The 547,581-nt window shown below is 35.6% G+C and overlaps 7 protein-coding genes across 20 annotated transcripts; 5 read left to right on the top strand and 2 right to left on the bottom strand.

Moving 5' to 3' along the window:
* Positions 1–2,476: 2,476 nt before the first annotated feature.
* Positions 2,477–5,058, top strand: LOC105144494 (ICK-type antimicrobial peptide 1-1). Its single transcript, XM_011053427.2, has 3 exons — positions 2,477–2,605; positions 3,775–3,896; positions 4,676–5,058. Exons 2-3 carry the CDS (start codon positions 3,795–3,797, stop codon positions 4,808–4,810), a joined length of 237 nt encoding a protein of 78 aa, XP_011051729.1. The 5' UTR covers positions 2,477–2,605; positions 3,775–3,794; the 3' UTR covers positions 4,811–5,058.
* A 2,996-nt stretch (positions 5,059–8,054) lies between these two features.
* On the top strand, positions 8,055–109,598 carry LOC105144579 (uncharacterized). Its single transcript, XM_087408731.1, has 5 exons — positions 8,055–8,217; positions 25,728–25,842; positions 42,958–43,016; positions 62,602–62,639; positions 109,270–109,598. Exons 1-5 carry the CDS (start codon positions 8,055–8,057, stop codon positions 109,450–109,452), a joined length of 558 nt encoding a protein of 185 aa, XP_087264857.1. The 3' UTR covers positions 109,453–109,598.
* A 70-nt stretch (positions 109,599–109,668) lies between these two features.
* LOC105144499 (homeobox protein prospero) lies at positions 109,669–164,885 on the top strand. Of its 4 annotated transcripts, none has more exons than XM_087408693.1 (5): positions 109,669–112,794; positions 113,526–113,996; positions 116,231–116,385; positions 137,477–137,621; positions 138,402–164,885. In XM_087408693.1, exons 1-5 carry the CDS (start codon positions 110,161–110,163, stop codon positions 138,579–138,581), a joined length of 3,585 nt encoding a protein of 1,194 aa, XP_087264819.1. In that variant the 5' UTR covers positions 109,669–110,160; the 3' UTR covers positions 138,582–164,885. The 4 variants fall into 4 exon arrangements, with proteins under 4 accessions (XP_087264819.1, XP_087264817.1, XP_087264818.1 ...); XM_087408691.1 differs by having other exon boundaries at positions 137,477–137,636; XM_087408692.1 differs by having other exon boundaries at positions 113,514–113,996.
* An 8,836-nt stretch (positions 164,886–173,721) lies between these two features.
* On the bottom strand, positions 173,722–241,709 carry dsx (transcription factor doublesex). Its single transcript, XM_087409121.1, has 7 exons — positions 241,566–241,709; positions 240,595–241,499; positions 232,103–232,569; positions 229,354–229,390; positions 215,440–215,619; positions 191,389–191,761; positions 173,722–178,942 (listed from the first exon to the last, which is right to left on the bottom strand). Coding segments are annotated over exons 3-7 (849 nt in total). The 5' UTR covers positions 232,361–232,569; positions 240,595–241,499; positions 241,566–241,709; the 3' UTR covers positions 173,722–178,941.
* A 28,057-nt stretch (positions 241,710–269,766) lies between these two features.
* On the top strand, positions 269,767–271,627 carry Uxt (Uxt prefoldin-like subunit). 3 transcript variants are annotated; one of them, XM_087408597.1, is made up of 5 exons: positions 269,767–269,917; positions 270,208–270,281; positions 270,415–270,553; positions 270,633–270,824; positions 270,907–271,627. In XM_087408597.1, exon 5 carries the CDS (start codon positions 270,922–270,924, stop codon positions 271,360–271,362), a length of 441 nt encoding a protein of 146 aa, XP_087264723.1. In that variant the 5' UTR covers positions 269,767–269,917; positions 270,208–270,281; positions 270,415–270,553; positions 270,633–270,824; positions 270,907–270,921; the 3' UTR covers positions 271,363–271,627. The 3 variants fall into 3 exon arrangements, with proteins under 3 accessions (XP_087264723.1, XP_087264724.1, XP_011051743.1); XM_087408598.1 differs by lacking the exons at positions 270,208–270,281; positions 270,415–270,553; XM_011053441.2 differs by lacking the exons at positions 270,208–270,281; positions 270,415–270,553; positions 270,633–270,824 and having other exon boundaries at positions 269,768–269,917.
* A 2,324-nt stretch (positions 271,628–273,951) lies between these two features.
* On the top strand, positions 273,952–283,937 carry LOC105144501 (very long chain fatty acid elongase AAEL008004). 5 transcript variants are annotated; one of them, XM_087408596.1, is made up of 8 exons: positions 274,063–274,085; positions 276,828–277,034; positions 281,138–281,186; positions 281,533–281,723; positions 281,866–281,946; positions 282,147–282,309; positions 282,475–282,614; positions 283,448–283,937. In XM_087408596.1, exons 3-8 carry the CDS (start codon positions 281,141–281,143, stop codon positions 283,610–283,612), a joined length of 786 nt encoding a protein of 261 aa, XP_087264722.1. In that variant the 5' UTR covers positions 274,063–274,085; positions 276,828–277,034; positions 281,138–281,140; the 3' UTR covers positions 283,613–283,937. The 5 variants fall into 5 exon arrangements, with proteins under 5 accessions (XP_087264720.1, XP_087264722.1, XP_087264721.1 ...); XM_087408595.1 differs by lacking the exon at positions 274,063–274,085 and adding an exon at positions 275,466–275,664; XM_011053438.2 differs by lacking the exon at positions 274,063–274,085 and adding an exon at positions 275,466–275,664 and having other exon boundaries at positions 276,773–277,034.
* A 13,659-nt stretch (positions 283,938–297,596) lies between these two features.
* On the bottom strand, positions 297,597–547,341 carry LOC105144505 (synaptogenesis protein syg-2). 5 transcript variants are annotated; one of them, XM_087408385.1, is made up of 14 exons: positions 546,297–547,341; positions 543,428–543,934; positions 543,066–543,105; positions 436,407–436,536; positions 433,004–433,215; positions 432,156–432,473; positions 425,027–425,181; positions 420,423–420,698; positions 419,975–420,134; positions 416,987–417,312; positions 415,489–415,855; positions 404,296–404,544; positions 402,538–402,818; positions 400,149–401,420 (listed from the first exon to the last, which is right to left on the bottom strand). In XM_087408385.1, the coding sequence occupies exons 4-14, from the start codon at positions 436,448–436,450 to the stop codon at positions 401,277–401,279; spliced, it is 2,532 nt and encodes an 843-aa protein (XP_087264511.1). In that variant the 5' UTR covers positions 436,451–436,536; positions 543,066–543,105; positions 543,428–543,934; positions 546,297–547,341; the 3' UTR covers positions 400,149–401,276. The 5 variants fall into 5 exon arrangements, with proteins under 5 accessions (XP_087264514.1, XP_087264512.1, XP_087264511.1 ...); XM_011053445.2 differs by lacking the exons at positions 543,066–543,105; positions 543,428–543,934; positions 546,297–547,341 and adding an exon at positions 499,613–501,670; XM_087408386.1 differs by lacking the exons at positions 400,149–401,420; positions 402,538–402,818; positions 543,066–543,105; positions 543,428–543,934; positions 546,297–547,341 and adding exons at positions 297,654–298,646; positions 499,613–501,677.
* Positions 547,342–547,581: the final 240 nt, after the last annotated feature.

Genomic DNA, 547,581 nt, shown 5'->3' with positions numbered 1-547,581 from the left:
GAGAAAAATCAAAAGTAAATAGAAAATAATGAAAAATGCTTATGGAATTACTACATGTGTAGTGAACTGTACTTACACACAATCATTAATTCTTCGATAATGGTTAAAACGAATTAGACGACCGCGCCCATTATTATTTGGAGAGATTATACTAAATATATCTGCGAGCATAATCGGATGTGCTTGAAATTTAATATCTATTATTACATACTATAGTTTCTATCATGAATGTTATGTTTAGTTGTTTTAGATGCATAATTAAATATACATCAATTAAACGACGAAATAATGCGTATGTAAAAAGGTTAACATAGGTATATTATTAGTTGTACTTTGTATACGTATAACAATTAAAAATAAATAAAAATGTGTGTTAGACAACAAATAAAAACTCTTTTCTTGCGAAATGAATTAACGGATATGTATAGAACCATTCCGAAAAATTGAAAACTGAAAAAATTAGTTTTATTAATCGAAAAATTGCATTGAGTTTTATTTTATTTTTGTTATGCAGTATAATGAATGCTATATCAAATATATATGCAGCGATTTGATATGTAGGTATTTCACTTCTTAGCGCCAATTGCATTTATATTATTAAATGGTCGCAAACGTCACTTAATTACAGAGCAATTGGTCAACTATTACATTTTGTCGACAAAAGTAACATGGCTGTGTAAAACTCTATAAATGTTACACAAAACATGTGTTCATGGACAATATAAATGCAATATAAATGAGCATGATATTTAATAATATAGAAATAATTGGTATTATGTTGCACTTTGTTAAACTGGATCTGACATACGCACGTACTCTTTATATGTTTATATTTTCACCAATTAAATGCAAATTCTCGGGGAATTTATATTGTTCCGTATTAATTTTCAACAATATGTATACAGTCAAAATCGGTAACGCATTTTGTATCAAGCATAGGATAAAAGCTGTTTAAATATATTTTCTAGTTATTACTTTACTTCTCTACCCGAATTGATTAAATACGTCTATTTCTGATTGTCAATGTCAGACGTAAGTAGTGTAAATATAAGTACAGAAACTTATTTCTTTGGTATATTCTTCTTTTTACTAAATATTTAGATATGAAAATTTAAGAATTCAAATTTAAAATTTTCCAAAATAAAGCGCGCGTGTAGATACTCGTCATATTTCTTGGACATCCCTTACACGTAAATTGACACGACAAAAAGCTCGACGGCACTTGAGTCGATCGTACGGCGGTAAATCTGTAAAATATGAATGTCGCTTAAAAGCGTCAAGTGTCCTGCCACGGATATAGTAAAAAAAGGTTAATTTGGCTCATGATGTGTCGAAGCTTTGCCGATGACAGGAAAAAAACCTCGACTATTTCTATTCAGCCACTATGGGCGAACAAAAGGACAATGCTACCGGATGATTCAGTTTCCTTTCCTGTTGTTTCCTGTCAACCGAATTAAAGAACAAGAGCGCTTTGTCGGAGAATCAATGGAATGCACGAGGCGCGCAATATGCACTCGATAGAATGCCGGCGCAAAGGGCAAAAAGCACTTGTACATTCGATACTGCTGAAATGGAAAGAGAATATCAGCGGAAGGCGACTCTCTTTTTGCATTCTCATATTCCTGCGTATAAGATGATCTGTAATAACTAAAATCCACAAAATAATTTATCCCGCGATCGTGAGTTGAAGATTGACGTAACGAATGGCTACAGAATGCGATTTACTGCCGTAGTAAAGCGTTTATTAACTTCACGAGCATTCACGTCGGCGTCGTAATTGCTCGCTTAACTTTGACATATAACTTGTAAGCATTGAGAACGTCAATTTTTCAACACAAAATTAAGCATTTTAAGCTTAACGGAGATATTTTCCATTTTACTCGAAATTGTCTCATTATTGCATACTGAGACGTTTTAAAAATCACGTACATTTAGATAAGATAGAGAAAATGATAATATGAAGAAAAACAAAAATAATAATATGAAAAATTTCCGACTTAGATAACGTCAAAAAAATGACGAATATATTGGAAATTCTATGAATTTGAAACTATATCTTGTAAAATTACATATTATTTTTATGTAAAGAATTTTTATTTTTTTATAAAACCATAATCATTACCGATAAAGTATAATCTCACCCAACCCTGCTTTCTTAGAATAGATATTGAAAGAGTTAAATAAATAACATCGCAATAAATATATGACATTAATACTTTTAAAAAATTTGTTTTTAAAAATTTAGCACACTCTAGAAAAATTTTTTCTAACACTTTGGCTAACTGACTGAAGAAATTAATTGCATATATAAGTCATTGAATGTAAATAAAATATCAATTAAAAAAAGAAATATCTATTAGTGTGATACGTGGAATATACGTGACGTATATAAACACGCAAAAATGTAAATACAGATACAAATTCATATGCCACATGTATGAGAAAATGTAATGCCTTCTCTCTAATTGGTTATGCGTAGTCAGATACGTACGTCACAGATTTACTTGTGTAAGTCATAGTCGTATAAATGCCTCGACCATTGTAAACTAAGAATTCAGTCGAGGTCGAGCTCTCGAGTTGGTTAAATCTAAAGAACTTTTGTCTGGTGAGTATTTATCAATACAAATTCTAATTCGCCTACTTTGTCATATCAGATATTCTTCATAAAATTTATAAAATAAAATAATTGAAAATATTGGTTAAATGAAACAATGAGTCATGCATATAGCAAAATTATTGTAAAACTGTGTATATAAATTGTTTACTGTTTATTAAATAGCCGTCAGAAAATCAATAATCAATTTTAATGAAGTGATAACATAAATAAATTTAATCTTTAGAAACTTATTGCATTGTTAATTTATCCAAGACCTTCAATTATATAATTATTTATTTATATTAAATATTACAAGTGTCATATTATCACTAGTTGTCATAAATTTTAAATTTTCGTTATCATGACGTAACAAAGAAAAAAAAATATTAAAATCCATTTAAAAATATTTTAATATCATATAGATTAATTTAAAATTGAGAAGTTTAGGAAACAAAAAATGTATATACATATTAGGTGTTGGAATTAATTCGTAGCGTTTTTTAATGAAAGAATGTTATTTATTTCACATGAGCATTAAAAAATACATTAATGAAAGTACTTCCCATCACTTGTAAAACGCTACGAATTAATTCCAACACCTAATATATATAAAGTATATGTTTTCAAAATAGTAGATGTACGCTTAAAAAGTTTAATTGTAATAAGCAATTCTTTTAATGATTTATTGTTGCTATGCTATTGGATATCACGCACTTGACATACGCTATATTCGCTTACGATTAAAATAATTGTATAGTTTTGTAGTCAACAACATATTAGGAACTTATTCGTAACGGAATAATAGTAGTTCAAGTAGTAAATTGTAAGGCACAATTCTAAAATTCAACGGTTACTTTGTCTATTAACTGATTGAGTCAGGTCTCGATGATTCATTCACATATATCTGTAATCTGTGCTGTGTGAGTATAAAACTCACGGTCGACTTATATCGCATTATGTAAATTAGATTTCATGAATACTTAGTCTGAACGTGTTACGTGCATAAATTGGGAATTAAAATTGAGTTATAATATTTAAAATAACAAATAAGTCATTCCATTTTTTTAATACAATTACTATAACTTTGAGCAATTAAAAATAATTTTGATAGATATTACGTTATCGATTTGCAATACTTCTGTATCTGAATGTAATTCGTGAAAATTACTTGATTGCAGAATACGACGTTGCTGAAAAGATGGCGAAATTGATGCTGTACGTCTTTATAGCGTTGCTAGCTGCGTCTCTTATCATGGGCGCTCCCGATAAGTCGACTAAATGCGGTCGACATGGTGACCCTGTTAGTATACATATTCTTGCATACTTTATTTTTCTGATCAAGTCGCTTTTTCTTTCATACTCATTTTTTTTTTAAACGCAGTATTGCTATAATCAACAAGTAAAGTAAGGAAAATAATTTTGCGTAATGGAATACTAAACGATTCATATGAATGATTATTTACACGAGAAACTAAAATGCACAATAAATCAGGAAATTTTAAGCAGATAAAAAATGTGCATAATTTTAACGGTTATATATACCGCTAGTATTGAATAATGTAAAAGTCTACTTAGAATATCTACTTAGAATAACGTAAAATATATTTATATATGCTTAGAGAATAACGTAAAATATATTTTTATATACTCAGAATAAAATATATTTTTATATACTTCTTCAAAGTTTATCTTTTTCTAATTTTTTTATATTGTTTTGATTCGATGTTTTTAATTTGCATATTGTTGTATAGAGTATCTAGTAAACTGTAATATTGGCAAACAAATAATTTGTCGTAAAAAAGCAAGTAAAAATAACAAATAAATTTTTTAACTGAAAAGCTTTTATTTTAAATTTTCACTTGTTTTTTTCACAAGAAATCTGGTCGTTGATTGTAATGCTATTATTTAGGAAAATTCTGTACATATTATCTTTTCTTTGCATGTGAATATTTTCTTAAAACTGATTTGATATGTGTACTTTTTATGTTCAGATTTACAGAATTATTTATTAACATTTTTCATTATTTCAGTTTAAATTGAATTTATATGATAAATAATAGATTGTTTATTAAATTTTAGTGTGTTTCTAACTCGCAATGCTGTTCCGGTATACAATGTCATCTTTATGCAAACAGATGTCAAGTTATAATTACTGAGCCAGAATTGATGGCGCAACGTGAGAAGATTTTGGGCCGAAGGGGCAAAGATTATTAACAGATAAGTTTTCAGGGTATTAGAATGACAATTCTGTTAATCTATAATGGTTAATCTACTATAATCTACTTAGATTTGCAGACTGTATTCAAAAAAATTAAATATTAACGTATAACATTTGTATAATAATCAGAAAATTAATATGATATCTTATATATATATATATATATAATTTAATACAGTAAATTCATTATAGATATAAGCAATATCTTGTAACGAAAAATGAGATTAAAAATATTAACTATTTATTTCGTTTATAACAATTTTTTTCTAAAGAATATGGTGCTCTTCTCATAAACAGAAAACAGAAGAAGATAACAACAAAATATTCATCTCATTGATTATCGCTATCTTATTAATTTGCGTCGGTTTATAATCAGGAGAATTTTTCGAAATAACGTAATCGCTTGCGTTATCGGATTTCTTAGTGACAAACTATAATGCATACTTCAAAAGGACTTGTCGACACAAAATGATGAAAAAGAACACTCCAGGATTGCCTCCAGAAGTGACGAAAATTTCGAGCGGATAGATCCGTCGCGACGATCCCCCGGCTTTGTCCGCCCTGTGCACCTCTCTACGCGTGCGTCCCGTCTGTTATATTCGAGGACATTTAAATTCACTATCTCCTATCTCGGTTTACCGTATACTCGTTAAAAGGCGAGCCTTTGTTCGATAAAAAGACTCCGTCGGTATATCCGCAGAACGGAGTAAAAATCCCACTGGACTCGACATGTTACGTGGCGTGCGAAGGACAGGTGCGCGGGGGTCCGTTGGGGTGGTTTAATAGCATCGACTTATCTTTCGATAAGCCCGTACCAGAACTCGCCATATGGTCGATTCAGAATCGCTCGTGAACGATTCCTTTCCATGTCTCCAGATTACGATGGATAAGTTAATGTCATACAAAGGTATTGTCATGGTTGCCGTATCAGAGTTTTAAATCCCTGTTCATAACACGTGATATCTTATACGTATATCCACGATTATTGAAAATAATGCATCTTATAAAACGATCAGAAGACTGAACATTGCACGGAACAATTTACCGAGTATTTAACATGATCAGTGCTAACAAGAGTTTGCAAAATTTAAAGAAGTTTCTCTCTGTAATATTCTGCCGTGAATATATTTCATCGACGGAGCCGAGGCCTTTGTAAATTTGAAAAGTAGGTGGACTTTGATTCAAAGACCAAAAGCTTCTTCGGTTCGTTATACAAAATTTCTGCCGTGTTCCAATCTCATTAGCGCCGGCTTAAAGTTAAGCGCCCCAACTCTTTTGCGCCGGACCGCACGTGCTCTTTGACCATCGCAGTGTTTTAACAGAAATCTAACCTTCTTGACAAATTAAAGACAGACGTACACACGCATATCTTTAATCAACAAAGAAAAACATATCAGACAATCGTTCCACAAAAATACAAAATGCGCGTTGCTTGAAACTTGTTCATAATCTCGTTGCTTGCGCGTGTTTGTTACTTCTGATTAAATTTACATTTTTTGATCTTGTTACCTATGATTTTCAAATCTACGATTTATTTGTTATTATAATATTTTATCCCAATCCCAATTACAATTTCCAATTTATCAAAATAGATAAATAATAGACAAATATAATTCACTTGCGGTTCACAATTTAATTTTCGTAAATCAACGCCTGTTGCGACATTGATAAAGCAAAAAGGTGTTCTATATACATATAATCGGTTGCTAGTAAAGACGTCACCTTGCAAATATTTGCTCGCTGTCTCTTATCGTGCCCCAGCTTAATTGCCATATGGTGTACGGTCATATTTCATGCGCGTGTTTTTTGTCTTAGATACATATGTCTTCCAGTACACAAGCTCTCGGATATTTTCTAACCTACGACAATCGATACGTACTTCCGTTTTTTTTTTAGTCAGAAAAATGTTTGCGAATAATTTCATAATCAATTGATCAAAAGCATGACACAAAAAACCACATACATTTATTTATTTTTCGAGACTCGAATGAATTGCTTGTAGTCATCTAGATTGAAATCCTCTTACACGCCGAATCCAGTTATGCGATATACTTGGCACTTGAAAAGAGAAAGCGCACGAGATGAGCATCATTCGAAGTAGTGTCAAGGCCGCACCTCAAGGACGGGTCGGCGAGAGCCGTGCAAAATCCCAGCGTCGAAAGCAGAAAGAAAAAAAAAAGAGAAAAAGAAGGATGTATGAAGAGAGCACCGGAGACAAACGGCGAGCCGAGGCAAGTCCTCGACTTGAGTTGAGTGTCTCTCTTCGTGGTTCCTTTTAAGTTCTCAATCGGCGAGGTATGCCACACAGCAGGTCCTCCAGCCTACTTTTAAGCACGTTCTCGCGGTGGATCGTATTGGATGCTAGAAGATTACGGCGAGCCAAGTATAATAGCGGTACAAGAGAAGAGGGAGATCGAAGATATAAGCATCGCAAAAAGACAGAGAGAGAGAGAGAAGAGGGGGGGGGGAAGGAGAGAGGGAGGAAATGAAGGATTGTCTAATCTGTCTCATTCTCGAGCAAGATCAACTGCGAGCTTACAAGAAGCGAAGTAATGCCAGCGGCATGCCACGAACATACGCGGTCGCCACAATATGAAAACATTATCGGCCGTAAGCCGGAAGGTACACAGCAATGTGCTGAGCTTAGCTCTGCAGCCCCGGCTGTGCAACGCGATCTTTCACTACCGCGGTACAGTGCCACGTCAGGACGTCAGGATTTCAGGTGGGTACTTGTCCGCCGGATTCGCATGGCCCAAAAGCGCTCCCGAGCATGGAGAAAGGGAGGCACCGGAGCCGATTTGCGAAAGGAACGAGGGAGGAGATAGGCTGCAGCGTACCAGGCATGCACTCCGCCCCAAATCCTCGACGGATCCACCGGAAGAGCGTTAATGAAACTGTCGCCAGATTACTACTCGTCGGTGCTACTTTTCTGATGGTGCTTCGAGGACGCTCGAGAACTCGCTCGTCTTGTCCGACATGAACGCTCCAAGTCCAGAAGGATTTAGAGCTGACGATGGGAGATATTCCTAGCTTCGATGACATCGCCGTAGTCGAAAATTACCGTTCATCTTGTCATTTCGCTCGACGGGTGGACAAAAAGAGCGTTTAAACGTACGCTTTGTCAGGCATAGCCGCGGCATCGGGGACGCGCTAGTGATTTTCCGTTATCGGGCTGATCCGACGAATGAAGGGGAGGGGGTAAAGTGTGACGGTGACGAGGACAGGTCGGTGTTGAGGAGAATGCGAATACCGAAGCGACGCGCACCAATACACACGGCGATACAAATACCCGACTACTTAGAGACAAGGGAAATGGGACTAGCCATTTGGGGCAAACTACCCCCTAGGCTAGCTCACGCGACCGATCTTATCGTCGGCTTAGCCTGGGTCTCTCGCCTCGAACGTATCGCGCGAACGTATACACGTGACAGTCCATCACATGCACGAAGCTCCGCCTCGGCTATCTTGCCTGGAATTGATTTCTTGCATTCGTTATTTCCTTGGAACTCAACCGACTAAGTATACATGTATATATATATATATTTTTTTTTTTTATTCTGACGAATCGTAGCGATTAAGCGCACATTGAAATATTCACGACGATATTATCGGTACTACCTACGTCGAGGAAAAAAATGAGCTTGAAATCAAGACGAACTTTATAATATCACACGCGCGAGAACCATCGATTCGCTCCTTCCGTTATCTCTAAAGTTCTTCTAGAGATCAATAAAATTTTACAATATTAAAATATCATATCGTGATGTGAACATACAACGAGTAAGAAATAAAGATTAAACTTGAATCTTAATAAAATTTTATACAAGATATCAGTAAATAATAAGAAAAAGTAAATAATATTTTGCCCTTCTATGTAATCTTTCTTCTCTTGCAGAAAGATATCATCTATTTAGAGTGATTATAACAAAGTCGATTGGCCTGTATTGTACCAGATAGTCAACCAAAGAAAAAGAAATACTAGTAAGCTCTCTTGTTACATAGTATTGTATTTTAAAATTGTATTGACTGAATGCCAATGACCCGAAAAATATATTGTTTTGCGTTGACCTAGTTTATCGAAATATTGATACATGCCTGTCTGAACGTCGCGGCACGATTGCACGAATTATTCTAGAATCACGATCATCCTTCAACTTCCACCATCGGCACGACGGCAACTTCTCGACTGCTGCTTATTATTTGCCGGTTTCTATCCTGATCAAACCACGATATCGCTGAGAGGGTCGAGACTCCTTTGCAACTTGAGAGCGTGGCGCTTACACAATCATGCCGAGCATTTCGCTGAGATCCTTCGGATTACACGGGGTCGGTCTTGCGAGTAACTCAAGTCGAACTTAACAGTCGGTTAAGTCCGCGGATAGTTCGGACCGTTTGGCTAGTCCGGTTCGTACGGAGGGCATGAAGTCCGAACTGTAAGCCACTACGTAACCCCGGCGGCTATGGGGGGTTCGGCCGAGGTCATGGAGACGTGCCAGTCTTATCTCGATTTGCATAAATTCATAGTTTGCGGCTTAGGCCCTAGGAACTAAGGATACCGGGCGCACCTTATTCCGCGTCATCAAACTTTCAATTCCTTTATCGTCTTGTTTCCAATTAATGTGTGTGTGTGTGTGTGTGTGTGTGTGTGTGTATGTGTGTGTGACCGCACTTCTGATTTCACCTTGATCAAAGTAAAATTATTCATAGATGCAAGATTATATTTATGAATAATAGTTTTCCTTAGAAATGTTTCTTACGTTAATATTGCTCAATCTTTCGTGTAATTTCTTGTCTTGCGAATATACGAAAGAGAGGGAGCGAGAGAGAGCATCATTCAAATATATTAAAACACATTGCAATATATTTCAACAACACTTTCTGTACGCTTGATTGATTTACTGACGAGTGTTAGCTATCATCCGCTTTTGGCAACGCGAAAGCCTCGCTCTAGGGCAATTATAGCTCGCGGAAGCAGCGCGTTACTTCAAATAAAGGGCATTTGGCATTTTTGACGTGTGTTCGCCGACATGATGGAGGCCTCCGGCGCACAAATATAAGCCGATATGGACGCTTTATGGAATTAATAAAATATTCACTCGGCACAGACAGACGGCAAAGTAAGGCATATAATAATTTTCTGACACGCCACCTTGTGTGCTGTCTCCGACGCCAGGCGGTCATACGTGACCACTATCGTTGAATCAGATCAGAAAATGGCGCAAACTCCGATAAATAAGATAAATAATGTAATGCGCCTTCCGTACCCGTGGCTACCCCTCTCCGCGAAAAACTCTCAAAGTCGCGTGCACGTCCATCAGCACGAGGCGAGCTCTAATGTCGTGTTTCGCGCAGAATGGCTACGATTGGCCTCGTTCAAGGAGATTCGCCGGGAGTGACCATTACGCTGCTTGCATCGCGGAGTAAAAGTCGTTATTCGACTATCTCCGATCGCGTGTCTGTGCGCCAAGCGTTACTCTATCAATTTCTTTCGTGCCATTAACCCCATTGATGTGCGTTTGCACTTTGACGTATATACATTTGCCTTAAGCAAATTGCGAATTGACCATACTTGTTATTTTATATTTTTTGTAGTAAACGGCGAGAGAGAAAAAAATATTTCGTATCAAATACGATAATAAATAGTTATTAATGTTGTACAAAGCTTTATATTCGAATAATTCGAATCTATCAAGTAGAGACTCTTCCGTCATATGAGCCATCGCGAAGGGGATTCCTCGATTCGACGAGGCTTTGATATTTTTAATGAACGTGGAAGGCTAAATTCCATGGGGATCTCGACGAACTGAGGATACGCGATAATCATTAGACATAGATTCGCAGGGGTGACTGTCCGTTCCCTCGTTTCAAACCCCGTCTCCGTGCCTCCGCACTTATCCACCGAAATTCAGGGTGCCTCTCCGTCGTCCTCCCTCTCTTCCCATTCTGCCAGGATGCAGTTCCGCTCGCAAACTCGGACTGCAGCCATGGGGGATGCACGGGGTGGTGAGACGGTGCAGTCGGTTGCCATAGCGACCTATCGTCACTGGACACCCTTCACCCCTCATTTCACCTACGTTCTATCCCCATGCACGGTGATCCGGCGGCCGGACAACATCGTCCCATACCGAGCCAAAAACACCGGTCTCTTATTACACAGCTAAGCCCGTGAATTGTCTTCTCTGCGTCGAGTTTGACCATCGATTCTCCATCCGTCCACAATTATTCGCAGCGTACGGATTCTTCTACCATACGCCGTTCGAACAAGATGTTACGCTCCATTCGCTCGGTGAAAACAATAGCATATTACACGCGTCTGAATTTTTGGCAAATTCATCGACTGTTATTCGTATATCGTGCCGATATGCCGTGGAATCATTAGTAGTCGCATTCACCGTTCCGGTTCAGGCTGGTTCGTTGTAAAAATAATTACATTCAGTCGCTACGGGAAATGTAATACAATTGCCTTGCGCAAAGATACCAAAATGTACTCTAATTACACTGGGAAGGTAATGAAAAATAGATATACAGAGTGCGGCGCCGCACTCTGTACATATCTTTCACGCGTGTGTCTACACGTTGAAGGTTTAATAATTAAGGTTTAATAATTAATAATCATACCGAGTTTTAAAGAATACATAAATATTCTTGACAACTCAAGATAAAAGAAAATAAGATAAAAGTAAATTCATATCACTTGACTTAGCAAATGTACCCGACATTACTTTTATGTGAGCGCCGCGTGATGTCTTAATCTCTCATTCGGCGACTATCCGGATGACAGCCACACCCTTTTCTAGTCACGCGACAGACGACTTTGCGGATGCAGGAATAATTAATAGAACTCTAGGGAATTGATAAGACAATCGTTTTAACAGCCAAAATAATGTCGAAAATTTCTTGGAAAATTGTCGACAATTGATGAACTTCTAAATTAACAATATTAATATGGAGATAAAATGACGAATAATTTACAATACGATAGGTTATTTAATATTGTCAGAGACAATCTTATCGCAGATTACACTGTTAAATTGATAATTGTATTGGGACAAACGTACGCGATCGATTATTTGGAAAGAAACAGAATGGTTTCGACGGTCCCCTGGCTTTTTACATATTACACTGGCTACACCGGTTTAGCATTGGCAACTGATGTTATCTGCCTTGATAATTAATGGTCGACGCATACCTAAAGCGACAGTGAATCCGCGCAATAGTGTTTATAGATAGTAAAGCACCGGTATGAGCAAGCACGTAACGCGATCAATGGGGGTTGATCGATTGATCTACACCAAACGTGATACACCGGTAGTGCCAATAGTCTGTTACGTATTCGGACAATCGGGGACGAGGGGGTGTACGACCCCTTCGTGTCCTGCTGGCACAGTGACCCTGTTACCCATACACTAGTCGGAGCACATTCTCGTACAAACACACGCCAGCACGTTCGCGCGCGTCGCCTATGTACACCGATGCGCACGTATTGGTCGCCATCGATACCGATCAAATACCGAAGATTCTGAGGCAGCCCGAACGCACGTGCCCCTCCCTACCGAGACGCCTGTTGCACGTGATGTCGTCCTACGAAATATTCGCGGACTTCGCGCCTTCGACGCTTCGCGCGAGCGTCGATCATCGTCGGAATCTTGGCACGGTCAAGGTTCATAAACGCATAGTGGAAGAACGCGTACCTTTGTATGTATTTTCCATTAATTTAATATTTTACGATTTTAATATTTTTGTGTATATATATATATGTATATTTCGAAAGTTGCCTTTGTTTTGCTGATGTCTATTATATATGTATGTTGCTTATTTATGCACTCGTGTATGTTTGGTTTCAGAATCAAGGAGCCTATCGTATTTCATATCGACACATTTACGAATTTAGCAACATTGTATATTTTGTCCACAATCTTAACGTTTATTTTGTTTCCTATATTAAAAGTTTCATACACTTTCAGAAATAAAGCTGATTTTGTAAATGAAGATATTGCTCTGTAATCAGATATATTAAATATATTCGCTAAAATCATATTTTTCATTATTATTTAAATTTCTACTTATTTTATTTAAATTTTAAATCATTAAAAAATTACGCGTCTTAACCGTGAATAAGTCGGCAAACTCGAATAAATCATATCTATTATAAATATTACCATAGATAACAATGCTTTCTTCTGCCTATTATATATTTCATATTTATACACTCGTGTGTATTTGATATCAGAGTAATCAAAAAGTATATATATTTCATATCGATATATTTACGAATTTAACAGCATTGTACATTTTATCTACGAGCTTAACGTTTACTTTAAAAGTTTCCTATTAAAAGTTGCATATCTTTTCAGAACAAATAAAATTGACTTTTAAAACGAAGATATTGCTTTATGATCGGATACATTGAATATTTTATTCGCTAAAATTATATTTTCAATTATTACTTGAATTTTTACATTAAATCGGGTTTAAAAATCACGCGTCTTAAAAATAGATCGATAAGCTTAAATAAATCATATCTACTATAGATATATAATTATAATCAGATCATAAAATGCTGAAGATTTCAATTAAATGTACATAAATATAAAGTTGTTCGGGGAGTTGATAAATGTCTTCTGTCAATGCAGCGATCTGATTCTCGATGAAACGCATACTGCTCGAATAATCACCTGTGAATTATACCGCAGCATCGTTACCGCTCACAGATGAGATAATCGCACGATCGTAATTATCGACGATGCGATCGACCAGTCGATCGACGGAACGAAATTTATTGTCACATCGTATTTAACCGGCGGCGTGAACTGTCCGAGTCGTTGCGTCGTACACATGTACACGCACATGTATGTATGTATATGTGTGTGTGTGTGTGTGTGTGTTGTGTGTGTGTGTGTGTGTGTGTGTGTGTATGTATTTACATATATATATGTATATGTATACGTCGCACCCCGTATGATCCCGTGTTTATTTCCACAATCAGGCGAATCATAATGCTATTATCAGAGGGTGCAACTCGCGGGGGTGAACCACCGTGTCCCTGCATCATGGTGGCACACAACCTACTGATACGGTGACCCTATTGAGTGCGAACGCAATCGTGTGTGGGACGAGTCACGGTTAGGCTGCGAGCATGATCATGTTTGACATGATAACTTGCATCGTGGATACAGCAAGGTTTATGCCGGTTGAATCGTGGACGCGAAGACACGACGCTCAATGGAACGACTGTCGAAACCACTGCGTGGGGTATCGCAAGAAATCGACAAACATTGGCTTTCTCATACTTGAAATTGGGGTAGTGTAAATTTATCTTGGAATCAACAATTTCTTTAAAAAAATATTTACTTTTTCTAATTATTTAATTTTGTATTTTTATAAAGCTAATTCTTGAATATCTTATGTCCAGAGAGAATAAATTTCTTAATTTAAAAAGTTTTATACCAAATTATTAAATCTGTTATTTAGAGAAAAACTTTACATAGAAAATCCACCCGTTTAATGGTCTCTGAGAGAATAAATATACACGGGGATCATTAACGATGTAACGATCAAAAATATGTCATGGGATATTTTCATTCTAAATTTCATCGTTAATGAAATCAAAGATAATGATCGATACGATCCTCATCGAGTCCGCATAATTGGCCGGATTTTATACAATGGAAATGACGGTGGGTGTGCGGTTGATTTATTGTGGCGCTGTACCGTTGTTGCCGGTAATTTTATCTCCATCAAACGTTTTTCCAGGAAATCGAAACCAAATGGGAGTATTAATATCTCATTGTACGCTCGCGTGTCGCCGACACTTTTCCCGCTCACGCTGGGCTTTTCCATCGATTTATATCCCCTCCCACCATTTTTCTCGCCGATTAAAGTGAGTACTCGCGAAACCGCGCGCATCGAATCACAGTGGCAGCGTTTGAAATTGACAAAATGTTCATGATCACAAAAACAATTATACGCGGTTCGTGATTTTATTATTGACTCGCCACGGTGTCGATAATCAAACAAATACTTGTAATTAACAGCGAAAAATTAGCGTGAAGTGATCCACTGTGCCAACGCGACAGAGAGCAATTTACAAGACGGCTTAATTAAAAAGCACTCTATCAATGGTATTCGTTTGTATTTTTGATTTCCAAGTAATAAACGATACGCATTAGCGTAATCTAAATTAATCCTCGTCGATTGTAATTATTTTCGGTTTTGCATCAATTGATGAAACATGATCCGATGCAGCCTTTTAGTAATAACATATTCGTGATGTTAATACTGTATATACTACTTTTAATATTAAAATTATTTTACATTAATATTTCAATAGCTTGAAATATTTGTTGAAAATATTAATAAAATCGAAAGTAATTGATAAAAACTTCCCACCAAACAAGCTGACATTACTATGTCATTTTGATGTTCAAAACATCATTTTGATGTCAAAATGACGATAAATAGCGTCAGTTTGTTTTCTCAATTATGATCTAGAACATTCAATCGCTAAATTCATTTCTATGAGTTAAACAATTGTAATTATGTAAAAAATGTTTAGATAGTTATTATTGAACGTTTTAATCACATGGTTATAACTTTTCGTGTCTGAATACTAGGTTTGTTATTCCTTGAATGTCCCTTAGGCCGTGAATGCGGCGAGTCTCGAACGTTATAGCAGATAAAGATAGTCCCCTGATGATAACGCCGTACTAAGATACTGTTGTTTCGAAGCAAGTAGCCGTATCTTGATTGGAATCTTTGTCCCTTACGGTTATCTAGCACTAGATGTGGATACGCGTGTAAAACTCGATTACTTGCATTTGTAACAGAATTTGGTATATGGTGAAACATTTTAATATTAACGCATATGTACTTTTTCTATGTACGTGTTACATTATCTCTACATTTATTTATATTTCAAATAGACAAATCTATAAATCAGCCTTTCCTCCATTATTAAAACTATACAATTGTTCAAAGGAGATTCGTTTGCCAAACGGTTATATCTACTTTGTATCACAAAGTCATTTATTTCGGCTGATAATGAGAATATAAAAGACACCTGCAGAATATATGCAACGTGCGCGTTTGCCGTTATTTCATATTTTTACGAAGGCCGAGAGCCTTCGAAATAATTATGTCGAAAGGATAAAGGCCTCTGCGAATTAAAAAGGTGAGCGTGGATTGCGGTGGATCAAAGCAGCAAATCTCTCTGAGATTTTAAACAAGAATAGAAAAAGCATAGATTCAGAATTATCTGTGATATATAGTATATATATATATATATATAGTAGAGAAAAAGTTTCGACCTCATTTTTATTAATAATATTTCTCAATTTTGACGGAAATTTACGATTTGAATCTTTCATGCGATATAAAGAACGATTGTATTAATTTCGATTATGTTTATTAATAATATTTATTAATATTATTATGAAAAGTGATTATTTGTTAATATTGATATTAAGAAAAGTGATAATGACTCCGCATTATCTATTTCTTGGTCTCGAATATAAAGTTGAATCTTCAAAATGAAAATAATAAAAAGGAAAAAAATATTAAAAAATGCGAACTTTATGAATGTGAATAAAATATATAGTACTTAAAAAAAATGACACATAACGCTTTCATCCAACGTCTTTACTAAATAACTTATAGTAGAAAGGGTGTGTAACTTCTGAAATACTCTGTATACGTTGACTCGCGTCACGCCCTTCAATTATCATGCTGCCTATCGCACTGTTAGACTTCCGCATACAATTACTTAGTAGAGCTCGTAGTCATGTAAAGATATCCGAGAACGTAGATAGCTAGTTCTGATGATTCGTTGAAACAGCAAATTGAGCTACTATCCTCTCTGCACAAGCCAAACTTAATGTTATATGAGTAATTAAACAGAATGTGCAACAGGCCGTGTGCGATTTATAATTTCCAATAAAAGCCTGATGCTTTAGTTAAATTTTCTGTGGCCGCTGATCTCGTTGTATAAAACAGAAAAACTAAATATCACTTTATGATATCGATTAAATTATAAATCCGCATAATCCCACATTACCGCACACCTCTAATTGCCATCAATAATTATCGCATACCTGTCAGTGCCCGGAAACGTTGTTAAAATAATGTTTAAACTGCACGCTTTAATTACGTTGCTACCTGTTGCTGCCTGATTGCAAAATAAATATTTATTTGTTTGAATATTAATCTGTTATCTGTGCATTGCGCTTGGGTATTATGAGGAAAAATATTCTTGGCTGTGCATCAAAAAGAGAATTCGATACCATCGACCTCCCTTTAAACCACTTTAAACCAATCGCTACGCGGATATATCAGTTCGCCGCAGTGTTACCTGTTTATTGTATTTAAAATACAATGCAAATTTTATCTGCTTAATGAAGCGGACGTAAACGCGGTGTTTCGCGCGTCCGCGATTCGATCCTGATTTTTTTACATAGCAAAAGTCGTTTCTATATCTTCTTATCTTTTATATCGACGCTTTTGTAAGATGATACGTTACTATCGTAATTGAAGATAGGACTGTAACTATTTCTTATCAATTGGAGAATTATCTTAATGTTACCGATAGATACGAGTTAAGATGACCAGTAAAACTGTTACACATGGCAAACGGTTGGTTCATTTTGCCAGATAAGAAATAACCGACTTGGAATCATGCGTGCAAGACGGTCGGTTGAGAGAATCTACCATGCGTTAAAGGTACGAAGGAATAAGTACGATGCGTGTCCATGTAATCTTGGCATGGGGTGCACCTGTAGGGGGCCTTCAAGGAAGTAAGACCCCATGTGCACGAGTGCTCATTCACCATAGCGAAGACGTTGGCGATAGTCAGATGCCCTTTTAAAGAGCCGGATATCCTTTCGAGGCACTAAACCACCAGTCTTTTAGTTTCAACGGTTATTTTCATACATGATTGTAACGGTTTTATGAGATGTTTCGCAGAAGGAGATCTCAAAAATAAATCGGATTGAAAAGAGATATATAAAAATGTTAATAAAAACAGTCTCTACAATCTTCTATCTCTTACTTTCAACATATAGATTTTTCTTAAATTTTTCACAAAATTCGACACGTATTTAATTGTACAAATTGTGATGCAAATCTATGGAAAACAGAAAATGTGACGAAGGGTATTTGCCTGAATATTACAGAGCTTTGTATCCGTGCATCGCTCGACGATTTTCGTTGCATGTTATTTAGTTATACAAGTATACGAAGCAAAGCCTAATGCATCTACGACGTAGAGGCTAGGAATTTCTGAACGAACGTAACGTGAGCAAGTTCCCAGGAGCGACAATCGGTCGTCATAGTTACCGGATTTGTCCGTTGTCCTCGCGCTAGGAAGCGTACCTTCAATCTGCATTGTTAAGATCGCGGACGCGCGGACGTCAATAAGTGCCGCCACTTACGGATGTATTCTGTGATGGTGAACGGCACACGTGTATGCGCGCGTGCCTGAGTGCGTGGAGGAACGTGTTGCGGGTTCACGCCGCGGAACCATTCGGAGAATGTACTCGGGTAGAACGAGGCGAACGGGATTCGGACGCCATTACCGCGGACATTGTCCGGCGGAAATCATTAAACTAAAATCTAACTACGGGCTAATATAGCAAACCCGGGCCTATTCTGAAAGCTTTCATACCCAGCCGCAATTCGCTTCGGTTTAGGCCGCAAGTACGGGTCCGTATGGACAATGTGTAACTCGTTGCCGGAATTCCCACGGATTCGCCGACGATGATGGCACCGCGATGAAGACGACAGTGGTAAGTTTTAATGCGAATAATGGCTATCGGCGATATATTCTCGTACGTTACTTGTTGCAATTTAAACTTCATACATGCGCTACGACTGATGGATACGCGTATCTTCATATCTTTGTTGTATGTAAATTCAAGTTGCATACTTATAGATTGAAAATTAATGTAATTCCAGATTCAGGGTATTCCAGTATCGCCTATATGGTTACAAACCTCGACAGCGATGCGTTAATGTTTAAGGATATGATCCAATCAGTTGGATCGATATTAAAATTCAAACGCGACTAATATCACTGCATAAATGGCATCTGATTTCTATGCTTTGAACTTAATCAGTCTTACCTTTTTGTCTGTATCATATCGTAGTTATCCTAAGAATCTCGGATTACTTCTGCTCGATGCTCTTCTATGAACTGCTACAGCATATCGACAAATAGGAGATCTGTAAAGGAAAAGAGGAAAAAATTGTCAAAATGAGTAAAAGCATTACATTACGAGTGAAAGTGATCGAGTAAGGTGAAACGAGCGGAAGTAGCCGGTTATCCGACGTACGCATGTAGCGCGGAACGAGTTTAAATAACAATTTCGCGGGAGAAAATGAGCCATCAAAAACAATGCGACAGTTAAAAGGTTTAATTCGAATGGTCAAAGGTGGAGAAGAGGAGCGACTCTGACTGCAGTCCAGGACCGAGGGAAAGCGAGAAACAGAAAAGTATAGAGGAGTACGGTGGCGCAGGGGGGAGGAGGAGAGAAAAAGAGGGTAGCGGTCGGAGCGAAGGGGTGCGCGAAGTTGAACCGAGGTACCTTTCAGTACCGACGTAGCCGACCTTCGTGCAAACGTACGGTACGCCCGTACTTGTATGCCGGCGAATTATTATGGTGAAACGAGTACGAAAGCACCCCAATATCCTCCGTCGGCGGTGCGGCCACGAATCCATCGTACATATATATACGTTTCAACGCGCGCCTTGCTTGTGTACGCGCGTATACGCGTTTGGCTGTGGTATATCATTGAGTATGAAGTTGCTGGCCGGGTAGGAATGTTAATACCGTGGCTGTCACCGGCAGCAGCGGGTTCACCAATCCGTCCGTCCGTTTGTATGTTTGTCCAGCATCGAGTTAGACTTTTCCGTACAGATTCGAACGATAGTCCAGGATCGCATCAGTTTGATGCAAATCGCGATCGCATATTATCTAGTTAGCGTCAGAATGGTAGCATTATTGTTCAAGAATATGAGGCACTTTTCATATTCCTCATGCTTGAATAGCTTGAATAACGAATATTCAGAGTTTTATCGGTCATGTTCTTTTTCAGCAGTCTGTTGAATTCTTCGAACAGACGCGATGTATTTTCAAGGAAAAGTTGGTATCGCTGCTTTCAAGATTTCTTTTGCAAATTTTGTGCCGGAATAAAAATGAAAGACAAGTTATACAACGGTCAGAATATCGTAATTTAAGAGAAATTTTTTTGTCTTTGATAAAGAGGAAGATATTGAGGATGAGACTCGAAGATCGTTTTATCATTAAACAGACAACGTGAATGACTGCACGATAAGCCAGTTTAAGGTTTCCCGTATTGCACCTGTTTACGACAACACGCATTCGATAATTGGAATCGAATATGTCAGTCGCTCAGTTCTAGCGGATCACGCACATGCACATTACAACTTGATGGAGTAGGATGGGCGAAAAGACTGACTCTAGGGAGTCGATGCCATTGATCTGCTCGATCTATGGAAGCTGGACGCTCGCAAATCAACCATCACACACTCGCATATGTATTCGGTTTTGTGTACATGTGTGCACACGCTTCTTGTCAATGGCTTTAGTATATATTCATGTTCAAACCAAGGCATAAGTCGGTATCAAATAATTTGACAGAAAATATTTTTCTCGGATTTTACAAAATATCTTTTATAAAATTGCGCAAAATAAATTCCATGTTTTCATACTGTATACAAAATATACGTACTCTTTATGAGTTTAATATACGGTTTAAATCCTGCATATAATCCTGTCTGAAGATGAATCGAATGAAATTTGATTAGTAATCGTATGTTTTATAAGAAGCTGTTCTAAACTTTTAAGATTTGGTATCGCAATTCTTATTGCTTCGCAATTCCGACGCACGTATTCAGACATCGAAGATCGATTTGGTGGCCGTGACATAACTCACTAAACAAAACGAACGCGCAACGCGGCAAACGGTGGTTGACAAAAAACAAAAGCAAAAGCCAGAAAAAATAGAGTGAGAGGGAAGAGAGTTAGGCGATGAGAAAGAGAGAAAACTAGTGTGAAAAGAAGCAGTAAGAGAGACTGGAACATTTCGATAGACGTAGCGAGTGGTAGAAAGAGCAAGAGAGTGAGAGATCGACTGAGAGAGAGAGAGAGAGAGAGATATGCAAGAGTAGGAGCACCACGCGCGAGTAGCGAAAGCTGCGCAAAAAAACCGCAACGCGAAATCCGGACGCCCCGGAAAAAAGGGGCAAAAAGCCAGAAAAAAATAGTGGAACGCTCAACCCCGCCGGCGCACCCCCTTGCCATCCGATGGTCCGATGGGGGAAATGAAATCGACAGGGCGTCCACCTATCGGTCCGATGCCACGTACACAATCCAGCGCTTGCATGTAGCATCCTCAACACATGTCGGCGGATTGCTTTGTCCACGTGCATTACGATACACCAGAGCGAACGCCCCCGCTGAGCACACACATTTACGCGTTCTCTCTTTCTCTCTCTCTCTCTCTCTCTCGCTCTCTTTCTCTCTCGCCCGTGTTCCAGCCGATCCATGCGCTGGTGTGTTGACGGCGCGTGTGTACCCCGACATAACTAAACAAGCAACAAGTGACCTTAAAATCTACGAATAAAAATACCGGCCACACTGATCGGATATCGTGCGCAGCTGCAACAGAGGCGCGAAGGGGTGAAACTGGGTGAGGGGTGCACATCGCCGTGCCAAGGAAGCTCGAGTAATTGCGTGCATCTAGAATGCAAACATTATGATTATATTGAGAAAATTAAAAAAGAAGAGAGAGAGAGAGAGAGAGAGAGAGAGAGAGAAAAAGTAGCGACAAGGTGTATCGTGAAGAAATGTATCGTGGATTAAAAGTGAACGCGGCTGTTCTGATTGTAACCGGTCCATTCTCTACTTATTCTCTTCTTTTGTCAAATATAGACGCGATTATTACAGCAGGTTAACGAGCAAGCGCTGCCCAGCTCGATTTCCTCGTTAATACACGCTAAATACTGAATGCGGAAAAGCCTGTTAATGCATTCCGACTTTTCCGTAGAGATTCGTTGTTTTAATTGATGCGTAAAGCGCATTGGGATGCAACAAATAATTTCACGGCATTAGAGGAAGTATTATTGTAGGATTGACGGAATAAGACGATAAAGAACTATTCATCGATTCGAAATTGAATTAAAAAATTTATCGCAATCGTATTTCTCGTATATTTTTAGCAATCACTAAAGTAGTGCAATTTTAACAAAATTGGCTTATGAAAAATATCTGTAATAAAAAAAAGATTTTATTAAAGATTAGTATTATGTACTAATAATCGTTCTCATATTAGATTTGAATAATTGCTCTTAGCTCATAATTTCACTCAGACTAAAGACACGTAAGATATAATTGCTGCGATATCACTTTTCCGCGCTCGCTGCTGTAATTATTAACGTTGCGCTGAGAGAAAAAGTAGACGTGGTCTTCGTAAAGAGGGCGAGTTTCTTCTCGTAGCACTAGCATAGTAAGAAGCAACAAGTGACCTTAAAAACTGCGGAGATAAAAATACTGGCGGTTGATCGAGAGTTTTGCACGCCGCCGCTGAGCCAGCGGTAGATTGGGGTATGATTGGGTAAGTGGGCTTTTCGGGGTTGGAGTTAAACGGGACGGAGAAGGGAGTGTGTAAAAAGTGGTATAACACTGAGACGCAGGTCTGAACCGAGCACACTGTTTCGTAGTTTGGCCCGTTTATTCGCATATAGTTATATCGTGCTATCGATGAAAATATCTCTCTGTTACTGGAAAATCGCTTTTAATATGTTGAACCTTTGAAGAAAATATGTCGTTTGTAGTCAATAATTTTAGCTTAAACGATTGTAGTTCCAGCTATGCAGTAAACAAAAAAAAAATAAAATTAAATATTGTCAGAAAAGTGTCATGTCCTCTCGCGTTTTGATGAGCGTTTCATTTTTGATGTTAATTTTGATATTTGATATGCATCGTAACATACGAGGAAATACAAGAAAAAGCTTTTGGCTCTTAATTAGAGATATTATTCCAAACTTTTCATTATTTACGTATAACGAATAATTATACTCGGTGGATGATTATATTTTAACATAATATAAAATAGCGTTGATTATTTAAATATTTCAATTATCATAATGATTAACTTTCATCTACAAGTCAAGAAATATCGTATGAAAATCATACAAAATTCTTCAAAAGTAACCAATTCCAATTACATCGAGCTGGCGTAGCAAATACGAAAGGACTATAGCGCAGGGTGCGATCATTAGAGCAAAGGTGATAGATTCCAACCCCTTTCCTCGTTAGTTCCGCCGGCGACCGCCTAAGCAGGAGCTCGCCACTGTCCAGCAACCCTTTCACTACCACACGCCGTTCTCAACCCCTTAGTACACACGTACAGGCGTCTACAGACTCGCGGCGATTTTTCTTCGGCGTACTACTACAACCCCGCCGCCGGCGTTTCTCACCACCACAGACACGGGGCGCCCCATACGCGCGCAATACAGAGACGGCGAGATTGCGCGTGTCCTCGTTTCGCGTATCGAAAAGGTACCGAAGCCTCTCTTTTGCTGACGATCGCGCATGACCGAGCACGCTCGCCGTCTCACTCGCACCTCTTCCATCCTGACCGACTAAATTATAGGTCCGCTCGCCTTGTTTATTCACGCTTAATTACACGAGAGCCTCGCGATGCTCCGTAACGTACGCGTTGCAGTTGAGAGAGAGAAAAAAAAAGAATCTTGATCGATGTTCATCGAGCGATCCAATACGATAAGCTATATATGATCCTCTTTTGAAAAGAAGATACTCGATCCTCGAGCACGATCTTTTGTACGACTGAGGAACGAGAGAGCGAGAGGTTTTTAAGGAGTATTCTTTCTCCAAATTTCGAGTCTCTAACTATTATACAAAATCCTCGGGTCGAAGGTGAGCGTTCGAGATATCTCACCGATACGTAAGTATACGTACGAGTATACCGAACGCACACCGTCGCCTCGGAAATACCGATGTTACACCTCGTGGTATCCGCATGGCTCACACGTACGCAGCGAGTCTCGTCAGTGTGATAAAACGCGGTCGCTCTCTCGCACCTGTCTCCTCGCCGCGTCTGTCTCTTTTCCTTCGTGTATACCTTCGTAGAGGGTCGGTGGTCAGCTTGGCAGCGGGAGGCATTCTCTTTCTCCCTTTCTCTTTTGTGCTCCCTCCGCCGTCTCCGCCGTTTCCGTCTGCGTTGCGCTACCCTTCCGACACGGCAGAGCTTTCCTCTCTTCTCCGCAGCCTCCGCAAGCTCCGTCTTCCTCCTACGATCGCTGTCCGGCGCGTCTCGAACGAGTTCGGTGGCGCTCGTATCGTTTCGTCGATGCGTCCTTGTCGCGCTCGAACCTTCGGGAAAAGAGAAACGGCGCGTCCCGTCTCGCTCTTTCATACGCGGCTCGCCCCTGCCGACCCCTGCCCACCACCCAGTACGTCTACCAACGGCGATTCCGTCGCGAGTTTACACGATCGGGATCTTCCTCGTCGCACCGCCGATTCTCCCGTTGCTATCGTCCTCCTCGAGACTCGTTCAGGAGCGCTGACGAGGCCATCGTCACCCGTGGTAAGACGTTACGTTTGGATATCTTTCCGATTGAAAATCAGATAACGTAGCATTCCAATCTTAAGATTTGCATTCAAACTGTTATTTGTCGTATTAGATATAAGTATAAGACAGCGCGATCACGTTCAACACCGTTTACGCTACGTAGTACTGTTTGAAGTAGATCTCGAATGAATTTCGTTATATATCGAATGCCATCATATATCGAACATCTCGATCTCGTTCGATTTTATCGCTCCGGCGCGAAGTGAATCGCAGTTAACAACTTGGGCTCTCCCGCGCGAAAAAAAAAATGCGCAATCGCGCAGACCTTAAATAAGTTACGGGCGGGCGGTGCGGCATAGCGTTAATCGACGTAAACGGCGTCTCGCATAAATCTTCAATTTTACCGCTCCGGGCGGTCGGGTTCCCGCGTAGAGCCAGTACCAAGGGGCGGTCCTGCTCCCGCGGCACTTTTCTCTGTCCCTCTGCCCGGCACGGCGCGCGAGCCGTATCTCGCACACCAGCAGCAATCCCCGCGTCAACCCTTCGCCGGCAACGGCAACCCTCCGCGCGCCCGTCCGTCGGTCCGTCGGTCCGTCGGTCCGTCCGTCCATCCGTCGGTCCGTCCACCCGTTCGCTCGCTTCGCCGGTCCTTCTCTTCGGCCGGCGCGGATCTTCTTTCTCTCGTTCGTTTCCCACCGCCTGCCGCCGATCTCACGCCGACGATGCGCCGTCCTCGTTCCTCGTATTGCCCGCCTAGGAGAAGCAACGACGGAAGTTGCGAGAGTGCGCGGTAGAGGCGCCACCGTACGGGGCAAAGTGGCCAAGAGGGGCCACCGGCTTGCTCCGCCGCTGGCCGGCGCGCGTAGTTCTCTCCCTTCGGCTTACAGCATCCGCCGGAGCTTCTCCTCTCTCCGCCTACGCGGTGCGAGTGTGCCGTGTGCGCCAGTGCGCCCGCAAGCCCGAAAGTTCGCGCTCCGCCACGCAGCCCAAGCTCTCTCTACCCGCGCGCTGATCGGCCACGTTCGTCAGGCCGGGAGCCCCCACGTAAAAAGAGGCACCGGGGCCGCGCGCGCGAGCCGAGGAAAAGGACGAGAAAAGAAACGATTTGTTTAACGTATATATTTAGAAATAAAAAACGAAAAGTTCGGTTCTCACTTTTTTTTCTTCTTAAGTAAAAAACGGAAAGTTTCGCGACGAAGTAAAAAGAAAGGGAAGCAAAGGTGCCGGGGAAAGGACTTGTTAACGACGCGGCTCGACTTAGTAGATACTGTGATGTTAAAAGCTCGCCCGAGAGCTTGCAGTGAGAGAGGATCGAAGAAGATCGTCAACCTGCCGGCTTCGAGTGCGCCGATGTTGTGAACATCTTCTTACCCGTCCTCGTCCTCCGAACTTGTCTCCTTGGGATCGGCGCGACAAACAGGTGAGTGCCGACAATCAACGAGCGAAGGGAGACGTCATCACCCTTCCTCGTTCACTTTTCATTTTTCTCGTTCCGCTCTCTCGTCGTTTCGAGTTTCGCGCAACGATCCTCTTCTCTTGAATCGCACGCGGAGCGATCGTGCGATCCTTTGGGCTATTAATTGTTTCGCTATCTCGATCGCGTGGAGTATTTTCGCGAAAATTGAGACGCCGGAACTTTAGCGCGAATCAAAAAGAAACGAAGGAACGATTATTGAATTTCTCGTCACGACAAACGGATTATTCTCTTATGATTTTCTTTGACTTTATGATTCAAATTTATGATTTTCTCTTTTATTTTATGCCTTATGTTGACATAAGACGTGATGTAAGAAGAGACACAAGTATAACAAAAGGAAAGACGTAAGATTCCCGCGAAAAATGGAGATAAGTAAAGACGCGCGTTGACTTTTTTCGCGTCTCGGCAAAATGAAAACAAACGGAATGTTCTGTGTTCTAAAGTGGAGCACATGCGAACGCGGTTTTACACAATTAAGTAACCCTTGTGACAGCATTTACTTTCTTTCAGTAAAGGGATACGTTGCTCGAGAAACGGCGCGTCTTCCGCTCACGCTAGTGAAACACTCGCTTATTTTCCTCACGGTGTCTGACTACGCAGACCGTTTCCCCTTAAGCTAGCTATACTCCGCGCGAAGGAGGCTTTCTGATCGTGTGGTGATGTTGACGGTGACGGGTGTGATGTGTTGGTGCTAAATGTGCTTGCGTTAAGAAACGACTGTAAAAGGAATTCGTAAAAAAAAAAAAAAAAAAAAAAAAATGCGGCGACGAAACAATCACCGAGTGACAAGATCGTGCGAGAGATCCGTGTCTCTTTGATCGTAGTGCTCCTGATTAATGAAATAAAAACGATTGTGCGATTGATAAGTAAAAAACCGTGCAATGTAATCGCGCTAATAATAAATAATTGAATAGCTTTTTATGGATGCGCTAAGATAGTTAGGTATCGAATACTTCAATAATCTAATCGCGTTTGAGATGTTAAATCGCTACTAAAGTTTGCGCTATTCTGTGACATCACTTCGTGCGATGTTCCGTCGACAATTGAAAAAAGAATACGAGTGTAAAAATGTGTTTTATTATTATAAAATAACATTACAAATTTTCTTTAAATTATAATACTGAGAATAAGTATAATAAATCTGATATAATGTCTAAATAATTCGGCTGTAGAGAAAGGCGTGTCACAATTACGTGATAACTTAAATTTCTACGTAAAAATCGTGTTGATAGAAATATTGAGTACAAGTGTTTCAATAAGTAAATAAGAAATTCAGTCAATTATAGGGAATAAAAGTAATAAATGCGTAATAATAGATATATATTTGAGAAAAAAAAACCATTTTTAAAGAAGTCGCGTGTGATAAATGCAATCGATTGAATTCTAAAATATTAGTAGAATTGCAACATAACGCAAAAGCATTGACGAATAAAAGAGAATTTGAAACGCGTGATAATTCGGCAAAACTTATCGGAAACATCTTCGTGACAGTAGGTATGGCCGGCTCCTGTCAGCCAGAAAAGCGGAGATGTCAAACATTGTTCCGACGGCAGCCGTTTAACCCGCGACAGGTCGGGACAGACGCAACGCGGATTCGTTTTTAAATCAATAACATAAACCTCACCGAAGCTATTCTCAAACGCGACATAAGCTGAAATGTATAAATAACCAATCATTTAGAGAATATCAATTCGCCGTAATAAATAATGCCTCGAAAATCACGCTAAATCCAATTAACGCTTCGAAAGCATCGTTTCTCATTATATAAAGTATTTTTATAACTATTCAAGAATATCGTGTTAATTTTTGCATATATAATTGTGAATTACATTTCTCGATTTTATAGTAAAAAGGTAATCAATGAAGTAAAACTTAGGAAAAATGAGAGAAGAATTCAGTGCTGTAATTAAATATTTCATACTCCCTGTTTTTCACGCTGATTAGCGTAAAACAGAGATTTGCACGCGGACACTGTATTTCAGATAGTCAAAAGAATTTTAGGAATCCTATTTTATCGTACACTTAAAATTAATGAAGGCGATGAACGATGACGTATCCATGGAACACTGTTGAGATATTATTCGGGCAGTCGTCCGTGTTGAACTAAGATCACGAGAAAGAGTAACCAAGTCCAACGGAAAATCCAGTAGAACCAGTTTTATCGGTTCAGGTACACGTTTGAAAAAAAAAGTCCGGTTTTGGAGCGAAAGGGTTTCAGTAAAGCGCGCGGCGGAACTGTTTTGCTGTCGGAATGCCGCGTGCAGTTAGCGGTTCGATCGATGGTCGCGTATAAACAGCTAATAATCAAACGAATCGTGTCATAAACAATCCCCACGGTAGGGGCGGTAGGGTGGTGGTAAAAGTATAAATGAGTGTCGATCGGTAGTGGGGTATACAACCAGGGGTGGGGGTGGCGGCTTCGAAAAGCGCAGAAAAGCTTGACCCGCATAAAAATTTGTTTCGATACATCCGTGGATTCACAGCTCTCTCTCTCTCTCTCTCTCTCTCTCTCTCTCTCTCTCTCTCTCTCTCTCTCTCTCTCTCTCTCCCCTGTCTCTTCTTCTTGGAACCGGAAATTAGTTAATAAGAGAAGCCTATCTATTATAATTTCTAAAATACCGACCTGTTATGATATTCGGAATCTTCACATCCATTAGTTCGGACAAAATGTTTAATTATTATGGATTTTGAAACTCGAGTATCATCTGTTTTCGGAAGATACTTTGAATTTAGATTCCTTTTAACTATAATTAAGCGCGTTATCTAAAAGCTACAGCAACTTGTCAAATTGAAACTGATATTAGTTTTTTCAAACTTCGGATAAATATAAACGATTATACTGTCATTCTCTCAAATATCTAAATTGATACATATTGAGAGAAATGTACATATTACCATTCATTTTATTGATACGTGACTAACAAAAACTTTCTTATTTTTTCATGAATGGTATTGTTCTGATAATCATGTGATTATCCTATGATCTGTTTTCTGTTCTTATTTTAGACTGCATTAGAACTCTCTCTCTTTCTCGCTTTCGAATATCATACATTTCTCACTTTAAGTTTCAAAAATGTACATTAATTTAGCCACAGAAAACAAATCTCTAATCAAATTTTGATTACTTTAGCTAAATTTTGATCAGAATAATCAAATTTTTGTTAGAAATAATAATTGTGTTGTCCAAACTAAAATTTGATTATTTTAACTAAATTTTAGAATAACACAATTTTTTAAATGAAAAAATAAGAAAGTTTTTGTTAATCACATATGAACAAAATGAATTACACGTACTAAACATTCCTCTTAGTGCAATCTCGTAGTCAAAGGGCTAAGCGTGAAAGAACTTTTGTGACACATTGTAAATCGGAGTTCATTTTTGTATATATTTAAGTATCCCTCCCTGGCGAAAATAAAAATCGGAACGTAAATCGAATATATAAAGGGAAGTGTAAATGAAGCTTCTAGTTCTTCTAGAGGTGAAACAACGAAATGTAAAAGAGTCATTTATGTTTCTTTCATGTTTCGTTATTTCAATTTTAGCTTCTTAAAAGTTTCATTTACACTTCTGTCATTCTCTCCTTATATTCCATTTACTTTCCAATTTTTATTTTTACTGGATGAACTATATAATTCTCAATTTTTAAACAAAATATCTGATTATTTGTGATGATGCTCCAAAAAGAAATTTATTATTAAGTATTCAGTCAATTCGGTTATGATGTCTAATAATATTTTTGTGAGAATTTTTAGAATTTCTTATTAATTTTATTAGACATTGTTTTTTTTATCTTGATTATTTCTGAATATAATTTGAAATTACATAATTCAATTGCTTTAGGGTATTTTATAAGCATCATCTTTTTCTAAATAAATTGCCGTTTATTTCCAAAATTATTGTTTTATGTTGAGTAAAACTGTAAAGTTTTGCTTTATTAAAATTTTGTTATTAATAGAAATGCAAAAATGAAAAAGAGAAAGAAATAAAATCTTTTCACCTCTTAGACATGTATGGTTAATATTGATGGTATTAAAGATTATAATTTCATATATTTTTAATCTGTAAATTATATTTAAAAAAATTTTATTTGGATCACATTTAAAAAATTATATTTATTTGATATAATGAAAATCTGAGCAAAGACGAGTTCATCTTTGGTCTGTTTTTCATTATATTTTGTATTTCAATAACGAGCAGGTTATTATTGTTTATCTTTAAATTTATTTATATTTGTTAATAACTAAAAGAATAATATAGTATTTTCTGCGGAATCTTGTTCATAATGCAACACAGTGTGACCCGCTTTGAAAATCTACAAGCGATTTTACCAATATATTATTTATAGGAAATATTTTCCATCTTCATATTTTATAAACTTTATACGTTTGCGGATTTCACATTAAGCTTATGAACAAAGATTCATAAAAAAATATCACAATTAGATTCTTTTTCGAAGGAAACAATTTTGCAAGATGAAATAAAATCACAGATAGATTGTCCATAAATTAACATTAGACTGTATTTCACGTTTTTATATTATTTTAATGCCCTCTTGTCGTTGTATCGGTATAATTTTCACATAACGTTGCAATATCTGTCATCGTCTTTCATAGAATTCTTCATATCTTCGTCTCAACATACATATCATTGCATGTCTAATTTACTCTCACATAAACTTTGAAGCAGTTTACCCGTATCTTTTCGAAACGGAACTTCAATAAAGTCCTTGACAGGTATGACATTAATCTTTCACGAAAATGTAGAAAATATAAAAAATTTAACAAGAAATCAAAAATACACATGTATCGCGCCCGTCCGGGAAGATATAATGGACCTTTATTCTTGTCTCACACTAACTCATCACTGTCACCATCATATCCTAAATGAGAATTCCATCCGTCGACGGAAAATATCAGAGTATCGATGACAGTAGCACAGGGTTGTAAAGCTTATCCCGGAAAGAAACGCGGCGAAAGTGATCTTGTCGGTGCGTCACATCGGCGCGTGACCAGGACAGGACGTATAGTCGTCGAAGATCGATGCGCCTGAAAACGTTCAAAAAATGAAACAATATATACGGCCACCTTTCCCCCTCCGTCCTGTAAAAAACCACGAGGTCGGTCCTGTTGTTGTCTCTCGCAGTGGGAACGTCAGGGGTGGGGAATATGTGTACTCCGAGGGTGAACGGTATGATAACGTCGAACGGGTCGACACGCGATGTATCGGTCGGCGAAGAGAGGAAAAAAATGGGAGGGGGGAGGGAGGGGGGGGGTTGTGAAGGTTGCCCCCGAAAGAATCGAAAGTTTCGTCGAGTCGTAGAGATCCGCGGAGCAGCGTGCGGCGAGGAGGATGGGGTGGACGGAGGAAAAGGGTTGGGGTGACTCGAGGCTGGTTGCTTGTAAGAGTCCGGTAGCGACACGGAGTAGGGAGATATCGGCGGATCAGGGATAGGATGACGCGGGGAGGGGAGATGGGAAGAAGGCGCGTGTAGAGGGGATGCGAGTCGAGGGCGAGTGGGTTAACTACAAAACCCGATCGTCCGTGTTTTTATCTTAAGACGACTCTCCTCCGTAGAAGCCGTAGGAGACGAGAAGAAGGGGATTTCTCGTCTCTGGAAGGGATTCCTCGCCGTCAGGTCCGCGTTGGAGGGGTAGATACGGCGGCGGCAGCGGTGGCGGCGGCGGCGTCGGCGGCGTCGGCGTCGGTAACGTGCGTCGCGAGGGGGTGTAGGAGGGGGTGGTGGTGGTGGCAGGACCGGGATCGACTGGGGGGTGGGTGGGGGTGGTGGTCTCGCTCCTACGAAAGAGTCGGTGGGGATAAGACTACCCTCGGAGGCAGGAGTGCGTTTGCGCCGCCGCCGTGGAGGTGGCATCGGGTGCTAAGGGTTGCTTATTCGCCCTGGTCCCTGGCGGGGGAGGGTGGTCTCTCTCTCGTCGACGCTCACGACGGGGGTGGGGAACCCCTCGTCCCCGACTGCAGGGTTAGGGTGGTCTTTAGGTCTGTCAGTAGCAAAGCGGCGGCCTCATCATACGGAGCTGCCGGGGCTGACCAGCGAGGCCGAAATCACTTAAGACGCGTACACCTTGTAATATACCCACCGGTACAGACGCGCGCGCGCGCACCGCTAGCCCACCTACACATACACACATATACACGTACACGACACGTACACGTACACCGCATACACCGACCAACACATATACACGCAACACTCACATGAGACGCTCACTACTTGCGCGCGCGCACACGTAACACACGCGCAACACACACGTACGACCGGGGGAAACGACGACGGCTCGCCTACACCGCACGGAACCACGATTCTACGTACATACGGAGACGTTCGGCTTACATGCACGTGCGTACACGTCCGAGGTACGCGCACACCCGCTCGCGGATATATACCTATGCCCTAAGGACACGAAGGACCAAACGTTGTGCAGCTACGGGTCCGCGAACGTGGTGCACAAGACTGTGGTGAACAGAAAGATCGCGCAGAATCTCGAGTCATTTGACGACTGCTAGCGGTCAACGGACGGACAGTGATCATTAGTGGTGGTTCGATCGTGGATAAAGCGCAACGTGACTTGCAATGATGACGAGGAAAACATGATGACTTTCGCGGAAGACAATGTGATACCGCATGTTATTCTTCGTGTCTACCTCGCGATTTCGCAAAATGATCGGCCGATCGGGTGATCTGTAGGTGGACTACAGTGGTGGCGATCGGTTACAGTGTCCGGGCATTGTTCCAGCGGTACTTCATCGATCTTTTGGATGAACATTTGTGTCCGCGTACCACGAATCCGCGTTTCTTTCTACCAATCTGTGATTATCGTTGCTCCTACGGCGCGCCGTTCGTGACTCAGTGTGACACGTGTGTTTATCTCGGGGATAATGTGGTCGCATCGTAGATAAGGTAAAGTTACGTGTCCGGTGTATATTTTATAGTGTTTCAAGTGTTTCGGTGCTGTTTCATAGATGCGCGATCATAAAATGATCGAGCTAGTCGCCGAATCGTTCTTATTTCTCGTGTAACATACTTTGGATATTTCAGAGGCATATCATTGCATAATTAATATTACACTTGGCGATATCGAACGCGATGATAAATGTTACGAATTTTAACAAACAAAAGGAGTTGAAGAAAGGGAGAGAGAATCAACGAGAAGAAATAAGAAAAATGATAGAAAGAACAAAAAAAAACGAATTATCGGATAGAATTTCTTTCGGGTGTTCCAGTGTTTCTTCTCCCTCGCCCGAGTTCGGAAGAGGGTCGTCAGACATTGCGTGATTTCGTAGCGATTGTGGGGTGTAACGCATTCGTAAATGCATTCCTATTATACGGAAGCATACTTCGTGCCACCCTGATTTAGTTTCGAGTCGCGGCCGTCCATGATTAATGATGGACGTGGCTTTAAATTAGGACGACAACGTGCTATTAAATTAGCGGATAATTTGATACAGAATATAATACGTGGTATCGATATCGCCAAGTGTCGGGATAGAATTTGATTCGGTCGAATGGCGAGATTATCGATGGGCGCAGAATGAAAATCATATTTTCGAAGCCCATCAACCTAATTTTAATACGCTATTCTTTACGAGGTGTATAAAATGATCATATAACGCAGGTGTGCTAGGCATGCTGATTTTCGAAGCGAGTAAACGCGCCGGCGGTGTTTAAAAAACCTAGCCCTCTGGTGGGGTGACCCAGCTCGCTGAAAAGAGCCGCGATTCGTATTATCCGGTAGTGTTTAATTGAGATTTAATTGACCCCTCCATTATTCATCGCGATTGTCAATGCGCGGTTTATGCGGTGTGTACTACCAGTGTTTCGCTTTCGTTCGCTCATATCATTGTTACGAAATACAATTTATGCTTTTTGCTTTTGGTTGCATTTTATTTATTTCTGTTTTCCCCATGTGTACATGCATTATCCTATGTCTCGCCTAATCGACGCTGCAAACTGTTGTTGCTGCAATGTAACTACTTGTACGATTGTACGCAAATTTACAAGGCTTCGACAGCTTGCGCGGTCCTGTATACATCCCTTGCTAATTTATCCTTGCTAATTTATATTTTATTTTATACAGTTTACGTCGTAAGAGGCGCATGTAAGGGACAACGATTCTGAGGACCAAACCTCAATGGCGTAAGAAATTTCGTAATATAGTATTTGCGTTGGAAATTATGCGTCATAACCGTCACTGTCACATCATCACGACGCCCATTCGAGCCTTTCGTAATCGTATAATTTTATCGCATATCACCTCCGTCGGGAGTCCGCGGTTTCGTCATCGCGTTTATATCCACATTTATTTTCTCTCGCGAAGACCATTCCGCCGATAATGCATCGGCTTTACTATTCGACTAATAGGATCGGTATTTTCCGACTTTTATTTTGGGCAATCTTATACCGTTGGCTCAATGTGATCCATTTGGATATGAATTTTTTAAAAAATCAATTTAAGGTTCGTGAACCTCGAGATTTTCGTGATGCAAATGCGATGCTAGCCAAGATGTAAAACTAAAGACTATCGCTCGTGAACCACTGAAAGATTACCGATGTTTCAAATTGGTCTTCATATTTGTGGATTTTCGAGGAATTTATGTCTGATATCTCGTTTTCTCATTTCGCAAACTGAGCAATAAATAGAAATCATCCTCCACGATATCCGCGCGAACATTTGCTTAACAATTCGACAAGAACGGATATAGACAGCGACATGGATCCGGTTTTTCATCAAATAGATCGTAATAAAGTTTCAAATATAATTACTTTGTTAACCGAAGGGAAGATGATTTGTTACGATAAAATTAAATAATTATTATTTGAGTTGTGCTGGAGTAACAAGTACAATAAATTATTAATCATCTTCTTAAAGTATCATTTGATAATTATTAACGTTTTTCTTTTTCGCGAAATATTTCTCTCGCGATAGAAATTCGAAGCAACGAGTTATATTTATTATAGATGTTAATTATTTTTTCGTAACATTAATTCAATATGTTATATCTATCATTATCATAGCATCATTAATAAAACTTAATCAATTTTTATAACGTATTCTGGAAATGGATCAGAATATGTCATTGTAAGTTTTCATCGGCAAACACATTCCATGTCCATTAAAAAAAAAAAAGAAAGGAAAGATTTTGTGTCCAGTCTAATGTATTTTTATTTGTAAGAGAACATTGTAAAAGCAGCATTGCATCACGAATGCATCTTAATACAGATCATCTAACAGAACAAGATGGATATTGAGCGCACGAATAAGAATGCTTTTACGATCCATTAGATGTGTCAAACTTTATTGTATTTCTAAAATTGTCCACGCTTTCGTGTCGTTTATAAAGAATGTCTCTTAAAAAAAGAGTTCAGTACTATTTCTTGTTTCCTTCGGACACTAAACAAGATTATATTCATTTAAACTGACTAGTTCGTCATTGACGCGATAATAAACTGAAATCTCATTGGATATCTTACGGTTATCGAAGAATAAGTTAAATCTCATTAGATATTTTCGATTATCGAAGAATAAGTTAGCTACTCTTGGAATAAGAGTAAACGTGGCAATAGAAAGTCTATACACATATATGCTATGTATCTATATATAGATCAATACATTTGAACGAAGTTAATTTTAATATGAAGTTAATTTCGAAAGAAGAAGCGCGAGGTTAGAAATGCAGCAGATTTCATCGTACAGATCAAATTCTAGACTTGGATTCTGAAGGAGTAGTGCAACATGTTCGATTTGTACAACGCAAAGAGATTTGTCGAAAACTATCGACTCGTGAAAAAGGTTTTCGGCCACACTTCGTACAATTCTTTGATCCTTCGTCAAGAAGTTGAAGAGGCCTTTGACCTATAATCAACGAACGTGTCGAACAATACGGGGCAGCTGTCACTGTCCCTGTCTCTGTCGCTGTCGCCCGTTATCAACATCTGCCTCGTAAAGCAGAGTAGTAAGTGTGGACACCGACACACGACTACACATAAGCATACGCACACGTATACATCCCGCGTCTGTAATCTACAAACAGCTTCGAATTCCGAGTTTCACGCTTATCGTGCGCGAGTTCTCCTTCCAATATTTGTTCGCGGCGAAAGGGGAATCGAGTGACTTTTATCAAATGGCCGTATTGTCGTCGAAAGAATGGACGTCGCTTTCCCACACGACGCGTTCCTTAACAACCTCCACGGATTCGTTAACGGCCGATAAAATACGAGTATCACGCATTGACACTTTTGCACATTAGCGCGACGTCGGCGATTTTGACAGCGAAGCTCTATGTTTCGATATGTTCGTGCATCGAAGTTGCTTGGGATAAGACACAATACATTTCCATTACTAAAGCATCTTTATAACTGCGACATGTATACCGACAACGCAATTATAACTTTGATGTCTACAATTGAAAGCAAAAAAAAAAATCATTTCTCATGTGCTATGAGAGAAATCAATTTTACATACGCAGAAAGGGTGGAAACAGCTTGCTTGATTAGCTTACTTGCTTGACAGCGGGGTTGATCGAACGGGATTAAAGTTCGCATCTCCATTACAGACAATCTTAGTGTTACTCAATCTCGGTGCTCCGGTTCTTAATTAATTTTGCTAAAGTTAATTTGCGGCGGGGATAAAAGCAGATTTCCAATGTACCGAATCACATAACTTTTTCTCGGTTAGGGAACGAGACTTAAGCCCTGACGACAGAAAGCTCGGATATTTGATTTAATGCAATCTCTGGATTACGCAATTACGAATCCAGTGGGGCCTACCGGATCTCAAAGTTTGCATCGTTCTTGCTCGCGAAACTTGCGGTATGTTTCGATTTTCAGTAGGAGTTTACGCTTCGCCTTGAGATACATCTAGAGTCGTCATGCAAATATGATGAGCGCTGGCACTTTCGTATCGTTCATATAAGATTACGGTCTATCTAGGGAAATCATTTATTTCTCGAATCGAATGCACTTGAGATGTACATATCTTTAAAAGTTACAGAAGTGTCAAAACCTAAGTAATATTCCACGCGAATAAGATAATATACACGATGGAAAAGTGTTAAATATACATTATAATTGTAATCGAATGCAGAGATATATTTCGTGCAAACAGATAAATGATGTAAAAAATTATTTATGAGAAATGTGAAAAAAGGTAATTTAACTTAATAAATAACTTAATAATATATAATACAACTTAATAAGTATATAATAAATAAGTGTAATTACAGCTATTAACGATATTGTGTTTCAAACATTTCAATTTTATCTCTTTCAGAAATATAATCTATACAAAAACAAAATAAGCAGAATTACCTCGCGTAATGAATTCTATTATACATTTCGCGCGCCAAATAAAAAAATGATACTCGTTTTTCGAACTGATAGGAGTGGATTGTCATCGCGCGGGCTTAATCGCCCACGTCATTAGCGTGCATCGCATGTAGACGAAGAGCTCTGATTACATAGCGTTTCCCAACTGGAGCGTGATACTCAAGGATCGTTCGAGGATCGTTCGAGAATCGAACTAGCTGCATCCCAAGCGTGGAACGAGCGATTGGGCTGAGATCCAAACAAGTCTGCATGCTATCATTGCTTTAGAAGCCTCGCGGGCCTTCATTATGGATCATGTCTCGGCAAGTGTTGGGAATAACGTTGTTTGAGCATTCCCAAACGGCGGCCGTTGTCAGAAATCCGCCAAGTTTCGGATTGCCACTTGCTGTGACGCGTTAAGACGCGCCGTCGTTGTCGTTAGCTTTATACGACGCGAGACGAAAACTTTTGTCAGGTCTGAATTGTCGAGCCTAATCTCCCAGGACACGCGCGGGTGAGAAGTGAACGAGGTGAGATGCGTGCGAATGAAGTTCACAAAGTTTCGACTTTGCGGAGAAATCTTCCAAGTGTGTAAAGAGATTTGAAAGAAAGAGAGCCTTGATCTAATCGGAATCTGTGTCATTCGTGATGAATCATGGAGAGAAGGAAACTTTTGCGATCGATATGTTTAAGCAAAAAAGTAACGTCACTTATCGTGAAATGAACGTGCCGACGAAAACAATGTCGAATAAGCGACACGGGCAAAATAACGAGCAATAAAAATGCACGGAAAGTAACTCTCTTCACGCTTTGTAAAGATTTGGAAACGCGGGGCAGACTTTTATGGTTCCTGCAAAGGAGGAACTGTTCCTTCGCGAGAACGCCGTTCCTAAGCTCGTTGAAACAAATGTAGCCGAATGCCGGCCTATTTGCATACTCATTGTGCTGTAAGTACTTCACCCTAACGGCGGTGGTTGGTAGATCTCATAGCAAAACGGGATACGCTGGTGTGAGGTCTCGAAAGCTCGGTGAAAATCGTTAATACCGGCCAAGAATGTAGTGTCCAAAATTATGTGAAATTTCGCATTAAACACATGCATATATATATATATATATATATGCGCGCGCGCACACACATACACACACACGCACACACTCACATATGCATATATGTTTTTCTAAAAATTGTATTCAGTTATTTCGAAAATCATTTTTATTATTTTATTAATTTACTATAAGTCTTTTTCCCGTTCCGAGAGTTTAGATAGATGTGACTTAATATAAAAAATAAATATTTTATTTATAAAATAATAAAATTTACAGCTCGTTGGTTTAAAATCAATATGAATACAGGCAATATCAATGCGAGTCAAAATACCGATGTTGTGGAGCGCGCAATTCTTTTATTAAAACAATTAATGTCCCGGAATATTTCGATCATTGCGGTCATCTTTACTTGTACAGTTTTTCTTTTATTAATAAATAACGATTTAAAAGTAGATAAATAGATAATTAAATTAGGATTGTTAAATCATATTATATATTGGTTTTTTATTTTCTCGTTTCTTAAGTTTTTTATCGATGCTTTTTATCGATTTGCTTTTATCCTTTTAATTTATAAAATATTTATGAAGATCCACGACAGCCTACCCAAATTTTTCCAGAGTTTTAAATCTAATGTAATATTATTAGCTATAAAGTTAGCATATTTCGATTATTATTGAAATTAACAATAGAGTTCTCTTTTTACAGCTTTGATAATACGAATCGATTTCATTCCGAAATGTTTTGAAAAGTTAAATATTATTACAAACAGAATTTTTTTTTCTGTGCGTCACGATTATTGTTATATAAGATTGGTTCGTATGTTATGTCTTATTTCTACAGCGAGTCTTCGAGAATGTAATATGCAAGCTTTTCTCTTTTTAATTTTGGAAACGTGATCTCGCGCGATTTCTCCATAGTTGTAAAAACAATATATTATAAATGTTGGTGATAATCTAAATCGGGAATCGACATTTTGTCTCGCATTGATCTTACCTAAATATGCAAATCATTTTATTTGTAGGTTTGTTCACGTTGTTTGAAATTTCCAAAAAATGTTGCACTTAAAATGAGGTAAATATATATTCCAGAATATATATATTCATTTTCTACACGGAGAAAAATGGTTGGTTGAATTAACTGGAATTCTGGTGGAAAATGAACGATGCAAAATTCTTGTTAAATCTACCAGATTTCTGGTTAAATCTATTAAAATTTTAGTTGAGGTAATTAACATTCAGAAATTTCTTGGTAAAATCTATTAAAATTCTAGTAGATTTAATCAGAATTTTCTAGATCGTTTATTTTTCAGAATTCTACTTAATTCAATTAAATATTTTTCTACGTGTAGAAAAGAAAGAAAGCGAAAATTTGGAATACAAACAGTGCAAGCAACGCTAACAAAGTATTTATAAATATTTGTATATGTGTGTGTGTGTGTGTGTGTGTGTGTGTGTGTGTGTGTGTGTGTGTGTGTGTGTGTGTGTGTGTACAAAGCCAAATTACGAAAGATAGTAACACATTTCTGCGGCTATATCTCCGATTGTAAGTACATTAATAATAATTTCCGTCATTTCGCAGTCGATCTTATCAGAGAAACATTGAGGAATTCCCCGTTAAATTTTTCTAATTTCTTGCAACATTGCGGATTAGGGTCTAACCGCAAAACCGCGAACAATTTTAAGGACAATGCATGCGGAAGATACTGCATCATCGAGAACGTTTTGCAATCACTTGCGGTGAGATATATGTCCGAGTGCTATTGCACTGATACAATTAAACCGCGAAACGCACAAACTGATTAGAAATACGTTTATTATTAGCATTGAAAATAGAATATAACATAAATTGTTTCTTGTAACTATTATCATAATATATATATGTGCGTGTGTGTAATAAAATTCATATTTTGTATAGTATATAAAATTTGTTAATGCATACACACACACACACACACACACACACATTATACATATAAATTAATGTTTTCAACTATTAATAAGATACTCTTCGAAAAAAGAAATATTCAAGATTGAGACGCATGTCTATTCGCTAGATTCAATGATTGCCGAAAACGTGAAGCACATTGCAATTAATAATATCGGTAATTGGTGTATGCGTGCCGCGTGCCGCTGAACTTCAAAGGTCATCGCCTGGCAGCGCGAGTTTAATTAACGCAATCAAATGAAAATATTCATGTACGCGCCGGCGCCGAGCTTGGTGTGCGTGTACGTCCGTGTGTCGGCGTGAACCGCCAGCTCATTATGCAAAAGTTCTGTGCGTTTCCCGCAATTTCAATATTCGTTCAATTCCCGAAAGGCTCGCAACGGTAAATCGTGGCATTGACACAGATCGCGCGCTTCAAAATCGGATATAACTCGACTTTTCGGTCGAGCGTTTTAAACCGTCGCCGAGTTCGACACGTACACCACATGCTGTAATTAAAATAGTATTTCGATAGGGCGCGTAATGAATGTAACGTATTTCAGTGCATATTTAATTCTTCGATGCTTCGTATAGGTAAATGAAATTATAACGTGTTTATAGATGTCGAAGATATATATATATATAAAATCGTATGTTTATGTGTGTATCAAAAACTTTCCTATTTAACACTTTGAGTGCCAAAGGTATTTTGAATGTGTTTCTTACGAGGTTTAAAATACTCGTTCCTATTTGAGTAAATAAGGTCATTTTCCAGAATTGAGAGACATGATACTCAAAGTGTTAATGACAGTTATATAAAACATAAAACTGTTGAAAATGTTTACCATCCTCGCATATGATTTGAAAGTTTCTTTCCTCACGTATCGCGGATTTTAATATATTTCCTTCAGTTGTTACATTGTAGTTGATCGCAAAGAAAAAAGTCTAAAACTATTCGATCGAATCGTGTTATAACATCCTTCGTCTTATTCATGTGAAATAATTGTTACGTAAAAAGCAACCTACATCGAATATTTCAGCTTGTTACAGAGAATCACATCTATTCGATATAAAAGCTAACACGAATTTTCTTTCCCCCATTCTGAATAATCACGCGTGACTATATACGAGTTATCTTGCGACACTCAATCTAATATCAGACATTAGCGTACATCCCGGAAATCGTGCAGCTTTCTGTCGCTAGCTCAGCAGCAATTGGTGTCCTTCGTCACCCTCTACAATTGTCTCGAGAATGCGAGTGGAGGCTCGCACGGTAATTGCGGATCGACATGTCGCGCGTTAATGTCATATCTGCACGATTGCGTTTGACGATAACAACGCAAGCTGTGAGACGTGAAAACTAGTGCATTTTTATTTTATGGTCTTCGCCGATATCGATTCGATAAAATTTAAATCGTGCGCTTACAATCATTTGTAACTAATTGAATAAAAAACATTATTCGCGCATCATTACTTTCACACGTTCGACTATCGTAAAAAGTGACATAATCCACTTTTACACATCGCACGAAAAGTTATCATTTCGTCGACGTGTCCCTGACTTATGCATGTCATCGAGAACGACCATGATGAGCTATCAGTAATGGACGACAAAGTTTAAAAGTCGACGATAGTTAAAACTGTCTTTACCATCAAAATCAATGCACGCAACATTGTCGGAAGTCTATAAGAAAATTATTAGTGAATTCAAGCATTTCGATTTATTCCTTGATATGTCAGACTCCATAGACTTCATTGTTGAATCGTGGCAGTCACGTCGATTGAGATTTGTAACGCTTAAATTAAGCACACGGTATATCAGTATCGGACTTTCATTATCGAAGAAGAAATTACAGAAGAAATTGCGACGCTAATTATCCTTCAATTTTCAATTGTTCCTCATCTTCATGGATTGCCATTTTCAATATATTTACGCGAGTGCTCGATTGGCGATTTGCGCGATCGTGAGCGATCGTGAGCGATTTATGAGCGAAAGATGAGACATCGAATTATATCGTTCATGTCGACGCTTGTCGCGGCTCTTTGTACTGCAGAAACGCCTTACGTGCCTGAGGTATCCGCCGTAACGCAAATCGGTGCACGCGAGCTCGCTTACACGCGCGCGTACACGCACCCGCGTATTGACACTTCTGCGGTGCAGCGGCGTGTGATGCGTCGACATAAACGCGCACGCTTCGTTGCTGCGACCCGGCGTGCACACGCGCGCGGATCACGCGCGTGTGAAATCGACCACGTGTGTTCGCCGTCGTCGTTATCGTCGTCGTCTACAGCAGAATAAAGGCGGGCGGGTGCGAGGAGTATGCTGCAGGGAGGAATCGGTCGGAATACGTGAACATACTAATTAAAAGCCGCATTGTCGCGCATGTCGCGGAAAGATGTGCTAATTACATCTCGAAGGAGAGGTCTTTTACGGTCCCCTCACGGATTCGTGAATGAATGAAGCGCGAATCTCGCGCCTGCTTTCTTTCCGCCTCTGAAAGCATCTCCCGGTTCCTCCTTGAATCAACGTGCGCTGCCTTGAATCAACGCACTTGAGTACACCTTCGACCCCACGTAATATTATACCGGAGACAGTCTCGTAAAATTGCCCGTCTGCTTCCGCCACGGAGGTATTATACGCGTGCTCGTAGCTTAATCGTTATTGTATCGATGTTGAAGAAAAAGGAAAAAAAAGAACCACTCGGCACCATTCGTTAGGGAATACTTATGGCCAGGTTTCTGACACTCCATTTCTTCTGTCTAGATTAACGAATGACGCCGTAGCAGAGGGCTGGTTGGTGCGCGGATACCGGGACGCAAGAGGTGAGTTTAATGTAAAATTGATAGGTAGAAATTAATCACACATTGAAATCGATCGAGCGCGCGAGTTTCGCGATTTCGTCGCAATTAATTCATTTCCATGGGACATGTAAGTCATTAGTATTGACTATAACATTAGCTCGAGTGTTGCTACTAGGATGTTTAACGTTAGTCATGATTTTGGCGGCTATAGTTAGCCATTAAAAACATGTATGGATGCTCTGTATTTCGAATACTACATCGTAATTTGATTACAAACGTTACGTTTCTAATAACATTTTGTTGTGGTCCAGCATTGGATAAAAATCTTGTTTGATAATTATAATTTATTGTGCATTAATTAATGATGAATGTATGCAGGATAATACAATAATTTATTGATAAGAACATTACAAATTATTCAAATTATTACAAGTATAGTTTTATTTATTTTACTTTTTGTGATTAATTTGGCGTGTATATAATGGTTTAAAAAAGCACAGTTTTTAAAATGTGTATAAATATGATCGTTTTATATGCGATTGGAGTTACGTAACTCGTGACAAAAAACAGATATAGAAAGTTATCGATATTCGCATTAAAGAAGAATCGTTAGTGAATATAGTGAAAGTTTGATGAGTTTTTCTTATAGTAACTTATAAATTTATTCTGTTTGCTTTTTTCCTTCTACATTATTTTATAACTACGTGAAACATCTTTTGTATTCGAATTTATATCGCTACAGGCGACGATGTTTTTTTACGGTTCTATAATTTCATTGTTTTGAATCTATTTTTGAGGTGCGGTCTATATTTTGCGAATAATTTTAAATGTTTTCGATATAACAATATATATATATATATATATATATATATATATATCTTATATTAATCATATTTTATCCATCACACTGTAATATATAAAAACCGTATATGACTAAAAATTATGAATATTTCTCATTTTTTTATAATCAGTATATTTAATGCAAGAAAGATGATATAGTATATTACATTCAATGATAACAGCGCGGAGTAATAGATAATGTTTGTAATAATTAAATAGTAGATACTTCGTATTCATACAAAAATCGTAACCCATTTCCTCTTTCAATCTCTCTCTCTCTCTTCGCGGGGTTCTCATCTTTCTCCCGGGGATTATGCATGCAAAAAGTTGAGATCTTTCCATAACACAGTTGATGCTTAGAATTTAAAATGCATTTTATATCGTTACGCTTGCCGCATTCTCTTTCCTTCATTTCATCTCGTTTCTTGTCCTTCACTATTTTCCATCTCGCCATGCCTACTCTCCTTCAGTTATGCACGCGCAGTCCTATCTCATTCCACTTTCCAAGACCATGGCTCTTCTGCCCACTCGTTCAACAGACGACATATGTGTCTTTATGAACGGTATGTGGAGTAGACAAGTGCATTAAAACCTCGGGCGTTAGTTCAAGCTTCAAGAGGGAAGACTGGATAGCGGCAGGACGGATGGAGGGCTCAGGAGGATACACAAAAGAATGCAAAGTAAGAACCACGACGTCCAACCCCTTCCTCCGACAATCCACTTCGTATTCTCTTCTAGCCGCACTCTCCCTCCTTGTCCTCCTCCCTAGTCGTTTACCTGCATAACCGCGTTTCATGCACTCCTCTTCTTCTTCCTTTACTGTACCGTTCCTTCTGTGCGCCGGAGGTTACAACGCATTATCATACAAGGCGACACTGCACCTCGTCTTCCCTTAATTGTTTCCCAGTCTCACCACGTCGCGGGAGGGACGGCCACCCCAGCGGCATGTTCTTGCCGAGATCAACTTGCTGAAGTGCGAGAACGACGCCGGGGAGTGTTATCTCTTTTTTGCGCGCGCGAGTCGAAAGCAGGGGGGTGAGATAGAAAGCGCGACAATTTACGAGTGGTCACCGAGGTGGTAGGGCGTTCGAATTCCTCTCTCCCATTCGCGGCGGAATCCTTCATGTTCTTGTAATGTTCGACATCAAAGGCCGGGGACATTTCGCGCACCGATGGCTGCGAGAAGTTACGCGGATACGAAACCATGGAGAACAGGCCTGCGCTCTTATTGGTGTCTCCGGGCGGAAGATATCTTTTTTTTTCGTGGTTCGATGAATTCGGGACCACTGACATCACTGATATCAGCGCCCTTTGTTTTTTGGACACGCGCGATTTCACGATGTTATATATATCGCGGTTTTAACGGAACTCCGAGATCTGAAAGTAATATTGAAAAATGATCGATTTCAATTTTGTGAATTATATATATATGTGGAAAAATGTTATGCATGAACTTGTGTCGAAATAATTTATTCGATAATGGCACTTGCTATTCATTTCGTATGAAGATACTTCGAGATTATTATGAAATTATTACGGCCTGTGCGTTACGCTCATTTAATTAGACTAAATGCGCGGTTGAGCGGCTGCGTTCTATATCGGTTTAGAGAAATTTGAAATTAGTCGCATAAAGTTCGTCGTAATGAAGGGATAACGGCCCTTTGAACTTCGCGGTTGGTTTCGACATCTGTCTAAGATGAGTCGGTTCACCCCCAATTAACCCCGATGAGTGTAACATTTCTCAAACTCTCATTAAGGATCTGTTTGCCAGATATATGTAATATATTGTCGAAAATTCAATAATCGCGGTTGATTCCTGTCTAAGTTATTCGTAATTTCGCGATAATAATAATCCGAATTATATTGCATTGGATTATCTAACGTTACTAATTAAACATGAGCATTAATTGTTGAGTAATGCATTGCATAAACTTTAGCGATTAATAAAATGAATCAGTTTACGAATTAATCCGGCAAATCGGTTGCGACATGTTCATTATGCGAATATACTTAATGCGAATTCCTAAATTGATACTATATAAGAAGATCTGCAACGAAAGACATCCCATTCGCTTAGCCGTGTCGCGTGATATGTAATGCCGTACTAAACTGCTGTAGCGCTAATTGTGTGCATTCCGACTAATCGCCCCTGATTTTACGCATCGCCGAACATCGGAGCCCTACGTCAAAGCAACTCTGAGTATACATTGGCATTGGGAATACATTTTATCAAAACCGATCGCGAATGATTTATTGGGAGAGATACGAATTTAATCTCTCGTAACGATTCGAGACGCAATTAGCCTCATGTGCGTTATAAAAGAGGAAAAAGCAGCTTTTCGCTGCTCCTCGATGCGCACAATACGCAGAAATGTTGCCATGAATAGATAGATGGGGCGTTTACGTCATATCCCACATAAGTGGACATATAAGTACACCTAAGTGTACGAAGGCTTCTATCAATGTGATCGCTTCGTTGTCGGGAAGAGAGACGGGGATAGAGGCGTGCGTACATTAAATAGTCGTCGAGTATAGAGAATGACAATGGTACATCGACTTGTTCTTCCGGAACGAACGTTTCCACGTCGTTTTGTGCGCGTCGCGACGAATGGGGCCGGATCTTCGGTGACTGGGTCCCCGCAACGCGGTTGGGCCCCGGTCGATTATTCACCTCAGCCAATCGTGGCGTGGCAAGGATACAAAGAATCAGGTAGTAATTATCGGTAACCTGGTCTCCGCACGCGATTCGTCCGATAAATACAGCCAAGGGAACGGAGCATACTTCTTTCGAGGTGAAGCGTGTCTATTCGCTTACGCAAAATATTCCGCCATCGCGTACTCGATTGAAATGAAACTGTCGTATAATTATGATTAATGACAGCAAGATGCGCAATCTTGCGCGTGACGCGAAATATCAGGCTTCGCCTGTAATTCTGCCTCACGATTATCGAATGACACGTATTCCGCGTAAAAAATAATTGTGACAAGAATATTGTGACCTCGCGCTTACATTTGCGTTGCAATGAGCAGCCAGAGTTAAAGCACGGGGAGGCTCTTCATTCTATCGCGTTCTTGCTTATCGTGTTGTAGCATTCTGCCGATCGGTGTCCTCAACCAATCAAGATTCGGGAGAAAAAAAATAAAAACAAATAAAGAATTACGTCGGATTCTGCACGCGATCGGTGTAACAGGCACACAATGTTAATAAAATGCTTTTGATGGAACTAATGGCAGCTCGAAGATTACGTTCACGGCCAGCATGTTCGTTTTGCGTAGGTATTTGAGCGCGTGATGAGCGGAAGGCGATGGTGAATTCTATGCGAAGGAGGGCGTGCGAGCATATTACGTTCATGCGGTCACACATACACAGGCATACGGATGATTACGTTTGTGTATGTGGTGCGGGCTTATGAGTTGTCGCTAGACATGTGAGGATGACTCCGATCGGTCCTTGATTCACTATCTTTAAACGCCTTGCTGTCATGTTACGTTTGCAACATTCGTAGCGAAACATTCCGCAAGCTATTTTTATAAACTTGATAGATGCACGCTTAAGAGAGATTCGATTACTTGGAACGTGTTCAGAACGTGTTCTTTGAAAAGAATTTCTTCGAAGTTAATTATTCTTAGAAAGTATGTGTCATTTTTTTAAAGATAATTGATAAAATCTAATCGGTTTAAAGTAGGAGTATTAAAAAAAATATTAGGAAGAATGCAGTAGGAATGCAATGGTTCTTGCGAGATACCGCTATTATCGTCCGGTGATATTTCCGGTTCCTGTCCCAAGAAGCGTGTTCTCGAAGATAATTCGTTATCGCGTAACACGCCGGACTTTCTGCCCTTTCCGCGAGCGAAAGAGAGAAGACGGCGGCATTGATGCCGAGCGGAGGTGGCGAAGGAGGGAAGGCAGGATAATTAAAGAGGGAGAATAATCCTGAATCAACGTCATCGTGCGAGCGAAACGTATCCTCGTTGAGCGAGCCAGGCGGATGCACATTGTGCGCCGTTCTTTACGCGTTCTTCTGTTGTCGCGCAAGAAAAATCTCGTCTGTCCCGCTAGCGTGTCAGCGGAGAGAGATAGATCTAAATGTTGTCACGCGCCTCAATCTTTCAATTGTGTCTGCTCGAATTAACGTTTTTCAACGAATGCCGAATGCATCAAAAGTGGGGTAAAAACGTGGTTGATAAATTATCTTGGTAATCTCGATATAGATCTAATAGAGAATGTCTATCAAGAAGAGGAAAGGAGGGGAGAGAATAGATAGATTGACAATCTGATGACCATTATTGACGTAATCTTGACAAGCGGATGTACTTAAAATACTTCTAATCGATCGTAAATTTTATTAATACTGTATAATTAATCCTATATTTATATAATAATTTTATTTTATAAGATGATCTTGATCTCTCGTAGCTTCGATTTTTAGATAATATATATACTGTTTTTTTTTTAAATATTAATTATTGCAAGTGATTTTTAATTAATCGTGCAAAAAGAAGTCGAAAAAATATTGAAATTTTAAATAAAAATTAATCAATTATTTAATCTTCATATTTCGATCTTAATCTAAGTCTTTTCATATCGGCGATAGATGATTTTATGGAGTTAATAATAATGCTTGTATCAGTTCTTCTTGAAAATCACCAGTATAAATATATCGAATAATCAACCTCAAATTTTCCCCTGTTACGCATTGTTGAAATGGAGCATAAAGTAGTACGAGTAATTTCGGCACATACGCAACAACTAATTAAGCGCGTACGCGTATCGGCTCGGTCGAATTAAATGAATGAAAATCACGTATAATGACAGTGTATCGCGCAATACCAAAAAATGAGAAATCACCGTTTTTCATACACTACACACGGAAGCCATTCATTAATTAATTATACGTGCATCGTTCTCATGTTTAATCAATGAACCTGCATTTATCGCGTGTACTGAATAAACGCATGTTTTGCGCTCTTTGGATACAGGGTATTAATCGTAACACGTGGAATTTTATATTTACTTTTACGAAACAGCAGCGTATTACTTTACACATCTGAAATGCATTGCTAACTCTATAAATACATTCACTCAGATACTTCCTATCACGCTACATGTCATATCGCCTTTCTTAAAATAAGAGTTTGATTAAGAATTTCTAGAAAAGAAATAATCTAGAGATAATTTGGGAAGACTACATTTTTATATGTTCGTGAAATATAAATAAATGATTTGACGAGTAGAATTAAAGACGTTAATATGGATCGTTAAATGTTCTCCTGCAAGTGTCTCAGAATCGTTGAAAGGAAGGCCATCGGCCTCTCCATGATGGATAAATGCGAAAGAATTTCCGGAAGTCGGAGGGCTCGACGGACTGCAGCTACTATCGAAGAGAGTAGCGTAGCACCGAACGAGTCGAACCAGCGGAGCCGGTTCGTCTCACGACTCACGATATAAAACAATATTGATTGGTCGTACAATGCGGGTGGATTATGGGGTGGGTCGCTCTCGGGGGTGGAGGGTGGACCACGATGCATTGTGCTCGCTGCGTCCGGTCAAACTTTTCATCGTCCCTCGCACCCTCTCTCGCGCGCGCTCGCGCGCGTGCTCGCCCTTCTCTCCGTCGCTCTCAGCCGTCCTCTCTGTCCCTTCGTCCTGTCCTCTCCTCGTCTGCTCGTCCTCTCACCCCGCTGCTTCCTCCCACGTCCGATAATTATTGCAGTCAGCTTCTCTCTCTTCCTTCGATTCCACGGTTCTTTCCAATGGCCACGTCAAGCTTAAAAGCTGCGAGCTCTACGAGCCGTTCCGCGGGCATCCAGCCGTCGATGCGCGGCCGTGTAGTGCCTAGCTGTCGCGAACACGCGGTGCTATCCTCCTCGTGCAAGATGTGTGCGTGCGCTCTGCATTTATACCTTTATCCTTGATACGTCCCTCTCTGTCGTTCACAGACTCCTGTTAATGGCCGAAGTGGCGGCGTCTTATTCACTCTACACGCGGCTTTGATCGAGGAGACTTTTATATCACGATTTAGGGTTAAGGCAGTTTTCAATAAATAAATTGCTCTGTACTATTTAAAAATGCTAGTTTGGAAAAATTTCACTTTTCTCAATGGGCTTGGGAGACGCGAAATATAAATGTAAATTTATTTATTCACTTGGGAAAAATGAGATGATAAACTTAGCAATATGATAAAAATCTATATTTAATAAATTGAACAAAGTAAAATAGAAAATACGAGAGTTACTCTCTAGTACCAACTAGTTTTATTAATTTTTTTCGTGAATAAGTGTTGATATCGCGATATGCAAGATACGAACCTTTGAGAAATTAGACGGCTGCATGAAGCATTTTGAAAAACTTGCTTATGTTCGAGACCGTCGAGATATAAGGTTAGTTGCACGATAACTGCGATACTTCTCGATTCGTAATACTGGTTGGATATTCTGAGAGTATACACAGATTGAGGAAAATTTTCCGGTTCACGATTGTTTCACCCTTCTCGGGAGTACGCGAAATGTATCAACGGAAGGCGAGAAAATATGAAGGCATTGTACGCGGACTACTTAGATGCATGTTGAAAGTTCGTCGAGTCCAAAACTACGAGGAATACACGTGTATTGCGTCTCCCTGTTTCCCCGCACCTGCTACTGACGCTTACGCCGTGACAAAAATCGTGTAACGCGTTTCGATATGGCGCATACCATGAAACGAAATTAAAAACGCAATAACGCAGCACAAAGCGAAGCAATAACACAGAGAGAAAAAAAGGCAGCTTTTTATGAAAAGGTTTATTTGAACATACGAGCTATTTGTCGAGACATATTTCCCTCGTTTAAGAAATGGAAAAATACGAGAAAGTATTTAATTGTAATTTTTTAGTAGTACTCTTCGTCGTAATACTTTAACGTAATTCCACATCGCGCTTTTCGACTAGCTTTTTATCGACAAGACAAGCTACAACTTTCCCCTTTTGCTTAAAAGAGAGGCTTGTCCTTGCTTACACCCCATTCGAACGGAAATAAGGGAAACGAAGAGACGCGGAGCGTTCGATTTGCTTCAGAATTGTTTCACGAACTGCTCGATGTTCGGGGTTGAGCGCCGAGTAGGAAGAAGGTGGAAAGGGTGGACATTCTTGGTATCTGTGTATAGCGTTCGGTAATTTATTTCTTGCCGGATCTCCTCGGCTCCTGACCACAGGATGTCTGACAAGGGTAGCGCGGCGGTTCATTCTCGGGCATCCCCACGGCTCTTCCGCGGGAGGCAACTATTTCGGAATCAATTAAACTATCGAAGCGACCAAGTGTGCGATTGAACCGTTAATTAGCAGCTGCCTTGCACGTTCGCAAGTTCTGTAGAATTATTACGCTTGGATAAATGTGTTTACTTGGATGACATGTCGTCACTTAAAAAAAAAGAAAAGAAAACTAAAATATCACGTGGCTAAAAAGTTCGAAATTCGAAAAAAGGGGCATGGATTGGTTAACGTGAATTAATTCATCATCGCGACAGAGCGTCTCATTGAATGCACGATATTATCAAGATCTATTATAGAACGTGGTTCGTCAAACGAAGTGTTTTGTGAAGAAGGAAAGAACCGGACCCCACCCGGTGCAAAACAGGAGACCAAAGTGTAAAAAAAAATCGTTGGGCTGTGTCGTGAGCTTTGGAGCTCCATCAAGCCCTTCGAAGAGTTATGAATAAGGGATGAGACCGCGGCGTGTGTGCGCTCATGCATCGACGAGGCGGCCGCGCACTCACACGCGTTCGCGCGAGTTTTAAGCTCGATTGTATGACGGTAAACGAATAAATGTGCAAATTTGACGAACCAGCCTGGCTCTCGCTATTCGAAAATACGTAACGCACACGCGTGCGTCAGTACACGCGGACGCATGCTGCGCACGAGCGACCAACACGTATACACACATGCGCATCGTGCCATAGCGACACGTGCACGCACGCACGCACGCACGCACGCACGCACTCACGCATGCACGCATCCTGGTGCATCGGGCATACTTACATCGATGTGTGTGTGTTGTGTGTGTGTGTGTGTGTGTGTGTGTGTGTGTGTGTGTGTGTGTGTGTGTGTGTGTGTGTGTGTGTGTGTGTGTGAGAGTACGTGCTCGGCGTGCGTACGTTACGAAAGCGTCCGTATGTATGTGTGAGCGAGTGCGGTGGTCGGGGTGGACTAGGGACTCGTGCGTATGCGTACAAAATACGAACTCCCAGGCCGGCGAACTGGGCGTTCCTATACGCTGGGCCGTGAATAAAAATAATTAACGGAGAATATATACGAATGTCGAAGCGCCGATTGATTTACGGGAGTGTGCGAAGGTTCGAGGCGGGACCCGTAATTTCGCAAAAACCGCGTATCTGCGGGCTCGGCCTCGATTTTTGTTTTTACCCCCAGACCAACCAGCGCGGCCGATCGACTGCACGCGTGTACGTGCGTAGGTGGTTCTTTTTTTTTTTCGCTACTCGTCGCTCTTCAAACTGGTTCGGCCCGGCGGTCCATGATATTCCACGGATTGCCACGGATATTACGGATAATTAAGCAATGGATTTTTGCGTTTAATCGAGTGCATAAATCGAATGCACTCGCCGATACTATGAGATGCTTCAGTTCAAACAATCATTCGACCGTCGTTGAAAGGTTTTTATTGTGAATTCGCCGAGTTAAGCAGTGTATGACAAAACGGAAGTGAAATTAGCCGTTTTTCTTTCACTGGACATCTTGCGGATCCGTCGTGAAATTAATTCAATCGGTGGAATTTTACGAATACGTTAATGTATTATCAATCTATAATTAAACGCGTTGCTCGTCGTCTGTATAAAATAATTTTAATTAGAGGATTTGATGTTAAGTATCTTAATATCACTTATCAATTCTGTAAAAGTGAAATAGTATTTCCTCCTCCATTTTGTGTTCCATGAGGCATTAATCGAGGCAAACACGATTTTTGTCAAATTATTGTCGTAACCGCCAATTTCGTTGAAATCGATAAACGTGTACACCAACGGAGAATATGAACGAATCGCGCGGTGGCGCCAATGCATCCAGGTGCACAAATTTACAGGTAACGAAAGGCAGATGGTAACTACCCCACCGTAATAACGCGCGGTTTTACTTGCGGCGTCCACCCTTAAGAGATGGCACGAGCTGGCCCATTGATAAATTCGCAATATGAGTAATTAATCGCGTTTAAAAATTATGGCACTTGATAAAGCAAAAGTTACGAGTTATGTAGAAAAAATATTATGCTATCGTGCTTAAAAATAATTGTTAATATATATTAAACAATATTTATTTGTTAGTCGTTATATATAGGCACACGATATAAACTATGATCGATCTTACATCTCGAATATAAAAGTATTTAATTGTGATTTAACTGATTACTATTTAATAAGAAATAAAGGCCCACAACGATCGAAGCTGGGCTCTTTAATGCTTAAATAATTTCATGTGAATTTGTATATACTATATTTGTACACACATACATATTATATTTGCAAATATGTATATATATATATATATATATATATATATATATATATATCTATAGATATATAGTATATACAAATTTACATGAAATTATTTAAGCATAAAAGATTCAGCTTCCACCGTTATGGGCCTTTATTTCCAATTGGTTGTATTTTCACATGGTTCAATAAGATTCTTATTGATTACATATTTTTATCGTTTTTCCAATTGATATTATTATTTTATAAACGAATCTTTTTCATTTTGCAATTGCCTAGAATGTTTCATTTAATGCTTCTATCAAGTGCATTTGTGAATGCATTGCAGTAGAGAAAATTAAAGTTAAAATTGACAAAAGCAGGAATGGCATTTTAATAAGGCAAGGTAAATTCTGTACACGTAAGAAGTCCTAGAATAATACAAAGATCTGACTTTCTCGGCGCGGCGTCGTAAAACTTTCATGAGCACGAGAATACTTTTGAATTTTCCGCGTGTCCTCATTAGAGAAATATTCTAGCCGCAAGTATGGTGCTCGCCAAATATTCGCCGAGATAAATAAGTCTCGTTCCTTTTTTACCTCCCTTCAAGAATAATAGACTTCTTTTAATTAAAAGAAACTTCCTCGCGGCTCCATATGAAACTCTCTCTCTCTCTCTCGCGACGTGGCGGATATAAAATTTCAACATTTCTTGGATTACCTTATCCGTAGAACGCTATTTACAGAAAAAGTGCAAGCGACTTAATGCTTCGGACACTGGCTTTTATATTGTAAAGTGAGAATCAAGGATAAAAGTTTAAAGTTTCAAGAAAGGCTAAGTAAAGAGAAAGCGTCGTTTCTACATGTATAATGAATATAGCAAGAGGATGCATCGTTGACATAAAGCAGCATTCCCGCCGGTAAGCGCGATGAAAAGAACACGCGAGAGCTTTTCACCCCACTTTCTCGTAAGTAAGTGGCCGCGTACGTGTCTCGCGTAGGTAGGTCTACAGGTGTCAGCTGACAATGAGTCGCATGCACGTCCTCATGAGCCAGCGTGTGTATATGCTTGTCTCCGGTACCAGGGATAGTCTCGGAGATGAGAACTCGACTCGCGTTTACGGAAAGAAAACTTTTAATTTCCGCCTTGCGGAATGAAGATGAGAAAATGAGCGAAAACGCTGGAAGAAAAGACGTCTCAGTATTCTAATGTTCTATTATTACTTGTCTATTTCATTTCCAGCCGTAACGTGAGAATACATTGGATATATCTTCTATATACGTTATTAACGTGAGCAATGTTTGCAAGAGAATCGTCACGTTTATTTCAATTATCTTTGCTATTATTCGGTACTCCTGTTTTACCTTGTGTCGTTTATGCTCATATTTTTTAGAAGCATATTTTTAACGATATTTTACGTGCGTTATTCTCTTAGTATATTTTCTTTTAATACGTTTTTAAGATTGGTATAAAGATTGCTTATGTGGATTACACATTGTCTCCGGAAAAAGGAGATCGACAGACATTTTTTGATCCGGAAGGCGCAGTCCCTGGTAGAAATAGATCCATTCAACTAGATGTTCTCGATTTAAGAAGTCCATTATCCCTGTAGCATTGTCTCCGTCGTACCAATTTCGGCATCTGCCCAATAGCAGCTGAAGAAGAAGAAGAGCATCTCAAATTACTCCGATACGACTCTCGTCATTTGGTTTCTCTGTTTCGTACCTCCCCCAAACGTACGGCTCGCGCGCACCACCCGCCTGTCGCTAATCCTGAAGAATCCCAAAAAGGCTCATCATCTGCTTATAGGTGGCTAACCGCCGTCTATTTACGACGGGCGCATAATGCCAAACCGCCTCTGTTCGCGGCGTTTTGTGGACAAACAAAATCGGCGATCTCCTTTTCATTTTGTAGGTTACGTAGATTTTCCCTATCCACCCCCTCGCACGTAGGTCTCTGCCTTTTACCGTGGCTATTCCTTTTTGTCAATGTGCGCTCGAGCGCATCGCGATCTTGTTCTGCATATTTTGGATCTATGCAAGATCCTCGGTTCCTTTCCGTTGCCGCCGTTGTTCCAGGTAAAAAAGAGGCAAAGAAGGAAGATCGAGTCGAGTGATCGAGTGCATTCTCAATGAGTTCCTGGTGGCCACCGGAAGAACGTTGAGTAACCTCCGGGATGTTGACATAGCGGTGCAGCCGTGCGCTGTTAAATATTTATCTCGGTGGGACGCATTGACGGTGACACAATGCTTCCAACGTCTTATAAAGAAACCTGGCGTACCCACAAAAAGTGCACATGCTGCTGAAAAGTCAGGACGAGGTTGATCACCTTTTAGAACCTGACCGGAATTCGATTGAACGATCTATTTTTCTTTTGGAGAATGCGAGCTGATCCTTCAAAAAAAATCGATCCTTCCGGATAAGTTGAATAGCACGCGAAAGTCGAACAATTCTATAAAATAAAAGTTCCAATTTGATTACAAAAATTTATATATAAATATATCGTTTCCTTATTTCAAAAATGATACAACAAAAACAATTAAATTATTTGATTAATCAAATATTTTTCCACAAAAAAATTATTAACTAATCAAACAATATCGGCAAAAAACATTTTTGTTTCACAATTCTTAAAAAAAAAACCTTTTCTTTTTAAATTTTGAGTTGTGACTTTTTTTTTTAATCATCCTTTTCGAGTTGTTGTTTTTGATAATTTTTTATTTAGAAGTTAAATTAGTTTATTCTTGACGATTCATAGGGTAATGTTTATTTCTTAACGACACATTAATACTACCAACATTAACATTATAATATTAATTATCATTCACGATAATAATTAAAAAAATGCATTATTTAAATTGTATCAGTTTTGAAGTAAGGGATATGATATATAAATTGCAAAGGTTTACACAAAAGTATTTTTATATACTAAAAATCCACTTTGATCAAATATGGCCACTCATTTGTGTTGAATAATTTATAATATATGTGTAACGCACACTTATTATATAAAATAATCATTAAATAAATATTGCTATATATTTGATTTCGTGAATTAGCAATGATCTTTTGACAAATTCAAACATTTAGTCAATCTGTGTCAATTTGATACGATAATTAAGTATGCTAACGAATTTCAACGTGTGTACTATATACGTACTATCAAGTGTACATCATCAATAAGAGAGTTTTATCTTTGCTTCCGCGTAATTTACTCGTAACGTCAATTTTCCTAAAGACTACTAACCCTTCACGTTATGTTCAAGCGCCCTTTGGGAAAACAAAGGTGTCACTTCTTCAAAGCTCTTGTTTTTCTCAGTCTCCTTTCCTTCATTCTCTATGATTTTTCTTTCTCTTTTCATTCTTGGTTATCTTATCGTTTAAGAACCTTGATATTATTTTTCTATTTAGTTATTCGTTCATACAATTTTTACTTCAAATATCAGAAAATTTTTATTTTTTTCTCTTAATAATTATTTCTCTTTATTATTCGTGACGGAAATCATTTTTCAAATGAATAAATTGATTTAGCAGAACACACACACACACACACACAAATATATATATATTAGTGTGCATGCATGTGTGTAATGATTAGACAATTTGATCAGTATTTCAATCATTAAATATATATATATATATATATATATATATTTGTAGTTCATAAATTTAATTAAATAATTATTCAGCGAGCGATCCTTTCACTTCGGTTCTTTTTTAGCGATATTACTTTTTTTTCTGTTATTTTGATATTTCTTTGTTCAACACTCTTTTTTTCCTTTCTTAAAAAGATGCTTTATCTTTCGAGAGATGTCGCTTCAACAGGTTACAAGACGCCGCGATTCGAACGTCTTCGCTCCGTTTGCCCTCAAGGAATGCCCATCCCTTTCTAACCCAGACCCTAAGGAAGTCCGCTTACCCCACACCATTCTTGAGTCTCAAGTTTTCTCGGTCTCTACTTGCGGCCAAAGAGATCCGTCCCTCGAAGATTTTCCGGGCCGCAGGCTACGAAGGAAGACCTGTTGATGTAAAGAATCGTCCCGTTGGTGAAACTTGGAAGAAAGGACAAGCGTTTTCTTACGATGATGTTCTATACCCTCGGTCAAGCCCCCTCCCCCCCTTCCGTAAACGTCGAGGGAACAAGATATCAACTTGTTGCTGTCGGGATATTGAGCGCGGGCCAAGGAGCTAGAGGGTTGGTTTTATTTTATTATTTAGACACTGCACGCGAGACCAGCTATTCTCTTTCTCCTCCGTGTTCTCCTTCTCGGGATTAACCGTATTTTTTTGTTCGTACTTTATATCGTATATTATTTCGTTATATCTCGACAACTTGGAAAACAATAAATCGTACTCCATAAAGAAATACGAGTATGCTTTTTCTGTCGTTTGAATTCTATCTTTATAAGTTAATTTATGAGACCGCGCGTGTTTCGCGTGTTTGAAAAAGTTGCCTTCTTTATATAATTCGATAAAATTAAAATTGATCAAATATTCAAATTATATATCGAAAATACAGTAATATTTGGTCTTGTAAATATTCTATGTAATTTATTATTAAACATCCGTTTAAATTTATATTCAAATTGGCTATATATATAATTAGAAATCTGCTTGAAAGACAGGTAATACTTTTACAAAATTTTTCATACTAAAATTTGTTTATTTAATTTACGTCTTATATTTTAACGCCGTTTTCATAAATCGAATTAAAGTTTTAAATTTGTAAAATATGTTTGCGGAATTTATAGCACTGTTATTGTATAACGTAACAGTGATGATTAAGAGAAAAATTGTTTCACAATGCAGATTTGTACTCAAGGGACACACTCAAGATGTGTGCTTACTTGGAAACACTTGTTGAACATCGAGCTAAGATTGTCCGAGCTAAGAAGCCACTTGTTGCTTCGTCCTTCCTACAAGGAAATCCAGGTCCCGCACCAGGATACTTAACACTGATAACCGCAGAAATCCTGTATAACTTTGCCGTGATTCGCTTCTGCAAACCGAAGAGACTCAGTCGTTATTACGAAATACATTACTCTTTACATGTTGCTGCCTTGAAATTTAGACTGTATTAAAAGTGTATCACAAATTACTATGGCAAAATTTAATTACATATAATATATTGAAATGTAAATTCTTGTGTATGATTCTTTTGAAGACTTCGTTCATTATTTATCTATCCCATTTCTGTCACGATCGAAATATTCCATTGCCGCTTTGATGATTATAGGAAAGGGGCGTCTCCTGAGGCGGAGGCCACATGTTCGTAGCTCGCTTTCAGATACAACCGAGTCTCTCGTGTATGATAGACGCTTAATCGAATGTGAAGTTAATTATCAAATACTAACTTTAGATATATGACTTTCTCGATAGGCGACAATGTGCAACAAAGATACATTTAGCATGCGACATCCGGGTAATATATATTTAATTGTAAGAGAGTTATATTCGTTCTTAATTTTACAGGCGTATTGACAGATTTATTTCTATCGAGTCGTCTCTAACTCAGGATAGAATTTTCATTCCAATGAGGACATTGCTTTTATTTTACTAATTAGCATTCCGTATCGTGGTTTATTGAAACCGGGTTAATTTAAGAAAGAAGAGAGAATGCCAGTTAAAATCTATAATTCCGTATCTTCTGTTCTCTGGAGCGAAATGTGTTTACTTGAACCGTGATTACTACTCGTCTGCTTTTTATTAGATGCTTCGTGCATGTGAAAGAAAGACAATCGCCACACAATGTATTGATCTGACGCTGATCCGAATTAATAAATTTCCAGAGAGTTAACACGCTGAATAGGAAACTTAAAAAAAAAACATAGAAACTCACCCTGAGGCTTCTGTGATGATTAGATTCTGCCACGTGCCTATTGTACCACCCATCGATTCGACGCCCCTTTTTCGAATGCACGCGTGTGCGTACCACGCACGTATGTTCGCATCTTAATCATGTATAGAACGTAAGACGAGAACCCAAAAACTAATCTCCTCGTGTGAGATGAGACATCGTTTGATTGAAGCAAGTCTTTGTGGATTCTTATTGTGGCATAAAATCGATGAAAGCTCAACAATTTTATTATTATTATTTTTAGGAAAAAGAAGAACATTTGTTATAAAAGATCAATTAATATTATACACGATATGTATTAATTGTGTCATGATTAAGCTAACATTTTTCGAACAGAACTGATTTGTTTAAATTAAGATATATAATCATTTATATTTCTCTAAGCATTACTTGAAGATTATCAAAACACTTTTACGTTTAATATAAGCTAAATATACAAATATTGATTACAATTTCAATTATTTTAATACTGATAAATGCATTTAAATTACTTTTAATGCTGATAAATGTATTATATTTGTTTAAAGAAATGTAGCGAGTTTGGTGAAACAAAAATTAGCATATGCAGAACATATTAATAGGAATTAACGCAATAAAATATTTACAAGCTCAGAATGGCAAATGACTACGTGATAGCCAGTGACTGTATTATTCTACGAATTTTACGAATGAATGTTTCGTATACTAATTCGTACAACATGCGGAACACAAATAATGCAGCATGTACAATGAACAACGCATATAATATAATCTATATCCAGAAATATCGTGTCAATGCTCAAACAAGCATATCGAAAGCTAAATCGTCAAAGCTGGCTCTACAATCTAACGAGCGCGTACGTACGCTTTACGCGGTGTCGCAACAACAGGAAACTAATTATAAATCTGTTTCTAACAACGCGCGTCGTACGTCATAACTGTGAGGCTCGTTGATATATCGGCGTGTGTACTTCCCTCGGCGGCCACGTTAGAAACTATTTTTAAGTCTATTACGCGTAGCATCGTTGCGCCATGCCATGACGATAGAAAGAGTTTAACGCGGGCACGCAAGAGCGTCAATAACATTTCGCGCACAATGGCCGCGGCTAATTCTATACTCGACGATCGTAATATGCCTTCCAGCAAAGGACGCTCCTAATCGTCTAATCACCGTAGAACGGCACCAAAGTGCGCTTCAGTCGTGATCAACACGGTTCGCTAACCCATCGCAAGGGGAATATCTGATTGATGATTAAAGGGGTGATGGACGGAACGAAGAGAGCGATGGAGTCGCGAAGGGGGAGGCTAAGAGTAATCTTGACTGGACAAAGATTTCCATCGAGACACTCAGATTTGATTTTCAATCCCCATCGTTCCAACCGCCCCACCCTACGCGTTTTAGAGAAGAGTCGGGGAAGCGCTCTCTTCAGAGTGCGGCGACTTCGCCATGTCGAAACGATCGACTTGGGTTTGCTTTTATCGGGTTACGCAACGTCCACGAAAACCAGTCGGCTAAGTTCTTTGTCTACAAAGCCATCTGTCACCCCGAAGAGCCCGAAGAGTGAGAGGGTGTGGGAAACGATGTGTGGGCGGCGGCGCCGATACGTATGTTCGCCAGGGCGCGTTACGCGTGTCCTCCCCGTGTTCGCGTGTCCGTGTGAACGTGGCGTGATGTACGTGTAGACGCTAGGCGTATGCCAATATGCGAGATACGATCGAGATAAAAGCGAGATAGCGCGACAAGTATAAGCGGACCTTTGGGATGTGTATCGGGTATTGATTTTCTCCGCACGGAGTTACGCCACGGGCTAAGCCGAAACGCGACGAAGTTTATTAATCCCGGGACGGCAATCCCGGTGGAGTCTGCGTGCCACGGCAAGACAGGCCGAAATTTTCAAAATATGGACTACTTGGTGACGATTCGTGGAGATGAAAATATATTGTTCTTTACTGGCCCCCAGGTAAAATATATTAAAAATTGTTACTGTGTATGTCAAAAAGCTCTCTTTAAGAACTCTTTAAATTCTCTAGAATTAAAGTAATAAAAATTTTCATCTTTTTTTAATCATACAATTTCTGTCATTTTGAGAAAAGATTTTGTAATGAAGTTCTTCTATTATTTCTAATATTGCAAGTTAAATTCACTCTACTAACTTAAATCCCGGAGCTGCATAAATTGGCTAACTCTAGAGAGTAGACGTAGTTGATGGTGGAGGAAAGGAACGTTAGAAGATGGATAGGGAAAGAACGAGAAAGAGCGAGGTACGGGCACAACAGGGAACAGCTAATACATCATAAACTTGAGAACAAAGAGGAGAGAGGATGTCGAGGCTACGCCGGAGAATCCGCAAACTCCGACATCCTCGCGACGAAACTTTACCTATTTGTTAAATCTTGCCGACCGAAACTGTCTCAGATACTAGCTTCGAACAGTACCTCACACCTACGATCTCCTTGGCTCTCGTCCTCCTGACTTCTACTTCCTCGATCCTTCCCCGTGCATTCCAGTTGGAACAATGCAGTGAATGGAAGTATAGGTGATCATACTTAGAGTTTCGGATAATAAAGTCAAGTTATCGATATTTGAAGCATGTCACAAATTAATTTCTTCATATAGGTATTTTATTATACGAGCTATATCATTTTAAAAATAAATCAATAGAAATGAAAGTTGTAAAGAGACGCTTCAAATTGTGCAATTTATTAATGTAAATATACAAAGGATACTTTTCCATTTTCAATTTTATGTGTTTCCGATTAAATAACCCGTTGCGCAAGGGAATGCCTTTATTTTTGGTTGTGGAGTATATTGCGAGGAATCTCGGTAGAGAACGCAGCGCTATATTTATATCGCCTCGATATTTATGCGCGATCGAAATTCGTGAACTTTGGCACGTGTGACGCGAGGCAAAAGCTCGTCGCCGACACGCGCGCGTTGCACAGTCCGTGCGACTGTGTTGGGGATGGTGGCGAGCTTTGGAGAGGGTTTCATTGTGACGACAATATCGCCTTGGGCGGCATTGGCGAGATAGATATGCAAATTTCGAGAAGTACGGCTTAGTTCTCTGCAATTTCACTTTTACAAATTTGTTAATGTTTTGTTATGTGTGTGTGTGTGGGTGTGTGTGTGTGTGTGTGTGTGTGTATGTGTGTGTGGTCTCTAAAAGTTTTTAGCATATAACAGCTTCTTCCATAAAATTACTTTAGCCACGAGAATCGTATGAATAGCAACAAAACCACTAGAGAACATTAAAAAAGATAAAAATGAAAACACTAAATATTTTAATTTTTTGAATTATTAAAAATTAAAATTTGAAGGGTAAATAGGCGAAATTAGCCATTAAAAATTCTGATAAAACGATATGCGGTTTAATAGTACAAATGATAACAAATTATAACTATAATAATAAAATACATGTAAAAATATTTTGAGATATTTGGAGATGTAATTAATATAATTATTCTTTTTGTTTCAGGGGACGGCACCTTTCGCACCGCCACGGCAACGTACAACGTAAGTATACCATTGAATATTAACTCAATTTGTGAGAACCTCGCGACTCGGAAAACTTACTTCCCGTTCGCACGAAAAACAAAGTGGGATCGCCAATCGCCTATTGTAATCGTACCATCGACAATTCCTCGTCGCTCTACGCCAATGCATGCATACATGAACACAGTCGGGGGTTGACAATGCAGCTTCGCGTCATAGTGACTGCTTCGTCGTCGTGCGACGTCAAGGATGACGCCGGGCGTCGAGTCATTGGAGAAAGAAAGAAGGATGTCAAATATGGAAGGGAGAAGGAGTTAAAGGGGGAGACGGAGACGCTCTAAGGTACATAATCATGCTTGCTGACTCCTTCCCTAATAAGAGACTCACTGTCAGCTCGTCCCCATGAATCGACCCTTTACGCGTGCTCCACGTGCGTCATTGCGCTCGCATGACGGCGGTATACTATAAACGATTGACAATGAAAGCTTTACGATGCACTCTTCGTTCATCCGTGGATAAGCAATAGTGATCCATAGTGGGTTGTTGAAGAATTTCTATCTGTTAGAGGCTTTCTACAATAAGCCATTAAGCTTTAAGTCATAAATGTAAGATATCGACCGGCCATCGATCAGTCAAATATGAGAAGAATAGTCTTAAGACTTAAGGCTTAGATAATAGCTTATTGTAGAAAGTCCCTCTATAAGATAACAAAAAAGGAGAGAGAAAAGTCGTAGATAAGATACAATGAGAATTACGGGATCAAATTAGAGATATTGGTATCATCTAAAACTGTAGTTTTTTTTTTAAATCTTCTGATATACACTCGAAGACGATCTTTTTTTCATTATTCTTCTCATGTACTTCATTCACCTCATCTTCTTCATTCGATGTATGACCGTCTCCTCATGACGTCTCGTAGTAGCCGAAATGTTCTCTGATCCGCTTGAATAGCGATTTGCAAATTAATTTGGCTTTGTCGGTCGACTGTCAACACTATTCTGATCTTCCACGCAAACAACACGAATACTCTACAGTTCACGTATGATCGATAGGTACTGGAAGGATTGTCTGGCTTACGATAGTATGAATTGTTTCTGTGACTGTATTGGGCTATCACATTAAACATTTATTTTATGATATTATAAAAAAATTAATTAAGTAGATATAATTTATTACATTGTTCCATATATGAGATACAATGGCATCACTTTTGCCATTGAGATAAGCCATCTCAAATAGCATCAAGACTATTGAACATAGTACAAATTGAGATGTGATCGTCCAGTTTGAGCTTAATTAAGGCTGAATGAAAGAATACACGTGAGTGTAGTCGGAAATGAAAAAAAGTTATACTATTCATCCGGCGATTACCCTCGGTTGGCGACGGAAGGGACGCAAAGGCGCCTCGATGTCTTCGCTTCGGTGTCGATTTAAAGGGACAAGCGGTCGAGGGTCCTTGGCCGGGACAGGTCTCAAGGTGTGTATCTCTGGTGGATTTAAAGAACCCTCATGACGGAGCATACCTTTCAAACAGTAGTATAGGCCGCAGCCTGAAACCAGATGGCTTGATTCCCCACTTATGTGCTCTACCCGCCTTCTTCCACCCACGTGTCTTATAAACCGGTGGCGGTCTAGAACGTGAAAATGGATTTTCTCACCCCTCCTGCCTCGTTCCCTCGTTCCCGACGTTTTTCCCTTCTTTAGAAGCGGTCGCTCGATCGACAAAACTCTCTCGCTCCTGCGTTCTCGCCACCCCCTCACGCACGTTAATAACGCATCTCGATGCGGGTCGGCGTCGAGAGAATGAAGGAAGAACGTCGTTCGACATATGTTTCGGAAGTCATTGTGCGTCATGAGGCGAAAGACGATGTGTAGCGGTAGATCGCAGTCCGTGAACGGTTCTCCTGCTCGCGTATGTTATTAGTACTTTTAATCTTCCGTTATAGACGAGAGCCTCGAAATTGGTGCCGGATACCGTTGAGAGGATCGACCAATCTGCCGCGAACAGAATTCCGCACTTAACGACGGTCAGGGGAAGCGCAGGTATCGACAACAGTTACGTTTTTTTTCCCTCTGATCGCTCCCTAATACTTTATTCGTTCGTCTAGTTTTTTTTATTCTTTCATTGTGCCTCGTGCCGAGAGATCGTACGATTTAAGCGCGCACGAGCGGCGACTCGAGTGGGTGGATAGCGATACGCCAAGGGATAATGCTGTGCATTGGTGTGCTCTGAGAAAACGCATAAATTCTACTTTTACCGATACGTTTGCCATAAAGTATTTTTATGTTGCCGCGGAAGCTGAAATTTTTAACACACAAACGAGGAAATCACTTTGATCATTTTCATTCTTATTTATTTAGTATTTTCATTCTTTTGATCAAAATTACTTTTATCGTAAGTGCATTTTTGCTTTAATTGATAATTTAATAACACGAATCGCAACAGAAAAAGAAAATATGTTTTTAATAAATTGTTAATTAATTTACTTTATCTATAAATATACAATGGGGAATTATTTTTTTTTTTAATATAGTCGATTCACAATTTAAACGTTAAATAATCGTAAAGATTCTTACGTGCGTAAGAATTTATTTTGATGACTGATGCAACGGGGTGACACAACAAACGTCACGAAAGACATAATGAAAGTAGAACGTGTAACTCTAGAAGAGGAAGAGGCTGCGAAGAGGGAAAGATATCCCCAGGTGTTGTCGGTGGAAAAGCTGCGATTCGCCGAGCCACAGTCTGGCACGCGCTGCGAAGAAACGAGAAGAAGGGATGCTAACGTGTAAAGGGGACGGGGACAGGTTTTACAGGCTCGACATTATGTTTACTACACGAAACGCCCCCGCGACGCCTTCCCGACAAGCCGAACCGGATGTCTCGTGCTGAGAATTAGTCGGATTTACGAGCGGCGACAAAAATCGCCTGTCCGGCCTTGCCTTCTCTTTTAACCGAGGCATGAAAAGGCCCGCCCGATCGAGACCTCGTTATTGAACGTTTAGAGATCGTTTGAGAGATCACTTCTCGCGCAGAAATACATGCGTACAAAGCTAGTGACCACGCTCGTTTGCTACCTTGTAAATCTTTTCTACTGCGTGTTCGTCGTAATTAGGCTGCCGTTGGCCCTTCACAGTTCGTAAAGATGATCGGTTGGGGGGCATAGGAAAAGGAAAATTTCTTTAGCTATTTCTTTTTGTCACGCTAACAAGACAGCTCGGTAGCTTTAGATCAAATCAGAATACACAATGATGTCCACCTATGATTGTCCAGAAATCTTTACTGACACATCGACGGCCCTATTGATCATTCCGCTTGCGCCAATTACTCGTCTATGGATATATTGTGCAGGAAATCAAAGTTCATACAAAAAATCTATAAAGATTAAATTATATATATGTCAATAGCTTAATATATTTTACGTGTAAAGCGTCTAAAATCGTTATTTTCTGTGAAAAGATTTTTGAACGAACTTGATTGATAGGAAAAAATTTTTAGAAGCATATTTGAAGAAAATTTAGCAACTAAAAAAAAAAAGGAATCTACTTTTCATTTAATTATTGAAAAAATGATCTTTTAATTAAGAAACAATGGTAAACTTATTTTACTAGCGACAGAGTAGTTTATCCATCAAAATTATGTTAAGGAATAAAATAATTTAGAGAATACAAAATATATTTATATTTCATGCATATTTACAAATATTTTCTAAAATATAATGGAAACACGTACTCTTTTTTCGCTTCGAAAATAATTGCGCGCGTGTATGCCTTCCGATGCGTGACAAATGTGGATACATAGTGGCATTCGGAAGTACATTCCCCTCTGTGCGGGGATCGCGTTCCCTGTATATGCACGCGCGAATCGTTTCCGTATACTAATACCTCTACAAATCGATCGTCAGCTCCGTCACCTTGATAACCTCTTTCTTTTTTCTTGCTCGCTCCCCCTCGATAGCGTATACGTGCCGAGGGAGCGTCTGGCCAGACGGAATTTCTATGGGGTACCAATGGGACACCCCATGGCAGTTCCGTCCTCTAATGTGGAAGTAGCTCGTGCTACCTGAGCAGCTGCGCGTGTGTGCGCGAAGGGAACTCCCTTCGGAAGTTTTATTTTATTTTGCCTCACCTTATGGGATGTCGAAAAGAGCGAGAGAGAAAGAAAGAAGCAAAGAGTAAGGGGAAGGCCCTATAGATAGACGCCGCCAGGTACCCCGTAAGCCAACGTCACGCTTGAGAGGGGGCCCATCTGCCCCCCTAACGAGTATGTGACGTCAGGTGTGACGACGTATGTTGAGCCAAGGAGTCCGTCTCTTATTGCATCATGCCTCTCTTTTCTCTTTACCGAATACGCATCGAAATGTCCTAATTGCAATCGAAAATAATTTCTTTACAATGTACGATTCTACATCTGTAATTTTCGCCAGATAAACTAAACTGACATTATTTTGACGAAAAATGATACAATGAAGACAAATGACGTTAACTTGTTACACGGTAAAAAACATTTTGTATCTGTGTTGAAAATGATCGATCTCAAATCTTTGTTAAAATTTTGTGTTAAATTTTTAACACGGTTGAATCTTGATTTAATATAATGTTAATTAATATTGTGTTAATATTTAAATAACATAAAGTTTAAATATTTTGAGTTAAATTGATATTCAATATTTCTTAGTCAAAGTAACACAATTTATGAATGAGTGAATAAATAACATAAATAATATGCTTTAAAACATAAATTCTAAGATAAATGAATAAGGCTTGAAAAACATATCATAAATATTAATTTTTACTGAAAAAATATGTTTCTACAGTTTGCTTATAAATTATTTCAGTATTATCCTTTTTGTGTAACTTTTTTACATAATATTTGTGTTACTTTCTAACATATTCATTTTGTGTTAAATTTATATAAAAATTTGAGTAGATTGTTTATGAAAATTTTTATTAAATTAAACATATGAAATATATTAAATTTAATACAAATTTTTCAACTGTGTATTTAGAAATTGGGATGGATATAAAATACTTATAAAAACTACGGAGTTTTCTATCAGGAATATTTAGAAAAAAATTCAGCTGTTATAAATACGAAAGAATGTAGTTTATGTCTTTTATAATTACATCTTAACTTTTAATGCATTAATGGGAATTAGACACATACGATTTTTCGGAATACGTAAAATTAAAGAGAGTGTAAAAATTATTCGCGTTCGCTAAAATAATTGAATATTTGATTGAAACGTACAATTCTTTCAGCACTGTTTCGCTCGATCATTGTGCTGCGACTCACTTTTATCATAGTAGGCGTATCTTTAACAAGACCGTTATATTGTTCTTTATCAGGCGTGGCTGTTATCGCGCGGGGCGGCTTCTAAACATATATACGTGTACGTATGGCGTTGTACATATGTAGATATACGGATGTCTCTTTTATCACTATCAAGAATATTTAATTTGAAGAAGTGGAATTTAAATTAGCTCATCTTGAAATTGATCACATGCCAAAAGTTTCGATGTCTTTTTTTATATTTATCTCGTATTGATAACTTCGACAACTAAATTATATTTTATTAAATTTAAATTATTTAAATTACAGAAAAACATGAAAATCAATAAATTACGTTATTTCATTATTTTTCAGAATTAATTTTGGATAAATTCTAGTTTCTTCTTTATATTATTATACAAATATTCTCTCGAAACATAGCTCTCACATCGTTTAAAGATTCCGTTTTACCTCGCCTGAAATTACAACTTTGATTCAAGAACTCGAAAAATTGTAGAGGGTGTCGTTATGAAATTTAGATGCAACCCCTCCGCCGCACCGTATTGTCCGTCGGTCATTCCATAGAACATTTGTCGCCCCACGTTTTCGATCGTTGAGGATTACGCGCGTGCACATTAGGAATCGGTCGCGTGTTACGCGCCTTGTACGTGCGAATTCCAAGTATAAGTACGTAATATGCAGAAGCAAAGGGGCATGCGTCACGGAACATCTGCCATGGGCGCGTGGCCCCCGTTCGTACCCCAAAGAGCACCGACTGAAGAGGAGGGTTCTTTGAGACAAAGAAAAAGTATGACGTACCGGCAGCTGCCGTGTATGGTGACGTAGGGTCTTCCTCGTCCCTCTTGTATTTCGCGGGACTTACGATCACCCAAGGTGAGAGACCCCGCGTCGAACATCGAAGATTTATCGCTCGTGATCGCGTGCGCGTCCGTCTATGTGGCCGCAACTGCGGTGCAAATTACAGGGGCCACTCTTGCGTTTCGTATTCAACGAATTTTCCTTCCGTACAAACTGCAGAATTTCCTTCCAAATTTAAACAATATTACATATTTTATCACTGATTTAGTTGAATGACTCACATGACCAACGGGAAAGTATTATTTATTTTGATACGATTATTTGAAAATAATTGGCTGGAAATTAAATATAAAGAGTGCATAAAAAATGAATGTGACAATAACAGCAACGTAAAATCAACGTAAATGCTAAACTTGCAACGTAAATTTGCACAAAAATGTCAATCTCATTGGAGGTTTTTCCGGTTCTTCTTTTTGAGAAAGTTCTTTACTTCCGACATATTTCTTCTGTCCTTGCTCTTTCGTTCAAGAGGAGATGTAAAATGTGCGGATGTCCATCCTCAAAGCAACTCATCGGCCACCACACGTTTCTCTTCTCAAGAGAAAAGTAGAAAAGGAAAAGAGAAAAAAAAGTACCGCGCAGTAAAGCGCACTAATCTCCCAAGTACATGCTCCGTTGAAAGCCTGGCCGCCACTGTCTTTTCCCGGACTTTTTTTTCTTTTTTTTATATTTTACATGCCCAATAGCGAACGTTTTTATTTACTCTTTAAGCACGGACTTCTTTGTTTCTTATGCGTCAACGAACTTGCTAGAGGAGATTGCAAACTCTCTCCGGGATCGTAAAAGGTAATTAACGGAGATGTCAAATGTGTCGTTAAAAATAATGATTTTTTTTTAACACATTGAGTGCCAACCAATTTTTTTAGATGCACGGCAAGAATCGAAGCTTGAAACCATGTAAAAAAATTGCCATAAAAAAATTGTCATTGCACGCTATACATTGTACAGGGTACATTGTATATTGCGCATTGTATATTGTAAGACGTATCTGAGCGGTTGGCGAGAGCACAAAACTCTGTCCAGACGGCCGATGAGCCAGAGAACAATGTCAGAAATCATGTAAACATATGGTACACGGTATGTGTCGTTGATGAGAATAATCAATGTCGCACGATGTATCGTTAGTACTCAACGTGTTAATGTAATGTTTAATTTATGTAAGCAATTTTTAAATGATTTTGAGGGGAAAAACTAGGACTAGAACGTGCGTATTAAAAGATATTAGGACATTAATTATTATTTTGATGATTCTTTGCGATCCTTAGCTGGATAAATGAACATCTTAGTCGCGTTGCTATTAATTTTCTCATATCTGTCTCGACTCGTAATCTTTTCTTGCAATTTCTCTCTCCGAATGATTAGTTCTTGTGGTTTGATATCAGCTAAATTTTACTTGTCAATATTCTTGATATACAGGATGACCTTCGAGACATCCGAGTAACAGATTCCTGAGATTATTTTAAAATAAAAATCCTAATATTAAAATGTTGAAGATACAATAGTTTTTAAATGCAAAGGATATTTAGAAAGTTATTTAGAAGAATAGAAGAGAATAGAATTGATGCTTAAAAACATTTTCACTATTCTGCAATGTGCTATGTCTAAGCGCGTAAATTTCGAATAGTTCAATTGACTAACTTTAAGCTCTCATTGTTTAAAAAATTACTGTAATCTCGACATTTTGATATAGGATTTCCGTCTTGAAATGATCTTAGGAATCTGCTGTTAATGGGTGCCATGTGAAGTCTGAAACATCCCGTAGTTGTTTTTTAAATAACAATTTTGATGTTAATTGTATTCCCTCAAGTAAATTTCTGCAATAGATCAGGTTTCTAGAAATTAATATGAGATAATAAAGGATCTAGCATTATAAAGAGAAATAATTTTGCTAATAAGATTATCTCTGCTTTATTCATACCGAAATAGTGAAATAAGAATGCATAATTATGTAAATACGGTTTAAAAACCATTATGTGAAAGTAAATATGTTAACAAGAAAAAATGTGATACTTTAGTATCTACTCGACTTTGCAAGCTAAGAGGAAGGAAACAATTAATTGTAATAAAAGGAAACAAGAGCTTGTTTAAAAATTACTCAATGGCCAGCCGGACTTTCCGTCACTTATTTCATATTAATTTCTAATAGATCTCAAACTATTATATCATAGTGAGAAATAGGCGGGAAAATAAGGAGAAGGAAAAAAATATACTTATCGTATACTGCGAGTTTCGTGCATGTATTTTCATCTTGCAACGTTCCTTTTAAGCCCTCGCAAATGTTCTTTTACGTTTGATCCCACAAGATGCGTTTTTGACAAATGCAAAAGCACAATGATCGTATCGAATCACGGGCTAAATTGGGAAGCAAAATCGTCGAGATATTGTGGGTGAGACAGATGCATCGTACATAGGAGAATCATAGAATGAAAGAAATTCGGGAAAGGGTGCGGTCACGCAAAGAGACGCGACTCCTTCCACTCTTTCGCATTAATGCATCCAGGAGAAAACCCTTTCGATTTGCATCTGTCTCCGAAATGCAAAAGGGGTTTCCCGGAATACAGATGTTTCTAGAAAGTGCAAGGAACGGCTGGTCGAGTGGAAGAAAAATAGAATATCGCGAGTTATTTTCGAGCTATTCCAAGACATTATTTTCGATCGTAGAGAGGGTTCCTCCAATTCGATGTCTTGCCAGGTGCATCTCGAAATCATCTGCTTTCCCCTTGATCAAGATTCTTCGATGGAAATAGAATTATGTACCTATATTAGAGCTCTTGAGAAATTATCCAATATCCGTCCGAAGAGTTGCACGGTTGCTCAAATTTGCTGTACACGTAGCATCAAAAGCGAATATTGACGCGAGCGAATAGGAAGCGCGTATATACATTAATTCGATATAGCATGAAGAATTGTCATGCGAAAATTTAAGCACGATAAAAACGTAATTTTTAACCGTCAGTTACTTCAACGCGCGTATCCCGGGTTCTCTCTCAATCACGCGTAAGCCATATTTATGTCTATTTGCACAGTCCGTACGAGGGCGTGCGACGTGGCGTAAAATATTGCCAATATCCTGAAAAATGTACACGTCGTCTCTTCAACCCCGAGGAGATACGCTTGGAGGCGCGAACTCGCTCGGCTCCCGAACTCGTTGCTGCACTTCCGACGTCGCATGAAATTCTTGCGTCGCACGCTCGCGCGCTACATCGCTGATGAGAGAAAAAAAAAGTGATAGACACCTATAGCCCGACGGTCTTAAAAAAAAAAAAAAAAAAAAAAAAAGAGGAGAGTTGGGTCGTCTCCGTTCGTAAATTCCTCGCCACCCCCGAACCCGGCCGGCCCTCTCCTCGCTGTTTCGCTTCATCTCGTGCGCACTTTTTGCGCGGAGATTTTTCGCAACGCCCCCTGCCCCCGTTCACCACCTCCGACGACCCGATGGCCGACCCTCCTTCCCCGTCGTACCCGGCGCTTTTTTTTTTATTTTACCCCGCGCGTCGCCGCTCGGACCGCTGGGCGATCAATGAATTGAAGCGGCCGTCCTTTTTTTTGGTCAGCCTCTGGCTCTCTTCGTCCGACGCACTGCCGCCTGCTTCGCCGTCACCTTTGCACCACCCCTCGCACCCCTCGCACCCCTCGCACAATCCCCCACTCCAGGAACGAGAGTATTCTCTCTCTCGTTCTCTTTTCCTCTCCCTCTAATTTTTCCTCGCTCTTTTTCTCTTCCACACACGTGCACTTTTTCTCCCTCCTCCCCGTCTCTCCCGTTTTTCGCGTCCGTTCCACTCTTTCCGCCGTTCTCCGCTGTGCCTCTCGGACCTCTCTATCAGCATATCTCATTCTCTTCCCTTTCCCTCTCTGCCTTCTCCTCTCCGTTATCGTCCTCCTCCACCTACCTCCTCCACCTCCTGCGACTCTCTCGTCCTTTTCGTTCCTCGTCTAACTCGCCATTCCATGGTCGAGAGAAACAGACTGGGAAGCTGTCCTCCTCGCACGCTTTTCCATCCTGCGTTCCTCCGTCTCCCTTCCTTCGGCCTATCTGACCCTGCCGTTTCCCTTCTCTTTCTCTTCCTCCCTTTCTCTCTCTTTCTCTCTAATACAGACTGGACATCCGAGCCTCTCCGGTTTCCCGCGGGGTTCTCATACACGCAACGCACACGCGGCCGCGTACGTGCATCTCACATGCACCTGCACGCATGCAGATCCCGCGTTTCGCGTTCTCGCATCGCCAGATAAATCTCGCCGGCGCTTACATGTGGGAGATACAGAGGGATGGCGAAAGAGGGAAAAAGGGAGAGAGAAAGAGAGAGAGAGAGCATGCGAGAGGGGGTGTTGAAGCGAGAGGGAGTTGGGTGCATAGTGGAGGCGCATGCGCTCGAGTTAGACGAGCACCTTTCGTTGCACATACGCGCGTTTCTATCTTCTTTCCGCTCGCATCCGGCACTCTCGTTTCATTTTTCTGTCTTCCTCTTCCCTCGCTGCTATATCCCTACCACTCTATTTCCACCCTTTCCACCTTTTTCGTTGGCCTTTTATTTCAAAAGGGTCCTGGGCTAATGCAAATTTCCTCGTAAAGTGACGGCCGAGCCGCCGAATTACGTCGCGAGTCGGTGCAGCAGCGTCGCCAGCTCGCAACAGCGGAAGACGCGTGATCACCGGGGATGTATCGCCCGGAAATGGACACGGCTCGGCTGCCGGTTGCATTTTTAATGTCGTTGTTTCATCGAAAAATACATCAGAGATATAGTAGCGCGCAAACCAATTTCAATATTTTTATTACCCTTTTATGTAACGTTAGTTGTGAAAGTTTTTAGATATTAAATTTAGACGAGTCATACAAAACTAAATATATTGCAATGACTGTCTGAGATTATCTATACATATAACGAAGCTTAATGACAGTATATACAGTATTGTAGGTATAGATTTTACAATATTAAAATATAGATGCTTTTAAAAACATAAGACAAAGAAAAAATATATTTTATTTAAAGATTGACGACGCGATGGAGGACGACGTTATTATATCTACATGTTGCTATATCAAGAGAGAAATGTTTTGTTACGAATTATGTGAAAAAAATTGTTCTATTTGTGTCCTCGCGATGTATCGTGGAATCGTCGGTGACTGACCGGAACAGACGTGCATACAGAAATAATTACGGATTTCTTTTAAAAGGTGCACGGTCGATCTTTCTCTCGATGGCAAGTCGCAAGTTTATTCATTATACCGGACCAGCGGTGCTGGACGGTACCGTATCGGACAGTTGGACTGCCAACCCCATCGAGGATGGCTGTGCGCCCCAGCAGCAAATAAAATCGTATTTCATCCTTTTGCCGGCGAAAATTTTGTCCCTTCCTCTCTCGCCCTCTTTTTCTCTTTCCGCGGCGTATAAGCTCGTACATCAAAGCTCGCCCGCGCCTATCTTCCTCCTCGAATGCTGCTGCTGCTGCTGCTGCTGCTGCTGCTGCTGCTGCTGCTGCTGCTGCTGCTGCTGCTGCTGCTGCTGCTGCTGCCCTGCCCTCCTCACTCCTCCTGTCTCACTCTCCTGAGTCCACCATTTCAATCCCCCCACTGCTCACCGTGAACCACCACATTGCCCAACTACCCCCTTTTGCCGCCCTTCCGACCACCACCCACTCAACCCCATCCTGTATACAACTCATAAACTTTTGTACGGAGCTTTAGTAGCTGCAAGCTAACTTCCGGCTGTGCGACACGCGTTTGTTTTCGTACCGAGTACAATCGATATCGATCGAGTAGGCGCGAATTCGTCGAACGAGAAGGCAACGTTGACTATGTATCGTCATCGTAAATCCGTCTCTCTAATCACTCACCATGTCAGTGAAAAAGTGTCCTCCTATCATAATCGTTTGGAACGGAAGTTTGTTCGGCGGAAAAATTGAGTACAGCTACGGTAAGAGATATAGATATAGTCATAGAATTAAAATGAATCTTACAAAGAGACGTATGATGTACTTTTGAAGAAGTTAAATTGTAAATAATGAAAGAGCAAAGTTTTTCTGATTTATTACAGTTCACACCGTGAGACACGCGCCTATGTTACACGACGATAAAGTATCGTTTTGTATATGTTCCATTGATGCCAAAAAATACTTACGGTAATTCAATTAATGCGCAACACGTTGCAACCACGGATCGAAGAGCGAAATATATTGGTTGAGTACGGCTGTATTTTTATTTAGTCGAATTTTCGAACGCCGCGACGCAACACGAGGATATAAAATACGGAACAGCGAAGTTAGTGCGAATGTACCATCGCGATTTATTTCAGCCCTTCCGCGGGCTACCCTGGCTTCGCGGATGCAGAATGCAAACCCCGACGATAAGCTAGCTGACCGCCAGTGGTTTTCATCATATAACTCGATTAGCCCTGAATTCTCTCTCTTTTTCGATATAATTCAACGCGAATGCAATTTTCAGTAATTGCAGCGGCGGTAGAAAGCAACAACCGAACGGAAGAGCGAACGGGAAATACGCGAAATCCTATTAAATTGTTCTCTCACAAAATGATCCTTAAGAGTGTTCGGAATACGTGGGTCCATGAGAAAAGAAATCTTCAGTAATGCGCGCAGTAATGTAATACAACTACGAAAAGGAGAATACGTAATTTCAATTAACAAATTCAATTTGCAGAATTACTTCGTAAAAGCAAAAAACGTATAAGAAACAATTTGTGATATCGATTATGCTTATTATACGCTCAGGCAGACCGTTACCAATTAACGTTCGACCATTGTTAATATGGAACTCAGAATAATTAGTGTACTTTCAGCTGACAGCTCCCACTAAGGCATCCACCGTCTGTTGTGTACAAAAAAGAACGGACGCCTGAAAAAAGAACCAATTTCTCGAGGATGAAAACCTCGATTTCTCGACTGTCAAAATTAAATGCGCAAACGAAACTGGTCCGCCTTTCTAGATCCGAAAACTGCAGTCCTAATTGTAGCGAGGAGAAGAAGAAATGAAAACAGTTACCTTTTTAATTGGAGAACATAACTGCCGCCTGGTAAATTGGACCGTTTGACACGTGACTGCCACGCGAGGCTCCCGTTGAACACCCTGAAACGCCCTACAGCGAAGTACCGTTAGGGTCTAATCATGCTTTCCTCCTGGAACGCTTTTCATAATGACGGGTAGTGTGTTAAATAATTATAGTTTTTGTTTAAGTATCATCTTGACGAGATTATTCACGCAGCTGCGATTTATCTATGTGAAGTTATAATTTTGTCATTATTTTTTTAACCTTCTAGGGACGAGTTTAAAGGTTTAAGTTTTGCAGCGTTCAGTTTAGTTAAAATTAAATTTCAGACAAATTAGGGGTCTGTACAAATTAGTTAAAAACTAAATATATTTAATAATTGAAGATGGAAATGTATGTAGCATTGAATACTGAAATATAGTATTTTTAATCGGCAAAAACTATATCGATATATATTGATACATATTGATAGAGTACATATATATATACAAGAATTTATTAGATATATATATATATATACATTTAATAAATTCTTCATTTACAAAACAGTTCTTCAGTAAAATCAATTAAATTTTTTTTTCTTTTTTTTTTAGTAACAAGAGATGCCGTCTCTAGAGGGTTAATATGTAAATGAGAGTATAATTTAATACATCAAACAAACATTTCAAGTATATCTTTATTCTGCTCAGTCTCTTCTTTATATAATCATTGATATAATTAATGATATTTTAAACATATAATCACGATGTCGATATTTTGTTTACAAGTACATTATTCTCACAGAAGAATTCATTTTACGATGATATAATGTTATCATAATAAAAGAGATGTATTTCGATCATTTAAGAATTATCTGAAAACTTCTGCCGCGGTATTCATATGATATCCATATCACGGAAGATTCACGTTACTTAATACGTCCGCATTCCACGTGAATTCTGGCGCGATCCTAAATGATTCAAAACGCTGGTAATGCATTTCCCCTCTCAGTTACACAGCCTAATTTTTACCGGATTTGTTCCAACATCCGCCGTTACGCTGCAGACTAACCAACCAAATTCTTTCCATTCGTTTCGATCGAACGTCGATTACTCACACCGGCTTGCGTTCTCGCAGACAAATCCGGAATCTCGTCGTGAATTTTACATGCCAAGGGACGCCCACGAGAAATTGGTCTCTTCACAAGCGCAATGAGTTTTCGTCACGTCCACAAATCCAATTTATTTCTACCCAACCGTTTAATTAATCTTTATCGCTTTGTATAATGATGGACATATTTTTAAAAAGATAATACTATAGCTATACACATACATATGTAAAGAGAAAGCATCACTTCGTTTATTTTATAAATTTATCCCTCATTCGACGTTTATATTGGGCATAAACGATCGATTTGTTGTTATTTTAAAAATCTTATGTTCGAAAAAAATACACAAGATAGTTCATCTCTGCTATAAATCATCACGAAGACGTTTACTTTCATGTAAAACTATTATAACTTACCATTACGTAACTTTCTATATCCGAGACTAGTTGAATCGCACATCTCTCTCTGAGAAGTTATAATACCTAGAGCCGATAGCTACGCCATATACATCACGTCGCACTTTTCTGCACGAGAATACCCGGACGGTTCGACGCACGAGGCGTAGTGCTGGCAGTGCATTTTTCAAGCGAGACATTCCCGTGCTTTCCATCGTTTCGCATGCGACGATGCGTGTCCAGCAGTTTCGCGCGTGCAGTGTGCAAGCTGGTCACGGAATTTCTCCTCGCGTCCTCCCACCCTTTCTCTCTTTTTCTCTGGATGAATCTAGCGCGCCGTTTCGCATTTCTGCATAATGTACAATCCGTCTGGCTAACTGTATGAAATAATCGCTTTTCGCGATCGCGACTCGCGGCGCAAGCCAGCCGAACGAACGAGCGAAAGAACAGATGTCATGTTACCGCTTATTTTTTTTTTAACTCCTCTTCCTCATCCACCATCCCCTGGCCTCCGTCCGTCCGCTTCTATCCGCCGTTTCTCTTTTCTCGTAGAAAAAAAGGGGAAAAAGGGGGAGCAGGGAAGATAGTAGATAGGGGGAGACGGAAAGAGAGAGAGAGAGGGTGGGAGAGAGAGAGAGAAGGAGAGGGATGTGAAACGAAGAGAGCGGCGAAGCCCGTCACGACGTAGACGTGTGTGTGACGTACGCGAGACTCGGATTACGAGGGAATAAAGAGAGAATTCGAGAGTAGCGATGAAAAATCATTTCCAGCGCAGAGCGGAACTCTGCCGGACGGCACTTATTATTATTATCCGCGTATCGCTGGGAGAAGCAACTTCCCGCCGCGTAAGCCTCGTCAGCTCGTGTTTAACAGCATCGACGCAGGATAGCTATATTAAAGGATTCAAGGAGGATTTAACGTATCGCCATCCTTTATAGCGGCCGACTAATGCGCGTAATTAGCCGAATGTGCGCGATACCCGATGTATGACGATTCAAAAAGAGATAATAGATTCTGATGTATTTAATACCGCTCGTGTTTAATACTCGTTCTCCTAAAGTGTTACCGTGGTGTTATCATTTTTTGATACACCTGTGTACACGTCGATATAGCGTATGCGACTTGTTAATAAATCACGTATCGTTATATGATATGCAGAATATTATATTATCGCAAATGTTATGTCCGAATATAATATTTTCGACGCCTGCGGGTCTGAAGCCTTCCGAGTTTTCCTATTATTTAAAAAGTCGAATCGAAAGCGGAATTAATTTACTGTCAATTTAAAGTTATGAATCCAGATGTAATGCGCCGAGCGATTGATTTTCCATCTTGTAATCTGAAAATACGACGTGTCTTGCTTCGTCTGATTTATGATTGTGAGCGACGACGCTCCAAAAATTCGAGGCAAAACCGTGGAAGCTGGAAAATTGAAAATGACGAGAAACATCCGCGGCTCTGCGCCGAATCGTGCTCAGAGCTCCATAATTCGCCATGAATTATCCTCAGCAGACATCCTAACGAGAGTCGCAACGCGTCTAGCGAGTGGTGGACAAGCAACGTTACTGCTAGAAAGGGTAGGAAGGGTAGGCTGTGCACTGGTCGACGCCGGAGAACGAATTAGCCCTGCGGATTAGCGTCCGCATATTTTTGCAAAAACGAGATAATGCAAAAAAGCGCGCTGGCCGGTCCAGGCTCGTACGGATGTTGCGTGGCAGAAGGCGGGAGATGAAAAGGGGTGGCTGGGCGAGGATGGTTCGTGACGGACGAGGGCAGCAGGAGGAGGCTGGGGTGGAGGGCGTGGCCAGGCGGCCTCTGGCAGGTTTCGAACGAGAAAGAGAAAGAGGAACCGTGTTTCCGTGATACCAGAATCAGCAAGAGCGAGCAGGCGCGAAGCAAAAAAGAGCGAAAAAGAGAGAGAATGAGAAAAAGTAGAGAGAGGAAGAGAGGAGAGAGAAAGAGAGAGAGAGAGAGAGAAAGAGAGAGAAAGAGAAAGAGAAAGAGAAAGAGCGAGAACGAGAGAGAAATGAGAGAATGTGAGGGAGAATGAGGAAAGAAAGAGAGAGGAACGACAGAAAAAGTTATAGATGCACTGCGTTCGTGTGTGTCGCTTAGCTGACCGTGTGGTCGTGCGTTGCATACGCGACGCATACCTGCATCGCGTGTGTGCACGCAGACACGCTGGTTCTTCTATGTGAGCTCAACTATAGTGAACATGGCCCGTGGGGCAACCGGGAGAGGAGAAGGGAACGGTGGGACAAAGGGGTAAAAATCATTGCGCGGTCCAGCCTCGAGGCTGATCGATGGTTGCTGCACTCACCCCTGCATCTACTGCCCTCGCCCCCTTGCCCGCGCCCGACAACTGCCCCCGCGCGCATTCACTGATCCCTGGGACTCACTGACTGGCCAGACAAAAAATGGCCGGTTCCAAGCCCATCCACCTCCGGCCAGGCTGACGTCGGGTGTTTGATGACCTCGGGGCGGCTAGAGAGGCCCGGGAGGTGAAGGGTACAAACTATGAAGCAGGGCGCGTCGAGGGACGGCCGGTGTACCGAGGGCCGACGGCCGGAAAACCAGCAACCCACCCCCTCTTCGTCCACCACCCCCTTTACGACCTATACCCTCCCCCTGGCCACCCTCCGCCCGCCACCCCTCATGGTCCACCCACAAAAGGGTGGACGACGGGAGGGAATCGATGACGGTGGATGATTTTACGTACACTCGCTCAACGGTCAGCTCTGCCCTCTTTTCGCGGATTCGGCAGCCTCGCGATTGGTAGACGCCAACGTACGCGGCATTGCCGACACTACCGCCCGGTACTTTTCCTCCTTTTCCTTTTTTTTCTACATTTTTTTCTCCGACTTTACGCCACGTGCCTTGGGAAGAGTCGTGTCGACGTGAACGATAGTTTCTAAATCGACGTTGGAAAGCAGAACCAATGCTGTAGGTAAAAATTTCAACTTTCGTCATTTGTATTTTTTTAATTATGTACATATTTGTATTACATATTTTTTAAGGAGGAAATGTCGTTTAGTGAATCTCTGACTTTTGGAACGTCCGTGATTCAGGGGCAATTAAAATAACGCGGCGATAACGTGTAAACATCGGGTAATGTGGTATCGCGTATAGACAAAACGTTTATAATGTCACGTGCGTTAAACCCGAAATAAATACAAATAATTGGTCAGTTTTAATACGCTACGAGAAGCGTGCGAAATAATTTTATTTAACAAAGCGCGTAATGTAGATTATGTAAATAATTTTGTTGACCAGTCATGTTTTGTTTCGTTTCGTATAAAACGTGTGCATGTAAATTGTTTATCGCGCGGAAATTCCGCTTTTATCTGTAATAAAACGCAATATGCACCGATGATGCATTACCATTAAATCCGCGATAATATCGCAACTCTTTAACTCTCAACTACTTTCATATCTCATACTTACTACTTTAATCAGTTGCCTAGATTATTATATAATTACAATTACAGACAGTTTTATAATTAATATCTTTATAAAATACAGACAGTTTTATAATTAATATCTTTATAAAATTTTTATATTTTATATATTTATCTATTATTATTACCATTATCGCTTTTAAAACATTCAGTAATGTTAACTCTTAGCTCACCAATACAACACACAAAGTAAAGATATTAAATCCTTCTGTCAACAATTATACGCATGTGTATTTGTATATTGATACATTTGAGTTTATTATTATTATATTTTATTAACGATATGATTTTTTTCTAATATAATCCGTTGACCATTTTAGTCACTTTACGTGTTTTTCTTTATGAGATACTTGATTACCGTATTTCGTAACCTTTTTTTATTAAAAGGAATATAATATTCGATACTTTTTTTATGTACTTGGCGTATATTTTTTTCTTTTTTTAAAGAGGTTTTTCTAGGATTTTTTCTAAGGATATAATTTTTTTCTAATTTTGTCATGTGTAATTATATTGATTTACGTAATTTTTTTAAATGTTACCTTAGATTCTGTGGATTCTGGATTAAATATTTTAATAGAAAAATTCGTATTTTCGTGTTCAGAGATATGAAAGGAAATGACTGATACGCGTATATTCTCCAAGTAGATCCAAGCATGAGATAAGCGTCCCATCGGAATACCTCTTTGCACCCCTTCGTTATCCGAAGTTTTCCTCATGCGAGCCGGAGTTCAACGCCAATGACACGCCGTTACGGTCGTTAATGATGCCCCGTCCGCGATTCCTCGTATAATCTTTAGCTTCATCCCCGGAGACAAAACACTCTCCCTGCGAGGAGGCGTTCTAAACGGATGTGTATATGATAGAATTTCTTCCGTCATTAAGAAAGCCTTACAATGTGTACGGGTATCTAAGCGTGGACGGACAAGTGTCGTCACGGTGTCGACGCGCTCGATGACGTTGACGACGTTGCCGACTCACGACAAAACTTCCACCAGTGGCATCGCAAAATTTCATTCCTACGAGTCGAGCCAAGCCTCTCGGCGATGATGTATACTCGTCGTGTCTATTGAAGTAACGGAAAGCATGACTCGCGGAAACTCTTCGTACTTTGCGCTCCAGATACCTCGGTTCCTTGTGTTACCTATCTGCTCGACTGTTCCTTCTTGCCCCTCGCGACCGTTGTTCTACTTCTTCTTCCGGACGAGTTTCTTCCACAAACATGTCTTTTTCTCACATAATACGACATTATAGGTCATCTTATAGAAAAACGGTAAATAATCTTCGTATTCTCTTGCTCGAATTAACACTTTTCCTAACAAAGGTTTGCAAATTTCTAAACTTTTAATTAAATAACCACTTGATACTAAAATACTTAATTATATTTATGATTGAATTTAATATGATTTAATATGAACATATGAACACATATATGAACACGGGAAAAAATACCGGTTATAAGAACGGTTTGAAAGGCCAAGAAAAAAAGGCAGATATAGCAGGTGAAAGAAGGAGGTTGCGAGCGAGTGAGTTTTAACTAACCTACCCCAATCGAGGGTCTACGTTTGAAAGTTTGCACGATAGCATGGCAATGCACGTACTGGCCGGAGAATCATCGAAAAGCTCCAGCGCTATGCTAATCCGTGCATGGTGAACAAGCTACTGATGCGCGGTCATTGAATGGGTCGAAAGGGGAGCGAAATCATTGTGGATGGACGTTAGCGGAGTGCATCATCGAATGATCAGAGTCACCCTTGGCTTCTGCCAGTTGCCCTCGTGTAAACCCTGCTTTCATGATTTATACTGAAAATTAGCCAACTGGCTAACGACCAAATAGCAACATCTCTCTCTTCTCCCTTTCTTCTCGCGTCCAGTTCTTTTATTTTTATCTTCCTTTCGTTATTTTTCCCTGTTCAGACTTTTCCTGATATATTTAAAAAAGAAAAATTCTGGCAATTAGCTATTCGAAATGGCAAGAAACAAAATGAAAAAGTAACTGTCGTTTGGCTCCTTGCATTTGACAATGATAGCGTTAAATATTCGGGTATATATGACTAAGTTATTTCGGTCGCGATTTTGCTTCGTGTTTCTAATATAGTATATAGTATATATGTGTATAACTATAAAAAAGGAACACATAAAAAATAGATACAGCGGTATGTAATATTTTTAAAAATAAAAGACTGAAAAGACATGAGATTTTGTACGGGTCGATCATGGCAAAACGCAGCTAATTATAGCTCGTAGTTTCTCGCACGGCAAGAATATATCTCGGTCGAAGGAAATATCGGATGATACGGGCCAATCCACGCAAGGTGGAAGGCGGAAGGTAGGACGAGACACGGGAACAAAAGTTTCGCGGTTCGTGATAGAATGATAGACGTTTGTTCGGGAAAGAAAAATGCAAGATTCGCTGCAGTCACGAAATGGCAAATTGGAGTTGAAACTTCCCTCGTACGGATTTGGGGTAGGTTGGGTTAAGGCGTGACGGCGGCGCAGGCAGGGAGGATGGTTCTCCCACGGAAAACACTATCCGAGGGCGAGAGAGAGAGAGAGAGAGAGAGAGAGAGAGAGAGAGAGAATTATCATTAATCGGGTTCCGTCTCCGCGAGAATTACGAATCCATGCATGTATGCTCACAACCAATTGCCGAGATATCTTAAAATCAATGTTGCATAACTTTTCTATCAATCGCAAAAAAAAAATCTGTATTTTTAATGTCTTATGTTTAAATAAAATTAATGAGACGGATTAACGAAGTATAACATTCGTAGCGAAAACGTGCCGTTACGAAGGTTCGAAAGTACTCATAAAAGGAAAAATGTTCTCTCTCTTTCTCTCTCTCTCTCTCTCTCTCGCTCTCTCTCGCTCTCTCTCTTTCCGGAAGTGTGACGAGTATGGTGGGTAACGTGCACGAAGCTTTTCGAATAGATGTGCCAAATCACCGTGTGATATAGCTTCTCGTGTAACCTTAAAAAATCTTAATGCGGCTTTTGGCTTGGCAGGGGCAAAGTTTAAATTGAACCGAGGAGCAGGAGGGACACAGCGAGGGAGGAGAGAAAGGGGAGAGATAGAGAAGGAGAGAAGGTGAGGGCTTCGGAAGATATACCAACCGACGGCTCACGTGGGTCGAAAGGGGTGAGCACCGTGCGTGCGAATCCCCGAATGGAACACATGCAAGCTTTGATAAGCTTTCGGAACACATGTACATGGTGATGAGCCATTCGAACCTCGTGCTTCACAATTCGCACAATATTACATAATTTATATGCCATTCACTAGATAGGCTTATAACTGTTATTTATATTTATATCTGAACGTAGAGTCTAATAATAATTGTAAAAGTAAAAAGTATATATATATATATAATGATTAACACAATGAACAATTTTGGTCTTCGTAACGTCGCGTAAAGTATCATAAGTACTTCGTTTAAACTAGGCGCGTCTGCTTGCGTACAAAAAAGAGAAACTAACAGATGCTGGAAATAAACGCGATCAGGGGAACACATAATAGAGGAATAGAAAGTCGATAAAATACATCTTTTGAGGAAACATTTAACATTTTAAAAATTAATATTACGTATAATTTCTCACATTGAATAAAAATAACTATAAATAAAATAAAAATAACTAAAAATAACTATAATATATATAGAAAATATTTTATTTAAGCAGAATTTTTTTAAATATTAATTATGATATATGCAATGTGTATACATACAATATGTATACATACTGATTTTAAAAAGAAAAATTTAAAGAGATATTCAAAATGCATGATAATATTGCACGATTAAATTCTTTAAAAAGTAAACGTAAGAAGTATAATTATTTTATCAAGATTTTTTTATGTATCTCTCGTTAAAATCTTAGCATCGCTGCGCTTCTCGGAGAAATATTATAGAGTTGGTTTCCGTCGAAACGAGGGTTGTTGCATCGAGCATGTAAGAGGGCAGAAAACCACCCCAACCGAGTCTAAAGCCTACGCCCTCCAGTGAGAGGTTGCTCCAAGGATTGTCCCCACTGCTTATTTATTTCTTCATTTGAATTTTATTATCTTGTTCCGTCGTTACGGAGCCTGACTTGCGCGCGCGCGCGGCTTCCTTCGACATTATACAAAAGTACAATTATTTTTTGCAAAAAACATAGCTGCCTCAGAGACGAAAAGCGAGACGAAAGGAGTATATTAGCTGCTTAAATAAATTCTTTTTAACATGCTCGTGTGACGTTTTATTGCTGTAGCGCGAATATTGAAAGAAAAATGAACTGCCGTGGGAATAAGTTTCAAAGGTCCTCGAAACCGACGTCGGTGCGCGAACCGGCTTTGCTAAATTACTCTGTAGGAAAAGTTCTGTTTCACGAGCGGCTTGCCCATTTCCACCCACCAAAGGGTTGTTAGCAACAACCTGTGCTCGGGAACGCAGGAAACGTATGTGCTAACACTATACGTTTGTTCTGTCGAATGTTAGCTTAAATGGGGGGGGGGGGTGTACGTGTATAACAGTTTTGTCGCCCCCTGACCTTTCGCTGTTCATGGAGTTAACTTTATCGATCAGTGATGCGGTTTCACTTATCACGGCAGTACTTTGATATTTGAATTGAAAGAATTCGAGAAATCGAAAAGTATTCTACATACACATAAAGATAATGACAAAAATCTCGAGAAAAACCCATGATATAGCTATGGAAATTTAATTCCGTTTAATTAAAAAATGTTAAGTTATTACTAATGATTTCTATATAACAATAGTATAGTATTAATCAAAGAAATAGTATCACTAATAATTTTCACAAAAAACTTGATCCGTACAAACTTAATTGCTCTTTGCGATGTGAAAAATTGTTACGATCGCACCAACGATTTATCCAGGTTCGTGACATTTACAGATACTTAACAGGTCAATGCCTTTTCGCTAGGTTTTGCATCTCATTTATAAAGTTCGCTGGACGACGCTCTTAATTGTGACTTTTTCATTTGCCCGTACTTCGTTTCATCCTACCTTCGTCGTTCGTTTCGTTCCGTTTCAAACAGAAGTTGAAGGTTTTTCGCTCCTTTTTCATCTCTTTCGACCGTATCCTTCCGACATCCTCTAGTGCCCTTCTTGCGAACACGACTTAAAACTCACCGTCCTTCGGTCGAATGGGGTTTCGATGGGGTGTATTCGACGATTCGTTCATCGACAACTTACAGAGCCTCCAACTTCGTTTTCGAGGCTCCGCACGTTTTCAGCTCGTTAAACTGCTGGATTTATCGAGCTGCTTGAATATTTTAAAATACGTATTGATCGCGTGCAGTAGATATATCGATTATTACAAACATTTGCTGAAAATTCTCATTGTTTATTATATGGCTAAAAATTATCAGTTTCAATGTCATTATTATGTGACGATATAAATATAGACGATGTAGATTTATATTTATATATATATATATATATATATATGCAACAACATACGTCATATACGTATAAATGACACGATAAGAATTGATCTAGTTTTGAAACCGATAAGTTAAATATTAAAATTTTGCAAAAATAATCTATAAAAAGCATCTCAACTTTTTACCTATAAAAAAAGCTGAGATGAAGAACTTAAGAACGTCGCCTATACATAATATTACAGATGCTTCCATCCGATAATCTAGCGGAGTATTAAACGGTTTTATGACGCGGAATCTTCTTAATAGTGAAAACGAGCTTTGATTCGAAGCAAGACAAGCCCCAGCGAGTGATAGACGAAGAGAGATAATGACGAGAGAACAGGAAGGGGTGATGGGTCGAATGAAGAAGAGAAGTGAGAGAGAGAGAGAGAGAGAGAGAGAGAGAGAGAGAGAGAGAGAGAGAAAGAAATGAAGGGTCTGAGGAATCGGCCACCGACTTCGACGACCTCCACCGGCAATGAGAATTCAGGGGAAAGGAGAAGGAAAGAGTTAAGAGTCGACTTGATGACGAGCGGTGTAGCGGAGGAGGTTGCGGGTGGCAATGTCGGGAGGTAAAGTAGACTGGATGGAGGAGCCCACGTTGCAATGATATCGATTCCAATGCTTCTTACTAGACGTGGTTGGTTAGGGTGGGCAACCCCTTACTTTTTATCCCTTTTCGTTCGCCTCGCTTCCTTGCATGCTCCCGACCGCGATTCCCATCCTCCTATTCCCCATCAGATCTTCGTCGCGTTTTCCTCTCGCGATATTTTATTCAGTTATTTTTGCCAGTACTCTTTCGTCGCATCTTGCATTTTCTATCATTCCTTCCTACAGAGACATCTCTCAAGTGCTAGTATGCAAAATTGTTCTCACCAATTGTTCGATGGTGATCAATAGAGATTCTTTATTGACGAGCTTCATGTTTAATGGAGAACATTGTTCAAAAATTAAATGATCGTACATGAAAAATGAGCATCTACACTTTAACACACAAATGTCCTTAAATTTATTCCGTAAATATGTAATATCGTACATTTTTTTTATCAAAAATATTTTTATATTTCCAATACATTTCTGTATCTTATTTTTTTATCTTATTCTATATCTTACAATTAATCTTGTATTTAATGTTTATTTTGCATCAAAAGAAACATGCGTGATAAAATTTTGTATCTTGCCGATTCCAAATTTTTTTCTTTTAATTATTACTTTCCTCACACACACACACACACACACACACACACACACACACACACACACACACACACACACACACAGAGTAAAATTTTTTTATCAAATCTATTCTTGTAAATTTTTTACAAAAAAAATATATATAGTATATAAATATCACGAGAACGAAGGAAGAAATAGAATCGTAGGCGACGAAATAGATGAGGAGGAAGAAAGACGTGAGTTGGAAGAGAAATATATATCTATATGTATATATCTATAGAGATCTTCTGATTACTGCAAGTTCCGTCTTTCGCCGTCTGTCTTTTCGTCTTTCCCCGCTTCATCCACTTGACAGAGCAGTCTCCTCCCAACCCTATCGCTTTCTCTCTTTCTTGAACCCCTTCCACCCTCTTCGGCCCAGCTCGCTCTACACAACGAGTTTCTCTCCGTTTAATTGATTTCTTAAGGCCCGATGGCGTTCGTGGATGTGATTCGAACGGATGCAGTTTTTCCCACCTCTCACCCCTCGCTCCCGTTCGACTCCAGATTTTATCGTAATCTCACCGCTACCACCTTTCCTATCACTGTCGGCAGTCATCTCGAATTTTCTTCTTTTCTCTCTCGAGAACCGTAACGACGATGAGAACGAAGTAAACGGCGATGGATTGAATGGATGGTGGCGGAGAGGGGCAAGAGAGGAGGGAAACGGTGGTGGTAGAGAGGCCTAGGAGGATGGAGGGTGCAGATGGACCCCCGAGGGAAGGGAATGCAAGATATTGCAGCCCCGCGGGACACACGAGGACGTAATCTCCACGACGGAACCGGAGACGTATTACAATTCTCACAATCCTCCAACCACGAAGTCACTGAGTTTCCATGTATGAATGGCCCATTCTCCTTGGCTTGTCTCTAGGAAAGTCTATCTATTCCGATTACCGCCCCTGCTTTTGCATATCTCTCGTCTTCACGCTTCTCTCGCGCCTCCTCCCCCCGTCCCCCCTTCCTATCATCTCGCGGCTGACGGGCATTCAGTCAGCCTGACTTTTGCCCATCCTCTTCCATCTACTAACCTATACGAGCAGATTCGCGGAACAAAGATTTCATTTTTCGTTCCGAGAATCAAGAAGATATAGACACCGAAGCTGCGCGGTGGAGGAAACGAAAGCTTCTTGCGTTGCAGATTTCTTTCATTACGACTCTTAATCATCCACTATGCTGACTTTGTCATTCTGAGCTTTCTGATACATGAAATGCAAAGGTATTGTAAAATATAAAATAGAGAAGATTTCTGTGGATAATAGATATTTTTCTGAATGCTTTTCGCAATTAAGATAATTGATAGATAAATATATCAAAGAAGTTAATAATTAGAAATATAAAATAATACATCTATAATATAATAATATAATATGATAATAAATCGGAGTATAAGATCGTTTGTGCGAAATATATGATTATTTCTCAAATATCAATTTAATATTGTAATAATTATCAATATATGTTCGTTAATATAAATTTAATATTGGCGCGGAGAAAGTAATGATTTGCTTCTTGAATCGACCTTTCTTAAAGCATCCCCTAAATTTTAAGTGCAGACTGCAGTAGCCCCCTTCGTCCTCGAGATTTCATGCTTTCCTTGTTCCCTTCTTCTCATACTCCTTTTCTTCCATGTTTTCTCCGTATCTTCATCTCCTCCTTTCTCTTTCCATTAACAGTCGATCCCACCGGTACTATGTGAATATATGAAGGGGTGCGAAATCGTACGAGCGTATACACGAAGTAGGAATTGAAGGAAGATGAGGGCTAGGACGAAGGGGTTTATGCAGAACAAAGAATGCAAGTATAAGGTGGACGGGGTTGACTCTCTGAGGAGGACGGCGATGGGTGGGTGATGCATATAAGATGGACGTCATACAATGTACGCACCCTCGGCGCACACTCGAGGCTCCTCAAGCAATATTCGTGAAGGGATAAAGGGTACGAAGGGAAGATTCCGAAAACTCGACCGTTCAATACATGCACATTCGTAGATTCGCCCTCGCCATTTTCTTCTCTTCGATGCCTTCGTTCGCTTTACGATATCTTACGCGTGCCTTTCTTTTCGCATTTTCCATTGCAGCCTCTTGTTTTCTCTCTTCCTCTATTCCTCTCTTTCCTCTTCCGGCTCTGCTTCTGCACTAACGGTTGCGTCGTTGCTAGCAGCCCCGATCGAACATCGTTAGAGACGACACGTAATTACGTTTAATGGGACTAGAAAGGAGCAACGCTGCAGAGACGAAACTTGCTCGTACACGTCGACGTTCCATTTTCCTTTGCCGGACTAACTTACTGGCCATCACGAAAAAAAAAAAATCCTGTAATTACATCCACATTGGAATGTTGCGTCTCGCACAAAATGATATGCGAAACACTGATACTGCGACAATAACGGGCGATATTTATAGAATCTCAATTTTTTATACAATTCAAGTTTACACGATGATATCTCGTATTTGTATTATATTAATTGATGTCGTTTTTCAATTTTATTCAATCTTCTGTCTGAAATGAATATTTCTTCAAATTTGAGCACTCTCTATAAAGATGGAAACGCCGTCGACACTCCAACGTTTCTTACGGATTTTTAGACGAAGGCGATTGAAGTTCAAGTGGAGTCGTCATCATTTGCGAGTGTGCTCACCAGCCTAACGCAATCCAACGCTCTTTCTTTAGCTTTTCCTTCGTCCTCCCTTTCGAGAAGAGGAAATCTTGGCTGCATCCGAAACGACGATGCAAACTTTATTCTTACGCCACTTTATCACATGATGTTAGTCACAGAAGGGTGTACTTTCATCGATCGCGTATGCAGGTCGAGATAATCTCTTAGCCGCTAACGCTAACGAGCTTTCGAGAGCTTGATCCCACTTCTTCAGCCAACATCCCATTCCCTTATGTCTCATCTTATGTCTCTCCCATCTTCTCCCTCCTCATATAATCATCGCTCTTCATACGTCACTTTTAGACGACGTTTTCAATCGACTGAATTTTCTTCCTGAGTAAAAATCAAAACTTCAGAATCTTTTTGATAGAAATTTATCATACGATAAAATTTCACGTTGTTTTTTAGTTTGTTGCAATTATTTCTCTATTAAATTAGATGTGGTGTGGAGGCGAGAAACGTTTTCAAGCTATATCAGGTCATACGATTTATTGTGCAGGCATTTTATTTAATTAACAAAATATAATATACACTAAGGTAATTGCTTGTTATTAATAAAATAATTTATTATATAAAAGACACAATAAATAAGGTGTTCGAAGCAGAATTTTCCGCGAGAGTATTAACGCGTGTTTATGAATCGATCTATCATCGATTCATACATCTCTTTATTTTCATGTAACTTTATCTGTTATATGCTATGTTTATCTTATCAATTGATTAATTAATACATTCTTTTTCTTTGTCACTGCAACAAAAGCTTCTCGTTAATACTCTTTTCATGACATTACAATCCGAGAAACTGCAGTAGAAAGAATGTACACGCGTTCTCGATAAAGTAAGCTTCGTAAGTCGCGCAAAGCACAAAATGTCGACGGTCAGGATGTTGGCGACTTGTATCGAACCCATTTCCAACAACGATCCTCATCTTTCACCTCTCAACAGAAAAGAAGCCTCTGTCGAATGGACCATACAAAGAAGTCAGTCCGTTCTCCCATGCCGCTCTCTATCGGGCGGAGTGCTACTTACAGAAATCACAGTGCAGCGTGCTACTTACGTCATAAATGGAGAGGACGACGATACAAGAAGTGCACAGTGGTAGGAGGGGCACAGCCCGTTGGAAACCCCCAACTCCCGCGGTAATGCCGAGAGCACGCTTGCTTGTCATCGGAAGAGCTTTTCTTGTTCTTGGTGCGCGCGTTGGACAATGGCGAGAAAACACTCTCGTACTAACCGTTCTGCCTCCTTCCCTTTCTCTCTCTCTCTCTCTCTCTGTGTCTCTCGTTTCGTTCTGCAACTTGTACATTGCCTTGCAAGTATTTTAGTGTGCGAGCGTTGCTCTTCATGAAGCTACGAGAAGCGCGACGAGAATGAGGAGGCAGTATCTTCTCAATGTTTTTTCCCTTTGCTCTTCTTCTTGAATCGCGTACTGTATCGTTTTTCGTTCTTCGTTACCTAAGTAGAAAGAGCGAGGACGGAACCGAAGGTGTGGAAAAAAAATAGGGGCGAATAAAAGTAGCACCGGTGCAGTCGACATGCTACGCAGAGATCTCATCCCGTTCACGCGTTCACCGCGGATCGAGGAAAAATGGGGGTTGAAGACGGAATTCAAGAAAGCGGACGCTGCTGAATACGTCGAGAAGGCCATGCTTTTTATCACCTTCTTTCTGATTCCGAGTCCTTTCTTCGCGCTCGGGGCGACGGCGCTATGGACTGAAGAAAAAGGAAACGGATGAAAGAACGCGAAGGAAAGCGTAATGCGCATGAGTGATACGAAGCGAGAATTGTCCCTTTCCTCGTAATGTCACATCATCTGCAACGCCACATGATTTCAATAGCTTTATTAGCCACCGTACATTCTCACTAACATAAGAACTCCGTACTATTCAGAAAACGAGATGCACATTGCACGTGAAGTTCTAAAACGATTACGATAATAAAAACTTATTTCTGCAACAGCTAAACTGTTTGCATTTGCTAATAACACAATTAGCTCTATTTCTTCAATTTTCAGCGACATAATCGTGGAAGATTAATGAAACATATTGTTAGTCGAACAAAATTATAATTGCATTTGATAAAAGCTTGAGAACAATGAGATCGTTTTTGATCATTTACACTTGCGATTTAGCACTTATATGTGTTTCTTGATGCATCGCATAGGTGTGTCACACTATAAATGTAAATGACCTGACGACAATATAATTTTCTGTGGTGCGCGAAGTACTCGAAGCGCGACAAATAGCGACAGGAAGTGCGTGTCCACTGGACCAAGTATCCTTAGTGGAAGCTTCCACTTTCACGGAGGAAATGGGCTCTCGCTTCTTCCGTTCTCGAGAGGAAAACGCGGTGACCGATGGCTGACGATGATACACCTAATGATCCATACAACAAAACCTCGTTTATTAGCGTAATTTGATTTTTTTTTCATCATGCTTCATTATATCATATTTCTCCGACATAGTAGATATAGCGACAGGTGATCGACTTTAAAATAACACGCATGCCTATCGTGTTTCAAAAGTATACATTCCGAGTATTCGACAGAAAAAAAACAATGTAATGTTTATACTACCCTCTGTGCCGACATGGAAGCGACGAAAAGTGATATTGAAAATCGAAGAGAACGCGGAGGAAAATGTGCGCGTAAAAATGTTTCGATATGGCTCCGGCGTGTAACTGTTCCGCAAAAGTACATGTGATGAAGTATAGATGTGCTCGCACGAAAAATTACATATTATTCGTCGTATCGTTATCACTCCTCTGCGATTGATTAATTCTAGAGCGCTCGTATATGTAAGATTGATGTATTTTATATTTTATACAAATCGAATATTATTACAAAATTATTTTAATTAGTAATATGCTTCTTTTGAACTTTTAAACATTAAATTTGCTAAAAAAAAATGATAGATTAGTTTTATTTTTATATAACTAATATATTATTTTTATATAACTAATAAAATAATACAGTAGGGAAACTTCGTGCTCAGGGTTAATTAAAATTTCTTTTCCATTTATTTAATCTTGCATTGACAATGAAAGATAAATCGTATTTGAAAGATTTCCTCATAATCGTTTGCGAAACGCAACGAAAGGGCATATATTCTGGACCAGTTAGTCTTGCCTGAAATTGCTTCCAATTTTTTCAAACGAAGTGGGAATTCATTCCGTTCTCTTGCTAGGATAGAAAGAGAAAGAGTTGAAAGGGGAAAGGAGAGGCAAAGAGAGATCCGATTAGTAACTGGTAAAAGGACTGGCGTAGTGAAGTGGGAGAAATCAGGGAATGAGAGTGCAAGAGAGAAAAAGTAGAGGAGAAAAAGAGTGAGTGAGAGTGCGTGAGAGGAGTGCCCGTCCTAAGGGGGACGGTGGAGCGATACCTGTGCGACTGTCTGCCGTCCGGACGTCCGTTGTTTTGTTACAATCACGTATCTGTGCGTTTACGCGGGCACCGTATATCGGCACGTCGCGCTATGACAGACCAACACCGAGAACCGATCCAGGATGTGAGCTTCGTAACTGGGGTTGGGCTCGAGTGGAAGCGCAGAAGCGCGGCGCCGAAAGGTGCGGACGCGTGTTCCGGCCTTGGCGAGTCGTATCATTGTACTCGCAACGGAAATGATGTCTTAATTGATCCGCCACTTTTCCGTTGGCCTGGGAGATTGCCTGGCCGAGCGATGCTCGCGACGTCCGCGAGAATTTCCGGCTGTACATATAATATTTCGCGATCAACGTGGCAATACGGAGCGAATTAGACAATCAAGCACCATTTATCGTCAAGCCAAAAGACAGGATCTAGGACAGGAAAACACCATTTGACATTGAGGGCAAAGGACGGGATCTAAGGACAGGAAATTCATAGTTGTCCTCCTTAATTTTCTACGTAAACCTCTCACTTTCGTTCACAAAGTATGATTTTACTACCCCAGGGAGCGTCACCAAATATTTTTATGAGTAAACGAAAGAGCAACACCGTTAAGAGAGAGGATATATCGACACATACCTTTCGTTGTCGTCACTCAGAGTCGCGGGTTGTAAACCGGCCAGAATGAACTTAAAGCAGTAAAGAGAAGTCGTAATACACGCGGGATGACATAACAAGCCGCACAACTACATAACAAAGTATTATAAAAGCATTTTATTGTTTGCGAGAAAGCGCTGAGGCATCGTTCGCACGAGCAACATGCCCTGCATCGCGCGTTTATGCGTTTCTTTCCAATGTGACAGCCGCGTACTGTCGATGTGAAAGTACTCTGAATACTATTGTTGTTACATTTGATCCAATTGCACTTAAGTTTTAACACTTCCGACGCAACACATTTTCACGACATTTCGAGATGCAGAAACATTCCTTATAATTTATTTTAGTTTTGAAAACTCGACTATATAAAGTGGCAACTTGTCCCAACATATTAGATTAAGATTGCATATTACTGCGATTTTAAACAAAGTTTAAAACTATCTTTATTTGTCCCTCTCAGCTTCAAAGCGAGAAAGTGGGAATTTTGAGCCTCGCTTAGAATCAAAGTAATATTGATGCAATTGTACTTAAATATATTAAAGGCTAAATATCGTCTTTTTTCGGGTAACAATTTTTAAATATTTGCTATATCAATTTTAATCCCCCCCCCCTCCCTCTCCCTCTCTCTCTCTCTTTCTCTAAAGAAATAAAAGAAAAAAAATTTAAAAAAATTTTATGTGTTGTTCATTTGTAAGAAATCATTACTTGCATTTGTATAAGATCATATATGCGATTTTGATATGCTGAAGATGGTACTTAGTGCAGTTCTGTGTGCGTACACACAGATACTCCCTAAAGGGTAAAAGGAGTATCCGCCACGGAAACGCACAATAGGTCCATACGCACACGTTCACGCGTTGCCGTACCCGCGCAATTACGCCCCGTACACGAAGCTGCATCGCACATACATGTGTACTGACAACTGCAGCTCGTATATGTGTAAGTGCGTTCCATGCGCGTCGCGTCTTTCTCTCGTCGCGAATTTACAACAAGTTCGCGAGCGATGCGATAATGGCGCGTGCATGTCGTGTGAGTAGGACAAGCAGAAAACAATTATTTCTACAACGGCGTTGGTAATTAAAGCCGCTTATCCGTTTAACATAAGCCGACTTGAGAGTGCGGAATCAAATAAATTTCGACAAAATGATAAAAAGCAGATTATCAATATTGTTTACGAAGCAATAATATGCTTTTATTAAAATTTTTAGGATTTTAATTGATAAATTTTATTTGAAAAACATTCTGTTATTTTTTTCTATTTCTTTAAATTTATTTAAATTAATTATTTTACATAAAATAGAGATGAAATAATTTTTTAGCAACATTTACGATTTATTAATATGATTCGTAATTCTTATCTTACATATATAAATTCATATCAAATAATTATTGTGAAGAAATTATATTAATCTAACAATGTCTAATTTTTCAAGAAGTTCGATTGTCTTGAAAAAAATTTCAAGCCAACTGAAAAAAAAATCGTTTACTCATAAGATCGACCTGCAAACAACACTGTGATGCTGCTTCTTGGAAAGGCAAGTGTTCTTAGCGAGTAAGGGAAGAAAAGCTGAAGGAAAAAAGAATCCGACAAGTAGATTCCTCTTCGAGAGAGAGAGAGAGAGAGAGGGAGAGAGAAAAGCAGTAGGGATGGGCAAAGGTTTCGCGCGGCCTAGAACGAGAAAGTGAATCGGGGAGACGAAAAGGGAAGGAGGGATTATATAGTCGTGAGTTTGTCGAGGAATGATGGCCAGGGACGAAGAGGGGTAACTCAAGACGGGTCTAAGTGAGTCTTCCGGCCGACAGGCAATGATAGCCCTGAGAACTGACCCGACCCCCGGATATGTGTTGCGCATATATGTGGGGACACAGACACGAGCGAGTGTCCAATGTGTCATAACATCACGCGTCTCCGTTCGGCTGGCCGGGATCTATGATGACGGCTTATTTCATAAATCGGAGATCCGCGCGACGAGCTGACGAGCGTAATGTAACGTTGGTGAAGCGATTGTGAACTTGCTCGATCAATTGCGTGCGCTCTACTCGACGATATCGATTCGCTCTCTCTTCGCATATACATAATTATAGTATACTCTCAATTTCTCTATCAGAATAAAATAAAAAAATATTTCATACGAGGGAGATTATCATTTACTCGATTGTGTACGTCTTATCTTAAAACAAACAACTTCGTTAGAACAAATTATCCGTTATTAACAGATTAGCTCGAGTTTGTTAGAAGATTCGTGGAAACCCCCGTCAGATACACATAAACTGCGCAAGATCTGTGAAATGACAAAAGGATGACATAATGTCAGTTACGCCTACTCCTGACCTTGCTACTGTTAGATAATTGCCTTAGCTATTCGCGTAAGAGAATATACGCAAATCGCGTACAATAGATATTATACAATTCCATCACGGAAAAAAAACACAACTGAAAACTTCATTGATTCAGCAAATCTACAGTCGTAATATACAAACAATCAATTTTCTATAAAGTAGCAATGTTGACAGCTGAATAACATATTAGCGATTTGATAAATCATCAAATCTTAGTTATAGATGTTGAATTCGCGCAGTAAGTTATTGGTTTGCTGTATCACCCAATTTATTTTTTTTTCCGTGATATGTCGTAATACGATACAATTGATTTACGTTGCGAATTATTAAAATTATCATATTATAAAAAATATAATATATACAATATAATTAATAAATTATATATACAATAAACTATAAATAAAATATAATATATGTAATAAAAATTTGCTGTTCGATGGAAGAACAATTTCATTGTAACGAAACGATGTTGATAATAACAAGAAATAGTAATTCCAATAATTAGATAAAATTGTTATACATGGCATTGATATTTATTAAAAGAATACGACGTTTAAAAAAAGATGCAAAATTTTAGAACAAAATTGAGAGGATTATAAATTTTTAGATGATAACTTAGAATAAAATAAAATGTCATTTATTTTCATATTGCACGATCATTTAATAAAAACTGAATATTAATTAAATTTAAATTAATTTATAATATTATAAATTATTTTAAAGATCACTTTAAAATTAAAGTAATGTAAAAATTAATTTTTTTTATTTGCATAATGGCACATCGTTAGCACTTAATAATAATTAATTCATTACATCTCACGTACGATTTAAATCTTGACGAGCATGCGAGAAATTTTATTCACAATGAGAGAGAGAGAGAGAGAGAGAGAGAGAGAGAGAGAGAGAGAGAGAGAGAATGGGGGAGAAGATCTGGCTGGGCTTGTAGAACGATCGATGGTTTCGAACACGACTAAAGCACTCATTTGTCTTCGTAACCACTTCGCTTGTCAAATCAGCCGCCCTATTATCGCGCGGGTGTCATTAGACTCCTGAGATTTAAACGACCGTTTTGAGCCAATATCCTGACAAAGATAACTTTCGAAAGATGGTTAAATGACTCGCGGATGATATGACTATAACGTCACTTCTTGAAAAGACGATGGCGAGGATGAAACTAACATGTGCGTTAATAACAAGGCACCGCGCCCATCGCAATTACGCTAAACTTGTGTACGGTCTTGTATGTGCTTGAATAGACTTAAATGCAAAATTAGTACGAACATGTGTACACAATAACACACTATTCATACACTCTCAAAAATATCGTGGTGGATTTAACATCATGCGGTGTCCATCTAATTCTGTTGATGTATAATATTAATACCATCATATTGTGGATTTACAACCCATGGTGTTAAATCCACATCAATATTTTTCATAGTGCAATTACAGCCATTGCGGATGAGATAAATTTATTATACGTTTCTCACCAATTGTTCGAGTAAAGATAGCAAAAAACAGACGTCTTATTTTCCTCGCATTAAACGGAATACTCAATCATGCATCGCCAGTTAATCCAATAATCCTGCTCTTTTCCGTATTACGGCGAAGTTCGCGGGACTGTTCGCACTCGTTCGTGCGAGCTCCGGAAAGGATTTTACGACGGCGCGGTCGCGGTGGCGCGATAGGGAGCGCCTCTGCGGAAAGAGGCGGTTGCGACACGCTTCCGCGTCCGACATCGTGTCTCTTATTTACCAATTCGGAAGTAATGTAAATAATCGCGCCATCACGAATGCAATCGCGGCACGAATGGCCTGGGGACCGGTCTCTCTCTCTTTCTTTCTCTCTCTTCAGGAGACGAGGTCCACTAACCACGTGAGACGCGCGTGAAAGTTTAGTCGTAGTCGCGCGCCATGCGATTACAGCGCGCGATGGGTCAATACTTGCACGCTTCTCCTGACCGTCCAGGTGTATCGCCTTCCGCACCATTGTCAACAAGTTCCGGATCTGAGACACCCACCCATCTATCGCGGAAATTTTTATTCGGTCTCCGCTGGTCGCTGATCAAGCCTTTCTTTCCTTTTTTTTTTTTATCACCGCTCACGAATGACTCATTCTGTCTCTTAATAAGATCTATTGCCTCTTCCCCTCTCTAACTCCCTTAAGCTTTCCCGCTTTATTCGTCGCAATCGTTCTATTTCCCCCGCATTTCTTTCCCGACACTTTTGGAACGCGGAACGTGGGAAACGGCACGTTCTACACACACATTATCCGCGTCTAGCGCATTGTCCTCATGATCTGCGTGCGAAAATTAATCGAGTACAAAAAACGTACATTAGAAATTTAATTTTATTCTCATAACAAAGAAAAGAATATCTTTATATTCTTTATTATTTTAATATATGTTTATATATTCTCCACTTTAATGTTGTTAACTGTTTTATTAGATAATGACAATATTTAACATTTTTCGGAGTTGCGTATATAGGGTAGCTCCGGCAAATACGCAGTGCTGGGGTTTATGCCGCAGAAGTCAGAAAAAATAAAAGGAGTGGGGGTAATTCTTCTGCAACTACTCTGTTACATGCCTTCATGTTATATTAGTATTGTGTTATGAATTCAGCTTCTTACTGTTAATATTAATGAAATTATTGTGAATCGATTTGTCACTGTAATAAGTAACGTCATCATAAATTATAATCTATATAAAATGTTACTGTAGGGCGTGTAGAAGACTTAGTGGTTATTTCATGATACATACGTGTAGTGGAATAATAAAGCATGTTGTACAGCAAAACAAGTACTTTGCTCGTATACTTTGTTTGTTGTCTTGTATATCCCAACTTGTTTGCGCAGATTGAATTCAGTATACTAAATACAATAAACGCTTATTTAATTATATAAAATATATACCTCATATCATAACACTTGTAATATATGTAGGAAAATTATTATTTATTATTTCCTATATATTTACCATTCTTATTCCTTAATAAAACTTTATAAACATATTTCATAAGTTATTATGTCATTTTACGTCTTATTTATATGTATTATTTGTAAATTTTTCATGAGCCATGCATACTCTCCCCTTTTCCCTATAAATAGCCATATATTCTACCCACTATGGGATAAACGGTAAAAATGCAAGGTAAATGGCATCAAAAAGTTTATTTTTTAATATGAAAAATAAATATTTCGGATTTCTAATATTTTTTTCACAATAGTAGATAGTACAGTAGTAGATAGTAAAGTTTTTACTGATATAGTTCGTTTATTTCAAATATAATAAATAATACTTAACAAATTAAATTTTTGATAGGTGCGGCGTATATACCGGAATTACCCTAGTAATAGATTCTAAGTAAAGTGCGTTTATTTCTCCAATGTTCATCTCCTTTCATACGCCTGTTACGAGGCCTCGATACAATTACGTAAATCCTGTTTAATTACGTGTAGATTGAAAGAGGAGGAATCTCCAATGTATCCGACGCGTTGCGCCGGTGCATAGGGCATCTCACGACGGTGATTATGCGTTCGTAATAGAGGCGGTCGAGACGATGACGTACGTGGAGGTCGATTTGTAGGGGCTGCAGCAGGCAGAGGCGAAACGTTGATAGCGATCGTGGCGGTGGCGATAGTGTTGGTGGGCACTTGAGGGAGCTCGCCGTTTCCCTTATTCCTTCAATCAACGTCAGCTGGGAAGGAGAGTCTAGTATGTACCCTGGACAAATACTCGCATGCCCCGTACTAGAGCAGTATAGAGCTCAACGATTACATCATCGTCGAGACGACGGCGGTTAGGCTAGGATGCGTCTTCGCCCTCTCTCGACAGACAATCATCGATATCGATCCTTTTTCAATGACGTAAGCCGTAAGCGACCGCCCGCTACTAAATAGTCATTGTAGAAAATCGTAAATGACAAGCGTAAATTCCATTCAATAATTTTATTTTCAGTTCGAACAACAACAGTTTAATATTTCAATAAATTATACTGGATTCATTAATAATTGAAAATGTTTGTGAAAGACATATTTTCAATTATTATGTGAGAGTATTTATGAACGAGAAGCATGAAGATAAAACATTTCCGAATAAATTCAGAACAATCGATCGATATCGCTATTCCAATGATATCGCTAACAGAAATAACACTAAATCGGGAGGAAATTTAGTTAAAGAAAATCTAAAATGAATAACTAACTCTTACTCACTTACAATCCTTCATTACTTCCAAATTGGAACGAGAGATACTGCAGAGAAATACATTTTTATAAGAAAATGGCATTATTTTTACAATGACAACCGTATAATTGACAAAATTTTCTATGTGAAGTTTCTAATACAATTTCTAAAAAACTAAAGTAAACGTTATCAACGAAAATTGTGGTATAAGAACTGATGAAAAATCAATATTGACCGACTGTTAATGAGAACAAAAATAATATCCGCAAATTAGTTCAACCAAATGATCACTAATTAATCTACTTATTTCAACTTATCGGAGTAAAGGATCTTATTTTGATAGGAAGGAAGAGAGCCGGAAATGAGTTTACGAATACGTTACGAGATATCTAAACAAGCTGTTTAGACGACTTCAAGTTAACCCAAATTGACTCAATTGGATTAACTGAGCTACAGCTCAACACACATATGCATTCGACATACTTGGGAACCGGCCCGTACGGGTGTCATCGTATCCGCGAGCGAGCTAGTCTTTCGCTTCTCATGCAAATAATGCATCGCGTTATTTCCAGCACTTCAGCCCATCGTCCCGCTTCTCTGGCTTCTCCCTTTTTCTCACACGCCTCGGGGTCCTCCCTCCTTCGCCTCGTGTTCGCGAATTTAGCTGGTTAGCTGAATTGACGGCGTTTGGGAAAATTGGCTCGTATCCTCATCGGGTACGCAGCGTCACCCGATGGCTCGCTCCGCAGGAGGCCCTCTCGGCTCTCCGCCGTCCCCGTTCGCTCTTACGCGCATAATGTGCGCGTACACGACGACCGAGACACGCGCACAACCAATCATGCCGAGTGTCTTTCGAGCGGTGCGCTACGAGTGCGCTACATCCTCCCCTATCGCGTCGCATCGTCGTGGATCACGAAGAGCCTTCCGCTCCTCGAGCCTAGCCGGTTCGTACATACGCGTGACCCGCTGACGCACGTTCCTCCCCCTTCCCCGTGTCCTGTCTCTCATGTCAATTTACACCGCGAGGGCCGCGGAAGGAAGAGACGAGAGATAGGAACAAGCGATAGCGGAGGAGAGCCTGTACAGGGCTTACGTATGAATGTAGAATCGGAAGGGATGTTGTGGATTGGAGTGTCCGCTTCTTGGCCGACCCTCGACCCTCGGCGCGGTGCGGCGTCGGAGTTCCTCCTCCATCAGCGTCGATGTTCCTCCTTCGCCTCCTCATCTCCCTCACCCTCGTCTCTTCGACAGCTCTCCATCTTCGTCATCGGTGCATTCCGACGCTTTTGCTCTGTCTTTCTCCCTTGACCGCTCTCCGCGATACATGGATCGTCGGAAGTCACCTTCCTCATTATCATACCAACAGGCCGCTCGCTCACTCGGACACAGCCTTCATCCTGTGCCCTAGTCACTTACGGCTTGCTGGTGACCAACCCAAGAGTGATCTGGTCCATGACTAGTCGTTCGAAAGGGCCGACTGCAGATCGTACGAGTTAGCTCGAGAGCCACTGGCCTGGGGGACAAGACGCAAGTCCATTATACTCAATCACGGCATGATTGGCTCAAACGATCAGACCACCGCTCGCCGCACTCGCTTTACTCCGCGGAGATTTGCGCGGACGTGCCACATTGCATCTATCTACGTCAAGAAGATTCTGTCTTCCCATCAATGTGTTTTCTCATTTCCGAGGATTTCGTAGAGAAATTGTCAATAATAAATAATTTAAGTAAATTTTAACAAATTTACTTTGCAAACGAGTTATTAAAAAAAAATTAAAATGCAATATTATCGGAATGAAATTTGCATTTTAAATACTAAATTGTTTAAGGAGAGAAATTCATAACATGGATTATTAACATCTCACGCATTGGCTTTGTATCCTGTTGATTATCAGTAAATATAGGATCCGTCACTCGCTAGAGGGATATTCGATCGATATCTGGCAGTAACCAGATGTTTCCAGTCTTAAGGGTGATCAAAGGTGCGTTGATTCTGCGGGACCCTGAATGTAGATCAAGGTCCAGCTGCACTAGAAACCACGATGCCTCGCACGATGTGATGCCCATATTCGTATCTATTTATTCTTATATCTATTCTCTTAGATCTTAGAAGAGAGGATGACTTTCGATCTCCTGCCGAGTTATTTTGAACACGTTTCATTTTACTCTTTAAAATTGTATGGTCGTTAACAAGACACACGAGTTAAGTTTTTATGGACTTTCTGTAACATTCGTATAAACTGTACACTGCATTTTACGTTGAATAAAACACGTAAAAACACGTCAACAATACGCGAGTTACTAGTTTCTCTAGAAAACGACGACGTGTCCTCGTTCATTCCGAAATACTTTTAAAAATGGCAGCTTTCAGACGTTTTCGTGGAGACATTGTGCCGTTATAGACACAAACATACGAAACTTTGGCAATTGAATATAATTAAGTAATCCTCAGTACCCGATAATGCCTGTAGTATGATTGCTGTTATCGCAAAAACTAGAAAACATGTTGGCTGACTGCCATAAGAAGACTGCTCCTCGAAATGGCGACGACAATAATACCAGTAATCCTGGATGTTCTTGGTTGCCAATATGCCGCGAACGTATCTCCATAATTGCCTTGAAAAGTAGCCAATAAAAGGCAGAGAAGAGAAAGACTAAAATCTCTCTACCCCTCCCCCCGTAATCTGCTTTTTCTTTCCGACTATTCTTCCACTCGCTTCTGTTCTTTATTATATCGCATCTGCTTAATAAACAAAGAAATTTGTGGAGAGATATTTTCATATTAAATTATATCGAGAGAGAAAAAGATAGAGAGAAGAGAATATATTGGTAAAAAAAATATTAATATAGAACATTCAATTCTATAAATATAGCAATATAAATCTTGTATGAACTTTGCCTTTATTATCGTATCTTTCCTATTATATAGATTTTCTATAAAATTTTATATAGATGTTTTATTTTTTCTATATTTAAGACAAAATTAAGACAGCATTAAGAGATTACTGGCAAAAACAGAAGTGAATGGAATAATAATGTAACGTCGGAGTAAACGAAAACCGTTACTCCTCCCCTGGCACGAGCCAGCTTGTTCACGCATTTCTTAAGACGTTAGAAAGGCGAAGTCCGTTCAGCCCCAAGACGTTAGGGGAACCTAGTGGGGTATAACAATGACAACAAGAAGCCGAAACGTCGGTTATGCCTCGAAACGGCAGCTGGCACGCGCTCTTTCCGTATCGTAAGAAGGCATTCTTACCTTCTTCGCCCTTCTCCTTCGTCCGGAGCGAGCACCCGAGGGGGAACCGAGTCTCGAGAAGTTACCTCGATCGGGTATACAATCACGGGATACCTGGACATTTAAATCGGAAACGCCACCCGGCGAACCACCTGAATTCTACCGAGGCCGAGGGGGCCTTCTTGATCTTGCAGTGTCGTCGGAAATGAGGGAATTTCTTGGCTTCTCGAACATTTCAAGGTTATATATTTCGCTGGCATTTTGCTAATAAAATTATTAATTTATTTCTTCATTTAATTCGCAACTGTAAATCGCATAATTTATATTTATATATATTATAGTATATACATATATATATATATATATATATACTATAATATAAATAATTTAATTTAATACAATTAAAATAAGACAATTTGCTTATTTGTAAAATATGATTAGACAATCGTTTTATTGTTTATCAAGCTTGTTAAATCAGATACGGTATCATTGTAAACGATACATTTTTAACGATGTCTGTATTAATGAAATACAACTGATAAGCTTTAACAAGCTTCATTGATTTTACTTTTATACGATACTCGTAGATAAATATAAATACAGAGATCAAATTGACCAGCGTAATTAATTCTATAAACCGTTAAATTAATATAATAAATCATTAAACAAAAGTGCGACTGTTTTCACTGCATAAATTTTCAGTTTCCGAGTTTGATGCCGCAATTTTGCGTCCACGCCATTGAGGGCAAAGACCGTTGTTCCTATTTCCTTCCCCGAGGGAGGACGAAGGGCGTCGCAGAAGTTTTTGTAGCCTTTAATATCAGACGTTAGCGTTTCCCACCGCGAGAAGTCATGGGAACATATTGAAGAAAGGTCGTGCAGACATCTCGTGAAAAGTCTCGGAGATTTGTGATCGTATCTTGGGAAATTTCCTGATGATCATTGATCTCGTACGAAGGAAACACCACTGAATTGTGTTCACCTTCCTCCATTTCGCTAGACTATAAATCTCTATAGATGTATATACAACTTGGCTATATAAACATGCATAATACGACTGCTTTTCTACCGTTATAGTAAAACGAATAATCGTAAATACAGACATTTTGAAAAGACGTAACTTAAATTTCACCTTAAATCGTACCCTTATAGAATTTCGTTTCTTGCCTCGCTACAAATGCAATACAAAACGCGACTCGGAATGCCGCAACGTCAAACTTTCGAAAAACACCGGCGCTCATTATCGCGTGTTATCTGCAACGGCATGAATGGGAACCGAAATCGAAATGAAAATGGCGAGAAGGTCATGCTCACGTGTCAGGAATAACACAAGCGTGGCGTTGACCCACATTGTTTTTGAAACGCGATTAAACTCATTGAAAACGACCGAAGGTAGATTAATGGCGTCGGGGCGCGTAACCGCGAAAAGCGGGGCAAAAAGCGAAACAAATTTAACGAGCTGTGAATTATGAAAATCGGTGACAGGCCGCCGCTTTTAAATGCTCTCTCGCGCTCTCTCCGGCTCGCGCCCTGCCGGGTAGCACTTCTCACTCTTTCTCTCTTTTTCTCTCTCTCTCTCTCTCTCTCTCTCTCTCTCTCTCTCTTCCTCTCACCAGTTTGGTTTGGGCGCGTGCCAGTGTGTGTTGAATCGAAACGATTCGAATGCAAAATAATAATAAAACAGTGGGGCTCGTTGAAGGTGGGTGCGGTGGGCGTCGGGGGTGGGAGAGTGGGTAGACGACAGAGAGGCGGAGTCGGCAGCGCATTAACGCAATTAACCTCCAATTAATAACACATCAATTGACACCCGGTCAACTTGTTGCATCAGAGCAGGCCGATAATATGCTGAACGCGTGTGAACCGTGTGTGTACATACACGATGGGCCGCCGTGTGCGGTATGCGCCGCCGACGCGTGTGAGTACCCCGACGTACGTTTTGCTTGCGCGCGTGTGCGCGTGTCTACACGTTTGCGCTTAGGCAAGACCACGGACGTGGTCGTGTTTGTGCGGTTGCGGATGCGTGTTACGGCTACGAAGTATGTCTATCCCCCTTATACTATATATCGTCGTAGACGTAATGACGAAACGAATGTTACAATAATTTTATATATCGGGAGGGTGAAGTCGGTACGTGCCTAAACGTCGTGCGTGCCTATATACACGATGGACATGGACTGATGACCACAGTCGAGTTCCCATGCAACCCCCTGCGAATATTCTCACCACATGACACCTACAGGGGGTGGAATTCCGATGCACATGCCACTGCTGTGTTACCTCAATAACGCCATGTGGGGTACGTACACCATGTGATGCTCACGTAGGAACTATCTTCCTTCGTTTCTTCGGCTGTTTCACAAGGGGAAACTAAAAATTGTGGGATACACGAGAATATAGCGGAATATAAGCTCAAACGTTCATAAAATTTGCTCGCAGAAGTTGCGAATTCGTTCTTGAATTGATATTCGACTTGCGATTTTTCATACGTCGTCATCTACTTAAAAAAACGATTACTTGTTGTAATATTACCTTGAAGTTTCATCGAGGGTTCCCCATGCGTTAACTATCCTATGTATTACTTGCGGACCCTATCACTATATGCACTATAATCACGCTTTGAAATCTACCTACCTGCTTAAATGGTAAATATCGTATGACGTGCAGGAAATGGTCATTGGTGACTTACCGATGTGTGTTTTTCTTGTACTTTAATAGTCGCTGATTCTCTATGACATATTGGACTTGAAGATGACTTTATATATGCTTAATATATGCAATTAACTTCCGTAATTTATTTATGAATTGATTCTTTGACGGTGGAAAATTTTTTGTAACATCATTCTCTTATTGTGAGAAAACAATTAACATTTAAAAATGAGATGAATAAAGACAAATATTATTACGCATTTTGTAAATTTAAATTTGTATCTCTGCCAAAAAAAATCGGTCATCAGATACTAATAGTAGTAAGACCATGTGCGTTACCCCTGCGCTTACCTTGGTGAAAGTACACTCCTCGCGTGTAATTAGTTCGTCGCGTCTACTTCCGAATCGACGCAACAGTGGGAGAGTTCCTGAAGCCATTTCCGGCAGGGCACCGGCACCTTTTTGTTTTCCCCTTCTCGTCCCACGCATGACGGCACACGGGGAAGTACCGATCAAAAACGGGAAAGACAGAAGTTCGGCTGACCCCCCTCGAAGCGTCCCTTCCTATCCAGGTACAATCGTCGTCCCGTAGACCTTATCGAGGTCGACACCATATGTCACTTCTGGAGTAACGAGTAGCAAGCGCTGCACCCCTCTAAAGTAATTGCCAACGGAACTGCCTAGTAATTTCTCGGAACGAATCGCTCCTCTTCGAGGAAGCGGCCGAGAACGCGCTAACTTGGCGTAATTGAACGTTTACGTAATAGTGATTCAAGTGCGCAATGAGGACGTCGATGATACTTCAAATACGCGCGCGTATTTGCTCGTATTTCAATAATCTGTCTTCCTGTTACGCAATTTACAGTTCTTCGGCCTTCAAGAAAGAAAAATGTGTTATGTTTGTAATGAGTACTGTAACTTTGTTCAATATGCTTTATTTCTAATGTCATATATTATACTATATAAATATTGTATTTTATATATATATATATATGTTTTGTATATACATATATATATATTTGTATACATAAATAATACAATATTAATTTTCATAAAGGCTTGATCTCGATAAATGAAAATAAACAGAGAAAAATTTTATTTTTATTTGTAGAATACAATTTTCATTAAACTTTCTTTACTTTGTGACACCTCACGCATTGTCTCTACAAGCTCTTTTGACTTCTTGATACGTATTGGAACGAATATCGAGATATCCTCGTACGCAGGGGGTTTATGCGTAGACGAACTATGGAATATTGTCGGCTTATTGAGCGCAGGTGCTTTAAACTGCTCAGCTGTTGCTTCGAATCTCGCGTACATGTACACAAACGTGTGTGTCCGTGCACTGTATTAGTACGTATTCAAGCTCTATACCATAACGCATACGTGCTACTACACAAACGTCTCACTTACGCACTTATACGCAGCGTCAATTGAACTGCATGACGATCGAAGCTTCTAACAGACCGTACCATTGACGAATGAAGAGCGATTATTTGCGCGCGTGGAGATTATAACAAAAAAGGATTCCATTAAAATATTTCGTGCCGAGTAAATAATTGTAACGACAATAACGAAATATTGTCGCCTCATTATGACTGTGTAATAAAGTCGGTATTAGCGAGCTGTAATTGTATGAAAATAAAATGAAAACGTAAAGGTCGGCTCTCTCTCTCTCTCTCTCTCTCTCTCTCTCTCTCTCTCTCTCTCTCTCTATATATATATATATATACACAAAAAAACACACACACACACACACACACACATATATATATATATATAGATATACATATATATTGTGTGTATATGGATATAAAGGCGCAAAAATAGAAGAATTCTATTTTTCTCATCGAAGCAAGCAAGATGGGCCTGGTCTATGATCGAGCGAACAATGAGTGGACTATCAATTACTTTTTGTGCCCCCCTTTCTTTCACCGGGTATCGACCGACGATAGTATGTGTCCCCCGCGAAGACCATTCTAGGCGGAACTGCTTATGTATCGAATAAGATATTCAACGCAAGTAATTTTCTTATGGTCGCTTCTCAGGCGAACCACCCCCTTCTTCGCTAACCCCCTCGCTAACTCACTATACTTTGAGTTTTTACCTCTATCGGTCGCAGGGTGTTCGGACGAGGGTGAAACATATTGCTTGCAACTGTCACTCGAGGCCTGCTCTTCTTCTTCGTCGCCGTCGTCGTCGCCCTCGATGTGGTCGATCACTGTATTTTTAACCGATAACACTTCGCACTCCTTTCTCATGTTCTATCGTACTGTGACGTCATCTTGCATAGAATTAATGTATTTTTTTTTCCAATGTCTATATCTTGGAAAATAAGAAATGTTTTCTACAAATTCAACTTTTAAGAATCTATCGTGAAATATATAATTGGGGTAAATATAGGATAATACAATAAAATACTAAAATATAATATTTGCAAAAAGAGAGCGTAATGCGTTTTTTATTAGATGTATGTTTTTATTTTCAATAAAAAAAATATTTGCAAATATTATATAAAGAACATATTATAATTACAAAGATTAATAATGCATCTGTAACAGATTCTCTTTCAACATTCTTACTATACCATTCGATTTGTGGTTAAAATAAGATAAGCTAATAATAAGAGGAAATGACAAGTGTACACACCGTCGAGTACTTCCTATCTACGGAAACGACGTTTCTTTCAATGCAACAGTCTATATACAGAGCTTAAAATACTCTACCGTGTGCTATTATAGTACCTCTGAATCGATTCTCTTATTATATACATATATAGACGAGCGATATTCGTTTAGACGGCACAGATCGCTAAGATGAATTGTTGTGTTTTTTATTACAGACGGTGTATCGGAGAATTGAGGCCACGAAAATCGAGACGAGGGAGCGAGGGGCACTTAGCCCTTTGGCGAGCTCGAAGGATGCAGCTCCCAGGCGGGAGCACGAGAATTCCGCCCGCGAGAATACCGACTTTCCTTCTGGTTATCATCAACGGGAACAACATCGCAACAATCACCGGGAATAAACGCATCGGTAGCAACAGCGGCGGTCCCGGTTGCAACAATAACCGTAGCAGAAGTAGTAAGAAGCACGACAGCAGCGGATACAGACCCGATAACGAATCGAATCTTCCGAAGAAAACCCGCCATCTCGAGACGAGGGCGAACGGCCGACATCAAGTCACCGAGCAGCAGCCTCAGCCGTTGGCGTCAGCTCTACGGCGGAAGGTGCGGGGCGAGGAATAGTGAAAAGAAAGCACAGAAAAAGCGAGGAACGACGGAAGAAGAAGAAGAGGAAGCGCGAGAGAAGGAGAAGAAGGAGAGGAGGAAGCAGGAGTTCGCCGGGAAAGAGAAGGGTGCCGGCGTCGTCGTCGTTGGCGGCGGCGGCGGAAAAAGCAGAGGAGGCGGCGGAAGAGGAGGAGGAGGAGGCGGTGGCGGCGAAGACGAGGGAAAAGAAAGAGGAGGAGAAGAAGACCGAGAAGGAGACGGCAAAGGCAAAGGAAGTGGAGAGGCGGTGGTGGTCGGTGGCGGAGAAGGTGGGGAGCATTAGAAGAAGGAACACATAGAGAAAAGGCAGCTGTAGTAGGGGTACCGGAGAGACTACACAGTGTGCAGAAGCCGAGGCAGCGCACTGAGCCACGAGGGGCTATTCGAGCGAGAAGGGGAGGGTGACAAGAAGCCCTGGCGGGGAGGGGACGCGGAGGCCTTCGGGGGGCCGACCAACCAGACGGCCGATGATGTCATCGGAGGAGGAGACCGAGTGTTTCGCCCTCTACGGAGCAACCACGGAAAGCAAGCAACAGCAACTCCTGAAGAAGCAGAAGCGCACCAGACAGCGCGTGGACGCCGGCGAGCCGCGCAACAGCTACTCGAGTATACCGAACTTTAGCTCCCGGCCATCCTTCCTCGGTGGTGGTCTATACGGCTCGATCTTCAGTGGTAGTGGACCACCGTCGCATCAACAATCGCCGCAACAGCAGCAACAGCCGCAGCAACACCACCAGTCACAATCGCAACAACAACAACAACAGCTCCAGCAACAGGCTGGAGCGGCTGGCAGCCAAAGTCATTTAGGTACAGCTACGACGGGTCCTACAACCCAGCAGCATTCCGCCCACGCGGCCTTCGGCTTCTTCGGGGCTCCGGGCTTCGGCCCCGCCAAGATGCTGAACGAGTTATTAGGAAGGCAGGTCAAACAAGCCAGTGACGCTGGCGGATCACCGCCAGAGGGCGGTCACGGGATGACCGGTGCCGGCATGGATTCCGCCTCGAATTTGCAACCGGGCGCCGTGGTTAATTGCGATGATCCTGCTACGGCCGACCTCACGCAGCACATGTTACGCGACATGCTTCTGCAGGGCCGCAAACTCTCCGCTCTCGGCGTGCAGGAGCAGCCGAACAATAACAACAGTATACATAATAACAACAATAATAATACTACCGCGGAATTACTTAAATCACAGCATCAGCAGAGTCCCCAACAGCATCAACAACAAAATAGTGATAGTGCGCGCAGTGGAACAGTGCAGAGTGGCGGGGAGGAGAGTGGTGATGGTAATAACGTCGTGAATAGCGCGAATCACAGTGATCGTGATACCGTGATGCCGGGCGATGCTGAGGACAGCGCTGAGGATGCTGCTTCCGCGGCACGCGCGATGGAGGAGGCCTTTGCCGAAGCCGGTATGGAACCAGGGGCGAACTTGGATGGATCGGATTGCGAGCAGAGCCTACCTCCTAGCCCAACGGCACCAAGATCGGGCTCGGTATCCGTTAAAGAAGAGATACAAGAGTCGATGAATATCAAACGTAGTCCCAGTCACTCTCCTTGTCCGATCGTGCCAAAAACCGAAACGAACTCTCCAACGACAGAGATTAAACGCGCTCGTGTGGAGAACATCGTCAGCACGATGCGCAGTAGTCCAGCGCTTCAGCCGGCAACGGTAAACGGTTGCAAGAAGCGCAAGCTCTATCAACCTCAACAACAGACGGTGCATCACGTTCTTCAGCATAGTGTCAATGATACCATGATGGACGACGAAGACGAGAGCGAAGAGGAGGAAGATCCGGCGACGATCAGACAGAAACGGGAGGAGAAAGATAATTTGAAGATACAATTAAAAATGTTGCACGAGCAATTGGCGGAAATGCAACAAAAATATATGGAACTCTCCAGTAGAATGGAACCAGATACAAGTGAGAGCGGTGACGCGCCACCCAGTCCTCAACCTCAACCACAACCACCACCAAGACCGCCACGACCTCATCCACCGCCGTACACCAACGGCCTCCCGACCCTCCCACCCGATCACCCCCACGCAGCAGCTGCTGCTATGTATCACATGGGGCATAAACTTTACTTTGAACAACAACATGCTGCCCTCGAGAGAATGAAACAACATCAAGAAGCGGCTGTGCGGCAGCAGCAACAGCAACAGCAGCAGCAGCAGCAGCAGCAACAGCAGCAGCAGCAACAGCAGCAGCAGCAACAGCAGCAGCAGCAGCAGCAGCAGCAACAGCAGCAGCAACAACATCAACGACAAAGTTCGCCACCGCCACCAAGTCAACCTCAGCAACAGAGCCAGAACAACACTGGACCTTCGACGCCGCAAACGCCGCAAATGCAATCAGCCAGTACGCCTATTCAACATAAAGACTTCCAGGAAAGGTTAAACGTCTTCAGGGGTGCCGCTGCAGCAGCCAGCTCGTCCGGTCCTCACATCACCGGAGCCGATTTGGAAGGCTTGGCGGATATCTTGAAGACGGAAATAACTTCTTCTTTAACCAATTTGATCGACAGCATAGTAGCAAGGTTCGTGCAACAGAGGAGGTTTCTCGGTAAGCAAACCGAGGCAGCGCAGGCTGCTGCCGAGCAGCTCAATAAGGACCTTCTTTTGGCGAGCCAAATGCTCGAAAGAAAATCGCCCAGGACGAAAGTAGTTGACAGAGGAGCTCCACAACCACCCGGTGGCCCAAACGGGCCACGGGGGCCCCTCAACAGTGGGCCCCCTCCTCCACAACCCACGGGGTTTTCACAAATCGGGTCCATAGGTGGTGTACCCCATGGCCCTCATACTGGCCCCACGGAAAACAATCTTAACCAAATGAATCAGCTGCCCTCGCACGCAAGGCCGAGCGTTGGAATGTTTCAGACTCCAAAACCGCCGACGATATACGCCATGGCATCTATGCAAGCGCAGCAACAACAACAACACCAACAGCAACATCAGCAACAACGCGAGCAGCAACAAAGGGAGCAACAACAACGCGATCAATATTGTAATATGAGAGGTGACGAAAGAGAAAACAGGGACTCGGAACAAAATGAAGCTCTGTCACTTGTCATGACGCCGAAGAAAAAACGTCATAAGGTAAGCATTATAACTTGTCAGATTTAATATATTGATATAAGTTAATATAAATTATGTACTTAAAATTACGATAATATTAATATAAACCGATATATTTTGAATTTTATAATTTTAATATGTATAAATGTATATATGTATAAATTGTACAAATTTTTACATATATAAAAAAGATATTAACTTCAAGTCATACATAATATTCGAATAATTATGTAAATTGAAATCAATGAAGTCACAGCGAAAGTATTATAAACAATTATGATACAAATTTGGATCGATGAGAATAAATATAATTAAATACGAAAAATTATATCAAATTTTAGTGCTTAAATTTATTGTGTGAAATTTGCTGTGAATTTATATACATATCTGATTCTGTAATCGCGCGTCGAAATCTTTTGCATTATTAATACTCTTATAAAGATGTTTATTAGCATAAAAAATTCTTAAATTACTTGTCAATTTAATAAGTGATATTACTACTCTGATTCTGTTCATGATTGCGTTTCAAGATTGAAAAAGATTTAAGTATGGAGATATTTAAGTGCGCTCCGTTTTGAGCGAATATAAGACTTCTGTTCTTTAATTTAAAAAAATATAATCTCAATTTTTATTATTTATATTTTTTATATGCTTTAATAAAATAGTTATAAGTAAAATTAGTTTATATTAATTATGTGAAATTGATAAAAAAAAGTCTAACTAAAAAAAATACTAATTAGTACGGTTTACAGGTGACGGATACGAGAATTACTCCGAGAACGGTATCCAGAATCCTAGCGCAGGAAGGAAACGGATCTCAAGGAGGTAGTGATAGTCCCCCGCCTCCTCCACCACCGAGACCTTACCATGCGCCACCACCGATGCTGCCGGTGTCCCTGCCAACCAGCGTAGCGATACCAAATCCAAGCCTCCACGAGAGTCAAGTGTTCTCGCCCTATTCGCCGTTTTTCAATCCTCACGCGAGTCATCCTGGTCAAGTACCACCTCCGGGGCCACATCATTTACCCGCGAGTCCTCCGGGTGGAGGTGTAGAACTCAGGGATTCCCCTCCACTGCCCCATCCGCCGGCTATGTTGCATCCAGCCTTGTTGGCGGCAGCCCAGCACGGCAGTCCAGACTACGGACACCTTAGGATGGACAGCAACGACCGAGCTAGCGACTGTAATTCCGGCGACATCAGCTACGATGGAATTCAGCCTACAATATCCTTTACTAATACTATTATGCTAAAGAGCAAATTTAGTAATAATACTCTGCATTTTATAGAATTTTATTAAATTCTATAAAATTTTATAAACATTTCTTCAGATAATATTTATAATAATTTTGATATGTATTTATTATGATCAAAACGTAAAACAAAATGGACATTAATCTCATGTATAGAAAATATTACTATTTAAAATGAAAATATTATCTGTTAAAATAAAAAAATGTTATCTGAAGATTAATTCGTATGTTAAAAAGAATTTAGAAATACTAGAGAAAACAGTTAAGATACTCAGAGATATTTTTTGACATAGAGGAGAAACGAAACTCGCGCGCGAAAAGTTTAGAATGTAGCGGTGAGTTTTTTGAGAGAAAGAGAAAAAGCCGGCAAAATGGCTCGCTCGCTTGTAAGGTGGCTGGAGCGAGGAAGCTCGGACGAATGTTAGATTAGTTTAGTACGGAGTTAGGCTAATGTTGGCTGCACCTACGAGTAGAGTTTGTCCAGCAACAACGCACCGAACCAAAAGTTCTTTACCTACCTCGGCCCACCCTCGGCCTCTCACCCAACTTCGCAAGCCAATAATCTGTCCCGCAATTTCGCAATTCAGCCTGAGCATTTCGCGAACTTTACATTTCGGGCGTCTCCTCGGTTTATCCTAGCTAAGGTACTTTTGCTGATCTCAGTGATATGAGCCTTGCAAAGCTAAATTTCTAAGCGTCGACTTTTATCTGCAATTTTTCATCTTATCTTTCGATGTGCGCGAGAAAGATATTTCATTCATTATATTTATATCGTCACATTTTAATACGAAAACACTTGGTAGAGTATCATACATAATACAATAGAACGAAAATATTATCGGAACTAAGTTTAATCGAGTTTATTAGAAATAAATTTGCGATGTTTGACCAATCATATTTTTTGCTATTTTGCAGTAATTTATCGTAATTCTTAAATATTCATAAATAATGATAAATGTTTAATATATGTTTAATATACGTGACAATTAATAATAAAAATTTATAGATTAATATTTCAAAGAAAAGAATTCGATATTTGCTGAATGATTTGAGTTATACATTATAAATTGGTAATAATTTAAAGGATCTCATATTTGTAAAATATCCGCGTGCCCAAATTTTATTTAAAAATGTTCTTGACCTTTTTCAGATTGATTAAAATAGCCGCGATTGCATCCGGTTAAAGTGCACTCTTAGGATCGTCAGAAAATGATCAGCGAACGGTTCACCAGCTTCGATTATCGTGCATGATCCACCCCGCCGCGGCTTGCTTCTGAGTTACCGAAAGAGCGTGCAGAAATCCGGTGGCTTGCGAATCGAGAGTTCGCCTCGGTGCAACCAGGAAAAAAAGGCGAGTGTCGCGCGGGTTCGTGTGAGCGCCGATCGCCCGATGCAATGTCGGAACTGCATCGGCGTGTTGGACCGGGTCGCTCGATCGGGTAGCGTGCCGTTCTTTGCCGCCTTTTTAGTCGGCCTTTGATGTAAAATCAATGGCGCATTTTTTTCACTCCCTCCTCTCTCTTGGGGTAGGTCGAGCGCGTTGTGCATCGCCGTGACACGATCTGCTGTTCCGCGCTCCTCCGGACGCACCATCCTAGTCTCATCGCGGTTCTCGCTGGCATTTGATGCATCCGAATTCATTTTGTTGCCTACGCCCTCTTTCTCTTCACTTTTTCCTTTTTTCGAAAAAAATCTCCAAATTTTTTAGCTCGAGATTAATGCGAGATTACATGCTGATATTTCATATTTGTGATATCGAGTATAAGCACGTTTTGAATAAATTAAATTGTAAGTACAGAATGGCATAGCAGAGTCGCGAATTAATCGAATAAGATTGCGATGAAACCACATGTAGAGATCCTATTACCAATAAGAAGTCAGTAAGGCTTCTGCTGAGGATATGGCCAATCGTAGATCAACTTCCCTAGTAAGAACCCTTCTATCATCTACCCTTGCGATAATCGCAATTTGTACGATTTCTGATCCGATTCGATACGAAAGAAAACATGATTATATTTGAGATATTCAGACGTTCGAGAAACGAGTCGATTTTCTCCGTACTTTTCTCTGTTAATTTAATCCTTTTTTTTTATCGCGAGAGTGGAGTTTAATTCTCCTTCTTCACCTTTCTCATATATTTATATGTGTTTATATATATATATATTCATATACATTGCAAAATGGTATTTTCTTAACCGCGGTGAACTCGTCGACGCTGACGCCAATGCATCTGAGGAAGGCGAAGCTGATGTTCTTCTGGGTCAGGTACCCATCCTCGGCCGTCCTTAAGATGTACTTCCCCGACATCAAGTTTAATAAAAACAATACAGCGCAGCTGGTCAAGTGGTTCTCCAACTTCCGGTGAGTAATGTATTTGAAATTTATTTATTTTGAATTTATAACAACACAGCAAACAGTCTTTCTAAATTGCGCATCATTTTACGCGAGCGATTTGTTTCTTCAGCAATATTCTATAGTTCTCGTTTTAAAATAGCGTATACGAAAAATCAAAAATCTTAAAAATATCTTATCACGAAATACGTTCGTATTCAAGAAAGGTATTTTTATAAACCCTTCAATGTTTGAATAAACGAATATATTAAAGCGCAATTGAAGCAATTCTTTTAAACCTAAATTATTTATCTATCTAGATTTAAATCTTTATGTATGCAATTGAGATTCGCGAACATTCGATTTTAAATCGAGGATTGCTTTCGGTTGCTGCTGAACGGATAATTAAATTCACAAGAACGAGCGGACGATCTCATGTAGAAAATCTCAAGGATTTGGCGGACAGTCGTGTCGCCACACCCCTACATAATCTCGGACATTTTCGATCTCGTGCGGTACTACCTCGAAAGAATGAAATCGTGGAAGACGTTTCTGTTAACAGAGGCGCGTTTCGTGTATGCAAACGAGAACGAGGTTTTCGAGGGATCGACCACTCCCTTTGCAGAAGCGGTCAGAGCCCAAGAGACGAGAGTCACGATGGGTGTGTCCGAATCTTAATTACCCTCTCTCGTAGAGCAGCTGGGGATAAGTAACGCTACCTACATAGCATCAGGTATAGAAGCGTAGGAGGCCGGTAGGTACCGACGCATACTGTCCGGCAGGCATTAGCCTGATTATAATTAGGCTGAGTACAGTACAGATCCAAGATACAAGGCGGTCGAAGGCGGATCGCGCGCGCGTGCCCTCGTCGTTACATTATTACCGCTTTCTTATCGCGAGATGTCCACTCTCGTGAAAATCGTAAGTCCTTCGCGCGGTGGCATCGTGCGCCGTTCTTATAATTACGGCACGAAGACCACGTGTCCGGGATATACTCTAAATGAAAAATGCATACGCGACGATAAATAAAACGTTAACGAGCGAGCGCTTAGTTGTTCTGAGTAGTTGAGTTAATTACAATATCTTATACTATATTGTATATCGTCAGCCGACGTATACTCGTCACTGAAGCGTTTCGAGAGCATCTTTTACCGCACTTTTTATGTCATTTGATTTCATGTAAACGCGGAACAGGAATCATACGGTTGTACTAAGATAATCGAGCCGAACGGCTCGATATCTACACGTGAAATTGCGAAAACAAAAAATAAAAGGATTTTGTTCATTTTGATAACGACGCGAACATCGTTGTTAATTATCAGTCTATTGTTCTGTGTAACTTTATTCATTGGGCCTATCCAAAAAGAGTGGAATCGCTGATAAAAGAGCAAGCACGTGGTCTGTTTGTGAAACTTCCAAATGTCCGGCGAAATTGCACGCTCGTATTTCGCGGTACGCACAAAGCTAATTACCGCTTCAACATATTTCGGTACATTTGGCCCGAGGGTTTTTTTTTTTGCCTCCTCGCCATTCCATCCACCTACCCTCTCCAAAGTCTTTCTTAATGAGATTTGTTATGTCTTGCACTTTGAAACTCCCTGTAGAGTAAAATTTTATTAAGCAAACCGAATAGTTGCTTCTTTATTAATTCAAAAATCAAAAAGCCAAAAAAATCATATACGTTTCGACTAGCGCTATGTGATTCTTGCTTACATCGATATATTACAACTGTGAACATGCTTTTTAAATATATAGAACATGTTAGTCATCATGATATAATTCCATTTGCTTTCCTTGTATAAGATACATCTGTCAATATATATTAATTTAAAAGTGTATATTAATAATTTATAGTAATGTTCCTCTTAATGTTTCTATTCTTTTATGTATTAAGAAGACAAGATTTTAATTTATCATTTTCCTAATGAAAGTTTTAAAACAATTCAGGAGAGTTCTTTGTGGGTTCCTATTATTTGTTCCTAATTAAAATGACATGAAAAAAATGTGCCTGAAGATTTTCTTAAGAAAAATTAATTAAAAGAAATTTTGAAGATGTTTCATTTTATTCTATTTTACCAGTCTCTGCATGGAATTCTTTCTTTTCACAGCTAATCACGTAAAGGTTTGTCCCGTAACTTTTTCCTTCTTTTTCTCTACCAGTCGTTGTCGCGCGTGCTCGATCTGATAGCCTAATGCACGGCTTCCTATACGGAAATGCCTCACTACATTATTCTACGCTCCTACGTGCGCGGTCGATCCTCCACCCCTTTTCCCACCCTAGATCATCGTTGTACTTTTGTCACGAGAATGGGCTGAGACCATCGTCGCTGCCACCTGCTATGTCGATTATTATATTGCCGTCTCGTTCCCTCTATAAAATATACAAACCGTCGATTAGATTACCTAAGCGCGTCCTTAGTGATTGATCAATCTCCAACTATTGATTCATTGATATTAAGGGGGCGATAAATACAACACAACATAGGAAAAAAGAGCGCAAAAATTCTATTTTTTTCTCCCGATAACACGAATGTTATTTCCCCCCTAGTTACAATATTTATGGATATTCCTCACATACGGTTGTTGGCAAAGTTATTATAAAAGGAAGCGATGAAATTAGTTATTATCGCTGTCCTAGTATTCAACTAAAAATACAAGGGGCATACTTATCAGAAAATACTGAGAATACTTGACATAATATAGTAAACGTGATTTTTATAAATAGGGTCATATATTAATGACAAAGCATATAACTACAATTTCTGTAATCATAACATTTTCTTCAACATCATTTATCATTGTACATCCCTCGGCGCAGTAGATGTCGGAGAAAATCGGACAAGAGACAGATAAAAAGAAAGAGAGAGAGAGAGAGAGAGAGGGAGGGAGAGGGAGGCAAAGAAGAATAGAGCGAGAAGTAGAGTGATAGAAAAAGAGCGGCAACGAGAGACGGTGGCCGAGCACAAAGCGATCGTTCGCACCCTATTTTCTCACGCTCACGCTCGCGTCGAATCGAAAGCACGTCCGATATCTTACGGAGACTCGTTGACGTCGCGCGTACATCATCGGACCTGCTTATACCGACGATATTGACAGCCTTCGTTCGATGAAGCACGCCGTGGGGGATGATTGGGGTCGTCTACGATCCAGGGTACAATGTGTGCGCGTGTTCACGTCTGCGGTATGTGTGTGTGTGTGTGTGTGTGTGTGTGTGTGTGTGTATGTGTGTGTGTGTGCGCGTGTACCCGTCTCTATCACCTCGCATCTCTCCCTGTCCGTCTATCCGTCCGTCTGTCTGTCGGTCGACCGATCGGTCGGTTCACTCCTACTTTCCACCCCCGCGAACGCGAAAAAGAGAAAGAGAGAGAGAGAGAGAACATGAGAAAGAGAGATGTGCGGGCGGACTCGGGTTCGTTCGTTATCAGATCCCACGGTAGGACACGCGACTGAGGTAGCAGATCCTATCTGCGAGACGGAAGAAATTTTATGTCGTATAATGGACAACGGACGCACACACGACACGGTTCTAACCGGACGGTGAATCTACTTCGCACGAAAAACCCGGATCACCTCGGAACGAGTACGAGAAACGAGCAACGATTTTCTGCTTTTAAATATTACGCCGTTCCTTTGTCGGCACGCATCATTCATTTTTGCAAATTTTACACTTGACACTTAATTGGGAATTCTTCTTCTTCATCTTCATAACATTAACTTAAAATTTATTTTCGGGGAAATAATTGTATCAAAAGAATTTACTTTTCATTATGATATTTCTGATAAATGATTGTAAATATTTCACTCATCCGCCGAGCATTTATTCGATTATATGCTAAAATATTTCTTTCCTATTGTTTATGGACCGTGGATTGAGAAGAAATTTATAAATAGAATTTAATCTGGTTAACTATATAAATAGCATCTCTTCGGGGAAACTGTAAAGCGGAGACTGCGGAGAGTAGCAATATCTTCGATAAAGAGGCTTCCAAGTGGCGGTTGACGAGAAAACGCGAGCTAATAGCTCGGCCACGGGCAGAATAACATAATGTTGCAGGAAGAAGGAAGAAGACAGCGCGAGAGGGAGAAAGGGACACGATATAAATGAAGAATCGAAAGCTCTTGAGTTGTCGAATAATAAAGTCCACGATGAATTTACCCAGTCACTTTCAAGGGGTTGCTTATCGCCGCGAAATACTCGATAATTCTCCTGGAGGGGGGTATGGGGGTCGGCTCCACGTGTTCTCTCTTTCTCTAATTTCTTCTTCGACTCATTCTTATCAGCCGACAATCGTTTCGTAGGCGGACATTACCGTGTCGCTGCTCGTCCGTGGAGCGTACGTCGCCGCGGCGTGGTCGGGGTAATGACGTGGTAATTTTCTAAACACAAATTTCCTTTTTCAACCCTTATCTTGCCCGTCGGACACGTGACCGGTCGTTAGCGTTCGTTTTCCTCCTTCGTGCGGTCTGTCCGCGCGTTCTTAGTAACAACCGGCTACCTCGACATGCACGTCTCCCACGCTTTTAAGTAAAACGCACCTTGCTTATATCAAGCATGATCTCCTCACCTAGTGACATGTTATTATTGAGAAGCTCCCGCACTAAAAATTTCTAGCAGGTACTTATTTATACGCAGCATGTGCGATCAACAATTAGAATAATTATAAGTGAAGAGAATAAAAAGGAGTCACAAAATGAGGAGATAATATTAAATTTCAAGTCAAGAGTATAGATGTGTTTTACGTATATTGACTATTAAAATAATCCTCATACTAGTCAAATTTATTTTTAATGTACAGTAAATTAATATACAAAAAGGTTTAAATTTTTCTAAATATTTTATTACATTTTGTTATCTTATATATTTAAACGTGCAGACGAAGAAAGCATGTCTGTTTAAAGACTAAGAGGATCGACAGTTTAATTTCGTTACAAATAGAAAAGCCAATCGGCATTCTGTAAGTAAGAGAATCACTAATGTTCTTTTCTTCTAAACGGTAGCTTAACGTTTTAATTTCGTAGCATTGTGCACATCTAAAAAGTACTGTGAGTGACGTATTCAAAGACGCACCCAGTCGATTGACGTGCTGTTTAGCAAGAAAACTTGCGGTTGCGTAACCATGATTATACGACAACGCCACGAGCAGATTTTTTTTCTTACTTGCAAGCTGCAAGCAGTGGTTCCGAGCTAAAGAAAAGAACAGGAACAAATGTAGAAAATCTGTGACTTGAGATAAAAAGAGCATAACATGCTTTGCGTATTTACGATAAAAGCAGGAACGGTTTCTCAATAACCTCCTCCCTCCATTTACTCTAATTTAACACATACAGAAATGTGAAGAAATACTAAGAAATACTACTTTCATTTATGATTATTCGATCAACTATTTCTTTATGATTAATATGAAGGATTAATATCTAAGATTTTGCTGAGACAGCTACATCTTCTCCATTTAACACATTTTGCCAAGTATCATTAAATGATAATCTTGTGACAAATCGATGAATACGCGAGGTCTGAATTTTCGACAACTTCTGTACACTTAGCTAAATAATTCCAGTAATACACGCCTCGCATAATTGTTCGAAAAGAAAAGGAAAGAGCTAATCGAGCGAGAGCGAACCACGGAGGAAACAAGAGATTCTGAGAAAAATGAGCAAGTAAAATCCTTTGAAACGAAAGTTGCCGCGAGGTGGTAGGATCAGAAGGACGCATCGAAATGGAGAAAGCAGCCGAGGAAGGTGATTTAAAGAAAGGGGATAGACAGAGGGCTGTATCTTAGCCGTTTCTACCCCGTTAATGAACAGAAGGAGAACTTTGGTCTTTGACTCTCGGGTATACCTTGTAGTCTTGTCGAGAGCACTGCAGTCAGACCGTCGAAGAAAAAGAAGTACCGAGGGAGAAGACTAAATGCTGCATCTCGGTATTTACAAAAGGAAATATACAGGAAAATGTGTATGCTTCTTTGCGCGCAGCAAGATTGCCTGTATGAATAAATTCAAATATAAACCTGCTCGCGTAAGATATACAGAGTGCATTAAGAAAATAACTAGGGAAATTTACAGCAGTTTCTTGATTAAGGTTTCAGCGTTCATCATGTTACACAGAATAATAGCTCCTTGCTGTTCTTACCTTTTGCTCGTCTCTGATTCTTTCCGCGTAGTTATTCACAATACCGACGCATTATATACAATTAGACTTCCACTTCCTTTCATTATTATGCAAGCAACCTCATTCTTGTTAAATTACAAACAATTCGTTATCGCAATCTCGTCTTTGTAAAAATTCATATATTAAAATCGTACACGTAGATAAACTATGTCATTAGATTTGTCATTTTATCGGACATTTATATTTTAAAATACTTTAACGAACTGTTATCATTTCCGTTTCCTTTCGACACACTTGTAGTACTTACAAAATCCATTTCGAGATAAAATGTTCCTCTCTAAATTCGTAGTATATAACAATATTATGTCATATTTGAAAAATAAGCTTTTATCAGCGTATCAATGAATCTTGCACGCTGGAAACTATACATCGAAAAAAATTAAATATTGTTGCATCGTGAATAATACATTATTGATATAATGAAAAATAGTTGTGATTTATAATTTGATATTATAAATTTTATCTATTTATAATTTCCACATATAACATAGAATAATTTAAATATAAATATAATATAAAAAAGATAGAAAGTTAAAAAAAGAATTCAAACTTTATATCATTGATATTAAATAATTATCGTTTAATGATTATCATCATAATTTATAATATTAAGAAGTTTAAAAACTTACGAGGTATTGAAATCTTTTCTTATATTATTGCTTTTTTTTACTTTATTATTATATAATGTAATATTACAATAATATGTCGACGATGTTAATCGACATTAAAAGATTGCGATTTTTAAAAATCTTAGAGAATTGATTTCCTAAAGAATAAGTAATTTGATTTGCCGCTAGAAGTAGATGAAGCACCTTCCTTCGGACGAGGTATATCCCATACGTGATGGTTGTACGTGTAAACGGTAGTCACTTAATTAAAAATTACTTAATTACGTTCTTGGCACTAATTAGGTACGCTTGGTTCTCTCTTAGCCGTGCACCACGACTACCTCGCCACCACAGCTACTTCTTTCTCTCCCGCTCTTTGCCCATCTCACTTCTACCCCTCCAACTCCATCACCCTTTAGCTGCCTCCTCCACCATCTCTTAACACCCTCTTTCGTCTCTACACTCCGTTCACATCTACACTATCGTCAGCGAGGTCTCTGTCTTGGTTGCAGTTTTCAATCTCTTTTTCTGTCGCTCCTGTCTCGGTGAGACTTCTCTCTCCAGCCTCCTTTCTTCTTTAAACGAATATCGAATCACCGACAAGCTAACTTCCCGACGTCGCATACATGAAATCTCGAGTAATGTTGAACCGCTTCTTGAACTACCGGTAGATTCAACAACTTTTCAAATGCCGCCAAATGTCGTCAACCGAGTCGCCGACTATTCTCACGGCTCAACCTTGTGGATACTTACGCTTTATTCGCGAGCAAATTGTTCCGAATATTTGACTAAAACGTAGCAATTAATACATCGACATTAATATATAACATGTACAAATCGTTAAATTATAAATATGTTTACATTCTCATTTCTTCATTCGGATAAATGCAGAGTAGTTACGGTAATAATTGACTGAAATTGTTCATACATTCACATATAATTTAACACATGAACGATCAGAAAGAATGAAAATCCTGATAAGCACGGATGAACACGGAGAAATAGGCTTACGAGGCCCACCCTCCTCTGAAATGTCAGTATCGTAACATAAGGATATATCTGTTGGCGTTGCAGCAGGCAACCGAACTGGCGTAGTGTCGGTTTTCTTCTCAATTTTTTTGATAATGAACGCAAGTACGAGAAATACGACCAGTATTGGCTGAGCCACAGACAATACCGTGGCTGCAGGGCTATCGCGGGAGGAACAACGATGAAGGCGGGGGTAAGCCGGAGGTTTCGCGGGGAGGCAGCAGGGAGATTGAGGTGACATGCGGGGAAGGAAAAAGGAGCAGGAGCTGAGAGCGGGGGAGGGGAAGGGTGATGGCAACGGAGGCTTTATAGGGGATGTAAGCATCGCTACTGCAAGGCTAATCCGCCGCTATGAGATGCTACTTGCAGCATGAGCACGGTACACTCTCTGCCAAAGATTTCTCCAAAGCGAATCTCTTATCCAGTTGTTGCTGGACAATTAAAAGAGTTCATTGAACCTCGCGCGAGTATAAATGTGTTCTCGAAATTGTGAATTAAAATGTCTGAGTTTCTATTTTCATGTTCTTGACGCGATACAGCGATCTTATTGAAAATTGTAAAGAATGATAGAAGGAAATAGAAAATGTATTAAAAAAATTATAAAAAATTTTAGCTTCAAATTGTTACATAATTTACTTATATTCTTATGTAAAATATTATTATGTTAAATGTAATTTGCATTTTCATACTAGAAATATATTAAAAATGTGTTAAGTACGACGTTTTTATCGAATACACTAAACTCTTTGCACATTCAACATTAGAATCATTAAAATATTAAATCATATATTTATAATATTGATAAACTTCTTCTACATGCATTTTTATAATTTTTATATAGATTATATTCCTATTGTTTATAGAATCCTTCACTAAATTATATTGAAGTGATATATACATAGTTTCAGTATTTCTAAGAAATAGTCTCGGACTATAGTTCGATAATATCAAAAGGAACTACTTGGCACGATGTCTGCTTTTCTTTCGACAGTCTCATTTGAACGCGCTAATTAGAATATATTACTTAAGTAGAAAATCCAAATACAGAAATACAATATCGTCGTAAATGCGAACATTTAAACGAATAAATCGATTAATGATTTAATCATAATTTTATTCTAATAAAGAATCTTATAATAATATACGTCGACAATACCAATCGCGTGTAACGCGAAATTAATCCCTTCGAGATCCAAATTTTATCACTCCTGCAATTTTAGTAGTCGTGATGACCGGCTGAAAAAAATCATCGTGGGTAAAGATTAAAAAATGAGTTACCCGGGAAACTGCAACCGGTAATCCATTACGTCACGTCCATCGCCAATGCCACCCATTCGCTGCACCCTGTCTCTCCCACCTGCCCCTCACAGTCAGCGACGACCCCACGCCAGTCATCCAGACGGCCGCCACCGTTTTTCATCCCCGCGATTCGGAAGATCTCGCGCGTGGGCGTGTGTGTGTGTGTGTGTGTGTGTGTGTGTGTGTGTGTGTGTGTGTGTGTGTGTGTGTATGTATGAGATTCGCGTGTGCACGCAGCATGCATACATCCGTGTGTGAGATCGTAGACACGCGCGACAACGTGCGCGCGTGCGCGCGCGCGCCGTACGAATCTCCGCGAAAAATGCGATATGATAATGTTCCCAGCGTTTCGCTCTAATCGGCTTTGTATCCGCCTGTGACGGCTCTTGTGGACGAAGGGGTTGCGGCGGGATATCGGAAGTACTAAACGGACGGCTGGCACGACGGGGCGAGGAACGCGGGGATATACGGTCGGGATCCTGGGGGCAGTCAAGAGAGGCGAGCCTGTGCCAGCCTCCATGAAGGATTTAATTTACATCCACCGGCGAAAAACGCGGAAAACAGTTTATCAAAAAAGTTACCGCGCAGACTCGAGCCGTAGAGTGAACGAGCGAGAGAGGAAAAGAGAGACTGAGAGAGAGAGAGAGAGAGAGAGAGAGAGAGAGAGAGAGAGAGAGAGAGAGAGGGAGAGAGAAACGCAGGACGCGCGAGGGAACGGAAGAAAGAGGGTTACACGACGGCAGAAATGAAATTGTCCGTGCATGGATTACCGCCGACTTCGTTATGCCCTCGCATTAGTGCTCTTCCCCTACCAATCCTCTCTTTTCCTTTCTCGTTCCCTCTCTCCGCCTCGCCTATATGTATATCCATTCTTTTATATTCGAAGCCCGGATGCAACGCTTATTCGATATCTCTAAAACGGTACTTAAATGTAACCATGTTACGAAGGAAAATTCTTAAATCGTCTTTACTAGCAGACTTGCGTCCGTCAATTATTGTACATCAACAAACACAGTAAAACACGTGCTTTTATTGCAGCTCGAGCGAATAAAAATTGAATTAATTATGACTGTTCGTTATGCGATTATCTTTTGATTATATTATTCTTGTAAACGGGAATGGCAACGAATAATAAATGCTAATATCTGTTTAAACTGCGAAATACATGTAATTAACCGAGGATTTAAACGCCCAACATAGTTCAATTTCGGAAGAGCGCGTCCGGGGATAGAAACGTAAACAACTGCTCTTGCGTCGAGATTTTATCATCGGCTGATGGGAAGACGACTTCATAAAATATCCAATTGATCGAGATGTGGGCTTCGCAATCGTACACGGTGGTTATGAAATACGCATGAATTTCGTCGGATGGTAGTCCGATATCGGCCGTGACGTTTCGTAGCGCAACGACGGGTTCGCGATCACCGGGGACCGGGCGTAAAATTACTGTTTCGGCCAACATTTACCCCGGCAGCCGCGAGGGTAACGTTCGACTGGACAGCGACTCCGAATTGATTTCGTTTGAAATCCCTACCCCTCACCGAACCCCGCTTGCCTCCTCCGCTTGCGTCCACGGCTCGTTCCCTTCCATCGATGCGCCGTTCACCACCCCCGGCTTTCTCCTCTTTCACGCGCTTTCGTCCTTCCTCTGCCTCCGACGCTTCGTCCTTCAACCCTCATCCTCGCTCCTTCTCCATACTTCTTCTCTCCTGTTCCCGCCATCGTTCACCGTCTCCGTCTCTTTTTGAATCTCATCCGGGACCACGGCGCCTCGCTGCAGACTGCGCCAAATGTATTTCCCCCTTCGCCATTTTTTTTTATCGTCCGCTTACGAACGTTCGAAAAATTAATTGCCGACCGGTTCGATCGGAAATGCGCGAAAGGAGAACGCGTCATGTGGGCGAACGAATGAAACGAAAGCTCGGAGGGTGTCGATTTTATGTAAAAAGCGATTTACGTGTTGAGCGATATGCTGACGATAATTCTATAAAACGATTACGATGTAAAAATTGGTATTTGTGTTTTTCGCTCTTTTGTTTTAAACGCGATCTTTGTTCGGGTCACGTAAATACAGATATGAAAAAAAATAATAATAAACTCCATTTTTAAGTATTTTATCGCATTATAAATTATTTACTACATTTGTGAATTAATCTGAATAAAGAATAGAATTAATATATAATGAAATAATATGCTTACATTTGAATATACATATATCGAGGAGAACGGAAGAGAATCGACGTAGGAAGCGACGGAAGACGCGAAAACATTGCTGAACGCACGTTTATGGTCGATTCGCAAAATAAAAAAAAAGAATCGCGGAATTAATGGAAAAGTCTTGTGCAAAAAAAGGAGAGTCAAAAAATTTCGTTGGATCGACCGATAATATCCGTCGCGATCTCGAAGACGGGAGAAAGGGTCGATGTCACGGTTCCCGGCGCCACGTCATTCGATATTTTTGTCAGTAAAACGATATCAGGCAAATTGCATCTGTCCTTTACACCGTGGCGCCGAGCCAGATCAAACAGTATTCGGCCCTGGATATTACTCTTCCCTTGATATTGTCGGTTCCCGGCACCACTCTCTCGTTTCTATCTAGCAGTCGGCGACGATCGAGTACTTTCTAAATCGAAAGAGGGTACGCACGAGAGAACACGATAACATCGAACGCTAAAAAAAAAAAAAAAAAAAAAAAAAGAAAGATCAGTCTTTCGCGGACTCTATCTACAATCGTCATTTATTTATCCGATTTATGCCCATTTCTATCAATGCAGTTTAATTTTAATCTTGGTTCAACTAACTCTTCATCTTTTTCTAATTCCAAGAAGAGTAAGTTGAACCGAAATTAATGTCAGTTTACATACATCGATGGAAATAGACACTATTCATGTCGCAATCATTCCATTTATGGTCGCTGAAAATCTACAGCCTCTTACGCATAAAAAGTTAAACGTAATGTCGATGACGCGTTTTGAATTCTAAATGATATGAAATTGTCGTTGACGGCAAGATCGATACGGGCCGGACACGCGTTTTTGAAGAATTCGTGCGATCGTATCGAACAATACGTCGCAAACGAACGGTACTCTTATTGGCATCGTATGCAAATCGCCCATATACCAAGTCACCTTCTGAGTGCACTGGAAGCATGCGGGCGAACGACGTAAGCAAGCACGACTATCTTAGTGGAGTGACACATACGGGCGACAAATAGGCCGTCGAAATACAATTTCAGCTAAAGGAGAAGCGACCCCGATTGAAACGAGGAAAAAACGTAGGCCACTTTCGATTATCGATGTGTGTGCTGCACACATGTATATGTTTATCGGTATCTTTCTGCGGGGAGAAACAACCGACGGATGAAGGTACGCATGAAACTTTGTGACACGTACCTGTACCGAATAATTAAAACACAAAAGGCAATATTTGGTTTCTCTCTGATAATAATTACGGCGTCGATGATACGTGTGTAACATTGATAACGTGATTTTATGCATATTTTCATAACTGGCACACGCACGGCCTTTTGTAATGTCTGAAGGGATTGCGCTTACATTTACCTGAACTCGACAGACCGGGATCGTTTAAGAGCCATAAACGTAATCCTATGGAATATTTACAGTAGCCTCTCCCCGCGGTGGTCGACAGTTGTCTAGCAAATCCTATTTACTGTTACCCAACGTACTATACACACTAGAGATGCTGGGAGGGTGACTATCGTCCCTAGCTAACCTACTGCCCTACTGCCATGAGTCTCACCCCTAAAAGCCTCGCGTCTCTCTCCGTCATACTCCAGCTCTCTCTCTTATCCTCTACCTTACCTAATTCTCCTCTTCACCGTTCAATCGCATCGACTATCAGGCTCCTAACGGCCCTCTGTAAATCGAATCGCGCGATGATCTCGCGGAATACCTCGTTTTCTGGCCGCGATTATGAAAAGGCGAATATTTTTACAAGATTTTCCGGTTGAATGCTCGAAGTATCGGGCCTGTTTCACACGGTGAAACGTATCACTCCTTCGTCGACCCTTCGATCTCTGCATTTCCAACGCGTCGATAACAAATAAGAAGTATCGATCCCTCTCCCCGTAGGTCATATGCGAGCACCACGCTAATTTGTTCGCCGCACCGCCGACGTTCTTTTTTCCCTTTGTTCTCCCCGAGTTTATAAAGTCCACGCATGCAGGTATAAATAGCTCTTAAGTACGACCAGACTCGTGATTTTGTAGAAAAGGAGGTGAACGATTTTCCGACGATACGATGACGAGTATCGGGCATAAGGTAAAATTGTTCGTCATTTTATAATCATTATCAACGATAGGATTAGAAAACGTATCTATGTGTAAAATAGTCGTTGAGTATTTGAAAGTAGGAGTGATACCTTAAAGGTACAGCAACGTGAAGAAATGATAATAATAATTAATTTGTACATTATTGTAATAATTAATTTTCTTTCAATTTTTTGCGTTTTATAAAAAAAAATATCATAAAATTAATATTATCAATATTTTATTTTTCCGAAAATCCCTTCGTCTTCTCGCTTGCACCCTTCCCAGAGTCGCGCTGCACTCGTAATGTAGTTTAGCATGGTATGACAGGAGATAAACTTGGCAACAAAGAATTATTGATTTTTTCTCAGCGGGTTGAACGAGTTGCTGGGCGGTTGAGCGGTCCCGGTAGGGTATTCGACAAAGGATGTTTTCCGAGTCCCTAACCTAGGCAACCCTTCTCCTACGCTCGACGTCCCGTATGTGTCTATCGTGTGTTGCCTCTGTACTGTGGGTGTATAACCCCCGTCTGTGTATGTGCATGTATGTGCATGTATGTGCAAAGGGTCCGTCCTAACTTTGCCTCCCTTCTCGCTTTCTCTCGCGGTCCTTCCTCGCGTCACCCTATTCGCGTCTCACTATTCGTGTGCCATGTGTACTCAGCCGATGTGGTGAGGACTTAACTGCCTCATTGTCATCCCAGCAGGAATCGGAGTTTCGGGACAGATGTGCAAAATTTAAGGCTAGAACACTGAAGAAGTCATCGTTGACATACGATCTTGAATCCTGCGTCTCTCTTATAGATGCACTTACTTTTCAGATCATTATGTATCGACAAACGATATTTTATTGTAAATAAGATGTATTAAATACAAATCTCACAAACATTGAATGTATCTCTATAACGTTTTCTTGCTTACTTGAAGTTATTTTTTTATTTATCGAGTTTAGCAAAAATTTAGAATTTCCTAGGGCATTCAGGCGAGCAGCCGAGATAAAATTTAATACACGAGCCTGGTCACGAGGTGTCCAATGTTGCTTCCCATTACATTGGAACATGTTAGACCACGGCACGTTAGAGCTCGGCCTCTTTGGGCTGTCGTGTATCCAAATAGTCTAGTCCAGTTTAGTCCAGTCCAGTCTAGTCAAGTCGAGTCGAGTCGAGTCCAGTCCAGTCCAGTCCAGCCCAGCCTTCGCACCTTATGCACGCGAGGATGCACATGCATAGTGCAGCAAATGGATAGTGCAACGCTAGCACGGCCGCCGGCAGGGAGAATCGATCGAATAAAAAAATGCTTGGCCGATGCCGAAGTGCGACGAGGACGCGAATCGCGGGCGATGAACGGACGAGGCGAAGAAGGGGACAGGGGTGCACGGTAGCAGAAGGAGGGATAGTCCGGGACCATTGAAGAGTGAAACCGCTCAAAGCAGCTGCCCCCGCCCCCTCGTCCAAGCTACCGCTCTCCTCCGCATCCCTCGTCCTCGTCCGCTTCGGCCTGTGCGCCGACCCTAGGAGCTCGTCTCTCTCTTACTCCTCGTAGCTTTGAAAAACCATCCCTACCTCAACCTGGTCGGACGGTACACCCCTGCATAGCCGTATAGCTTCTACTCTTTCTCTTCTTCTTTGTTTCTCTTCCACTTTGAAGGGGGCGGTCGGCCTAAACTTCGCGCCAAAGGGTCGCTCGTTGCCATAAGTGCAAGAAATGTGGTTACGTTCCCCTTATTTTTCCACCGTGTTGGAATCTTCTCCGTTCGAGACGAAATACGCGGCGGCATTTCGTGAAAGTTGAACATACATTTGATTCGTCAGCAATTTATTTTGAACTTCTTAATTATTTTATCAAAATCGAAGACGAAAGGTATCGTTTACTTTTTCAGATTTTTATCGCACGCGGCTGTTGACCTTTTATTATTATAATGAAATGTATATAATATTCGTTTCTCTTATTTAACCGAACGAGATTGTACCCTACGACAGACTGTGATCCTTCTTATTATTCGCGGTCTTTGCATAATGAATTTAGTTCTGTACGCGCGACCGATTTATACGTCCAGAAGTGCGCGCGTAGCTGACAAAATTATCCGTCTATCTGTCTCTGCCGATGCTTTGCACCCCTCCTGGGGAGCACGGGGGAAGAACATAAAACCAGCTGGGAAGAAGAAAGACAGAAGTTGCCAGGGATGAAATAGGGAACGAGTCTAAGGCAAGCCAGATGCAAGGGGAGAAGAGATGAGAAGGGGCCGGGCAGTCGAAAAGCAAGGGGCACACGAGAAGTGTGCATTGTAAGATCGGCGCGTGCGGCACGCGGAACCTTCGATACCGTCGTACCTCTAACCTCGCAGTCGTAGAACCCCCCGTGCTCGTACCCGCTCGTCCCCCTCTGGTCTCCCTTTCCGTGCCAGCGTTCTTCGAGTTCCCTCTTTTATGAAGGGCGAGGGCCCAGAAGCTTATTGTCGGGGGCACATCTGCCGTGCGATCGCCGACCGATTGTCTCGCAGGCTTAGGAAACTTGCTCGTGAAAAAAAAGGCGGCTTAGCCGACGGGGTGACGATGCACGTGGTGCGGGACGTGGACACGCGTGTCCGCCGGCGAGAATAGGGCAAGATCTTCCCCAAGTAAGTGGCGCCACTTTCATCACGCGCGATTGCGAAGTAACATTGAAATCACCTATGAATCGATGAAAATAACAATGTATTTTAATGCGTCGAGGGTATTCATTTGTTAACTCTTTCACTATAGAATACATAAAATCAATGTGAGATATATTGTAAAGGCAACATAATGATGTGAAACATCAACGTTAGATCGCACATTAGCGATCGTAACGAAGTGATTTACCCTCGTAAACAATTTCACTAATCGTTCGATCATCGTCAAACATGTTAAGTACCATTGTTTGAAAAACGATGCGGGATAGCTTTGGCGCAGCGATCGATGTATTCTTTCGATCCTTAGAACTCCGCATCGCGTTTATCGAAGAACGACGTGTATAATCCATTTTCACAACTCGCAGTTAACTCTTAACCGAAATTCAACTTGTTTCTCATTTCTTTCCAATTCTAGAATTGGAAAGAGACAATGAATAAGTTGAATCTCAAGTTAAGAGCGAGTTAAAAGTGAGTTGTGGAAACCGAGCCTAATTTTGTAAGTGATAATCGCTCGTCGACTTACATTTTAGTTGCACGATTTTCCACGACGTGCTCTTCCCCTGGCGATGGCTCCCCCTGAACATCGACGAAGGCTTTAAAGTCAAGACCGACGCGGGCGCGGGTGTTTGAGTGCAGACAGCATTAAAGTGTTAATTACTAATTAAGAAGGATGCACGCGAGCGGCGCGGCACAACATCAAGACCCTGCGCGACACCTTTTTGAACGCGCCCTCTGAATGGACGCTTACGCCCCAGCGGGCAAACGCGCGTAGTCGCTCATCCATCCGCGCCAGGCTCATCGACGCACGGCACGAGCGAGAAGACGCGACACGCATCTACCACGCGCGGCCACCCGCGCATGAACGCGCTCGCGCGCGAATTCTAACGCGCGGACGCTTAATGCTCTCTCGTTACACGCACTTTCACGCCTCGTGACCTCCTGTCTCGCGTCACGTCGCGTCGCGGCGATAAAGTAGAGCGTGAGCGCCGGTAGACGACGCCACGACGGTAGTTCCTCTCTCGAATTCTTTAACGGTTTCTTCCGCTGCTTGCAGCCGGCGATGTGGTTACGGCCGACGATTACTTTATCAGCTGACAACGTCGGCTTACACGCGCAAAATAATCGTACATGTACGACGCGTTGAGTTGACATATTTATTAATAATATTCAAGGTAACCGCTGATAACTACGGATTGTAGAAATTATAGATCGTTGGAAGAATCGTATGGAAAAGGGATCTTTCAGAGTCTTTTAGAGTGTTCCCTTTACGGATTTTTGCCAATAGAACGAATGGACTCGTAAGTTTCTTCCAGCGTTTGTAAGGGGGAATGCCGTGGGAAAGTTTCGTCAAGAAAACCGTGATGGTTAGGGATTCAAACGTTCGGCGTCAAGTCGCGTCTTCGAGGGCTGCGGCGCTCGCTATTGTCGAAGGTCTACCGACTTGGTTATAACCGTTAAAGGGGACTTGGCTGGCTGGTTCGGTGGCTTAAGAAGCACGTTCCTTGAATAGAGATCGAAAAGAGGGAGATTGTAAGGCGAGAAGACGCTCGCCGCAATGTATATTGCAAACCGGCAGAAGGCGCACGACTTCTCGCCGCGTCCTTGCCCGCCCTATTTCTTAAAGTCGCGATGCAAATCCTGTTCTCACTTAGAACATATATATCTCTTGTTTTTCCGTTCTTTTCATCTTTGACATTTAGAAGATTTTAAAAAATAGAGATTTAATTTCCAAATTTGCAGTGCAACGTTCGAATTTCAGCATTTTGTTAAAAAAAAGAAACATCCCTTTGTAATAAAATATGACTGTGCTTTATGGCCAAGCAGTCTCTATATTATATTTCTAGCAAAATTTTTCGCTCAATCTATAACGTAATGCCTTTTAATTCATCGATTCTTTTCATCTGAAAAGAAATAAGTTTCACTATATATTTTCTAAAATATCGTGAGAATTATTAATTGTTTCTAATTTAATTTTTTTTTCTTTTTTTTTTTCATCAATATGTTGACCCGTATATTATACTCTTTATCGCGAATAGACCGAATGACTACGGAATGATGCGGTTGTAAAAAAACAAACTTTCGAGTGGTCGGGAGTTCTCCTTTTAATTGGTGCTTTCGCATATGCGTGGAGCAACGCATCATAAAAGCGGCGCGTTGAAAAAGCGACTGACAACGATGAAGATCGCGGTTGAAGGAGGCATCGCGTCGACAAACGCTGTTACCATTAACTGCCTCAATACGTGACACCTCCATGTCCGTTTTCCTGTCTCATCTTCTCTTTCTCTCTCACATTTAAGATAAAATAGATTTAAAAACGTAAAGCGTAACTTATTCAATTAAATATCATATCTCAGATAAAATATAAAAACATTTCTAATAAAAAAAAAACACTTCTCTAAAAAAAAAAACACTTCTGAATATAAATACATAATAAAGGAATCTCAAATATTATGAATACAATTTGCTTTAAATTAGTTTAAATTATTTCAATAAATGAAAAAATGAAACAAGGAGATAAAAGAGGCAGAAAAGAGAAAGAGAGCGAGAGAAAATAAGAAAAAATAAGATCAAACGAAAAAGGTTTGTTTCGAAGAATCTGGAATATCGTAGAAGCGATATCCACACGCTCCTCGTATCTTTTTGGTCGATGAAGCGTATCGCAATTAAACACTAATAATTAACGCCTTTAGAAAGATTCGTGCCTTCTTCCTTTCTCTCTCTTCTTATCGATATTTTCTCATCTGCTGCTTTTCCTTCTCACTCTCTCTTTTTCTTTTTCGCTTGAGAATCGCCCCACCGTAATGGAGCGCGCGAAAACCCTGAAGAGAGCTTATTATTATCCTAATTATACAATACTATAATGAATGATCCCGCGGCTCACCCTCTAGCATACGCTCTCGCTCACTCGTTCGCTCGCTTGCCCTCCCCCGTCATCCACATCATCCATCTCCCTATCGTTCCCTCTTGCCGTCAGATTTCTCTGTCGCTCACCGTTGCTCTTATCCTCTGCACTTGGTAGTCGAAGAGTGGCAATTCTAGCACTCGGGCTTTTTGTCAAACAGACTACGGAACTAACGTCGTTTCCCTCACGCCCTCGCGCACCCCATTATGCGGCCAGTCTCATCTCCCGTCTCGCTCTCTCTCTCTTTCTCTCTCTATGTCTCCGCGGGTGTCTGTTTTAATTAGGCACTTCGTAGATACGTGTGTCGCACGTATATAAGTATATCGCGTATGCGCCAGGATATACGACGTTAACGTAGATACGTAAGCGACGCAGTCTACCACTACCTCCGCCACATTCCGCCTATACTTGGCGATCCGACGAGCTTGAATGCGGTCGATGGGTGGTTGAGTAAGGATTATAGACACAGGTAACACATGCATAGGGCGAAGTCGGGGCGGCTTGCCGATGGGTGGTGTCGGTGATGGCTCGAGGAGATGAAGAGGGACGGTATGCGCGAAGGGATGATGGAGGAACTCCTCTTCCGATTCTTCTCGCGCACGTAACTTTCTCCGACTGACTGCTGATAAGAGCACGCGAAATTATCTTAATTGGCAGTAAAACCAATTCGGGAATGATCGAACGAAGAGAGTCCTCGTCTCATCTCTCTGCTCATCTATACCGTGCCGTTTCTTTCTTTCAGCGGCTTTGAATAGAGTGAACGTTCCGGAAGAACGCGTTGTTTTCTTCGACAGGAGAAAGGACCTGACCTTCCCCAATCTCCAAGCATGACGAATAAAAAACGATGTCTATCTTGAGTATGAAAATGGACCAGTTATGATTTCATGAGCAAGTACGAAAATTTGAATTGACACGATTGAAAAATATTCTATTAATCATCGCTACACTATTCTATTGTCCTATTTGTTGCTATTTTCTCTAGCAAATAAGGTTTCAATTCGCTAGGCAAAAGCAATCTTAAAAAATTACTTTCAATGTTAAGCGAACATTTGCAGCTTTACATTGTCGAGTATTCAACGATGATGACTTATACAAATCGCTTTCTCGTTGAACCGTTTCACTTTTGCATCCCCGAGGGATCCAACCAACAACTGCACTGATTCTACGAAAATACTCGACTGATGCTAATATGTATCTGAAGATGAATTTTATTTATTATTGGAAGCAGAAAATTACAATGAGGAAGCATAAAAAATCGTTGACGTAGATCGCGTTTTAAGAAACTTAGACTATGTACTTTTCTAACCGCATTTTTAATAAATGAGATACATTAAAAATATTACATACAAAAAGCAATGCAATTGCAAACTCGAAATTTAACGGAAACGTTTTGAAAGCTTACAAACGACGGTAAATATCTGCGAAAAAAAAGGTCTGGAACTTGGTATTAATAATTTTCCTCTGCGCATACAGTTGTGTGTGCGTTCGTATTTTTTATATTTTTCTTCCCCTTCCACGCGCATTGTTTGCAAGGAGGGCTACCCTTCGCGTTTATTTCCCCTTCGAAAGCTCGGATCGCCGTTCCTATATCAATTATACATCAATTAACGAGTCACGTTTGTTGTTACGCATTAATTAATGAACGTAAAGGTAACTTTGAAACGAGCGATTTTTCCTGCCACGGACTGAACGAAAGAAGATTGCGTAATTTTGCGTTGATTATATGTCACTGACTAGAATTGCATAGAGAGCATCGTGTCTTTAGTGTGGCTGACGCGATAGGTTTTTCATCGTTTCTTTGCGTCTGTCCGCTTAACATCGAGGAGAGCTTTCCATAGAGCTCTCCATATGCGTCGTCCCCTTCCTTCTTTTTTCATCTTCTTCCGCTTACGTCAGACCAATGTTAGCATCGATCTTTAATTAATTATCGATGACGCATTAGCGTTGTTACTGTCTGTCGCAGAGAAACCAGGCGAGACAAGAATCAACCGCGATGACGTAGAAAGATTTATTATTAATTGACAACCTCGTACATCGGGCCATTCTTATATTAAAAACTTATATTAATCCATTATCCAAAGCTAAATTGTATTATATATAAATATTTAAATTGTATTAAAATGTTATACGCATTTTTGCGGACTAACGAAGCAATCTAGCATTGTCTAACAGGGTATCTTTTTTAAATTTTGTTTCAGGGAGTTCTACTATATCCAAATGGAGAAATACGCGAGACAAGCAGTTTCGGAGGGCGTGAAGAACGCCGAAGATCTCCGAGTCGGTGGCGACTCCGAAATCTACCGGGTTCTCAACCTTCACTACAACCGTAATAACCACATTGAGGTATGGGGTCCCCAGGTGCGCAACACGAACACGCACACGCTACATTTTATTTTATTTTTCTACCGATATTGTTTCGCAAATCGCGAGAAAAGACGAGCATGTATATATCTTCGCTACATAGAGATCAGACGTCGGATTATTGATCAATTGGTTTTATAAAATTAAGCTTTCGGTGTTAGTATCTATCGTACGTTCGTTTTTACATAAAATATTTCACGTGCGTCTTTGTGGTTCACTGTAACTATAATTGTGTTTGCACGTTTTATCGTAAAAAGTATATGCTCAAGATATTTATTGCCTGATTAATACTGAAATGAAATTCTATACTTATAACACTATTAGTTGAAAGGTTCAATGCAAATGATATGTTAGATACTTAATTTCCTTTAACAAATTAAATGAATCAATCTTGACGTTGAAAAAAAATTAATTTACATTAGTTTTCTCAGATTCTTAAATTGTATATAATATTTCTATTGCAGCCCTTCAATTAATAGTTAATTTAGTATTATTTTATAATAAATTATATAATATTATATAGGTTTTTTTCTCTTTTTATATAAAGATGGATAATTTGGAGAAAAATAAATCAAAGATAAAAAAGTATATTTTGAAAATTTCAAGAAGGATTACATTTTCCATAAAATTACATTGTGCAGAATATCATACGTTGAAACATTCACAGTAATGTTTCTTGTTATAAAAATATTTGGATCGTAAAACCAATATGTACTTTGCTATCTGTAACTGCGAGTGCTAACAGTGGCGTGGAATTTTCAGGTACCCAGCAACTTTAGGTACGTTGTGGAACAGACGTTGAAAGAGTTTTTCAAGGCGATTCAGGGCGGTAAGGACTCCGAGCAAAGCTGGAAGAAGTCCATCTACAAGGTGATTTCGAGGTTGGACGATCCAGTGCCGGAGTACTTCAAGAGCCCGAACTTCCTGGAGCAGCTCGAATGAATCAGGAGGTCGCGTGGCTCTTGCTCTTCGTGGTGCGCGGGCTCGCCCGCGCTCGTCGGCTCCCGATAATCAGGAACGACCAACGAGGGAGGATTGCATCCGCCAGGAGGTACACGTCCTTCACGTAGTGCGTGTTCAGGTATCCTTAAATAACATATCGCAAAACGAACGAGGGCTAGGAAGGGAGAGGAGACACGGACAAAGCCAAGGAACAGGGGCACCATCGACGTCCGAGGTCGACGTCAAGATGCCAACGAAGGATCAGGCTGTGACTGAATCACGAATCAAACAGGAAAGACGGAAGAAACGTACGCATATACATGTGCACACGAACACACACATACATAGACATACGTCCATTAAAAAAATACTGCGAATCTACGGCTGACGAAACTCGACAGTCGCCAAAGTGTCGAACGCTCATCGACGTTCCTCTTGTTTCAACTGAACGAGCACGAGAAGGTGATTCCTGGGACGAGACGAAGAAGCACGACGAATGCGTGGTCAACGAATGGCGAGAATAGCTTTTAGCGTCGATTTTGTCCGATCTGTTTGTAACGTAGAGTAATTACTTCGTTACCGCCTAATTTTACATCACACGATAAGAATAGGGATTTAAAGACGATGATACTGCTGGGGTTATACTCACAGAGAAAAATGAAAACTTTTGAAACGTTTGCGAGCATATCCAAAGATTGACTAAGTCTGAACATCGCACGGCGATTCCTCTTCTGGTTCGAACAAGACCTGGAAGTGGAATCTTCGTCGACTAGAAGCAATGCAGGACGAGCAGCTTCTTATCCTGCATCGTTTCTGTAGAGAAATATTTATGGATGAGGAGAAAACCTTGCGCTAAGACTATTTCGGATAATCCTATTTTGAACTCTGCAAATAACTTCGGTTTTGCGAAAATCGATACTCTCTGATAAAATTCTGAAAAACTTCTTATCGCCGAATGAACACCGTAATGGCAATTCATACTTCGATAAGAAGGCATTTTTGCTGCATACACATGCTTTTTTCTTTTTCTTTTTTTTTTTTCAGGAAAAGTAAAATCTCCGATTATTTAAAAGTACGAGATCCATCTCGATGCTATCCGTTATCAAAATAGATACCAATCTTTCCTTATATTAGATAATTTCGTTTTATCGCATATAACTAATCAACGAGGTTCGAGATCGACGTGAAAATGCTTGGCTATTAAATTACATCGCGTGAGAGAATCATATAAGAAACGGCGCGATGAAATGATCGTGCATACATCGATACCAAAGAATCGACTTCACGAGAATCAAATGCGTAACGTCATATGAATAATCGAGCGACCGCTCATAGCAATTTCCGCACAAAGAACCTGTTCCTATCTGCCGAGGAAGAGATTCCTCCGTTCTTTTTGTTTTCCCGCATTTTTTTTTCGCTCGCTGAACATTACTTGTCGAGTCGATGAAGAATACGTTTGTCGAAAATGCACATGTTGCATTGAGAGGATCGGTGCACGGGTCAATATATATAGCTGTTTTTATTAATGGTTGATTGTATAAACGAGATTAGGCTAGTCGTAGTGATGAGATTAGGAGTAGAGTACGGGCGACGAAGTTGCAGGTCGGATGCAATGTATGAGAATTGTGCGCCGGCAGCATTCAAACTGTAGTGTTGCAAGTCCAAAAAAAAAAAAAAGAAAAGAAAAGAAAAGAAAAGAAAGCTAAAAGAGTGCTATATAATCGTGCGCCGATGCGATAATTATATAAATATTAGATTTTTAAAGCGAAAAAGAGATGGATATTGGCGTGATTTAAGTAGCGTAAAGAAAACGTGCGCCAGAGGGTCGCATAACCGCGCTTCCTTTTCTTCCGTTTATATTTTAATCCCCGACCCATCTTACATACAGACTTACGGACACGCGACACGCACGTCACTTACATGTATTTCACCTGCACCATGCGATCACGCGCGCGAACATGCGAGAAATCAAGGACGGCGCCCTTATACTCTTACTTGTGACCTTATTTTTTTCGCTAGAAACTTTCTGTAGATAATTACAAGACGGTATAAAAATATTAGGGATAACTCAAGTAGTAGCGAATGCACATAATTTAACTCATATTTTTTCACCATTATTCTCGCTACTACGTGCACTATTATTATTATTACTATTATTATTATTATCATTATTATATATTGCTATTATTATTGTATTATTATTATATTATTATTAATATATTATTATATTATTATTATTAGACTCACTATTATCTATATCAATATGACAATTTTAATATGAAATTATTATAATTATTAATATTATTATTGTCATCGTTGAAATTCATGAAATGTCATTTACGGAACATTTAGTTAATTTTTAATTAACCCTGCCTTCTTCTTCATATGCAATTTCCACGCCGCTCTTTCATACTATTAATTTTTATCTTCATCTTATTTTTATGAATTCCCTTCTTTCACTACTTTGCCGTTCTTTTTGTCAAGCTTATTTATTTTGTGCTTGACATTACGCTTTATTTTTAGTTATTATGTACATTTAGTTATATTATGATAATAATTATATTAAAATTATGCCCCTCAGTAGTTTGTACCGGGCTATACACAAAAAAAAACACGTACACACACATCTTTTTGCAAGCGGTGAGTCTTAACCTAGTCACGAGTCACTATTTTTTAATTGATTAATGGTCGATTTATTGATTATTATTTTATTTATTAATTACGACAATAAAAAGAGAAAATGAATTGAAATTTTATTTGCGTTTGATTTTGCATCATTTCACTTTTATTTCTATATTAACTGATACCCTTTCCTACGTTCAGAGAGAATCCGAAACTATTATATACATGTATGGAAAAAAGGCAAAAAAAATGGTGTTGATTTAACAGATTCGGAACATTCTTGATTACTTGCTAGATCTAACTTTTTTCGTAAGAAGATGTGAAAAGACTCGAATGTAGCACCCGTGAATTTGCGATCGGCGAGATTAACGAGAATGGAGGCGAGTAGCCTTTTTCATCCAAATTTGAACATGCATTGTGGAATGGTCGAAGCAAAAACGAAATTTTGAAAATTTCAACTTTTATTACATCGTACATACTAGACTTTGGCCTAAACCTAGTAGCAACTCCTTCGGCACTGGCCTAAGATTTTGGTCTAAACATTTATAATGAGAGAGAAGAATAGAATAACGAATGAATAAAGAGGGAATAAGGGAGATATTTGGATATTTTTTAAAAGAGATTATAGGATACGCGTTATCTGAACTCGATGACTCGCTTGTCGCAATCTTGGAGTAACTTAACATTCGTGTCGGGGCAATAGGTGCAGTTAAAAAATTACTTTTTGGAAAGAGAGTTATGTTATTATTATATTTAAGTTAAATTTTTTTAAATTTAAATTTTCAAAGAATATTTTCGGAGAGCCAATTTGTAACATACCCAATAATCATTGATAAAACTTGTAATTACATTTTTTTTTATTCGCTTTTATAATCAACTTCTGATTGCATTATTGAGATTATTTCAATCAAATATATCCTATCCTTTTTGTTACCATGTGTCATGATACATTAAAAGGTCATTAAGAGGCTTTAATTTAATGGTACACGAAGAATTGTAAAAGGTAATACTCGGAATTAAATTATAATATTAATGTTTTGCATAATGATTGGTTTTTCACTAACAGAAAACAAATCAACATATAATGCATTCCAATATAATATATATCCAGATTAAACGCAAAGACAACACTTAAAATCTAATTTAATAGTCCCTGCGAATATCGAATGTATTTCTCGCATCGTATCTCGATCCTAAAAGCTTTGCGCTTTCACGTCGATACGCGTCAACAGTAATCTCAGTTAATCATTGATAGTAATACAACATTACGTAATTTTTGACGCTAGATCTCAGTATTAAATACAATCTTGTCACATAGAATACGCTACTTCAATATTAACCAACAAGATAGAAATCGATATTAACTATCGCTATTTCTCATTCTCTTTTCTTCGATTGCACTGAATATACGAAAAATAAAATAATTTTCGTACCTTCAGCGGCAATCACACAATTGCGAAATATGTCTACGATCATTTCATCATACTGTAAATGATCATTCCGCTCTTTCAAACATTATCCGTATTTAAAAAAAAAAGTAACTATCATTGCAACATTAAAACAACGTTCTCTAAATCGTAGTCGTGCTACAATGGAATTCAATATCACAAGATTTAATCTTCCTTACTTTCGCGACAATTATTTAAAGAAACCGTCAATCACATATGTACGTATCATAATGAATTAAATGAATTAAATTAATTACTTGACACTATTTCGACTCCGTACATTCTTCGCTACTGAAATATGACCACAAGCTTGGGAAAGTTGTAAGCAAAAAATTGACAAGCATAATAATCTTCAAGGCCAATTTGAATTTCCCCAGTCACCTTTGTCAGGGGACAAGCTGAAACATCAGAGGAATTTTCGTATGGTCGTTTATTCGTAAAACTCTGAGAATTAGGAATTATTATAACACATAACTCTCGCATGATCCTTCGAGGCCATCTATTACAAATTCAAAATGTAAGAATAAGAGTTCGCTTCTTTCATTTCTCCGTCGACCGAGAATCGAAGCTCCTAGCGCGAAGGACAAATCGTTCTTTATAAATATTATAGCAGACGTACTCGAGCCACGAAGAGACTCGAGACTCAGAAAAAAAAAAGTATCTGAACAATGGTAACGAATAGCAATTGGTGGTTCATCGCGATCGCCGAAATTTCTCTTATCGATAGGAGAATCAGCCGCGCTCTTTACCTCCCGATCGATGCTACTGGTCTCGATCTACCGACGCGACATAGATCGTGGGACGGAACTGGCGATGAACAGCACGAGCGCAAAGAAAGGGGCAAATTCGCAACGATTTAACGGATGCGCGTACAATGAGAATGGAACGAACGTAAGAAGGGCAGACGGCGAGATCGACGAGATGTACTAGAAGAATGTAGTGACGAAGAGACACACATTCAACAAAGAACGAAGACGAAAGATTTAAAGTCGTTCACCTACGAAAAAAAAAAAAAAAAATTAAATATAGAAAGTCTATCGACTCGCCGTTTATACTACATTTATGCAGCGGGGCCGACGCACGGAGAAACGAGTACACGGGACGGAACGAAATTAAACGAGAACGAAATAAACGAGAGAATGGAAGAAATAATAAGCATACGTACATACCTAAACGCGTAAGTTTTAAGGATACGTAAGCAGAAGTAAGTAATAGTATTTAACGTTAACACTTGCAAGCTATTAATTATTATATAAACGATTAACTAAAGATAAAAAGACAAGCGGAAGGTCGTATCACGCTGCAGAGGAAGAGGATACCTACTTTAAAAAAAAAACACACACTAATAAACTAATTATTATTATATGATTATATTATTATTATTACGATCATTACTATCGAGTTTGAGATTAAGCCGTGATAACAAGAGAAATCAGTGAGAATGGGAGAGAACGAAAGAGATACCAGAGAGAAAGCGAAGGAGGCAGAGTGGGAATTCAAAGCGAATTCAATGAGAATAATAATTCCTCAAACTATTAGGAGCATAATTAGGGTATATTTATTATGGCGAGTGCGCGATTACGATAGTGGCGCGGTAGTATACAGAGAAAAAAAGGGGGAAGATAAAGGGGGGACAGAAAATACATTATCTCCCCCGTGACGTTTTAGCGAGGCGGAAATCGCGTCTTTCGAATTTTCGCGCGCGCGATAGGAACGAAGTGGAGGAGCGAACCCGGGAGAACGACCGAATGTAAGAATGAGAGAGAGAGAGAGAGAGAGAGAGAGAGAGAGAGAGCGAAAGAGAAAGAGAGAGTGAGAATCTGTAAACGATGTGGGAGAAAAACGGAGAGCATGGGATTTAGAGCGTAAAATATGTTTCTATGTGAGATCGCGTGCGTAAGCCAAAAGAAGAGAAAAAAGAAAAAAGAAACTGATTGTTGACACCGAGTGAGCAAACTTTGTGTGATAATCTCGTAGTACACGTAGCATGTTAAGTCTACAATACGTTTGGTAAGGGATTAAAAGGTGAGAGCGACTTTCGAAAAGTCGGGCAGGAGAACGGGGGAGTAAAATCCGACCGAGGAATCCGAGAGGTCTTCCGAGTCTCTACCTCTCAACGATGTTTCTAAAATCTGTCGGAGGCTCCGCCGCCTCCGGCGATCAACATATCATCGCGTATATATGGATCGTTAATTCGTAATTCTAAGTTACAGGGTGCTCGAAACGCCGTCGACTACTCCGGCGTCTCGAATTAACGTAGATGTATCATTAAGTTTCCTCAATGAGCTGTGAAAGCTTTACATTGTCTTTTAGTCGATAATTTCGTGCCCCCGACATTATGATGCAAGACGAGAAATCGTAAACAGCCACGAATTTTTATTTACAGGACTACAGCAGGGACAGTCGATAACTCCTGTCTCGCAACTATTCTTAACTTTTTACAGCTTATCTTTGCATCGAAATTTATTACATTATTAATTTTAGATATATTAATTAATTTAATAAAAATTCGTTTTGCATTATATTATTATTCTGAATTATTTTATCGACACATATTTAAAATTTCAGATTTTTTAAAATTATTAATGTACTCCTGCTTTAATTTCAATTCTCATGTTAACTATAGTTAACTTGCAACGCATTTGATAATTTCGTTTATTAATATTAATATATATCGTAGACCATGAAGAGAGAGAGAGAGAGAGAGAGATAGAGAGAGTTAATATCCTAATGATAATTCCTCGATAGATATCAATTTACAAAGCAGACGTCGGGAGGCTGTGCATACTCCAGCTCCCGTCTTAGCAGTAATTCACATAATGCAACGAACATTTACGTTTCTCGTTTTGAATCGAATGTCGATCGTCAGAAATTTACGTAATAATCTCGCAATAATCTCTCAAGATTCACGCAAGAGCGTCGAAGAGAGCACCTCTCGGAAAATCCCTAACAGTCGGGTGTTTAGGGGTGGGTGGGCGATGAGGGATGGAAGGGATGGCGGTTCATGGGAGAGAGATGGAAACCGACGAAATTGTGGATGGTGTAGAAGCGTGTAGGGAGCCAAGTGTCCTTGATGCGACCGTCGTTGAAGCCACGAAATCTCGCGATCTCAACAGGTGATCTTTTTTGTTCGGACGAGTTGAACCATGCAGGGGGAGATAAAAGCGGATCGAAGATAATAAAAGAGACGCATATGAATAACATGCACGAGGAAAAAAAGTCACGACTGAGAAGAAATCTATGCGAATTGCGATTTCGGACTGAGTTCGGAGCCACGGGCAAAAGACGTTCGGCGCAAACCGATCCTAGCTGAGAGAAAGAGATGAAGAGCGAAAGGGTATGAAAGTGTGAGTGAATGCGAGATTGGAGCAACAGGAAACAACGAGCGAAAGAGACGGAATGAAACGAGTCGAGAGGCGAGGAGTGAATGTGCTAAAAAAAATTGCTAAAAAAAGTGAAGAAATTATACAGAGAGAGCCGACCTCCTTGCCTACCGGGAGGTCCGCATATATGTATTGTAAAGTCAAGACTAGTAAATGATAAAATTAGGAAAAGCGAGTATAAGAGGAGAAATTATTAGGCCAGTTTGTAAATGTAAGTTATTACGGAATTTTCTCCCCTCCCCACCCTTTCGTGCACGATACTTTTGGCAAATCTTTCGCGAGCGTGAATGCGGGAAAATAAGCGCGAATGTGAGAGAAGACAGAGAAATATTTATACATGTGCGTGAGAATCTGAAGTTACGTGACACGTGTGTGACGAGAGGACGGAGAGATCGAGGCAGGAATTAAGAGAGAAGGAGCCATTGGACAAATGGTCCAGCACGGTCCGACGTTCGACTCACGAGATACAGAATAGAAAAGAAAAATCGAGAAGCAGGCAAAAAACGCGCACAACCATCAAGAATGGCAGATTTCACAAATGTGTCATTATCCATCCAACCCTTCGGCCACCGAGAGTATGAGGAACAAAGAGTGTAGGACAATGAATCTTGACCAAATCCTGCTTGACAGATAATTGGGTTATTCTGATCTGCCTTCGCTTCCACACGCTGTGTTATTTTCATATATATACGACTTCGTATTATATATAATATTACCCAATCGCTCGCAACATGCCCGCAGTATCCCCATGCTCATTTCATATCTATCATCTGAACAGTTTTCCGCTAATGCGTGAAGCTCCTTCGAAACGAGTATCAACGTTCCGTATTTAATGGGAAATATTTCTTCTTACCGTCTGCAATTCTTATTGCGACCCTGCGTCGCGCGTGAATCAAGAGAGAGAGAGAGAGAGAGTGAAAGATAGCGAGAACGAGAATGTGGCAAAAAAAAAAAAAGAACGAGAGTGTGAATTGTATGCACGCGTGTACCAAGAGAAGCACACACGAAATGAGAATGAGAACATGTAATGCCTGTATTCCTGGAGTATATTACTTGCGCATACGTCTCAACAAGCAGTCGTGTTAGATTATACGTATTATCGTGTAGGGAATCGTAGGTGTATTAAGACAAAAAAAGAATAACTTATTTAATAATGAAGAAGCAAAGAGAAAGAGAGAGCAAGAGCGAGAGCGAGAGCGAGAGCGAGAGAGAGAGAAAGAGAGAGAGAGAAAGAGAGAGCGAGAGAGAGAGAGAGAGAGAGAGAGAGAGAGATGAGGACTAGCAGCAAGCAACAAACAACAATAAACCTACGTTGATGTGTGAGGATGTGAGCTAGATCGCCGCGTTGAGTCTAATGAACTCCTCGGAGATGTACAACGCAGACCCTCCAGAATGAGGTGAAAAGGCGCACGACTGTCAGCCTTGTCGGCCATCTTCGTCACTTTGTCTAGATCGGGACGATCAAACGTCGAACGTTCGCGTCAATTAATTCTGTAGATAGCAGCAACGAAAAACTCTTCCTCTACATTAAAGTAGCACGGGCGAAAGATTCGAAGGATGATAATAATAATGTCTCCTACGAGCGACTTAGCCGACGTAACGGGGAACAAAGTGGAATGACGAAGTTGGCGACTTGCTCGGTCGGCCGGAATGTCTTGTAAGATATTGTGGGAATTGTTTTTCTGCGCCCCGCGAGTCCGTTTTTTCGGTCCAAGACGGGGCACCATTCACACAAGCCAGTACATTTTAGGCCAGAAGTTCTGTCTTTACCCGCTGACGCTCATATCGAGTGTGTTCTGATTGTATTGTACTCGAAATCCTTCTTTCACAGTCTACAGAAAGGCTCATCACGTGGCCGATACCAACAAAGTTTTACATCAGGATTCATTTATGCAAAAAGTCACGTGATAGAAGAAGCTTAAATTGCTGCTTAGTACTATTTAGATAATGAAATTTCTCTTGGGACAGCTAACGCACCAAGAAAAAAACTAGTTAAATATATAAAAAGGATATTTGAGGAAACAAAAAAAGAAGAGTACATGAGCAGACTGTTGAACGCACAAATCATTGCAAAGGGCAATCATATTTTTGTCTTAACAAATTTTGCACTGGCTACTTCGTTCACGTGACTCTTAAAACCGGGTTTAGTTGCAATAGCCAGCTCACAGTATCGCGATCTCGCCAGATTTTTCACCGGCGGCATATCGTTACATATCTGGACCCACTCACAATCAGGAGAGACAGAGCTTCAGGCGAAAGAAAACCTGACTACTTTCATACATGCATTACGATGTTTGATGACTATACCACTTTCGACGCGAGAATTCCTTTCGTACCTTTTACCGGCGTTTTTCTGGGTTGATTTTTGGCACGAGGAATAATTCTGTTCGTTGATTGCTAATCTTCGGTTGCGCACAAGACGACACACAGAGAGTAGAGCAAGAAGGCGTATGTGCGTGTACGCGTGTACCACGTCGCGCGATCGCAAATTTTTTCGGATGTCAAGTTTTTTCGAAACCCTCGGTGCACCCGTGCAACGCCTACCTACGCCTTATTGCGGCGAAGAATGAAAAATTCCGTTTTTTGGCAGACACCAAAAAAAAAAATAAATAAAGCAGCTCCTAAAATGCAAGCGACGCGCGAGAGGACGCGCGGCGAGTGACGCGCGTATTCTCGCGCGCGCGCTCAAAATCACACAACAAGATAGTGCTCAGCAAGGCGATGAAACATCGATCGCGATGCAGCACATCCACACATACGCGTACATTCACACACATACACGTACACGAACGCACGTACACAAACGCGGCACACAAGGGACACACACGTACAGGAACATGCACACGTGCACACGCAGTTTCGGCCAGAATCTAAAAGACACATCAAGGAAAAAAGTACAAGTTTATCACGTTGCGCCTTAACGTTAAAATTAAAAGTTGATCAAAAGAGATGAAAAAAAGTGAAGCGTATTCTTAACCAAAATCGGCCTTAGTATATACTTTTCCAGGGCACGTGGAAAGCACAGGACGGGCGACCTTCCCTCTCGACCTACTTCCACAATCCTCACTCTTTAGATTAATATAAAAAAAAAATGATATAAATATATAATATATATAATATATATACACGATATATTATATTCCGCCGGCGGTGGGAAGTTTCGAAACCTCGCAGCTAACTCAGCAAACCACCGAACCATCGAAAGAAAAAAAATAAAATTAATAGATCTCTCTGTTCCCGCCGCGTCAGGTCGGATTCGAAATTTTCGCGGTTCGTGTCCACGTCGACAAATGAAAAAAAAAAGGGGGGGGGAGGGGGAGAAAAGCGTACGACGTGGACGCGTAACCCGTCCTCCAAGTCCCTACCTCCCAAAACCCGGGAAGTCGCCCGTCCCCATTTTCACGTCCCGCTGTACCCCACGCTCCCCGCAAGGTGTTCCCCTCCAAAAGAAAAAAAAATAAATAAATGCAAAGAGAGAAGTAAAAAGCTAAAAACGAAGCGAAACACACCTATCCGGCGAGAAGGCGAGCCTTTCTCGCGCATAGAAGAAAAACACTTCCTGCATGTAATTAAAGCGACGACGCGAGTGGACGGGTCACCCGGGATTAGTGTAAGGACGCTCGTTGCTAAGTAAAGCAAAGACGATGACGTGGAATGGAAGAGAGGAAGAAGCGGAAAAAAAAACAAACAACTTTTGATGATGCGGAAGATGGACGACTGTCGACTCGCCGTTCCCCGCGACCGGGGCGATGGCGGAAAATTCGCAGAAAATCCGAGAGATTCGAAGAGCGATGCACGAATAACCCACGCATACGCGCTGAAGGAGGGATCGGTCGCGTATCATTATCTCGTCGCGTAGATCCGCGGTATTCCTTGCCATCCATAATCTCTTTTCACGAGCGTATCTTCGTGAGACTCGACTGTGACGACTGTGAGGAAGAGAGCTAAGAACGGAACGCGATCGTAATTGATCTATTATTGTACGCCGTATAACCAGAGAAAAGTCTAGCGCAAACGACGCATTCGACGAAGCTATTGCATACGACGCGCGCAAAAAAAACGAAAATACTATCGCAGTGTTGCATGAATATTTCATATGGAAATTAAACCGCTTTGAAACACTCCGAACAAATGAAGCTGTGTTAAAAAAAAAAAAAACAAAAAAAATCATAATAATGATTTAAAAAGCAATATATTCATTGCTTGAGTAACAAGAGGATCAAGTGGAGCGCAAATTGATATTTCAAATTGATATTTATTTCGAATCTTTCACAAGAACGTTCGCGTTATACGCGTTTTGCACTTCTTTCCACGCGGTCACTTTAATTATTCCAGCCAAAGCCACGCGGATTGCTATAGAGTTCAATGTAACTAAACGACGATGATAAAGTATGGGCTGTTGTTGTTTTGACGACAGTCCCCGATGAATTATCCAATTACCACGATAATCACGACGACGTCAAATAAATCCCGATACTTTCCAGCACTGAGGAACGCAAGGCGGTCCGAAAGATAGTACCGTTCAAAGATCAAATAGAAATGTGGAGTAATCGACAAATCAGCATTGGGCACGCGAGGTAATAACGTACCGATTAATAAACACGCATACAGCATCGCAACGAATACGTCGATGGGCGCTCTCGGAAAATACGATGTGCCTCGACCGGCCCGTAACGCCTCGCAAATTCGCAGCTTTCCTCGCGCAAAATAGCGACTGTCCGTTAATAAATCGTATCCGAAGCAGGTTAACTGCTATACCGCACATCCAATTAATCGTGGATATCGTCAGCGTGGTGATTATTCTTAAGAAACGATAACTACGTTTTGACGTTAACGACAGCAATAGTAATCAAATGAAAATCACCGATCGATGGACACGTCTTATTATATTATCGATACTTCATCGACGATCCTACTTTCACACCCTTATTTCTCACATTTTACCACAGTAACTCCACCACAGAGAGATACGTCGAGTCAATCGACACCGGTTTTCTGTTGCACGCTACTTACGTATCGATATCCCTTCGTTAAACGTCAGCCTCAGTTTTTTCCCCCGAGTAAGAAACACGAAGACCTTACGACGATGCAGGACAGAATTAACGCAGCGATTACGCGCGTCCCGCACGATATGCGATGCGTCGTGCAAAAAAAAAAAAAAAGGAGGACTATACTTTTGCAGCGTACACGAACCTTCTTTCAACAACACACAAGCGAATCGATTCCTCGTTGCAGAGTGCCATAGTATGTCGATTGCAGAATAGCAACAGAACTCAATACGATACCATAGTAACGACTTAAGTTTCCAATACGCCAAAATACGCTGTACACGCAGTACATATCCTACGATGGACGGCGATTTATTGTTAGTAGTGCGGCGGCATTACGATTCGAAGTGATGCGCATCGTACTTCCGAGGACGAGATACTGGGAAGGACCGAAAGAAAGAACAGACGGGACGAGATTCGCACAAGTACGAAGAACGAGATGAAGGTGCCAACGCCGGGACGAGAGAAATGATCGCTGGTCCCGTCAGACGAGCGGAGCGTACCGAACGCGATCGAACGCGTAGTACGGAAGAAGGGAAAAACAATAACAAATAAAAAAAAAGGGGGGGAGAAAAAGAAAAAAATGAAATAGAGATAAAATTCTACACACGATCGTGTGAGCCGACGTGGGCGAAGTTAAAAAAAAAAAACGCCTAAGATATTGACTAGCGAAACGAATCAGACCTTGCCACTTGCACAATTCGTTGAAGACGTGACGCGTTCTAAGCAATTCGCATAACGTAGGAAAGTGAAAAAGAGCGGGTACGTAAGAAGGAGAGAAAGGACGGGAGCGAAAGAGGAGTGTAAAAGGGAAAGAGAGAGAATGAGTGACACATGATAAAAAGGAAAAGGAATCACTGGAGATCCGCTATTCGACTTTCTGATTTTTCGCAGATTTTCGCGCGGGACAACAGGTGCGTCCCTTCCGAGACATCAACCTGCCCCCGTGACAACCCGCAGGAGCCAGCTCATCCTCCCAACGCCCCTCCCGTGATCCTTCCCCACGTGAACAAGGTTTGCTTCCAATCCGTAACGCGTTATCGAAACCTAATAAACTATAAACCTAACAATAATAATTAAACGATAAAGGGGTTAAGAGTATCGATTAATTGAAATATACCTAACGATTAATTAAATAATTAATGAGTAATGATACATAACGATAATACGATTAATGATATATAGTATAAACGGTACGAGGCAACCCGGTACATGGTGGCTAAAAAACCATCCACCGAGACGGGACACCGATTCTGCCTCGTCGAGCGTGAGGAGTGTATCGACCGTGCGTGGGACGCTTTTACGGCGGCTGTCTTATCCGACTACCTTGGTCCGAACGTGCGGATTCGCAGCGCGGGAAGCCGATCGGTACACTCCGTGGAAGTCGGACCGGCAGAATCCATCGTCGTCGGAGCGATCGTTTCTTACCCATCATTTATACGCTAGCTTGTAACTTGAGACTTAAGTATAATGAGACACACACGAGGAAAAAAACACACACACAGCATTAATGATACCTAATGATATGATTATATTATTGATATAACTTAACGATTATGAACTATCCTAGTGGTATTATACGACGACATAGTTGATTGATCTGTTTAATATTGAATGTCTGTAGATCACGGAGCGTTTGGAACTCTATGCTATCCATCAAGAGTCCCATACACAAGAAATCCACCATATTCCTCGATACCTTTCCTCCTACCCTCTATTTACCCTCCTCCTCTCCCTCTCCCTATTCACAAACCCACTCAAGACATCACAAAACTCTTAACATAAGTGGACCGGAAATATCCCATATTTCAAATATTTATCCCATATTTAAAATAAAAACAAGATTGGGTGCTACTAAAAAAAAAACCATATTAAACCGTTAAATTCGACAAAGTTAAATATTGATCAAAAATATAAAAAAAAAGATGTATAGAGTGAATAAAATAATCCTCCGTTTAAAACGAGAAAACTGGAGCCAGCGCGGAGGTGCATTGCAATTTGATCATTTTAAAAGAAAGAGAATATAATTTAGCACGGCGTTTATATAATTCGTTTTTCTAGACTGCGAAGCGCCATTTTTCTATGAAAGGTGTAAGGGACGCAAAACCGGTTTTCAGTTTCACTATTCTCCGAGTCAGTAAAATGGACACAGGATGCAATTACGTAATATATTGCCGGCTACACTGGTTTTAGGTTCTAAATTCCATAAATCCACGCAGCCATAGTGACGACAGTGACGAAGAAGCTATTCACAGCTTCTCTTCTCCGTCTCTTATACTGAGATCATAGACGAGGAAAAGCTTCGACTAAAATAAAAGAGGAAATTTAAATATGCTAACTGATAATGGAAACATTCTCAATAATAATTAATCACGTATTTTCCCGAGCTGAGATACATCATACATCTATGACAATCACAATGGGAAAAATTCCTCACATCAACATGTGAGGTCATAGCAGTAGCGTATGATAATCACGTGAATATAAAGAATTGAAAAAAGGAAGAAATCTACTCATAGAATTTCCACTAGAAATGCAAAAGATAAATGCCCTCCGCGCGCAAAGTATCGTTTGGAAGAAAGCGAAGGCCCATAACGCAGAAGAAAGTGAAGCCTGGAAGGGACAATTCTGTGAGAAACACCATCGAGCCCTCTGCCTCTGTTTTTAGCACGCGTACCATGTGACGTCCATCGACGAGAACTTTCTCATTAATGATACACGCACCAGAACACTGTAAAGATAATAAAATTGCTGCGAGAAAAAAACAAACCAGTAAGCGCGTCCGCGGACGCAACAAACCATTCTTCTCGATCGACGTCCCCAACTATAGGTTCGCCTGATTGTTGAGTTTAAGTTTTATAGTGAGTATGTAGATGCAGGGCGACTGGAAGATTCGGTGCAAGCGGTGTTCGTGCTGGTGGACCGATTTGTTTCCCTTAAATCGTCGCCCCAGATACGCACGGCGTCGCTCTCTCACGATCTTCTCAATCGCCAAGGTTTTTTATACATTCCGCAATAGTTTAAGTGCCGCTTCGAATTATCGAATTAGAATGTGTTTTTTCGTATTTACGATGTTTTATTGCTAGTAAGTCTTTCTGAACACCCTGAGTGCCCGCCATACGACTGCGCGCTTCCGCTTCCGAGATTCAGCTCTCTTCGTCGTGACGCCTCCGTTTTGTACAAATAATAAAGTAGCTAGTTGTGTTCCGTTGTTTCTCTCGCTTGGTTACTTAAATCGTTGACATGTTAAATGCCGCGAGGCCGAACTATTATGACGAAGAATTAATTGCTCGTTCGTTCTGTTTCTCGAAACCAGTTTAACTCGCGTGTGGAAGGAAGCGCGCGTTGTGCGGCACTCATTACTGTTTGGAGAAATCCGCGTGTTCGGAGAAATCCACCCGACTGTTGTATAGATTACGCCGTTATCAGAGGGTGCCACGGACAGTAGGGGAAAGCAGTATTATCAATTTACTTAGGGACGATCTCTAGGAGCCACGCATAAATCGCGGAACTGTAACACGAACGCGTCGATCGAACGAGAATGATTGGCGTTTCTTATATATGTCGAGAATTTTATCGTTGTTCACATCGACATTTTTGTCGATAAATCAAATATTATACATTATGTATAATATTTAAAGAACGCAAAGGTGTTCAATCTCAATCATTCAAAATCGATCGAAGCGACGGCTTCCGGTTCTACGCTCTTCCACGCCAGTGAGCAATGTTTCCTTCTCCGATGAAATTCTTAAAAATGCAGAGGATAAAAGAGTGATACACATATACGTACACACGCTATACACGCATCACGATATACACGCAGGCTCTTCACGTTTTTATTCCCAGTGCCTGAAGTTCGCGCGTGAATGGTTCGATCATTCGCTGGAGATCACGTTGAATCACGATAGTTAACATCAAGTAATTGAACAAATACGTGACAGACTCGATCGGAGGTAATCCACTCAAGATCGTTTTCAACTGGTTTTAAGTTTATCCTCCTTCTCGCAAGGATACAGCGAAGAAAAACAGTTATTCCGATGCGATCCGTCGTCGACGACTCCGGCGGTTGCAAAAGAAGCATTTATAGCAAAGAACATAAGATTTCGCAATTATCTTCTACATACTCAGGGAAATATTTTTAATATTCTTCGCCAGATAAAAAAATAGCCTTAGTTACAGATATCATAGAAGCATACATGTTTTTAATGATTTAACGCTGATCCTTGCGAGCTGAAATAAACTGGACTACGTCTGCTTCATTCTTCGACAGAATTTCCGATAGAATCACCGGTTTTTATTGTCCAAATTACAGTCAAGATATAGCGCGATCTTCGGTCGGAATCGGAAATCGATGCCGTGAGACACGCGCGCAACTGCGGGCACAAAATACCCTGAAAGACCATTGTGTTTGGCCTGGGCAAAGTCAGGCGAGCGTCGGGCCGGCTCTCAATTTTGAAATAGCCATTTCGACTTAAGCGAAAAAAATGAACAGACCCCCAAAACCCGACGCAATAGACGAAGGCAACCGGATCAAAATAACCGTCACATGAAACAACAGTTTCTCGCGCGGGGCCCGGCCGCGGCTGCCACCAAATATCTCCGCTTTAAGATTATACCCTGTTTTCCCTTTCCTCCCCTAGCCCGCCCTCTCCCGCCCTATTACCCGTGATTGCCCCGTGCTAGCAACGGGGGTGCATAAGGCCCCCGTGGGCCCGCAGCAAAAATACGCCAGGCGTGCCGCGGCCATGTAGAACACGTGGATTCGGGTCCCGCGCCCATTCTCACTCACAGCACACACTGGGCCGACTCGTCCGATAGAATGTGCCTTCAGTGTTGATTTTATACGAAAAAAATACTAAAATTATACAAAGGGGCCCGACATAGACCGAACGCCCACCCAAAGCCTGACTGGTGCTCGCCCGCTGCCCGTTTATTTCATCCTAAGCCGGCTATGCATACACACATCTAACATGCATACAGGACAGAAACAGAGATTTACACATTCACACGAGCGACGATCGCCGTCGAGAGGACCGGCCACTGTCAATCGGCGCGACTAAAATCAACGCCGTAGCTCAAAGTGAGTGTTAACGAAACGACGAGCATAGCACGTCGTCGCGGAAGAGAAGAGAAGAGAATTAACTCTGATTATCTTCGGTACACTGACACGCGAATAACAAGCGTTCGCCGATTACTGTAACTCGTATCGGGACCATGCGTAAAATATATCAAATTGTAGTGAGACGTTCTGTTATTAATTCAACTACAAAAAAAAAAACAAAGAAAGAAGCACATCCAGAGTGGTCAACGTCGCGCGTTTCCGGACGAATCCGCGTACAATACCACGATGCCTCGACCTCGTCTTGGCGCGCAATTAGATGCGCGCTAAACGAGGCCACGGCTATCCCATGGGCATTATCGTCCTCGCGTGACACGCGTACGCTTAATAAGATACCTCCGAGACCAGGTGCACGAGCTGTGCCGCACACACCGTAGTAACGCATGTATCGCGACGTATGAAAGCTTCGTGTACAATTCGCCGGGAAACGCGCTTGAAACGCGTCCTCGCCGGGAAACGTCCGTCCTCTTGACAGGATCGTCTGCTCGAAAAACGGTTTTCGCTAAAAAAAAAAAGAAAGAAAAAAGAAATCACGCGTCCACGTGACGAAGATGTCTACCAACGTGTACACACATGTCCACACGAGACACAGACAAGATATATATATATACATTCACATACACACGCTATACCTATCCACGCCCTATGGAAATATTTTGGTTAGTGCAAGGAGTTCGGAACGCTGCTTTGCACCGATAATACACACGTGTATTGATTAAATGCAATTACTATGCGATAAGTATAATTACATAATATATATGTGTACTATGGTCTCTCCCACTCCCCATCAAAGTAACCCGCATGTCGCGTGTTGATCCTGTGGCGATCGACGGTTGCGATCGAGAGCGCGCGTTGTGATGCTTCAATCTGGATGGATGGAGTTGCGTCCATTTTCGGAATCAAGCGACACGATGCACCCATGACTCTTGCGATCGCCGTATCGTATCATCGGCCAACACTCGGCGCTACCCACATTCACCGATCCCCGAAACCCCTTAAGACTTCCCAAATACAAGCGTAGAATTTAACCACATTAACTATGAATGACGAGAGCTACGTAAGAGCTAACTAACTAACTACAATTAAACTTACTTAATTATTAACAATTAAACAAACAGTAAAGCAGTATAAACAGTAAATGCCCAGTAATCATTGAATTGTGTGTCGACAACTACATAACTAACTACCTACCGTATATCGAAGTAATAGCCGTATGTAAAAGGAAAGAAAAAAAACTTGTATTCTACCAGTTGTATCAGCCAGTCCAGTTCTAATAAGCAAGCGATTAAAAGTAACCCAGTACCCGGTTTTAAGTCCTACTCACCTCTCTCCCTCCTCCACCCTCCCCCCTCTCCACCCCGTTCCCTTGAACGCATGACCCTTCTTCAGTGGATCATACAATTATCCCTCTTTTTATCCACAATAACTGTCCCAATCCAATTATCGATTATGCAGAGATCCTTTCCCCCCCCCCCCCCCCGGTAATTACCTATGGATCTAATCGCGAGCCGTCACCATCAATTCCCGCCCCGCCTCACCCTACCGAACTCCAGTTCAATCAATCCTCCGGAATATAATCCAGTCAGTATAAAGAACCCGCCGGATAACGTATTTATCATTAGTGTTTTTAGTAGACAGACTTGTAATGAAAAAGACTTCGTTTACGATTGTACGCACACGTGTGGGGAGACCATGTAACTTTAGCTCCGCCGCTCATTAATGCCGTCGAAGCGCTCGCGATCGGCGAGTCGCGCCGGATGAGTTGAACCAGCACTCGACGATCGAGATCTCACGTTAAGACGCGACCGTCCATCGGTCGTTCCTCTCCCGTGAGAGACCTCGAGGTCGCGTCGAGTGTCGCGATCGGTGCGTCTCCCGCGACGATCACGTGTCTCCGAGCACCGATCGCGAGCGCGGACGCGCGTAACGCCCCGAAATAACAACCACCAAGCTGGTGTTAGCAGCTAGCGCCCCTTTTGATTCCCCCATAACCCAATGTCCCTCGACGTCCTCTCTACCCTCGAGCCAACCCACGGAAAACACCAACTATCCTCAACTAGCCTCCCCTTACCTACCCCTTTATCCAATCGCAACCCCTCGATTCCCTACGTGTTGTATTATCCGTTATTTTCGATATAATATTATATATAGTATACTAATGATATTTAATGATAATACGACGATGATAAGGTATGGGAGACGTTTGGTCACACACTAGTAGGACACCACACGGATTACGCCATCCTCACACGACCATTTGATCGCGACACGGGACAGAAACATTTCACACGAGGACACATAAGTAAATACACTGTCACACGCATACGCATACGTAAACACAGTAACAGGTACCAGCAGTAATAGACAGACGTAACAGCAAAAAATAAAAATTGATAAACAGAACACTAGTTGCCGTGCAGTTTGTGAACAAAAAATAACATAACAATGGTAACCTACCCGCGGGTCCGCTTCGTTCTTGCCCCGTGAGACTGGGTCGCGCGTTCTCCGCGCGCGTATAGAAAATGAGAGAGGATCGTTTCCAAAAGCGGTCCGCGTATAGCTCGTAATCGTGCTCGCCGCAAAATCTCTTATATCTTTAAGAGATACAAATGCCGACGAATCAACGACGGCAATTGACGGGGAAATGCGCGCGACTCGGGCTTACCGACTCGGGGCTGAATCTGCCTCAAAGCGTAGCTGAACATTTTTGTACAGGACTTAAACGAGATGCAATTAACTGGATGTAAAATCTTGAGTTACAGAGCAGCACTATACATACCACACAGATGATGTATATATTTTTACGTTACAGAATATGCCTGCGCTTAACAGACAGGCGCCATAAGACTGGTTCTCATTTCCCATGACAATGCGTATATACATGCCACATAAACTTAACAAGAAAAAAAAGATCCTATATTGTAATGATAAAACTTAATAATATTTGTATACAGTATACCGCCTGGTGCCGCCGCGACACGGCGACCAGTTTAACACACACGCCATGGTCAACGAGACTGGGGCCCGCCCGCTCGCAACACGGAAAATCGGATGAGACTATACACCGGGATTCGAGGGATCGACCCGCGGAACGGGATCGGAGAGTCCGGATGGGAAAATATTTTTTTTTCCCGTTGTGTGGCTCACTGGTGAAAATCAAAATTCGATCGAACGATCGATCCGTGTCCTCCCCGATGCGCGGGTCGAGCGGCCTCTCGAATCGAACAACACGGCGTGTCGATTACAATCGTCGTTAAAGCCGTGCGTAACACGGGCGTAGGTGGAGAAAAACGGAGAAACAGAATTGGCCCACGAATTCGCGATAACCCGTGCGTTTTACACACCGTGGAAATTAACATCCTGATTTTCTCATTAGGCCGTTATGCCCATCGAGCTCTATTAACTCGTGTTGAAAAAGAAAGAAAATAAAAAAAAACCAATGGTAGCAAGCGGTAGCGCAAACCGTACCGTCGGCTGTTGCGAGGACGGTTGCGAAGGGATGTAAGACGATCACACACAGCCCGGGAAGTGTTGCTTGCGGGTACCCCGACAGAAGCATAACGCGGGTAGGAGTTTCTAAACAAGAACTCCCGACGTGTCCGAGTGGCCATGCAACTCGGCGCGCGGGAAGGTCCTAATTTTCCAAAAAAATAAAATAAAATAAAACAAATTTAAGAATAATAAACACTAAAAATCCATACTCCCAAAATCCGTCGACGCGTTTGCGCGATCGATCGATCGAGTACCGACGAGACGGCGATCCGATTTCGACGTATCACACACGACGACGATCGATGCCCTCTCTGTCAACGAGAAAAAAAAAAATATAAAGAGCAAAGTACGGGCCTAAACGACGAGAGTACGGTACTCCCGCGATTTCAGCGCGCCATCGATCCTCCTGACGAGAACCGTTCTCGTCGTCGATCGGTCGATTTTGGCGTCGACGGATGGCCGGGAGATAATTCACGACACACATTTGAGTTACAGTGCAAGCGAACATCTGTAGAGCCATATACGTATAGTATGTTGTTGTATCTTAAATGATGAAAATGATGACAATTAAACGTAGTAAGTGTACATTTTTATAAAGGTCGCGGTTGCATTTCGAAATGATAAAAAAAAAAAAGAAATACGTTAGATGCGGCAGACAAAAATAAAGGGGCGACATATTCGTAGCGAGGATTCATGATAATAATATTAATTTGAAAAAAAAAAAGAAAACGTGAGAAAGGGAAAATCGTGCGAAAGATAATATAGATGACCGTGAAAGTGTGGATAGTGCGTGTGCGTGTAAGAGAGTGAGAGAGAGAGAGAGAGAGAGAGGAGCGAAAGCGACGTTGAGAGCGAGAATACGGAGGTATGCGGATACAGTGAGAAAGTGTTAGAATGTAAGCGCGATAGGACGTGAGCAAAGCGAGATGAAGGGAGGAAATGACGAATGTCAACAGAGGTTGAATCCTACTATCGCGATTGACGGCTTGGTCACCGGCGGTCCCGTCCGTAATGGATGCAAGTAACGTTTAGGTGTATAAAAAGGAATTAAAAGATATCGATACTTTATCTATCCTCTCGTGGTTTTTAGGATGTTCTAAAAAAAAGTTATTGTAAAAAAAAGAAAGAGGAAGACGAAAAAGCTGTTATAGAGGGGAAAGGAATAAACGAGTGCATTGGGAATCGAGCGGGTCTTAAACGAGCGTTTTGTGCCAGTGTGTACTTTGGTGGAACGAGTAGTCTTGTGTGTACGAGAGGTGACGCGAAAAACCGAGAGAAATTTATTGTACATTTTCGGGGAATGATTCTCGGTCGCCCGGTGACCGCGCCTCGATCTCGATGCGGGCTCGGAATTTCGAGGGCGCCAAAACGGATAAACGCGCGCGAAGAGAGACATCGGTTGATTCGGCGAGAATTTTCACTCGCCGTTATCAGCGGGGCGCGATCGAGGCCACGATTGTGAATGTCTCTCCTCGCGACGACATCCAAAGACATACTTTAGACACTTTCACTTCGCGGTCCACAAGTCGCGCGATTGCGACGTTCGCGGGATTTCTCAGGAAGGAGGAGTCAAAGGGACAAAATCGCGAACGTTAAATGCGCGTCAGAAAAAAAAAAAAAAAATGGAAACGAACTCTGTCCCTCTGTCCGTATCTAATATTTGGCGCTCCCGTTTATTCCAGCTGAAACACACGCTTGTTTCGATTTCGAAAAAAATCGCGATTATGTCTTTTTTATATATTTTTGGCAAAGATACGTCGATACCATTTTAGGCGTCACAGAGAAAAAAAAAGAGATAACAAGTATGACGTAAACGAAAATGACGAGAAATCGATAGACTCGGAAGCGTATCACTTCCGTGATTTGTAAAAAAAAAAAAATTTCGTCAGATCAGAAGTTTACGGTGACGAAAGATAGGGTGGTAGGGAAAGAACGAAAGAGAGAACGAAAAAGTGAGAGAGTTGTGTGTGCATGAGAAAGAAAATGAGAATGCGAGAGAAAGAGGGGGAGAGAACGCGACAGGAAAACGGTGGTAAAATAATATTTAAATATTCGTATCAAAAGAAAAAAATGTGTAGGGCCTCGAACTACTGGCGACCGAATGAAACAAGAGAGATACGAAAAAGTTGCGAAACGATAGCGAAGGAGAGAAAGAGAGGCCGAACTACTAAAAATATTTATAATATATGGCTACAAGTACAAATTACTTCGACTACTGAGCGTAGGTGTATTGATGTGTGAACAAAATTTGGTTGGCCGATGACCGTTTTTGAAACCATCATACTGCGTATCAAAGTATGTAAAATTTATTGAATAAACGCTAGCGTATTATGATATAATGTAATCTAATAATGTAATATTGTAATGACGAGTCTAAATGATGATGTTACCTTGAAGTTTAGGAGCGCGCGTGAGAGTGCACGTGAATGAAAAAAAGAGAGAGGACAAAAGAGGTTATTGTGCATACGAAAAACAAAAAAAAGACAAATTACATCTTTATAACGATTATCGGTATGATTACTATTATTATTGCGATTAACTATTGTCAGTCATCCACCACCTACTATTATTGACATTGTTCGTTGACGATTTAAGTCCATCCCCCTCCCCCATACTATATACATTATGTTATTATTATACTACCCTATCACGATTATAATTGTCACCGTTATTACGGCGATTAGAGATTGTATTATTGTATGTACATGATGCGTTGACAGCGAAACGATATATAAGTTGTTCACAATTTCGAGACACATATACGTTCTTGGCAAACTATACAAAAAGAAACGAAGAGATCGACTCGAGCGATTAAAGTGAGAGGATACTAAGATCGATTGATGCAAGAGAGGTTGAGCACATAAGCGAAAGAATGAAAGTTGTGGTAAGAAAGAGATGCAGAGAGAATGAGATGCGAAAGAAGAAATGAACGCGAGAACGAGATGCTAGACGAGAAAGATGATGGCGTGTGAATGCGTGTGCGAGTGTAAGACTACGTAAGAAGAGAGAAAGTGTGAGAGAGTATAAAAGTGGTTAAATTCGGAAGAGAGTATGCGAGCGACGAAAGTTAGCGAGGGAGAAAATTCACACGCTAAAAATTATTCGCACGGGGGCAAACGTCCGAGTGGTCTGCGCGGCTCGAGAGAGAAAGAGAGAGATATATATATGTAGAGAGAGAGAGAGAGAGAGAGAGAGAGAGAGAGAGAGAAAGAGAGGAGAGAGAAGAGCGTGCACAAAAGGGAAAAAAAAATCACATACTCGCGATATTTCGGTCGCCGAGCGATGAAAATAAAAAGTTAGGGCTAAGGGATAGCACGAAGCTATTTTCCGAATCAAAGTGAAGATAAAAGAGAAATTCCTATAAGCTCGCCCGCATCCGGCAGCGACGCGCTTTCCGCGCCTCACGAAATTCTATTTTTGTAAGCATATTTCTATAAAGGTATACTAACGATACGGCAAAATTTATTATTCCTAGTGTGGTGAAAATGAAAATTGAACGTTTAGATTTCGTTAGTATAGTGTAAAGATGAAAAAATTAACGATGTCTAGGTCCTATTCGTGTACTTAAAAGTGAACTATAAGGAGAATAAAATTATATCGTCGGCGGCGTCGTAGGTTGTAAAATTGTACATAAATTATTGCAAGAGGAGGCGCGGTGGGTTGCATCGCTGGCTCGCGCTGCGCGGCTAGTTTTTCTTGTATATCTTTGGCTAAATATTAAGAGGAAGATACGTAAAAGACACCTCTTTCGGCACGGGAGTCAAAATTCGCATCTCGTCGCTGCGAAAGGCCGCCGGACGAAACCCCGGACGTTCCTAGATATATATCGCGGTCGTGAAACGAAAAGTGATTCGAGACTATTTCGTCGCGAATTAAACCTAGAAGAATATTAAACGAGGAGAGAGTGACAAAGAAAGAGCGAGAGAGAGAGAGAGAGAGAAAGCATGAGAACGAGAGAAAGAGAGAGAAAGTAAGAGAGAAAGAACGATCGCCCTCCCTTCTCAAAGCCCGAGGAGTGAATTCGACGACGATGCACTGCCGCTTTTTGAAGCAAAGAAACAAAATAATATATATAAATATAAATATATTATATTATATATAGATAGATAGATAGAAAGAGAAAGAGAGATAGAGGCACCAAAAATGGCAGAACGGTAATCGTGCGAAATTCCGCGCGCGGCTAGATGAAACGCGGAGGGCGCCTCGTGCGAATTTCTTTCGTTTGGAATATCAATTTAAGTTTGCACCCCTCGCGACCGATATCGAAATCTTTCGTTTATCATAGACGTGGGACGTCTTTTTTCTGGCGCGTTATACGTTATATGTTTTATTTTCACCGCAACACCACATATATAGTATTTTCGGAGACGATTCACTACAAATGGAAACAGAGAGAAAGCGAGCGAGAGAGAGAGAGAGAGAGAGAGAGAAAGAGAGAGAGGGTGTAAAAGGGAGAAAAAAAGAGAGAGCAAATGTATCGATGAGAGAAAGAGAAGGAGAGATAGACGGAAAAGAAGGGATTAATGAAAGAGATGAGAGAAAGAAGATGACAATAGACGCGAGGGGCCGCAAAGGAGGGTGGAAGCTATCAATTAATAATTCAAGACGCGGGATTGAACGAGGAACGATGATGATTTTCGTTCGATCTCGCGTTAGTTTCCTTACTCCGGGTCGAGAATTAAGTTCCGTAGAAATACGCGAATTAAGTATCGGTACATCGAGAGAGGAGAGCGCACGCGGAATGTCAGAAAGATAGAGGAGAGAAAGGCGGGCGGAAAGAACGTGTGCGCGTGTATGTGCAGTGAAAGAAGTATGAAAGAAATGGGAGAGAAAGAAAAGAGCGAAAGGATGCGAGTGAAAGAAGTGAGAAAATAAGAGAGACGATAAGACAGAGAGAAAGAGAGAGAGAGAGTATCGTAGTACACGGAGACACGCACATATACACAGCCACACACGTGCAAACACATAGAAATGCATACAGATACATACACACACGACATATATGAAACACAAGAACACGCAATATTATATATATACGACTCCATAGATGATGGCGCGGCACACTCACATAGTGTCTCTCGGATTGTTCCACAAAACTTTTCATTCGAGTTTGCTTCAAGAAACCTTCTGTTTTCTAATGTATGACGTGTTGTTGTCGATATATAAAATAAACTTAATAAAAAAAAAATAAATCATGCGGTATATGTCTAGCAACCTTTATTTTCCCTTCAACGAATCATCGTCCCAAAATAAAATCTTACAATCCGGATGTCGGATATGCGACTTTACATCGAAAAATTAGAAATATTAGGTGTTGGAATTAATTCGTAGCGTTTTTTAATGAAAGAATGTTATTTATTTCACATGAGCATTAAAAAATACATTAATGAAAGTACTTCCCATCACTTGTAAAACGCTACGAATTAATTCCAACACCTAATATAATTCTTACAATTTCGTATTCCTAACATATGCATGTCGATCACCTACTTAATTATGCCACGAGAAAAACGTATTTATATATCCCAAGGACGGTACGATCCACTGATAAAAGACGAGCGAGAGAAGCAAAGTTCTACTTCGATCCATTTGGCCGACTCGAAGACGGGAGAAACCTGCAGAGGGGTGTCTTCTCAACTTAGCACCCTTCGGGGTAATGTCGCATACTATTTCTCACAATTACATCAGCAGCTTTTGATAGTTACACGTGTGTGAAATTTCAATGTAAAAACTTTCGAAAGGGCAATCAGAACGGAAGTTGACCCATAAGCAAGCCGCTGAAGTTGCACCCATTTAAATTCTAAGGACGCTCCATACATATATATTGTCGATAAAAACAATATAGTATTTATTGCCGAATAATTTTCCCTCGACTTATTTTTTACAATAAAGATAATTTTTTCTTTATTTAAATTTCCTATTTCTTTAAACGCTTTAGAAGTATCAAAAGAAATATTTTAGCATGTAAAAACAGTGTTTCTTTTCTCCTTTAAAAATATTCTTAAGATTCTTGGATAATTTAATTATAAATCGCTCTCGCATATCGTTATAATGTCTGCAAGAGAATAATAACGGCAATTATTTTTTATCGATTTAATAGGGACGCGATGTGAATGATCCCTTCTGCAGATAATCTTTGCACATTTTTCTTAGGAACATATTTATAGAGACAACTGTTTTCTTGTACATCAGTTTTTCTTTTTTTATCATAATTAAGACTATATTACAAAAGAGAGATATAATGACTATTATTACGACTCATTTTTGGTATTTAGAAATGATCAATTTATGTAACTTGCAACAACTGCAAATTCTCTTAACAGATTGAGATTTAATGCACTATTAAAACGCGACCTCTTTCCAAGTTGAGCAAAGTAGTAATTTTTTTCTAGATTTATTATTTAATTCTTATATAAAATTAAAAAAAAATCTATCAATTTACGTACATTATACCGAAGGAAATACTAACGGAAAGTTAATGAAATGCAAGGTGGGGGTCCCTCTCAAACGCGAATGGACGTTCTGGCTGAAAAGCTCGAGCCAGCACTCCGGTCTTCCGAGAGACGGAGTAACTGAGAACCATCCTGAAGCATGTAAATTCGCTTACGCATCTCGAAGGGCCATCCACCCTACGAACAAACAGCCCGCGCGAGAAGGAGAGACCTTATCCGGCGCGCTTCATTAGATCCTCAATGAAATTTCAACACTTTAACGCCCCGGCGAACCGAGAAATATATAACCAGTGAACTCGTTTTTACGCTCGACTACCACGCATCTTCGTGGGCTCTCTCTCGGGTCCTTCGAGTTTTCTCCACCCCTAACGGAGGTTCTCCGTCTCAGAGAAGGAGAAAACAAGGGTAGAAACAATCTTCCCCTTCGAAGGATGTATCGAGCATCCAAGACGAGCACGAATGGTTGCCTGGTTCAGGCGCACGCAGCGATCCTGGAGTACGGTAACTGAAACCACTCGTTTATCGTTGGTAAACGAAAGTGATGGAGACCGACTGATGGGAAACAACTGCATTGTATAAAATACTATTATGGTATCGTGTTCCTTTAGTCATATGCTGACTGTGTAAAAGCTGTTTCCTTCAGCGGAGAATTTGTAGTATAACAACCGACGATCGATATTATTTCCTGCAATTGTTATTTCTCGACTCATTGTTGAAAAACTGCGCAGTTTTTCAATGTAGATACGTGTATGTATAAAATATTCAATAATAATAAAGTGTCAGACATCAGAAATTTAAGGGAACATGATAGTTAATGTTATCTGTATTATCGATGTTATTCTACTAGATATATCGACGGTCCGAACAGTTGTAATGTCGGTATAAGTAATTCGAAACAATACAGAGAATGCTCTGTGATATACCTTATTTATAACAAAGTCTAATAAAATTAATTAGGTATAATGTTATTATGATGTGGTCAATTTAAAACACGTGGGCGTATGACAACGAGGTCCATTTATCGTTTTAATTCGTCATATTAATTGTCTTCCAATTATAGGTGAGACAATGGTACAATATGAAGGACAGCACGAAAACATGAAGCTGATATCCGGAATTTCTATACATTTAAATATAATATAAATAAGAAATTTACTTTTGTATATCTATTAGAAATTAAATTTTGAATGAGATGAAAATATATATTTTAAGATAGTTTTAAAAAAACATCTTTTTTAAAAAAAAAAGACAACCCAGAGATTACTTAAACTAAAAACCGAAATAATTATTCACATGAGATTCGACAAATTCAAGATATTAATTAAAGAGTGATACGCATTTATTTGAAGTACACTTCCTATCATTGTCAGGTCGGTATCAATGCCTCCAACACAAAAAGAAAAGTAATACGTAAAAATAAAATAATTTGTAAAAAAAATTATTCTTTATTTTTCAAGTAATTAGAAAATTATTCATTATAATGTTTTAAGTATAGGTCATATTTGTAAACGTTAATTATTTAACAACTTTATGTGTCAGGCTAAGAATCAATTATTAAATACAATCTAGCATTGACGTGAAATCACGCATATCATTAACCATTTATTGTGAGGCTGGATCAAAAGTTCGGCATTATTGAAACCAGAAAACCACGTTAAAATACGTTCGGCTTGGCTGCAAAGTAGGTAGTCTGTCATTAGGTAAAACCGGTTTCTTCGGCCCACCCTGCAACCATACGAACTTCTACTCATTGCGTATCTACCATTCGGGATCTGTAATTTTCAACTGATAATTATGTCTCCTGTAGCTTCCATCGGTGTTCTTGCAAATGCAATTCCTTTTCCCTGTATCCCTTTGGAAGAAAATGTAGATACATCTCATTATTTCACATACATTTCAGATTAACAGACAAATTCAAGAACTTTCTTCTTTCGTTTGCTCTCTATTCTTTGCAGATATACATCGAGCGATAACCTTCTCGATTTGTAATATTAAACAGGGAAAAAGCAGAAAAATTCATCGCTTTCCCTGTTTAATATTACAAATCGAGAAGATTATCGCTCGATTTATATCTGCAAAGAATAGAGAGCAAACGAAAGAAGAAAGTATCTTTTTGAAGAAGATTGTACTTTTATAATTTTCAATTCGCGATTCAGATGATGGCGATCATCTTAATTCAAGTCGCTTTAGTTCATTCAATAAACAAAATGTATGAGTTTATATGAATCAATCATGTCAAACCAACATTATCGACATATTTTACTGAGAAACGATAAATATACGATATATATTTTCAGTAGATGACATTTTCTACATTCAGTAAATGATCTTTTATTTTAAAGAGATCCAGATACAGATACTTTCCCGTACTTTTATGTGCAGCAACAAAGCTAAACATAATTAAGTCAATAACAAGAAGGAAGTAAGTGTGTCGCGCACGCGCGTGCAAATAATTTCTGCACAACTCAGTTATAATTATTATCATTTTCGTTTTAGTCAGAATCCTCAAATAATCTGAATGTATTTTTTTTTCGTTCGTTCATTTAACACGGTAAATATCTAACAATAAAAAAATATTTAATATTTATTAAGATATTTCGTTGAAATTTATTACATTTATAATCTCTTTACTAAAAAAAAAATAATTATAAAGAAAGATAATTATAGAAATATTAATATAATTAATCAATGTGTAATTTCGGATATTATTATGGCCATACGAAAATATGGCTATAGATTGTTTCTTCAATTTTTAAGTAGAGCATTTTTGTAGTCATTCTAAAAGTCTATGGCTATCTTTTCCGCTTGGGGATAGCTAAAATAACTCAATCTAATGTCTCAATTTTAAAATAATTCTTAATAGTATTCATCATACACGTATCAAGTTATATCCCAAAACGTTCCATCTTATTATTCTCAGAACATTGTCAAGTTTCTCTTGTTAACTTTCCTTTTGTCTGACGATAGACGCACAATGTGCTAAATCCGTTCATTGAGGCCAATTTGTACGTTTATATTCAATAAAAGATATGTTATAACGTTTCGTAAAGAATGTATTTGATAAGAAACGCTACTGAGTCTGTTGATAAACAAAATTTAACACTCTACGCTCTTTTTAAATGCTATATTATTTGCAAAAGAATAATAGCTAATTGTACAATATATGAATGATGTTCTCATGGCATTGCCTTGACATTGGAGCTTCATCAAACATATTCTTTGAGTGTACATAGAACGAGAAAATATGCGCGTACGTAAATCGATAAAAAGTGAAGTGCACTGTAATATAGAGGTAAAAAAATATAAAAAAATAATTGGCGTGTTTAATTCCTCCTATGCTTGCATATTGTATGTGTGTCGGCACCATATATATGTATACACAGCTACAATTGCGGAGAATTAGAAAGTAACGTGCTATTCGGAAAGCCTCGTGAACCTCATTTACATGACTACGTAGTAGTATTACCTGTCTCTTCCTTCGTTATTTAAATTTAAATGTAGGTTATCTGATTGATCACATAATATAATTCTTTAAAAGAGCGAGGCATATATAGAGTGAGTCGTTTGAAAGAAATTTTTTTATTTTTACCAATTAAACCGTGTTTTAACATTCTTATGCCGCGTAATAATAAAAACGATGTTTAAAATATTTAGTTGTTTCAAAAATTACCAACTTACTACAACAACAGAGTATCATAAATAAAGCAATATGGTGGTGGAGTGAATATGTGAAAATTTAGTGATCAAAACCACAGAATATACTTATAATTTAATAATTATGTATTCTATTCTCCGATTTTCAGCGTCCTTCTAGCGAAAAGTATACGAAAATAATGTAAGAGAATTCAGATAAGGAAAAAAAGAATGGCAGAACAATGCCAGCAATGTACATTGTCACATAAACATGTACAATTCGCGGCAAGAAGTGCACCGTCAATATTGAATTACTCAGCCCTACAACATCAGTGTGGTTCATCTCACAGCAGGAATCCAGTATTTCGGTTGACAAATATTCACACGAACGATGCGACTAGCTTTTCCTTTTCGTTTCTTTTCTTTTTTGTATATATGGTTGCCGATTGTTACATCGAGTCTGCATACGCAGGAACGATATCAAAGAATTACACAGTGCGATACAAATCAAGCTGAAATTATCTCTGATTAATAATTTCTCTTACGACATTTGTACCATTTTAATTTTATTGTCGTAAAAGTAATAAATTTTATTACACTTTAAAAATACTGCAGACAGAAAAAAGGAACGAAGAAGGGAAGGAAAGGGAGGAAGGAAAGAGAGGGAAGAAGGAAAGAGAGAGAGAGAGAGAATATTGTGAGGAAATGAGCGAATGAATGAGTAAATAAGTTTTCATTGCATTAATTATCAATAATAGATTTTTTTAATTAGAAAATTAGTTTTTCCTCAGTAAAAATTAAAAAATTTAATATCGAAGATTTTATATGTACTTCGAAACGTGTAAATATATAAATCGTCGAGAAAAAAGGAATGATTGCCGTTCTTACAAATTTTTACCTCCTTCTTGAAAGTTAATTGCTATATTTAAAAATATATATACATGATCATTAAAAAAATTGGTGATGGTATCTCCATATTGCACATATTTAACATAACTGTCGGCAGAAGTATATGCATCCAACAGACTGGAGATAGGAATCAAGATAGATCGGAAGAGAATAAGATAGGGATGGAAAGACAAGAGGAACAAGATAAGTTAGTGACCTTGATGAAGAGAATGGATACTGGGAGTAATTTCATGATGAGAAAAATTATTAAGAATAATAACAATGGATAATATCCTATTTAATTGATTTATCTCATCTATATTAGAATAGATCCCCGATGGAAATTAAGTAAGAAAGAATTAAGTACCAATAGAAGAATAACAGAATACATTGTATGCATTGAATATATCGAATATCATGTAGTTATATATCTATCATACACACAACACACACACACACACACACACATCTATATAATTTATCTAAAATTATAATTTATCTAAAAAACTCAGAATTAATAATCTATTTTAAAATTATAATTTATCTAAAAAACTCAGAATTAAAGAATAAATATTATACTTAGTAATGTAGCAAACTTGAATAGATCTAATTAATTATAGATAAATTTAATATAGATAAATTTAAAAATATATTGTTATTACCTATTTAAATTTGTAGTCAATATGTAATACAGATTATAATCACTTAATAAAAAATATGGTTCCTGCTGCAAAATGTTTTGAAACTATATTCTATATTCTATCCATAAATATTTTTTTTATCTTGAATAGCTGCAAATATTATAATATTTGCATTACGGATATTTGCAAGAAAATATTTTGCAAATGTTAGGTGCTACAGACATTTATCAACTTAACATTGAGACATTCCCAAAGTAACGTTTTTATATAGCATAACCTTCATCTATTGCTTTCTTAAAAAAGAAACCTCAGAAATGTATATTAGAAAGCGCAACAGTCACATTTCTTCGGCATCGCTCATCATTGATGATACCATTGATGGTAGGCTACAGCCGAACCCTCTGATGCAGTAAATAGCATGGTCTCTCTCTCTCTCTCTCTCTCTCTCTCTCTCTCTCTCTCTCTCTCTCTCTCTCTCTCTCTCTCTCTCTCTCTCTCTCTCATTATTTCCAATCTTTTACATTCGAACAATTTTCAGCACGCACGCAGGATGTGTACCCTTCAGAGATCTTTTTTACAATCAAAAGGAACGCGAAGATCGTTGCAAAGTGCTCCTTTGTTTCGTGAGGTACGATTGAAATGATTGCTTGCGTGCATCGGATATTTTACCTCGGCTGAATGCACCATAATAGTAGGTGTGATCTTCTGGCAGGAAGAAAAAGTTGGAGTTGCTGAATACAGTTCTCAAATATGTGACTTTTGCTCGCTTCTAAACCAAAAGCAAATCGTTGCATAAGATCTGGTGTTACGAGATACATTAGTATTAGTGCGATTACATATATTGCTCACTTTCAACACGATCGCACAAGATGATTATGTTGTTCCGCATTGTGGATATCTTCGCTGAGTGACGTCCGCATTATAATAACCATTGTCGTAGAATTTGACAATTTATATAATATTTCAATGACAAAGTAATGGTGAAATGAAGTTTTGAAGTATAACATCAATCAATGCACAACTTCATTTCTTATTAATATATTCATAGAATAACATTACAGAATTTTGAAAATTTTAATTTAATTTTACCTCTAAATAAAATAGCGCGATTATGTATATATTAGCGAATCACAGCGATAAATCGTATTAATACACGATTTTGATATCGTGATTACTATTCTCTTTCATATTTGCATATTACTTGTTGGCAAGTGATATTATAAATATTTATTCATAACGGGTATTATCCAAGAAAACATTCTCCAATCTTGATACCAAGTTGTAACCAGGCGATTTCTTCTTTCCCGTTATAGAGCAATCTCTCTTGCTCTCTTCAGCCTATAATCAACGTGGATGCATCGCGCGAAAGTTTCGAATGCATACTGAAGTTGTTTAACGGTAGCAGTAAATATGATCGCAATACAGGAAATTGAAGCTATAATATTACAAAATTACTTTTTAATAAGGATATAATCGTAATTCCTAATGTCGCCTTAAATCGGGAATAATTGCAGCATTGACCGAAGAACAAGGTCAGTCAGAACAGTCAGAGTCACAAAATAATGCATAAAAAAAAACGTCCACAGAAAGAAAAAAAACCGATCGTCAACAAAATGTTAAAATTATTTAATTATAGTAATCACAATGAACCGTTTTAACATTTTGTTCATTGTGATTACTACAATTATTTAATCACAATGAACATTGTAATTACTATAATTACTTATAATTATTTAACGCGAGCAATAAAGTATCAGTATTTTATCGATCCCGTATGCGCGTTCGTTCCTGTAGAGTTGCAGAACGAGCTGGGCGATATCGCAAAATAAAAGAAATAAATATTATCGATCTCTCTTTTTTTCTTTCGAGTGATCCATATTAGTTGTCGCCAAGTGGATAAACTTGCTCCGGTTCTTGTATTCTTATAAAATAAATTCTGACATGCAATTTAATTTCTTGTTAATTAAATCTTTGATAAGCTCATTTATAAAACCTATTTGAATTTAAATGAGACTAAATAATATAAACATGCAAAAAATTAAATTCATGAAAAAATGTATAGTACTTACCTGCATTTGCCGAGATATAATTATTAAATGATTTAATATTTCCTATAGCGTTATTGCGTAAGAAGAATCGAAAATATGGAGTAACATTTCACAATAATAGGTACATAGTTTTTAAAATACCGTTTATCTAGATATGATGAACGCTAAAGTCAGATTATCTTCTTCTTAACATCCAATTAAGAAAAGAATAACTGGTGACTTTAGTGTTTATCATATATGGATACACATTATTGTAAAAATTCCTTAATATGTTAGAAGAGAGATCTATAAATTTTGATGGTCACAAAAATATAAAAATTCTGGATAACAAAGAAATTCAAAGGTTAAGCATATTAGGCGTCGCTATGATTACATATAGCTGTACTGTTTTATTTATATGCCATATAACATAACACTTAATAGACAACAATACGCGTACGTTCCATATTTCGTTTCCTTATTTTCCTCCATACAAAGCTGTCCTATTTTCATTACATTCATAATTATAATCATCATTCTTTAAGATTGTTGCCATTATCGCACTTATTTCCGACATACAATATCTTTTTCTATGAATGGATAAATAACTACAACAGCCAAATTTATTAAAACAAGTAAATATGTGGTATTAAGTAGATATCCCAGGTTCCCTTTTCCTTAACTGTCACTGATTACGAGCGGTTAAACAAAAATGATTTGTAAAATTTCACGCTTTTTGCATTCTAGCAATATCAATCTGACATTGTTCGATGCGAAAACAAAGACACGAAAAACAGCTGCGATCTTGCGAGCTGGTTTCACGTATAAATCAATGTTTCTTGCGGAAATATGAATGCTGATGTATCTTTTTTTTTTTAAGTTTTTTAAATAATTTGAGAATTGCGTATGTGCCTTATATCATTAAGTCTAGGTTTTGAAACCTAAATAACACTATTCATTACGAGAATAACTTTGCAGTCGTGTAAAAGCGCATACACAGTTACAATAACTTTACCTATTCAATAAAGTATTAATATTAATGTAGTACGTAGTTATCGATTATATTAGAAAACGGTGTTTATTACGATTTTTCCAACAAAAAAAAATCTTATCAAGTGTAAGATAACGCTTAGAAGGGTCTTTTCGATCAAAAAACAAGCATTATGCGTTTCAAAAAAGAGCTCTCTTTCACAATCCAGCTTATAACACGAGAGAATTTACGACCCTTCTTGTGCTACGAAGTACTCTATTTGAATATACACGTCAAATATCAAACACACTATTCCTTTCCTCGATCGTTTCAACTGAAACAAATAATCCCTAGGAAAAAGAAAGAACAGCAATTAAAAGCTACATCTTTTTAGAGAGCTGGCTTCGCAGAAAGTGATTTGCGAATAAGTCTCTCAATAAGTACTTATAATTAAAAAAAAAAAGGATAGATATCATGAACGATAAAGATATGTGAAAGTCGAATTAACGCCATCACTGATCATTAGTAATCTAATCTTCGTCACTCTCTTAGATTCGAACATGCGCACATTTATTCATACGGCGCAAGTGTTTCTATTTAAAGTGAAAAGATGTGTGCCTCTAACAAATACACTTATATGATAGATTATATTACGATTACATTAAAAGTTATTGCTTAGAAAAATATGGCGATTGTATGTAAAATTTGCAAAGTCGAGCGAATCTGCTATGAGCGCCTCAGTGCAGCACCTCACGCTTGTGTCGAATCCCTAAAATCGTATATTTTAGAAAAATGTATTAACCGATGAATATAGGGATTATCTTGGTGAGATATTAATAGGTGTAGGCATTAATATTCAAAATACAAGACGTGCGTTACATCACGGCAAAGTTTGTTAGACAAAAAAGATAATAGAATTACCGATTAAAAATTAAGTTGTCTTCTCTCTTAATTTCGAATTCCTTGAATATTTTCATCAAACAAAAAAAGTATCGAAATAGAAGGTAAGCATTGTAATATAATTGGAAACTGATATCTAATCATAATTATTCTGTACGAATTCTTTTTTAGTTTCTCCGACAACAGAGAATGTAGAAAAATCATGAATGAGTCCTCCTATGTTCTAAGAAGAATTCGACGTGTCGTACTTTGCGTGCGGACGTACACACGCATACTTAACGCATAGATGACATATGTACGTGCAGATATATGCGACCCACAATAGACACATGTTTCACACGCAAGGGTAACGGACGTGAGTACAATGCACGTCATTCAAGGGGATGCTAAAGTCGTCTGTTTTATCAATTATTTTTTAAATAAGTATTTTTCTAACTGCCTTTATGCCAGACTTAAAAGTCCTTCTCCCCAATTAAAGTATAAGCGATAGTGTAGTTCAAATCGATCGACTTTGTGTCAAAAACAAGAAAATTTTATTATCAGTTTCTGATGTCGATTCGCAACGATATTTGTTTTATATATAAATTTTAAATTTGTACGTATAAAATAATCTTGGTTTGGATTAAAGACATGAACAAACAATGTCGTATCTAAACCTAATTCTTAGAATTAGGTTTAGATACTTAATATAAAATATTATAGTTAATTAGAAAATTTGTATGCATGTATGCATATTATATTTATGTAGTAGTGTATGCTGATATGTCAATGACACGTAAATCGTACGTATTTTATTGAATCGATAACACAGATGGCTTTAGAATCCCCTTAACGTCATTATGTTAACACTTCACAGTTCTAAATTTCATAAGAACGGATGTTTAACGAATTTGATGTAATTTCGAAAATCTGCGTGAAAGAATAGAAGTTTCTGCTCTATCAAATGCAACAGATCGCGTTATGCAATTCAATTTGTCTATTCGTTTCCCCGCCGGGGAAACACTCAGTGCAACACTCGAAGTGTTGCATTTCTTTAATCGTACGTATAATGTGTGTACGTACAATGGCGAACTGCCTTAAACTAAAATTACAAGTTACATAATAAACGACAAAATGCCGAAAATTATAGGATATTGGCATCATCGAATAGGTTGCCATATATGTTTTTTTCGTACAAACATCTGACGCAAGTCTCACACGTAACAAAAGGATTCACGAAGTGAATCCACTTTATATAATGACGTGCGATGGTTAATTAAAAGTCAGTCGCTGTTATAGTGTCTATGAGAATTTCTCTTCACGATTCAGACATTTGCAAGGCGAAAACAGAATGGTGTTTTTTTTTTATGCAGAATGTGTTGGTTGTTTTTTTATGCAGAATCTAAAGAATATCTATAGTATCATGCTTAGTACGAGATTCTTACACCAGGCCTAATACGAAATGTAATGATGAGAGAATAATTATGTGTCGTATATATGTATAGTATATACATATATGTATAATTAATTATTGAATTAATTCTAACTAAATTTCTAAGCCTATTATATAGCTTAACACTAAAGGCAAGAAACAGAAAGTTCCACTAAAAAACATAATATACCTATATGAATCAAAAGAAAATTTAGTCATAAAATTTAAACATAAAATATAAATTCTGAAGCAAAATCTTGTGTTCATAAAAGCTTGATTAATATGCAAATTAATTCTTCTGTTACAAATTAACGACGATGATGATAAATCTGACACAGTATAGCGTACATGCTCATTACTGAAACGCAAATTCATTTACGGAAACAAGTCATTAGTATTCTATGGTAATATTCGATCGGGCTATGTATCAAATTGTTACTTGAAACGTGTTTCGCACGAAGCAAGAGAGATGGGACAGAGGCAAGAGAAAAGAAGCAAACAGAAGGGAATGAGACTGCATATCGAAGGGACAGTGTTTTTTAGTGTTCTTATTTGTAAATTAATTTGCCGCAAGCTGAAGCGATCAGTTTTTGAGCGGCTATTTCATTGCATGCCACACCGCACGTCTGATACATCCGCCGATTTTGCGCGCAGATGCGCTCGCCTTTGTATGAAAAATTTTAATTATCGTAGAATAGCGGCTGATAATTCGTCGTATACGGCGCGAAAAAAGAATTTTAATATGGATTGAATTAATTCATGGTAATTCAAGATTAATTGCTTTACTCGTCATTAAGATTAAAGATTTACTCACGTTAATTACTGCGATGTAATGATACTTGTTCAGGCAAGCACCATAGATAAAATATCGGCCGACTATGTCTTTTATGGAAAGTCCTTGGCAATGTATAATGCAACCACGCACATGTACGATGTAATTTTAATTAAATATTTTTCATAAACGACACATAACAGTCGGACGACATTTTATCTATCATGTGCTCTTGTCATTACATTTTACAATATTAAGCATAAAAAATATCACGTATCTGATCTTTAAGCATTGAATAAGCACGATTTGCATGAATATGTATCTTAGAAAGAGATATTTTTCTTCGTTTTTTTTTTTGAGAAATAGAAAAATTTGAAAAATTCGTCGAATAAATTTAAATATTACGTAATCAATGATTGAAAAATGGATGTCTTACCATGCTCGATCATGCGTGGCTGTAAGTCTCGTATCTTCCAGTAATATTCAATAATACACCTAATCGAGAAAACAGCAAGTCAGCATATATATATATATATATATATATATATATATATATATATATAAAATATATATGAATAAGCAGAAAGCATCAAAATCACTATATCCATCATCGATTAATTCGACCAAGGCATCGCCTTGCTTGCGCAGCCACCGCCGTCATTCAGTGTCCGGTTTTCCATACACAAAATTGGCCATCCGCCATCGTTGTGGAGAAACCAGCGAATAAAACCGTTACTTATGATCGGATAGATTTCTTAACGATTCGCTTGATGCCTGTCGCGCTTACGGTCGTTTTTCTCTGCAGCGGCATCTTGCCATCGCGTTCTCGCACCGAATTTTAAAATGGACAGACGCGGTACATGAACTCGCCAGACAAGCTCAAGGGATGTCAGAAACGGTATGTCGCGGTCTTCTCATTCTCCGAGATTATGCTTGATTGAGCTGCCTTGCGGGAGCTGATTTACCATGCGTAACGTCAGGGTCCGTCGATTTCGTTTCGCCTGAAACGAAAATCCGAACGCGGCGATTGTATACAATTCAGCATTCGCCTGCCGAGGAAACGCGGGTGATCGTTTGAAAAATGAATGGGTTACGCTCTGCGATCTTGTTGTTCGCATGACGGTCCACGACCGTCCACGACCGTCCACGACCGATCGTTCGATTACCGCAAAGATCTGTTATCGCGATGGCGTCGATCATTGTGAGATTGTTCGTAGAGAAGCGGTATCCTTTCACGAAGGACTACAATCACAATCAGCGATTAAAAGCAAAGGACGAAAAACGTCTGGGAACTTGCTGTGAAACCGATATAATAATTTTTCGCGAGTTTTTTTTAAAGAATTTCTTGATTGAATGCGATTTGCTCGAATCACTGAATATGTAGCAGTGTTGACTGCACATCTCGCGAAGCAATGTCCGAAATGTTGGCAATGATTGATAGTCAGGTTCAGTGCTCGTCCTGACAATCGTTCTATCACTTTGGAGGCGGCACAATTTTCTTTGGATTCTACACGTTTTCCTCGTCGATTTACTTCATTGATTGTTAATGGTCGATCTGAAAGCAGAAAAATTGGATATATGATAATAGCGATAGGCATACAATATGATAATGATGTCGCTCATTTCCAAGAATTTAAACAACCTATTTAAACATACATCTCATCCTCTTATTTTTCTCTATAATACTTTTCTTTTTATTTTGTTAATTTGGATTGAAGTTTTAGACACAATTTACTCGCATATTTGTCTTCAATATTTATTCTCAATTTAAATACAAAATAATTATTGTGACTAAACCGCAATAACAATTGTTAGATGTTGAGATCATATCTACATCATGGAAATAATAATCTAAACAAATTGATTCTGTCTTATGCAATAAGATTTACGTAACGTGTCACGTGTAATTCTACGACGCATAATTTCCGAGATTCAAAGAAGTAACGGAGTAGTTTATTTGAATAATTCATAATTTGTTTGAAAATGTAATAAAATCAATGCGATATCGTATTAACGCGAACTCTATCTACTCAGATACGTAATTCCACATCCTTCTATTAAAAATATCATTATTTTTAAAATAGTAATAATTTCGATTTAATTATGATCTACAATTGCTTTTTAATTATTATCGCCAGTATATAGGAAAAAGAAGTATAATTGCCACAGCAGTGATTAAAGTACCAGCTGTAATGAGGAGATAAAAAATATATAGACATATCTATCTATGCCATTTGAGATTCATAATAATACCGGATAAATCGCGTTATTTTATTGCCGCTGACAACGTTTACTGACGTAAATGCACAATTGCCAAACGACTTGACATGCAATGTAAAAACGCAACGTTACATTCAACTATGTTCAAGAATATACTGGATTTATGACATCATCAACGAAAATACCGCTTATTTGCATTCTTCATTGCGATAACAGTTTATTACCGTATTTAATTTATTATATGCATTACACCTCAAGAATTTCCTCTTGTAGTTTTACACATTATCCGTCTATCAAAACTATTAAAAGTTTATAATATAAAAATAATATTTGCTATTTAGCAAGGTTATCATAAATTTGTTATCATTTAAGTCTTTATTAAAACTATCTAAGGAAACCGAACCAATCGTTCAATATAAGAAACAACGCGGCACTAACACTAACGCAAAAAAAAAAAAAATTTACCGAATGCCGGAAACCGCCGACTAAGAAATGGAGCCTGGAGAGAAGTTAACGACCGCCATGTCGGCTTATCCAGCGGATATTAAATCTGGTAGCGGGACATTTCTCATTCGAGAAGTTTTCTCAGAGAGACGACAAGAGAAAACTTACCGCGATTCTTTAAAGATCGTCGAGTCGCGAAGGGGAAGGAGGCGGATGAGGTCCACCGCCGTAAAACAAAATCCACTACGGAAAGATGGCAAGAGAGAAAAGAGTAGATGAGAAAGAAGAGAGGAATGAAGAAGCGACAAGGACGCGGAGGAGGAGTATATTATGTTCGCTAAAGCAATGTTACCAACTCGAGAACTGGCGAACTAGCCGACAGTAAAATCCATTTTATGTCTCCCTCGTAAAGCCAGTCAAATGAAACCCGGACTTAGTTTTCATACGTGCACCCAATGGCAGACCCGGTTTCCTGCCCGCTACGATAGCAGATTGTAACAGACTTATTCGAAAGTCTAGACGCATTGGTACCTAGATCGGGCATCTTTGTCGAATCAATCCTGTTTGGTGAAACCTCGATCGTTTTCGATAGCAATCGATTACAATCTCGTTTTACTTCCAACATCGCTGTAAGTTAATGTCATCAGTTAAAAAAAAATCTGTCTAAAAAAATTAATACAAACAAATCAAGAAGATTAATTAAGATATAAAGTCACAAGTGTGGAAACACACTGAAAAATCAAGAAGTCATTTTAATTTGATGTATGACGCGCGTGTAGTATTTCGATTGAGTCTTTTATTTCGATTGATACACACGAAGCAATAACTTGTAAACAAAGAGCGGTACAAGATAGATAATAAAAAGCTTGACCAAGTAAAACATCGTTCGACACTAAAACCTGGTCGCCTCGTAAAACACGTCTCGCAGACACAAAGAGTAGTGGCGATAAAGACCCAGTACACATTTTAGAAGACCGACTTTGAAATGATCTTTCGTTAGATACCACGAACCTCTTCTCAGAATCATTTTAATCGACTCCTTTGTTTGCCGATGCTGCAACTGTGTCTAAAAGATTCGTTAATAAAACGTAATCGTGCTCCAACTTGAAAAAGAACACACGAAAAACGTAAAAGTGGTTTCGACGAAAATACGATTACGCGGTATATATGATATATTATTGTGAAATCACAGGTTTTTATAGCTTCGAGGAACCTACAAAACTTGTAAACCATCGAAATATTAAGTAATGGATATACCAACAATACAAGGAAAATGATTTCGAAAGTAACACATATCAGACAGACATACAGAAGAGAACGTGATAAAAGGACTGAAAAGAGAAATAGTCTGATTGGATTAAATAGTAATTCTGATAGAAAATGGACGAATCAGAATTTTCTGATTAAATCTACTAGAATTCTAGTAGATTTTATCCAAAAATATTATTATATATCAATCAGAATTCCGATTATCTCAACTAGAAGTCTAATAAATTTAACCAGAACATTCTGAGTCGTCTATTTTCAAGCAGAAATTTTTTTGAGTGAAATGGTAAGAGAAATCGAGTTCATTGATACGCGTGCGATGGTATAGTAGATATCGTAGTCGTCCATCATTGTTACACGTATTTAACCAGTTGACGACGCTTGGAATATTATTTCCACTCGTAAAATGATCCCTCTAACGATCGACAGTTACTTTGATGCCGTTTCAGGGGCGAGACCGAGCGTTATGTCGTTCCTGGTCGTGTTGCAATACACATTCTTCTCGTCTCGCTTTAGAGCTCGTGAATTTGTGCCGGTACACGATTCGTCATCTCGTTTTCATGAGGCTTTAACCGTCCACGCCTGGGTCTTTTTTTACGAGCGACTACTTCGTCAAAGTGCCACTTTGTTAAGTACACGTATCTGTAACGGTGCGTTACGACGAACGCAGGATCTACTAGTGTTAAGTGGATGTGGGCTTTCAAGAAACGTTCGATGACCAATCGAACAAATAATATGAGAGCCAATAACTGCCTCAAATGACGTAAATTTATCATCCTACGTACAGTCTATACGTGACCGTATTTGCAATTATTTTGTACAATTTTTCAGACATGATAATCACTGCGCATTATAAATGTAAGATTTTACATGTATTTTAAGTTTCCTAACGCATTTACCGACTTACTCGTTATATATTCTTCTCTAGAAAAAACTGCGATACCCTTTTATTATCGTTATGCGTCATTGCTCAAGGAAAGAATGCTATATTAACAAATGTATCTCGCACGTATAATTGCACGTTATTTTAAGACGTTATAAAGTTTTATATATCTATAGATATAAAACTCTCATTCCGAGAAAGTGAAAATACAACTACCCTTCATTTCCTAAAAAAGAGGGACAATCTTCACTTTTTCTTTTAGAGTGAATTTTCACTTCAAAGGAGTGAAATCTCACTTTTTGTGGAAATGAGACTTTACTCTTTTGAAGTAAAAATTCATTCTAAAACGAGTGAAAATTGTCATTCTTTTTCAAGAAGTGAAATATTTTCATTTTTTTTCAAAGATGTATTTTTACTCTTTGAAAGTGAGATTTCACTACAAGAAATTTAGAGTGTAAGCTTATTTAAAGTTATATATCAAAATGTTCATTAAGAACAGAAATATGCATGCAAAATATGCAGCTTCTCCATATTATTGTCAATAATAATTATAATAATCATCACAATAATAATAAAATAATAATAATATAATTAAAAGAGAAAAAAAGAAAAACAAGCGAACTAATGAGTCGTTTGGTTCATAATTTATATTTGCATTCTTTTCAAAAGACCCTTTCTTTTTGATCGACCATAGAGTGTCTCATAAAAATATGATTTATAGCTATACCGCCTCACAATATCCTTAACTGCGTAATCTACGTTACTTATGTCCCAATGATTCACATCTACGTTGTTCCCATTCAATGATTTCTTCCAGATAATTCGACGAATCTGGGGAATTAACTTGAAGCTTATTGATCAGACAGTTAAAAAGATACATGATATAACGAGAAAAGACTTTTGATCCACTAATAACAGATTTTAGAATCGACAGAAATAAAATTTGAAAATCATTTCGCGTTCGTTGATTGACGTCACTAACTAGGATTAATCATATTTGATCAAACTATATAATAATACTATATGTATAATAAGATAGTTTTTATTATATTTGTGTTTATTATACAAAATGATTAATGAAAGATTAAAAAAGATAAAAAATCATAAAAGTCACAAAATACACATTTCGTGTAAAAATTTCCAAGCTGTACACAACTTCAACGCTAAGCTAGTATTGAAAATATACGAACAAAAATTAGACCAGATATAGTTACTGTAATATAAACTAAGATCGTTCATTTTGATCGAATGCTTTATAACTTTATAAAAATAGCTAGCTGAATGAAACGTATTAAGCTCTTTCTTAAATTCGCGAAGAGAAACCAGTCTGCGCACGTACTCGTATAGTCGAGAAGAAAAGCTTTCATCGATAAAGAGTGTTCTCTGGCGGATGATCTAAGCAGATCCCAAGACGAACAGTGACTGCTCGAGAAGTCGTAAACGTGGTCTAAGGAGGAGACACATCCTGGCACATAAAATGGAAACGGTTGCGGCGGTTGTGAATGAGGTGGGTGGAAATTTATCATCTGCTAGTAAGTGTGCTTCGCGGATTCTCATACCTCCACCCGTGCGCTACCACCCTTGAACAGGGTTTAGGTGGGCAGGGGGGAAAGACAGACCGTAAAATCACTGGAAACTTGAAATACCTATTCACTCTACGTTAAACTCAACTCATACCGAATATTATTGAAATAAGCGATTGTTTTATCACACTTTTATTAAAAGTTTTCTTACATTCAATTAATATTTTTTAAACTGTAGGTTTTTTGTTTTCTTTTAATATTAATTACATCTGCCCTAATAAAACTTTTGCAGGCAATATACATTTATTAAATTCACATATATTATTGCATTTAAATAAATTAATTCGTCATTTAAAAAAAAAATGATTTGCATCATACAACGATATGCTAATTTGTTGAATTACAGCGTTATCATATAACATATGAAACATTGCGTTAACCGTTTCAAAATAAAGACATTCCGATGCTTATAGGATTTGATAATTTCGCTAGAGAAACTGAATGGCTCATTCATTCACAAATACACGAACTATCCAGTGTTGCGTAAAGAATTTGTTTATCGATAGCGATCTCTGATCGGCAAGAGGCGCGGCCACCTTCATTAACGAGACGCGTATCCCGGGTGGACCCCGGTGGCTTCGCTCACCAGAGTTAGGTGGGCAAGTACGTCGTATTTCATAGAAGCCTGGCTGTATTTTCGCGCGTATGACTTTAACTGTCGATGTGGACTTCGCTTGTATTTCTTCTCAAGTTTTACTGGCGCTAGGTCGACCGCTCCAAGCCGTAAACGTCAGTCTCCGCTAAAGTCCCGCATGCCGTGTTGCCAGGGTTTCTTCCTCAACCTTCCCGCTTAGCCGTCGCCGTCGCCTTCTTCTTCTTCTTCTTCTTTTCATTTTCTCTAACTCCTTTCGCTTTGCCTTTACCTTCGAGCAGTCGAGGTCTTCGGTCAGCATTATGAGAACTTATCCGACGATTCCTTAGCCGTTGGCATGACCGCTGAAGGACGTCACTCCTGACAAGTACACCGACCAGAAAACTTACGAAAAGGATCTATCTACATGGGAAGACAACGCCTGTTGCCTTTGTATACTTCAAGAAATAAAGTTTTGTTGTAGATTACACGACGCGAATTATGTCAGTCACATTTTGTCCTCTGTCTGTTCTGACGTCACGCTAAACTTGGTATATCGACCGGAATCGATCAGCTCTAGGACAGCATATCGACATTGGCTAGTTTTTTTCTTTGAAAGGAAAGGAAAGTTTTGCGTGCAACCGGTCATTAGCTACGATACATTTGTCAGAAAGTCGTCCAAAAGTTCATCTAGGCCGCGTAAGTTATGCGCGTTTGACGACTTTTATCACTATAGTTTTCGAAATAGGTGATCCGTTTTTTCGCGAAGATGAGTGACACGGACAAGGAGGTTTTAAGGTCGACCGGAAGACGCCGGTATCGTCTCAGGGTTTCATTAAGGATGCAATATGGCGGACTTTTTGTTCAGCAAGCGAAGGGAACGGAGTGTGCGCGAGCGCACAGCCGGTCGCTTTTAAAAAAGTTACGACGAGGTTTATGGAAGTTTAATTGTAGCCCGCGACTGTGGTTAGAAAGTAGTAAAACTCCTTTTGCCAGCGATGCCGGGTCTGTTACACTACTTAACGCTCCCCGGTTCTTGGTTACTTATGAGAAAGACGATGATGAGAAAGAGAAGCGGCCGCGATGTTCGTATCGGATCTCTTCGGCGCTACTAATTATTGCTTTGTCTCGGGAATTGCGGCTCTGTCTTCAGAAAATAAGGTTTGATGGGACAGTCATCCCATCAAGGTCAAAGATATTTGTCTCATTAATTTGATCGTTGGCTAATCGCTATCAATAATTTCAGCGCATCATGGTGTCAGATGTGCTTATTAATGAGACGACTGCGTGCCAATATGTAACAGTAATTATGACTGGAATATATTACAGCAGGTGCAATGTCGAAACATATGATGAACTGCAGTCAGCAAATGTAATTTCATTAATTTCGCAAAAATATTCTTATGTAGGTAAGAAACTGTAATATTTTACTTTTTAAAAGAGACATTTTTCAAAGGCAATCATAAATTATATATAAATAATTTATTAATATTTATATATCAATAATTTATTAATCACTGATTAACAAAAACCTTAACTATACAAGATTTTATCACTGAGCTGGAAATTTCGTGGTACGAAGTAAAAGAAAATAACAAATGACAAAGAAAATATCGTAGCAAATCCTATTGTAAGAATTATATTTTTTCAAAATTTTATGTACTGTACATGTGGTATATATACTTATTTTAGGTAAAGTAACCGGATTTTATATGTACTTAGTGAGTTAAACTGTCATTTTTTTTTAATTTTGTGCTGAGTTTGAAAATTAAAAATTAATGGTTATATTCAAAAGAAGGAACATTTCTGAATGTTAAAAAATTTGAGATAAGATTTTAAAGTAGCATTCCGCGCGTACTAGGTGTATATACAATATATACAATATGACCTAAGTATAAATATGTTTCTCTTTTTCGTAAAAAAATGTTAGAAAACTGAAGGGTTTCTTCTATTTAGTAACACATTGATATAAATTGTTTTATCTTTTTTTGCATTCTATAAGTAATAAAGATAGAATGATATTTGTGTCGACTTATGTCATTAAATGGACAGCACTCAAAGTAATTTAATATCTATCTAAAATTATAAGCTCATTAACATATTGATATGTTAACATATGAAAATACACAAAGAATATTTTTTCGAACAATGGACTTATTTACTTATTTATTTATTTACTTATCTATTTATTTTCATGATGTTTAGCAGATGAATCAGAATTCATGAGCTGAAATAACATAAAATAAGTACCAAAAGTATCAAAAAAAGTCACAATTTATGTGAGTACATTCGGTATGCTTAAGTTAGCCATGTTGATTTTATAAATAGTTCCCTCTCTTTGATTATAAATAAAACGTTGTGACAAAAATATAAACAAATAAAAACAAATATAAACAATACAATAACATGAACTATTAAAATTAATAACTATCTTTTAGTAATTTTAGGAAGCAATTATTATTACATCACGACAACGACATTCTGTGTTTTATTTTACTGATGATAACAGAATAAACAAATTGAATTGATGTAATCCAGTCAAACGGATAATCTGCACGAGTTATTATTGCTATTTTTTTAATCAGTCGTATGATTATCTACAAATAGAGAATAGGGAATTTTGAGTACATATCCATATTGAATCCAATTATCTTATGCAAAAGAATATATGGTACACATGTACACGTTACATAAAAATGTCATATAAGAAAAGTAAATTTAATAATATATATTATAAGTGTATATAAATTTTATTTATTCGATACACAATATTTGAAAAAAAAAAACGATATTTTAAAGAAATCTATGAGACAACACTATATATAATTTGAGTAAAAGTTATATAAAAATAAAGAAATAAAAAATTTAATGAGAGACATATATTTACATGATAACAATGTGATCATGTAAGTAATCAGAAACACGCAATACGATTAATTAGCTTAAAGTTTGGTTAACCAAAGCAATTAATTGAAAATAATATTGTGATTTTATCCTGCAATTAATGACTTACTAAAAATAGATCTGTAAGAATTTAAGTTAGATTGTTGACATTCCGCTATTTCGATTTCACTAACATCTGTCACATAAACTTTGGTAGTTTACTGCACTCGGAGCAAAATAAGCAGAAGAGTGCGCCTCACTTACGGCTTTGCGGCACTGGGAAACATAGAAGGGGCTTTAAGGAGAATAAGAAAGCAGCGACGATGATGACAAGGTAGAAGGAGAAGCACCGTAAAAAAAAATATCCATCGAGCTGTAAAGAGAACCGCGTTTACGACCGTCGTTAAGGCCACTCTGAGCAACCTGTCTGATTACATTGATGCTGCTTACTGCAAAACCGGGACTAATTCTTTCAACGATTCGCCGAACGCTTGCTGCAACTATTAGAAGTGATCACGAATCCTCGCTTATTGTATATGTGACATTAAATCTGCGACGATCGATTTTTTTTGCGTCGACGAGTCGAGAAACGAGTATTAACGTATGTAATTGCTCTAATGAGTCCGCCGCACGCAAAGGTTATCGAGAATACTTCGCCGAATCGATTCACGCTGCAATCTAAAATAAAAATATCAAGAAAAATCGTGTATCACATGAATATATTGCGTGATTATATTTTCTCATATACAAGAAGAAACATCGAAATACGACATTATATCTATTGTGCTATAATTTGTGTTGCGAAAATTTTCAAAAATATATAGCGATAACAATAGAAAACCAATAGAAGTCCGGGTCTATCGCATTGCTTATCTCATAAAAAAAGAGATATATGTATACACACACACACACGCGCGCGCGTGCATTTACATTATACAAACATAAGCAAATAATGCGCGATTGACCATTGGATTCCACTGTTCGGGCCAGTGTAGAGTCACCGACTCATTTTTAACAGCCCTAATCACGAGCTGGAAGCAATCAGTATCCGAGATAGCCGACAAACCTTGCCGACATTTTAATTACCGCTTCAATTTTCATATCGCAGGTATCACCGAGTGCTGTTTAGCGAGCCATACATTTTTAGGTTCTTTTACGATCATCATTACGCCGTAATGTTGATGCGTCCTTGACTCTAACGACGGATTGCATCCGATAAATCTGGATTTCCCTCTCTCTATTCTATATATACTCTATCTATATGTAATTAAGTATTAAATAATTCATATGATAAGAGCAACTGGTTATTGCACCATAAAAATTTTTCAGAGTTTTAGACGAATTGATACATCAATGATTTTTACCGATATCATGAATGCTTAAATATAACCGCTGCTAGAAGATTGAGATGTTTGCATACATGAATAGTTTGATGAAACATGCATCATGATAAAAACGAAGATACTGCGGTTTGAGGAAATATACTTGCACAAATATATTACGAAGAAATATCTTCATTTTTTCTCAATTTAAACATATATGGACATGTACATATAATATCATACACAGAAAAATACATACGCAAGTAATAATTACTTGTTTCAGATATATCAAAAATTCATATATCTGCAAACCTATCATAAATAAATTTATCAAAAGCATCAAAATACATTTTGAGTCTTAGTAAGTTTAATTCATTTTTTAATCACAAGTTTACTTCAATCTGATTATTAAATTAAGACAAATTCGATTTGCTTGTTATATAAAGCTTATTCGATCAATCTTATAATATTCTTCACAAGAAAATAAATTCTTGTTTTGTGCATAATAATATGATTTTCTAAAATTTTTTAAAATAAAACTAATTATTATCAAGAAAATATTTAAGATAATCGTAATTTAAAAAGAAGAAAGCAAATTAACTCATCATTTTTCTTAGAAATAGAATAATATTTGTCTAAGAATTTGTATAAGAATTATTGATATTGGTTGTTTAAATATATCTAAAATAAATATAAGTTATATTAAAGTATCTAGCCGGAAGTGACTAGAGTATTCGAAAAACCATTGTAAACATAAATAAGTACTAATCCCTACTAACATTAATCTAAACAGAAAAATGTCAATATTAAAATTTTAATAACATTATGACAATAATGTCTTAATGACTTGTATGACAATACTTTATGATTCTTTTTCAACTTTATAATGGTTACCATCTCACTCCCTTGTATTTCCACGCTATATCGTGTGTTATTTCGTGACTGTATTAGCACGCCACTTTCTTTGTCAACTCTTTGTAAGATTAAAGGAAGGAAAGGTACATCCTGTTATAAGAATAAGATACATCCTGTTGTGACGTATCTTATTGTTAGTTCGAAGAATGCGCCTTTTAATTAAATTTATTCTTCTTTCCTTTTATATCATTGTATTTTTTACAGATGTGTTGAACACTGATGTGAGAAAATCGTGTACAACTGAGAATTTTTAACTCTTTTTAACTCTTTTTTAAATAAAACATCACTGTCGTTTATAAGTAACACAAGATTATTTCTTTTCAGTAAATTTTATAAGAAAGTAATACAAAATTTAAAAGTAATATATCATTTTTAAAATTTAAAACAATATTTTCATTTTTTTTTTAGTAAATGTAAAGATAAAAAAGATTTAAATTAATTAATGTAATTCTACAGATTTATGTAATAAAAAGCAATAATTTAAATGTACGCAATAATTTAAACTCACGATTTTTCAATTTGAAATTCGTTTCTTGGATGTATAAATTTTGTGATTAATCATTTAATAAATATACGTACACACACATGCATTCATTCGAAGTTTATCTAAATATGCAAACTATGCGAAATACGAGAATTCCTAGAATGTATCAGCAATTAATCAAGACTTGCTGCAATCTCCTTGAGGCGCCAGCAAATATACGAGAACGAATTAAATGTAAATACCGTAGACAGTTTATCTCTAAGGCAACACGCGTAAGCCCAGATAGCCAACTGGCGGCGGATTTGAGTCCTGCTTTCTCACATATAGCAAAAATTGTTTTCTTCAAATTGCCCAGTAAGAATGATAACCGACCTGTCGTCATGGACAAAGCATGGGATGGAGAAAACTGATCAACACTCGTAAATTCTTTATACCGTCGCCAGCGTTTAAGCTACAGCTGGGAAGGAGGAACAATCGATGCATCGGTGACTTTGAGTTCCCGCACGTTTTATGCGTTTCTTGAGCGATTGCTTTGAAGATATTCACAAAATTGATACTAATAAAGATTTCTTTGAAAAAAATGTAATATAAAAGTCACTATATAATTTGCTGTTTATTCCAAAGATGTAAATTAATATAATTTGGCGGGCTGAATGCCTCTCATAATCTTTCAAAATCAGTTGCTAATGATGCTGATTACAATTCTTAACAGATCGATGAATTTGATCTTTAAGTATTATGCAACAATTATATTAGCACGACGAATAAAAAATGATTGCTTTTGATAATTACAGATGCTAAAAGTCAAGAATTTAAGGGAAATAAAAAATGTCATGTGATAAAGAAAGAAGTAAAAGAGGTGGAGCAATGGACAGATGAGCAGCCCTTAGCCGACCTAATGTCGCAGTCTGCTTAACTCTCGGAAGGAAGGAAACTTTATAGCTTAGAATCCGTTTTATGTGCGCTGGATTTGCGATTACGACTCCTCTCTCTCTCTCTCTCTCTCTCTCTCTCTCTCTCTCTCTCTCTCTCTCTCTCTCTCTCTCTCTCTCTCTCTCTCTCTCTCTCTCTCTCTCTCTCCCTCTCTCTCTCTCTCTCTCTCTCTCCCTCCCTCTCTCTCTCTCTCTCTCTCTCTCTCTCTCTCTCTCTCTCTCGATATCTGTCGCGATCCAAACAAAGGAAGAGCACCAAGAATAATGGAGACCACGATTTGTTTTAAAAACCGAAAACTAATTTTTTTCCACACTTAACGTTTATAGCAAATTAGATTTCATCAGACTTAACGTTTATAGCAAATTAGATTTCATCAGACGCCTTGCATACTAATGACAAATAAGAGGATTTCTCAGTATCCAAATATTCAATATAACTGATTATCTATATAATAAATTTTATCAAAAGTTCGAAAAATAAGATAAAAATAGACTTACCAACAATATGTAGAAGATTTAGTAGAAAGGTCAGTAGGAGACTCACGAAGAGGTGCGGTAAGAGAATCAGTAGAAGGTCCAGCAGAAAAATCAATAAGAGGATAAAAAGATTTAACAGACAGTTCAGAAGGAGATTTAAATGTTTCAAGAGACATATTTGTTGTCATTAATGAGACATTAGAGGACCAAGAAACTGGAAAATTTTGGGATGGGTACTCCAAATTCAGAAGTGGATACTGTAATTTTGTTCCATCAAGCACAGCTTGATCCCAAACAAGTTCCTTGTTTGGTGCGTGCAAGATCTGTGTTGGCGGGATATAACATGTCGCTTGCTGGAATGTCATGAATGACATTGGTTCTGCTCCATAAATGACTGAAAAAGAAGAAAAAAAGAATAATTTTATTCACTGTTGCATTAATAATTTTTTTTACTACAAAGATAATTAAAATAAATGCAAACAGTGCATCCTAAACAGTAATTACTTCGCAACATAAATTTTCAAGAAATAACTACAATTGGTCTAATTCAGAAAAATTTAATTCACAAAAAACCTTTTTAAATTTGTGACTGTTCATTCTTTATCAGTTATTTAATTAGTACAATAGCAATATAATACCTATATGTCATCTCACAACAAAAGTGTCATGTAAAAGCTTACTTTTTATTTGTGTCAGTATTTTCCGACTATTTTATTATATTATTTCGTAATGTAAACATACAACGAAATATCTCGTTAATTGTTTACAATAAATTAATTGCTGGGCTCAGTTAAATTTGAAAAGCAATTCTACAATTTTAAGATCTTGATTACAGTATAATAAGTAATCTAAAGATATTATCGGCAATGTAATGAATCAATCCAGTGGGCGTACGCAGGATTTCAGTCAGGAAGAGGAGAGGGCAAAAATTTATCTTCACATAAAACTTATTAAAATATACTTATGTTAAAGCTAGTCTTCGAAGGCTTCAGCAAATTTCAGCTATCTTCTTCCAGTTTCTTTCTTTTCGCAAGCATAGTTTATTAGCATATATAGCTAGTTTATTGAGCCGATTTTCCAACATTGTTAATCTAATAACTACAATCAGGTTTTCATTCTTCGCAATCTACTAAAAGATCTTTCAATGATACTCGTTGTGCACCGGTTGGGCTAAGGAAATATGCAAGATATAATGCTGAGAAGAAAGTTTAAGCTTCTTTTAACACGTCTGTTAACCCTGATTCTTTAAATTCCTCTTTCTTAATTCGTTTTTTATCCCTCGAAAGAAACTATAATTCATTGTGAAAATTATTCAGAAAAAAACTGCTTTTTTTTAAATCTTTTAATATCATATCCAACATAATAAAAGAATGTAATGCTAACAATGACAAAGTAAATTCTTGTCAAACAATCGCTACTTTAATTGCGATATATTGATAAAGATATTTAATAAAGATATTTAATGAAGATATTAAAGAATCTAGAAATTATATCAGTGACCTTTTTTAGTTCTTTAATAGATCTAAATGTATAAACCAATCATATTAAATAATTTTACAGTTATGTGTGAAACTGCTTCATATAATGAACGCAGTCATTGATTTTCATAATTTAATTATTTCTTCTTGATAAAATTTGGGGGGGGGATGCATCTTACTCTCCCTCCTACGTACGCCTATGATCCAATACAATGGATACACATTTAATTGTTACCATTCCCACTGGAAATAATAAATACATTCATTCCAGTCCCCCCTTTTTTTTCAAACTTCCTTTGTAACATAATGATAAAAGCATCATAAGTGGCTTAAATTAGTTGCTTCTCTAACTGTCGGGATAGACCTCTAATACCTATTAAACTAAATCAAACTTATAAAGCTATTAAAACAATATACTACTTTATTTTAAAAGTCCTCACAAATCCTTCGCGTATTTACGTGAATTCGGAAGATGATTCATATTTATCTATATACTGCAAGGACGATATCAATTGAGACATTTCAAAGTTAATCTAACGATGTTTACCATTTCGAAATTAATTTAAAAAAGGTCAATACTAAAGAAAAGGACGATTTAGATTTATAGATTTTCAAAGAAAAATATCATAAATCTTATATCTTACATTATATGTTTTTATCCTTTAATTTGAGACATAAATTTTGTATGATTTAGACGTAAATTACACTACATCTAATTACTTAATTGCGGCAAGCTCTTACTCCGCGTGCATACTGATTACGAGGGTACTTGAAAATTACGGTGAATTATGCGTAAGATTACAGGATTTATTATACACTGAAGATTGTGGAACAATTTCAATTCACAAAATAAGTATGCTCTCTTTAATCCAAGAATAGTCTATCTAATTTGTTGCAAGTGATATTGTTTGATTGCGGGGATGTATTCTTGCTGACCTTTTTAGACAGATTTGTAATCTATCACATGTCATACTTTTGGATAATACTTGCATTATCTTATATTTTATATTAGCTCCTCTTCACAAAAGCTTCAATGCTCCTGATACTAAAAGCACCAGTAAGTTTTATGACATATCAGTGATTTCGTCCATTATTAATGCTCTTGTAATAATGCTCAAATAATCGCAATTAAAATTTACATCATAAACTTCGGATCGAGAAATTACTTTACACAATTTCAATTGCATAACCTATCCGTTTAATGCGTCAGATATAAATATAGTAACATGTACTTATAAAATTTGTGATCATCATTTTAGAAATCCATAATTTTTGCACTTATATGAAAAAAAAAACACAGTAATAAACATAATTTTAAGCAATATTTAAAAAATTAATATTTTCTGAACCAAATAGAACAAAATAATGAAGCACAAATACAGCCTTCACAATTCTTACTTTCGACTTCGTTTTTAACAAAAAAGGATATATATTAAAATATGTATGACATATGTATACACACACACACACACATATATATATATATATATCACATATATTTTAACATATAATAAAATATTTATTTTGCTCAGTTCCGATTTAGATCTATCGACGATTATGTGCAACGATCATGCTTGGGGCAACAATTTTCTTAGCAGTAACGTCTTGGTGTTTTGCATCAAATGCACGTCCGAAATATTATCGGCCAGTCCAATATTTATGCCGTACACCCCGGGCAAGCGGTGCGGTTATCAACAAACTGCAACTTGCGCCCGCGCAGAAAGCGTATTCTCAAGATTTATTACGAGTCTCCGTTCTCTACGTACCTTCACTCCCATCAAGGACTGCGTCGGCCGCAAGTAAGAAACTTTCCAAGACACGTCTGCGCAGATATCATCCGTGCAGTTATCAACACGCATGCACAAATGATAACTCGATATCGGGCGATGTACATTATAAAAGTTTATTTATTACGGAGACACAAAAAATAAAAACTGAATGCTAAATCTTAATAATAGCAAAAAAAAAAAGATATTTATCAAAAAACGTAATGTGAATTTATTACATTACGTATTAAAAAAATGTAACTTTTTTCTATAATTGTTTCTTCTTTCTTGCATTGAAAAGTATAAACCTTCTTGCTTTCTAGCCACATTCATTTAGATACTCAGGCCATGTTCCGATATGCACTACCAGTACTGAAAATCTATTGTTCATAATATACTATAGATTTTTAATACTACCAGTGTATATTGGGACACGTCTTCAGTAAACATTTTTGTAATAAGGAGATAGAGAGAGATAAGAAAAAAATAGAATAATTTATATTATTTACGTAATAGAGAAAGCTTAGAATTTCTATAAATTCTTTATATAAATTTTCTATATAAATATTCAATAAAAAATATGAACCATTATATCGGTACAGTTGCCCATACTTTTGCGAGTGAGTATTGTTTTAAAAATGGCAAGTATAGGAATTGCGTAACACTTAATCAGATATATTTATATAAGATTGCATTCGCAATAGATTAATAAAAAGTTTCTTGCGAAAATAATCGTTTGATATTGTCAATTATAGATATTAACGCTTTCTTTGATATGTGGGAATAGTGAGACTAGAGAAGGCGCAGTTAGTGACCTTTCGGACGCGACGCTACTCGATATAAGAATGATTTATTCCAGATGTAATCAGGAAGATGAATCCAAGCAACATAGAGAGTACTCGTAAGCCAACCGTAAAAATATTGCTTGCCTCGTAAATTACATCCAACAGCATAGCCTTGCGTACATACTCGTTTCGCCCGATCCTTTCGCCGTGAGTTCGCAATCACATATTTTTTAACGCCACATTCTCACTTGAACGAAATCACGTTCGAGATTTTTACATTTTTACGAAGTTTATAAAATCACTTTCTACAGAGTAAGAGATTAGAGAAAGATCCACAAAATTGCATCGATTATTAAGCCTGCTGTGTAATGATGATAGTAAAAAAACAATTTAGAACAAAAAATAACTTATTGATATCACAATAGCACGAGTAAAAATCATAAAACATATCTAATGCAAAATTAACGTTATATATGATATATAGAAGGTAATTTTAACCGATAGATATTAAGGGTAACAGAATATTAACGAATCAAACGTGCTCAGAAATAGGATTCGCAGCTGCGTGTTCGCTGACTTACTTAATCGCCATAACTTCCGGTTGCCTTAGAATTATGTGACGTCACCTACATTCGTCGCGGATCGAAATGATGCCAAATATAAAGCTCGGAAAACTGGAAGTGCAATTTACTCTTCATTTTTACTGCTTATCGGCGTTGTTGGGTATTAAAATCGGATCTGCTTCAAGTAGATATAAAAATGTAGACCACAGCGGTTCAAACAAAAATAAATTATCATATTTAAATCGGAGCGCAACATGAGAATAACGTGTATGAAATAAAATTTATTTACACGTTACATATCTTAAAATGATATTTTTATCTCTTTCTTTTTTCAAATTCATTTCTCAGTGTCCTCGATTCATGAAGCAAATAAACTAAGAAAAAATCTTATATTCTCCAACATTATTTTTACAAATAAACGATTTCTGTATATATCGACTTTCTATATGTATATCAATCGCCTATTTACTTGCTGTTTTTTACTGTAATATCTCCAATATATCATTTTTAATATTCTTTATTTTTTAACTCTGTAATTTATCAACAACAAAACTATACGTATATCAGCTTACAGAGCATACATGGATTTTTCTTGTATTGAGATTACCGGTTTTCTCGATGGCAATATTACAATATGATCCTTCTTGATGAAGCGATCTGTTGCATACAGTGAGTTTGCGTATGTGTGCAAAACTATACATGAGTATTCATTAAAATACATACATAAATTATAAAGAGAATATACCGTCCAGACATAAAATAATTATAGAACTCTCACAAATTGTACTGTTCCGGCTGCTAGCTTAATTCATATTAATTGCTATAGAACAACTAAGATTAATTAGTAACAAATTATAGATTCTTAAGGGAAATGTAGCAATGAATACGTGAAGGCTCTCACATAAAATTTTCAAATCAATTTACGATAATACAATAAAGTAAAAAATATAGGGAATAATTTTCACATTATTTAATATACAAAAACTTAACATACTTTTCTGCTTAATATTGAAATGCTGCTTATAAAATCAAAAAGATATGTTCCGCGTATTGAAAATTGTAAGTCCCAAATATAAAAAGAGATATTAAATTAAAAGAGTATTCAGAAAAAGAATCAAGAGGAGAATTACTCCATACTAATTTTATGGAAAATTAAGTCCCAGTGAAATGTTAGTTAGTTTTCACGTATAAATGATGAACAAAAGATATCACACACATAGTTTTTGATAAAACATTTTTTATCACATTATAAGCTACATTATATGTGAAAACTAACTCATTTCGTCGAAATTCAATTTTTAATATAATTGCCGTGCGATGCTTTACCATTATAAAAATCATCATCATATTGTATATAAACACTGAAAAAAGAAGTGTTTAAAAATGGAGACAAGAACAAAACATTTTAATATCTTAAAAATTAAATACTTCTTTTTTCAGTAAATACAAATCAATTCTTATATCATTTTTTTTTTCAATATAATAAGTCAAAAGGATATTGCTAATCATTTAACATTATAATTTTTCGAACAAGAGCATACAAGAAAAGGTATTAAGATGCAAAAGAATAAGTAAACAGAAATGAGTAAACGAGGAGGAGTCAGCATCTTGAACGGCATCTACAACCCCCTTATATGTGTTGAAAGTGAACGGCCAAGCGTGATGCAAAAGTTGTAATATTACTCGAAAGTCTTTCAAAGTTGAGGCGGTTCGAACGGTCGGTTTTACGACGGAGCACTGACTGGTCGCACAATACTGGTCCTAGTGGTTTTACATATCGTAAAGTGCGTGCACGCGCGAGCTAAGGAGCGCATATAAATCGGCTTGCCTGCTGTTATGTCTCCCGCGTGCAAAGGGCCGTTTACCATTTTATGCTCTCGGAACCTTTAAGTCCACAATTCCGGTCCCCCTCTCTTCTTTTTTCCTCTTGACCACCCGAGTTCCGATTTTAAATTCTTTTTCAGAAAAACATCAGAGAATAAAAGTCAAAAAGTCATAATTAAAATGCATACTCTTGTAAGAATTTATAAAAGAATTGATGACAAAAATATTTTACAATATAAGAAAATAAAAAATATTTTTTATCGTATTTTGCGTTAAAACGCTAAGTTTCTAAATGAGAAACGACGTGTAAATCTCACATTAAGCGGCTTAATTTGAATAAGTTGACCATGAAACGCATACTGTTATTAAATGTCTAGAGATCGTATTTGAATTTAAAAACTAATTAAATTGAAAGTAGTAAGTATGTGAATGTATGTGTGCGTTTAATGAGAGCATGTAGCTCATTTTCACGTCAAGAAAAACTGAATTGCATTAAATGCGATAGAAACTGTATGAGTTCGTGCTTGATAAATTATTTATCACGATGTATATGATAATGCCCAATAACGTACGCAAATTACGCATATTAGATACATGCTTGTTATAAAGTGAGCATTATCTATCATTGAAGAAACGCGATACTCGTACGATACATCAAAGCTCTGCTCTGAGTTTGTGAACGTAATTCTTCAAGGAGCATGAGATCATTATTTAATTCGCATTACTCGATGAACTCGTGAGATTCACGTTGCGTGCACGTGCGTATTATATATATTACACGCAACGTAACGAATTCGCGTCTTATTAGTCTTATACAAGTATTGATACATACTTTATATATATATATAGAGTAATCCACGTAAAGTGTTACAAACTTTTGTCTGAAGATATTTTAATTTGACATACTTTCAGAGATAATAACATGTAACACTTTATATGGGCTACTCTGTATAAAATCATATAAATATTGCATATATTATACATATGTATATGTATATATATATATATATATATATATATAAAATATAAATTAAACAAAATTTATATTTAAAATTTAATTACAAAGAGATGTACACTAAAAAAAATGGCAGTACAAATTTAACTATGCAATGCCTATATAATTCTCACTATGTGGGTGTTAATATTAACACTATGATGATGTAATGATGTTGATAAAGATTGAAATTCACCATGTTAATGTTAATATTAATACCAACATGGTGAGAATTATATAAATATCATATAGATGTTAAATCTATACCAAGAATGTTAAAAATTCATTTTAATATCTTTTAGAGTATATATTAACCTCGAAAATTAAAATGATATCTTATTAAGCTTCATTTGCAAATTAAAAAAACAAGAGCAAAACAAACTTTATATATTTAATTGTAAACAAATACAATTGAAAGAAAACAGCTTTGTACGTTACAGTTTCGAAAGCATTGTCTAAAAAGAGCTTTACACGTCATAGTATCGCTCTTGCATTTGTGTGTCCATTGTGTGTAAACGCATGATCGTTCCTTGATCAACAAAACTGGCTTCAACTTGAAATGAAGTTCTGGATAATTTGTCTCTTGAGAAAATTTGCTTTAAATAAAATTAAAATTTTTAAAAAAGTAATTAAGAGTTTTCTTAAAAAAATTTGAGGCAATTTAAAATGTAAAAGATTAATCCGAAATAACCTAACAATGTAAGATATTTAAAGTATTTCAAGGCTGACTTTAATAATCTTAGAACAACCAAAGATCTTGTTATTTCCATTACATTTGGAATTTTTAAAGTGCTTTTAAGTTTTAAAAGCTAAGTTGACATAAAGTTTATCCGCGAATACAAAACGCGATATTGCCACTAGAGAAACGTGGCAATGCTACATTTTCTCATAAGTAAGATCCATATAGAATAAGACACAATGTTATAAGATTTTTATTCATTCGCGTTCTAACGAAATAATTTTTTGATGGCGAGCTTCCTTATAAATAATGCCCGATCTACATCGCACGCAGAACACAGATCGCAAGTGAAACGTATACCAGATTATAATAAGTCGCAGATCGCAATACGTAAGATGCAAGACACGAAAATTGAAGTTCACCCAACTTCTCCTGTATCCTGTAACCTATTATAATTAAAATAATTAGGTTAATTTCTAGCCTTGCAATCTGCGACTCTCGTTCTTATGTAGATCGGACTTAAAGAGAACTTGTGCTTTAATTGAAATTTAAATAAATTCATGATTTTACAATTATATTATCTTAAGAAAAACTCAATTATTATCTCTTAAAGCAAAACTTCAAAATAATTCAAATATATTATTTTTTGAAGTTTTTTAATTCCTTTCAGTCTTTTCTTAAGTAATTTTTAGAGTTACTTTGAACAAAAGTTTAAAATGCCCAAATTTACCTTTCACATTTTTTAGATTTTCTCTAGTAAGTTTTAAGTTTTTTTTAAGATATTTTAGAGAAAGAGAGAAAGAGAGAGAGAGAGAGAGAGAGAAAATTTTTTCCCAAGGGCGATACACGCGACATACATTAAGCAATCTTAAATTTTAATAAATTTTAATGCGGATTAAGCAAAAGTAAAGTTCAAATTGAATTCCACTGAATGTGATCGAACGACTTCATGCAATTCGTATGTACATAGCTCGCGTCGTCGAGCGAGCAGTCGCTTGCTTAGATAAGATAAGCGCGGTGCGCTTGTGCCGCTCGAACACTACATACATAGTAGTCGCTAATGTCAAGGAAAATCGAGTCACGCCTCGCGCATATCGCTCACCATTGCATCGCATATTGAGACGCAATGGAGCACTCGTACGCTAGTATTAGTGCACGTGTCATACCACCTCCTTCGTCGCGTTACAAGTGCAACGCAAACTAATGCCTCATCCTGCCCCCCGTCGTCGTGTCCCCCTCTTCCTCCTTCCTATCTTTCTCTGCGTTCAGCTTGCGGTTATGCAAGCTTACAGCATGCATTGTCAATTTTCTCGACCGGATTGTCCGTAGACTCTCGGCCTCATCTCTCTCAATCCCCCTTCCCACAACTACTTCCATCGCGTCATTCTTTAATAAAAAGATAATCTTCCTTCTTGTGCTAGCATCTTATGTAAGTTACACGTATTAACTCGTATGTGTGGAGAGACTGCAACGACCTTTCCTGTTGTTTTACTTCCGCTTGGCTTCTCTCACATTCTTTTCATACTCCTTCCTGTACTCAGAACACGAATCTACCGTCTTTTTTCTCTTTTCTTTTGGGCCTCCCCAGGCCTCTTCCTCTTTTCTTTTTTTTTTGCCCTCTCAGATCTTTTTGCTGATTCGCATGGCTTCTGTCTTTCCGTATACCTCTCGAAATCTTACTTGCACGCAGGCATGCAATACAGGGCCGTATGAATCCGCAACCGCTACTCATGTCACGTCAGCGTATCGACATAGAAATCAGCGGATTTCTTTTGTCATGCGGCTAACGCACTTATTTTATTGCGTGCCGCTCCGTGAGATTTCACGCCGCGTAAATACGTACACGGAAAGAATTTTCTATTAGAATTAAACCTGAAAATCACGTGGTAATCGTAGTATAATATATTTCGAAGAATTTTATATAGTTCTCTCAGATTTATTAATATTTTCACAATAAATATGTATTGAATAAATTTTGAGAAAAGTAATTGGGGTATTACTTTTGCATAATTTATTATCCGCATAATAAAATTAATAGTATGCCGTAAAAGTCTTAAAAGTTTTATGCCATTACGCCCCAGTAATAACGTTGATTAGTTAATCAACAGGAATTTTTATATATTAATTTTGGTCTGTACAGTGAATGAATCAATTGATCTCAGGATGGCTTTAGAAAATAACGCAAGTATCATAGAAGCATTTTCGTTAACACTTTGAATGCCATGTCTTCGAATTCTGGAAAACTCTCTGTAACTTTTCGCAGGGACCCCGTTTCTCATTTCTGGGAGACGATCTTATTTGTTAATGGACGAAAAATATTATTTTCGATTGTAACAACCACGTCTTTTCCATGTGTAAATCTTTCTACCGAAGAAAATGAGAAATTAAAAGTTTTAAAACGTACCGTGAAATTAATCTATGATTAATTTTAAATTCCGTTACAACCGCTTCTTACAAAGTATTATAGATTGAAATAGCCACTTTCCAATAATGGAAAAACTAATTTAGCAATACAGCATTTAATATAGTAATTAATCACGACATATTATGCGGTATAATGAATACAAATAATAATTTGGCGTATTAATTAAATGAACTTAATATTTTCGAGATTATTTGTTTCAATATTTAAAAAACGACATTTATTACGCAACAATATAAATACTGAAACGAGTAGAACGTTTGTATTGTAAAATAATCATAGAATCATTTACACTAAGTGTTTTCTTACTATAACTTGCCTTACTTCTTGAGCTCTTCGTTCAAGGATATGCGATAGTTACACAGCTTGTGCTATCACGTTATCGGAAAAAAGTAAAACGACTATCGTAATTTTTGTATACTTCAAGATAAAATGAGAAATTGCATTAACGTGTCGGCGTTCGAAAACGACCGTGTCGATTTTGATCCAGTTAGAACATGCCAAGAGAAAGAAATGATATTAGCTTTAACGGTCTCCCGATAACCGCTTGTATTTTTATTATAATGTAATACTTATTTTTTTTTTAAATTAATTGCATCAAAAGAATGGACGTATATGGTCTCAAAATTATATGATGTATGTAGTATGATCACATAATTTTAAATGTTTATAATTTAAAAATTATTATCTCGATTTTGGTATTAGAATTTTTGTTTCAAAATGATCTCAGGAATCTATCCTTAAGTTTTGTTACAATCTTCATCCGACATCATGTATATTGTTATATATTGTATTATAAATAAAAAATATATCTTTACAATATTAATTCATTACAATATTAAGTATTCTAAGAAAAAGCTTCAAGTATACATTAATAAAATCTTTGTTTATTGAAGATTAACGTTAAAATTAACTCGATACAAAAAAACGGCTATATGATTGCTACGACCAAAAGTTGCTCATCAATACATTTTTTGGTTATAAGAACTTTACGATAGTGAGTGATAACCGTAAGATTGGTATATCTTAATGGCTATGGGCTGTTAAAATATGCCCCTTGTTGTTATCACAATCAAAATATATTGGTGAGCGAAAATTATCATTATTTCCAATTGTGGCAATCGTAACATTTTTTCCGTGTATAATTTACTTAATTCTGTACATTTGGAATTTTAAACAGAATTCTAAATATCAAGTGAAATAGGAATAACATCCAACGTTATAATTTTCGTCAGTGTAACTATCTACTTCTGTCTTCGTGATAAAATCAACGTACAGCTGTTTATATGCAAAAACATCATGTCAGGTGAATCATAATAAGCAATACCGAAGGAGATCCGGATACGAGAATACAGTCGGCCGAATAAGTCACCGCCGTCTAATTTCGTCCATGACCGCGTCCCGCCTGTTGCTAGACAGACTAAGAAAGCGAAGCCACATCGCGAGTGTAATAGATCGCGAATGAGATTCTAAGAAAACGAGGAATGCGCGGCTGTTCGGAAGGAATTAGCGATGACAGATTAAAACGTCAGCTGCTGATGAAAATTCGTCTCCACGCTTTGCTAAGCTTTCCTCGTTTTGATATTCTTTTTAAATCTGTCAAGTTAGTTTTTCTATATATATAAATTCTGTGTCTTTCTGTAATACAATATTTTGGGGTCAGAAGTTACACATTTTCTATATCGATTGCAAATTTTTTGGAAAACTCGTTCATTCTTTATCAAAATTTTATTTACCAAAAACAGTAAAAATCGCGAAAAGATTACACTTATTGATTATTTCAATTTTCACATATAATTATAGTCTAGAGTTCTAAATCATGCGCATTTTGAATTGTTGCAGACTTATCTGGTTTCTAAGATATATCATTTCAAAGTTTTCTTTATATAATAATAATTATATAATAAATAAATATATAATATAAATATATAATAATTTAAATAAATATATAATAATTTATAAATATAGATACTGAATAAGAGACTAACTCTGCTGACCATGCTATTAAGGTCATAACTCTGAATATTCAAGAGATTTTAGTCGTTGCTCATTGTTTATTAATTTTTTAATTCCTATACTAATTTCCTAGATAAGTTCAAATGGGGTGAGCGATTGATTCCAAAAAATTTTCTGTATAATAGCATGTTTATGATATTAAAAATTATATCCAAATGTAGTAAATAAATGTATTAGTGAATAAATATAATATGTATATATCATTAATTTTATTTATATTAAAGGTGTGCGAATAATTTGAATTCAAAACTTTAAAAAATAAAATATCTTGAAGTTACATGAGAAAAACCCGTAATGTGATTCAGGATTTTGTGTTTTATATATAAAAAATATGTATATAATTATATATAAAAAAAAATATCAAAATGATCAATGAAATAACCGAAAATACAATTTGCAACTATAAAGTATAACATCATAAAAAAAATACTTATACATTTATTACTTATACATTTTTTAATTTTGAAATACGAGTTGTAAATAGTCTTTAGATACATTAAAGTTTAAAAGTCAAAATGTACATCAAAGTAAAATTAAGTTAAATTACATAAATGAATAGTATCATGATGTATTTATTGAAAAGATGAATAATAGTATCAAAAATTAATAAAAAACTTTAACACATATTATGTTAATAATTCGTTATAGTTGCTCAATGTTACAAAATTCGATTATCTCTCTTTTTTTCAAATTGCATAGTTAAGTTATTATAGTTAATTATAAGCTGCTGACACTCAATTCTAGATAAAAACAAACATTAGCTTTTCAATGGTCACTTTTATCGTTGCAATACATTTCTGTTTTAATGCGAATAATAAATTCTACCATGCATTAAAGCAGTTATAAAGATAATCGCTCGCGAAAAGTTTATATGGAAATTATCATCAATTTATAGAATTCAATTCAACAATGACAATTTTCTTTGGATAACTATGTTATATAAAACATTTTTAAATAACATATATGAAAACGTAATTTCTTGTTGATTTAAGTTATGAAAGTATAATAACTAAGTTGGTGAAAGTTATTTTGATTTATGAGAATCATTTTAAAAAGTCACGTATAATTGACTGGTTTTTATAGTATACCTGTATAAATTATAAAAATTTAAATAACCGATCTAATCTGATAGTTATTAGTTATTAGCAATAGATAGTTATTAGCAATTAATCATGAAATCATAAGTTTAATAATTTTAAATTTAATATTTTAATTTAATAATTTTAAATTTAAATAATTTAATAATTTTAAATTTAATAATTTATTTTAAATTTAATAATTTCAAAATTCTAATAATGTATTATTTCAATAATTTAATTTGACTACAATTACATTTATAATTTGTAAAGAACACTGTGCTTTTGAACCAACAAACGCGTTATCGAACATTATCAATTGTATCATTTATAGATAATAACTCTGTTTTATAGATAATAATAATAGTAATAATACAACAGAAACATTAAAAGTTAGGTAATTTTATATCCTCAATCTCTACTAAAAGCAGTTCCAGTGTTTTTAAGATGTCGCTTTACTCGTTTGATAGCTTGTCAGAGTTATCAAAGCTGAAAAATATTAACATCCTTTTCAGAAATGTTTTCAGTGAGATACCTATCTTATAATTAGATATTAAATAAGTAACGTAATGTGAGAACAGCTATAAGTGCGGGCACCATTCTTATATATGCCGTCATTGTGAGGAGACGTCCTAGACGTAGAAATAAGTTTCGTGGAACAAAGGAAATAGATAAAATAAAAAGGTTCTAGAAGCATTTTTAATTAAAAAACAACTATTTACAATTAATCTACAGTTATAAAAGTCGATTAAAAACATGTAAGCATAAATAGCAAAATTAATATATATCTCATTGATAAAACTCTGACATTAATTTGCAATTATTTTAGCTATTGGCACTTATGTTTTAATCTATTCTTTATACTCTACAATTTGACGTTCGACTTATCTCTATACGGACACGTTTGATTCAAATTGTTAGATAAAATTGGCAAAATCTTTATATGTATAATTTAATACTGCATTATTTTCTGAGACTAATAATATAGCTTTTGATCAGTAAATAACATTGAAAAAAATAAAATAACTTCAAGATTGTGTTTCAAGTTTTGTAAAATGAGTGTGATCATTACTTGTGAGTGCAAAATGTTTCCATGTAATTGCAACATAAAGAGTATGCAATATAAATACTAATAACTATAATATTTGATGCAAATATCAGTTTGCTGTCTGACAGCATGGTCAAGGTCATCATTCGCGGATGTATTCAATGTAATAGTAACCTTATAGTAACTCTTGAACTATGAATGCTAAAAAAAAATTCAGGTTCAATAGAAATATTACGTGTGCACGATTTGAAGATACTGCAGACACATTTCGCAAATGTATGTATTCAGTGAGTACTGAAAAAAAACCGTTGTATACGAAAATGAAAATAATCTGGATTATGATTATCGATAAAAAACACATATGTTCATATTAATTAAACAATAACACAGGTATATATCACGAATCACTGATAATCAACACGCCAATGAATATCCTGTTCATGTAAATTTCATGTTAGCACACGAGTTAGCAATAAATATAATTAGAGAGGATTCCTAGTATTCATTATCTAAAAAAAAACCCGCATAGCTAGCATGTATGAGCTTACTTGAAAAAAATATATATTCTAGAAAAATATTCTATACTTATATAGAATATATAAACATTCATAGTCTAGAACTATTTATGTTCTAAAATTGTGTGTAACAAATAGCGATTATTAGTAAAATATTTTGCATATGAAATAAAGAACAATTAAATATGAAATAATATGCGCATTAAGTTGGATCTATAGATATAAAGTGTCTTATTTTAAATAATATCTTAAGATTTCTCGTTTCTTAATGAAAAAGAACTTTAATATAGTGATTTGAAAAGCTATTGAAGTAAGCTCCGAGAATATATAATGAAAAATGGGAAATTTAGTTTAAAAAATTCAAAGTGACCTTAACGACGCCACTCAAGGTCAAGTTAATGGTACTTTCTTATGCTCCCCTCCGAGCCAACTTTTGTTTGAAACATTTTTCCATATTTATCATAGTTTTCAAGAAATCTTAATGCATTATTTAAAATAAGACATCCTGTATATCCAAATAAAATAAATAATGCGATTATAAGACTGAATTTTATAATATAATTATATTGGCTCGTTATACTCATCCGTGCTCATCAATGGACAATGCGTTTATGATTCAGAAATTCATTAACGCAAGTAATAGCTTGAACTTGGAACAAGCAATCTCACGTGACTGCGCACATTCCAGGAAGATATTATAGACACCAATTAGAGTACTGCCAAGCATTAATCGCGTACGATATATCTTTGGCACATCGAATGTCGTAAAAATAAAAGTAGAAATTGAATAGCTTTTCTTGTTCGCAATAAAAGATCATTGAAGTTAAAGCTTATATTATATGTATAAATTTAATATAATATTGATCTTATTCTCTATTATAACAGAAAATAAATTGTCTATACATATCACATAGAAGATATAGAAGACATAGAATACATGTATATATAGAAGAAGAAATTGAGAATAGCTTGTAAAAAACATTTGTAAAATAGTATTCAATCTTTACAAAATTCTTTTTCACAGATTTAAAAAAAAGTGTTAAATTTTCTTTAGTACACGATATACGCGATAATCAATCAATGTTGTCACAATGTAAAGAATACTTTTTCATAAATTTATATGCAGCTAATGTAGTATTTCACATTACTGCGTTTCTTATTTTGTATCGTTTATATTGCTTTCGTTGTGTAATTTGATGTCGGTAGACGATATTGATAGCAAAAAGACAACAGTAAAGAATCTAATTACCCAAGTTAATTGGTCGGTATTGCCGCCATTGCTCAACACTACTCAACAGTGCATTATGCCGCGTGACACGACATTTTCTGTCGGTGCTCATTTTTTTATTTGCATGCGCAAAAGGGCGGATACAATTCAGTGGAAAACAAAACTCACCGGCTTTCAAATAGATTGCGTCGATCAAATGATTTTTAAGATATGGAATATTGTCACCAATATGTTGGCTTTTTCACGCAAGTCAATAGCAATAATCATCACACTCGTATAAAAAGGCAATTTTTTCGTGCAAATTAATGTTTCGATGAATTAATGAGACGGAGCACGTATATCATATGCAAATCATCTCGCAATACGTGATGTGTTAATGAACTGTGTATCGCATATTTCCTAGATATATGCGATATAAATGTTGCCAAATTTATATGTAAAGACTAAGAGTTTCTCCTGTGTTTTGCATAATCATTGAATACACAGGATAGATAAAAAAGTTTGGATTTTTTATATTATTTTGATATATTAATTTCAGATATAGAATATTTTATTTTTAGAAATATCAATTTAATCGTAAATTAGCAGAATTTAAAGTATATCGAAAATATGTTAAAACTTTTTGTATAATTTTTATTAAGATTATGTATAATCTACATCGTTTGCCTTTCACTAAAAAAATTGTAGTATTTGTAATTATAATTACATGTTATTTATAATTATAGTTATTATTGTTCTAAATGTTGGTGACAAGTACTAAAAAAAATTTCTCTTAGTTTTTTTTTAAATCAGTGCAGTTTCAATAATCTGGTAAAGTATAGAATACGTTTTGCGCTACTTTTTATTCTTTTGCGTTTCCATAAACCGTTTTAATGTCACTTTCTCGAAAGCAGACATAAATTTCACATTCAAAGATTATTCGGCAAAGATTATAAGGTGCTTAACGGAACTTCTCCAAGCAAATACTGGATCTGAATGAGGCCATGCAACATTACTCGAATCTTCCGCCTGCTTGCTATGAAAAGCACTTTTGTATTTTTTTGTTAGAGCAAGATAATATACTTCTAATATAAATTACGTTCACCACGACGTTGTCCTATTTACTAGTTTCGTTAGTACTTAGTTATTTCTGTATTCAATTTTCTGTATTTAATTTTTGAACAACATTCGACTTTAATTTTATAATTATTAGCACAATCAAACTCTTAATCATATGAAATTATTATTTGAGTAGACAACATCTTCCCACGGGTGGCCTGAATATGAAGTTGCCTTCTACTTGTTCGATATAAGATAGATCTTGAGGTTATTAGTCTCAATCTTTTCCCGCGTTTAAACTGATTTCTGATTTTTGGTTTATCGCTCGAAAAATTATGCTATTGATGTTATTAACATATACCTAATTTTATATCGTATTATTGCAATTACAGATCCCTATCTACTAATATGATTTTTGCAACTTAATTAATAATTGAAATTGTTTAATTTATATAATGTTAATGCACGTTAAATAGTAATGTTGCATAATGGCACATATCTAAGAAATATATATTCGGAACTTGCGTAACAACATTATTTAATCGTTGATTTCAAAAAATTATATAATCATCCTTCATTCAAACATTTATTTGAGCTACAAAACTTTTCCATTTTACTCCTGGCAATTCTACATGCGTAGATACGACACACTTATACTGCGTATACTCGTACTTATTGTTAGCGATATATCTAGCACATGATTAGAGTGCACTTGCACAAGGTCAATCGTGTCTCCAGTGATTCTAGCAGTCATAAATGGCCAAGATTCAACGTGTGATACGCGATAGCCTCGCGATATATTAATGATCCATAATGACACGTTATCCAACATATTCTCAATAAAACACGAGACCCGTTCTTTTGACACAATAAACTTTATTGATTCTGATTAAAAAAACAACATATACGCACGAATACTGAGAATTCTTTCTTATGATATTTATTTTATTTACCGAAAAAGTGTCAAAAACCTCTTTGAAAAGAATGTCTATTTGTTATTTCTATTTTTCATGACTAATGCATTTCAAAATTACTTACTAATTTCTTATTTTACTAATTTTTTTCCTTTTTCCAAATTTATAACATTTTGAAATGATTGTTTAAACATGTATAAAGTATATAATGACTACAGAAAATACGTCACGGTAGATACAACAGAAAGATTAATAGCAATGCGGCGAATAGCAACGTAAACATGAGATTATTTACACATCACGTTGGTGCGCGTTGCATGTCTCTCAGTTATAACACGTCAAGTTGGACCGATCGTGCTAAGTATTCGCCTAACGCGTGCCAAAAATCCTCGTCTGGGATGTATGAAAATATATTTTGTGGCGCAGAGCGTGAGACGATCACTACTCGCTCGCATGCAAGAACAAGTGCAGCTAATAGAAAGTGTATACGCACGCACATACTTTTCTATTAGCAGTATCACGATCGCGTTATCATTTTTTATGCAACGTAATCGCAATTGCAGAAACTAACCGATATTTATTCTGTACAAACTTTAAATTATTTATTATCTTTATACAATTAATAATTATGCAATTGTATTAAAATAATTAACATTTATGTAATTGCATTAATCAAATTATCCGATTTATTTCACTAGAATTCATACAGCGAACAAATCAGTGATAAACCGATAATTAAGGAGCAATCGAATGCATTTTTATTACGCAATATAGTGAGTTCATCTTTTTTCTCGATATCATTATGTCGGCATGCAATTATCATTAAATTATGATATAATTCATGTTACGCTTAAAACTATGTCGGTCACGGTAACGAATATTAATCACGACTTGAACTTGAGAGCATTGAATATCGTGCCTTTAATTCTGAACCGATACAACATTAAAACAACGTTGTAATTTTTTAAAATTCTAATTATTTCTCGCAAATAATCAATCAAGTATTTTATTTTTAATTTAATTGTAAAAAGAAATTAAGTTTATATTAATATAATATTAGGTGTTGGAATTAATTCGTAGCGTTTTACAAGAGATGGGAAGTACTTTCATTAATGTATTTTTTAATGCTCATGTGAAATAAATAACATTCTTTCATTAAAAACGCTACGAATTAATTCCAACACCTAATAGTTCTCTTTAACGCAACATAAAAAATTATCTCAAATGCAATAATTCAATTAAGTGGTATCGTTGTAATGTGCTTATTTTACATTCGTGCTAATTGTAGCAGCTATATCGATATGTGGCAGGCAGTTAACGTGCAGGCACCATACGCACATTAGTATTGCTGATTCATTATTTACACTAAACCGCTACCTCTACTGCAATTACTGTTCTTATGGCAAAGCATTCTTACTTTTCCACGAAGAACCTCATTAATCTCTGACACGTGCGCAGAGGTGTGGACATTCGCTATTTAAGTGAGTGTCATTCCAATGCAATTAGACTTGTCAAACACGCGTGCTGGTTATGCATCAAATTAGTCAACAAAAGGCACATATCTTTTTCCAGAAAGACAGTACGATCGCATCAATTAAGATACCCTCGTTTGTTAAATATATTTTCCGTATAATTAAATTACGTTTGAGATGTTTCAGAATTATACATCAAGTTAAATTAAAATATATACCTTGATCATTATAAACCCACGCGATAGTTTTTTTTCATGTTTCAACTGACGACTCGAGCACTTTATATTCTGTTAATATATTATTATTTCTATACATCAATTTTGATATTTGATTTTCTATACGTTAATTTTGTAACACACTACTTGATATTTGTATGAATTCATATATTTTATGTGTTTGACTCACATTAGCTTTGCATCCTTCTATGATTTCATGTGTTTGTTAGAAATAGTATGTAACCATGTGCTCAATAAAATATAAAGCCATTAACCGTCTTCTTGTTCACACTATCATCGTTGGAATGTCGTTTTTCGTGTCGACTTAAATATTGTAGCTATTCAACCGAGCAAACAAGATCGAGATTGTATTGACTCTTTGTTATGTTTATTCCAAAACGATAGTGATCAGGATTAACAATATAATGACAACAAAATATTTATTAAGCAACGACTAATTAGAGAGTCTGCAAAAAAATGAATGAGATGATTTGATTACAAATTATGGATATAATAATAATAATCAATAAAAGAAGTATTGATATAACTATACAGATACAACTATTGTATTATTATTTGAAACATGACAAAAAAATATATAAATATTACAAAAATAATAAGAATATAACAAGCATCCTATATTGTAATAAAATTCATATTTAAAATCATATTCAATTATGAATCTCAACAAGTGTTGTATTATATATGATTATAGATTGTAATTTTAAGATCTATTTTGAATGTACTCTATTTTTTTTAATAAACTAAGCGGCTTAAGCAATTTATAATGGCCAGATTAGAGCAAATATCAGTCAGTTGATTGTTAACACATTACACATGTTCCTTTCTCTTCTTTTGACTACTTAAGCGTTTCACTTTCAAAAATTTAACGCTAAATACATAACTTTAATCGGAAATATATCTAGTATAAAAACTTAAATTATTAAAAATTAAAAAATTAAAAACTATACAAAATTATTGAAGCTATAGATAACAATTTCAAATCTTCTTTATGAACAGGACAATCCAAATTCGTATAAAAAAATCCGTGATTGAGAAATAACTTGATGATTTTGGGACATCAAAATGCAATGAAAAACACATTCAAAATTTAATTTTTAGACAATATTAAATGAAATTAATTTTTTTAATTCTATTTTTAACACACGCAAACTTACTCAACTAAAAAGATGTAATTATGATACGGACACATATAAATTGAAACTAATAGCTTTAGCGTCACGTAAAAATGTGTCATACAAAGATATTTATACGAGATTGTATCAGGAGCTTATTAAATAGCGCATCACGTACTTGATTGCGAGATCTGCAATGATACAAATCGTCAACAACTTTGCTGTTAAATGCAACACGGTGCAATAATGTTATAAATTTAACACTACCGCAAATCGTTCGTCGATCGTTAAATATCTCGCAACGGTTCTGGGCGAATGGTTAGTGATCCGGAACCGAAGCAATTTACGATAGAGGAAGGAAGGTTTGTCCGAGTATTGATTATCCACGGTCATAGTTAGCAAAAAGCATCGTACCTTTCTTCGATGCCTTAGATCGCTTCTTACTCTCTTCAGAATAAAGCAGGATCTGCAGCGCATACTTTAATAATCCAATTGTGCCTTTTTACATTGCAAGCTTGAATCTCTTAAAAATTCTTATCAGAATATTGAAGTGTGTATAGTGTTCAATGAAAATCCGAGTCAATTTTCTCGTTTTTAATATCCTTCAGACAAACATTTATTATGGATATCATTTTTACGCGTAGTATATCTTTTTGAGAAGCGGAAATTAAATATCGACCTTGAAACCTTATTGAAACCAGACATAGTGGCGAAGTTCATTTTCGTTTACGTTGGCTGTTATCCAATAGTAAAATTTAGCAATCGTTGGAGAGTTGAGACGAGTATGTAATGATGATTACATACATTATAACTGCAGTAACGATTCCTGCTTGGCACGACAGTTCGCATATTTACTGCAGAGTATTTTAAGTGGCAGCAGTAATATGTTAGTTTTGTACGTCAAGCAGCTTCTAAGTATAGTCATATGTATGTATAAAATGTATTATTGGCAACTCCTCACTTAGGCCCCACAAACTAAATATTTTTAATTTACCGATAATCCTTTAGCAAAAATTCTTTATCAATAAAGTGAATAATGGAAAGTAAATGAGTTCATTTATTTATTATTTATATCTGCACATAATCCTTACTTGTAAGCAATGTTATTTCTTATTTTGATTATGAACACTGGGAAAAATTTGATTGAAAATGAACAAACTAGAAGATTCTGGTTTATTGATTTTCACTCAAATCATTTTTTTTCTCAGCAAAGTTATAAAAAAATCATCAATTATTTTCTAGCAATATCACTGTTCAAAATAGGACTTTCGATGTAAGGAAAAGATCTTCAGGTGTAGAAAATCATCAATAATATTATTCATGTATTATCCACTTTGGCATTGTGGACAAGAAGGTTTTCCGTAAAGCGTTTCGACGAAGTGAAAGTTTTGACGACAGTGGAATTAAAAATGTCGAGTGTACAAATAGAACTTGCGAATTGCATTTTAAATGTGAGATATTAAACAGGTTCTCATATGTATCATGATTTTCATGATACATGAAGGGTAAGGTATTATCTTCAATGATGAGATTGTTTCTTCTAAGACGAAAAAAATCAAGATTCTTCATCGATTTTTTTTTATATTTTTTTCAAAGTTGTCTTCGCGCGTTGCGATAAAGATATTGATTTTGCAATAATTATCGACTACTTTATTAATATTTATTAGGTGTTGGAATTAATTCGTAGCGTTTTACAAGTGATGGGAAGTACTTTCATTAATGTATTTTTTAATGCTCATGTGAAATAAATAACATTCTTTCATTAAAAAACGCTACGAATTAATTCCAACACCTAATATCATGCATCGGCTTGCATCAAAATGTGATCTAAGATAAAGAGAATGTATCTTCCGAGAATGTATTTTCTTAGGGATGTCAGGTACACGCGGAATTCATATTAAAGTTGATAAGGCTCTTGAGAGAAGGAAATAAACACGTGCGATTCATAGCCAAAATTTAAATAATTTAAAAACGAAAAATAAATTATTTACTGTAATTCTTTCTGCAAATATTTCTGTTTTACATTAAATATACAGTTCAATATATGTAACATTAGACATTATAAAACAACATAATTTTTTGATTTAAAAAAATTGTTGCAATCTTTTGAATATAACAATAATAAAGCTTTCAATTTTCAGTAAAATTATAATTTCTAAAGTACTTCTAAAGACTTGTAGTATTTACACACCAATGTCGACGATTTATATCTGATATCGGCAAATGTTTAAGATATCTTCTTGTTGCTAGTTGCCAGAAAATTAAATTTGTATCAATTTTCGAATGTATAAATTTGCATATAATTTACACTTTAGTTTAAGCGTAATCAATTCTCATTACTACTCCATGAAATTCAAAAGCATTGTCAAGAAGTAATCAAATCTAATTACGAATTTTGACAATAATTAACGAAACGTGTTAAGTTTGAAAAATTTAGGAATTGTATATAATTCTCAAGGTGGAAATAAATAATATTTAAATAAAAATGAATAATATATTAAATATATAATTATAGATAGTAAAATTATATTCTGCACAAAATTCTGGCGAATAATTTTCAAATGACGAATTATTGTAGCTATGAAAAAGAAAAATTCGAATTAATATTTTATAATATTGGATTTATCGTATAATACTTATTTCTTTTTATTATATAAGTAACAAATAAAAAAAATCTTCCCCTTTAATTTTAAATATTTTACTTAACATCATTATAAGTTATAAAATTTATCATTCACATTGCTATATAATAAAATACATTTTATAAATATTTAGATCGCGAACACAATATAACATATTTCTAAGTCATTAATTTAAAAATTAATATGTTTGATAATATTTTCTTTAGAAGTATTATATTTTATTTTTTTACCTTAATAAAAAAATATTGAAAAATGTCTTACCTTTAAAAATCGAGTCTTTAAAATATTCCAAAAAACCATTAAATTTGATCCTCGAATCTATTTCACGAGCATATTTGACGAGAATGCGCAAGATTCGCTCTATCTTGGTGGGACTACGCCACACTGTGAAAGATTTGTACATCTCCTCCAATGTATATATCACTAACTCCGATAGACCATCTGAAATACAACAAAAATTCAAACGTGAGAGAAATATATCATATAAGCAGCACGTATTGAATAAATGCATGCATTTTTATCTAAACTAAAGAAATCTGTGGAGAAGATTAATAATGGATATAAAGATAAATGGAGTCTTAAAGCCAATAGAATCGTGGACACCAATTCTTCGACAATTACGTTATGATATATTAAACAATGTGGCAACCAATGGTGGCGCATCTGGTAGTTGTGACTCCGCCTACTAAAGACTCCCGGATCGTTTTTAAAATAAGGAAATGGCTCCTTTCATGCCCTCGACACTCGTCTACTCTTGAACACCAATACTGTCCTACTCCCAGCTAATGTCGATAGCTCCCTTTTACTCCCTCTACCACTAAAAACCCGATACGTACGACCCAGCGGAATAGACAACGGCGCGATGCAAGTGCCGTGGCGCTGGAACGCTTGGAGTTGGTTCCCTCCTTTTACGCGCCCAGGTGTATCTGGCCAACCACATTCTGCTGTGCGCGCGTGTGCACACGATGAGAGCGAGAGAGGAAGAATAGAGAGCGATGGGGGAGGAGTCGAGACAAGGAAGGGTTCCGGGGAAAAGGACGAGGAGCCCGTTGATATGGAGAAGGGGTGCAACGTGCCTTTTAAAGTTTGCGCGCAGGTGCGTTGGCCTACTAAACTATAATACTGTTTAAAAGAACATTGGCCATATATGTATATTCCTATGCATCAAAATTTACTCCGATAGACACTTTCTTTAGACGATCTGTTGTTATACTCTTTATACATGCATAATAAATGTTTCATATAATTCTCATCAAAATTTTGTTAGGTACTTATGAGATATGCATAGTACTGTATCTATAAAACAAAAAGTCCAAACTTTTGACTAGGCCTGATTGTAAGAGAGGCATCATCATCTTGGCAGACTAGTTTTCTATGCAAATTATTATATAGTATTGTGTATCAACTGTATCATATCACTGTATTATTATATTAACTATATATGTGTCGGATAGATTATATTTACCGTAATATTTCTTTTGCAAGATTTTTCAATAATATAATTTTTTTTTTGTAAGCGTAAAAGATATACAATTTCTGAATACAAATTTCATGAAACGATACAATTTCTTATACATAGTACAATATCTGCCGTCTTATTCCTATCAATATAATACTTTGTGACCAGGTCACATGGCGACTGAAGAATTAAGTTCTTCTTTCGTTTTTTATTCGCCTTGCATCGTAAGAGAACAAAGTAAAGAGGAAATTGTTACCCGGAAATTCTTTAATTTCCGTTCTCTAACCATCTACTGCTTACCACGAACTTTCACCGTGCAATGCCATTTTGAATGAGATGCACTATAATATGCGTATAAAGGAGAATGCATGGGTTATTCGTATCTATGCTATACTATTTCTAATAGTTCTTATTTTCTGATGCAAAAAATTATTTTCCTAATTTTTCTGAACTTTTTTCCAATGTCTACATAGCAGAATAATTTAGTAAAAATTAATAGAGACCTTAAAGAACATGTGTGTATTTTTACAGAATTTTTCGAGTACTTAAGAGCCTTAAAATTGAATTGAACACAAATAACCCATGTGTGTCGTTCGAAGGATAAGTTAAGTTTAGTTACATACATGTAAAAGAAAGAATAGGAATGAGTATTGAAATTCTACTTCAATCTTCGAATCACAAAGAAAATTATATTAAAATATTAGCCAGCTTACGTTACATATAAAAATTTTATCTTCACATCAGTGAACTTCCCCATTTGTAGGAGTAATAATATTAATTATATAAATATTAATTATTAATTCAATAAATCCTATATGTATATAAAGTCCTCCCAATAGACTTCTCCCTCTCATGTTATGTAATGAAGAATTGCTGAATATGTATCAGTCGCTGAAATTATCTTCATGAATACTTTATATTATTAATTAACAGGGATAAGAGGTTATTTTAATTATTATTTTTTTATAATAATCGATTTGGTAATGACGTTGCAATTTTTTATAACTGTCATGCTAACTAACTGCACACTAAAATTTTAATAAGATTGAAAAAGTCACTTTAAAAAGTAACTTTTTACTATTACGTTTATTTACTAAAAAAAGTTATTTGTAACGAATAACGAGTAAAAATAAACAGAATCAATTCATAATTCCGTTAATTTCATATTCTTAATTATTTTTATTCATAAATTTAATACTTTTAATACTAGGCTCTTACAAAGAAAATACGATTTTAAAAACTCATAGGTACAATTTAGGTAATCGATTGCCTAAATCGTATTTTTTGCAGTATTTTACAAAAGGATTTATAACAATTAATTTGTCATTCGTAAAACTTTAAATATGTAATAATAGATGTCTGAAACATCAAGCCACAATTTTCAATATCCATTTAGAAACAAATTTGGTATTGTCCTTTTACAAATTAGTACGCAAATAAAAAATATACACAAATAAAAAAATATCTTAAATGATATGCATTCAGCAATTCTCTATTTTGTAATTCTCATATATCAACCGAAAGAAAGACATTATCACAGATTTAGTCATTCTGTTGCTATGCGATTCTCAGTAATCTATGCTCATATTATCGAATCAGGTTCGATTACGTAATGTGAGGAGCGTTACGAACGATATCATTTGGTCCCATGAATGACACGACAAGCTGTTGTGCATATTTCGTCACGATACGTTTATATTCGTTTCTTATCTAACCGAATCCTTTCGGAGAAGAGAAACCGAGATGTGTATAGTTAAATGCAGAACTGAAATGAGATTGACTGATGACATTTGGATATGTCTCTCTAAAGTGAAGAAAGAGTTCTTATATCGCGCGATGATGACAACTGTTATGAATGACTGTCCGTACTCTTTGATTATATATTGACTAGGCTCTTACAAAGAAATATGATCCATTCGTAAAACACTAGCCGGCAAAGATAATTTCATATTGTAATCGTATAATAGTTTAAAGTATCTTTGGTACTGGCCTTAACTTTCTTGCTATTCTCGTAATTCTTTTCATTTCGTTTTACATTCTATTGTTCAGAAGTTAAATGGTTTATAAAGTCAAATCTAGCAAACACACATAAGCGCGAACAAATAACTTGCAACGAACAACTTGCTTCCAATATAGGATTGGAGAAAATATAGCTTTACGAGAACTTACTCAGAGATAATGTAACGGACCAGTGTCTAATTACAGCTTAATTAAATGGAAAATTATCACATAAAATTATTCACAAAATATATAAATATATGTTTGGTATTTTTTTCTACATAAAGAAAATGTTCTACATTCAGACATGACAAATGTACGTCAACTATACGCACATTCACTTAATATTAGTCTACGTTATACGGATAATTATGTATATCATGTACGTGTGTTAATATTTGTTAATGTTGGTTATATTGGTCATGTTGTTAAAAGCCACCTTAAGAAAAGTGCATGTTCTACATCAAAAATTTGAAACCAGTATAGGTTATCATTCATTGAGATATCCTTAAAATATCAATAAGATAAATAAATACGTTACTTTTAAAGTCCAAGGTAAAGCGTGCATTTCTAATATAAAAAAATATTATCTTAAGTCATCTTAAGATATACAGTAAAAATATTATTAAATGTAATAAAAGTAAGATATAAAATATAAAAACATAATCTTATCAGAGTATTATCGTTATAAAGATATGTTATCATAAATAAATAAAGAATGTGCATTTAATATTTATTTTTTTCCTACCTTCTACAAAAAAAAAATATTGTGTCAAACAACTGCCATTTAAATTAAACTCTTATGATCTATGTCACCTGTTATATTTATCTTATCGACACATAATTAGCGTTAGATCATAAAAAAGTAACAATTACTTCCGATCTGTTCAGCTAATAAAAATAATTATGTAAATCTTATTAACAATGAATTCTTTGATTACACGAGATTTTGATTACTTATTAAATTGATATCGCATCAGTTTCGTCCCTATCCAAGGTAAATAGTGCCATCGACTTTGTTAAATTCTCATAAAACATCGTATTTCTCAACTCGTGCCATGAAAAATTTCTTAAAGTCAAAATATATATATGTTATAAAAAACTAACTATGAAAAACGCCACTCGTAAAACTGTTTCCAATATCATGGGATCAGCATGAACGTTAATCCGAAAAATCTGAAAGTTCGACTCTATGTGGTGAATCGTGCCATCAGCAAACTTTAATCCCCAAAGTCATTATTGCTCTTGTTGCTATCGAAATGTAAAATCGTGCGTCCGACTCATATAAAAGAATCGTAAGACCTCCGAGCTATCGTAAATCCTGTTATTCTCGCGCTCGAACAATTTCAATATAAACTACTTCCAAGTTACATGAGTCAACGGAAAATATAAAGCATAAGAATGAAGAAAAAAGAAAAAAAAAAGAATAGTTAGTAACATTTAATCTATATTTTTTCTACTTTATATTCAAGTGACTAAAAAATATTTACAAGACGTATTACGTTTTTAGGCACGCTTCTAGTTGTAATAAATCGATACGTTGACGACAAAAGTATCCAACGTAGCAGCAGCTACAGCAATAACGACGGTTTTTTTAACTCGTTAGTTGAGAGAATCTGCATATTTCGAGCTTGTCACGAACGAGGAGCTCGTATTACACAGTCAAACGTGCCTCCCTCGTATGTGGATCGCGGTCCAGCATAGCATTGAACATGACGTTGCGACAAGGGTTGATACGAGAACGAGCTTTGTAGCAATGATATCGTTGTGTCACTGCGCGTAATCGAAACCAAGTATCGCCGTCATGATACGATCGAGGGTTCGTTTCGTCGAGAAGAGACGCACTATTTATTATATATATGAACATATTGGGTCATCTAAAAAGTATCCGCGGTTTTTAGATGACCCAATATAATAGCGATCTAACATGAAATCAGTTATCTTTAATTCATTAATTTAAAACTAAAATGTATAACATTCATAGTTCAGAATATCTAAAACTGAAACGAATAACTATTTTTACGCGAGACATTTTTACAAGAACATTTGATTATTAAAACATATATCAAATAGTGTAAAGACAGCTATAGATCTCCGATCTGTCAATACCATCCTCGTTCCACAAACGCCACATTATTTCAATAAATATAACCGAAGACTCTGCCAACAATTCTTCCGTCGCCTATAAAAATAGTAAACGCGAAATTGCAATAAATTCCAGCGAAAAGAGTCGAATGAAGGAACGGTCGTGAACGCAGCGGCTTTTACGAGACACGACATTTCGGAAGCAGTAAAATTCTATCCTGTCAAACGTTCGCATAAAATCCTTGCTCGTCAGCCACTGTGGCGCAAATACAAGGGGAGTAAGCAACGTGCGTACTCTCGATTTGCGAATAACAAAAAGAAGAGAAAAGATAGATGTAATCGTGATTTCGTCGATCGCTTAGGCGACCGCGATGTGGGTGGCGTTATAGAAGAGGATAACGATTCTTTGTTAATGTCACTCATATATGTTTGCAACATCGTATCACTTGAAACCATAAAAACACCCATCGTTAAAATAAACGTTTCCCTTCTCCGAATATATAAAGTGAGCGTCTGTCTATATTAATCAAATGTTTCGCAATTAATCAAATATTTTTTTAAGCTGATATTTTTTTACATAACTATGTATACATAATACTTACGAAAAACAGACATATTCTCCGTTTTAGATTTAATCCATCAAATTTTTCTAAAATAATCTAGTTATAATAAATATAATATTAATAATATTTAATAATATAAATAATATTTAATTCGTCTGTACAGACTTGATAGAGTAAAAATAGAATCGAATAAGTGAAGTAGTAAAGCAGTAAAAAATTAGTAAAAGAATTGAAATTTTCATGCGTTTAAAAATAAATTTAAAAGAAAAATCTTATCTTTTATACATTCTCGTAATAAAATTTCTATCAACATCCATTAATTCCATAAATTAATAGCTTAAGACTTAAGACAAATTAAGTTAATGTAAATCACAATGAGTTCTAAGAAGGAAACCACAGGTGATGTTTATTATCATCGAACTTTCAAGAAAATGGTGACACGTTCACGGGAGACGATATAATATATCGAGACGAAATAGTTGTGCGTTTCATGCACGTATTGCTACACAGAGACGACATTATCTACTGATGTGCGAACGACATACAATGCAGAAAGAGAAAGACACAGACGAGAACGAGACGAAGAAACCATAAACACACCCGGAGACTGCTTGAGATGCCGTGAAGATCATTGCCCTCTCGGAAGAGAGAAGATGAAGATCGTAAAGATTTTAGGACTCTTTGGACACGCGAAGTTGGCTCGCATAGCGCTTCGCGAGAATGAAAATGAAGCATTCTGGTCTGTTTCTACCGTAAATTCCTTCCTTTAACATTTTTCATGATCGATCGAGAGGAATGAGAGGTCTGAAAAGAAAAAGAGATGCATCGCGCTTACAACGAGCATTTGTATGCAAGTGTGTATATTTATCGTTAAATCATTGTCAATCACTGGGCATCATAATATTTTACGATATTTTTGTAATAGTGGTACATTGCTCCGTATAGAAAAAGAGGTATGAAAAACCGAGAAAAAGACAGATCATTTAGCACTATAGCCTCGTAAAAGAGAACCGGCTCGACTCGCTAGACTGTGACCGATTTTATTACCCACCCTGCGCACCCTCCTCTCTATTGAAATACCCTGCTATCAGGTGCCAAAGCATGCGCTGCTATCCGTGGCTAAACCACCCTCAGAATCGATTTAATTCATGCGGTTTATACATTTAGGTAACTAATTGTAAGATATCGCATATCAAGATTTTGACATATTAAATTTCTCTATTATATTTCGATTTTTCATTTAAAATCTTCAGAAAAATCTATTTTAAAAAAATAACGTGATAATAATATAATTAATTATAAAAATACAACAGTATTATTACTACACATGTTAAAAAATTAAATTTAAAAAATAAATTCATAAATGGTTTTCGGATAATTTGATTAATTCGATCAAAATAAATCAAACTAAAAATTCACACGCAAAACGACGTTGCTAAAACGTTCTGCTCTGCATAAATATAACAAACATTTCAAATTAAATAATCTCTTTTTAAAGCTTTCTGCTCCGTCATATTTAATCGTCTGTCGAGCATCGCGTGATATAAGAAATTGAGACGCATTTAAAGTGTTACTTGCAGACAGTTAAACGAGATAAATCAATCTGCTCTATGAAAGAATATCATAATCGGGTGCGTTTGGCAAAGACATCATAGCCGTAAAACGGAAGGAACACCTTTCTTTTCTCATTGGATAAGGATGTTCAACAACAACAAAGCAACGAAACAGAGTCGAGAGGAAGACAAAAATCTTCGTAGAATTACGTATTGTCACAATGCCTAACGTTAAACGAAGGTGAAAAATCGAATTTTGGTCGGTGTGCACTGTAGGTTATACTGTAGATTATATCGTCGCCAGTGAGTCGTAACTTTCGCATCAGTAACACGGCAATGGCAATAACTAAGATCGGGACAAAGGGTGGTTTCAAAGAGAGAAGGACAGATGAGTCAAACTGATGCGGGAACCACTCGACTTGCTAACGCGAAGAATTCGCTTAACAGGCTTTTGACGCTTGTATCATAATCGTAAAATCAACGAAGCAAAAATTCCATCGTAATCCATTCGACGTGTTAGTTTGTCGAATTTTATTTTGTACTTTCGTCAAAGATATGACGTCCTTAAAATATATTCGGTGCATATGTATACATTAGGTGCATACATATGTGTATATATTGCATATATACAGCGTGTCTAATAAGATTTGACAAAGCTCTCGTGTGATAGAGTGTGTAAAGTGGACTAAACTGAATCGAAAAGTCTTCTACCATTTGCAATGGTTAAAACTTATCGGATATCCTGTATATTTTTATTTAACAAATTTAAAATAACGCGCAATTTTAATATTTAATATTCAATGAATCATTTTACAATGGATTTTTTGCAAAATATAAAATTCCTCAATATATTATTTAACAATATATATTTTAAATAGACAAGATTGTTTGTTGGAATCTCTCAAACGTAATAATATTTTGATAAGAATAAAATGTCCTTATTTCAAGCAGTTTATATAATATTATCACATGTTTTTATATAATAACATATAATATATAATAACACAGATAAACCTAACGCTTGCAATACCCTATCGCTTTTAATATTATAAACATTATACCTTACATTATTGCGAAATCATAGTGAATCAATCACGTTAACTGTCGTTAAACGTGTGAAAACTGATATAGCGCAATATGATCCGTCCATGCCCTGGCGATGTTTTAATCGCGAATTATATTCTCTTTATCCTTCAGCGATGTACACCAAGATGTTTTCTTCTACATGTGGGTAGCCATTATACTTCAAACTAATCGCAAACTTATTGCTTGTTAATAGTGTTTGTACAATACAGTCATAAAATAAGCGCTTTGCGCGCAGAATTGATAAGTAATTCATCGCAATGGCGTAGCATCAAAACTGAAATTACAAATCTTATAATTTTGGCATGGAAAATTAAGAATATAAACCGGAAGAAAATATCAAAAGTTGTAGGTATCATTATTCCTTTAAACTTATCAAAAAATATATATTGAGAATAATAACTCAGAAAAATAAAAAATAAATTAATAAATTATATAAAATAATAAAATTAATAATACGAAAAAAAAGCAAAATAATATAATTTTATTTCTATAGTAATATTTGTATGTGCGTATGTACGTGCGTGCGTGTTTTATTCAACAGCTCTATTTTTAAAACGTTTCACGTAATAAATCTATTTTTCTCAGTTTGATCAAAAGACCCGAAGCGAGGAACGAATTTTGTAAATGATTAGTTTAAACGAAATGTCATCACGCGTTATAATCAAGCAAGAAAGGAAACTAACACTAGGGTCCATGTGAGATTTACGAGTAGGATTTTCGGTGAGGTCCATACCGAAAGAGAATTAACGATCATAAAAGTCTTGTGATGATTAATATGAGAATGTAAAAATTTTTTCCGTTCCTTTCAGTGTAACCGCAATTATTTTTCTGCGATTAACTTTCTGAGAACGATGATAGATCCATTCGTAAAATACATAGTTAAAAACCTGTGACTTAAATTTCTCTTTCTTCAAGACATCTTCAAGTTTTATATTTTATTAACTAAATACAATAATATAAACTAATAAAAATAAAACATGAAATTAATAGAGTACTTCCAAAATTGTAGTAATATTTTCGTTAAAATGTGTGTATCGATTAAAACAATTTATTGCAAGTTTAATTATAAGCAATTATATAGAAAATTAGTTTAAGAGACAATTAGTCAATTACATTTATCGAAGAAAGTATAATAAAAATTGTAATATTTACAATTAACCAAACGCTTGCAATTAAACATCCAACAAATAAGCATAATTTTGTTTTTCGGAAGAATAAAGTAGATATAAACGTGAAATTTTTGTTTTCTAATGACGAAGTCCGTTTTCTCAGACATTAGTTTCAGATGTTAAACATTTATATTGCTATTAAAAAGCTATTATCATTAATAATATTAATTACAATGGATATAATTCAAATAATGATTATATAAACTGCTACCAATTTTTACGCCTGAATGTACTGAGTATGTACTGATAAGATCTATTTCGTACAAAAGCATTTAAAGGCTGTAGTATGTGCTTAATATTTATATAAATATTAATGCGAAAAATTCCAAAATAATATTTTTTGAATATTATTAATAGAAGAATTATATCGGAACTAAATAAGACGATACGAGATACTTATATGTGAGGAAGACTATCATATAGAAGAAATTCTATACCTTTATTTCTATGTCTGAAAATGTCAAGCGCAAGAGCCCTCGAACTTATTATTTAATTGAAGTAATCATCACGTGAAGCAATGAACACGCGTTAGTTTCATAAGCCACGTAGCCGCTTCGTAATAACAATGAGCGATACATTATTAAAAGCCCGTACTCAATGTCTCGAAATGCTAGGTCATAAAAGTAAACTTTACAATCACGTACTCGTCATTATCACTCTAAGAGTTGAGGCATAACATCTCCACGACGCAACAGCAAGTGCTGACTTTTTGTATTATCGGATATTGTGCTTTTCCATTATCATCGATTTCGATACTATGAAAATGTGTTATGTAAATTCGATAATTAACCCTGGTCATTAATTCGTGTGTGTGTATGTGTGTGTGTGTGTGTGTGTGTGTGTGTGTGCGCGCGCGCGCTGTAAATTAATTAATGCGTGTTTATGATCAGCCTGACAATGCACTTCAAAGTCTGTATAAGGAAAAGTAAAATTCCCGCAATATTCCCAGTAATTTCTCAGATACGACAATAAATGATTTTTATCTTAGAAATTACTTTCAAAAACAATGAAAAATAATATGTTTGCAATAGCTGCGCATCAGAAAAAATTATGCGAACAAAAATACGATAAGAAAATAAGTTCTGTGATAAACATGCTATTCGAGAGAATATTTCCTTCTTTTCCACCACCATTTATTTTCGTAAAAAGCTTTACAGTTATGCTATGAGTTTATCTCAGTGAGAAATTGTAGATGTAAATGTATTGCAGCTCTCTCTCTCTCTCCCCCCCCCCTCCTCCCTTTCTCTCGCTTTTTCTCTTTCTCTATAAGAAAGGGAACAAAATATTTTGTTCAGGTGTAGTCCTGCGCACAGATTTTCGCTTCCTTTAACCCATTTACGTCTGGGAACAAACTATTTCGTCCAAAAGTGAGCAAAATAACGATAACTTTTAAAAACAAGCTGGATCGTAAAAGCGAGAGTGAGCTCCTAGGTTTCGACTTTGGTTATAAATTCGTATTATATTAGCCGAGTTCGCATGGCCCGCAGGCCAATGGGGACGCTCGTAAAACCAGGGTTAACATTCGGTTGGGTTGTCAAGTGAAAGAATGGCTTGAATTTCGTTGGGATCCCTGTGAACGACGTTGTAAGTACGCTCGTTCACTTATACATCAAATACTTGAACTTAAAGATGACAATGACCAATGTAACGCGACGCTGTGGAGGTCCTTCGCATATTATCATTGACGAACAGGACAAAACGATTTCGGCAAAATCTTTTCAAAAAATTTTCTAACCATAATCTTTAGGTTGTATTTATAAATCACTGTAATTCAATCTCTTTACAATATATATGACTTTATTTTACTTGAAAACGAAAAATCTTAGTTTCTATTTAAAATCTATAAGAAAAAAATTAAGCAAGGAAATTAAGAATGTTGAAAGCATTGATCGATTTGGCATCTCGGAGACAATGTGAGAATTGTTTCTCCATGAAAGACGATCCCTCTTTCTTCTTCATCGAATGACATTTGAATGCTCGTGTACAATATAACGGTTTGAAGAGTACGCGTGGGGGTAAGCAATAACCTTCCTTGCTTGAGTGCATTGAATGCCGATCTTTGTTCCTAAATTCCACAACAGAGGAGGTCTCACTATCTCGCTACTATAATTTATTCTATAATTATTTCGCTTGATTATAACCATAGAGCTGTATCAGGAATAGGATGCAGCCAACTATTATCGCGGTTCGTGAACTTTAACGTTCTATCGCGTTTTTGTGAGAATCGTCTGGTAAAAGGCCAGACAACCGCAAAGAGTTATGCGTTTCTCGCAGCACTATGTGCACAACGGAAATGTCGCGAATGAATAACAAAATCCATGGATCACCGTTTCTCGCAATACGTTATAATAATTAGATATTTCTTGTTAAACAGTTATACGCAAGCACGATTTATATTTCAATTATATTAAAAGACAGAGAGAGAGAGAGAAAGAGAGACTAGCGCTAGTTTGGCATCGCTAGTCAAATACCCACACAAATTTAAATAAATGCATTATATTGCCGTTCCTCGCGATATGATATCAAGAGCAAGTACTATCTTTTCTATAATTTATATATATATATATATATATATATATATATATATATACATACATATACACACACATATATATCAACAGGACATAATTAGACATAATTATATGTATATACTCACACGAATTATATAATTCGTGATATTTTATAGTTAAATATCTTTTCTTCCTTAAATATTGATTATTATTTGTGTTTGATATAAAATTCCTAATTTTAATAAAATGCGCTGAATGATGACAATCTTTTAGAAATCGCATTCAGAAATCGAAACATAAAAAACTGTGCAATTTTTTAATGTTAAATAAATTTTCAAATTTTCAAACAGAGTTAAAATATGCTATCTCCAGTAAAGGCTACATTTTGCACGAAAGATGGAAGGTATCAGAGAATGTGTGCAACAGGTAGGCAATTTCGATTTTCAGCATATACATGAATGTATATATGTGCGCAAGGTTACCAAGAAATTCATGAATGAATTTCTTAATAATTTTTAATCTTTAGGTAACCACATATTGTGAAAATGGGCCTTAGATTGCTGCAAAATATCCATGTTATCACTGCGAATAAGAATAGTTCAGCGTAACTCAACATATAGATATGAGCTAAGCATTTTTAACTAATTTAGTTTGTCGTGGTACACTTACAAATAAATATTTCTGCTTATCCGTTTTGCTTATCCTTATAAATTTATCTGTTTATCCATAATTTCACTCATATTAATTATTAGAATCAGGATTAATATTGGGTCATCTAAAAACCGCGGATACTTTTTAGATGACCCAATATTTTGAGATCGTGTCAACCTAGCTAATTGTTCCCACTATACCTCATCCCCCACCATCATAGCGCCGTCATTCCGTCGCCACGACTTTGAGAGAGTTAGGAGAGAATTATGAAGAACGCGCTATGATCAATTCAAATCGATCGATCAACATATAATCCGCGTGTACGCGGATTCTACTAATTATATTATATTTATTATATTAATATTTTTAATAATATACTACAGAAAAGAGAAGTAACTGAATACAGAAAAGAGAAGCTGGATGATAATCTTCATAATCCTGAATAACCTTCAACAGGTTTTAGCCGGCGAAGGGACAGTCGGATAGACCTTAATACGTGTATAGCAAAATATTTTTTATTTCTTAAACTTTTTTTGTTATTAGGTGTTGGAATTAATTCGTAGCGTTTTACAAGTGATGGGAAGTACTTTCATTAATGTATTTTTTAATGCTCATGTGAAATAAATAACATTCTTTCATTAAAAAACGCTACGAATTAATTCCAACACCTAATAATATTATAACTTAATATTATAACTTATAAATTACAAAGGACGAGCCGACTAAAATCTGTTGGAGATTGCTCAGAATCATGACTTTGATAGTATATGTCAAGGTCAAAATCATCGGCGGTTCAATCAAGACATTTCCCTTTTCTGTAATTTTACCACATTTCTTCATTATTTATACTAATTATATATAACTATTAGCGTAACTTCTTAAAGATTATCTCAAACATAATGTATAAATATTGAGATATAAAAAGAAAAGATAATCTCCGAATTTCTAAGGTAAGTAATGAGAGTGATACTGCAATTAATATTAATGCAATCTAATATATAACATGCAATTTATTTATGTACACGCATATATACATATATATATATATATATATATATATATATATATATATATATATATATATATATCAATATTACTCACTGTTTTCTTTGGGCGTAAGTAAAGATAGTGGTAGCATCTGAAAAAGAATAATAATAAGTAAATAATAATATTCTATATATATATATATACATATATATATATATATACATACATATATAGGAGAGAGGGGAGCAGCTTTGTTCAGAGGCAGCTTTGAACTTTACAAATTAAAAATAAATTGTCCTTTTCTGTGATTACAAATTGTAATTTTTGAAACATAAATCAATATAGACATAGATAACCATCAAGTGGTTATCAAGGTAGTTACCGCGGTTGCAATTGTTAATCTAATCTAGAATCGTTTTGTGCTTTTTTGTGCTTTCGTATTAAATACACACGTTTCGTCTCGTACACATAAACATTTTAAAATTAAACCATTAAATAATTAACATTTTGTTGTGTTATATATTTTTTCATACATCTATACCTATAAAATTTTTTATTTTTATAAAAATAAAATTTTTTATTTTTATCGATATTCTGGTAAACAAAATAAGATATTTTTTTCAATGTAATTGATAGGAGTAAATTTGGACAAATCAAATCACGGGACACCTTAGAACATTTCAATCGCGAGCTACGCGAACTCCCATAAAGCCCATGGCACATGAGTAATAATAAATACATACAAAAACGTAAGACAATAAGACGTAAGGAAATCGTAACATTAAATTTGCTACTAGTCTTACAGTCTCTATTGTGGTTGGCCAATTTGCTTACTGCTTACGTTATTGTCTTACGTTTTTGTATGTGCCATAAACTTTAGTCCTTCGTGGCTCGTAGACACACATGATAAGATTATGTTTGATTGTTGAGCGTCGGACACGATCTACATATTATAAGATTTATAATGCAAGCATAAGGATAAGAATTTTCTATACTGCAGATTTGCAATTACTTTCGACAATATAACAGGTACTAATACATAGTTTTTTAAATTTTTCCACACTTCTTTTCACACTTAATAGTTAGCCAAGTTATTACAGGACATAGCTTGTAACTTATAACTATATAATACCTACATGTATACAGTAGAACTTGAAGATTATTTAACATGGTTTTTTAATCTCCCGAATTGTCCGATATAGGGCGCTTTCCAGCAAGAAATGCAGATGATACAGTGTAGCACAGTGAATCCTTATTATTTGCTAATATTAAATGAAGATGACATAATCTGTGTCATATTGTGTTGCTTGCTGGAAAGCATCACTTATTATCGAGTTCTTGTGATAATAGCGTTATGCGCATTCCTACTGATTGAGATGCGAAATATTGAGAAATCGCTTTATAAAAGTTTTTTATAAGAGGGAGTTATAAAAGTAAAGAGAGATAGTGTATTCGAAACTTAAATTTAGATAATTTAAGATCAAAGTTTATTATATTTTTAATTTTATTTTGATTATCATAATCATTAAAAGTTCTTAACTTTTATTTTTCAATTTTTAATTATATTTTCAAAAAAAGAGGCTTTTATTTGTATAAATAAATTAGTGCATAAGAAACGTTTAATCTTTCTTTTTTATAACTGTCCCCAGAGAGGTAATTTTGAATAAAGAGTGCATTTTTAAAATATAAATAAAATATATATGTTATGATATTTGCTTCAATGTGGTTTATTATTATACTCAATGGTTTATTATTATATTCAATATCTATAGCTATTAGCACAACAAAAATACAAATAGTTTCATTATATAGTAATTTATAAGCTGAGAAGAAAAAGTGTTCAAAGCTACCTCCTATCTTCTATACATATACATATATTTAAATCTATATTTATGAATATATTAAAAGCTTTATTATTAATCTTTATCAATGTGCAGCATATTAGTAAAATTAAAAGTTTGTTTATTTTCAGATAAAGATTAATGGTTCGGTTTCAATATAAAAATAAGTTGAAAATATAAATCAGTGTAACTCGAAGTTTATTTGCGCAATTTTTCAAAGTGACGAAATAAAGCTTTTAATATATTCATAAATATAGATTTAAATTTCATAAATTGAATTGGGACAAAAATTAATAAAAATAAAAAAATTAGCAATTCCTTAATCCAATCTTTAATTAATAGTTCACAATACTCATGCATTGCCGATCAAAATATTTTTGACGGATCTCTCTAACGCGCGAGAAACTATACGCAATATTAAATTTTATTTCCATTTCGAAACGTTTCCAAAGACATTACACTTTCTAACTAATCTCATTTTAATGATATTAAATCGAGAAACATTACATTTTTTATAATTTGTAATTCCTCCTTCGGAGGAAGAAGTTAAAATTTTGAAAAAGTATTTCAATATATGTATATCATAAAATTTAAATTATTTAAAAATTTGTTTATGTACGCGTAAAATGTAACAAATTCGTTTTAAAATAATTAATCGCTGAGCTCTGTATTTTAAATCGTTTGGAAATTGGAGCAGTCTAAAGATATCGTGAAGAATTTGTGTAATTAATTTGAAAATTTTGTATTTCTTGAAAAACATCATGATTTTAACATTAAAACTTGATGAAAATACATATCTTAATATTACATATAAGAACAAAAAAAATTTCATGTTAATATTACGTATGAGAACAAAAAATATGCATTTTTCTGCTGTCTAATTTGACAACATGATATGGAAAAAGGGAAAAAATCCCTATATTTCCAATTATTTATCAAATCAATAAATATTTCATCAATTTTTTGCAACTACAATGGTAACAAATTTTTTATTGTCAAATCTTGAAAAGAAAAATACTAACCTCTACGTGACTAATTTTTTTCTCTTTACTCAACTTATTCGCTCGTTTCCGAGCTATATTGTCTGCCGCTATTCTCTGTTGCATCAGAAAATTATAACAATCATCACATGTGCATTTTTGAAATTTGCAATACATTTTATGTCCCTCGAGCAAAACTATCACTCCATGAACCTCGCATCGCCCGCACATTGGTTTCTTTCGCCCAGTCTCCGTTCTAGGAATTTCTACCGAAGATCGCCTCTTTTTCACCTTGCCCATACCGCTCGCAGAATAATAATGGATGAAAAGCCGACCTCCTGTTTCCTTGTCACAATAATCGTGATCGGCTTTCTTATTGAGATCAGAAACGGATTCGAACGTATCTCGTCTCGCTCAAATGAGATAACGGCGATAATTGTTACCTATTACTTTATATGTAGAATTGCAAATCCTTTATATTGCCATCCAGATATCCATAACTCTGTTTTCTGAAATACGCAATAAATTATTTTGATCGTTTAAATGATGAAAAAAAAATAATTAAAACGCAATTTAATAATATCGTGGTTTATTTCAAGTTTTTTAAACAAATGACTTAGAAATAATATATTTAAATAGATACAAATAATTCAATATAATAAACGTTTCGGCTTACAAAGTCTTCTTTAGTGATAATATTAATATTAATGTCATAATCCCCCTAACAAACATTTGATCCCCTATCGAATGAATTCTTTCAAATAATACTTATTAACAAAGGTGATATGTGTTTAGTTCTTTTCAAAGTCAGTATAGCATGTTATTACGAAATATTATAAAGAGAAAGAAAAGATATTTCAATCAAAAGCTTGTTCCATAATATTCAAGAGCAGAACCATCTTATCAAACTCCTCGACCACCATCAAGAATCCAGCCCGTCACAGACTCGAACAAGTCGGCCCAAAAAGCTTTCCCTCCACACAGCCACTTCACCAGACTATGCAGAACAAGTCTACAAACCATATAAGCTCATTGATAAGAAATAAGTAATTATAGAATCAATCATATCAAACTTACATATATAGCTCATGTTAATTTGTATAAAATAATGTATTAAACCGTCAATTTCCAATCCAAGATTTCGACATTTTCTTAATTGAAATTGTGATTTGAATCAATAATATGTTTAGTGATCACTGAGTGTTTAGCCTAATCTAATTTTATATTATTGCGATGATCTTTACAATAATTACACACATTATACCACTTCTTATTCGTCTGACAGTCAACTTCTATTTTAACGTACATATTGTTAGTGCTCACTTGGGATGGGTTTAATACATTATTTTATACAAATTAACATAAGTTATTTAAGTTTGATGTAATTGATTCTATAATTACTTATTTCTTATCAATGAGCTTATCATGATTGGTAGACTTGTTCTGCAGAGTGTGATGGAGTGACTGTGTGGAGGCTTCTCGGGTCGATTTGTTCGAGTTGGATTCTCGATAGTAATCGAGGAGTTTGGTAGGTGGTTCTGCTTTTGGATGTTATGGAACAATCTTTTGACCGAAATAGCTTTTTCTTCTCTTCGTAATGTTTCGTAATAATATGCTATACTGACTTTTTGATATAAGAACTAAACACATCGCCTCTGTTGTAATAAGTATTATTTAAAATAATTCATTCGATAGGGGATCAAATGTTTGTTAGGGAGATTATGATATTAATATTATCATTAAAGAAGGTTTTATAAGCCGAAACGTTTGTTATGTTAAATTGTATATTGAATTATTTGTATCTATTTAAATATATTATTTTTAAGTCATCCATTTAAAAAGCTAGAAATAAGTCACAATACCATTAAATTGCGTTGCAGTCATATATACGAGTCTGTATACTTTAATTTTAAAATAATTAAAATTCTAGAATTATTATAAACTGTGACAATATAATCATATCCTAGCAAATATCAGAAAAAAAAAGACGACTTTATGAAAACTGTGATTTCATAAAGTTTCGATACAAAAATTTACTAAATATACAAAATAATCGTGATAATATCAACTATACGCGAGTCAATCATTGTTCCATTATCATGATCAATGTGTAATATATCGTCAATGGAATACTTTATCTATATAGATTCATGAAATAAGTTTTAGAATTTATTTTCGCGATGATTAAAACTAAATAATCAAGAGTCTGCTAAATTCGATCGATTTATGCAACAACAAACATTACTTAGAAAATAAAAACATACTTAATATTACAGCATTGTATAGAATATAATGATCGGTATTCATTTCAAAAAGATAAAGATAAAATCTTCGTGTTCATATAAGTAATCCGATATTAAACATTACATGCGATGTTAGAATTGACGAAAAGTACAATATTATAAAAATATATCTCATGTCGTTTGTTCTAAAACACGTACAACAACGAAATTCGGCGAGATTATTAGTCATGTTTTCAAACCTCGAGATAAAAGATAGTCTGAAATGGATAAGCTCTGGATCTCTACAAAAATTATGATAAATCTTGACATGAAACTATTTATAAAGGACGGAGAGTCACGACCTCATGAAGGTAAAGATATGTTTCTCCTAGCATCGCTGCAGATAGTCATGGCAAGTGAGGTGAGGTAAAAAATACACCATACTAGAGAAACCACATCAAAACCTGTTTGGTTAAACATTTGTAAATGATGAAAGATCGCAAATCGCAGATAAACAAGACACTTAATTATAAAATAAAACAAAATTCAGATTTCCTAGATTTCATAAAGCGTCGTTAAAAGATGTTACTTAAAATTTATTAATTTCATCATAATAATTTTATTGTATTTAACCATGATCTCATCTACAAAGATTAGAATTTAATGCAGGAAGCTTAAGTAAGAAGTGTAAGCATCGATTCAAATACGTACGTGTTGTATGATATACTTATACAATATAAATTACATATTATATACATATATAATTTTTGATAAATATGACTAAACATAAAATAATAAACTGTAAAAGTTGATAATTGACGTAAAAACAAATTCTGATGTTTGTGCATAAAATCAACATTTACAAAAAAATAATAAAATAATAAAATAGAGATATAATAAATTTGAATTAAAATTAATTATTTAAGCCATTTAAGTTAATTAATGTACAAGAACAAAATCTACTAGATGAAATGCTGATACGTTTGCTTTCGCCTATAAAATTTAATCACTTTTAGAATTTAACTTATTTAACTTATTTTGAGAATTATGGTAAGTTATACTAAATTTGTGCTTCATCGTGTTCAAATAATAAAATCGTCATATAAAAAAATATGTTAAAAATAAAAAAAGTGATTTTTAGGACAATCCTCCACTTTGCGTTTTTTCCAATTATTTAATTGTGCAAGGTTGCGCTAAATTGTGCTAACTTTGTGCTAAAGCATCACCTAATAACTAATGCGAACGTAAACGTTGGTTGTATTCAAATCGTCGAAAATTATTTTTTGTCATATCTTCTGTTATCATTATTTAAAGATAATACTTAAGCTTAACACAATATTAACACAACTTAGCACAACCTAGCACAACTTAAAAAATTATAAAGTGGAAGATTGTCCTAAAAATTATTTTTTATTCTTTAATGTATTTTTTTATATTACGATTTTATTATTCGAATATGAACCTAGCAATTCGGGCACAATTCAGATTCTCAGAATAAGTTACTTGTAATTTCGCATATAGACTCTCGAATGCGAGAATGTCATAAAAGAAACATATTTCATGCAGAATCGCAGTGCATAACCAATTATTTATTATATCATTATTATATTTTCTAAGAAACATAGAATCACGAAGGTATTTATTATTTAAAATTCCAAACATATTTCCATGGAAACTAAAGAATAATGTGAGTTGCAAATCATAATGCCGTATGTTACCAAGAAAGCAAGACAGACAAAATCATGCTGATAGAAATAATTGCAAAAAAATTCATTACATCATACACATATATATACGTAATTGTTATATTAATGTTTATAAAACATCCAAAAATAAAAATCTTCGTAAATATTATTTTCTATTATATCTCACAAATGAGAGTCTCATAGTCATTTCGAAATATACATATGTTATATGTACATAATTGTAGTGATATTGAACAACTATATAATTTTCTTATATCTCTTATTGCATATTTCATGCGTGGTTATATCTCAATTCCGCCAGTATAAATCATTGCAAAATGTTATAAACTAACAATTTTTAGAAGCGCTTATAAAGCAAAATCATCAATAGCCAATTAATTAATATTAATATAATTAGATTATATTTTTAAAATGCATATCTACGTATAAATCCCGTAATAAATATTCAAACTAAATGATAAATATTCTTTGCAATATTAGAGACTAAAATTATATTATTTCTTCCATTTATAATATATAAACGTATATTTCCTTTTACAATTCTAAGAACAACATTTAATGATATATACTTCGTTGCGGCCCGTATTTGTTTCTCATTTTTAAATGTAAAAACATTCAACTCATTATAAAAATTTTAAGTTTTAATGTTATAACTACGTTGTAGAAAATCCGTCAGCAATGATATAATTCTTATAGCACAAGTCATATTGGTAGTAATTGTTGCTTTTCGTTGCAATAATAATAATGGTGAAAATTTAAAATCTGTATGTGATACGCGAGTATCGCTTACAGTTAAATAATTCACAATATATTTCGTAGTTTCAACTAATCGATTATACATATACAATACATCGGTCTATATTAACTAGAGGTAACACAAAATTTAGTATAGAATTGCAAAAAGAATCCCGAATAGCGTAATAATTTTAATACCAAGATATTGAACTTGCAATAATAATATTAAAGGATATATTCGTGCAATTAGTCACATAATCATTTAACTTTATTCATGATTTTTAAAAGGAAGCACATTCAGAGAGATTTCAAAAATTCAATATATTTCTGTAATCATCATCTTTTTTCGATTATGTTTTATTTTTCTGTTATCAAAAAGATTCATGATATTTCTATTCAGTCTAGCATTGCATATTGCAAAGAACATTTATCTGCATAAATAATATGTAAAGACAAATAATATGTAAATAATATGTAATCTTTAAAACTGAACTTTCTTGAAAACTTATCTTGTGCTAATTATATATAATATATTTAACTATACGTGGCGCGAGAGAAGCTCGAGATAAATCATGCGTATGTGTTATCGGGATATCATCGCGAATGCAATCTCCGCGAATAGATTCGCGATAAAGCAAGAAACACAACCGCATCGTGGTAGGAAGCGAATACATCCTGTCTAGTTACATTGTATCTCGTTGCAACTTTTTAACTAACGATAGCTTCCTGGCACGTCGACAGAGATGCCATCGGTACAATCACTCGCAAAAGTCGTATTTTCAGATAAACTACGAGAACAAAAACTTATACTTTCACTATACCACACACATACACTTTCGCAGTTTCTTGTGTACATTATTCTCATTTGTTTTATTAAATGCTCTCTTAAACTTTCTTATGTAATTATTTTATACTACTCTGCTGTTTAATAAAGTATATGCTGATGAAAAAAGCATTAAAATTACATATTTAATTCATATTTAACTTAAATGTAATGTTTCAGATAATATAAAACCATTAAAATTATATTAAAAATATATGATTATCTATTTAATACTTGCTTAAATACTTTTGCGAATGACTGTATCGCACGAGAGACCTCGACTAATCTAACTCAGATTTCTTTTTAACTTTATTCTAATGTGTCGTCACACTTTAACCTGTTGATTTGTGCACCTACTGTTCTTATTTTTTCTAAGTTTTTTATTCAATAAATTTGCTGTTACTATTATTTTTATTATTAATATTATTATTATTAATAATCAATATCATCCTTATTTATAACATTATTAGTTATGAGTAAAGTACTTATTATTGCACTGAGAAAAAATTTCGATTGAAAATGGACAAACCAAAAAATCATATCAGAATTCTAATTATCTCAGTTATAATTGTAATAAATTCTGTCTTTCTATAAAAAAAAATCTGATTTGCTCATTTTCAACCAAAATTCTAATGTAACTAAACTTTTTTTCTAATGTAATTATTAGCAGAGTTGAAAAGTAACTAGTTACTTGCTACTAAGTTACAGTTAGGTCCGATTTCACAATATATACGGTTACCTAAAAATTAAAAGTTATCAAAAGATTCATTCATTGGGCCTTAAAAATATTTTTTTTTTTCAGTAACTCTAATTTAACTTTATTTCTTTTTCTCTAGCTGTAACTGTAACTAAATTTGTATATATAATATTGTTAATTACATTTCTTTTAGTAACTAGTAATAATTTAAATTATTTTTACAACTATTTTACACATTTAAACTTATTTCTTATCAATAATCATTAATGTGATTGGTTAGAATCTGAATATAGGTGCGTTACTGCCGCTACTAATTGGTAGAAGATAAAGGCTATATTTAGAAGACAAACAGTAATTTAATTTTTATTGTTAACTTATCTCTCGTAAGCGAATTATTTGTACAAATATTACGTTAATAATAATGTTTTTACAATTTAATCCTTTTTATTGTCAATGGTATTATCTGCATGAACGTCATAAGGTAGTAAGACTTAAGTAGTAAGAAAGCAAAGCAGTCAATCACAGTAGAGCACGTAAAATTATTGTTTTATATTTTCTACTGTGATTGACAAATTCGTTTATATCTTACTGCCTTATGTTTTTCTGTGTTTCTAGTTTAACACTTTTTATCTTTTAAATAAAATAGTATAACACCTAATAAAAGTATAACATGTAAAAACGTAAATCAATCTTTTTTTTTGTTAATCCTAGTAATATCAAAATGTTACTTACGTTAGTTGTTTTATAATAATAACGGAAAAGTAACTAAAAAGCTACTCTCTGAATAACTCGTTATTTTTTAAAATTGGCAATTTGTAACTAGTTACTTTTTGAAACAAGAAAACTGTAACTGTACCTAGTTATTTTTATAAAGAAACTTTCTAACTCTGAGGATTCATTATCGATATGATACCCTATATTAATTTGCATTAATACTAGTCGGTTAATTATAGAATATATATATATATATATATATATATATATATGTATGTATATATATATATATGTATGTATGTATATACACACACACACACACACACACACACACACACATATATATATATATATATATATACAATATATATATGATACGATATAGTAAACTTCATAATTTAACATATTGATAAAACAATATTTTGCTAATTATATAAGACTGTTAGATACGTCTCTAATACATTTTTAATATAATCCAATATAATCTCTCTTTATACAAAAACTAAAATCACAAGTTTTCAAAACAATCGCATATATTCGTAAAATGTTGTAGAAGAAGGAAGATTCTATAAAACACTGTGATTCTATAAAACATAAATTGTGCATACATTTTTAGGATATTTTTCTTGCGTTTGACATCCGAATTTCGTTGATGCAAGATTATGCTATTAATAGTTTTCTTATAAGAATATCAACGGCTGAATAAAAATTTGCGCAAAATCGATAATTAAAGTGACAAGACTGAGATATAACTTTATAAACTACTGCGAGTCCAAAGTGAAATGAAACGAAATTGTATAACGTTCGCAAGAAAGTGCAAGTTTTCTTGCCTAAAAGCCTAATTGAAACTTCGCGTCACTTTGACAACACTGCGTGACACCGACTGCGTCGTAAAATTTGCGCGCGAGATTTCTCGAGATTGAAGCTTGATACAAATTGAAATGTGCCTACGACTTTCGTATATTTTTTGTGAATATGTTAATACTCACTATTGTACAGTCATTAAAAAATAAACGAACTGTATAAAAGTAACAATAGAATACTTTTCATTCTTTCTGTTGTTATAAATACAATTCTGAAATTTTGTAAAGAAAAAAATATAATTTAAAAAGGGTTTAAGTAAAATGTTTTTTATTTTATTTGCAAGTGTATGTAATGTATATGTAATTTTTTCAGTAATAGTCAAGTAATAGTTCAGTAATTATTCTATTCAATATCCTATTTACGATATCATTGCACTTAAGCTAGGCATCATGATATATTGTCACACAAGGACCATGTCAAAATACATTATATATACAATGAATTTATAACGAATTTCTTCATTATAAATTATTCCAAGAGAAAGTAGTTGAAAGTTAATACCGGTAACACTCCAGACGAAGCTGCGCGCGCAACAATAGAGTAACTTATTTTGATAAGATTTTTTTTTTTTAAATAATTATACCAATTTAACTATTAATAAAAACGTTTATTTCTTTTTTTTTTACTTCTTTCATTACTATACGTTGCTAATTGCTTTTCTCCTTTGGTAATAGGAGTTGTTTATGCTTTACCGAAAGTTAGCGCGCGCAGCATTTACATTCAATTACAACCAGACAGGCAAAAACAAATTCTTTACGATGGAAGGAACTCACCCTGTCATCTGTCTTTCTTTCTCTCTTTCGCTGACTCTCACTGGCTGTTCCGTATAATGAAGGCTTTGGATAAATTGACGGTGCTCGCGTGAGGGTCCACTGGCTCTCGTCACACGCGAGCAACACTGTATCTAGTAATCACGCGAGATCCGCCGGTGCGGCTCGGCGCGGCGCATTTGATCGAGAAGAATCCCTTTATTCCGTTTGTATCTCGCATGCGGAATTCTCCTTGCTTAATTTATCCGCAGCATCCTGGGTAAATCATACATGCATCGAGTAAACGTTTTATCGTGGCGCCGCTTAACTTCGTTATGTGGTCGTTGCGATGCACTCACGTTGCGAGGGCACTTCACGATCGTATACGCAATACGAGCAACGAGAGCAGGAGGAAATTAAGAGAGGGAAGGGAAAAATGCGGCAGGAAATCTCCACCTCCGGAAATGGACAATTCTTGCTTCTTTTCCACCTTTCTCGTACGCTTTCTCGTATTTCGTCCTCCTTGCGCACCTTTTTTCTTCGCTTTATTCTCTTACAAGAAAGATACGCGCATATATATATATATTTCTCTCTGAATATTATTCTGTCCTTCAAATAATCTTTTTATTTTTGTACCATGCAGATACAATCTACGAGCACGAAGGTGCAAGCCGGCAAAAGATAAGTAATAGCGCAACAATTAAAGCGGGCGGCAAAACCGCGGGCACTCGTCGCACACGCGCACTTCGTCAAGGTTTCGTTTCTCCTCCGCAATGCATATCATACTGGACTATCGCTCTTGGATCGTCCTTCAAATGAGCATCTTTCCTCTCGTCGTCGACGTTGTCAAAAAATCTTCATCAATTGATAAATTCGCAAACTCCGAATTAGTTACGTGATTTTCCGTGAGATCGCTGCGCGAGATGAAACTGCAATGATACTAGCGTGAGATTGCAATGGCGAAGAAAAAAAAAGCAAAGTGGAACAAGACACACCGTCGGAATCAACCGAAAGACAAGCTGTCAATACAATCGATGCGCACTTGCATGCAGTCCGTAACTTACTAAGCCCGCTGGTAACCAGGGATAGTGAACGGAGGGATTTTTCCCACCACTAAGCCATCTCCATCGCAAGTGCAGCGAGAGATCACGTGACTGGCTCGACAGTCTCGTACTTAAATAGAATGTAGGGCGCTATTGGGGCTCCGTATACATGTTACGATAATTTTCTTTTAGTATAATATGAAAAAATATATTAAAAACGATAAATATGTACGAGTATACATTGATATGTTATAAATAAAATAAATTGATTATTTTATTAGCACATGAAATTGATGTTATCTTTCCTCTCTTTATAGTTTCATAAGATCTTTAAATAAAATTTCTTTAAATGCATATTATACATTAGAAGTTCAGAAAGCATGATCTATGAAAAATAAAAGATTACATTTTAGTTTAAATCCGTCTAAACATTTGTAAAATTTATTACGTAGATTTACAAAAATTAATAAATTTTATTATAACGATCTGACAAGTAAAGTTTTTTAAGATTAAGTAATATAAATTTAAAAATAAATTAAAAAAAAAATAAATTTTAGTTTTTGCTATTCATTCCATTTATATATATGTATATGTATGACTAGACACTCTTTCCATTTTCTTTTTATTATTATATGCAATTAAATTATATCTTGCTTTATTTTTCTTAAATTGCATTATTGCTTACAAAAATGTGTACAGTTGAATATGACGTTTAAATGTATTGTACATAAGTGTCCGCAACATAACAAGCTCGAGTCCGTAGGTTTGCTAATAATAGACCCAAATAACTGTCAAGATTAGTCATTCCTACGGAACGTCAAATTATATTTATTGGCGAATTACATTATTTGATCATTAGCTCCTGCACATATCGTCTCCCTGATACTTTCTATTTCCCTAACTATGATATAAATGACACGTGTCTCTGTGAAACATGTACGCTACTTACAAATACACTTAGGTATTACGCATACGTCATTTAACACTGTTGCGCATGCGCAAAAAAAAGTCTCTCTATCCCACCGATCTGATGGCAACGACGACACGATGCGAAATACGTGCTGGCCACGGGCGACATAGGGTGGGAATACGTCACGGTGAGAATAGCGGACACGAGAGTCGTATCAGAGGTGTGCGACGCGCGGGAAACGAAAGGCTGGGAAGGGAAGTAATGGTTCTCGCGTGACGATGTAGTGGTTGACCGGATGGAGGTGGCACGCGGCTTTGAACGGAACGTTGAGGTTTTACGATTGAATTCGTCTAACCGACAGAGACGATCTGCCGCGTAGATTATATTGCATTTATGTGACACACACACTGTCAGACAGCTTCAATGACGACAAACGTTATTTTTTGTAATAACGTTTTCGGATCAGAAGTGGAATGCTGATGATCATTGATATTCGTGTCTCGAATGTTATTGAAGCAAGCAAAAGCCGATTGAAATAATCTAAAGCGGAAATATTTTTGATTAAGGAAATTTCAGAAATTCTATATTTGCAAGCTGCGAAAAGCAATCCTTTTTAGAGAAAAATTGAAGGCAAAATACACACGCGTGTGTTGTAACATAATGATGAAAAATGTATGTGATGCGTGTACGGCAATTTAACACGATATTTATGTACATATTTGTATAAAATAATTTATGTATTTGTATTAAAAAATTTGATAATTAAGATAAAAATAAAACTCTTCTTTCCTATTCTAACTTGAGCACAGAAAAAGACTCGCAAATAGACACTTTTATTTTTTACATTTTATATACATTTTGTTTCAACAATATATTATTGACGTCCTCAATGATTATATTACAATAGTTATTTTAAGCAACTATTTTTATGATAATTGTTTAAAATAATTTATGATAGGTATGTCTTTCTGTACACCGTGTCGAAAATATCAACAAATATCATCAAAACTTTCGAAAAAAGAATCGATATTAAATTTTTCTTAATTAAAAACTCTTGAAAAAGGTAAAAAAATTGATAGGTGAAAATATTGATGATTATATACGATACAAGGAACGCATAGTATTATTTCTGTTGTTTCTGATACACATATTTATTGTGTTTGGAAAAAGTTTTAACCAATATCTATTGCTACATCAATTAAAAAATTCTAAGAGTTTCTCAAAAATATCGTTCAAAAGAGATCACATCAATAAAGATAAATTTAAATTTCGTCTGCTATCTCGTTTTTTAAATCGCGCGTCGTTGAATCATTTATGATATAGATTGTATACACGAGCTATTTATATATAAATCTAATTAATGTATAAATTTTCAGTCGACACATCGCTGCATTATTTTACAGTTTATGGCGATGTTTCTTAAAAATTATAGCGTCATATCTGTATTTCAAAGTGTTGTATTATATAACGGACTGCGATAGCAACATTGTTTCACGCCTACGAATGCATTGTTTGTGATTGCCGATACGGTGCAACAATTTGGCATCAAAACCTAATTTTGAGCCTATTCCGTGAAGTTATAGTGTTGACTTACTTTATGTATGAATGAAATGCACAGACACGGAAGTGCCAAAGAATAAAAGAAGACTCAATCTGTATACCGATTACTGCTCTAAATTCCATAAGAATTTTTTTTTTATTTAATAAGTAATTGAGAAAAATGATTTTGCTATGAAAACAAATTTGCATATTTGACAAATATTTTGCATTTGTTGTAATAATTTTTATACGACTACAATACAAAAAAAGAATAAATATTTGTTTGTAAATAATTTAATTTAATCGACAAGAGTATTCTAGAAATCGTCACGTAGGTAAGTACTAAGTATTGCGTACAATGCAAATTAGAAAACACGTGTATCATATGGAAATACAGAAAATGAAATTCAAAATGCGTGTGGTGCGACATGTTCGTGAGAATGACTCGCGATCGTAAAACGAAGCTAGTCGTGGAAAAGGATTATATATATAAGCTTTTATGCGTTTAATACCCTTTACATACAGCATTTGCGCAGTGTAGGCTTATATCCGATAGAAATTTTTTTATTCAGATATAACCGAAGAGATCGACACCGCCATAATGGTCAGATAAATGGTAAAACATGCCAGCCCCACGTCTATATATCTGTTGAATTTACAACCCATTATTGATTTTCTCAGCCGTTGTAGCAATTACGTAGTTACTCATTGAATATTTTATTTCGCATTATTCGCATTATGATTGTCGTTATTAAGTGTTACCAGACAATTTCAAGGATCAGTTATAACCGTCATTGAAACGTTAGATAACGTTAAAAGAATATTGTTACAATATAAAGCATATCCTCAAGAGTCAAGCATGTCCTCCGAGTTGCTTCTTCGTCAACATAATTTATTCACTGTTTCATCAAAAGGTAGATAATAAAATTCGATTATTTTTTCTTTAGCATGTGACACTTACACACATGGATTAATACAGAGCAAGGATTTATACAGGATTAATACAGGATTCTTACGAGAGCAATAATTCTCGAAGCAATATCTAAAACTTAAATTAAAAAAATATTTACTTTTTTGTCTGTAAACATCACGCAATCTTGAAATTAAAAAAATGTCCTAATCCACAGCAAAGAAAACAAATTCATTCAATTCGCTATGATTTTAAATCTTAATATCAAGAACAAATAGGTAAGACAAATCGGTTCTATTCCTCATTATTCATAGCATATGTGTATATACACACGTATAGTAATGAAATTTTTTAAATTATATGGACTGTCCCAAAATTTGCGACTCAAAATACTATGGTAACAGTTTAAAAAAAATTAATTATTTTTAATAGCGCTTTTCATTGGCAGAACTAGTAAGCATTTAGTGGCGTTGTACACAAATCGACATAAAAGTATATATGTTTAATAAAAATATAGAAATGAATTAAACCGCGAAATATTCAATACATTTTATTATGCTGTTTGATAAAATACAATATTGGGTATTTTATCAATTGAGATATCTCATTTTTACATTTAGATTAGAGTAGTGTACAACAGTTTTAATGTGCACTAGTTCTACCAATAAAACTAACCAATAAAAAACGCTGTAAGTAACAATTTCTAAGAGTTTAAATATGGTCAATTATAGATTACGTTTAGATAAGGATACTTGTGAGTATCAGTAAATGCATTGAAGTTCGCGTTCATTTATCTACCGCACGCGCGACTCATGGACAGGTGACCATCTTTTCTAAACGTAGTCTTAACTGGTCATATTTAAATTTTTATTACTCTCTAAATCTGAATCAGTGGATCGTCACTAATTACCCAATAGCATACTTTGCATTGATAATCAGTGAAGTTCAACTAAAAAAGGAAGAATGTTTGAGCATTATATAATTAAAATACTGATATTTGCATGTTAATTTCTAATTAATCTTCCAATACTATATTCATTGAATTTAAGCACTAAAACAAGTTTAGATAGATTACACAATAAAGATTAGCTGGTTAGGGATCTCATATTTAATTCACTGATTATCTATATATATTCAGTGGTATACTTGGTACTGATATCAGTGATTAACCATTGATTCAGATTTAGAGAGTATCTAAAAAAATTACATAGAATAATATATAAAAATTATATATAAAATAAAAATTATATATAAAATAATATATAAAAATTTATATATAATTTTTTTACTTAATTTTGTTAGAACCATCATATTAGTACTTTAAGTCGCGAATTCTGGGAGACTCTGTACAATCTTTAAACTGATTTTGATAATAAAATTAAACTTTCTATCATGTCATTTTTGTACTTTTCGTACAAAAATTCATGTACAAATTAAATATTCTTTTTTCTTATTATTACTTTCTTTATCATTTAAATGTCATATTTCTCGATAAATCTTTCGTCTTTAATCGTAAAGAGAGCAGTCAAGAAAATCTCCGTTGCGGTTATTGAACGAAAAGAAAAGCTTCAGAGAGAGTATCGCGCTGAGAAAAGGTAGAGAATGAGGGAAGGAGATGTAGCGGGATAAGAATGATCGTAAAATGTCGACGAAATAGATCCAGGGTGCGATAGTCAGCATTCGGACAGAACAAATACAGACACATGTGATGCCACGGTTGATACTCCACTTGCGGCTGAATTTACTGATTGAACCGCGGCGTCCGTTCTTGCGGTAGAAACGGATTTTATGTTCCGGAGATGTCGGTGCAGCATCGGAAATGTCCTCGCATGGGACGACAGCATCGAATTGTTTCGGGAAAAGATCGTAAATCTCTCCAGCTCGATTCGATATAAAACAAGTGAGTTTGAAATTAGGGCTCTAATCTTGCTGAAACTGGGCATGCGACAGTAAAAAAGTAATGTTCACGTCCTTAGCATGTCTCTCATAAAAAACGTTATTGAGTTTTATGTATCGAGTAATTAAGATGGTGACGGAATTCTTATTACAGTTTATTAAGTTTTATGTCTCGTAGATTTTTATATCTTTTGTGCACGCAATTATAAATTACTTTTCGTTAATGATAAAATATGTTAAAATCAACATTTCTATGAATATGTCTCCATTTCCTTAGTATGTAAGACACGTAAGAAATAATCTTCGGAAATTTAAATTGTTAAAATCAAAATCTGTTACACAATTTAATTCAACTGATTCATATAGAGTATATTAATTATTACTACTGGTATATATGCATATTAATATTATCACAAAAATTAATTGGAAAAAAAATTTGGAAAAAAAATTAATTGGGTGGTACAACAAACCTATAATTTACTATTCGAATTCAACATCGATAACTAAGAAGATTTGATGGTTTAACAAATCGCTAATGTTATTCAGCTATCAACTTGCTATTTTAACATAGAAAATTGACTGTCTGTATATTACTGTAGATTTGCTGAATCAGTGATGTTTTCAACTGTGTTTTTTTCCGTGCATCAATTATACGAAATAATAGAATTTCTCTTACTTAATTAGAATAATTGATAAATCAGTTTAAATTATATCAATCTACCTCTCTTTTTGTTCTTTCTATTAAAATATTCTATATTTCTGTACGACTAAATTACATTTTCAAATATTTGATTCCGAAATCTGCTTATGATTTTTTTACATTTATTGGAAACGATATCGTCCCAATTTAGAGGCCATTTTAGAAACAAAATTTGGTAAAGTCTCAATTCTGTTACTAAAAAAAAACTTGGAGCGTCTGGTAACTTGATAGACTTCGTCATGATATGCAGTATAATTTTTAATAACAGGGCACAGCTCAACAGCGTATTGCGTGACAAGCGAAATATTAGGTTCGTAATAAGTTAAGTTTCGTACTAAGAAACAGGTAACAAGAATAAAACGCGATAAAAGATATCGAACTGTACACGCCAACCGAGTGTCAAGTATCAAGACGGGGATTTGCGATATGGTCTGAGATCCATTGAAAATGTTGTGCGCTTGTAACGATGGCGCAGCGCATTCCATACGGTAACAGTAACAAGGAAAGCAACCAAAAAAGATAACGTCACTTTGTGATTGGACGGAGACCGAATCGTTCTGATAAGGAATCATGAATTGTACGCACATGACATTTCGCAAGATATCTATAGTCGGGCGAATTCGATTTAAGACGTATGACGAGCAGTACACGAAAAGCAAAGATGTAATCGAACGTGTTCAACCATATAACTATCGTCAAGATCGATTTGTGGCTGATACGAATCAAAATCGACTGAAATGCATAATTTCATCGACTACCTTCAAAACTCGTAACTCGTAATTCCGAACTGAGCATGCATATTTATTGACTTTCGCATCTTTATATATTTGCGGTTCTCAACCTTTCAGAACTTTCTCTCGACTCTCAAACACTGTTAGCTTAAATCGCGAAAATAATTCCGTAGACCATTTTTATCTCGTTATCGATTTATATTCCGAATATGTTATATGCATGAAACAAATCATTTACATCAAATGAGAAGCACTCAGCTTTATTTTGTCAATCAATGAATAAGTTACTTTATCAAAATTTCGATACATTAATCTTTACTTTCTTTAGGTAAAGTCACAATAGTGGCTACTGAACAATGTCAAATTTTGAAGCAAGGAATATAATAAAATAATAAATTATAACAAATATTACTTAGGAAAAACTGTAATGCCACGTTTTCACAAGATGTGAACTACGAACGTGAACATAGGCGTCAGCAGGATTTTTTTCAGGCGAGGGCGTGATTTATGTTCCTACCTGGAAAACATTTTGTTCACGTTTGTGGTTTACGCCTCATGGGAACCCGGCATAAGATTATTTTTAAAAAATAGATCCTTGTCCTTTAAAGGTTAAAGTTAAAAAATGCTAAGCATATACATAACTTATTTTTGTAAAATATTGCAAAAGAAAAATATTTCAATATTAAATGTCTACTACGAGAAAAATTTCTTATCTCTGCAGTAATATTTTTAACAGCAAATGCAAAAAGTTACGCTGTGTTTTTTTAAATTCTTGTCGATGTCGTATTACGTGATCAAATGCGTTGAGAAAAAAGCCTCAGCAAACACCGCGGAAGAAATAAAAAAAGAATGAACCGTTGCACTCTCACAGATGCGATATAAACAGGATAAGCAAGTAGCCAGAGAAGGCGCGGCAATAAAATACATAAGCGTAAGAGAACTGAATTAAGTAAAAGAAGGTGCGTATGTGTCGATTAAATTGCTCCGTGATCTGCAACGTAAAATACTCGAACACGGTATTAACGTGCGTTTCTGTCCAGAAAAAACAACGCAAGGTCAATATTAATAAGCAAGCAATTCCATCAAGGCAGATCAATATACACTTCGATCTGAAGAAGAATATAATATTGTATATTAAAAATTATTGATTTTGAATTAATATAATAATATAATATTTTAAATAAAAATTTTATGTACAAATAAATTTTATGTACATTTATGCTAATATATAAACGTATACTTATTCAAAAAAATTTTCAAACAACATAATTACTTATTAATATTTATCAGTATAAGCAGTACATACAATTTTGGAAATATAAATCTGTATTTAAAAATTTAGCGATTTTACAGATACAATATAAGAACAATATTAAACAAAGTATAATATTTAAATGTAAGAATATTTTGCAAGACTTTGTTGTAGCGCGGTGAAAAAGTTGCACGCATATCGAATCTTGATGACAAAATACGCAACTATTTACACGCAATCCGCAAATATTTGAGAAGACCTAATTATTTCTTACATTAAATTCGACACGTAAAACAGGTTCCTCCGTAACTGTTGCGATGCACCTGCAGACGATCGCTTCTTACAGCTGTCCCTCGACGACGATTTCTCAATTGGCGTTTAATTAAAGGCAGGTTCGTCTTTATGTGTGACTAATTGAAGGGATCCGATTAAGAATGTATCTCAAACGGAAAGCATTTGAAAAGTGATCTTTAGCAGAATTAATACGGAGAATGCGGATACGCTTATCAGCATTCGGGATTGATAGAATCGTCATTAGCCACTATAAGTTTGCAAGTTGAAGAACTGTGAATAATTAAATTCTCTCGAAAGATTATGTGGTAGCGGATAAAAAATTATCGACCCTTTTGCAAACTTAATCAGCATTAATAACAGTTCCCATTAATGTTAATATCATCCGGGCTGTATTTCAAAGAGCGGGCTCGGCACATTATATGTATTATATGTATTATATGTATTATATGTATTATATGTATTATATGTATTATATGTATTATATGTATTCGATGTCTTCAATCGTCGTGCAAAGTTGTTTATTTTCACATATACGGAATCGTTATTTCCATACGGGCTGTTTCCAGCTCGACTTGATATCATTCGATAGAAAATGCAAAAAACAAATATTATTTTAGCAATAAATAATTACTGAAATTGTCATCGTTTAAAGCGACATTCTGCGTGTGGATGACGCCTAATATCGTGCACAGTAACCGAAATTGCCAGTGGACGTCGATGATTTAATTCGCTGCCTTCGGCAACAGACTCTGCTACCAGGTCGGTTAGCACACCATCATTTACGTAAAATTCATGAGAAGCGGAGAACCTTACGAACATGAGGAACGGTAAAGAATGTCGGGACTATTCGGTAGGTAAGTGTTCGCCCAAAAGCGAATCAACGTTGCACCATAAGCCAGTATGGACGACTATCAGTATATTCAGCCCTGTAATTTTTCCAGTCGGCGGCCTTGACTTGAATATTACTTGCTTTATGATAGCTCTTAAAAGAAAGTAGCCGAATTACAGTTGCTTCTCATCTCCTGAATGAATAAATCTCGGATAACTTAAGCATTTTGATAATTAGCCGTTAACCTTGATCTTTGCAGCTTGAAATAAACAGGCGATTGTTAATTCTATCAGTAAAGTTTGAATAAAAAAAAAATCAAACGGATTAACTGATTTTGTGCTATTTACTTATATTGTGCAATTTTTATTTATAACTTATATTATGCAATTGATAAATCATAAATAACAAAACAGTTAAAACGTTTAAATAGAAAGTGTTTGTATTTCCTAAAATAACATTTTCAAAAAACTAAATTTACATTTTTTTTTTATTTTATATCCTTGAATGAATAATAATTTTTAGTAGTATTGATAAATATATTATATTATTCATTTCTTCTATTATAAAATTATTTCTTAAAAATCACGAGTAAATTATAATACATATCTATTAAATTTCAAATTAAAAAATTTGACAATACATTCCTGAATATATCTAATACTGAATACTTTAGAACGAAAACAATGTGTATTGCTCCAAAAGACAGAACAACAAATGTTCTGTATCTGTACAGAACTGTATGAATTTCTTACTATTTTTGTTCTTTCCAGTTACATAATAACATCGATTATTTTCATTTGAAAGTATCACATTAACGACATTTCAGAAAAAATTACAAGAATAATAGCGAAGAATGTATGCGCACGACACGAACTGCAATTATTATGTCTATTAGCGATCTAAATTGTAATGTGGCAATTATCTGCCCATGATGGAATTATTACACGTGCATTAAGGTAAGCGAATATTATGTGATCACTGCAGTTCCTTATGCAAATGCTACATTGACATAAGAAGACATAACATATATTAATTAGTTCTAAAATTATTCAGAATTAGCATAATTAGATTTATCTAAAAAATATGCAAATTCAGCGGTAAAATACATCAGGTTTTTGTGTTACGATTATTTAAAAATGTGAGAAATTTGATAATTTTTCAACAAATGTAGGTATCTGCATTTTGATTCCAATCTTTTTAAATTAATAAAGTTGCAACCTTAAAATTTGACCATCTGACCATCTTTCTCCGAAAGGTAAGATTGCATTTCTCTGCATATGCCGCGTACGAAATATTCCCTCTTGAGCAGCAATCCTTCCCGGTAGAATCGCGCGAGAGCCGATTTAATCGCATTTGGCGCGACGCGACATGCAATGATAAGAAAAAAATAAAAAAAATGGAGCGCCTCTATTCTGCCTCGACAAACCTGCTCCTGAATTCTTTCATGCATTGGTACCCTTCGATTTATCGCGTTTCTCGCGTGCATGTCGAGTATTACTTTGGCATTTTGCTGCTTATAAACTCCTTTGCGGCGATATGAAAAAAAGAAATAACAAAAAATGAAAAATACGACGTTATACCTCTTCTCCTCTCTTTTCCTTCATCTTCTGTGTTCCATCTTCATTTTAGGTATTATCCTTTCTCTCTCTTTCTCCCGATTTTACCATCTCATTTCCTCTTTCCCGATTTCTCTACCTGTCTCTCTATCTGGCTCATTCTCCCTACTCCCTATAATTCCACAGAGTTGTTCTCCTTCTTACTCCCGTTCGCCCGTTCCTCCCAGCCGTATTTAGTTACCCATAAACGACCAGCATGCAACTCCTCGAGTGTACGCATATCGCAACGAACCGCGTGTTCTGCCACGTTCGTGTTACCACCATCTCATGCTACACATGCGTGTAAAACCGCTATACGATCACGTATGCACGCACGCACTCACGTATGCTTCATGCTCTGCGTGTGTGCGCATCGCTCGAGGACGAATTTCGACCAGGAATATATTTTCTGCTCACCTTAGTGTGTATGATAGACGTTTCGATACATTGTGAATTTATATCAGAAATCGTTTCGCGAACAACACTATCAAGAGATATTCACGATATCAGATACAGTCATGTTCAAAGTTATTCTTAGTTCGGCAGTAGTATGACGTAATGAAAAAAATCATCTTTTACGAATACATGCATAATACAAAATAGTTATAAATGATACGATACGACTATTCGAACAATTATATTATTCATATTCAGGATCTTCCATAAAAAAAAAAAAAGAAAAAAATTCTCTTATTTTTCACAAATCTTATGTTAATATATGATTTTTAATAACACAATTTTCAATTACACATGTTCGCGAGCAATCTCTATATTTAAAGAAATTTTGTAGCCCTAAAATAATTTTATTTTGTGACTTTAATTTTTTTCCTTTACAACTTGTACTTTGTATATGAAACTCGTATTCAAATCACGTTCTGCGTTTCTGAATAGAAAAAGAAGAAAAGATGGAATATTAGTTAATAAGATTATATTTATTTCATTTTTTAATCTGTCTATTCTTCTTTTTTATACTCGAAATAAGTTGAATCATTTTGAGAAACTAAATACAATGCGTGCAAAATGTTTCAATACAAGTGCAATCTGATTATTTTAACAAATAAATCGAAAAATAAATTATGCTCCTAAGAGTCAACTTTATATTTCGAAATTAATTCAAAATGTCTTTCTCGAATTCCGTTGTGCAATCCACAAAATAATTTCAATGTATAAAAAATATTATACAAGACTTGGATAATGATTAACTTTATAATTTATAAGATACATAAGATTTATAAGATTTATAAGAATATTAATTTATCATTTATATATTTTTATATTATTAGGTGTTGGAATTAATTCGTAGCGTTTTTAATGAAAGAATGTTATTTATTTCACATGAGCATTAAAAAATACATTAATGAAAGTACTTCCCATCACTTGTAAAACGCTACGAATTAATTCCAACACCTAATATTTTCGAGAAAATAGGCGTATTGGCAACTGTAATTCTTTAAATTCATGCCCTGTGAATATTAGTCGCTTGAAATTTCATGTTATGTACACCAATTTCTTGTTATATACACACGCACATATAACAAAATATCTTTGACTTATATTTTATACTATACGATATTACAATATATGTCATCGTGACTTATTTACTGTTGTACGTATACACATATATACAAATATCTTTTAAATTATCGTAAAATTTGCATTCTATTAATTACTACTACATAATATTGTATGTGACTGTGCAATAATATGCAACTACTTCTCGAATATATATTATATTCAAGATTATTAGGATACCTATACAATTTCATATTATTAGCATGTAGAGAATTCATATTGAGTTTACTGCAAAATTTAAGTTATAATATATGTTATAGGTATACAAAATGTAAATTTCTAGATAATAAACGATAAAAATTTTATGTAATATTGAATATTAATATATATAATCACACTTGCATATATTTTGGTTTATTGTTCAGAAAAATTGAAAATATCTTAGAAGGCAATAAGAATATGATAATATTATATGACTTATGTCTCATCTTTCAATGACAGTTCGTTCTTCAGAAATGCAAGCTATACATTTCTATATATTTAAATTACAAACATTGAGAATGTCAACAATCCGATTAGAATAATATCTAAAATTAGTCTTAAAGTATTCATTAATTAGCATGCAACTTTTTGATAAAGCTCTGTATTGTATATCTTTTATTTTTAATTGCCATTATATTATTTATATCTTTTGTATTATTTTTATCTTTTGTATTACTTATATCTTGTATTATTTTTAACTATTAATAATTAATAATTTTAGCTATTAATTGTAAAGAATAAATAAAAAATAAAATCAGTAAAATCTATACTACCTCCTATGTTGTTTTAATAAACATGTGCTTTTGTGATAACAAAAATTATTCTATTAAGCATGCAAATGTGCTTATAAAAAAATAATTATTTTTATATTATTCATAATGATTATTTTGAATTAGTACATTTAACACAGCAATATAAAATAATCAGTCCATAATTTTTTTACAGTAACCAATCTTTAAACAAAAAGTATAAAATTTTAGATTTCTACTTAATGTAGTTTTTAGTATATTTTGTATTTTTCATCAAGATAAAATGAAGATTAATATATTCATTATTAAGAACTTTTAATATTTTTCATAATAAATAAATTGTTAAAGGTAATTTGAAAAAAACATTATCTTTTCTTTTTACTTTCTATTTATTACAATAAATTATTTAAGATATAAATTTATAAAATTAGGTTTCCAAGAAAAATTTTTAACATTTATTGATTTTAAATTTAATTGCTGGAAATCAAATTTTACGTTGGGAATGTTGGGATTTCTTAAGTTTTATTAACGAAGGTAATTGATTCAACATTTTACGCATCAAATACCACCGTATGACTGGCCAGTGATAAAATGTTATTTTATAGCCGTGGTCGAGGGGCACTGGTGAACCTGCTAGTCAGTTCAGTCTTCACTGATCTTTTGCCAAAGACTGTACTGGCAGAAATAGCGGATCGTCGATCAGATCGTATCCGATCTCATCGAATCGTGCTTTATACCACATTCGCAAATGCATATGTGTATACGTGCATCCATCAACACAAAGTTCGTTAAAGTGTAGCATTACGAAGTCTCGTAAACAATTTTCGAGACTATAGAAATATATTTCGGTCACATCCATTACACGGTTTGTCTGTTGGATGCAATAAAGCTGTGCACGATCATTGAGATACCAAGAGAACTCGCGCAATCTCCATTTAATTTTTTTTTTATATTTCAGTACGACATCATACAAATTATTTTTAGAACGAAAATTATATTACGATAGAGAGGAGAAGAGAAAGAGACAGAGGCCACATAAATCTACACATAAATATAAATGATGAACGCTCGCGCAAACACAAAAGAGCGATGAGCCTCATTTTCTCGACTAAATATCCGCTATTGTATCAAGTTTCGTACACATATAGCATTTTTTGAATGATCCTCCATGACCCTGACAAATATTACTATCTGTGTCATTTTTAAAATGTCTTATCATTATTACTGCAACAGTTGATAGTACGATCCATATTACAGTTTACCACCGAACGCAATGATGTGATATGCAATTATCACTTGCGCGATATATCCGATTCATCAATATCAATATAAATAATTTATGCAAAGCAATTTCTAATCATTATTTCTAATCGATTATAACCTGGACTTATAAGTTAGAGCATTCTTATCATAGTATTATAAATAAGAATTATGATTGTTTTATGTTTGTTGTATTAATTTTTTATGCAATTTTGTATTAATGTTGATATAACGTACAACACAACACATAATTTTTATATCTTTATGCATTCACAAATGTATTTATGTTAATTATGAATTTTTATGGTCTGATTTACGGTGCAATTTACGGAACGAACTGCACACCAAAAATAAAATTAAAACGTATATATCCTTTACGATAAAATCATATTAAGTCAAGTTACGATTATTCACACCGTCTTCTCTCGCAAACTCAGGAATGGGTTATAATTTATAAATATCAGTAGAAATACTGTTATAAATCTCGATGTAATAATTGCATGCAATATAATTACCATTTAATATCAGTAAAGTTGCAGCGCACGCGTAATAATTGGTTTCCTAGTTCCATCACTGAATGCTAATTAGTATTTTGTCATTGTAATCACACAAATGAATATTGATAAAATTAGTTATATGATGAGTCTCGTATCGTAAATGAAAAAAATGTTTATACATTGTTATTAAATAATTTATGCTATATAAATTTTAAGTTTCTAAAATTTTTATTCTCAGTTCATTGTTCTTAATTTTATATTAATATGTGCATTATTATAACAAAGATACTGTTTTTCAGGTAATACAATTATATATTATATTATATAACATAAATAGACATTATTGAAATATATTTCTATGTTTTTATTTAAATTTTTGGTTTTTTATCAAAAATTTAAAATATTATATCATTAATATGTGAAATGCTTTATCTAAAAAAAATTTCATTTTTCACCGGCACTGCGTTTATTATTCTGTATATCTTATATTGTATATGCCGTTTATTTCTATCCTAACGTATTTAAACAACAAACTCAGTGAGTTTCAATGTGCACTCGAAAGTATCTTCCTCATAACCGTTAATAGTTTAAGACTGCGCAGGGAGCTAGATAAGACCTAAAACAGTAAAGATAAACTGTTTATCTTATTACATTAAGCATTTGTGAAAATTGTAAAGTTGTAATGTTGAACTTTTCAAAAGCACACGTTGGTCGCCTCACATGAAAAGGTAATGAATGACAAGGCAATTTGCTATGTACATATTTGCATACATTGATAGAATGATATTGTTGACGAGTGGCCTTAAAATTACGAGCAGTCTCTGTCCCAAAAATAAAATATCATGTTGTATTCTATAATTATGTTCCCTATTCATATTTATTTTAAAATAAAAAATATACGTTTAATTGTACAGCATAATAAAAGTTGCTATTTCCTAATATTTAATATAACAATATATTAGATTAACATAAATAAGTAGACATTTTATTGTTCAAATATATATATTTCTATGTTTTTAGATAAAAAACCAAAAATATGAAAAAAATAAAAGTAAATAAAAAAATTTTTCAATTTTTAAATTTAACATAAAAAAATAAAAATTGCATATTTTTGCGACTAATATATACTTCTTTACTAATAATAAAATAAAAATTTGTGTGTGTGTGTGTGTGTGTGTGTGTATTCAGATATCGTTTAAAATTACTGATTCTATATACTGTCTCTCCACTGTTTCTCTCCACTTCCCTCGCCCCCCCTTCACTGTCTCCCTCCCTCCCTCCCTCCCTCCCTCCCTCCCTCCCTCTCTCTCTCTCTCTCTCTCTCTCTCTCTCTCTCTCTCTCCGTTTTAGTCCTCTCCTTTTCTCTCTCTTCCTCCTCCAGTTTCGCCGCAGCACTTATTTAACCACTCTAACAGACCTCATGTTACATTCTCTCAGTCACTGATAGAAGCTTACAAAGTTTACTCGTGCAAGAAAGCGATGAGTGTGAAACAGCACTGCCTGCGCAGTATTGAATTTTTGCATGCATTTACCAGCTGCAATCGATGATCTTATGAAAATTATTGCTGTTGTATTGTATATATAGCTCTTTAAACACAAGGAAAAATAATACGAATGCATTTGTATTAATGGAAAGACCATTGTGCAGCAGCCCAAATGAATTATATGTATTGTATTGTAATAGATGACCTTTCTCAAACTCTTTTCGTACACTACGTAAACGAAAATATGGCACGTGAATTTAGGTTTTCAGTACAAAGAAAACACGGTTAACAATTTATTAAATTCAGGATAATAGTAAATTAAAAATAAGTATAATATTTACGCTTTTGTTACATTTTCAGGACTTTTTTGTAGCTATAAGTGTAATTAAAGCCGTGTATGTATTACAGTATCGTAATATTATAATATACATTTTTCAACTATATTTTCGACTATATTTGCAAAATTAATTTCAAGATTACATTAATACAATATAATTTGCAGCAGAATAAATTAAATACAAATCCATTTTTTAATATATTAGGTGTTGGAATTAATTCGTAGCGTTTTTAATGAAAGAATGTTATTTATTTCACATGAGCATTAAAAAATACATTAATGAAAGTACTTCCCATCACTTGTAAAACGCTACGAATTAATTCCAACACCTAATATGTATTACTGTTAAAGCTTTTTTAAAATGTGTTCCAATAATTGGCGAACAAAAAAAAAAATTAAAAGCAATTAAGAAGTATTTAGAAATCCATTGTACTATTTTATAAGGATAATAGTGTTACTTCCTCTAACACCTCCGCGCGCGCGCGCGCGTATGTGTGTGTGTGTGTGTGTATTCATAAATATTAATAAAATAGCTGCAAATTGCGTTATAAAATTCGATAACTGTTATAAGCTATTATAATGGAAATTACAATGGACTTTTTGGTTCTCATCACAAGTTCGAAAGTCGATTCTTATCTGATTTATTTCAAGAAATTTTATGCAAGCTGCCTACTCTGTCGAGTGAGTAACCAGTGACATTGCCGTAAGACAACTTGTCAGGCGCGGTGCAAGGATTTTAATAAGACGAATACGTCGGTCGAATTCAGATACAGGCGTCTTGGACTGAGCAAAAAGTATAAAACAGAAGACGCGGCGAGAAGAAGAGAGAAGTAAGAAGGCTGCGAATATATGGCAAAAGAATGCACCACTACTTATAGGGCTCATCGCTTCGCAGTAGATTCGCAAATTGCCCTTCCTTGTAAACATGAGCGTAAACCCTTGATGCATTAATCAGATAGGTATTATATATCTTTTTAGTACATAAAGTTACTCTTACACATAGCTCGCAATATTATCATATTTCCAATTTAGTAGAGCGTCTCACACATAGAGAGATTTTCAATTTGTTAAACTACTTATCAAATTTTTTTAAATCAATTTTCGACATGCCAATGAAACCGTCGTAAATCGAAACTTATAGATTTTGTTGAACTGGAAAATTTGATAAGTATTCTATGCGGCCGAACACGACGATGAGATCACGTTCATCTTTTTTTCAATCTCGTTCGTTTCTCGAGCAAGAGTTAATCCCTCTTCGTTTAACAAGGTACGCAGATTTTAAAAAAATTTGCATCTAATAAAAACTTAGTAATTTTTTAACTTCACTTTCAGCGCGGCATAACTTCTTCTAAACCAGATGCCATATTACGGAAACATGTCGACCCGACAATTTTGAGCATTTTTGACGATAGTTTTGACATGGTCCGCTCGAATTCTGTAAGAATAAATAAATTATTATCAAAGGTTGTTCCGCCTTATAAACATTTTTAAAATAATTTTAGCTATCGCTATCGCACGTTACTTGGCGGAAATATGTCGTGCTGATTATTTTCAGCGCTTCTGGCGATAGTTCTGAGTTATTCCGATCGAGTTCTATACGAATAAATTATTATCTAAAAATAATCAACATGACATTTCCGCCAAGTGACGTGCTGATAGCGATAGTTAAAATTGCTTAAAAAATGTTTATAAGGCCGAACAACCTTTGATAATAATTTATTCGTATAGAATTCGAGCGAAAACATGTCAAAACTATTGTCAAAAATGCTCAAAATTATCAAATCAACACGTTTTCGTGGAGTTCGAATATTCTAACCTGTGCAAAAATTATTAATTATTGGAATTTTGTCCTAAAACATCATATAATAATCAATCTAGGTTAAAAGAAATGGGAACACTTGACAGATGTCGTAATATTCGATAGCATCTGATTTAGAGGAAGTTATATCGTATTGGAAATTAATATGACTTCTTTATTTTTGATTTTTTGATATTAAAAATACAGAATATTTTGTTATTTTTTGAAAGAACAGTAGAACCATAGAAAGTGCTATCGGAACAATCGTTATTTTTTGAAAATTAATAAAGTACCATGCTAACTTCACAGACACAAGTTTGAATGGTTATTCTGTAAAGATGTAAGGAACGTTTGTATAAAATATCAATATTAATTATTGCATTGAATATATAACACTTTCTTATATTAAATGTTCATTTAATGTGTGCATATCAAAAGATAAACATATCAGCATTTTGTTTCATGTAACATACTAGGTTGATCAAAAAGTTTCCGGAATTCATTCAGAAAATTCAAAATACAAGTTTATTCATCAAAAGTGATATTGTCCCCTTCAAAGTACTCTCCAGCGACTGCAACTTATGCCAGCGCTTGATCCAGCTCTCGAAACATTTCTGGAACTCTATTATTGGTATAGCCATCAGAGCCGTCTTCGATTTTTCCATTACCTCCTTTCGGCTGTTAAAACGCGTTCCCCGCAGGTTTTTTGACTCGATCGAACAGAAAAAAATCGCAGGGAACCATATCGGGTGAATTCGATGGCTGTTGGATGGTATTCGTTGTTGCAAACTCGTTGTTGCAAATTCAACTCCATTTTTAAAACTGTAAAAAATCGAAAACACGCGCAGAGATAGATGTACTCAAGACGGCGTAATTTTTACAAATGTCAAGCTATGGCGATAAAATTTGATGGAAATGTCAATGATAGATGTGGCAACCTAGTCAAAAAAAAAGAACTCAAATCAGCTGACTCAGAGCATCACCTGGTGGTCTCTTCCGGAAACTTTTTGATCAAGCTGGTATAATCTTTGACACTGCAGCGACACAAACAAGTTTATCCTTATGTCATTCTTAATTTAGTTAACTTAAAAATTAATATGCTGATTTATTAAAAAATTAAATTTGTTAAATGTTTTAAAACTTTTAACAGATAATTAAAATATATGCCATCTTATATTTAATTACATTTCTCTGTATCATTTTAATATTTCTGATTCGAATAAATTTTATTTCTCAATAATATTTATGAATTATTTTACATATAATAAAGTAAAATAATAAAATTTTTGTAGAGTGATAGATTTTATAATTTAATTTAGATATTTTTTTGCTACCAGAAAATTTTTAATTTTAGATATTACATGTTTTACGATAACATTGTATCGTTCATTTGCTACAACGACACAACTTAAATAATAAAGTTTTTCAGAAAATAAGTTTGAATATTGTGAATCAAATATCAATTCTGAGATATACAATTTTGGTGTAATAGCTGATTGTAAAAGAGTAATATATATTGGTCCTTGTTTTCTTTATGTTTCTGTTTTTATTTTGTAAGCAGTTCCAAAATTACAATTTTTGAGTAACGTTGTTGTAACAAATGAGCGATATGTGTTAGTATCACTATTAGTCAAGAGTTTCTTACATCTAAAATATTGCTTCTATATTTTTCTTGGCAATGCCGAAAAGGATCGTGGAATTGTGTGGTTTAAGCTCAGATCTTCACCGCTGCTATAAACAGAGACTATATTTGAATCAGCGGTGACACGAATTGTGGTGATGGCAGATGGAGACCCGTTACGGGCAGTAAGTAGCATGGTGAAATTTCATCTTGCCACAACATCTCGACGGCAGTAACTGAACGTGGTACAAACTGTCACGCTGTTTCGTTATTGCATCTGATGGAATCAGAGAAAATCTCTCAATCATTGCAAATAAAAAGCAAAAGAAAACATTCGGTACTTGTAATAAAATTATTATAAATTGATAATATTCATTATGCATTATTATATTATATTGAGAAAGAAAAATGTGATAAAACAAATGAGCGTTTTATATGTACAGTGTTTGCATACGTGTACAATTACTCTACGTTTGTAAAATAACTGATTGTGAGCCTTTTATCAATAAGTTCAACTATATTATATAATTGTAAATACGTAATTTATTATCTAATATGATTTTTTTATACATGTTATATTTAAATTTGAAATAAATGTTTGTTGTATTCAACGTAACGGTTTTTTAGACACTAATTAAAAAAGGTTGAAAGATGAATATTTATTAAAATTGTATGGTGTTATTTAGAAAATTCAAGATGACATTGATTTTTTTATTAAACAATTTTTTATCGCATATTATAGTTTACATGAAGCAGATGAATATTTATTTTTTAACCTTTTCTCTTACAACACCTTGTAATAAGCGATATCTTGTGTATACATTTTAAATTCTTAAATTAGATGCGATAAAAAATTGTTTCCAAAGTTCCTTTTATTGGTTTAAGAAATTTAGAAATATATATAATATAATAATTGTATTGTATAATATATTATACATAATATAATATAATTTTATATATATATATATATATATATATATATATATATTTTATTTCAAGTATAATAAATTTATTATCTTATCTTCTTAAATGTCAAAGGATTCATCAGTTAAGTGTTAATAAATGAGACTTATAAATGATTCGTTAAACATACAAAAGCGTTCAATTTTTATGAATTAGCTTAAACTCACATAGCTTGTGTGTTTCAATATTTAGATATTGTCAAATCCATTCGACAAATTGTTGAATTGTTTAACAAAAGGCAAAACATCAATCTAAAGGTATTCAATTGTATGTTGGACCACCATTGTTAACGCTATTTTGCGCTTCGTCATGATCGCCGAGTCTACCTTCGTCTTGATCCTGTTTCAAAGCAAGTCTTACCGATCCTAAACGCTGTCGATCCGGATAGTCGCGATCATCATCTGTGAAGGACAGTGTGATCGACGCGGCGAGACGACGATGCTTACTATCCGGCTGCTTCGCCGCGGGAAAGCTATGCGAACGAAGCCGTCTTTCGGAGACACATAAAAGCGCTACAGCATCCCGGCATGAAGTATTTCTGCACTATATAAGCAACACGCTTACCCCTTTATACCCGGTTTATACCCGGGACGTCGTATTTAAATGTTGCGACGACTTTTATAGGCTCATACGCGAATCTGCGCAACTTGCGCTCAGTTACGACGCGCTTGCACCACACTGTTTCCACTTAATACACATCACATGTATACACATTCATCGCGTGCATTCGCAGGTCACGCATACCAATTGAACGTGGACACAGTGTTACTCTCGCTCGAAGAAAGGTAAGAAGGAAGGACTGATAATCCCTCAATGCGAAAAAATATATAAGAAAACCTGTGGCGTTTATGATCGGCAATGATTTTTCTACAAAATGATAGGCTGTATCATTAAACTAATCGAAAAATATTGTTGAATTTAATTCAGTTATTGCTTTGTAAAAATGCCTTAAGTTAGAATGCCTCTTTATTTTTAGTGTATACTTTATCAATCACATAACATAATATATACATTGAGCGATTAGCTCTTAGTGATATCGATAAACTTATTTTACTCTGAATATATAATACTTCAAATATATCATGATATTAAACGGAATGATTCTAAAACGTAGATAAATATAGTTTATAAAAAAACATAAAGAAAAATATTATGCTAACATTTCTACGATTCATTTGATAATAATGGTTTCAAGGAAACTTATTAATTTGATCATGTACTTCTAAATCGAATATATGTATAAGCCGTGTTCCAAATTGACTACCAGTACTAAAAATCTATAATGTAACGTAAACTTTTTTGTTTTTTGAGCGCTGACAATAAATTTGGAACATAGCTTTTGTAATTATGACACCAGAAATGATGAAATAGTACAGTACAGTACTTACTTATTTAATGAAATCTCACTCCAAAAGATTGAAAATTGAGCCAGTCTTTGAAAAAGAATGAAAATATTCTCACCTTAAAAAAAGAGTGGGAAATTTTCACTCTTTTTAAGTGAGATTTTATTCATTTGAAATGAGATTCACTCCTAAGAAATGAAATCTCACTCCTTTTTCCGAAAATTTCGTTTTTTAGAGGGGATTTCATTTCAAAAGAATAAAATCTCACTCCAAAAGAGTGAAAATCTACCATTCTTTTTCGAAGATTTTTTAAAGACTATCTTTATTTGAAAATATTTTCACTCTTTTTCAAAAACTGGCTCAATTTTTATTCTAAGAGATTTACAGAGCATTTATGCAGTTTGGAGATCATCTTTTATAAAAAGAGTTAAAGACCGAATAATATTCGTACTCTTTACTATACGTTTAATTTGTTTACTAAAAGGCAAATTGCAAGATATTGATAATTTATGAAATCGCTAAAAATACAACTAAAATATTATCTGCGATGTAAATCACAGGTTATATCGTGGATGCTGTCAGATAGTCTTGACAAGCCATCTTAGCGTGCAATGCTCGTAAAAGGGTGCGATACACCTACGCTTTCGATGCTTGCGTGAACTGCACACCAGAGATAAGAAATTAAACGGAATTCTTATAAACGGGCAGTAAGTGCTAGTTATGTCCTTAATGTCGCCGTCAACGCCACAAGAGGAAGAAAACGTTCGTATTTTCTTGAATACCGGTTACGAGGTCCATGAAGCCTACACGTGGCCCTGAATGCCACGGCCGTGACAGAATGCGTGCAATGCCCTTTCCGACATGATATCAATTCATCAGTAACAGTGTCTTCTTATCTGGCGGTAGATTCGATTAATTAATTACGAAATCCGCCGATTATTGTTCACGCGCTCAAACTACTATGCAAATTTACTTTGATAATAAAGCGAATAGGTATGAACAGCTTAGACATCATTGTAATATTTCATCGTAAACATTTTTTCACATGGTAGCTCCTATAATTAGTAGCGTTGTTCGCGAGATGCGCCGATCTCCCGCTGGACAAAAGTATATAATAAAATCGAGTAAAACGATTGGTGTTTAAGCAAAATCGTTTTGTCGCATAGCGAATATCTGAAGAACTAGTATTAAAAGTCTTGATAGTCAAGCTGTGAAATTAAGTGATAATGTATCCTTTATAAGAAGAATATTTTCTTTACAAATATTCTAAATCAAAAAATATTCTAAAACTGATTAAAAAATTTAACAGACTTCTTATTATAAAAGGTAAAAACTGTAAATGATAGTATAAAAATATACATAGGGTCATGTAAGAGCCCGTAACAAATCCTATCATGCCAGTCAAGAATGGCAACTCGTAATATTGCCGGTGATTGTTGAAGAAATCTCGCCACAAGAATGTACCGCGACATTGAATGCCAGTCACCGACACTAGGCAATCGTTTTGCCGCGGAATGGAAAGAAACGATAAATAATATTGAGGCAAAATACAACATTTGAGACGGCCCATCGGCCGTTACGCATAAATGTGGATGAAAGTTTTTGCAGGGATCTTTTTACTCAAACTGAAGAACACACCTTTATATCGAGTAATCCCAAAACGAATATTCGAAATACTTTGCTAAGTCACGGCAGAACAGCGTGAGCGAGACGTATCACGAGATTGTCTATGTTTTTTTCTCCATGTTGTTAGAATAAAACAAGGAATGAAACGATCAGATGAACATGTTTACAAAAAAAGTTTGACAAAAATAAAATCGTGTTGCCATGGAAAATGATAAATGAATAGTTACTTTTTCTGCAATCGTATTTCACTGGCAAATGATACTTTATTTTTCAGGAAAGAAAACATTCCTTTTACGCCGAAAACACTCCCTCATGTATCGACCCTTTTATTAGTTACAAAATTAGGTATGATATATTCAATTTCGTCGTAGCAATCTTATCAAATTAGTTACAAAAATATTGCTACATTAATGTATCGAAAAGCTTCTTCTAAAAATATGTTGCTGTCCTCAACCCGATTACAATATATATTTTTCTCAGTCTAATTCAAAGTCACTTCTTATCGTTATACTGTGCATACTTTTCACTATGTTGAATTGTATTATCTGTTATTGCCGAAATCTTGTTATAAAATTTATTTAACGAAATAAATAATGTGTCATTCTATGATAATTTGTCATATACATATAATCATTACGTTATTACAAGGTAAGGTCGCCTAGTATGGGATAGGCTCCTAATATGAGATAACGGAGTTTTCTGCTAAATTAATAAGTACATATAAATAAACTAAATTAATAAGCACTTGGTTCTATTATGAACTTTTTATTCTTAGTGTGAAATCTGTTCAGTAGAAAATTTATTGTTAGATCATGCGTGGTAGTCGTTGCAAAACAGATTTGTGAAATTGAACGTTGTCAAATTTTATGGTGGTTAGAGAGAGAGAGAGAGAGAGAGAGAGAGAGAGAGAGAGAGAGAGAGAGAGAGAGAGAGAGAGAGAGAGAGAGAGAGAGAGAGAGAGAGAGAGAGAGAGAGAGAGAGAGAGAGAGAGAGAGAGAGAGAGAGAGAGAGAGAGAGAGAGAGAGAGAGAGAGAGAGAGAGAGAGAGAGAGAGAGAGAGAGAGAGAGAGAGAGAGAGAGAGAGAGAGAGAGAGAGAGAGAGGAGAGAGAGAGAGAGAGAGAGAGAGAGAGAGAGAGAGAGAGAGAGAGAGAGAGAGAGAGAGAGAGAGAGAGAGAGAGAGAGAGAGGAGAGAGAGAGAGAGAGAGAGAGAGAGAGAGAGAGAGAGAGAGAGAGAGAGAGAGAGAGAGAGAGAGAGAGAGAGAGAGAGAGAGAGAGAGAGAGAGAGAGAGAGAGAGAGAGAGAGAGAGAGAGAGAGAGAGAGTGAGAGAGAGAGAGAGAGAGAGAGAGAGAGAGAGAGAGAGAGAGAGAGAGAGAGAGAGAGAGAGAGAGAGAGAGAGAGAGAGAGAGAGAGAGAGAGAGAGAGAGAGAGAGAGAGAGAGAGAGAGAGAGAGAGAGAGAGAGAGAGAGAGGAGAGAGAGAGAGAGAGGGAGAGAGAGAGAGAGAGTTGGGAGAGAGAGAGAGAGAGAGAGAGAGAGAGAGAGAGTTGGGAGAGAGAGAGAGAGAGAGAGAGAGAGAGAGAGAGAGAGAGAGAGAGAGAGAGAGAGAGAGAGAGAGAGAGGAGAGAGAGAGAGAGAGAGAGAGAGACAGCAGGAGAGAGAGAGAGAGAGAGAGAGAGAGAGAGAGAGAGAGAGAGAGAGAGAGAGAGAGAGAGAGAGAGAGAGAGAGAGAGAGAGAGAGAGAGAGAGAGAGTCTTCAAATCTTATTTTATTATATAAAAATAAATATTAGATAATAAAGTCTGCATGCAGCAAGATTGTATTCACAGGAAAACACGTGATACAGTGATTTGTTTAACTGTAAAGATTAGATTTGATGATCATGCAACCGCAAGGTATGAAAGTCGTAATATGAGAGACTCAGAACTATTCCTAGCTAACATAAGAGTATCTAAACAATTTAATATCTTAAAGTATGCTATCGAACGAAATTAAAAAAGACGATTCTATGGTTAAGATTATTCACACACATGTTTAATTTTGTAAAATAATTTTTGGCTCGTAGCCCTTTTTCTGTATTGTTATTTAAATTCTTTGTTCCTACTTGTATGTAATACAATAAAAGGGTATAAAAAGCTTATCTCTTTCTTTATTTTTTTCCTTAGTTTTCTGTTACGAAATACCATCTCATACAAGAAAAAACCCTTGTATCTCATATTAAGAATTAATTCCCTTTTTTAAATGATCAAAATCGACACTTTTGATAAAAAATTTCATATACAACAAAGTATAGCTATTATCGACTGCTAACTTTTGTAAAACTTAAATATATTTCCCGTAAATTTGACATAAAGGCAGAAATTCAAGTTACAAATTAAATTACAAGTCTTAAAAAGGTCATCATAGGATAAGAACTTTAGTCTATACCTATCAAATAAAATATATTTCACCGATTGAAAGAATTTTGTAAACAATAAAAATTTTTGTATTGAACAATCCATTCATATCTTTATTAAAATTTTGTATTAAATGTTTAACATATTTGAGTTAATTTAACATATGATTGTTATTTGGATATTTTGAATGAAATTAATATTCAATATTTCTTAGTGTCAAAATAATATAATTTATGAGTAAGTGAACAAATAACAAAATAATGTAATACATTCATAGTTCAAATATACTAAAAATCTGCGCTCCATTTATCGCACCATTACTCTCATTTGCCATATTATTGTTATTATATTAAATAACATAAAGAATATTTTAAAATATAAATTCTGCAATAGAATTTCAATACTACCTTATTTCGTATCGAACTTAATTTTTCTCATTTTAATTATTAACATAATTGACAGTGGATCACCATTTTATTTCAATATGATTTTATTCATTGACAACCTGCCTGTAACTGTATTGCAATTATTAATTTTAAGATTCAAATATTTTACGATTATAATCGTTGATTATATCATTGTGAGATTCCTACTAGTCATTCACTACCATCCAGCCTTTCAACTGGAGAGTTTATCCTATAATGGAGGAAATGGTTACCGTCTCACAATGATTTCGACCGGACAACAATTTACTGTAATTATTTCTTTTTCTTTTGATTTGGGTTGCAACTAATGGATAACATCCTACTGTAATAAGTTTGTTTTGACTGAAGAAAGATAAAAGTTTAGCCGAAACATGTACAAGTTAATTCTTTTTATTTGAGATAAGTTTTTTCAAAGCAAACTGCGCGCCGTTTACAGTGCTAATTCCCAGTTGCTTTTTTGCTAATTGCCAATTGTTTATCATTTGTTTGTAAATTCTATGATAAATTTAATACATCATGAACGTTAATTTTTTTATTATAAATTATGAATTTTTACTTCTTTAATTATTTAAACAAATTATGTTTTTATCAGTTTTAATAAAATGCGATAGTTTCCGAGAAATAAAAGGGTGTTCTTAATATATATATATATATATATATATATATATATATATAAAATATGCAGAATGCAACTCATAACATTGTGTGTGGTTGTTATATTAAGAATCTGCTTATTATCCAATCCAGGTGCACATCAGGTATGCTGTGCATGTATTATATAATTGAGCAGCATCCTATAAAATTATGCAAAAGATTTCTGACGATATATTGCCAATGTTGTCATGTCGAAGTTATCGGGAAAAAATGAGCAATATGATCTACAGCAAGATGGACATTAAATGGTCTTATAACTACCTTATACAAAATTCAGACTAAGACATACAAATTCTAACATTACTTATATAAACGATTTTCTCAAAGCTTATTAATAATATTTTTATCAAAAATTAATATTAAAATTTAAAACATCTAATTAATCAAATGTAAACAAATACATAACTTTTATACGTATTAATAATTTGATGTATTGCTACAATGTTTATAAGTATTACATAAATTTTATCGTTAAAAAATTACTATTTATATCAAAGCATTTAATTAAAAACAAATGTTAGTTCGTATAAATATAAATACGTACTTAATTAAAAATACTAAATTAAGAATAAATTTTATTTCATATTTGATGCATTTTTTTATACTATATGCACATGGTATAAAAAATTATTGATATATGAAATAAATAATTAGATAAATAAAATAGAAAAATATATACAACAAGAATTAATGGTTTTTAAAAAGAAATATTTTTTTTATCTAAAAAATCGACGGACTAGAATTTGGTCGGAATCTTCCTTAGCAGCTGTTGCGTTACCACCCACTGAATGTGTTATTTGTTGATAATTCCGCTAGGTCAAAATGTCGCATAATGCGACGCATAGTCAGATTATCACAATATAATGTAAAAATGTTGGGTTTACTAAAAGGATTATACTTGTGATTTTCTTTGACTCTGGTATATTTTAATCTAAATTCGATAATGTGAGTGATATTGGTTATTACACAAACCAAAATATAAACAAAATATGTGTACATAATTGTTAGATGTGACATAACCTATTTTTCTAGCGAGATATGTTTAATGACGTTCTTTTGTTTAATACATTACATATATTTTTTAATACTTGGTTTTCTTCATTTCTTATTCTATACCTCTACACGATTATATATACCGCATGAATATTTGCGCGTTCCAAACATCATATTATTTAAATCTATATACAAGCTGTTCTCTCTCTCTCTCTCTGTCTCTCTCTCTTTATACTTACTAGGAGCAGTCAAATGAAATATAGCTGATGAAAAATTCAGACATTGGAATTAACTAACTTGTTAATAATCATAGTTGGTAAGACACTTTTTTATTGTGAAAATAAACGGTGGATGCTCTATTCAGAAAATTCCTTAGGCTACTGGAATCAAACCCATTTGTAAACAGTCTCCTGCATTGCTGTGTCTAATGGAAATTTTATATCTTTCAGATTCTTCTTCAGTATACTTATTCTGTAACAATAGTTCAGTATCATTACATTATTGTTGCCCAGCTTTTTTTACCAAGTATATTATCTATAACGACAATATAATGATATCGATCCTCTCGTTAAAAATTACAAAATCAGGGTACAAATCTCCAGAGATGTATAAATTACATGGCATAGTTTCGGTGGGAAAATACTGGAATATCTTGTCTGTAATCCAGATTTGTCATCATGCGATTTTCATATCTTTGGGGACTGAAGAAGAATTTAAAAGGCAGGAAATTTCCATCGAACACAACAGTGCAGAAGACTGTTTATGTTGGGTTCAGGTCTCAGTCCAAAGAATTTTATGAACAAGGCACCCGTTGTCTGATTTCATAAGAGAAATATCTTACTAACCAGATTATTAACATGTTAGTTGATTTTAATGTTTGAATTTTTCATCCATTATGTTTTATATATATGTAAACTAATCTCATTTTTCGTATTTTATAGTGCAAGAGCTTAATTATGGATCCACAAATTCAACAGAAGATCTTACAATTTGAAAGCTTCATAAATGACGTGCTGAAAGCCGATCTTGCAAAACTGGCCGAAAAACTTAACACTAAAAATGCTGACGTCGCCGAATTTTTACAATTGAAATCAGTGATAACGACGTTTCAAAATACAAACGTTGAAAAAACTGGTTTCAAAACCAAAGTCGATATTCGAAATAATTTCTTTATTCAAGCACACGTTCCAGATGCTTCCAAGATCTTATTGGATGTTGGTTTAGGACATTATATTGAATTTACTTTGAATGAAGCTTTAATCATTATAAATATACGGATCACGTTACTTGAGCAACAAATAGCGAATTTACGGAAAGCGATTGCAAGAACCAACGCTCATATTAAGTTAATTCTTATTGCTATTAGAGATTTGCAAGGAATGAGAATAAACATTTGAAATGTTGTGACAAAAAACGATTTAATGTAAAAATATTTCTTAAACGTAACTTTAATTTGTTTATATAACAGAAATGCTCTATATAATATCTCTATATAATATAGCTATATATAATTTATTTTTATATATTTCTAAATAAACTCATAAAACAATAAATTCCATATATTATTTTCAAACATTCTTTGCTCTACTTTTCTAAAATTATAATCTTAAGACACATTTATGTTAAAGATAACATTAATTAAAATCATTAATAATATAGTAATTCGTCTAACGCATTTTTAATATATCCTTAACCAAGATAAGATGATACATTTCAAAAGTGCCCCTTCTGTTCCCTCTATCAAATTTTAGATGCAGCCACTTATGCAAATATGTATGAAAGTAGCCTTCCCAAGCAATTTTTCCCTATTCTCTCTTCATATGTGCATCTTGTACTTTACGACTTAAACTGTCTCTGAGCTATACTGGTCTACAAGTTAAAGGCTTACATAATTTGTTTCAAGTGTTTACCAGTATACTTGTGCATATATTGTTCATCCCCTTGGGTATAAAGAATGTTCACACACAATCTAGTCATTTATTAACTTTTCGAGACCTTGAAGCAAGAGATTTAGAGATATCTTCTTGAAGATGATGTTAAATAGTATGTTGGGTAAAAATTTCTAAACTGAATTGCTATCCAATATTATAAAAACTATTTCTTTAATTATAGATTATTTTTATATTTTTTACATTTATAATATTAATATATCTTAATTGTAATTATCAATACAAATTCTTTTTGCATAAAAAATCTATAATTTAATGATTGAAATATATGTTATTTTTTGTTTAGATACAAATACAAAAAGTTGCATTATCATTATCATAAAACTAAAGACGCGTTATACTATTGTAATATGATAATAAATTGTTTCATAATCTATATTTTTAATAAGTAAGATAGAAGTAGATAAATAAGAAAAGTTAAAACACTTTCTATATACGCTCTATATAAACTTCTACCGGTAAATAAGGTTCTATCATCAGTAGATAATATCTTCAATAATGAAGCAAATAATGTTACATAAAAAATAATTGCCTTTCATACATATACTATTTGTTGATAAATAATTTTATGTTATAAATAAATAAAAAATTGTTTTAGTAATGATATTAATAGTAAATGCTTTATCGATAAACTTTTAATAATGTTGCTCTTGAAATAGATAGATGGCATCGACGGAAAATCTCAAATAATATTTTCTTACAATTATTAAAATGTTTATACATTCTATTTAAATTATTTATGCATATATAATTATTTAGATGTTCCTGTCTTTCTTATTTAAATTAATAACTAAAACTAAAAAAGTAGAGTATTATTAAAAAGAAAATAATTTAATGATTAAATATATGATCAAATATTACATAAAAAATTTGGCTTTTTAGCATTTAATATTTCAAAAAAAAATAAGTAAAAAATATTTATTTTATATTTTAATAGCTCAAAAAGTATTTAATTTATTATAAACTTTTTATAAGTATTTAATATATTCCCAGGTTTCAATTTTGTTCTAATGCATTGCAAATATCTTTTCAGTATACGTTTAGTAATTATTTTCTACATGTTTTGTCTTCTTAACAGTGTAAATTATTATAAGATCTTACATATATATTTTCTAGATGTATAATACTATATAAAATTCATATAACATCATCCTTATTTTATCTTATCACAAATATTCTTTGCAAAAATACAAAAGCATATACTTGCTTTTCGATTTTTGTAGAGAGTGTGTGAGAGAGAGAGAGAGAGAGAGAGAAAAGGAAGAAATAACGAATTCTAGACACGGAAATCAATTTGTCCGGTTCAATTATGCGAAACGCAGTAGTTGGATGATCTGATTAAAGGAGATCGAGCAATAAATTTCTAATACTAAGAAAAGGTCAATTCGTGACTGTCTTCTCAACTCGAATAGTAATATCAAGACAAGTATGAGTCGGCTAATCCACATTTAAATAACTAAGAAGCCATACATCTATACTAGAATATAATTTGTCACCATGGCTGTATACTTGCATCCATCAAATCAATTTTTACACGTGAAATATTTTTTTTTATATTATTATCGATCAATCTAATATAAAATATGTAGCCTCAGAATTTATTATGCCAATGATTATTTAAATAATATAGGAGATATTATTAAAATGAATTATTATATAATAAATAACATATTAAATACATACAAAATAAAAAAAAAGGATAAAGTTTTGCTTATAATTCATAAACTTCTTTTTTATTTATATCTATATTATAAGATCTTATAATAATTTACAATGTAAAAATGTTCCTATGTAAAATAAAAAACTGAAAATGAATTGTAAAATTGTAAATATATATTTAATGTCATAATTGTATATATTTAATGTTATAAGAAAAAAATACGTGATTTTTATTAATTTTATTATATCATTCTTTTTTATTTAATGTATATTTTAGCTGTATTTAACGATAAATTCTTCACGGGGCGTTTTGTTCATCAATTACAACCCTGCGCTCTAAGCCGACGTTAGGGGTTCTTGGCCTGCAGATGAACGCAAAGCGCAGTGGTTACCAACACGAGGGGTTGTTAACATCAATATTATTCACACAAGAGTTGGTTTCTTAAATGTCGATGGACATGTACAAATTAAAGTCACAATGCAAGAAGAGATTACCAAATCTTTCTCCAAAGGTGTGTATCTTAATTATTGCTAAAATGCTCAATTTTTAATAAGTGTTCATCCTTTTTCATTAATCGTAATTAATAAAGTTTTGATTTCCGAAAGAATGATTTTCATTTTCATCATTACTTATATTTCAAATTTAAATTTTACAAGTCAAAGGCTTTTATCATATATGTATTCCGATTATTACATCATCATGACTCGACTTTAAACGAAGGTATGACAGTTCCGAATAAATACATATTACTTGTACATATGACTGACTTAGTTTTCATGAAGACAATAGGCATTTAAACACATTTTTCCGAACACTTTTTCCTTGACATTTGACAAGTATTTTTTTTGCACAGTATGTCGCTCAGTTAAAATAAATATATAAAACATATTATATTTATATAATATATTTCATAATTTTCATTCTCGACATTTAAATAACTGTTTCGGAAATTTAAATGTCTTTATTTTAAATTGGAAACGTAACTATGATAAATAACAATGACCCGCGGAAAAAATTTTTTGATTATTTAAGAAAGATTCCGGTAAACAATTTTTTATGTATTAGATGTGGGAAAAAGTTTGTAGCGTTTTTCCCACTAGATGACATTAAATGCTCAGCAGTCGATAACTATTAATCACATTGACAACACTAGACGTGCGTAAAAAGTGACATTTCAACCTTTGTTTTGAGCCGAAAAAGATTGAAATCGGTGAAGTGGAACAAAAGTTATTTTATTTTGAAAATGGAAATAAATAAGGAAAAAATTCGCTACATTTTGCAGTACTACTACGATAAAGGCAAGAAGGCTGCACAGGCTTGTGAAAAAAATTTGTGCTATTTACGGTGAAGATACTCTATCAAAATCAGCAGCACGGAAATGGTTCGCTCATTTTTATACTGGAAATTTCGATATGAAAGATGAATCTCGCTCCGGTCGACCAATCACTGAAAAGTGATGAAATCATGGAAAAAGTCGAGCGTGATAAGCATGTGAGCACTGTGGAGATTGCTAGGGAACTAGGCATTGACCACAAAACAGTTTTAAATCATTTACACAAAGCTGGATACAAAAAGAAGCTCGATGTTTAGGTTCCTCACGAGTTGAGTGTTAAGAACATGATGGAATTAACATTTGCGACAGACGCTATTGAAACGGAATGAAATTGAGCCATTTCTGAGAATGACTGAAAAATGGATCACGTATGACGAACTCGCAAAAGATCGTGGAAGGAGAGAAGGCACAATCAGTCACGTCACAATGTTTATGAATATTTATGCGTTTTTCTTTTCCGTTACAAGAATCGTAAGACCCGATCGGAAATGACAGAGCAAGTCTAGCACTTTTTAAGGCGGTATCTGTGCACCTTTTTAACATTGTCTCGGGGTATGTGAAGTTAGCACCCCAACTATAGTACTCAGGAGTTCTGATTAGAGTTCCCGTTTCTTTTTGACGAGACAAAGAGTTCTACATAATTTATAACAAGAGTTCCACTTAATAATTATTTTTAAACAATTTTTAAAAAATGGGGTGCTAACTTCTCATCGAAAATCGAGATCGAATAATTCTGAGTGGCTCAAGCTTCATTTAGGTTTGAATACCTAGAGTTCCTGATACATAAAAAAAAATTTTGAAAAATAAAAAAAAATTAAAAATTTTTGAAAAATTAATTTTTAGATAATAGTTCTGATTAGAGTTCCTGCTTCCTTTTAACGAGACGAAGAGTTTTCTATATTTTTTAATGCAAGATTCATTTAATAACAATTTTTAAATAATTTTTAAAAAATTTTTTGGAAAAAAAATTTTTTTTATAAAATAATTCTGTGACATGTTAATTGTCATTCTAACAATTTCGAAGAGTTCTTAGCAATTAAAACCAACACAGACTCAATAATAAAAAAGATATACACTTAAAACGAAATTTGAAAAATCGATTGCAGAAGTACGTATTTCCTTATGTAGTCATCCAATTGCTTTGTCACCTAATATTTTTTGACAGAACTCGTCGAGTCGAGAACTACATAGAACTCTAATCAGAACTACTCAGTACTCTCAAAAAATTTTTCGATGTCGGACTTAGAAAATTTTCAATGATAGAGTTCAAATGTCTCCGTATCATAATGTCGAAAAATTTTTTAATTCGAAAAATATAGGTGACAAAGCGATTGGATGACTACATAAGGAAATACGTACTTCTGCAATCGATTTTTCAAATTTCATTTTAAGTGTATATCTTTTTTATTATTGAGTTGGTTTTAATTGCTGAGAACTCTTCGAAATTGTTAGAATGACAATTAACGTGTCACAGAACTATTTTATAAAAAAAATTTTTTTCCAAAAAATTTTTTAAAAATTATTTAAAAATCGTTATTAAATGAATCTTGCATTAAAAAATATAGAGAACTCTTCGTCTCATTAAAAGTTATTGTATCTAAAAATTGATTTTTCAAAAATTTTTAATTTTTTTTTGATTTTTCAAAATTTTTTTTTATGCATCAGGAACTCTAGATATTCACGAAATGAAGCTATTGAGCCACTCAGAACTATTCGATCTCGATTTTCGATGAGAAGTTAGCACCCCATTTTTCAAAAATTATTTAAAAATAATTATACCTTCTGAGTACTATAGTTGGGGTGCTAACTTCACATACCTATTGTCTCGTCTGTTTCGCATTTATTTTTATTTGTGCGTCCCGCAGATTTTCTGCATCGATGTATCGTTTTTTCGTGCGTGTCGTATCATAAGTTTTACAGGATAATTGATAACCCTCCCTCCCCTTGCGACCTTGTGAATTTTGCGGCGAAGAGGAAGACGGCTGAGACTAAGGAGAGGAGAGCGATTGAGAACGAAGTACCCGGCACTTGTGCTGTGACGAGCAAGAGAGGAGCACTAGGTGAGAGATGCAGGTCGCTGAATAACGAACCGAAAGTCGAGAGGGGATTGCCGGAGACGAGCGCAGTGTAAGGTCGTCAATTTGTATGTCCGGGAGGCGCGTGTAATTATCGTTGTCGGATTTTGTATGTGAGACGTACGCGGAGTTGCTGTGCGTCAGATTTTTCGCGGTGTTGTGTCTAAGCGCCTCCCGCGACGACTCGTTATAAGATTTTCGGGAGAGTTTTCATTTTCCGCATCCGCCTGAGCCATAGTTTAATCATTTTCGTTAAGTCTTGTCGCATACCTCGATTTGTCTTGTTTGTATCAGAACTCTATATCGTGATGTCTGCGTGTCCTTTATCTCTTTCCGACAGTCTGTAAAACGGACGAAGCCCCGCAGACGAGCACGAGGTTGCACCGTGTTTGTGGTAACACCGTAATCTACCGTTTCCTATCTCGGCTGTCAAAGCGTCGAGCTATCATTCGTGCGATTCGGACGAAAAATATTTTTGCGTGCCTTCGAGAGTTAGCGTAAGTAATCCGCATCGCGTAGAGCATATCGGGACACGTAATAACGCATGGCTAACGTAACGCATTTCAATCACATACTGTCGTCGTGATATTATCGACGGGTACGAACGAGAGTCGGAGATTCATCAAATATATTTGTTATTTCTTATTATTACTAATTATTGTATGTTTCATTGCCGTCGTTATACTCGCCTCCCCAAACGATCCTCTATACTCGATCGCGAACCGCCCTCTCTGCCATTTCCGAGGCTGAGCTGACGGTTACGAGAGCCGTCGACGTTCGTACTTCTGTAGAATATCGCGTGGAGAATATCCTGATTAATTTCGATAAAGAATGGCACGCTCACTCGTGCCTGGCGCCCAACTATCGGTTTCGAGATCTGACGTCGCCTTCAGAAGTGGCCGCGTAAAGACACCCTTTCTGTCGCGTTTCCTTTAAGGTCAGACGAATATTCGTATAACGAGAGGAATCCTAGCGAGTCGAGAGAGAATTAGCTGCGAACGCGCGAAGTTGCACCACGTTCGTGAGTGCGATTGCAACATGTATAATTATATATGAAATATGTCCATACATGTTCATATATCCTTCTTTCTTTTGTAAAATTACTTTTTTTTAGATAATAGAAATATTAGGTGTAGTACAAAGAAATCCATTATTTTTACTACACCTAATACATAATAATAGTAATGTGAAAACATAAAAAATATTGTAATTAAAGGGATAATTTTCACATTGTTTGTTTTAGAAAAAAACAAGTTTGGAAAAATGTAAAAAAAAATTGCTCATACATAATTATGCATAATTTTGTATACAATTATACGTAAGTAATTTTTTTACATTTCTTCAAACTTGATTTTTTTCTAAAACAAATAGTACAAAAATTACCTCTAATTATTTTTAATATTTTCACATTATTATTATATTATTTCTATTATACTAAAAAGTAATTTTATAAAAAAAGGATGTATGAACGAACATGTATGGATATATTTCATATATAATTATACATGAATATTTATGTGTGTTTATGTATTAGGTGTTGGAATTAATTCGTAGCGTTTTTAATGAAAGAATGTTATTTATTTCACATGAGCATTAAAAAATACATTAATGAAAGTACTTCCCATCACTTGTAAAACGCTACGAATTAATTCCAACACCTAATATGTTTAATACATATTTACACGTATTCATCATGATACGTTTTTCATGCATGAAAAAATTTTTACCGGGATCTCGAAGAGTATTGAAATTCGAACAGAGAAGAATTGATCGTTAATCGAAGTAAGCTGAATCGAGCTAAAAATATTATCGTTAATGCGAAGCTATTCATTCACCATGTACAACTCCGCTCAACAATATTATTATATACATTTTAAATCGACATGAGGTATTAATACTGTATACATAATACTATTCCTTCCCAGCACCATGAAAAAAATTTTTACAATGTGACTCTTAAGAAAAGATGAGAGCACATCGCTCCTAAAAACTCGAAAGACATGAGACAGGGCGCAATGCATATTTGTTCGTTGCAAGAACGAATAAAGTGATACCTCATGATCAAGCATCCGCGTAATTATGTCAAATCTTCAATTTTCAATAATTAATTTATAGAATTTAAATTAGTTATCTTGTTATATTTTACTGGTGTCAAGAATTTATTTTATAATCATTTCACTTACAATCCTTTTTCGACATTAAATTTTGAGTAATAGATTTTGAATATGAAAACAAACTATGGGTGTATTAACTACTGTTTGTAACATAAAAATTTGCATATTTCATCTCATTCAATCAGCACCTTTTTTTTAAGACAACTATTTTATCGCTTAGATTTTTTGACTTTATATATAAAATGTTAGATGTCAAGCTCATATCGCAGTTAAAAAACAGTATACAGAATTTTCAGGTCGCAATGCGTTATATTCTTCAAAAACAAATAAAGTCGATACCCTCTACATCAATGCAAACGCGAAGTATTTATCAAAATTTTATATTCTTCAGTTTAATATTTTACAATAATTTTAACATTTATAGAAATTTAAAATTAGTTTTTCTACATTTGTTATTATTTTTTTACTGGTGTCAATGAATTTTTTTTTTATAAATATATTTTTGCACTTTACATATTTTTTCTATTAATATTTAAAAATGTTGTGTTAATAGATTTTTGTAATATGAAAAAAACTCCTGCGTTTTACTACGTTTTTTAACTCATAAAAATTTGCATTTTCATGTTCTCAAATAATTCAATTTTTTCAAGGCAACCTTTTTTTTTTAAGTACATATCCTTCAGTATTATAGCTTAAAAAGATTTCTTTTCATTTACTCATATAAAAGTTACGAATTTTTAACTCATATCACGTTTTAAAAGTTTCACAAGTATACAAGAATTTTTTCAGATTTTTATATAGTCCGAAACAATAAAAACAATAGTAGTAACTCTTAACATATCAAACTGCAAGCCATGATCGAAAATTTCATGATGCCAGTGAAGGATTAATAGATATGTTTAGAAACGTTATCGATCGTACGAATAAAAATTGCATTGTTACTATATACTGCCGCAATTAAATAAAACAATATGTCTAAAACCGTTACTGTTCATACAAATCAAAATTGTATTGTTATTTGTTGTTATATGCTCGTGATATTAAATAAAATGATAAAAAAAAATAGATTTATGTCAAAGTGTTAACACAATTAATTTTTAGGGGATTATATAAGCGATGCTGGCTTTTATAAATATAGAGGATTAAATCTCCACTAAAATTAACAAGCGCAGAAAATAATTTTTTATTGTCTAAACTAGTGTTTACTAATAAATTGTCATGTTTCTCTGTTTGAAATATCTCTCTACTTTATTCAAAATTAACTTTATCTACACAGATATTTCGATACACTCAAAAAAGTGATCTTGCAATTATAGCGAAAATTATCTAAGTACGAAAAATAGCTAAATAGATAAATTTCTAGCAAGTATACTGCGATATTGGATATGTATTGCATCTAATCATATAGATGACAGAGATAGAATTTAGATTTTGTGCTATAAAAAAACAGCTATAATTCTAATTGAAACAGCAAAATATTTTTGTACAATGCTGACCCGACACTACGTTTAATCGATGTTAGCAATCAACTGCGTGACAGAAGTTCAATGATTACGAGAGTTTCACTTATTCCCTCCATCACATACACATGCGATATCACTTTGTAACTTCATCCATAATGTAACATATCTTTATTGTTACACGGAGAGTATTTTCTTTTACAATTTAACCTGAAAATATATAGTTGTGATACAATACAATATTTTAAAGATTTTTATGCATTTGAGTAAAATTAAGTAGATGCATTTCAGTAAAATTAATTTATATTAAACTCATTTTATATTTTATGGTAGTTTTATTAATGAATGAGAGAGATTTATATAAAATTTTTTTCGAAATACAATGATGTATCGACTCACGATAATGATATATCAAACTCACGACTATCTCATATTTTCAGGATAAACTCTAAAAAAAAATTCTCTCCGTGTACTACATTATTTCTAAATTTATTGGCTATTAAAGTTTTCTTAGATTTGTTTAATATTAATGTGAACAGTAATCAAAAAACTGTCTTTCTTTTATTGATTTTATTTTCCAGGATATGGGAATTATGGATATTTATCATTATCTTATCGATGAAATTTCGGGTAAGTAAACAGATAAAAAAGTATTTAGTTGAATTTTATATTTATGAAAAAGATTGCATGTATAATATCATATAAGCTATAAAAAATATGTATATATAAAAATAATAGAAATAATCATAGTATAATATTATAATTAATAGTGTATAATAATATAATCATAAACAAAAATTATTTAATTATGTCAAAAAGATGTTTCCATTAAATGATATAATCTTTAGTTCTTTTCTTTATATGGTAATTAATAATTTTTCGTACCTTTTTACGAGTTGTGATCTTTTACGTTACAATCTTTTTCACAAACTTAAATATATTATTATGATAAGTATTTTTTTTCTTCGCTTTTCAGATCCCAGAGTTTCTGATTGGCCTTTGATGTCAAATCCATTTGGTGTAATATTGATTTCACTCGCTTATTTATCTTTTGTGCTTTATCTCGGACCACTTTATATGAAAAAAAGAAAACCTTATGCGCTTATCAAGACTATGATATGTTATAACATTTTTGTTGCAACTGCAAGTGCAATTATTTTCTATGGCGTAAGTATACTTAATAAATAAATAAATAATTTAATATATGCGATAAAAGATTTTTTAGTTATAAATATTTTATATTTTCCCTATTTATATTTCTCTATTAATATTTTTAAATCTGAACTGTAATTTCTTATCTGTTTTCTAGTTACTTACATCTGGCTTTACAACACATCTATCTATGGGATGTGAACCTTTTGTCATTTCAGATGATTCTATGTCGCTTAGCGTAAGTAACTACGATTAAAATTTATGTTAAAATTAAATTTTATATTATCGCTCATTCTGACTATATTAAAAAATTTAGACAAAAGCTTCGATAATTTAATATATAAATAAAATTAAAAATTAATCAATAGAAAAATCTTTTTAATATATTAATATAGAAACATTCTATATAATAAGATAATGAAGTTTTATTATTTACAGATGGCTCGATGGGTATGGTGGGTCTTAATTCTAAAAATCACTGAGCTTGCAGATACTGTGATTTTTATTTTTAGAAAAAAATATAATCAAATTTCATTTCTTCACGTATATCATCACACAGTAACTTTCCTTTTGGCATGGATTACTTGTAAATATGCACCTGGTATGCATTACGAAGCAATAATTGTAATGATTTTAGAAGAAAATTTAGTAAATTATTAGCTTTCACGTTTTGATAAAAAAAAGTCGAGTATTACATATATATATTGATTTAATTCTAATATCAATTCTAACTATATAATGATTCACTTTCATATTTTATCTACAGGCGGCATGTGGACCTTTATAATGATGCCCAATTGCGTAGTACATGTAATTATGTACACATATTATCTTTGTGCTTGTTTGGGACCAAAAATGCAGAAAATAGTAGCTCCTTGGAAAAAATATGTAACACGTTTGCAACTGGTATGTAGTTGTTTTACATCAATTTACATTCGTTATACGATATTGTATTGTACGATGTTCCAACTAATTTTTAGCCATCGCTGTTTCAAGCGTAATAAGATTTCCACATTCGATTTGATAAGTTTCGAAAAGCATTAGCTTTCCTATACCAGATTCATACAGGCATATGGAATAGCGCGTTTCGCGTGATATGTTCATATATACGCGGACTTCATTGTGGTTACAGCGCTCCTGTAACTCGATAACTGGCTTTTCACGAGGGATTGAAAAGTTCCGTAAGCGCTGCTTGCAGAATCACATGTGTTCTCGTCGAATCTCAATTCGGTTTGCATTTGAGCGTAACAGCGAGGGGCAGGGAGACGGGTGGACGAAGGCTCGCAGTACCGTTTTTAATTAAATAATCCGTTACCAGAGAATTTTTATTTCCAGCGATATCGACGGAACGATTTATCGGGTTACGTGGTTGTTTAATTTCGCGCGGAGCGCTTTTGCGCTCTAGAATTCCGGTCAGGTTGAACGAGGAAGGGCAAAATGGCGTGTGCTTTTTTGCATGCGGTATATCGAATTCGTCAAGCGTGCACTATATGTGAATATTATGTGTCTTTACTACTTTTACACGGCGTGAAAATATTTATTTATTTACCTTCTTCGGAATAATTTCTTAATGGAATGTTTAAATACTTTCAGACAAGTTCAATCTAGGAAATTTGAGTAAATATTTCACATTCGTAAACTTTTAATTAGCTGTTAAAAAATATGCGCGAAGTGGTTATTATAAAAATGTGTCTTTTCATTTATTATGCTGAAACTCAATATAATTTTCTTTGTTTCAGATTCAATTTACTATTATGATGATCCATACGTTTCAAGCATTTCTACCGTCTTGTGAACCAACGCGGAAACCATTAGCATACATTTACATGTCTCAAGTTGTTGTCGTATTCTATATGTTTTTAGATTATTATAGAAAATCATACTTGCGAAAGAAAATTGAGTAAATATTAAAAGTAATATTTTACGCAATAATTAGCCCAGAAGATATTAAAGCAATGCGTCATATTAAAGCAATTTACATCAGATTTGAATAATTGTCATGTTTGAATAGACAAAGTTTCTCTCTCTCTCTCTCTCTATATATATATATATATATATATATATATAGATTAATTTATACATAGTTTTCAAATAAGAATGCATGCAAATTTTGAATAATTTGTAATAATCTAGACGAATAAAACTGAAAATAACAAAAGTTTACAAGCTATGCGGAAATTCATAAATTGTATAAAAAAGAGAAAGAAAGTAAAAATTTATATTTATTAACTTATTATATATGTATATTAGAACCTCTCATCTTATTAATCTTTTTTTTTTCAACACTAAATAACTGATTTTATCCATGCAGCGTTAGTATTGTATCAAAGATACCGTTATAATTTAATATAATTTCATCCAGATTACAAAACTTCAAAATTTTTGCATAATTCCACTCCGAGCCTACTTTTAATCAATAAATAATCAATTACTGAATTCTAATGTACCGTTCTTATTACTTTTTACACGCGATAATGGGATCTGTGAAGCTAGCACGACATTTTATTAATATAAAAAAAATAATGACAGTTCCAGTAGCACTTTTCATAGTTCTACAGCTCTACCGAAAAATAAAAAAAAGTTCCGCATTTTTTATATGAAAATATCAAATATAAAAATATGGCGTGCTAACTTCACAGATCCGCGATAATATGATTGTCGAAAAGACAACAAAGATACGAGAGGAGAATCAAAGTTATTCGTGAGATCTCAAGAGAAAAAGATTTATAAAAGATATACATGAAATACAGAAATACATATACACAAGTCACTATGAGATGAGATACGTTACGCTGTACGTAATGCTGCTGCGTTATGTCAACTCGGATTTTATTCGCAAAGCTATCTGCCATCGAATCTTTTTCTCCTTTCCGATTTGCTGCGCATATAATGTTCCAGATTACGTCGTGTCCGTGTCATAAATATGATATGCCGAATCCGCAACGCGCTGAATTCACTCGTGTTTTTCCCCCATTCTCGTTCCTACCTGTGCTGTTCAATTCTTCATGATACACGAGTATTTGCCACGAGAAGATATTTCGAAAAAGCATAGATGATTAGAATATTATTGGAAAAACCTTAATGTTTATCATTTTTTTAAAGCAATTACTTAAACCTTTCAATTACTTAAATCTTTGAAAACGAGCAGCTCTTTCGGAGCCATCTTAACCGCAATCCCACTATCCCCATACGTCGTTCTACGTAGCGCATGACGGGGAAGATTGCATTATCTTACTCGACTGTTTTCTCGACTGACATTAGCATATAGCGGATTAGTGTGTTCATGGCTTTAAGTCGACACGCATGGTCTCACGCCGATAAGACTTTATTAACATCGCCTGTATTTATCCCATGCTTAAATTCAAGACCCCTTTCAGCACAGCACGTCTTTCAGTCTATAGGCTCTCCCTCACTGTTTATATGATAGATTAATCGTTTCGCCACGGTTCTATTTATAACACATATTAATACAATATTATATACAATATTATTAACACACATTTTTATTTTCTATATTTAATACATTTATTATTTCTATATATAATTTTCTCTGTTAGAAGGTTAATGCTTCGATTTTTATGCTTATCATATTTTTTGAAATATATTACATTAATTTATTAATTTAGAGATATTTGCAATTATAATAAATGACAAATTATTATTATACTAATAGACAAATAATTATTCTGTTCTGCTACCGAGTGTTTACAAATTGCCCCTTCAACGTAATAAATGTGCTTATCATCTATTCATTTAGCACGAGTAATTGCTTGGAGTTGAATATATTGAGGTGATACGGTGATTTATTTACTTGGGTAGTTCAGAATATAAAGGATCGAGGATTATATAAGAAGATACTTGTAATGACATACGAAAGAGGAGAAGATCTCACGCCAAAAGTACGAAGGATAAATTAAAATAAGAATTTCATCACTTGATACAGGAAAAGGAAGCTTATTTATGAAATAACTCTATCGCTTAATTTAGATGATCATAATTATACGTTTTTCTTATATCTTTATTATATTATTTTAATCAACATGATAAAGTAAAAAATAAAACATATCTAACTCGAAGCCTATCTGTTAAATATTATTATATAAATAAATATTATTAAATATTATTATATAAATATGCGTCCAAAACAAATTTTTGAATATATAACTAATAAATAATATATAACAGATGGCCGTGTCGTTTGGTTCTATCATTAAATAAGTAACTTTTCCGAGTTTGCATCGACGCCCACTTTTAATTCATCGTCATGAAATATGAATAAGCAGTAGCTAGGTTTCGGCACGCAATAGTTTCATCTACCAAAAAAAAGTCGAACTGGAAGATCCTTTCGTACGAAATGTATGACCGTCTCGGCACCTATCTCGCCTACTGTGGAGAAGATTCATTTTTCAGTCTCTCTCCGAGGAGCCGGCCTCTAGCCAGAAACGTGACCTCGACGCGGTGCACAGCCACAACTTTTAGAGAATATTTTGCAAGTTTCGAGTCGCGATGCACGTAGATGCGTTCTATTAGTGCGAGAGAAGAACATCGTTTGCGACTATTTCAAGAAAGAAACTCTAAAGGTACAATTACGCTTGTTTTAAAGAAAAAAGAAACTTTCAAGCACATTAGAACGTGCTTCAGGATGAAGAACCAAGAAATTCCAAGAATAAAAATGCACGTATAAATAATCGAGTCTAGAAATAATTTTATTCCTCATTGAAATATTTTTTATAACTGACATACATATCAGTTTTAAACTCGTTGTGAATGTTAAATAATATTCAAACTATATAAAAAAATAAAAAATTGTAAATTAAAGTAATCACAAGCGGAATGTTTTTTTTTTATCAGTAAGACATTTTCTCATGCAATTAAAATATGCCGACAGTATATATGGATTATATTAATTAAGTAATACAACGCACCATTGCCTTGCCTTGATTTATTTACTTTATCAACATTGTCAGAACAGAAAAATCCTGTTTAAATCATCCATTTTACAGAAAAGTAGATATTGCAATATCGATCGCATTATCGGTAGTTAGCTCGCAAAAGTGCACAAGGCAATTCGCGCCACGTAATATATGGCAGTCGCGCTCCTTATTTTTGGAAAATTTTAATACCGAACCCGGTGTCATTATTGCCGGCTATGCGTGCCTCGTGATTCTTCGGCGCAGCGCAGCCAATTCTGTGAAATTTATAAGGTAGCACCAGCACCGGTCGCCGCTTCCATATTACGATCCTCCGTTACGATCGTTCGGTATACGAGGTAATTGGTTGCTTAAATACCGAAGTATATATATACGTGAGTATGTGTGTGTGTGTGTGTGTGTGTGTGTGTGTGTGTATGTGCACGTAGTATCTACTGAAACAGGCTAAGGTAGTCTGAGCTCTTTGGCACGGTACCTACGGCGCTTCGAAAGCTCACTCGAATTGTCTGCCGTTATCGTATATCTCTTTTGCTGCCAGTGTCTTGCGATCTGCCACTTGCAGCATTGGTTACGAATCCGACGTATGCAATCTTGAATCAAATTGTAACCGGAATACAGGTTTAAGAAAATAATAGTCGGAAACTGAAACGTATCGAGCATTATTCATCTTTATTATCAAGCAAAAAACGAGTTGTTTGTGCAGGAAAAAATAATTAATTCTTTATTTGATCCATTTTGATCGTACTTATTGCAGCTAATATCGTTTTACTACGTTCAAAATATTATAGACGTCATCATTCTTAGAATTATTCGTTTTTGTGATTCTTATATATTTTAAGAATATTAAGTAAAACAGACATATGAATATGTGCAACATATATTAATAGCATATCATTGAAAATTCACAGATGTTTCAAAGCGCTCTTTAAATCTTGTCGAGACAATTTCGGAGATGAAAGATTACATCATATATTGCAGAAATCGTAACACTACCGGAACGTAATAGAGGAGTCCACCGTATTTATGATCGGTGTAAAACATCGGGTCCGCAACGACTCGTTCGAAGCGAGAAAATTTCGCGGCAACACGTGGTACCGTAGTGGAATTTAATAACGCCGCGTACAGACTCGGGACCGTTTAGAATTTAATACTAATTTAAAAGAGATTAGTTCCGTATTCGGAGCCAAACAAGGATCACTATCCTCACTGGCAGCCCTTTTGCAAGAGGTGAATTTCAGGGACAACGAGTGAGCGCAGAAGCGTAGTTCCCACGGGAGAAGCGGCTTAATTAATTGAACTTAATTTAAATTTAATTTAATTTCCCCTACCTTCGCAGAACGTTGATAGCACACGCGACTGCCATCTTACATGTCGGTACAATCGCACGATGGAGAGAGAATTCGTATTTTTTATATGAATAGCACGAACGTCATAATTTGCATTACGAAACTGTTTCTCTCAGATAATTACGTTTGACAGAAATATTATTTTTCGAAAAATTAATGCGCTATGTTTGCAAAATAATTTAAATACTTCGTGCAAACTTACGAAACAATATGTATTATAATAATTAATAAATTATTATTATTATTATTATATTACGTTATTGGGAGTTTTTACAAAAATGTTTTCTTTAGTCGCGATTATTATTGATTATCGACATAAAAGAATATTCTCATTAAGCATTTTTTTCCATAGCATTCATACATGATAATGCAATTATAATTTCTCAAAAATTATTGCAAAAATTATTGAACGTGAGGAGAGGAGGAGAGAAGGCACCGCGCGTGAACTAAGATTGGAAAAAATGACTGCTAAGAAAATCGGCCTCGCAAGCGACATGACAAGTTATTTCTCCTCATTGTGATATATCTAAAATGATGAAGGGCTCGTTGTGAGGCTCGCTTTGAAGGATACGCATAACGCATGATTTACTTCAGACATAAATCACAGGCTGCTTGGCAGAGACTAAAATATTTACCACAACAGCCCATCGAGAATTTCGAGATTCGATTTCAGGCCGTGTCCAAGTCTCTTCGAACATCGAAGTTTTTTTTTTCATCAGGAAATCCATCTCGAGTAAAACTTCGATTGTTCCTTCTTCTCGTGGTGCGGCGATGGCGATGTTAGAATGGAAATGGATGTTAGAGGCAGAGACTCCGCGCGAACGGTAGGGAGAAAAACTGATTGGAATAAAAAACTTTGAATATTTACAACTAGGACTGGAGTTCGCGAGCGGCCCATTCGAATTTATTAGAGAATATCGATGAAATTCTGCGTCGCGCAGGATTTAGGACTTTCAGTTGGAAGAACAAGAGTGGCTCTGTATGCTCCTGGAAAAGTCCTCTCTAACCAGGGAAGTAAGGTAAATGAGAAAATTTATTGAATCGCACAATGTATATAAAGAATATAAGAAAGATATAAATATTTAAGTAATCAGTTTAAATGGCGCGCGTTGCTTTTAGATAAGTTATTAATTTTTTCTTTTCAACGAGATTAAATGCTAATGCCACGTTACGTTCGAGAGAAAAGAACATTCGTAAAAAACTTTCCGTTATATTCCAAGTGAGTTTTATGTATTGATTCGTGAATATGCATTCGCGAAATATGGTGAATGAGTTTGATTCACAAGAAATGTGTGATCACTTCATCAGAAAAGCTCCTCTCTTTCGATTCAAAGTTTTCATCTTAACTAGAGCCGCAGTTAAACTTCGGTGAGGCAATTTACTGACTTGTATAAAAAATGGATACCAACTTTTTGTTTAGTGCCTACACGTCTTGCTGCCTCTCGACTCGAGGAACTAGATAATTCACTAACTTCGCGTAATTTCATAAGCCCTGGAGAAGTTTTAAAAAAATACGTCATCTTTTTCGCGTGAATTGTCTTGAAAACAAACAGATGGCAATTAATAATATATTTAAAATACTTTATATACCGTATTAGAGTGATGTATTTTGCTATTAAATTCTCTCGTCATGTTATGAATTAATCAGCCAGTCAGGAAAATTTCAAATGACTATCGTGTCAAATGCATTAGCAAACGCTAATTTTAGTTAACATGTAGAATGATGTTATATGGTTAGATACGGGTAGTTCTGATCCGTCATACACAGACATATGCACAAAACGATATATTGAATTAGCCACCGTGATACGAGTTAACGCCTCGCGGATTTTATAGGATGGATAGACAAAAGTTTATTTGAACTAAATGGAGCGTTGATTAATTAGAGCGATCTATCGGGGTGACGATATAATTAATTCTACAATATTCACACTAAAATCGTTACTCTTATTTTATCGAACAATAACAAGTGTATTTTTCCCCAGTTTTCCTACATACAGCGTATTTATGCAAACTATCTCTAATGTAATGTAACTCTTTTAAGTTGCGAAGATAATTAGATGTTTAACACTTCTTGGATACGTAAATAGGATACACGAATCGATTTTTATCTATACAATGAGCTTCAATAATCTTATTCATTCAATCGTATACTGGACGACATTATTATCATCCGAACGTTTCACGAAAAGACAGAAATCTGATATCTATGCGAATAATAATGTTCTGTTTCCTGATATCGCTGAGGATGTATAGTAGAGTTACAGCGTAACAATTCGTTCTTGAGATAAATGGATTGACTACGCGCACTGAACTGAAATTAATTCAGTCACGATCGTCAAAGATGTGTCGGAGAGTAGAACGGTCGCAAGAAAGAAGACGAAGTGCAGAAAAGATGGAGAAAAGTACATCTACTTATCCCGGCGGCATCGTCAACTATGAGTGAACTTAAAACGGGGAAAGGATGGTAGAAAGTGTCGTTGATAGGATAGCTAATGAGGAGGAGCGAGAATAATGTCGTTATAATAAGTAGCTAACGACGAAGGTGGTAAGGCAGTGTTTTATAGCGCGGATGGTTTGCGCTTCCAAGAACTTTAAATGTCCCCGCAGACGTTAAGTGACTCGGAGTGGAAGTCAGATAACGCTTTATTGCTATCAACCACCCACTATCACGAAACGTTTCTAGTAAATGGTACTTATTTTAACGATGCATGCGTAAGAATTTTGTAAGTCTGACTTAATATTGTTTTTTGTTTCTCATTGCTGATATGGAATAAGATAAGCGATGTTTTAGACAATATTATCCATGTATCCTATTATTTTTTGCGTCAATGATCCAATGTTAAAAATGTGTAAATTTTATCATTTATTTAATTAATTTTGATAGCAAACCTGCAGAGAATAAAAATAAGCGAACAATTGCTTAACAATTAACTGCTAACAGTTTTCCTAATATATTTCTGTAGTTTTTTTTTTATGAAACTATCATTGCTTATTAATTCATGTATTCTAGGAATAAATATATATATGTGTGTGTGTGTGTGTGTGTATGTTATTAATATGTATTATATTAAGAAGTAATATTTTAAGAAAACAGAGTTATATATTACAACTCTGTTATAATATTCCTTTTCAATTTCTCGGTTTTTTCGACCTTTTCTTATTTTACGTACGCGTACCTATTTTTTTAGTAGATATGAATCTACAACCTTAAAATTAAAGAAAATTTGTAACTTATAGAACCGATGCGCAACGGTAAAAATATAAATATATTCAAATTATAACAGCATATAAAATATAAAACAATGAATCATCTAAATAGTATTTATGTATTTTATTTTTATTATTTGAAATTCTTATTGTAACATATCCCATTTTTATTTAGAATATTTAAGATACTGGCAATTTATAATACCGTAATATCTCAAAATATCTAAAATAACATAAAAGATTTCGAATGGATTATATTAAAATAACGTAGGGTATCGTAAAGTATAATTTTACTGCGGGAATAAACGAATGTGAATCTCACGTAAATAAGAAATAGCAAATGAAATAAGTCATAAATTTTCTCACCGAGGGGTTGTTCCGCCGTTGCCAGATGCCATCCTAGCCTCCTTCTCAGCTCTCTCATTTCTCTATGGTTGCACATCCATGACACTCACAAGACACTCACTCGCGAAATAAAGTTAACGATACTCGCACGTAAACCAATCTTTAACAGTCACTTTAATCTGCAAAAAAAATATATATATATATATAAGTTTAGAAATAAAATACATCCAACTTAAATAATAAATATTCCATATAGTATTAAATTTTTTAAATATTTAATATTAAAATAGTATTAAATTATTAAGTACGCATTTTTAAAATTTTTATTATTTGAAATTTTATATTATTTTATATTTCTCATTTTATTATTTAAAATACTTGAATATGAACCTCATAGTACAAGTAACAAATTCTATTGGACGCACTAGTTAGCACTGCATATTAAAGCTGCTGTGTATTGATTTATAATAATAGGAATGTAAAAATAAAATACAAATATTTCATGAAATACAAATACTTCGAATTATAAAATATTACATATCTTACTAAATAACACAATATTAAAAATTTCGTGCTTTAACTCATTTTTATAATTATATTAAACACATATTTTTTTGGTTAATGTATATACGATTTAATAATAATAATGATAATAATCAACTTTATTGACGTGCAAGACAGAAGACAATGTAAATTAGAACAATAGATGAGGCGTCAGCAATACTGTTATTCATAAGCCTAGATTTTATTGTATTAATTAATTAATTAATTAATTAATATATGAAATCACGTATATTTGATAAATAAAATTACAATAGATGAAAAATGAAAAATAACGTACATGATTTAAGGTGGATCCACTTCAAGCTGCAAATATTTTAAAGCATTCTTTGTTTGATCAATAAAATTCTTTCTTCTAAATGATCAATAAAGCGTTTGCAGTTAAGTGGATCACACCTTTGATCTGTACTGGATGCGCATTAGTGCGTTCAATCGAATTCGTTACAAGAAATTAGAAATGGCAAACGAAATAAGCTAAATTTCTTACCTAAGAGTTGCTCCGCCATCGCCCGATGCCACCTTGGCTTTCTCCTTTTCTCTCATCCCTCCGTAGTCACACTACACAACATTCACTCACGACAATAAGGTTAACGTCGAACGCACTTTACTTACACGCACTCCCGATATTCATGGATACGTGACGCGATGTGTTGTATCACAGCGAAAGAATAATGCGAAATGTGCGATAATACGTAGTTACGAATTCGATCGGGCCATAAGTTATTCTAAGATCAAATGTCATAATCATTTGCGTGACGAATTTTGATAGAAATTTCGTGGAATTAACGCACAGGAGAAAATCGACAAATAAAAGTCGACGTCACGTCGACGTCACGTCGTATGCGTCACGCGACCGACAATGTTCGAAATAAGGATTAATTGATGTGATATATTACTTAATTAGATGGCATCGAGACACCGTTCGATCCGTTCCGTAACGACGCGTTTTGAAAACTATTGGCAGCAACTTCACTCGCACGCGCGACGCGACGGCAACTTCACTCACATACGTGACGCGCGACAACTTCATTCGTATGACGAATAAAACGGTTAATTACGACGCGATGGATCGTCATTTGAAAATTTATAATCAACATCAAATATCGTCCGCTTGTAATATATATTGACCACACGAATCCCACTGATTATACGTATTTTTAATCGTCGTCAATATCATTAATATGTCAATATGTTAAATGATCATAGGTTTGTTACTTGATTCACGTTACTTGACTCAATCGCTACTATATCACTTGGCTTTCAATTCGAAAATAATGGATTACAGCGAATACGATATATACGAAACGCACACAGACGGGAAGCAAGATATGTTCGAATCCGAGCGATATGATTTTACTGTAAGATTACATTCCAAACCGTTTTCTCCGACAATTTTACTCGAAATATGTAATACACGTAAAGTATACTATATTATATCGAGAAAATTTTCCTTAGAAAGGACATTTTCGAACGTAGCCTAAAAATATCGCGAGTAAAACAACACCTTACAATCTCCATTTTGTCTATCTCTCGCTTCGTTTCTTCTCGCGATGCTCCAACGAATAGACTTTTCTTTGACACGTTCGCAAGTAATTATTCACACAGAATCACTAATTATTCACACGAAATCACGCTCCGCATAACGAGGCACTTACTATTATAACACGAGAGACGGTCTAACGACGAAAAGACTGAGTCGCCCATACCCTTCGCCCGCTCGAGGTACAGTGAACGACCGAAAACGCCACCCCCCCCCCTTTCTCGCGTCACTTGTTTACGACATTCGGCGAACGTTGGACACTCAGCTAGCGCTAGAACCGTTCAAATATGTAAACAAAGGTGCATCGGCAGCTCCGTTTCCACGAATTTTGAGAAGCTTGAGTTCGCAGGTATCGTACGTTGTTATGTTTCGTTTTACAAGGCGAATGGATGGGCCTTCTCCTGTTATTTGTATTTATGCACGATTTATATTCAGATGATGATTTTTCTATCGAGGTATCGAAATTTTTAGCTACGCGATTCACGTCCTAGATAGAATACAAAATCATTATAAAATCAAGAGTGAGATCTAAGGTTGTCGATATCGAATAGAATCAATAGAAATATCGCGACTATGAATATATTTAAGAAAAACTATTTATATTTATCCTCTGAATGAATAGGTATTATATTGAATTTAATTAATCAGAACGAAAAAGTATTAATTATTCAATATAATTCGATATAATACTATTCATTTAGGATGAATATAAATAGTTTTTTAATTAATGATGAATATATTTATATTTCTATTCAATATCGACAACTTTAATGCGATCCATTTAATGTTGTAAATGTTTCATTGACCAATCAGAAGAAAGAATTTTACGAATTAATCAATCAAAGAATACTTTTTTCAAAATTTGAAAATCGGAAGAAAATCTCTCAATAATCTGTGTTAAAAATTAAAATATATCTTAAAATTTTTTTATTTCATTTTTTTGTCTATATCCAAGATTACATTATTATAAGTAAAATAGATTCTAATCATATTGAAGTGTATTTGATATATCTATAATATAATTATGAATTGATACTCATATAAATAATTTTACGCAAAAGTGCTTGAGTATGTAAAATCTATACATATTTACATATTCTTTAATTTAATTTACGAAGCGCATATTAATTTTTTAATTCAAATATAATTTATGATCATAATGTAATTTGAATTTGATAAGTATGAAATTGTGAGTGTCATGGATGTGCAAAACATATATAGATGAACAGAGAAAAGAAAGAAGCCAGGATAGCACTAAGTAACGAAACAACCCTTGAGTGAGAAAATGATTTGTGATTTATATCATAATAATTTACGATTAAAATTTACGACGAAATCTACGTCTGTCAAGCCTATCATTAAAGCATTATATAATAATTTCTGTTTTATCCGGATTATTATTCTGCTCTTTCCGGGAACTATTTTCGAGTTTAGCCCATTTCGACGCAGGTGTTGGTGCGAGACAGGCGATGTTTATAAAGCGATGCGGAAGGTACCGTATGCTTGATAACGCGCTAGCGAGAAATTGGGAAGATATATTCACAAGGTTGATAAGTCGGCTTGTGCAAACTCACACAGGCAAACTATATACGAGCACGCATCGCGTTACGATGTATAGAGCAAACACACACACACACAGAGTGGCGACACTTTCTCGGATAATCCAAGATGCCGCGTGCAACATAATAGAGAACGGAAGGATATAAGATACGGTTACTGTCGCGGGGTGTAACAGCGGGCTATCAACCCTCCCCAGCCGATTTCCCTTCTCTTCGTCACTTCTCCGGTTGGCGGAGACAGCCGCAGAAACTTGAGGATTTATGGCCTTGCGGCTTGCGGATTTTCGTTTTCTGCCGAACGACGTACGCCACGCCGTTCGAGATCTCCGTACCTTCGCGCGCAACGAGAAGCCGATGGAGACTCAATTAATATTTATGGAGGATCCCAACTAGCTCTATCGTTTCCGCTCTCCTCTCTTCTTTCTACCGTGTCCTTTCTCCCGCTCCATTTCCAACTATTCCCGGGATGGAGGTTGCAGCATCGGTTAAGCTTCATGCGGTAAAAAGGAATGGCGGACCGCGTTTGCTCCGACGTTCGCTATCAGTTTTATTCGCGCACTGGGATTCTTTCGAAGTATCGTTACGATACCTACCTATTTTCGAGCAAGTTCCTCGAATACGGTTCTAGTTTAGCGTATCCCGCACGCTTATCCTCGAATAATACGTCTGTGACACGAACGGTAAGTTAGTTAGAGTTTACTTATCGCCGTCGGTTGGATATTTTTTTTTACGTATTTGAAAAAAATGCAACTCTTCATATAACATGTAACATTCCTGCCTCACTGTTCTTCCCGTTTAAATTTTTTATTGTCTTGTTAGTTTTTTTTTTTTTGCGCCACACGAACATGATTGTATTCCAACTTTTACGTGGCAACGATGCATCGGAATTTCGGCAGACTTTTCTTTCGCTACATTGCAGTCATAAATGCGAAAATTACTTCAGGTAGAGCTTTTTATGTTCTTTATTTATGAAATTGTCTTCTTGTTTGCTACAAAACCTATATTCTAATTTTTTAAAATATTTAGAAACGGAAACTTGTACATATAATCATTTTACTTGTATTTGATTTTTTAATATATATATTTTGCCGTCTATTATTAATTGTATTTTAATTAATTTTGCAGAATATACACATTTTTGACTAAAATTTTTAAAATAAATCAAACAAATCCGATAATTGCGATATTCAAAGATAGAATATTATAAAATAAAATGATACAATAAAATGATAATTAAAGGATATATAAAAGTGTTATATATATTATACTTCTAAATCAAAAGATATACAATTTGGTATTATAAAGATAGATATTTTGCACGCTTCGTGATACTACTTAAAATTCCCTAAGCAGCTGTGGCAGCTTCACGGGATCGAGAGTAAAAGAACGACGAATAGAAGCAGTACACTAAAAAGTCTTTTTTTTCACACGGTGTAGCCAATGCCGGGCGGAGGAAGGGTCCAGTTATAAACCTTCGTGAAAGCAGGAACGAAAATTCCCCGGGCGGAAATAAAAGTAAATTAAAGCGCACGCGGTCGGTTGTTTAAAATGTAACAGCCAATTACTGACCTCTCGGTAGTACGAGGTCGTCGATCGCACGAACGAGCAAAGCTTTCTACCATTTTCCTGGTGATTTTCTTCGGGAACTCTTTCTTCGTGTATGCTCTTTTTCTCTGATACAATTGCTCATCGATTTCTGACTGCCTGTCACACTTTTTTCTAATAATATTCATATTTGCAAATTTTATTTCCATATTTATAATATACTTTTATATCAATATATTTTTAGAACAATTAAATCTTAATATCCGTATTTACAAGAAAAAGAATAAGAAATGTAATTACATTTAAAGCTTATATGTACTGTATTTTATATGTTGTGTACTAATCAAAATTTTTCACATATTTCAAACTTTGGATTCGTTCTATCATTCCAATTATGTGCTTTTACATATATATACCTTTATAAAATCGGTGTCGAGATTTAATTTAAGATCAAAGCTGGCACGTGAAGAGAAAGCATTCTTACGAAATTATCACCGGCTTAAAATTTTCCTAATTTCTTAGCGTTCTCTTTGAGAATCGTACTGGGACAGGACGTTTTCCGCCTTCTTCTTATCTGCAATTTCGTTCCATTTCCTTAGGTGCGCTTTTAAACTATCCAATTCGCTCTTTCGGATGAAAAAGTCAGCGAATGGAATGTGGAAGGAGTTTCAAATTATTCGCTTTCTAACGAATACCTAGTTATCCAGAACACGAGTTAAGCTCGAATTATGTGCGTTCTGTTTTTTATATTCATTTGCGTGCTGAAAGATCAATTTTTTTTTATCTTGAGTAAGACATTCATTCATAATGTTAAAAATAAGATGATTGAAATAACGAATTAAATTTTTAAACATACTATTATATTAATTATTATTTTATATACATATAAAAATGTTAAAATATTAAAAGTTGTTGAATTATACAAGCGAAAGAAAATATTGTGTAAATACCAGATAAAGAATAAATTTCCATTTTTTTTTTTACTAGACTTTTATAAACGAATTGAATTTCAATATATAGAATTTTAAATTTATATTTAAATCAAATGTATTTTATTAATTTTATATTTATTTGGTTACGTTTATATTTACTTGTTACGATTATAAAATAATATTGCGGGAAATTACTTTAAAATGTCTTTTATATTATTTGCTACAATCTTTTTTATAAGCTGTAAGATCTTTCCATGAAATATTATGCAAAATAATAACGGGGATATATTTTAACTTATTGAAGCGTTGCAATATATCGATCCTGCAATATTAACCTATACCAGATGTATCTCTCATGGGAATAAATCCATTAGGAAGGATTCTCCTTGTAGAAGACTTGTCGATTATATCACTCAAGCTAATTTAATAATTTATAACCGCGTAAGACATAACTCTGGCGAATTGATATTCGGATTGGAATTATCAATATTTCAGTTGTATTTTCCAGTACGGGTTATAGTTTAATTTTGTTTTCGTCTTAAGCTGCAAAGGAAGCTCAAATGAAGCGCGTTTTATTTCAAACACGTTGCAGACGACCGCCGTCGACATCGTTATCGGTCTACACTCCTATCTTCTTTTAACTTATAGCCCCCCGCCGACGCGCATTAGGAAGATACTGGAGTGGATGAATGTTCGAGCGAATGGCACTCGATGCTGAAGTAGATGGAGGCCTGCTGTACATAAGTCTGCTCCATTAATCAGCCGGCAAACGGCATTTCGCAAGCTTGCCAGTCGCTCGCGCGACTCGATTCTCAGGATATTGGCCACTGTATACCGCATGACCTTTCGAAAATTTATGTCGGTCCAAAGCCCCGACGAAGCTCGATCTTCCTACGATAGTAGACTCCACTTGAAACGCACAGCGATTTCTTTCACAACTGCCGGCAGTCGATGTCCCGGAAAAGAAACCTGGAAAAAATACAACATCGATATTCTTGAATAATGGAGCGGAATTCGTTTTACAGTAACGTTTTCAATTGCGATTCTGCAGGTGACCGTATTATATTACAAGAGAAATTGTGACACATAAACCTATTTTGTATCATTGCTTTTTCTACGGTCGAAGGTTTAGCTTGTACGCATAGTCGATTTATTGTTTTACATCACTACCAATTACGATATAAATTTTTACTGAACAATAAACCATATGGTACAATTTATACGGAGCTTAACGCCGGAAAAATGCGTCGCAGCCGCGATAAATTCAAATTTTATCACTACGCAAGTCGAAGAGGAATCGCTCTAATTCCCTCCGCCGTATGCATTAAACCGTATTGCATTACGTAAGAAACACCCGCACCATTTTCATCGGTAAGCCTCTTTCAGCCGCGTTCGTTCCGCGCTCGTAAAACCACAATTTATTAGTCCTCGTGCAATCCCACCGTTTCGCGAGCTTGTGGCCCGCTCGAGTGGCGGCTGCACTTTTTCAAGCCTCTACGCGCGAGTCGCGTGGAACGATTGCAAGCGAGCTTCGGGTTTCGTAGACTGGAGGACGTTGACATCCATGGAATTAGGCGAGGAAGGAACTATTTATCAGGCGTGTATACTGTAGCAGGCATTTTCTATGTAATCCGCGGGAGAGTGGTGCAGGCGAGACGGGGAAACGCGGACAACTCGCTATTGTTCCGAAAGCCTCGATCCACGGAATTCGGTCCTCCGTCTCCGTCCGTCGGGTGAGCCGGAACTGCCTCCGTAACGGTGGGTTCGCCGACTCCATTGTATCGTTTGTTTTCGCAAGAGGAAAGCCCAATGCTCTCTCAGTAACACAGAACGTGGCTGCGGTACAGTACGGTGGAGGATACACTCGACGTTGGTCGCGGTGGATTCTCAAGTCTGAAGACCGCGCTGACATTCGGTTCTGCACGGCACTCTGCCAATGAATGCCGTTATCCTTCGCCTAATAACCATCCTGATCTTTGCATTGTCTGGCCGGAAGTGTTACGCGTGGAATGGCGAGATCCTTCAATCGAACATCCAACCGGATGCGGCTTTCGACGATCGGCCGAATCCCTCATGAGTACCAACACGCTTAGATCCACTAAAATCCTTTCTCTCCCCGGTAGAACAGTTGTCGGGACAGTTTACGTCGAGACTCGATCGAGCAGGAAGGCACGCGAATGTGTATTGTGCACCCTAAACGGTATGTCAAACTATTTTACACCAAGTGGTCGCAGATTGACTTCAAAATGACTATGTTAATTCAGCTTCGTGACTGAGCACATTGTAAATTCTCTCAATCGTATGAGCAGGAAAATGTAATAGTTTGAAACTATCGATGATTGCGCTGTAAAATGTTTAATGGATAAGTATATAGTTTGTTCCTCGTATTAGGGGAGAGCTGTATTGGTCGTCCAAAACGTACCTTATTAATATATTTTTACTTAATATATATGAACAACATTTAGTAACAAAAATAAATGAGAAATTACTAATATGGACAAAAATTTAAGGTATTATAATGTTAATTATAATGTATTAGTGAATTATAATGTATTAGTTAATGAGTTCATTATTATAAAATAATATTTTATTATTATAATCTTATATTTTTAATTGGTTTTATTTATAAATTCAATATTTTTTTTTTCAAAGGAGATATGATTTAAAAGATTAATATAGATATGATTTTATCTAAATCGTACTTTTTCTAGCTCCTCCCCCATGTTACAAAAAATTTTTATAACAAACTAATTTGTTATAAGATTTTATTGTGAAAAGAGAGGGTTAAATATGTAGTAATAAGTCCGAAAAATATCAAACTGCAATTTCCAATGTGTTCATTTGTTTATAAATGGAAAATATAATTTTAAAAAAATGGGTTAAGTGATATGCATTTGGCAACTCTCTCTTATATGTATATTTCAAGATATTTATAGATAGTTCTATTTTCTTTTTAATACGACGTAGAATGCTATCAAAATTTAGAAATTTTATGCTTGAAAGAGTTCAAAATAATTTGCTCTATTATTATAAATCAAGCTTTAAATAAAATAGAAGTTATGATATTATATTATAAAAGTTATATAACGTCGTTCAAATTGGAGCTTTGCTGTTATTTGAATTTTAGTAATTATGAATATGAGAAATTAATAGGAAACTATGTAGAGAGTTTTAATTTGAAAAAAAATAAAAGATTTTATATAATTGATTAGTTTTACATATAACAGAGAAGAGTAATTTACATTGTTGAATGAAAGTAATATGATACAAAGTTATATGGATAGTAATAAAATCAGAAATATGAGTGTGAGTGTAAGGATGTATACGAGAAGAATTTAAACAATTTCATTTTATTAAACTCGAATTACATGCTAAACAAAAGTTTGGCATGTGAATTCCCCCGCAAACTTGTGATAAATATGCGGTATGTTATCGTGCCAGTGATAAATCGCCAACGCTTTTCGAATCCACGTGAGCGTTTCGCGTAGAAAACTACATGAATCAGCGATAAGCTGCGCTGCGGCTGGCTAGATTATACGGAAAAATAATCGGAAATAAAACAAGATAGAGAGACCATATCCCGCATACAAAATCGATCTTGACAAGATGGCGAACGAAGGATTGATTGTGAAGTCATTAAAGTTATGAGACTTATGCTGTGAGGAATGATTTCACTAAGTACCTGATAAGAGTGGAAGCATTTCCCATAGTCGGGGTTAAAGTGGCAAGTTCCTCGATTATGAATCATGCCTGAGGTGCTATATATAAAGCGCGTAATTGGATGAATAGCGAAGAATGGTGTATCCATCTAGATGGGATGATCAATGGCCGCTGGGCAGCATTGTGCACTCATAGACTTCAATTACATCTTTATCGGCCGGCACCATACCCATACGATACATCATCCACGTTGCCTTATATCTTGTTGGAACTTTCGAGGTCAGGTAAAGATTTAAGTTTGGTCGAGTGACGGATAATCCAAACTGGCGTTCGACGCTCGATGAACGAGAGTTGACTCTTGAATAAAAAACGGAGCACCGACATGCACGCGACAATTTGAGTGATTTCGAGTATTTCATTAATACTTTTAAACAATATGGTTTTACTCTTTAACTTTCTGATAAATAGATGAAGATCAAATAATCTTCATGATTTAAAAAAATTTTCATGATTTTCATTATTTTCTTACATTATGAATTTTTCATATAATTTTTAATAATGTTTATTATCAATTAACTCTTAAACATTATGGGAACATACATTTGGATAGCATACTCAACCCAATTTGATCATTTATAACTTTCATAAAAATGAATGTAATTAAACATTTTTTTTTCAATCGAAACGCTAGACATTAAGGAATATAACAGTAACAAGTAAAAGTATGTATCTTTATTAATAAAAAAAAATTATAAACAATGGAAAAGCAAGCGTTGGAAAAAGAAAAGCCGGATATGTTATACCGAAAAGATGCATAAGAGTTAATTACATCAAATTCATATAAAAAGACTAGACATCTGTAAATTTACATTTACTGGAAATTTTTATACATTATTTTCTCTATGATAAGATTAAATAATATTTCGTAACGTTTTTGTATTCGTCTAGATACATGCATTTGAGATCCGTTCAATTCTAGCACAATGTTAACTAGAGATGAATCAGAGGTGCTTCTACGTTGCATATCCCAGGGTTTGTCTCCCACGAGTTCGATATTCTTTGTAAATGACAGATAAATGTGAGCACCCCTGAGGTAATCTAGACTCTATTGCCGTTATCAGGAACGGCGATCAGAGCTGCCTGTTTCCCTTTGAGCCAACCGGGTCAACCGACTGCAGTGTCAACATGTCGGAAGTATTCCTATAACGGATCCCTTCACAAGCTCGGAACTCCTTTTCTTCCTTCTACTCTTATATTCAGTTTTTATACGCTTTGTCGACTACGGGTAATGGTTATTTGCGATAACGCGACTAGCTCGCTACTCGCAACTATCTTCAGCCGTTTTTTAAATACATATTTTGTATAGTATCGCAAATATCATCATTGAACAAGTCTTCTTTCTTTATAAGATTCAATATTGATTATTGCATATTTTAACTAATTTAAAACATAGATATAAATAATATTCCAATTATTAGACATACAATATTTGGTTTTTAAGTAATATTATTATTCAAAATTGATTTAGTTTAACATGAGATAATATTTCTGCTTGATATTAACCTTTAAACTTCTTTACCTCAATAAAAAATAAAAAGTTAAATATTCTTTTTAATTAAAAAGAAAAAAATATTATAGTTATGATCTAATATGACTGTGTACTAAATAAACATAAAAATGATATAAATTGACATAATTACAAAATCATCGTTTATTCATATCGCATAAAAATCGGTATATATGCATTTCTTTTACAGTCGTAAATCTATCTCGAACTTCCTGTATTTACTAGAACGAATAGCTTATTCTTTCACTGATTTCCGTAGTTCAGTCTTGCTTGCTTATTCATAGAATGACTAATCCCAGTCAATTCCAGGACGATTCAACGTGGCAACGTTTATCCGTCATTTGGTTTACTGGAATGGAGCTCTGCTCATCTGACTAGTGAGAAGCTTGTCGTATTTGCCATCTCTCTTTACGCCGTTTGCACTACTTCATTTTCCGTTTCTGTTGAACGATAACAGAACCTCGTTGAACACTGTAGGGGACATTGAGGCGGGGATGCGCAGAAGACGTCGTGGATGAGAAGCACGAGATCTAGGTAGCAATGGTGACACACGGACATGAAGCTCGTTTGAAAGAAAATGAGGCTAGCATTTTAATCACGTACTTTCAGTTACATGAGGATATGGCACATAGATTCGCTGATATTCTTCTTTCGGAAGTCGTCCTGTCCGACCGAGTACTCCGTTTTCATCAACGGTAGCTAGCATTTCCCTTGGTACAACGTTACCCTTTACTTTCGGTCTTTTGCGTCAACTAGTGTGATGTATTCGTATGCATACTCTGTTCTGATCTTCCTTTTGGCGACAGCCACACGATTAATGGGGTTTTTCACGAAGACGCGTAACTTTGCGAGGCACTGCACAGAAATTCGGTTGACCTGAAAGCTTCGACCAAGGTTTTCGAGTTTACTTAGCCGCATCAGAGAGATGGCACGATAGTGCTTCCAAGCTTTCCTCCAGCTTCGTCTTTCCACTCTATTCATCGTACCGGATGCTACGGTTAAGATCGGTTATACGCTTCCGAATACCGATCTATATCTCGTCGCAATCTCGAGATGAAGATTTCAGATAAAGTTTTGCAAGTGAAAAAGTCGGAATTAAACAGTGTTTTTTTTTAAACCAGATACATATGAAGATACATTATCTTTTATCGCGATTCAATTGTTTTAAAAAGATTGATTATTTGAGAAAAAATTTTATTGCTTGATTATAACATTGCATGCGTTGACGTAACATATTTGGACGTGATAGAATTACATGCTATTTTTGGCAAAGATTATATAAATAGTTTGCCAATAGACTGAAGAGTCATCTAAATTTTTGCGTGTGCTGTTGTGGTGACGGACTTTAATTTATCGTGAAAAATTTAAATTACTAACGAGGTTTAAATTGCTTTCGTGGCAAGAAAGAAGGATTCCCGTCGCAATCTTGATAACGGATCGATGCGACGATTTATTTGATAAATCAATGGAGCAGACTCTAAATTGTTCGTTCAGCTCAATGTAGGTGCCCACAAAGCAATTAAGAACCATGATTAACGGCCGTCTGTGTAACTCCCGGTAAAGTTTAGTCGAGCTAGCCTTTCAACCGACATCCAGTATGTTGCAAATCGCTTTGGTTATATATGCCTTGCAACCGAATATTGGATTCTATCACATACATATATGTATCATCAAAATATATGTATTTGGCTTTTACTGTAAAAAAACTATCTATATGTACATAATAGCTCTATATGTACAAAATATTTTAGTAGAATATTACATAATGCCATTTATAAGTGTAATTATTATTTCTTTGGTAATAATAAAATTTTAGCACATTGCGCTATAAATGTATATGTGGTTTGAATTACGTATAATTGTTAGAAAATAGTTGGCTCGTTGTGATTTGAAATGGTTGTTGTTAATAAGGTGCGGGCTAATACAGGTCGCGCGTATCGTATAAACTTTGAGTGTGGGAAAACTGCTGCTTACGTTGCATTCGCTTAATATTATTTTGGGGCCAATTAACTCGGTTGAAGTGTTACGCGATTGTTTTAATGGGCTCTAATTATTTGGGGATGCTGTTATGAAGTTGGTAACCGTCCGGGGACGTCCGAGTGTCGACGACGGGAAAGTGCACTGCGCAAACTGGAAATGGATTTAGTTTGGAATTTCGTGGTCTAGAAAATACCTATCTTTCTCTTTCCCTCTCCTTTTCTATCCCTCTCCTTCTCTTTCTTTCTCTCTCTCTCTCTTTCTCTCTTTCTCTCTCTCTCTCTTTCTTTCTCTTTCTCTAACCATCCTAACCGTGATATTTTCCATAAAACAAGGTAAGATTCATTGCCGGTTGGTTGTTGATCTAATGAAATATTGTAAAGAAATTCTGTTTTCTTTTCCATCAATTGTAAAATTAAGTACGAGTTTAAACTTAATAATACATACATGACATTTAAATTGCAATTGATTATTTGTTTAACGTTAATCTCATTTCTAACATCTTACGCCGATGAAATGTAAAACTTGAAAACAATTTATTTAATTAAGTATACATATATTTTTTACTAGGAGCTACTATTACATTTTAAGCAAACATTTTTGAAAATCTAAATGTTCTTAGCTAGAATTTCTTAAAATATTTCGCTGTCTCTTTCCACGAAGGTTTGAGTCTCCTATCTCAGATCATAATTCGCGGACTCGGTTTGAAGTTGAAGTGGTTTCCCTTTACAGATGGAATAAAGATGGGAAACTCTTCAACAAACACCTACTTTGCACGTTTCTGTGACTTCTCTCTTTCGAGCCTTCCGGCAGGGCAGACAGTCTGATGTCGCGTGTTTCTGTTAACTAATCATTAAACTTGTACCGTGGTTTGTACTCATTTAAATGGCCCCCTTTCACCTTTTCTTAATCTTTCATCTAATTTTTCAACAAGAACTTTCACCCTGTCATTTTTATTATTAAATAGCGAGAATCGTATGATATATAAAAAGTTGGCACTTGATATTTAAAATTAGATAAAATTGAACGTATGATATTTTAATTTTAATTTAAATTATTTTATATCCAAAGTTAACCCTTTGTCTGCAATCTGGCACTTTTTTGGTACAAACAAAATTTTATTTTCAAATTTTTCTAAAATAAAGAGAAGGATGGAGTTAGTTTTCCCTCTTCAAATATTTTATAATTACATAATATCTATTTTATTATATAATATAATAGAGATGTTAAAAAGCCCGAATTTTTCCATATTTTTTAAAAGTCTAGAACAATAAAAAAGACTTCAGACAAAAATATTCAAATTACAAATAGAGAATTAATTTTATACTGTCTTTCAACATATATATAAAAGTGTGTCTTTAAGTATAAAAGAAACAAATTATCATATAATGTGACTTAAGTTAATATATTGTCTGGAGAAGTACACGTGTAGTAATATATCATAGCTAGAGACCATTAATTTCTTGAAAAATGGTTGACATCAATGATGACATGAAATCCTCGTCGAAGCCAAGATGTTAAGATTGATGATAACATTGACGCTTATAGAAGGTAAGGTAAAGTGGGGAGAGCATGCAATCGGTACAACAAATGGCACAAAGTTTGTAGCGCGATGGGTAAAGGTAGAGCTTTTGGTTGAGCGCTCCGGAATTCAATAAGCCGCTTATTCCAGCACGTAATGCGGTAAGCCGCGCGGAAAAGTTTACGGCGCTTGTTAGTTTCGGTACAGTAGTGCCTTAAAAGTGATGTAGGATATGTGTGTGTGGGCGGCTCTCCCGGCAGCCAGTACCACCCCTTTACGGGTACGCCCTGTAGTAGTTGATAATATCTAGTAAGCCATTACTTCCGTTTTCCGGGCGGACCCCGTAGCTTATCTTAAACCGGGAAGGCGGACGAGGAACCATCCGGGAGATTTAAAGTAAACTGCAGTCGGAGCTATGAAGCACTACGTACCTCCCTTTCTTCTCTGCCTCCTCTTCCCGTCTGTTCGAACCTACCCTTGTCGCCTTTTTACACTTTCAACCGACCGGTGTACATGTTGAATATGTGTGCTTGCGCAAATGCACACTTACGCATTGTCTATAACGCAAGACGACCGTTCCAAAAACCTCATCTTTGCCATCCCGCCATTCTTACCTTTCTCCCTCACTTATTTTCCATTTTGGCGGAATCACGTTCAATTCCGGCGCAACCATGATCGCTTTTCGTCCTATTTTATGTCGCAGCGAAACGTTTAAGTTTTTCAAGACTGCTTCCTAAATTGCCGTTGCTGGAGAACTTTAACGAAATTCCGATACATATAATACGTAATTATGTGAAATGATTTGTGAACCAACGATCGCGTGGGTCTGCTGAACCAACTTCCAGTTCAGATTATATTCAATAATTTCGTATAATTGAAGAACGCAAATTATTTCGTATATTTATTTATTTTTATTATCTATTATGATACATTTAAATTCTTTTTATCTTTACTTCGCAATTTAATGTTATACACATCATATTTTATAATTATTAAACCTTTAGTAAGAATCAATATTAATAATTTTGAGGTTCCAAATTTTGGTCAGTTGAAAAGTATTTTGATGGGGTTGAGTCCGTGGTATCTGAGGAAACAACCATCCCTTCTTGCTTCGCTTGAAGTTTACTATTTGCATAACAAAACTACATATACACCACCATCGACAGTGGCTGTTGTTAGCACTGCTTATAGTACAGGCACTTTCTCGACTGGTGAGAAAGTATAAAATCCACATACACGCGCATGTATAACGGCATACGTATATAAAGATGCAGGCGGTTTAAACTCGAGTCGTTTTACCTCTACGATGCCCATACCTTTCAATACGCTGTAAAATTGCGTACATTACACGCGGGCCATTTACTAAGACATTGCACCTAAGCGCCGTATCGCCGGAATTCAGCTGACAGCGATGAATAAATTTTCCATTCCAATGCAGAAGCTACTCGCTGATCGAACGCGACAGTCTTTCATTCGTGGCACTAAACAAATCGCGGTAAAAAAAAAAAAAAATAGATTTCTCTCTATATAAATTTACGTTGCTCATCGTAAATCGTATGGCGTGTGATAAATTGGAAAATGCGAAATTTGTTACCGTATCCCGGTCTCGTTTGTTAAAAGAGTCTCGGCTAGTTTGGACGACGACTGATGAAAAGGGAGATTACTAATATACGATGCGTCTCTTCCTACGAAACGGGCAGGACGAGAGGTAAAAGAGAAGTACGCGTTTAATTAATTACGAGCGTCTCAGAGTTTGCGGAGACTTTTCCCGTGTCTTACAGTCTCTGATCCTCGGAAGTTTTTGCGTCTCGGAGTAACTCACGTTGAATCGGTTTTATCGTCGCTAGGAGAGACGCGTCCGTTTACCTTGCGCGCCGTCGAAGGCAAAACTGATAATCTTTTGCGAAACTATTGCTAGCCGAAACTATTGCAAGCATTAATCACGGCATCACAACGCGACGAGCGATCAGGCAAGAGTTTGCCTAGATTTATGCCGCGCCGATAAACAAGAGTTTCACGTGGCCACTTCCTAAACTGAATTATTTAGCGAATTTTTCATCGGCCGAAGTAACGAACGCAAAAGCCGGCTGTCCGTAACGAGCTTTTTTTTTACACCCGTCGAAATCGCGTTTCTTTGGAGCTATCCGGTCGAGTCGTCGCTGCCACCCTAGTAGCGCACTTTTAAATCCGCCCACAAACTCCACTCTGTAGTACCACTTGATAAACATTTCATTGTTCGTTACTGTGCTTTACCGTGCGCGCTGTTCCGAGTATACGCTCGACAAACCACAAAAAAAAGATGAGAGTTCCAACGAAGGAACAGCGACATTTTTATGTTCTCAGCGTGAAATAGCAAACGCGAGAGCTCGATGCTACAATGTGTTTAAAAATTAAATTAAGATTTGGGTCACGTGATGTCTCTCGCGATACTTCGGAGAACAAAGATTGAATAAAAGACTCGGTGGCGAATGCCGACCGTAATTTCTGCGCTTTAAAACTCATCAGCATCATTCTTGTGTTCTAACCACTTCTGCTTTACGTTTGAACTCGTCCGCTTCTCGCCAACTATTCATACTGCTGAATAATGCCGCTCGGTAAAATTTATTTTAAATACCTGATAAATATAATTTCCTTGCAGTAGAAGAATATTAACGCGCGTTTCATGTATTATGGTAATTGTAAAAGAGTTAAATGGTTAATGAACAATATCGAATTTTGTTAAGAAGTATAAAATGCATGTAATAATTTATAAAACATGTCTAATTTATAAGTCACATGTAATCTGACATTTCGTTTTGCATCAAATTACAAAGTTATAGCTTTAATGAAAACAGTTTCTATTTGAAACTGGTTTTGCAATAATAATGATCAGCAATTGCGTCTGTAGGTATAACGTAAATGTGTCTGCAGTTATATAAAATATTCCTCGTAATATAGTATTATGTAAGCCACTCTACACCCCACAATGTTTCTTTTAATAAAAACAGAAGATTGTTGAATGAAGGTATCACGCTCAATTATTACTAAGTACAAGCTAAACACATCTCATTATTATATTTTACGCAAATATAAGCACATTCTCATTATGTTCTTGTTTTCAGATTACGCGAATTCGTATTTAAATATTATACAATACGCTGTACACTGATTCAAGAACATGTTACGTCACATTTTACGCTCAATATTCATTGGGACTAAAAGAGCCGCAATGACAAAGCAATTTTGACTCTATTTGCTACAATTATCTTCTCTCAGGTTTAAACGCTCAAATTTCTCTTCTGTGCTGACGGAACAAGAGTGCTGACGTCCCGCGACAAAATGTTTGAACGCAACTTGGCGTGCCATTATCCTCTTCATAAGCGAGAACCTATTTTCTGGTCGGACAGGGCTTCGTGGTTGTTCTACTCGGCCGATGTCCATCGTATCAGTCCTTTCATGTCCTGTAAGCTCTCCGTCCCATCCAACCCACCATCGTTTGCAATTTACATCCTCGATAAACGGCTGGCAATGTAACGGCAATGTAGGTACGACCTGATTTTAATTCCAATTTCGAGCATAAATCTGCCGGGAGCGTTTACAGCCACGAAATCATAAAATTCCGGAACGAGTGACATCATAAATTTAATATGAAACTTCCATAAAGCATAAACATAAACTGGCTGCGCGACGAGAAGCACCGAACAGGAAGGATGGTGATAGCACGGACAAGTGACAACAGCAGGCCGTGAAGGCCATCATCAGTGCGTTTGGTAGCGTTGAAAAGTTGCTCTCAAAATTAAAATTCGAGCGTCTCCATATTTAATAATGCACCACTCACGACGTTTGAAAACGCTCGCCTCAAATGCTCGCAACGACTTTGTATGTTAATTCAATGTCTCAAATTAATATCGGAAAAGCTCTCAAGCGTATATATGACTCGACTTTATTAAGTTGAAAAATTTAGAAGCGTTGAAAAATATTGTAAAAAGGAGAACGAAATATTTTTAATAAAATTTGAGCAATAAATTTTGATGGTGCAGCGTGTAAATCAATATGTGTGACTGAGTTATCGTATATATTTGATATCTTTGGTGTAGTTTATAATATCGTGTATTTCATATCTATCTCATTTAATTTCTTCTTACGATAGACACTCCAAAAATTATACGCATAAAAAACAATACCTTGGTACTGTCGCACGAGATAAAATTGCTACGTTTCACATATTCTATAATCTCTCTGTCATTCCTTTTCTCTTTCATCGTAATTACTTTGTGAATGTCTCAGCTTTTATCTCGCTTGCTTTTCAGAGCGAAGAAAATTTACTTTCTTTACGGGTAGCTTCTGGTCTGCCAAAATCGCGTTTGCGCCGAAACGCAACGCATTTCCAGCTCGGAAATTTGTGCTTGAGTGTGATAGAAAAAGGCAAGGATTACAACAAGAAAAAGACAGGCGTGAACACGTGAAAGTCGGTATATAACCAAGGCGGCTGTTTTCTCGTATACGTTTTAAAACGTCGGTCTGTTTAATGCGACGCGAAACTGAATAGAAAACGGCATTGGGAGTTAATTCTCTCATGTCTCATTCTACCTCGTTTTCTCTATTATTATTTCTTTTCATTCTTCCTCGTCTATACATATACGTATATACTTCCTTTGTCATTCTTCTTTTTTTTATATAATCTGAAAATTATTATGAGGCAAACGAGCATAAAGTAAATCGGATTTATCGTCCGCGATTATGATTAAGTTATATTCTCTTTTTTTACGCTCGATAGGAAGTATATATGTTTATTTTTACGCTATATTTGATGCGCTTTCATTCTAGTATATTTTTGCCAGAAAATAAATTCAGAATATTCCTTCTCTCACGCGCGGATTGTATCGGAGAGATTAGCATAAAGATTAGTTTTCATCATTGAAAAATTCAATGATGTTTTAAATATATTATTTAACAATTTTAGATATATACAACGACGCCAGATAAGAAATATTTTTATTATAATGTATGTGACAGCTTTTCAAAATATTTTATTAGGTCTGTGTTCTATGGTTGAACTATAGTGTATACTTTGGAAACTTAAAGTGAGACATGTACAATATATGTTTAATACACATATTTAATGAATGTAGGAAGTTCTAGTTCTAGTTCTATGCAGTCTCTAGTGCAGAAATAAAAAAAAACCAGATCTATATTTATTAGCATAAGAAAACTGCATATTGCATGAGAAGGTAAATTTGATCTTACTTGAAAGAACTAATTATTATAACATGTACAAATGTAATGCTTACTGTATTAATGTATTAATACATTACGTATGTTATTGTGTTTTATTCATAATACCTAAATTTTTGACAATTAGTGTACTCAAAGAGAAGAGATAAGTATCTCTTGAGATGGTGCAATTTCTTCGTGCAATGTCACAACGCGACAACATGTATATAATGTTGTCTCTTCACATCCGCTTAATGAAGGTATGTGTTGTCTGGAATTAGGCATAATTAGTTAAATCCGAGCATACACTTGTTATCACGATTTGCGGTAATATGTACATCTGGAATTCTATTTCCTTCGGATGTCGTCGTTTCTTCTCATGAACAAATATTAACGCTTGAGATATTCTATGAGTTTCGTTAAAGGAATAACCATTTGCGCGAGACTGCTGACTCATCTGATGACGAGAAATTGGCAGCACCTTGCGACATCGTATCTCGTGACCGTCGTTTCGAGGGTCAAAATTGAGAAAAAGTCTCGGAGAAGGCTGTGTAATTTTGACATCCGTCCCAATCCAAATCTTCTTCTTTTCATTCCTGGCCGCTTCTTCAAATCGCCGACATCGATAAGAGTGATATTAAAGATATAGATTTCTTCGAAGCATTGGGCCAATGATAACCTCCGAATATCGATTTTTCTATCGTAATAAGAAAAAAATGCTTGCTAGTTTCCTATATTAAAGAATTCGCCAATTTTTTGTCAAAGGAAATTGATTTTTAGGGATATAATAAATACCATATTGTGTTTTACAATACTTCTGAAAAATCATATGAATCTTGTTTTTTTAAATGTACTATCCTTTTTGTATTGAGATATATTACTAACGAAAGAATGTTTATTCTAGCTTAAAATTTTTTGAATATTTAAAGAAATTGTTCGAAGCTGTTTTCTTACAGTTTTATCAAATCCTTCGATAATTGTCACTTTTCAATATTTAATCTTTTTCTTATTCCTTTTATAATCTTGTTTTTGTAATTTAATACTGTATGCAAAAAATGTATTGTAAAGTAATAACATTTATCTAGTATGAGAATTTACTGATTTAGACTCTTGTTTGATTAATTTATATTAAAAAAAAAAAAGAACATACTTTTATATAATAATTAATGTATGATACGGCATATAAGACTAACAATAAGTATATTATAAAGATGCAAGTGTACTGAAGATTCTTCAATAAGTAAGACAAGTGCCGCGATTTTTAACGAGCTGCTGTAATCAAACATTAGTGCATCCGCTTGGAAAATTATCTGCCGCGGTGATGACATTACTGGAGATAAGGGCGAAAGTATATAGCGACGATCGAATTAATTAGTATCCTAGTTTTAATTAATGAATCTATTTGAACGATGAGATTGTGTGCAGTGATTTTAAAGAAAATTATTCGCTCGTAGATACAAAGATTTAAAGAAGTATAAGCAGACATCATTCGTACAATGTTACAAAAGTACTGACGCTACGTTCTTTTTTATCGTCAGTTTTTTTGAAATTATTCATATACTAATTAATATACTAATTATTCATATATTAATTTCATATGTTCCAGTAAATATTCGTAACAATGTAAATTTTTTAATTTTCTTGCGAGCTCTTTTTAAAAAGAATTATTTTAATATATTTAATATTTTCGCTTAATTTCAATCTATCAATTTTACGAAATTAGGTTACATCGTCAAACCGCGATTATGATTCAATTTCAATATATGAAGAGTTTAAATTGCATCAATTAATATATATTGTATATATTCTAAATGTAATACATAGCATATTGGTTTACCATTTCGATATACATATGGATATATAAATTGTGTGAATCGGAAATAGATACAGTTAGTTATCGGTACTTAAAATTATGTCTGCGATGTGCGTATGCATGCCATGAAATCACAAGCCACTAAAATCACCAACTAGAATACGCATTAATATAGAAATATTAATCGCTCCCATAGCTGCACAGAAAGATCTCGATTGTCCATTCGAATTTGCAATCGTATAGAAATTGGAATAACGTGTATGCGCAAATATTAGTGGACATGGTGTACCTATTCGAATAAACTGCTTCGCGTCCTAGATAATTTGTCACTGCAAAATCCGCGGGGATTATTTGTCGAGCTAATAATGCGGGTCCACTGTACGGATCCGCCATGCAAATGATAAAACCTCCGAAAACGCGCCCACTACGAGTAATTGCGCATGCAAGTATTCGTAGTCGTATCTCTTTTGATAATTATTAACGAAAATCACTGGGTTTACAAAATCAGATCACTCAGTTACAAATTCGTATTTCTGAAATTCGGTTTTTATTTTATATATAAAGATATAAGTCGCTTAAAATATTGGATAAATTATGACAATAAATTACAATTATTCCTTGATAAAAGCATTAATTTATTACAGAAAAAATTACGAGATTATTAAAATTATATCTATTTAACTCTTCATTTTTTTTTGAGGATTGGTATTTATGTAAATAAGATAATTTTTCCTGAGAATTACGAATAATTTATGAATTTTAAAAGAAGAAAGAAAAAAGAAGAAAAGTTTAATATTTTATCTCTACCTATAAAAAGTTTTTTGCTGCGATTAAAAATATTTTTTAAATCAAAATAAAAATAATTTTATTTCTATTTTTTACTTTATAATAGATGAAAAAAATTAATTGTTAATATAGCCAGAATAGTTTACGTTATCATCGACACTGTGTGATCTTTAATATCGCATTCCATTTTATACGTGACATTAATATATCACAATGATGTTTATTATTCATGCGAACGCATATACATATAGCAATCGTAGAAGATCCTGAAATTTACAGTACTTGCGTACAATACTATCGCGTAATTCATGCAAATTAGAGATTATACCAATTGTACCCTTTATTCCTAGATCCATATACGCATAAACTTTGATATTAAATGATCTAATTAACTGAAAACGCATAATTTTCATGTTACATTGATGATCACGATATCGCGAAAGTATGAATAGCATCAATTTTGAAAAAAAATATTTCGTGTTGAAGATAAAGTCGTATATTTGTTAAAATATGTGCACGTATTATATAAATCTCAAGATGCCTGGCGATAGAAAAATTCTTATACTCACATCTCATTGTTAGCTTGCGTTTCTTCGATAACTTTAGAAAATATTGATTTTCTATTAGTTATCGATGTTTTCATATTTTTGACAATTTTATTTTCTTATCTTAATAGTAATTAATAAAAAGGAACAAATTATAATTTTAATAATATTATAATTATTAGAATGGATACTTATAATTTTTAAAATAAATAATGCAGAATACAGAAACCAAAACTTTATTCATCAAGACAGATAAATTTATTTTATTTAATGGATTAAAAAGGTTATTCTCAATTTTGTCACGAAAGAAAATGTCGATGAATAAAAAATACAATGCAACGTGTAATAAAAATAAATTAACAGAAATCACATCGAGAATTACGAAAAACCACGATGACTGGCAACATAATCACATTCGCGTTTGTTCGAAACAGACGTAGTAAAAGCCGCGTGACGCGTTTACAGAGAGAAAAAGAGACAGAGCAACCCCCAATTGACGTTACAAGCACCAAAATTGTTGCAAGCGCCCGTTTACTCTGATTACCTATCAACATTTGCGGTAAAGCACGCGGAAGCGTAACCAAAATTTGCGCTATATTGAACTCGACAAACCGCGGAACTATTCTTGTCATTAAGTTAACCGCGATTATTCTTTTTTTTTTTCACAAGCATTTATCTTTAGTGATAGACATTCATGAGATGATACACAGTGGCGGATCCCGTAAAAGTTATCGGCGCATCCTCGTCTGCGATGCGGAGGTTAGTCGATATCAGAGGTCAGGTAGATTATCGTGTATGTGGGTGTGCGTATGTTCGTGTGCGTCGTGGGGCCAAACGATGTTGGTTGCAGTGGGTTCGATGGTGACGATACAGAGGTAGAGAGAGAATTCTCAGGCACTCAGTCACTGGCCGAGAGCGTAGCGAGTACCTCGAGTGGTGTTTTTCCTACCTCGTTCTCTTGTACTCTGCTCTCGCACCTGACCGCAGCAACCCCAATTCGTTGTGGAGAGGCTTTCTTTCCACCGTCGATTAAGATTACCCACGTAAACACACTTGAAACACTGATCGTACATGCTGACAGCATATATTAATTGCATTCTCTCGACCTTTTCTCAAGTGCCAATTACTGTACTCCAACGTGGACGAGTCTCTGGTCGAATATCTGGATGTACAGCATGACGCTGACGACGAAGAGAGAGGAATCGATGCGGAGCAATAGCCGCGACCCGATTTCTCGCAAAAGGGAAATCCTCCTTTGCTGTGGTCGTTTCGAGAAACAACGTTATGGGCTTCCTCAGATTTGCGGCGTCGCGAACAGCAATCGCGGATGTCTGTGATAATGATTTATCGATTTCGTGGTAGCACCGCTACTACTTCAATAAGATTCTTAGAGATATTAAAAAGTTATAAATATTATAGAAGAATTTTTGTAATAATTTAAGAAAGGTAAGAATAGAAATTGAGAATTAAGAATTCGTAGAGTTCTCTTATGATATATAATATATAAGATTCATCAATCTTATCTAACATCAATCGTGTTATATTTAAGATGTACATTTTTAAAATGCATGATTTATTAAAATTGTACTTCCTATTCCGTCACGATGTCACGTATAGCTCTCTAAAACGATTTAATTACAACAGGGCATGCATAATTTTCAAATAAGCGGTCGTGTGAATTTTGAGGCATGCAGGAACGAAGACGGGAAAATAATGGACCATGACGCATCTGTGGGATATAGCGTAGTATTATTAAGCATTTTACGTAATCGCCCTTAATATCATCAGAGATGACTATGGACTTTCCTTTGTTATTTGCGGTAACGTCGTCGACGTCGTCGTCGTCGTCGTCCTTGTCACCGTAAGTGCTGTGGACACCTACAGTTTGTCGGGCCACATTCAGCGTGTCCTTCTCATTAATTACGAGCCCGCGTACCTACGAAATAAACGCATTCCTCCCATTAATTCCGCCCGTGGCGATTAATCTCCCGCGACAATTAAATTGTTTACGGGAAGGAGACCGTTTCTTACGGCTAGGAAATAAATGGACAACTCGTACCGCCGCTCATGGATTCGGTTTCGTTGCCGTCGCTGTTTCTTTCTGCGAAATTACATGCGGCCACTCTGATAGTGATAGCCTTATATACTGCAAACGAAATAATTCTCTTTAATTTTCTATAGAGTATATAACATTGTACAATCTATAGACTGTTTCATCGAGAATTTATCAATATGATGAAACGTGAACACAAACTGTATATCATTTCTACTCGTTTTTTACTTGGTATATTTCTTCGTCGCAAATTTATTCAATTTCAAAGTCACGAATATTTACATCTGAGTCTGACACTCAGCATACATCTTATCAGAAAAATCGACAAAATAAATAACAACAGCTGCGATGGTGTTTCCTCTCCTTAATAGTTTTCGGAAAAGACGGGAAGGTTGAAGTCTAACGAGTTCAGTGGGCAAAAAAATCGTCCGTAATTTTTGTACGCATCATAGCACCCTCGGCAGCAAAATGTAAATGTCAGGGTAAATGTGGGATAGGAAAAAAATATTCGCGTATCGGCGCGTATAAGCAACGAAAGGGTCTGTCAGTTGCAGGAATAATCTGATGACTGAGTGACTTCTCGGCAGAGCTCTGCTAGCGGGTTTTAGGGATGGGAGCTTTCTTCTTCTTGCCGCAACTAACCGAGTGTAGTCTCACGGCGGAAAAGGTACGGCGCGCCTCGTATTTGTCACTGGGTGCTAAGGGGTTGTCGGCTTGTCGCCACATAACTCTTCGAGCACCCCATACCGTGGCGTCGTGCCTTAACATCACCTTCCAACTCAGCCTCTTATGCTTCTCCGTCTCACCGAGCGACTACATTCCCCTCTTTCGTCCCATATCGCGGCGAATTCTCACCACACGCTTCTAGAACACAGGCAAAATTTACATTCGACCTGGAATATTTCGCGGTGCCGGCTGAAATGCAATTTGTTTCGTTCCGTCTGTGTGTATACGGGCTCCTTTTAACCTGTCTGAGTGAGCCTGCCTCGGTGATCCACGTTACGAGAAATTTATGTCGCTGTTAGTTCTGACCTTACCACGGCGCGGAATTGGCCTCGGCTTATGGCAAAACTTAGCCAAAAGCTATGTAATAAAACGTGTCGTTATTATTTTGTTTCGACCAGCTGTGGTAGCTGTATTCTCCTAATTACATGATTACGTCGGCGAATATGCTAATGTGGGGAACGTGGAGGTAATCTTTTTTCCTAATTTGAATTTTACCCGATTAAATGGATCGAAATAGCCGAACAGTTTCCAACGTTTATCCTTGACCCAAGATTATTTCATTTCGTGATATCGTAGTCCGTTATGAGTTAATACTCGAATGGCCGTATGGCTATATCAAAGGTTGTGCAGATGACAAGGTCATTCCACGATCTTCTCTGACGGATTGGATACCGCGGCGTTTTCGAATATTAGATTGAGACCACATCTTTCAGTAGGTTGAACCTTTGACGTCCGTGATCAATCTTGCATGAAGACGATTTCCCAACAGATTCGAGACTGCGAAAATCTGTGGACATCAGCCTGCAGGGGTTATGACGCATATATATCGGATTCAAAGGCAGAAAATCTCGTGAAAGGGTTTAGGGGAATCGAAAACGGCGAATTCGATATCGGCGCTATCTCGCATTTGCATTTTGGGAAACCGGACGAATTTATATTCGATGCCGTCACGCGATTCAATGTCTACTTTTTCATATTCAAGTGCTTACATCGCTCATGAAATTGTTTAAAAATTGATCGGCGTAATTTTGATGAAAAGGATAAAAGTCCACTTGTAAATTAAATAAAATTATTTATTCTCCATAATAATACTGACAATCTATTTCAGTAATTGTGTGATTATCATGTACGTAGTTGTGTATGTTTTCCACAACTGAATTATTTATTCTTCGATAAAGAATATCTATGACATATTGTTCACTATAAGTTTGGTGAAGAGAATAAAAATCCACTTGTAATTTAAAGAAAATTATTTATTCTCCGCAATAATCCTGACAATATTTATATCAATAATATATAATTATGTATAGTTATGTGTGTATAATTGTGTATTCGCTTCTGGATTATTCTTTGTTAAAGAAATATCTACGATATTTAAAAGTTTGTAAATCTGATTAACATTTCTATGAGAAACAAGATTAAAGCTTTTCAAACATGAAATATTGCAGGAAACTGAAATTCGTGTAAGCAAACGGCTTTGTTGGCGTCGTGACGAAACGAATGCAATCCGGTACGAAACCTCTTAGACTCAGCGAGAAGAGACAGAAGTATTGAGTCGATATACAAGAAAGAAAGATGGCAAGAACGAAGGGCGCGAGTGGCAAGATACGCCGAGATTACGAGAGATGAAACTTTCATAAAACATACTGCTCACGATCCATTCATCGACTTTCAGCAGTCCGGGCTCAGGGAGAATTTAAAAGCAGTGGGCGCGCGGATAGGTTGGTAGATAAGTACGTGGATATTAAAGGAGTTTAGGGGGACAGTCGCGTTTCTCTGCTCTCTGGGGTCGCGTATTATGCTCTGGCTGCTGAACTCTTAGCACTCGGTCGGTTGGAAGCAACTCGCCGGGCAAAGTGGCCGAGTGTAGAGTAGTCAGGGAGTAGTAAGTTGATTTTCGAGTATCGTGTAGTTCCCAGCGGTTTCAACTCGCCATAGCTAGGTGACGGAGATCGTTAACCGGATGTATATTTTATCGGAGTACTTTTCGTCCCGGAGGGTTTAGAGAACGTTTTTTCTAGCATTTGGAATAACCGCCAACCCCGGAACTTCCATTTCGCTTCCAAATCGTTGAAGTATGTCATGTCAAGTTTGATGTAAATAAATTGTAAATCCACGTTTAATGGATTTTTGTAGACAACCTGCAAGATGCTTTATAAAATATAATGAATCATTAATCATGCAATAAGTCATTTATACAAGCTGTAAAGCTATTTATTTGTATATATCTCTATACATGTGTATGCAAAAAGAGAATAAAATATTAGACAGTCGTTAGACAATTTACAAAAGTGAAGTAAAATTTTTAATTTAATGTCAATAATATTTAATTGTAAGTTAGAATACAAACAATTTCAAATTTGTATGCATATACAAATATTAATTTGATATCTTACATTTGATTAATAAAGCATTTTTGTTAAATTTTATTTATATGCTTAAATTAGCAAAGTATTAATAAGTTTCAGTTTTTTAAATTAATTTCCAGATTTGTAAGAAATATTTTACTGTTTCTACTCGTTTGTTAATTTATAGCACCGTAATAGTAAATATATCCGCTTATTTGTACAACAAAGCAATTGTGTTTAAACATACGTGTTTCTCTTTGTAAATATAATGTTAGCATCTCATGTTCTAATTGACGTACCTCATTGTTAACTGAATACTGCAAGACGTTGTTTGAACATAAATTTGATTGCTTTAAGCTACAATTAATGAATACCTTATGTAATTAGAGTACATGATACTTTGGCATTTTTAATAGTTGCATTAATATTAAACATTAGAAGATTTGCTTATTAAGAACATAATTTTAATTAAATTGATGAAAAACATTATATAATTTATGTAGATCTTTAAACAAAAATTTTTGAAGCGTTTGAATATTTAACATCGTAGAAAGCAGCTTTTTTTTATATTTCAGCGCATAAAGACTTTCTTTAGAATACATAATTTGCTTAAACTTGAAAGCTATTTGATTGATGTTGTATTTCATGGGAAAACTGATCGATACTACAGTTTTATCGAAAATTAGGTACACAGAATAACATCAAAGATTACAAAAAAATAAAGACAATAGAATGACGTTTTCGAAACTATTTTTTCTTCTTCTTTTTTTTTTAGAATCAATCGATACTATCGAAGATTAATTATAGAATGTCCGATTTATTTAAGGGTTGCAATATTGTTACATTTCTAAATGTTTGTTTGTTACATCCTTATTTTTATAAGAGTATATACAATTCATTAAGGAGAAGTATCTAGCGATATTAAATTACTTTCACTTTTACAGAGTTTTTTTATAATTAATGATACAAGAATTACGCACAGATTTTTATGACATAGTAAAAATATGAAGTATAAATTGTAATATTATAAATCAGTCTTTGTCAAATTTGGAAAGAAGCATCTCGGCGCTTTATATAATAAATACATTAAATATTATTATACCCTGTATGTCATTTAGACACGCCCATCAAGTTTACGAACGAAATTATACATTTGGTTATCGCGCAATTTACAAAATCAGACAGTGCACGTAATGGAAATATGATCATTAACACGGTTGAACTAATACAATAGTGATAAATGTAGTAGAATGTGAACTGATAGAGATGCAAATCAGAGTAATATCAAACGATAATGAGTGTAAACAATTATGTGCCGAGGATGATAAATTACACGATCTCATATGCAGAATCATTGTGTAATCATTATCTATATATAGATTATATATAATGACTAGAGTGCCACGGAAATAGCAAGTCTAATCGGTAATTCTCATCACAATGTTGAAGAAAACAACAATATAATATGAACTGTATTAACAGGTAATGCATTTTAAATCGGAGGTATAAGTAAATTAGCTTATTTTTTTATTAAGGTTTTTATTATCTTTCAACAAACAACAGTACCTACATCTTTAAGAGAATACTGTTAATTTAAAATAATCTGTTTATCAAAATGCTAATTTAAATAATATATGTAATTGGAAAATTTCAATATAGTTATTATATATATATATATATATATATCAGTAACATAAATAAACGCGTGAGATTAAAAGCGTGAGATATTAAATTTTATAAACAATATTAACTAAATAAACTGCTGTGAATATATAATTGCTTTAACAAAAATCAAAATATTTCAGATGATACTAACTGAAATAAACTCGAAACAATTACTTCAAAGATTGTTAGTTTCTTGTAAGTGACAGAGCGTAAATGGCCGTGTGAATTTTAGTTTCGTTAGTCGCGCCAGAGAATTTCGCGATGTAACGTCGCAAACTTAAGTTTGCGAAATTTCCTGCTGTGAAATTACGGTGCACGTGCATACGTCGTATCACCGGTGCATTCGTGGCAGAGACCAGCTGGAGAATTAATGTGAGCATAGCGACGCGCGTAATATATATTCATAACTGAAGAACCATCTTATCAGTAAAATGCTTGCCAACTTTGGACATCTTTGGAAAAAATAGTTCAGATATATGGTATATGATTGTAAGTTATATGCACTTGGATTATCTACAAGAAAAATGTAAATTTTGCAAGATACGATAAATTTCTTACACTCTTTTTATTTTTATATTAGGTGTTGGAATTAATTCGTAGCGTTTTTTAATGAAAGAATGTTATTTATTTCACATGAGCATTAAAAAATACATTAATGAAAGTACTTCCCATCACTTGTAAAACGCTACGAATTAATTCCAACACCTAATATAAAAAATATAATGCCTAAAAGAGAGAATCTTTTTATTTATTATTTTGTATACATTAGGAAGTATAAATATGTGAGAATTTTTTGAAAATATAAATGATGATCTGAAAGATCTGATAAATTTTATTGAAATTTTTGTTTCACTGTGATTAGAAATGTAAAATGCAAACACATACATGCGAGCTAATAAAATCAATAAGTCACATCAGGAAACGAATTAGTGAGTCAGCTATATAAATCAACTGTAGTTTAATCAACAGCATGTTTTAAAATACATACTTGATTTATTGGAAATTACGCTTTTATCATACATAAATGCTATTCCATTTTTTCACGAGTATTTCAAAACTGTTTCAATTTAAATGTCATAAATATCGGCATGCGAATCACGAATTGCGATGCATTTTGAAACGGCAAATCCATATTTGAGTACAAAATTGAAACATTTTCGGATTAATTAATGTACCAGTGGGATTTCAAATACAATCGATAATCTGTCGAACGTTCGGTCTGGTTATAATGCATTATTGTTAAGCTGTTTTCGCTAAGTCCACTTCCGACGTATCTCGCATGAGGAATTGTATCGTATTACCACTTGCAAAGCTGTAATGTTGCATGTAATAGTGTGTAACGTTGCTGCGTATCTCGCTTCATAAGTCTGTCAACTATTCAAAACACCAGGCTGAATGTATGCGAAAGTATGTAATGACTGCTACATGTGTATCGGTGCAGCGGTTATATTAACGCGACATCACGTTCATTCATATTCCTGTTGTTTGCATGAGTAGTTGCCATCTCTCTTTTTCGTGGATCCTTATGCAGAATTTCACGCATATATAATTTTCCGGGGCGTTAGTAAGCGGCTTTGCTGGCATTGTAATTAATTATCTTTCGAGAACATTTCCCCGTGTGACCGAATACAGTTATATTCGCTTTGCATTTAAGTCTCTTGTCTATACTATTTCCAGCATTAGTTTGTTACGGTTTGTTACTCTCTCCTTTGCGTTACCCGAGGGTACAGTTAGTATGCACCGTTCAACCGTATTGTTTTAATGTTACGGATTTGCGCTCGTGTAATACCAGCATCCTTTCAGTATCGCACAATACCGTTTTGTTGTGAATAATAAACATATACGTTTCAGTAACGCATTAACAAAGAATCAACTATATATTATTCGCTGCATCGATACTGAGCGTATTGTGTTCTACGTATTATGAATTTTCCATGAATAGAGTATGTATCTATATAATTTCTTAAAACTGTTATAAGTTTTTGATATATATTTTCTTGAGCATTTTTATTTGCTGCTATAGTAAAGAAGATTGCCTTATCTATATTTGTTCGAGCTGCAATCTCTAAGAAAATCGAAGGACGTTCTTTTTGATATCTATTTGTGTAATGTGGCGTGATGTACGGCTTCGTTCTTCTGCGTTTAGAAAAAGAGCTGTATCGACGTCAAAAGAACTCATCCAGGCGTGAATCTCCTCAGAAGCCAGACGTCCCCTTTGAGTTTTTGTCCGGCATCACCATCGCCGTTTTATCTATGGCTAGTAAGGTTAAGTATGATGCATACGTGTCACGCTAGTATGCGTACTAAAACAATTTTTCGTATCTCGTCGCTCTGTCCCTAGACTTCTGACGTGCTTTTTTGCGCTATACTCTATACATCATTTTGTCACTGTTTCTCTCAAATAATAAATGATCTAATCGGAAATAGTGGAAGAACGCGGCCGGGTCCCTGCAAAGAGTAGAGTATTTTTCGCAAGCGTATAGTTTAAAAAAAAACACAACACGATGTTAACACGGTCGCAAAATTTATCTCTATATATTCTCTCTGTCGTGTATAAATGTATGCAAGCGCGCAGTAAATTCAGACGAAACGACACGTTGCTCGTGTAGATGAGATATAAAGATTTCAAGCAGTTTTATCATTTCAGTTGCGTGGCGTGACGATCTCGTTTGAATCTCGGGAAATATATCTTGTGCGTTTTATAAAACTCTTGCATATCTGAACTAAATGTTCTTATCTTAAATATTACTGTGTTCGAGGCGCTCGAAAAAAAATTTTTTTTTTACACAGATTTCATGATATTATCAAATGACCGAGTGCATGAATAATAGCTCATAAGTCATTAGCAGTCATGTAATTAGTCAGTGATACTTCATCGTAAGGGATCTTCCATGCATTCAAAAGGAACTTGTCAACATCATAATCATGAGAAAATCATTATACCACTCATGTTTCACTTCTGTACCGTTTCGCATACGTTTGTAGCTTTTGTATAAGAGACAACGTAGCAGCAGTTGCTTATGTACGATATGTAGTGTATACGTAAATATAGTATATCTATAAACATGTACAGGTACGTATGACACACATACACACACACCCGCAAATAAATACCATCTCATCTTTTAGAATTCTTACAGTAAAACTTATATGTGTGTCGCCGCTGATTTCTAGGATGGCTTAAGGGATCACATTATCTTGACAAGAAAATTACATTAAAAAAATTACATAAAAATTCAAAATTTTTTTTAAATCAATTACTGCATAGAATTAATTTCTATTCTAGAGATACATTATACAATATTTAAACTACAAATTTGTTCAGATATTAAAAATTTTAAATAAAAAATATAGGTTGTGTGTGGAACAATTTTTTCTATTGGCGTCGCGACATGATTGGACGAATGAGGTGGTCTGAAATAAAAAAATATATTTTTTGATAAATAGAGGAAAAGCTATGATGCAATGTAAAATTTTTTTTGTTAAGAATTATAAAAAAGAATTTTAAAAAGAAATTTTTTGCCTTGAAAAACGAAGTAAAAAAATTTATTCTAAATAAATATTCTATGTCACATCATAGCTATTCAATTTATTTATAAGAAAATATTTTACTTTTTTATTTCAAACTACTCTCGCCTTAGGAATCTGTTACTCGTCTGCGGAGAAAAGAATATTTTACAGTCTATATTTTTTATTTAAAATATTTAATATTAAACAAATTTGTAGTTTAAATATTGTATAATATATCCGCAAAACAGAAATTAATTCTACGTGGTAATCGAGTTAAGGATAAAAAAATCACACATAATGCTTTATAATAGTTATAATTTTAAAATTTTGTAAAATGTAGCTAGATTATTTTAGGACGTTATATTAAAAGTAAAATCTTGATCCCTTAATAACTGTAATAACGTTACTGTTACAAAATAAAATAACTGGATTTTATATTCAGGTACTATGTGTTATGCATCGTAAATTCTATATGAACTCGTAATAACTTCATTTGATCAGGAAAACGTATCCGTGGCAAGTTTTATATTCATCGAAGCATTCGCTAAACGATTGATCCATCGGTAGCTGCGTTTATAGTCAAATGAAACTGACTTTATATCTAAGCATTTTCCGATCGTATAGTTATAATGAAACTCCAATAGCGAAAATTGTATACAAAACCGCTTACGAAATAGAAATGATATCAACAGATAAATAAATCTATTATATTTTATCACTTTTAAAAAAAGTAGTGCAATAAAATCTGAATATTTTTTAACAACCTTTCAAAATAATTTTTTGTTAAAAAGTCAAAATTAAAGAAAAAATTTTACTCTTGTATAATCACAACGCCTTAGTTTATCCTATATCTCAAAAAGATCCAAGACGTTCAAAAGAAGAAACTAAATCCAGGAAGAGTTAAACCAAGTGATAAAGAATTATTCACCATAATTCTGACAATTTGAAATACGCCAGACACCGGCGTCGCGTAAATGCTGAAATACCGGCACGACGTTAACCGAGTATTTTGGCCGCTTAAATCGAGCGACATCGCTCGCCCGAAAGTCAGATGGTGAACTGGAGTGAACTGGAAATAACGCTGAGCACAACGAGCTGTGAACAACGGGCTGATTTTCTCCTGGAGGAATTACATCCTCGTCGAGAGACGAAATATAGGCCAGCGCGACTGGCGAATCGGGGAGGCGAATCTTGAGGAAACGGTTCTTACCAACGTTAAGTGCACGTAAGAGGAGCTTGCGGTCTCGAAAGCCGGCGGAGAGGAGCGCTTGAGAAATGGCGCGCGTACAGCTTCAACGCGTGCTATCAGCTACTTTGCATTTCGTTGTTATTCAGAAATAGTCGCAAACCGCCCCGCCTGGAACCGGTGGCCCGTTCGTTGCTTTCTACCGCGTCTGTCTCGTTTCTTCCCCGGTCCTCCTCCTCGTTTTCCCTTCACCCATCCACCCAACCGCTGCTCGTTCTCGACTCCCGACGTCCTAGTTCCTGCTGCTTCTTACCCGACGAGATGTTTTATTAATGAAAATGAAGGGGCTTCTTATATTTTCCTTACCCGCCAGAGTCGGCCGGCTCTTGTCCTCCATCCTTCTTTCTTTCCATCGTGGATTTCTTCCTTCTGACACTACTGTTACCATTTTCCTCGACGTTCTCACAGCCTGGATGGAGAATACCCACACAACTCATCGCATTTCTCTTCCCGCTCTCTGTTCGCCGTCACTTCCACCATTGCTCGCGGCGGTAATATTACTTTCCGTATACCGGACCGGTCTCTCAGGAATGCGACAACGAGCTCGGCGCAAAATTAATTCAGACTGACATCATGCATGCTTCGGTAATCCGAGTCAGAATTTACGAAAAGGAAAAAAGTGAACGCCGTTATCCCGATATCAAAACGGAAGTAATAATCGTGCAAATAGATACGGACTTTGATGTGTTGAATTTCATTCTCGCGAAATAGTTTAGGAAAAGATATATCGCCATAGTATGATTAAGGTGCGAGTTGAAAATATTGTGATAATTTTTATTAATAATAATAATTTTATTATCATGCTTTTTAGTAGCAATCCGTCAGGCAGAACGGACGTCGAGTTTATTAAAATAATACGCCGTAATGCTTTTAAATATATTTAATAACTTTCTCCGGTATTAAATATAAGAAAAAAAATTATCTACTTTGGCCAATATGAGGAAAAGTCTGGAAAAAGTACAATTAAAAATTTCTGCATTCTGATTTTTCTTTATTTTAGAATATACTTAAATAGAACCTACATATTTAAAGCAAAGATTTCTAATTATCTCTAGTAGATAATAGATAATATATGTGTTAAAAAGTTAACATGCAACAGTACTCTGTATCCTGTACGGAAAGTTAGTGGTAACATATCCGAGTTGTCGAAACGGGATAGTTATATACTATGGCAACCATTTATGGCACGGAAGCAAAGGAGAGTGTGGACGCAGTGGTCGGCAAAACTCAGGAATAGTAGCGACGGTGGTGGGTTAAAGGGTGGACTCTGCTGGTCGCTATGTGCATAAATGCACAGTCGGGCGAACAAACCGTCAGGCTGGCTGAAACGCAGTTTGCAGGAAAATCAAGCAAAATCAAGGGTTGGTTGCGCGTCGGAAATAGAGTGTCATCCTGTTTCGCCCTTCGCCGTTCACTTCGGCGTTACTGGTACAGCTCTCGTTTTTGCGTTGGCCACGTCATCGCCAATGCATTCAAAAATTTATTAGAATCTATAGTAACTCCCACACATGATACTGTATGCTTCAGTCTCCGTTTTTATTTTATGATTGCAGATTTTTTCTCGAGAAGTTCTATAAGTGAAGATTTGGTAGATCAATATCTTTGGTCTCGTGATACTTCTAAATGCATTTTCTTTTCCACGACTTTTATTGCTGTCAGCGATGTGCACTCGAGCGGCATGGCGTCGCGTATATTTCATTCTATTCCCCTAGCATGCAAACGTCACATCGTCTGTTTGAAATTCAGTGTTTCACACATAAACTCGTAAATAAGATTTATATAATTTTTACAATCTTAGTCACGCAAAAATGATCTATTCTTAAAAAGATTTCTTTTTATAATTGATATTATATTTAATTGTTGATTCTTTTCCGTGATATTAATTGATCATTTTAATGCATATCATATCGTTATTTCGTATTATACATGAGCGATTGTGTATTTTAACAATTTATATGTTAAATAAGTTAATAGTGTATACATTTATTAATAGATGTTAATGAGCATTAAGAATTAATATTCATTAATTATATATATTATTTTAATTATTCCTATAACATTTTTTTTCAAAAGATACAAAAAATTTGAACATTTTTCGTTCTTAAATTTGTATTAATATTTATTATAATAGTAAAAAACGTCATGGATAATTATTTTGACGTAAGTATTTTAACAGTTCGTATGGCTAAAATAATATTACGTAAAAGTTTATTAATAATATTAATGTAAACAGATGAAAAAAAAACCGGTTATAAATTTTCGGACAAGTTTCATATTGTTTTTAGAAAAGAAAGGCTACTGTAAATATATACGTGAAAACAAAAGTTGTAAAAATTAATAAGCACTTAATTATCATTATTTTCTGGAAATAAAATTATAAGTATGTCTAATTATGACTTACTAATTATAGAAAAATAAAATATAAACATAAATTATATAAAATATCGGATATAAATAATTATTTACAGGAATTCTACGTAACAGGTTAAACTGGAAAATCTGATAGACGATAATTAATACATGCAGTAGTAGATGCAATTTATCTGTTAATGGCAGAAGCAATCAATCAATACATTGACTAAAGCTCAGTCACATGCTGTAATCAGAACGCAATAAATGTTATTTACATGGATGTTTTTTCGAAAATGAAAAGGTTCTCTAGTCCAAACTAACAAGCGTCTGTTAATTATAATTGCTATGGTCAAAGAGCAAACGTGCAAACCGCGTTTGTCGGTCGTGTTTTGCAGCGAGTTAATTACGGGAACAGAGTCTATTATCCTGGCACAATGTCAACTCATAACAGCGTAGTTGGATGCACAGTTAATACCCGAATTTAATTTCCTCTGCAGCCTCTCGAACTCTCATCCACTGCAGTAGCTGTAATTTTATTGGCTATAAACATCGATTGTCTTAAACAATTCTTATACGATTTCAAATTAAGACTGATATAAGTCTGATATACACTGGAATTTACTACTTGTAAGTATATACACGATTCTATCATAAATTTTTGAGCTGCCGATGTATTATTATGTACTACATACATTACACAGTGACATACGTCACTTGTCTATGTAAGCGAATGTGTATAACAAGTCATAATTTAGGAAAATTTGCTTAGTTAATGTTTATAATTATTATGCAACATCGTAAATTAATTTTAATTTTTGCAAGATCGTGTGCCTTTATACCTTCTCGTAGGAAAATCTATGTATTACACCGGCATTGTAGCTTGAGGAAGACTGTCGTATCCAGTTTCGAAGTAAGGTGACAAAGTTCCTTAGAACTCTACTTCGTTCTTAAGTTTAAGTTGCACGTACTTATTGCTCTCGCTCTCGTCGCCGTCGACGCGCACAAGAATCTTGTGCATTTGGAATAATTCTCGCACTATAACATCGTGCAATCGTAAATAGGTAGCAACTTTAATTCGAATTTGTTGCCTCATTGTGTCTTAGCATCTTGCTTGTTGTGCTTTATTTAGAAAAGACAGGTAAATTAAAGAAAACGTACAATGATGTCAAAATTATTTTTATTAGCCCTTTATTTTTGTAAAATTGGACGAAAAAATTTAACAGCTTTTACAATTGTATATACGTCAATTTTATGTGAGTGATTGAATATATTTAGATAAGTTGTTTTTATTATTGAATAATTTTATTACAGAATTATTTATTTTTATTATTTTCATAGATAATCCAACAGAATTATTTATTTTTAATTTTTTTATGATATATAATATAAAAAGAGATAAACGAATTAAGAATTAGTTTCATGCATGAAGCTTCTGTATAATCTTAGTCTTGCATTATGTACCATGCAGTGTTAATTGGAATGTAAGAAAGCCGTAGATGCACGGAAACTAGCGGGATAAGTATGACTGAACGGAGGAGAGTGCAGTCGCAGGATGTAGGTGGAAGTACGTAGAATCAGTGCACGTGGATTAAGTCTGGTGTTGAGTCGCGAGAATGTTTACCCACTTGGTTACACACTCTAAATCCATGCTAGTTCTAGCGAGTCGCACGAACCGACTGCTTATGGCGTCGCAAGCGTGTTCGCGAAACGTCCGATGAAGGAGGTTTTCCTCTTCAGGTAAAACCGGGCACCGAAATAGTCGCGGTTGATGGCGGTTCGCGAAGTCGTCTGGCTTCTCTCATCGCAAAACAGCGTGTAACCAGCAACGAATTCGCTCAAGCGTGTTTCCGTGGATGAAGACACTTGTCGGGAAATACTCGGCGTCGACGTTCTCCACAAATTTTCCCCGCTCGTGAATTTCAACTGGTCCACGTGCACTCACCTCCTACTGAGCGCGATTGTGCGGATTGAAAACTGTCTGGCGCAAGACTCCAGCTGCATGATTTTAAGGTGGAGTTCTCGTCGTAAATGTAACCGCCAAAAATGCCGACTGAAGAGCTTGCCAACTCGAGTGCACGTCAGCGTACGGAGCTCTTCTTACACGACGAATTGTTGCCATGAAAAATGCCGATGGTGTGCCAACATACACATTACTTGGATTCTAATGCGATGCATTTATTTATATTATTCATATATGCGTATACATTTATTTACACATTTTCACGATTTTAGCACATTACAGTCACTATAGACTTGTACTTTCTTTCTTATCTTTATATTTAATATGAATTTCTTTAAAAGAGATATTAACAACAGAAAAATATAATTTTTTTAAGCTAGAATCTTGAAAGTAATATCTATTTTGTCACTGGAATTTTTCTATACATCTTTCTTTCCTGCTAAAGATTCTTTATGTCACAAATAGGATTATATCATTTTAGGATATGAAACTTGAGGCAACTTGTGCATAAAGTATGAGAAGCATTTGTATGTCTATAGCATAGTATAAAGATTTCTCAATGTGGTATTCAGAAGATTCCTTTTGTAGCATTCAAACAAACAACATACCTTTATTCTTTGCGGTTTAATACAGTTTTATCTCTTTCATGGTAATACATAATACGCTTATAAAATAGCGTAAGTTGCATTAAAAGTTATTATTATAACATTATACCTTTTGGATATAAATATATATATGACCACTAAGCTGCACTTAAATGTTTAGAAAATAGCTTTTGCTTAAGGAAAAAAAAATGAGAATATATAAGATCATAAAATTAATATCACATAATAGATTGCATTTTAATTTTTTAAATATTAAGCATCTTAATCAAAATCTACAAATATAACAATTTGTAGGATACTAGAAATGAAAGGCTACCAATTCATATGTATTAGAACACATTTTTGTCTTTTCAGTAATATTGGAGAATCCAATATGGACTAATATAAGTATTAATTAGTGCTTAGTTTATTTTATCATTCTACAGTTTACATGTATTTTTGTAAATTATCGCGTATCGTCGGGGATGCAATGTGCAGTTTAATGCACGCGGGAGCATTTTCACTTAATATCTCAGTAACATGATATATTTCAATTATATTCCTCCCCGAGCTACTATGCTATTCTCTCTTTGCAATTAATTACCAAGTATTGGATTTTCTCATTGAGCGAAGTGCCGCACCAAAGTTCCGAGAATTTACACATGGAAGACGTTTGCATGCGAGAATATGTCCATGCAATAGGTAAAGAGCTGTACAATCCATGGCAAAATTATTATATTATTTTGAGAAAATTTTTTAAAAATATTCCAAAAATACTTTATACATTTAAAAAATTTTTTTGAACTTTTAAAATATATAATAATAATGAAAATAAATAATATAATAATTGACTTAAACATATTGTACATAATATATCATAAAAACTGTAGGCAAACTTTGATATTTTATTTTAACATATATGATATCATAGTAATTACACAAATAAGAAATTAATCAAATATTTTTATTTTGATTGCTCTGAAAATTGATCGCCACATCAAATATTAAAATAAGTCGATGAACATGTAAATAACATTTATATTTTCTTATGAAAATATGTAATAGGTTTTATCGATTAATTAATATATATATTTATCTGTTTGAATTAAGAAAATATCAAAGATATAAAATATAAATTCTGATTTTATTTACTGAGAATTCATCATTATGATTAGATTTAATTGTAAAACCTAATATGTTCTTGACTGAGATTGTACATCAAAATTCCTGGTGCAAACTCGACTTTGTTTCGAATCGAGACTGACTCGAAGTATCAGATTTTCTAAATCTCATGAGAGTTGAAAGGAATAAAATTCTCGCTCTCTATCGAAGAATGTAAATTTATGTTAAATATCGAAAGTATATTATAACTAGCTTGTAATAATATAAAATATAATATAAAATAATATATTTCCGCTGTTATTTCACATAACACAGATTTAAAAAGACTAATGAATTATAATACAGAAATCCTTACTGTAAGGGTGAAATGTTGATGACTTGTCTGATAATTATATTTTTTTATCTTATCCTTATTTTGTACCAGCACAATATTAAACCTAATATTAAACCAAACAAGTTTTTTATAGAATTTTAAATTCAAGTCTCGAAGGAAATTATACCTATTTACCTGAATCTGTCTCTCAACTTTATGTTTCAAACACACTACATAAATCATTACTTAATGATTTTTTAATTCTTTATGATCCATTGGCCATGAGATTAAAATTTGCAATTAATTAAAAGCAAAATTTGTTTCGCTCACAAATAAACATCAAAATCGTTTAACGTGCACTCCATAGGGAAATGACAAAAAGAGTCTCGGATCAAGCCCGGTTTAAATTAACGATTAACTTTGTATGAAGAATTGTTGCGAATTATATTGCGGATGTGAAAACGCGGGTTTCAAAAGATAATACTATCTGACGACTATACGGCACAAAACACAGAGAATCGCGAAATCGATAGAGGCAAAATCGTTGGCGAAGGTGCAATGCAGCAATCGTTCGCCCCTCTGCTTCTCTTCCTTTCTCTGTCTAACTTAATGTATCCCTTTCCTCTTTCTCTACTTCCTTCTCTATCGTACTTTCACGCATCTCCATTCTCACTTTCTCACTGTATTTCTCTCTTCTACTATATTCAACCCATTGCGCACATCCTGCCTTTCTTTTTCGATCTGCTTACGTTTCCTTTCTTGTTTTGTCTACTTTGTCTTCTTTCGCGCGCGCGCTCACGCACGAACTGCAAAATTCAACCTCCAATTCTCACTCTACGCATTACTATATTTTCCTTTCGTGAAATCCACGAAAAATCTTTTCTCTTGCTCTTTTTTGACGGTCAGGTTCAGTTAGCGTCAAGGATACCTGTTCGCATGCTCTGCGTAAATCTTATCTTTTTGAATTTTTCACACTTATTTTTATGATATAAAAGTATAAATTATACAATTATAAACTTTAATGCGTTTATTAACTGACGCAGCTGCAATACAACTGAATAAAATATACGCATAACAAATTTAATGTTTTTTATGTTGCTAATTTGTTGTCTTGATTACAATCGAGCTTTGAACCAATTTGATAAAAATAGTGGTCGTGCTAATTTAAGTTTATATTAAATTTGTAAATTTAATAAAAATCTCAATTGTAATTTTCAAAAATAGATATTTAGAGAATATCTTAAAACGTATCGCATATCACGTTTCGTAACATTCATCGTTTGATAAAAATTTATGATTTATATTTTGTTTCGTTGTTATAAAAATTAATTATTATTTTTAAAAAATTTCTTTTATTCTTTTATATCTTTATTTAGAATTCTGAACAGTTTTAAACTCAGATATTATATCAATTTTTTTATGTAGCAAAATACAGAGAAAAACTTTGACTGTTGAAATTTTGACTGTTCCTTGAAAAACTCACAATTCACACCAGATTTATTAAGTCATAGGAAATTGATTTATAGTCGATTATTCTTTTCATATTCGACTATGGTTGGTCAGTTTTTTACTTAAGAATTTACAACTTCTATTGTGAATTTCGCCTAAACATCGGGCTAATGAGTGTCGAAAGCATTGAATTGAATATTGAGTGATTGTCTCGATTCATCTATTAATTATCTTTTATTTCGTCGATGTAAAGATTAAATTTTCAAAAATGCTGTCTTCTTGCTCGCGTCTACATCGCGGTTAATCTCGATCTCTCCTAGAAAAGTGCACGGATCGAAGTAACCAGCGAGCCATTCCTGTCGAATTACTATACTTAATGCTCCGTGATCTCGTGATATGTAATCCATCGAAAGTGAATATTTCATGCTAACAAGTGTCAAGAATTTCGAATCAAATTACTCTGGTTCTACATTAGTTATAAGTTGCAAACTTGTTAATATAACTTATCTGAAGCGTCAATTTTTTAAAATTGTTAGCTGTCGCAACAAACTTGCGATCAATTTGCAATTAATGTATTTAGAATCGAGCAATCGAGATAACGGATGATCGCTTTGGCTGTTATTAACGTTATTAATGCACAAAATATTTATTAATGTTATTAATGTATAGAATATTTAATAAATTGCAAAGTGAGTCGTGTTCGATGTTCGATATACCGCATATCAAAGAACGGAGAATTTTCTTATCAGAAATTATATGTATGTGTACTGTGGAATACACAGTTAGGTAGATTGAAATTCTTATTCTCTGTAGTTTATTCTCTGTTCCTTTGATTATGCGCAGCCCTTAAGAATTTCAACTCTTTAAAAATTAGAATTAGAAATCATGTACTATGGAATACACAGTCTCTGATAGATTGAAATTTTTATTTTCTGTACCCTTTTCCCTATTCCTTTAATTTTGCGCAACCTTTACTCTCCGCGATTGCGTGTCTTTCCATCCGAAATGAATATCGCGTGCGAACGAGTGTCAAAAGTGTCGAATTGAACAACAAGCAATTATCTCTGCATTATTCCGTGAGAGAGTTGATAACTCAACAAACAAGTTGATGTTATTTGTCGTCATTTCGACATGAAATGAAGTCTTTAAGATTAAAATGATGACAAATAACATCAGCTTGTTTGCTGGCAAATAATCAGAATTGGGAAAATTATTTTACAAGGTACTTATAAAAGTTACTTTTTCGGATACTTAATTTTTTTATATTTTATTATTTGCTCTAATTTTGTATTATCTTTCAATTTCTATAACAAATATATGTAAAAGTAACTTTCTCAATCTTGAAAATAATGACTACGAAAAATATTGCACGCACATCAAATACACAGAATATTTGATATCTTGAAATGCGTTCCATTCGTCATATCGCATGTCAGTTCATAGCATCCGTCGCCCGAAAATACTTTGCGTGCTTCTTTTCATCGATATAAAGAAATTGGAATCTTAAAGGTGACGCTCGAGTCTTACGTTCCGTTTACTTCGTGACTTCTATTTCATTCTTTTTTTTTCGACAAATGTACTCTTATCGAAATAAGATTATTGTCGACAAAAGAGAACTGAAGAACAGAGAACTGTTTCCGTTAGATTACCTACGCTCTATGATTAGGTATCTTTCTGTCCATCGAAAATGAATCTGCGAACGAGTGTCAGAAAGTTAAATTGAACAGCAGGCGATCACCTTGCGTGTTTACCAGTGCGATCGTCTGAAAACTCGATAATAAATGACGCCGCCATAATCTAACTTATATTTCCTAATTCAATTGCGTACGACGATACGTGTCGCTCGGTAGGAATAATGCAAGTGCACTATATATAAAGTCATTCAAGTAACAGAGATAGCCCGAGTGACTGAAGTCGAATAAGCGAAGCTTATTCATACCTAAAATATATACTGCAGCTGCAGAAGGACGGAAAGAGATACTTAGAAGCAAAGAGGAATCAAGCGATGGCGACCAGAATAAATTATTTATTATACATTCCGCTTATCAATTATCATTCGACACTAATCATGATTTATGGTATATATATTCTTAATATATTCTCCGTCTGAATCATTTACTCCATTCATCTGCAATCTAGTGCCTGTTTCTATTAATGTAGATTAACTTTGTATCTTGATTTGAGTTACTACTCATTTTTTTCTAATTCTTCATCTTTTTCTAATTCTAGAATTAGAAAGATATAAAGTTAATTAATTAAATTGAGATCAAAATTAAACTATATTGATAGAAATAGGCATAGATCTTTTTGTCCAGCCTAAACTTTTTTTACTGTTCTAGGCTTTCAAAAATATGGAGAAATTAAGAATTACTTTTCAGTATCTCTGGCGGATTTCCGCTCTCCTCTCTCTTTATATCGGAAAGATTTGAGAGTAAAATTTCGCTTCTGCCCCAAAAAAGAACTGAATGTAGACAGAGAGTTAAACATATCATTCTTACGCACGACGGCAATTTCTGAATGTTCCTACATTCGTATTGTTATCGTTCTTTATAAATGAAAAAAATGTTACTTTTTCGGCGAAAAAGTTATCGCTATTATTTTTGTATTCACAGATCGCCGCACAAATAAAAGGTAGTATTATGTTCGCATTAGATGGAGAATCGAGATTAAATTTGTCCAATCAAAACAAAATTTACTAAACTAGATATTGATTTTCTTTCTTCTAATTGATTAAACTTGATCTCAATCTTTAATCTAATAGGAATTATACATATTAACTGAACATTTATGCTGGCATAGTTATTACAGCACGATCAAATAAAATATAGACATAAATTTAGTACTATTTTGTTATCTCATTCGCGTTGTCTCTTTATTTTAACCAATTAATTTAAATTTATAATTTAAAGTAATAAAATTGCGAATAAGGCAATAAATTAACAACAAAAAATGCACTAAATTTGCATGTACATATGTTTCTATTGAACTATGCTGCAGTGACCGTGTCAATTTAATAACTGACGTAATTTCTACTCCAAGCAAAATACAATTCGTACATTGTTCAAACTGGTTAGCGCATATTATTCACAGATCAGAACATTAATAAACCAATCGTTTATTCATAAAGTTTTGTTTGCAAAAACTTTTAAAGTTTTATTAAACTTTCAGAAGGGTTTAATAAAATTATAATTGCTGAATAATAAGTAACTAGTATTCAAATTTAATGAGTACAAATGTTGTATACTACAAAAAATTCTAACGCCATATGTACATATATTTGTATATTTTGAAAAGTCTTTTACATATTCATCGACGTTTGAAGTTCGCATTAATATAATATGAATTTTGCGGTGAAAACGAATTACTCTTGCTTAACTGTATTTTACGCGATGCCTGCACTCACCTGGGTAGCTGTTAACGTTCATGTCAAAATTAATACCAAGTTTGTAATAGATTTCGACAGCAGTATGATCAAGTGACGTCATAAATGTAACATACTTGTCAAACCTTCTAAATGATTATACGCATCTTTCAATCAGCCATGTTCTAATGACACGAAGTGATATCAAATGGTTGACAGATAGTTCGCAAATGTAGCTTAGTTGATTAAACGTCAACGGCGTGACGATTCTCTATGGAAATGATACGTTGTAGTTACCCACGTTGTGTAATTACTGCGCCATCCAATCGACAAGTGATCCAATTCAAAAGGTTCGTTGCTTACTAATGGATAAGCAGGATTCTAATGAGTAGCGTGACGTTACATTGATAGCTGACAATGCCAGAATAGATCTAGAATCAGATCTATTATGGCGTAATCCGGAAGAACAGAGCGGCTGCCTCTCTGAATCTTAAAGAACAAAAATAATTAAATTATAAAAATAATAAGGCTCAATAAATTAAAATAAATAAAAAGAACAAAGGGCTACGAGCTTAAAATAATCAACATAAAATAACAATCTGCATTAAATATTAGGTGTTGGAATTAATTCGTAGCGTTTTACAAGTGATGGGAAGTACTTTCATTAATGTATTTTTTAATGCTCATGTGAAATAAATAACATTCTTTCATTAAAAACGCTACGAATTAATTCCAACACCTAATAGTTAAAAAATGAAATAAAACATGTCATAAAATTAAAAATATATTTTACATTTTTTATGACATGTTTTTTATTTCATTTTTTAACTATTTAATGCAGATTGTTATTTTATGTTAATTATTTTAGGCTCGTAGCCCTTTGTTTTTTTTATTTATAAAAATAATTAAAATCGCTTAAACGAATTATGATTAATAAATAATATTCACAAAAAATTAATTATTTAGGAAAAAAAATTGGAAGTAAAAGTTATAAAAGATTTTCTGAAAATCCAAGATAATTTAATAATGTTAGAAATTTTTTCAGTTTGAAGAATCAGTTTACAATTTTAAGAGAAAAATTAAGTAAATTAAATGTGTATGATTTTGTGATGTACTTGCTAGTAATTAATTAAAAATAATATAAAATAAAAGCAAATTCAATAGTTGATATCATTCGACTATCTTCCTCGGGTTCAAAAGTCTCTCTTTAATTTGCCTCTCTCCCTTCTTAAATAAAATTTCTAGCTACGCTTATAAAATATATGATAGATTTGTTTGCCTTCCTTGAAATTCTAAAAAATTTTTGCATTTCAAACGAGATAAACATTCGCTGAAAAGAGAAAAAGCAAAGATTCTAAAAAATGCAAATAATGCAAACAGACATAATATCACTGTAATTTATAGATAAATTATTCAGCATTATGAAAAATTCGTAATTGGTTCGATTAATATTGTATGATTGAAAATTAATGTGAAGGGTAATGTTAATGATTTACACTTTACGTATAATTATATCATTTATATACTATTAACAGAGGTGAAATACGAGAAATATATTTGATAGTAAAAAGTAACAAAAAGATACTTAAAAATTTTAGATATGAATTAAAAAAAGATTTTATATTAAAGTTATTCCAATTATTTTTTAAACTTCTTTAAATAGACAAAATAGATTTAATGGTTATAAAGTGGAAAGTTGCGAATTGAACGAGAAGAAGACAATGTGATTTTAAAGCTGTTTTATATGCACGAAATGCACTCCGATAAACGGAAATGAGCAAAACACTTAGGAATTATCAGATATTCAACGAGTAATAAAAGGATTCCAAGACATTCTTATATCTGCTTTATAGTGATTACAATGTAAAAGTCGTACTGACAATAAGCCTCACAACTTCTTTCGTTCCCTAATTACTATCTCGTAATATCTACATCCATGCAAAACAACTTTTGAATAAATAAGCAATACACACTACTCAACAAAATTAAAGAATCACTTAGAATTAGCGCTAAAAAGGATAAAAATTATATATTTCAAAATTATATATTTTTGTGAAAAATGATCGCCTTGCAATATATATTTGGGAAATCTTTTTAAAACTCGAAATCTTAAGCTTTTTTAAACAACGCTCTGCGATTATTTTTCATAGAAATACTTGAATGATCTTTCTTAACGAATGATTTTAAATAAGTCTTTAATTTTATTGAGTAATACATTAATATTTTGCTATGTGAATTGTTACAAATATGTGAAGAATCAAAATTAAATTTAATTAATATCTGGAGTAGTCTTAAATGTACAAACATTTTATTATTAATTTTTTAATTTAGCTCTATTTTTTTTATTTAGCCTATGCCGCATTTATAAAAATTATTATTCGTGGAAAAGAAAATATATTAATATAAAATTTGGATGCATTCTAAATTTAGTAATAAAAGTTGAAATTAAATATTTTATATTTTTCTCATATTATTGAAGGAAAACAGAAATATAAACATTCTAAAGAAATTTTTTATGGTATATTTGAAATTACATTAAACCTTTTCAATTTACAGCATAAATTAACAATTATTATTTATTTCTGCGAAAGTATATAAAAATTATGCCTAACAATACAATTACAAGGGGAATAAGAAATAACAAAAGAAGGATACAATAGAAGAAATAAGGAATAACAAAAGTTCAATCTTTCAGAAATCGTATATACTGGAATACAATTTCTGATCTTGACATCGTTCTTTATTTTTTATTCCTTCTATTATGTCTAAGAGTTTGAACATCCTTTCCATCGTTTTCCGAAGTGTTGGTAGCTGCAAAAGACGACCGCTCGTAAGCTTTAGTATACCTCAAGTGCCATCATCGTGATACTAGCATTTACTGCAACACGAGCGCCTATTTTGATACGCAGCGTGTCGCCGAGTGTTCGCGTGGAAAAGGCTTTAATGTCATTCGAGGTGTTTTCTTGCTGCAACCTGCGCTTATAACGTTGGTTCGTGTCGTCCGGCACGGTTCTTCGTCGCAGGTCCGTCATTTGTGCTCGCCGTTGAAACTTTATGTCGTAAAATCGAGCGGTCGAACTTGGTCGCGCACCAGCCCGCACGAGATCAGCGTTCCTGTCGTATAAAATACCATAATGCTCCGAGTACGTCGATCAGAATCAGGTGCAACCAATTTGGCAGGGATCCAAAAGCCACAGCATGTAAATTCAAGCAGGTTTGCAAGGCATCGGCATTGGCGACACCGATGGAAATCAAACGCCGCCGCGTGGTCAGTAGTCAGATCTGTACACGAGCATTCCATACAAGCTTGATTTCCTGCGGACAGTTGAAAAACTCGAAAAACCTTTTCGGGAAACCGCAATTATTGCAAGTGATACGAGTATCGAAGTGTCTTCGAAATGGCACGAGAAATATAATCTTTCATACATTGTTTAAATACAAGTAAATATTTAAAAATTGATAGCTTGGTTCTATATCGAGTTATTACCTGCATTTCTAAATTACAACTTAAAATTATTGCAAAATTATTTACAATATTTATAATGTATATTTAAAATTAAAGTTACTTTGTTTTTAAGTAGTGAAGACTGCAATAGTGAAGACTGCAATAGTGAAGACTGTTGTACAAAGTGTACAAAGTGCACTGTTAGATATGAAAAGTGCAATGGTAATCCCATTTGCTTAAATTAAATAACATTTGCTTATTTTTAATTTCTATGTGTGTCAAAATGTAAATTAATTCCATTTCTGTAATTAGTTTTAAAGTAATAAACTAAATTTCAGTAAAATTTAATACATTTTCTTAAGTTAAATTGTTAATTCTATTGTTTTAATCAAATTAAGATATATAGGATAGGAGTAGTAGCGATCTATAAAAATAATTAAAAATAATTGCAATTAAATATAATTAAATATAATTATGAATTTAAGCGTACAATTTTGTACCATTAAATTATTTTTTCTGATTTTGTAAATGTATGCGAATTATCGTGTAACGTATAAATTAATTTTTTTTTTTTAAAACGTTATTACGAATAAAATTTGGAGGTGAAAGAAACACTCTTCATTTTCCACCGCGTATTCGTTTCGGGTTTCACTATCGCAACATTAACAACGGGAGTGCAAGCTGTTCGGCAGTGATAAAAGTAAACGACTGAAGGAAAGTACCGTGGGACCTTCTATAGACGAATAGCACGCGATCTCTTTCGCATGACCACGTGTGCTCGCACGTGAGCACACAGACGCAGCATGCCGCGGAGAAACGCGAATACGAAAAACATGCTTACTTGCTAGGGATTCATGCGAGCTCGGGATTCCGCAACGAGGACTACATCTGATGTAAAGATGTTGCTCACGTATCCCCGATGTCGATGCATTCGAAAAATGTTTCGAAAAATGACACGGTGCGACGCGGCGGCGTCCGCGCTCTGAAGATTTTCGAAGGAACCGAAATCCCCGGAGCATGCGAATTTTCATCGGCTCCGAGCGATTCGCCACGCGACTCGAGTGCGCCGATGTAGGTACTTGTTGAGAAACGTAATTTCGTCACGTGGAATTTCATGTTCTGAAGCAAATACGTGTATGGAAAATCGGTGGGCTCGTCGCGTAGGATAGATCGAACTAAAAGTGCTTTGACGAAATACGATTTGGAAATTTTCATTCCGCATCATCTTGTCGTGCTTAATTATTAATTTCATAATGTATCCAAAAAAAACTTGTAATAAAAATATGTAGTGCTCTTTATAAAGTAAATGAACTCTTCCTGCCCCGGATAGAAAGCAAAGAAGCAATTTTTTCAACGCTCACGATCAGCGCGTATTGGTAAATGTATTAAAATTAATTATCTAATTAAATAAGAGAAATCCTTTTGTTAAAGTGAATCTTAGTACTTAAATACAACAATCTTCTTACAACAATCAGCGACGGCTCTTAGCCCTTTTGTATAAAAATTATTTTGAAATTAACTTTCAATATATTATTTAATTAAATATTTTTGTATGAATTTATATATTGGCTTGTCTCATAAGTTGTTTGCCATTTTTTTCCAAATTTAAATTTTTTTGCCGAGCTGATGTATCTTTCTACATGCCTGTCTCCATCAATTGTTTTCATAATTTAATTCTAATAAATTTTTAGACTTAAATAATTTGAAATTAAATAAAAACTGGATAAAAATGGAATTGGCCAACGAGCACTTTCGATATTTGCTACTTTTCACTTTCAATCAAGATTTCAAAGTTACTATATATAAAAATTCTGTCAAATCTCCTTTTGTGCCCGCGAGCAGCTTTAGAATCTTGATTGAAAGTGAAAAGTAGCAAGTGTCAAAAGTGCTAATTTTTGTTGACTTAGCATTTCATATATTTCTTAAATCTAAGTATTTATTAAAATTAAAATATGAAAACAATTAAAGGAGCAGAAAAAAGTTTTTAAATGGTATGTGATATTTTACCAAATATCAACTTAATTAAACTTAGTTAAAAATTTAAATTTAAATTTGAAAAAAGACGACAACCAATTATGAAACAAACTAATAATAGATAATTCTGTATTTCACGCGCCGAAATCTTTTTCAGTCTTGAAACGCAATCATAAACCCAGAGTAGCTAGTAATATTACTTATTAAATTGACAAATAATTTAATAATTTATGTTTATAAATTTATATAGAAATATTAAGATCTATTTTGATTGAATATAGGATATTTCTTATTTAATTAGATTTATTCTCATCGGTTATATCAAAATTAATTATTTTGACATGAATAATTATTATTATATTGAATACATTGTTTAACATCCAATTATTACTATGTTGATAACACTGTTACACCCAATTTCTCTTCAAAATGACATAGTATTATACGTATTCTGAAATTGTTTACGCTAAACGTGATGCTTTTGGTAAAATTTGCATAGGAAATTAGAATTTTGAATAAATTGGAATTGTAAAATGAGTCTAAAGAAATGATTTTTAATCATTTTCTCAACATTTTTATGACAAAAACTTGTTTCTAAATAAAGTCCATGGAATCTAAAAATACAATTCAAGAGCTTTCAAATAAATTTTAGTTCACGATTGTATGATTTATTTTCATCAAGATATGGCTGTTTTACACTTTCTATATAATTACGCAATTCAACAAAAAATCACTTGAAGTATACATACCCAGAAGATTTTTTCACATTGAACTCGATGCCACCATTAGAATTTGCATAGCAAGATTTTTAGTAAATTGGAGTGAAATGGATCAAAAACTGAGCCAATTTACTGTTTCCACATATTCTAATTTAAAAATCTTGATGTGCAAATTCTGACATCGTGATCAGTGCAAAAAATCTTCGGAGTATATATTATACAATGACACTTCGAAGAGAGAAAAAGTGATGTTTTTGTTAAACTGTGTAATTATACAGAAAATCTAAAATTCAAACAGCAATGATTTAATGAACATAAGTGGTACGATTATAAACTAAAATAAATTTATAAGCTCTTGAATTGTACTTTTTGATGCCGTAAACTTTATTTTAAAATAAAGTTTCACTTTGCCGTAAAAAAATGTAAAAAAATGACAAAAAACACCATTTTTTAATCCATTTCATTTCAATTTACTCAAAATCCTGACGGGCTGCGCAAATTCTACTAACGCTATCGTGTTCAGTGCGAAAAAATCTTCAGGGTATACACTATAAAAAAAAGCAGCTTTTCGTCGAACAGTGTAATTAAAGTAAAATGTTGTTAAATCAATTTACATTTTTTTTTTGTTAGACTTAACTTTTTATTGAAAAATTAGGCTGCAAAATTAAGTGTTAAACGTTTTCCTATAAAAATAGGAAAAAAACATAAATTACTGTAAGTATTGCTGTAAGGTTGTCGATATATCTGAGAAACATATCGGACATGTCTGGAAGTATGTTTCCGTTCGCAATGATCTAAAATTGCGGTTTGATAGAATTGTTTTCACGCATCCGACACTCGTACGTTACAAGAGCTCGTGTCGCTCTTTTAACTTCGATGTCTATTCAATCGGAATGTGAGCGTCGTTTCGATGTTTCGGAAACGTGTCAATCGGATGTTTACGAGCAATCGGCGATCGCACGATTTATTTCGTATCAGTGATAAATTCGAAAGCACTTTTTTAACTTGCGGTGTTAACGTTCTGATAAAGGTGTGGCGTAATCGCCAAGAACAGATTTATGTACGATTTTATGGGAAACTGTGGAGAAAAACTCGCCATTTTAATTACACCGATTGCGAGATAGCGTCGAAGAGATACAGAGATCCGTTTCATTGCAATTGGCGGCTTATACGTATCAAACACGGTCATATGTTTCATTTCGACGCTAAAATTACGCAGGCTAATGGATTCAGCGCTTTTGACGAGCGCTTTTTGCGGTACGTGTATATAATGAATATTACCCTTCAAATATTTTACGGCTTTGAAATTACGGTGCGAGCTTTTCAAATCGTATATGAAAAGATTGAATTGCGATATGTCGCTGAGTAGCAATTTGCTATATAGCACGTTTATTTGTGGCCAAATTTTACACGCGGTAATTCAATTTTTTGTCGAGAATGAGCTTATGAACCAATTTAACCAATATCAAACGTTTTTCAAATACATCTTCGAAATTGATGAAATTTTAGTTTTTATATCGTTTAATAATATACTGGCCTTTAATTTATTATTTTTAAATTATATCGTTATTATATTATTATATTGCTATTATTAAATTTAAAGAGAATTATTAAACTTGAATATATAGAACATATTTATATTGCTTTAACTTATCGAACGTTTAAAGCATTAATTATTGTATAAGCATTTGGATATATAGTTAATGTTGAGCTATAAAGCACAAATACAATATAGTATTTGTTGCTCACTTTGAATTAGCCGTGGTAATCCGAGAATTCACGATGTTTGAATCGTTCTTTAGGAGTTAACGATCGCGCTTCTCGTTAGTAGTACGTTGCATTAAGGTATACGATCATTGTAAATTTTTAATCGGCGTTGTCGTGCGATAGACTCATTCGTTAGGCTGCCCTATCACGTGATAGGAATGATCTCGATATGAACATTGTAAAATGAATTTGTCGGATAAATAGATCTATATTTGTGTACAATTTGTCGCAATATATAGTTTTAGAATTTATAATGACATCGTTATCAAATGTTCGATGAGTTATAACATGTATCAAATAATATAACTAGATTAATAATAAATTGAATTAGTTTCATGGTTTAATTGGAGAAATTGTTGAAAAGTTCGGAACGTGTGACTTTGTCACATTGCTGATTTTGATTAATACATTTTTTAAAATTATATTCACATAATTTTTTATTAAAATCGATTTACTCATATTATAGATAAATCATATAGATAATTAGTGCATACAATAGCTATTTTTATCAGACACACAACAGAAGTGACAGCCAATAAAATAAAAATGTCTTGGAATGAAAATTACAGGTGCAAGAAGTTAGAAGTAAATAGGATGTTAGAAGTCAGAAATTGTCGAAAGAAAAATCCATTGTTGTGGTCAATTTTTTTATTTGCGCGTAAAAAGAAAATCGGGAGATGATAGCGACGAGAGTGCGTTGACGTAGAGCAGGACAAAGTGCAGCGGAATATTTCATATGGGAAATCATGTTGCGATACCTTCCAATCAGATAGGCAATCGATGCGAGGATGGCGTGGTGATTGAAGTGCAACAGTGCAGAGGGTGATTGCCGATGTCAAAGGAAACCGAGGGGCAGCAGGGATATAGTATGTCGCTGGAGAGACACTCACGCTCTCACAGTCTATTTATGTCGCGTCGTGCTCATCTGACACCCCGCAAACGACGGGTTGGTAGTGGGTCCTCTGCAACATTGCGTCGAACGCGTCGCCAAGCGGTTTCTCCTTTCATACGGATAAAGTACTAAGTATAAAATCGTTAGATCCTTTCCGTTTTGCGATTCAAAAGTATCTTTTATCAATGAGATTCTCAAGTGCATTGCACTCATGTGTATGTATTTTTTTTTTTTGATGATTTTTATTTATCGTGACAGCATCGTGAAAATATGACCGTAATGTTTCAAAGGTGAATGCTTTTGTTTAAAATTTATTGCTCGGCTCTTCCGCTTAGAAATTAACTCCAGATAGAAATTAGCTGTCAGTTTGCAGCAGATAAGAAGGATTGTAACCTGGGAATTGTAAAGTATAGGGTCTAATCACACCCGTAAGACGCAAAGTAATGAAACCTACGAGGTATAACGTAACGACGAGATCTCTCGCTGTCGAGAAATTGCTCGTGGATCTGAGCGGATTCTCGAAGACATTGCCGACAGTTCCTCGCGGATTTGTTCAGGATAAGAAGCTTTCAGCGTTGTCTGTATAAAATTCTTTTTAACTCCGGAACATCGCTAATCGTCTTGGAAGACCCATTAAGATGAGAGGTCTTGAAAAACGATCTATCGAGAGAATGAACACATTTTCTCCATCCAATTTTTCTATATCGTGCTATTTCGAGCTTAAGCAACGACGTAGCGTTACATTTTTTATTGTATTCGAATTGTACTTTGAAAACAAGGTCTAAGTAATGCAACTTTAAGCGTCTACTTTTTTAAGTCTGGAAAATAATATAATGAAGGATCTGGAAAATGACGATTAAGTAATTGTCACTTTACAATTTGCAGATTTTTTAATTTTTAGACTCTTAAATTCGTAAAATTTCTAATTTCTGAAATCACTATCATCAAGCACTATTGCGCAGGTCGCAATTTCAACCTCGATACGGATGGCAAAAAATGTTTGATGAAATAACGATTTAGCGCTCATCTCGTCGCCGAATTGGTTTCATGGAATTGCGAGCTTCATTTACTTGTGTCCTCATGGGATAACCTGTGTGTATGCCATACCGATCGAAGATCTCTTCCTTCGGGGCTCTTTCTGTTGGCCAAACGTGGCTATCCCAAGCTCGTCCAGCATTCCGGGCTCGTCTCATTTACGATCGAGTTACAAGCTCGTTTCACGTACGAACGGCACGTAACTCCACTCTTTCGATATGACGTCCTGACTTTTTTCGAACGTTGCAGCGTTGAACACTACGTAATCTCTTTTCCGCAAAGAATTCGAGACGACAATGTCAATGATCTGAATTCACATTATCTCTTTCCTGTTTAATATATCACTATTAGTATCATACGATAGAATCATGATTTGAAATATGCGTCTTGCATATATTTGATTGATCAAAACAAAATAGATTGATAATTTATTAAACGCTTATTTTAAAAATCTTTTTATAGATTATTTGCATAGAATCCTTGTAATTTATTATTCATCTAAATTATCTATTTTTTTAATGCCTGTTAATAATTAGATGATAATAGCGTTCTAATGTAAGAATCACTTAATTCATAAAAAATAAGTTTGTAACTTAAATTATATGTATTCTCAAGTCTCGCTTTGCGTTACTTTATATTTCCTCAGGTCCATATTTATAGTCGTAAATCGATCCATGATTGATCCTCATTTTAAGCGAGCTAAGTTTGAAGCAAGAACCGAAGTTTAAACCAATCAGATTTATTAAATTGTGATTTGACAAGCGTTTTTCAAATAAAAGACTGATTTAAACTTAGCTCAAATCGGATTTCAGATTAAATTACGACTATGAAAATACGACCCTAAATTAATTCCGGTTTGTCACATTAGCAGGAAAGTCTCTATGAAATAACTAGTGCATTCTAGAAATTGTTATAATAATATGTTACAATAATGCAAAGAGAGAAAGGAACGAAGTTCTTATTTGATACGACGGAAGGAAGATTAATTGATGAAAAAAATGTTCATAAGAGCAGGATCTGCAAATGCTAGAGATTGGAATAGTTATCTAAGGATTAATTATTATTACTCATATATTTTATATACATATATATATATATATATATATATTTAACATATAATTATTATAACTTTTTCATTTTTAATTAAATTATACAAAATGATTTGTATTCATAATAACAATACATATTTTTATTTAAATCGTTTATTTAATTTTAAAAAATTTTAAGTACGTAAAAAGCTTTGAATATGTATTTACATTTCTTGAATATTTATATTTGCAAAATGTAACATGTTCACAGTTTTACTTAAAAAAAAAAAAATACTTTAGAAAAGCATTAGAAAAAGCAAGTGGAATCTGTTTGAATTTTCTATTTAGAATCGCATTTACAAAACATTACATTTCTGATTGGAATTTTCAGGAATTTTCATAGATTTCCTAATCAGAATCCATAATTTTTTGGGGGGAAATCGAATTAGATCTCACACAATTAGACTCGAAAAAATTTTCTATGCTCTCTTTTTACAGAATAATCTCGTAGAAAAAAAAACGAGTAAAATTACTATCTACTTTCTACATGTCTCTCTTATTATAATCTCAAGTATTTTTGATTAGTTTACAATAACAATATTGCAAATTAATGACTGGTTAATGTCAAACGATCTTATAAATCGCAGGTTGACTTTATTAGGTGAATTAAAATATTAATTGAAATTTAAATTAAATAGAAAAATATTAACGCTTATATATTCTCTTTTAGTGGGTTTTACTTGAAAATGTGAGCAGTTGTACGATAAGTATTACATCACTGACGTCCTCCTAGTTTATTAACATCCACTTCGTAACCATCTCCGTTCGTGAGTATATTAAACTAGTGAATCCGTAGCGAGGTTTACCAACCTCTCATGCGGTACGCATAAGTATGCGTACGCGTGCCTGTCGCGTGTGTGGCACACACGTACCAAAGATCCCGCACATTCCAGCGCGCGCACTACCTGGATTGTGGGTAGCACGCTTGGATGGTCCAATGAACCCCAATAACTCAATCCAACCTCGAGTTAACGAGTTTTCCGTGCAGCGACCCTTACATCCCTGGTTTTAAGCGATATCTACGTGTTATGTTTCGATATAGCAAACGTTTCCGGCTATCGTGACAGCTAATACTAATTATTATTTGATTCACGTTTATGATGAGAAAAAAAAAGTGAAGGAGAAAAAAGTGTTTGAAAGAGACAAATTTATTAATTTGTTCTTTATATATAGAGCTCAATTAATTTTGATTAGTCACAATTAATTTCAATTTAAAAAATCTTAAATGTGATTAGTTATTCCAAAATGTAATATATTGAGTACGTTTAATAATTTTATATAAATTTCTTTATTATAATAATATTAATAGTTTAATAAATTTTCAAGATTAAAATTGTTTTTACAAATTTAATTTGTATGGAAGCAAAAGTAATTAACGTTTGTTTTTATAATTTTGATAATGTATGGAAAACAGAAATTATGCCTCCAAATCATATAAATTTCTTTAGCACAATGTGTTATTAGTTTTATATAAATTTTTGAAATATAAATTATTAAAATTATTTTTCCACATTGAATTTGTACAGAAACAAAAATAATTAACGTTTTTGTTTTCACAAATTTGGTATTATGCGGAAAATACAATTTATTAAAATATACCTCTAAATTATATTTTTGTCATTCATGTATTGTCTATCAGGCGATGTCATGTAATTATTGGCTAAAGACAAATTTCCGTGGACATTCGCAGAAAAAAAGCAGCATGGGGTCTATAACCAAATCGATAAATCGATTTCGCAATGTTCGTTTCCTGCTTACCGGTTTTTCACGCGGAATACAGGGTGCAACGATGCATCGGGTGGGGGAGGGGGGAGAGGAGGGGGGTTTTCATCAAGAGATAGCCGGACGACCCGTAAGCGTCAAAATCAACGGTCCGAGGGCAAGAGGCGAAATGAGTTTCCGCCGAGGAGCGAAAAACGGCTAATGACGTGAGGCAGTCCGGCGGAACGACGTTAGTGGACCACCGAAAAACTCCATCGTCTGAACCTTCCGTATTTAATAATGGTGTACATCATCCTCCCGGTTTAGAGGTGATGAATGTTTCCTAGCACGGTGGGCGTACAGTTGCGCGAGATTAAGTGCCGACGTCGTTAAAATTTTCTATTAAAATCTCGCTCGTAAAAACCATAATTGAGGTGTCACGATAAGGAAAGCAATTGCGCAGATTCGTGTCAGAACATGACATTAGAGACAAGCAAGACATTGCAGATTGCTCAGCTTTAGTACGGTGAAAACGATCTTAAAATCGTAATGTTTCCGAGTACTATTGTTAAAATTCTCTCAACGTAGATTAAAATTTCACTTTTCAAAATTTAAGAGAGTAACTTGAAAATATTTATATTCATTACACATATTGCGTGTATCTTCATATCGATATTTGGTAATACAATATATATTAGCTCTTCAATTCGGTTGTAAGTTGCTATATATTTCTCTATTCATTTTCTCAAATTTGAAGATGACCATTGTTATATTGATTAAGACCTTACATAATTACAGGAAATTTCCAACAAACGGTCGAGTCTAATACTTAGTCGATGCACTGGTATAGGTACAGGAATTGATTCGCTGTGATTTCATCGAAGCACGTTTCTAGGGAGTGATGGAATTCTGTTCCTTCCTTGGAACTTCGTGGCGGTAACTACAGGCGCGTGATATACTGTTTGTGAGAACTTTATACAGCAGTTAGCCGATGGCTATGCAGCTGTATTCCTCGTATAGCATGCGACCCTTTGGCACGTGGCAATTCTCAGTCTTTGTGTTTCATGTTCATGTAATCAACGAGAATTCATTATAGCTTTCCTCACATCAACGACAAAAATGATGATCGCCTTGTTGAAATCGATTTCTAAGTATTCTATTAATAATTTCGGCGCGCAGTTTATAAGATTGGGATTGTGGAATATAAATTCACATGAATTGTTTTCAATATTAAGATCTAATTTAAATATTTAGCCTTTATTTTTAATTGTGTTGTTCACATCACGATCTTTACTCTATACTTTAGTATTATTTCTATTAATTATTATAAAATAAGACATACAACACATTTGCAAAATTTGGTTAACCGATAAACTTTAAACATAACAAGAAAATTGTTTATTTCGAATAACATAACTTTAAATAATTAAAAAATTCATATAGAAATTGTGTTCTACAAGAAAAAGTAGAAGAAAGATTGTTCCCTCTCTCCCTCTCTCTCTCCCTCTCTCTCTCTCTCACTCTACCGTCTCCTTAGTTTCGAAATATAGTAAAACGATATTTATATATAGTATATAGTTACTAGTTAGCGAATTCATGACAATGTACTTGCAAGTACGGTCATCTGTGTATTCGAGCACTGCTCATTGTGGAGAATTTATCGTAATTTGTCTGCCGGGCATCGAGTATTCTGCTAAAATTCTAGAACTTCAAACGGGCTCTCGGGTATTCGAATGTAGCAGTTCGAAGCTGTGGAACATCCCCTCCGGTTCAACTCGGCCTCCGGAGCCGAAGTTTCGCCGCGGCCGCGAACAAGGATATTGTTAGAACTTTCTTGCAAGGTATGCCGCATGTACGGGCGAGCATGTACGCGGTACGTTTCTACTTATATATATCGGGCCCTGGCGGCGCCCCCTTAATTGGACGCGGGGTATCGCAGTGGAAGAACGTGGGAGGGAAAAAAGAAGAATGATAGCTCGGTAGTCGGAGTGCTGCGTCTCGCGTGCTGCGTCTTGACGAGGAGAGGGTACAGGTTATCGCAGCGGAAAGGCGGATCACGCGCTGAAATATGAAATTACGACGAACTTGATGAGTATTTCTACCTGCCCTATCCAAGACTAAATTGCAGTCCCTATTTAGACGGGATTTTTCGGTGATGTCCGATGCGCTTTGCGATTTACATTTCACGTCACGATACTGAGGGATTAAGTGGACGAGACTATTACTCTTTATTTAGCGTGACTGACACCGCGGAGCATAAACAGATTCGCATATAAACGTGCCTGTTATTAGTTTTCTCGTTAGACGGCAGAAAGGGGAAGGAAAGGTTGAATCGAATTCTAGAAATCCCAAGACGTTCTATCAAAGGAAACCTTTAACATTTTGCTGAGCCTCAAACGAGTTTCGACGTCTCGATTAAGGTCAACGTTGCTCGCGGAATGATGAAATAGTTCCTGAGGAAAATTATAGTGGAAAAGAGACCGCACTTTAGAATTTTCTAGTTAATACTCGATCGTAGGCAGATGCAAATTGGGCTCCAGTTATACTGCAATCCGTGTTTGACAATTTATTAGAAATTATTCTTTTAATCGACATTGGTTACAATTTTCCGTTTGACGGAATAAATTGTAATAATTTTTTTGCTATATAAAGATATATTTAATATGCATGTAATAAAAATATTTTGCAAAATAAATATTTTAATATAAAAAAAGTACAGAGAAAAATTGAATTGCAGAATGTATTTAAAGTACTAATATACATAAATAATTATAATAAAATTGCAATTAAATTATTTTATTTTTATCTAATTTCTGAATTATCTTGCTGTTTTGTAAAAAAAATGACAAGGAAAGTTTTAAATTAAAAATAAGAGAAAAAGAGAAAGGCGGAGAAAGTAAGGAAATTTTTAGCTAACAGAATTGGTAGAATAAATTAAATTTAATAGAAATTGATCTGAAACTAAGCAATTTTATTGAAAAATCACGCTAATTATACCTCGTTACTTTATAATTGCTAAACATTTTTTAATTTATTCTCGAAACATACATACGCATACAACAAGGATTCCCTAGTCGATATATCGCTTGAGAGATTGGCAATGTAGAGAGTTTACTGCATGTTTAGGTCTAATCAGGATGGATATGGCGAGGTGATAATGAGGGGTCGCCACCCCTAGATGCCACGTGGGACCGAATGAAGACAAATAGCTGACCTACACATTTGCAAGCCCATGCATGCCTGTCAGTGCTGATGGCATTGTTAATAATGTTATATTCGATGTCAACATTATCGAGCTTTTTCGTAAATATATATATATATAATTCACAAAAATAAAATTAGGAACTAATTTAACAGAGAAAATAGTTATCGAAAGATTGTAAAATTCACACGAAAATTAAAATTAGAAAACGATAAAGAAATAGATATTGTATCATTTTTGATAAAATTAACAATAGAAATACATATATTACACAATTTTTAAAAATAGAACAATAGGAAGAATACATAATAGGAGATTTTTTTATTCAAACAACAAATGATTTATAATTTATTTATTTTACGTTATTTATGATTTATTCAGTTTATACGAGGATTAATAACACATTGGCGCTGAAATTACGTTCTGTCCCGACATAGCGCAAATAACAATTAAGTGGCTAGAGCCACGCGTAAGAAGTTTAATAAAACCGGATCTTAGGACGCGGAGTTTATCTTCGCCAGAGTTAATCGCATTCGTGTAGCTTACTGGTCGGCGAAAGAAGGAAATGGAAAGCGTGGCGATAAATTTCCCTTAAAGTAAGGCCGCACTGTCGGCGCGGGACCGAAAATTAAAACTCTTCGAAATCCTCTTCAACAGTTTCGTTTGTTTTAAATCCACAGGTCGTTGTATACGAAGGTGGAAAAACTTGGAGAATTTAAGATCTCGCGTAGCGTACTTCAGTGATTACGAACTTCAATGATGATCCTGACAGGGATGCGAAACGAGGAAAGGGGGCCAGAGAGTAAAAGGGCGTGCCAGAGCTCTCCTTAGTACAACATTGAGGTAGAACTTGAAGGGATGGGCGAACATAGAAGAGGGGGCGGAATACGCTGAGCTTAGTTGGATAAGCTCCGTGAAGCACCGCTATTCTCGCTCTCTTCTCCGTTTCTCGCAATATAATTGTAATAAAGAAGCCGTCGTTCATATATTATCTTATTATTTATGTATCTTGGATTATTACATATATCCCAGTTTGCTAAATAAAAAATTGCTAAACTTTTCTGCATGGAAAGAATAATTTTGTTGAAATATTTACAAATTTAGTTAGATTTGAAAATGATTTGATTCATCAAAAATAATTATGTAGAAATTTTAAGCATGATAAGCAATGCTGTAGAAAGTTTTGACATTCTAACAAATTTGAGCGTCCCATATAATTACGTATCGTATGTTGATGATCTAACAAAATCATTTTTAAATTTGTATCTAGCTAAATTTTTAGATGTTACAGTAAAACCATCCTTTCTGTGTTAATGCATAGATACTCGGGTACCTACATTGAAATTTAAAACAGTAAAAATTTTTATATTTTTTTTTGTTCAAATTTTGTTACGACGCCTCAAAAGCACTACTCTTCGAACAACAAAGAACAGTTTTGTACAGACTTTATTCTATTTTCACTTTTACATTTTTAGCGAAAACTGAAAAACATGGTAGTGAGAAAAGCTGAAAAATTATACATTGATAGAACTACACGTTGCTATATTATGTAATTTACATGTAACGACACAGATTATGTATATTCAATAGCCACGTAATTGTTTTAATTGATCGCGCACATCGTGCTTTTTGCTTTTACAAAGTAATGGAAATTGTTGCAGTGAAATATGCGTTTAGAGGAATAATAACGCGTCTTAATTCATTCGCGCATCAAACAACTAAACGGGACATCCGTCTTTTCTCTTTCCTCTCTATTCCTCGCAATTTTCCCTTTTATTTTCATTTCACTCACTTCCCTCAAAAATGGATAAACGCCAGGAAGAATGCCTCGACACCCCGCACCGGAGGCTCTTTATTTTCCGGCATTGTTGAATTTCGCGTTCTAAACCTGGGAAGACCGCGCGCGCGCACTACGATTTATCATTCTGTTTTTCGATGCTCTCTTTCCCTCTTGTACCTCATGTCTCTCAGTCGTCTTTGTCATACCTGCCACCACCGGCCGTTACCCGTCCTCTAGTGCGTTCGCGCACTGCAAAACCGCTTTTTTTCCGCTTCGCATAGTTTTCACGGAGGACTTGGGCAATTGTTCTCTCGTAGTGAGAACAACAAGCGCGTCAAACGCCGGACTAGCCGACGGATTCGTTAGGTGAGCATTTAACGAAACTCCCGGCGATCCAGTGAACTCCTCTACCATCCTGTTTTTTGCCGATTTCTCCCTCCTTTCCCATCTTTATCGCTCGTTTTTGACCTCCCGTAGCTCATGCGATCTGTTCTTATCCTAGCTTGCCCTATGCATACACGTGTACGCAAATCTACCAATGGTAGATCACGTGCGTTATCGTATATAGGATAAATACGATTTTGCGAGGCATTTTGTTTTCCATTCTTCCCACGGCATCAATGTTTTCCGGCTGATCATAGCTTTTTTCCCTTCTCGCGCCATTTTTCCTGTCCATTTTCCGGTATACCGTGCACGTTGCTTTTGATAATGGTTATGCAGCTATCGCTGACAAGGGTGAAGCGACGCGGAATTTGGCCGATTTAACTGATCAACCAGCCGAAACCATTGATGTTTTTCCCCCCATTCGTAGAAAGAGTTGGAATCAATAAAAAGGGCGCTAAACGGAAACAAATTCAAGAATAAGGGCATACGTCACGTTATTTTCATTTTTATCTGTTCGGTAAACAATTACGTATTTTTCTTTAAAAAAATGTGCATAGATAGTTGGTTATTTATAATGATAGAATATGCCTCAATTGATTCGACGAAACATGCAATATATAATTCTGAAAGTCTTTTGAATGTAGCATACAATTCTCAAACTATATTTTGCAAAGCCCTGAAGCATTGCGATTTTTCACTATAACAACAAAAAATAGCACACATTATTAGGAACAAATTATAGCGAACGAAAAAATATATTTATTCTTTGAACGTCGAAATAATGGAATTTATAATAATTCGATAATATTAACATTTGAAAAAAAAAACTTCAATCGTATTCAAAAGAGACACTTCATCAATTAAAAGTTTCGAGAATAAACGTTGCTGTAGATATTTGACTGCACTCATTTGAGAAGCCTCAATCACGGAGTGAAAAAAATTTAGCTGCTTTTGCCTTCCCCCTCGGTGTGACGTCAAAGGAATTGGAAAGAGCCGCGGAAACTGGTAGAAAGCGGTAACCGAGGTGGAACCGAGAAGACGATGTTCGGTAAATACGTAATACACGAGGGAACTCGCTCGGTTTCCCGCGGCTGACGTCATGCGGCATGTTACGCTCGAAGAAATAGTTTTACACCGTAGTTTTCCATCGTGGTTGTAACCGCGATCCCGGCTGTATAACTAGGACGAGTATGGCGAAAACTGCCGTCACCTTCGTCCGCTAAAACTCCCAAGAGATCCGCCGCGCCAAAATGCATCCCGCAGGAATTAATATACAGCTCACATTCGTAACTTCTTCTGCGTTACTTATTCGGTTTTATTGCTATCAACTATGATATTTTGAACTGTTCATTCTTGCACATATAAAAAGCGAGATATTTGATATATATATATACTATATATACATATAAAGCTAAAAAGAATTTTTTTAAAGTTTCAAAAAATGTATTTTTTAACAGAAATACGAACACTGCTTTTTTATCTGTACTAAATGTTTCAATAGGTTACTTCAGAGATTAAAATAAAAATTTTGTTTGCCCATAACCGTTGGGACTTTGCATTTATAGGACAAATTCCTGTGGAAAATGCCAATATCGAGTTGAACGTTGAAAGGAAATGAACGAAGTACAAATCGTAAAGCGAAAGACGGTAAATATGTAATACGCGAGGAAGTCGTCTGATTTTCCGGCAATTGGCATTACGCGATAGATTTTATTGAAGTAAATATGTGATTTTACAGGTGGTTATGCATGATGAGTTCAATCATGTTATATCGGAGGGAAATGCGGATATAATCGATCCTTAACTTTCCGCAGAGAATGCACGGAAGCTGCTTTAAAGTCGTAAGGCTATTCGATATCGATCTTCTTGTGTAATACAGCTTTATTGTAATAGCAATATTCTCCGTAATTAGATACTTCTCAAGACTATTAATTATGCCATGGCTTATTAGCATCCTTGAATACTAAGTAACGTATATTGTCTATATAATATAATAATGGTGAGAAATACATTTTACAATAATAATTATTCAATCTAAGCGGAATTTTGTGAACAGTATATTTGTATGTTAATCACCAAAATTATTCTGAAGCAAATTTTTTTAACATAAAGTTGTAAAAAATTCTTTTTGTATTAATCATTAATTATTAGTTGTAGTTACATCTTTTTTTATGAATGGTATACTTCATCATTGAATATATATATAAGCATCTGTCGGAGAACTTACGTGATCAGAATTTCAAACATATTTTGCAAAGTTATGCACGGCTGCAGGCGTATCGAATTTTTTTTCTCGTCCGAAGTGCTTTGCGGTAACGACACAAAAAGAACTATAACTCTAAGTTTCTTCCGACCAGAGAACTATCTTCTACCGCAAACTTTTCGAAACGCAGCCACACGAAGTTTCGGCTGCTCTACATTCGCCCTTGCACATAGTTTTTATTTGAATATCGTAGTTGCGGGCAACATGGTATTGCTTCAGGTGATTCTATTCTATAGGCAGGTTCTAAAGCGTTTTTTACCATTTCTTCTACTGCTAAACTTCTTCATTGAATATAAAAGAGTGCATTTTTTAAGTATAAAAGTATAGGGAATATTTATAAAATAAAAACGATACAACAGAATAACATATTTAATAACAGTTATTTTTTTGTATTAAGGCATTGATATTGTATGCTTCAATTCAGTGCTTTATTGCGAGGGAAAATTATATTTGGAATTTGCGTATCATTTTTCGAGTGAGTGAAATAACTTCATTGCGATCGTTTGAAATAACAAAACAGTATCGCAATATGAAATGTAGTTTAGCAGGCAGGAGAGGGAACAGAGAGGAAAATATATTGCTGGTTTGATCTATCAGTTAATTTTTTTTCATTAAATCGTACATACTGTAGTTGAAATTTCTCAAATAAATGAAGATATTTAACAATTTAATATTTACATTATTGTTATTTTTATTTTGTCTCATGATTTATAAAAAATTAATTACTTTTTAATTAAGAAACGCAGAATTGAGCCGAGATAATTGATATTTTCGGTAAATAAAATATTGTTAACGATTTATTTTACTCCTGCAAGGTATAAATCACATTATGTTTGCAGTACACAATCGTATAAAATATATATAATAACATCTTTGTGCGAGAAAACCATAAAGGTTCGATTGAATCTTGATGTTTATTCATTCGTGGCGCTATTAACTTGCTACGTATGGTTAATTAATCCGTCGGGGAGATACGGCAAATTGACTTTAGACGATTTTTAGATTGTTGCCCTTTTAATTTTCGATATTATTGCTCTGTATGAGTAATGGTACGCCCGCGGGCTCTTGGAAGCCGCGTATCAACCTCCGCGAGGGGATATAAAAGTGCTTGGATGCAACCCGCTTAACGAGCAACAGCGTCAACTGGCTGTCTTTTCCCCTTGGTAGTCTCGGCGACAACACTGTGGCAAATTAAATTAAATCCGCCTACAGGGCGATCGATAGATTTTCATTTGGCGTGCAGTGAGTTCCGATTGGGACGAGGAGAAGCGCGAATGCGAGGCAATGTGGGGACTTGGGGAGGATGGCGGGTTGGAGAGGAACGGGAAGAGCCAGAGAAGAAAGAGAGACGGAAGAAAAAGAGAAGAGAATGATGAGGGCAAAGTGAAAATATTGCCTCGCGGCCCGCAGGCTGAGCTTTCCACCCTCTCGCCACCTAACTCTCCACCCTTCCGCCGACAATCCTCCCACCCATCGGCACCCACCCTGTCGTTTCTCTTTCGTCCTGTCGCCGCCGGGAGAATTTCCTCGCTTAATCTGCCGATTTATTCGCCAATCACGCAGTTCGTCCTGAATTCTTTCGCTGCGTCATTTTACCGCTCTCGTCGCAGGAGCGAAACGGATTCCTGTAATTAATAAAGGACAACGGGTGATGTTCTCATGAAACATGATAGATTTTTTTCTCATGTTAAGTATCAGAATTAGGACTGTAGGTATACACACTGGATTAAATTATTATCAACGGTATATTTTATCGTGTGCCAAAACATTACCGTACTTTTGACAAAGTATACCAAATCGTTTTATTTATGTTATTGTTATACTAGTTGTTGTTCTCGAAGTTTGTCGCATATTGCATTTCAATACATTTAAGAGAACATGAAATATCTGAATAAAAAATGAGATTTAGTGATACGATTATTATTTCTAAAAAAATTGTACATGTTAGAAATTTTATTGCATAAAACGTTTTTCTGTTATTTTAATATATTTCTCGATTTGTGAGTGAAAACAATTAATTACTTCACGTTTGCAGTTACGGCGTTGATACAAGAGAAATTAGACAAAGAGGTATCATTGCGCAACTGAACTTCTAGTAGTCGACTGAAATATGTTTATTTGAACTATGAGACTGATAGTTGCAAACTTTGAATTTCGAGAGAACTGCTCGAGAATTTGCCCGAGTTGCAATCTAATAAATGCTTGGATCTTGTAAGAATGAAAAACTATATAAATGCAATGAAACTAGAGATGAGAAATAGAAATGAGAAAAGTATGTTTTTCTTGTTTTCTAAATCGAAGTTATTGATAAAAAATATAAAATTAAAAAATCTCCAGGCAAATAAAAGAAACGAAAATGGACATATAAAAATGTGATTAGATTAGATTGTCACAAAATATTTAAGCAAGAAAAATTCTTTTATGAAAGCGTCATAAAAATATATTTTTACATAAAAAATTGTATTTATTTATTTTATTGATTGCTCTTCTCGAAACGTGATAATGCAATCAAAATTTAACTATTACTCATATATTAAGAAGAATATACAGAAGTATTCCTGTTCCAATACTCCTGCGAAAGAGTATTGGAAATCTGGAGGGTGAAATGTTCAGGTTGTTTTCAGTGTGTCAAGTAACATGCACTGGACGTGTTAATGTTTAACTTAAGTATATTTGACGCCGTGAAATTGAGGAGGGAGCAGACGCTTGAAAGTTCAAAAAGTCCTCGAAGACTTGTTCGAGCTAAAGACTAATAAAGGCGAGAACATCGTAGGGTAAGAAGGTAAACGCAGGGGAGATAAGGGGAGAGGCCAAGGAGACGCATCCGCGCGTCTCTGCAGGTCGGCCTGGGATGTTCAAACAAATGAGAAGAGAGGTTAAAGTCCTCAGAGCGAGAAAGTAATTAACTTGGTGCGCGGAAGCCGGGAGCTGGGGTGCTCCGGCGTAGTAAAATTCGTTATTACCGAGCTTAATGGCGCGACTCAAAAATGTTTAATCTACCTTCATCCGCGTCTGTGGTCCTTCCGCCTTTTGACTTCGGCCATAGCACCCCATGAAAACGCAATTTTCAAGGGAGTCGTGCCTTTTACTACGTGATATTCCCAGCAGACTTCCGCAACCACTTAATTGTTCTGTTTTTACATTATGTCGGCGAAAATCATGCAACGACTTACAGCGTGGCAGTTTCGTATAACAACGTAGATAAAAATGAATCTTATTTTAATTTCTTTTGCATGAATTTACTTCCTGAAATTTATTGCTGAGAAATACAAGAATATCAGAATTGTTGCTGAATTAGAACAATGAAAATTAAAATACTGAATAAACTTGCTTTCAGCATTTATTGATTTAGCATTAGAAAATATTTTTAATTGCATTAATGTTATAAATAACAGTAACTGAAGGAGTGTCATCAAGAAATTTGTCGTTGATATTTTAATTCAATATATTTGATCTCTAAGAAAATTTTCTTGAAAACATAATATATATAGATATATTAAGAAACTATTTTTGTATTCAATATGATAAATGTTGCTCGTTTAAAAGTAAGTAAAAGTATCATATTTATATTAAAATTATTTGAAAAGTTAGAAGATTCTCTGAAAGGTGCAAATATTTTTAGATAAATATGATTCCGTTCGCTGGCGTACGAAGTGAGCGTATATATAAAAGATAATTAAATAATGGCTTAACTTTATGCATTTTCTTTTAACTAAGTTAAAAGAAGAAATAATATTAGATTATTGAGAAAATGACTTTCTGAAAAGAAAAGCAATACTAAATTTTAATGATAATGGTTGAAATTGATAAAAAGTTTTTTCTCTTCAAATATAAGTAATTAATTACTTGTCTTTGGAAACTACTTATATCTACTCTTTCTAACTACTTATATGACTATGTTATTTGTATTATTACATTTGTATATTGCTATATGAATTTTTTTCATATTAAAACAAATGTAAACTGCGTGTTTGTTTGTGCTTTGTGGTGATATGAATTTTCCTGTCATTATACATTTGATATATCCAAGGTAGCCACTCATCATATGATGTTTCGTAAATGCCATTTTTTTCATTACAAAGATTGCCACTTGTAATCAACACTTTCGCGTTTTATTTTAGGAATCTTTTTCGAGGAGATCTTGCAAATTGTGTACACTTCAGTACATTTCATTTGATGAAATGTATTAAAGTGTACACAATTCAAATTCGCGTTTAACGATATGGCATAAAATTAAAAAAAAAACGTTTCTCTCTTATAGTTAGCCTATAATCGATAATATTTCAAAACGATCCGAGACGAAACTTCATTCCGTGGCAAATAGTGTACAGTATGTAGGTGCATTGGTGAATATGATAGGAATGCCCATGGGATCCCATTCGCTCTCGCGGAATTCTCTAACCACAGATGCAATCTCGTATCTCGTCGTCTCTCATCCGCCTTTATATCGCTCACGTTTTAAATTCAAAGGGCATGATTTAGTTTTACGTATCATCGTGTGTTGTATAACGATGTGTAGGTGTCTTGCAAATTTTTCGCTCAAGAATTACGACAGCAACGGGCGTAAATACGCACATGGAAACATGTTCTGGGAGAGCGTGCTAATTGCCCATTGTCCGTCTCGTTGCTTCATGCCCCATTGTATAGCAGTGTTTATCTCTATATTCTGGATGAATATACATCTCAAAATTTGGCTCATTTAGCAAAACATCGAAATCGCGATTATCTCTCGGTTTGCACATTGGATAGGACATCGTGAAATTGACTCCGATATTACAATTGGTTTCTGGTCAAAGCGTATTCCTGCAGCGTATATTATGATACATCCAAACATATCAATTCTGGATTCATTTGTCATCAACTTTCAGTAATTACAATTCAACAATAAAATCGACCTAATAATTATGACTAATTGCATTAATCTACTTTTTTGTGAAATTTTCATTTATTAAATAGAAATTTAAAAATACAATAATATCTACTGATGTTGGAAAATATTATAATTTCAGACAAATAGAAGAGATTAAGATATTAAAGAAAAAGATAAAGAGACTCGAGATAAATCTTTTCAAGATAAAAATGGAATCACTTCCTTTATTAAGAATTTACGCTTTTTTGAGCTTTTGTTGAAATATGAAAAAGTCTTCCTAGTATTAATAAATAAGATAACTCAAAATGCTCTCGAAACTAAAATGAGAAAAAATATAATTACGTAATTAACCGATTGTTCTCGGTTTTCTTTAGTTTTCCAGCATATTTTATGGATGCGGCAGTCTAACATCTCGATAAGCAAGTCACAGCCAGTTAGGACGTAGCGGTTCCTCACGTAACTGTCGCAAACCGTTGGCAACCGGTCTCGACAAGCTGCTGCATTTTGTAGGTCAGCACTGGGTTCGCCGTGAGGATGGTTGACAGTTTTAGGAGGGGGGGGAGGGGATATGAAGGGGTGGATGGGTGGGAAGTAGTCGAGAGGCAACGCGGGTTGTACGTGTCGCGAACAATGGCCTCGAGGGTACACGGCAACCTGATGTCACTTCCTGCGTCGGTGAAACCGCCCTAATTGTCCCCAACCGTGCTCACCGACCATCTACCATCTCTCCGGCAGCGTTCGCATTGCGAAACTTCGTAGTTATCTGTTTACTTAGTTCACCCTTCATGTAGACAAAAAGTCAATGAGACGTTCATCGCAACCTTAGATTTCTTCTGAATAATTGTCTTGAACTTTTATTTTAGATATCGAGAATAAGTATACATCTTTAATTTTTCCTGTTAAATATGCTCTGAAATCTTGAATCTTTCTGAAATTATTCTATACATTGTTAATTTTGACGATAAAATAATTGCAGATATAATATCTAGATGATAGAGATATAAACGAATATCGAATATACTAAGGCAGAATAATGGAATTCCATTTTGTGCACTAATGAATTTTGGTGCCTCTTTAGGTTCTAAGAGGATATTCATGAGCCGATTATATGATAGCACATAAGCGCATGATTATAATGACACGATGGGTTAATTATTTCCATAATTTATCTATAATTTCGGCATCAAAATACGGTGATTGTAAACATTGTAAACATTTCGTGTTAATTATTCATTACGAATTAATGGAGCAAGAGAATTGCGCAAGAAGCTTGCATCTTCGATTGCAACACATTTGCAATACTCAATCGACCAAGTAATACGGATGTAATGGTAGATCTTGAGAGGGCATAGAAAGGTTCTCGTAATATAGTAAGACCGTGAAGTCGTAATGTCATCTTAACGCCCCCTTATTTTCAATCATATTCTGCTGAGCTGGACGTGGAGTCTCTCGTCACGTACGTGACGCTCGTCATTTCCAGAATAACCCATCCATAGCTTTACGTTACAAAATCAGTTTTACCGTAAAGTCAAAGTCCCTGTATATATGTCCTTCACTTTAACATGAGATGAATTAATTGAAGTGCAAAGAAGTAATTTTATCCGCGATTATATAATATATTCGACAAAAAAACAAACTTTGTAATGTTGTTATATTTGTTCGAGATTTATACATTTCTCTGACAAGCAGAAAGCATAAACGATATTCATATAGACACATTTATCTATACACCACCGGCTTTTGGAGAACGTTAACTCGATTAAGCAAATTCAGATTTAAAATCTCGTAATCACAGAAAACGTTACATTGCTTAAATACCTCGTTAAAATGGAAGATTAAATGTTAAATAGCATTCATTGTGGGCACGTTCGCAGCGTCGCCGTCCTATTCATAAACCGACCGTTTATTCCAGTGGCTTTTCTCGTTGTACCCATTCATTTGTGTTATTTCCACCGAGTTCACGTTAGCTTTATTTAAATTTTATATATCCTAACGTAATTTATAATCAAACTATGTGGCCATCACGCAAATCTCGAAGCAAAAAATGGATATCGTAAAACAAAAAGGAATTTTTGTCATTTTTCAAATTATGATTTAACAGAATCTATGTACAGTACAGTTGTTATTACATACTTTCAAAGAGTAACACTTATTTACGTTTAGAGAGACTCAATGTATATATATCATATTTCATTAATTGCTACTAATCAGTTAGTATCACGTTATTTGATTAGCTAATTTTGATTGTATCAGAGGGAATCCATTGAGCTTTTGACAGGTTGATCCATTTAACGGCTTCGTTCTCCAAAATCCCGGGAAGCAACTAGATGAGGGCGGTTAGAATCTCGATAACAAACGAGCTGCGATTTGCATTATATATTCCTTTCTCTTCTACCCATTTTCTCTCAATCAGGATCGCCTGCCTTTCTTCTTTGAGGCTTATTTGATCAGTCTCGACGAGACATTTCGTGTTTTTTACTGATACGGGTTCCTAAAGCTTCTTTCAAATTTAAATAAGGCTAACGTGCCGCAAACTACCGAAGCGTAAAACTAAGATAGTAAAAAAGGCTCAGAGATGCGACTACGATATTCTTCTCCTCATAGTCGAGAATCAAATTTGCAGTACGTAATCATCTCGCAAAACATTACTTCACGGAAAGAACTGTTTTACTAAAGTATCTAAAATTTGAGTATTACAATAGATATAAATCTAAAAATAATTTTATTGGACCAGAAAAATAATTATATAAAACGTTCAAATTAGTTGCTAGAATGTCAAAACTTTTTATAGTGTTATTCATCACGTTTAAAATTCCATCAAAATTATTTTGATAATCCAGAAAATTATTTTCAGATTTGTATGTGTGTTTTCTCATGGCTAAATTTTTAAATACTTCAGCAAAATCATTCTTTCCGTATTGATTTATTAAATTATATATAATCAAGTACTTTTCTTTAAAAAAAATGTAGAACTTATTATTATGTATTGTATACTTGATTTCTTTGAATGTTATCGTATTTTACGAATAATCGCGTATTGAATGTTTCACTATCACAGATTTTTGATTAAATACCTATGTATTCTCTCAAACGAGTAAAATGTACGTTTACATGAGTATACGCTAAGCATTACGTGCTACCATAACGAAGATAATCCGAATTGAGTTTCTGCGATTCGCGTATATGTATTTCATAGCGTTAGAAAGGTTCCGACTACATGTCCATTTCATCATACCACACTGGAGCACTGGGGCAGCGGTTTCGGATACGAATGCTGTGGATGGCACTGCACTAATACCGAGTAATACTCTTACGGCTTTTAACGTATTAAAACTTTTATTTACGTCCAATACCATTTGCAGTATGCACATTCTATCGTAAAAAAAAATTTTTATCTTGAGTTATTTTGAGTCTAGATTTTACTTTTATTGGAATTTACGTTATTTTTAATAGATAAAAATTAGTATAAAATTAGTATTTTATTTTTGACAGTATATCTTGATTTTTCTCTAATGCTACTTTTTTCTACTTTTCCAAAATGTATATATATATATATATATATATATATATATATATATATATATATATATATACATACATTTTAAAAAAGTAGAAAAAAATAGAATTCATTTGAATCGCATTCGGTATAGGTTAAATTAATGAATTTATTGTAACCATTTATTCGCATATATATATATATATAGTTGCAATAAATTCATTAATTTAACCCATACCGAATGCGATTCGAATTCAACAATGACAAACTAGGATAGCTTGTTCTGACACTACTGACATATGTGTGAGATCGATTGTCTTGCACAGCAGTTGACCTATGATCATTCGATAACGGGAATATATTGTGACGCTTTGTAATACAAGTGTGAGTTTTAATCGTAAGTAACATTGCTTTAAACAATCGTTTCAGTGTTTATTATATCGAAACGAGCGATACATATATCACCATATATATTATTCACGCGAGTTTAGATGAATGATTTGTGGCGATCTCGATTTTGACACCTCTATACTGCTCTCGTTTACTACACGTCGTGCGATTACGGAAAGGTATACTCATGTTCCGCCCTCTCGTATACAATAGCGATAACAATTCTGCGTTTCTAAACGGTATTAATATCGTCCGCAATCTTGCGGAGGTCGGAACACAGTACGCGAACTTTCCCTAACAATTAACGAACTACGTCACTCGAGTGGTGCTTTCTCCATTCCGCTGCGAGTACTCGTTGTATGGGTCCAAGCTCCTCGTGCATTCGTGAGTTGTGACACTTAAATACGTGTCACCAACCGGCTCGACGGCACCGACCGGTCGGTGGCGACTCGGCGTAAACTATTTCGCGGCGACTGAATAGCTCGGGGCTCAAGCTAACGATGCTTTAGCTGTTCCCTCGCCTTGCCTCTATTCGCGTCTGCCAACTCCTTGGAGACTTACGTGTTTATTAACCCCGACTCGACCTGCTCTGGCACGCCCGCGGCCTCCACAAAGCAATCGTGGGAGCTTTGCCAGATTTTAACTTGGTAATTTCTGTCCTTAATTTATGTGCACACGTTTGAATGAGGATCCTTTTCTAAGTACGATGGATACTAGGTTCTATAATTTATGATTTGAAAGCAATGAGGCAAACTTAAAACGCTGACAATTATAAATTTTTTGTGTTAAATTACAATTAAATAAAAATATACGATGCTGAAAGAATTCTGTCTAAGAAAAGCTTTTTAATTAGATATATTTGTAAGTACATACAACAAAATTGTCAGCTTATTCCTGAGCTCTGCTCATATGAGAGCAAACATTATCAGTGTGTGTATACTCACTTACGCATAGTCGCACAATATCTACGTATTGGCACAGCACGAGTACGATCCCTTTGAACTTCAAACGTTCCAACTCGTACTCGTGTACAAATCGTGTACAAATCAAATTGATTGAGATTAGAAACAGTCCGTTATTGCAAGCTACTATGTACTTGAAATTGTATAAAGCGTAGCTAGTTGAAGTGCGGATATGCGCGCGCACGTACATACTATTAATTCAGTAATATAACGTTTTTTTAATTCAGTGATATGTAATTCAATCAAGATTGATAAATTTTCACGCAAGATTAATGTAAAAGTATACAATACTATAAATTTTCTAATTTATTTAGTGTTTGCATATGCATACATTTCGAGTTCGAAAAATCGACAGTACAGAACGATATATCAATATTTTCGAACATTTGATATGCACTCGAGTCTTGCAAACATAGAAAAATCAATATTCCGTGATATTGCACAATTCATGTTGAAAAAAAAAAATCGAGAAAAGTCGCCTTTTATCCTTGCAACTGTCGAACCATTAAATTATTTATCAACAATTCTAACGATTCTGATTCAAAATTTTATACATTTATTCTACCACCATGTGCAATCAATAGTCAATAAACGAAACTGTACCAGAAATCTTGGCAGCAACTTGTACGGTGGATCTTTATCACTTGCAGATTCGTGAGCAATTTTTTGGCAACTCGTATAGCTATTTTTCTGCCTTGAAGAAACGAAATCTTATGTAAGTGCACGATCGTAAATTCCGAATGTATGAAAAGAATAATTACATTTAGCACCGCCACTGACCCGATTGTATTCACACCCGTTGGGTGCACGCTAAATGCATTGGACTTAATGTACCAGCTCTTTTCACGTTGCCCACTTTGCGGATCCGTACAACACAGATTTTTATTTGTACCAGGCTTCTTTCACTGTACACGCTAAAAGAAATAAATTTAGGTTTTTCAACGAACGCTAAAGAATTCCACTCTGTGTGCCATTCATTTTATTTGACTGTAATACTGACAGAAAAAAAATTCTTTGATACATCTGTGTACTAAAATATCTGCAGCGTAGTATTGTAAGAGCGACGGTGCATGCACGTGGAAAACTGTTGGAAATTGTTTTTGCATAGTAAGACAAGAGAATAATTACTAGCAAATGGCATGAGATATTAGTCCGTTATAATTAAAATACAAAGTTAAATATAATTACATTTATAATTATGAAATACTGTTGCGAGGCAAACTTAAGTTTTAGATATTGTTTCTTTCTTTATATATATATATATTTTTTTTTTATTCACTGTGATTGAATTTAAGTACATTAAAAGCATAATTATGAATTTTTCGCTCAGTTATTAATAAAAAAAAAATTTAGGGTCAAGCAAAATAAAAGATAAGGAGGAGGAGAAGAGAGATAAGAAAATAAATTTATCTATTCACATATATGTAATTATCATCAAGCAAATATAAATACTTAAATATAGAAATTCCGTAATGTAAAAATTCTTTATCTTAAAGTAAAAATAAGGTAATTTCTGAAAAAAGAAAATATATTTCTGTGACACTTGCAGACTTCGATATCTTTTCCATGTTAATTTTATTCTTACGCGAAGCATTCGTCTGGCATGACGATTGGCCGCAAGACTATTAATAAAAATTTCCCAGGTTTTATTCTTGCCCAACCGCACCTCGTAAACCAAGGGCTCACGACAGGCTAAGTTCCACCTTTCCCTATTTCTTCCAACATCTCTTTATGACTACCAACCTCCTCTTCTTCGCGCCTTTTCCTTCGTTCCTCTACCCTCAGCCTCGCTTGGACGTTCGCGAATGTAAGTGCAGCAAAAATTCTCCTCGCGAGTATCGCAAAACCCGTGCCATTAATTTTAAATCCAAGTAAGTCACCTCTGCCGGGGACAGTGACTAATGACTCATATAACCGGTGCGCGCAGTACAGCCAGACGACCTGGTCATCTCTTTAGCCACGAAGAAGCGCCGAGGGGACCGATCTTCGCTGAGAGCCGTCGAGGGTGTACTTCGTGATTCATAGAGTCTAACTTTTCTCGCCCCCTCCGAGGTTTGAAGAGTTCGTGCGATACCTTGGGTGACTGATTATTATCTCGTCACTCTCGCAGGCAGTGTTAGCGCGTGCTGCACGGTTGATGCGTCGCGACGCTAATTACGAAATCTTGCCAGAGGATTTTAATTGTTTCTTTCCTTAAAGACTTGGCAGAGGATTAATTGCATCCTGTTCGATAAGCAGTTTTATTTTCGTTTTATTTCACGTATCCCTTGTAACACTGTTGCAAAATTGCAAAATTAACTTTTGTTAGAAAATAACAAACGTATACTATGTCATAACATTTAGTTATACTGGTCTTTATTACAATAAAAGTAATGTACGACGAAAAGTTAGAGTACTTAAGTAAATTGCGCTTAGAATACTTCGTCAGATTGCGTTTATTGCGTTTTTATTAGCATTATAATGCGATTAAGAAACCACGTAATTACGGTGTGCAAATCAACGTTATATATGTATTGTACGTAAACTAAGCTGCTATCTGCGCAGTGAAATAGTCGCCGCCGTGTTGTCGCATCTCTGGCTGGAGAACCTTGCAGAAAATCCGTGTCGGTTATAAATACGCAGACATGAACAATTCCCTGCAACTTTTGTATTTAATCGTCCGGCCGGCCGCCCGTCCTCTCTAGCAACTCGATCCTTCATAACCCACGGAGTACTAACTCTGGGAACAACGGGGGGGAAACTCCGATAAGTCGTACGAACTACGTAATCCGCACTCGAGTTTCCTGAAGTCCCGGCAACGTCCGGGGCTTCCAGCCGCTTTGCGAACTTATCCATTGAACGATTTGTTGGTATTATCGAATTTGCATGAATCCATCGGTACTTTGAGACTTTCACATTCGAATCCGAGAAAAAGCTTATACGGTACCGATGCGCAATGCCCTCGACGTCAAGAACAAGCCAGACGAATTCGTAAGCTGAGAGCAACATAAAAGCGCCATTTGCATAGAAAATATTGCATAAGTAGAGCCAGTGATTTTATCGTTTCTGGATACTGTCCTGACTTTCGATTTGTGTCTAAATCGTACACTCGTATGTCCGCCAACATGTTATTTTTATAAATATAAATGATTCTCTCTCTCACACACACATACATACACACACACACACACACACACACACACAAAATATTTTCTACTGCCTATGACCTCAATCTTGTTCCAGAAATTTTTTTGCCACATGATATGAATCAGGTTTTTAACTGATGAAATAAATATTAACGTGAGAATTCTATAAATAAAAAGCAAATTAAACAAATTAAACAACTGACAAATATAATAGAGCGCATTCAGCCAGTCATCGAGATCACTTTGAAGTGTATAAAAAAGGAAAAGTTGTTCGTAAAAGATTTTGTCATCATCTGTTTTACATTCACCAACCATACTTGCGTATTTACGAGAAAACTTGCGCGAAGCGCACTTTTCTCTACAAGCCGGATAAGCAATCCCGTTCGAGTTTCCTCGCACGACATTCTTGCAGTTTCATCTTTGCGTTTTATCACTCTACTGACAATAGTAACTCGTGTCTTACTACACTAGTATCATCTGATGGAACGGCAAGAATTATATGATTTTTTATGAGTCACTTAAATGAAGAAGCTGAACTTATGTTACAGTGTCTATATTTTACGTTACGCACAGCTTCAATATTAACATTTTTAAAGTTTTTTTTTACACATTCTTTGAATAAGTATCATAATTGTGCCAGTATTTCAATGACGTGCAGATGGAAAGACCGACAAACATATAGAATTTTAATCTACATTATCAAAAAGTATTACAATGTAAACATGTATAAAAATTGTAGAGCGAATATATGTGTAATAGTAATGAGTTAGAAAGACACGCAACCTTTTAAACATGAAACGCTGAGGTCTTTGACTTATTGGATAAGAGTTAAGAGGCAACGAATTATTGAACATTCGTATATATTATACTTAGTTTTAGTTATCGGATATGATGAGGCAGAAATAGAGAAACATGCAAAAGACTAGCCATGCGAAAGGACAATCGTTTCGTTACTGCTTGTCCGCGGCGCGATGGAACAATTATGAAGTGGTATATATGTATTATACTTGGAGGGCCTGAATATTCAACGAAACACGCTATTAGCTTCCTCTCATGGTGAGGCTTGACGTAGCGAGTTAGGTCGCCGACGAGTCACTCCACGTACACAAGCTATTCATCACACAAGCGTAATGAAAGCTAATTTATTGTTGGACTTTCAAGAGTCTTGAAAGAGGCGACAGTTACATTCGACTAGTTAATCGGCGTAAAGTGTATTGCTCAAGGGTTATGCACGTGATAACACAGAAATTACTCTGTCTATGAGAATGATCTTCATTTATGATGAATTCGACGGCTAGAAAATCGTTTGGCGTTGTTTAATGAAGTTCTATAATATTGCGATTTTTTATTTAACAATGAACAATATGTTTTTGCAAATATATCTATAAAATTTAAACTTTTTATAAAAGCGGATAAGAAAATGTTAAAAGTTATTTACAATAAATTATTGACATTTTTGTGTACATTTAATTACAATAATTTTACATATATACATAACCATTTTTAAAGTAAGATCTTTCCAAGAAATTTTCTTGAAAAATATAAAATAATATTTTTGAAAGTTATATGGTATTTATAAATCATAAAATAGAATAACTCCTTTAAAATAAAAAGTCATAAAGATACAAAAATACATAATCAATAAATATTATAATAGAAATATTAAATAAATTTGCTAGCATAAATTTCTTTCAATTTTATTAACATTTTTTCGTATCGATTATATTGTCACATTTAATGTTTCATAATTCTCTCTTTTATTAAATGAAAATATTGTATTATTTGTGTTCAATAATTGCAAGTACAATAAATTAGAATATAAATATTTGCAGTATATTATAATATTCTTGGAGAAAGCGTAATATCTAACAACAATAATAAAAGAAGAAATGGTAAAACAGAAATGCATAAAATTATTTTCTAACTATAAATAAATGACTGTTGAAATAAATTAATGGAACATCTGTTTTTAATTTAAAGGAAAAACCATATGCTTATTTTATTTTATTGTACATAATTAAAATCACAGTTTATATCTTTAATATATTAGGTGTTGGAATTAATTCGTAGCGTTTTTTAATGAAAGAATGTTATTTATTTCACATGAGCATTAAAAAATACATTAATGAAAGTACTTCCCATCACTTGTAAAACGCTACGAATTAATTCCAACACCTAATATTATTACATTTAGTAAATAAAAATATTTTTAATTTATAATATTTACAATATATTAACTTCTAATTTACTTTATATTGGATATGACATTACAGAAGTTAAGCAAAAGCATTGATTATTTATATTTGCATATAAAAAGTATCGTATAATTGAACTTTCTTTGAAAAAATGGCTTGTAAATTGAAAGCATCAATCTTGATTTATCCACGACTTGAAGAATTCTTAGACAAAGAGAGATGCAATGTGAATCTGAAATCAATTCGCGTATCGATACAACTGGATACGATCGATATATTATGAATTCGCGGCACATTGAAGCATTCCCTGCGCAAAGGGTCGCGCGTAAACAAACAAGGTGGATTACAGCTGGCGTTACAAGTCGAAAGATTAACTCACCAAGAAATTGAACGGCACTAAAATGGCGTACGTGTCGTTAATAAAACCGAGTTACGAGCTGAATTCCAACGGACGGAGGCTACCGTTTCGTGTCTCTCGTCGGTGCGTTTCCGCGGAGCGATAAAACGGCGAGCCGACCGCCTGTATCCGAGTATGCGGTGCGATATCGTTGGAATAAAAGTTCCGTGGAGCATCTGGATCATGCGGTGCTTGGCAGAGAGCGAAGATAGCTCCAGTGGACAACCAGCGACCGCGACGTGGGGCGCGATGTGGGCGGATTCTCGTGATCCTCATCCCATCGCGACGAGCGACGTTGGCATGAACACCATCCCGCGGGCCGCAGTTAAAAGCACGAGTCATAAATCAGAGTGGCGAAGGAGACGAGGACGGAGAAACAGATGTAGACCGCAAATGGCTGGACGTATAGTCGCGTGTAAGGATAGAAACGAACGACGTAGAAATGCGACAGCAGAGACGACGGGTGCAGCGGGGAGATACAAGGAAAATACATGGAGGGATGATATGGCGGGAGCTATAAACTGGGTCGGGCGACGATGCTGTTTCCGCGTAAAATTAATTAAAATGCATATAAAATGAGCCGGCATGGTGACCCTCGTTTGACACTCGCTTCCTCGCCAAATTGAAGCGAACTTATCTTCCCTGCGTTACTCTGGGTCCTCGCTCGTTCCCTATGTCTCTCTTAACAATCGACCAACGATGTCCACGCTGCTCTCTTTCGATTATCTTCGCTATTTGATTTTTATTGGGTTTTCTCGTTCTCTCTAGAAGAATAATGTTCTTTGATATTATCATTCTCCTCAAGCGAAACGGTTCTCTTCGATCTGCAACGCGACAGAATACATTTAGCTTGACCGCTTACATTCGCACGCTGAAAGGAGATATTCGTAACTTTGTTCGTTAGGAACATTTACTCCAAATGGAAGCATTTTACTACTTCACTCGAGATTGAGGCTATTTGAATTTACCGTGCTTCGCGGTAGACACCGGCTAAACAAAATGTTAAGCTACTAAAAGTTCCTGAACGAATTTCCGTGCTTGCACCTTACAAGACACTTTACGGTATCACGGTAAATTATCATGTTAACTCGGAAAACACGTTCAATTTATATGTGACCCGATGCAGATTGAAACTTTAGGAGATTTATCTCAATTTCGCCCGCGGATAAAAATGACGGACATTCTTATTCGGTTTGCGAGATATTCGGTGACAGGCACGATATTTCGCAACGTGAAAAACTTTGGGATTGTTTTGTCTTCCGTATTAAAAATTCAAGGAATTTCATATTTCAGTGACATTGTGAAACTCTTGCTTTTGGCAGTGAGACTTTAAATAATTTTTTACGCGAAAAGAACGAGTGTGCTGATTATCTGGAAATTTAGCTAAATAAGTTTAAAAATAATTTTGTCGGTTTATTAAAATAATTATACAAGAAACTCAAATATAGCAACAACAATCCTGCAAAAAATATTTGATATTCTAGCAATCAGTTTGAGATACGTACATAATTATTTTAATAGTTTAACAAAATTATAATACTTTACAGATCTATATCTAGCTAAATTATTAGATGCTTCAGCAAAATCTTTCCTTGCAACGCCCGTAAATTATATTGATAATCTCTACCGAAATTACAAAAATTTTCATTTAACTGTCCCCCTATGCTTTTAACGGCTCATCGAAAGACGATCGCAAACTTCAAAGGAATCCATCGGCGGTATAATAATCGATTGCGTACCTCGTGAAATTTCAGGAGTTCCGCGCAAAATCTCTCACCCGCTTGCCTTAATATCAATAGAATTGAATTCTCTTTTGAAATGCGTTCTCAGTTCTCAGAGAATAATAAAAGGTAATAAATTGATGAAGAGAGTGGCAATCGCGTTCTACTGTGCTTTAGTACGCATCGCCGCTTGTGCGTTATTTATTGAACGGCAATGAAATTGACTTGATTTATTTAGAAGGAAGAAAGAACCGCGAGTAGAGTTTCGTGCTGAAAGAAGGGAAAAAAAAATAGAAACATTCGTACATTCTGGGAAACGCTTTCCTCGCGTTCTCTCAAAAGTACATTCTTTATGTATTTGATTTACCTTCGCATATAGTTATACATCTTCGAATGCCAAAGAAATTTTTACATCAAAGATTACTGGAGCGTATCAGCATCGTATATTCCTCATTCTGCGAATTCCTTCTGGTCTAACCCCATCATATTCCGATCCAACGGAAATCTTTCGTGAAGCGACTCATCGTATCAGACAGAATTGTTCTCTCTGTTTCGATAAAGCGTTATAATTCATCGTTTGTTCTCGTGGCGCGCATGCAGCTAACACGTTTCCATATGGCGGTCGTGAAAGTGCACTCAGCACCACCGATCCTCATGCATAATCATATATTTACAGTGCGGGGGATAATCCCCGCCTCTCCCCGTCATTTCCGCGATTCCGTCCTCTCTCTCCGTCTCCTCGTCCATCGTTATCCACCACCGCATGCAACGTATACTCGCGCACGGACGTACCGGCGACGAGCGCATATGCCGCTGTCGTCGGTGCTGCTTTAATTAAATATTTGCATACAGGTGCACACACGGACGCACACAGCCGTGCGGAGACGTACAATAACATTATATATACGAGCGCATATATCTAAGGTCGCGGCTTTCATCGCGTTCGCCCAGACGCGAAAGGGCCTTGAGAGATTAACCACAAAGTCGCGCATTTCCGTATTCGCGTGTACCATATGCGCAAGCGTGGGTGCAATTCTGACGATTCATCATTCGTCTGTATTGGTATTCTCATGCGTAATCTTGTTCAACAATGTAAATGTAAAGTACCTAGGAAAGAACATCCTACGTTCCACTACATGTGCATTTACTGCGATATTTAATTAATGGTCAAGAGTTCGTTTTTGATTTTTGCAATCGAATATTTGTGCAATCGATATCAGCTACATATTTATCAATCTTCAATGTATTTTGGATTAGAATGAACTGTTAGTTTAATGTCTATTTCTATCAATGTAGGTTAACGTTAACTAATTTCGGTTCAATTGACTCTTCATGTTTTTCTAATTTTCAGGACTAGAAAAAGATGAAAGAAATTAAAGTTAATCTTCATTAGTGAAAATGGGTATTAATGTGTCTGATAAGTATTACATTGTTTCACTTGCTCAATTAAAATTATTTCGTTCTGATTCAACTAACAACGTCCTGCTGCAATATTCATATCGTCACAGAATTTATTTTGTGTAATGCAATCTAATGTTACAGCTAACTTTATCCTCTTTGCATTACAAAAAAAGCTCATATACTACGAGCTTTTTTCGTCTACATACACAGTATATTGTTAGTCGCGTGCATTGGTTGAATTACTTGGACGGCTATTACACTTAATCATACTCGTCTCCCATTCCATCGACAATCAGATTCATCGGAAGTCATAGAGGTTTATTCATTTCTTTTTTTTTCCTCCCTTCCTTGTTCTCGTGCAACGGCGATATCAGTGGCGCGGAAAGCTATCAGTGTGTTATTACTATCGAGGATAATCCTCTCGAAATTTACATGAGTATCCAATTTTCGTACATCAGGCTCTTCCTGGTTTATTAGTGGCTTCCGGTGGATGTTGTGCGCCTATAATAATCAATGACCCATCGATGCATAGGGAATTCATAGCCGCACTCTGTTTTTAATAACTTCTCGGCATAACGTATTCATGAGACAAATTGTCCTTGCAATTGCTTTTTCACGAGATTACTTTCATTATTATATACAAACAGCTTTCTCTCCGCTTGGACGCGTTCAGGAATTACACGTTCAATATTGTACTGGATTATTTAAGTCTGCCGCTGATCTTTCTATCTTTTAAATACATGCTAAATAATATATTTTTTAAAAACATACATAGATGAAATTAAAAAATGCTGTGTAAATACAATTAATATTTTTTGAAAACTTCTTTTAACCCTTATGTCCGTTTTTTATATATAAATTAACTAATATAACTTTAATTTCGCCTGAAGTCTTCAACATTTATCTTTTTCTGGAGAATTTAAGAATTAGAAAAAGATAAAAAGTAAATTGAATCGAGATTGTAGTTAATTTATATTGGTGGAAACGGAGCATTAAATGCTATATTATAGAAACAATACACTTGAGTATGTCATACTCAATTTGATTAATTTTGTAAAAATAAATATATTGTAAATAATTTTTTTTAAATCCATAAATCGAAATGTCAGATATTAAAGAACATAACGATACAAGGAAATGTATGTATCTTATTAATAAAAGTTATAATCAATGGAAATAGAAGAGTTGGGTATGTCATAAAGACATTTAAGGATTAAAAATGCATTTCCATTTATATTGTTACTCAACAAATAATTCCCTTAAATTCCATGGTATCATTTCTGTTGATCTGTAATTCTAGGACATCAAGTTAAGCGAATCATTACTATGCGTGGCTTACTATTAAATGCGTCGTTCGCAGATGCACATTTATTCGCGCTGTCCTCCGCTCGCTAGACCATTGCGGATGCATTTCACGAGAATCGCGTGTGCGGCTCATTCACACCGAGTTATAGCTGGGTGCACTTTAATTGAAGCAGTTAGAATGCCTTTTCTGCTTAAATATTCGTATATATTTATCGGCAATTAAGCCATCGAGGAAGTTCCGCGTTAACTCGTATAGTGCCTTACTTCCTGGAACGGAGCGACCAACATTCAGATTGTAATCCTTTCGAAATGCTAACACCCGTTAAATTGCAGTATCCGGGGAGCTAGTATTTATATAAATTACAGGTTTCTTCAGACTACAACAGTCACTCGACACACTAAAATTTCTCTTTCTTAATTTTATTTATATTCTTTATTTATACATAAATAGAAATTCATCTTTATACCTTGTTATCATCCTTCAGAAAAATAAAATTATTAAAAATAATTTAATAAATGAAACTTCTTTAATTTGATCTTTTGAATGATGAATAATGTTATGACGCAGTTATAGGTAATAATAAGAATTATTATCACATATTTTTAATATTTCCATATTAACAATTAAATAATAATAAAGTATAATAAAAGATTTTAAAAATTAATTATATTTCAATTATGTTAAGAAACATGGGCTATTTGTGTTAATTGTCCTTTGTTAATATTATAAACAATGTTAATAGAGGCAAAAAAATACAATCAAACGACTTTTAATAAGCATCCTCAGTAATTACATACTACATACAAATAACGATAAACTTTTGCTTCATGATTATTAACTATTCCGAGGCATATTGCATGCGAAAGTTCCCTTTTTTCATATCTTACGCTTTCCAATATCCATGTCATCATTTATAATACAGTAATTGTCTCTCGGAGGAGAGAGGGGGGAGACACGATATTATTTTTATGTCGCAGGTAGATATATTTTTCTTATTAATGTCATAAAGGTCTCTTAAAATATTTAATATTAAATATTAGAAATGCGTATAATCTATGTGCAATGTAGACACGTAAAGTTCAAACGAAATGTTCTTAACGATATATACACGCGATTAAGTTACAGAGAGAGATGACAGAAAGTTATGGCTAAATCAATTTCGCGATCGCAATAGCAGCATTACTATTATTCGCAATTATTATATTTAGGATTAATAATTGCAGTCGTTGTTTTCAGGATACGCTGAAATGTATTAGCGAGAGACATCGGAAAACATCTGCTTTGAATGATTGTGTAGACGCGCGTGCGGAAAGCAGTTCAACACTTTCCATTCGAGGCATAAAACTTCCCGATTGTAATCTTGAGTCGTTGTGCGAAGAGTGACATGCACGCCTCGCGTTTAATTCACGAGAGACGCGGATCAAGATCAATCCTAACGGCGGACGAGATATGTCGCGGTTATTTTAACATGCACACGCGTGACAAACTTTTAACGATGTCCAGATTCCTGTATGCTAATGCATACCGTGCGCGCGTCTCACAAGTACCCGATATCTTGACAATTAAAGTACAGGAATTTCTTATGTAACTTATGAAATTTACACCTAGATTATAAACAATTAAAAAAAGACACGTATACGCCACGTAACGATTGATTTTGAACGGTTTCATACATGCGAGAGAAAGAATTTATATTTGCAGCAACTCTCAATATTTTTTACATGCAAATTTTACACGCGAAAGTTTAAAAAGTTTGTACATAGTAAATATTCTTATTGATTTATTTAATCAATATAGCATGTGTTTTCATATATTTGATATATTTCTAACTACGTCATATTCAATTTATAAAACAGTGAAAAATATCACTGCCTTTATAAAACATGTATATATTTAACTAAAATATGTTTATTCATGTGCTATCATGCAAGCATAAATTCGAGATTGACTATGTATTAAAACTATAAGTCGGAATTCGTATTTATCGAATGACAGTTGCGAAAATGGAATTAAAAAGTCGTAATGAAATTTGCATAGCAAATTTTCATTATACAGATAGTGGATACATTTAGGCATAAATGAATAAAGTATCTCTAAGCATTATTATAATAGCACCGTTTAATATCAGATGTGTTCTTATTAATATCAAGAACTATTTTTAACGTGTAGTACCGACAGAGATACTTTTGTATATGTATTGTGCAAAACTTATATGAACAAATATTAAAACGAAATATAATTTCAAAGTCGCAATTTTATACAAAACAAAAGTGAACGAATGCGAACAAATAAAAATGAACGAATGCGAAACTTGCTTGAATGAGTGCGAACCATGTTTGATCGCGTTTGTTTGTTTGGTAAAACTTAATACGTTTTTAGATTGCACATAAATTGCAGATGCATTTTCGAATATTTTAAAATACTTTCATGATACTAGTGAGAAAACTATAATTATCTGCGACCAAAATATTGCTGGAACATTAGACGTATGTGTCAGTAATTCTTGTTATTGCTTATGACCGCATACGTTATAACATTAGTCATCATTCATGTGTAAGAAAATAAAGATACATCGACGTTGTTGGCATCGTATAAATTTTACAGCATGACTTTGCTATCGTTCACAGTTTTGTTTGTGATGTTTATGTTAAGATCGAGCGGAACGAAGAACAATCGAGAACACCAAACCATTCGTCCACCGTCACTACTGGATGATGTTGGTAATAACTTTGTCACTCACGAGTTAAATCGTTGGACAATAAGTATCGGTACACCGCACATCGTTATGTTGCAAGTGTCGAAGCTGGAATAAAAAAAAAAGCACTCACTCATCTAATTACGCGGTGAAAATCGCCGCGTAATCGCGCCCACACTCGAATATTTTTCATGCACTCGTATACTGCACGGATAACGTATTCAAAATTTATGATATAATAAATCGTGGAGCGAATTCGAGGTTTTCCGCGGACGGCCGCGGTCCGTGAATTATCGACTTTCCGGCTTGACGAAAATTCTAAGAGAATTCGTCTACGTTCGCGGAGAAGGGAACGGTTTAAGGGAGAGATCTCTTTAATCCTGTCGAGAGCGACATAAAAAGGGACGAGCGATAGAACTAGGCCGAGATCCTCAGGATTCCTACGGGAACAAGAATCGCCACGGATGTGTTTGCGTTCCTGATGCGAAACGCCGCTTATGCATGCGACGTAAACTAAAAGTACGGGTGTCGCTGGTGATATACGTTGGGCGAGAGGGCGGTTTATTGTCCATTTGCATTCCTCGTCTCACGTACTCGTATCATCTCTCTCGAATTTCAACCTGCTTTTCCGCCATTGCTTTCCACCCACCGTCGCCCCGTCTCTCTTCATCCCCTTTCTCGTTGTCCAGACTTGCTTTCCATTTTTTTTTGCATATGCATTTCCCTTATTTAACTCGGCTCTTTGCTATAAACAATGTATACATCTATTTGTTCATCAAAGGAACATTGCACTTCTTTTTGGTTAGCACATTTTTCCCCTTCGTACGCGAGTAGATGAGAGCAGCATAATGTAGGATTTAGGAGGATTGTTTAAAAAATATTTGCCATTTTACTAAAGCGTTGAGCCAGATAATCATTCAAGAGTTCTGTGAGATCAAGAGTAAACACGTAGAAATCTTTTTACTCACAAGTACTTCTATTTTATTTTATTTTGCATCTTTTTTTCTATGCAATTGTAGTCTGATTATTTTAGAATGATAAAACTATTTCTTTTCATTGAATGATAAATCTTCACTTTTCTTTCTCGTAATATTTTATCAGAATACAGAATTATTGATATAAGATTACAAAGAAACGCTCAATTGTTTCATTTAATCATGAAATTATATATGAAAGTGGTGATGTAATTTATATATATCGTGATATAATATGAATATCGTGATATAATATATACGCAGTTCCATTATTAAGTCGCATTAACTCGCTTCTAACAGGCGGGATAAAAATTACTATTGCTGTAATGACGATAATTAACGTTAGGAGCCGATGACGGCGAGTTAATCGTTCATATTGCGATTTTATCTCCATTTTATGACCTCAATGGCGGGTTGGCCGGAACGCGCCTTCGTGTTTTTCACGCGACGGATAAATTTTTATCGCTGCATGCTGGCCGTCTCTGTTAATTCATGTCCAGCAAACACGTGTTTGGGTGTGAAAATAGAATTCGCGGAATTTAATTCGTCATGATGAATTATAAGGATCGTCGATTCTTAGATAATGATCACGCTGGTCGTTCACATTGCTAACTTCATCAAGCACAAGACAATTGAATCAACTATTTCAGATAAGGTCATCAATCATAAGTACAATAAAAAAGTAGTATACGAAGAAATAGCTATCGAATACTGATAGACTGCTATATTTTTATACTTAAAGTATATTTCTCTATATTGTCTGGAATGTATAATTAAATTAATTTTGTAGTAAATATTATGATAATTTATTGACTTTATAATAAAGGATATTTTTTAGACATCTATGCAATTATTCGTCCATTTCTCCAAATAAATAGATAAATAGATGATAAGATGATAAAAGAAGTTTTTTATAAATAATCCAGACAAAAGGTTAAGGACATTTGCGATATAAGCTTAATAACTAGATGTAGTTAGAAGCTCTCATAGCGATGAAATCTTAACTAATTGTAAGTGAGATTGACGCGATTCAGGCGACAAGAGGACAATTGCACTTAATGAGAATTAGTGAGAAAGTTTTAATTAATTGATTCTTTCTCAAGAAATGCGTGCGAGAATTATTATCGTAAAGAGTTATTGTAGATTTTGCTATCGTATATATTTTAATTGTTACAGGGAATTATATAATTTTTTACACTAGTTATTTCTTTAACGAAAACAGACATGGGAAAAGTATAATAGAAAAATGGGTTTTAAAAAATATCTTAATGTATTATATATTATTCGAATTTAAAATAACTGAATGCAATATGGGAAATAATGAACGTATTTTATTTTAATTTATGTCACAAGTAAGTACAGAATAAAATATGAAGTTTAGTATGGAATATAGTGCTTTATATTTCAACTTTTTCACTATATTGATAAAGCAGTCTGTGCAAGCGTTTCTTTCAAGCAAACTTGTTGTTGAATTGTGTCGAAAAATATGTACTCGATAGTGATAATTTCGGAAAATCTTCTCTAACAAAAGCATTGAGATTATATTTACTTCGCCGATATGCGATAATTCTTGATGTATTTCTATTAAACGTTCGCCAATCATACTCAACGAGAAAAACAGGCATATTATGCCTGAACGACTTTATTTTAGTTCTCTTCACGTAAGCCTACTTTTTTTCCTTTTAAATAAAACATTTTGAGATAAGTCTCTCGTGTCTGTCATTCTTATCTGCCCGCCATTTTCACCAGCGTATGCCTGCATTGCGTGTGCGACATGAAGTGCCTATTCTCTCTACTTTGTTTCTTAAACAACATATGATACATTAGAATTAAAAATTAAGTTGATAAAAATTGGCCCGAATCGGTTTTGTGATATATTTTTCCAAAGCATCTTCTGACATACACGAAGAGGGAGGAAACGTAGACACGGTTGGCTTTCGAAAAAAGAGAATCCTTTTTTTTTCCCATCAACCAGGTGAAGGATCAACAAGAGCGAAAAAAACAAGGACCGGAGGGACGATTCTGGGTAGAACGGAAGGCGGAATAGAGAAAGAGAGAGAGAAACGGTCAAAACGGCCTCTTGACCCCTTTCCAAGGGTGGTCGAGTAGAAGTAGGGTCGATAAATCTCGGTAGCGGGGGTAATCCCCAACGAAGGTTCGTCGGCTTGATAATCGCGGATGTTGCTCCTGACGATAAGGGAGGCTCTCGCGTGCGCTGCACGGTTTAGTGTCGACGTAATTCAGGATGAGAGCGTGCTGCGTGTCGGCGGGGATTGTCGTGGATGTTCCGGAAAAATGGGCTTCCATGCCGGTGTGTCTATGCAGGTCCATCGTCCCTGGAAGCTCCTGGGTCTGGAGCCGAGTTATTTTTTCCCACTCGTTTACTTCGGTGCTATGCGGAGAAAAAGTTTTCCACTGCAATAATTTGCATATTATGCTCTCGCGCATTCTGTATTTAACATGTCAACTATTCGAGGAAAAAATAGTGCCAACGTACTCCAACTTTTATTGGAATGAAAAGAATTTCGAATTTTAATTGCGTTTTAATTTTTTTGATACTCTGGATAGCACTTATTGGTCCATGTATGTTTTGTATACATTTCTTAAACGTATCTAATGTGTTTCAATCATTTTAGAAAGCATTTAAAATCAACATGTGCTATGTACTGGAGTCGTTTCAGAAATATAGAAATGGTAAAAATGAAACATATACGTAAATAAATTTGTACATATAATAATTTATTATTGAGATCATGTAATATTTCTCTTTTATGATATTTAGTATTCTCTCAATTGGCATTTGTGAGATCTTTGATTTTCTCTTTGATAATAATTAAACGCATCAGATCTTCGAAATCGACATTAAACCTTCGGTATTTGTCAAAGCTTCATTCAGTTCACAGTTATACTGTTACAAACTTTATGTGCCAAAGGATGGGCAGACGTAGAAGTAGTACGGAACGTGGTTGAGAAACGGTTCTCCAGGTAGTTTGCGACAGGTCTTAATGTGCAGCAACGTGGATCCGCGAAGATGGCTTCTTGGTTGCATTGTATCGCCCTAGGGAAACTTGACTTAAGGATACGCTTTGTGTTCAGGTAGCACAGGACATGAAATCTGTCATATATAGTTTCGAGCGACAGAAGATGAAGGAGGACAATCGTAAAACATTCCTTGGGGAAGTGAAGTCCTTTGAAAGCTTATTTTCCTTGCGCAGCCTTTTCTTTGTCAAGTATCTGAACACAACACTGAATTTAATTACATATCTGCGAAATGGCAAGTGAATAAATTGCTTTGAGTATAAGAAGCCTTTCTTTATTTATTGAAACTGCATTATTTTTGTAAGATTTTATTACAAGATTATTACAAGATCCGAAAATTCGTCATAAACTAATAAATAAGATTAATTATTTAGCAAGCATTTTGCGTCTTATCAATTTAATCTAATCGCGAGTATGATGGTTTTTTTCTTCGATTGATCTAATATACTAATGGAAAATTACAAAGAATTAACAGATGAAGTCATTAAGGAGTTCTGCGAGTCGAACACATTTTTCTTAATAAGGTAATCAGGTCGACAGATCGTCTGACGGCTCTTACGCGGAAACTGAAAGACTACCATACGGAGGGTCGGGAAATTGATGAAAAGTCGGATTTCGCGTAAGCACTTCCCGCTAAGCGGATAGCCGGTTGTTTCTCTTCCGGCCACCTAGTCATTTTCGTGTTTGTCCCGCGAATTTCGGATTAAATTATTACGTATACCGGACCTCACTGAGAGACACACATTGCAGCCGCTAAGCTTTCAATTATGACATTGTATGTGAACGTATTATGTGCAAACGTATTACACGCGTATGTGTGTGTGTGTGTGTGTGTGTGTGTGTGTGTGTGCGCGTGATCGTGTCCGGCTACGTCTATGTATGAAATCCGTGGATGCCCGCGAGTGCAGAATGGGGATAGAGTAAATTGGAGGACGGTAATCGGACTCCCAGAGTTTTCCCTAATTCAGAGAATCTCTTTTATGCTACCTTCTCCGTCCCTCTCGTCTCATCGGTCGGCTATTTCGCTCCTTTCGCTCTTAGCACACGAAATAATGGACAGCTCTCAAGTTTCGAAAGAAATACGTTTTGTAAATTCTACTAGCAACATTCGCGTTTTTCTTAGAATATTCCATTAGAATATTCATCGCTCACTGTTTCGTTTTATATCATTTTGCGTTAATGACTGAAGAAAACACGGCAGTTATATAAAGAATTATATTATAATAGTAAGAAAAATAAAAATTTATTAAGCAAATTTGCCATTTTAGGCTAAAATTTTAGGCTCCAAAATTTCTTTTCCGAGGAAGATTTTACTCTATATATTATAGTATACGTTACATGTACTATATATTTCGAGTAAAATTTTCCTCGGAGAGTTTTGGAACCCTATTCGTAAAATTTTTTTATTGCATACATCGATATGTCAGTCAATATTGTATGAAATAAGTTTCAAACTTTTACCTTTAAATTAAATGCATAGAGTTTTAGAAAATAGTTTATCAATATTTTACAAACTATCACGTTGCTGTGTGATTATGCGCTTAAAACATAATATTTTTGAATTGTGCACGGTTTTTGTTTGGAATATTTAGTTCCAACGTGATATATGGTTTCCTGCGGAAAAATTAATCGTGCAATATCGGATTTACGTGTGATCCGATTTATATGTTGTATAAAAGCTTAATTACTAACATTCACAGATATCTGAAATACTGAATTTTCCATTCCATATTGAAGGGAAATACGTTTTACATACGTTATTACGATTACATCGTGTTTAATGTATAAGTACAGTATTACTGGAAAAAGGACAGGGAAATTTGAAATTTCTGGTTATAAATTGACAGGGAATATTGTATTTTCTATGAATATAATAAAACATATATGTTAATGTATTAATTTTTTTTGTGTAAATGACATGAAAAAAATTTCTAACTAAATCATTCAACGAAATTTATATGTGTGATAATTCTTAGTAATCGACTACGGATATTGTGCGAATCATGTAACAGGTTTTTGATTCAACACACACACACACACACACACACACACACACATATCATAGATATAATTAGAACGCTCTATACAGTTCAGAGGTCAATTGTAATTTATCTTCAATTGAGGTTAATCGTCGTAATACTCGGATTCAATACCTGACAGCAAGGGCTCAATCTCCGTAATTAATTGTGAAATGCACTTTACAGAAAAAGAGAGAATGAATTTCCTAAAAAAATATTTAAATATCACATTTCACGTGGTTTGCTATCAATTATAAGACGTATAAGCACTTGGCATATTAAAAAATATGTTATCTTTTATTGTTTGTTTTTGTCTAAATTATATAGATGTTAATAATAATCTATATATACACACATTTAATATATATGCAGCGATTAATTACTGATGGATTTAAATATAAGATAAGAGTTTAATTCTGTATATATATTTTATGTAAAAAATTAAAAATTGTATTTCTTTTTATGAATCTCAAAATTTTGAGAGAAATTTATTTGTTGAAAATGATTTTGATGAAATTTTGATAAAAATAAATGAATAATTTGTTTTTTCCTGTTTTATACAATCTCACATATTGAGTTATATGAATAAAATGTTGTGTATAGATATATGATCACATGTGATGATTTTTTGATAATTTGCACCAGAACAGTAATATCTTATTACATATAAAATATTTAATGTTATTTAAATATTGATCAAATCTAACGTTTTTAATGTTTTTTATATAGTTTTAGAAAATTTTTGATAATTGCAAAAATATTTTAATATATACGTTTAATTTGTTAAACGCAAAATTTTTTATGTTTTTGTATTTATTTTGAAGAGTGACTCGATCAAAAATCTATATCTCCACATTAAATCTATACTAATACTCGTAAAGTGCAATTTTTTTATTAAATATATATTTATATTAAGAGGAGTTATATTGCATTATAATATTAATAGTAACAATTTAATATTATACAAATGTTCAGAATGAGTTATTTTGATGCATTTTTCATTGCTAGATGCAGTTATATTACCAAGTCTGACCAAACAATGATTTTTTCTACTTTTGCAATTGTAGACTTTTTCTTTATCGCGATATATGGTAGAAGCATGGCATGGTATGTAATTCATGTGAGCCGTTGCAATGAACATGGTCCATATCTATTCGTAGTAATATTTCGCTACGTTTGTTCAGAGCGCTTTTTAGTACGAAAGAAGTTCGTACAGTCAGTGCTTGCATAAAAATAAAATACGAATACGATAATTTTTGAAAACGTAGGAAGATAAGCGGTTGCGTTCGCCCAAAACAGTATCGTGAAAAAATATCTAGGATGTTTTTCGTGCAGATTCTCTCCGTTTTATTCATATTTTATAGGCATTCCCGGCTCGTGGAAGTAAAAGCAGTACGCTTTTAGAAATATAGTTCCTGCGATTTAAATCCCAGATTGCCACACCGAGGAAGTTGGATATCAGTGTACGTTTGTTTACTTCCAGCTGCGAAAGTGTTTCTCCGCAGACATTCATCCATAAAAATGCATCATTCCGTGTGGCTTTCGAAAATTAAATCTCTAAAAAATATCATCCGTTGCATCAATCTGCAATATACGCCTTAAAAAAAAAATCACTTTTAAACTTTATTTCATGAAACGTCCGGAAAATTCTTTAAAATATCTTTATGAATACGCACATTTTCCTCGTCTCCATTTTTTCTACATACACATCACAAAAAGATGTCATTCTTTTAAATAAATGCGTACACACACTCACAAACATACGTACACATGTACACAAGTATAACGCGGGAAATGAATTGAAACTTTAAACAAACTCACAAAAGAAACAAAACTCAGCGACCATTCTACGCGAGCTGACTTCCTTCGGAGCTTGCATAATAAATTTTGGAAAAGGAACTCCCTATCGATATTTTTGCTCTTTGTCCTACACTTTTCACGCTCTTTGACTCTGAACAAGGTAGAAAGAGGTCGATACCGCATAGTTACATGTATTTTGCCAGCAATCATTTTCTCTGCCGCTGGGACCGGCGTGCTCCTTTTCTCTCTAAAAATACTCTGACGAGGTATACTGCCTAAGTAGCTTGGCTCGTCCTTTTTGTTCGTCCTACGCCCGCTTGCTTTTACTTGTTATTAAAATGGCGAATAACGACGATACGACATTGCGCGGCGAATAAGAAATTAATTTTCTTCTCCTCCCGGGTATCTCAACCCGCCTCTCGCAGGCTAATCCGATCGCTAATAGACGAGCAAGCCACTCAACTTTATAGTTACAAGCGTAAACTTCATCAAGGGATTCCGATTACTTTTCACGGTAACTACTGGCCGCTTCTACTTTACTTGTTTTTTTCTACGTGCTTCACTCGACTTCCGCAGTGTTGCCTCCTTTTTTTTTCCTTCCAATTCTCGTTCCTCCTACTCGCGTTTGCCGCTTCTTTCAATTTCACTTGCCCTTTCTGCATCACGTTATCTCTCTTTCTCGCACAAGAAATGAGAACTGCCTTTATTACGAAAGTAGAAATGGTATGAGCGAGAGCACGCAGCGGAACTCAGCAAGCTTAAAAACAAGTTTGCTAATTAATATAAGTAATTCTGAGGTAGCCACTGGTACATTGTTTCCTCTATGTTATTTTGATAATTTGACCGTATACTTTCATCCTGACACATTACGCTAATTTGATAATTAATAATTTAGATATGCACCTCCAACTTCGCAGTTGTTGGAAATTGTTAGTAATGCCGGGGGCGATCGAAATAATTAAATCATAATATGCTGCACTGCTATGTGTAATTTAATGGGTTTGGCGTAATTTAATTCTCAAATGTGTAATTAATAATACATCGACAATATCATTTGTTGGGTAATTTTTCGTTAGTTGTAGATCTTTGATTAAATAATCATGTAGCATACGTATAGTTTGCGTAATGTTATTATATAACTGTACATGATAACTGCTTTTGCACCGTATTTATTATTATATATGGACGAATAATATCGTATATTTACTATAATATTTTATAGAAATCTTATTATAGACTTGGTGAGAATTTAAACTTTCATAAGACTTTCTAATTAATAGTAATTAGCCAATTGTAAGAGATTGTCGAATATAAGACTTTTTATTATCCACTCTTAGTATACATAATATATACAATATATTTGACAATAAATTATATGGATTTCTGCATTTTATCTGTTTCGAATAAATCTACAATTTTAATGGGGGTTTATTATGTTAATTTATTTATCAGTTATATATATATATTTTTTTTTTCTTAAATCATATAAAACATTTCACAATCTTTTATTTTTTATAAATATTACATTTTATAATAATCTTTTATAATAATATTCTTTTAAAACTACATGTATGATATACTTTATAAGTAGTTTTCGGACTCTGTTCTTTTGTACGAAACATTAAATCGGAATAAAGACGTTCTTGAAAATTAATGATAACAGCGACTGTAATGTACGGTTACGGTTCGAATGAATGGTTGCTCCTACGTGGCTGCAAGTCGATTGTAATTTTACAAAGGGCATTCTTATCCAGTAGCCAGCCAGATTCATGCTATCTATACTTCCGATTTCCTTACGTTCCTCTTGCACGGTCATCGCGTGCGATGTAATTCGCGGGAGTAACATTATTTCTGAAATCACGACGAAAATCTGAGGCTAAGAAAAATATTCAAATGTTAGCTTGTAGATAGCGCTTCGTCGTTCAAAAATACGGGAAAAAGTGCATTAAAGAAATACAGCAGAGAATTGTATGGAACCGCCGGTAGCAGGAAATATGTAAAAGGACGTTCAAAGAACGACAAAACAGCGTTTTATATTGCCTGATTTACCAACTAGATGAAAATTGCAGTAACATTAAAACATTGTAATGTTGTAGCTGAAGCGTTAGTTTTACTTTGAATGTATTCGTGATATAATTTGCTTAGCCATAAAGCGGATTCGCGAATGTTTCTGCGGGCGTTTTAATGACAGTATTATTTATTAATTAATAATGTCATTAATTAATAATACAAAAATTATTAATTCAACGAAATCGATGGCTATAGACCTGGTTTAAGTGACTCTCGAGTTTTTCACACTATTTTATCCCACTTTAGAAAAAATTTTACGTCTGATAACAATGGACATCCCCTTGTCGTTCATAGGGTTTCGATCACACCCTAAATTCAGGGTTGGCTTCCTCTTCATGCGTGACAGATAAACGCATTAGGACATCTCGATAACTGCGATGTCCAAATCTCTCACGTCAGGCGAGATCGGGTTTCACTTTTTTTTTTTTACCTATTGCGACAATTTGATTGAAACGCTGACGCGATGTTTACGACGCTGTGTGATATGTTGGGGGCATTTTGATCCTATCGGCTTTGAAAAATGAAATAAAGCCCGGGTTCTGGATATCTCGCCGTATCGGACGGTTTCCACTAACCGATTTAGATATTACTTTCGTCCAAAATTTATGTGTTTCATACGTGTGTATCTGCCACTGCCGTTGCTATATATTGCGTATCTTGTCATCACACGTACGGCTAAACTGAAGTCTCAACAATAACTCGGAAAACATCTGATTCACTACCTAGAGTAGATATTAATTATTCATTAACGTAGTGCGATATCTTACTTAAATATATGGAAACTGTATAGAGAACTGTCTCAATAATCATTTTAGATTCGAAGATTCCAAAGGCTACAAAAAAGTAGCTATAAAATCGTTCATGCTTTACGATTTATCGCATTGTAGAATTGGCCACTTCAGATGATGGGTGTTCGTTTAGCTTTGACACTCGATGAAGTGTTTCCATGCTCGACGCATCGCGCCCCTGGAGTGTCGCTGTCTTCGATCTTTATCTCGTCACCTCTTTTCTTTCCGTCTAAGAGTTGGACTGAAACTAAAACTAACTGTAACCCCCGTAACTGTGTAACTACATTGCACAGCGCGCCACTTGTATAAATTAACTCGAATCTCAAGAAGTAAGTGCCTGGGGAGCAAAGCGCTAGTTGACTTGCTAATGCTATTTACTACCCCGCGTGCAGTGACGTAACAACATCGTACTCTTGGAAATTGTTCTTCCGAAGGTGAGACACTTGTACGAAGCACTCGGCGACAGACGTTCTAATTTCGACGTCTATCATCGTCGTCATCGTCCGGGATCTTTAGGGAGTCCGCACAATAAAAGGAACAGGGAACAGAGAATAAGAATTTCAATTTATCAGAAACTGTGTATTTGATAATACATGATTTCTGATAGGTTGAAATTCTTAGTCTCTGTTCTCTGTTCCCTGTTCCTTTTATTGTGCAGAGCTCCTTACATTCTTGTATCGGTGCGATGTGATGAGGGTACGTGCTTCATAGAAACATTAAGGTGTCGTTAGTTGCACCCAAAAGTGAGGACTATCCTTTAATAAGTTTACTGGAATAAACAAGCCGCTCACAAATTCCACCGATAACGTCATCTCCGTCTTTTACCCTACCTTTGTAAACCCTGTATCTTTTATCCACTACTGGATCTCAGCGCGATGTGTGCGTGACTGCGTCTTTTATTCGTTACGATCCGATTTCATTGCAACGCAGAGCAATTATTAAAATTTATGCTTGCGGCGATTACGTCCCTCACTGGCAACAATGTCGACAAGCAATAAAATTTCCTCCAACATCCCTTTGGCAAGTATACTTCGTATTTCGCCCCACCGCGCTCAGTTCCCGTTGAGCGTCACTTCAACTTCGCTTCGAAGTGAAGCGCTTCGAAAGTTCGTATCGCTTTCCACTCTCTCTTTATGCCTCGTCACGCAAAAGTTCGTTGAATTTTCGCGGGACTTTTCCACCTCCGTCTCATTCTTTTTCAAGCGTATTTCTCTCTCTTTTTTTTTTTTCTATGTGGATTCCCGTCGCTATGCGAAGGAGGCGGAACACAACCCCGATGCTCGACTGCCATGGCGTTACCATTCGACGGGAAAAGTCGACACTCGTCGCGCATTTCCTCGCATTTAAATAGCTCTGGATATAAATATGCAACGGAACTGGGAGATTTTATGCGGATTGCACCGGCGCCGCGGCTGTTTTCGATCCAATTTTCAAGATTGATTCGAAGCAATTTTGCCGCTAATCTCGCATAACACAGTCGACCTAGAAAGTGACTGAAAAAGAAAGTCTAAGAACTCAAGAGGACATTGCGTTCGATCTTTCAAGCTGACTGTTCATTTTACAAAGCGATTTTTAATCGTTGCTATGAATTTATCGCAAAAGAAGATCGATAAGTTTAATATTATTCTACTCTTGCAGGTATTAATTAAAAAACTGTAAACTCTCTTGGCTATTTTTGGTAAAAACTAATAAACACGGAAATGTAGTTCAAAGTAAACAAATATGTGTAATGTCAAGTTATACTTGTCATAAGACAATATATCTCACTTCTTTCAAATTATAGTATTCGTTTATACATAACTTTTGTACAAAGCAAGTTTTATTTAACTCAACGTCGTATGTGAAACTTAGCCCTACAATATTGTGAAAGAACATTGTTCTCCTGCGGATATCATGATCACTTGACATCAGTCATTACCTGTCACACAAATCTCAATTCATTGTTACAATTATTGGCGAATGTGACAACTCATGTTAATAACAGGTGAGTTTATAAAAAATACTAGATCTTTTATCTCGATTTAGATTATTTTCTACGCGGTTTGCCCTCGAACATATTCAACCCCGTGATGAGATGCATCGACTGTACCGTAATCAAGCAACAACCTACCTCTCACGCACAGCATTTCGGCGCGCGATCCATTATAACGGGGTATAAATTATTTAACTCAATGCATACAAATTACTTCAATGTAGCCTCTTTAATCACTTGTGGTTTGCTAAAACCGACGCTAGGCTCTCGTGCTAACTAACTTCGCGATCGAGCTCCAAATATACAAGCAATTCGTAGAATTGCGAAATAGGACAGACGGCATGAATTAACACCTATACTATTTTAATTTCAGGGTCACTCGTGCACCTATTCATACGTCGTTAATAATACGTTTCTCTGAATTCGACATGCATATCAAGGAAGTAACAACTTCGATCGATAGTTTGACGCGACATTAATCGATACGAATAAAGTTGACGCGGCTCGTTTTAAACGCGGCCGCGTGTTCTATTTTTCAATGGAAACAGAGATAGATATAGAATAATAGTCGGAGAACCGATATGAGTCTTCGCGGTAGAACAATTACGTGGAACTCTATGCGCACGTCGTGACATAGCGAGCCGTTTATAACCGCGTCTTGTATGCATCGAACGAAGATCTGCGATCGATTTCAATTTCAAGGACGATCATCAGTCCCGTCACGTAATTTGCCAGAAAGGAAGCAGGAACCTAACGCTCTATTCTGATCGATAAGAAAATATATTGATCGGCACAGGCGATTAACGGAATTGTATGTTACGTGAGTCGTTTACTGGAACGTATCTTGCTTACATCAGAACTCGTATACAGGACACGTGATATCATAAAAAAATAAAGTTTAAATACATATATATACATATAAACTGAATTTTTCTCAGTTATATATGTACATGGCCAATATGTCAACTTTGCACACATTTGTTAAATATTGGCCTACATTCAATATGGATAATTACATACAATATATGGATAATTACATATGTCATGTATGTATATAATATTTGCTGTTGGCAAATATTGGCCATATATCGTTAGAGAGGAGGCACCTTAACTGATATAAAAATTAAATGTTAATCTTTCAAATGTTCAAAAGACCTTGCACGGAAAGAATGATTTTGCAGAAGTATCTACAAAAAAATTTAGCTATAGATCTAAAAATAATTTTGTTATATCATCAACATAATTATTATAATTAGAAATCTTAAGCATGATGAGCAATGCTGCAAAAAAGTTTTGACATTCTAGCAACCAATTTGAATTTTCCATAATTATTTTGATTTAGATACCGATTTAGATAAATTTTTATATAGCTATTTCAGCAAAATCGTTCTTTCCGTGCAGGGTCTCTTGAACATTTGGAAGATTAAAACTTAATTTTTAACAAAATTATTTTCAGATCTGTATCTAGCTAAATTTTTAGATACTTCAGCAAAATCGTTCTTTTCACAAGTAAACAATTACATTGGACCAATTATTCGAAGTTATTCACGGAATAAAGAGAAAGGTTTTCTTAAAGATATTTCTTTAACAACTACACGCTTGTTTGCGCTCTTCATGAAAAACTGTTTCAAATTGCTTTCCGATCCCGAGAAATCATCCGTAATACGTAAGGAAGAAGATATAGGGGGATGAAGAAAATTCAGAGACAGCGAAAGTTCTATACTTTGACGTTACCAACGAAATTTATCCTCGCCTCATTTACTAATCTCGTCACGCCACAGCGTAGCACTTGACAAAATGTAAATCCGCATCGAGCAGGCGGCGACGGTTCACTTAAGGGTATAGAGAACTCCGTGTGTACATGCTCTACATATACATGGCGGATTACAGCCGCGAACGACGTTCGCTTCGTCCGTTGTTACCGCAGATTGCTACGATGCGAATGACAGTGCTTAACTTTTCGTTCGCACGGAAACTTCAATCTAAACTTTCTTTACCAACGTCGTACCGACGATGTGCTCTGGGTTTTTTCACCCTTAAACCCAGCGGCTCTCTCCACTCTTCCGCATCTTGACTCGCATGACATTTTTGCCGCCTGGGATTTTCCGACGTTAGTTCCCCCACGGACGATTCTTCCCGCGTTGCTACCAGTTTACCACAACTTCGGCCGCGGCTTTCGCTCACCGGGGACGAGCGATGTAGCAGAAGAAAAAGAGATCTTAGACCTCTCAAGTGCTGGTATTACATCCAGGATGAGTTCTGGACAACGACGAAGCCAAGATAGATCGTAAAAAATGACCGTCGACGCTCGTAAAAAAAGAAATTTTGTGCAAGAAAAGCTACGTCCAATCGAGACGAAGATGCAATTCGTGCTACGAATATTGTCTTTAAGTAGAATTGCATCAATAGTTTCATACAGATGTAAAAAAATGCATGTATATTTATATATGAATTACACATATATTTTCGAATATAAATTACCAATGTGAATTACGATGACACAGAGAATACACAATATATATAATCATATCAATATTGTCATATATGACTGATATATTATATATTTCCGTATAGATGAAGAATATAACTTAAAATATAACTTAAAATACAAACTAAAATGAATATAACTTAAAAATATAACTAAAGTAATGTATATTTATCTTTAATCTAAAATATTTTAATTCGAAAGAGATGAAACTTCTCACCATTCTTCATGTAGATATTATTCATAGCTAGTGCAAATATAAGATTTAATTTCTATATATAATATATAGAAATATATATATATATATATATATATATATATATATATAATATCAATGAGAAGATCAAATTTATCTCAAATATCTTGCACATTAGAAAATTAAATAATTGATTATGCTTATAATATTCTTAATTGTTGTATTTTAAATATAATGCATTTATATGATAGCATTATTAAAAAAGCAATCGATCTATAAGAAAAGAATCGTCGAAATGTACAAATTGATAAAATCTTCCGACAAAGTTGCATTTCGTCGAATGACCATCGTGGTGTGCGTAGTGTTGGTTGCAAAAGCGGATATCGCGGTTCTAAATCCAAGCCACAGAGTTATGCCCCTTAAATCCAAGTCAGGCCGACTGCCAAGAATACTTCGAGAAATTTACTGCTCTGAGAATCAAGGGAGCAATAACGTTCTGTAGGATTGAAGTTATATTTCTCGATATATATATATATATATACCTTCACAATATGATAATGATATCTGTCTATGCTTGAAGTACTTAGTGCAGATTTAACATTATTACGAATGACGGGAGACATGGAATTTAACGAATGAACTGCATTCTCAGCATTCTTAAATATATTTTACTAATTTTCTGAGAGAATGATCAATATACAACGACTATTGGTACAAGCTCGTATCTGTCTTATTGTGGTATTTTTTAATCGACAATCTCTTCGTAATTCCGAGAGTAATCTTAGGTGATATGTTAAAAGGACAGTTAATGCAATTAAATCAAGGAAAAAAAGGAACAAGATTGAAAAATTATAAATTATTTCTTTTATAAAAATTAATGAATAATGATGGAAATTGCTAATTTATTTATTTGCAACGGAAAAATAGAAGAAAGACTCGTTACAGATATAATAGGTATCTTTTACCATATTTACAATGACTGATGTCTCTCTTTCAAATATTTAAAATAATTCTAGAACATTTAACAACTATGGGACAACGCGATACTACAAATACTTTAAAACGTTTTTTGATTGATCAATTTGTGAAATTCTTTCTTTTAATTAGTCCATCAAAAAACCAAAGATAATAACCAATGAATAATATGAGCGATTATGACTGCATTCAAGTCATGATTCAATTTTAGCGTACGTATATTATTACATAACTGAAACATTCGCTCTTTAATGTTAATCTTGATAACTGAAAGAGAAATAGTATATACTAGATTTCTCATTCTCTCTCTCTCTCTCTCTCTCTTTCTCTCATTCTGTAGATTTGTTAATTTAAAATTATCTTTTATCCTATGAAATACCGACATATTAATTATTGAAAAGAATTGAAAATTTAGAAATTTTTACTAATTAGTTACAAAAAGTACAAATCGAGAAAGGATCTTTATTCCATTTCAAGCGAATATTACTTTTTCGACAGAATTTTAATTTAAATGTTATTTTTTCTCTTTTCTCTCTCTCTCTCTCTCTCTCTCTCTTTCTCTGTCTCTCTCTCTCTTTCTCTGTCTCTTCCCTTCCTCATCTCTTGTTTTTATGTGAAGATAGACATTGTTGAATATTAAAAAGTTATGTAAAATATACATATTATCCAATTAAATTTTTACTAAGGAAAAATGGATTCTACATACAAATTGCTCAAAGCATTTCCATGCAAAAGGAAAAAAAACGAAAATTTGGGATGCATTGTGTATGATTCACAATGTTACTCATGTTATGTCACGTACACAAATTTATTTACTAATACTTCTCCTTTCTATATCTATCTCTTTTACTTTGTGAAAATTAAATCTTGCATCTTAATCTGTTGAAAAGCTGACACAAAATTACCTTTGCATTCGTTAGAGCACATTAACACAAAGCTAATGTTTCACTACGTTAAGTCCCAAACGTAATTTTATTGCACTCGTTGAGTGTACATCGTTAGCTTGACGAATAATGTCACTGGCAAAGCTAACAATAAATCTACGACGACAAAGAATAATCACGTTTTCAATGCAATTCTATTGCATGTTTTATTCTGAAAATTAATTGGTCACAGACTTCGTGTATAATATTCTTATTTTTAAAAACTCTGTTATTGATTATTCATATATATAAATAAGAAATGCACTTATTATATTACATAACTTTATTCATTCATAATGTTATTTTAATGCACCTTATGCTTTCATTAAACTCCATGCGAAAAATGATTATAAATATATGACCATTATATACGATCATATTTAAACATATGTAATTTTAAATACATTTGATATGCAATGTGATATGTAATATAGAAGTGTTGCTTATATTAATTGACACTATGATAATATTAAATTAAGAATAGAAGCAAAACAAAAGTATTGCTGAGCAAATAATCGGAATGTAATCGAGAATTTATAATCATTTGCCTGGTTCGATGAAAGCATGAGGTTTAAAATAATGTTTCTGAATTTAATGGATGAAATTATGTGATACATAAGTGCAGCTCTTGTTTCACGATGCTATGGCACGAACTCATCAATTATTACGTGAATATATAATGACATGATTGTACTATAAATGTGTATTATATTAATTATGTTACAACATGCACATAAATAATTATTACTAATCCTTCTTGTTTGAAATATAATTTAAAAAGAAATGATTAAAAACTTTATTTTTTTTCTTGTATATTATGTATCAACGGAATACATAATTATCTATTACTAAACTAATGGAAACAGTAACTCATTCATGATATATTTAAAAAAGAGAAAAAGCAAAATTTTTTATTTTATCGATCTTGTATAAAAACTTAGACTTTGCATATTTTTTCTACATGTATTTTATTCTCTTTATTTCGTGTGTATATATATATATATATTTTTTTTTTTTAAACTCAACCGAGATATAAAATCTTCGACGACGAAAAAATAAAGTCAATTAGTGAACTTCGGAATCATTTTGCGGGATTATCCAATCCCGCCAAACTTATCGTCGGAAATGATTTCCATAACTAATTGAGTGTGCTACTTCACGATTACTTTTCAAACTAGTGCAATACCTTTTTCTCTTGCAAAAATAGCAAGCAATTTACCATTAATATCATTTTTTTAAGTCTTAATATCTTGTTTTTGTGATTATAATTGATGATAAACATATTATAAACTGTAGCAAGGACACCGAATTATAAATAAACAAATATTAATATCTTTTGTCTACAAAATAACTGGAATCTGTCCCTCTTAATAAATTATTTCATTGACTATGAAGAGCTGAATATTTGATCGAAGAAAAATGAAGAGAACAATGTTTATTTCACAAAAAAAGAAGCGTCAAAATAAAATCGATATCTTCTCCTAAATCCAGTATTATAATAGGGGAAATAGTGTGGGCTAGATTGTGGATTTGTGATTCAATCAGAGCATTAGTCGACTGAATACCATGAGGTACGATGTGCGATCATTGACCGTTCCATCTGCACGTATTGCGATATCATTCGATTATGATGCCTGGGTGAATCGTAATTATGTCTCGCAATTCGCAGCCGGAATGGGTGACAGTCTGATGGGGGATAGCTACGACAGCGTTAGGAGCGGAATAGGTCGTCTTAACAGCCCTGGAGACACGGATGGCACATAGAATAATAGGTTACTCCGGCAACCTGGGTTAGTCCTTGTTAGCAAGACCGAGAATGCACAATGTATGCAAACACTGTAGCGCGTCCTCGTATTCCCCCGAAATGCTCGAATTACTGTTCTTCGTCCAATAGGATGCTCACCTAGCTGTCAGGATGCTTTTGCAGCTCTCTTCGAAGCTAATGGAGAGGCGCGACGATCTGTTTTCCTTAAAGCACTTCAGCCATCTCGCGCGGCGCGTTTATCTCGAGGAAATGGTGCGATACGTCTCGCCTGTGGCAATTTTCTTTTTCCGAAATATATTGCCTCTCCCCCATATTGCGATGTCGACACGTCTCGGTATACCAAGACATGGCATTAAACATTTACATTTTCAACTGTTATTAAATGCTACTATCTTCCGTAATTATTCATGCCTATCATGCCTACGTAAGTATACTAGAAAATTTATTAGAAGTCTGAAAGTACTTACCTAAGAAATAAAGATGCAAATCAAGTAAAATGATAAACAAAATAAAATTTATAAAATTCTTATAATCATATATTCTCTTAAAATAGTAATGGTTCATGAATATTCTCGCTAATAAAGAAAAGCTGAGCTCTTTCAGTAGAACGGCAAAATAATTGATGGGTATTTTACATCATTAAGTACAACAGGAAATGGAGATATGTATCGGGTAATATCGTATTAAGTACGTATTGTGTAACATGTACGCCCACGTTGTTAAATTCAAGCACAAAAATTTCGTTCACGTTCGAAATGGAAAAGTATAATGGAAGCGTAACATAAGTACGTTGCGAGTAAATTCGTCTCACGTACTGTAGAAATTTTACCTTCTCGTGCCATTCATTCTTTGGTCTTAATGGAGAGGAGTATGTAAGATCAAGTAAGGAAAGATAAGAAAATGAGCTTGTTTGTGTAAAACAGATGAAACGTATTCTCTTTATTCGTATTCGTATGCCATCGAGTTTTATCTTACGCGATCGGACATCTCTCGGACTTAACGGATGTGTAACGGATGATATTCGGACATTAGTGACTATAATTCTAGGGCCAGGCTCGTGTCTATTTACAATAGATCTTTGTACAAAAACTAGTTCCATATAAACAGTAAAATCCACGTTCGTGTGCCGCATCAGTGATCGGGAACGAAGACGTCGCTCCTTAAGAGATTCTCTCGAGTTCGGCGAAGTCTTTTGAACGAATTTATTTTCTGTCTGAGTTGTTATAAAAATTTTGCGTACGAAAAACATGAGCAGTGATGAGCTTCGAATACGATCACATTAATATCGTTAGTATTTTGAGGATAAGGCTGGAGAATGAGCTTTGATCGAAAAAATAATATTCTCGATCGTATTACCTTACAATTACTGTAAGGGCATCTACTTCAAAGTAATTTTAATAGATTGTAAAAGTTTCAAAAGAATTAATATGTTAAGATCTATATATAAAGACGTCATTTTATGCGCGACTTGAAAAACTGGAAGTATATGAATAAAGTATAAAGCGCCATTAAAATTTTTTTTAGCTCGCTTTGACCCAGCCTCATCTCCCTCGTTATTGACATTAACTACTTTTAGGGGTTAGACTCTTTGTACGTTACGATATACCGTTTATACCTCAGTATGGCAGTAAAGAAATATTTTTGGACATGTACGGATACCTCTCTAACTTGCTAATGTCATTTCACCTCGTTTTCCCCGTAAAATTATATATGAAAATGTATCGCCGTCCCCGGCGGCATCGGCATAACGTAATCTCGAGGAGAGACCGCGTTCCCATCAATACGATCTGGAACACACCATCAGCCTCTCTATGGTTTTGTACAGTAAACGTTAAGTGTGTTTCGCGGAGTGGTTCGAAATTCGTGTACCAACTATGGGAAGATACCGCGTTAGACTTCGTGCTCGCGTCTCGGGGATCCACGGATCTCTACGCTGCTCTCCGCCCGTACTCGTTACATTTACACGTGTAAATATAATCGCCGACGGCGTCTTAGAAGCTCACGAGGTTGATCCCGCAGGGAAACCCTTCGAACTTATATACAGCTCTCCTGTATCCGATTCGAGCGTGTCACCACTTCAGGTTGATGGAATTTGCCTTGCGCGGAGATCGACGATGAAACGGGCCTCTGTGGCATCGACGAGAGTCCTTTGCTCGTCCTCTGAAGGCTATAATATATCTGAAAGCAGGAATCACGTCCCACATTCATCAGACTATTTTATTGATTAAAAAAAAAGATATATGTGTTATACAGTACATTAGTTTTAACGTGTGAAAACGGTATTAAGAGCATATTCGTCAAAAAATTTTAATATATTTAATTTAATCCTTTCGCTGATGACACATGTACACAAAAGAGATTTCAAATTAATGAAATTGTGTGAAAGCAAATGACATGTGCTGATTCCGTCCAGAAAAACTGCCATAAACTTTCATTTCTATGATCTCGATGACTTAATATAATATATATTTTATAAAGTTGTTATTATTCGAAGATAATTTTAATATTTTGAACATTGTGTACTACTTTTTTAATACCAATTATTAATTTAACAAATCGATGAATCAATTATTGATTGATAAATTTTTATTTCTCGTCGTGTATTTTTTAAATATGGCACAATTAATTTAGCTATCTAAATAGAAAGCAATCGCTGAAGAAGAACAGCGGAATACGAAGACGAGTTACGCACATCGGGACTGGCCTCGTCAAATTATCGAGAAAACTTCGACGTAATTAAACTTACGAAAGCGCAGATAACTCAAGATCCTGCTAAACCGGAAAAGTTAAAGTGGGAGACTGCCGCATATTGAAGCAACCGATTCCTCCTCTTGACTAACTTCCCATCACTTTGCTTCGAGCTTCTAATATTTAAAACAGCCTTTCTGATTTTGCTTTGCAGAAGTTAGATGCAATATTTCAACGAAGATCAAATCAGACATTAAAAATAAAAAATGCAGCGCTTATTTGATGCGCTCGAACATAATTCGACCTACTTTTTCCTTGTTCCTTCTCGCTCACTAATTTTAATTTGCGCGAAAATATTAAGAAGTCTTCTCGTTCAAAATTTTGTTAGAATATTAAATAAGTATTATTTGTAATGGAAATATTATAATGTTATGAGTCATATTGAATTCATTTTCTAATCTTAATATAATTGCATTTTCCTTAAATCATAGTTATCATGAATTTCTTCCTTAATGAAGAATTAATTTTTTATGATTTAAATAATACTTATGGATTAATGACGAAAAAATAATAAAATAAGATGCAATATTATATTACAATCGCTTACGTTTTGGTTGTTACGCTGATTGTAGGCGTCCATCGCCATCTGCTTAAAATCAGCCATCGTGGGCGGATGATTGTAAGCGCTTTGCTGAGACACGTGATTTTGCGGATAATTTATGGTAGGCGTTGGCAGGCAGTCAGTCAACATCGGATCCGGAGGCAGGTCCAGACCGTGCTGAACGATCGGCCTTTTCTCCGGCGAAGCATCTTCATCGGTGGTGCGATCTTTCTTTCTTCGTTGTGGCGGTGTTTTATAGACGGGGGTATATGTTAGGGGTCTTCTTTCTGCGGACAGATTTACGGAAGCCATGCAGAGACCGAACGACTAAGCCGCTTAGTCGATTAAATCAGGAGAAAGGAGCAGCCATTTTTTTTATAAGTACTTTATTTCTTGTAAATGTGAAAAAACATAAGCTTCACGACCGATTCGTAGTTATGGTTTTCATCTTTTTTTTTTCGAGAAAAGTAGAAATTGTGCTTAAAAAAAACCCTGCAAGAATTTGCACTATTCTATCGATGAAACTTTCATTACGAAAGGCGAAATTTACGAGAGATCTCTCGATTTTTAAGTATTTCAATCCAACTTCATTTCCCGACATTATCATTATTCACGTAGTTCGCTCGCTGCGACGTAGTTCGCGTATTAATATCGCAAATGGAAATGTATTTTCATGGAAAAAGTAACATCGCGCTGAAATGAATTTAAATGAGAAATTTGTTTCATGGACTCGTTTGCTATAAGTACAAAAACTAACATTACGTGTTTATTATTATACACTTGGAAAATGATGTCAGATAGAAGGAATTTATTATATTCATGTTCACGCAGAATATTTTTTCGAAAGTACATATTTATCAGCAGTATGTTTATCTCTTTCGATAATATTTTATGGAAGTTCTTAATTTGATACAATTACAAAATTAATTATATAAAGAGCTCAGTTGAATTATTATTGGTAGGCTGAAAGATTCATGTATAATTTACAAACGAAGTCGTACGTAAATTATAAAATATCGGCTATTGAATGTCGATGTAATATTTCTATATGCTGCTAATAATCTAACCATATTACATTTATGCATACATAAAGATTAACAGAATATACGATTCAACACAAGAAATTTATGGATAATATAATATGAATTTATTGGAGAAAATGGGAAAAATATTTATATATTTAGTAATGTTGATTTAAATTTTTAAATCAACAATTTGTTTAATTTAATTTAATATTAAACGTACTGTCTTTATTGCTCGTATTACTGCATCTCTTTTTTTCGAAGTCTGCAAAAATAATCACAGCCAACGATATTTTCATTTTAGAATTCTTTACTACAATATTTATTTAATTATCTCTTATCAAGAACACATAGAGATATTTATTTTGTTTATTTAAAAATATAGTACTATAGAAACGAACAATAAGATATATTAAAAATAAGATATATTCATCTATACCATGCGTTTTAAAAATTAAAAATATAATTAATATTTCTTCTTATAATTGAAATTTGGAAACTTATTGAAATTTTTCGCATGTATAGATAATTTTATTTTTTAGTAATTTTATATTTCTTCGAAAAAAATCAATATCAAATATTATTATTATTATCATTTCACTTCTATTTTCTTCCGGTGATTTCGACAAAATTGAAAAATAATGCATATGTGATGGCCCAGCTAGTCTCTAGTCGACATAAAAAAAGGGCCAATATACACAATTCATGCAAGCCTTTTTCAACGAAATACTGACGAACTTACCATATTCGTTGGGAATGATGTCCGGATCGATGTCATCGACCGCCTGCTTGGTCTGAGGATGCACCGGAGTGGTTGCACCTGCATTAGGCGGCTCGCATACGATGGGAGCGTGCTTTGGACTTCCGGGTCGGCCGGTGGAGTGCTTCCGGTAGAGCGCCGCTAGAATTCCAGCAACGGCCAGGGCCAAAAGGGTCGCCATGGCTGCCAAGCCCAGCAACAACGGATTCAGCATCGATGCATCGGTATTGCCTGCCGCGACAGTCGATGCAAAATGCTCGATCAACTGGAACTTCTATCGATCTCTCCGGAGGGATATTCCTACTCCCTCGCTATACAGTAACGCAACCCACCCCGCTTTTCCTAATCCTACGTTTTATCCAACTATATAAAATAGAACTTTGCTATTTGTAGGAAGCGCTATAAGTAACTTTTCTTTCATCACTCGCTTTCTCACGTCTCGATGAAAGGAAAGAAAGAAATAGCGATACGACGATATAGTTAAGGGATACAATTGGCTTTTCGTACTTTTCGATTACCAACGCGGATTGTATCGCATCACTCGTCGATCGTCGCTGCAAATTCGTGAACGGAATCCAGAGATCGTAGTAAATGTTTTGTACGTTTTCCAGTTACTAAATGACTTCGCCAGGCATATTTGTTTTGCGTTTCCAAGCCTTCTCCTTTGTATAGGTGAACAAGGGTGTTAGAAAGGAAGCGATTCAATGTTTCTCTATTATCGACGCGTGACACCGTCTCGTACAAAGAGTACGTATAGCGCTACATCGAAAAGGGATCATTGAACAAGAGCGCCTTGATACACATATGTCGCAAAGCGCTACCCTGAAAGTGGCCTGATTGCAAGAGCGAAACTTCCTTTGTGATAATGCCGCTTACAAAGTGACGCTAGAGCTTGAGATGCTTCAGAAAAAAATCTGCTACTGTTGTCCGACACGGGGTAGTTTCTCAGATAATACGCGTATTTAAAAGATGTTCCAAAATTTTATCAAAAGACATTTTAAAGACATTTTTAAGATTCTGAAAAGATGTCTGAAAGTTATCTTAAATACGATATTTTTTGGAGTACGTACAGCTATTTACGTTGATCATAATATTGATTAAACTGTAATATTAATTAGAATACACACGGCCTAGCAATCTGGATAGAACATAAAAGTATACAAGGTAAATGTACCAATTATTGGAAATGACAACAAATTATGATAATAAATATTGAGTTTCTATATATGTACAACTCTAAATAAATTCGTTGTCTATAAAAATTTGATAAGACGAGTTTATTTAGAATAAACATGTTATTAAAGACTTAATTTCAAAACTTTAAATATTTCATCCAATAATTAGGTCTATATCCATTAACTAATGTATTTACCTTACGAAGCCATTTGCATATTCAAGTATTCTATTCTGAAAGAACGTAGAACAGTATTCTCTTTATATTTTATCCCTCCCTTCTCTTTTTTTGCTGTAATTACTGATTATCAAGAAAATAAGAGCCATCAATATCAAATGGCCGGTTTAATAAGCATAATAATAATCAACGAAAGTATGTTATTACTAGGGTGGGGGGGGGAGGAGGAGGGGGGACTCGATTGCAGTTCAACCCTTCTACATAAATGTCCTGTCGCATTGGCGTAATATATCGCATATACGAACACCTACATCCTGCTGACCCACCGTTTTCTGCATGCACGCGTATGCGTATCTCTCTTTGCATACAAGCGCACGAAGCGAGCGTATCTCGCCGCAAGGAAGATATAATTACATCAATTAACGCACACCCTGCCGCGCGCGTACACCCGTAAAACTACCCCTTCCTACAAGAACATTCGCGCAAGTCCATCCTTCCTCCGAGTTATCTCGAGCCAGCTCGTGTCACCCCTAAATATAAACCGGTTTATGTATACGTGAGCATCGGAGACTATGTCCTGTCGACTCCGCGTTTCCTCTAATTCCCTCATGTGTCATATCTATTTTGCTTGATTTTTTTCAGGCAAAATCATGCTATATACGAACTACCATTTCAAACAAATCCCTTTAGCACAAAACGCGTTGTGTTTCGACCTGTTTACTCTCGAAAAATCTTTAGAGTGGAATCTAACTCTAAAGAGTGAAATTTCACTCTTAAAAATTGACAACTGATTACCACTCTTTTTCAACACTGGTTTAATTGTAACTCTTTGTCACTTTTTAGAATTAGATTCAACTCCAAAAATTTTTAAGTAGATATGCAATATAGCAGAATAAAAAATACAGCAGAAGAAAAATTACAATTGATCAGAGAGTGCGGTATTATTCATACATGAAACATACGAAAATATTATTTTACAACGTTGCAGCAATCTCCTTAACAATAGCGGACACTGCAAATACAAGTTCCGTATTTTGCCATTATGGTGCTCGTGGTAACTAAAGTTTAAACGAGCGGTAATTTCTGAACTGACAAGCTTGCAGCTCAGTTAAAAACACGAAAAGACAGCGGTGATGCGCCTTTTGAAGCTCATTTAGTGCTAGAAGACCACGACCCATTCAGGATCTTAAAGGAATGAAATAGTGTAAACGAGATCGCTCCTACGAGGGTAGGCATGTTCATTAAAGCATTTGAAGCTTATTCATTTTCTTAGTTTATTGTTTAAAGAGATATAATAATTAAAAGAGATGTTGTTTCTTTTTCGTAGTTATATTAATATATTATATATCATTTTATACATACACATATGTATATATAATATATATATATACACACACACACATATATATATATGTATTCGTATATATACATGATATATTTATTTATTTATTAATTATCGATTATTTAAAGAAAATATTACATATGAGAATCATAACAATTTTTATCAATTAATAAGATGAACGTCCCAGTGACCGATCACGTTCCTATAATGTCCGGACATTTACACAAAATTTTATTTGTTTATATTATTATTAATTTTAAATATTTTTTAAATATAATATTATGATTTAATTATAATCTTGAAATATAATTAAATTATAATATGTAATATAAAAGCATTTGATTAATATTATAATAATAAATAATAATGTCGTGTAAGTGTCTAGACATAGGTTCATGTCCGATCACTAGAATATTTATCTTAATTATAGTCTCTATTTAGCCATTTCAGCATTTTGAAAATATGACATTTTAATTCTTTTTCTTAGAATTTATGTGAAAATAATTTTTAATTTAAATTTTATGATACTTATTATGGACGTTGGATTGAAATGCATTTTGTGTACATAAGTAATTATATTCTGTAATTTGTTCTTCAAGTTAATTGTTACATGATTACGCGTATAAAGGAAATGGCATGTACTACGCATCCGCTCGGTAAATTAATGCTTCTGTTTGAGCAAATTCTATTTTACGTATCTTACGCTTAGTTAATGGCTGTTCCGCATGAATATTGCGGGCTGCAACGAGAAATAGCGAAATTTAAGATTATTATTAGCCGAGATTTTAAAACATTCTATTTCTACGTAAATATGGAACATAAAATTACATTAAAGTAATAAAGAAAATGATAGAACAAAAATATTCCTTTTCCCAATTTTAATATTTCGTATTATTTCGTATTTAATTCAGCATTTATTCGCGTTTTATAATATTCAGTCTTTTACTGCAATATATTTAAACAGCATCTATAACAAATATATATATATATATATATATATATGTTTAGATTATATATATAACCTTTAATACATATGATGGATCGTTCATATTTGGATTAATTTTCATTACGTTTATAACAGTTTACAAATTTATTAAGTGATTCTTTATACATATATTTTAATATCTTTAGAAAGTATTTGCACAGTTACGCATTAAAAAAAAACAAAAGGATAATACTATTATTTAGCCAAGTGCTCCTAGTATTTCGAAGGAAAGAAATACGCAGGACACGAATATAAATAACTTCATCGTGTATACTAAGAGATAATATTAGTACATTTCAAATTGAGGTTTTAACTGTTCGTATAAATAAATGCGTAGTTTAAAGTTAGCCTTGACAGTATATTCATCAAAAGCATCGCGTGCTTGCGTAAATTGCAAGCGAATAAATTCTTTGCGAAAGTCCATTATGCAAATATTATTGAGCGAGAGGATATGTACCTAAGAGAAGCGCTTCTTAAGGGGTTGCTGAAAAAAGATGTTTAAGACGCATAGCATTAAATACATAAAATTTCATCTTGCGGGCATAACGACCGAAGTTTGTTAATAAGAAATTGATAGATTGCTCCTTGCGAACTGTCGGTAGTAAAATCTGGATAGCGTTTCTGCTTGGTTAATATATGATAAGACAGTCGATTAGACAGTCGAGTGAAAAGAAAAAGTGATCGAATTATTAATCAAAACGAGCTGATAAAATATGTGCAGACCGACGCGAGCAATTCCAATTACATATATAAGAGAAACCGACAAGAAGAAGCGACTTGTCACGTTTAATCTCAATATATCGGCTTCCTAGATCGACTATCGTCGGTGCCGATCCGTTGAAATTTTTAAAAGAGCCGTAAATCCGCTGTTATCCTGTGGAAGACAGAGATAGTTGGAATTCTCGGCTTGACGGGTACCTAGGGAGCATTCGTGATACTCGTTAAAGTTTGATTAGACTTTGATTGCCGGCGGAAAGCGGACCAATTTAAACTCCGCCTCGCGGACTGAGAGTAAAATAATAAAAAAAAAAAAACGAAGGCGGAAAGAGAGGGAGAGAGAGCAAGTGGAACGACATCCGGCGACCAAGTGAATGCGGACATTACGTCTCGGCTTTGCTGCGTTCCCTTCATGAAAGAATTTAGCTGAAAGCAGAGCTGTCTCTCGCTTGTACACCAACGCGCAGACAGTGTGTTTACACCAGGATATGTCCTCAGCACCAGGAGTAATTAAACTTTTTCCAGTGTGAAATTGCAGAGCTGCGCCGATGCATCCACCGGGGTTCAGTTGCCCAATCGCGGCAGAAAATTCTAAAAGCAGGTATAATTGCAAAAAGAAAGAGAATAATAATGGTCAATATCATTTGAGTTACATCATGTTTCTTCACGTGGCAAGTTACAAATAATAATTTTCTTTCTAGCTTTTTTTGGAGTGAAAATATTCAGCGCGGCGCGCGATATTCGGATGAAATACAATTGTCGCTGACATGAGAAAGGAACATTATTAAGAAAAACGATCGTGATACGAGGAATACGGCGAAATTTTATGAAAAAAAAGTGTTGGTTCGCTTCTGCGTGAGATTCTTGGCGTAATTATTATAATGGTTTATATCACGGTTAAAGTATAAAAGGGAGAGGGAAATACGCGCGTGTGCACTTCTTGCGCGTGTAATTGTTTGCCTTAAACAGGATTTTAATGCACTCAAACCTCTCAACTCTTTTGCCGCGCGTCGTGTTGACTATGCACTTTGTCTTACCTGCGTAAATAAGACAGAGGTAAACTCGACGATGCCGAGAACGCGCCAGGAGGAATTCTTTGAGCCACTTGACGTTGTTGTGCAGGCCCGTGTTAAGCAACGGTGCTACCGGTCATTCAAAAAATCTGTCAACGGACTGCCAGAGAAAGCAAACTCTCGCAGCGTTTTGTATTCAGGTATTATTAGCTGACATTTTGACGCTACAAAGAACTGTCTCCTCTTCTGTTGATAAAGGCGAATGGCATCTCTTAAAATTCTTGCTTGAGTATTGCAGCAGTGAAAAAAAACGAAATATTTGAAATAGAGCTAAAATGCCGACGTATAATAGAAAAAATTATTATAACACAAATTATAAACTTGCACTGGCTTGTGTTTTCCAGCGACGTTTCATTACTGAGTTCCTTATCATTTCGTTGTTCAACGCGATTCAAGTAATCTGATTATCATATAATAAGCGTGCAGTTCCATCGTTACGATAGAGAATTAAGAAAAATGCGTACGGTATTTTTACTGTGAGGAAAGGAAGTTATTTTTAGCGTTTCAAATTCAACCGAAATTGAAAATGTCCCGAAGATATTCGCAAAAACGCACAACTGCATCGTGAAATATATTACACACGCTGTCAAATTTCAAACACGCTCGCGGTGTCGCGGAAACAACTTGCTAGCAGCGTTGTGAAATATCACCCGCCAGCAATAGCTACATAAGCATTGACGTATTTCGGCTCGCTGCAGCGCAGGGAAAGAGTTAATATTGACGTTCCCGTTTATCTTGTCGGTACATCTCGTATCCTTCGCGAAGATGTACGGCCTGTTGCGCGTTTTATGAAAACAATGTCAATCGTAGTACGATAAATCGAATCGGTTGTGACCCGAGTATCAACATGTCGTTTCTTTCCACTCTTTCCTCTTATCATCTTTTTATCAAACGAGAATCAATGAGAACGAGGCGAGGCAAGGGAAATCATGGAAAAATCAGGCTGCACTTAGCGAAAGCTGACATAGAGAGAGTTTGGATGTGGATTTTCACGGTGAAAATTTTCTGCGAATGAAGGGCTAGATCGGCGGGACGCGAGTGAGCCGCTTTTCGTGGCTAAAGTAATTCGTCCCAAATCGAAGCAATCCCGCAGAAACCCGAAACCAATTTCGAAAGAATTGCATTCTAAAACCGTCCACGTGGCAGCCCCCGAGGCCAAACAACCGACTCTACCGCACGTGAGAATGCCAGAAACTCTCGGAAAAAACCTTGAGAATCTTGTGCTAGGGGAAGGATCGATTTTCAGAAAGAACAGTTTCTGGAATATTTTCTTTTCTTGATAAACCGAAAGCTGGAGTTGTTGCAGGAGTTATCCCTTTTTCCAGATAATTATGTTTACTTCCCGTTTAAACGTCTACATTTGATTCCGATGTCAAATATAAATGAGGCGAGCTTAACTTCTTTAATATCTCTAATAATAACCCGCATAAATTTGTATCGCGGTGTTTATCGCATCCTTCGCTTGATACGAAACTTTTAGGATTAATCCTAAAATCCTCGTAATCCTTTTCGGAGAGTTATGCGATTTATATGCGAACGGAGTTTCTCCAACAAGAGTATTTGAATTGCCCTTAGCAACCCCAAGTATCCTTACGCTCCCATCCTTGGTATCTCATTTTTATCTCCTGTTTTTTCTTCGCCTTTCTGCCATCGTTGCCTCTTTTTTCATATTACGTGCCTTTAGCGCACCACGTCTAAAGATACTAGTGAAAGAAGAGATATTTTCTTTTACCGTTATTTCTTTTATTTCGTAGAACCGACGCGGGTCGACAAATTGAGGATACCTCGTGGAAGGAAAGGGATATTCGTCATCCACTTAATTTTACTAATGGATCAGCCGGTATACGTTCAATGAGAGATTACGAAATAGATGAGTGACGGTAAGAGACTACTACACAATTTTCTTCTTACTTGTCTTAGTCATGCCGACTTGCCTTACCGCTTTTATTCCTTGTGCTCGTTTTCTTGTGCCATGGCGGCGTGCCGCGTCGAGTTACCGTTTTTCTTGTTCTCACACTGTGGCGAGAGGAACTTCTCGACTTGAATCATATCTTCTTCTTCTCGGCACGTCGGTATCGTTACCGACTAGCGTCTCGTTCGTTCGCGGCCACTTCTTGTTCTTCACAGGAAGTACCGGTAAGATACGCAAAAACATTTCAGTAGATCTCCGTGCGAACCGCCATGGTTTGTTGGAGTAAAGGAAAAGAGGGAGTATTTTCAGAACACGCGTGATAAGCGAGAAGTGTAAAATGGAGATTCACCTTCATTCTCTGTGTACGGAGCATAAATTATACGGTTATATATCTACTTTACTTTAATATCAAACTTTACCGATCTTCAATAATCTTCATTTTCAAATGTTTTATTTTTACGCTGATAAACATATCAAAGATATAAATATTAAATATTTTTATTATTTTTATTGAATATAGGAATTAATCTTATTTAATTAGATTTATTCGATCTAAATTCGTATGTCATGTCGCTTATTCCATATCTTTTTGAAATATTACGTTTGCTTATATTAGTTATTGCCGAAGTCTCAGTGGTCGAATTGATCTCGGAGAGCCAGAAATTCCAGATTTAAATCTTGGCTGAGATAATATATTTTTCAATAAAATTATTCGCAGATAAGGTTTTCGTGAATGTATTGCTTTAATAAAATTATTACTCTGGTTCTTATCATGATTGCATAACAGAATCAGATAAGTATATAAATTTATATAGAAATATCCAAGCACTAAAATTTGCTTTGATCGAATAGGAATTCTTTTATTTAATTAGTTTTATTATCTTATATGTAGAGATAAAATATGTACGTTATGATTTCTACAAAGGAATGATGGAGAATATTGATTTCACGAATCAGAATAAACAGTCGCAGATGTTAAAAAACGCAGTCAAAAAAGCTGGCACAGTGCCTTCTGTCGCTAACAAACCCCTGCGGCTCTTTATAGGACAATGCTAGACGGGGACAATACAAAGAACCCGCAAATTGGCTTCGATGGTTCGTAGACAGGCCGCCATTCGGGCAAATCAGCGCCGCGAGGTTACGGTCGTCAAATCAATATTTGCACCCTCACCACCCTTGCACACAGAGAACCAGATTGCAAAGTCAGGCGTGTCGGAATTAGTGAAGAGGGAAGGAAGGAGAGAGTAAGGAGGGTTGGACTCGGTGGTGAAGGACGATGATGAGGAGAGAGCGCGGAGGAAACATGAAGATGTGGAGTGGTTGGATTACGTGGTTGGTGGCGTTAGAAATCGGTGGTAAAACTGAATTAACCCCGTGTTGACCCGCGACCGTATGTTACCAATGATTTTCTATTACGTTGCTGGAGTCGCACGGATAGAGTCCATTATAATCGAGCATTGCTCAGGAATGGAAAAGGAATGATCGAGGTGCTGTCAGTCGAGATGTTTGTGCAAATGTTATACTTGCCGATCGTTCGTGCATTGGCTTCGCTCGTGCGAAAGACTTGTTGGATTTGTTGGCCTGGCTGAAAGTATTTGCCGAAACAAGAACACGCAGCAACCTTTTACTTTTGCGTATTAAAGTGGCGGAAGCTAGCTTCCGTTCGCTGCAGCTAAATTCGAGCACGCCAACCTTCCAGCAATTTTTGGTATGTAATGCAGTCTGCAGCACATCGATCAAGTCGACGATTACATTCTCGCGTTTTGGCTTTTTCGTGTCGACGAGCGACAGCACGAATAGACGCTTGGACGATAAGTTCTTTGAGTTTGATGCCTTTCAAGTTTGCAACATGGTTTAACGCCACCAATACTATAAGAAAATGTACCGAGACGTCAAGGAATGTTTCCCCTTTGCAGTTACGTGAAAGCTGAAGGAGTTTACTGACAACGCGAATAAGTATTCTCTCTGATAAATAAATTTATCAAATGATAAAGATATATATATATAATACATTCAAACTTTTGGTGCACATTCTCTAATTTGTTAGTTTTCATTAATAGCAGAATAAATTCGATAGACTGTCAAATCCAATTAAGCAATATACAAAATTATGTAAAAGACAGTACTAAATTATAAATATATTATCTATAATAAATAGTAAAATTTAATAAAAAGTTATTATGTATTATATATGTTTTTACGAGCAAAGATGAAAGATCGTAAGATGATTTTCGTATTTTCATAAAAATAAATATCCTGACAACACGTACAGCATGCTCCTTTGATTTAATAAATTTCATTTTTTTTTCCATTACGTTGAATTCTCGATTTAGGTCAAGGGAAGAAGCCAACTGACCACAACTCAAATCAACGCAGAACGCATGCTGTTTGCTATTTCCCCACGGAATCGCATGGGGAGTCGCAGAAAGCCAGTGAAACTGTCACGTCCCGTGCACCGAAGCGGGTATAGGTGTTCGTTGATTGAGAGTAATCTGTTTTGTTAATTGCAAGGTCCGCAGAGCCCGATACCTGCGGTTGCGTTGTGCTGCGTTCAGCATTACAAACTCCCTACTAGCAGTAGTCGCTTCCACCTCCATTCGGATGGTAGACCATCCGTCCACCTCCCGTTCCTCACATCCTGGCTCACAACATCGCCGACCACAGTGTGAGCCTGTCGTAGAGAACGGCGAGGAGACGGGGATCGGTTAACCGACTAATTGCAATACTGACGCGCTCGCTCGCAGTATTTGTGAAATTGCGATCATATCCGCCGTCCTTGCGACGCCTATCATCGTGTATAATAGGCGCTATCCGCACACGCCGTAACCACACTCGCATCCGAACGCACGTTAATGGACCGTCAAAAGCGAAATTCAGCGTTTTTTTCCGGGCCGGGTCGCGTCATTTTTCAGAGAGCATGTCCGCACCGCTCGGTTTTCAACAAGACCCGACGAGAAAAATGTAGCGCGATTGTTATTGCTGCAGCAACCGACGATCGACGCGTAAATGCAGGAAGTCGAAAAAGGAAACTGGTTTGGTCGCCGGCTGATGAATACAATGCAATCACTCTTTTTTATTCCCGACAGTTAGCAAAAATTCTATTTCGTACGAAAAGTGAATATTTCATTTGCAAGGGTGCTTCGAAGTTCTATCCGTTCCATGCAATGTGGAAGTGAGACAATTAGCGAGCCATAAGTTCTCTCTCGAGCAAAGGATAACGCGACCGTACTTTGCATGACATAAGAAATTTAAATATAATGTAGAGCGTATCATAAAGAATTTTATGTGACAACGCAAATTTACATCACTACAGGTTTCTTCATTCAGTAACTTTATAAGTCAACCAAATTGTGCTTATGATTCGTTTACGACTTTGCTCGGAGACGTTTTAGACTTAAGATCATTCTCTTTTCCTAGTTACAAGTAATACGAGAATAATCATCTCTGCTAACGACGAAACTTCTCGTAGCTTCCCTTAAACTCGGAATGAACTCCGACATTCTTAGTATAAATAGTTACATTTATACGATTATCACAATTTTAAACAGTCGTACATTTGTCTTAACTGGAAAATTCTAAGCTCAAGCTAGTTTTATCTCTTTATTTTCTCGTATTTCACTCAGTATTATTCAAAATTAAGAAAAGAGATCTCTTCATCTTAAATAAAATATTTTAAGTTCCATTATACGTATCAACAAAAAAACAAAAGAAAATGAAACAGTAACACTTCAAGTTTCAAGATTGCTCTCCCGTCGAGTACAAAAGTATTTTTGAAAAACTAAACTGTGTACTCACCAGTCGTGTACATAGCAACACCCTTCAGGGTTACCGGTTCAAGTATGGCAGGTTCGCTTCTCCCCTTCGCATTAATCGCGTATAGGAAAAGTCGATAGCTTTTTCCCGTTGTTAGTCCTGCGACTTCGAAAGTCGGTCCATTGGAACCTGCTGGCACGGTTTTATTTAAGAGAATCGGACCTCCGTCCTCATCAGATACGACTTCCAGCTGATAACTGTGTATCGGAAGACCTCCATCGTAGCCCTCCAGGCATCGAACTATCAGCCCCGTTCCCGATTTCGTACCAAGCTCCTCCATATCCAGAGGCGCTGACATTTCCGTAGCACTGCAATTGTGAAGAGCGTATGGTCGGCCCGCGGCTATAACCTGAAACAAGCAGACAAGAGATAAAGTGTATTTGCATTAGTCGACCAATACGCCCTTTATTGCATTACATATGACGCGGAATTCAATTTCTCGTTCCATAAGAAAAAGATTAGACCAAGCAATACGTTCTTAATACCACATAATATTATGCATACAACTGCATAATTTAACAATATCGTTTAACGGTTATGTTTACATCGTGCATTCTTTTAGATTGCAGCTTTCACAATAGGGAAGGAGCGATCGATCTTTCCAGTAGCGACTTTACACACGTTCGAAGACTCCTATGCATGTCAAATACGAACACAGTTTGTATCGTCAAAGAAAGCAACTCCCGCATTCTTTGTAGATGCCGTCGATCGATCAAAATGAAAATGTATGGAGCATAGTGATGCCGGAGTATACAATGCATGAAATTTATGAAGGAAATAGCTAGCAACATGACGCACGTCGTGTAAATACTGGAATATTTGAGACATGTAGTACATAGGGATGATTTAACCATTTTTAGATCAAATATATCGATACAACTGAGAATTACGAGAATTATGACCGGTGTAATGATTGGGAGCCATATGTTTCAACTGTATCAATCAAAAGAATCTTTTGATATCAGATGAAGATGAAGTCCTACAATATGATTAATGATAAAATATTATTTCAAGATTTCTAATAAAATTTCTTTTTAGTATGTTAAACATGAGCTACATAATGTGGCATAAATAATGACTGGAAATAAAAAAATTACGCAAAAAAAGTTTATCGAGAATATTTGACAGGAACTTTGATATCAGGAGTAATTCATTATATACATTAATAAAGAAATTAGCTTGTCGCATGGAAAAAAATTTAAATTTTATTTGCGATATTCTATAAATCGAGATTCTATAAATCAGAATAAAACTTATATAAAGTTAGAGAAAGCTTTATATATATTTACGTCTGATGGAAATATTCTACATAAAATATAATAGTATCCACTATGATACAAATGTGATTTCCTTTTTTGATGAAAATTTCATATGCTCGCACGTTAAGCTAAAAGCTCGAAATACTGAATCGTACGTTGAAAACCGCGTAAGTCGCTGGAAACGTAAAGAAGCGAAAAGGTACAGGTGGAAAAGTACTTGCCTGAAAAAGGCAAGGTGTTCGTTGCTTGCCAACCTGGTTGCTCGCCCAGCATGCCACCGTACCGTAATCCATTTCCGTAGCTGGTGTATAGTTCAGTCTAAATCCACGAAACTGCTGGTACTCTTTCTGCCCGTCTGGTGTGCCGGGCGCCGATACGTGAGAGTAACGTGAATGTGGTACCTCGACGAGTTCGCCGGAATTATTGAATGTCCAATGGAAAGTCAATGGCGCCGGATGGCTCTCCACGGAACACACTAACGACACCGTCTCTTGTTTCAAAGCGCCAACTACCACCTCGCTCTTGCCTTCCTTGCACACCGGCGCATCTGCAAACAAAGTTGTCGTACTTTGCCAACGGTGGCCTTTCTACGAACAACGATGGAGTAGCGCAAAGTTTGAAGTACAGGGTGATTTATGACCCGCTTGTCAAGATTAATGTATAACAAAGTGTATGCAAGTCGACGTTCTTCTGCCTCGAGAAATTTCATTGTCCGATGATAAGCATAAAAAGGTATTCTGATTAATTTATGTTTTCCTGGGTTGCGCTATATAATCGTAAATCAATCAACATTCCATTCTTGTCATAGAATAATTCTAACGACGATTTAAATGGATATTCGACATTATGTTTCGTTGCACGGTTGTATTGATACTCGCGGGCGTTCGATAACTCGGTTCGAGATCCGCGAGTACGTGTCAAACGGAAGAAGAAGCAGCTCGGCACCGTTCAGCCGGTTGCACGGTCGATCGATAGTCTAATAGGAAATTCCCTTGACACCGGTATTTGCGATAGGCCATGACATGCGGAAGTCCCACACGGCGAGAGTGATGATTTACGAGCGAAGGCTAGGAATCACGGATAGAGAGAGACTGTCTGGTTGTAATTTGATACAGTCTATGCGATACTAAATTAATTGCCAAGATGAGAAGTTTGAGAGATGCGGCGTTATGGTATGTATATATCGACATATCATCGGAGTGGCATGTCTGTTTACTAAAGGATGATATCTTACGTAGACGCCTTGGAATAACGTCCGCTCTTGAAGTTTGCGGATAAGAGATAGTAATAGAGAAATCAGGTCGATCTCTTCGCTTAATGCGACGTATTCTGAAGTGAAAATCACTTTGTGAAATGCCACAAGGTGCTTTCTGAGACACGTCTCTCTCGGTAAATCTTACGATTCTTTTATAAACCAAGAATGTGATCGAATTATTAATGTTTTTTAAACATTTTTTAAAATAGTCCCCCCTCCCCCCACCCCATCTTATTTATTTCACTATCCATTCGTTAAAATAATATTTCTATAAAAATTTATTATTTCATTGTTTCATAAATCAATTTGGAAAAATGTAACAATTTTATATTTGTCGCAGATATACGTTTAAGGAGAAAAGGTGCAACTTAAATAACTTCACAATTTCTCTAGAATTCTCTAGAATAACCCGACAAATTGTTAGGTCAATGTTTGTCTAGCTTGTAAAATATTCAACAACTATGTCTTTCTCTCTTTTCTCTATTCCAGCGAAAACGGATTAAGTGTTACATAATAAATGTTTAAGAAATCGTAGAAGTCACCGAATTACAGTTTGTTAATTATTCAGTTAACAATCAATTCTCATTTATTTATTATGAAAATAAGAATTGAAATTAGAAATTAAATAAGAATCGAGATCACACAGAAATTATAACCGCCAAAAATTGTATTGATGCAAATGAAATCTATTAAATTTAACAAACAAAGAAATTCTTATATTATAATTATAGAAATTTATATGTCTACGACAGAATTGCTACTATTAGAGAGCATGTAAATTTTTATTTTTAATTCTGATTAAATTCAAAGTTATCAAGATTTAAATATACATTCAACACATATGTATAATAATAGATGTGTTAGCAAACTTCTAAATTTGTGAATCAAATGTGTGTTGACCGGGAAGCTTTCCGTACTTATACGATTTGCATTGCAAACACTTGAAGTTATTTAGACGAGAATCTATAGAGATCTTATTACGTTATACACTCATATAGAATATGTATTGCAAGAACAGTTTTATTTTTTCTTAAAAACTTTGTTTAAATTATATGCCATTTTTAAATATATTTTTTAAAATATATCAAAACAAAACCAGTAATAAATTTTTATATCTTATTGCAGTAATAAAAAATTCTTGACATAAATCTTATTAATCTACGTCATCAGAATTTGTGTAATGTGATGTTATAAATCACATTATAGAAGATAATGAGAAATATCTAAAGAGCGATTCAAATAAAATGAACGTAAGGGGAAAATCTTTTGCATGGCTTGTATACGACTCGTACATGTGCAATATTATATTGTGATGTGATCACGGATCGTTCGAAGTCCCATGTGAATGCAAAAGATCGACATCGTCGGCTTCGCAAGGGAGTTTGGAACATCAGGACGAATCCACGATCTCCTTCAGTTACGTACGCCCCACCGTACGTCTGCTCCGGCCTAGCTTAGCACATTGCCAGCCTGCGTTCACCCACACATGAATATTCAGCTGCGCTTTACATACATTGAATATGCATCGCAGTCCTTCCTTCCCTCTTAGGTCATTTACAAGATGCAGATACGCCAGGCTGGCACCAGGGGCACCGACCATTCTAATAGAATAACCCGCGTTCCGTGTTTCACAGAAAACTATACACCCTATCTACCGTTCCCCCTCCATCCTCTACTCTTCCGTCTCTCTGACTTAACAGTCGGGTTCGTTTCTCGTGCGTTCGACAAACACCCTGCTGTACTTGCCCCTGTGCACACCGCGGAGTTGCTTACCATCGATTAAGTAATTATCGAGGAATTGCAGTTGCAAGCGGAAAATTAGGGAACCGACGCGACGTCGTTATTACGAAGGACATATGCTCCAATACTATTACGGTATTGTTTACCCAAATAAATTTACGAAATAATTTGGCTATTAATTGTACAAAAACTTGTAATTGTATCTTCCACTTACACATTATCTGGAGAGACACCGGATTACTGGCCGTCTTTCCCTCGCTGTTTGCGGCAAGACAAGTGTAAGCGCCGGCAGAGTAACGAGTCAATCCTTGGAGTACCAAAGAGTGGTCGCTAAGAACTACACCTGCTGTAGAATTATTCTTCAATTCTTTGCCCTAAAACCACGTACAAATTGCAACAGAATTTGAATTTAATAGAAGTCTGTGTTCCTTAATTACAATTATAATGTAATTTGAATGCTCGCACACTAGCAGATGGAAACTGTATTGTAGTAAAGAAGGCATGAAATGTATACATGCAAGTTATCTAATGGAGAACGAATTATAATACATTTGCATAAAGCAGCAGCGGAAGAATGAACGGTGCAGTTGTATAACAAAATACATCGTGAAATATTTTCTCGCGGATATCGTGATAGACACGCGAGTGTTCACGATACTTACATCTTTGAACCAGGCGAGCTTGTACACCTTCGGGTTTGCCCGCACTATACACTCAAAGTACACGTCGTCGCCCTCTTTGATGTCATCCGGATTCAGCGTTTCGCCCATTCTTAAGCTGACCACCGGTTGGTATTGTACGTCAAGCCGCCACTTGTCCTCCAACGCGCTGTCTGGTATAGCAGGATTTTCCGCGCGGCATGTCAAATATTTACCATCGTCCTCTATAGTTGGCATGAAACTGAGGATGCTCAAACTCTGATTGTTCTGAATCGGATACTGTAATTAAATATGCACATTGATTTTGAAATTGGATGCTCCAACATAGCTGTGTCACGCGAAACCGAAAAACGAATTTGATTTTGGTATCGATCTTTTCGATATTGCATAACGAATAACGCAGTTGATTTAAGAATCAAATATTTCCAAATTGATTGCTTGAAACAGTTCAATATGTCGATATAGAAAAAAAGCACAGTTCACATAAAATTTTTTCCAAGAAATAATGGATTTCGAAAAAAAATTTTAATTCGTGTGAATTTGAAAAATTTACGCTATGTTGTATATCGTATTCATAACGTACCACTTTGCTGAATTAATTGAGATATATGTACAACTTGATATTCAAATTAAAAAGTGGATCCGACCTATTAATCGGATAAACTAATCAGCCCATTAACAAACTTCTGCTATCTTAACACGATTCGCACATTTCTCATTTCCCGCGTCGAAAGCGCAATTCATTTTTCATGCGGCGTCACGCGTTTGCTGCTAATATTAATTTAACATCGTTGGAAGCTGTTAGGCCAAAGTGATGCCGAAATAAAAGAGCGCCGGGAATTAACGGTTTTTCAAGATTTATGATGCTTAGAGCAACGACGGGAAATGGAGGTCGAAGCGGGTGCGGGTCACATCGCTGACGCTTCCTCTCTCCATCACAGCCCCTGTCCCACCCGCTTTCACGATGTCATTTTAATGATAGCGCCATCGGGCATATATATCGGAAAAGCCACGTATCCGCATCAGTATAGCGAATACGATGAATGGAAGTAATGGTTCGTCAGGATGAATGTGGTACGTTGCTGTCTCTCACTCTCTTATACACTTCTACCGATCGTGATGACTCGTCTCCTTTCCTCTCTCGTTCGCTCTCTGTCTCGCTTTCCCTATCTCCTGTACGCTTTTTTTTATAAGCTTCGCTGCGTTGTACTTTCAGTGCGCCTCAGTGCGACGCGATCGAATTTTCCGATAAAACCCTCTGGACAGTCCAACACACGGGCGTCGATATATTGCGCAGGTAGATCGTACGCGAACTGACGTTACGGTCACAACGTTTCGCATACCGAATGTTACTGGCGTAGTTTTTTCAAGCTTTGATTTCTAAGAGGATGTGAATCTTCATGGATATATGGAAAAACGCTTAACTGAATCCATCACTGAGAGAAAGGCTTTTGTTAATTTAACAAACTACCAGTACCATTAACAAATCTGCTATATCAACTAATTATTAGTAACAGAAGCAAACTAATAGAACCTAACCCTATCTTTTGAATAGACTTTATTTGATAGCGATACTGATTATTTTGATTATTTGTTACATTGACGAATAATGAGGAATGATTTGCAACGTCACTTGATTTGTTCGTATAAAGTCATGTCTCTCAGTGATCTTATTAACTCGGAAGTAGTCACTTGATTTTCTTCACGTACAATTCTTTACAAACAATCACTTAGAGTGTTTTTCAACCCTAATTAAAATCATTATTATTAAAAACGTATTGTATATTATTGATATTAACGTTTTCTAACTTTTTTAATATTTAAGAATACTATGGAATAATAACAATTTTCTAAAAAAAAGGTAAATAGAAATCAAACAAATATTAAGTTGAACAAATATATTAAGTAGCTTATGATGGTATTATAAAAAAAAAAAGATTTTAATATAATTTTAATTAATGTATCTTTTTTTATTGGATTTTTAAATTGAAATTGCATATTTAAAGCTTTGTAAAGAAGTTATTAATAAAATATATGTAATATTTATATAAAACAATATTTTATAACAATTCATATTTTTTTGTCACTGAGCCGAATTGTACTATAAAAATCCAGGTGATTATTCCTGAATTAAATCTCATATAATATCTTGATCTTTTCCATGCTTTCATAAAAAAATAATGAATTTAAGATTCTAAGATAACACAAAGCGCATCAAATATATAGAATTTGCAAAAGACAAATACGGCCAATTTTTCTATAGATTATTAGGCCAAAAAACGCATTTTTCTCTTACTTCCTATTGTATCACATGTAGGAGAATGAGAGAGATATTCTCTCATAAAAAAACTTGTTCAGCATTTTAATTTATAACGTAATAAACAAACGTATTTCCCTACGTAATAGTATGAAAAAATTCGTAACAACTTTTTGTGAAATATCGCGATATATTATATATGTGCAGTAATGGTCGTCACGAGTGCTTCAAACATTTTCGCTCGTAAATGATCATGAAATAATAGCGCAGTAAAAATATATAATACAAGTATAAAACGGTAATGTCGTCCTGTTACCATAGTCACCATAAAATTCTGATACATGAAAATACATTTCATTAACAAAGCTTAATATATTTTTACATATTTCAGTGATCTATATAATATAATAAAAATAATACAAATTTCAAATTATTTTAATGCTTATTCTGTAAGCTACGTAGATATTAAATAAAATAAAATACCTTTTTTCATAAAATTATTAAAAATCCAAATGTAAATTTTACTATTTTACTACGAAAACTTATATTATTAGGCTCAATTATATTATATATTGTTTTATTTATAACAATATAGGTAAATGGTAAAATTATTGCTTCATTACTGTTAACCAACCATAGTTATAATATCGATCGGTTGCATGTCACTTTAATACCTATGCATAATTATCTTGCATATTTAACATCATGAATATGCGCTATAGATACATATCATTTAATGATTACAAAGACACCGATGTTTCATATTTGCTATTTCAATTGTTAAACTTCAATAACCAAACTACGATGTTGCATTAATTAAGAAGAGATGACAAATACGATCGTTATTTACTAAATCCATTATAATATCAATCGATATATCGGTATATTTTTATGTGAAAAAAACAAACTCGTGAAACACACGACATGAATTTGCAAGAATAGTTTCCTGAAGTAAAGAGAATAGTTATATTTGGGAAAACGTTTTAAAAATTTAGCTTTCTCAAGTATTACTGAAACATTTCGTGCTACAGGCGGTGAACGGAGGCATCTACGTCGAAAATAGAAAAAAAAAGTTAAGTCTCGAAAGTTTATGAAGCGAAGATCCACTGGATCGTTCGTGAACTTCTGTACACTCTCTGTCACTACGGCAGGAGTGCCGGGGTACGTTGGGGAGGCGACAGGATGAACGGATGAATAAGGGGGAGGGAAGGGGTCGAGAAGTCGCCCTCAAGAAAAACGAAATAACTGCATCGTCCTAACTTCTGGAAGAATCGTCGTAAACTGCGGCAAGTTACGAGACGTCGATTTCAAGAATTTTTCCCCGAATTGTGCGGCACACTTCAGCAATGCTTTCCGTTAACCGTTTTTTCAAGATTCGACGACACGAATGTTCGCATCTGGCAGACGCAATGCGGGGAGAGATAATATAAAAACACACGGTGCAACTTTTCTGAAATTAGAGTACTCGAAAGAAGAATCGATCAATCACACTTTTCCGCAAAACGCGTGAGCAATTTTGTCGACTTCTTTTCAAATTTCGATTCTGAAAATTGCCTTTAAAATTATATAAATATTTAAATAATACTTAATATCTATATAATTATCGTTGTAATCCAATATCATTTAGAAAATTCAGTGTGTGATGAAAAAAATAATTTTATCTCTAATAAAGTAGCCTTACTAAAATAAGAAAAATAATCGTCCACATATTATCAAATTATCGTTTAAAATATCCTTTACAGTTTAAAACATCCTTTCGAAATAAAGTGAGAAAAAGATTTACATCGCATTGCAAGTGATACCAATACTTGAATTTAATCGCTCTTAATTTTACTCGCATCTTTTTATAACAAAAGTACTATAAATTTATTTTCGTCGTTAAAAAGTTAAAGATTAAGTGTCATCATTTAACACCTTTAGATAAAAAATCCGTGAGAGGAATTTTCATCAAGTAGCCTTACAAAAACAAACAAAAATTATTGTTTCACATATCAAATTATCTTTTAAAATATTCTACAAAGTAAAGTAGAAAAGAGATTTATGTTTTAAGTATTTAAATTTAGTCGATCTCAATTTTACTCGCATCGTTTTGTATAATAAAAGTATTAAAATAAATTTGCTTCGTCGTAAAAAAAAAAAAAAAATTACAGACTGAGTGTCACCATTTAACACCTTCAAATAAAGAGTCCGAGAAAGGAACTTTTTATCAAGTAACCAAGAACGTTTGCTCTCTTTCTCTCTTTTGCATTTAAATGACGTAACCTCCTTTAGACTGATGTCTACTTTCGTTTCGCTGTGCAGCATATTTTTTTTTTAATCACATGAAATTACATACACTATATAAACTTACGTTGTTAATCTCCTTATTAATGATTGGCTTGTTTGCTTTCCACCAAGTAATCACCGCATTTGGTCGTGAACCGCTCGATCGACATTCCACATCGTAATTTTTATCGGCTGATACTCTCGTTTCCTTCGTCAGGATTTGAACTATCAATGGTTTTACTGGAACAATGAAAAACGTGTTTTGTTTTCGTGTAAGTAAGCTATAAAACGCTTTATTTTTCGGGCTTTTTTATTTATAAAAAAAAAGATGTTCTAATTTAATAAATAAAAAAAACCTATTTTTCGACCAACAAAAAATACAATTTTCATGCAACGTAGTTGTGTACATTTACTATTCGTGACTAGAAGTGTTCTGTTATTTAAAAAAGCAGATAATGCTTATATATTAAGTATAATACAAGTATATATCTTATAATATGAAAGTATTGTATTGATTATTTATTGTATTGATTATTTTCATTTTTTTCTCTTTGTTGTGTTACTTCAAAAAGATACATATTGAACAGATAGTTATATTTTGTTAAACATTCTATGCATGCAGAGCCAAGTTTCTGTTATGGCGAATTTAATTTAATCAACTTTATTCGGATAGCTACTGTTTCGAAGTTGCCCACCTTTATCGAGTGAAATCGTGAAAACGATTCTCTGTTACTACAAAAGCGACGATATATGCTCAGTTTTGTATCAGGAAAAATTTGAAATTAGATTAAACAGAAATAACAACGAAATCGGCTATCTACTTTTTGAGAAACGTATTCGTAAAATCATTTCAAAATTTCGTCGCCCGGCAAACTGAACGAATATGCTTCGCAAAAAGACAAAAGAAATGATAGATCGCTTAAAAATCTTGCTCTTCGCACGGAAATACATTTTAATTATTTAATTCTGAAATTTACGAGATAATCGTGTACTTATTCTCAGAAAATCTGCAATCGCCGTAGTCTTATAAAAAATAAGTGTTATCTAAAACAGAAGTTATTCTTATCGCTCATCTTCATTCTTTATGTTATTAAAATAATGTATAAAACGCTTTCTTGATCTCTGCGACGAAAAATTTCAAAATTCGTTTATAACTGCAGTTTTTTTTTACAACAATTATTAATTATATGATCCATTTTTAGGAATGTGTTGTGATCTGCTATATCTAGATTCTAGAATAACACTAACGAATAGCTCTAACGTAATTATTAAAACGGTATATTTTTGGCTCTATTAAATTATTAGGTGTTGGAATTAATTCGTAGCGTTTTTTAATGAAAGAATGTTATTTATTTCACATGAGCATTAAAAAATACATTAATGAAAGTACTTCCCATCACTTGTAAAACGCTACGAATTAATTCCAACACCTAATAATAATATAAAATTATAATCGTACTTTCGAACGTGACCAATATTAACTTTAACGATGTCAGTATCAATTTTAATTTCAACATTACAGAAATTTTAAGTAAATCTATAATTAAAATTTGAATATCTCTCTATATTTAAATGCATGACTGCAGACATAAAAAATTATGAGATATTATCCAAAAAAAAGTAAATAAATTTTAAAGAGATTATTCTATGATGAGTCAGTCGTTGTTGAGTATCATTGCCAAATCCGAAATCTTTACTTTCTAAATAAAAATTAATTTTTGATCCTAATGTTATAAATGTAACGAATAGTTATTTCATATTTATTAGGAGGACTTAGTTTTACAATTACAAAAATTATTTAACTTTTACGAAGTACAGATTTATATTAGGTGTTGGAATTAATTCGTAGCGTTTTTTAATGAAAGAATGTTATTTATTTCACATGAGCATTAAAAAATACATTAATGAAAGTACTTCCCATCACTTGTAAAACGCTACGAATTAATTCCAACACCTAATATATAGCTCAACGTATTCTTATCGCTTTCAGATATGTAATGAATATTTAATATTTATATCGATTGAATGCAATCAAATTGGGCAATTTGTAATATAACGTTGGTGTCACATGGTCGTAAATTCCGACACAAGCTCATGCGTCGCAACGGCTAACCACTCGTACTACCCCTAATTGCCATTAGTTGGTAGCCACTTCTCCGAAATTGGCTCCTCCGTACCCTCGTTCTGACGCACACACGCACTTGTTCCTGTCTACGAATAGATATGATGACCCTCATGATAGTCCGGCCATAAATATGCACTTATAGAAACTTTCGTTCATTCGTATAATCAACTTTCGCGTCCACTCATCCGATGATCAAGAATCCATTTGATCAACTTAATACTGCGAGCGCAATAATACAATCTAGTGCGGGAATCGCTTTGTTGTGAACACAATGAAGAATCGGTGCAATCTATTTCAAGTAGACGTTTCGCGAGAGATTAGGTTTTAATTAAAACATGTCGACAGCGCGATTACGTTCGAGAATAGCTTAGTTTTGTGCAAGGTGGATTTGAAATACGTATGAGGGTCTGATAGGGGTAGCACAGATTGTATTGACGGGAGCATCACTCGATACGCCGGGCATCGCGTGTATACGTCGATCGTGATCGCGCCTCACGGTGCCCGAGGAACGAGGAGAAAGGATTGTATCTATTTTCGACGTTCAATTAGAACAAAAGCACGCAAAGCCGGTGTGCAATTGCTTGGACGAGAAGCGATGGTTGATTCCTGCTACGATATCCGTGGAATCAACCCTTCGACATTGTGGTTCTATTGTCATTTGTAATTTAGCGATCGCCGACAGCTTTGACAAATTGCTCCACTCTATCAGTCGTGTTAGATATCGTGTTCGCACGCTTGGCTTTAGTGTTTTCCTAAAGCGGCTTGTTAACTTAGCTCAGAACTGTCCATTACGATCAAGACTTAGCTTGAAAATTCAAAACGAAAGGAATGCGTTCAATAAAAGCTGTTCAATCCTGAAGCCGTAAAAGAAATTTTCAAGATCGTATATATTCTTACGTCTAATAAAATGTTGCATTCGATTCAGCGGGTCAATCAAACCTCGCAACGTCAATACGACAAAGTACACGTGTCGTTCTTCTTTTGCACCTAAATAGAGTCCGGTTTTATCATTAACCGTATAATGCGCATTCATCAAGTTTTACGCGCGTATTATCGAGGTGCTGCAATTTACGGTGCGATGCCATTTACGAATACCGGTGAACAAACGTTCGTGAATTAACGTTCGCTGCGGGCCGAGCCTTAATGGTTTCACGCGTGTTTACCGTGGCGTTATCGTTTGTTCGAATAATTCTCTACCAGTCGACGCCCCCGGCCGGCGCACTTATCAAACCGACGCTCTTCGCACCTTCCCATTTATTTCCAGACGGTTGAACGGCCACCTGCTCCATCGCGCGACTCTCGACCGAAATCAATGCCCCCGAGAAACCGTCGACAATGAAAAGCGCATGGCCCACGTCGAGCAGAAGAAATCTTTCGGTCTTATCGGGGAACGAGGTCGAGATAACTCCCTGATGAATGACGATGATGTCCCGCGCGTCGTGATAACGTGGCCCAGCTGGAGAGACGGGATTATTAATTATTATCAAGCGAACAGTTCCCGAAACGCATAACTGCGCACGAATGAATGTTGCGCGTGCAAATAATGTGCGTACCAGTGTTTGTGTGCGTGCGCCGATGCACGCACGACCGGATACGAATTAGTGCAAATTGCAATTGGCAAGTCTAACCGTTTATCACATTAATATCACTTTATATTGATACGACTTTAATTCTTAACATCGCGTTGGCACGAATTGTGACCGAACGCTATCTAGAAAACGCGCCCACTGTTTGTTTCACCATTGCAAAAAATTTATGAACAAAACGCATTTGCATACTACGTCACAGACACTCCGGACTACTCCGAAAGCTTTCGTCACGCCAGTCTCGTCACGCGTTTCGTGCCCACTGACTTATTTTTCACATTCTCGCTGATCAAACAGCGCAATTATAGTCGTGTCCCGATATAAACTGTTAGTACTAAAAACTGTGTACATAACGTAAATTATAGATTTTCAATATTGGCAATACATATCAGAATAGAACTACTGCTATAAAATGTCACGACATTATAAAAGCTTTAGTCTGTAATTTATCTTTTGTTATGTAATAAAATTTCAAAATCTTTTTGAATTAAAAAGTTATTACAAACTTATATCTTCAGTCTTTAGAATGAGAAACGGAATCTCGTTTCATCAATCTCACTCAATCGAGATAAACTTCGAGGGCGAAAAGTTAAATCTTGATGAAAGGGATAATTTATTGTTCAAAGGCGTTTAATAGCTCATTAAAATTTCAAGATGATTTATGTGGCGGTAATTAAGAATAAATTGATACGCATTCAAACAGTGGATACGTGGATACGCATGCTTATTATTATTTGTTCTATCGAGCGGATTCGGCATGCATCGCAATGTACGAATTAATAGGCATCACCCGTGGGAATGTACGAAATTATTCATACAAGAGTATACCCGCGACTAGTTACATATACTGTCTGATTATTTATGTTTGATATAGGATTAGTTGTTCGTGTGAATTATCTGCATAACTATCGCATGCAATTCCTTGAAACAAAAGCAATCGTCAACATCAGTTTGTAACTTGAAGGAACTGTAATAAATAAATTTATGTACACAAATGTACATCCATTTTTATATGCAAACCGAAAAACGTGTTTGAAATAAAAAAGAATGATGGCTTGAAATAAAAAACTATTATGTTTGCTAGAAACAAGAAATTATGATCACGTTGAAAGCGAACATACACAGACTTTTACAACAAAAGTCATATTTTTCAAAGTCATGTCTTCGCGTTCAGTGAAACGCAAAAATATTTACAACTACAACGAGATATATTGGTCAAAGGATTTCTAATAAAATTAGTACACGTATAGAACGAGGGAAAATAGTGTTTCGATTTTGTAAAATTTTTCTCTATACTGTTATTAACCGTGCTATTAAATAAAGTTAACGTGCGTTACAACATGTATGGCGAATCGCCCGATTAATCCGCGCGTTTCCCTTAACGTATACGACGTGAGATTGCCAGAAGTGTAGGCGCATGCAACGTGCGATCGGCGAGATCAATCGGCTCACGAATTAGCGCCTCTTGCAGCTCCGTCAAGCACTAATGCTCTTACGCGTGTTTACATTAACGTTATCGCCGCCGGTTCGAATAGTTTCTTCCCACCCTTTTGCGGTCCTCCGTTTTCTCCTGTCTGGCACGACGTTACTGGGTCATTACAAGTCGAACCCTCTCCAGCCGCTACTTACACGATATCTTAGCGCGTTAGTACCTACTGCGAGTAGGTACCTTCTTACCTCACCGTACACACGCACCCACCCACGCGCGAGACACCCATACGAAGTAATTAACGCGCCCACAGACGTACACGGCGCGGTCGTTTCTTCGTCACGTCTATCGACCGATGCCGACACAGCGCTCGCCCGAACACAGACGAAACCACGCGCTGTCGCACGCCAAGTGCTCACGAGGAAACACGAAATCGAAGCTGCGGACCAGGAGGCACGCGATTCACTGATCCGTCTTGCGAGAGGCGTTACCGTTATCTCCATCGGCCAATCTCGTCCGGACGACTAATAGGTTCAGTACGTGAATACCTTGGCCCGGCCATAGGACCACGTGAAAAGGCCTCCGATAGGTACATGTACTCTCTGTGACCGTCGAGGCAATTCGCCAACGGTGTACGATATATGGGAGCTGCCTAAAATCATGTGAACACGAAAGGAAAATGCCAATTTACATCGGTCTCCACTGACGAATTATTCTCATAAATTCGTTTCCTCGAACAACGACGGATTCTGTCAATTAATACATCGTTTGATATATTGCTACATATGATCTTTCAGGTCGCAAGCTCGCGGAGAAGAGATTTTGTACACGACAAACGAGGGTTGGCAAAATGAGTTATGATTCACAAGCTTACATTTGCAAGTAGCATTGTATTAAGGGTCAGCGACTTTATTACAAAGATAGATACTTGTCGCTTCGTAAAAAGAAATGAATGACATTCAGGAAGATAACCCTAGGTAGGAAAATACACGAAACGTAGTCAAATATTTTTTCTTTCGTAAAATACGCGTGTCAACTTGTCGGTAATTTCATGTCTACCTCAACGCGCAAATGGAGAACTCTCGTAGCTCGTTATGCACGCGATAATTGCGTACTTACATTAATGATTACATGGAACTACGTATGTGCAGCACTTTACGTCCAGTGGGCACGTTTACGTTTAACGGCTGCGCTATATACGTATAGTAAAATATTAGAAAATGTAAACAATAATTTGTTACATTCCGCTGCGAAATTATTATCGAAAGTAAAAACGTAATGCAAAAAGTTTTATAATGATACGTATTATATATAAACGAGTTCTTTGACGATACGTCATTCCAAGTATCAGTCATATCGTATTAGTCTGTAAAGTGCTTAGTAATAATGCTAACAAGTTTTACGTATAACTTTTTTTTATTTTAAGATAATTTTTTCTCTTAGGGCAAATTGGATTGGCAATGGCGTCCCTTTGATAGATTGCGATTCCCGTAAAAACATGTTTAAGAAACCGCATTGCATGCAACATTATAAAGATTGACAAAGTAGGTCGCGTAAGTAGAACATTTCTCGATCGTCATTCACAGTATGGACGTACATTAAGGTAATCGGAGTTTCGTTTTAAACATCACTAGGAGGGGCCTTCGTTTTTTTTTTTTTTTTTTTTGCAACGATCGACTTGCTGACTCAGCGCTAATTCCCGCTTATAGTCTATTACTCATAGAAAGCATTCAACGCTCTTCTATAATTTATAGACACTATTTGAGATACGCAATCACCGACTTTGTAATGCTGGGTCTAAATTACGCTGAATGAATATTTTTATCCGGCGCATTCATTAAGTCATTCAGTAGATGTCACTATGAAAAGCAAATGTCATACGTTGTCATAACATTACAAATTAGAATTACACTGTTACGACAATACGCGTAAATTTAATATCATGCGCAATTGCCTCACAAATTCGAGAAAATGAAAAATAAAACGAACAAGCAACACACAGTCACAATACAATTTCGCTAAATAGCATAAATAATTATGGAACATATTATAACAGGATCGTCAAATGACTTACGATTCATTTCGAGGACGAGTAATCTGGTTTGCGGTGGCACCAAGTTCGTATTGCTGGCCTGACATATCAGTCTCGCCTGGAGGTGTTGTCGCCCAATTTTCGGATACGCCAAGTGGTTAACCGTTAACCTGCCCTGGGTATCGTAGTGATAGGACTCGTCTATCACGGTATTGTCGAGATACCACGTCAGCTTTGGGGGCGGCTTGCCACCACGAACCTCGCAAATCAAGTTCACGTCGCTCCCCTCGTTGTACCGCTCCTCGAGGCCCCAAATAGCCTTCGTCGCCCCATCCAATATTACAGGCTTTGATGGAGGCACTGTACGAACAGCATGCGTCGTTAAAATTCAACGTGAATACTAATCGATCGTTCGTCTAGTAAAATGACAGTCAGCGAGAGATGCGTACGCGGTCGAATGCGATGGAATCCGACAGAATTTTGGCGTTGTAGCAGAATTAACTGTTATAATGGCCGCAAAACAGGTCGTAGTTACGAAGTATATTACCGCCGCGGCAGCTCCTAGTTTGCGAAGCAAACCACGGCTTACACTGAGATTAATTTATGCGCCGGGAAGTGGTGAGTTCGTAAGTCAACGCTTACGATGAAATGTATCGATGCATAAATGTATATCTAAATCAAATGCGCGCAAACTCTACGTATCGTGTGACGAACTGTGTGTGAATGTTTATATTCAACGTTAAATTATACATTGTAAAAGTGGCTTCGAGATCGCTTCTTGCTTCGATACTTGATGCGACCTCCATTACCACGCCCTGATCAAAAGGACTGACTTTAATTGTTGCGTGATCACTGGTTGATTGAGTTTCACCGGGATACAATGCTCTCACCTATAACGGTTAAGTTCATCCTTTGTTTCCGTGTCGGCGAGTTTCTGAAGTCCACCCGGCACCGATAGATCCCCTCATCAGTGCTCTCCAGCCGATCAATGCTGAGGTGAGCTGGATTCGTCGCCGTAACAAAAAAAGCTCTTGGTCCCAATGCCGAGGGTGACGACCAAAGACGGGCGTTGCTGTATTGCCGGCGGCCGCGAACGTCGAAGCTAAAATAATCGATTAGCTTTTGTAATTCAGCCATCATTTTACAATTGATACAATTTATGAGATGCGTTATGAGTGTATTACCGATACATGCTATATTAATTATTGATGCTTCACGTTATATGAAGTTTCAGTGTTTTTCGCTAATAGGCACAGAATACTAGAACGATCGAATACGCATCGTAATAAGAGTCAGTTTATCGCTGGTAATTACCGTTTTGCTTGTTATTCATGTATCAAAAACTGTACCAATTTAATTACATAATTTGCGATGTAATTGCAGCATATCAATTGAGATAGCATACTGCCGCCGTTATTAAAAGCTTGTCGTGATTGAATTAATTACATGGTAAATAATGAACATATGTATTCTGGATACTTGTGATCAAATATATTCGCTTCAAGATTTCTCGCCAATTACAAAATCTGATATCTTTCATTCCATTAAATATCTCAAATTATCTCTAAATGGAATATTTAAAAAATTATGATCAGCACAATTCACACTACTGTAATTTTATAATACCTTGTATTAAATACTTATGATATAAAATCTAATATAAAATTGTTACGTCATTTTTTTTTGTCTCATTACATGAATAAAAGCTTTAGGAACAGACGGAAAAATTAACGAACCTAGCTAGTAGAAAGATTAAATTCGAAACATTATTCTCGTCTTTCGTGCTCCATGTCGAGGCTCACGCCTGCACGTGGCCTTTCCAATGCACGGCAGCTTCGCTGAAGAATCGTTCGTGGAACTACGATTCGAGACTGATGATTCGACGGAGGCACGTCTATATACGGAGTCGCATGGGAGTCGTTCTCAGTGCGTGAATGATTGCATATTAAGCATCCGCGGTGAGCCAGAACAGGAGCAAAGAGAGATAGATTAGAGGAACAATCCGGGGATATATAAGAGAGCGAGCACGAGACAGAAAGAAGAGAGGTAACTCAGGAGGGAGAACGCTGAGCATAGAACCCTTCACGGCTCCTCGCGAGCGACTAAAAGTTAAATTGCGTTCCGCGACTGCATGGGAGTTCGGATTTTCGCTCGTGACTGAGTAGTCCCAAAGCTATCCCGCCCTTATGCTTGCTTCCACGGCATTGACGTTGAAATACGATTTAATTCTTCCACTTCGCACTTCCAGTGGACGAGGAGGGCACTTCCGTGACGCGCCACCAATGTTGCCCACCCGCCTCGTTGTCGTAGACAGGATTGTGGGAGGAGGGCAGACCTCGAAGAGAGGTCGAGCACACGTTCCACGAGTCGTCGCCCAGCACGAGAACGGCTCGCGGATATAACACGTTCGACCGACTTTTCTCGCGCGCGATAATCCCTGAAAAGCGATTTTCTCATATCGGTCCTCTGACTTCAACCCTAGCATTCATCGACAGCGAAACGACTCTCAAGATCGATCGATCGCCTGTCAACTAACTCGATTCGTCGATCACGACCTGAGAGGCTGATTCGTCGACATTTTCTGGAACGGCATCGCCTACAGCCGTTTCTTCGTTATCTCGGGAGATTACAGAGCGTAGATGAACTTGTGTTGCTTTTTTTATAGCTCGCGAAATCTATTTGTGAAGTAGCGCACGTCGTACTGAAAATGTTGAGTGAAATAGACGAGTTGCAGATAAATTTGATAAGACACATTTGTAGAAATTTAATTTTATTTATTTCTGTTCCCGTATTTTATATCGTTTAATAAAAATAATATAAATTTCGATGGCTTATTACGATAATATCTTAAGCAATATTTGAGAGCTCTGCAAACGCATCTCTTGTCGCATTTCACACATATGTATTATACAATCGTTAAAGAATCGATCACTTTCAAGTTTTCACGCGAGGAAAGAAATTCACCAGGTCTCTTCGGTGGGTCTAAGTGTCTTGAAACTTTCCTAAGAGAAAACGTGAAATGGAATTGAGTGGATTCGATTTTGCGAAGTGTTATCTATTAAGGTAAAATACGAAGACCGCTCGAGAGATTGTAAATATTACCGAGCGTTTTGTTCGATCAAGACGCTGGCTGTTCAATATTACAGTAATATTGAAACTCAAAAATCTAGATCTACGATCGCGAACAAATATTCATATCATGAAGAATGCAGTCAATCGTTTAAGTTCTCTCTGCCCTTCCATTTTCTAAGAAAATGAAAAAATAGATGAATTCTCTCCGTACCGATGTTAGTAGATAGGCGAGGAAAGATTCAATCATCTTCAAGGATTATGAAAGTTTTGTTAAATCAATAAAATTAACTAAAGAGAAAGGAAAGAATTGCTTCTTTTTCTCGAATAAGTTATAATGCGAGGAAATCTTGATGAGGCGACATGCACGTCACACGAGTTACTCCTATCACGAACGAAACATCGAATACATGTGTAAGGGGAATGCTTCGAAGGAGCTATGCGCGATCATGTCCACGTAACTTCGCAGTTTCCTTTCCTTAACTGTCTAGTATACATACGATAAGAGGGCACGATGTCACGCAATAAATATTTTACTGCAAGAGATCCCATGAAGAAGAACGTTGGCGAGGCCAAGGGGGAAACGGTTTTAGTACGACGGCCGCCTTTAAATTTAAAGTTCTTCGTCGGCGAGGATTAAACTGACTTTACAACAAGCGACGACTTGCACTCCCCTTCGCACTAAACGCCACCGCCGGCATCCTCGGCGTCGCTTCGCATACACTTTCCGTCGTTCTTCTACCCCGAGACGCTACATCGCCAACCCCCACGCACATATCTTACACCTTATTACATTTCTTAAATATGACCCACTGGATACTAACGTCAGCCCCCTTTCAGCCGTGGCAACTTCTATCCTACGACTGCGGCACGACGATGCGCCGACCGCCATTCTATATGCAAAATTTCACGGGCCGTGGGAGCGAAACGGCAACCCGAGTACCGAATGAACTTGTGGAAAATAACGCGAGGAATTTCCAGACTTGAGCACTTGAACTCATTTCTTTTTGATTTCTACGAAAAAGTACGTTTTATAGACGATATGAATGACTCTCACATTCGAGAAGTTTTTCTCAGCATTTCGTTCCGGCAACATTGAGTACAGTGAAGATTAAAAGACTCTTTGTACGAAAACAATTTTTTTGTAATAGAAAATACGATAATTTAAGGACTTTGAAATCTTTAAACAATCAATTTTTAATTCATAGATGTCCGAAATCTTACCTGTAAATCGGTTCGTCTCTGCCTTCTTTGTACCAAAGTACCATGCTGATTTCGTCGTTATTGATGGAACGAATGTCACAAGGGAGCTGCACCTTGTTTCCGATTACACCGTCAATGGCAACAATCGGTACTGAAAAACAAGAAAAACATAAATTTGAAATAAATTTACTTTTTCCTTTAAATAAGTGTAATCTTTTTCAATTGCTTCGAATGTATATTTGTCATTCTAATTTGATTGATATAAATTATACTTATAATAATACCATAATTAAAAGCGTAAATTTATCAGTTAAAGCTATGCAATTCAGCCAGAAATTGTATATTCGATATATCAATAAAAATGTTATAAATTCTACGACTATTCATTTTCTCTTATTAAAGAGTAGCTGCTTAATTCACATGAACGCGAAAGCTAACTGTAATCGACCTTTAAGCTTTTAACAAGGTATCTATGTAGAGCACGAAATATTTCTACGGTAAGTAAAACGCTGGTATAATGTGGTTTTCATAGACAAGAAAACACTAGGATTAGGTCTCATTACACGAGAATTTAGTGGTGATGTACACCCTGATGGTTAAAGGGGAGCTCATACCCGAGCTTAACTCCCACCATTCTCATCTATGATAGACAGTGGTTAATGGTGATTTGATGTCGGTGTGGTTTTGTCTGCTCGATTAGATTTACATGTAGATGGAGATATAACGTTTTAATGAGCTCCTATTTTCCCTCTCTTTCTCTGTCCCCTGACGATGACGCTGAAGCTATCTTTTCGCGAGTTCCCTGACGTCTCATCGGACTTTTCGATCGCTTCTCGAGAAGAAGCATCGTGTCTCAGGAGCGTTCCCAGGGATCCCATCGATCACCACACACTAGTATTTCGTCTTTCGACGTCTGATCGCAACAGGGTCGGCCAATCTCAAAGTCCACGGATTTCCGTCTTAGACTATAAAGCGCCGAGTTCTAAGGGTAAAAAGAGGATGAGGGAATGTCCGATGGTGACATGTTGAAGGGGTGCACGCGCGCAGGCCTGTGTCTTCACTTCTAAATCCGCAAAGATATTGCATGAACGTGCGAAGTGTTTGCTAAAGGATTCAGAGCAATCGTGCTGAATACTCTGAATCTGAAATTAGAATACTAGTCGACTTTCAACGGGTCGATATGAGAAACGCGATAAGCAAACATACGCTGAGCACAGAGTCGCCCTTCTGCCTCGCGTTTATCCTAACTTGTAGTATCGTAAAGTACCTACTATTGCGTACATTAGCAAACAGCAATGTTAGATCTTAATCCCATTATTATATATGTTAATGTGTTGATATATTAACACGTATATATGTATACGTATTAGCCTCGTTAAATAAATACTAAATAAGAATATCTTATAATTTTTCCTAATCTCTTCCCAATTTTTTTATTTATTTCATATTTCAATATTATAAATAATACCTGAAAAGAACAATTTTGCTGAAAGATCTAAAATTTCGCTAAATACAAATCTGAAAATAATTTTGTTGGGCTATCAAAATAATTATGTTGGAAACTAAAAAATGATAAGCAATGTAGCAAAAAATTTTGATATTCTAGGAACCAGTTTGAATTTTCAACAAAATTATTTTGAAATCTGTATCCAGCGTTTTAGATTTTTCAATAAAATTGTTTTTTTCGTATTTGTACAAAGAGAGAAAGAGAGAAAGAGAGAAAGATACTAATTTAAATTATTACTTCATCTCTCATCTCTCGATTATCAATATCAACCTGCTTAATATGATATAATATGACCTAAATGTATGCATGTAACAAAATGACATTTATAAGTCGCAATTGCATTTTTTACTTATTACAGAATTATGATGTCTTCTCATTACGGAAAACGATTCAACGGATCGTAAAGCGCGGAAACATTCTTCCGATCTCATTTAATCCTGGGAGAAGTTTCGAAGCGGTCCGGAAGGAAACTCGAGGAAGCTTCGGGCAAACTTGTGGAACGTCCGGAGGCGTGACAAGCGTCGCACGCGAAACAATTTCATTTATCACAAGAAAAATAGCGGTTTAACTCTACGAGTGGGCGTATCATATATTTTCCGCGAGTTCGAGGGGATGAGAGGCAAAGGGCGAAACAAGGCGGTAGAAAATGGAAGATACCGAGAGCAGGTCGTTTCTTCTTTGTCGTCATAACCAACGATGAGGAGGGCACGAACGCAAGTGTATTAGCGTGGATGGCATCCTCGACGCTATAAGTCATCATAGTACAGTTTATTGTGCTCTCTGCCAGCACTTAAAGAAAATACAGGACGACGATTGTGTCAATGCCTCGGGCCGCTTCGCAACGGAATGGAACATGCGGTTCCAAATAACTAGAACGTGCGTTGTTGACGTTAAAAATTTGCATCGCGGATGAGACTACCGATACGGCATCACGAAAGCCACCGACGGGAAAATTATTACCAGACTAATTGGTAGACCCATGGCGGAAATTATCCGTAGCGCGGATAACCGTGGTACTGCCGCATTAAAGTTCGCAATGCCGTCGATGCTCGCTGAAATACGCGATTGCCTCGTAAAGATAATTCTGAATGTTTTCCCGGCGTCGATCGATGAACTGCGCTCGTTGAATCCACGTAATATCTATTTTTCGCGGAAGAACGTAAACGAATCTATCGACACACGATTTCATACTCGTTGTATGATCATTATTATCAATAACGTGTGCCCTTCTCATTTTGATGCATATTTAACGACTGCTCCATCGTGATGGATGCCATCGGTATTTCTTCCATCCGTGTTGCTTACACGAATACTCGACATGTATCCACAGTGATGATGAATTCTAAACGCCTACGTCGTTCCCGGTAGGGATCGTTAGAGAAGAAGTTGTAGAAGAAGTTGGTTAATAAATAATCTTTCTACGTGGAAAACGAATCCATCAACTTTTACTGTTACTCTCGTTAACTACGCGATTGGAGGCAACATCAAACGTACGCAAGCATACACCCTGGGTCTAGTCTTCCTTTACCGAGCAGGAAAACCATAAATAAGTAATCTTCCCGTTTCCACGAATGCGCAGGAGGGCTCTGAATCTCGAAGATGATCGCCTTGGGTGAACGTGCAGGATGCTACGTTTATTTTCTTTTTTATTGACAACGTAAATTTAACGGATTTTATTTTTTTCTCTGCTCTTATCTCTATTTTCCTTCTTCGTGGCATCGCTCCGTATGCAGTTATTTTTATTCAATTGATTGCTGCCAGTCAATACGTTATCAAACGATGAGAGATTCTGAAAAACTGTGTGTTCAAACGCTTATACTAAACGTGAAAAATAGTGAAAAATACAGTAAATATAATATCGATAAGATTATATACATATATATAACAATATATATATAATATTTTGATACGTATTCAATAATAATTTTGAAAAGTTTCAGATATAATAATTGAATATAATAATTGATATGTACAAATTATCATTAAAAGAAGATTTGATTTCTCATTGTATCTCAGGTATATCAAAATTTATCTGTAAAAATTTAACATTCTTTATATTCGACCTAATAGACTTACGACAATGGCTCGTATCAAATAACGAAATTATTAAAAATTTAAAACAACAATTAGCCAACTAAATAGATTAGCTAATCGCATGTGAGATGTTTGTCCTTCTTTTCGTTCAGTATTATTAATCAGATGATAAAATAAATGTTATCGTAACCGTGAGTTTTAAAATTACAGTTCCACACGATTATTGCAGAAATAGAAATAATGCCCGGGGCAACTTTCTCGAATCAGGTGAAGTAATCTTTCAAACGGTTTAACGTTAAACGCGTATTACGTGAATGTTGCTCATTGGTATAATGGATGAAGAGTAATTCTATGATATATAATTCTCTGACTTTATGAGGAAAAAAGTAACGTGCGTACAAGGGTCAACATCTGTGAAATGATAAAATGGTTTCTTCGTCTGTATTTTCAAGGCGTGTACAAAGTGTACGGGCATAATTTACATAAGCATTTACATTGGACGAATGATTTAATGGACAAGTTTGATTATACTTTAAACATGCTCATATTTTCAACAATAATAGGTCCTAAACGTGGAGCTAAATTGATACATAGATGATGATGAAAAGACCGTGGTATACGTGGGCTGTGTGGCATGCGTAGAAAATACATATAAGATGTTCGACGAAGCGTAGACGTCGAAATCATTTGTCATATTCGTAAGTAGCATGTAGATAGATGCTCTAATTTACATCAAAACGTGATCGGTCATATATTTACGATAGCGAGGATACTTCCATAGATATCGCTTAATTATTTCCTTGATAATAAAATCATGGATGGCGCGTAGAAGCATTTGAATGTTTCAAAGTTCGTTTCTAGTTCGTTTCAAGTTCCCTGTTGGATTATCAAGAAAACCGTAAATAACAAAACTTTGCAAGTTGTTACAATAATAAAAAATCCTCTAATCAACACTTCGGCGAAGTTTGGAAACAAGAGCAGTCGTTATCGCAACACAGACGAGAGGACAAAGTATTCGCCGAAGGAGAATAATTCATAATTTTATATAATTCCACGCTGCAAGTAGATTATATGCGAAACATTTTTTTATTGACAAATATTTATATACCCTATTTCTTTTTTCGAGATCATTGTTTTGCAGTGATATCTCTCTGTAATCCAATTATGGCAAATCTAGAAATCTCGAAGCATACACGTATATATATATATATATATATATATATATATATAAATATTTCATAAAAAAATGTTTCATAAAAAATGTTTTTTTTATTCACAAATGTAAATATATATATATATATATATATATATATATATATACATTTACATTTGTGAATAAAAAAAACATTTTTTTATGTTGTGAATTTAGATCAAATTTTACTTTCGTATAGTTATTCAGTTTGTCATTTAAAAAATGTCAAGAATTTCAATCTGACTTGCTAGTTCCTTAATAGGCTCTCGAATTTAATATCATTACACAGTGAGATACGGATAGGTAAGATTAGTTATCTTACCAATCATTATCTTATCAAAATAATATATGTAAAAAAATTATTAAGAAGACATTGGCAAAATTTATATGATGATCACTAAGTGTTTATCAGAAGAAGTAATTAAATTGTATATTATAACAACGTTAAAAAGTTAACGATATTTATATTGTTGAAAAAGAATGTTTTTACCATAGATATTTCTAAGCGTTAATGTTGATTAGCGTTTAACACAATGGTAAAGGTTCAGAAGAGTGACAGATCTCCCTGTCCAAAGTTGTGAATAAATGAAAGGAAAGCAGAAATGCTGAAAATGAATCGAAAATTCCAATCGCAGAATCGAAGGTCATGGTCTTGTTTAACTTTAGGTTATGTTAGATCGGATTAGGTCAGTTTAAGTTACGTTAGTTCGGGTTGGGTCGGATTAGGTCGGGTTAGGTTAGGTTAAGTTAGTGTTAGGTCTGGTTAGGTTAGGTTCTAATCTAACTAATTCTAGTTAGATTAGATTAGACTTAGGGTTAGATTAGGCCTCTGGATCCTCCTAGCTTTTTAATCTCTACTAATTACCATAGCCATTACGCCGTGACTTTTGTTAACTACAACTTTTACCATCTGACTACAGCAGGTCAGAAAAAATTATAACACACCTAACATCAATCTATTTCAACTGCTTCTAAGAGCTTTACTCACAATTTCATAAAATTGTCATTGAAAATAGCTGTTACATTTCCACGTAATTTCAACGTGAAACAAAAATAACAATTTAATTTTTGTTTAAATCGTAATAAAAATCTATAAGAATTTTTATTTGTAATTATAAGTTTGTAATTAATTTGTAATTTGTTTTCGGATATTTTATTAGCATAAGATACTATTTTATAATGCTGATGAATTGTTGCTCATGTTAAATGTCCTTATTTTATAAAGGATTACCGAATCAAGCGATTATTACGATTTTTAAGGATTCCCCTTGCTGATCTCAAGAAGCAAATTATGTATATTATCAATTTGCCCTGGCTAAGCAAAGCCGATTTACAAGGCGTCGTTACAACAAATTATATATTAGCAGCCAGGTAAAGCCGACGATAATCCACTTACGTATTTTGCGAAAAATAAATTTAACTCAGCCTTCAAGTAATCGTATAAATTTTCTCGATATTATTTATAAAAATATTCAATTTGCAAATATATCATGCAATAAAATTAATTTCTAAAAGTAAAAGAAACCGTGAAAACACGGAGACGGCGACACAACTGATTATGAAAAATATGGCTTGATTAAGCATCTTATTTGAATATTTATGACTACAAAGATTTCGGTTTGAGTTTTAAAAAATTTAATGTAATTTATACAGTCAGCGTTGAAACAACATGCTGATCTTTTGCGCATTACATTTATTGTTATCATTTAAAAAATAAAGTGAATTATTAAATCATATTAATGGTTTGTATTGTAGAGAGAAATACGCCACGTAAGGTAGGTACCTGAGTTCTCATTTTATAGGATAATAAATGGCGCAATATAAAAATGCGTATAAGCTGTTTGCAGCGCGGACGTTACGACTCAATGGGCAAAATGGATGTGCAAACAAAGAAGTTCCATTTTCGCCATTCGTGCGCATCGTCGCGCGGATATGTAGATCATCGTAAAAATTCATGGCACTAAAGAGCGCATTTGCCCATCCTCGTATTTACGCAGAACATATTTTAAAAATCATTGTAACCGGAGTCTCGATGGCGCATTCGGTCGCAGCAAGAAATCTTGCATTTTCCTCGTAGAGTGCGGGATGCTTTAAACTCCTCTTTACGACGCTCTATAGTCGCATCACGATCCTTGCGTCTGTTTCCTCCGCGAATAACAGCTTTCGCATAGAACAGAACAGTTCTGTAGCGGAGCTTTACAGTTCTCGAGTTCCGCCGGAGACATTAATCTCTCTCTTATGAGTTACGCGCGGAGATGTACATACATATACTTATATGTATATATGTATATGTAAGTTATAAGGGCTCGCAATCGATATTACAATCTTCAAAGGTAGTATCATTTGAAATAGCAATCAAATAACAATAAAAATTAATTGTCGTTACAAAAGCAAAATAATCAAAAATTCAGTCAAGTTTTTAACGTTCGTATTTTGTATTATTATAATATGTATATTTCATTTATCGAATGTACTGGTGTTGTCATCGCGATATTGTACTGTACAAAAATGTCGAAAATACGTCATGATACTTTAAATTATTCCAAATCTTTTTCTATTCCAACAATTTCTGCATTTTATAATGAACTATAACTAGGTCACATCTTTTTCATGATATATGTCAATTTAATACGTTATGCATATTAATTCATATTATCGTCGTTGTTATTCAATGTTTGCGCGAAATATAATATTAAAAAAAATATATTATGGATTGCATAAATATTTTCAAAATGACGAAAAATGTGAAGTGACGTTTCTTTACGAGTCCCTTTTCGTGCTTGATTTTTTTACAATTGACAGCCTTCACACGACGTAGCTACGCGATATAATTTTATGGTCCTCCAGTGGCACTAAGTAGCGGAAAAAAAATAATCTCTCGATCGTGGGAGTAATGACTTGCATGTCGGTCAACCTGGTTCTACTTTAGCTCGACGATTATGGACGTCGTGCATTAAAGTCAAGTACTGGCATATCGCAATCAGGCACTCTTTGAAATATCGAATATCGGTACCGAAATATTTCCCACGAAAGCATGATTTTGCAAGATCTATAATCATAGGATCGGTACGATGTGTGTGAATTATGTTGCTTTCATTGCACACAAAAGCTGCTACGTTTCAACCCGATTCGTCGGTCATACGTCATAAAGTTCTCTTTTTCTTAACATACTTTTGCGATGAAGATATATACGTAAACAAGAAAGAAACACGTCTGCGATGGTAAATAGTAAAAAACGAACGAGATTCCAAAATAAATAGCAGGTCTCGGTATGGTTGCTCCACGGTAGTTATACATTATTATTCGTTAACAAATGTGCGGGATTGTAATTTACAATCGTGATATCAGACAGCTGCTGCTCCGATCAAGAAGCAAAAGAAAAATAAACAGCCTCACCGCGCGATCTCAATTATCGCGCGGCGCTGAGCCTTCGTTGGACGGCGAATCATTTGCTGGAACTTAATGTAAGGTCTCGTCCGGTTCCCACCTCATGATATATAGATTATTACTAAATAATCGTCGTCATATACTCACGCAATTGCTATATGACGCACGGTATGATAGTATTGGACACATCGAGGGAATTGCAACCTTCGATGTCGACCAGAGAACGCGTGCGTGTCCGAATGCGTATTTTCTTCCCTTCTATCCAATCCTTCCTTGTCTCCCCAATCGGTGCGGCGGAGAAAAATAAATACAAACTGCGTCGGGCGCAATTACCGCAACTGCACCGAGCATCCCGTAATTATCGGGAGTCTCGATGCTCGTTACGCGAAGCGGGAAAAGGTGAAATCACTTTGTTGGCTGCAGCGACGGAGAAGTTGAAGGTAATAATCACCAGTCCACGCGGGGAGTGGAAGCACTAAAAAGTATATACAAAAGAACGACCGATTCGCGATAGAACCTGGCACGACAAATTCTACGACTTCTCACGCAAGGAAGATTTCGTTTCTGCGAAACGCTAATTATTGCAAGTAATTACATGCATTTGTTTTAATTACGTGCGAGATTTTCATTTAATCATATTTCGAACGCAAACGCCAATAATTATGTAAGCACGAGGCGATGCAGCTTCGATATGAATTCATAAAGCAAATCGATTATATAGAACAGAAGGGAAGGGGGAGAGGAGAAGGAGGGAGGGAGAGAGAGAGAGAGAGAGAGAGAGAGAGAGAGAGAGAAATTTTATCTCGTATAAAAATTGATACAGCGAAATAAAGCTACGCGAAAGGTTGGAATTGCGATATAAATTACGACGTTCTGATGTTTGTTTGTAGATAAAGCGAATACTGGAGCGCTCTGGAGAAATCATCACGATGCGAGATGCATTATGCAGCAACAACGGAGTTTCCAATTGGTTACCTCGCGGATGAAATTGACTGAGCGAATAAAATTCCCACGATTTGCACTGCGGCATTACCGCGCTGTAAGTCGAAACCGCAGGCGGGGCGAGCGCGACCGTTTCGTCGGAGAAAATGAAAAGACGAGGAAGAGCGGTTTTTCGGAGGTGCGCCAGTTTTAGGCGCTCGTTTAAAATTACGGCGAAAGCGCGCCCTGTACTCCAGTGCTTTCCAATTTTCGCGCGGAGCACAAGAACGTGCTAAACGACCGTGGCGTTGAGCTCTATCGGCCGGCAGCACCATCTCCGTTCCCCCCATAATCCTTTCTCCTGTTTCTATTTTTCCCAGATACTGAGTATGTGCCGCCGAGCGTGAAAGCCGTGTGCGGAATAGTATTTGGTGTCTACCCTTGCAGGTTTTAACGGGCAGTCCCGTATGCCAGACGCGTGCCAAGTTTCCCCATTCTCCTTCTCTCGCATCATTCTCGTCCTTGCTATATAGGTATGTACCCTGTATACGTATGTGGGATGTGTGGGTGCGCGAATGTGTGTGTTCTGTTTGTGTGTATGTATCTGACCCTCAGGAAGACCCACGGAAACAGCTCCTATTTTCACCCCGCATACATCTCTCTCTCTCTCTCTCTCTCTCTCTCTCTCTCTCTCTCTCTCTCTCTCTTTGTATCATTGCATCTCACCACTCTTCCCATTCTCAACGAGAAAGATCTCCTCTATCCAACAACATCCAGCGGCCACTTTCGAACTCGGCGTCATACGCGTTCCTCCTCCTTTTCTTTATTTTCCTCGTCTACGCGACGTCTGGTCCTCCCGATACTTTTGCCATTTCTTCCTGGTTCTCCCGTTCACGAATCCAACAATATTCTTACAATATAGGACATTGGACATTGCATGATCTCGTTACAAGCAGTACTCCTTGAGTTTTCAAGAGATGTGGTCGAGTCGAATATTCTCTCGTCTCCGAATAATGCTTCTCACGTTATCTCGTGCGGCGCTACATAATGCATTTCATCGCAGAGGTAAAATCGTCTTTCCGCAGATGCGATATAATGTATTTTAAATGATACACTGTATTTTGTATGATACATTTTTTAATGCGATTGATTCAGACATGCAGACTCAATTTGCGTCTACACGATTTATCTAATTAGAATAAAAAAGTAAAAGTTGCAATAGAATATATCCATATAACATCATATAATATTAAATATTAAATATTATATTCATACATTATTTTTTTTTTACAATAAAATATATATTTAAAAAACACTTAATAAATTTTTAAATATTTTTTGTTAAAAATTATGAGTAATGATATTATAAATAATTATAAAAATGATGAATTACCGATATATTTATGATAGAATTTATAAAAGAATCTCTGTACTCTCTCTTTCTATCAATGCTCTTTGACATCTGCTACTTTATTAATAGAGATTCTATTCACTAATTCCAAAGTTAAAGAAATAATTTATAAAAGAATTTGTTTTCTGTTGTAATATTGTTGTAATATATTTCGACAAATTATTTATAATACACTGTAGTTCGATATACTTCGTCATTTATTAATAATATGATACAATTGTGGACAAGCAAAATTCAAGTTGAATGCATCAAGTTGCAAATTCTGGAGTCGACTAACTCGGGATACAAATAAGCGTCACGGATATAAGAAAGCATAAAAAACATATCTGAAAGACTTTTTATTTAACCAAACCCTCTATCTGAGTTTTAAAGCTGCAGCTTTCCCGTGGACATTGTTCTACAGAAACCCACTTTCTACGGAGGAGAAGACAGATTTGAGTGCTCCTTCGATAAAGTTCTAGACCGTTCTCTTTGTATCCTGTTACTTATTTACTCCCGTTAAAAGAACGTCCCGACTAAGAAAAAAACGCTGTAGGGAGTTGAGGAAAGAAGGTTTCAGTAACGCATTGACGAGCTTTAAAGATCTTTTCAAGCGGAGACCCATCCTAAATGCATAACACGAGCTTGGACGTTGCGTTATCTCGTATTCGGCAATATGCTTGTATTTATCCATCCAAAAGAATTTTCCAATACTACAGAGAGTACTGATGAGTTATTGTGCTCAGCGATGAGTATCAGGGCACATGTCGCGAATATTTATTCACGTGCGAACTTTCGATACAGTTCAGCTATCCTGCGATTCTTCCAATAACCGTTCTGCGCGTTAGTAATTAAAATACTAGAATGTTTTAATTCGTATATTGTCTACAGAGATATCATATTTAAAATATAAATATTTAAAATAAAATTATAAATGAAATAAAATTTATTTGGTATTTATTATTTTAAATAATTTCTTACACTGCACGGGGAGAATTTTTTCTTAGAATTTACCCTGAAAATATGACAGTCGTAGGACAACATTCTATTTCGAAGAATTTTAATGTAAATCTCTCTCATTTATTAAAACTACAATAAAGTATAAAATAAATTTGATCAATTTTACTAAAATGCATGGTAAAAATCTTTAAAATATTGTATTCTACCATATTTTCAGGATAAATTTTGAAAAAAAATTCTCTCCTATTTTCATTTTTAATTTAAATAGAAAAAAGAAAAAAGTTAAATTCTAAATAAATATCTTTAATAAGTTTTTACTTGTCAATTTTGATTGGATTTGGAATTAAAAATTTTCTTTTGGAATTAAAAACAAAAACTAGTGTTGTAAAGTGGCGGAATTAGTGGAATTAGACATCAAATATACAAGCTTTTTGTTTCATGCTTTGACGTTCTGTTAGTTAGTTTTTTTTTTCTTTTAAATTCGAAGGGTCTGCTGCTCGTTTCTGTACATTGTTTATTTATCAGATCAGTTATTTTAACAACCTCTAATTTACACTCTAATTTACGAACTTTTTTTTAATGCTAAGTAACTTTAAATAGTTTACTTCGTTAAATATTATAATTAGGATCACAAAGAGAAAATTTGACATCTATTTAAAGTCATGATAATTTCGGATAATATATATTTTTAATAATATTATTTTTATCATCAGGACAATGATGAAATCATTCTAAGTCTCAATCACGAGATGTTGCTCGCACACATAATTTTTCTTATGTTGAATTTTCGAGACGAGTAAAGAAGAGATCCAAAAGAGTAAAGCTAATGAGAATAGAATCCAAAGAAGAACGTGATATACTACATGGTGAACATGAACGGGCAGGAAAGTCTGAAATCACGTGGCAGTAAACTAACGGGAGCTTTCGGTATATATCCTTCCGTGTACCCCGAAAGAGGGCTTTCCGGCGTACAAACGGCGTACGACGTGTTATCCGGCTCGAGATTACTTCTTGGAGCGGAAATAGGGCGTCGGCTAAGACGCCGTTTCGAAATTACCGTATAATTCCGCGCAGATATAGTCGCCGCCGTCAACGAAAATAATAGCAAAGAGCGCAAGTCAAGAAGATGAGAGAGAGAGAGAGAGAGAGATTTCAGTTTTCTTAAACAAATTATTACGCAGAGAGGCTGAAAAGCTCACATAACGTGCAGACAAGCATGACTGTTGGGACAAACTCATTGTCAGCTTTGTAAAGAAATTAAAGAACAGTTCTGCCAATTAATTTGCATTACAATACATAGTGCGAATATATTCTTTACATTCGCAGGCAATTTTCCTCCCTTTGTCAACAAGATTCAAATATTTCAAGATCTCATATATACGTACAAAAGGTTTACAAGCTATATAACATTAATGAAAAGGTCGAATCATTACAAAACTAATTTGAGTAGCAGTTGTCTATTTTTTTTTTATATTGTTCGGCATTTTTAAAATGTTTTTTAGAACGAGTTTGATAGAAAATTGCGCACGTAATAATTGCGATTCGATTGTAAATTATACAAAAGTGCAGAAAGAAACGGGCAAGTATTTTATGTGTGTGAAAACTATTATGTCAAATATTCAGTGCAAAAAAATTGCATTTAACTTAATCAAAAAACAGTTGGGTGCACATATATCGCTCGATTCATTAGTAGTTTAACTTCCTCCAGCGCGGTACCCGGTATTGATTCAGCCCGAAGTCTCGGATTACCTAATTAACGGATCCTTCTATCTATTCCGGAATCTGTTCAGGCACCGCCTCTGTGCGACGCTCATTACTCTTTGATCGAGCGGGTGAAGCACGAGTATAATTCTCAAAGGAAAATTTTAACCGGCCGAGACGCGGCATGGATGAGACAGCGATACACGTTCTCGGTTAGTAGTCGGCGAAAAATAAAAAAATAGTGCTCAATTCTGAAGGAATTGAGAGACAAAGAGAAAGTGGAAGAGAGAGAGAGAGAGAGAGAGAAAGAGAGTAACAACGAAGAAGAAAAAATAGGTACTTGAACGAGTCACGGGACGGTTAAATAGCCCGTTACCATCGGCCATGTGTAACTTGCGAAGCTCGAGTGACTTCTCCATTACCTCCCATGCGATCCTTCCACGTCAGAAGTTCGTTTTAATGCGTTCGCATCAAGATGGGTGCTGGCGACCCCGGCAAACCTTCTCGAGTGTCGCCTAGTTTCGCGACTTGGTGGAAACTTTCAGTGAGTTCCATTCACGACGATTCAAAATGGAACATTCGCCGAGGTGCATCCTTCTCCGATATTATATCGAGTAATCTGAGATGACAACACGACGAGCTGGACGCTACCACGTAATTGTAATTGTAACAAGGAGTTTCTAGGACAATATGCATCCGGATGTATCGAAATTAGATACTGCGATGAGCTCGGAGTATTCGCGATGTGCCAAGTCCGTCCAAGTTTCTGGCGTGCATTACCGAGGATTGAATCGGCGCATGTAACGATACGTCCTCCCTATCATCTAAATCACGCGGGAATGTCGGAGAAATCCATTTCGTGCCATCGCGCTGACTGTTATCACCGTACTGATTAATAGGCGTACCAAATTCTCGCGGTCGTACTTAAAATTCCGAATTATACGGCTAAATAGATGGTTTCGTATTAAAATAATATTGATTTGGCGTAATGTTACATAGTAACGTTCTGACGTTTGGTTAAGATTGTTATTCAAAAGATATTTGACGTTTCGACAAATATTAAATTTCATAAATTTGACGAAAAGTACATGATATTAAATAAACTTCAACGAACATGTATTGACAGCACATAAATGTAGTTTAATCTGCAATTTATTTAATCACTTAATATCAAATAAATAAATTGTATTTATCACGATTGCTCGAATTTATTAAAATTTCTGTATGCATATTTTATTCTCAAGACAATAATTCTATTGCAATTTGATTGTTAGAATTACAATAATTTCGAACAAGTAATTCGTATTCAATTTTTTTATCTTTACTATTAATACGAATAATAATGTGACGTCAAAAAATTATTTTAGATCTAAAAATCAAATTGTGATACAATTATTGTAGTTTCTAATCATTGCTTTGAGAATAGAATGCGTGTACAGAAGTTTTAATAGCACATCAACCTAATAGCTACATATCTATACATAACTTTAATAGCAAATTCAACAGAAACTTGAATACATGAAACACAAATTTGGAATAATGTCATGCAAGAAGTTTCAATTTTGTTAACATAAAATAATTTTGATCGGAATTCACAATGCAATAAAGATAAATAAATTTGTTGATCAATTCCAAGAATATTCTGTAGCAATAACGCATTTCCGGAATGTAGTCCGTCAGATACGCTGTTATTTCAGGCTCACGATCGAAAACAGGTTCTGTGTGACCAATTCGGTTCAATGAAGCTTCAAGAGCATGATCTGGATACTAAGCTTACCTCGATTCCGCTGACCAATCTCATTACAGCGAATCCAATGACATGGTTGGAAACTCATCCTTAAGCAATACTGTTTCAAGAAATCGAATAACACGTACGCAAACGAAATTATTTAAACTATTCATCATCGCAACAATCAAATGTATAAACGTTTCTCTAGATATTATCTTTTTTATTATCTTTTTAAAACATAATTAATTATATAAATTTTTGCAAAAATCTTTTTTGATGTTTTATATAAATTTGCCTTTCTTTGCAAAAATATAACAGTTATTTAAATATTCGAAACATTCTAGTTCTCAAGTATCATGAGTCAGAAACGTTTGAATTATCTAATTTATAAACATTTTAAGTGTTTTCTAAGCTAGAATTATTAATCACTTTTCAATAAACAAGATTCTTATTTTTGCTGCTTCTTGCATAATTATTTCTAACTTCTTGTATCGATACTAAGAAAAATATAATATATAGGTGACTTTACATTTCGCAGAAAGAAAACAGAAGATTCATATTTGTCGTACATGTGGTATATATATATCTCTACTTAGTAGACCTCGAAGGAGATATGTCAACGTCGTAGATATCGATTAGGGATACAGTATTGCCAATGAAACTTACATTATTTAGTGCATTTGGTCACTCTGGACGCTTGTGTCCGGATTACGACGGTTACGTGACTACTCGACAGGGAATTTCGCTCTTAAAAGTGTGACATTAGAATGGCCCCATTTTTAACAATCTTTCGACGACCGAGACACGAACGGGTCGTGAAATCCTTCATCTACTTTTTCTGGATCACGAAAAAACACTAAACAATTCCTTCGTGCCACAATTCCACGAACTGGGGATGATATAATCCGCAGCTTTTGTTTTAGTCGGGATAAATGAAGTCGGGGATAATGTGTATCCAGTTCTAACACATCTTGACTAATGGAATAGAAGGTTATTAAAGAATAACTTCGCGTACCGGACTTCCCGCAATCGATCAGCGCACTCGAGAATGTCGTCGTTTGCCGTTCGAACAAGGTACACTTCGTGATATTGTAAACGTGCTCTGTAAAATGAGTTGGCGGCCAATTCACTTATAACTGTCAATAAAGTAATCCTGAACAAAATTCATTTGTTGACTAATCCAATTGTGCTAAGTGTTAAGATCAGAGAGAGCGTGATAGCCTGTTAATTATAGCTTCAAAAGAAAAATTATATATTATTCTCGAATTTTCCTCTGCAAATTTTTATACGTGTTAACGCAATAAGATAAAAAGTTTAATGTCAAGAGTAGAAGAGCTGACCAACCCAACGTTTCAGGTTTCAGCGACGAGACCGAAAATTTTGTTAACACCTTCCCATCAGTTTGCTGAACTAATACGTTTCACAATGTTTGTTTAATGTCCCTTTCGTGTCTCATGCTGCTCTCTTTGTTTGTTATTACAACGTTATTTCTTGATCCCCGGTACTCTTCTGATTTTATTATTATTTTTTTATATTTTTTTCTAGAAAACAATCTCGAAATTTTACTTTTTATATACATTCTCGTATTATTTTTTAATTTTCTAAAGAAGAAGGCTAGAAGTCAACGTACCGACCATTTATCTTTTAAATTTCTTTAAATTTGCTTTACATTTTCTACTTTTACTTATATTTCTCGTTATCCCTCACAGATTTTTAATCACGATTTCATAATACAGATGTAATTTTTCAAAGAATATTACGACTTAAATAGAATCTTGGAATTGTCTTTTTCGCAAGGTTAATCAATTTACCACAATGTTCCAATCAGTTGGAATCTAAAACTCGCGTAGCCAATGCTGTAGTGCACACGGTAGATAGCGAAATTGTACGGCCAATGAAATATCTGCCGTCGTCCGGCATCGCCCGAAGATTTGTCAAACGGGGAATTGATTTAGGTCCGGGGGCTTAACCCCTGAGGGAGCCCGCAGCACCAGTTGGTTTGCCTTAGAATTCGTTCGATCGAAGATCCGTACGACTTGCACGCAAATAAATTGAGACCGTTATATTGGTCAGGAGGCCGAAAATCATGTTTGCTATTTCCTCTCATTTATTTATCCTCATATTATTTATGCTTATCTCGAATTGTGTGACAAATTGCGTTCGTATTACATAATATCTCGGGATTACAGTTTTTCATAATTTTTTTCATAATTTATTCAGCTTGACTATAACCATCATAAAGCTTCAAAGGATGTAAAGCGTCGTGAATTTTTGTACGATAGAAAAGAGTCAAACAACAGATTTGTGTGGATTTGGCTTTAAACTAATTACATGAGTAAGGCAAAGCCCGGAATGTTAATTTAATCAGGCAAAGCTAATTGTTATTATTATGAACATATGTCTACAAAGTTATATGTGATGCATTTTTTTTTTTTACGGAGCAGTATTATGAGCGTCGTTACAGTTGCGTAACGAGCAGCCACAATTACGGCACAGAAACGTGCAAGTGTTTAATGCCGTAAATGACATTAAAAAAATTGCGGTTAACGTCATATGAAATATTGTAAACAATGTATCGCAAAATTCAGGAGTTACAACGTAGATTCTATTGAACAACCTACAATTCCATCGTAGATAGAATCGTAATAAAAAGACATCGTAACAGCAATTCACGAAATGGATCATTAGCGTCCTTTACGGCAGTTTACTCTCGTCATAAAAGAGAAGCGACTTTTTTTTTAGATGAGGTAGAAAGAAAACGAATAATGCGAAAGGCGTGTATATGTGAAACTTACATGTTTTACATCGTAAATAAGGCAAGACACGTTCTCGGACTCTAACGTGGGCCATTAGATTCATCTTTGGTTCCATTAACCCTTGCGTACGTGATGGCGAGTGTGATTTCTTAGAGTATAAGAAATATAGTGCGAGAAAGCTTTGGCTAACGGTCAACCAAAAGAAAATCAATAAAATATTTACTTACGAAGAATCGTAATGTACCAGAATAGGTCGTAAACTGTGCGCATTATATATACAACGCGCTACTACGATTGTATGGTGGAAAATCTTTTGATACAAACCGCGTATAAAACACAGATTTGCAAAAATAATATTGGAAATAACGATAGTATTGTATGACAGAATAAAAGAAGCACAGTATAAAAATGCTAAATTAAAATTTTGTAAATTCATCATTTTTGCGGCCTATATTAACTTCCACTGAACAAGCACAAAAATGAACACTAGAATTTGTTACAATACATATATATATTATATATTTTTAATACAAATATGTCAGCGGCTAACTACCTAGAGAAAATTGACAATAGTTATATGAAAACAATATAGAATTTTTTTTAATGTTTATGTAACAATTGTAACTTGTAAAAGTTATACATTTTTCTAATGCAATCTTCGAATATCATTTCACTTTATTTAATTGTGCTAAAGTACTTAGCTCAAAACGTGAAGTTAATGTATGTTGCTTATTTTCGTTGTTGCTTATAAATCATATTTGCTCGAACGAACACACGATGGTCAGATCTCGCTCGTAGTGTTTGAAAATCGGACATTAATTCAATTGTCTTCTCTTCTCAGTTACCGCCATAAATTACAGGTTTCCAATTTCCAGAAGCCGAATTGTTGTGCCTAGCGAGGGAGGACGTGGTTAAGGGAAGCTATAGCGACGGCAGAGAGAAACATACGTCGGTCATACCGGTTGCGTTTAATTATCCACGGACTCAGCGAGCTCTCAGAAGGACGTAGCGGTGGCCGGTGTTGAATTTCCTGTAGGTAGACGTCTGAAAATCTTGTTAGAGTTTAATTGTTAATTTACCACCTCGGCTACTAGGAGCACCTTGGACTCGGTGCAGCTAGGGACAAAATGGGATTCGCCGGGCGCTTTCAAGGGAGGTACCGAAGGGACGCAAAATCACTCAAGCAAGAGACGAATATCCTATAAAAGCAAGTTTGATCCTCGTCGAGGTCCAGGAACGAAAATTTATCTGGAGTGTCCAAACATACTTAGATTATTGTCATTATATATTCTTGGCCGGAGGCCCTTTTATGGCCTTATATGTATGTCAACATGAGGACTAAGGGCTAATCGATATCGTATAAACTGGATCATTAACGTACGTTTAAAGAGAGATAGATTCTTCCTCGGTCGAAAAGTTCTATTGGCGTTTAAACGCTCGGTCGTAATGATGTGGCCATTGTGTTATTAAAGTTTACTTAAATTGAAATTCTTTCGCATAAACAATTTCTTAGTATTTTAGCATGGTTTGCATTCTACGGAGTATCCCACAGTTTCTGTTCTATCTTAGATACATCGCTATACGTGGATACGTGCGATTATTTGATTGCAATTTTCAGTGCGATTCGTACGCCGGATTTCTCGCTCTACATATCGCACATATTATCACGTAACATGTCGGCACGTATATCCGGCATATACAACGCTTTCTGTCAAAAGTAAGTTTCTAACAGTCTAATCAAATTGGATGAACGAACATCTCGAGTTTCCTAAACTTCGAAGACGTGTATAAACTTATCCGCGGCTCTCCTTCTCCTTCTCTCTCCCTTCCTTCGAATCTTGCGGACGACATCACGCGAAACGCCGACAAGATATTTTAAGCCGGCACGTTTCGCAAATTTGGTAATGTTGGCGGAAATTCCGGTTGTACTGAAACTTCGACGAACAAATGCTGGATAGCGCGTTCCATCTAGTTCCGTTACTAGGTGCACACCTAATTATAATGTACGTACTTTGGCGCAACATCTGTTATTATTACTGTCATGCAACTTCGATCCCTTGTGCCTAATACTGTGGAAATGATTTACTCTAACTAGAATTCTATTGTGGTCGATGATGAAAATAAATGACTAATTATGTGAATGAGTAAAATTGTTAATTGTGCGTCTTTTTAAAAATATCCAGATGTTTTAAAAAAACGCACTGACTCTCTCTCTAAAATCTCGAGTTTAATTTTTAACAGAGCAAAATATAAAAAACAAACTTTGCCTTTTTTTAATTTTACGATCACTGATAATACCTATAATTCAAACATATTTCACACTCTGAACTTTTTGTTAATTTAAAAGTATATTTTCATTACTATTCTTTGAATAGCTTTAAAAGCATAAAATAACACACAGATGGATTAAACAATACAAACAACGAAAGGCAGCGTGATGTACTGACTGATTTAGTTAATGAAATTTGTGCATTTTTAAGAAATGGAATATTTAACGTATGATTAAATGTAGGGAGTGCCCAACGAAATCCGAAATAATTATATTATGATTAATATGCACATGATTGTAATTAATTGACAGTTTTAATATCATAAATTATTAAAATCACAGAAACAATATAATAAACACAAAATAATAATAACTTATTAATTTAAACATATGACGATTACCTAAGGAGTGGTGATTGATTTTTGGAACAAAATCAGTATTATATTATAATTAATCCATAATATCTCGCAAACTAACTATTCAAAACAAGCGGCTTTGCTCTCATTGAAAGCACTCGAGTTTTAGCTTTCAAATGAGATCAAGATTAATTCGTTATGATTTTTCTGTGTAAAGATATTGGCAATTATAGCGTCTCATTATCTCGAATCGGAGATATCCAGCGCGCGTGGGTGTTCCTTTGACTGCGTATCATGTTTCAAAGCACTTGCACGACACGTGTTTTCAACATTAGTTTTTTGGTAACATATAAGCACATCTGTCAAATTACAAACAAAAAATATGCGCGGCTTTCTTTCATGAATGATGCGCGCGTCCGATTTTGGAAGCTTTATAACTTGACGAAAAGTTGACGTAGAGACAAGCGACAAAAAATCTTTTACGTTTCACGTCCGGCTTGTGTTTATACGCAATACATACTTTCTTATTATGACACGTATATTTTTTGTACATATCTATAGTGTGAAATAATGTGGAAGGCAATAATATTCTACTTATAAATTATATAAAGAAAGGCTTTCAACAGAAATATTAAAAAATGCTCAACAAAAATCCTATTATAAATGTAAAAAGTATCGCTAATTCTAATTCTCTCAAATTTAAATAATATAATAATCGTTACTCAGAATACTTCGTCGTGATATTAGTTATTGAAATATCAAGCGACCTTTATTTAAATAATTAGCGATCATCTGTGCAATTAATTAAGTAACTAGTGATTAACAATTTATGAGAGTGCAATTTATTCAAGCAGACACGTTACGCCATTTCTTCCATAGAAAATTTATACTGTAGAAAATGAGATTTCTGAAATATAATTTCAATGTAATATTTATGAGCAATAATTTTTAAAATTATATACCTAATTAGTTTCCACAGCAATTGCAAATGGAATATTCATGCTAAATTAACAGCTGACACAATAAATTTCTCTGTACTTAATTTACAGTGCTGTTGTATAATTTTGTTTTTAAATAAATGAGAAAAAATATCTGAATAAATAAAAGGTAAATAAAAGGAAAAATATAAAATATTTTTTTCCTTTTTGTATTTAAATATAAATAAATTATAAAAATAATACAATATAATTCATTTATATGTCGATAATAAATAATGATTTATTTTGACAAAATTAAATTAGTGGAAATAATAAACATAATTGCCGGAAATAGTTTAATAGTTTAGTCGTTTGTCGAGGAAGTATTAACTGAAAATTTATTTAATCCGTATCACGATCCGTATCTGAAATGTGAAATTTCTTGCAAAATACTCGATGTTCTAACCTTGCAAATATTACATTGGATACCGTCTACATGCATAAATATGTAGTGATAAGCGCAGCGGAAGCTCGTTAAATCCCGCGTGTTTTCTGGTATATGTTCCTGGTATATGTATGTCGACCTATCGTTTTACGATTACGAAACCTCATCGCGAATGAGATTCGCGAATAGCTTTGAAAAATTAACGAGACCCAGTTTCAATATTGATTCCAATCTAATTTTTTCCTTCTACCTACGTATAGTGATTCACATTTTTTATTTACATGCGTTCATTAAAAAACCAAATACGTGTACATCATAGTAAAAGTACTATGCGTGTAAATTTCACAACGTAAGATAAGAGACGTTAGCATAATGCTTACACATTACCGCATAAGACCTGCAGAAAGATTAACGTGAGTTATATACAACGAGATTTTTTTTCAAATATATAATCTCTGTGCATTTGTCCACAATTTTCTCACCACTTATAAACTTGTTCCTTATCAATTTTTACTCTGCTCATCGCCAATAATTGTTCGCCTAGTAAATAAACGAAATAAGCTACCGTTGTGATTTGTAAATAATTAAGCGAGACAATGAAATAAATTGTTCGATATAATGTGACGCAATCGATTGGAACATTCGTGATCGAAACGGAATTTAACCACATTTTTCAAGAGACATACCGTTTCTATGTATGTTTCCCTGATTGCGATCGATATTCGATATTTGACTGCTTCTACGTCGACTGATTTCTCGCGAGACCGAGTAAAATTTCGACATTCATTACTCGAATTTGTGAATTATAAATGGAGCAAAATGTTACCAAACCTTTGATCAAGCACATGTTATTTAATTGGTACATGAAAAAAAACGAAATGCAACAAATTTCGTGAACGTAATAACTTTTGTATTTTATTCAACGAGATGACCAATTACAATCGCTGCAATATTAACGAAAAATAATCTTTGCAAGGATATTTGCCTTTACTGCTAGCATTCGTAACTCGCTTCAGCATTAATTGGTTATTGATACTATCGACAATTAGTTTGGTATTCTATTTAAAAAATAATGACGTATATTTCCATGAAACGGAATAACATGAAAACAAATGTGTTTCGCTTTTTCAATATTAATATACTATTTAAAATAAATATTTTTTTGCATATTTACATTTCGCAGTTTCAAACTGTCGCGCAAGTTGATAGCGAGAGCTGCTGGTTTCCCGAAAAATTATAGGCTAAGGTTTTTCCCGCTTTCGACCTTATGGGATGTTAGCGCGAGTTAGTGAACCGTTGCGCCGAAATTAATAGATCTCCGGTCTCCTGCTTCCGGAAGGTGAAAGAGCCTTGATAAACAGCACGAACTCTGTATCGCTACCGCTTTAAAATTTATGTCCCGCCGTGGGCTTCAGGCTCCGCACAGTGATTTTTCATTGGACCCTTTGCTCGGTATCGGCAAAAGAAAAAGCGGTATACGGCAGTCGAAGTTGTCTATGGTACGCCGGAAATGTAATCGATCTTTTTTACTCTTGGTTGTAAACGCATCCGCCGCGTACAATCGTTACACGTTCTGAAACTTGGAAACCGATCCGATGATAGTTTCCTCGTATCAAAAGATACATACTGTTTTACCTTTTCTTCTAATTTATATATGATATATTTTTTCCTCCAAAATATATATTACTATTTTACATATTCAACATTCATTTCGTAAAAGTTATTTTCAAAGTTTGGTTAGTTAACAGCTGTAATTATTCCAATCTATGTAACATTTTTTTATAGAATTTTTTTGACACTAATTTTTGTATAATTTTTTACAAATCCAATTTTGAACTTACAAGTCACAATTAAAAGAATTCATCATATCTACTATGAATATTCAAAATGCTAATTTTGAAAGCGATTTAATTAAACTTTAATAAAATATTAAAGTAGGTGAACATTATCTATTTTAATGTAGATGACCTCAATGTGATTTACGAAGTTTCAAAGGAGTCTACTCTTGAACATAGTTTGCAAACACATAATTGAAAGATGATACGATGATTAAAATATGCCATCTAAATTTTGACATGTTATGAGATTGCAATAATTGGAAATATAAGACTATTAGTCAAGTAAAATAAATAATCGAGCTTAAAAGAAAGTATATTGTCATGCACTACAACATTTTCATTTAGAATTGAAAGAAAACCGGAAATATATCAGTCTCGTGAAGGTAGAAAATTTTTAATCTTTGATCTCCTTTCTGGCATTTTGTCCCTTCTTTTTGCTTGCTGGCGAAATGTCGGATGGCAGCAGGTAAAACGTCTGATCATAATAGAAGGGCCCGAGATAACTGCGCAATGGGGGTAGTTTTCGTAGAGCTGGAGAAGCCAAGGGATTCGCGAGGCTGGTGGTCCACAAGAGTTATCAGAGATGACGAAGCGCTCCCAGGATGGTCCTTACCGTTTTCTACCAACTCCCTCGGCACCAACGCGTTTTACAGGCTCGTTCGCAGCCGAGCCAACATTAGCCAATGTCACCCTCTTTCTGTTTCAAATGACTTTATTACCGCCTAATTAACCGAGCAAAAGATGCAAGTACATATGTGTATAATTAGCTATCGCAATAAATTATTGAAGAATCGATAGTTGTGCGATTATTTAATGAAAGTAAATAATAATTAAAGAATGGAAGTTCTTTAATAGTATGAATTTCAATTTCATAAATTCTTCATCTACTAAATGTAAAAACAAATAATGATATTAATAAATTTTTATCATAAAATATGAATTGCTTTCTCTCAGATCAATTGGAAACTAAAAATTATATAAATTGTTTGTAAATATTTCAATTACATGTAAAATATATATGAAACAGAGATTTACAAACAATTAGATCATAAAACACATCATTTTACTGAATACTGATTATTGTTATTAGTATTTATTATTGATATATTGAGATCATCGAACTTTTGTAATCAACGCGTTAATATTTCATTTGATATTATAACTATTTATGTAATAAGATAACCAAGAGAATGTCAGTCACTAATAAACAACTTCCCTGACACGTCGTTATCGCGCAGCTTGAAGGGAAGCTGCGGAATTCGCAAGGACGGCAAAGGTTGATGCAACCTGAATTATCCTCTTGTAGGTTTTCGGTGATTCATCATTCTCGAAGACAGTCGCTTCCTTCCGGTGTCGGATACGCGATGCTTCATAAACTTCTTTGATACGAGATAGGAATAAAAGATGACCCTGCTGAGAAACGATGTTAGAAAATGCTTGTACCGTGAACGCGTTTAAAAAATAGATTTTGAAAAGTCTATTCTTCGGAATTTCACGTGACCCCTTTCCATTTATCATTTTGTACCATCGCAGTAATTGTCCATGACAGAAATAAATATTTCTTTAATACATCGTGTGCGACGATAGTCAACTTTTACAATCGCAATAATTCTCTCGTTTGTAATGTAAGAGCTGGCGACATTAAGGTGACATAAATCTTCAGTTATAAACCTTTCCACGGCGGCCGTTATATCGAATAGTAGTAAACCTCCACGTAACGATGATTACGTAATGATTTATATCCAAAAACACTCATTTATACGACACGTTTCTGACATTAAAAGCTTAATAAAGTTAGCACTAGGTCTCGTAATAATCCTCATAAATTCTACACACTAAGAAGCTAATTAAGAAGCAGTAAAGCAATAGGATATCAAGAAATAATAGCTACATGTATAGTTATTACGACCATATTCCGTAATGAATGTATCGTAATCTGATGTTATAAAATATGACAAAATAACATGAAATCAAATTTGTTTTAAACATCAACAATTTTGTACGAGTATACACATATATCTCTATTGTGTGTTAATTATAGGAATGGCACTACAAATTGACTAAATCACCGAAAGAAAGTCTTGTTGTTTTAGCATAAGTTAATGTAATACATGCTGCATTATGGTGGAATGTAAATGCGGTATCAGTAACCACGAATCCACATCGTAAAGCATAATCAATCTCCGTAATGCGGATCTGTAATGAACGTCCGGGAACCCATTATCCTTCGCTTTGCCGCACAAAGTAATATTTAAACGCGCGTTTCGGCCTGCGGCATTCTCATAGTATGTTAATCAACTCGTACGAATCGCCGCATATTTCACGTGGAAAACGGAAAACGAAAATACTGATTCGACCGGTATCGTCCGCGAGCTGACGTTGAATTAATTGCGGCACGCGGGTTGCACGCGCCTTGAATTATTGTGCCCGATTTTTTAGCTCGTGCGCGTGCTTCGCGCATTCTAAACCCGGATTCACTCCTAACGCATGCTAACGGCGAATGCGAGAAATTGCACGTGACAAATAAATTCGTAGCTTATTTTTATACGTACGTGAGCGAAATGCAAAGCACGTACGCACGTACATATACGTAGGTATGAATATGAAGGATAGGTAAGAAACATAACGGGTTATATTTCCGTTGTATGCGAATTATATTATTGCAGTAATGTGAAGGAATACTCTCTTTTTCTCCAAATAACGTCACCTCTTAGTACAGTTATGTAAAAAGACACCGAACAAGTAGATTCTCGTCTGTTATCGTAAATAATCATCAGCCAGACGAGGTGAATAATGGCCCGTCAAGTTTTCCAACTTTTTTTAAACGTCAGCGAGAGATTAATGCATGCGTCGGTGGTCGGTGGTTCATATAAGCATGTACGCTTGGCATATATGCTTTTATCCATCAATTATTGCTGCTAGTGCAGTGTCCGCTGATGTAAATTACCGCAAGGGCCACAGTAATAACGTGCATGGTCAAGAACAGCAAGAGCGATACAATACGAGCGATACAGAACGAGAAATCAATTGTAAAGTGGACTTTCGCTTTCCTTTGTCTATATCGCTAATTGATCAATTATTTCAATAATTAGTCGATTGTAATTTTTAATTAAATTAAGCGTTCATCAAAATTTGCACAGTCAATCGACTGGCTGTTCACTTTGAGTTTGAAACTTATGCCAGATTTACTTTTCGAATAAACTTTATTCGGTTTCTCGAAAGGTAAATTTACTTTATATTAGTGTAAAAAAAAATTAAAGAATTTTTTTTTATTAGAAAGTTTTTTTATTCACGTTTATTAAATGTAATGAAAAAGAGACGCGTTATGGAAGAAAAGATTGACGTGAAATTTTATCCGCACATTAGTCATGTGTTAGCATGCATGAAATTGTATCTCCGAAAGTGTAATCGTGCGAATGTAGCAAAGAGCAGGCCAGATATTGCACCAGCAGAAACATTTCTCTTCTCTGGTATGTAACACCCTTTTCTGGCGGCGCTACGCCGGAAGTGCGACCACCGTAGCCGCAACCTCTTTCCGCCGTGTCCCGTGCGGTTATCGTCGACCGCGACGTAAAATTTATGGGAAATCTCCATTCGGCGGCAGCCACCGGCCCGCCTTATGGCGCGCCCGTTCGAAAACGAAGAAATCGGTACGTGCGGCAATCTTTATCCGATCTTTCACCATCGAACGAAGAACCACCCGTCGTCGAACCGAACCACGTTTGCACAGTTTCACCCCTTATCCTCGTTCACTCAACCCTCCGCTCTTGAGCTCCCGACCCAAAAGTAATAATGCAATATCGACTTCGTAGGGAACTCTCGAAGCTACTTTTCGCTCTTCTGCCACCGACGGACTCTCGCGCCAGTAGTCACCATTATTTATGAGGGCTGCGTGCCCGGCATACAACGTGCGCACCTCACGTGTGAGGTCACATGCGCCGAGGGTCGGCATGGCCAGCAACGGCTAGAAGAAGGTGAGAGTAGACGATGCAAAGAAGCCGGCTTCGCAGTTGACACGCGATCCTACGACGTGATCGTGCCACTCACTCACTTACGAGAAGTTGAGAGATGATGGGCCACGTGCCGCGTTCTATGTCGTGCATATATGTATATCGCCCCGACGCGGAAGGAAAGACCGATTTAGAACCTTTCCTTCACTCGGGAATCGCGGCCGTACCAACGGTGATTTTATCACATCGACCGGGAATCGACTCGTCTACCTGTAATTTCAGGTAATACGCGGATATGATCCTTCTCCCCCCGTTGCGCTACCGCATCCACTCTCTTATGTTGATTCTTCCGATATGCAAATCGTATCTTCGTGCATGATGCACAAGACGAATTCTTTCTAGATTTTTATGCCATGCTAAGGTTTGATAAAATGTGAAATAAACTTTTAACCATCCAGCACCACCCCGAAATTTTTGATCATAGTTTACATTCTGGGCCGTTGAGGGAAACAGCATACATTTTTTATGGTTCCGGACTACATAAAAATCCGGTCTGAAAATTCTCATACACTTGTGAAATCTTAACAATAAATTTTACTATGATAAAAACTGAGCTGTATTTTATTTATTTTTTAATGAAATCTGAACAAAAATTTTGAAATAATGTGATGTGCCTTAAAAGGCATAAAATAATGCTGGAGAATTAAATATTTCATTTTGTTTGCACGGTATGCACTACAAAATTTGAGTTGAATTTGTATTATCAATTACAATTTATATAAGATGCTTTATATCTTCATTCAATGTAGAAGTGGAATTAGAAAATTGTTGTCTTGGAAAGAAAACGAAAAATAAAAATCATAATAAAAATATATTTTTGTAAAACACACAGCATATTTATCTTCAAGCTATTACATTTAAGTATTAATTTAATTAAGAAGTTAGAGTCCATACAAAAAGTAATGAACGGACAAATATGCTGATAAGTCCAAAAGTGTAAATAAGTTGTAGAACTTTATATCTCAATTAAAACAAAGAAAATTTTACTTTGATAGAATTTGAAACTTAATTATCAAGTAATAACTTGGTTAGATGTAATATTGAGAAAAGTTATAGCATTTCTTGTAAGATGGTTCTGATTTAAATTTTCATCAAAGAAAAATTAAGAGATGATAAAAAATAAATTGAAAAAACAAAATATCTGTTACACTTATTATTTCTGTCATTGTTCATTTTATCTATAAACTTCAATTACAAATATTTTGTTACGTTAATAAATTCTAAAAAAACTTAAATTTTTTGAATGTCACTTTTGAAGAAAATGATAAGTACATTAATAAATTCAATAAAAAATTAATTCAAAATTAAATAAAGAATTTCCTAATTTAAAAAAATATTTATAAAACATATGAATAGCTCCCTGATCGTTTATATAAAAAATTATAGATGTTAAGTTTTATTGACTTCCTTGTCAATTTAAAAATGCAACTTCAATTTCATTGAAAGCATATAAATAAATAAGTCGATAAAAAAATGTATACGATGCTCTATATGTATATCTATACGTATAATAAATTAATCTCTCTCTTTAACTGCGCGCCTTTGAAGTATTGTACGCTATTGTAAAGTGAGATAGCACAACTAAGACGAGTGGGCTTTAATGCACTAACGAGAGTGTACTAAACAAACGATCTAAGACGCAACAACTAGCAGTGAGCGCTATAAACCCAAATCCCCCGAGTGCAGCCGTTACGAAGGTAATGGCTTGAGGATGGGGTGGGTGTCACGCCGCACGTCCTGACCGTGCATCATTCTCCGAACCGGTAACCACCAGTCACTACCCCTTCACGACTGCCATACATTGCCTGTATCCAACGACTCAATGCACGAGTATCCACGTACGTTCTATTTCGTGACGAATGCCACTGGCATCGGCAACCCTCCCTATTCGTCTCGAAAGACAAGATTACCAGCTAAAATCCTCTTTTCTCCGTATAGTGGAAGCTTTTCGACGTTCGCGCCACTTTCAGATAGTGCAAAGTCGAAATAGGGCTTTCATGGCGGCTATATGGGGATTATAACATGACGAAAAGATGCGACGTGACGTGAACTCGCATTTTCTTCCAAAACAACATGAACGGCGTGAACGATTATGCTATTTGTGAAAGCGCTGAATTCTATTTACACGATTTTCTGTCATGTAATTTACGAGATTTGTGGTCATTAGATCACTCGACGCAGCGGATGAGCCAGATTGATTTTCAATTATGTAATAACATATAATTCATGATAATACGGGTGATATTCAAAGTGATAGGTACCTAATGAATTATATAATACTCACAAACAGTTGTTATCGAGATTTAAATATTATAATTGATATAATACATAATATATGTTTATTACAGCTTCTCTCTATTGAAATATTTAAATAAGATTTATTTTATAGCACTTACTGAGATCATTATAGCGAATATTATAGAAACATAGAGATTATGCATCATTTTATACATATAAATATCAATTTAATAAATGAATTCACGTTTATCTTTATAAATATATAATAAATAAACTACTAATTTTCTATATTCTATGCTTCCAATTTTAGCAACGATTGGACATATACAGAAATTTAATGATAATTGAGCAAAAACGAGCAGTCTATCCAGCATTTTCTTTAAGTAAACGACAAGCGTCAGGTAAAGGGGCAAGAGTCGAGTGCTTTACTCTCGTAATAAGAATTGTTAGCGCGAAGCGATTCCAAAGAAATGTCGATGGAAAGTAGAGTGCTAGAAAGTGGAGCCGAGGTTTATAAAGGGGCGCGATTATCCTGCCGCTACATTGAGGATCTAACGAGGATCGAGCCACGGATTTTCGAGAGTACAAGGAGCCTAAGCTGAATCCTCTTCTCCCCTTTTTTCACTCGCGCCGTTGTCTTGTCTTGCTCAGCAGCATCTACCGCGAAGAAAAGCTTTTCATCCTCATCTCCCCATTCCTGATGCCCCAATATCATTAGAACCGGCCGTGTGATATTCATGGCCGTGTCGACACGTAGACATTCGAAATTCAATGGTACCACGGCTTTTCTCAATAAAAAGGAAAATTCTACAAAAGGTCTCGCCAGATCTTATTTACGTCAGATCGATAGAGTGCCTCTTAATGGTGGTTTGGCGACCCTTCCAGATCCTCCATCTTACCATCATACATGAAACTTCAACTACGTCTGTGTATGTATATATGTTTCGTATGTGGGTGCGAAATTCTATCGCCCACTTTTGAAGCGACGTCCTCAAATCCAACCGAGTCGGAAAAAGCAATCGTTAAAGCGGGCTCAGCGCTTCGGCTCGGACAGCTTTTCACTGGGGACAGTCCGCAAAGCTCCGCCATGACCTCGGAGAGCTTAAGCATGCACAATACTTTCCAGGAATATCTGCACATGGAAGATCGTCAAAAGCGAATATCAGCAGGATTTTGAATTTTGTAGAAATGCCCTTAATATCGCGAAACATTACATATTTAATTGTGGACATTTCATAAAAAAAAAGTATTGATTTCAAATTTTCATACAGCTTTGAATTATCTAGACTCGAAATATTATAGAGAGTGATATTAAATTCTTCTCATTTTTCAAAAAGGTTTTAAAAAGATTAAATAGAAGGTACAATTTTATTACAGTGTCCTTTTATTTAATAATCAGAAAAATGTAAAGTTTAATATCATATTCAATTACGTATAAAAATTATTTTTAATATTCGTGCAAACGTTTCATTCAGCCGTTATTAAATTTCGTTCGTATATATATCTTTGTTATAGTTCAAGATAGCGGTAAACTTGTAGTGTTAAATGGTTAAATATACACAATACTATTTAACGCTGTTCAAAGCAATTGAATAGCGTATCGGTTGCAAACATTGTTTGATATTGTTTCGACTGCTGCTTAACGTGTTTAGATAGGAGAATATTCCGTGCTATCAGTGTGTTAGAATTAATCAGATGAGGCAGGCAATAATTCTTCAGGATGTATAGTCTCTACAATGTTGTGCAATCGCTCTAGCTGTTATTGCGTTTGACAAATTGTTCGGCAAACACGGTGAATTGGAAAGACACATTAGCAAGACGAATGGTGAAATTAAAAAAAAAGAGGGGCGTCAAGTGCTGATGGCGCCGGCGAAAATAAATGGGAATTGCAAAAATCATGCCGTTGACGCACGTCACGTCGGAATGTGATTACGTTCCGATAGTTTGCGTTTTATTTCTACGATACAAAAGACATGAATCAAGACCAACGCTAAATGAAATTTATATATATTATTTTATGTTTCTATAATAGAAATAATTAAACAAAAAAAAATGGTCTACGCTAATCAAACCTTATACATGGAAATATAATATTATCCTGAGAAATAATGCGGGGAATGATTGCAAACGAAGAAATTCGTGGTACATTAAACACTCCTTGCTGTAGGAAAGTACAACCCGAGAAACGATGGAAAACGAGGAGGCATTTCTTCGCGGTCCTCTCAGCTTTATAGCAGTTTCGAGTGTAATTTCGTACCATTGCTGTTCCTAGTTGCAGCGAAAGATGGTGTGAGAAGGCGGTTGAACGTAGTGCACGCGCGAATGTAATTCCGTTTTCTGCTGTCCACTGCGTCCTTAAAGCGTTTTCGCATTATGCGTTCATTCCGCAAATGGACGCGTATTCAACGATGTGTTAAACGAATATTCGTTCGACTTTCTGTACTATTAAACTCTTTCACATATTTCTATTTGCATATCTCTATTAAGGCTTAATATACTGCATATTACAATAGGTTGATTATACATTTTTATTTTTTCTCTTTCCGATTCGCAACTTTATCTTCAACTCTTCGAGGATGGAAATTAACAAAGAAACTTAATGACCTCGTTTTTTTAAAGAATTTTTGGACTCGCTGAATTCAATTGTGACCTCAGAATTCCAAAATTCAAATTAAAAAAAATAATCTGATCTAAATTGTATTGTAAAACTCGGTTTTAGGAGATTTTTGGTATCGAATATAAATATAGTTAAAAATAATTAGTCATGTCCAATCAAAAATGATTCAGTGTCACAGGATTCATAATCACGAATTTGAAAATCAGTTTGGAGGTCAATACTAACTATTTATATAACATTTTGATATAAGCTTCATATAATAAAGTAAAAAACAGAAAACTCGACGTCATTTTGCAATTAAAAATTTCCTAAATCGGAGTTTTATGATAATCAGATTATTTCTAATAAATTTTATTGATCATATTGATTCACTTATTTAAAATTTTTTATTTTTGAATTCATTTGAATGAAGTATTGTATTATTAAAAATTATGTCATAGATGCAAACATTTTTTTTTTAATTATAAAATACATTTTTATCCAAAGCACAATAATTTAACTTTTACATTCGGATTAGATGAGTATATATTGGGTCATCTAAAAACCGCGGATACTTTTTAGATGACCCAATAATATGCATTAGTGCGCACTAGTGCACCCAATCGAATAAGTTTCATGAAAATCGAGGGAGCAATTTACAAAATAAAAGGGTGTATGCCCAAATGGGGGCACATCCGTCCGCAAAGAGTTAAACGAAAAATGAAAGAAAACGAAAATATATTTTTTTATATTGTAAATATATTTTTTTATAAAAACTCCCTAAGATTTCCTTTCAACAGCAGTTTCGAGAGACGACAATTCGCTCAACCGCATTTCGCGCACGAATGAGGAAGGTTCGCGTGTTTATTAGGAGAACTGCATGCGGGTACATGCAAGGACAATATGTGGCTGGTAATCGAACCGGCAAATCAACTAGAATCGCACGATCGAATCTAGTTGGAATTTCAGCGAAATTCGGCCCCTAGGCTTGTACCGCGTGCACGTGCCTCTTCGCCCTTCCACCTTTCTAGAGGTCTCTCCGTGAGCTATTTCTCTCCGGAGCGATTCAGGATAGCGTGCCTGAAACACGAGTCTGATATTATCGCTCGGCGTGCAATTTTGCTCCGTAGTTACGGCACGGTACGAAAAGGGACTCCGCGATCGATGACCGCGAGACAGACGAGGTGAACACTCATGATCGCGCCGGCATGTTAATTGGCTGACACTAAATAATGCCTTCACCTGATACCGGGCGTTAGTCGCGGGCAAGGACAGCGTGCAGCTGCGAGAATTAATTTCTAGTTGCGCGGTTAAGCTCGACTATGCTCCCATCCCCGGTTCACGATGTTCTGCAATTTCGTTCCGCGTAACAGATGCGGTATCGTATTCACGATATGCCGTTACGCAGACAACGCATCTCGTATCACATCCCATATTATCAACTTAGATGGCAGTATAGTATGTTGATCGCGATGAGAGAACGATAATTAACGGTATTGATGTGATGAATTGCCGTCGAAAATACGCGTACCGATTTGTCGACATGGATTTTCGCGATCTGCGATAATCGACGCTTTTGTTATTCAGTGTAATTACATGCCGTGTTCTAAATCGAAAAAAAAAAAAAATAATATTTTCTAAGCGTAGTAGGTCGAATCGAAAATTCAGTCCATTACGTGGCAAAGTTTTCTTCACAGCAGTTGATTCGCTCGTGCTCGGTTCGCACGCGACGTAGGTAGATCGAAACATCGTATGCTGATTTTTTCGTAATTCAGTCGAATCAATAATACCGAAAATATGTTTTTCTCAATTTTCTCATGTTTTTCTCATTTTTCCCTTTTTTTTTGAGAAAATTGAGCTTCGTTCGAAGATATTAAAAGAATTGATTATGATATCACAAATAACAATCTCTATCGATGTCTTAATTTATCGTGCCCGTTTATTCCAATGGATAAAAATTTAATCATCGTTACTATACTATTTCGAAACCGCACAAGGAGAGGAAAAACAGCGAAAATCATTTCACTGCGCGATTATCTGCGTCATCGATAGAAACTCCATTGCTTGTCGCGGTGTTATCGCGCGATGGCCTACGCAAACCGATTAATCAGGTCCCGCAAAATACGCGAAACTGGCGTCAGGCGAACGGGCCAATGGTCCGGACCATTACTAAATCAGAATTGTTTCCGAAATTCCATGTAATCTGATAGGAACGCGATCTGGTGGTTTGCATGATGTACGCAAATAATTCTAAAAATAAAAGAGAGGAAACGTTTTACCGCACAAACGTGTGTCTTGCTGCAGGCGATACGAAATTATGATCTGTTACAGATAATAACTTTCACGGCGAACGTAAATTCGTGTTGCCAGTTTTCGATCCCGTTTTATCCGATATGAATGCCTGTCCTATTGATTTTGTCGCAACATATGGGTAAATAATATTGGCATCTCGCGGTTTATGCCGTACGTCTCTATAATTTATTGTCGCGTTATTCGACGTGTAATTTTAATATTTATTAGCCACAAGTCAATTCGAGTATTTTATGACAAATTGTCTTAGAAAAGCGCTTGATTGATGATCAGAATTTTAATATTAGGTCTTAAAGGCAGTTACATTAATTTATCGGTCTCTATTTAGAGGTCACATAATAATTTTAAATTACGTTAAATATGTTTTTTGTACTAATATAAAGAGGATATAATTAAAATCAGAGAGAGAGAGAGAGAGAGAGAGAGAGAGAGAATCTATTTTTTATTAGTGTAATTAGGATATATTGATTACCATGTATCGAATAAATTGATAAAAAGTAACAATTATACCATTTTTATAATAAAGTTATACAATCATCAGTTGTTCACTATTTTAATAATTGATTATTAAGTTGAACTATTTTGTTTGTATTAATTCTGTTTCAGTAAGATAATTATTATATTATATCATTTATAATATTAAATAAAACTTTAACGTTAGTTGTAAAGCTTCAGAATTTATAAGTGTTGCGTTAATTCTTAAAATCGTTAAGAAAAGAAAACTATAGAAAACTTTATAGATATAATATTTTGATTACACGTGGATTAATTAACCACTTCGTAATTAACTCCAATTAACTAATGCAGTGGCCACGTGTCCGTTTGTGCATACTACGAGCTCTCGTTTCCATTACGTCTATCGCTTCAAGGAACGGGAGCTGCAGGATTCCCAGTGTATATGAAGGGTTCTCATCTTGTACTGTATAGTGCAAAATTACAGATTAGACGTCTGTCACAATGAATATTCCCACGAATATTACGGCAATAAAGGGCCCGAATATAGGGCCAATTTTATGACAGTGGAATTTGTAGTGTACAATGTAACGATATTAAAGAGGTACGATCGAAAAATCAAAATGCTTCGATCTAACTAAAAATTACACAAAATATTATTTAAAACGAAATTAATACTATATTAAAATTTCAAACCGATTGACCGTATAATTTTTAAAAAAGAAAGAACTAAAGTTAGAGTTTTATGCATGGTGTCATATGACATATGCATTGAATGATTGATATATTACATAATTACTTATTTTTAAAATGCTTCGATTCATATAAAAAATATATATAAATAGTTAAAACAGACCTTTTTTAACATCCAAGAATTTTAACTCTATTCTCCGTGTTATTTATTTGTACACAAGCAAAAAGCTGATGAAAGCATGCCTATTTGAGCATTTGCCTTCTAAAGAAATATACGCGAAAAACTTGGCAATTTGGCTGTTGATTACGTTAGATTGTTCATCTTGTGACACATGTGTGATGATTGAACATGTATGTAGTTTGCTTATAACCTATTGTTATATTTTTAACTGTAAAACACGTATATGAAAATAATATTTTAACCTCAACTGTCAATTACCAGTGTGCATTCGAGTAGGAATACCAACCACATTTTCAGAATACAACGTTATCAAATTATCAATAATCATTAAACATAAAACATTAAATTATTTGCATTTTCTAATAATAGAATATTAATATTATGATTCATAATTAAAAATTAGCAATCAATGTTATCATTTAATTTTAATAAATCATTAGCCTTTCTTATTATTAAAAAATTTTCATATATTGTTTCATAGATTGTTATTATCGAGTTATTATGTAGAATCATAGCGTACCCTCCTCACAATCTATCTCGTAAATGACTCGATCGTACATCCTTAAGACAAAATCAAACATGGCGCTATCTTGACTGATTATATTTTAAATAAAAAAGCGTTAGAAGTGCGACTTCGTTCTCACAATAGCTAGAATGTTAATGTCTCAGTAGAATAACGAATGCGTGCTCACACAAATATTTTCCAATCACGTATCAGACGGAAAATCGACGCGGGCGCATTCTGGGCTTTACCGTAGATCGATTGTGTTTTGGATTTGAATGGAAACAATTCCGCACTACTATCGGTTTACGACACCGCTGCGCCGTAATCCTGCATTGGCGCTGCCAATGTTTCGCGGATTGTGTAATCAGGTTTTCGAAAAATTGTCGAAACCACACAAGCGTACATACGGTTAATGGAGCCATATTGTTACGTTAAACTGTTTCCAACAGTGCGTGTAATCTGAAAATGCCCATTAGCCGTAATCTGAAATATATATAACGTCTCGCATTGTCGCGTTGAACAAGATGGTCCATTCAATAATCATTTGAGGATGAGAAGTTAATCATCAGTTAGAGATTTTTACATGATTGTCGCAAAATTGAAAATCAGGGAAATCAAAAGTTAGGAAATTTTGCAAAACTGTATGGAAAATTAAAACTCTTTGCTTTAAAAAAAGTTTTATGTACATTACACCTACGCAGTTTTGGAATACTACAAACTTGACAATTAAAAATGCAAATAGTATCAACAACTTTAATAGTATTGTAATTTACATTATTATATTGACTTTTAACAAAATATTTAACGATTTCCAAATCAGAATAAAAAATTTTGAAATATTATTGAAAATCAGGAAAAACTATAATATGATATTTCGTCTAAAAGTCAGAGAAACATTGGAATTTTAGGAATCTGCGACAATCTTATTTTCGACTTTATTAATATAAAGTTAAGTACGAATAGTGGATAATAACTCACGGGCATCTATTAGACAAAATCGCCAGAAGTGTATAGCAGAAACATGAATGTACTGTCGTAATCAACTATCAGGTTTGCGATATTGCATACCGAAATCGTGAGAATTAGTAATCCGGAATAGTTTAGCGAACGGTAAACTCAACGTCGCCGTGCACGGGTTAATAACGTAACAACTTTGAGTAAACGTATACACGGAAACGATACGTCCTAACAACGGGTTGCCCGTTACACTATACTGTAAGACCGTGGCATGGTCGACTCTCTGATTCCCCGCCGCGACGCGGAGAGTTTCAACAGTTTCCGCTCTCCGTTCATCCGTGAGTAGCTATCTCTTGCCTGTCCCACATATAATGAATAACTTAAGGCTCCGCGTGATCCTCTATTTTCCTCTCCGCGTACCACGGGATATTCCTACATCTCCGAAGCTGTCCGAAGCTTTAGAAACTTTCCCGGCAGATATATGTCGCGTAACAACTTTGGTTGGCGCAACGCGACGCTCACCCGACGTAATCAGATTCTTGCCGAACCGAGAATGAACCGAGCGCGTGCGTAACGAACGTCCGGATTTGTAACGCAAATTCAGCCCCCAAAATCGATCATAATCCATAGAGACATGATGATTCAGTGCGAACGCAGGACCGAAAACAATTGTCGAAAAGAGCGAGTTTATCATGAGCTTGCATAGGGTGAATGGTAACGGCAGGGAACTGGCATCGCGCGCAGACATTATTTTTCGTTTTATTCGCAACAACATCGTTTACAACGACGAAAAGCACCGTTAATATTGATAAAATTGTTTTACCACGTTGAAACGGTGACGCTCAATATCCACCCTAATGCGCACCCCTTTTTTCTATGCACCCTTGTTGATTGTCACGACTTAGGTCTTTGACAGTCGTCATCGACCCTACCCTGCACTCTCTGATCCAATCATCTCCCCTTATAAACGCTTTTTCCCATTCTGCTCTTCTCTTTCTCTCTCTCTCTCTCTCTCTCTCTCTCTCTCTCTCTCTCTCTCTCTCTCTTTCTCTTTCCCTTCGCAATCCGACATCCCTTTCTAACGGTTCACGGCGGCCTCCCTTCTGTAAATAAACAGTAAAAGTACTAGCCCAATAATAGCAGCGGCAGTGATTGATACCCAGCCCGCAATAATACCGGGTAGTCGAATAAAAAGTCCCCGATGGACGATGGACGGCCGATGGACGGCCGTACGACGTACTGGAGAACCCGAGCACTAATGATCGATACATCAATCAGACGGAATCGCCCCGCGTGATTTTCGTTTCATTAAATATCTACAAAATGTACGATGCACCCGTTGACCGTTTTATTTCTCGTTTCTCGTTGCTCTCGCCGCCAAGGGATCATTATTTTCTTTCGCTTCTGCCCTTTCGCTATTACGGACTCGTTTTTCGAACCTTTCACGTATGCGGCTTTCTGCAGTTTTAACCGAACAATGTATCTCGCGATTGTGATGCTGGACGAATCAGAGCAGTGCATTAGCAGCGATTGACGCGAATGATCCAGCGAAATAATCGATGTATGCAGTAAAAGTATTTCTTTTTCAACGTTGCGTTGTGTTGATAATTATTTACATATTTTGCATTATTCAAATAATAAAGCGTATGTTTTTTTTTATCACCTAACTGACAATAAAATATATGTAAATAAACTTACACATAACTCTATAAAACTTCAAATGCACGCATTAAATTAAAATTCATACATTTTCATGCATTTTGTAATCGCTAAACTTTATAATTTTTAAATAATTGTCCACTGATTGTTCATCGGTGAAAAGCGTTTTACAATTTTTCAACATTTTAGTCTAAACCATAGTCCATAAACGCATGTAATCAATCTCGCTTCTCTTTTTTTATTTGTCCTACATTGCTTTTACAATTGCAAATAAGATGAATAAAATAATCTTGTAGAGTATACGAAGACCGAACATTATTCGGAGCAATAAAGCTTGTCAGTGACAAATCAAAAAGGCTAGCCGGTCATGCGTTTTCCCGACATCATAAATTTCTTTCCTCTGCATCTAGCAACAATTCATCGTCATTTTCGGAGTCTTTCTCGCGTAAGGCCTCGAGAATGTAGAAAAGATGAGGAATGGTATCCGCCAGTCACGATTTAATGTTCTCGTTCTTGGGTGTGAAAACGTTGATCGATCGCCGAACGCACTAGTGAAGCATAGCCAGGTAAGACGACGAGAGTTATCTCCTTACGTGAGACTACTTACTGAAAGAATCTATTCGTCTCATCCTATTTCCGAATTTTATGCGGAGAACGATTAGCAGTGATATCTTACAAGAAAACGTCTTAAAGCATTATATCTACGCTAGAGAGTTTTGTTTGTTAATGTAAATTACGTAATCAAAAAACACAATATGTTTCATATTTCTGCTTTTAATAGATATTTTTTAAACAGTAAAATATACATCTGTACAGTACTACATTTGTAAGCCTAGAATCCCTTCAATTAAATGTCCATTTGCCATTTTTGCATAATTTACGTGGTAGAATCTAAAGGACCCTGCATTAATCATACGGAAAAAAGGTTTTAGTCCGATTGGCTAAAACTGATAGTTTATAGCTTACGAGATAAAAAAATCTTCAGACACAATCATAAAAAGTGAACAGATTTTTCTGTAGTATTATTTGAAAGTTATTATAGATAATTGTACTGAGAAGTACTTTTATCTACAGAACACAGTTTTTTAACTATATAAGCATTTACATATATACAGTTTAACACATGTATAACCGTTTCTTAACTGTACAAGCATTTATGTAGTTAAGTACATATAACCATACGTGTCCATATGTGTCCATTATATTGAGAGGTTTATGCCTTAGGATATGTGCTTAGGAGGGAGGTGGTATTAATGTATAATATATGTATCGCATATATGTGAATATCTATGTCAATGGCTATTCCATTAGTATGTCTGACATTATTAGGTATGGACATACACATGATTAAATATGTATAAATGTCTATGCAGTTAAAAAACAAACTGTGTACTACAAATAAAAGTATTTTTCAGTTCGTTCAGTTCGAAAATAATAATTTTTAAATGATTACAAAATTGCAAAAAATAACCACTTTTTATTAAATGGCAGCAAAATCTGCCCATTGTTTTGTGTTTCTAAAGACTTTTGATCAGCATCTCATAAGCTACAAATATCACAGTTTCAACCAATTTAATTGAAATCACTTTTTCCATGATTAGTGCGAAAAACTATTACATGGAAATCGATAAAACAAACAGTTATGAACTGTTAATTGTCTATATTTTTAGAAAAGAAAGCTTATGCAATGTGAGATACATCGTGCACTCGCTTATAACTCTGTACCTATCCACGTACCCGCGATACATTCACGCTATGTTGTAATTACCTATTAGGTTGGCTGGCGCAATGCACTTTATAACCAGCATGCACCCTTTTAACGCCCTACACGCGGTTATACAGAGATCGCGCGAGAGGGTATCTACGAGGAAAATTACTATCGAACATCACGGCGGCTACGTGTCCGTATTATATCGCCACCACGAACGCCGCGTAATCCAATTATTTATTAACTCCTCGTGCAATAGAACACAAACATGTAAATGTAGCTTATAACGTAGATACTTTAACATAGAACTTTAACATAGTTGTAATAATCGCCAAATATTTACCAAAAAATTGAATAGTGTTTAGATTTGATTTGATTTAATGGCTTTTTTTTCAGACAAAAATTTTAAACATTTAACGAGTATTAAAATATTTTAACCACAAAGTTGAACGAAATATATATCCTTGCATCCATTATATAATAATATAAAATTGTAAGATGCAGAGAAATCAATATAAACACTAGTCTCAATTTAAGAAGTTAAAACTCTCGTATATCTCTAAATAACATCTCTAAATAACATAGCTTTCAATTAGCAATGCTATTTCAGGCTATGATGCGCATATGCAATTACAATATTACATTTTAATGGACCTAACAACGTACAGCGCAACTCAATGTAATTTAAGATTCATTATTCTGGGGATTCTCTTTGCGATACTTTTATTATCATATAAATTTTTTAACGTCCCGTTGGTCGTGGACGGTAAAATACGATTATCCGCAATGCACAGGATAAGTGCCTGACTTATATTTAGTTCGTGTAAAGTAACCCAATTATTTATGAACTTTCTGTGAAGATACCGCTACGAGTTTACGCGAGCTACGTGTACACCAAATTCTAAGATTTCCTGACGGTTGAAATTCGACCTCCGATATGTACCTATTTTGAAATCGTTAGGCTTCAAATGCATCAATTTATGTATGCATCAATGGATGCAAAGTTTGAGATGGAAAAAATCATATTTTAAATTATCATATTTTATTCACGACATAACAAATGGATATACTATAATAGAACATCAATGAAAAAATTACAATATCGATGAACAAATTAAGGATAATTTGGAGCAAATTTCTGTCTCGTCTGTTAAGTTAGCACAAAAACAGCACTGTTAAGTTAGCACAAAAAAATAATTGAATAAAACAGAAATAATTTAATATTTGCTCATTCTTTCTCAATTTCTTCCTAATTTTGATCCTAATTAAAAATCTAATAACTATATTGATTTGAATATCTAACTAAAAACAAATTATTTGCTTTTAAATAAATTAGGCAACTGGACAATTAGATATATTTTCTGATATTAAAAGGAGGGTAGTAAAATCAAGATAAAAATCAAGATACGAAGTAACAAAATTATAAATATCTATTAAGAAAATTAGCATATTTTAATTTGCATTATTCAGATATAAAGTAATGTTCTTTTATTATTTTATAACATGATATAACAAGCGAGAGAACATGAAATAGGATTAATAAGTCTTATAGGATATTATTGCAAGTGTATTATTGGGTCCTCTCTGTGAAATAATCTAATTATTTATTACTTGTTTGAGAAGAGCTAAGGTAAGTTTGTGCAAAATATATGCATACTCCGATTGATAGTGACGTCCATGTTGAGTTTCGATCTCACAAAGTTCACTTAAGTAATGCGTCACACTTTAGTACTTTGCAACTTTAATCTGGCGGTAAATAACCAAACTTGTCGACTGAAGATTAAAACAAGACTACATTAATTATAATATAAGCTTGCATTACCTATATATAATATTATTGCAAAACATCGCTTATAAGTATTTATAGTACGCACTCTCGTGTTTATATTTTTTCATTTATGTATATCAGCACATTTTTGCTATAGCATACTACAGTACATTTTATTTTATAATTCTCATACGAAAAGTACTTTCCATTAGAATTACGTTCGTATATCGATAATAATATTTGTAATGTAAAAAATATTTTAAAAGCAGATAATATTTTAAAATGTCTAAATTAACAATTTAATCGTTCCAATTTACTTCCAATATCATATTTTATGTCTCGTAATCTAGTGACTCTACATCCATACGAGATCCATAATGTATTTTCAGACGATATTTTATGTTATTATTTTTACTTGAATGGTAATCTCGATGTGACTTTCTCATAAATTATATTTTTTATATCGCGCTTTTATACTCATTTATTTTATTACACGTTTCGTATCACGAACAATGTCCGTTTGCATAATATTGTAGTATAAATACCAAGAAATCTATATAATTTTGTTCAGACATCTTGCTTCCATTATGAATATGTAGGGTCATCGGTTGCGAAAACTTTCGAAAATGCCAACGCTCAAGCTGTGTGAACTTTTGACCTAGACTCCGCCACTCTGTAGTCTGCCTTAGTCCGTTTCGTAGTCAAATGTGCGAACAAGTTGTTCTCTTGAAGTTTCTACTTTCAGCTTAATATGCGGGTTCTGCTTGCTTATGACCAAGACGCCGCATAATGTAAGCGTACGAGTTTCACACTTATGTGTTGCATTTACTACTACTCGAGACATGTCAATGCTACTTAATTTAATAAATTTGTCTATATAATTAATTAATTCATTTACTCAGAAAAGAAATATTAAAAAAAAAACAGATAGAGCTATATTAATGATCGAAGAATTGCATTATGTAACAGAAAATTAATAAATAGAACGATTTGAACAAGATGAATTTATTTTTCAGATGTGATTTAACATTTTGATATTAAAAATTTACGAGATTGGACTTGGACGACATCCGGTTTACACGGTCATACACTATGTCTTCCTTGTCACTTTCAAACTAGTCAAATTAAAGGAAAAAAAGATAATCGGGAATCGTGCCAGAAAACTGACGATGAAAATTGCCGGCAATATTTTCCCTCGAATCGCGATAAATGTAGTCTTAATTAGAAAGCATGACGGCTACGAGATTCGTAAGTACCATTCCTCTGCATGCGTATTTATCATCGAAATTATTATTAATTAACGTCCCAATATCGTGCTTTGTTGGCACTTGTAAGCTCTTGGCAGATTTCTCTCTCAGGTATAAAAGCTAGCATAGGACAAATTGGAACGACGCCAGCTTGCTGGACTCGTTTGAAAGATATGTTTCGGTCCGATAACAATTCCACCTTTTCTGCCTTTTTCCAGCTTCAAGCTCGTTCACGCGCTTTCATCTGTTGTTACAGGCGAGACAAAGCTACGGACAACAAGCACACGAATACAGTCGACGCGATGGCAGAGTTTGAAACCTGCGACCTATGACGAAAAGATGAGAGTAACACGGTTGAAAGTGGTACATTTACTTGATGAAAGTGAATTTTCTTTCTTGAATCATTGTTGGCCAGTTCTAGTTCGTGCTTCTTAAACATTAAGAAATATCTAATTAAAATTCTCACTTAAAAATATATGAATCACGCGAAATCCATGCAAAAATTTGCTCATTAACTTTACGTTAATTCATTATGGGATATTTATAAGAGGATATATTACACAAGGTAAAAATATCGGCGAGTCACGAAGAACCACAACTTGTCTCAACTCTCTTGACCTTTTTGCTTAATGGCGCGCCCATTGCTCGTGCGCGATGTAACAAAAAGCCATACGTATCAATCTCGATCGCCTCGCGTGATCAACATTACTATAGCACGGCAATTTAATTAATTGGCTGCGTCGAAGGCGAATATTAATCATTCATACGCGAGACACTTGGTTACGATCTGCGCTCAAAGTGTTTTACACACAAGAGGATTTTTTTCCTCCGGCTCAACATACAAAATGCTCGAGAGAAAACCACCCGCTGCGCTATCCGCACAGAATGAAGATACTTCATATCAAAGCAACTCACGGAGGCGGTCGGCTTTATTCTCATTTCGACTCCTGACGAAGCAGCAAAGCCAGGCAATCGCGAAATGCGATCGAGATCTGTCTTTCTTGTTCTTTTTTTACGAATTGCCGCGAAAGTTAAAAGCAAACCCAATGATGGTGCAGAAGATATATCGCTCCCTGGTGTATAATGAGTTCTCTAACTCCAGATTGCCGAATCAAGATTACATACAATGCTTCCGAATGAAATTTTTCGTAACAATAGTTACTAATGTACATATTCAAGTTATTTGCAGTGAACGAAATTAAGTGTTAATATTTTTTATTATATGAATAATATATCATATGTATAATATTGTATAATTTATTTTTTTATACTATCAAGATTATTTATCCATTTACATTTTAGCATTTTGTTAATCCAATACCATTTTATTGCTAATGTAATGAGTACATGCATGTATAATATTTTCACAATAAAGTGCATGATAAAAAGTATGTTTTGCTGTTCGTTTTGTTTATTATTTGTTCATGTAATTTTCATTGCGACATTAACCGAATAAGATATTATCAAATATTATAGCTGCAAAGAGGTAATTTTACGAAGATAGTTATTGACTTTTGAAACGAGAGATGTATATCAGAAAACACATACAGGGCTCATATATCCATTATTTATTAACTTAGACCAGGAGGCATACTATGTACATACATAATTAGACGAGCCTTCCGGCTGACTTATTCCTTTTCAATTTGGCATAAAGATGCGAAGCCCTACGTAAAGTTCATTGCGCTTTTAATCCGAAGTGACAAAGAGAATGCTAACGATGGAAGACGATAGTGAGAATTTTTCTCACGGACATCATTTATCATAGAGCTTCATAACTATCTCGTAGTCGGAATGATACTTGCATATTTAAGACGACTAAGATTAATTATGGATTTAGGAAAAAATTATCATCGAAAAGAAGTATTCAAGAGCATCAGTTCGCGCAACGAACTCTTCCCCTCTATGTGCATTTATATCTCGTGAATAAGCAAATATTTTAATGACTCGGGCAGCATGAATTATTGTCCAACGTTGCGATAAAAAATCCTCCTTCAATCTTACCGACATCGTTGCCCGAATCATTTTTCTATGTATTAACGCCTAAAGTAAAAAATGTCAATGAAATAAGATAAATATGTCTAAGGTTGATTATTCATGATCACATAAAGGAAAAAATGTATATCTAACACATATGTGTTTGTACATGAAAAGGATTGCTGAAGTATCTAAAAATTTAGTCAGACACAAATCTAAAAATAATTTTATTGGACCATCAAAATAATTGAAGTAATCAAAATAATTATATAGGACGCTCAAACTAATTGCTACAATGTGTCAAAACTTTTTGTAGTATTACTGATAGAGCTCGAAAATCCTACATAATTATTTTGATGATTCAACAAAATTTTTTTCTGATCTGTGTCTGATTAAATTTTTAGATTCATTAAAATCGTCCTTTTCATATACATATCTACAACGCTATTATTAGATATTTTACAAAATGTTTATTTTTGTAATAATTAAATTATTAAATGACTTAAATATTTAAAAAAATTACACATGCATAATCTCGAGGATAAAGAAGTACAATATATTTGTTAAATATATGTATAAGAAACTAAAAGAATTAATAAACTTAGGCAAAAGAATAAATAAACTTACGCATTATTATAAAGTTATGAAATGGAAAATTATGTGTGAAATTTTCGAAAAGTTGTCTGTGCATTTCTTGATAACATCAAATTTTTTTCAACGTAAATTCAACAGAATAATTAACACAAATATAGTTAAAGATTTCTTACTCATCTTTTCTTGTATCGTACATAGAATCAGTATTACAAAAAGCGTGAAATTTTTTAAAAATTTCAAAAGTTTCTTTCTTAAATCTTTATATATATATATATGTTAATAAATATTTTGTAACGAAACTTAATATCGTTAGATTTAAAATGAGCATAATGAATTTATTAATATATTGAATATTCTCTTACAGATTTTCACAACAGATTCTCTTAAAATTACAAAAATATGAGTTTAAAAAATGATAACTTTTTGCGCTACTGGTAATTGGCTCATATTACGAAAATATCGTAAAGTATAGAATTTAGCATACAAATACATGCATAAGAGAATTTTTGCGAGTATGAATATGAGCGCGTGCGTTCACATACACATATCCATTGTCAAATGTTTGTTCGGCCAGAAACGATCGATCGATCGACTCACGAGCGGCCCTCAAATAAAACATTCTTTTCTCTGTGCGATGTTTGCATCACAAACTGTTTGGCATCTACCATATTCCTTTCCATTGTTATTCTTATCCCAGTGCGCTTTCCGTCAACGGGTCGTACAGAATTTGAGCATATTCGCCAGCAAAGCTGCTGCGAGAGGTGAATTATTTTGCCATCAACTTATTTCTTCAAACATGACCTCTCGTTGCAACAAGAGGAGCATTTTTGTTCAAATTTCCCTCTGAATGTGAGCAGTTTATCGAGTTCTCACTCGAAATACTTGAGAATACACTGCGTCAAGATAATAATCTTTATCGCACGTCATGTCTTTGTATAATACGCAGTTAAAATTTATGTCTGGTCATAAACGATGCTATTGCGTGCTAAGCTGCTATCAACTATTAGATATTTTTCAGCATTTTAAACGTACTTGAACGCTTAATAATATTTTTTGTCAACAACATATATGCACGAATTATCTGAATGATTATTCTCTTATAGTCAAATTACAGGATCTGAATGTTTATTATTATCGTTCTAAAAGAGAGAGCCGTGAAAATGATGACATGTCGTCTCTATCATCTCGTTTGGACAATACGAGCGACACGATGTGTCGATATTGCTTAATAAAGATTATGAGTGATAAATTTTCGCCCGTTTACTCGGCGCGCTTTATCCGATGATTAATAAAATGTCATATGTCAGGATTACGAATGATTCGCACAAACGACCGTACGTTTCCTAATAATGCACAAATGCAGTTGTATAATTAAACGCGTCATATTGCTGGAAATGACATCAAGTGGGAAATTACAGTATTGCAAATGCAATGCTGTACATAGTTTCATTGAATGAGGGGGTGGACCGACATTATGTAGTAACGACCAAACAATGAAGCGGATCACTGACGAATGATAAAAGCTTTCGCGAGATATATTTATGCTTGTATCTTTATCACAAAATGCGTATTTAAGTGATCGACACAATAATAATGGAAATTATCGGTAATATTTCTTTTTGACCGTATTAAAAGATGTATTAAAGGCTTTTATTAATCCTGTCATCAACGAGCTGTATTTTCCGATGAACATAAATATTTTCCATTAAGTTACGCTGAATAGCGGTCTGGTCTGGTCAGAATTTTTCTAAATCCATGCTATTAGCAAGAATTTCGAACATAGCTGATACACATAACTAAAATATTACACATACTGTTTATTTAAAGATGTTTTAGTTGTATAATATATGAGATAAAAGTATTAGTCAAAAAATCAACCAAGCCAATCAAAAAAGCCAATATCAACTAGTAATCAACAAAAAATTTTGGTCATAAATACGCTCTGAAACCAATTGCATAAAGCAAAATTATTTGATTTTTAATGGCAACGAAATTACCATATTTTGCAGCAGTTTCAAGTAAATAACTTTTAAACAAGTAAGTGTATTCAAATAAATTTTTGCACGAATGTTTATTAAAGCTTAATTAGTTTGTACAAAAAATTTGATTTTACATAAAAATTAAGACAAACAAATTAAATAAATTATTTTTTAACCAATGAGAATTGTGCTCACATTTTACCTAGATACTCAGATGTAATAATAAAGCGATCTATAAGATTTTTATATTTTTTTATAATGTTTTGACATCTGATACGTACATCTTTAATCTATATCAGCGTCATAAAATTTTGATAATAATAAAGTGACACAAAAACAATTCAAAAGACATTATTAAAATGTTGCGGCAGAATATACGAAAAAATCGAGATCAATCGTTTTCCAGCAACCAGTAATGATAACGCTGGATAATATCATTACGGAACTTGACTGTAATTATGAAGACTCGTTATCGCGCACTGATTGGACAAGTCAATAACTCAATAATGTCGTTTTTCCGGAAATATGGATATTTAATTGACAAGCACATTTCTGGAAAACGCTAAATTTCTCCTCGTACATATATCGAATCAGTCATCAAAAACAATATTTTATAAAAAATCGATGTATGTACTTTTAAGAAAAAAAAACCTCCATTTATCAAAGTATTCACTCAATCGTTCTTTTCAGCTGATGCGCTAGACTAAATCGCATGCACTAAAAAACTCTGTGATCCTCTCGCAATTTTTTTGCTCTTTGTTGGTTATTTAAGATTCATTATATCCTTTGTAGATGATCGTAGAGGATCTCTTTCGTTACGATCATTCGGTACGAGTTCTCATTACAATTATTGCTGTTTTATCGTACAAAGAGTGATATAATACGATCAAAGCCTCGGATCAAAGCCTTAACATGAAGAATATATAGACTTCTCCTCGTATATTATTCAAAGGGAAGTGTTGATTACAAGTATCTGCTTACATGAAACGACATGGGATCGACACATCGCGTCATAGGCAGTGTACAGTTGATATCGAATTATGACATTGGAAAATTAGGTCGAGTCCTCCCGCGTGAAGTAGTGATTCGTTACGGTAGTTACGGTTTATCGTATCGTCCCACGAGTCTCATGTAAGATCGGGTAGCGGATATTCAACGACGTTCCGCTATTAACTACCGTGACCGTCACTCCTGCGGGAATACGCGCATCGGGATTATCGTAATATCGCACGATCCTACGAGGGAACGGGATTTGTGTCATGGACGGAATCTCAAACGGACTGTCAAAACATCCTGCCGCATGCCCACGGCATTTTTCGAACATCTCTTTATCTTCAAGGGAATTCTGCTTTTATGCGCGAACCGAGAATAGAATCTTCAAACTTCGTGCTTCGAATTTATCGGAAATCTCGAAGACGCCTGATACAAATTGGTAAGAAAGTATCGCGTATTTTTCTTTTCTTTCGCGCGAACGTCAGGTTTCTATTGATTTTGGCATAACTACTCCGAGCTGTATATCGAGACGTATACTGTACTGAGCGTACCGTATTGAAAAGTAATTTCGTTTGCTCGCATACACTAACGGAATATATGCCATCGACTCATGAGAAGAAACGAACGTCACGTTTGTCTAAAATTTCGAATAATGAGGGAAATGCATGTCGCGTTCACGAACTGGACAGTTCGCCGATAGTGAGACTGTATAATGGTCAAGAAGTCATACCTGATTAGACAGACAATGCGAAACGCGACAGGGAAGCATCTGAAACTCTGTATAGTCCGTACATATGTGTATGCATACATGAATATGTACGAAGCAACGATTCTGTTCAAAATTCTGAAATCCTTTCACAGCTGTCGGCCCAGGGCAATGCAAAAATTAATCGTGGTACGAGCATAACTAAACGACCAGTCCATTTCGATGTAAAATGTACGGATTATCTTTTGCTATAAAACCATACGATCGCTCGTTAAAAACAGTAAAAGTGTCTTCAGTCGCGAGCAGGAGACATGACAAATTATGCTGACTCGTTTCACAATTCTCAACGTCTGAGCCGAAAAACCATAAATCCAATTTAAAGAAGGGCCACCGGTGTTTACCAGTTTTATACGAGCATTCGTCAGCAAAAGAGGGATTCGCACGAGATTATCCGGTAAAGTCTCTATAAAAATCTAAACACGCGCGCGACACAATGGCTCCTTAAAAGCGATCTCATCGCGATTTTACGTCTTCTCATCTTCAACAAAAGATATCACAGCCTTCCTGAATGTATCGAGTTAAAAGGAGCCGACATTTTATTGGCGTTTCCACAGATTGGACCTACGACGGGTATACAGAAATCCTTTTGTACCAGAGATATACTACCTATGTCGCTTGTTTGAGATTTATATTCTCCGTCTACCGTTGTGCTTCCGCGTTGGCACGTATGTGCGACTCTCCTCACATCTCCGCTATGTATTGCATTAACTTGGACGAATGTCATTTCTCGTGTGTATACCGACCGTATGTAAAACTTATGTACTACGCGCGGTGCAGTCACGCCGTACAAAGCAAGCGCTATTCCACTAACGACGATGAAGTAGTATATGCGCGTGATTAAGTCGTACAAAAATAGAATTTCTTGTTTCTGCAATTTCTGTGCACGAGAGAATGCTGATGACGAGTATGCTCATTTCATATCAGTATTATAACACTCACAAACGAGAAATTGTACAAAATTACTTTTTTTTGTACAGCAGATATATTGATGTAATAATATAATCTAATATAGAGAGAATATGAAGAAGTAGTTGTTCTCAAAAGAAAGCAATAATGGTGATAATGAACAATTTATACAAGTAAGAAAGGACTGAGATAGCGTATATATAATGCACTATCACAAAAGTTTCAACTCTTCATTTATGGAAATGTAATATAAAAAATAAAATATAAGAGGAATAAGAGAACGAATAAGAAATATTAAAAAATAGTAAAATAATGAACAAAAATATAAAAAGAATAAAATAAACAACAATTTACAAGTAAGAAAAATATATACATATATATGTATATTTATATATGTATACACACATCACCGTTCAAAAATTTCAGCACGCTCTCCATTTATGAAAATTTCATAATACAAAAAATAAAAATTGAATACAGTTTGCATTTTATGTTTTTAAATTTATTATTACCTTCATATTTTCACTAAAATTATAAAAAGAACTTATTATTCTTCAGATTTTTTTTACTTCTTTAAGCTTCATCTCTGTAAGTTCTGATAACAAAAGCTATATTCTTGGCATTCTGTCAATAAGTTCCTCAAGTATCTTGATCACAAACTTATGTTTAATTTAACGCTTTTCTGCGAAAATATACATTATTTTCATTCTTTTATTGTTAGTCGTCATGATTTTCAAATGTTTATCAGTTTATGTCTAGAGCAAAATTTCAAATTATTATAATATTTCTTTCGACTAATGTATAAAATATTTGTTTATTTGAGAAATTTATTTGTAATTTCTGTTTATTATCATTTCTTGGCAATTCGTGACTTTATTGAGTGTTTTATTGAGTCGATCGAAATAAGACCGAAAATACAAGAATATATCGTACACATTATAATTTATATTTTATAAATAAAGAAAAATGGAATTGTTAGCAAAACATAAGACGCGCTAAAATTTTTAAATGATAATGTATATATATATATATATGTAACTGTTATTAATGCAATGAACATGCTAATATGACGGCCGATTTTAAATGGAAATTAGTTCATCCTTACTTCCGAAAACATAGTTTCCCACAGTTAATTCGAATTATGTTCCCTTTCAACGTTAAGATTATAGAGTATAATGGGAAAATTTCTACATAGTTGAATTCCATTTCGTAATTGTGTTAAAGTATACTTTTAGAAGATTTTTCTTTATATAGAAATATATGACTGAAATAGTATAAACCTTGCTTGTCGCCTATGTGAATCTAAGATGAGCTTAAATCGTCGCGCGACGCTTGATTCATCGTAAAACGGATTAATGTTTCAGGACTGTATAATAGTGATAAGAAAAGTCACTAATATTTATTTTGAGCGCTAAGAATCTTCTTGAAAGGTTTAATTCATGCGATATATCTCATAATAATCCATTTATGCAATTATATTTATCATACGGATCTTCCTTGCATTCAATAATTGTCCATTGATGTGGCAATCATATCCGCGCGTGTTTAACTTGAAAGAAGTAAAAATTGCTCACCGCGAGCAATCAAATCGGCTTCAAGTTTACGGAAATCCATGGAATGTCCGGAAATGAGAGAAATGCGTACACAGAGAGGCTGAGTAGTAGGAATAGCTAACCGTGAGTTAGATAATTAACGCACTCGGCGGTACTTCCAATTAGCACGGATAGGCAATTAGCATATAAGCGCGAGAATCGATGGCAGTTTGTACATAGTGGACGGTACGCAAGCGAGAGAGCGGGACATTCGCGCTGTGCAATATGCAAAAACGGAGGACGGGAAGATCTACGCCCATTAATAATCATTTAGCGAACCCAGCTCGGATAATATATTAAAACCATTTTGTTGGGTTATTTATGGATCGCGAGCATCGAACGCCTTTAATTTATCTCTTACCGCTTAAACGGCAGGATTTCGCCATATTTTTATCTCTCGCAGCTCCCACCGAAAATTAAATTTTTTAAATTTACGTCACTCGTTGTGCGCGATACGTTCTCGTGAATTTATACGTCGTATCAGATCCGCGGGCGTAGTTGTTTATCGTATTTCTCTAGCGTGCAATAATTAACGATTTTACAATAATTGGAAAAGAGGATTGTTTGCGCTGCCTGCGAGTTAAATGGATACGAGTATTAACTTCCGCGCTACTATGAAATGAATCGATTCAATTTTCGAACAGCACATTCGGTTCAAATCCAGGCACAACTTTGTTCAACGGAGAAAACAGATCTCACTTCAATGTAAAAGTTTATCCCGCGCTTGAAATCCCGAAGAGACATTTGATATGCTACATCGTAGCAAGTTCGTTCACTTTAGAAAATATAAACGGTACATGACTATGTCTTCTTCTTTCCTCCTTCCTTCCTTCTCTCTCTCTCTCTCTCTCTCTCTCTCTCTCTCCCTCTCCCTCTAAATCACATGAATTTCGTACTTGTGTAAAAGATATCTTGTACACGGCATTTGCTTCCTGAAAAAGTTCGAGAAAGAAATCACCGAGATCAACGAAGTTTACAAGCGATATATATGTGTCAACGGTGAAATTCGTTGAAACAAAACGCTTTCATCAGGCAGAATCAAAAACTGCAATATTAAAAAAGCTTTGATAACAAAACGCGGAGAGTGGCGTTTCGAATTCTGATAAAGCCGGACAGGGAAATATGAAATTTTTCATCGCATACATATAATCGCGGAATTTCATTAAACCAAAATTATTATTTAAAACAAGCGAAGATGCTGATGCAATGAAGAATGAAGGTGGAATGAAAGGAGGAAAAGGGAATATGGCAGAAAAACTGGCATCGTCGAGAAAAAACCGACGGCTAACACCATCCTATCCTCGACGATATTCTCCTGTTGTGGATTTTTCTCGCTCTTCTTGTTTCTTTTTCATCTCATGATATCTAATGCGTTTCATCCCGTTGACGCGGATTAACGAGGGATTCTTGACCGTCGAGAACTGAATGTCACAAGTCGCACAGCGAGCTAATTATTGTTTGGTATTAATTATCTTAATCGATTGAGAACTCACCCTGTATTTCGCATGAACGACGCAAATAATTACAAATTAAATATTAATTATTAATTATAAATAATTATAAATAATTATTATATTATATATATTATATATAATATAATATTATATTATATATATGCGCCGAGTATAAGAGAAACGCTTCAAACGTGTTATTTGTTAGTTATCAGATGGAATTTAATCGTTTAATTGCGACTAATAGCGATACGTAATGTATTTATGGTAGATAAAGATATTGTGTAGTCAAACGTGCCTGCATTAAATATGCAAAACAACGAGAAAGCAGTTTCTGAGCAAAGCTAGTTATTATGTCGACAGAAAGCAATCATTATGCATACTTAAGCTTCGACTATACATCATAATAATAGAAAAACGAATATTAAGTAAATGATAAATATGCATGGATGCACACAGCATCTAAAGGTAGTTAAACGAAACTTGAGAAGGCAATAATTAAATAAATAACACTTAATTTAGTCTAAACATCTCGGAGATTCAAGATACCAGAAAATATCGAACCAATTATATAAATTATTGATTTATACAGAGAGATTTATACAGAAAGATTTTTATATAAATAATAACAAAGCAGACAATAATAAAGAAATGGAAAGATACAATATTCGATTGGAAATGTTCTACGGTAATTCGAAATGATTCCAGGTTTTAATAGCCTCAATTAGAATATCTATGAATAAATAATATAACGAATCTCATTTATTCGTTATATCTCCAATAATAGAGTGTATATGTGACTAGAATAAGACCTTGCAATTCATCATTAAATCATTGTCATTCTAAATGAATTAGATATCATCGATGTTATATATACCTATAATGTATTTAACTCTTATTATACATTGTGATAGGACATTTTACAATCTACCCTTTATATTATTTATTATAATTATTCATAATCGTTTCTTTCTTGAAGATTGATTTCTAAAATATCAAAGAACTACTTCTTGCGTTATCATGCTTTACATGTAATAAATTCAAAGCAACATGAGTGTATGCGGGAACGCGCGCGTGTAAAACGTCGTGAGACTTAATTTCACGTCGAATCGCTCTGAGACGTTGAGGGAATTCGGTTTATACGGCGTCGGACGTTGTAACGGAGAGGCAGTCCCAGGTTGCGCCGCGGGTCGCCGTCGCCGTTGAGGCAACCGAACTTCCCCTGTCTCGCTGAAAGCGTGTAACTGTTACCCGAACCCAGGGGATTACTGGTAATCTGCGGTAAGCTAAGATACGTGCAGCCCAGGTACCGACAACCTGTTTCGGATATTGTTACGACGAGTAGCCGGCTCCTTCCAGTCGTTTCGGACGGGAAGATTCCCTGCGAAATTACCTTCCTATTCCTCACGCGCCATGCTAGTTCTCGTTCGTGGACTCGTTAGCGCCGAGACGTACCGACGAGGGATGATCGTTGCAGCTAGGCACGAATTAACCGGTTAGAAAGTTACGTGGAATCATTGCCGCAGAAAGATAGAAACCGACGAGTTACGACAGGAGTATCGCTGGTATCCTGGCTCGTCCTGGTTATGTTCGTCGGGCACGAACCAACAAGACGAGATTTTTCACCTGCCATTTCCAGTCTCGGTGGAAATTGCTCTCGGCGTCCGTAATACCATCGTCGCCAAATGAAAAAAATTCATTCGCCCGATCTGCATAATTTCGGAATTAGACATTAAGATCTAGCTTGATTAGAATAATCTGCATGAGAAAGTCATTCGACTGTTGCGTCCTGATTTTCTACAAATTTAATCTCAGCCGATTTAAAACTCTTACAGGAAATGATATGTACTGTAAGAATAGTCGGCAGCAGTCAGCAAAAGTATATTCCTTAAGCAGCTTCGTTAATATGCATATTGAAGAAAAATGAGGATGAGAAGCGAAGAGGAAATCTCTGACATATTTAAAATAAAATTGCCAAACCCGGACTTGACCCAACTAAAAGTATCATGTCACGGGCTGCATGTCATTGCTCTTTCGAGGCTCGTAGAAAACTTAAACAGAGTCTTTAAAAGTACTTTATATCCAAACGTTACGGTATATATTAAGAAAACTGTTGCTTGCAATGAAGGTATCTCATTTACGATGTAAATGGAAAGGAACGACGTCATAAGCTTGCCCTGTAACGAACAAATAAGACGAAAGTAAAAGATAGGAATGTAAATCCGTTTGTACGTTTAGTAGAGAAGTTAACGAAGCTGCGTTACCATTCTCCATAAAGCATTTTTTTTAAATTAAAATTTCATCGCGATAATTACTGACTTAGTGGCTCGATGGTATCACGATTATATTAGTCGAAGTGTGACGAAATCTCGATATGCGTTTTTCACAGTCGCGTGCAAGCGCGATTTTTACATCTCTTTCTTACGAAAGCACGGACAAAAATTTCTATAAATTCGAATGATATGTGCAACGAATAAAAAAGGAAATAAACTACATGCGCGGCACATAGATATCAGTCGAATTTACGAGAAAGATGTCATAACATCGCAGGCTATGAATAACAGATAAATGAAAAAAGGAGGAAACATTGATGATCGAATGCCGCGAGATACAAAAATTTTACGATGACGATAACTTTCTTTTAAGTTGAAACCTGCTAATAGTTAACACATCGAACTGCATCGCGAAAATTTCATTTATGCATGAATTAACTTGATATACTGCCTAGCATAACGATAGTGACACGTCGAGGTCATAAAACGGATTTGGCTTCCATCGCGTTGCGAAATGTTATGCCAAAAATGTATAAAAACACATTCTTATTTAGTAACGCGTTTTACTGGTTTTTCACTTAGTTAACTTGTGGTTAGACTCTTAATCCAGTGAGAAATGACTCATCGAATCGATATCGATTCGATGTTAAATTGGCAATTATTTCTCATTGGAAATCTGATAGTAAAAATTATATTTTTCTACCTATAGTTAATCATTAAAATAATAATTTTGTAATGAATAATTTTTAAAGTTATCTCTGTCTACAAAACTATTAGTACAGTGATTGATCGCAGGTAGAAAAACACAATTTTTACATTATCATCGAATTAAGTAAAGTTAAAAAAAAAGTCCAAACCACAAGTTAACCAGATAATGAAAAACCGGGCCTTAAAGTATCCGAGGTGTAATAAATTTCACGCGATATCTGTGTGATGCGTGAAAAATTTGTCACGCGTTTTGCCACAGGTTTTTAAGTTTTATCGGAGCGGCGTCGAAACATATCGAAATTCCGCGTCACCAGTCACGAGTTAAGCTCATAGTATTGACATATTGAAGTGGATCCACTCGTTACTCGCGCTGCAGTTTTGCGGAACGAGACCCGCGGGAGCGATATTCTGAATTTTCGCTATCACGTATGAGAGGCCCGTGAGAAATACATAGTTCGGAATGCGCGTTCGCACGCAGCGCCATTGTTGTCGGGCTTGCAGTGGATTACAGTAATATGAAATATGTCGCTTCTTGACAGAATTGCGCGAATTACGACATATGAAATGCTCGCGGCGATGTGGGTTCGTTCTCGCGCGGCGCGAAACAAATTTTATATCACGCGCCGCGTCTTGTTGCGTCGCAGAGCATTTTTGACACCATTTTGCAACATGCAATTATCACGACGAATTCATATCATTAATACAATAATTGTGTAGGGACTCTACAGACAGACCGTCGTTGACTGTATTTCTCTTTCTTACATTTCACTAGCATTATTTCTTTTAACATATAGAGTTAACAGAAAGTAAAAAAATGTCTTAATGACCGATAATGTATCTCAGAATAAGTACACTTTAAATAAGAAGGTCTTAAAAAAGAAGTATGCCGTGCTAAACTTTAATCGCGAACTGCATCCAACGAATGCAGTAAAAAGATCGCGTGCAAATAATCACTCGTGCGTTTCAGTTAAAGATGGTACCACAATAATTTCTCGCATTTATCTACATTTTTTTGTAATTATCCTCTTCAAGCAATCTTAATACAATATTTTCCACATATCCACTCGTGCGAGAATATAATGTATCTCAATCGGTTCCATGAAAAAAGGATGTTTGACAGACAAAATACATCTTGGTATCTTGCCGTTGTTTATCACTCATTTTTAAATAATTTTTTTGCTGACATAAAAGGGTTATCCACTTAAAAGCATAATAATTATCAGTTTGATCCCTTTAAGTATTTGTGCGCACGAAGTATTATTTAGCATACAGAGATCACCTAAGAATAACAGGTGCGGTGCCAATTCCAATTAATCTTTCCAGGATTAGACTCGAGATTGATGTTGAGTATTCGCGTGTCGGTTATGAAACATACATGTTATGTCGCTTGATCGTTTCCGCCTTTTTAGATCCGCGATAATACCACTTTTACCGCCATACCCCCACTATTATTTAGATAAGGTAGTTACACAAGGATACGACATTGAGGAGATCTACTATTTTTTTACGACAATGGAAATGTAATAATATCGGCTGTGTCGTTACGTTAAAAATTATTTTTACGATTCCCATATTACATATACCAATCGCCATGTAGAATAATATTCGCGAAAATGTAGAGTGGCTGTCGCATTCGCTTTTACGAGCTTCTGTTATTTCTGAATTCTAGAGTGAGCTGAGTCGTGTTTCCATTAAGTCATACCCTGACATAGAAAGTGTATACGGCGGATGAAATCGCGTGCAAATTATCTTGGCCGGCAACGTGCAAAGGACCCTTCTTACCCCTTCCGCAATGCCACCTTCTACCCTATGAAGAATGACAAATGGCCGCCCATTAGGTCGATTTCGTGGTCATTCCGTCGTTGCCCTCGCTTCGATTTTGCCGACAAAAAATTAATTACAACGATTCCGTAGTTGTAATTTCGAAAGCTGATGTTGGAAAGTGCTGTTAGAGATGTTATTGTTATAAAGATGCGTTTCAAAGTCTACAACGAATGTATATCGACTTTCTAGGAAATGAATGAATGATTCACGAAATTATAATTAAGAGGATTTCTCGTATAAGAACTAAAAAAATAAGGTATTTTTAGAAATATAAAAAAAAACTACGTTTGAACATTTTATACACACACATAAAAGATACATGTTTCATAAAAATCTTTAAATTTTTTCACATGGGCTCCTCTTTCTCCCGCTATTATGTTTCAACCATTGATGGTCTGCGGCGATTTGTGGGAGCTCTCATTTCCGTCCTATGAGTCTGAAATAAAAAAAAATCAAAATTCGTTTTACTTGTTAAACGTTATTTTTTTTTGTATTGAACCACTAAAACGTGGAAAATACAAAATGGCAGCCTGTCAAAGTAAAAGTATCGATGTTTATCAAGTTTAACTTTTACTATGACAGGCTACCATTTTGTCGTTTTTTCATACATTGAGGTATTTTAGTGGTTCAATATCAACAACAGCATTCAACGAATAAAACGAACTTTGATTTTTTAATACGTATTTCAGATTCATTGGACGGAAATGAAAGCTGCCATAAATCACCACAGACCATCATTGGTTGAATTATAATAAAGAAAGAAATATGAACGCAAAAATTCAAAGATATTCATACTTATTCAAAAAACATACTTAGATATATCTTTTATGTCTTAAAAGTTTAAAACGTGAATAAATAATTTTCCTAAATATTTTATGTAAAAAAATTCTTAAAAATACTTCATTCTCTTATATAGCTTTTATTATTAGACGAGAATTTCCGCATCTTTAAAAATAGAAATAAATAAAAAGATGATTTTATTTCACGCGATATTTTTTAAATGAAAGATACAAAAGTTGGTATTATATTTTAAATATAACCAAAAATTTTTGGAAAGTTATTAAAGGTTGAGCCTAAGCTGTCTCTACTGGAATTTAGATTTTTTAAAACTTTGTGTATGTAAAAAAATAGGTTGTTTTTAAAACGAACTAGATTCTGTGTAACATATTTTTTATATATATTGTAACCCGGTGAAAACTGTTATGCAGTTTCTATTAAAACGTTAGCCTGCCATGGTAAGCTCTGGTTTATATTTTACGATGCAGCATGTTTGTAAAAACATAGCATAAAAAGATCCTCTTTATACTACAAAGTACATTTCTCAATGATGTGCACATTAAAGTTGGTCTTTCTGGTTTTTGCGGTTTATTTAGCGAAAGTGCACGCTGCATATAGTAGTACTAGACGTAAAAACCACAAAACGCTATAAAAATAAACATATCACTCATCACCGGTATTTACTCACCGGTTTTTTTTTAACGTATTGAACTACGAGATTAGTCTCATTAGGGAGAAATCGAATGTCATTATTTCACGATGCCAGAACGTGGCAAAATAGATGCAGGCCTTATGCTATGCGAATAAACATGAAAGCGTCGTTAATTAACACGACGCGTTAGTTACGCGTGTACTGCGTACACGTCGGTTGTCTTTTCGCCGCTAGCAACACCTGTTGAAGTAGAAGTTAGACGAACCTTATGAAAACACAAGCTAACGTTTCGCCACGCTGTGAAGTAATTGTATAACGAAGCGGAGTAATTTCGATCGTAATTAAGTGCCTTTGAATCAGCAATAGTTGCAAGAACTTGCTTATATTACGCGTGTATGAAATTTATTGTCGGATATGTATATGTACTTTATTTTCTCCGAAAGCACTTTGAAATTTCTTCCAAGGCAAGATGAACGGCAGACCATGAAATTTGCCTGACGAAAGTTTTGAGGCATCAACGTGCTGCGATCGATTCTGTAATGCGTCTCTCACACTATACGTAAATTGCATGCGTGATTGCATTTCTCTATAAAATAACCGAAGATTACTTGTTACACTTTTGTTCCCTTCAACACCCAAGAGTGGATTTTCTGTCCCTTACATTTCTTTACCAACTAAATGTGATTTATTGAGAAACGACGTTTACTACTTTTTCGCAATAATATGTATTCATGTAATTGGAATGATAAATGTATAAATGTCATTGATTCATTGTCAATCATAAATATATACATATATTAACCATAAATACCACAACTATAAATCTATTATTGGATTAGTAATCTCTATATTTATAGGGAATATGCTCAGTGATTGTCAATTATAACTAATATTTGTCCCTCTGGTCATCCAATATGCTATCAGTGATAATTTGAATATTCCCAGATATTCCTACTATTACACTATTCTCTCAGTAAATGTAGACAGTAAATCGAAGACAGTCACTAAATCACCAAAAGTTAAAATTTACGAAAATGTCAAAGAGTATTCGCTCTTTGTTACAAAATACCAGTGTCATTAATGAAAATCAATAATGGTGTATACACCACAGATTATAGATAGACTATCGGAATTAAATACGTAAAATGGTTTATTGGTATTTATGTAACATTTATAAAAAAAAACAAAGACGAAAATAGATGGCACGGTAGATTGAAAATTTTCTCAAAGGAACTTCGCAAAAGTGCAGAATTGGCGTCACATTATTTTCGCTCTTGCAGCCGAACGAACTCGAACTCCGCTATTGAAACTCCAATTTTTTTTCTTCACGTCCCTACTGTAGAACATCCTTTTTTATCTCGCAGCTATAAATTTAAGAGGGGCTTAGCGCCGTGGTTTAATTAAACTAGTTTAGCCGTCATTCTCTTACCTAAGCCTTCTCTTACGTGCTGTGCCTGAATCGATCGGATACCTTCGTCCTACAATTTTCTTTATCGTTAATCCAGCAGAATGTTAAATTAATTTTAGGTAGCGCATATTACCTACAAAGCGCCGAGTATAATAAGATGTGCGCATAGCGAAATGGACACGATGGCAAAAGTTTTCTAATAATCGATCCGCGAAAGTTTCTCATTTACTCTTCCGGTTATTCTAAATACACCAAGTAGTCAATAATATTGGAAAAATATGTAATCATATTTTTAGTTTGGTTACGTCAGACATTAAGTTATTAATATAATATCGCTCACCATCCAAGGATAGCGTTATAAGGCAACTTCAACATTAGTTTCCTGCTTCGTAAAAGATCTTTGACATTTACGAGCTCATCTGCGTTTATGGTTTTAGTAATTTATAAAGACATAAATATTGTTGTCTATATTAATGATATAATTTTGACATAATTGACGTATCTTCAGAAACTTTCTCATATTAGAAAAAGAAAGAGAAAAAAAAGAGATTATTACATAAATCGCATATAATATTAATTAGATTCTGAAAATTATACCAAATTTAAGTAATATTGAAGATGATTAATTTAAATAATTGTTTAAAATTGCTCTTGCTCTCTAAAATCTATTTCTCCTTGTTCTACGTTACTTTGAAATCGCGTACGCGTATGTCATTTGATGAACACAATTACGACTATGTAATAGTGCGAGAGATTTTAATCACAGAACAGTATTCATATCGCTAATGATATGTATCAACCGCGGCTGCGTACCAGTCGGATTGAAATTCTTACAATTATGAGTTACATTGAAGATCCAACTGCAATAAAATAACCTATTTTAATTTTTCGATACTCATATGTAACTGTCGCGGCACATTCCACACTCCGTATTGCCCCAAGGATAGTTTCGATGGGTGCGAATTGCCCGTTTAATTATGGGACATCGGAGAACCTTGCTAATGATATTCAGAAGCACCTTCCATTTATATCCCCTTTTATCGACTACATCATACTTGAGTTTCGTGGAGTCGATGTTCTCGAGGCCGGCTCGAAGCGAGTCGACCGGAACGCGGTCGAGCAAAACTTCCTCGGATGAAGTCAACGATAATCCGCTGTTTAAAGTTCATAACAACCTCATGACGAGGAACCGTGGAGATTTGATTTAATTCGTCGCGTCACGATCTTCGACCCGCAAAATACTACTCGGCACGGCATGAAGCCTTATAAAGTACCTTGACACTTTCATTGTAATGAAATTCTTAGGCGTGATAGAAACAGAAGTACTATAATATTTTACGACGAAAGAATTTTCTGTTCTCTAAAAAAATGTTAACTTTTATGTGATCAATAATACATCCATACCATCGTGCGCGATGGTACAACGTAGTACAACGCCAACTAGCGTTTCTAACAAATTCTCCGGTGTTATTGATAAACCAACAAACCGACACATTTGTCGGTTGCAAGCACCTCGTGCTTCGACTCCGACGTACCGAAAGGGTTAAGCTCAGTTATAAATCAGGCATAACTAGTGACGTAACGGAGCGGCATTACTCACTTGGCTTATCCAGATCGGATAGTTCCACAGGCGGCGAGTATGCGGCTACCAAGACCAGCATCGTCGTCGTCGTAGTCACGACACTCCACCACCGCCACCTCCACCACATTTTGTCTCCCTTTCACGCGCACTGCACACACCCTCGACCCCCTAACGGTCGGCGGCCCCCCTCTTCAGTCGTTACGTTGTCTCGCGGCCGTTGCGAGCTGGCACTAATTGCAACCCTCGACGTTGCTTCCGTTCTCGTCGTTGATGCCGTTGTCGTTGATGTTGCTTCTGCTGCTGCTGCATTGCGCTGCCATCCACATCGTCCACTGCTCTTTGCCGTCGTTGTTGCTGCCGTAGCTGTGAACAGACATGCCACGTATCCGTCCCCTATCTATCTTGTCACCTATCCGCTCACCTATCCGCCGTCATTTAATGAGACGCTGACTATTTGTCTTTTGAAACTCTCAAGAACGAAATCTCTAACGACGATGCATGCTATCGCCGTACGGTGTTCTCATCTTATTCAACGATCTTCGTTCTTCTCTCTCCTATCATGTAAGATTCTTTTCTCTTCAGATGGGACGATTTGAACGCGCGATCGATCTCTCCGGCAGATTTTCCGATGTAGACGTAATTCTTCAAACGCAGATATCACGAGTAGTTGAAACTTTATCCGCTTCGCGCCATTTACGCCGTTTGTTATTCCTTTTTTTTTATTCCATGACCGATGCGTTCTGTCAGAGAAATTTTTCGCTCCTACGGGATTCCATGGAGCGTGTTGGGCGAACGGATGATCACTGGATTTGTCGGATAAACGGATCCGTAACGGAGCGAAGTCTCTTCTGACAGGCTCTGAGTGGTGATTGTAGTTTTATCGTTGTAGAATACAGGCTCCTTTCGAAGGCGGTTCCCTACGAATTCAGAGCGCCTCTGTCTTTACGTCTCTATGTCGCGAATTCCGCTAACGCGTTCAATCGCACAGTAAATCTGTGTGGAATGAAGCAAGATGTCCACTGGGCATGTCCTTTTGAAAGCTGAACTTGCAAAGTCGACGTGTCTCGATACTTCGATAGTTGAAACTTCAGCACGATATACATTCAACTGTAATTATAATCTGCGGCTCGATAAATTTTCAAAACCCTTCAGAAAGTTAATTTCTTCTGATTAATGATATATGTAATATCATTCGCAAATAAGAAGATTCAACGCGAAGATAAATTTTAGAACACTCGTAAAAATCATTCGTCATCAAAATCGAATAATTTCTTTTAAACTTTGCGTTACTGGTGAAATGGAATAGAGTTGTTTGTCCGCTAACTAACGAGATTATGCGGATGTCGGAAATTTCGAAGTAAAACGGTCGATCGTGGAACAAATATCATCTCTCTTTACCACTGATTGTATTTCCGGCTATATTTCGCTTTTATATTTCGGCACATTGGTCTCATCGAACAACAGTCACGAATCAATGATGAACGGCATGCGTATGAAAGTTGCTGGCGAAGTTATATCAAACTGCGTGTCGATTCAAATACCACAAATAGACTTCTGTGACGCTCGTTGCTGATTAATCGAACACAGTGGGACACAGGAATTGCAGTATTTTATACTTTTATCTCTTCGCACTTACTCCTCGATTTCGCGACGACCGAGCGTGCACGGAACGAGCATGTGCGTTACGCACGCACTCGTAAATCGGTAATATACATTCACCCGAAAATATGAATTCTCAAAAGCAGCATTAAAAAAAAAAAAATTAAATGAAGACTCGCGAAATCGAATCCACTCGCGTTAATTTCAGCTCAAACACCGGGAAAAACGCGATCTCGCCGCCGCGTTCTTTGCGGATCGTAACTTCCGGATCATCGATCGACACTTAGAAAGCAGAAGGTGATCTATGGACGACCCGTGAATGATGACACCACGCGGTTTTGCTCTGATTTTGATTCATGGATCACCTACTCGCGTCGCGTACCGTCGTGAGGCGTACGATAACAAACCTCCCTCGCGATGAAGCCACATCGAGTCCTGACCCGCGGCGGCTCGGTACTGAAACCATTGAATATCGCGAGGAACCCTCGCGAGTCGCGTCGGCTTTCTCCGCTCGTGTTCGGCCATCTTCGGACACGCTCGCGCCGTCCGTCCCGTTCTGGACCACAGCTTTGTCCTCCACCTCTCGCTCGTTCGTGTTTTGCTCCGAAACTCCCACATTCAGCGCGCATCTCCCGTCTTCGTCGCGGAGACCGCTATGATTTACAGGCGCAGCTAATGAGTCGCCATAATCGCCGCGCGGTCCAGGTGGATATGCGTGAACGTAAGATTTTCGGCAGAATGCGGGAGAACATGGGAGAATGAGACACGAAAGTCGGTAGTGGGAGACGGAATGTCAGGGTCGTTACAGTCTTAAGAAATTAATGAGGTTTCGTGACAGAAGAAGAAATTCTTACTTAAAGGAATTGATCTGACTTTCAAAAGGAGGATTCTCGTGGATTTCACCGAGAAAACGAACAGAATGTAAAATATGTAAAATATGTGATGTTCCCTAATTAACGTGTCCAATCAACTTGATTACGTCCTGCTATTTTGTATATTTCCAATACTTCGGACTTTTCCCACGGATTTATAGACCTTAAAGATCTATAGAACTTGCGTGTACTTGTTGAAAGAGGATATTGCACATAACGATAAATATGTCCTCCAAGAATGAGAGCATGTACTTACATCATAGAGTGTGTTCATGAAAACTGATAGTTCGTGCGTATCTGGCGCATGCACGAGATAACGGCCTTCGAAGCTTCATGACTCTCTCTACGAGAACTCGCTCCAATCACGATAAATTCCGGCTTTCGTGTTTCCATCGCTATCGGCAATCGCCTGCAAATCACTTCCTAATCCTCATCGAGTAGGTATCTACGAAGGTACCCTTCCTAAATCCGCTTTGAATGTTCAAGAATGTTCCTATATACGTGTCTTATATCGTTATTTTCTCATCCACCATACAATGTCACTTAAATATTGACTTTCCTTTTATCTCGGACTTTAATAATATGTAATAAAACGTACAACTAAAATTTATACAATATTATATACCGGATTTACTTTTGCAACTAAAAATTATAAGCTAATATTTTCTCTGAAAAATTCAAATATTTTTCTTGCATCGACTATTACGTTGCGTTCGCTTTTCAAATATAATTACATGAGAATCACATTAAAATAGACACGGTGAGTGAGAAGCTTCTTGCGAATGTATTATTAATTTATTATTTTATTAATTATTTTATTAATTATTAATTAATGAATTAAAACGACCACATTAAATGATATTTAGGTGCATTGTTATGTTAATACCTATTTTCATATTTTAGCAAACTTTATATATTAATTCATGATTATATATTAGATTTTATTATATATGCGATTCCATACGAGGACACAGAAAATCGATATACGATAATAAACAATATTTAATAACGTTTATGCGTCCTAATTACATCAATATCCGAAGCCAATCATAATTGATGTGTATATCGCTGTTTACCTAACTGTTTCGTAACCTTGATGAAGTTATGCATTCTAATTGATGCAACATTGATCTAAAATATTTATATGAATAAATGTTTCGTGTTATCATTAGTAATAAAATATAAACCAAAATATTACATTTCTACCGCAATGTATTTGAGTCGTAAAAGCGCAAACTGAAACATTTAGAGGGCACAGCTACTCCGATCGATTTCACGAAGTGTGGTGACATGTAGATATAATCGATTCTCGGGTCATTGATCCGAAACCAGCGAATTAACCCCGCTGAAAACACCTCTTGACAAAATAAAATACATCGTCTTTTAATTAAAGATAGGTTTTTCCTCGCGGGGATAAATTTTTCCTGTAGTTGTATTCCTTAACGTTTTGAAACATCCAGCCAACGCGTTTCGCTTAGTCCACGTCAAAAGAGCATCTTGATATATAACGTTGAAATTTTTCATATTAACAACACGCATACATGTTACTTATGCACGCGGCCGTAAAACCGTGCGCTTGTACATCGAGTTAAAAGTAATCGTTCAAAGAGGCGCAATCGGCGGTCCTCATCTACCACATGCACACAAACTGGACGCAGCGTGCTTCGTTTCATCCCGAATCGCCGATATTTTACATCAGGCACAGAGCCTGCTTTCATGGATGCCCGGCGAATTGGAACTCGACACCGCGTCATGCATCATGGTACATCGTCGGACACCCAGGCTGTTAACCCAAAGCGCAAGCTGGATACGATGTTATAGGCTTCCCTGTGTACTCTTCGACTTGTCGAATAAACCATGAAGCCTGTCAGTCACATTGCCTCCTCGTCTTCCCGGCCACCAACGCTTTCGCGTCTCTCAATGGAATCTGAAAATCGGGTTTTATCCGTCATTCGACAGGTGCCACAAAGGCAATCGATTATACCGCGCGGGTCTGAGAGCGGACTTCAATTCGGATATCTTAATTGCACGCCCTCCCGTTGCTTTGATAACTATTTTAATTCCCGTCTTTATACGCGCTCGGACTTTAATGACGACTGTGGCAACGATCGATACACAACGGCGAGTACCACAGAAAGTGCCTTCTCGCCTTCTTCAGCGATATTAAGTACAATATATTATACACATTTTCCAATTACTCACGCCAAAAGGAAACACGTGCCAACTTGATATTTCATCTCGATCGTTACACTTGAGACTCTCGTTAAGTTGGCTCTCCAATAATATGTTAAAAATTATATGTAAAATATTTGTTCAAAGCTATATACACTTCGATATAAATGTCGCACGATTTAGCCTTCTCTTTTTATCGTACCATTTAACAAATAATCTCGACGTTCGTGTGCTTCCCACTGTCTATTGTGCCCGCAAATCACTCGCTCACATTCTTGTGAATAATGGTCCCGTGTCTCTTATTACTGCGATTTTCGCAGAGTCACAATAATGCTCTCTTCACGGTTGTGTTGTGAAAAAAAAAAAAGAAAAATCCAGATTCCTAAAATCTCTCTAGTAGAGTGGAGGCGAGCGTTGGGATGCGAAAGCGCAGCGTTTCTGTTCGATCATAAGCGCGTCATTAATCACCGGACTAATGGCTCTCACTATTTCTACTATTGTCGCCATTATCGACAAAATCGATCGGGGAAATGGAAAACCGCCCGTTCGTTTGTTTCGCCTGAAAGAAACGAGCGGGTTGGCTAAGTAGAGGGTGAGAAACAGTCGATGGTCCCGTAACAGTTAACGATGGAGCGAGATGGCCGGGGTGTAACGCGAATGGCGTAGGGAATGGAAAGGGCCGTTCCAGAATTTATGCTGGTGTTTACGCGAAGTGGACGGCCTTCCATAGTGCGAAACGTGGTGGATAAGGATAGTTATTACGATCTATCGAACTACCATCTTTCGTCGAAGAGACGAAAAATTTTGTCTCGTCTTTTTAGATTAGTTTGTTGCATTTCCTGCATGTATCTTGCATTACTACACGATTTTTCTCTCTTTATTCCGAAACAATTATTGGAAAAAAATAAACGAGAGAAATGGCGAATCGGCGCGGATTTTCAGAGTTATGACCAAGTTTTTCTTAACTTTCTAGGGACTAGGTATGTCGAGGCAGGAATGTTCCTGAATATCCATTACTTGGTGCAATTTCTAGAACCTCCCGGCCGCAATCAGAGGAGGAAAATGACTGCCCTAATGTAATTTTACGAGATTTCCGTCTTTTGCGTCCGGAAGTTTTCCTGATTTAGCGTCGAATGTTCTCGAACGCTGTATCCCTTTGGTTTTTAGTTATGAAGTATTTTAAAATGAATTATCAGTATGAACCGCGCGCTAGCGGAACAGACGTTATTGAACTGGGCCGTGGTAAAAGTTATGAATTACTTCTGGAGAAGTAGCAAAGTCGGGCGAACTTTCGTGTAGCCGAAATCAAGTTTAACATCAACCTACGCCACGTTTCACACTTACGGTTCTCTGAGATATCACTTCAGACTCTACTCGCCATATGTTCATATGAGAATTTCTGTTTTTGCCGTAAAACGTCATACATCAAAATTCATTGCTGCTTTATCACTTATATCGCCGCAACTCTCAGAAACTGCCGTTACAACTTCAAACCAACTATTGCATAATTAAACGTAAAGTTAAAATTGTACGGTCCACCGTGCAAATAATTCACGAAGCGATATCAAAATTAAATTTCACAGCGTTGTTTTTATTGATTTTCGCACGCACAAATTGTTATCGTGCGATTCATCTGAAATATTTTAACGTCCATTCTTTTTTGCGTTTGTTTGAGTAACCTGCGGCGAGGGACATGGCAAAAAGGTGTGAAAGACGAGTGATGCCGCGATCACCTCATGAAAAACGTGTTCGGGCAACGATAATGGAAGACAAGGCGTGCTATGAATATCACGTTCTTTCGCACGAAACGATCTGCATCTTCGTTACACCTGCGCCGCCCCATGAGAATCCGTGGACAAACCACGCATTATGCAGATAACGCGTTGTTCGATGAACGAAAATCATGCGGTCTCACCTTCGGCTCTCTCTCCCTTCCCTCTCCATTACGGGTCCCGCATTTTTACGAGAAAGAAAGGCGGAACTGTCAAATGCATACTTCATATGCGTTGGGCGTATTAGCGATGGGTTACCTCTTTTTCTCGGAAATGCAAATTCGCGAAAACTATTGTTCGCTTTTGATAAATATCGGTCAGCATAAGCGTATATACTATATCCTATACGTCGTAGTCAAGCTAAACTCCGAGAGAGAGAGAGAGAGAGAACGAGTTTTATTTTTATTTTTTACTGTAAACCTCTATCGATATTATTTTTACTCAACTTTACCCAGCTTTCAGTTTCGAAATATGTGTTTGGTATTAAACGTGTTACAAAACGAAGAAATCATCATACAATAGTGGAAAAACAAGCGTAGGTGAATTGATATAATAGAGAATGAAAGAGAAGCGAGAAATAGCAAGAATCGGAAACAAAGTACGAAAAGGGTGAAATAAAGGCAACCTTTCACCAAGGATTCCGCGGCTACCAACTTCACTGGTTGCTTCAAGACCCTTCTACTCCCAGGGCTTTCTCCTTAACGAGAAACGACTTGTCCTCGTTACCACACTAGGAAAACAGGGATCAAGAGATACGTAAACGAGAAAGATGCTTCCTTCTAAACCAAAGGTTTGTAGAGTCCGTGAAAAAAATTAGTTACTCATGAGGCGGTTTTTCTGAAAAGCAAAAACGTTATCATTGACGTTACCATTGATATGTAAATATTTTTTAAAGGTTGCGTTTTGTACATATTTATAAATGTCCATGTAATGGAAATTTAAACTGTGGAATTTAGAAATAGTTAAAAAATTTTGATTATTCTTGCAGATATCTTACTTAACTTACTGTAATTTTAATTAAAATAAATTTAGAATTCTCAACTATAAGAAAGTAATTTATTGGAAAAGAAACATTTTTCTTATAAAAACAAATGTTAGATATAAATCGAAATGTCTTTTGTATTTATCTAAAATAAATAATTGAGATAAAAATAATATTGCGCTTTTTATAAAAAGGACAAGAAAACGATTGCGATGTGAAACAGGAAAATGAAAAACAAAAGTGTTTCAAGTTGTGATTACCCTCCCGATGGTGAACAGCTATTATTGGTTCTTCGAAGTGTAACAGTGTGTGACGATCATGATCAATCAATATTTACGCACAGTTATATCTTACAGACCAATAGTATTACGTCGCAATAATAAAACGATGATGTATTATAAAATTGAGTGAAAGAAGTATTCTCAAATGTTTTTTTTTTGGACATCTTCGTCAGAAAAAGAATTATTATTATTAATATTATATCGCTAATTCTCATCTAATACTATTTTTGTGTGAGATATGTTTTATATGATTTAATATTCAATATAAATATCAAAAAAAGAATTAGAAAAATGAAAAGATTGTTCGACAGTAAAGACAGTCCCTATTTTTTTTACACAAAATTATGTTGTAAACACATTTTACTTTTATATATATTTTCTAACTTTTTCGTAACGATGTAAAATTAAATTTACTATTATATAATAAAAGGTAGTCTTACTCAAACTTCAGCTTTATCATGATATAGAGACGCGATATTGGGACTCATGAGTTACACCTGCTGCGGAACTTAAATAAAGATAGAAGTAAAATAACAAAAATAACGAAGGAATTCGCACGAAATAAGAAAAACGTTATTTTCATTAGATATTATAAAAAGATCATATATATTTTTTACTTTTTTAAATTTAATATATAAAATAAAGAAATTCTTTTTGTATTTTTATAAAAGACAATTTTTATAAAACACGATTCAGAAAATGATGTTGATCCATTAATTACAGTGTAATTTCATTTAATTAATTACGAGATTGCATATTATTAATACCGAATTATATGAAATATCGATTAGCCGGAGCTATATTAACCGCAGCTTTTATCACTCCACTAACTTAATTAGCAATCTTATTATAGATTGAAAAGGCAATAAATAATATGGTGGGAGGTCATGATATCAATATTCAGGTAAGTATTAGAAGAGATATTAAGATATTCTATAAATGTTTAATATAAATACGTTAAATTCTTGACGGAAAATGCTGTATAACTATTTACTGATATAGATTCTTGCAACATCTAGAGCAACATTAGTTTCATAAATGTTATAGCATATGAATACAAATGCAACTTTTTCAGTTAATTTTTCACATCGGTAAAACAATTATCATTAGCAATGATATATACATGAATCGCATAGCAGAAACGTCACTATCAACTAACACTGAGAAAAATCGTGTGATTGGATTAATTAAGTCTGATGAAAAATAGATAAATCAGAATTTTCTAGTTTAAACAACTAGAATTTTAAATTGAGATAACTAGAATTCTAATTAATGTAATTATTCTATAAAAATAAGAATTCTAGATTTTACCAGAAATATGGTATCCACCGGATACAATATTATTATTTCAACTAAAATTCTAATAAAAACCAGAAAATTCTGATTCATCCATTTTCAACAAAAAATTTTTTTTCGTGAATTAGACACTATATACTTTAAATATAATATCTGTAACGTATCTTTCTTTATTCAATCAGTAGACATAATCAATTTCTAGCTTAATCCTGAGGGCTGTGTTCCAAATTTACTGCCAGCACTGAAAATGCTACAGTTTACGTTACGTGCACTATAGATTTTCAGTACTGGCAGTTAATTTTGGAATATAGCCGAGATACAGGCCCGATAAATGTTCAGAACGTGTGTTGCCATTACCTATCAAAGACGTCTGGTACACGTCGGTGAAAAGATCCATGTCGTCGCTTCCGGATTCCGCAAACCCTCAATTTCAACGCATCGTTTCAGTCTCCATACAATCTGAGGCTCGTGCTGCATATCCGCACGCGTTTCCGTGCGCGGTCGTGTACCGGTCGCGTTATACATCGCGATTCCGCGCGCTTGCAACATCATTACGCCATGCATCAGATAAGAGCGTAATTAAAGGGTTCGCGCTTATACGCGGGCGCCATGTTACGCCGACAGGCATTGGAAGGTTGCAACAAAACGGGCTTCGCGAATGGCGCAAGAAAGAGATAGAAAGATTAGATAGACGTACAAAGAGGGAGAAAGAGAGAGGAAGCGGAGAAGGCGAGACAGAGAACTGGTAAATTTTAAAACGTGACACAGATTACATACAATAGCGGTGTAGCCTGTAATAATAAATTGTCATCGATGGCTGATGTTTAAACAACCGTGCCATGCACACCATGAATTCGACTGGACATTTTCGTCGGTGCGACGAACAGGATTATATATAAAAAAAAATTAGCGAACACGTGATGAATATTTGAACAAAACACGGTACGACATTAAATAATTTCTTGTAACAAAATTTTGTATCGTTAAACGATATTTGTCAATATCGTTTATCTTAATTATTGAATTCTAAAATATGAATAAAATAATGGGTGGCCGTATTCGAGAGACAATAAATTTTTTTTCTTTTAACTTTTCAAGATTGAAATAACTTTCGATTTTAAACGTGCAATTAGCGCTTAATTATTAAATAATAATCTCAGAAAATTTTCATTAGGATTGATTTTATCGAATTTCAATTAATTGATGTTTTATCTTATCCTTTTAGTCATTAATTATTCGTGATATAATACCGTTTTATATATATATTTTTTAAGATAATATTTTTATTAATATTTTATATATCAAAAAAATGTAATAGTCTATTTTTATCTACTTAACCTAAGTATCTTTGTTTTGCGATGAACATCATTTGGGATACACGAATTAGCTTAAATGATGTATTAAGTAGTGTAGAAGCTGTAGGGAAAGCAATTAATCTTAGGGAAGTAATTTAATTAAGGCAAGGATGACACGCGGTTAATTTTACCCTTTGTGTGTAATTGCCTAAGTTGGCAAGATTATCCTGCAAGCACGAAAATTGCTTGCATCTCATAACTTGCGATTAATACAACAATAATCCTGTGCGAGGATTACACCACGATAATGTATAGCCCACAATGCAAATAATATAAAATCTTTTCAACGTTATGATAAAAAATGTTTTATAATTACTTAGCAAACATTACAAATTTCTCATAATTTAATTACTTAAAATTTTACAGAAAATTGCTTAAAAATATCCTACCACATAATTTAGTTTATATATCAATAATTTAGTTTCAACAAAAATAACAATAAAAATAATTAAAATACTATATAATATACTAAAAAAATGTAATGATAAAAATTTAAGTCTTGCTTATGTGATTGTATCAAAATCTGAGATAAAATGATAAAACTATCATAAATATTACAAAAAAAAAAGATAAATCAAAAGTGATCGACGCGAATAATTAATATTCTACTATCGCTATTTATCTGCAATCTATCTTTTTTACTTGTCTCAATTAGTGAGGGACATAGACATATTCCTCTCTGTTCCTCTCGCTAGAGACGCCCACGATAAAAGTCGTCAATATTTTCCATGACGGCAACCACTGCGATGTAATGGATACGATACCGAATGTCCACGTAGTCGAACGTACGTATATTCGGTATATTCATACACGTATCCGCCCGCCAACGCGTGCAAACAACCAATGTGGTACGATACGTCAAAGCACCGAGCGAGTTATAAATTCGAATTGCGCTGCATGACAAAACGGGTCCGGCTCTATTTGCAGATTGAATTGCCGATATTAACGAAAAATTCATTAAACACATGCGATTTATAGATTATATATGTATGCGCATTAATAGCGGAGCGCCGCGGGCGCGCTTCCCAATTTGGCTTTCGAAATTTTGGATGAGAGATAAAGGCTTCCTCCGGTTTGCCCATTTCGATTGTTTAATCTTTATTGCCGCGGTACGTTTGATCGTAAATATTGTTATTTAATGCGAGACCGATGGCGCCATATTGATCAATATAAAGGATTTATCGGTTGCTATAAAATAGATCTTACGCTATCGTTATTCACTAAAATGAATATTGACGCGGCTGAAATTTATAATCACGTGATATTCAGCTTTAATCGTTCTTCTGCTTTAATTTACATTACACCTAATTAATTTTGTTATATTAAACTGTTATATTATACTGTAAGTTGTTTGTAAGTTGAATGATAAACACAATAAATGCATGCAGCACAATGCATAAAAAGGTGAAGGTATTCTTGAAAATCTTTTTATCCTTCGAAATATCTTCTTTCTCTTCGATATTCCTTTCCTTTCGATACGCATCTACAAAATATTATTAATATAGTACAAAGGGCATCATTCGAGAGCTAGGAAATTGCTGATACATTTTAATGACTTCATCAACGAGCGTAGAATTTTGAAAGAGTAGCGATCAATATCGAGAATGAGTTTCTACTAGATCCTACAGCCCTCTCAAATCGTCTCGGATGCAGAACGAGACGCCAGAGGATGGATAAGAACCTGGGATTTAGCCGAGCATAATGGGATAAGATCTCTGACGGATAAGGTGTTTCTCCTCGCCGTACGTACGTCTAATACGTTTCTGCAAGAGATTCCAGCCAACTGAGTCACGTTCCTTAATTGTTTTAGCGCAATCAGTTACAGTTCGTCGACTGATAATTACATTGGGCCTGCCCTGTGAAAGTCAGAATTTCGCGGAACACGTAGCCTTCCATTTTTACTAGAAAAATAGTTTTCCACGGTTTTCCGAGAAGCAACGATGGCTGTCATTTCCGGCAGCCTAGCACAATGCGACGGTGGACATTGTCACGTGACGGGTAAACATCCATTACCTCGACGGAACGAAGCACCTCGGTTCCAACCATTTGGCCATTTCAAAGGAGAGGCAAATCGATCCGGCGACCTTCGGCTGGCCGGGGAACAAGGAAAAAGGTGGACCCCGGTCGGCCCCCATGACTGGTCGCTTCCTCGATAGATATCTGGCGAAGATATTACGATCTCTCGATTGGATTCGATCGACCATTTCACGAGCCTGCTCTTCGACCTGGATTAGGAGAGAGAGGATGATTTAAGGTTAATTTCAAACGGATTATCCTTCCTTCGTTTCTAGAACGCGCGATTCTTCATGGTTTTATTGGTGCAGTCGAAATACGACGTGTCTCAAATTGACCCATCGTGGACGCTACGTGAAATGGAACAAAACGGCGTGTGGCATCTCGATTGACAACTAATCGAAAGTATAAAGGAATAACATTTTCAAAAGAGGTGAGATATTTCTAAAACATGATCATTTTCTGCTAAATAATATTGAATTATAATTCTATATTCTATAATATTCTTAGAAGCTGCGCGCGCACGAATTACAACATAATATTCGCTGCTTCATCTCGTATAATTAATGCTTCATTTTAATTGATTATTCTAATAGAGGTATAAAGATATTCCAGATAGAGTGTTAAAATATAGTTGTGAGATGACCTATTTAATCTTAATGTCGATAAGATATGTTATGTTACATATCAACGTCGCGCATTTATCTCTTCAATTGAGAAGCGTGTTTGGTAACTACCGGCTGCGGAAACATGTAAATTCGCGAGTGCGTGATTGCGCGACGCGGAGATCTGTTATTACACACCCGGGAAATTTCATTTACCGTGACGTTTGTCACGTGATTATGCCACGTAATTAGCGAAATAACACCTGGACATTTAATAACTCATCGGCTTGACTGAAACGAGCGGTGTGATGCGTTCACAATGGACGCTTGCCCATATCGGTGTTGAAAATGGTAACAATTTTCGGTTATGCAATCGCGAACGATCCATTCGCACTCGTTTACTCGAAATATTGGTTACCACACGTTATACAAGCAGAGAATAGTTAAACTGCATCGAGTACGAATTAACGTTCCACGAAAAGTCATTGATTCGCTCTATCGCGATCGGTGTCAATAGCGGTGTCACTGCTTTTCCACAATCTTATTAATTAATTCGTTAATCGTTACGCGTCAATGCAATCATTATTATCTTTTAAAAATGAAAAAAAGAGGCTCTATATATATATATATATATATATATATATATATATATACATAGTAGAAACATAAAAAGGCCTCGTCTTCTTTGATAAATTAAACTGCAAATCCAAGTGTGTAAAAAATGACTTCAAATACGTATGTAATTAATTTTCCATATAAAAATAACACATTGTACTGCATACAAATATGAATTTACACATTTAAAGCACATAGTATTATTTTAGACGAAAAGTGAAACAACCATGGAAAAAAGAAAATAGCTGTCGTAACTAAAAACTGCATGTGGTAAACTAAATGGCAGGTGTAAAATGTGGACAGCTAAAATATAGGTATCATAGCTAATGTCTTAGCTGTGATATCTATATTATAGCAATAATAGCAAACCATTTCGCTGTAGTTTATAAATTTATAGTTACGGCAGCAAATATATTTTAACGAATCAAGATTAACTATAGCAGAGAAAATCTTTTTTTCCATGTGTATCATATATTGAAGTCACTTTTTACACACTTATTATTAAACCTGCGTGAATAGTTAAGGAATTTTTAAAGCGATAACATGTTTTATTCTACCATCTCTCAAGTGTTTTTCCAACGACACAATTTTAACACAGCGTTACATCATTAATTCTTAAATGATATATATGTATATATATATATAAAACATGTTGAAAATGAATGAAATCCAAAAGCTTTATCATTCAGCGGAAATTCATTAAAAAAATATCAGAAAACTTTGATTTCAACTAAAATTCTTGTAGATTTAACTAGAAAATTCTATTTTTAACCAGAATTTCAATTAATTGCAACCAGACGTTTCTCTTAATGCAATGATAAATTCTTTTGTCGTGTTTATTATAAGTATCGCGTCATTAGTGTACATCGTAATTCCAAATCGTTAATTCCAAATAATTATCACAGAACAATAATATCAAACGCGTTGATTTCGCGCCGAGAGAATCATTTTCTCGAAAATTAGTAGCGGAAGCAAGCGCGAACCTAACTTTATATCGAGTAACTCGGCCGAAAGTTAAACCCTGCCGCTGCGTAATCGCTTTGGCGAAACGCTCCGCGCCATAGGGCGAACGCGCCGCACGAATATCCAGACGTCATTTAATCGGACATTTCTCTCAAGGTTTCAGGGTCTCACCGCGTCTCCTCGTGTATCTCTTCCGCTTCGAGGCATCGCGTCACGATAACCCGCAGTGCCAAGGCAACTACGGCAAGTTTCATTCCAGGATTACGGACCAGGTCCCGCGGTCGTAGACGATGTTACCTATCTACCTAGCGGACGCTCGATTCGCAATCGCGAGACTCGTATTACAAGATGGGACGAGCATCGTAATGAGAGATGCGAACAGGAGACGGAAGCTGTTCGACATAGGATTACCAGTTGTCCTATCCCGCAGTTCAATATAACTAAAAAAAATTTTTTTACCGAGCCAGAACTTTTTTCTACTTTGAGTCGCTTGTTCATAATCTTTATCATATTATAATTGATAATTTCTTTCATTGAAGTGATAAACATAAAAAATTCTTTGTATCACTTTCTCTCTAAATTTCTTAGTGTGAAAATACAGCCATTTTTGGAAAAGAGTAGAAATATTTCACTTCCTGAAAAAAGAATGACGATTTTCAAGAAGTGAAATATTTTCATTCTTCTTCAAAAATAGCTGTATTTTCACTCCAAGAAATTTAGAGAGTTAATATTATTATTAATATTTGTGTTAACTTTTTGCCTAATGTGGATTATGTTTATGTACTAAGAACGGAGCTTCTCTCAATTGTGGGTATAAATATTTTAAGTGTAAGTTTCACGTACAAGTTTCGCGTTACATGCCATGTTACTAGAGAGTGGTATGAATTCATGGAAGCGAAAGTAACATTTCACGTCAACTGATGTACGATTACATGTCATACGATTATCTCATATATATATACATAGGTTGGAGAGTCATAAAATATTACTTTAGATCAAGAAAATGTAGCCCAAGGGACAGAGGAAAAGTTGCTGTCAACTATGTTTGAATCATATCTTTTTTCAGATAAATCCGCTGTCACATTTGAAACATAACAGACACTGATTTTCTTCCTTTTGGGTTTCATTCCCAAACTGTTACGCTCTATTCAAGAATGCAATTATATCCGCTTTTCAAATAAATCTGCTTCTAATGTGCTATTATGTTTTTGACAGATGTACAATACGATATACTGTTATAATGCGACAATCTGATTAGCGTTTGAAAAAAAGTCAATCATGGGAAGTATCGCGTCTATTATATTCAGAAATAAGCGTGAAACTCAAAACGGATTGACCTTAAAATAGACGCAGTGACGTAATTCTCTTCTATCCGGAGATAGAAAAATAAATAACTTTTGAATGAAAACAACTTTTTCATCATATTTTAATCTCAAATATAAACGATTTCTTTTACCGTTTTACATATTATTTTTATACTCTTTACAAAAACAATAAAAATTACACAGAAGGGATGGTTTTGCTAAAGTATCTAAAAATTCAGCGAGATACAGATTTGAAAATAATTTTGTTGAACCATTAAAATTGTATAGAACAATCAAACTGATTGTTAAAATGGAATAACTTTTTACCATATTTCTCATGTTTGCGATTTCTACGTGATTATTTTAATGATCCCACAAAATTATTTTCAGATCCGTGTTTGGCTAAATTTTTAGATATTTCAGCAAAATTCTTTTCTTTCTATCTATATATAAAATTAAAATAACAAAAAAGAAGAATTACGTGTATACATACAAAAATTAAGTATTCTTTAAAATAACATCATTATTCTTTGAAATAACAATAGAATTAATAATCTTACATGTATAAAAGACAGAAATTTAATAGCTTTCAATTTATCAAATTTGTAATCAAAATAAAAATAAATAAAAATAAAATAAAATAATTATTCTGTAAAAGAAACTTTGCTATTTTGCCTAAAGCGTCGCGACTGTTCTGCTCAAATAACTATCAAATCCATTTATCCGTGTTGCACCATCAATGTTATAAATTCGTGCTGCCTCAGGTTGTCTTGCAGTTAACTTACAAAAGGTTGAAATCAACCTGCTAGTCGATAACCTATAATTGAATACGTAGGCGCCGCAAAAAGCGGCGTAATCAAAGCGCGACGGTGCGGCTTGTATTCTCGCGAGACGAAACAGGTTTCTTCGAATGCTGTCACGGAGCAAGTAAGATCGTTATAATCGTCTTTGCAACGATCCACATTCTTTCGACGGTTCTCATTAATCTGATATGAGTAAATCTCTCGGACATTTTGACTTTTAAAGAAAAACACTTTAGAGAGTTAATGATATCAAATAAATGAATTAACAACTCCTTAAATGGAATATTTAATAACGCAAGACATACAATCTTTCATTCACTACGAATTAAATTATAATTTAAATAATAATACAAATTAAATATTCTCGCTGTATGCAAAGTTTTTTGCTTCGACGACTAAAATAAATCTAAAAAAAAAGTTTCTTGAGTTATCACGGACGGTTTGAGTAGTTTCATGACATTTTATCGAATCGACACCGGATGACTGATCATTATATCACCAATATCTTTCCTGGTCATTTCATTGTATTGTAAAACTTCAACAATCACTCAAGCGGATCAGATAGCAAAAGAACAAAATGATAAGGTAGTTAATTAATTCGAATCGATTAAGTATCTGATTCTTTTGGATAATTGACGGTTATAAATGATGTAATTAATTCATTTCTCTTTGATTTTTTTATATTGTGCAAGTAAAAGGGTGCAAGAATTGGGCATTATATTTATCAAACTTGACGTTAATCAATATTATTAGACAGTAAATTTGGTAGCCAAATATTTGCGGTATATAATTGTGAATGTTAAAAACAATATATATTTATGTTTTATTATACTATTAGGATTATTTATCGCTAATTTGTGAAAGAATTATAATCTTGTAATTTTAATCATACTGCTAACTTTTGCATGTAAAATTATTTTTGATCGATTAATAGAGAAGATCTTTGGAAATAAAATAACATAACATTACAATTAACTTTGAAAATACTGTTTTTCTGGATGACAACGGAGTCACTGACAGCTGTCTTTTGTGCAAGTATTACAAATGCAATAAAGTTTGACGAGATGTCATTTCGTCGAAAGTTCATTTGTATTTTCCATGGAAGAGTCGGAATTAACGAATTCCAGGAATAACTGACGCGCGGCAACACAACAGGCGCATAATACGAAACATACTATGTAACACGCGATGCACTTTGCAAACGTATTTAGGATTTCTTCGAAACTCCGACGAAGTCGGTATAACACATCTTTTACGTGAAAGTCGACACGTGACTTGGCCATTCTGCAACTTTGATTTCATCGCATGGTGTATATGTTAAACTTATTTTTATATCGTTAACTAAAACGATAAGCTTGCACATATTCGCATTAAAAAAATATATTGCATACAAATTCAACTGTACTCAACTGTTATCTGTTTCAAAAGGAGACGGAAATTAGGAATTTTAACATTTCCTTATTTGTGAAAAAAAAAAGAGAGAATGAGCATCGCGTGACATCATCGTCTTACATAAAACTGGACTTCAGTCAATTTCGTTGCATTTCCTTCCCAATCAGCTTACGTATTCTCGCTTGATATAATCGAATAAAATACCTCAATATTACATTTCTGAAAAATGCTACTCACGTAGTTCCTACAATGTGAATGCATCAAAATTTCGTGGATTGGTCTCAAAATGGATGTAGTCCGAAGCGCATACATAAAACTCTTTATATCGTGATTTAAACGTGATTTTAGTATTTCATGTTACAGAGATGTAAAGAGTGCTTTAAAAATATAAAATACGATTTATCAAACGTGATACATATTATGATCAATTCTGTACGACAATCCGTATTGTGTCGAATAATACAGTAATTGAACATTGCTATTTCATTATTTAGAAGTCATAAATTGACGTTACGTTTTTACAATTTGCAGTAAGTAACTATTATCAAATAAAATTGCTAAAGCAAAAATGAGAGTATCGTTACAATTCAACCGAGATAGAGATATTTAAAATCGTACATAATCCACAGCAATTAAAGAAAAAAACTTCGGAGGATCAAATTTCATTAACAACTTTAACTTTTTTAATTTATTATAATACCGTATTTTAATCACTCTTAAGTTTATCTCATTGTACTTTACGTTTTATAGCTTTTCGTGAATATACCTATCCACAATAACAAGTTAAAAGAACTCTTCCATATTTAACGGTGGAGGCGGAAAGGATTATCAAGATCGAAAACTATCGCTATATAATTCATGGTTACAAGAAGCAATGCGATGTTCATATTTAAATTTCAATGCACTTTATCTATTTCCACACTAAAAGCACACTATCCGGATATCTCGGAATTAATCGATGATACAAATTTGACGCTATCGTCTCGTCGACCTGTCTCAACTTTCATTACAATTACGACGACACTGTTATTTGAGATTTCGAACGTGGCGGTATAAGATCGGTAAGTCGATAAGACTCCTCGAAGTTGTTCCGATACAAAGGTGTATAAAGATGACAATCAATAAAGATTCGTTTACAAGGATTCATGTTAAGAATTATACCAAATTTGTTTTTAAATTCGTTTTTCACGAATTTATCTTTTATTTATAGTAAAATAGTAATTTTATTTATAGTAAAATAATAATATAAGTGAATATATTTCCAAATAATGGACTAAAATACTAGATTTATTTTCAAAGATCAAATAAGGCCATCTTCGTCGATATTTTTAATGGTTCTAAATCGATTTCATCGAAAATAATTACACACAGTCTATAATTACTATGATTAAATTTCCTCCTGCAATCCAGGTCTTTTTTGGCATAATTTCATTCTCGAAATTCATTCTCAAATTTCATCTTTATTTTTGTTCAAATGTTAATTTTTATTAAATAATATTTGAGTTAAAAGACTATTATATATTATATAATATATTAGATAATATAACAGAAATGTTCAAAAATAACCTAAATTTTTCCACATTTTTGGAAAGTCTAAAACAATAAAAAGAACTGAAGCTGGACAAAAAATATTGCAAATAGAGGGAGTAAAAATATGATTCCAGAAGAAAAGTTAATTATACACTGTGAAACTATTTTTGATATGATACATATATTATAATCGATTTATATAAAAATCAATTATAATAAATCTTAAGAAAGATCAGAAATGTCATCTAGTATCGAAAGTGTATAACTATACTGCCAAATAAATCTGATATTTCGATCCACCACCTAAAAATATCCATTTAAATTATTATCTCACTTGACAAATTCTGATAGAAAGATGAATTTAAAGATGAATTTTGCATAATTCTTAACATGAATCATCCCCCCCCCTCTCTCTCTCTCTCTCTCAAACACATTATCTTTGATCAAATAAACAATAGCTTTTGTTATTGCTTTAAATAAGTTCTCGAGATTGCATAATTTAAGTATCTTAACATAACAATTCTGTTGTAAAATGTATAATTAATATAAAAAAATATTATTATTGTAATATGATTTAGCCAAAATTTTAATGCGACAACCGTTATATGTAAATAATATTACGATTAGAGATTCGAGGAAGACAAAAAATTTATCGAGGATTTCATAATGGAAGTCTTATATGTACACATTCCTTAATTTTTTTTTAGACATACTTATAAAACGTTTATAATTAAATTTCTATATCTTTATGTTTATACTTTGGTTCCTTTCATTATTAAAAAAAATGAGCAGAATGCGCGTGTGCTAGTTCATTAAAAATATCTTCTAATTTCTTCTTTTTTCTATTTAGTACAGTCTTTGAAAATGTACTTACGTTTTCTGCGCGACGATATGCTCATTATTTTTAATAATTCAAGCATAATATGTCTCCCCCTTTCTCAACCATGATAAAAAAAAGTCATCATTACCGCAAATATGATATCGGTTGATTTAAAAGTGAAAACATCCTTTTGGTGTCGTTTCTTTTTCTCGTCCCGATGAATAACTTCTTCAAAGAATTACTGCGTTCTCTCTATGCAAATTTTTCCACACTGAGGTTCGCGCTGACAGAAAAATATCGTTATATTTATTTCAATAGTCTCTGTCAAGAAAACGTTATTGTGCGCTTTAATGGAAACTATTTTTACACATTTTTTACTATTTTATAACTGCTACTCGGTAATTAAATCTTACATCATACATATTTCACATGACATTTTTACTATAGAAACTTCTGTAATAATCATAACAGAATAAAGAAATAGAATTCTTTTTGATACGTTATCATATCACTAGATATCTATATAAAAAAATTAAAAAAAACACGATGCGAGAAAACTTATGCTAATTTTGTTTTTTTCCTAAAATTTACTTTATTAAACATTGATTCTAATTACCATTTCTTTTAATTAGTATCCCTTTTTCATTAAAAGGTTTTATAAAGTATATACCCAGCAAGTAAATTTTTTAACTTCTACAATCTTTTTGACGTGTTTCCAAGACGTTAAAAGACTGCTAATCTAATATTTTGATATGCCACGCGTATGGTATGGTTACTCTTCCTGTCTTTAATCAATGTCTTAACGTGAAACACAGTCAAAAAACACACGTCTGGAATTAATATCTCTTCTCAGCAACGTATGATCAAAGAACGCGCCCAAGATATATTTACGACTTGACTTGTAAGCGATTATACAGAACAACCTGAGGAAGAAGAGATTACGAAAAAAAAAAAGATGAAGCATTAACCCGAGAGGGCGCGTTAACGTGGCAGATTTGCCTTATCAAGTGAAATAACTCCCACTCGATTTATCGCTCTGCCCATTTATTACGTCTTGCGTGAAGAACGTGGCAGAGCTCGCCGAAGTAAATTCACCATAAGGAAGGCATTTGCTACAGCGGGGGACAATGTACTGGAAGCGGAAGAAGTACGTGCTCGAAACGAAGGTCCTTAGAGGACGAGGCTGAGGCTGTTCGTTCCGCACGATGCCTCCTCTTATTTTGTCTTTTAACTTATTCCGCGCTTACTCCCGATATCTTCCCTACCTTATTTTTCCTAATGCCCTGTTTAAAATTCTGTCGAACTTTTCTCGCATTCCACGATCAAGCTATACGATATTCACGTTTCTTTAGATAAGTTCCTTTCATTCAAATGTTTCTATCTATAGTGAACATTTATGAGACCATTTATGAGACGCTTTTGAACGCGACATTGATTCCCTCAAACGTTACCACGAAAGATAATCGATAAATTCTCCTGTACTAACGATACTTAACCTTTACTGTTAGTACTGTGGAGTTAGTATTTTGATTATTTTCTATGCAGAGACATAGAAAAAAATACTATGATTCGCCGCATCTACGACAAACGGAAATTCAAGCGGACGTTTAATTCCAGCAAGCAAAAAGACGATGAATAGAGACGGTATAGTAGAATGTGTGTATATGTATGTATGTGTGTGAAAACCTGCAACGTGTTTTCCGCTCAACCGCGCTTGTTATCTCGAAGATACCTCCAACAAAGATTCAGCTTGGAAGCAGCCCTATTTAGCGATTTCCACTAAATTTATTACGAAGTTAAATCGCATCCTTTCAGTGCACGAGTTAAAAACGACTAATATCAGCAACGCAGTGTGCGTATAAATCCAATTGTTGGAAACTAAAGAAATTCAATTTTCCAACAGACAATGACAAACCTTACTATTACGACCCGTTATAAAAAAAACAACAAATAAAATTTTAGATTTAAACATATATAATTTTCTCTTTTTTTTTTTGGAGAAAATATATCTTATACTCTGAACGTGTTAATCCTACACAGTCAATAATACTGTCAGTATTAATGAATACTGATAATATATTATTCATCGTGTGTGGTTAATATTGATAGATTGACGTAGAATACCGAGATGACCTAGATTTTAACTCTCGAGCATCGCTTTATTAGAAACCACATCACAGTATGTCACAGTGCAATAGATAATGTACGTAAAACTAAAAGTGTAATTAATAAATTGTCAATAATATTGATTGTTTAATATTTGGTACAAATACTAAAAAAAAATATACTAAAAAATATACTAAAAAAATATACTAAAAAAAATATACTAAAAAAAAAAATACTAAATTTCGTTTAGTATTTGGTACAAATACTAAAAATATATTGATGCGTAGTATTAGCATTATTGATTAATATTATTGATCAGTATTATTTATCGTGCAGGGTCACCTTTAAAGATAAGTCAATTTTGGGTTACGATTATTTAATATCAGATGAGATATTAATTTCACGAGATGAGTTTACTCACATTGTGTCGATTAGAATTGTCAATTGTAACGGATGGATCTCGCGACCATCGAGTAGACCAACTGGGTCGCACTATAGAAGATCCTAAATAAATATCTGTGAGAGTTATACTACGAAGTATGGACTAATACCTTGTCTGTCTTATCTACCTCGACCACGAGGGATAGCCACACAGAATGTAATTAACATAGTTTTGATGGTAGATAAACGCAGATGACTGCAACTGACAGGTCTGAAGGTCGGAAAAGAAATTAAAAAGAATGAAATTAAACATCAAATGTTCTAATAAAAAAAAAAACTAATCTGAAGCGAATATTTCACAACAATATTTTTAATGAATAATAGATATTTATATGATTTAGGATTATAATTCGTTTTAATCAAGCAAGAGTGTGTATTTTCAATTAACGAGAGAGAATGAATTTTTAATTTATGTTTATATTATTTTCTAATTTAAAAAAATGTTTAATAACATATTCTAAGATATAGAATGTTCAATAAATTAATAATATACTTTATTGAGATCTCCTACAATTAGTTTAACTTCAGAAATATTTATATGTAATTAATTTTTTCGTAAAACAAGTCGTACAAGTACGCATCTTCTAATTTAATATTCCGCTATTATAAACTCGTAACTTTTCTGTACCGCAAATATATTTTTAACATGACAGTACCAGTGTCTAGACTTTATATACATATATTGGCTTGTTGCACAATTATGATGACAGGAACAATCCTATACAGTGTATATATCACCGGATGCAACTTAGTCGAGTAAATTAAGTTTACAATTCACGTTGTGTCGTGTAGTGTTTCTACAGGTTAGACACTAATTTAGTATTGCTTTTGCGTCCGGGACGTGCTAATAAACTCAATACCGTGAAACATAGTAGAGCTTCGATGTATTACAGATACGAAATATTTCCTCGTTAACTTTATGATAAAGTATTTGTTGACTAACGAACATATATATATGTATATATATATATATATATATATATATATATATATGTATATACTATACTATTTAAAGACGTAAAAATACAGAAAACGTTGCATGTTTAAAAGCCTGCACTCGGAAAGTGCCAAGAAAAAAGGCAGCATAAATGTATTATGAAGTCTTTAAATAGTCGCCAATGTTAAAAGAATAATCGTATTCTATAGGGATGATAAAAACACGTCGTAACGCTATATAGAAAGCACATAAGAATTATCGTAATAACTGTTGCTCGTAGTTAATTTTTGTGTTACGCCGCGTTTGTACTAAACGGACATATTGGTTTTTATTATACTTCGTATGTGTCGAAACTAGCGAACCATAGATATTATACTCAAACTAACAAAGAATATATGTATCAGCTACTGTTGTTTTAAACAATTTAACACTACGGTTGTTATGTTTTTCCAATAGAAAATGCGAGTGTGCGTTAATGGATCGTAATTGAACACATCGTACGATGTTCAATTTAATGCGTCGACAAACAATCATTATCGTTGCTGATTGTGCGTGATAGAAATTACTGTATACACATATGTGATAGCTTTCGAATAGACATTGAACGGCCAGTAAATGAGGCCAGTGTGTAAATGGGAGTCGCTACCAAATTTTAATTGGAACAATACAGATGAGTGATCAGCGATTTATATCGACAGTGAAAATGTCGTCGATGCAATCATATACCACGCGTTTCAATCACATCGAAAAATCATTATCGATCATGCTTTCGCTCTTTTTCACACAGTCCGTAATAATTTATGGCTCGTCGTATTTATCACCCAGTGAATAATTTTCTATCGCCTTTAATTCAACTTCTGCCAAAATCGACCTGAAGCAATCAAAATTTAGAGTATTGCATGATTAGCTGTTGTAAAATTTTTCATGTGAACACATCCGTTTTGTTCATTTAATTCTTGATGTTTTAATATCCAAATAATTTTGAAAATGACGTATTTATTGTAATTGATTTTTTTTCACTCAATAATGGATTGAAAAATATCACGCGTTATGTTTTGCAGTGCACATAGTACAGAATGTTCAGGATAAATTTATCGGGCACCTTAATTATTCGGATGGATTCTTAACTTAATTGCTTTAATTAGCGCTGCTCCTTTCGTGTGGTCCAATGCGAAGCTTGTTCGTGCGCGTCTTCGCTTGCTGCCAACTTTTTGCATTTTCGCGAAAACTGCTCGAGATCGCTTTCTTCATTTTCTTGCGAGGCTTCTTACACTCTACAAATTTCAACACGCTGAACCGTCGCGCGGAAACTTTTCTTTGTAGCACTTTTTAATCGCGCAACCGAGAATATTGCAAGCGGAGAATGTCGTCTGCACTTTTAACGTGCCATTCTTAGCAGATTCTTCTTAACTAGTTTTTGAGACAAAAATATCAATTAGGTATACTATTAACGTCGTGTATTCATATTTTGATAAAAAAAAAGTTTAGTTAACATGTTAATTATCCAATAAATTACTACGCTTGCTGAACTCTTTATTTATTTAAATTAGAAAATTGATTTGAACATAATTTTTTTTTATAATTATGTAGAGTAATAATATGATTTTGAAAATATCAACGTGAAGAAGATCATATTGTTTTCTCTTTGTGAAATTAATGTTAGAATCTTTTATAAACAATATTTTTTCTAAACTTAAAAAATCAAGGTCGTCAAAAATTTCTCATCTTAAAGTTCCATAACTTTTCTTGATTTCGAAATAAAAATTTTATGATTTTTCTTGACTTTCAATAATATTAAAAAATTTTTTGTATTTTTGTCTTGAGATTTGAAAACCATTAAATATATTTTATTAAAAGATCAATTTACATAGCAATGTAAATTACTGTTAATATTGACATTGTTTGTATTTTTAACAGTTAAGTTGGTAGTATTCCAAAATTGTGTAGGTATGCTGTATATCGCAAATTAAATTTTTTTAAAGCCAAGAATTTTTATTTTCTTGAAAATTTTGCAAAATTTCTTGACTCTTCCCTGATTCTCCTAACCCCATTTTCAATTTCCCTGAAAATTTCCTAATTTCCCTGATTTCCAGTTTTGTGGCAACTCCGAACATTAACTCAGTACATTTACCCACAATAGCATTCAAATTAGTGAAAACAATTTTCGAATCCACATCCATTCGAATGCCGACCCTTCCGCACATAATTAAGCCCTTAACATTTCTTGACTCTCCTTCCATGCAAGAATGCAGTTTCATTTCAGCATTCTTAATGCATACCGAGGACAACATCATTCATAGTATACATTTCATGCGTATTTTCTTTTTCTTGTGGCAAAAGCGAGGTTTTGTTAAATAAATGAGTAAAGTTCAATATTTTTTTTTTATTTGATGCCACGAAAGTTTATTTGTTCGCGGAGTACAATAACGAAAAGAAATGAAAACAAAAAACTATAATTTTTCTGCGCGGAAGGTGATAAAAGTTATATTCATCATTTTATTCGATCTTAATTAAAATTGCATCAACGAACGTTTAATTAACAAAATATATCCTTCCTCTAGAACAAACGCATGTATCGTATTCTTAACAAATTTGTATTTGTTTATATTTTACTACTGATATGAAGTCGCTACCGTTTCGCAATATCCATTTCGAACGACTGTACTGTAATGTCGGCAGGCTTGTTTAAATCTAGCTGCGTGTTACAAAACAAATATATCTCATTGCCGACGGGATGCAACAATCAGAGGATACTGACGCGTCTCTGCATCTCTAATCTTCTACGATTTCCACAACTCCATCTCGCAATTATCGTAACGTCGGCGAACACGAGCTGTGTTTCTGTAATCTACACGACGTCTTAGGCGACGCTGCGCGCCGGTAGAGTTCCCGGAGGCTGCACCGCGCGTAAACACGAGCTCTAGCTATAGACCACTGCCGAATGGAACAAAGAGGAGGAATCGTATGTGAAACCGACGCAACCGGCCTCCAGTTGTGAGATTAGTCTAAGGTTTATGCGCACGATAAACAAACTCCACTGAAACCGAAGCAAATATCTCTCGGTTCGCGGAAGCAACCCTTTATGGGTGACCGTCTTTCTACTATTACCACTGTTGCCACGAGAGCCGTTCCGAATTTAAATGTAATTATAGCCGATGAGAGGATGACATATGATTCGCTATGATATCGGTGCTGTGACAATCACTTCTACGAAGAGAAATTATTGTATAAAAAATTAAAAATATCTAATTTCTAAGGAGCCACATACAAAATGACATTGATAAAATTGTCTATCTGCACTTCAAAGCGCATATACAATGATAAAACACTGTTGATAAAACTGTTTATATCTACTCTTTCGACATCGTTAAGACATATTCCTTTGTAATTTTTAATTATCAATTTGGGAATTATCAATTCAAAATCACACTTTGCAAAACTTTCTAAGTTTTTTTAATTATTTAGTAAAAAATTTCACTGGTAAAATTGTGTTGCACAGAATTGAAAAAAAAATTTTTTTTGATGTATGTGTATATAAATGGCAGTATAACCTATTATGTGCATATTTAAAGCGTAAAATCTCGTGTACAGTTTTCTGACGGTGTTAATTATTTACGTTAATTACTTACGCCAGCAATTCTAAGTACGTGCTGTAAAAATCGCATAGTTCTACTTTCGCTCACGTGAAATTTTTTATTTCAGCTCTTAACGATATCCATTCTCTTTTACCCTGTAAATAAACAATAATCCAGTCCCAATTTAATCTTATCATTTGTTTCAAAGTAATTTAGAAAATCGTACGTGAGCAGATGAGAAAATAATCATGAGCAAAGATATCGGTGACAAAAGGATATCAATCGCAGATGATAACGGGGGAAAGGAGGGAAGGTTTCGCGCGCGTTTCAACATCGCTGGCAATCCACATCGAGACGACAGCTGTAACGAGACAACGCGATCAACGCTATCGATTACAATCGATGTAACGTCCTCGTCGCGAGTGTAATTCACACTGCATGCAATAACCGGTCCCACGTGTGATATCTTGACGAATGCTAAAAAGAGACGAACACGAACGACGCCGCCGCGCCGGACCGACGAATATTCTATACTCGTTGCTGCGCCGGGACATAAACGAAAAAGAAAAACGGCTGGCTCGGAGAGTGATCGCCACAGAGTGCGGCCGCGATGGTGAGACAGCGAACAGAAACGTGATATCGGCTAGCCATCGAGAGCCACGAAAATAAATAGAAAGAAAAATATGCCTGGCTCGTAGTACGCCGTATTTGGGTCAAGCTGGTTGAAGATCGGCAGCAGCACATTGCCCTCAGCGGCCAGCGCGCCTCTCTCTCTCTCTCTCTCTCTCTCTCTCTCTCCCTCTCTGTCTCTCTGTCTGTCTCTCTCTTTCTGTTTCTCTCTTGGACCCGCATTCATCAGTTCGTTTCGTACGCGTACGCGTATGCGTATTGGATTTTTCACTGGAAAACTTCGCGTGCCGGAATTCCCGATGAAACGTTTGCATTCGTTGCAAGTGGATAAATAGTATTTTTTCGAGGCTCTTCATTAAACATCGCGACAAGTAACCTAACCGAGGGTGAGCTGTATTGAGTGTTTGCAATTCTCGATCGCAGTGGCTCGTTGTCATAAATGTTGGTCAAGCTTAACTGGGATTTAACTGATTGATCTGTCTCTTTTTAAAACATGTCCAGGTGGAGACAGGAAGTTAATTAAAAAAATCTGAATCATTTCAAGTAAGTATATAGTTTATATATAACAACCCAAATAATTTTAACAAAGATACAATTTATTATACAAGGATAAGAAAAAAATACGTTCTTATATAATTTTTTCAGTTTTCGCGATTATTGAGCGTTTGCAAGATTATGAAACCTTCGCATTTAACCCCGAGGCATATCCGCATCTTCTGTTCTCGCCAGAAACTCGATGTAATCATAGAGCCGTAAATGAGGGAAAAAAGCATCAAGTAGATACCGAGCGGTGCGAATTGCACGGAAATGTCGTCACTTAATATAGTCATCATCGTCAATTATACTTTTCTCACTATCTTGTGGAGGTGTATGAGGAACAACTCTTAACATTGCGGTCATTGATTATTGGCATTTACTAATACGCTCGTAGAGAAACTTGTAACGGCTGAGGCTTAATTGTGAGAATAACAGCGTAATGGGTGATTCGATGCAATCACTGTAATAATGATCCGCTATCGCAATCAGTACGTTACAAACGTTTCGAGAAGTAGAAAACTATACGCCGAGCAATCTGCGATGTGGCCGGGAATTCCGGCGATTTCGCGCCAAAGGAGTTCCTATCTAAACTGGTTTCTCATGGATAAATTATCGCAATGTTGTAGCAAAGGAAACCCTTCGTGTCCCTGCATAATTAAAACAGATCTCATCAAGCGCGAAATTCTTATGCATCGAATCGATAATTAACCCTCGACGTCAGGTACTTCGTGTCATTAAATTAATTCCACCTCCGATGGTTGCAGAAGTTTAAAGTCGCGCGGACGTTTGACTGGTTCGCGGACGTTTCCTAATTAAAGAAACCGCCGCTTTTTTATCTCTCGTTCCTGTCCGACGTCTAATCATCTCGTCAGCGAGGCATTCCAACTCCCCTAATTCCACAGAGATCGGTAGAGATTCGAGAACTCTGGCACGTAATAAGAATAACAATAAGAGAAAGACGATTAACTCTTGAAGTGATCTTGCCTGCTCAATCTATTGAGATTATCGCATGCATTTTTTCGTTTTGTCTTTTGTTGATCAAAAGAAAATATCTTTTGATGCGCAATGGATTAATTCCACAACTGATTTTTAATTAGAAATTCTTTAATGCACGAATTCTTTTTATTTTCTTAAGAGATTAAAGTGTAACTTTGTATAACAGATAAATTTTGTTTGATATATTTACAAGTTATTTGTTTTTAATTTCTATAAATTATGTTTATATACCATTAAAGTCGGGACGATTTCATGTCAAAATATTATAGTAATTGATTATTTCCTATTTCCATAAAATTTTCAAATAAAGAAAGATATACGTAAATAATTAAACCAAATAATATAAACAATTATAATGATAGTATACAGTTTTAATATAAATTAAGACCGTTCAAGCGGAATCGATATTCAAATAATCAATAGCTGTATGATTAGCGTTCTATTATGTATTATATATTATAATTTTTAACTAACAAATGGAATATATTATCGTATTTCTGACAATTTATTAGAAATTATATGAGTCGTTGATTTAAATTAGTATCTATCTACTAATAATATCACTGACAAACGATGATTATGGAAACATATCGAAATATCAGCAACTATTGGGTATCAAAAGAACATCACGTATTTGATGATTATATATCAATTCTTTTGTTCCTTTATTACAGTTTATTTATATAATTTTAGAGTGTCTATTGAAATTTAATAATATTTTCTATTACTATCATATCATTTGATGTGAAATAGTAGATATATAAATTTATGCGCAATGTCATATTGAATTGTATCTCAAAGAGAATTATCTCAAATTTATCTAAATTTATTCACAATCATATTACTCACGATTTTTATGCAAGCTTAATGTAAACTTGTTAAACAAAATTTCGTATTTTATAGATATACATCGATTTATATATTAATTTTATTATGTTATTCATTTTAAGGTTATCGATCATTTATTTTACACATAGGTATCTCGAGGGATTACGTCCAGATCAGAATTGTGTAAACGATTATCAGAAATCATTGCTAATGGCATCTATTGAGCACAAACGGAAATTAAGATGTCTGTACCTCGCGCGAGAATATTAATCTACTGGCATACTCTCGCTATATCTTACGTGCGTACATTTGTTTGCAACACTTAGGCTCGTTGCTGAGAAATTAATCAGTTGGTTCACGGTACATTAATGGAATATTCATCAGTTGACGAAGCGGTAGCATTGTTTACAGTCGCGCCGTACAGCATCACAATTAAATCTAATGGTCTGTAAGCATGTATCCGCTGCTACAGGCGGATTGCCTTGTCTCGACCGGTCTGGCTGGTTATGTAACACTTTCGATGCTTTTACTAATATAGATGATAGAATCGTCCAAGGTTTCTTTCGAACGTGTGATACACAGCGAGTCAAGCCGTTAAAATGTTTATTAATCTTTTATTTGTAAAGAGAAAAATTTTAATTCGTTATAAGCTATTTCTGCACGTCTATGCAAATTTCAAGATTCGGATTTATGTTAAGACTTTGAATGTGTGCATAAGGATTATTGAATAATTTCGAGACTACATGTCTATGTGTTCTAAAAGGAAAGGCCTATTCATGACGACGAGAGCGAAAGCAACGGTATGCACCATGTCGAATGATTTCGGTGCGGTCATTAATTACAAACTATATATATGCGTGTAATCCAATGTTGAGTTGGTATTACTTAACTATGTTGTATTTGCATAACCGCGTACATGACGCTCGTTTAACAGCGATAATCCGCAGTCGTCGACCGAATGGTATTTCTCTGAATCTATCGCATTTTGTATCTAAATATTCAGCATTTGTCCACATGTTACAATATCGCGCTCAATTCAAAATACCGAAATTTCTTATTTCTTGCAAATGAAATATATAATAATAATCACTCACATATCTATATATATTAGCTAACAATAAATATATATTACAATGATATAAGTTGACAGGATATTAAAGAGCCAACCGCAGGACTTGTTGTGTAAGATTATTTTATATGCACTGATGATAATTATATGAATTTGTTATTCAAACCTATTTTCTTAAATTCAAATTTCTTAATAAACAATATTGAGCTATTCTAACTTCATAAAGCCCCAAGACCATTATTGATTTATTAGACACAGAATTTTTTTTAATAGGTATGCATGGTCGTGTATTATGAGCATCTTCATTATTCCTTATCATATACTGAAAAAAAAGTCTGGCGAGGAATCAACCACTACGACAATCAGTACATTTCTTTAGAAATATATTGCGACAGTATAGTAATAAAACAGGCAATGCTAGCAGTAGCAGTGTTAGCAATACAAAGTACATAGCAATACATTAACGATATTTTGCAATGTTGCGCACAATAGATAGTAATACATAATGACAATATTAGCAATGCTAACAATGAGGTTATTGTATTGCTATAATTAGCAATTACTGTACATTAGTGTACATCTTTTTTTTAGCAGTGATTGACCTCCTTAGAGTTTGGTAATTAAATGTGAAATAATGCCAATCAAATATTTGATTAATACAACCAAAAATAATGTTGCTTTTACAAATATTTAATAAGAATTACCAAACTATTACCATTTGATAATACTTATTAAATATTTGTAAATGTAACATTATTTTTCGGTTATATTAATCGAACATTTGATTAATATAATTATAATATTTATAATAATTATAATAATTATATTAAACAAACAATTGATTGGCATTTGTTCTAATAAAATGTTTCATATATACATATATGTATATATTTCAATCTTTCATTCTGCATAATTTCTTACAAAAAATTTCTTATGCTCATATTACTCCTAAAAATGCTCACATTAGCCTACTCAGAAAGTAATATGAGCATTAGGCAGATAATAAAAGCACCCGCCACCATTTCAACATTTGAAAAAAATAATCAATTTTAATACTAAATTACATAAGTCACATTATCAAATCTATTAAAATGTAATTAACAAATCTATCAAATGGTAAGATGAAGGCATAAGATTTTTTTATTCTTTATAATTATGTTAGATATATCAAAATGTTTCCTTATACAAGATGCTCATAATACCCGATATACCTACTCTATGTATATATTCATGTATTTACATTTAATTTATATAGAGCGTAATTAAGCTTTTGTCAATTAAGTTTTTTCAATTAATTTTTTCTAGAATACGTAAAAACTTTTTTATTACATTGTACGGAAAAAAAGCTTTGCAAGAATACCTATATCGATTTGTCTAGACTATAAATTTTAAAAAGAATTAAAATGGTAATTTCGCTTTTTACCATTTGATGCGCTCGATACATCACTACTCTTTACCGGATAACAACGGAATATTCTCCGATGGTCGGCAGAACGAAAGGACCAACGCTGGTGTAAGTGAGTTTCGGCTTTCGTTGCTGCCACAAGGCGTACGGTAATCCGATTCCCTTGCCAAATGGGAATGTTGCCGGGAGGCTTAATGTACGGTGCCCGGAAGCAGAAGCTCTGTTTGCACCCCACGTCCGTTGTCTGCGGCTAAGATCTCCAGATTACTCTAATCGAGAGTCACTTTCGTTCGGCGTGTTAATGGTAATGTAATACACTGAGAAATACCAGAAATATGAGAATGTTCAGGCTCTGGCCATGACCCTTAAGGTCAGATATTACGTATTTAATAGGATAGATATTTGAGACAATTAACACACTATATTCAACATTGTCATATTCCACGAATGAATTGTCACAGATTGTGCCTATATTTAATTTATTTTAAAAATATATATATATATATTTATAAACTTTATTTATAAAAAAATTACGTTCTGTAGTACTTATATCTTTCAATTTTATAAGTGATTATAAATATTTAGTTTGTATTTTACTTTTGCAGTTTAATAATATAATAAACTGATGTTCACAGAATTATTTGTGAAAACTAGTTCCTGGTGCTGTAAACTTTCATGCTTACATTAGACAGTTGTGAAAACTCAATTACTAAGAAATAATAATTTGTAAATATACTTATCGATGAAATATACTTTGTGTTCGCATGGACTTTCTAATTTCTTTGATTACTTTTTAATTTCTAAAAATGTCATACAATAAAGAAGAAAAAAAAAACAACTCTAATTGTCTTATAGAAGATTATCTCGAATATCACAGTGATTTTATAAAACTTCATTGTACCGTTCTGTCGTAACACCTTCCAGTTGCGTTTTACACCTTCGCCACACCTTGAGACGCACTCAACGCTTATTTGTACTCTCTCTTTACAACCAGGCTATTCGCACTTTGGACAGACCGGCCGGCACCATGGGGCGTGAGAGACTCATAAGGCGCATTTAGGACTGCTTCTCTTTCCTTTTTCTTTTCGTTTTTATAAACAGCCTTCTGGACCAGCTTTCGTGTTTCCAAAGCCTTCTTTATTGTGCGGCCGCTCTCGCCGTGATGAATAATGAGTCGGACTCAGCCGTGAGAAGAACCCTCGCAGCGACTTGGGCGTAGAAATATACAGTCGTTTCTCGGCTTTGATTTGGCGACGGCAAATCGGCAAACCGCGATTCCACGATATTGTTCCCGGAGAGCAGGTGCGACGGGACGCGCGTTGCCGCAAAATACGAGAGTGCTGATGAGGTCGGACGGTAAGCACAGAATTTTGACTGTTGTGGGGAAATGGTTAATTTAACTTTAATTAGAGATTTATTATGAATGATATAATGATTACGGACTCGCGTTGGAAAATTTATTACTTTGCTTTTCAACTAATTGTAAAAATAGTTTGATGTACTGGAAAATCCCTGTCGTTGGTCGGTGGATTTTAATTAAAATGGTAACAGTACGCGAGGCACTGACGTTACATAAGCGGCTGAAAAACGTGAAAATCCCATTTTCGGATCTTTCTAATTTAACATTGTTTGCTCTTTCTCTACAATCTCTATTATTCATTAACGGCGTATAGCATCAAACGATTATTATGTTTCAATCGTTCCTCTTTGAATAATCCTTCCATGTCGATAACAATGGTAGCTGATACATTTCGATAACACCGCGGGAAGTAATTTCGCAGCTCGCGCTTCGCAACTCGTACATATGTCGTCGCGATTCAACGACATTAATTACTTAGTTTTTTCTACCTACTGTCGCTCCATTTGTCGCGATGCAATGTGACGCGACAACCGCTCGGTGAAAATAATTTCCTCTCTCGCGTCATTGTCCCTTGCGCGCACACCGGTTTAATTGTTGTACAGCGCAGTATTCCTGGCTACGGAATCTTGCTTCCTCGTTTCCCGGCGAATCCGGAAGCTCCTCCTATTATACCCTAATGGCATAATAATCTGTATATCCCGCGATATGGTTTCCAATTTCAAGCGCTGATGCAGTCGGGCTGCCCTGTATAGGAGGGCATGCACCAGCTGCCTTCGTGGCTCCGTGAATTACGACTGCCGCCAAGCAATGGCCACGTGGGTGGGCGGGTGCTCTTCCAAACTAGATTCTCATACACTTACAACCATTTCTCAGTCCACCCAGTAGAGTCTAATTCCGCATTTTCCTTAGTTAAATTTTGAGTAGGTAGACCGCTCTCCCACGGTGTCGAACGGCTCCGTAAATATGCCCCAAACTTAATGCGCCGAACAGCAAAGGCAATTATACGAATTTGAATAATTACATTCGAGGTAACGATGGCGTGTAAAGTCCTTACTGTAAATCGATTTTGCATTTTATCTCGTCTGCAGTAGATAGTAGTAGGTGATCTCAGAGGGTGGATTATTTGAAAATCTAACTATGTTAACGGGTGTTTGACTTTACCGGGTTTTCCTTTCAAAGAAAAATGATCACTTAGCGAAGATGTAATTCTTTTTATAGGATTTGCATTTTAAGATATTTATTAATTAGGGTGATGGAGCATTACGCGTTTTCATAAACTTGTTCTGTTATGCAGATAAGTTTACACGATTTGTCACTCTTTTCTCTTTGTAGTCAACGTTAACTGACACATCTTCATCGCAATTTATGATACACCGCATGGATGTGAATATCTCGCATCTTCATACGATATCTTCATTACGTGAAGAAATTACCTTTCTAATGAGACATACAAACGAGAACCTATCTGCCAGCTAATTATTCTGGGAGTTGTAAATGTTTTTAAGTGTTGGATCAGTAATGCTATCAACCACGAATTAACTGCAAAACATGTTAATATATTCGTGTGTTTTACAACCATTAATTTTTTTCGAAGATGCACGTAATTCATAGAAATGTAAAACGATACATCGCATAATCGACCATATTTAATTTTTTAATGCGAGCAGACGATGATATTTTTCTTTTTATTTTTTTTTATTGCTCTGTTGGAATCACTTTTATGATCAAGACTTTCTCGCGACATGAAATTACGAATCGTAGAAATTCGAAGCACGCAATGTGTGCTGGAATCGCGTTTTAAAATCTTTTAATATCAGCAAAACGATTATAAATTGAAACAATTGCACATTGCGTTACTATTTTCAATTGTAATAAATGCTGTAAATTTGTAGCAAGATTAAAGAATTATCTTTCAATATAATCTCTTTCAATATGTATATTTATTTTTAAAACTGAGTATTTTTCTATTTTTTTTTTCTGTTTGAATATCCTTTTGTATAAAATTCAAGGAATTTTTTTTATTTAACGTTTGACAGTCGACATTACATATTCGTTTTTTTTTCTTTCAGTTATATTCTTGTTCTGTAGCTAGCTTCTTTCCTTTTTATTCGTTCTTCAAAGAATAAGCATATATTTGCTTCATTTTAAGAGCACAGCAAGTATATAAGAAGAACATATTCATGTAAGTACAAAGAGTTCGCGTCAAAGCATTCTAAATCAAAATATCGCCGCCGACCGTCTGAAGAGATCTGAAGTGATGGTGTCACGCTATCGGCTTTTATAAACGCTCAGCTAGCCTTGTAATAACCGACGCTATATTATAGTTCGAGGTATTGCACAGGTATAAAACTTGACGTTAAATTATGGCGAAAGGTCTTTGCACGGCGTGCTACTTGGCTAAACGGACTCTGCATCGGCTTTCGTGCTATGAAATCGTGATAAAATCGCCTCAGCTTAACAGCGATCTACTATATGATTGCTATCATATTTTAAGTGTGGTTTATAGTTTTCCTAAGTGTTAAATTATATTGATATATTTTTCGCAAAAGCAGTAAATTAATAATAATTTTATACACGTAGCATGTTTAAATTTACAATAAGAGATAAGTAATCGTTTAAAGGTAATCGTTCACTTCTGTCGTATTAAAAATATGTTTATATTATAAGTTATAATCCAAATTTTAATCACGATTGTGTGTTAAATTATAAGCAATGTCATTCATATTTTCTAGTTCTCTACGACAATTGATCTAAAATTATCGGTAAAGGTCAAAAGGTAAACCACATGCAGGATGTGCATCCCGCCGGTTGCAATTTACCCGAACGGATCAGCATTACTCTGGCTCGTTAAACCGATAATGACGAATCTCTAAGGATGATATATACATGCGTTGCATGAAAGAAAAAAGCCTATCAGTGTACGTCCGGTTACTCGCGTGAATTTTGTACGTTCACTTACAGTCCGAACAAACGCGACATGTTCACCGCGTGCTAATTGATCTGCCTTTGTTAATGAATTATTATCGTGCGTTATTGTGTCGGTTGGTTTGCGCACGACAGTCAGTCTGTCGGAATCGGCGACGTTGACGAAGAGCGAGTGGCTAAAAGTGCGACGTAGGAATTTTTATATCGCCCACCCTATACCTGCTGGCACTAACTTCTCGTCTTGTCTCGAAAGATCCGTATCGCTTTGCCCGCACGCAGCCGACCCATGGAAACACATGTATTCGCGGCCAGTCCAGCGATTTGGACTAAGTTACAAGGACCTAAGCCTTTGAGATGATCACACGATAAAAATCCTAAATTTTTTATATTCAATATACAATTTTATTTATAACTTTGACCTTTAGACGATTGATTATCTGAAAACCCATGATATTCACTCGATGATCAATTATAATAAATTACTGTAGTTGTAATAATAATTGTTTTACTAATTGTAATAAATTTTATTTTATATTGTCTATTAATAAATATCGTCTTATATTTGTGATATCTATAAATATTTAATTATGAAGAATATAATTATAATAAAGAAAAGAAATGATATGTATTTCCTCTTTAATAATATTCGATTTCTTTAGAATTCTAATCATGATTCATCCTATTCATTATTACACACAATATAATAGAAAACTATTCATTCTCATTTTATTAGGGTAACTTTCATCGGCTTCTTGAAGATAATATATACAAAGTGTAGCTATTTGTATACACGTGAAGATTTTCTAGAAGTACTGTGAATATTTAGAAGAATATACGTAGCGTGTATTCAACATATAAACAATTTTATGTGCCTCAGTAAAGTACGCGCAACTTTCAAACACGTTTAGTGCGTCTACGCGCATTGAATATATTCATTCTGCAAGATCTATAAGTAACCGCAAAACGCGAATAATATGTGCAATAACGACCACGATTACGATGATGATAAAACGATGATGACGGAAAAACGGTGGATGTGTGCGAGAATATTTTGTAAAACCTATTTTGATATTTGTCCGTTTCATCGCCCTACTATCGAAAACTTGGATGCGCTTTTTCACTTACTGGTACGTGATGAGAAATCATAACTAAGGAGAAGTCATAGCTACAAGTTTCCCAAGCAGCTGAAGCAACTTTCAAGACTTTCATAACTATGCGTTATCACATGTTGCTCTCGTATACAACCATTTGATGATCTGCCTCGCGCCTCAATGCCACTAATTCGAAAATTATAATATCGACCCTGCATTGTATATGGTAAAGTCGTTTGACTGTTTTTTATCACGTTCATTGAGCGCCGCGTCTGTTTGCGGATCATAATAATATGATACATGCGACAATTTAACACCTAAATCTATAAAAGAGACGTGACACAAAGAGCGAAGGGCGAATAAAGTGTATTCGTGGATGATTGATCATAAAAACATACTTTGATATTTCAATGTCGTTTATGGAAAGTGCCAAAAGGAGTAATAAGTCAGTATTTTATAGAAATAATAAATAATAAAAAAATCGATAGGTTCGAGGGAATCACGGAGGCGTGTAGGATCGACCGATGTATTTTTATAGCGCGATACGCAGAGATTGAATCGAGGTTGTAATGCCAATGAGTCAGTAAGTTAATAGCTATACGGTAATATCAACGATTACTCGAGCGTAAATGTAAACGCTGCAGAGCGTTGTAATTTTAATGGACTCGCGTGTGTTTGGTGTACTTGTTGACGTGTAAAGTTTATATTAATCGCAGATGGGTATGCACGTATACGTATGTTACACGTGCGGCGCGTAAAATATCTTTATGGAGATTTTTTCAGTTACACAAAAAGCCTAGGGTCTCTAATTTGGGTAATTTCTGTCCGTGTGCATTTCCGTTTTTGAACATATTATTTACCGCGAGATTAATGAGTGAGTTGCACTTATTAAGGGCAGCGTAATGGCGTAGTTTGTAGTCGCTCGTCAGTAGAAAATGGCAATTTTAACTGCAACGTGCTCATACTGATATTTCGAACACGGCAGGTGGGTTAAATACCTGAACAATCACGAAACTTTGTACTCTTGCTTCGCGATCGAACGGAATTACCCTCTTCGACCCTTTTAACCACTGGGTCGATTCCACTTATCGTGAATCGGGCTGACCTACCCCATTACGCTCCATGATAATCGATGGCGATGTTATTTCAGAGACGATGGGTATAGTTTAAAGTACGATGGTTCGATATAGGTACGAGAGAATTTATGATTTGAAGCTGTCGTCTTTCAAGTTCCAACGCGCAGTTAATCGATCTATTTCGTTCTCTATGTGATTATTTCAATTATATCGTAATGTTACTACAGATAGAATTGGTTTTGTAAACGTCGGTCTGAAAATGACCATTATTACCGCATACAATGTGATAATATCTATTTGTTAGGATCTTGTAATGTCAATATTTCAGAAAAATATTACTAATATTACTAATATTACTAATATTTAAACATAAATGAAATGAGGAAGATTATATTTAATCGCAGCAATCATTGGATATGAATGTTATTGCTAGTAATTTTCATTTAGTGTTTTATCGTTGAGTACTGCTATTAAATTTTAAGTTCCATTTGTCTAATATGATAATGATATTGCAGATAAAAGATGAGATGCGCTGGATGAGAATTAATTTTATATTCATTACTACACGTACATCGAATTATACGGCAACGAGCATCATGCTGCGATAATCGAAATAAATATAAAATAATATAACGGTTATAAACACATTGCGTCATAACAAAACTAATACTATGCCCATATCATTAAGTTACGTGTTATTATATGATATGTCCGAAAAAAGAAGCGATATTGTTAGTTCTATGTGTCATAAATAAAACAGTTATGCCGCACGTTGAGGTAGAAATGATGAGAATATATCTTTTTTTATTTATCGCTGCTCGCCGCATCGTTATGTTACATTCAGCTCTATGTTATTACGAATTTTTGCAACGAATTACATTGCCAGTGTTGTTTAATTATTCTTTCGAAATGAAACCAACGAGCGTAAAAAGTCTGGGATAGAATTAATCAGAATACAATTTTAAAATATGTATACGCGAATCTTTTTAACCGAATACGTTAATAAAAAAAAAAAAAAAAAAATTAACGATTGTAGATCGAACCTTTATTGAAATTTCCCATAAAACCTTTGTTCTAGTTGCAAAATTGAAGCTCAAACCGACATATTCAGAAATTTTTGCAATGGAATCACGTTACAAAAAGTGTAAAATTTCTTTCCTTTTCAATCCTAACTTTTTTCTAGATATATATCCCATGCATTTTATCACCGAGTTACCAGCTTTGTCCCGCATCACATCGATTCCATCGATCGCCACTGCGTTCACAAAAAGTCCCAAATGCGATTACGCGATAATCACGACAGATCGCAAAATCAAAGGCGTCCCCTGAGTCCCCTTTGTCCCTTTGTCCTTTAACGGCGCGCCAGGGGTGGTTCGCGTGCACGGCGCGATAGGCTAATTAATTAGCCTACTACCAGGAAAGGCATAGCGTCGGCTACGAGGAGAAGTCGCACGACGTGGATGACACGAGAGATAGGATATGTATTCTAATCCAAGAGGGTAGATACTCGCACATTCCTCCGTGGCGGTGCAGGTTCGCATTTCAATGAGACCCGACCGTAAGACATTAGACTCATCCTCTCATCCCGCCGCTATCTATCTCTTTCTCTCTCTCTCTCTCTCTCTCTTTCTCTGCCATCTTGCCCTTTGTCTTTCTCACTCCTCGACCTCCCGGCCTCCGACCTACGGTGTGGCAACCTACACCTACGTTCAAATAACGCGTCGTCTACCTTCTTAGGTCTATCTCCCTTTATCCGACACCTCCGGGCTCGTGCAAGCAAGCCAGCAAGCACTCGGAAACTGCTCATATCGGGGATATAGCGCGTATGAAACCGCCACTTTGGAACTAAGCCGGGGTGCTGGGCGGTTAGGATAGGTGGTTAGAGGATTGCCCCATGTTCTCCTTCATCTCCTTTCTCACTCCCTCCCATGCATGGAACTTAGTTCAGCCGCAGCCCTTTAGCGCTCGCAGAGACTGCACTTGCCGGTAAGCAAGACAACTGGCACCCCCTCCCTCCTCCATTCTCTTGATTTTCGTCAGCGAGTAGATACTTGTGCGTGTATCGTATGTGCGGAATAACAAGTGGAAGCCCGATCCCCAACCTCGCGGCGAAATGCAAATGCATGAGGAATACTTGACCGCAATCTGATTTCTGCTAATATAATGCCATTTGACACAACCTTCTAGATCTCAACTGTTAGAACGTCCTTAGAATTTCGCGAGATTATTCCTTTTATCATTATTTTTTATAAAGATTGTGTTTAAAATAAGTCGAAATTATTATAACATTTCTATCTACTAAATATCCGTTTAACAGACAACACCAATGAACAGCTTGCTTCAATGAATTCTAATGATGCCGCCGTTCATTTATGCACTCGAGATAGATATCTTTAAATCTTCGAATATCATGTAACGTTCAAGCAGAATTAAAATAAATCTTTCGCATATTGTAATTCAATTCGTTATCCATAAAATTTATTACAATATATTTATTATATAAATTAAAAAATGTCATGGTTACTTAAGATCTTTTGCTCGTAAATGATGTAATCAAAATTAAATTTAAAATTAAAATTCGTAACGATTATCATTTTTCTTTGTTTTACCTTAAATGCCCTCTTTAATATCTGATATATTTATCGTAGAATTTATAACCATCTACACAAAGTTAAAGCTTTCATAAGTTTCATTAAGAGAGTTGCTAAATAAAATGTTCCCGATATAAATAAACTGAACTGAACTCAAAGCGAATATTGCTTGTTCCAGAAAGAACGCAGGAGATGCAGCTTTTTTCAAATAAAAGTACAGAATATTTTACTTACAAAAATAATTTGAACTACATTTTCATTGTATAGATTTACGACTGTGGCTTTTAGCTTCCAAATCTTTCGACATAATTCGCTACGTAGTTAGGTCATTCAAATAATGGACATTTACTAAACAGAGTGCAAACGCAGATACAACGCAAACAACAGTTTTAATACAAGATTGCATCAAAAGCGAGCATCAGAGATATACAGGAACGCAACCGAAACAAACTTGTGTTTCATGCGCTTAAGATGACTTATCCAACCCGCTATGCAGAAATTACTGTTCCCACAAGAGACTTTATATAGCGAATGCGGTACAATATTCCAACGTCGTTTGCAAATTAATGTTTTGGAAAAACGATGATATTCGTTTATGCTTTAAACGACGGCGACGTTATTAAGAAGCGACTATTTCAAACTATTCTCTGACTTAAATGTCTGTATAATGTGTATACATCATAGTACATTTTAAGAGTTTTATTAATACAATATAGAAAGCTCTTAATAAAGCGAACAAATATTGGCACTCCACGAATTGCACGTTGTCATTTTCACATAAGTATTATGTATAACACAAATCGAATCAAATCTTTTCTTAAAAATTTGAAAAAACTTTGGTTATTCGTTATAAATATCATCCAAAGTTCAATAAACGACAGTCGATAATACAATATTTTGCAAAAAGATGATGTCAAAAACATTATCAATAGGAAGTTCTAACAATATACATTCATAAGTTTTCATTTTGATATATAAAACATGTCACATTTATTACTAATAAAATTAATATATTAATAAGATAAATTTATAAAATTATATATAATAAATTGTTCTATTTTACGTTAAAATATTTATTAAACCTCGTCTAATCTTTTTTTGTTTCGAACAATGAAGTCAAGATAGTCATAAATATAGAAAAATATGCTTTATATAAAAAATTAGATTAAAAATTGATCTATTGCAAAAAATTCAGAGATGCAAGGGAAAAAATATTATAAATAATTAAATAAATGTCTTTTCTACATTCATTATCTTGAAATGAATTAAGACAGATTGGAAAAATATTAAATAGTGATGTAATATGTATCATTAAAATACACATATATTACATGATTATTAAATATTTTACTTAATCTGTCAGTCCATTTCAAGATAATTGAAGTATATTTATTTTTACAATATTCTTTCCTTCAAATCTCTTTTGGGATCTTTTCTAGATCTATTCTGAATACATGTTATATATATCTCATACATTTTTCATACAGCCATTACTTTAAAAATAAAAATAAAAGATAATTCAAAACTTACAGATACGATGCGCAGCAGCGGAGTTCAGCTACGTTGGGATCTGTAAAATATAAATATATCCAAATTATACCGATAATTAAATTATTATATTTGAAGAAAGTAATAATAAATATTTCAAAAAATTATCGCCCGTATTGAATTATTTATTTATATCTTAAGTCAAATTCAATACAAGCAGGTGAATAATCACAAATGAACATCATTAGAATTCATTGAAGCAAGCTATTCATTAGTGTTGCCTGTTAAACGGATATTTAACCAAAAAAATTATAATAATTTAAACTATTTTAGACGCAAACTTTCATTATATTGATAGACAAAGATCTATATAATTAAATAATAAGTGATAATTTATTACTTACTTATGACTACTCCGCCGTTGCCTGATGCTTCCCCGAACCTCCTCCTCCTCTCAGATTCCTCGGCAGCTTTTTCATGGCACTCGCACGCACATAACTCGCGAAAATAAAGTTAATTACCAACGCGTTGCATTTTACACGACACTCGACATTAATCGAACCCGACGCGCACCACAAAATAAGGTTAACTATGATCGCGCGACACGGCACTCCCGTCGTTAATCGCAACGCGCATTTTATCAAATTACGAGAATCACGCGAAGAAAAGTATTTAGAATCGCGCGAAAGTAACGATCCGTTCAACGTGTTGCGACATCTCGCATAATAACGTCATACTCGAACGGCGGAGAGTTTTCGATTCCCCCATCAAATTCCCGACTAGACATCGAATTCGCGTCATGTCGATAACGAGAATCAAGATATTCGATTATTGATTATTGTACTACTCACTAGTTGGATGGGTTACAACATCGATCGACTCGATATGAATATTTTCTCCACTCGCAGTATCTGGAAGACGAGATTTAAATGTAGCGAAATAAAATCAGCGACTTCATTCCTGCGTTACGACGCGAGTCAAATTAATGCCTGATCGAGATACGGTGGATGGCCTAAGAATTTATGATCGAATTTCATATCGCACTCGCCAGACATTTCGAACGGATATAAATTCCGCGAGTTACACATGCTTTTAATGATACGTTAATATTTCAATGCGAAAACGCGATCGATCACGGCCTTTTATAACCTAAATCACTAGACTGGCGTGTGTACTAAGTATTCCGCACTCTCGATTCAGAAAATGATAGGCAAATTACAGTCTAGAAGATGAGAGATACAAAGCGCGGTGTTCTTGGAATGTGTTGGAATCTATGTAAAGAAACGATCGTGACGAAACATTAATTTAGAAGTATTATCGTTCGAATTATTCTTATTATTATTACGTATAATGAATGAATTTCATAAAGTACGTATTTCAATAGATAATCGTTCCGGTACGTTTGATTCCGAACTATTTGATCGCGGGCGTCGATTAATTCTACCAGTAATAGCTAATTGTTCGTAGCGAATCGCGTTCGGCGTCTCGGAATACCTATCGTTATCGCGTCACGAGATAGAATACAAAAGAATGTGATGACGCGCCGCATCGTTCGGTTCTACCTGCTCGCCGCGCGAACGAAAACAACACAACTGCGTAACAATTCTACGAACGCGCCGACCGTTGTATCAGTTATACGTTGCCTTTACGAAAATATTCACCATGCAAAAATAAACATACATTAAGGATCCGTTTGTTGAATGCATAAATTACTGTCGTATGTTTCACGCTTCGTTTTATGAAGCATGAAATGGACTGCGATCTATTTGATGCTACAAATGTTTCGAAGTATTTTTTTTTGTTTGCATGGAAAGAACGGTTTTGCTGAAGTATTTAAAAATTTATGTAGATATAGACATATGAAAATAATTTCATGGGATCTTCAAAATAATTGTGTGCTACACGGCACAGCTTATTCCAGTAATATTTCAGCAACAGTGTAACGTTTTAGTATTATATTGCAGTAATATTGTAAACGATGTAGCAATATTGATGAAAGTTACTGTGCTGTATAAGGTAGAACGCTTAAATTTTAGACAACATGCATTATCTCTCAGAGAAGACCTCTTTATGGTTTTTAGATATCTTTTAGATAGCTTTTGTCGTTCAAGACGTTGATGCAAAAAGTTTTAACATTATTTTAGCAATCAATTTGAGCGTCCTAATAATTATTTTGACTTAAAAATTATTTTCAGATCTGTATTTAGTTAAATTTTTAGATACTTTAGCAATACTGTTCGTTCTATGTGGACAATCAACAAAATTTTTTCTTTTGATTAATCAATTAAATCCTTCAAAAGTATTTTATACGTTAATTTTTAGTACACATGATAATTTTCCGACTCTTTGTTACACATTTTGCATTGAATCATTCTTGGACTAATATTTTTTATTCACTTTAACAAATATACATACAAGAATTATTAAGTCGTTTTTACGTATCTAATTTAACATCTTTAGAAAGTATTAATATAAGGTAGCTATATTAAAAAAAAAATTATATATAAATGTTATAATTGATTAGTGATACTCCTAGTTTTTCGAAAAAAAAAAAGGAAATATATAGGACATGAACGATTCATGTGTACTAAAGATTAAATGAGTTGCATCTCATAATTATACGTAGTTTCATAGTCTGTAAGTTATTATTTTTTTGTCTTGTTTTCTATCTCTCCAATGTTCGAGAATATATGTTTATCGTATTTTAAGATAATATACATAAAAGACGAAAAATTTGAAACACATTGCGAGATGTGCAATACAATATAATTATTATACTTTTATATGTATGTGTTTATATTAGATGCGAAATTTTATAAATTAAATGTGTGTACTTTATGTATTATTTTATTAACCGTTACAAATTTATTTAATCCTTTCATTCGATAAATTATTTCACTCGGATTTCTTCGGAAAAATGAGATCGAGTGGAATTAATCGTTATTATAATTACGAGAACTCATGAAACGAAGCAAACAGTGCATGCCACGGTAACAATGCATCGAAATTCGGAATAGATTGTAACAGAATTTTCTATATTTATTCTACACGTTTCAGTGTCGTAGCTAATATTCAACAATCGAATTTTTTTTTTGGACGCGTTTAGACCGATTTCCACCTGGAGTGCTCCCAGATCTGTATTCATTTTATCCTTGCTTAATATTCGATATACACAACAAGAATGAAAATGATTCCTGGACGAGCACTCGGATAAATCGGGTAGGAATCTGAACGTAATTTGAACGTAACCTTGAGCGTAGCTAGTATACAAACCACAGAAATTTCAGCTGATTATGCAAACTCACTAGGTCGTTGGCAGCGTTTGATTGACTGAGTCACTATGACGCTGCGGGATAGCCCGATATGCGCGCATGCGCGCCGCGTCGCGCACACCGTCCGAGCGCTGTTAAGGCTGCCGCACATATCTTCCATATAAATTAGCCAATCAGAGCCGTTTCGACCAACTCCGATTAACTTTAATCGACGATTAACAGTAGAATCAATTATGCCCATTTCCACGTAGATTAACTTTAATCTCAGTTCAACTTACTCTTCGTCTTTTTCTAATCTTTAGAATTGGAGAGATTAAATTCAAGCTTTCCGTTTCACACATGATGCGCATGATGCATCATTTACTCTTGTTTAACATTCGGTGAATAATAAGGATAAATAATGCGCAGCATGCACATCAGTGAGTTGTAAAACTGGACCTTAAAACAGCATCTCTAATGCCCGCTTCCAATGTAAATTAACTTTAATCTCGGTTCAACTTACTTTTCGTCTTTTTCTAGTTCTAAAGATTAGAAAAAGTCGAGAAGAGTAAGTTGGACCGAGATTAAAGTTAATCTATGTGGATGAAAATAGGCCTAAGGCCCAATCACTCATAATTTACTTTTAACCAAAATTCAATTTATTCTTCAATTTTTTCTTTTTTTCAATTCTAGAATTGGAAAGAAATGATCGAGGAATAAATTAAACTTCGATTAAGGGTTAATCGTAAGTTGTGGAACTTAGCCTAATACAGTTTATTGTTCTTAATCTTCTTTCAATGTATTTAAATATATAATTCTATTAATTAATTTAATTTGATAGTTTTATAAAATAATGCTGATTAATGAGAATTGGTCGAAATGGTCCTCAGAATTGAAAATTTTTGACAATTCCTGATTATGATTCTTACGGTATATCTTACGATTACTGAAAGTATGGGCAGTTTTTAAGTGGATGCGGAGTGATAATTATCGATATTATTGTCGTATAAAAATCTCCAAATTGTCTGAACAGAATAAAAAATCCTTTTACAGGATTAAAGAAGACGCAAAATTAGGAAGTAGATTTTATATTAAAATAAAAAAATAAATAAATAAAAACTTACTTAATTTTTTTCGACTTTAATATAAAGTCCATTTCCTATAATTTTGTGTCTACTTTAATCCTGTAAAAGAATAAAATATTTTGCGTTTAACAATAAGTTAAGCAGCCAAACATATTCTAGCTCAAGTTGGACAAAATTCATAGAATTTTAAGATTTAATCATTTAGAATTTAGAATACCGAAG

The sequence above is a fragment of the Acromyrmex echinatior genome, chromosome 8 (genome assembly GCF_024713525.1).
Source record: "Acromyrmex echinatior isolate Ae372 chromosome 8, ASM2471352v2, whole genome shotgun sequence".
Classification (NCBI taxonomy): domain Eukaryota; kingdom Metazoa; phylum Arthropoda; class Insecta; order Hymenoptera; family Formicidae; genus Acromyrmex; species Acromyrmex echinatior.
The sequence above is the reverse complement of the archived record's forward strand: the minus strand, read 5'-3'. Positions and strand labels throughout refer to the sequence as shown.

Bases quoted from the DNA above. Each gene is read 5' to 3' on its own strand.
- LOC105144494 (XM_011053427.2), top strand. From the start codon at position 3,795: ATGGCGAAATTGATGCTGTACGTCTTTATAGCGTTGCTAGCTGCGTCT. The intron at 3,897-4,675 runs GTTAGTATACAT...ATTAAATTTTAG, and splicing joins GCGGTCGACATGGTGACCCT to TGTGTTTCTAACTCGCAATG.
- LOC105144579 (XM_087408731.1), top strand. From the start codon at position 8,055: ATGCGAATACCGAAGCGACGCGCACCAATACACACGGCGATACAAATA. The intron at 8,218-25,727 runs GTATCGCGCGAA...GCTTGCAGTGAG, and splicing joins CTGGGTCTCTCGCCTCGAAC to AGAGGATCGAAGAAGATCGT. The intron at 62,640-109,269 runs GTAAGTATACCA...TTTTTATTACAG, and splicing joins CCGCCACGGCAACGTACAAC to ACGGTGTATCGGAGAATTGA.
- LOC105144499 (XM_087408690.1), top strand. From the start codon at position 110,161: ATGATGTCATCGGAGGAGGAGACCGAGTGTTTCGCCCTCTACGGAGCA. The intron at 112,795-113,513 runs GTAAGCATTATA...AATACTAATTAG, and splicing joins CGAAGAAAAAACGTCATAAG to TACGGTTTACAGGTGACGGA. The intron at 137,637-138,401 runs GTGCGCAACACG...TGGAATTTTCAG, and splicing joins TTGAGGTATGGGGTCCCCAG to GTACCCAGCAACTTTAGGTA.
- dsx (XM_087409121.1), bottom strand. From the start codon at position 232,360: ATGGGCAAGGTGAAAAAGAGGCGATCTTCGGTAGAAATTCCTAGAACG. The intron at 229,391-232,102 runs GTTAGTATTTTT...ATTCTTTTTCAG, and splicing joins AAAAAATTAGTCACGTAGAG to ATGCTACCACTATCTTTACT. The intron at 191,762-215,439 runs GTAAGACATTTT...CTTCTTTTTCAG, and splicing joins TAAAGACTCGATTTTTAAAG to TCATTTATGGAGCAGAACCA.
- Uxt (XM_087408598.1), top strand. From the start codon at position 270,922: ATGGATCCACAAATTCAACAGAAGATCTTACAATTTGAAAGCTTCATA.
- LOC105144501 (XM_087408594.1), top strand. From the start codon at position 274,020: ATGTCGATGGACATGTACAAATTAAAGTCACAATGCAAGAAGAGATTA. The intron at 281,187-281,532 runs GTAAGTAAACAG...TTCGCTTTTCAG, and splicing joins TCTTATCGATGAAATTTCGG to ATCCCAGAGTTTCTGATTGG. The intron at 281,724-281,865 runs GTAAGTATACTT...TCTGTTTTCTAG, and splicing joins GTGCAATTATTTTCTATGGC to TTACTTACATCTGGCTTTAC.
- LOC105144505 (XM_011053445.2), bottom strand. From the start codon at position 499,721: ATGTGGTGGAGGTGGCGGTGGTGGAGTGTCGTGACTACGACGACGACG. The intron at 415,856-416,986 runs GCAAGTACTTTT...TGCTTGTTTCAG, and splicing joins GAACACCTTGCCTTTTTCAG to GTTATAGCCGCGGGCCGACC. The intron at 404,545-415,488 runs GTGAGTACACAG...CTGTCGCGGCAG, and splicing joins TGTTGCTATGTACACGACTG to GCAATACCGATGCATCGATG.